Genomic DNA, 519,026 nt, shown 5'->3' on the forward strand with positions numbered 1-519,026 from the left:
CTCTCCCTCACAGAACCACAACGGCAGATCCTGGAGAAAGGCTTGGGCTTTGTTCCCACTAACAAAATGGACAAATTTAAAGTCTGTCTAGAGATGAAAGACCTTATACGAAAACTGAAACTACATGCCTTCTTTAAAAACCAGAATGAGATGGAAGCTACGGAAGAACACAGAACTGACACAGGATTCCGACAAAAATCCACCTTAACTCCTTTAGACTCAACCCTACCGGTTGAGTTACTAACTTTTGAAAAAGCGGTCATGGAAGAGTTGGCAAACTTACCTGCGAATGACACAGATATCTTCCAAAACACCTCTCGGGTGGAGAATGAAGCCTTACGTGAACTGGCAAACAACCCAGACATAGTTTTAAAACCAGCAGACAAGGGTGGTGCCATTGTAATCCAAACCCTAAGTAACTACGACACAGAATGTAGGAGACTATTTATTTACTATGAAGTTGTGCGAGAAGACCCAACAGAGGCAATCCGGATACGAATCTTGATGATGGTGGAGGAGGCAATTGCTCATGATTGGATCTCAAAGAAAGAAGCTGATTTCCTTATACAAAAATCACCAAAAACACCATATTTTTACACCATCCCTAAAATCCACAAGGAGGCGGCATACCCACTAGGTTGCCCTATCGTATCTGGCATAGGCTCAATCCTGGAACCTCTCTCAAAATTTGCGAATGCCTTATTGAGACCTCTAGTCCAAAAAAACAAATACCTACTTGAAAGATACCGAGGCGGTACTTCAACTAATTGAAGACCTTCCTTTTGACCCAGACAACAATTTACTACTAGGACTTGATGCCGAAAGCCTGTATACCAGTCTACCCCACAATGAGACATTCAATATAATTGAATAAGTCCTTTTTTCAACACCCTGGGACTACCACACACCGAGGAATGTTGTTATGGAGTGTATCACCCTGGCACTAAAAACAACTTTTTTCTCTATGAAGGGGTACACTACCTACAGAAGCACGGGACCAGCATGGGGAGCACCTTTGCTCCCAGCCTGGCTGGTCTCTATGTACACCACTTGGAGACCACCAAAATATTACAGCAACAGAACCCTTTCCACAACCAGATAGCTATCTGGAAACGGTACATCAATGATGAACTTGTCATATGGAAAGGTAACAAGGAGTCAGTTGAGGATTTCATGATATGGTTAAACAAACAAGATGTGTTCTTAAAATTCACTCACACAGCCTCTAACAAAAACCTGGTATTCCTAGACCTAAATATCTACCCAGAAGGGGGGAGATTAAAGATCAACACCCATTTCAAACCGCCGCAAAGAATTGCCTCCTTTTGTACAACAGTTTCCATCTGAGGCATTTGCGAGACAATCTCCTTTATGGGCAATTTCTTTGTTTTCGAAGAAACTGTTCAGATATTTTAGAATTCAAAGAATAAGCATCAGACCTGGAAGTGAAACTGCTAAAAAGAAACTACCCCAAAAAGATTGTGCAGAAGGGTCTAAAAAGAGCAAGAAATAACAACAGGTAAGCCCTACTAGAGGACCATGCAACAAAGGAACCAGAAAAACGCCCTATCTGTGTCACAACCTACAACACTAACTCTAACAGAATCTCCAAAATAGTCAACAAGCACTGGAAAATCTTAAATTGTGGCAAGCTGGATTTCCCAAAACCTATGTTCTCACATAAAAGGGGACTAAATTTAAGGGATATGTTGGTCCACACGCGACCTAAGACCATCCAAGGACAAAACCCCCGAATCACAGGCCTACAACCTAGCCAGGGACATCACCCTTGTGGCATTTGCAGTACTTGTAAATTGACAAAGAAAAGCAAAACAATTAGATTTGCAAATGGCTCAACATGGGAGCAGAGGACCTTCACGACCTGCAATAGTAGAAACATCATCTACATGATCACGTGCCCATGTGGTAAAGAGTATATTGGAATGACATTCAGACCCGTTAAAGTACGGATCAGGGAGCACAAGAGCAATGTACGATGTAAAAAAAGCACAACAAAAATGGCTGGCCACTATTTGACTATGGGACATGGCATCAAAGATTTGCAGTGGACTGTGATCGAGCAGATCCAGAACGAGAGGGGCCTACTTGAAAAAGAACAGAATTGGGCGTTTCGCAGAGGAACACATGTAACAGGGCTCAACAATCACATCCCTTGGGCTCAACTAACCTAGCACTCCACACAGAATCACACAGAAACCTAGTGTCTGATGTCACAATAAGGGTTCATAAATATACACAGCAGCAGGCTGCCAAATGTGTGTATAGCGATTATCCTCGTTGACGACATCCCTTGGGCTCAACTAACTTAGCATTCCACACAGAAACCTAGTGTCTGATGTCACAATAAGGTTTCATAAATATATGACAGCAGCAGGCTGCCTAAATGTGTGTACAGCGAGTATCTACGTTGATGTATGCCCTTGCACCAGCCATGCAGATGAAATATCACTCTACCTTAGAGTTCGTAATTACGAGGTTTCAATTCGCCCAAGCTTTAAGTTTAAAAATAACAACATGATCACCATAGCGCTAAAACACTTTGGTTCAACAGGTCTCCTTGGTCTATGGGGATAGAAACTGAAGGCGCTACTGATATATATATATATATATATATATTTATATTTATATATCCCAACCAACACCCCTCTGAAATAAAGCTCTTACATCACTGTACAGCACGTGACAGCTTTACTGATCATCTCTAATTTACACGCAGGAAGTAATCCCAAGACGGAACCACCTTAAGCAAAGAGCATTCTAGTTAGTGCACACGTCACAGAGTCAACACTCGGCGTCACTTCCATACCTCTCAACAGCTAAACGTGTCAGCGCACCAGCCTTTCCACTACAAAGATGGCTGCACAGTCTCCTGTTTGTTCGAACAAATTAGGCGCCAGTTCCGGGTATACATCTAAAAACAGGATAGCGCTCTAGCGTTTTTTAACATGGCTACATGCCTTAATCTCCACCAGGTGCACTCATTTCCAATCATTAAGACCAATTAACTAACATATAAATACCCCACCCAGCCGCCCTCTCTTTTCAAACCACGGGAACGCGTGATGGCGAGAGAGGAAGCAAGGACTTCACGACTTTAAGTAAGTAAGGCATAGCCGTCTCGAGAGGGAACTGATCGCTATTTTCTCCCACGATGAGAGAGACAAACTGCTGATAACTCCATTTCCTTTCTGGGACTTAACAAAACAAGGCGTTTTTTCTTTTCTTCCCCATATTTCCTCACAAACACATGACAGTGTCAAATTGCCTGTCCGCTTCTAGATAGAAATTAATTTTAATATGCGATGTTTGTTTTTAATATGTATAATACTTTATTGAGAGCACTATTTTATCATTTTTTGCTGTAGGAGACGAAGACATCAGCTTTCATTGAGGAGAAATATGAGATCTATCAATATCCAACATGGGATTACGGACACTGTATAACAAGAATTAAATGTGTATTATTGTAGGTTGATGTGTAAGTCAGTTGGAAAACCAGGTGTGGATGCCACACAATTGGTTTTTTTTGGTCCATTTAACGTTGACCCACTGGGGCAGAATTGTGAAACTATAGCAAGATCAGCATGAGGACATTATACGTTGGCCCGCTGGGGCGTAATGCTACATCAAAATATTGAAAAATGTATTTTTGTTGAAAACCAAACAATGCAACTGGTTAAGATTTGGCAATACACCTTTTCATGATAAAATACACAAAAAAGGTTTTTGTTTATTATATACAAAGTAATCCTTGACAAATAGGTGAACATGTATGGAATTTCACCATTACAAAATGGATGCCAGGTCAATCTCTATATTAGAGCATTTGGGATGTGTAGTCCTACATTTATTTTTGTTGTTGTGAGTGCACTATATGTATTTCCTTGTTACAAACGATCCTTTGACCCGTGACCAAGGTGCGGCTGCACCGAAACGTGTCAGGCGTTTGGCTTGCCACATGCTGCAATAAATTACTTAAGTAAACAGAATTCGACTCAAGGATCTTTTTTCGTCGATATGGAAAAAATTGGTGATATATATATATATATATATATATATATCCAATTATCACTCCGGTGATAGATCCACCAAAAGGAGAAAGACACGGACTTCAGAAATCACTTATTCACTGCTGGCTGCAGTGACTTTTTATTTAGCCAGGTGCGAAATGCTCTCAGACAGGATGACGCGTTTCGGCTAACCTGTAGCCTTGCTCACATACCTGAACTGCTCAAGCAATGATGTTTAAATACATTGGTGCATATAGTCACGTGATATAAAATCTACACACAAGATAAAAAGTGAAAACACTGCATGCACAAAAACTACAAAAATGCCGTTTTTCGGGCTTGATAAGTTCGAAGTGCTTTCAACAATCCAAACTCAATTCTGTCTTTTCTATGCTACATGTTAATTGCAAAACGGACTTAAATTTATACAAGATAATAGTTAATTTCTGTGTAAAAATACATTTGCATGATTTCGTGCTGGATGGTGATTGCTACGCCCATTGATAAATTGCTTTCATGTACAAATACATTTATAGATAGATGGTTGGAATAAATCCACAGTTTGTTGTGCTGCGATTAGGTTTTTTTAAAAAAACGTATTCATAAATATACATCTGGCCATATAGCGAGGGAAGATGAATATCTTTCTCCAAGCGATAGTAAGACATATAAATATTTTTCATACACAAATGCATTATATATATCTACTACGATTCCCCCTTATTTTGCCTTCTTTTTGGCACCTAAATGAAAGAACAATTGAATGCTTAAATGCATTATGTATCCCAAAAAGTTTAATGTATTTGGACTTAGTATCAAATTGGCCTCATATTGTCTGTCCAATACCATTATATATCTACCCCTGCCTACAGCAGCTCGGACTGTATCTTGGAATCAGTCACCCAAATACTAAAGACACTGCTGCAAAAATCGCCAGACACTAGGAGTGTTTCCCCCTCTAGGACTGAACACAGCTTGCCTAAAGGGAAAATAAGTGAACCCAGAGTGAAGTCTGATATGAAGGTTGAAACAGCGACTTTGGAATCTCACACCGCTATGCCTTTAACTGCAGTCCCCAATTGTATTAAGAACTCAGCTCTGGAGATCGAGGAAGAAGACAAATCTTTGCCTGGTCCCAAAGTGGTCCAGGAGTTATTTCCCATCTTCATGTCTGAGAACGGAAAAGATCTGTTGGATGATAAATCGGAGGTAAAGGTAAAGAATGGCAAACATAAAAATAATAAAGGGAACAAAAGGAAACCGATCCGTAAATACAGGAAGAAAAAGCAGCGTCGGATAATCTTCCAAGATACTTCAGTGGCAAGGGAGAATGATGAAATTGATGTGGATCCCTCCTCTACTTCCTTAAAGGCGGACATTGAATTGAACTTATTCACCTTGACCTCCTTAAAGGGGGAAAGTGATAGATGTCCACCAACGCCTCTGGAAGTTATACCTCAAGTGGGGGGTTCTCTTCCATGCTCTTCTCCACGGACTGTGTTAGGAGCTCCAATCTTATATCCATCTGGGGCCCTTAATCCTTTGGCCCCTTCTTTCACCGCAGCTCTAGAGTCTGAAAATCGTTGCCCTCCTGTCCGACCTCAAAAAAACTCTAAGGCTCCGGTGGACGTGCTTGTGTTAGACTTTTTACCTTTATTTGATACTGACTTACTGTTAAACAGAGCTTGGCTCCTCAAACGTTTTAGCGAGATTGAAAGTCTCTACCATATTCAATCTAGGGACATTGAGTTGGTATCTCTGCTGGGTGGAGCCAGGGTACTGAGTATACGGGTGAAATTTTATTCTCCTATCATAGTAAATTTGATACTAGAGCAAGCCGAGAACTTTCAGCGTATAGGTATTGACATCCTTCCTATTTCTAATCCCTGGCAATATAAATCCTTTGTTTGAAAAGGTGTTTGGGGGTGGTGAGCAAAACGGGGTAGCCTCTCCTCTTACAGACCTAAAAATTTGGGTCTCTAGGGGAAAACGCTCAGTCTCGCACGTGAAGCCACTTCCGCTAACTCAGAATTCCTCTCTTACAGAGGATAATAACCAGTGGAATTGGCTCCATAGTGCCTTATCTACAAAAACAAAGGATAACCCCAAATTGTTCCATCATCTTTAACACCTCATTAAAAATAATTTCCTGGAATGCGGCTGGGATCCACAGTAGCCCAGAGAAATTTGCCTTCTTATTCTCTCTGGGTGCTAATGTAGTGTGTATTCAGGAAACATGGTGCATTAATACGTTAGCACCATTAAAGGACTTTTTTGTCCTGGAAGTGCCTGCTGCACCTTCCAAGAAAGGTCATGCCAGGGGGGGGATTGCTTGCCTACTGTCAAATAAACTGCAATGGAGATTCACCCACTATATCGATCCAAGTAAATTTTTCCACGCTATAACCATTGAAAATTTGTTTCATAATGGTATAAAGTCTCCTATTGTAATTTTTAATGTGTATATACCCCCAGAGGAGTGTTTTAACGATAGTCTGCAGCAGGTCTTTCGATATATCGAACAGATCAAAAATGTTCCATCTCCTCCGGAAATCTTGCTTGTAGGTGACTTGAATTGTAAAATCTCCAATGCTAGTCTGAAACTTTTCAGGAATAAAGTTAAGGAAGAGGTGCACTTTGTTCCCCAAACGCTTTTTCCTGACAAGTTAGTGACAAACAAAAGAGGGAAGATCTTGTTAAAAGAATTAGCGACCGTTGACGGTCTCATTCTAAACGGAAGATTTCCGTCTGACGTACCCGCTAAATTTACTCATAAATCCCCTTTTGGGTCGTCTATCTTGGACTATGCAATTGCAGATTATGGTTTGTTCCCGTACATTCTGGACCTTAAGATTATACCCACATCCCTTAGCGATCATAGTATATTGCTCTTAACTATGTCCTTAAATTCTATGACCACTGCGCCTTGGTCATTTAATGGCAGCGATGCTACCTTCCATGCTTCCTCTGGTAGGTGCTTTTGGAACTCTTCCGCTGTTAATGGGGTACATGACTTTTTGTCTGATACCCTAATGGTAATAAATGAGTGGAATGGGAACGAATTAGTTTATTTTGAAGAATTTATGCGAAATATTATACTTAAACTGTACCCCCTAGGATAGGGGAAGTGGTCCCTAGTATATTGCGCACCTTGAATAGGGAAATAAATAAACTAGTCCGTGAACAATATTTAGATAGAGCCTCGGAACGTGGGAAAGAAATTGCAAGGTTAAGAAGAAAGAGATGCAGACTTAAGCTAAAAATTAAAAAGGAAAGGGAGGACAATGCGTGGATTAATCTGAGGGAATCTGTTGTCCATGGTAGAATCAGAGATTTTTGGGCAATGATCGGGAAGGGGTGTGGTACGCGACGAAGTCCCTCCCCCATCCCTATTGCCGAAGAGGTATGGACCTCTTATATCCGGGATCTCTATGCAGGGAACGGGATTCCAGGTGATGATATTCCCATAAATGCTGCACCTGAAGGTCCTGTTAACTACCCCACAGAAAAAGAAATCGAGATGGCTATAAAAAATATGCGTCCTTCTGGGGCAATGGGCCCGGACGAACTCCCCATGACTGTCCTTAAACAAGACCCCTTAAGATGGAGTAAAATCCTGTATCCTCTATTTAGAGCCTGTTTTTTGTCCAAAACTGTACCTGCATCTTGGAGGGGAAGCATTTTGGTCCCCATCTAATTCCATCTCTGAATGGCCTTAAACAAGGCTGTTTATTGGCTCCCCTTCTGTTCTCCTTATACACGGCTGACCTGCCCGCCGCCTTGTCTGCTAGTGAGGGTATTGCCCCGGTGGTGGGGGGGACCCCAATATCCTGCCTGATGTATGCCGATGATGTCCTTATCCTCGACTTGACCCCCAAAGGCCTTGCAAATCGGCTACATGCTCTTCACTCTTTTGCTGTAGACCATTGCATGAAGATTAACATTACCAAAAGTAAAGTGATGTGCATAGCCGGTAAGAAGAAGTGCCGTTCTGTAAATTATGGTTGGGCTATTGGGGGCCATAGTTTGGAGGTTGTAAATTCCTATACATTTTTGGGAAAAATAATCACGGCGAGCTTGAGTGAGAAGCTTCATATAGAGCATTGTTCTCGCAAGGCTCTTGCCCATGGCAATGGTTTAAACTCTCTTTACCAGGCAACGGGAAAAAGGCACTTTTCAAGTCTTCTGGAAGTTTTTAGATCAAAAATTCCCGCAACTATCTTGTATGGCATCGAACTAATAGAGGTGAAAAACTGGGACTTCTGCCACAAGATTGAGGGGAAACTCTTAAGATCTCTTTCTTCCCTAAATACTGCTTGCTCACTAGCCGCTTGCAGGCTTGACTATGGACTCAGGAGTAGTTGGGTACAGGGTTTATGTGCCATAATAAGATGGGTGGCTTGTCTGGCTAGAGCGGGAGTAGGGACTATGCGAGCTCTCCTCAGAAGTGAACTTTTGGGTAATTTTAAAGAGTTTTCTAAACTTGTAAGTAATTTTAGAAGGGCTGTAACCCTTCTTAAATTAGATGAAAGTGTTCTGTTCTCTTATTCTCCCTTACAGTTAAAACTCGTTTTAAAGGAGGCCTCGTGGGATCTTTGTTTCCACTCTGATAAAAAGTTAGTTGGTGAAAAAAGGAACGTGGAACCCCTCCTTAATTCCTATGTGTTGAAGCGGCCACAACCTTATGCCATATGGAACCTACCGCATGGTATCCGTAGATTTTGGTTTCTGTTACGTTATGATTTAATTCCACTAAACCTACTGTTGTCCAAATGGTATGGCTCCTCTGCTTTGTGCAATTTATGTAAACTGAGCACCCAGGACTGTATGCATGTTCTATTGATTTGCCCTATGCTCCGTAAATTGCGCATCCGATGGCTAAAAGTTATTTGTCTCCGCCTTGGCATTGTCACCTTAAATGGCTTTCTTCATGCACTTTATTGCCCCCCTAACGAAATGTTCTGTTTCCATATTTTTAACTTTTTTAAAGGTTTTTTAGCTATTTATTAATATGTACCTGGAGATGTTTTGTCTGTCCGACTTTTTGTAGATTATTTTGTGCGTGTCTTTTTTGGATTCAATCTTGTTCCTCAAATATCATGATTTCTTTTGTATTTGTCTTGCTGTTTTATATTGTATACTTTATGTGGCCCTCTTTGAGAGCCAAAACATAATAAATAAAATTGAAAAATTGAAAATATCTACCCCTGAAAATAACAAAAGAAGGCTTAGGCCCCCTTCCTCATCAAAATGGAAATGCCATATGCAATCTTAGCGCAGTGTGTGAAAAAAAGATTTTTTTCAGTGAAACTCCAGTGCAATAGTGTGATTAAAAACAACAATGTTGTTAAAGAAACCAATGTGTCATTACACATTATACTGTTCTTATGAAAAAGGTCAGGCCTGTTTTTCGTAATATAATCATGTGTCATTCCACAAATTACTCTTAACTTCTTCTCTATCTTAAGGTGAATAATATTGTTGTAGAGAGAATATTCATGGAAATGCACCAACCATAAGAAAATTCAGGACGAAAAGTTGCAATTATGTCTCATGCAATCAATACATTCTATCTAAAGGCTGTTGGAACATAGTATAAGGAGTGTGAGCAGAACCAAATCCTGAGTGATACTATACAATAAATGTACAGGTATGTGTGAATATATCGAATGCCAAAAATAGAGACAAAAACAGAATTTGAAAACAAGAACACCCTGCTGGTTCCGCTTATATTTTACCCACTTTCTAGAGGACAATGTTGTACATCTGAACTCAAAACCGGTTTCTTTCGCAAATACTAACCTAGAGGAAATGATGTATATCTTCAAAAATATTTAATCCCCTCTGGGTCTTAGTATCGAGTTTGAGTATATATTTGGTTCAAGTTGTCGCAATCTCCTTTCGCGGTCACCTCCCTGCTTACTAGACGGTACATTGTCACTCACAAAATATTTGAGCCTATCCAAATTACCGGTATGCTCTTCATTGATGTGGCGGGCCACCGGATATGTGCTATCCGACTTTACAGTAGCCCGAAGGTGCTGTAAAATTAGTTGGTGGACTGGCAGCTTGGTGCTGCCTACATAACGTAGGCCGCAACCACACTGCAGCACATAAACCGCATATTCTGTGCGGCAGGTGTAATGTCCTTTCAGTTTAATAGGAATATCAGAGAAGCCTGTTGTGTATGTTATATATATATATTTTTTTTTTTTCACCACAAACAGAAAAGTGATGGCTCTCCACTCGGTAATTATTTAAAGTTCTTTATTCCAAACTGTGATCGCCTACGCGTTTCGAACCTGAGTTCTTGTTCACGGCAGTTTATATACTGCCGTGAACAAGAACAAGAACTCAGGTTCGAAACGGAATAAAGAACTTTAAATAATTACCGAGTGGAGTGCCATCACTTTTCTGTTTGTGGTGAAAATTAAACAGGATACTGCCCTGGTCCCGGCGATGGCACCAACTTAAAGCGCTCCTTCTGTGACAGGACAACTGGTGGAAGAATATATATATATATATATATATATATATATATATATATATATATATATATATATATATATATATATATATATATATATTCCAATTACTCTGTCCGACGCCAAAGCGTCTCCAACTCGTCTTGGTAAGATAAAGGACGAAAAAGCAGAGCCCTTTCTGGTGCAAATTTCAGTGCTTTATTTCATTCCAAGAAATGAACACCCAGCAAGTCTGCATATATATATTTAACTCTGACATAAAGAAACTGGCAACAAGGAGAAACGTGGCAGTAAATCTGTTCTGCCTAACTGATTGCAAAGTCACTGAAAGAGGATGAGGTTCAGAAGCTTGCCTGTTCTGCATGGAATCCTCCTGGCTTGTCAGTCGGCAGCAGGGTGGCCTCTTCACTGTGACATTATTTTCTTTAAATTGTATTTTGGGGAGCCTTGGAGGATTCGTACCTTATTCTTCAGTGTTTATCATGCACCTTGCGTAAAGGTAGTCAGTCCTTTGGCCAAATATTTCTTGGCAATGAATATATGGAAGGTTACATCCTGAGAGTCTATGAGCACAGCCACCTATCTTTCTTCATTTTTAAGTAAATATGTGGTACTGCCACCATTTTACATAATTCTATCCCTAAACACTTCCATAGAAACCAGAGTTTTCCACAAGATCCCTAAAACTCAGTTTTACTAAGGATGGGTTATTCTTAATTATTTTTGTCCTCCCAAAGCAGTACAATACGTAAAACAATCATCCTGGAAAACTCAACAACAAGCTTTTTATCGACGTTTTAATCTTAATTTTAACTACAAATAACAGAGCCTTCTATGATCAAGCAGGTGCACCCGCTCCTCATGCACAGAGAGACGAGAAAGAAGTAATGTAGGCATGCTGATTTACAGTGATAACAGGAATTTAAGCTATCTACAAAAAGAATGAGGGCCTAAAGCATACAAATAGCTTCTTAGGCAAAAACAATATGAAAGTGGGCTGAATGCAAAGCACATGGGGTTTCACAACACTATGACCAAAGTTAAGACAGCGGAAAAACAGCCCGAATCAAATGTTTCAAGCAACAACAAAAAAAGTGTATGTGCTGAAATGGAGCTCAGATTTGAAATTTATAAAAATAATTTAAAGCTCCATGGACGGAAAACAAAACCATTATGAGAACTACATTCTGTAATCCATTCAAGATGCATTGGGAAGTAAACATTTTGAACAAGGTGCCATTGCTGCCAGGGAGTATTTCAAAGCACTGACTTTCACGTCCTTCATAGCCAGGAAATTGCAAATTCTACCCCTCCAGAACCAACCACAGATCCCATGATACTTTAAATGCTCAATGCAGACCCCAAAAAGTGCTCAGACTCCATTCTAAGGGAGAAGTTGTCACAATGATGGTGACTCCGCTTCAGAAGTCAGTTGTTGAAGTAGTGGAGTCTACAGCAGACAGCCAATGTCATATCTGAAAGCAGCCAGCTATCCTCCCTAAAACCACAGTGCCCTTGGTGAAAAGCCCATGCAATGGATGCCAGTCCTAAATACCTTTAATCAAATGGGGTAACCCAAAAGGTCTAGGACCTGGGTGTCAAACAGTATTACAAAACAATGTTATGTTATGTTATGTTAAATTTGATTTATTAAGCGCACGTACGCCCGTGGGCTTCATGGCGCTATCGAAGTTTTTTGGGAACACAGCACAACACTCAAAGGTACATTTCGCAAGGGTACATTTCGCAGTTATTTAAGGATAGGCCTGTCTAAAAAGCCATATTTTAAAGGCCTGTCTGAAGGTAAGAAGACCGTCACACTTTCTTAAAGTCAGTGGCAAAGAGTTCCATAAGGAGGCGGCAAGGTAGTGGAAACAACTACCGCCCTGACGTTTTTTCTTAAATAAGGGGACCATTAGCAGATCTTGGTGGGCCGAGCGAAGGTTACGTGAAGGGATGTATTTGTATACCAAATTCCTTATGAATTTGGGACCCTTGCCCTGCAAGGCTTTAAAAATAATGCAGCCGGCTTTGAATGCAACTCTCTGGGCTACCGGCAGCCAGTGAAGATTTTCTAATCCTGGCCTAATGGATTGCCATTTAGGTTGCTTACAAATGAGCCTGGCTGCCTGATTCTGGACATACTGTAATCTCTTCAGCTGACCTGCTGGAAGACCTAGGTACTGACTATTTAAAAAATTCAAGCCGAGATAAAACTAAGGCGATAGTTACTTGAATCAAAGCGGAATAAGTTAAGAGGTGGGCAATTTTCTTTATCTTTCTCAATTGAAAGAAACTGAATGAAACTACCGTCCCTATCTGACCTTTAAGCGATAGATCCTCACTGAGAGTCACCCCTAAGCTCTTAACTGTGTGGGATTTGGTGGGTGGAATTCCCATGTCAGATGTCCAGAAATGGGGTCCACAACTAATTTCACTTTTCCCGGGCAAGACAAGTTCTGTCTTGCCCGGGTTAAGTTTGAGGTGGTTCAGATTCATCCATCTCTGGATATGGGTCATAGTTTCCTGAAATTCTGTCACAGCGTCAGGGGAGTTCAATGAAAAAACAAGTTGCAAGTCATCTGCATAGTTAAAAATCGTAACTTTGTGATTTTTCAGAGAGTGCAGTAAAGGGCGTAAATACAAATTAAATAGTAGCGGGGACAAAGATGATCCCTGAGGGACTCCACAGGTAGAAACGGTGTTTGGGGCTGTAAATGTCCCCTATCTAACAGATTGAGTACGTTCGGAGATGAAAGACTTCAGCCAGCTCAAAGCAGGGCCCCTGAGGCCGGCCTGCTCAACACGGTTGACAAGAATAGAATAGTCAACCGTGTCGAACGCAGCCGACAAATCAGGAGCACCAATGCCTGATGAACGTCTCTATCTGCGTTAGATCTTAGGGTATTCTGGACCACAAGTATCACTGTCTCAGTCGAGTGGCATGGACGAAAGCCTATCACTACATAAATATTGGAGGGTCTGACACACAGTGTATTCTCACAGGGTACCCTATAGCAAATTCAAACCAATTGTATCAAAAACAGAAGAGTCATCCCCACGATGATCAAGGAGGGATGCCCATCAGTCACCACACGGAACCGCCCTTCATCATTTGGGATTCCACCAAGACCATTGCTGGGATAGCCAGTCAACTATCACGGTCGGGGGTCCTGATGTAAAAAGGAGCTCCACCGCCGAACAGTAAGGTCTAACAAAGGTCTAGCTTCTCAAGTTCTGAGGATGAAAAGTATCAAAACTTGGGGACTGATGTTGCAGTGCTCAAAAAGTGTGAAATAATAAGAGAGAATAGGTGAATGTAAAACAGGATAGGGGGGTACTTATAACTTTATTATGGTGTTACCCTACCTTCCAGTGTTAAAAAGTAGTAGTTAATGACAATCAGAAAATATATAAAGACCATCTAGATGTTAGATGTGGTCGACATGTTTCAGCAAATTATAGACGTGGTTGTCATTGCTTTCTTCAGGACCATACTGATAATAGTTACTGCAAAAATATGTGATAGTGAATGCAATAAGTGCTCAAAATCAAAATAAGATACAGAGATCACCTGATATCACTAGGTGTTCTGCTCCCTCTTAATATGACTTCTGGAAAAAGAGGAAACAGAGAAGGTTTGAAGACTGCAATTGAGGGTGTTCTGTTAGAAAAACATCTTGGCATTAAATACATAATTATGTTTAGTAATGAGTAACAACGTAGTTTACTGAATGCATCTAAACAATGAAGCGAATACATATAATCATTGGGCCTAATCTGTTGGCTGTCAATGAAGGAATTTAGCCCCATCTTACCATTTTTGTAAGAGGTATAGACCTCACCCCACCTGGCCACGGCTCAGGAAAGAGGAGAAGCACCGCTCTGAAGTAGAAAGAGATGTAAATATGTGCATTAATACACTCAAGCTACTAAAGGACGAAAGCCTGCCTGATTCGGTTCCAGATATTCAGTTGATTCAATGAAATTTGAGAGACAGTTAGAGACATGGGCTTCCAGAATTTTTGATAGGTAGGGTAAGAAGGAAATCGGCCTGTAATTCGTAAGGTCATATTGGTCAATGCCGGATTTTTTAGTTAAGGGGATCAGCAGAGCACGCTTGAACCTACTAGGTACCTTGCCCTGTGCAAGTGATTCATTTAATAAAGGAAGAATACTTTGAGGGATGGCAAGTCCTATTTCTTTAAAAATGTGGGGCGGGCAGATATCATCAGGCAATCCAGATTTGACTCGAACAAGGAGTTCAGAAAAGGTTTTAGGATCGATAGAAGAGAAGGTATCTAGTCTAAGCGGATTATAAAATATATCGTCTAGTGGAGTTGGAGTGGGAGAGCTGATTATATTCTGTTTTATGGTGATGATTTTTTCCCTAAAAAACTCATTCAAAGAGTCACATAATTTTTGTGTAGGAATTATAGGGGGAGCTGTCCTATCATCATTACAAAGATCATTCACTATATCGAATATCTCCTTTGATTTATTCAAAGAGTTCAAAATATTTGCCGAAAAATAATCCGTTTTGTGTTGTTGAAGAATTTTTTTATATGTTTTCCTAGCGGAGCAATAGATCTCTTTATCCTGTGATAAATAGTTAGCTCTCCATTTCCTTTCTTTTTGTCTGATATCGAGTTTTAATTTCTTCAGTTCTGGAGTGAACCATTTGTGGGCATCCCTCCCTCGTGATCTGGGGAAGCTTACCAGGGGAGCGTGGAAATCTGCCGCTTGGCACAGCCATTGTGAAAGTGCCTTTTCACTGGATTCTATATCCTCACATTGAGGGGGCAGGGTAGTGGCCAGAGTGTTTAGGAATGCAGGTAAGTCCAAGGACTTCCATTTTCGAATTTCTCTGCCCGCCTGTGGCCTAGATTTAACAGTTTTGGAAAAACAAGTAGGAGAGTAAGGAGTTGCGTCCGTAGTCGTCGGACGGGGAATACTCCTGATTCCCTGGGTCAAGGTATGAAAAAACAAAATGAAGGAGTACTACCCGATGAGGGTAAATGAAGGCTTTTTGTTTAGACAGAAGGAAATATTATTCCTTTGTTAGGAAACCCCTCACTCACCACCTGGTGGTGACTTGCTTCATCATCGGGGCCCACCCAAGTGACCTAGCGTCACTTGGGTGTGCTACAACACCTGCAACTGCAGTGGAGCTGGTTGTGAGACTTCCAAGCAGCGAGCACGGCGAAATAGGTGACCCGCCAGATCCCGCCCGTACAAACTAGTATGTTGTGTCCGGCATAGCGCCCTGCCCCTGCCTGATGCAGCCCGATTCGAGCACTAGCATTGTTTTGCAGCACCCTAAATTTTAGGTGCGCGTTCCAGAAGTTTATATTTTTTTCTTCTGATGCCCAAGGATTTAGGACTGGGTGTGTCTTTTAGGGGGCACATACCACCCACTTCCTTGTTTTGGTCCTGATGAATACCGGGGAATTTTCCCCTCATGGTAGAAACATGTCGACCATCACACAACACAGAGATAAGTAGGCCGTAACTTCCCTACTACTATCTCACCTTTGATTTTTAACCTTTGTCCAGTTACTTTTTTATTAAATCATAAATAGAAGACTACCAGGACAATTTTTAACACTTACACATTTTTGTTTGCACCCCACATCTCACAACCAGCTCCACTGCAGTTGCAGGTGTTGTAGCACACCCAAGTGACGCTAGGTCACTTGGGTGGGCCCCGATGATGAAGCAAGTCACCACCAGGTGGTGAGTGAGGGGTTTCCTAACAAAGGAATAATATTTCCTTCTGTCTAAACAAAAAGCCTTCATTTACCCTCATCGGGTAGTACTCCTTCATTTTGTTTTTTCATACCTAGATTTAACAGTCCCATTGATTGTAAATGAAAAATATATGAAAAAGTGGTCCGACCAACTGCAAGGACGTATGGAGGACGGAGGTAGAGACAAATTATATGACCAAATTTGATCCAAACTATGGCCCTTCTGATGAGATGAGGGGTGTATGTGCTGTTTCAGATTCATATCCGATAGTAAGTCCTTGACTTCTGCTGCTTGGGAGTCTAATGCCACATTATCAAACCAGTAGTTCAAGTCCCCAATTAAGATAATTTTAGAATAATTAATAACACAGGAGGCCAGTTGTTCTGCTAAAAGTGAAGGAAAAGTGGACATAACCATGGTAACCATTGTTTTGTAATACAGTCCTAAATACCTGGCAGTTCCTCAGTGTTGCCTAAAATGGTTACGACTTATCTGCCAACGAAAAGTATATCAATGCATTATGGTTGGACATCTCCAGGAAAACCAGTGGAATGCATTCGGATACACTTATGGAGTACAACACAAGGCCCATGAATTAAGTGGTGGGATCTACTGCTTCAAGGGAAACACATAAGGGATGTGTAGAGGTCTCTTTAGCACCATTAAGCATCTCCCCAAAAGGGCTTCCCATATTCTTAGATAACATAGTGTGGTCATATTTGCCAAAAGGCATGTGAGAAGAGGTTAAGAAGATAACTTGTATTGCTAACAATACGTCATGGACCATAGGCCTGAAGACATGTATGCCCTTTCACACGGAATTCCTTTGAATGTAGAATGGAAGAGAGTGGAATGCATTTGGCATGGACTTGGCAAAAGATTCTTGATCCAGCTGCCTATCTACGGTCAGGGGAGATCTCAAGGAGGCCCCTCAAGGGCGGGCAGTGTTCCAGAGCCGCTTACCAGTTCTTCAGAAAGGGACTACTTTGAAATAGGTGGAATAACCTTCGCATTTACGGAATTCCTGGAGAGGAGGGGTCGGATATGCTTACCTTTCTGAAGATCCATATCCCTAAGATAGTCGATCTTAAAGATGGTATCATCCTAAACTTGCAGCGTGCTCATTGCATTGGTCCACCATCTGGTGGTCCCTCATCATCTTCATCAAATAATAGGCCTCATGGGATAATTGTGTTGTTTCTGGAATATACTTGATGGTCCTCTCCGCTGCCAAGCTGAGAAAACAGATGCTGTGGTCCGGTCAAAAAATCTTTTTCTCTCAGGATGTGGCTCGTACTACTGCTGCTCGCCGCAAAGAATTCCTATTTCTTCGTTCTATAAATACCAGATATGGTTTGGTGCACCCTTGCTTCTTCAAGGTCACATTTAAAGATCGCTTCTACTCCTTTGATCACCCTGAAGACCTTCTCCACTTTATTTCTCATCATAAGGGAGAGGAGATGGCTATTGGAGGATCCTGAATGTGGTTTCTTTCATATATTATCTTGAATTTGTTCCATTCTTTCTTCCATTGTTGGTTTTTCGAAAGCAATGTCACTGTTCTTTCTTGTTCCTGTTGATTGTACTTCATAGCTTCATTGTGGGAAGGAGACAGTGGCAGTGTCTCTAACCTGCTGCCGGTTTCCTCGCCTAGGAGAACGCTATGTTAAGGTAGCGATTTTAAATCGAATTTGAGCAATATTTTACTGAATTAGTAATACACTGTATTTTACCTGTGTGTTTTTATAAAATTGGAGCGCATTACCTGCACCCACGCATCCATTGAAAGCAGCTTTGCCTCTAGCCCTCCTCGCTTGGGGAAACGCTAGGCTGCCGCCTCCCTCGCTCACAAGGGGGTGGTAGGCTCTTTGACCAACTTCCTGTGCACTTCCTGGTCCACTGGGAGCGGTTAGCGCTCTAGTGGTTACTCACAGCGCTATATAGCCCTCGCGCCTTCCTGAGCGCGCAGCGATCGCGCGCAGCCCCGCCGAAGACCCGCCTAAGAGCTGCCCGTCTGCGCCCGTCCGCGACAGGACGGGACACAGGGGCCAGGGACATTGCTCCGCCTATTTTTCCACATTTAGGTATGTGCCCACATCGTATCACCTACACCTCTCATGCTCTATTAGACTTAAAACCACAGACAGCATGTGGTTCTAAAATACCATGGCACACCGTTGAAGGATCATTTTCATGTCTCCAATGTTATCACCGACTACGTGGTAACAACGCCCAACGCAGGAGCCCCTGTTACTGGTCTGAAGGCTTTCCTCCTAAATGTACGATCCCTGCCTAAACACCAGCATGAGGTATGGGACCTGGTAAACTCTATCCAACCAGACATATGTTTCCTCACTGAAACTTGGATGAAACCCCACACCTTCACAGCCGTAACATTAGGGATCCCAATTGGATACAAATTGAAACATCTAGATAGAGAAGGAAAGACAGGCGGTGGACTAGCAATCATACATAAGGATGATCTAAAGGTCACCATATTTTCACAATATCAAAGTCTGCAATTAGAAATGATGTTTTTTAAAATTGCCCTTACTAGCCACACCTTCTGGAAAGGAGCCCTTGTTTACCGCCCACCAGGACCAAACCCCGATTTTTCTCTCCTTCTCCAAAAACTACTAGCTCCCCAACTGAAATCCAATGAAGACTTCATTCTTCTAGGGGACTTCAACATTCATGTAGATGTACCAATTCTACCTGATTCTTGTGCCCTAATCACTGACTTGCTAAACGTAGGTCTAGAGATAAAAAATACAGGACCCACGCATAATGGCGGCCACACGCTAGACCTTGTTTCTTCCAATGGTCCCAAGTTCACCTGTCTTCCAGCCAGAGAAATTTTATGGACAGACCACTTTCTTCTAGAATTCACACTCCTTACTCCCAAAAGACCGATAAATAAAGGACCCTCCCTCCCTTCTTGGCGCCGTCAATGGCACAAAATCTCTCTAAGCAATCTACAGGAAACGTGGGTACAACCCACTATATCAGCAGAAGATACAGTGGATGTAGCATTGGACAAACTTACAGCCTCAATCAAACAAGCCATTGACACTTTAGCCCCTTTAAAGCTATACAAAGAACATCCAGCCTCCAAACAAGAAAGCTGGTACACCAAGGAGTTAAGGGAGGAAAAACAAAAATGTAGGCAAGCCGGAAAAAAATGGAGGAAATATAAGACCAAGGATACTAGAGCGATTTTTCATCATGCTCAATCTCAGTACTACAAAAACATCAAACAGGCTAGGAAAAATCGCCTCCTGCAACAACTAGAAGACGCCACTAACTGCCCAAAGGAGCTTTTCAAAATCCTCCAAAACTTTGTTAATCCTGCCGCATGTGAAAGTGCAGAGGAGTTCTCACAGACTTTATGTGACGAGATATCGTCTTTTTTTGAAAGTAAAATTGACACTATATATGAGAAAATAGTGGCTGCCAATAACAGTACAAAGGGTGCTAGCAGGATTATACCCCCAAACTTGCCCAAAGACAGTGGATGTCCCATATCACACTTTCCCCTTATTGAAAGTGCAGATCTCCCTCACCTTATTACCTACATTAAATCAGGGTCTCCAAACGACCTTCTTCCTGCTAAGATGGTTCCTCCTCTGCTCCCTCTCCTGGGCCCCTTCATACAGAATGTCATCAATACATCTCTTATGAAAGGACAAGTCCCAGCAGACTGGAAGAGGGCGGTAGTAAACCCAATACGCAAGAAAGCTGCCTCCCCATGGACCGACCTTTCCAACCTGCGTCCTATTTCACTCTTACCATACATCAGTAAGATAGCTGAGAAGCATGTGAACACCTATCTGTCACAACATCTTGAAGCGACGGAGGGCCTGGACTATTCCCAATCTGGGTTCAGGCCAAACCACAGCACCGAATCTGCCCTCCAAACAGTGACCAATGACATCAGAATGGCACTGGATGGGGGCAATTCTATGATTCTGGTGCTGTTGGATCTCTCCGCCGCTTTCGATACGGTGTCTCACAAAGTGCTTCTTGAGCGACTAAAAGACGTAGGTTTGGAGGGCACGGCATTGGCATGGATGGAAAGCTTTCTGTCAGGACGCTCTCAAGAGGTTAGGCTGGGCTCCCACAAATCCATCCATAGGGAGCTCAATAAGGGAGTGCCACAGGGCTCCTGCTTAAGCCCTACACTTTTCAATGTGTATGTGGCTCCCCTAGCCAACCTAGCAAGATCATTTGGGTTTACACCAGTGTCGTACGCTGACGACACCCAACTCCTCTTTCCCTTTAAAGATCTGACACCTGCGATAAAAAAATCTTTCGCAGAGGGAATGAGAGCAATATCTGCTTGGATGTCAGCAAACTGCCTCCAATGCAATATAGGAAAAACGGAGGTCATGTTGTTTGGGCAAGCAACAACACACTGGACACCGGACTGGTGGCCCCTGGAATTAGGCCCCGTCCCTAGCCCTAAAAACACAGTGAGAAATCTAGGAGTGTTAATAGATCAAACACTTACCTACAAGGACCACGTAAACCAGGTGGCAAGCACCTGCTTCCGAGCCATCGGTATGCTAAGGAGAGTGTTTCCCTAACTGCCAGACTGCCATAGAAAAACACTAGTGCAGGCATTAATCATCAGCAGAGTGGATTACTGCAACGGCCTTCTTTTGGGAGCAAATGAAGGGCAGATCAAAAAACTGCAAGTAATCCAAAATACGGCAGCTAGGATAGTCCTCAATGCCCCCCCTAGGACTCCCTCCCTTCCCCTGTTGACCAAACTTCATTGGTTACCAGTGAGGAAACGAGTGCAATTTAAGACCCTATGCACAATTCACAAAAGTGTGATAGGTAAAGGCCCTAAATATCTGGCCAACATCTTTCTGCCTTATGCCCCTGGGCGAATCCTGCGCTCTGTGAACCAACAACTTTTGCAGGTGCCCAGAATTAAGAAGGCCAGACAAGGGGGGCGAGCCCTTGCCCATCTTGGACCAAAGCTCTGGAACTCTCTGCCTTTTGAGATAAGGACACTGACCAATCACCTGACCTTTCGCAAGGTCTTGAAAACACATCTATTTCCCATTAACTGAAATAATCTCTCTCTCTAAATGCTCCATTCTCCTCTTCATTTAACATCTGAGGATTCACTTACTGGCAAAGCGCGGAGATACCCCTTCGGGGGTCTATTCTTGCGCTATAGAAGAATATAAAATAAATAAAATAAATTGTTTCATGTTGTTTTTTGGTTCTTGCTTCTCCATGTAGATAGTCATCTCTCATTTTTCCTTGTGTTTCCTCCACAGGTATTTTTTCTTCATTAAAGAATCATTCCTTGATGTCTCCTCACCCTTACCCTTTCGTTTCCACCCTACAGTTTCTAATTGTCTCAAATGTTTGCTAAGTTTTCATGTTTCCTACTCATTCGTTGTCCTTTTAATCTTCTTGGATTATCACTTATTTGTATTACCTTACATTCTCATTTATTCTGTATCAGTCCTTTCTCTTTGTTCTTTTAATGTGCTCCCTTTTCCCTCCTTTCTTAATTGGCTTATCAGTTCCCTTCGCCCTCCGGTTTCCCTTGCTGGCTCTGTTGCCTGTCTTCCCCTTGCGGCTCCCATCCCCCACCTATCTTTCTTTTCTTGGATGTGTATTCCGATTTTCTTGACTGCAGTCGTCTGGCTGCCTGTCAACTTTTCTTCCATTATCTGTTTCTTCTCTCTTCCTCTGTTTCTTTTTTCCTTTCTGTTTTCTTTCCTTATATTTCTCCTTCTTTTCTTCTCTTCTATTTCGCTTCTAATTCTTTTTACATTTTGTTTTCTGATCTACTTTCTCATAAAATTCTGGTCATCATACTGCATTTATTTGTTTTTACATACTCAATTGTTCATATTTAAATGCTTTCATGGTTTTATTCTTGGTTTCTCCGATAGCATCTATATAATTTGGCTGAATTGTTTATTATTATTAATATTATTATCAATGTATATAAATGGTAATGGCTGATAATTTTCGGATTGTCTCATGGAACGTAAAGGGTTTGTGCAATCCTGTTAAAAAGCAATGGGTACTTACCCACCTATCTAGACTCCAATGTAAAATTGCAATGTTACAGGAAACCCACCTTAACGAGAGTGACGTCAGTTCCCTTAAAAAGCAATGGGTAAGTCAAGTCTATTGTTCCCCCTCTAAAGATAGAAAAAATGGCGTTGTAATACTTTTCCATAAATCTTTTCCCTCAAGATAGAAAAAGAAGAAAAAGATGAAGAGGGTCGGTGGCTTCTCCTTCATACTACCATTAATGGTTCCCAAGTTTCCCTACTCAAAATTTATGGACCCACAGGCATTGATTTGCAATTCTGGCAATCCATGTCCCTTACTTTACATGCATGCACTAGCCATAACCTCATAGTGAGCAGTGACTGTAACCAAGTTATGGACCCCTTCACAGATAGGAAGTCTTCCTCTAAGTACTTCCCCAATAAAATGCAAAAAACGTTTGCTAGGACCATTTCTGCAAGGGGTCTGGTAGATGCATGGAGGATTCTTAATCCTGACAATTTAGAATACACATTTTATTCACCTACTCATAACTCCACTTCTAGAATTGACTATATATTCTCCTTTCACACCTCATACATGCAGAAATTGGTTCTATTCTCATTTCAGACCATGATCCTGTCTTAATTAGTTTAGATCTTCCCTCTTTATCTCCCAGATTTCGTCGTGGGCATTTTAACAATTGCCTTCTTTAAGATCCCACCTTTCTCAGCCGCTTTAAAGATTTCGTCTCCGAATTCTTTCTTATTAATTCTACTCCGGATATGCTCTTTCATACTGTTTGGGATTCCTTTAAAGCTACTGCTAGGGGATTCATTATAGACGATATAGCTACTAAAAGGAAGCTGTTTTGCAATGAATCAGCCTATTTACTTCCCTCTATCAAAAATTTAGAACATCTATATTATTCATCTAAGAATGCTGACTCTCTTAAATACTTGATTCAAGCTAAACTAGATTTTAATAGGAAATCCACAGAAGAGTCTTCGGGGACTTTGTTAAAAATTAATGCTAAATTTGATGGTAGTCGTAACCGAGATGGTAAGTTATTGGCGAATTATTTGAAGGTGACATCTCAAAGATCTAGAGTTGTTAAGATTATCGACGATCACGACATCCCTCATTTCAACGACGAAGAAATTTTAACTTGCTTTACAGATTTTTATAAGTCCCTTTACACTCCAGAATCTTCTCCTTCGGTAGCCAATTTGCAGCCTGATTCATCAATCTCCCGTTTTGCGAGGCCCTAATAGCGAATTATAGCGATTCGCTATTAAGGACTCGCAAAACGGGATTCATGTAGGATTAGCAAAATTAATTGCGATTCCTACTGATTCCTTATTTGCGATTAGCAAATTGCTAATCGCAAATAAGGAAAAACTCCCCATTCATTCCTATGGGCCAAAAGGCCCATAGGAATGAATGGGGAGTATTCCTTATTTGCGAAGTCCGGGTTGCCAGCAATGGGAGTGAACGGCGATGGAAAAGTGGTGAGCTCCCGAGGCTCACACACCGCGTCCCACACTCTTAGCGGGACCCGGGTGATAAAGGAGGCGTAGAGATTAGGCGGGCGATGAATGCGCCGCAGGAACGGGACCTCCTGGAGGGTACGGCCTGCAACTGCCTGGTCTTGAAAGAGCCAGTGTTTGTCCGATTCCCACCGGCTCCACTCCACCAGGTACCGGAGCTGCGCCGCCTGAAAGTACTTCCGGAGGTCCGGGACTCCGAGACCTCCCGCCTCCGGGGCAAGCATGGAGAGGACCCGCTTCATCCGAGGCTTACGGCCCTACCACACAAAGCGGGAGATGTCTGCCTGCGTCTGCCGTATCCAACCCACGGGGGGCTGAAGAGGTAGAGCGCGAAAAAGATACAGGATCTGGGGCAGTATCGTCATCTTCACCGCTGCGATACGGCCCAGCCACGAGAGTAGGCCCTTGTTCCATCGACCGAGTTCCTCTTTGATCTTTTTGCCCAGAGAGGAATAGTTAGCTGCGACCATGGCAGGCAGGGAGGGAGCAAGCAAAATGCCCAGGTAAGGCACCGTGGAGGAGGACCACTGCAAAGGGAAGAGACTTTGAAGGTCCCGCCTGGCGTCGGCAGAGAGCGACACATCCAGTGCAGCCGACTTAGCCATGTTCATTTTAAAGCCCGCGACGCGGGCAAAAGCGTTCAGTTCCTGGACGCAGGCAGGGAGTGACCGCCTGGGGTCATCTAGGGTCAGCAAGACATCGTCCGCGTATAAGCTGACAGTATGTGTGTATTGCCCCATCTTCACCCCAATCGCGTCCGGGTTGTCGCGGATCCTCTGCGCAAACGGCTCCATATAAAGGGCAAAGAGGAGCGGCGAGAGGGGGCAACCCTGTCTCGTGCCGCGCTCAATGGCGAAGCTGCTGGAGCTGTGTCCATTGACACGTACTGACGCCGACGGTCTCCTATAGCAGTTAAAGACCATAGTGCGGAACTTCTCGCCGATCCCCAGTTTCCCCAAGAACCAGCTCGAGGTAGGGCCAATGAACCCTATCAAAGGCCTTCTCCGCGTCGACCGATAGCAGCATCCGTTCCCCCGGGACGCGTGAGGCCTTTTCCAGCACGTGCGTCACCCTCTTCGTGTTGTCGACCGTCTGCCTACCGGGTACAAAACCGGCCTGATCCGCCTCCACCAAACCTGGTAGGTGTAGACCCAGTCTGGCCGCCAAGATTCCGGTGTAAAGCTTGAGGTCCACATTCAGGAGCGAAATGGGCCGGTACGAGCCGCACACGGTCCGGTCCTTCCCCGGCTTGGGGATAACCGACACAGTCGCCGAGAGGAGGTCCGGTGGGATGGCACCCGGTTCGGAGAAGGAATTGAACAAGCGAGCCAGGAGAGGAGCGACAGTGGGACAGAAGGTCCTGTAGAACAAGGCCGTGTAGCCATCCGGGCCCGGGGCTTTACCATGCTTCAGCCGTGCGATCGCGGAGATGACCTCCTCCACGTGAATGTCCCTCTCTAGGTGGTCCGCCTGGGAGGGGTCCAAGGCCGGGAGGGTCACGGATTCCAAATAGGCCTCAGCCTCTCCCGGTGGGGAAGGTTCTGAAGCGTACAGTGCCTCGTAAAAGGAACGAAAGGTATCTGCCACCTCCGCGTCACCGGAAACCGGGATCCCATCCACTCCCACCAGCTCCTTCACCACATTGCGTTGCTGCGCAGCCCTGAGCCTATGGGCCAGGAGCTTACCGCACCTGTCTCCGCCGGTGTAAAAGGCATGTTTCAGGCGCAGCGCTGCGTACTCCGCCCGATCTAGATCCAACGCAGAGAGGAGTTTCCGTGCCGCCTTCAGTTGCTTCCAAACACGAGGAGCCCCCGTTCGGTGGTGGACCTGCTCAAGCTCCCTAACCTGCGCCGTCAGTTCCTCCCTCTTGCGCTGGCGTTCCTTGTTTTCCGCCGAGGAAATGGAGATAAACTCTCCCCTGACGACTGTTTTCAAAGCCGCCCACTGCGTAGCCAGGGACGTGTCAGAGTTGTTATTGTGGGTCAGGTAGTCCTGGATGACTTCCTCCACTCGCTTCACTACCGATTTCTTATGGAGAAGCGTGTCCTGAAGCCGCCACATCCCTCTGGAGGGGGGGGCCGCCGGCCAAGCAAAGACCCCGGAAACCGGCGCATGATCGGACAGGGACAAGACCCCGATGTCCGCCGCCGTGGCGGCCGAGCGAAGCGGGCCGCTCACCAAAAGATAATCCAACCGCGAATAAGTGCGGTGTGCGTGGGAAAAATATGAGTAGTCCCTAACGGTGGGATGCATGGTGCGCCAGAGGTCATGCAGGTCCATCTCCGCAATCTGGTCCTGTACCGCCTTAGAAAGCTCCCCTGTCTGCGGGAAGCGCTGGGCAGACCTATCTAGAGTGGAGTCGAAGACCATATTCAGGTCTCCCCCCAAGATAATATGGCGATCGGGCGAGGCAGTAACGTCCACCAACACTGATTCCAGGAAACAATCCTGGTGGTCGTTGGGGCTGTAAACCGAACCGACCGTAAAGGCAAAACCTCCGAAGCGCATGCGATACACCAAAAGCCTCCCCTTCTGCTCAGCATGTTTATACAACACCTCCCCCCTAAAGGAGCTGGCTAGAAGAATGGCCACCCCAGCGGTCTTAGTCGCAGCAGAGGAAAAGAGTTGCGTGGGGAACTTGGCAGAGCGCAACCTATGGCAATCTCTGGGAAGTAAATGGGTCTCCTGCAGGAGGCAGATATCCGCCTGCGACCCCTCCAACAGGGAGAGGCTCGCCCTACGCTTCACGGGGTTATTCAGACCCTTAACATTAAGGGTCACTACTTTCAGGGGTGGCATCGCCTCCAGGGAGACAGCGCGCTATGCAGCAGGCGGGGGATCAGCGGAGGGGGCGCGCGGGGCAGGGGCGCAGGGAAGGCCAGAAGCGGCATCGTACACGTTCGGACAGCTGCGGACGGGACCCCCCCCCCACAACAAACCAACAGTGAAACCCCCCCAAAACCCACTTATGGCAACCAGCCAAAACAAAAAGCAGAAAACAACACCCCATAGTCTCAGTCTAGCCCAAATGGGCGAGTCTGCAGAAAACAGTCAAGTGGTCGTCCAGCCACACACCACCCCCCTCGCCCCCCCAGCCCCCAGCCCAGCATCGTTAAAGCTAAGAGCCTCTCCCCCCGGAGAAAAGTTAGGCCGTTAAGGCCACACCAGTAGATTCAGGCAAGTTCCTGGCCGCAGTCCTCAGGGCCTCCGCCATTTCAGCTCTGATGGTGGGCGAGTCTGGACGACTCGCCGGCGCTGACGATGGGCGCCTTCTCGACCTCCGTCGGCCCCGCCGCTCGGGGCGCCGCCATGCGGGTGTAGCCCCTTCCTCCTCCGTAGCAGTAAGGCCCAGCACTCCGCAGACATCTTGTAAGGAGCGCAGCTGATGCAGCACCCCATTCCATCGAAAGATAAGACGGAAGGGGTGACCCCAGGAATAGGCTGTCTCGTGCTCTCGCAGAAAGTCTGTAGCGATGCGGAAAGACCTGCGCTTCTGCAGTGTGATGGCGGACAGATCCTGATAGAGCGCCACAGGTCTTTCTCGGAAGGTCAGTGGTTGCTTCCTGCGGGCCTCCGTCATGATGCGCTCCTTTAGGGGGAAATCCGGCAAGAATGCTAGGATATCAGGCGGGGGTGCCGATGACTGGCGTTGGCGGCCCACCCTGTGTGCTCTGTCAATGCGGATTGGGAAATCCGCTCCTTCCTCCAAGATGTCGCGGAACAGGTCCTGCAGATAAGCCACTAGGTCCGCACCTTCATCCGCGGAGGGAACACCCCGCACCCGGATGTTGTTCCGCCTGGACCTGTTCTCGAGGTCCTCCGAGTGGGCCTGGAGCTCGACACATTGCTCCCGGAGGCGGAGGACGTCCTGCTGGAGATGGGTTATCTCCTCATCGCGACGTTGAGCCGCCGTCTCCACAGCATCGACCCGCTCGCCCAGGCCCTCGACTTCCCTGCGCACCTCCCGGACCTCTCCAGCCACTTCGGTCTTAAGAGTTTGAAATTCCTCCTTGAGGGAGCTGAATAAGTCCTCCATGAAGGACCGCGTGACCGGCGGCTCGCCCACAGTTGCGTCCGTTGATGCCCGGGAGGCCCCCGGGGACGGCTGCGTCCTGTCGCGTAGTTGCTGGGACCTGCCGAGCATTTCCGGCAAAGTGCGATCTCCTCGTGCCGCGCCACGTCTTCCAGTCATCTTGGGGCCCGGCAAAGCCCAGGGTCAGTTGCTGTAGGTGAGCGCCGCCGCTCGCGGGCACCAGATGTGAGGCCCTCGCCGAGGACAAGGGTAGTGCGTCACAGGCGACAAAATGGCGGTCCGAGCCTGGGCAAGACGGCCCCCGGGCCAGTAGGGCAGGCAGCAACGTCCGGAGTGTAGGCCTCCCGCCTCGTGCTCCCAGGGAGGGCAGCAGATGAGTTGGTGCCAGGACGAGCCGAGGCTCCCGTGTGAGAAGGGCGCGGGTCGGGGTCACTGGGTTCAGCCACACAAAGACAAGATGGCGGGAGGGTGGAGAAGGCAGCCCGGGCCAGCAAGTCCGTGGGCGACTCTCAAATGGTATCGAGTCCGGAAAGTATGAAACCGATGCCTCCCTCCACCACCAGTTGATTTGCCCGGCTCGGGCACTGCTCGAACTCCGCCATCCAGCTCCTCTAGGCGCGGAGTTCGCAAGTCGTCACCCTTCGAGACCCCGGGAGGGGGGAGACCGCCGGTGCAGGGCTAAGGTCCGTCGCCCAGCAATGGTGCCCGCCACCAGGGCACCGGCCAGGAAGCCACCTCACTCCGCGGAGTCCGTCTAGTCCGCTCCCTCGGGATCTCCGGCTTTCCGCTTTTCAGCACTCGGGCCAGCCGAGGCGCGCGGACAGCGCCGCACTACGCTCCGCCTCCAGGCTCTTCTCCTCGGGGCAACCCGGGCTCTACTCCTCGGAGCGATCTCCGGATAAACTTTTCGGGAACTTCCCCCGGGGCCACAGAAGTCAAAGTGGCACCAAAATGTGCCCCTCGAGCTCCGGCACAGCCCTCTCACCCGCGGTGCAGCCGCGGGGGGAGAGAAGCGCAGAAATCAGGGCTCAGGCTGAGCTGGGCCGGAGGAGCTGCGGGAGGAAGCGTCTGCTCACCCCGCCATCTTGGCCACGCCCCCTCCCACAATTTTTCTTTAGATGAAAATTCACCCAAATCAAAGATGTGCAAAGTCCGTAAAGCTGGAAAGTTGAGAACTCAAAATAATTCACTTGCGGAACTCATATTTTACACAAACATTTCATGGACATGCTTTACACAACAAAATCAGGCTCAAATAAAGATGTTTCTGTTCAGTGACCGTAGTTATAGTTGTAGCATATTGACTTTATTGTCTTGACGACATGAGGCAGACATTAAATTAATATACCAATAATGTCATAAAAAAGAACACACCTTGTGAAATGTAACACAATGCCAATTGTCATTTTATTTCCAAGTTATGTTGGACAATGAGATTACATTATGGAATATCTCACTCAAATACATAGTATAAAATGCACGTTTAAAAATTGCTCTTTAATTATATAATTTTACAAGAATTAAGAAACAAGTTTACTACATTATGAGGTTTATTAATAGTGCAAATAAAATCCTTGCTATGCATACAATGGGGACATGCAGCAATGGCCACTATACTGATACGTCTGGTGATATGATCAAAGCTACAAAGCAGTGACAAAAACAAACAAAGGACTATTGCGGAAGTGTGGCTGGTGCTGCATGTACCAAATGTATCCTCAATTAAAAACAAACCATTCCGTCTTAACGACGAAGGCTGTCAATTGTGCACGGTAAATACCTTAACTTATTAAATCCATTATTACCCAGAAAACCCTCCCGCCCCTCCCCGTCCCCCATTCACAGCAACATTTTGTAAAATCTCAGTTGCTAAAAGTAAATATTAAATTATCAAATTGCACAGAAAAATACAATCATAATGTAAAGCGGTAATACTGCTTGCTCTAGCAACCGGCGGAGTAGTAATTAAACTACTTCAACTAGATGAGACTTTTGTATTCACTGTTGCTATCACCATCTTTTAAAGAAAAGCAGTATTTTAGCATAGGCAGAATTTATCAGTCCTTCTTTTTCTTCTGAGCATCCACATTCAATGCTTGTTTTCAATGGACATTCGCTTGATGTGATGTAGAAGGCTGTCTCTCTCCATCTGGAACTCCGCAAGAGCTAGTTTCGTCTTGGCCAGTTCTTGCTTCAGGCATTCATTTTCGTCCACGAGCTAAAATCATAAAAGTATAATACATTTGTTTATTTCATAATTAGGAAATGAAAGAAGAAATTCTATTAGCCAACATACTGCGTTTTTTACCCCTATGGTGCCTACTTATTGATGATAAGGCTAATGGACAACCATAAGATTGGAAAAGCTGGATTGAACAGGCATGGCGTGTTATCGCTCAAGAGTGATGAATCCTGCATTGAGCGTTATTAAACGTCTACACCAGAATTTGAAATACTTTTTCAAGTTCACCTGGTGTGTATCGATCTATACATAATACAAACCGTGTATAGTGCATCTCCATGCTCCAAGGGCGAGGCCAGTGCTCCATGCGGCAAGCAAAGGCTATTTACTGCCTTTGACCACCACACTAGGTGGCTCCAAATTAAAATAAAAGAATAGGAAAATATCACTCTCCTTAGCTGAGGAGGAGACTCCACAGGCAAATGTTGTATGTGTCAGGAGGGCCCAAATTAATCGCACCATTACTGTTTTTGAAACATAAAAATTGAAAATACATCTAAAGTACTTACCGCACAGTAGAAAGTGTGACGTATCGGAGGCATTGAAGCCTTTCCCTCCCAAAATGTCAAGAACCTCTTATGGTATGACATGATCAGCTGAATGGACAGGGAATACAGCTCTTGAAATACAAGATGGCCATCCTAAATGGATCTTCCCAACCACACCCTTCATACTGACAGACCAGCTCCTCATGAACCCTCCATCCTTCATGACCCTGGAATTCTAGCTGTATGTGTGACAAGTGGGAAAAGGCAGCAATCAGGGTATAGCTGACATTTGCACTTCAGGTTATTCATTCTTACTTTACCTGCACTTGCACTTTGGTGTTTTTAAGTTGGGCTAACAAGGGAAACTTGCCTTCTTTTTCCTCAAATGAACACAGCCGGCCGCCATTTTGGTCTGCGGTCTAGCTGTTGGAGCTGGATGTGCAATCAAGAGGATGCCTATGTAAAGTTGCTTGCAGTGTGTCCGCGCTGTGGGCACACCGAAGGCATGTCAAAGGCAAACCTGATCTCAAACAGCAGCCAGCCACACTGCCCGTTTAGATTTGGGTTGTCGCACTATTTAGGGGGAGGATATAGACAAGCATCTCACCTATACTCAAAAGCAGCTGTTGGACAGCATGGTGATAGGTATGTCTGACAATGGGTTAATTCAGGTGGAAAGGATGGATGTGTGAGAAGGGTTACCTCTGCTCTCTGAAAATTAATGCCTGTGTTACTTCTAGAACAGAAGGTAACAGGAGTAAACATTTTAAATGTGCTTTGTTAAATGCAGGTTCTTTAGTCAAGCATGTCACTGAAAGCTATGATACTATTGGCTCTGAAATGAAACATGGACTGCGTAGAAGTCAGCAGCAGATTTTCCTCGTTTGCAATTCGGGTTACAAGATTTACCATTCACTTATACCCACAGAAGTTGTGGCAGTTTTGCAATAATATACAATGCTTAACTTAATGTTAAGCTATTGAATCTGGACTTTTTCAGCCAGAATTGTAGGGTTCACTATTATGCATTCTCCTAAATACTCCATTGGAAGTGTTCTCTGTTATGAACCTCTTAGGTACTGCACAAGTTCCACTGATTCTTTTGCTGTTTTGTTAATCACCTTGCTGTTAAACCATACAACCTGTAATGTTTTGGGAGACTTCAATGTGTGAACAGAGCTACCTAGCCATTAGCAGCCCTCATCAATGTGCTATCTACGCAACACCCACCACAATTCATCAACGGGGCTACACAACAGAGTGGTGTCAGTTAGATCTTATTTTTGCTCCTGATAAGTCAGTGGTTTGCAAGAGTAATCCACTTGTTTGGACTGATAATTTCTTCATTAACTTCTAACTACTTTTTGTCTTGTCTGAGAATTTGGTGGCAATGGCTAAAAATACTCTAGCTTTAAGGTATCGTCCAAGGGCTAGATTACTATACAAGAAGTTCTCTCTGCTTCTAGCACATCAAATACTGTTATCTGAGAACAGCTCAATAGCACATGATTATGGTAATTTTATAAAGGAGATGACTTCCATGCTAGAAGTGGTTCTTCTTCTGTCCTCTTCCTGTTTCCGACGTACTAATTCTTCTACCTCTCGCCAACTGCCCTCCCCTGGTATGATACCTTCTTGAAGGAGGCTAACAGAGCTTGCAAAAAGCTAGAAAATCGTTGGAGGGAGGAGTCTACCCCTAATAGTAAGTTGGAGCTAAATGTAGTTTTAAATAAATATAAATAGCAGGTACAATCAAGGAAAGTCTATTTTTATTTTGCTAATAAAATTCTTGCGGCACAGAATACTTTGAAGGTGTTTTTCAAAGACCTATGCTGAGTCCTATCATGTGTTAGTGACCTTATTGCCAGTGGCAGACCTACATTCACTCCTACCAATAACCCACTTTCCAACAGTCCCTCTTTTTGTTCTTAGTTTAGGGCCTTCTTGCCAGGAGCATCTGAGGGCTCCTCACTCAGTTTGAAGCATTTTAACATATACTTGTGACCACCAGCATAGCTAATTTGCTTCTATGCTTTTCATTTTAGGAATTATGCAAATGACACTATTTGAAAAATCTGACCAAGCCTCTGGACTCCGTTCATAAATATCTTCATTAGAGGGAGGAGGGAGGAAGGATTCAACAGCCAGATTTAAAGAGAAAGGGAGCAGCCCGCATTGTGCCTCCTCCTATAATTCTGTTACATGTGGCGCCAGTTACTCACACAGACGCCTGAAGAAGTAGCAGAAAGAAAGAGCAGTCCGTTAAATAGAAGATGGCTACTTAGAAATCAGACTATAGCAATCTGTGGAAGAGAATCTTCAGCAAAAGACAGTCAGTTTGTCCATTGCCAAACCTGCTCAGGGTGAATATTGTCCAGAGTCTTGTGAACGTTATACGACTTCTGTTTATTGTTGATGAACTAGGTTTGAGCTCCAACAAATCCTCTAAGGGTTAAGGCACATGATAAAGGTTAAATGCACTCATTGACCCACAATAATGATACATCGGTCCGTGCCCGGGTGAGGTATATTTGGACCACATGATATACCCCATCGTCTGTTAAAACAGGACAACCATTTCCCCTTTATCTGTCAAACCAGTATCTCATCTCAAAATACGAATTATTTTGCAACGTAATGGATATAGTCAGCAGCTTCAACACCACTCTGAAAAACGTGGCGAACTTGATCAGTTTGCGCCCACAACATGAAAGTGCCTTGCGCCCAAGACATAAAAGTGCTGGGAGCCAGCAGTCCGTATCCTGTACTTGTCATCAGGGGCGGCTCTAGGCTCATGCGGCCCTGGGCAGGGAGCATAGGTAGGGGGCCCATAAGAGGGGGTCCGGGCGGAGCGCGAAGGCCAGTGAAGAGGGAGGGTCAGGGTGTTTGGAAGTGGAATAGAGCCGGCGGCCGCCAAATCCCTGCCAGGGGCCGCCACGCAAATATGTATCCATCCTCAGAGGATTATTATATTAAGGATATATTTTGGCGTGGTGGCTCTGTGCAGGTGCACAGCTTGCACATGCCTAAGGCCGCCCCTGTTGTCATCAAACTACAATGCAGTGGCCCAACAGTTATTATCTAATCATTAGAGGAAGTGACTGGAATCAGAGGGGAGGCAAAATAGTGAATGGGATCATTACAGAGGACCGAAAGGGCGACATCTCTCTCATCTATGTGTGGGAATGACCTTATTGGCTCGATGAGGCCATGAAAGGTCACCCGAAGGTCAGAATGAATAACGAAGAACTGCTGATATGACTAGATCTACAGGCAGTGGCTCGTCTTATTACAGTCATGTAACACCCGATCTAGAGACCTTTCTTCCTCAACGTATGTCATTCCTGGATATCTTGGCCTTCAATAACATTTTTATTCTGTGTGACTCCATTTTTTAAACTAAAAATAAAAATTCTGTTGGAAGTACAGTATGAATTATGTCTGCACCACCCTTGACCATCCAAAAGTCAAATACCAGCCTCCAAAGGACCTAAGATGAAGCCAACATGTCTTGTCACTTGCAGCTCGCAGGCCTGGAACTATTTTAATGTTGAAAATATGTTGGAGAGATAATCATTAGAGTAGTAAGGCAGCCAGACACTGCATAAGTTATAGTAAAAATGCACCCAGCGATGAGAAAGACTTTACGTTTGGGGATTCTTAACTAAAGATACTAGTTACACTGGTGCGGCACCGCAAATGAGATGCCCACAAAGTAGCAGCAGTGAGTGTATGTGTGCGTGTGGTGTTCTGTGTGAACACACAGTCTTGTAAACTAAAAGGCCATTAATACAAATAATAATCCCAATCATTAAGATGTGCTTAAGTTCTCATACCAATGTCATATCATTGAAATACCATGTATTAAATTTGAGACTGAGCATATTCGCTTGTTAGTTAAAATAAATGGCATTTCAGACGATGATTTCAAACGTGTCCAAAGGGTGTAAGGCAAGTCAAGGAAGGTGGAACTCACAGAGAGGAAACAAGTTCATGGGCACGTATTCAAATTGGGCAAGTATTCAAATTGGTCTTTATAAAGTAACTATTTCAATAAGAAAGGACAGCAACTATAAGATCTCTGTGGAAAAGAGATTACATCACAGAGAACGTAGGGGCCAGATTATAGTTATTAATGTATCAGGTGACGTGCTGAACTTCTGTTCTCCCCTTTAATTTCTAAGAGAGGGGGAGATGACACAGCAAGAAACCAAAGGAGGCTGCCAGTAGTGCTAGAAAGGACCAGCCAAAAACATCCCATAGGGCTGTCTGAGCAAAACGTGCCTCTGTCTCCCTGCATCTGATAAGCAGGGAGAATGTTTGCAGAAAGCATGTGGCGAGACCAAGGTAGGCACAGAGCAGATCAGGACAAGGTGCACGCGCCACTAGGAAACGTGAACACAACTGGCTTAAAGAGCTTGTATTTTTCCTCTAGATAAAGCTGCTTAAATGAATAACTTTTGGCAAAACACACCTCGTAAGAAATTCTGCTGCCAGTAAATTACCAGGATTCAGAGGCAAAGTTCAGCACTCAGCAGCAATATTAAACTGCAATATGTTAACATCGGGTCCAAAATAGTCAAGCAACAGAAGGTCACTACACAGCAAATCAAAAGATGTAAGACAATACAATTTGTCGGGCACCAAAGAAACAGCTCACTCCAATGCAAATTCCAAGAAAAACACAAATTAAAATTGCTGAAGCAAACATTAAAGAGCTAACAGGCCATGTAACCTACGCGCAATAAACGTGTACTTTATGGGTAGGGTGAAGGTTATGCTGTTTAACACATACTATGACGCCAAACTAAACCCAAAAGGCAATATCATTACACTGTCAGCGAGGTGGGTGGCATGTATTGAGGTAGTCATCGGATGTGCACTGGCATGTGTGTTTAGAAGACCTGTGCTAAAACCGGCAGATGTAGCAGACACAGTGTATGTGTTTGCCTGCAAGAAGGTGCTGAGAGCTGGCTACAGGCAGATAATTCACTGCTCTGACATTCGTGAGGAATGGGTCTTTTTGGGCAAGATTAGGGTTTGCAATAGGTGTTTGTTTACTAACAAAATTGGTCTGTGCTAAATATTTGTCTTGAGCTTATACTCACAAGTGACGTTACAGCTGGAAGGCCAATGCAGAGGAGCAGTAATAAAAAACTTTTTTTAATGAAATGTTTTCTCCTGAGGAATAGGACACTTTACATCACGTGTTTACAACGTGGTCGTTAAAACGACTGTGTTGTTACATTGCAGTACATTACAACGCAAGTCATTACATCCACTTGCTGCAGGGGGCGCGCTGGACTTAGAAATAGTAGAATTTACTATTCAAACTCCAGTGTGCGCAACAATAGGGAAGGTTTTGGAATAGTAAATTATACCATTCCTTATGTAATCGCATGCGTAGTAAAGCATGCAATGTAATGGCTGTTTCCCCTTCTGAGCCCCATGAGAAAGAAAGGGCTTCTTCTTCTGCCTTAAAACCCGGAGCCTCCCCTCTCCTGCGATGGTCCCTCCTCATGAGGAGTGTTCAACGCAGCCCTTATGTACTTCATTTTGAAATGTGAAAAAATTTACTTTTAACACATGCCAGCTCAAGGGTGATTTCAAACCATCTGGATCCTTCTAAAAGCAAACCAAAGATAACTGCTTTATACCCTTGACCTTTGTTTACAGTAGACAATTTATATGTTTGTAGTACTAGCATCCAAGATAGTAATTGTGTGAGTGTGATTGTGTACGCCTCTCTCTCTTTTGCAGGTACAGTCCTTGAGAGGTTCTGAACCCCAGTTTCCCCGCCCACGTTTCACACGTCAGTTTCGTACTTTTTAAAAATTATTTGATATTGCACACTCGAGAACGGAGTAATTTGTTAATGTTAGTCTAGAGCCTCTAACATCAATCAATCAATCAATCAGGAGTTTGTTAAAGCGTTAAAGCGCAACTACTCACCCGTAAGGGTCTCAAGGCGCTAGGGGTGGGGTGGGGGTGCAGGTTCCATTCCATCAAGGAGGGGGTCTGTCGAAGAGCCAGGTTTTGAGGTTTCTTGCGAAGATGGGGAGCGATGTTGTCTGTCTGAGGTGGAGCGGAAGGGCGTTCCATGCTTTGGCCGCGAGGAAGGAAAAGGAGCGGCCTCCCGATCTGGTCTTTCTGGTGCAGGGGACCTCGGCGTAGGAGAGCTGGGCTGATCGTAGGGTCCTTTGGGGTGCGTGGAATTTGAGTCGCTGTTCAGGTATGCTGGTCCGGTGCTGTGGAGGGCCTTGTGTGCGTGGGTGAGCATCTTAAAGGTGATTCTCGCCTCGACGGGGAGCCAGTGGAGTGTGCGCAGGTGCTGGGAGATGTGGCAGTGTTTTGGCAGGTTGAGGACCAGTCTTGCGGCGGCGTTCTGGATGTTCTGTAGCTTGCGGATGAGGTTTTTGTTTATTCCGGCGTAGAGTGCGTTGCCGTAGTCGAGTCTACTGGTGACCAGGGCGTGAGTGACTGTCTTTCGGTGTTCGAGGGGGATCCATTTGAAGGTCTTACGAAGGAGGCGGAGGGTGTGGAAGCAGGAAGATGAGACAGAGTTGATCTGGCGGTCCATTTTGAGCTCGGAGTCCAGGATGATTTCAAGGTTGCGTGCGTGGTCTGTGGGGTTTGGCGGGTTTCCGAGGGCGGTGGGCCACCAGGTGTCGCTCCAGGCGTCGGGGTTTGGGCCCATGATCAGTACTCCTGTTTTGTTGGTGTTTAGTTGTAGGCAGCTGTTTTTCATCCATTTGGCGACGGTTTCCATGCCTTCTCGAAAGTTGCGTCTGGCGGTGTTGGGCTCGTTGGATAGGGAGAGGATGAGCTGGGTGTCGTCTGCGTATGACACGATGTTGAGTCCGTAGGTTCTGACGATGGGGGCAAGTAGAGCCATGTAGACGTTGAAGAGTGTCGGGCTGAGGGAGGAGCCCTGGGGGACTCCGCAGGTGGTAGGTGTGGGGTCTGAGAGGAAAGGGGGGAGTCTGACCCGTTGCGTCCTGCCGTAGAGGAAGGAGCAGATCCAGTCAATGGCCTTGTCCTGGATTCCTGCGTCGGAGAGTCTGCGTATTAGGGTGCGGTGGGAGACTGTGTCGAACGCCGCTGATAGGTCTAGGAGGATTAGGGCTACTGTTTCTCCTTTGTCCAGTAGGGTGCGGATGTCGTCTGTTGCGACGAGGAGGGCGGTTTCCGTACTGTGGTTTTTTCTGAAGCCGGATTGGGAGGAGTCGAGGATGTTGTGTTCTTCAATGAATGTGGCGAGTTGGCTGTTGATGGCTTTCTCGATGACTTTCGCTGGGAAAGGGAGCAGGGAGATGGGTCTGTAGTTTTTGAGGTCGGTGGGGTCCGCTGAGGGTTTCTTCAGGAGGTGGTTGACCTCGGCGTGTTTCCAGTCGTCGGGGAACGAGGCAGTCGCCAGGGAGCGGTTGATGGTGTGGCAGAGCATGGGTGCGATGGTGTTAGCGGCTCTGTTGAAGATGTGGTGGGGGCAGGGGTCCGTGGGGGCCCCTGAGTGGATTGGCTTCATTGTCTTCAGTGTGTCTTTGGTGGTGAGGGCTGTCCAGTCATCAATCGCTGGTTTCCGGGTGTCGGGTGGTTGGTGAGGGTTCAGTGTGTTGGTTGTCTTCGTCGAAGTTGTCGTAGATGCTCTTGATTTTGTGGTGGAAAAAGGTGCTGAGTTTGTCGCAGAGGTCTTGTGAGGGAGGGATGTCGGTAGACTCGCTGGTGGGTTGGGCGAACTCTTTGATGATGCTGAAGAGTTCCTTGCTGTTGTGTGCGTGGGTGGAGATTCTGTCTTCAGTCGCTTTTTTCCTCGTTTCTCTGATGAGTTGATGGTGAGCGTTGGTGTGGGCTTCTGTGGATTTGGTGTTTCTCCAGGCCTTTTCGAGGCGGCGGCATGTGCGCCTGGACTCTCGAAGTTCGGTGGTAAACCATCTGGCTTTCTTGGCACGGGTATTGTTGTTTTTCTTGAGGGGGGCCATGGTGTTGGTGCTTTCCGAAATCCATCTATGCAGGGTTCGGGCTGCGGTGTTCGGGTCGTCGTTTTCCGCGATGGTTGGGGTGGAATTGTTGAGTGAGGAGATGAGCTGGTCGTCGGTGATTTTGGTCCAGTTTCTTTGTGGAAGCAGGTGCTGGTGTCTGTGGATGGTGGGTGTTCTGAAGGTGAAGTGGACGCAACGATGGTCGGTCCATGGGAGTTCGGTGGTGTGGGTGAAGGTGATGGAGTTTCCTGTAGTGAAATGGGGGTCGAGGGTGTGTCCTGCTGAGTGTGTGGGCTCGGTCACGATCTGGCAGAGTCCAATGTTGTGGAGGTTGTCCAGGAGGCATGTGGTGTTGGGGTCCAGTTGATTGTCGAGGTGGAAGTTGAGGTCTCCCAGCAGGGTGTCGTTGGTGGATGCGATGGCCTGCGGGGAGATAATGTCCGTGATGGAGTTGGCGAAGGGTCCGCGGGGTCCAGGGGGGTCAGTAGATGAGGGTTCCTCGGAGGGCGGCAGTGGGGCTGGCCAGTATCTTGAAGTGAAGGTGTTCCATCAGTTCTGTGGACTCGTCACTGAGTGTGCTCAGGCGGAGGCTGGATTTGTGGACGATGGCGATTCCTCCTCCTGGGTGGGTGGGGCGGTCCTTCCTGTAGATCTTGTATCCTTGGGGGATGCGATGGCGATGTCCGGTCCTGAGGTGGCGTTGGTCCAGGTTTCGATGAAGAATGCTACGTCCGGAGTGGTGCCGTCGAGGAGGTCCCAGATTTCTGTGGCGTGTTTGTGGAGGGATCGGACGTTGAGGAGGATGCATTGCAGGGTCTTCGGTTCGGTTGTGTTCTTGTGGGCGGGTTGTGCTGGATCCGTGTTCTTGGCGGTGCTGCAGGTGTGCCTGCAGCGGTGACAGCTGAAGGGTCCATGGGTGTCGGCTGGTGATGCTAGCTTGCAGTTGTTGTTGCAGCCTGGGTTGAGTGCGTGGAGTGCTGCTGGGTCGTAGCGTTGGCGGGGCGGAGGTCAAGGGTTCCTGGTGCTGGTCGCGGACGGGCGCAGACGTGCTTGCCTTTGACGCGCCTTCGGTGCAACAGCGGCGCGCCCGCAGCCCGCGGCCGCTCAGCGGCCGCGCAGTGCCCGCCATTAAGTAGGGGTCGGGGAGGGCTGGACAGCTGGGAGGCGGGAGCGGGGAGAGGAGCTCGATTGGGCCGGTCGCGCTGGGGGGGAGGGGCCGCAGCGGCGGGGAAAGGTAAAGGGAGGAAAGAAGGGATAAAGAAAAAAAGGGAAAATAAGCAGAAATAAGGCACAAAAGAACAGAGATGCAGAAAAGGGCAGGATGGTGAAAGATGGAAAGGGTAGAAAAACGAGTGAAAACGAGTGAAGGAGCAGAGGGAGAGAAAGGGAAAATGGGCAGAAATAAGGCACAAAAGAGCAGAGATGCAGAAAGGTGCAGAAGGGTGAAAGATAGAAAGGGTAGAAAAACGAGTGAAGGAGCAGAGTGAGAGAAAGGAGACAGAGGTCCACTGGACCACCAGGGATAAGGCGCAGGGAAACCTGCGGGTGGAGGAGGGCCTCGATCACTAACACTCAAGAGTGCAGGGGCAGGTGCACCTCACTTAATGGTGGAGCTGCGAGGGTGGGAGAGCAATTTCACTGACAATGAGTCAGTGGTCTTGCTCATAGATCTATACATTCCGGTATAGAGTGGTCACTGAAAAAATCCACCTACCTGCTCTTTGCTTGCGTCGGTTGGTTTCCAGGCTGAAGATCTAATTATTGGAGTATGATCTGACGAAACAGGCTTTTCCGATTCTGTCTGAATGGCTATGGAGAAACATTCCTTCTGCTTCGCCATTTTGGTGTCATCAATATATTGAATTGGAGCTGGTGTTTTTGCGGGTTGAGGTACAGTTTCGCTGTCCATTGATGGCACCCCTAGAGTAAATTAGAAAAGATATAAAATTAATTAATAAATGTTATCAGTTTTTATCAACAGTAGTTTATAGAGCAATAGTTAGTCGTAATGTAGATGCAAATTTTACTCTCTAAACGTTCAATGAACTTTATGCTCGCTCTATGCAGTGACACAATTTAGGCCTAACTGAAGTGAAGATATAACTTGCAAATCAATGTGTGACTGCTGAAACCTGAAACAGAACAATGGTTATGTACACTGTTGGGAATGGGGTTTCTGGTTGGCCAGGGTATGCACCTAAGCCAGTCAGAACCCACCACTCTAGTCATGTCAAGCTAACTATACACCAAAGATAACCTGTGCTCATCCTCTGGTAGCTTGGCACAGAGCAGGCAGGTTTATCATCAGATGCAATGTTTGCACAAAACACTCAAACAGAAACAGCACAAACACACCACAAAAAAGACTCCACACAGGATTATTTAAACATATAAACGATATAGTACATATCATAGACCACAACGACATGAATCATAAATGCTGTGCATACTATGCAAATCCTGAGATGGTACTAGTTATAATGACAATGCAAGAATCTTAATGACACACATTAGAACGTCAGTGCATGTAATGCATTTTAGGTTAGGGAAAATACACATACATCACCAAAGTATCACCATAAACACAGGGGTCACAAAACATCACCATAAGCGCAACAATAGTAGTAAGGAAATATGGATCCAGTAACATCTATACCCCTACTATACTGTATGTGGTTCTTAAGTATCCTCACGCAGGGCACAGAAGCACTTGTGCACCTACTGATGGTAATATGGTAATTCATGGATTTCCCAATGCGACAATTGCCGCTGGGTGATTGAGGCCTCGATCAAGGATCCGCCCTGTAATGTTACATCACATTAGGTGCCCACAAAACAAACTCCCAGCGCTTAAATCCAACAGGGCTTCTTTTAGAGCCTTTACTGTAATTTGAAATGACACAAGTACACAGGAAATCATCCCTCCTTGACGTGAATGGAGGGGAGAATGAAATGCAGCCAAATGACTTAGCCCCAGCTGCCTGCGATGTTTGCATGGTCATCAGAACAACACGATCTCGGGGCTCACAGTACCTCGAATATGCGTGGTGCCACTGGGTGGTGATTCACAATGTAGCACAGCTCATCGATGAAGGTGGGGCTGGGGCGGGACACTGGAAATGTCGCGGGCCTTGCTCACGGTGCCCACGGCTCGATAGCAGTAGTCGTTTACTGCACGGCTCAACCAGGCAAGCTGACACACCGCAGCTCGGCCCGTAGAGGTTGGTGAGTGCGTACTCAGCACGTTGGAGTAGTCAAAGCTACAGGGAGGGGCACGCCATCAGCGGTGCCTGTAGTAAAAGGCGCTGAGGTTCAGGCATCCAAAAGGAAGGCTCCCTGCTGGTAAAGCGGTTCAGGGGCTGAAACGAAGTGCAGAACTCGCCAGGGAGAACCAAAATGGTGGCCTACCTCTTGTAGAGTGGTGTGGGGGCGGAAACGAAGCACAGCACTTGCAGGGGAAAACAAAAAGGCATTCTCACTTCTGTAGAGCGGTGTAGGAGTCACACATAAGTACCAAACGTAGGCACCAGGAATGCTCCAACACAGTGGAGTGCTGGTGCTTGACGAACGGTGCAGTGAGCTAGAATCAGGCAGCTCATGAGGTCTTTGCTGTATCTCAGACCTCAGGGAAAACCAGGGGGGCAAGTTAACAAGCATTGGAGAACACCGGGGCACAGGGTGAGGAGCAGGCAGGCAGGCCAGCAAACAAAGTTACTTTTAGCAGAGTGGCAGTCCCTCTAGCCGTCCAGCAGGCAACAGGTCAGCACAACATAGCAAGTAGTCCAAATGGCGGTTCCTTCTGGCAGCACAGCATTCCTCTGGCAATGTGCAGCATGTAGAGCCAGAAGCATCTAGTTACAAGTCCATACAGTGTCCAAACAAATGGGGTCAGAGCCCCTGTACGCATACTCAAAATTGCCTTTGTTCAAGGGGAGATTTCAAAGGAAGCCTCAGAGGTGCACAATAATCCCTTTCAACCCAGCCCTGGCTCCAGACAAGCAGCAGGGGTAAATCCGACCTTTGGGTGAAAGCGGACACAACCTATACAAATGTTAAGTATAAACAACCTCTCCCAGGAAGACCATCAGTATGCAGATGAATGCAGATGTAACCCCTGTCACACCCAGCCCTTCCTGTGATGTGGATATCTGAAAAGTATGCACCAAGTGTGGCTGTCACACTAACTCAGACGTGTATTGGAGCCAGGCTGAAAAGCACAAAGAGTCATAAGCACAGAGGAATGGGCACTTTCTAAAAGTCACCTTTCTTAAATACTAATGTAAAATCCAACTACACCAGTAAGTAGGATTTATCACCACTATTCTAAACATAACAAACATGGCAACTTCACTTGTCTCAGATCAGGAATTACCACTTAAAAGCATATAAAGTAATTGCCAATGCTAGCCAATGAGAGGGGTAGGCCTCACAGCAGTGAGAAACACAAAATGTTGTTTGTCACTACCAGGACATGCCACACAGTAAAAGCACATGTCCTACCTTTCACTTACACAGCACCCTGGCCATAGGACTACCTAGGGTCTACAATAGGAGTGACCTATGTGTAATAAAAGGGAAGTTTGAGGCTTGGCAAGTAGTTGTAAATGCTAAGTTACAGTGGCAGTAAACTGTGCACACAGGCTATGCAGTGGCAGGCCGGAGACAGGCTTGAAAAGCTTCTTCTGTAGGTTGCGCAATCAGTGCTGCAGGCCCACTAGTCACATTTAATATACAGGCCCTGGGGATATGGTATACCACTTTACAAGGGACTTACAGGTAAATTGCATTTGCCAAACAGGTGTAAACCAAAGGGACTTACAGGTAAATTGCATTTGCCAAACAGGTGTAAACCAATAGTACCATGATTAAAGGAGAGAACACTTGCACTGTAGCACTGATTAGCAATGGTGAAGTGCCCAGAGTCCTAAAGCTAACAAAAAAGGTCAGAAAAATAGGCGGAGGAAGGCAAAACATTTTGGGATAACCCTGCTAAAGGGCCAGGTCCATCATATATTTTACCTATTACATTAGTTCACAGATGTACACTTGAATTCACATACATTACCATAATGTTCAACTTTACCAAAATATGAAAAGATTTTTCTAAAACTATATAACAAATGTTGCTCTCAATCTTTTAATTGTGTCTTCGATCTGACTGTATGAGCTGTCATGATCACCAAATAATATTTAGGAAGAATTACAATTTAGGAAAAAAGCCAGCAAAACCTCAATCATTATTCAAATTTTTCAAAGCTGGCACAGCCCTTGCCAGTTTAGGAATGAAATGACTGTTAAGAAGCAAGTTAGCCACGAAAATGTAATGTATATCCTAAACCTTTGAAATGTAACAGCATATCAAAAACAAACGTATCTCACAAAGACTGCTGTGGAACGCAAGAACCCGCTGATAACTAACCCTTAATTCTACTTAAGACTGCATTTAATACGGATCAAAGATGGCTTTTGGAACCAAATCTACTGCACCAGAGCAAAAGGTGTTTTTTGTGTGCATAAATGACAGCAAAATACGTTTTTTGCATAAATGGCAAGATGGACTAAAAATGTAAACTCAGTGACGATTAATACATTATGTTGTGTTGGTTTTGAAGACAAAACGAGAGTACTAAGCCATTGCCACGCTATATTGTACAGGTTGTTAATAGGAGGTTTGCAAAGCACAATTTTATATATAGCTTCTTCGTCGAGGAGACCTCTATCCTCTTGAGGTAGTCAGTGGCGTAATGCGAAATGATGCTTTAATCAGAAAGTGATGCAAGGCACCGAGAGACTCACATCTCACCATTAGCCATAGGCTGAATTGGAGCCCCATGAATAGTGGCCGCACTGACGAGCCGCAGGGGCCTGCATTATGCTCCTCGAGGGTGGGCTCATGCCCCAAATATCCTTCAGTAAGAGAAACTGGCTAGACAGATAACCAAGATTTGCTGGGAGAAGAAGAAATGAAAACAGGCTAGGAGTGCAAGGTCAAATGTAGAGCTTAGTTGCTAAGGTATTCCTTCCAGATAGGACTTAGATATTGCTACTGCCTTTTTTGTTCTAAATGTAGCAATATTTTGCAATTAGGTCCATTATGATACAAGTAATTACAAGAAGTATGCATATTACCAGCTCTCCACACCACTGGAGTCAAGCTATCCAGGCTGAAGAAGGCTGATAGCCAGAAACCGGTCCTTGGATGCTTGATTCCGGTCTAGGAAAGACATGGCTTGGTAGTTCGGGCTGGACTGTTCCCATGAGGCACAGGGTCAAGGCTGATTTGCATATAGCCAGTGTCTGACCTAGGGTGGTGTGGAGTGCAAAAAAACGATGGATTTAGGCCCAGATCTTTGTACTGGGGTGAATGTAAGACATTGTTCTGCATTCTGTCCATCAACTGTGTTTTTCGCAATATTACCGTTAAAACTCATTCTCCCAAATTATTCTTTGGCCTTAAAAAACATCATCTTTTTCTGCATTGGTACATCCCACTAAAAGAGGACAATATATTGTTTCTAATACAAAACTTCAGTTAGGTGTTTTTTTCCCAAAAATCCTGAAGCCAGGACAGATTTATATACTTTATTAGAGATGTGGAATTGAATAGAGCGGTTTGGGATAATCCCCAACATTTCCAATGAGGTAAAGATTGTGTCTGAAAGGACTTCATACATGCCTTCGGTAGTATGCAGCACACTCGAGATTTAGGTTCCTCAAGTAAGTGCTGGTAGCAATCATAATGCCAACTGTACACTCCCTTTCTCCTTGGAAAGCACTAGAGTGGGGGCCCAGTAAACATTCCACGTCTCCGGAAGACTATGGACCAATTAAATCCATTACTGAGGGTACCCAAACTGATTCCAGCAGCAACAAGGTCTAAGTAACTGTGCAGCTGCCCCACAGAATTTTTGTGGCCGAAAAAAGTCAATAATATTCATAATCCTCATGTTGAGAACTGAGCAGAAGTGACTGACTTTTACTAAATATTTGCAAGAATGCGCGACTTTCAGAACTCGCTCATCAGGTGTGGGGTAGTCGCTGGAGTAGTCCCAGAGGCAGGAGGTGTGCATTATGTGGCAACACCACCTCTGGCATACTCAGGATCAAAGATGTGGAAAACGGTTATGAGATTGCTATTAGTGACAAAAACTGGATCTACAGTTCCTGACCCAACCAATCTATTTAGGAATAATGGGTTAGTCCACAGCGGAGACCATGTGCAAGACCTTACCAATTACAGATAGAATTCCCGCGTTTCCAGTATCTTTCGGAACTGCAATAAGTGGGATCTAGCCCAAAGCTCTCACGTTTGAGAAATGACTAACCCGTGATCTAATCTCGATTGTGCCACCACCAGCATCTTCAGATTCATGGATGGAAGAGCAGAGGAAGGAATGTATCTGTTGAATTTGGTAATAAGAAAGCTGAATACATTTCCATGTATGTCTTTATGCACAATTACAAATAAACGTAATTTATTTCCTAACTGGCAATCATGGGAATTTCCGTAAAGCTTCCTAGATGTGATTGTATTTATACAACTCACCCAGGAGCCTGGTAGCAGCATGTTGTACTTGCTGCTGTTGAGACAAAGTTCTTCCTTGGCCCTTGTAAATATGGCAGGAATGTACCGGGACTTTGGTAACTCTTATGCACTGCTGGGCTCTAATTGAGCTAATGCAGCTCCAATGTATTTGTATTGGGATTCAAGGCTCACTAGCCACTGCAGCACTTGCATGTTAATGTCTACACGGAGCCACCGACATAGGTCATCCGGAGCTATGAACTGGATTTCCAGATATATGTCATAACCTACCAGTACCAATGCTGCAAAAACTGAAAAGCTGCAATTGATGCAACCTCTCAAGAAGTCTCCTTGAATTCGGAGCCCAAAAAAATCATGAAGATGCACCTAAATCTACATGCAAACCCGGGGTAGGAATGGAAATACTTGCGGTCCCCTTCGGGCTGGTCTAGGGCCAGTGTTCCTACCCACCCCCAGAGTTTAAAGAGTAGGGCCTCATTTAGGGCTTGAAAGAGTGGGAGTCCCCACCACAAATCAATCAATCAGTCAAATCAATCATAGCATTTATAAAGCGCCCTACTTACCCGTGAGGGTCTCAAGGCGCTGGGGGGTGGGGAATGCTGCTACTGCTCGAAAAGCCAGGTCTTGAGGAGTCTTCTGAAGGTCAGCAGGTCTTGGGTCTGCCGTAGGTGGGTGGGGAGGGTGTTCCAGGTCTTGGTGGCGAGGTGGGAGAACGATCTGCCACCGGAGGTCATGCTACGGATGCGGGGGACTGTGGCAAGGGCGAGGTTGACAGAGCGGAGCTGGCGGTGTGGAAGCTGAGCCGTTTGTTGAGGTACGCTGGTCCGGTGTTGTGGAGTGCCTTGTGTGCGTGGGTGAGGATCTTGAAGGTTATCCTCTTGTTGATGGGGAGCCAGTGCAGGTCTCTCAGGTGGGATGTGATGTGGCTACGGCGAGGGATGTCGAGGATCAGGCATGCAGAGGTGTTCTGGATGCATTGTAGTCATTTCAGAAGCGCTTCCCTCCCACTACTAAACATGCATGTTCAAGAGCCAGGTGAGAGGTGGGAGAGCTGCTGATTCTGTGCTAGTGGCGTCTCCACAGGAGGGAAATCACCCTGTGTGTTTGGGCCATTGTTACTTTTTAGAAGTAAACCCACTGCTTTCCAGTTTTGTTTTTGCATTTTCATGAAACAATGCTCAGCCCGGCATGCAGTTCTAACAAAAGTTGTTCCCCTGTATCGGCGAGAACACATTAGTTAAAAATGAACCGCAGTAGTGGTTGTTTTCTAAATTGGGCAAGCCATCAGATGCAGATGCAGTAGAGATAGGGTCTCTGCCACCCTGCACCTTGTTGGCTAGGTGGCAAGGTTCTAAATTACTCTCCTAAACCTTTGGAATGATCATGATATGACCATGACTTCCCATTAGGCAAGCATATTTCGTAGAATCCAAGACCTACCATTACTGACTTACTTTGACAAAAAATTACACCACCCTTCCATGAACACGCAAACCAGGACCTCACTGATGAAAGGCACAATCTTGTCATGGATGGATTAAAATAATCTACTGTAATCTGGCTTTCTGTCCAGTTCCAGAGCTAGATTACAACCTGTGAAAAATCGAGCTGTGGTAGCCATTTATAAACTATGAGCTCAGGGGCACATTTTTGCAGACCTATTAGCAGTCCATAAGTGTACAAACCATTTAAATGATTTTTTTAAAAGCTGAGACTTAGAATTAATTGACAGTAAGGTTCTTTCTTACATACAATCAAAAGGCTTCCCTCTATTAGAGGTTGCAATTTCATGAGGAAATGATCACAAAATTTCCGCTGTACAATTACCTAGAAACTATTTTTGGCACACCATCCCTGCCATATTCTATACTGAGGAGGAACATTTGAGGGGATCTTTGCTCACAACATTTATTCAGATATTTCTTTGCACAGAAGTGTTTCCTATGTAATACTGCGGACAGAAAATAAACTAACTTACTTACTTTTTAGGTTTAACTTTTAATTAATTAATAATCTAAGTAATGCAATTTGTAATTTATGCAAAAGGTTTGGAAATTTCAATTGATTTCTTCTATGCAGCATAAACATATACCAAACAAGATCTGTCAATTTCCTCTCTCTGACACATTTTCTTTAAAAAACTCACCCGAAGGTTTAAAAAAAAATGACTGGTTCTCAGGACCTTTGGAAAGTCGGCTGAGAAGCATAGGTCTTCTCTTGAATACTTTTCTAGACATCAGAATGAGGACAGACTGTGACCTTCATTAAAGCACTAGCAACCTTAAGCTTTAAAGGGAGACTAGAATGTTCATATCAGAAGCATTCGATTTGCACATGGAATTCCAAAGACGTATACAATTTAAGGTGTAAATTAGGCAGTAATTCTGAAATTCCTTAGCATAGTACATTGACTGCTAAGGGGGGAGTTGCTGTGTGGGTCATGGCTCTGGAGACTTCTTCAAAGAGCGGTGGCTTGTGGGCATACGGGCCCATGGCAGGAGTGTGAAGAGCATGTGAAATCTACAGCACTACATGCTATATACAAATGCTTACAGGCTAAGTAACATTTTCATTACCTTATTTCTTTTTACCTATAGGTTATGAGGGTGTGAGTGCGTGCAGGTATTCTCATGGCCTACAATGAAATTGCGACACATGAGAGGCCTGGCAAGCAGATTTGAGTTCTGGGGGAGACTTCCACTGTCAGTGGCTGGGCGAGTAGCACTACTTAAAATGGTGGCCCTCCTCAGGCTATTGTATTACTTTGGGACCCTGTCAGTTTGGATCCCGGCGCAGATTTTTAAACAGCTTACCTCTATGGTCACTGGGTTTCTGTGGGGCACTGGTAGAAGGAGGGTGGCTTTGACTGTCCAGATGCGTCCGAGGTAAGAAGGGGGGGTGGGCAGTTTCTGATTTTGAGACCTATTATGTAGCTGCTCAGCTGCAATGGCTTACGCAACGAGTATCGGCACATCTGCGTGGCCCAGAAGAGGTGAAAGAGAGAGCCCCGGCACTTGGATTACTCTCACAAATCGTAGTGGACCTTCCTGTTAGGGCTGGTACCCTCCCAGAGGACCTTATAACAGAAAGGCAGTGCTGGAAACGGAGCCTAAATTGAGCGGGCATCGCAGTCCCATATGCACCTGATATACCGCTATCTACGTGTGAGGCACTGCCCCATGGAGGCTCCTGGTGGGATTTGGTAGACTGGGCTGAGAAAGGGTCGACTACCATAGGGGATCTGTATGAAGATGGTAACATGCTGCCTTTCCCAGACTTGCAGGAGCGTTTCGACTCACATGATGTCCTCAGGCCGTACTTAAGTATCACTGATGTTGAGTTTGATTATTTTTTCACATGTGGCCATCAGTTCATGATATGGAAGTCGCAGTCATCAAATAGTGCACCGCCTTATGTGATAAAAATCTTTTGGAGCTCATCTAGTAACACCGCTAGCCAAAGCACAAATTCACATATACCCTCTCCAACTAAAGATCACACCTAACTCCTATTAATGTAATCTACGACATAGAAACTGGAATGAACTCATGGGGTGGTTTCCATAGGAGTGCAAGACTAATCCCAATAACCAACAATAACCCCAAAAAACCTTATAACCCAGGGTGTCCGGAGCAGCGTCCTGCCCAAAGTAAAGAACTACATTATCTGTTTGAGAGTTGTAAGTGCTATCTATATAAATGCAATAACAATACAATATATAGCCCACACTAATATGTATATCATAAAACTCAACTGCTAGGCAGTAAATTGTAATTCATACAGACTGCATAATAATTTCCATGTATTGCTTGACATGCTACCACAAGACACAACTGCTACAGGTCCCTCACCAACTGAGCAGGCATGGAATACCTGAAGAGATCTACATGTGCCGCTGGTCAATGGAGAACTTAATTTTGGCCACCACTGCGAGTCCCAACTAGCTACACACTATGATGGACTTTGACATCCCACTATGGCAATTAGATATTAGATAGTGATAAAGTCCATCTCAGCAGATCTCTGATCCGTGTCTTCCTCCAACCTATGCCTGCTCAGAACCATAAACTGTAAATAAAATATCTCAGTGCAGGAACCAGCTAAGTGGACTGGACTATGAAAAGCAGGACTTCCCTTAAGCGACCTACATAGCTGCTCAAAGCGGTCAGCTTACTGAACACTATAAGCTGTGCGCTGGTCTCTCACACTTCTTCCTCCCACCCTTTATGCTGTATCGTGCTACCTATGTAACTAAGTGTTTCAGTGTCCCACATAGCGGTCTTACCGCTATATAATGTTGCAATACAATAGAATAAATACATACCTTTGATACAAAAGGAGCCATCATCGTTCCGCTCAATAAGAATGTCCTTAATATTCAGCCGTACAGGAGCAGACTCCGGAATTGTGGGATTGCGACTGGAGCTATCATCCTACAATAAATAGTCATATAAATTAATTATTGTGTCTGGTTACTTCTATCTGTTAAAAAATTACATTATAACTACCACTACTAACAATTCTTCGGAGTCTTTACTAAATTAATGAAAATATTGAAACACAATTTTTTCACAGTGCAATTGTGTAACCCTCATTTATGTGGAGTCGTGGTTTCATGCAGATGAGGAGATCCCTTTGCCTCTGCTCCAGCGCCTTGTAATAGATGCGGGCTCAAAGGCAAATAAGCTATCGGGAGGTGCACTGAAAGTGCGCCACCTAAAGGGTGGTGCACTGTCAGTGCGCCCCCTGATAGCAGCTCTCTGGACGGATGAAGGGGGTCCTATGGACCGCCTAGACATCCCCTTTCAGGCAGGTGCAGTCACTCAATGCACTCGCCTGCAAGGGGATCTCTAATCCCCTTTAAAAGTGGGCATTCTGCCACCTACACAATGAAACATGGAGCAGCTTTAAAGCAGGGGCTTCGTCTTTTAAAGCAAGTTTGCAGCTGCCCTGGGGACAGCGCAGTCCATGTAATACTTTCCCTGTTTGTGCCTACCACACTTGTTTTAGGGTGTGCTGGGTGCAAACAGAGAAACTGCCCCCTTTACATAATAGGGCCCCTCGTGTCAAAGCCCAGAAGTTAAATTGGGTGTCTACAATCATGCAGCACTCTGTATGCTCAATAGTGAAGCCCAATATGTAGAATTTAGGTTGTATATATATATTTCCAAACCTGTTGGAAAATAAGTCTAAACTCCACTTGTATTGTGTTTAAATCCATCATCATTACCGCTTCCCACAGCAAATTGACAGTAATGTTCCATATTTTCTTACATTTAACCAGTATGATGGTTTGAGTTTTGATGTTTATAATGGCATTGCCAAATGGTAGCCTTTGCAGTCCTGGATGCAGGCAACGCAACCTATGCACTATGCACCATACCAATCTATTGTTCTTAAAGGTTGGGTGTTGTCTCATTTTTGACCTCCTGTAACTTTACAATGGTGTGAATACCTGTATTTTACACCGCAACTATTATCAAAAAAAGTTAAAATGTTGCTTTGGACAATAAGGAATTCAAATGAACTAGCTGTTGTACCAGACAACAGACCACATATTCGGCATATCCATAAATGTTTCACCACCTTCCTGCCCCGTTCTGAATTGAAAAGCATATAAATTGCATAGTTCGATTCCCATTTGGTGTTTTCTTTCTTAATATGTTTGTTTTAATTACCTTCTTATGGTAGTCTGTATTGTACATATTAACCAGAGGAAGTCCTTTCCAAAAAGGTAGTTCAATTGAGCAGGTACCACCTTCTAAGTAATTTCGACTGAGTCCCAAAGGGGATCCCTGCTTGCTCCAATTACACAGCATGGTTGTATTCTATGCCTCACAGCTGGCATTTTATTCCTGACTGTTCCTTCCAGTCTCCTGTTACTTTGCACTCCCTGCCTACCAACATTTTATACTTTACGACATCATTTAAAATTGCATTTTGACCATATCTCTTGAAATTGGAGCTCTGGACTCACTATTTTATGTTGGGTGTATAAAGTATAACTGATTTAGCAAAAATGCACCATTACAGCTTCTTCTAATTTCTCTCAAGTATAAAAGTATGAAACTTGTGACACCTCAGTGTAACGTTGTTTCCACCACAAGACAATTCTGATCAATCATCTGTGCCTGTATGGCAGGGTGCGAGCATGCTCCTAGAATCACAAAACAATAGATCCAATACTTAGAGTGTCAGTAAACTGGCATGCGGTCTAGGGTGTCAGAAATGATTGCCCTGGCCAGAGCCCATCGAGGCTCCTCCATGTCTAAGATAGCTACAAGAACCAACAAAGAGCAGCACACAGTCACAGTGTTGCATCTGTTCATCGGTGCCATAAATAATACAATCCATAGTGGATCACACTATACTTGATCTAATTTCAGATATCTCACAAAGAGTTTGCCTAACTAGAGCCGTCTTAGTGAATAGACCAAGCATGTGAGACTTTGTATTTCAAGTAGATTGTAACTTACACTTCCTTTTTTCATAGACAAATTCTAATAGAGTTGGTGTTTCATTTTAATTCTCTTCCAATTCCAATTTAAAAAAAGAATTGTATTTGGGATTAGTAGATTACAAAAGCTGTTGAACATGCATCATTGAAGCGTGGCCTTCCGATTGACTAGGTGCATAAAATATGACATGAGCCAGGGACATTGATCCACCAAATATTATGAATAGCAGAATTGCCACTGCCGACAGTTTGAGCCCCAAAGTCATCACATGGATGTCACCTTGTCCCACGCAAGGGTGCTAAACAGCCTGCTGTTTGCTGCTGAGGACAAGAAAAAGTCAACAGGGCTCTTAGAGACATATAAAGTTTCTGTGCCGTCTCTGCCTTCATGACTCCCACGATCAGGTGAAACAAAGGCAGTGCCAAGGGTACAAGGGGAAATTCAAGAGAAGCAACTAGTACTCCTGGCTATCAATAACTAACATCCATTACGTATACTTTATATAAAAGTATTGAATTAACATAGCATAAATCGACAGACTCAATCATAAGAAACTATTTAACTTACTTTTAAACAAATGCATGTGTCAGAAACCTTTATCCTCATAGGCATGACTTCAGGAGCAGACTCTTCTTCTACGAAATGCTGAATATTCGTAAGGGAAGATGTGAGGAACTCCGACTTAAAGTTTTCTATATGGCACTGCAGATATCCATTCTTCTCAGCAAGCAAAGAGTGTATTATTGCATTAGGCCCGCTCTCTAATCTCAAACGTATTTCAGGAGAGCTTTTCTTCTCATCGACACATGCTTTACAATCAGAGCCTGTACAAGGGAACACACGTATTGTAAAAGAAGGACTTACACAGTCAAATTAGATAATTCTTAGTTATATCACAGCTAATAATTTAAGTATTTTAAACAAGTATATAATATATAATTTTGTTGGCAGAGTATGATAATCTTTTCCTTGTATTTCTGTAGCGTAATTCATAATGTTTTAGAACAACAAAACCTCCTGGACAGTAATACAAACTGCAATGAACCTTACTTAGCACATATTGGAGCAGGGCCATCCTGTCATGTGCCCCACACACACTTTTTAAGTATTGCTCGGTTTATCCGCTCAGGCCTCTCACCATGGCTCAGAAGTGTGGCTCAGTGGTTAGAGCGGCAGACCCTGATGCAGAGGTCTGGCCCGGGACCAGGGTTCAATTCTCCGCCTCGGTGGGTCTTGGGCTCAAAATTCCACGGACCTGATAATTCTCGCCTCGGTGCCTATTCCAATCATGGAGTCCCACTCTGCAACTCTGGGCAATAGCTTGCTTAATCTCCACAACGGCCCCCACAACGCTAAGGATGCCTGGCCTTCACCTTGGGGGTGCCCAGGAGTGGAAGCCTCACAGGGAAAGCCAGGATGGGTTCCAGAGGGGTATTCGTACAAGCGCCTTGAGACCCTTGCGGGTGAGTAGTGCGCTATACAAGTATCAATTTACATTTTTACATTTACCATGAGAGTAATGCCAAATCATTTGGCATTTCGTAAAGCCTTAAAGATCTGACTCTTTCCCTGTAAGTAGTCTAATCTGTTGTCGTTTACTGATCGGCCCGGGTTTCTTGGGGTTTCTGATAGCGCTGGGACGCCTCGTTGCTGAGGCAGATGCGCGCTTTACAAATCCAAAAATAAGTAAATAAGTGGGAACAAGTAGATTGGCTTTAGCTCTGCGATTTGGGATTACTGGTAGCAAAAATTATTTTTAATAACAACTGAGTTTCAAATTCCAAGCAAAGATTTTAGCTGAAATGCAGAGAGTGATTGCAATTCATTGACATATTAGGCATTGATGATAAAATAATGTCTTACAAATAATTTATTTAAACCCGTTAATGTACACAGATGTAAACATGAGGGTTAGCGAACAAAGCTTGAAAAATATTTAAAATAACTGTATATGGGATTACTCCAAATAGGTACATCAAGCTGACAAAACAATGTCCTACACTTTCATAGAATAAAACTAACATCTTCTCTGGAGTGTTTGTGTAGGCCACAATTACAGGCGTTTAACAAGGTTAGGCAATCAAATGTTTTTAATGGGCCAGAAGAACTGATCAATCATCCTGTGCAGTGCTGGGTAAGGTAATAAAAGACACTTGTTGCTGTAATGCTCCCTGTAGGAGTGTGCTGCAGCCCCTTGCATTACTGGTAAATTGTCAAAAAGATTCCATTGAATAGAAGCGCGAACCTTCATACACCAAGGCCTTCAAGTTCAGCAGCAAAAGAAGGGGCAAGTACTCTGCCCTTTTCTCGGATTTGGGAGTTTTATATTCGGAAAACAAGGCGTTCTGTCCTTTTTCAAGAACTGAAAGTCCAAGAACCCAGACTGTCTGGTCCACACAAAGCAAACCTTTTAAGGCCATTGGGCAGCTATTTTTGATATTATGGGTAACTTTCAGAATATATGGGAGCATTGTGTAGACCAACCATCCCAGAAGGTAGCTGGTGGTAACTGTCTTTCCTTGATCCATACTGGAGTCACACAGGCTTTGTTTACTGACAAAGATTTAAAGCCACAGCAGCCTATATATCAGCCTGATTTCATTACAAGACCGGAGGCTACCATTATGTTGGACAGTCTGCTCTCAGATTTAACGAACCGGGAATGTAATCTGCTCTGAGGGTGGTTTTGTGTTCCCAACAGAAATACCATATTTTCTTTGCGATAACCGAGAGACTTTTGGATTTCGCGCCACCCAAACGATTTATGTAAGAGACCGCTGAAAAATTGTCAAAATAGATTAAAGTGTTGGAGTTCTTCAGAACTTCTTCGAAAACTCATAAGGGCATTTAAGGCTGCCAACATAATGTTAGCCTCCGTATGTCTTTAATGAAATCAAGATTCTCTCTTCATGTTAATTGGAGAATCGACATTTCCAGTGTTTCTTCTTGAGCTTTTATTGTCATTAATCCGAGGAGGATTAAGCCTTCTGAGTTTGATTGCCTTCATATTTCTGATTTACAATTAGCAAAAAATTAACAAGTATGATTAGCACAAGTTCCAAGGTCAAAGTCAAGTGTGTGCTATAAGTAGTTTTTATTTAGGTAGTATATTTTCAGGTAATGTGCTTGCAGAGGCTTCCAGCTCAAGGACATCACATGTAAACTAATGGGAATATTTTTAATTGCGGGGCTTACAGGCCCATTTCAGTTTGTTGTGTGTTTCTGGGTAGTTGTTCTATTGAGTGGGTTGGTTTCTCAATACAAAGAGGTGGCAAGCTGCGAGGGACATTTTGGAAGGAATCCTGTTGTCATGTGGAAAGGTGACAAGGGTGATTTGAGTGGAGGCAACTCAGGGAAGGAGAGCATCTCTGAAAAGTACTGTAAGAGGAACTTATTGAGTGCCAGAAGGTAGAGGAGCACTTTAATCCCAGAATTCCTGGATTTTCACAGGACACTGCCTGGAACCCTTGAGTATTTGCCCCCATGGTAGTGTGATGTACACACGAGCAACCATCCTCTGGAGGAAAGGGAAAATGTTCAAGGCCAAGAAGCCTACTTTTCATTCCGGGATGTAATGTGGAGCGGACTACTGTCACCATGACTAAAGGATGCCTGCCGTGAAAGAGCCAAGGATAGCTTGGCATTTGATTTGGTGAAGAAGTGTTACAGACCTGTGGTGATCTCCAGTAGATCCACTGCACCCTCGGCATCCATGCTACTAATTTATAAGTCTACCTCCCGCGCAGTAAGGCAAAAGAACACACTGAAGTGCATTGTTCCTTGGTGTGCGGGCTTTCTGTTAGAAGCTATAGCACTACTTTCTGCCTCAATGAGGTTCCCTAACTCCTATTAAATGGATTCTGGTCATCGTTAATAGTATCTCTAAGACCGTGAACAAGACAAAACTCAAGTTGGCACATTTGCAGTTAATCCCAGGTGGTTGTCTTAGGTTCAGTTGGAAATATATATTTTGAATCAGATGCTCTCTCAGTGGCTGGGTGGCACAGAAACATTTCTGTTGCAGCTGCCATTTCCAAACATGTTTGGGAACAATAATAACAAAAAGGGTATAAGGGGGCAGGGTGAGCTCCCCCGACCTACAGGCTCACGTTAAGGGGCAGAGCAAGAGACAACCACCACCACCACCACAAGGACCACCACAACACCACAGTGGTGGAGATGAAGAAGGAGGAGGAGGAGGAGGAGGAGGAGGAGGAGGAGGAGGAGGAGGAGGAGGAGGAGGAGGAGAGGCGGTTCCTGCCTGAAGATAATACCCCCTATAAGCCAAAGGAGCACATTGTCAGGGAGTTTTTTAAAATCCCAAGGGGCCTAAAGAAAGTTAATGCTCCAAAAGTTACATGTCTGATCCGTGGCACTGTACTTTCCAGGGGGAACCCTGCCAAAAAGTATTCTTTTGACAACAATACTATGATTCGCCACATGCAACGCCGGCACCCAAACAACTATGCTGCGGCAGAGGTCAGAGAACTGACCAGAAACCCTCCCCAATCCTCTTCCAGCACCTCCCAAAGTAAACAACCCACTCTATCGGGTCCAGAGACAACGGAGATGGTCCCAAATATCCAACCCCCGTTTCGAGATTTTAAAATAGTTTGTAAATTTTGCGGGACTACAATTTGCTATGGAGAGCAAAGTATTAAACTGATTAACCGTGCTGGAGACAACCATAAGTGCAAAAACAAACCTTAATTTTTTCCTGTTTTTTTTTTGCTCCAGTTGAGCCGTTTACAATTCCCTGTTTTTTGTTTGTCCCCATAAAAAGTACAAAAAAAATATAAAATTGTTCATAAAAGCAAAAAAAAGTAAAAAATGTTCCAAAAAACAATAAAAAAATATAAAACAACAAAAAGAATAAAAAAAACAGTTCTTTTTAGAACTACCTCCAATTTATAAAAAAATGCTACATTTTTAAAAAACTCTGTCATTCTTTTTACCCCATGGTACGCTCCCCGGTACGCTCCACGGTGCGCGTACCGGGCGCTCCCCCGGCGCAAATGGAAAAAATAAAAAAAAATGTTTTGCCCCGCGGGGCCCTTTTATGGCCCCCACATCAAACCTAGAGGATCAGGGGAGGTCTACCCTGCCCCCTTTTGGTCATTTCCCCCTCTGTTTTTGCGGCCGCTCCGGACTGTTTGGAATGTTGACAGACACCCGAGAGCCAATCTGCTTTCCGCTCGCGAACTCGTGTAGCGCGCTGGAGCGCGCCGCGGTGCGCGCTTATATATATATATATTTTTTTGAACCTAAATTACTCAAAATCCACTGGAGCACATATCTTGAGACATAGCAAAGGCACATCGGGCTACCAGTCCCTACAATTTTGCCAAGTTTTATGAAAATCCATTCAGCCGTTCCGGCTAAAAGTGAGTCCAATCGCCCTATGGAAATTAACATGGGGAAAACACGTTTTGGGACCCCCCTTTCATCTCGAATCGCCCCCAAACTTTCAGGGAAGGAGCGGAGTGCAGCGAGGCAAATTTAAGGAAAATTACAGGCAGATTCCTCAACCGGCGCCAAAGTTATTCCCAATAGAATGTTGCGGATTTCCTATGGAAAACAATCCTAACTGTAACTACCTACTGGCGACCGCCATACATATATATACATATATATATATATATATATATATATACATACATACATATATATATATATATATATATATATATTAGGACTGCACAACTGCGTTTTGCAAACAGTCTCAGGAGAGTTATGCCCATCAGCAGGGGTTGTAGAAAGATACACTGGACCAAAACCTTTTTGCCTGTCAATCGAACACGTGTATGACATAGAATAAGCACAATGGTTCTGTGGGTCTCATTCATAAATTACCATGAAAGATCCACTCAAGCCTCGATATCAACAATGATTACAATATTTGTTCTTCCAGTAGGTGTTTCCTAGATTGAAATAGTGCAGAAGGCGCATTGCCATCTCTGTCCTGCATTAACCCTTTCCCTGCGCCCGTCGGCCAACGGCCGTCGCAAGCACTACCTTCGTAGTGCTGGGCACGTCCGTTGGCCAACGCGGCCCCACCCAAACAATGGAACGCCCCGCACTGCGGCGGTTAAGGTGCTAATGTACTGTGACCAGATTCCGGCGTAAAACATTAATAACTTACAGACTAAAAAAGTGCAGTGGTAATGCATTCACAAATGGGAAGGGGTTCAATGGGAAACCCCTTCCCCTTTGTTGAATATAAAAAAAGTTTAACAGAAGGCAGTGGCCCCCAGGACACCTCAATTTTCTTTAACAAACAAAAGGGGGAAAAAGAAACGTTTCTTTTTAAATACACGCCTTTTTCCTGTTAGGAAAACAGGTTGCATTTAAGTAAAAAAAAAACTGCTTGATTTAAAAGCAATCACAGACATGGTGGTCTGCTGACCTCAACCAGCCTCCATCTCTGTGATGGTGTCGAACTACGTCATAAAAACTCATGAAGTAGGGCGATTTATGATCCAATAAGAATCGCTATTTTAAAAATAAAATGTCATACATTAGTCATTACGATTTCCAAATTGCCATTCAGTAATAAATCAATTTGGTAATCGCAATTACTAATGTTGACCAATATGGCCCTAGATACCTTCCATTTTCAAGAGTCTATAAACCACGTAACAAAGGCTTAACTTTCCTTTCTGTTTCTGCACTTTCTGCAAAGTGTGTCACTTAGATCCAGAGGCCCTGCACCTTGTATTAACATTTGCTAACAGCCCATGTTGATTTCACAAGTTAGCATGTACATAAAGACACTAGTGTCAGACAACAACTAGTCATGGATCACTTATTTCCATTCCATCAACTAAGGTTTCTCAGAACCCTTGTTAGGTTCTTAACAGGGCCTGTATTAAATTGTGATGGTAATCGCTGGTGGGGCTGGACACAGCAATTATAAGTCAAAACCTACCTAGTTGAAAATTGAGATACAAAAATAAGAAAATAAAGTAAATCTATTCATGGTGAATGTGGACAAAAAACGTAATAGACCTAATCAGTATCCCATGTGCGCAGTGCGTATAAATGGCCATACATCTGTAAGACACCTTCAGCGCCAACTGAGAACATATGCAGTAAAAACTATAATTTGACGTGCTTCTAACCACATCAGTAAACTACGTTCTATTTAACTGGAAACACACAAAAAACCTTCAAGCATACCAAGGGGATTGAGTAACCACCAATAGTAAATGTGTTAATGAAGGGCAGGGCAAAAATGCCGGGTATCTAGTACCAGACTTCTTTGGCATTACTGGGGTGAATGTTTGACATTGTTCAACATTCTGTTAATCAATTGTTCTTTTTTGCATTTGTTACCTCTAGTGGGATGGGAATGCACAGATGTGGGTCCTGTGCTCTCCATGCCACTGGAGTCAAGCTAGCCTGGCTAATGAGGGGTAATACCACGTAACTGGTCCCAGGTTGCTTGTTTCCTGTCGAGGGAGAACGTGGCCTGGCAGTTCGGGCTGGGGTCAAGACTGATTTGCATATGGCTGGGCTTAAACTGGAATGGTCTGGGGAGCAAAAAAACGATGGATTTAGGCCCAGATCTATGTAATGGGGGTGAATGTTTGACATTGTTCAACATTTTATTCATCAATTGTACTTTTTGCAAGTATAATAGACCTTGCACCTCCACCTGCGCTGCAGTGGTACACCTTCTTTAGCTATCAGGTGTGTTTCCCGGAGTACGGACATCTTGACCCCTCACCTCTTAAGGTATGACACTACTTCATATCTCTTGGTCATGGTGTGCACTCCCCGGATATTCCAGCAATAAACTTTATAAGTCATGGGGGTTGCCATCTGGTGGGGTTAGAGACTCCTGATTAACACCCCTCACATACTAGTGCACAGTTACTTGAACCCCTCCAGCCTTGGTACAATCGAACTGCTCATGGGTCATGACTCACATAACTCCCCTCAACATTCAAACAACAAACAACCCAACTCCTACACACCAGGACAAGCAGGTAAACGACCCCCAACCAAACTCAAAACTAAATTGCCAACAGTCGCGGGTGTATCCACGTATACTACACACAACAAGGGGGTGGGGGTGAGTATTCCAGAGCCCCATCAGGCCCCCCACCCATCCTATAATCAAGTACATTGAATGAATAACATGCTCAGGGCGTGACCCTGCGTCTTCACAGTTCTCACGGCATGCTCATCTGGTAAAGCAGACCTTCCCCCAAGTAAAAAGCAACAGTCTTACATCTCATCGTCCAGTTCAGATCACGTCATCAGCAGTTCTCGGCCTCCCCACCGGCACCTCAATATCCGAGTCACCAGCAAAGCTGGGTCCCTGTTCCAGATCGGAATCAAAGACCTCATCTCCACCTATCAACGTAGCGGGGCTCGTCCCTCTATCACCGGACACCGCCACTACTTCCTCTGGTCTTTGCTGTTCTTGTTGGATCACTTTTCCTGCGGGAGGCACCCCCCGTGTTTTCCTCTCTCTGCTCCTCGATCTCTGTCATCTGGGCAGTCACCTCGGGGATTGCTGACTGGATCCTGCGGTCAGATGGTGATCAATCCACTCCAATACCTCTTGAGGGGACTGAAAGAACTGCATCCCACCAGGGGTCAAAAAACGCAGCCTAGCAGGGAACAGTATGGCATAAGGCAAGCCCATTTTGCAAAGGCACCACTTCACATCTAGGAATGTCGAACGTTGTTTTTGCACCTCCTTTGTGAAGTCATGGAACGTCATCACTTTACTATTGTCCACCTTGAAGTCACCCTTCTTTCTGGCTTGTTCCATTATATAGTCCCTGCAATACAATAGTCGGGCCACCATTGGTCTCAGGGGTGCACCTGGAAACAGGGGTCGTGCCGGCACTCAATGGGCCCTTTCCAATGCATAGAAAGGTGAGAGCCCCTCAGGAGTGATATCCTCCCGCAGCCATCTCTGTAGGAAATCCAACATATGGTTCCCCTCCACTTGCTCCCTGAAGCCTATCAGATGGATGCTGTTCCTCCTCAATCTGTTTTTCGCGTTTTCCAACCGTTGTTCCAATGTCTGGACTTTTCCTTCCATAAGTGTGAGTCATTCACAGAGAGCCAGCATGTCCGAGAGAATCTCTGCCATCATTCTTTTTGTTGTAGTAACCCACTCCGCCAGCTATTGGTGGTCATCTTTTGCAATGTCCAGGTCCATTCTAAAAGTGCCAATTTTCGACTCCTGCAGGATATACTGCCGTGTAGGACCCTCAGGTGACCTTGGCAGCAGAGAAGTTGTACAGTGCTTAGAATATGGTCAGCGGAGCCACTCAGGACTGAGCTCCCCGCATCAAACATTTTACTAGTCACTTTGCCCATGTGGGTGACTACAGGAAAGAAAAAGTTGCTGGTCGGGAGAGTAGTCACAGTGCAACGGACCAGTTAAGAAGAGCCTCAAGGCTGAGAAAGCAAGTGAAGCAGATGTGTATGTGCAGAGGTAATCAACATTAAATGTCCCAGTGCGTACCTGCTGGGTCTGGGGCACTCTGCCAGGCCCGTGTTTCTCCAGGTACAGTCCAATCTTAGTTCCTCCTCACAGTGTATTAAAGGTCCTCAAACCAGCTGCCTGCATTGTAACGTGTGCCGGACTGGTTGTCTCTCTAGGTCTACCATGCAGCGGTAGTCTCAGATAAGGGACGGCAATGCAAGCTGTATTGGGCCATCAGGGGTCTGCCACTGATCCCACTGTGGGTTGTCAGCCTTGTAAATAGGGACCAGGCGCCTGAGTGGGAGGTCTCACAGTACCCTAGAGCCAGGCACCGAGCGCCGTTGCCGCAAGCTCTTCAAACCGAGTCAAAGACAGGACCGTATACAAGTGAAGCGCAGCTACAGAAACATTGCACTCACCATCCCTCATCTGCCAAGCACTGGGGTCTATTCATATCTCAGCCAGCCCTTTCCCGCTAGCCTCATCTCCATTGGCACTCTCTGCTAGGTCGGTGGCAAAGTTACTGTGCTCCAAGGCGATCTTGACTGGCGTCAATGTTGGGTTCAGGCTTTGCCAGGGCAAATCCCCAGTCAGCACCCCGAGGAACACCATAACAGGTGTGCTCCCAAGCACCCCACTGTGATTGCCTGCTGGGTGGCGCCTGGATCACCCCTATTTCTGTTCTCCATTGCAGCCGTGTGTAGGGCAACAATGACGACCTGTGGCGTCCCTGGGCCCTCACCAGGCCGAGGTCAGCCAGCCAGCAAATGTCTGCTCAGGCCCGCCACAAGGGCCTCCCAACGCGTCTATGTGGGGCGCTGCTCCGACTCCTTGCAGGTAGGCATCCTGAATGCTGGGGAAAAAGTCATCCCTGAAACAAGGGAGAAGGGGTGTTGGGCCGGCCTTCATTTGACCCGCGTGCCCCCACAAATCCCAATGCAGGGCCTCAAGCCATGGGAGGCTGTGCTGCCACATGCTGCCAACAAACACTCAACCCAGGTTTTTTTTGTGAAGGTCTTGTGTACCCGCCGCTTTCCAGATGTTCACCCCTGGCTGAAGGCGAGGGGGGTTCCACTTCTGAGGAGCAGCTGCAATTGGATGGAATGTGAGGCAGTCGCTGCCTGCTCCACGCAGCTCAAGACTCCGCATTGTCTGAAGTCCAAAACGTGGCCTACAGCAGCCATGTTTGGAGTGCCATGCACCACCAACATGGGTGGGTCTCAGAGCCTGTACCGGGAGTCGCTAAGCTTCCTCTGGACCGCCGATCAGTATAGGGAGAGCTGTGAGAGCACAGAGGTGCTTTTTGTCACCCCTCAGGCCCCTCATGAATTGCAGGATGTCAATGTATGGGGGTTTGTCCACGGGAGCTCTGGTGGAGTGCGGCTTACTCCATTGCCATCTGGCAATGCCAACCCCCCTTTTCCATTGTTATGCTTGGAATCAACAAAATACCTGAATGTTTCACCGCCTTCAGAAGGTGGGACAAGTGGCAATGAAAGCAGGGCAGAGATTCTGTTCCAACGCAAGTGTATTCAGTAAGGCCAAGAGAACCTTTGTCTTAGAGAGGTAACACTTCAAGTAGATGTTTCATCTCCAGGATTTAATTGAAGCCAGGCATTGGGCTACGACTTCCAATGGTGCCATGTCCAGACCCGTCTGCAGGGTTTAACAAAACTATCATCTGAGTGTCAAAGAATGAACGAATGAAGGCGGTCAGAAGTCATTGGTTTGGAGCTGCCAAAAAGGAAAAAAGCCACTTCAGCATCAGACCTGTGATGCCATTGGCTTCAAGACTTTTTAATAGGAGAGGATGATTAACAATGCTGTAGGCAGCTGAGCAAAAAATGTGTTCTCTAAGGAAATACCTGCAACCTGGCAATGGTGTGGTCTCCATGATTTAGGCCAGGAAGGTCAGCTGTGACATGGGGCAATAATTTCTCAAAATCAGTAGAACCCAATATTGTGTTTTTTAACATTTGCCTCACCTTTGTATTTTTCTACTCATCTGGGTACACTCCACTGAGTAATAGGTGTTTCAGGTGTTTGCTGCTGGAAGAGGCAAAACCCGAAAAAGTGTTTGCAATACTTAATGTGGGCAAGGCCCCAAGGCCACGCTGAGGGATGTCAGAACACCAGACTTCAAGGAATAAATATGACAGGAGGTTAAAAAAGATTACACCAAGGACAATCAGCACAATTCCTGCATAAATTGAACTATGAGGACATTGGAAAGCTTGTAAATAGAAAAAATGGTGGTAAACAGTGTTGTAGAAGTAATATCATAAAGGAATATATTAATTAAGAAACATATTGTTACAAAAGCAATAATCAAAAAGAAGGTTCTTCAGTAGTTATATTGAAGGGGAAGCATAAGGAATGCTTGTGAAATTCCTCACCCATGCTTCGGTTGCTGTAGTAGTGTCGAACAGCAACATTGCCCAGCTCCTTAGGTATCACTTGACCCACATGGAGACAAACTGCCAAGTCTTTCCCTCTGACGTCGATCCCACAGTTGACATCAAAGATGTTAAAAACAACAACCGATATCTGTTAAGAAGTAAAGTCAAATGTAAGTATTTTAACCTACCCATTTAACTATCATTGAATTATCTTTTTTGCAAATTGTCTACATTAGCTTTCATAGCTATCATGTTACTGGTTTAGGATATAGTGGGGGGTTTTGGTGTCAAGAATCAAACTACATCAAAACCTTGGCCTTCATTATTATTGAAGACTATCTTAACTAATATACACACACCATTTTGAGCAGACAAATTATTGGGCAATTATTGTGCACTTTTAATGCCCAAAACTAGGTCACACATCCATGTGACAACTAACTATCAATAGTCCTAGCAGTTCATAATCTTGTAAAATATCTTTCAATAACCAAGAGATCAAGAATGGTAGCTGACTTTACTGGGCCATGATACATAAACCATGACGAGATACTTGCAATAATCTTAAAACATAACTATATTCAAGGAGATATCCAGTAAAAGAAATTAAGTTTTTGAAGAGTAGGTCTCCTTTTTATCCATGACTAAGAGCAACACACCCTTTTGGTAGCAGACTGTAAATCAAAATAGTATGCAAGGACTCATTGATTGAAGACTGTGCCTTACCTGTGAAAACAATAAATATATTATTTTGGTTGAATGACATTCTTTCAGATAACCTACATACAACCTAAATGATTAAAACTAAATACTTTGAAATAAGATTTTAATATACTTACATGTCTTTTAAAAGTGTTTTCTAAATGCACAATAGGTTCAGAAATGTATACTCCATTGCATTTTGCAAGGGGCATGTTTAGGGCGTCCATTCCAAATTTAGATTCAGTGCCAATGTATCAATGCCTTTCAACCAGAATTGTAGTTGCAAGCTACTGGATTTGTTGCTGACTTCCAAGTTGGGGTGGGAACTGATTTGTAAAGGGATTATACAAAGAGAAGGATGGCTGGGTGACAAATGTGCACAGTTGTGAAACAATAACACCAGTCCAAGTAATTATAGCTCAAAGGATAAGGTAACGGCCATCTACCGTTCACCAGATGGTATAGAGAACCATACCATTAAACCAAACAGACAATATATCCTGAGCTCATTCTCCTATCAATAAAGTCCTCAATCACAAGGTGATCTTCTCAATCTTCTTTTTGTTTCACAGCACTTTTCTTCAGAGCAAAGGTCTAGCCCCTTGCTCTGAAGAAAAGTGCTGTAAAATAAAAAGAAGATTGAGAAGATCATCTTGTGATTGAGGACTTTATTGATGCAAGAATGAGCTCAGGATATATTGTCTGTTTGATTTGCAAAGGGGAAGGGACCCCCTTTGGAATATTTTCACTTTGGAAAATGGGTAGCAGCTTCAGGGGGAGTGGGCAGAGCTGAATGGGTTTCCTGCCTACTCTCACTACAGTCTTCCACGGACTTGGGATGCTTTTAAAAAACAAAACGAAAAAGGTTTATGTTTTGGAAAGTAACCACAGGAATGTTTGTATGCAGTCCCTCACAGGTCAAAATCTCTGTGATTGCAGCCTATCACGGGTGCGGGGGAAGGGAGTCGCAAACTGCAACATGCTTAATAAACATTAATTAAGCAGGTCGTTGTGTGTCTCACCTTTGATTCAGTATTTTGTGAATGCACATAGAACATATAGTTCGCAAAATCAAACTACATTACCAAAACGTCAGTGAGCAATTTGTCTGTTTTTTGTGAATTTAACCTTAGCACATATGGCCCTCATGAACAAACAGATGTATTGTATTGTATTGTATTGTAATTGCATTTATATAGCGCTTACTACCCCTGACGAGGCGTCAAAGCGCTTTCGTTGGCGAGTAGCACGGTCCTCCGGAACCCATTAATGATTAGTGGTGAATTAGCATCGTAAAATATGAAAGTAATTTGAGTGGTGGATATTAGTCCGTTATTTGGATTGAGAAGGTTAGTGGAGGGATAGAAGAGGGAAAAAAGGTTTGCATTTATATAACGCTTGTTACCCCTAATGGGGTGTTGAAGCACTATCTTGGCGAGTAGCACACTACTCTGGAACCCATATGGATTAGTGGTTAATTAGTATAATAAAATATGAAAGTAATTTGAGTGGTGGATATTAGTCAGCTTATGTATTAACACAAATAAGTTAAATACTTTTAGGTGCTAACACATCCTAAAGTTTAACATCTAATTTGATGCATTTCCAGCACTGAAAAAGTAAGCAATACAAGCTCGCTCCTTGCATGTCAATAGCAACTTCATTTGAATCCTTCAAGATAGTGGAAAGAGACTGCAAACAATGAAATTGTTAAAATTGAAGAAATTGGGTTAGCAGTTTGTGAAAATGAAAACAGAAAATTAAGACCTGACATATGAAACAGCAAATATTGTGCTGCTAGTGCACCGGACAGCACAGATTCATCATATAAGATGGAGCCTTATACGAGCGCTCCTCCCCATTCAAGGAAGAAGGCTCTGTAAATATGGGCAGAAAGCCACACACCAACAGAGCTGATTAAAGTCTCCAAAGGAAAACCCCAAAAACAGGTTGTGTCATCGGAGCGGGACGTTCTTATGTTGTAGAGTCCCAGATTTAAAGAGGGAAAGACGTCTTACCCTTGTTGTGGTAACAACGGTACAAAAGCCTTCTTCCCAGTCATAGGATAAACAGTTATCAGTCTGTTTTTACAGGTAAGGTAATGGGATATTACCTCGCATCATCTAATATATTCGTATTGGACAAGTTACTAACCTTCGGTAATGCCTTTTCTGGTAGAGACATGATCTAGCCGCAGATTACTAACCTTTAAAATTCCTGGCATCAGGCTGGATTCGGAAGATTTTTTATAGCAGTACCCCTGCACGCCAGTAGATTGCGTCGTTCAAAACAGCGACAAGTCGTAGGTGTCGTGTTCGTCATGACGTCCGCCTCTCCGGTACGCTGACGTCAGAACTTTTCACGACTTTCCACGCCAGAGCGTGGAGCCATGAAGTGACTGACCATGATGTTTTAAAAAAGCAACTATAGTCCTGAAGGGGAACAATCCTGACACTAAAAACAATTCCGCAGTGTGGGTAAGATGAATGGGTCGGTAAGAAATCTTACCGAAGGCGTTACCAGAGGTAAGTAACTTGTCCATCTGAGACATCTAGCCGCAGATCCCTTACCTTTGAACAGATATCCAAGAAATATCTTTCCTGGAGGTGGAACTGCGCAAAAACTTCAAAACAGAAAGTCGTGAAAGACAGAGCGGCCAAACAGGCCCTCCCTGCGAACCTGAGAATACAGGCAATAGTGTCTGGTGAACATGTGCAGAGATACCCACATGCCCGCTTCGCAGATATCAACAATTGGATCACCACGCTAGAGGGCTGAGGTGGCTGCCTTTGCCCCAGAGGAATGGGACCTAAGGCCTTCAGGAGGAGGTTTCTTTGCTAAGCGTAACATTTTGAAGGAGCAGCCTGATCGGAGGATCGATTCTCATTGCCAGAAACTCGGGATTCTAGATTCTTCATGCCCAGTCTGAAGCCACAAGAACGAATTGTGCTTGGTTGTTCCTGATCCTTTTGAGCACTCTGGGCAGGAGTGGTATGGGTGGAGAGGCTTACAGGAGGCCTGAACTCCACTTGTGGTGAAAGCATCGCCGAGCGAGACCTGCCTTGGAAACTCCAACGTGCAAAACGGCTGAAATAGTGTGTTCTCTTCAGAGGCAGACAGTTCTAACCAAGGTTCTCCCTACTGCTGAAAGAGTCCTTGCAGCAGTGGAGACACCACTCATGATCCGCAAGGCTCTGGCAGCTGAGTTCATCCACTCTGGTGTTCAGAGAACCGGCCAGATGTTGAAGCAAGAGGGAATTGCCCTGTTATTCCAGCCAAGTCCAGAGACGCAGGGCCTCGTGACAGAGGGTACACGACCCCACACTGACTTGTTTGTTGCAGTTCCACATGGCGGTAGTGTTGTCATAAACCTGAACTAGACTTCCCTTGATGGATGGTAAAAAGGCAATTGGATCGCCCGAAACTCCAACAGGTTGAAATGGAGCCTGGCTTCCGCAGGAGACCAGAGTCCTCTGATCTCGACCTACCCCAGATGGCCGCCCCATCCCAGAAGAGACGCATACGTCACTACTGTGAGTTCTGGGTGGGGAAGGGACAAGGGTCTGCCTCTGACCCCAAATGCGGTTTGTTAGCCACCACTGCAGGTCTTTCGCATTACCCTCCGATATCTGAACCAGGTCTTTGGGATTTCTTCAATGCTGTGCCCATTGGAACTTCAGGTCCCACTGCAGAGCCTGAATGTGCCGTCGAGCATGGTCCACAAACAGGATGCAGGAGGCCATGAGGCCCAACTGCATCAGAGTCATTCTCACTGAAATCCAGGATAGAGGCTGAAACATCAGTATCATAGCCTGAATATACTGGACTCACCACTCGGGAGGATAAGCCCGAACCTGCACCATGTCCAGAATTGCACCGATGAAAGGAAGCATCTGAGAGGGAGTCAGGGGTGACTTTGGCATGTAGATAATGAACCCCAGCCAGTGCAGGAGGTTCACCGTAGTCTGGAGGTGGGAGACGACTGCATCGGATGAGCCTGCCTTCAGCAACCAGTCGAGAAAGGGAAATACTGGTACCCCTGATCTTCGGAGATGGGTTGTGACCCCCACCATCACCTTTGTGAACACCTGAGGGGCACTGGTGAGGCCAAAAGGGAGTATGGCAAACTAAAAGTGCTTGTGGCCCACCGTAAACCGCAGATAGCGATGATGGGCAGGCATTACGGAAATATGGAAATAGGCGGCCTGCAAGTCCAACTCTACCATCCAGTCTGCCAAGTCCAGAGCAGACAGGACATGAGCAACGGTGAGCATCTTGAACTTCCCCTTCAAGAGGAAGTAGTTGATGGCTCTGAGGTCGAGGATAAGATGAAGGCTCCGGCCTTCTTTGGAACCAGAAAATAGTAGGAATAATAACCACAGCCTATTTCTGGCTTGGGACCCTCAGTTGAGGAAATCGCTCTGCCTAGTGTGTCAGTTGTGTCCAAGCCACAGCGGATGGTGAACTTTGCTGTATCTCTCCCATCTGAAATAGCTTGGGAGAGCAGAATCCGGTTCTCCTCAGAGACTCTTGGCAGTACCTGCGCAACCATAACCCATATCGAATGGAAATAACAGCCCAAAAGGTATGCAGTGTTCACCGACCACAATGTTAGACTGGCGGAAGAGAACATTTTCTTCCCAAAGCTTTTCAGTCAGAGGATAGAACAGAAATGCGCCATTGGGAAGTGGAAGCCTTGACCACCAAGCTCTGTAGGGTGAGGCGGTGGTAAGGAAAGCTGGGTCACCCTGTGCAAGGCGATGGCAGCGGGCAATCATTCTGTTCACATGAGCCCCTGTGCTGGGCTTGGACCAGGTGCCCAGAAAAACGTCTGCTAAGGCCTCGTAGAAAGGCAGAAAGGGTTCCGAGGTGGAGACATCAGGTTGCAAGTCTTGACTGCCACTATAGGCAACTGCAGGTCCAACACCTCTGCAGCTCTTCTACGCCACCATTGCAAATGATATCCCCTCCTCATAGCCATATTGGGGACGACAGCATGGCAGAATCTGGAGAGTTGTCCAGGGTGCCTGCATCACCCAATTCCTCATACCAGTCCATTTCTTGAGGTTGCAGGATTTCCAAGGGATCCTGCTCCCTCTCCCAATCCTCCTCAACCATTCATAACCCTTCAGAATAGAGCAGGTTGAATGACAAGGAGTTGTACAGCTCCGTCGGTGCAGGACTCGACATCGATGGATGCCCGACCGGCTCTGTGTCGTCAGGAATGACAATTAGGGAGGCATTGCTGGTGGGCTCCTGCAACACCGAGGACCTCGGCGCTTGTTGTGGCACCGGCGAAGGTCGCTGAGGTACAACTTGTGCTGGTACGGGCCCTGGAACAGGGCCGGTAGGAGGCTGTGGTACCGGGCCGGAGCCGAAAGCACAGAATCCATAGGGACTCCTTCATCTGAGCCTGCGGGGTCCAAAGGCGTGCTGGCAGGTTCAGGCCGTTTAAATATGGTGCACATGGCATCATAAAATTCTTTAAGTTGGGTGGGGGCCACTGCCGGCGCCGGAAAGGGAGGGAAACGCGGATCCGACCCAGGTATCCACTTCGCGGAGCTGGGCCTCGAACACTGAGGTAGCTCCATTTCATTGTGTGATGGACAGGGCGAAGTCGAAGCCTTTTACCTGACCACGGCAACTTCGAGGAAGAGGACTTCGACCCTCTGGAGCGGTACTCGGACCTTCCTCTCGACCAAGATCGGGAGTGAGATCGACCACTCCCTCAAAGCCTTCAGCGCCATGGTCCGGCAATTGGAGTTTGTGTTGTGGTCGCTCTCCATGCACTAGAGACATACCGGATGTGGGTCCGTGACAGAACATGGCGCGGTGAAAGGCGGCACACGGCTTGAACCTGGAGGTCTTCTGCTAGACATCCCTAACACACCAAAAGGAGTAAAAAAATGTAGTAAAAAGTCTGTAAAAAATGACAGGGGGTAGCTCTCTTAAACGGATCTGCGCTGGCACAGAAAGAAAAGAACTGATGTCAGCGCGCCAGAGTGACCGTTATATTAACGACATGGAGGTTACAACAATGATGAACACGTCGCTGACGACATCACGTGGACTTGAACAATGCCATCTACCGGCACGCAGGGGTACTGCTATTAAAATTCTTCCAGATCCAGCCTGACGCCTGTAAGTTCACAGGTAAGGAATCTGCGGTTAGATGTCTCTATCAGATGCCAATGAGTGAGCTCAGGAGGGCCTGTACGATGCCAGCTAAGTAAAGTTAGGCAGCTTCACTCCACATTACCTCACACCTATTTTAGTTTTTATTCAGTCTCCTGCCTTTGTTCACATGGAGAAGAGGCAGCAATAAGTAGAGGTGGGTGGAGCTCACAGAATCTGACTCCGCAGAATTCTGCAGAGGTACAGAAAAACTGCGAGACTCCACATAGTTCTGGCAACTGGCAGAAAATATGAAGGTCGTGCTGCTTGTGCTGAAATCTAGTGCCGGGAGCACAAACAGTACTGAAAAATCAGAGGAAATAGCACCATGTGGTTTGCAAACCGTGCAGCCATTAGAATTGATTATGAAGCCGCTCGAGTAGAAAATTTACTTGAGCTGCAGCAAATCAACTAGAAAAGCAGCCCCTCTCACCTCAACCGCCAGCAACCACCCACGTTAGAAAATCGCACTTGGTGATGCCGACATCTCGCTAGCAAGCTCGCATTTCTGGAGCCTTGCGGGGAAAAAATTACCCATGTGGTGGGAGTCCCCCTATTTTGCCCACCCCTAACAATAACAAGAAAGGTCATGTGCATGAAAAGAAGCACTGGTCATGTGCAAGAGGTGTAACGAACAATGGAATTAATATTAAGCTACAGCATTGTATCAGATTATTTGCTTTAATATGTATAGTTCGTTATTTTTAGCATGACTGACATTTAAAGCATAACTCAATTTGCGTTCATTTAAGCCTGTATTGCCCTACCCCTATTGTTTCCTTTTACACTCCATCAACATAAATTCGGTTTGAGGGTTAACAATGTATTACAGCAACAGCATAGTGTCATGCATTGTGTTAATCTAATATGCATATATACATGTAACAAGTTCAATGGAGGAAGCAATGTAAAACAAAATAATTTCTATGCCACTGCAAATACTGGTCTTTGCTGCTAATGTAGCAAAATGTTTATTAAGTACAAAAAAGAGATTAAGACTCCGAGCGACATTGTGCTCAAGAAACATGGCGCTAACAAATGGAAAACAAGGGAAAAATGGAGACCCACTGTTAACTTTTTCTCAAAATGGTAGCAATCAAATGAACGCAGCCCTTCAAAGCCAGCACCTGGCATGCTCAAAATATTTTATCTTTTGGCAGCTTACCTTCTTATTTGAAGACTACACTATACTACATGTTATGATGCCTGAACCATTAGCACTGCCCTACCGCTGTTTTACCACTGGTCATCAGCTGTCCAGGCATTAGTTCCAATTCACACACCTATCTAAACAAAGCTGTGTTGTTGTAAATCTCAATGTGTTTGAGTAGTATTTTCTGAAATGCATTTGATCTAATATGCTTCTTTCTTGATGTAACATAAAGCAGCTTCTAACAACATTTAACATTTTGTCACTAGAACTTGCAACATTCCACACAAATACTAACATGAAAGTAAACAAGCATTGGCTTAGACAATAGGTCTCGCCTTTGGGACCTTAGAAGTATTTAGTTATGCAGCAGGTCCCAAAGGCGAGACCAATTGGCTATGCCAATGCTTGTTGTTTTTGTGTGAGCTAAGTTCTGCAAAGACCTGCTCATGAGGAAATATGGTGATTGGCAGAGGCAGAACACAACTTGCATTCTTTCACCTCTCATGGGTCCTTGGACACTTGGTGAAGCAGATGAACCTGGCAGCTACCAATGCTATGCCTTGGTCAGTTCTCCATAGATCTTGGTGAGGCTGTGGAACACAGGAGAAGCGAATACTTGGTAGCATCACAACTGTGGGGAACAACCTTTTGTTTCCTACTGTTGCGTCACAGCAATGAATAAATATCCAGATTTTTATATGGTTATTCACGCCAGATATAATGTTTTTGTTATTCACTGTTACCCACCTATTACTTTACAGCTGGCCTACTGGAATTACGTGGCTAGGGAGGACCAAATTATGTGGCAGGGATTACTAAATTAAGCAGCAAGAAAAGGCAAATCGTGCGGGTATTGCAGCACATTTTGTGATAGTATTTCCTCAAAATTTTGTCATTTTCACACGTTAGCACTTTTGGCAAGGGTTTAACTAATTAGTACCAATCTGACTGATAAAGATAGCAATAAGCCACAAAAAGTGATTAGTCAACCTTTGTGAAGCACCGTCCACTGTACATCAACATGTTGCGTTTCTTTTTAGTAACTTTTGATTATGCAGCAGATGATGGATTGCGGCAACTCTGACAACATAGCCTAATTATGCAGAAAACTCAAAATACCGAACAATTGCATAATTCCAGTAGCCCTGCTCTACATATCGCTGACCAATCAGAAAATACTTTCTCCATTGGGAATTAATGAACCCAGTATAAAAATATTCACGGTTGACAGTGCTACTTACTAGTTTTAGGTGCTAAGACCTTAACAGAGTATTCAACACAAAGCTAATATTTGGATACAGTTTGTCAATATCACCAAGGGCGTGTGTATGTGGGTCATCCAAAGGCGGTGAGGAAAGAGATGATTAGAAGGTGGAGCACTTGTGAAATTAAAAGGATGATGACACATGAGACCCGTTAGTGTTTGGTCTGGTAGTTTAACTTGTAACTGCTCCACTTAAAGATTTGCTGTTTAAAACCAGTCAAAAACAATATTTAGAGACTGGTTCCTGGAGAAAAACCTGGATTTTGTCGCTCAGAATCCCACCGTTCTCCTTGTTCATCTCAAGCACTTCACTTTTTTCTTGACCTCATGCTCCCAAAATAGCGAAATGGTGAACTTGTTTGTTTTTCATACTTCTTTGGTCTGCATCCGTCACCTTGCAGAGCCTTCATGCACTCCTTTTAGGTTCTGGCTGCAGTCCCATTTCAAAACTCTGCCTGTTAGTAATGTGTGATGTGATTTGTGACAATTTTGCATTTGCTCTGTCTGGACCAGTTAAACCTGCAACTTAGTCAAAAATCACTTTTCCTCCTCCACCCAGTTCTTAAAAGGTATAACGAGACACCCCGCAAATTTGTTACTGATGATCCTTTGCTTAATATTACAATCAAGTGAAAACCTATCTGCTTAGGGTTTCTGTGACCAGTCTGGGATCTTGTGCTTTAAAAACTTTCATTGCTGTTATGATAGAACATACTAGGTATTCATGTGCCAATCGCAAACCATTTGTGTTCAGAAAGATTAACGTACACTGAACTCAGTCTAGAGACTGTGTTGTCCGATTCACAAACTATCTTTGTCAGCAAGTCTCCCTGGCAGGCATAACGTTGTGCTCTCCCATGCTCATTGGGGAACCCTGAAACACAGAATTGGGAGATTCTTACAAAGATCCATTTGCTCAAATTGAGAAATTGCCCTTCTGGTGAACTTCTACCATTTTAATATGTTTGTTAAAGAGGGTGTTGGAAAAGAGGCGTATAAGGAAGGTACGAGAGGTGGGTTGGGTAGCATTGCACATGTTTTGAGGGACTTGGGTAATACTTGTAAATTAGAACTGTTAAAATATTAGGTGTGTTTCACAGGTGAGAAAGGGTAATCCCAATGTTTTTTGGGTATGAATGGGACGAAGCTTCTCCACAAACAATTATTGTATTTGTGGAGGAAAAAGAGAAGTGGTGGCTGCGGAGAGCCAGCATAAATGGATTGACAAGTATGACTAAACCAGTTTTTCTAATGTCGGCTATTGTGCCTTATGGACGGTTTAGATTTCCACGTACACTCCTCGTTATTGGACCTCTGCCGATTGCCTTCTGTATGACCAAGTGAAAATAAAATTGGAATTTTGGGAACGTCACATGTCCAAAAAGATGTCATCTTCATTCTCTTCACTTTGTTTTATTTGTGAACTTGGCCCATTGACTCCATCTGGATAAAAAGATGAAACTTTCAGAGAAGAAACTGTCTCTGACCAATCGAAGCTTTAAAAATGAGACTTCGTTGTGAAACACTTTTGTCCTGAACAGGCACAGAATGTGGTATTGCAGAAGCATGTTTATAAATTGATACTTGTTGGATGGCGTCTTCTCTCCTCCTTCTCACTTTCTTGCTCATCTGAATGAGCATTTAGCCAATCTAAAACAGAGTCCTCCATTGGCTTATTAGAGACCTAGGGTAGAAGCTTCTGTCACTGAAAAGTCTAAAAACAATCCCTGGAAAAGGTGATTCACTCACTCACACTCCCTATTTTGAGTAATTTTTTTATAATCACTGGTCACAAACTACTTTATACCGTTCACAGACTTTTATTAAAAACCTACATGAAAAGAAAATTCATTACACATTTCAATTTATAATACATATAAAATCAGAAACATATCATTTTGTGCACGCGATAAAAAACAACATTAAAAAGTATTCATTAATATATACAGATAAAGCAGAGAAAAAAATATACAGATGCTAAAGTGTCAACCTAGTCATAACAAATGAAACAACATACTAATCTAAGGCACGAGATATTTCCTATGTTCAAAAACAGAAACCCCTTATGCAACCAAAGTACCTATATCTGTTACTGATTATAAGATTCAGATGCCCTGTATATATATTTCATATATATCCTCTATAGCAGTATGCCTGATGTTAGGAATTTCCTGGGCTTGAATTCTAAAAAACAAGAAATGCGTCGACGCGTTTCGGTGTATCGCCCTTGGATGTTGGCACACCTTCTTAAGGACAGTTCGAGATCGTTTGGGGTTGAAGGCATATTATCCTTCCCTGTGTATAGAAAAGGATTAATCAGTACATTTGAATTGTTATATTTTAATATGATGGTCGTTTCCTTACTTATGGGTGAGTACACTTCCTAAGACTAGGATTCTGTTTGTACATAATGTACACATTTCTATCAAACATTGTGAGCATATATGCATTTAACATTACATTGCATTTTATATCATCACTCAGAAGGTGATAGACTTGCCTCTTGTGGTCGTTTTTAGCTCTTATGTTACAACCTCCGTTATAACCTAGTTTATGACCAGTTCTATATTAATGCACTCAGGCACACCATTCACACCGAAATTACTAACCTTAGCGGGAAGGACTCATATTCATAATCTAGAGTCGTTTCCACATAGTACTGGATATTAGACTTGATCTTCTCTTTAAAGAGTAAAATCTGATGGTGAAATACACATAAAATAGTGTTGTCACTACAGGAATTTTAGATATTCCTCTGTATATATATATCATACTCTATTCACATTTCTAACTTTTAGGGATGTAAACTCTTTATTACCGTGAAGGAATTTCGGTGTGAATGGTGTGCCTGAGTGCATTAATATAGAACTGGTCATAAACTAGGTTATAACGGAGGTTGTAACATAAGAGCTAAAAACGACCACAAGAGGCAAGTCTATCACCTTCTGAGTGATGATATAAAATGCAATGTAATGTTAAATGCATATATGCTCACAATGTTTGATAGAAATGTGTACATTATGTACAAACAGAATCCTAGTCTTAGGAAGTGTACTCACCCATAAGTAAGGAAACGACCATCATATTAAAATATAACAATTCAAATGTACTGATTAATCCTTTTCTATACACAGGAAGGATAATATGCCTTCAACCCCAAACGATCTTGAACTGTCCTGAAGAAGGTGTGCCAACATCCAAGGGCGATACACCGAAACGCGTCGACGCATTTCTTGTTTTTTAGAATTCAAGCTCAGGAAATTCCTAACATCAGTCATACTGCTATAGAGGATATATATGAAATATATATACAGGGCATCTGAATCTTATAATCAGTAACAGATATAGGTACTTTGGTTGCATAAGGGGTTTCTGTTTTTGAACATAGGAAATATCTCGTGCCTTAGATTAGTATGTTGTTTCATTTGTTATGACTAGGTTGACACTTTAGCATCTGTATATTTTTTTCTGTGCTTTATCTGTATATATTAATGAATACTTTTTAATGTTGTTTTTTATCGCGTGCACAAAATGATATGTTTCTGATTTTATATGTATTATAAATTGAAATGTGTAATGAATTTTCTTTTCATGTAGGTTTTTAATAAAAAGTCTGTGAACGGTATAAAGTAGTTTGTGACCAGTGATTATAAAAAAATTACTCAAAATAGGGAGTGTGAGTGAGTGAATCACCTTTTCCAGGGATTGTTTTTAGACTTTTCATTGTCTGTAGTACCCTGTTCCCTGGAACATGTGGGGTCTTCTCTCTTTTTGTTGACTAGAAGCTTCTGTCAGCCATCTTCTCTTCTGCTTGTCCTAATAAAACCTACATCATGGGTGGCGGTTTAAGAAGGAGGGGCCCTCCGTCTATACCAGTGATACTCAAAGTACGGCCCGGGGGCCTCCTTCGGCCCTCCTGACCTTCACATGTAGTCCCCGGGTTAACAGCAGCACTGGGCTGCAGTTTGCTTCAGAGAACACTAACTTTCAGAAAGATGTTCACTAGAAGGGGACGCTTTAATTTACAAGCTAACTGAAGTAAAGGAAAATAATCTAATAAAGTATCCTGCTACATTTAACAACTCACAAAGCCCCACTCCCATCCCGTTGGCAGGAATGCGGCCCCTAGTAAAATGTTTGTAGCGGCCCCTAGTAAAATGTTTGTATCTGTGATCTATACCATCCGTGTGATTGACTATTGGTAGCCCTTTGCACCATCTTACTTCATATCCCAAATCTCTGAATGCAAGCTTACACAATCTTAAATACTTGTTTCTCTTCCCACCTGTGTCCTAGACACTAAAGCACTCCAATTTACCTTTGAACAAGGTCAGTGGCTTGACTGTAATGTTTATTCCTAACGTGTTCATGCTCACTGGCCAGATATTTAAAGGCAAGGCATGGTTATCAGGATGGTCAACTAGTGATGCCTTTGTGAGCTCTTGTAAACAAATATCATGCGGTCCAAGTCCGTTTTATGTTGCACTCTGCCTGCCTGCCAAGTGTATCCGTTCTGTAGTTTGTGTCGCAATGTGTAGGAAAATAGATTGTCAGACATGTATTCTAAAAGTAGAGCACAAAGTGAACAACCGTATCAAATAGTGGCTGTCTGGCAGCCAATAACTCATTGAAACATGCCTAAACACTAAATTCTCCTGCAAAAATGTATGTGGAACGCTTTAATCTTGGACTTGGTCAATGGGGGTTTGAGATATTGAACAAAATAAAACAAAGAAATTGCACAGCATCAGCACTTCATATGTAGTGCAATCTTGTCTTCCCTGATTGTTTTGACCACGTTTCTTCAAAAACTGCTTTCTTCAAACGTATTACATCTGCAACAATTGCTTGATTATGTTAGTTAAAAAATGCACAGAGAATTGCGACTGGATTACATGCATTGCCGGACTGTGCTAATTTGCGGTATGAAGACACGGACAATGTCCTCTTGTTTTCTGTGCTGGCAGCTGCCCCCCCTCTTCCTATTATTCCCTCTTTCTGTCTTGCTGCTCACTTACTGAAAACGGTGACTTGAAGAAACAGTTCACAACCTCTCTTTCCTTCTTTCATTTAGTTGCTGCCCTGTGAAATTGATCCAAAAAAGACAAGTGCATGCCTCGCGCTGACGAGGAGAGGAGGAGGCAGCAGGGGGAGGGAAGAGAGGAGTGGGCCTGCACCGGATTCCCTTGCGGGAGCGAGCGGGAACCATATGTCAAAGCTCGCTCACGCAAAGGAATCGCCAAACGTGCACGCGTTGCCATTGAAGGCAATGCAATGCATGCACGTTTTTAGCAGCCAAACTGAATTGATGGCTAAAGGTCTATCTCCTATGCAGCAAATGCGTTCTGCGTAGGCAAGACCTCATAAAAACAATTCCCAAGAGGAGGGACGAAACAGCTAGCAATACGTTTGCAGATTTTCCAAAACTATGCATGGTTTGGTAAGTTGCACTATTTATAAAACCCAAAGTTTTATTTCCCTTGAACACAACACAACATTGTTTTTAATTAATATTTTAATGCAGAATAAGAATTACCATTTCTTGACTGTTTTCTTGTACGCTTTCAGAAGCTGCGCTTATTGTGTCTGGAGATGATCCATTGAAATGTTCATTTCTTATTGCTCCGTTTGAATTGTCTGTCGAGCCTTGACAAGTGTTTGCTGAAGTATTTCCAAGAACTGAAAACATAAAAAATCATAATTAATGTAGTTAAGTCAAACCTTAAATGCAGTATGTGAGGAAAAATTAAACTGTGTGAATCAAATCTAAATGAGTAGGAAAACGACAAGTTATAGGGGATATAGCTACCTCCCCTTCTTCTGCAAAGTATTTTATCATGGAAATTCAAAGTGATTAGAATATTGGCAAATAGTGGCTTCGATAAGAATATTGTGTAATGGCCAAACAGTTTAAACCACTACATGTGAAGTTAACTTGCACAACTAGTACCTTGGAGTCACTATCATCCCTAGTATTATGTCAGATTTGTAAATGACTAAGAGAGTGGAATCCACTTCATTTGCTGGTAAATTTGGAAAAATATAGGAAAAGGCAGAAAATACATGCAATAGAGAATAGCCAAAACAATAAATGTTGAATAGAAAAAACAACCTTCCAATAAATGTAAATTAAGGCAGATAGCAGATATCCCAAAATAAAAATACAAAGGGTTGGGAAATAGATTATAGGAGCTAAAATACCAAGCATTTGCAATGCAATAGGTCTCGCAACATTTTGATCTACTGGCATTGTAAATGACAATGTCTTTTATTTATGGGTTTAAAAAACCTGGAATAATAAAAGGCATTGTCATTAACAATACCAGTAGGACAAAGTTTGGAAAATAGGAGATCTATTGCATTACAGAGAGCGCAGTGTCCCATTTCAGAGACACCGTGCTCTTTTTCAGCTTTTTTCTACTTTAAACTTTAATGCCATTAATGCTCAGCATTAAAGTTTAAAGTAAAAAAAAAAAAGCTGAAACAGAGTGCTATGTCCCTAAAGTGGGTGCCGCCCTAGTCATTAAACAAAAAAAATACAGCATGCTTTGCAACAGCGGATGTGCTGCCACAGGTCCTATTGACCAACAATGAAAGAAGGGTTAGTTGGCCCAAAATAGCCCTGGATGAGGAGGTTCTGTTAAGGATTAGAACCATGTTGAGGGATACAATGACCCAAATCAGCGGGTTCAGTCAGGAGTCGGCCCTTCTGGATAATATTACATCTCTACATAGTGACCTTTTTTTAAATCTCAAAACCTTCTTTATTAAATCTATTGCCCCTAGTAGGCATAAGCTGAAACCCTTAACTTGGTATGATAGCGCCTGCAGGGAATCACAAAGGGCGCTACATGCAGCCTTAAGATCAAGAGATCAGACCCTAATTCGTTGCTGCAGGGCCACTTATAAAGTTGTGCAGGCCACTGCCAAGAAGAATTGGGACGAGATCCGTTGGAAGGAATTGTTGGAGGCTTGCCAGAGTAATAACATGACCAAATTCTGGCGGCAGCTTAAATGGGGCAATCGCCCACAGGACAGATCCCCCACAAATAGTGTAGAGCCAAGGGAATGGGTTGAGTATTACGGGAACCAATTCAAAGAGAATGTTTCAAGTCCCGCTAATTTGACGCATTTTACTACCAACGAAGCTTTGGTTTTTACGCCTACTGAAGTTAGGGCAGTACTAAGGGTTATCCCGGGGGGTAAAGCACCAGGTCCTGACTGCATACCAGCTGACATGTTTAAGCAGGAACAGGACCTTTGGGTCCCATATATTGTTCTCCTGGCCAATGCATTGGCAAGGGGTGCGAAAGTCCCTGAATCATGGCTTGGGGCGGAGATCCTCCCCATTCATAAGAAGGGTGACCGTTCAGTAACGGCAAATTACCGACCCATAAGCCTCATTGATGCTCTACAAAAGATTGTGGCCCGCCTTCTTTTAGGTAGGATCCAGACCTGGATTTCTGACCATGATGTTTTAAGTCCTCTCCAGGCGGGTTTTCGGCAACATATGGGGACCTTAGAGCAAGTTTTTAGATTTATGTTAATATATTGGAAGGTGGTCCTTCTTGGGGGAGGCCTGTTGTTCGCGGCATTCGTGGACCTCAGGTCAGCCTTCGACCTTGTACCCAGGATCAAGCTCTGGGAAGTTTTGCTGGATCTAGGCATGCCCAAAGAGCTGGTGGTGCTGCTGATCAATTTGCACACAAATACCTATGCCAAAGTAAGATGGGGTGGTCCAGGGGAAGTCACTGATAGTTTTAAAGTAGCTAAGGGGGTTAGACAAGGGTGCGTGTTGGCCCCCACCCTTTTTTCTTTGTTTATTAATGGGGTGACCAAGTATTTTTCTAACTACCCAACGGATGCGCCCACCCTTGCTGGAAGGAAAATTCCCCTCCTCATGTTCGCGGACGACACGCTTATTATTTCTAAAACGAGGCAGGGATTGCAGTCCGCCCTGGCCCGTTTTGAGTGTTTCTGCAGCGAGCACGAGTTAGAGGTGAATGTCAGTAAGACCAAATTCATGGTTCTGCGAGGCCCCAAGGCTGTGAAGGCCAAGGTGTCAATGAGCGGCGCCATTTTGGATCAAACGGAGGTTTTTACATACCTGGGTGTCACATTAAGTGAGAATTTGAGCTGGAAACCTCAAATGGATCTTATGACCCTGAAACACGCGCAACTTGGGGGAGCCTTATTGAAGGAGTATGCAAAATCTCTCACCAAACCCATGGCACCGTTGGTTAAAATTTATGGTTCCAAGGTAATTCCTGCAACTATCTACGGTGCCGAACTGTGGGGGTATAGTGATTTATCCTCTTTGAGGGTGGCTCAGAATAGGTTCCTGAGAATGGCAACTGGTCTCCCACAATCGACACCCTGCTTACCCCTGCAGCTTGACCTAGGTGTCAAATGCATAGAGGACGAGGTACGGTATAGACCACTGGCGTTTTGGCGGCGCCTGTGGACTACACCTGAATTATCCTTGTTCACTGAGGCCATTGACGATGTGAGGGGTCTTGAAGGGTCTCACAGGGTACCCTGGTTCAGTCACCTCAGGAGGCTCTTGAAAAATCTAAATTTGGAGGCATTATGGGTTGATCCAGCACGCGCGACCTTTCCCTCAAAGAAGGCCCTCAAAGATATTTACTGGCATTGGATTACTGAGAGGAGATCCGCTATGGTTGATGGTCCTACCATGACACTGGAATTTCTGGTTGTAAAAGATGTCCCTAAATATGAAGCTTATTGGGACTTAATCACCAAGCCAAAGGATCGCAAACTGTACCACCAACTACGAGTAGGCTCGTTACCTGTGCGGGGGCTTACGCACTCTTGGACTACTGGTGGTAGTGATAAGTGCCCCTTCTGTGTAACAGCAGTGGAAAATATTGAACATCTTTTTTTCTGCTGCCCTATGTATTTGTTACCCAGGAAAGTTTGGCTTTTACCAGTCTGTCGGTTACTAGGCACCAGCTCTGCTCTTGCAGCGTTTAGGATTCTTAAAACTGATACTTCCCCCTCCATCGTTATTGGTGTAGCAAAATTTGTGAGTTGGGCGTGGTCAATCCGAACCCGTAACCTTGGCAAATGACGTTTTTTATTATATAGTTTTTATGACTATTTGTTTAAAGTAGCACTGTTATTATGTAGCAAGGGGTCTTCTCGTTCATCAATGTTTAAAAATTTAATACTTTTCTTAACTTGTTTTTAAATGTAATGTATTTATTATCTTATATGCAAAATGAATTGTCTTTAAATATATATGTATTTGTCTTTTATGATGTGAATCGAATAAAGACCTCTTGACTGACTGGCAAAGTATTTTATCATGGAAATTCAAAGTGATTAGAATATTGGCAAATAGTGGCTTCGATAAGAATATTGTGTAATGGCCAAACAGTTTAAACCACTACATGTGAAGTTAACTTGCACAACTAGTACCTTGGAGTCACTATCATCCCTAGTATTATGTCAGATTTGTAAATGACTAAGAGAGTGGAATCCACTTCATTTGCTGGTAAATTTGGAAAAATATAGGAAAAGGCAGAAAATACATGCAATAGAGAATAGCCAAAACAATAAATGTTGAATAGAAAAAACAACCTTCCAATAAATGTAAATTAAGGCAGATAGCAGATATCCCAAAATAAAAATACAAAGGGTTGGGAAATAGATTATAGGAGCTAAAATACCAAGCATTTGCAATGCAATAGGTCTCGCAACATTTTGATCTACTGGCATTGTAAATGACAATGTCTTTTATTTATGGGTTTAAAAAACCTGGAATAATAAAAGGCATTGTCATTAACAATACCAGTAGGACAAAGTTTGGAAAATAGGAGATCTATTGCATTACAGAGAGCGCAGTGTCCCATTTCAGAGACACCGTGCTCTTTTTCAGCTTTTTTCTACTTTAAACTTTAATGCCATTAATGCTCAGCATTAAAGTTTAAAGTAAAAAAAAAAAGCTGAAACAGAGTGCTATGTCCCTAAAGTGGGTGCCGCCCTAGTCATTAAACAAAAAAAATACAGCATGCTTTGCAACAGCGGATGTGCTGCCCAGGCTCACTTAAAAGAAAAGAAAAAGCAGAAACAGAACGCGGTGTCCCTGAAGCGGCACCACGCTCCGCTTTAAAGTTTTTAAAAAAAGGTGATAGAAAGCGTGGTGGCCCTGAAGCAGGTGCTGCGCTCAGCTTGAAAGTTTTAAAAACAACAATCAGCAATCATTGTCCCATGAGTGCTGTGTAAGGATTGGGGTGGGGGAAGCCACTTTTAAAGTGAATGCTGCATAGTGCTCCATACAAGAAGCAGCTGCCATTGTCCCGCGACTGCTGTGTGGGCGCACCGCAAATACAAGAACCAGCCGTCATTGTCCCCATTATTCATTAAACAAAATAGTGCTCACCAACTTGAAAAGCGGAAAGTGTAACACAACAAGTAAAAGGTCCAGTTGTTATAGGAGGTTACAAATGCAGACAAGGTGGTCCCAAGGAGGGACTAACAAGCCTATTTACAAATGCAAAGCAACGAATTAGGAAGGACAGTAACAGGAGGCAAATAAAAAGGTGGGCGAGGAAATGAGCGGAGGTTGTATGCCATATACCTCAGAACAGCATGCTTCACAGCAGTGAATGCCCTACCCAGGCTCGACCTAAAAAGCCTGGAGACAGACATTAACAGCAATCCCTTATGAGTAACCAAAATTGCCTAATGTATATGTATGAAAGAAGACATAGGGTTTAAAGAGCCCCACGTTCATCTAATTGTAACCAATGCCTACATATAATCCAAAAGAAAGCAACATCGTTTTGTAAAAAATGACCTATCAGGAGCCAAAATGAGATCAGCATTTCTTAATAGATTTAGCAATAAAATGGCATCCATATCTTCATGCCCCACTATCAATGTATGAAGCTAAGCTTCACCAAATTTGTTCATAGGTCACACCTGAGGATGGCCAAAAGGGTGGGGGCAGACCACACAAAAATGAAAAAAGGTTAGAGAATTGGAATGCACTGACGGCATGAAGGATTCGCAGTAAGGACAATAAGGCAAGAAAGTGGTAAGGAGAAGGGGTGATCTAAAGAGAACTAAAGTAGGCACGGGAGGTCTAGGGATATTCTCTAATGCAGCACCAACACATGAAGTCAACAACGTGTTCTGATGACAACGAGCAGCAGGGACAGTAAAAGACAGTAAAAGAGCTGTGGGATAAGCAATTAAGGAAAATCTCGTCAATTCTAATTCTACACAGAAGATGAAAACCTCAGTGCTAGGGATTGAAAATCAGCCTGGTCGAAATCTCCATTATCGCAATCCTCTGGAATCGAATAAGTCAAAGCGAATTACAGCTAAAGGAAGGCGCTATGCTATAGAAGTATTCTCTATGGAGTTCAGCACTCGCTAACTGTCTATATGTGAACCCAATTGCTGATAGAGTAACAATGGAGAAAAACAGTTTGTCCCAATTTTTAGAACAAATATGTAATCTCATTTCATAAAACGAGCATGGGTTACACTCATTTAAGTGAACAACACTTGCTGCAAAAAATTGTTTTTTTCATAACAGCAATTTCATTTAATTCCTTTCAGAAAGTATATTTGTCTTTTGTCACAGAATAAACCACTAAAATGTTTAAAAATAAAAAACTTAGAACAGAATGTCAACAAGTGTAAACAGCAAAACACACAAGATGATGGACGGAATGTTGCACAATGGCAAAACATTCGCCCCCAGTCACAGATCTGGGTTTAATCCATTGTTATTTTGCTCACCAAGCCACCCCAGTTCAGACATGGCCTTATGCAAATCAGCATTGACCCTGTGCCTCATGGGAACAGTCCAGCCTCAACTGCCAAGTCATGTCTTCCCTGGACCGGAATCAAACATCCTAGGACCGGTTTCTGGCTATCAGCCGTCTTCAGCCAAGTGTAAACAAGCATTGCCAAAGCGAATAGGTCTCGCCTATGTGAGAGCTTTTTGGCTTTGGCAATGTCTTTTAGTCATGTTTTACAGCAGTATGGCTGATGTTCAGCATTGTTAAAAGTTAGTAGCGTGGAGTAGCATAAAGGAGAGTGGCATAGAGAAGAGTGGGATCTAGTGGGGTAGAGTAGAGAGTAGTGCCGTAGAACTGAGTGGTGTAGAGAGGACTGGCATAGAGTGGCTATGGGTAGATTTTTTTGTTGTTGTGAGTTTTATGTAGTGCAAACTCGCCCTAAAGGTATCAGAGTGCTTTACATGAGCATCAGTTGCGTTAAAGACGGATATATTAATTTTGTTAGGCACCAGGAAATTAAGGGATTTGCACAGAATCACAGGATGTTGAGCGTCCCTGCCGCGACTAGAACCTGGTTTTCCAGCTTTGAGGTTGACCGCCCTCACCATTAGATCACATCCTCTCCCCTGATTAGTGTGGAATAGAGTAGAATGGCGTGGCGCAGAGTGGACTCGAGTGGTGGAAATTGTCAGAGTGGCGTGGCATGGAGTAGAGTGGCGTGGCATGGCATAGAGTAGAGTGGGGTAGACTGGCGTGGAGTGGCATACACTGGAGTGGCATAGAGTGAAGTAGCATAAAGTGAAGTGGAGTTCGGTATATTGGAGTAGGGCAGAGTAGAGTGGAGTTGCAAAGAGCGAAGTAGAGTGAGGTGGAGTAGACCAGAGTGATGCTAAGCGGAGTGGCCTAGAGTTGAGTGGTGTGGGTTGGTGTGGAGGGGCATAGAGTGGAGGGGCATAGAGTGGAGGGGCGTAAAGTGGAGTGCCATAGAGTGGAGAGCCATAGAGTGGAGTGCCATAGAGTTGAGTGGCATAGAGTGGAGTGGCATAGAGTGGAGTGGCCTAGGGTACAGTGGAGTGGTGAAGAGTGGCTTAGAGTAGAATAGCATACAGTAGAGTGGCAGAGTAGAGTTGAGTGGAGTAGAGCAGAATGGAGTGCCATAGAGTGGCATTGTGTGAAGTGGCATAGAGTAGACAAGAGTGGCATTCAATGGAATGGAGTGGCATAGAGCAGAGTAGCACTGGATGGCATAGTGTTGAGTGGGGTCCAGTGGCGTAGAGTTGAGTGGTATATAAAGGAGTGAAGTATAGTGGCATAGTGTAGAGAAGAGTGGAGTGGCTTACAGTAGAGTTGTGTGGAATGGAGTAGAGTGGCGTGGCGTAGTGTGGCGTGGCTTAGTCTAGAGTGACATAGAGGGGAGTTGTATAGAGTGGCATAAAGTAGTAGAAAGTGCTGTGGAGTGGAGCAGAGTGGAATGACAGAGTGGAGTAGCATAAAGTTAAGTAGAGTCAAGTGGAGTGGTGTAGAGTGGCATGGAGTGGTGTAGAGTGGCTTGGAGTGGCATGCCTAGAGATCAGGGGTGTAGAGTGGGGTAGAGAATCTTCCTGCCTGTTTTAAGAAAACTATCTGTTAGAAATGTAAAGACATAAAGGCAGAAATATGCATGAATTAGGGCACAGATTGGCTTATACAGGTGGAAGACAGGTTGGCTCGTTTCTCTGTCCCTCATATCTTTTGTCAACCTAAACCCTAAAACCCGGGCAATGGACCAAACACGGGTTACCGCGGCTCGCTCAATACCACAACACCAATATTTCTAGTGGTGCAGGAGCAGTGATGAGTACGGCCACTGATAGCTGGCGGCCGCAGAACGTGATTTACAGGCGGCCGGCGGAGACGGCCCGACGAGGTTCGGGTGCAGCCTGCGGTCCTGTTCCCCACTTGTCCAAACAACCTGCAACATGTAGCAGTGAATCAACCAGCCAGCCAGTCAATCAGGCAGCCAACCTACCTGCTTGCAGGAACCATATTGCCTTGGGAAAAAGAAAATAAAAAGAAAAGCAAGCAAAGGGGCCCAAAGAAAAAGAAAACCAAAGGAGAGTAAGGGAAAGCCCAGCAGGAGACCCACAGTGACCTCAGAGGTCTCCCTGGTCAGAGGCCAGCTATATTTCTGTAACTTCGGCGTAACTTCCTGTATTCTCGACCATGCTGCCTGGCGTCAACAGAACAGCTAAGGAGCTGCGGGAGGCTGAGAAGCCGGAACTTTGGGACTCCTTTTGCCTCACTTATTCACTTGACCATACATCCCTTTTGTGTACGACACTTTGTGGCTTAATTGGCCGAGCATGGATTGTGTACTGCGATGAGCTGAAAGACAGACCACAGCAGCGGGGTGCGGAGCCTCTGGCATACAGCGTCTAGCCCTTCACTGGTCCGAAGTCTGAAGCCTGAAGCTTAAGCCAAACACGGGCCGTGGCGTGAGGAGGAATAAGGCTGGGAAACGTGACTACGTCCTCCGCTCATAAGAGACCCATCAAGCCAATCCCGCTAAGCACACTGGGAGTGCCGCTGTTGAGAGTGCAGGGGCCGTACTCGGCTCCCGCAAAGAGCAAGCCCCGTGTAGCCTGTGGAGGTGGCCTGGCCAGGACCGGGTGCAGCCTGCAGACTGCAAGGTGTGCTCCACTCGCTGGCGGCCTACTCACAGAGCATCTCTCACTCAAGCATTCTGCACAGCGCCCTCCAAAAGGGGCCTGGATCTAAGGACATAGAAGGTAAACCAAGGGAAATAATTATTTAATTATTAACTTATTTAGATTACATAATGCGGATCTGGGCTGGATCTCCCGGTCTACCAGCAGTAGCAACCGTCCGCCGGTCATTAGGTATTTCCGTGCCTTTTCCCCCCGCCCCTGTGTAAGGGAGAACCAGGACAGTGTGAGGGGTGAAAGGAGCAAGGGCAGGCGAGTGAAAAGAAAGTGAATTGCAAGGCCAGCCTCTGCCCTTTACCCCCTGACATTTGGAAGCAGCTAGGTCTTCCTGTGGCATATTTACATTTCTACTTTTCTTGCAGTGTGTGCCAGGTGGGCAGTTGGGGCACGGGGGAATGAGCAAGAGGAGGGGGACTGTCACTTGTGGGCTGCGGTAATAATGAGGTCCTGAGCTGACCTGTGTTTCAATCTCTGTTGGTCCACAATAGGAGCTTGTTGGTGTGATATTTGTCTTCCTATTGCCTCCTCGGAGTAATAAGCCTCATATCATGAGATCGGGTCACACAAGGGGACTAATGCAACTTTCGTTTCATGACCAACTACAACAAGCATTTGCAATGCAATAGGTTTCGCATTTACGCAGAGTTTGAGCTACTGACATTGCAAAAACAATGCCTTTTATTTGTGTTTTCGTTTTTAAAACCTAAATAAAAGGCATTGTCATTTACAATGTCAATAACTCAAACTCGCGTAAATGCGAGATCTGTTGCATTGCAAATGCTTGTTATTTGGAGAATATAGGCCTTCGTTGTCAGACAGGGTGAAGAGTAGGACTTGTTATGGATAACTAACGTAGTAAGATATTTCCTTTAAAAAAGTTTGCATTGTCTGCGACCAAGAAGGGGAAGCCTAGCATAGTGCTCTCAGTAATTTGGTCTTTATTTATTTTTTCAAGTAGGGCGATTTTAATGGAACCTAGTGTGTGACTGTAGTGCTCCTCACTGAGTAATGTATCTAGGATGGATAACAGGGCTCTTTGTTTCTGGCATTTGAGGGTAGTTATGGGTGGGCCCGGGAGAATAGGGTTTTTGAGGTGTAGGTACCTACAACCTGTAATTGGATCCGATGTGAAACTCGCCCTATTTTAGCTGTCCTCGGGTACATCCTCAGCTGTGGGCGGGCTTCACTTAAGGAACTTTTGATTTCAGTCAGTACAGTAGTGGCTTGTTGCCCGGGGCGGGGCTTTTTACTTAACAGACTGACGTTACTTGACTGGGTCATTTTACCCATTGGTGGGTTTCCTGCAAGTGATATTATTTGCCTTAATGTTTTCCTCGTGACGCACGGTTATATTTCACGAGAGCCACTTACTCGTATCGTAGAGTTGCACAGCGTGTCTGAGTGTACTCTCCTAGTATGGCGTCATACGAGTAGGCGTTTTTAACGTGCATGAGGCGGGGCTCTGTTGATTAGGTGTGTTCTGCACGTCTGGGGGCGGAGGCCTGGTCCCGCTGCTCACTGTGCGAATGGAGTCAGCGGCCAGCTGCTGGCAGGATGTTTCCACGGGGCTGCCGAGCTCTCCGTCTCCGCGGGTCCTTTCACGGCCCCCCACAGCGGTGCTGGTGTTACCGGACACGGGCCCACCCTCCCTGCGCTGTCTGCAGGAGGCCTGTGGCGGGCTGGGGGGTGCAGTGTGCACCCTGCGGCGGGGGAACTTGGAACTGGGGGCTCACCCAGGGGGTCTCGAAGACTTCTACAATGCGGGTAAGAGGGCGAATAGTGGCGGGTAGATGTTTTTGCAACAAGGGACGAGTGAACAATGACGGGGGCTGGTCTTCTGCATCGAGGGTGCTTGACCGGTACCTTTAAGGGTGTGTGTGTGTGCGTGCGTGTGTGTATGCGCAGCGGCGGGGGGGGGGGTTCTTTATGTGTGTGTGTGCGTGCGTGTATGCGCGGCGGCGACGGGGCGGGGGGTTGGGGGGGTTCTCTATGTGTGTGTGTGTGAGTGTGTGTATGCGCGGCGGCGGGGGGGGTCTGTATGTGTGTGTGTGCGTGCGTGTGTGTCTGTGTGTGTGCTTCCAAGGAGCCATGGGAGACAGGAAGCGCGCGCGACCTGATCCCAGTTCGCATGGTTGCACGTGCACATCACTTGTCTCCTGTCTCCCTTGACTCCTTGAAAGCAGAAACGATTGCAATAGAGTTTCGCAGCGACGATCGCTTCGCGATCGGTTCACAGTGCAAAACCTAAAAAGGGCGTAAAGCAGCAAGGAAAATTCGAACCTGTTCCCAAAAGGATACATTGCAGGTTAATGATATGGATCTTGAGGAACTGTCAGCCATCATCAAGCTTGGAGTGTGCTTTAACTGTTGTGGGTCAAATTCACAATCAAACCTCCACCGGTGGGGGCGGTGGGACCCACTTCTCTCACCCCAGTATAATGGAATATTTTAAACAGTCGGACAAATTCCATTGTGAAGCCAAATTGAAGCTGATGCGCCTTTGTCGATGCCTGCACTTAAAAACATGTGCCTATCAATAGCTCAGATCATTTGTGATGACGCCCTATCCCATGGTGACGAAATGAGAGAAAGTTTGCTACTTTTACCTCGAAGCACCTTCAGCAACAAATACCCCATATGAAGGGGGGGGACTCTCATGTAGTAGTAGCTAAAGCTCAAGTCCATTATGTAACCGAAGCCAGTCAGGTACATATGTTGTCAAGTCAAACTACGTTCATGCCCTGAATGAACTGTGCATTCCACTTGGAAGATAATTCTTGGGATATACCCGAGTGTAATAAGCCCTCAAATGACTCTGATGTTTCTTATCTGCATTCCTGAATTTGAAGCTAACCAAAACTCTTTTAAATCTCGGTCGCCTAAGACTGGGACCAAGAGTGTCTGCGAGAGTCTAGATACATTTAGAACACAGTCACCGCATAATAATAAGACCGTCCTAAATCCATTTAGTCCTGGGTTATGTGATGGGGAACAGGTCCTGGACGTTCATACATTTTGAACAGGGTCTAGACTAGAGACTATAGTCCAATTAGATAATTCACTGTACTCTGCAGACCTCTCGTTCCTACATAAATATTATGTTTCTACTATATCTGATGAGCGTTCTGCTAAAGTACAGATAATAAAGGAGTGTGGCAAAATTTGTTAAATACAATGAGCGCAATAACAACAGAATTACATTTTCATTGGAATAAACTTGATATACTGGTGGAACTACTAAATACTTTAGCAGTTTATTTGGCGGGCATGGACAAAAAAATCCCAAATCTGACAAATTTGGTGGTTAAGGCTCAGATTGTGGTCAACAATCAATTAATCAGATGCACGAGTTCACATATTTTAGATAAAGTATCCGACCTCCAGACAATAGTAGGGTCACTTGTTGCTGAAGTAAAAAAACTGCTGGGAAATGTGGTGTCGCGCTCTAGCCTACGGCCGTCAACGCGATGACGCGTGACGCACGTAGCTAGAGTGTGAGACGCGCGCATGCGCAGGGGCAAGACAGTGAAGGCGCGAACGGAGTTTATCGGCAGTATCGACCGGAGCAGTCGCATTTAGACGCTCGGCCCTCTATGTTAGTTGCATCTTAATTTTCTTGGTGAATAAATAACTAGCAACATCAGAGAGCCTCTGTGTATTGTGTGGGGACCAATTACATCATTACAGTGGCGACGAGGACTGGGAGCACCCCACTGTCTCCACACTTCCTCTCTGGAGATCGGCGTCCTGAGCTCCTGATGGCAGATCCAGGTCGATGATGATCCAGCACATGTGTCAGTGCTCTTCTGAACCATAGAGCGGGCAGCAGCATCTAACCTATACGGAGTGCAGGCGTGTGCACCCACTTTCAAGCAGCTCGGCAGAGGAACCAGGCGTAGACCACCAAAGCAAGGTCAGTGTGGTCCCGGAGTGCAGAGGGTCCCTAAGCCAGTACCCTGGCAGCGAAAGGAGACACCCAGAGGACAGAGGAGGGCGAGCATTCCCTCAAACCGCCACAAGGTGCCACGAATAGCACACCAGGCAGCCCCAGAGCCCCGGGAGATTCCACTGGAGGGTCAGGATCCCTTAGTGCACCAGGCAGTCCAAGACACCAACCAGGGGCACCCAGGATAGAACCCAGAATGGCCAACCAGGCATCTGCTCTGACGGCTCCCGTCCCTTTCCTCCCCAGGCCGGGTGAACCCCAAATGAAGTGGGAAGACTGGAGGGAGTACTTCAGAAACTACGTAGAGGCCTTGGAGGATGAGAACGGAGAGCCATACCCCAGTGCTCGGAAAAAAAGGCTGCTACTGCACAACCTGGGCCCAGAGGGAGTACGTGTGTTTGCAAATATCGTGCCTAAAGAACGGGCTGCAACAGAAGATGACGTCTTCAAGAATGATTTGGAAGATCTAGACAACCACTAATGCCCGGCAGTGTGCGTATCCATTGACCGATACAATTTCCAGCAAAGGAAACAGGAAGCGGCAGAATCGATAGATGACTATGTGGCGGCGTTACGACGACTAGCCATCACTTGCAACTATGGGCAACTCCCAGATGAGCATATCAAGGACCAGATTGTCATGCACACAACCAACAAATCTGTCCAGGACAAACTTTGGGCGCAAAGTGAAGCCTCGCTCAAAGATGTCATAGCCATGGTGAAGAAGGCAGAGTTGTCCAGGCGCTGCGCAGATGCGGCTAAAAGAGAAAGCGCGCATAAGCTGATGGTCAACAAAATCGACGAAGCCACAGCGGCATACAAACCAAAAGGATCCGCAGGAGAACAGAGGCAAGAATCGAGATGGTCAGGGAAGCAGACAGGACCAGGACGGCAATCAACCGACAGCAAGTTCGCATGTTACAGGTGCGGAAGCACGGCCCACTCAGCTCAGGACAAACGGTGCCCGGCTTTTCGCGCCAGGTGCGCGTTCTGTGGCCTGGTCGGCCATTTTGAGAAAGTGTGCCGCAAGAAGGGGAAGAAGGCCATGGTAAAGTGCATGGAGCCTGCGCAGTCAGAAGCTGTAACGGAGGAAGATCTAGAGGATGAGGACTGGGTTCTGTGTGTGGAAGGTCCAGTGCTGGACGTAACAGGCAAACGCTCAGACAAGCCGCGCACGGACATGTTCATTGGAGGGGTTAAAGTGCACATTGCGATCGACTCAGGATCCCCGTGGACAAAAGTACAGCGATCAGTGTGGGAAGAGGACTTTGTGACCAAGCTAGGACCGAAGCTACACCCACCGGATATCCGTCCCATCTCGTACACCAGCAATGCCATCCCCATAGTGGGCTACCGCCCCCTGAAGTTTGAATTCAGAGGTAGAACAGCCACCTGCAAGCTATATGTGTCAGAGAAAGGACCCTCAGTGCTGGGTTGGAGAGCTGCTGGAGACTTAGGAATCAAGTTAGACCCTGGTGGCAAAGAGCAGATCCTGCTAACGGAAGAAGGCCAGTCACCCCAACGAGAAGAACTAAAACAGGCCTATCCCAATGTCTTCGGAGGCACAGTGGGAAAATTGGACAAGTTTGTACACAAGATAATACTCAAGGAAGGTGCCCGCCCGGTTTCGCACAAAGTCAGGAACATTCCCATTTCCATAAAAGAGGCTGTACAAACGGAACTCCAGAGATTGGAGCGACAAGGAATCATCGAGCCGATAGACAGTTCTGAATGGTTAGCTCCATTAGTCGTAGCCAAGAAACCCAATGGAAATGTCCGTCTATGTGTGGACTGACGCGAACTCAACAAGTGCCTGATAGTGGAAAAGTTTCCTCTCCCAAGGATTGAGGAAATGTTGGCGAGGACGAAGGGAGTTTCATGGTTTTCCACCATTGACCTTACATCGGCGTATCATCAAATCGACCTGCACCCGATGAGCAGAAAGTACACCTCATTCATCACTCCATTCGGGTGCTATCAGTTTCGCCGCATGCCCTTCGGCCTGGCCTCGGCGGCCGCAGTTTTCCAGAAACTTATGCATCGTCTGTTCAAAGACCTACCGGGAGTCCAATATTTCCAGGACGACATCCTAATAATGGGAACAAGCCAGGAAGACCATGACAGCAAACTTACCAAAGTACTCACAGTACTGCAAGACAAGGGCCTCACAGCAGAATGGAGCAAATGCAAGATAGGCATGCCATCCGTTACATACCTAGGACACGAGATTGGGAGTCAAGGCATATCACCCAAACGACAGAATGTAAGAGCCATCAATGATGCAAGAGCCCCAATCAACAAAGAAGAAGTTCGGTCATTCCTCGGAATGGCCGAATACTACAGTAAATTCGTAAGACACTTTGCCACCAAGACGCATAAGCTACGCCAGCTCATCAGAGACATATCAAAGTTTGAGTGGGACGCGGAAGCACAAGGTGAATTCGATGGACTGAAGAAAGACATCAGTGAAGCAGTGCCCTTACTGGGCTATGACCCCAATGGCAGCACCATCCTTACGACGGATGCCAGCGACAAAGGATTGGGGGCAGTGCTCGCTCAAGGAAGAGAAGATGGCACAGTGGAAACCATCAGTTTCGCATCTCGCGCCCTGTCCCCCACAGAACAGAGATATAGCATCATCGAGAAAGAAATGCTAGCAGTCACTTGGGCGATGAGAAAGTTTAGGCAATTCATCTGGGGCACCAGATTCAAACTACAAACTGACCACAAGCCATTGGTCAAAGTCCTGACGTCATCCGGCCACGAAACAGCCACGCCACGCATTGCCAAGATGACCCTCAAGTTGTTGGACTACACATACGATGTGGAATACCTGCCAGGGACACAGAACAAAGTGGCTGACTATTTAAGTAGAGCTTCTGCCATGGAGGACGCCCCTGAGACCTCACCGGAGACGGATGAGATGGTAGCAGACATGGTCGACACGGAGACAACGATAAGCAGGCAGGAATGGGCCGAGGCGTACATGCAGGACTGCGAGATAGTAGAAGTCAAGCAATATCTCACCTCTGGTTGGCCTGACAAGAGGAACCTAAAAGTGGAATTAAGAAAGTACTATGAAATCCGAGAAGAATTGTCGTTAAGTGATTCAGGCATATTCTTGTATCGAGGAGACAAAGTGATACCGCCAGGAGCCATAATTCCTAAACTATTGGAACAACTTCACGAGGGGCACCTTGGCATCGTAAAGACTAAAATCAGAGTGAATCAGATGTACTGGTGGCCAGGCATGGACAGTCAGATAGAAAGGCAAGTAAGGGAATGCGTCCAATGTCAAGGTGCTGACAAAATACTCTGACCACTAAGACCTGCACTGGGAGTATTTGACCGTCCCCATAACCCGTGGGAGGATATTGCAGTGGACATCCTAGGACCGGTACTTGACAACAGAGGCATCAACAAGTACCTGTGCGTAGTCATAGACAAATACTCTAAATGGCCCGAGATAGATGTGCAGGAATCCATGGACACAGACACAGTACTGAAATTCCTCACCACACTGTTCTTGAGGGAAGGAATACCAAAGACAATACTGAGTGACAATGGTCCTCAATTAGTCTCCGACAAATGGACCAGGTACATGGCAAGAAACGGAATAAAGTCAAAGCACACGGCAATCTATCATCCAGCATGTAATGGACAAGTGGAGCGGTTCAACCGAGTACTGATGGTGTCGATACAAGCTGCCATAATGCAAGGTAAAGACTGGGAAACCGAAGTCCAGAGCATGTTGTGGGCATACAGGATTACCCCGACAGTGCTGGGGTACAGCCCTTTCCAGATCTTAAGGGGCCGCTTCCCCTTCACGAGAGACAATGTGGTGTGGAGAGAGAAAACTGTGACAAGTAAATGGTCTCCTGCGGTGGTACAGCACAACTTAGCAAAGGCTCAAAAAGTGTATGCTGCTCACTACAACAGACGGCACAACACCAAAGAGGTGTTGCTGGAAAAGGGAGAGTGGGTCAGGGTCAAACTCCCAACTCTTCAAAAGAAAGGAGAAAGCAAGTACAGTCAACCCTTACAAGTTAGAGAAGTGCGTGGGAGAGCAGCCCTACTCAGTGACGGTAAAGTGTGGTCCCAAGACCGCATGGCAAGAGTCTACAGGATCATGAAATGGCCAGCGGTCAAGACAGAGGAACAGCCATCCGGAGGTGAAGAGGAAATACAAATAGGAGAAAACATCAAGGAGGAAGAGCTCGCGGAAAGGCAAGAGGAAGAGAATGAAGAATCACCGGCACCGGCGGAGGCAGGAAACAACGAAGGCCCGACGGGAGTCAGAGTGAACGGTAGCCAGGTGGACACCAGTAGTCTCCCCGACGGAGGCAACAGTGAAGAACACAACTTGGTAAGGCGCACCCGCATGGGGAGGACAGTAAACCTGCCTTCCAGATTCAGAGACTACGACATGAGTGAACATTGAATTAAGACTCTAGTTATTGGTTGGATTAAAAAGGGGGAGATATGTGGTGTCGCGCTCTAGCCTACGGCCGTCAACGCGATGGCGCGTGACGCACGTAGCTAGAGTGTGAGACGCGCGCATGCGCAGGGGCAAGACAGTGAAGGCGCGAACGGAGTTTATCGGCAGTAGCGACCGGAGCAGTCTCATTTAGACGCTCGGCGCTCTATGTTAGTTGCATCTTAATTTTCTTGGTGAATAAATAACTAGCAACATCAGAGAGCCTCTGTGTATTGTGTGGGGACCAATTACATCATTACAGGAAATCGTATCCGTAATGATCCCCCGTTCATAATAAGTTGGGAATCGGTGTACCCAGTGTGTGCACGAAGCAGCCTCAGCAAGATGTGCTCCTTGATAATACTCGGGAAAAGAAAAAAACGAAACAATTCAGGTTGTTAATTTCATTTTTTCAAGCTCAGGTGAAAGCTTTAGTGATGTTCCACCACTATCTAAAAAGGCTAGAAAAAGGTTGCGGAAGGCTCGGAATAAGGCCCAGAAGTCAGTCGCTGCAGTAGCTTCAGTAGCAAAATCCATGGACTGTTGCACTATTTTTTTTAAATTATTTTTTATTGTAAAGAAATCAGTGCAAAAAACAATCAGGCAGTAAGTACAAGCATTATATCCAGACACTAGTAGTATCCAGCAATTAGATTTATGGTTCCCCATCCCTTCCAACATCAGATCAATCCCTCTCCACCCACACCTGTGTAGGATCACAGATATAACCCCTGAACTGATTCCATGCCCCCCAGATCCTGCCCCACCTTTGAGGACATCCCCAGTTAATAAACACTGTCTTGTAGGCTACCATTGCAGCATCTAAGTCCCCACACCATGCTGTGAGTGTTGTTGGCCTCTTCCACACCACATTTCTGTGCAATATTGCGCTTTGCAACCATTATCCCCAGTGTGACCCACACCTGTGCCTGGCGCTTGAGATCATTTGGCTCCCACACATTTAATAAGCACTTCCTGGGTTCTGGAGTTAACAACACCTCAACCGATTGTGATATGGCCCTCATGACTTTTACCCAGTATTCCATAATCTTTGGACATTGCCACACAGTATGATAGAACATGCACTCCTCCCCACATCGTCTCAAGCAGTATGGGTGCGATATCGTCCCTATTTTATAGAGGGTGTGCCTAGTGTAGCATATTCTGTGTAGAATTTCGAGCTGTACGGGTTTGAGTCTCAAGGGTATTCCCACTTCCCGCAGGGATGCCAGTGCTTCCTGCCACTCGAAATCCTCGAATTCGCCCATGTCCCTAGTCCATCTGTCTCTGAGTGTCACGTGTGGGTCAGGTAGATTGTTTACCAATTTACGATAGGTAAGGGAAGTCGCCCGCTCAGGCATGCATTCCGGCAGTAGTCTATTCTCTAGGGGGTATCCTCCGGAACCTCTGTGCCAGAAGGTAGGACCGCCTCCAGCGCATGCTTTATCTGCATATATCTAAAGATTTCAGAGGGCGCCATGTCATACTGCGTTTGGAGACGCTCAAATGTAATTACCTCCCCTTTATGCCACATATCACCCACCGTAGAGATACCAATTGCGTCCCACTGAGCAAACCCCTTGTAATTCTTAAGATTGCCCAGTCGCTGTGTGTCCCACAGTGGGGTAAGTTGGGTTATTGTTCCCCTCCAGCCTAATTTAGTTTGTGCTTCATGCCATATGTCGACCGTCTGTCTTGAGGGCCCGATATAGCTAGGGCACGTTTTTTGTTATAAAGTGCAGACATCATACCCTCAACTCCCAGCCCATGCCTGTCAGCCTTAAACGTGGGGTCCTTCTGCGGAGCGTGTGTCCATTGGTTGATTACCTTCAACGGGGCCGCCCAGTAGTATAGCCGTATGTCTGGGAATGCTATACCGCCATCGTACCAACCCATTACCAATTTGCGCTGTGCTATGCGTGCAGGTTTGTTTCCCCACAACAGCCCAGAGACCTGAGTCGCTATCTTCCTGAAGTAGGCAGGCGGCACTGGGAAAGGAGTATTTTCAAGTGCATACAAAAATCTAGGTAGCGCCATCATTTTAAAAATCGCTGCCATTCCCAACAGCGTTAATGGCTGCGCGCTCCAATGAATCGTATCTCTTTTCAGACGTTCCAGGGGGGGCATGAGATTCCTTTTAATAAAGTCGTCAGGATCCGTGGTGATATAAATGCCCAGGTATTTAAAAGCCTCTGCTGAAATCTGTAGCTGACAGTCCTGTGGAAGGCGAGGTGGGGGGCCACAGAGCACGAATAGTATCGACTTGGACCAATTTATGGTGTATCCCGACGCCCGACCAAAGAGGTCGAAAATATTTAGGAGTACCAAAATGGATCGTCTAGGGAAGTCAGGTATAATAGCACGTCGTCCGCATACAGTGAGATGCGGTCTTCCCACCCTTACGTCCACTTAATTCCCGAATCATTGGTTCCCATCTGATCCATGCCGCTAATGGCTCTAAAACTAGGGCAAAGAGCAGCGGCGATAGCGGGCAGCCTTGACACATGCCCCTAGTCAATGGGAAGTCATGGGGGATATGACCATTAGCTGTCACATTAGCCAGTGGTTTTGTATATAAGAGACGAACGCCATACGGGCGTCCAATGACAGGAGAACGGCCAGTTCTTGAAGATATGGTATACGGGCCATCACTCCGTGTAATGGCCTCAGGTTCAGTGCCGTATTTCTGTTTGGCATGAACCCAGACTGGTCCATGTGTGTAAGGGGTTGTGAGGTGAGGGGTTGGTCTGATTGCTAGAAGTTTTGCCAAGATTTTGGCCTCAGCATTAATTAAGGATAAGGGGCGATATGTGGCACACTCCGCCGGGGGATTCCCTGGTTTTAAGATCGTCACCACAGTGGCCAGTCGCTGATCCAGCAGGAGCTCGCCAAACTGTAAACTGTCACAGTACATGTTGAGAAGGTGTGGGGCGACTGTCCCCACCAGACTTTTTATAAATTTCTATGGGTATACCATTAGTTCCTACCGCCTTTCCAGACTGTAAGGACCCAATCGCCATCTGAAGCTCGTTGACCGTACGTTCAGCCTCCAGCTCAAGGGACATCTCCAGTGTGAGTTTGGGCATTGTGATATCTTTTATACAGGACAACGCTTCATCCACGGACATCTCCGATAGCGAGGCGTAAACTTGCTGAAAGTGTTGCGACAGCATGTTTACTATTGCACGCAGGTTAGTCCCCATCAGGTTATCCCCTGCTCTAAGCTGTGTTATCCATTTCTTGTCACGCTCCATTTTATCAAGCCACACCAGAAGTCTCCCGGCTTTATCGCCGGATTTATATATCTTATGTAGCGTAGCTGAGAGTTTTAGCTTTGTCATCTCCTTGAAGTATTCCCTATGTTGTTGTTTAAGACGCAGGGAGTGGGCCGTGACAGGAGTTTGGTCCTGGGAGTGTTGGGTTTCGGCGCTTTGCAGCTCTGATTCTATAGCACTGAGCTCCTGCTGCTTTTCTCGCCTATGACCCGCAATGGAAGCGATGGCCTGGCCAATCAGAACTGTCTTATAGACCTCCCAAAGGGTGGTCGGGGAGTGGACCGACGAGACATTTTCTTGGAAGTAGTGTTGTGTCGTGGTGCCCATGGCTTTCCTAATCTTGGGGACCCGCAAATAACCAGGAAATATAGGAAATAGTCGCTGTCGCACCCTATGAGGATATGTGTATGTTAATAGCACCGGAGAGTGGTAAGAAATGCCCCTGGGTCTAATCTCTATCTTTTCGGCATGTCTCAGACTATCCGGGGATGTAAGAAAATAGTTGATTCTGGATAAACTATTATGGAGCCCGGAATGAAAGGTGAATTGTCGCCCGAGGGGTATAGGTGCCTCCATATATCAGTGAGCCCCAATGCATCCAGAAAGCCCCCCCAATCATGATGCCTCCCCCCCCGGTCTGTTCCCTTGCAGGGTGGCTGTCCAATGTCCCATCCACCGTAGCATTAAAGTCACCTCCGATCAGCAGTTCCGTCTCCGGAAGATCTAGGAGAAAGTCACCGAGGGCTGGGAGTGCAACCGTATGTAAGGCTGGGGGAATATAAACTGATACTATATTGATGGGATGTCCTTCCCACAATAGCCCCAAAACGGCCACTCGTGTCCGTCTTTGTTCTAAGTATTATAAGCGGCGATTGTTTGCGAACTATGATACCCATGCCCCTGGAACCTGAGAACTCCGAATGGGCCACCATCCTAAATCCCCATCGATCCAGTGCCTTACAGGCGTTGCCAGTGAGATGTGTCTCCTGCAGTAGTGCCAACACCGGGGAACATTTTCTAAAACCTTGCAGGTCCAGACCTCTTTTAATTTTGTAGCCTAAGCCGTGTACATTCCACGTAACTAATGAGAGGGAGGCTACCTGCATATTTCAGGGTTTCCCACGAGCAGCTGTCTGCAGATCATGCGTTGCCATGACTATTTGACCATGCAATATGTATAACGGATTTACATGGATCTTGCCGTGACCGATCCGTGTCCAGAACAGTGTTATGTATGAGTGCCTGTGTGGTGTGTGCAAACAAGAAAAAACATAACCAAAATAACATTTCCCTTCCCTCCTCCCCCCTCCCTGCCTCTCTGCTAGACGGATTTAAAACTACCCGCCACCCCAACATTACAGAGTGCTCAATACCCAAACCCAGTAACAGTACTTGCATTTCAGGGGTGAGGGGTACGGTTAATTTCGCAGTCCACCCCCTCCTTGAAGACCAATTATCACCTGAGTCTGGCTGTGCTAAAACGGCTCGTCCTATCACCTCCGGCCTTAGGCCGCCCTTCGATCAGGGCCAGATGGCCACGGCAATTAGGTAAAAGCTGTTGGCGTACCCCTCATTTCTCTATGGGCAAACCGCAAATGCGTTTTAAGAAAGTCGGCAAGTTACATGTGTGCCAAGTTCCCTTTCTCACTCTTCAGCCTCCGATATCTGCGCATTGTCCTCCTCTTGCTCCCGTCTACGACCCTTGGGGTCCCCCTCCATCCGTCGCTGCTGCTGGTGCCTCTTGGATCATCAGGATCCATCCACTCATCGCCACCCCTCGAGCCAGTCATGGGCCTCCTCCGGTGTATAGAAGAACCAAGTTTTGCCATCTGCAACATCCCGCAGCTTCGCAGGAAACAGCATGAAGTAAGGAAGTTCCCTGTTCCAGAGTTCTTTCTTAACCTTGAAAAAAAGCTTCTGCGACGTTTATTAACTGCAGCAGTGTAGTCCGGAAAAAAGGATATCATTGAGGTCAGAAAACGTATCGGCGGGGCCACTCTTGCCGTTTGCAGTATCATCTCCCTGTCGCGGAAATTAAAAATTGTGGGCTAGAACAGGTCTGGGGGGCGCCCCTGGCTTGGGTTTGCCACCTGCTACTCTGTATGCCTTTTCCACTGAGAAAAAGGTGGAGAGCCCTCTTGGTTGGAGACTTGTTTTTATGAGGTCTTCGACATAAAGGTCCATGGCCGGCCCCCCTTCACTTTCGGGAATGCCCGTGATTCGGACGTTGTTACGGAGGGAGCATCCCTCCTGATGGTCCAGCTTTGCCGCCATGATTTTGTTTTCGGCTTCCAAGTGGCTAACTTTTTTAAGTAGGCTAGCTGTGTCTTTGGACAAGGTTTTCGTTACCTGTTCGACCTCCGTGACCCTTGCAGTCATTTTCTGAAAGTCAGCCCGTAGAAAGGATAAGTCCATGGAAATAGTGCCTACCGTTGTCTGCACATTAGTAAGAGCAGCCATAATATCGTCTAGCGTTACTTTAGTAGCCCCTTCTCCTTCCGGGGCAGTGTCTTGCGGTCCTTTGCGGTCCGGTAGAAGAGGGAAGTCCTTGGCATAGGCATATTTGTCCAGTTTGACCTGGGTGGTGGTGCGTGGGCCCCTGCCCCCCCATTGTGATTCGGACACTCTTGCGCCAGCCGGTAATCGCTGCTGCCTGCCGCGAGGTCGCCTTCACCACGCGCGGCCTGTCGGTTTTCCCGCCTCGCAGTGAACTAGGAGGTATTGGGACAGTGGACCAACCGCGCTCATCCAACCAAGAAAAATGTGGTCCTCAGGGGGTCACCTCCTCCAAGCTGAGTGGTCCCCGTCTGCCACTCGGGATCTATGAACAGCCGGGGTGCAGGTAGAAGTAGTGAAAGTTGGGGGAATACTGTGCAAAAAAACATCAATCCATGGGTGCTGGGAGGAAAGTTGGTCGGGGCTAACCAGGGAGGACCGCTGCCCCCCAATGCAGTCTAAGTTTGTGTTTTTCCATTCCCTCCTTCATGGCCTGGTGTTGCCCCGGGTAGCACTGCCTGCCCCAGGGGGCGTAGGTGAAGTATGATGTCGGCAAAGGTCCTTACAACGAGACCGGAGTGATCTGGAGCTGTGTCTTCTGGGCTGAAGTGCTCGACGTTGGAGTCTAGGGTTATACACTGGGGCTCTCACCGGGCCCCCTGGGCCTCTCTCTCCAGCATGCGGACACGTCTCCCCAGCTTCCACTTTTGCCACTCCCCCACCTGTGGTGTACCCCCGACATCGGGTCCCGCTCACCTGCAGACAGGCACCGTCTCTCCGCCGGCCACAGAAGCAGCTGGTGTCTCGGCCGCCCCTCTCTCCGGATGCCTCGGGGCGGGCCGCGCTGTTGGCCGCGCGGGAGCCAGCACCGAGAGCGTCCCTTCGCTAGTTCGAGTTGAGAGCGGGGCGGGGGGGTTATGGGGGCCGGTGCACTCCTCAATGGCGCAGATCCCACTTCAGCCGACAGCCCGGCCCGATGTTTCCACTAGGTTGTCAGCTATTCGCTCCCACCGGGCCCATGGCGTAGGCAAGTCTGCATTCGTGCAGGCAGGCAGCACGTCCTCACATGGTTTTTCCAGCGTTCCACTGGTCGTACACGCTTGGAAACCACAGAGCTCCATTCCCTGCTGCCACCGCTTTCCTTGGTCGTCCACAAGGCCGGATAATTTTACGGATTATGGGTCGGATTGTCAGGGGAATCTGCACTTCCCGCGGAGCTCCTCTAGGCTGCGGTCATCTTAATCGGCTGCAGGCCACACCCCCGTTGCACTGTTTTTAAAACAGCTAATCAGAAATACCAAAACAAGGACTGCTCCCAAGAGGGTACTGAATCCCCTTCTAACCTATTTAAGCATCAGAAATCTGAACTGAGGAGTGAGGTTCAGCCCTCTGTAAAGGGTAGTAAAAAGGAAGTTCAAGCTGCCACTGGTATGATAATTCCCGATACAGTCGGCATTTATAATGGAGATGTGTTTAGGTAGGACAGTAAGCCCCAGATTTTGAGTGAGAGTAAGCAGACTCTGGGATACGCAGGTAGAGAAATAATTTGTCATCCTCAACCGGAGATTAAATTGCAAGTATATAAAGGGATTATGCTCCCGTCCCAAGACCAAGTAGTCAACACACCGCACAGGTTCATTCCAGCCGATTTGATAATGCCCTGTGTCACTCAGAGTCCAACGCCTATTAAAGAATATAAAATTAACTATCTTGCTAATGATAGCAAACCAGGCCCAATAAGATCTCTAAGTACTATACAGGATAATAATACCCCTGACGGGGGTATTGGCCCCTAAATGGAAAAAGGAAGAATAAAGGTGGTAAGTAATAAGTTAAATCCAGTACTTAGAGGTGCAACAGGCTCAACAGATAAATCATCTTGCAATTCAGGCCTGCTGATTACGAATACTCAAACAAGAGGGCTTACCTGCAAATGGTTATCTAAAATAATATGAGAGTTGAGGATTGGTCTTGGCTTTCACCTACCCTTGCTAATGTGCATCGAGTAGAAGAGAATTGAATGTTATTAACTTCAAACGATAAAGATGTGCATTTGAGATTATGTTCATGGAACATGCATGGGCTGACCCATTTACTGTCTGATCCAGATACAATTTTATTTTTAATCTCTTTCTTAATTTTACTATTCCAAGAAACATGAAGAGAACAAGCGACACCCTTGCGTGGGTTTAATGAGTGTAATCTCCCGGCAGCACGCACTCATAAATCATGGGCTCTCATGCTACATTGCGGCTGACCTGAACTTAGTACTAGAAGTGATTGATCTTGATTTTGACTGGTTACAATGCCTTGTTTTACAGAACAAAGATTTTAGTCTAATTATACGTAATGTATATCTAAGTGCCAGGAAAAATAAGACTACGCAGTTGTATGTCTTGCGGGATATCCTAAATGCATTAATAATCCGTCACTCAGATGCCGGTTTTATAATTTCTGGTGATTTTAATCTACATTTGATTTCCTTAAATCCCATAAATGGAAAGACTAACGGAATAGAAAAAGAGTGCTGTGACATTATGCACAAGGTTGGGTTTACCCCGCTAAAAAAAAAATCTAGGCTCATTCTATCGTTTAAATATTCTAAACGTGGATCAAATACGGACTATACGTTTATTTCAGTAAATTTAAGATAAAAAATTTCTGAATACACAGTAACCCCTCGACTAAAAAGTGATCACAATTCTCAGATAGTTATATTGAATTCTTCAGTGAACCGTAACCCTAGATTTAACGAGCTCCTCAACATGGCCCACTCTTCATACAACCTGAAGAGGTTAGTTTGGCATATGGATTAACAAGAATAAATAATACAAGTTGCTAAAATACTAATGAAGGATAATGACCTGTGCTAGTTGGGGGCTGTTAACATGATGGAAATATATAACTCATCCCTGATGGGAAAATGTTCAGTTCAATATCATACGAAATCAAATAGTGTATTAAGATCGCCGAACAAATGGTTCACTTCTAAGTTATTCAAGCTAAAAAAAATCACTTAAGAGAGCTCTATGGGAGGCCTATTCCTATAGATTCCACCAATCTGGTCTATAAGGATAAAATGATGGCACTAAGAAAAGTTTATAAACAAGAAGTTTGGAAGGCTAAATCGATCAAACAGGGCTTTGGAACAGCTTACTATATGCTTCCAAACAAAACAATGCAAAAAGGTTTTGGGAAGTAATCAACAAACTAGAAAGGGGAGGCAGTAGGGTATTTTGTCTAAACATATCAGAAACTGAATGGGTATACTTTATTACTAATCCGTATAGAACGGTGGATCAAGCTGTAAAACTACCAGACATGGGTTTCCGTTATGAAAAAAATAGTACACCAAACACTGATATGGAGAGTGGTATGTGCCTGGGCTTGAATAATATTGTGAAATTTAGTGACACCAGTTCTGATTTGAGGATTAGCCTGGAATGCAGATGTTGTAATGAAATAGCTATTCTTCTACGTGGCCTTCTTACAAATGGTGCTCCCGGCCTAATGTCTTGTTTCGTGTCAATATTGACATGTGGGCCGAAATTCTAACCTAATTAATTAATGAGGTATTGACACTGGAAACTGGGCTGGCATCATGGCAAGGTAGTATACTACAGCGTATTTATAAATGCGGTCCGGTTAATAAACCTGCTAACTACCGGTTAATTTCATTAACTGATGTTGACGCTAAAGTTTTTGCCTCATGTTTGTTGAGAGAATTGGAAAAATGGGCAATGCAGCAAGGTATAATTCCGCTCAACCAAACTGGCTTTCGGAAGTGTCAATCTACCAAACTGTTGGCACTTACTTTACTTGCAGAGCGGGCTGTTTTTAAAAAAAATTATATATTGCCTTTATAGACTTAAAGGCAGCTTTTGATTCAGTGCCACAAGATTTACTATGGAAAAAACTGGTTGGCTGGGACATTCCATGGAAACTGTTAAATGCCATAATTCTCCTGTATACGGACACCTGGGTTCAGGTCACGCTGGTGATGGTGGATCTTTATCGAAGAAAATTTGAACATATAATGGCTTAAAGCAAGGTTGTGTTCTTGTTCCTTGCCTTTTTTTACTTATTTTTATCAGATCTTTTGCAGCATCTGGACTCTGTTAACGCCCATTCTCCAAGATTGGGTGAGGTGCAAATTAGTTATCTTCAATATGCTGATGATATCCTTCTGAGCCAAACCCCTATTGACCTACAAAGACTGATAAATGCTTTTGATGATAATATACTAATGAATGGCACTGAACTGAATGTTAAAAAAACTAAAATTATGAAACTTGGTCCAGCAAAACAGAAGTTTAACTCATGGAGAGTCAGAGCTGGGCCAATTGAAGTTGTTAAAACATATGGATCTTTAGTGGTTGTGTTTGATAATAGAGTTTCTTTTAAGAACCATTTTAAAGATTTAAGGGCAAAAACTGTGACTTTAATTCATGCTTTTAAATGTTAGCAAAAATCACTGAGTTGCTAATCCCATGAATATACTCTTAAAGTCATTAGAGCAAAGTTACAGCCAACCATTTCATATGACTCACCCATTACCAGGAGAAAGATGCGAAGCTACTGGATTTATTAGTAGTCAAAGCTTATAAAGCAGCTTTCGGGATCCCAAGGTCAGTGGGGCAAGCTGGAGTAAGACTGGAGTTTGGTCTCTAAAGAAAGTGTTTGGTGTCGAAAGGGGCATTTTTGAAATGCATGTTTTCTAGGTTTTCTTCTGCCCCTGCTTCCCTAGCGAACAACTGCTGCCTACAAATAACAAAATCTGCTTATGCTGCTATTTGGAGACCCCATATTTCAACTTTCCTTTCATGATATTGGCCTACAAATTGGGCCTCATGAATTGAAAACGGCCAAATCTAAATGAATCCTAAAAATGAATCCTAAAAAAGCAAATCAAAGTTAAATTCCTTAATAAGGATAAAACTGTTTTAACTGCAAAAAACATGCATGGTATGTGATTAATTCACACCAGTCTTTACGCATCCGGCCACACTTTAATGCTCATTTCTCTGCAAAAATAAAAATCTTTTTTTTAAAATAAGAATGGGAGTAAACCAAAAAAAAGAGGGTATGCAGTCTTGGATTCAGCAGTGGCCTGATACCAATTGTAGACTCTGTGGATGACCACGTGAATCTTTATTGCATATAGTATGTGTGTCCCAAATTGCTTAACATTTGGCGTATCCTTTTAAAACCCCTAATTTTGGACTGAGGAGCCGCGTCAGCGACCAAGATGGCCGCTTGAGGACCGGCTCCGCCGAGTCCGCCGACCCTTCTCGCCCGACTCGCCATCCTGATAGATATCCTGGTCCCCGACCCCACTCTCGGGCGGGGGAACCATAGCGGTGCCGGCGGGTGGAAATCCGGCCCTCCTCCGAGGTCGGGTGCCTTTGGAAAGCCGCCCGGAAGATTGCGGCCAAGCTGACTGAAAGACCAAGACCTAGAGTGACGGCCTGCCCGCCCCGGAGTGTCACAACATCCGGCACCGGTGTCGGGACAGGCCGGTCCGGTCGGAGGTTGGCCCAGAAATCAGCCGCGAGTCCCTGGGAGGCTCGGCGGCTGCTGTGAGACGCCACGGCTTGGGGGCACCGGGAGAGTGAAGGTCTGCAACGGGAGGCGCCCCGCTGTTACCCGGGGCCGGACTGAGCATAGGAGATCGGCCTGCAAGGGCAGCTGACAGCGGGTCCGACGCGGCACTGGGACTAGGCCCCACGGTGGAGCTACTTCGGCCGCCCGCAGACAGGGGGATCTGGAGAATTGCGCCCTCGTGGTTGGAGATGCGGCGGGGGGCCCAATTTGTGCGCTGACTCCTCGACATTGGGCTGAGGCACGGGAGAGAAGAGGAGGTACCGCAACCCGTGGTGTCGGTCCCCAGTGTCGGGAGAGAGACGGCCTGGTGGAAGGGATTTGGCGCCACTGTTGCTTGGGATCAAGAGGGCCCTGCGGTGTGGTTGGTGGCTGCTCCACGGAGACGCAGTGCGTGTGGCCCACTATTTGCCGGGCCTGCCTGGCGGTCTCTCGCTATGACATCTTGCACGCCCGGGGGTCTGTGGCGCTGCCCCATGAGTTCCTGAATTGCGGAGAGAAGCGGGGTGTTGCCCTTCCTGTGGATCAGATGGTTCCAGTGGTGGCGTTCCAGTGTTACACACCTTAATGGACGGCCGGGGGAGTGCTGACGAGGGTGTCTGGCCCTGGGTGTGGATGGAGCTTCTCCTGTCCGGACGGCGCTTGAGCAGTGATCTGGAGTGATTTTGAGGTGCGGATCGGACGGGGGCGAGTGTTGGGACTCGGGAGACAACCTGTTGCCGGCTACTGGGGTTGGCAGAGACACAGTGACCTCAGCTAAGGAAGTGGGGCGGCGTACGGGTCCTCAAGGGGTAAGATGGCGGCGAAAGCGGATTCAGATAAAACCCTCCCCGAGTCCACTAGGGGGGCTAGGCATGTTCAATCCAATAAACCGGACCGCTATACCCTGCCTAAGGGGTCACCGATTGAAGGGAAGAGGGGACCCACGGGGGGCTCCGAAGATTATCCTATTGAGCCTACATTAACGGATCTCATGAACGCAATAACAGGTGTCTAGACATCCCTGGGTCAGAAAATGGAGGCTATGGACAGTAAGCTTGACACCGTCACCATAGAAATGGGTCTTATAAGGGCAGACAGGAGAGAAAGTCAAATCCCTGGCGGTTAAGACGACCAGCCTCAGTGAGGACGGTAATCTGCTGCAGCAGGAGGTGCGTGATCTTAAAGCGTCAAGTTGTCACAGATCGGAAGATTGACTATTATGCAGAGCGCGCAAGACGCAATGATATACGTATAATTGGGTGTGCCGGAGAAATCGGAGGGTCCAGCGCCGGATCTGTTTATAGAAAATCTCATTCTCAATTATCTTAAACCTAAAGGCCTGAGCACCTATTTTACAGTTGAGCGAGCCCAAAGAGTCCCGGGCGGTAGGCCTAAGCCGGGGGCAACCCCCGCCCTACGATAGCCAGAGTCCTTAATTTTCGGGACAGTGACGTGATCCTTCAGGCAGCCCGGGCGGCGGCTCCGTTGGCATTTGAGAACGCCTCCCTCTTGTTCTTCCTGGACTTCACCCAGCTGGTGCAAAGGCAGCGGCAGGGCTTTCTGGCGGTCAAAAAGAGGTTGATAGACAAGGGCATCAAATATGCCATGATGTATCCAGCCCGCCTTCGTGTGGAGTTTGATGGCAAGACCTGGTTCTTCGATAATCCTGCAGTGGCTGCGGACTGGCTGGGCCATGTTCAGGGGCTGGGCTCAGAGGCCCATCAAAAAAAGGAGGGAGAAGGAGGTTAAACCAGACCAGGTCGGCCTCCAGTCTGTGTATGAAATACAGGAACCCTATGTCAAGGGTCCAGAGACCTGGTAGGTGTTGTATGGTCACTGCTTACTAAGTCAGTGTGTACCAAAAATATGTAAGAAAGAAAAATTTCTTTCTAGAGTCCCCTCACTCACCGGGGTTGCCCCACGGTGACATGCTTCATCATTGGGGCCATCCCAGTTCTCTACGAAAAGGGGCGTGCTGCGACAAGGCGACTACGCTGGAGCACTGGTTTTGTGAGATACTGAGTATGCGGTCGGGTGAGGAAGCACCCGACCGCATACTGAGTATGCGGTCGGGTGAGGAAGCACCAGGTAGTACCGAGCGGGTTTGCCGATAGGAACAATGTTTCCACGAGGCGTTCCTGCCCTTGCCTAAGACCATGGGGTGTAATCAAACACTCCTTTATAAATCGAAGTGAAATACAAAACGTATGTACAACAACACGCATGTTTTATTAACAACAGCGTTCATTGTAAATAAGTAGTTTTTAGCAACACTTTTTCATTTGAAAACAGGAGTGGCAATACAGGGCTGGACCCTGTATGGTCCTGAAGAAAAGCTTGGGGGAGCTTGAAACATGTTGACCTTAACACTGATCTAGCTCAGTAAAAGTTGGAATACAGTGTTACCCCTTTTTAATTTTTATACCACACTAGGAGCAAAATAAATTGTTGAGGCCCACTAGCACGGTATTTTTAATTCCACACCCACTCCACCATCACCACACTTGCACCACACATAGTCATCTCACAAAACCAGTGCTCCAGCGTAGTCGCCTTGTCGCAGCACGCCCCTTTTCGTAGAGAACTGGGATGGCCCCAATGATGAAGCATGTCACCGTGGGGCAACCCCGGTGAGTGAGGGGACTCTAGAAAGAAATTTTTCTTTCTTACATATTTTTGGTACACACTGACTTAGTAAGCAGTGACCATACAACACCTACCAGGTCTCTGGACCCTTGACTCAGAGGCCCATCACCAGGCAGAGGCTGAGGAACAATGACACTGTAATTATGAGGCCGTTGGGGGCGACGATCTGTATTGAGTAGCAGTAGGTTAGAGGGGGGCAAATATTTTCATCCCCTGCCTAATAGATTTTAGCTAGTTTTGTTTTGATTTGAATACGCAGGGGTGGCTGTGGCGGGTTGGGGGGGGTTAGGGGGTGACGGTCCAGTTAGTTGGTCCTCCTCTGTTTTCTACTTTTAGTTATTTGTAGAGTAGATTGGGGGGCGACAGGCACACTGTGAGTTGGGGATAAGCGTAAGCTACATGCAGGGGTGCAGAGAGGGGGGTATGGGGACACACGTTATAAAGAGTTGTTGGGAATGTTTTGTTGTTGATGTTCGTTTTTTTCTTTTGCATCGGGTGTCACGGATTGCTTCAGTATTGATGTATTACCATAATGTCTTCCTGTAGACGGGGATTGGGGATTTCCACACTCAGTTGGAACGTGAATGGGTTTGGAGATAGGATAAAGAGAGGAATGGTGGCTCAGCTGATCAGAAGACACTCGCCTGATGTGGTATTGTTGCAGGAGACGCATCTCATGGGTAGGCGTTGTATGGCGTTGCACAGAGGAAGATACACATTAGTGGCACACGCAGGGTTCACCACTGGCTCGAGGGGGGTGGGGATATTGGTGAAGAACTCCTTTCCGCTAACTATCCAGGCCACATGGGCTGACAGTGGAGGCAGATACATTGGGATCTCGGGGTTGTGGGAGGGGAGAACTGTTACATTTTTGTCTGTATATGTCCCACCAGCCCTGCAGTCCGACACCTTTCGAGACCTGTGTAAAATCTTTTTGACATTGCCTGTTGGGATCTTGATTGTGGGGGGGGGGGATTTTATTGCAGTGATGGACGGTGAAGTGGATAGACACCCTGCCCGGACTTTGTTGCAGTCCCGTAAATGGTTGTCAGATTTTACAGAAACTATGGGACTGGTGGATGGGTGGAGAATAAAAACCCTGGTGCAATTCAATATACTCACGCCTCGGCAGCACATAATTCCCTCTCGAGGATAGATTACATATTGATGCCAGCGTCGCAAGCGGCATGGATCCATGAGGTGCGATATTTGGCTAGAGGAGTATCTGATCACTCTCCGGTCTGGCTTGGAGTTGAGTTGGAGCAGTGGGATGTAGCTAGAGTCGGCCCAATCAGCGCTTGGTGATTAAGAGACCCTGACACTAAGAAGGAGATCGTTCGAATTACGGATGGATATTTCCAGGATAATGTCGGCACAGTTGACTAAAACTGCTCCCTATGGGAAGCATATAAGACTGTTATTAGAGGGGAAGTACTGTCGATTATCTCCGGGAAAAAGAGGAAGAGTAGGGCTGAGGTTGATAAGGCGGAAGAAGAGTTGCCCACCCCGGAGGGACTACACCGCCTCCGACTCCTTAGGGATGAGTAGAGGAGTCTAGCTAGAGACAGGGCTAAGATCCAACATGTAAATACTCAGAGTAAGATATATGAGCAGGGTGACAAGGCCAGGAAATTGATTGCTTGGCTGGAAAAGGGGGTCTGGGCGTCACAACTTGTGCCGGAGTTAGTGTCGGAAAGTTCGGGTAGAATAAAAGACCCACAACAAATAGCGGAGGAATTTGCCAGCTATTATAAGGCAGTGTACACAGCGGAAGGGGCCTACTCTGAGATTGAAAATGCAGATATGATCCGCGATATATCGATGCCCATTCTATCAGATGACAATAGGAAATACCTGGACTCCCCTTTCACGAACGATGAGGTGGGGCAGGCTATCAGACGGGTTCATTCTGGGAAGGCCTCAGGTACGAATGGGATCCCCATTGAGCTATATAAAGTGCACGCTAACAAATTGGCTCCATTTCTCATAGAAATGTTTATTGAGAGTAGAGATGAGGGCCAGCTCCCGTATGATCAGAGAGTAGCTAATATAATTGTAATTCTTAAGGACGGCAAGCCGAGGGTAGAGTGTTCTTCTTATCGGCCGATCTCACTCTTGAATGCTGAACCCAAGGTGTTAGCCAAGCTACTGTCGACCCGTCTGGTAAAAGTCATCACAACACTGATACACCCGGATCAGTCTGGCTTTATGCCGCGCCGCAACACCGCTCTTAATATACGCCGATTGCATGGGATCCTGGGTGGAGTGTCAAAAATACATGAGCCGGCGGTTCTGCTGTCATTGGATGCCACCATGGCCTTCGATAGAGTTGAGTGGCCCTTTCTCTTCGCGGTCCTGGACAAGATGGGCTTGGGTCCGGAATTTATCAATTGGGTCCGTCTCCTGTATTCCGGTCCCCTGGCCATAGTGGTGGTGAATAACCATAGGTCTGCAGACTTCCCTTTGGGAAGGGGCACCAGACACTCGCTGCGTGGGCCCGTTGGGAAAGGTCGATTAGGGGGTTGAGATGGACGTCAGAGTGGGAAGATAAAATATCGTTGTATGCGGATGACATCCTTTTGTATTTGACCACCCCTCGGAATTCTTTGATTGTGTTTCTGGATGTCCTGGCCATATTCAGGAGGTACTCAGGCTATGTTATGTTATGTTATGTTACGACTATTTATTGTGCACACAGATACTCCAGCCAAGGAGCGTCCCGGCGCAGAGACAAGGTAGCACGTAACACAACGGGAGAATAAAAACAGAGACTAGGGAACAGCTAAAACAAGAAGGTTTTTATAGCCCTCCGAAAGGTCAGAAGGTCCTCCAGCAAGCGGATTTCAACAGGCAGGGAGTTCCATGCTGACGCAGCCATTACCCTAAACGAGCAGCCTCCCATGCGGCTAAGCCTGAATCTGGGAACCACCGCAAGGGCCAGACCCTGAGAGCGGAGGCTACGGGCAGGAACATAAAAGGACAGACAGCTCGACAGGATTTCCGGGCCAGTACCTCTCAAGATTTTAAAAGCAAGGCACAAGATCTTGAAGAGGATGCGCTTCCTGACCGGAAGCCAGTGTAGGGAGCGAAGGACACCTGTCACCGAGCAGAATCTGGGCAGGCCAACAATCGTCCTCGCCGCAGCATTCTGAACCCATTGTAAGCGGGTTAGTTCAGCCTGGTTAGCCCCAGCCAGGAGAGAGCTGGCATACTCAAGGCGGGAGATGATAGTGGCCTGGATCACCAGCTGCCTGGTTGGGGCATCAAAGAACTTGAGAACAGGTCTCAAGCCCCTCAGGAGACCAAAACAACAGGCCGCGGTTCTTTTAGTATGCCCTACAAAGGAGAGGCCCGCATCCAGCCATACCCCCAGATTTTTCACCTCCGATACCGGGATCGGAGTAGGTCCCAACTCTGAGGGCCACCAGTGGTCACCCCACAGCTCCACTCCCTTCCCGACGACCATCACCTCTGTTTTAGTGGCGTTTAGCTGAAGGCAGTTGCCTGTCAGCCAACTAGCCACCGCCTTCAGTCCGGACTGAAACCTGGGGGCCTCGATCTCCGCATCCCCGCTGAGAGTAACCGCCAGCTGAGTGTCGTCGGCATATGAGACCAAAGTAAGGCCCCACTGCCTAGCGACATCAGCCAGCGGTCTCACGTAGAGATTGAACAACGTGGGACTCAGCGAGGACCCTTGCGGAACCCCCTGGCCAGCGGTTGGTAGTTGGACTTGAAGGGAGGGATGGCAACACAGAAGGAGCGGTCATCTAAAAAGGAGCGGAACCATTGCAGCACCTGACCGCCAATGCCAGTCTCCTCGAGCCGACGCAGGAGGATGCTGTGGTCTACCGTATCAAAGGGGGCGCTAAGATCTAACAAAATAAGCGCCGCCGTTTGACCAGCATCCAACCTTGCCCGGAGATGTTCCACCATCACAAGTAACGCAGTTTCCGTACTGTGACCAGCACGGAATCCGTTTTGTGTGGGGTCGAGGGCATTGGTCCGTGTCAGATGTTCAGACAGGGCCAGGTTGACGTGGGCCTCAGTAATCTTGGCTGGCCAGGGTAACAACGAGATGGGGCGATAGCTTTCAGGCTTGGACGGGTCCAGGGTGGGCTTTTTGATAATCGGGGACACCACGGCTTGTTTCCACTTAGATGGAACAACTCCCGTTTCCAAGGAGAGGTTGACGAGGGAGCATACAGCTGTACGCCCCATAAAAGCCTGATCTCGGAAGAGAGCGGGCCTTACTGGATCGGATGGAGATCCAGATTTGACTTGCAGCTCAAGTTTGTCAAAACCGTCCAAGGTGAGGGGGGGGAAGACAAGCAGTGTAGTCTGATGGTGGACCCCATTAGTACTTTCCCCAGTGAACCCTACGCTAGGGAATGTCCTATATATAGCTTGGACCTTCCCCAAAAAGTAAGATGCAAGGGATTCACAATGGGAAAGGGAGCTTACGGTCGTAGAGGTAGTCCGCTTCGCCGTGAGATCTTTTACGGCCTTAAAAATAGCTTTTGACGGATTCGGACTGTTCCGGAATTCGGTGGCATAAAACACCGCACAAGCTCGGCAGATGGCTCGATGGTAGAGCTTAACGGACTTGGCATATGCAGCTTTTAGATCAGCCACATAGGTTTTCCTCCAAGCCCTCTCAGCTCGTCTACAGGCACCCTTTAGGGCTCGAAGAGTGCCATCGTACCAGGGACTCGACTCTCTGGGATTGATTTTAGTTGATACAATAGGTATCAGAGAGTCCAAGGCCCTAGTTATCCATGAACAGAAGAGGTCATACCCCCTTTCCGCATCCGTTAAAGGGCCCAGCGGCTCCTCTAATAGAAGACGATGAAAGTCTTCTAACCTAAGCTTTTTCCAAGCCCTCTTCTGAACCCGTCTAGCCGTAGAGATGGAAGGAGTGGCCGAAACAGGGCAGAGGATGGACACCAAGTAGTGGTCTGTCCATTCCACCGGAGAAACAGAGGTAATTTGAATCCCCAACAGATTGGTGAACAGGGGATCCAAAATATGCCCCCCCAGATGGGTGGGCTGGGAAACCATCTGGGGAAGTTGAAAGGCCTCTAGGTCAGAAGAGATGGAACGCACTGTCAGGCCAGAGAGGGTGTCGAAATGTAGGTTTAAATCACCCATGATAGAAAAGTTGGCACAGTCGGCGACCAAAGGGCCAACAATATCAGGGAAAGCATTTCTGAACGCCACATCGCTGCCGGGTGGGCGATAAACAACCATCCCGGACAGGGTAAACTCAGGGCTGACAGAGACCTTGAACAATGCACTTTCACACCCAGAGATGTTAAGGGCACTCCAGACGCAAGAATAGATAGATTTTACCACTAATGCGATACCCCCACCCCTAGACAGCCTATTCAGAGTGTACATAGAATAGCCGGGCGGGCAAGCTAGATTAGTAATAGCGGTATCAGCGTCCTGTAGCCATGTTTCAGTCATGGCAAATACGTCTGGAGCTTCCTCCTCAATAAGGTCATAGATGTTCTGATAGTGTTTCAGCGCAGACCTAACAGCGCAGAATGGCTTTGCCATTAACTGGTCAAAGTCAGTCCTTTTTGTTTTGAACGGTGCTCCCCCAGTTATCCCCGCAAACTGCCCGGTGAGGTTGGAGTCGGTGGGGTTCCGGTACTTGGGCATATTTGTTTCAATGGATGACATGAACCTGGTGCCCCCGCTAGCTAGTTTCCGGAGGGACTTGGCGAGATGGAGGTCGCTGCCGTTTTCCCTACAGGGTTGTGCGATCCTGTTTAAAATGATGGCCCTACCCCGCTTCCTGTATGCACTCCAAAACACCTTGGACCCGGTACCCCCCTCATATTTCAGGGAAATTGAGTCCCTTCAGAGGCAGCTACTCTGGGATGGCAGGCCACGGATTGCATTTGCCAAACTCGCTTTGCCTTGGTATGATGGGGGGATTGGCCTGCCTAATGTCCAGAAGTATTATTGTGCCTCCCAACTAGCGGCTCTCAAGCAGGCAATTTATGGATCGCCACTTGACCCTGGCTACGCAATGGACCGTGGGCAGATACCGGGCGGCGACTATACTAGGGCTCTTTACGCCAGAAAGGGACGGTTCCACTGGTGGGGCCAGCGGCAGTTGCGGTTCCGGTGTGGCATGAGACTAACAGGTCTCTTAAATGGGACGGGAAAATAACTCTGGCTACGCCGCTGTGGAGCTCGGACTGTTTGGGCGGTTTGTGGAAGACGAAAGGTTTTGACAAGTGGGATCTCATTGGGATCTCACAGGTCAGAGATGTGTGGGGGAAAGACGGGATCCTCACATTTGAGGCTCTGCAGGAGAGACATCAATTACAGGAAAGCAAGAGGTATCGGTATCTGCAGATCCGACATGCGTTGCTGGACCGGTTGTTAGACGGACATCTTCCGGTTCAAACAATCTCCTTGATTTATAAAAAGCTTATCAACCACACTGAGGATCCGCTTGTCGCCCTTAGGGAACAGTGGGAGGCGGATGGACTAGTTTTGGATGATGAGGACTGGAGAGAGGCTGTGTCCTCCCCGAGAGTGGTCGCAGTACAAATGAGACTGAGGTTAGTGCAGTTAAAAATCCTACATCGCTCTTATGTGACTGGGCTGAGACTGATGCGAATGGGTTTGCGGTGAATGGTGAGTGTCGAAGAGGATGCGGGGAGGCCACAACATTCCTGCATATCTTATGGGATTGTTCATACGTACGGAATTATTGGGTTGAAGTCCATGACAAAATATGATAAGTGTGGGGAGTGGCATTGGAGTTAGAGGCACGCGAATGTCTCCCTAATGTTTGGGAGCCGACTGATCTTACTTCACACGGGAAGACGTGGGTTACATTGGCCTATGCAGTGGCCAAGCGTAATATCGCCCAGCTGTGGGGAGCCTGCCAGGCCCCCCCAGATAGAAAAATGGATGGAGGATTTAGATTGGTGTATGTTCAGAGAAAGATCGGTATATGTCGCTAAGGGGCGGCCCAGGAAATGGGGGAAAATTTGGGGTGCCTGGAATGGGTACAGAGGAGATATTTGTACTCCCCAAGTTGCACAGGAAGTCAATCTGGTGTTGGAATCACAATGATCCCTATTGAATTCTTATGTTAATTATTTTGTAAAAGGTAGATGAATCATCAGATGTTTTGTGATTGTGTGTCACCCGATGTATTTAAGCTTATTGTTATATGTGTTAATAAAAAGAAATAATAAAAAAAAAACAATTTTGAAGATTGGGGTCAGATCGGTTCACCAGGCACTTATTCTTTGTTTATCGGGCAAGTCGATTCCACTGCTATGCCAATTTATAATGTTTTTAGTTGCTGCCGAAACATGCTTGGTAATGACTGTTCAAAATGTATCATAATTAAATCCCTTAGCTTCAAGAGAAACCTTGAATGTATTTCTTTTCAGCTTATTTGCACTATATGGCCTGTTGTAGAATTTAGGGTATATGCTGCTAGGGTAACAATTAGAAAAGTAAATAATGAAGTTACCCTGTTTTAGAAGTTATTGATGCACTTAAATAACCTGTTTGCACAATAGAACTACTGTTTACTGCATGTTTGCACTTTAATATGTAATGATCTAGCCTTTGACTGATAGTTCCCATAGTTTATTTGTATAATGATTGATAAAGTTAACTTGTTTTATTGTATAAATATGAATGTATTTATAAATTGTCAAGAATATTCATGTCATTATTTTTAAAAGCTGCTCACAAACAATAGTATTATTGGTTTGTTACAACAAGTCTTAATGTTTTTATATGTGGTTCGATCACTAAGATGTTTTATTTGCAATGATTGTCAAGCAATAAAGACCTTATAAAATAAAAAATATATAGGTATTTACATGAGGAATCTAACCTAATTGCCTTAATCTCTATTAGAGGATAGTGCAGTGATATAGTGATGGACCAATGCTTTATGTTTTATTCACCCAATGTAAACATAATAAGGTGCAGGGACACTTTATAACACTTGTGAATGTAAACATGGGTATACATGCCCATCAAAAGTAAATAGTCACATAAATGTGACACAATGAAATATATTTTTTAACAACAGACATTGGGATGAAATTCCCTATTTGTCTCTAACCCTATCTACATTTTAGAGTAACATGTTTTCCTTTCTACTCAACTTCCATGCTCATGTGTATCATACAGTTAGAAAAACCTTCTGTAGATTTCCGAAATCTTTAGGTTTACTGCTTACCTTTTTCGATCAGTATGCCATCATCGTCTAGAAGATTTTCTTCCAAAATACTGTCAAATGAAATGGTGTCCAAGGAAACTTGTGATGAAGTTCTGTGCATTTTCTTGTACGAAACTGAGAGAGCTGGTAGATCAGATGGGCAACTCTCATCGTCCGTTTCACTTTTCAATACATAAATATAATAGGCCAATATTATTCACCCATGAAATTAAATCAAACGTTTGAGCCATGATTTAATAGATCTAATGAGCCAATCAATCACACAAAACAAATACATGCTATGCAAAACTAAAGAATACAGTTCAACATAATTGAAACATCTAAGTTATAGAATTATTACTTTACATTTATTCAGGTATATTGTGCACATAGTCCACAAAATATGCAACTACCTCAATGGCCTTGATTTTGGGTAACTGCCACATGCAAAATGAACAAATACCGACTGCCAATGAAAACCAGTCTGCTGATTTAACGCTGGAGGTAAAATTACTTTAGGTCAGTGTTTCCCAAACTGTGGGTAGAGAGACGATTTTTGGTGGGTTGTGAAAGTCCAAGCAATAAATAAAGTTGTCTTTAAATTCTGTATTTCTCCCATTTGCTGCCTTTCAAAGACAGCAAGACCAGGCTATGTCTTCTGACAAATTGCTGATTATTTTTTTAACAAAAGGATTAAAGGCCACAATCCAGGGGTATATATAAATTTTTGCTTTTCAAAGGTAAAAGGATATAGAAAAGCAAGATAATTTACAAAATGCTGTAGATGAAGCGTATGACAAGGCTCAGGCAGAACAATCGGATCAGGCTTCACAAGTGACAGGACATAAAGGAAGCCCTAAAAGATGTTCTTATTACTGGGTCAGAGATCATTGAACAAAAATAATAGAAAGTGCAGGAATTGGGAAAATCCTGGTGGAATATTATGCCTCATTGTATAAGGCGGAAGCAGATATTTGAGCCGGCAATGGTAGAACAACTTCTGTGTGAAGTGCAGATAACAGCGCTAAAAGGTGAGGCTGTTAGCCTTTTAATAAGTCCACTTAACAACGAAGAGGTGTGTAATGCTAAATGAACTGCCAGGGTCAAAAACCCCAGGGAAAGATGGGTACTGGGCAGAATTGTATGTGTTTTAATTCTTTAATAGTGGCTCTTTTAACAAGGCTGTTTAATTCCATTTTACTTGGTGGACCCATCTCACCCTCTTTCAGTACTAATTAAAAAAGAATTTTTAAAATAACGAAAGATGAATTTCAACCATCCTCTTATCAACGCATCACACTTCTTAATACGGATTATAAGAATTTCACAAAAATGTTAACTACTTGTCTTAACTTTGTTAATAATATTTTGATCCACCTTGATGAAAATGGTTTTATTGAGGGGCAGAGTTTGAGGGCTAACACATACTATTTGGCCCGAGTTTATCAGTCTTGTTGTGTCAGATATATTCCCATAGCCATTGCGCTGCTAAATGCAGCTGAAGGTGTTTGACCTGGGGAGCTGGGGTTTTTTATTTAGGATCTTGGAAAACTTCAAGTGTCAAACCATTGTGCATTCCTTGGTCGTACATCTTGCCCTTTATGACCGATTGACCCACCTGAAGTGTAATTAGGGCAAAACTTGAGGAATACTTTTTTTGAAAGATCTCTGGCAATATCACTTAATTTAGCATTTCGATTTTTGGCAGGTGATATTCTTTTATGATAGATAATAAAAGATTACCCAATGCTGTATTTTTTAGCTGTCAAAAATCAGATTATGTATTTTGGGAGCAGTAATAGAACATGCCAACAATGCTGAGATTACCAGGTATTTTCAGTGGTGAAGTAATTTACGAACAATGGCAATTCATCAGGAAACAATATCTACAGATTACTTAGTATTCATTTAACACAAACAAAATATTCAAACAATAATAATTGTTTTCATAGCCCCCAACAGGGTGGGACATACAGTGTCCCATATCAGTGAAAGGTGCAAAATGCACCTTAAGAATCTTCATATCCACAACCCATTCATTTAGCTGCTTATTTGACACGCTATCTTAAATAATATTAAGTATGACAATGCTTTTATAATAACTACTGGAGAATCTGAGTAAGATGGATATTAAACAGATGTAACTTTTTATTCAGTGATTTTGTTCATATAGGGTAAAGGCAATAACCAATTGTAATTCTGTAATTATGAACTCAAGTAATTAGCTGTTTTAACATAAACATTCTTAGATATTACGTAATTAAATAAAATATCCCTGATATACATTTACAAATTGGTACCCACAGTCCCGAATCTAAGTGGTGAGTTTAGTGCAAGCACTTATAGACCTGACCTTCTCTCTTCTTACCAATGATTCCTTTGAATATTTGAATACAATTTTTGTTGGAAAACATCTCGACACTCCTTAGGTGTTGGGCAAACTCCACCTCATAGGTAAATCTGAATTGTGATGTGTGCTGTTTTCCTGTTATTTTAATTTCTTTTTATCTTTAAAATCACTATTGGTAGACATCCAAAATGAAGACAAGTTCACTTCTGTGCAGGTAGTTGTATATTGTGACCTTTTATTATAGCCATAGTATTTGCAGGTAGTTCTACATTTTATTCATACTTGATTTAAACAGCCAACACGTTTCACCCCTTAAAGAGCCTGTATGGCTGGGGCTTTCTCAAGGCTGAAAATCCAATAAAGGAAACATAAATATATATGTGTGTACATTTCACCCTTGTGAGCCATGGTTTTAAGGTAAGTGCTCAAGTTCTAAGATTTTATTTGATTAGTGTTCAAAGGTGAAAAAGGGGGAAGAAATGGAGGGGGAGATTTCTGTTGTACCCATATCCCAATTAGTATACACTCAGGCTTTTGACTTTGTCAGTGCTTCTTTTGTTTGGGATTGGTTTTTGCAAGACTTTAATGTTGGGGAAAGTGCTGCGCTCTCATCAATCTAAATAAAAAAACATTTGCTAAAAGCAAAAATATATTTTTTCCTTTAAAAAAGCATGGGTTTACATAGTAGTCCCTGCACTTAAGGTAACTGTGTGGGGGATGATATCCATGTAAAATGGCAGAAGGCAATCACTCACAGTGGTTGAAGTGGACTGACCCATGGCCCCATTGCTGTACACTGTAGTGAGTGGAATAAGAATGTGAATGGCAAAATAATAGACAAATGGATTAGGTGGGTTGGTTTAAAGCACCTATAACGAAGTATATTATACTGTGAGGATTGTTGTGTATTATATGGTATGGTTGTGTAGGCTTACCCTGTAATTCACTCGCAAAAACTGTCTTAGGTCTATTCAGGCTCATTTGCAAAACCTTTAGCTCAACCCTGGGTAGCTGTGACTTCGAGAAGCAAGGCTTAAAGAAAGGATCTAGTATAAAGCACTAAGCAACAAAATAAAGTCACATCACTGAAAAAATATGACACCAATTTATACAAATAGATTATAGTTTTATGAATTCTTGGACACCAAGATGAGCAAAATCTACAGCAAGGATCCAGAGATATAGGTTTTTAAGTAAAATGCAAATCTCGGCTTTATGGTCGCAAGTGCAAACAAGCAATGGTAATAGTAAAGTTTTGAAACGTTTGAAAAGTTTGCAAGATTTGTATTTGGCTACTCCGGCCCGAGTGGGCCAACTAAATCTGGCAGGGAGAAGGTCAGGGGCTCAGTAAGGAATATTTAGATAGTTACCCGGTCACCAGAGCAGCCTCAAGTCCAGTTCCACATTCTTCAGGATCGTCATAAACTTCCATAGAGTGGTCTTGATGCAAGATTCTGGATGCTGAAAGATGCGCTGGGTACTGTGTGGTTGATGGGGGAGTCCTTGCCGTTATTCCTCCATCCACGGGTAAGGTGGGGCAACTTTGGTGACAGGGGTCAGTCCCAAATTCCTCTTAGAGCCAGTAGAAGGCCAGCTGTGGTTGGGCTAGCGATCTTCGTACACAGGGGGTCCAGCGGTATCCTTTGGTGAGGGCTGGTATTCCTCGTTGGACACCAATCTGGAGTCAGACAACACTCCCGGGTCAAGCAGACTGAAATGCAACTTTTGAACATTGTGGATTGGTCTCTTGGGTCACCCAGCGGCGGTCAGCAAGGATTCACAGAATGTGGTGACAGTCTTGTCGGAATGGGGTTCTTCAACTTTGACGGCCATGGTACTCGTTCCAGGGAGTCAACTAGTTCCTTGAAGTCACTTCTTTGGTCTGGGGCTCGGCTGATACTTTCCCATGAGCCAGTGGCCATAGTCGTTCCTTTGCTAGCTAAATGTGTGGCAGGTGCAGTCCAGCATTCAGGGCAGTCTCTCTTGCCAGGTTTCAGGGTCAGCAGGGCAGTCTTTCTTCAGTCCTTTCCCCAGTTTTGTCATGATCTGAGGTTCACCATGCCAGGTCTCCCATATTTAATCCCAGAAAATGCCCTGGGGGGGGGTGATGTGATCAGTAGCCAATAGGCTACCAGGATCCCTCCCGCCCTGTGACAACTTCTGGCTTTGTGTGGCACCTAGCACACCCAGACTGCACTATTCTGCCCAGTCTCAAGATGTCTGAATCCTTTCTTGGATGTTAGGAGATTGTCCCACCTTAGAAGAGTGGCTACTAGTGGGATACAGGCTCACGGAAAACCCACTTTCTGCACAGGTCTCCCCTCTCTGTTCCGGCCCCCAACTTTTCTACCTGAACAAACGGACAACCCTTTAGGAGTTTGATCACCGTTTGCTCACCTAAGGCGGCTTCACCTTTGAAGCTTGTCTTTTGGGCCAACACCCTGAGTGGCTTCCTGCAAGGTGGAGGTAACGCTTAGGTCTGGTTACGAGGTCTCAGAGCACTCTTAGAGTCGGAAAAACCAGCAGCATCAGTCCAAAACTTCAGGGGTAATCATGCAGAGGCATTTCAATATATATACATATAATAATGAGTTGCTAACTCATCGATTTATTTAAATCCAACCTCGAGGTATGGGGCCCGATTTTAACAAGAGTTTTAAAAGCGTGTTACGAAAGAGGTTTTATTTCAACATGGTCGGAATCCATCACTGTACCTATTTTTAAAAAGGGTGAACTAGAGAACCCTGCCTCTTATCGCCCGATATCCCTGTTGGATTCCCTAATGAAAGTATCGGGCAGAATTGTTTTAGAAAAACTACAGGGATGGACCGAAGAAAATAACATGCTAAGCGAAGTCCAATATGGTTTTAGAGCTGGCCTAGGCACAAATTAGCAGATTTTGAATTTAAGTATTTTAATTGATAAATATGTTAAAGTAAAGGGAGGTAACTTTTATTTGGCCTTTGTAGACCTCTCAGCGGCCTTTGATTATGTAGTCCATGAGAAACTGTGGGGCATTTTAAACAATATGAAAGTCAACCCAGTTTTAATTCAATATTTAAGACAACTGTTTACAGGAGCCACAGCAAAGGTTCGCTACGGCATTAAGGGCGAGTGCACCGCCCGTTTAAAGTCGAACGTGGTGTAAGGCAGGGTTGCGTATTGGCACCTATCCTGTTCTCATTATATACTAATGCACTGGAACAGGAGATGGTGCCAAACACCAGGGACCCGCCACTAGTAAATTACCGCCCAATTGCATCTCTTTTGTATGCAGACGACGCTGTCCTCATGTCCCGTACCCAAATAGGACTACAAAGGGCCCTTAGTTTTTACACAAGTTTTATGGCCAGTATTGGGTTAAAACTGAACGCAAAAAAAAGCTTTGTGATGTCATGTGGTTATAGTAGAAAGAAGACCAGAAGCTTCCTAGCGGGGGGAAAAGGTGGAGATTACCCCTGCATTTAGCTATTTGGGAGTGCTTTTTGACAAAACTGGCTCTTGGTCATCGGCCGTTAAGGCTAGGTCTTTACTTTTCATGAAATCGATTGCAGCACTTCTCAATTTCTCTAAATAACTATGGAAAAGACCACCAGAGATACTGCTAAAAATATATCAAGCACGATGTGTAAGTACTGCAATCTATGGGGCAGGTATCTGGGGTTTTCAGGATTGTAGTATTATCCAACGCATTGAAAACACCTTTCTGAGATCTCTGCTAAGTGTCCCAAATAGTACCCCCGTTTTTAACTGCCCCTCAGAAATGGGGGTGATACACATCTCTGATTTGATCAAGGCACAACCGGTATTTTTATGGCACAGAATTTGGTCTACCGCGAATACCAAACTAAATAGAGAAATAATTAAGGATTCAATGGGACTGGATAAGGCTTCCAAAATACCATGGTTAAAATACGTGGGAAATCTCATGCAGGACATTGGTCATCCAGAATATTATACTAAGCCTGACTGCATGAATCTTATAAAACGCAAAGTCTTTAAAAAAATGGTGATGTTGCATCTAGAAGAAATCAGATTAGCATCTGAGCTAAACAAAACAGCGGTGCTGAACCACCAACTGACCCTAACAACTGTTTCCATACAACCTTATTAGCTATGTGTACAGGGCGGATACGATAGATATCTTTTAACAAGATTCAGGTTCGGGATTTTCCACCACTTAACCTCATACCCAACTGTAAATGACTGGTCAAAAGTGCTATGCAAATGCCCATGCGACAATGCATCTAGTCAAAGCACAATGCACGTAGTTTTATTCTGTAAATTATACAACAAAGAGAGGAAAAGATGGTTAATACCTTTATTAAAGCAAGGCGGATGGAGACAATGTTACCCTGCATTTATTTATTTACAGATGCTTGAAAATTACTACTGCATTGGATCTATGATGGGATTCCTAAAGAACGTTATGAGGACTAGAAAAGCTGTTAACCACTAAATCATGCGACATTTGCCTAGATCTGTAACACAAACGGAAGAATGAAATAACCTTGTTTCTTTATTTTGAAGTGGATTTTAATATGATTGCTGCTTATACCTATGTATTTTTATCTATCGAATGAGAATGTATTATCGGATTGTGTGTACGCTTTTATGAGTTTAACTCTCAAAATCGAATAAAGCTCATTTTGATTGAAGGTTTGAGTTGCTAATCAATATAGGAGTAGCGAATTATTATAATTTCAGGTTCTTGGTTCAAAATAATGGCAAACACACAGCTGATAGTCCAAAAAAGAAATCCAAAGGCATACTGAGTGTTCAGGAGTGGTAATGTAAATTGTGGTCGCTGTTGGAAATGGAAAACCATGCCTCGGACCTGTAGGATCATGGGGGAAGAAGAGGGTGGGGTGAGGTGGGGGGGGGGGGGGAATTTGAACAAAACGTGTAAACCATTGCTTATTTGTCAGGGGGCTCAGACGTTTTAAATGAACAACCGCAAAGGTGCACCACTAAATACTTCAATAATTAACACCAAACAGCCGACGCGTTTCGTCCGCAAGGGACTTCTTCAGGGCTTATATTTTGGAAAAATGCTTCCAAGTGATTCCCAGGCTCATCGGAATACGGATTGCGGTTGAGGCGAGGGCTCTCTGGACATATTTCTCCACAGGACGATTTATTACGATCGACCTGACAGGTCGCCAGTGCATCTTTGCTCGATTAGCTTCCATGGTTGGACACCTAGAGGACATCACAAGTAAAGATAGGTTGTCCCGACTATTTATAAACTCAGTTCCAATCCGTGGCAAAACTCTTGATGGAGTTAGTACACAATTACAGGACATCCGTATTATTCACAGTTCGCTTGAAGATTAGTCGCACTTGAACATTGAGTCCATGTCTTCATTATTTCTGAGCTAGCAACTTGGTGTAAGGAGCCGTATTGGAGCTTTTCCATTGAGGAATCACTTGGAAGCATTTTTCCAAAATATAAGCCCTGAAGAAGTCCCTTGTGGACGAAACGCGTCGGCTGTTTGGTGTTAATTATTGAAAATAAAGAACCTTGAAAGACAAGAAAACATCATCTTTCGTGATTGATTATATTCAAAAACACTTTTCAAAAACATTGTTCTTTGAAGTATTTAGTGGTGCACCTTTGCGGTTGTTCATTTGAATTTAGTTCCCTAGGGAATAGGCACAGTTACAGTTACGGTGGGTGCCAGTCAGTGTGCACACAAACCCCTATTGTAATTTGAGGGGAAGAGAAATATTTGGGGAGAAAGGAAGTCAGGTGCTACTAGTAAGAAGGGTTCATCGTTCGGCTTTTGTCATTGGCTCAGACGTTTTAGCATGTCCACAAGTGTTGATGTCATTAACGCTTATATGTATGTAAATTAAGGAAAGTAAAATGAGTGAGGGTGTAAGTAAGAGGCATAACATTTGATCGATTTGGTTCCTTAAAGGGTTTGGTTGCATTGTGTTTACTGGTTAGGCGGTTGATCCCAGGTCGAGAAGGGGGGGGAAGAGAGGGAAATGCCTAGTTGAAATCAAAATCTGTTCCAATATTAAATGTGCTGATTAGTGGTAGCATACATCTATATGTTGCTAACATTTTTTTTTAAAGTACCTTTGTAGTAAGTAAAGATGTTTAAAAAGTTCTCTAGATGCCTGATACTTCAGCCATGACAATGGCTCCTGAATACTGGGTTCAAGATATTGTAGGAGAAAAATATCATGACCAAAATATAGAGGGATAGAATATCGAAAGGTAAGTTTGCATAGATTTCATATACCTTCCTATATATTCCCGGTACACAAATGTGGAGTTCAGAATGTGTGCACTCGATATTCAAGAGTACAATCAGTCTTGATTTAGAACCTTATTTGAAAATATGGTGTGCCTGCGTACAATCTATAATGCTGTCTGCTCTAAGAAGTTCATGGGGGAGTTTCTTCGATTTCTTCTCAATTATTTCTTGCTCTCAGTGCTTAAAAATATAGATTACTGCATGCAAAAAACCTCACCCTGTTACCTAACAAGTGACTGGTGACATTCCAATAGACAGAGAATAGGTATTCTACTAGTTCATCTCTCCTAGCTATGCTTAATAATCGGAGAAAGAAATTTCCCGGTGTGTGCAGTACCGACATTTGAAAACCAGGGAGCAAGATGTCTAAGTCCTCACTGAAGCCACCAGCCCCTGCCCTATTTTATTAGTCCTTTTGAAGTTCTTGACAGAAAAACAAACCATCTACAACTAAGGTTGAAAGCACTGGTGCACAATTATCAGCCAACCAGGTACCTGAAATACCCATAGCAAACACAAAAGAATACTGCCAGGCAACATTAAAAGGAAGCAATTCCGTAAAAAGTAGAGATGCACAGATAACTCATGATTTCAAAGCAGCATTAAGAAAAAACAGCAGTCTGACATGCTGCATGGCACTCCAGACCTGCCAAGCCCAATCAGGTTTCAGCAAAGCCGTTTGTGAATATAGTGATCTGTTAAAATCTGCGACACATGAGATCAGAAGAAGTTCACTGGGATTTTTAGGTTCACAAAACTTCCTGTAATAATTAAATGTACTGCCATTGGGTTTTAAATCCTCATGCCTTATTGGTCAGAGATACAGGAAAACCTAACTACTCCAGCTTGGCACAGCCAACAATCATTAACTGTCAATCAGCCGTTGACCACTTCAGGATCCTGACATGTCATCATCAGAATGTTCTGAAGTCTCAGTGGTCACGGCCTGGCTTGGGTTCAGATAAGAAAAATATGACACATCTCCTTTCCTAACAGCAGATAATTATAACATCTACTCAATGATAAGGTAGAGCGTATATATAAATGAAACAAAAAGCAATATAAGTTGATGGGTAAACGCAATACAATATTAGGAAAGATTTTCCAAAGAAGGAAAGGATAAGGGGAACAAAAAGTTTGGCATGTGTTTTGTTCTCATTAACACATTCCTTTTCCTTCCCCTCATATTCCTTGTTGTTTTGTTTTTTGTCACAAACTTCATTATCCAACAACAAACCTGGCAATTCTGAATCCTCCTTATTTTTTGACATACCTTTCTCATTATTTTTCTTCTAATACAAAGCTACTCTTCTTAAATTCCAGGTCTGACCATTGTCCAGTTGACCCAGTTACCACCAACTTGACATTTGGACAATCCTTTGCTAACTCCTCCCGGTTTGAGTTTTACCCAAACCCATGCCTGAATGAACATTCCATGTACTACTTCAGTACTTTCTCCCACTCTCTTTTCACCTATTTTCATTATGCGTCCATGATGGTACCATCTTGGTGCCAGGTTGTCTACCCCTCATCATCTCAAAGGGGCTCTTGCCAGTCCCATAATGTATGGTGGTACGATATGACCACAACATTTCTTTTGCGGTCTTCTGCACTCGGACAACAGTTGTGCATGCAAGTTGCTTGGCACATTTGGATATCTTATTTACTCTTTCACATGATCCATTACCTTGTGGATTGTACAAGGAGGTACACACATTCCTGGTTCCCAATTTTGAAAATACATTTTCCATCTTTAAGGAAGTTAGTTGCGTGCCATTGTCAGTGAGGACCACAGCAGGAATTCCCTCCCATCGAAACACCTCACTCAACACATTGACGGTTGCGTCAGTGGTAGTAGATCTCATGAACACCACCTCAGCCCACCTAGATTTTGCATCCACCAAAACTGCTGCATACCTCCCATGTTCCGGCAAACAATTAAAAGATCGTATAAAGTCCATTCGCATTGTTTCCCATACATTTTCCACCTCCGCCACATGTTAATTCTCATGGACTTTCACAACCTCCACAGGCAATCTTTCTGATTCTTTGCAACTTTGACATTTCTCCACCCAGTCTTTTATTTGCCTATTCTTGAATGGTCACCAAAATCTTTCTTTCACCATCCTGATGGTGAGTGCTTGGTCTTGAGGTCCCTCGTGGGCCAACTTTATAAATTTGTCATGGACTGGTACAAAGCATTCTCCTCTCAAAACAAGTAAATCTCCTTGGACAGATAACTTATCGCTCACCTGAAAAAATCAGCCTCAACCCCACTGGGATGGTACTTTCCTTCCTGTCATCACTTGAAATAAGTCTTACTACACCCTTAAGTGTGTCATCACTCATCATACCTGTAATACAGATCAGATCATTTCGACAGATCATTTCGTGTTTCCACTCCTCCCTTCCTTTCTAGGGCATACTCTATTGGGCAGGGTGTCCATCAGGGCTCAGCGTTGAGCCCCACCCTGTTCAATTTTTACGTTCAGCCACTGGCTGCTGTCGCCAAACCGTGGGACCTTAACATCGTGTCGTACGCTGACGACACGCAGCTAGTGGTCGCCCTATCGGAAAGTGTCACCATGGACCATGTAAGGTTCAAGGCAGGTCTGGCTGCGGTAGCAGAGTGGATGACAGCGAATTGTTTACAACTTAACACCGCTAAGACAGAGGTGCTATTGGTGGGCAAAAACACTGAGTTATGGGGAGACCACTGGTGGCCTTCTACTTTGGGCAAAGCTCCTACACCTAAGAAAGAAGTGAAAAACGTGGGAGTCTGGTTAGACTCAGCACTAAGCTTTGGCACCCAAACGAAAAAAGTTGCCGCCACCTGTTTTGGCATACTACGTAATCTAAAAACAATCCTGAAATTCGTTGACTCCGCTACTAGGCAACTAATTGTTCAAGCTATGGTGTTGTCCAGATTGGACTATACCTGTTCACTGCTCTTAGGTGCTAATAAGGCGGAAATTTCCCGTCTCCAACGCATTCAAAATGCTGCTGCTAGAGCCTTAGTAGGTTTGCCCCGTTTCAGTTCCACCTCTGCTACTATTCGGACACTCCACTGACTTCCTGTAGCTCAGCGGATACAATTTAGGACCTTATGTATTTCATTTAAAATCTTAAAACTGTCTACGCCTAAAATGCTAGTGCCATTGCTGAATATGTATGTGCCCACGCGGGCTCTACGATCAGCTGGCCAGAACCTGGTTGAAGTCCCCCGGTTCAAGCGAAGCAGAGCGGGTGGACGTTCTTTCCGCTTTTTAGCAGCAAAACTATGGAACACTCTACCAGTCCATATTCGGGAAATGGAGGAGTTGTCTCAATTTAGGAAAGCCATCAAAACTCACTTATTCCCTTGAAAATATTTTTTGTCTCTCTTTTTCTGATCTCAGTTCTGTTTTGCTCAGGATTAGCGCCGGGACGCCCCTTTGCTTGGGCAGCTGTGCGCTTTACAAATCATATAACATAACATACAATCCAGCTTGGAAATGGAATTTTCTGAACCTTCAGTGACATCATCCAAATTGGCCACTGTTATCAGGTAGTCTAAAGAGGCAATCCGCTAAAGTGTTTTTCCAACCTGGAACATTCTGAACACTACATTTGTATTCTTGTAATTTTACTGTCAAGCTAGTTAACCTCCCTGAACAGTTTTTGGTGCAATCGGGCCCCAACACCTTAGGAAGGGGTTTGTGATCGGTTCACTAAGTGAATGCTCTTCCCCATAAAAACACAAAAAAATACTGGGTGGCCCAGGCTTCTGTCAATGTCTCAAGCTCTATGACCAATTAACCTCCTTTCAGTGTCGGTTAAGGAACGTGAGGCAAACACCACTGTATTTTTCAACCTTGTCATGCTTCTGAGCCAACACTGCACCAATACCAACAACGCTAGCATCTGTAGTCACCACAGTTTTACTTTCAATTAGGACTGGTAAAAGAACTCCTGCCTGGGCTACATCATCGTTTATCCCTGTGAATGCTTTTTGTTGTGCTTCATTCCAAACAAACGTTCTCCCCTTGCGTACAAACTCTCTCAATGGTTCAGTTTTTCCTGCAAAATCTCACACAAAATCCCACACAAATACTCCACTAGTCCCATAAAGGACATATAGGACCTTAATTGATCTCTATCGCATGGTGTCTGCACATCAACAATTGCACTCACTAAGTTCTGTTTGGCTTTATACCATCACTAGCAACGTGGTAACCAAGGCAATCAACTTCCTGCACCTTGAATACATATTTTTCCTTACGCAAAGTCAATCCAGCTTCCCCGATTCTTGTAAACACTTCAAACAGGATTCTGTTCTGTTCAAACTCATTGTCCCCGAAAACTAGGATATCATCCTGAAAAAATATAGTTTTTTCTATGCCACTCAAAATCCGTGTAATGAGATGCTGAAAAGCACTAGCCGCCGAGCATAATTCAAAAGGTGATCTATTACATTGGAAAGTTCTCTCTGATGGTATGAATGAAGTAAATTGTTTAATATTAGGATGGAGTTTTACTTGATGATATGGGCTTCTTAAATCGAGGTTTGAGAAACAATCCCGTACCCCCGATAGCATCATAATTATCTCATTCATATTGGGCAATGGAAAACTGTCCATGATCACACTCTCATTCAAGGTGAGCAAGTCAACACAAAAAAGAAGAGATCCATCTATATGTTTCGTAATCACAACCGGAGCCTGCCATTCCTCAGCTTGGACTGGTTCTATTACTTCTTAATCTAACAACTGCTGTATTATTTCTTTGACTTGAGCATGTGCTGCCATCATTATTTTCCTTGCCACATGCTTAGCTGGAATACCATTTCTCTTAAGTTTAATCTCATGCATCAAACCCTTAGCTTCCCCTAACTTCTTCTCAAACACCCTTGCATTTTGACTCAAGATGGTAGTCAAGTCACATTCTTCAACCACCATAACCTGATTGACTGCCCTGGGATCTACATTTATATGTAAATCGTACTGATGTGCCCAACCCAAAATGGGTGGCCCATCAAGGGCAATCTACACTTTACCCTTTGTGCATCTACCAGCAAACTTAATGAAGGCTATGATAAACCCCAACACTGCAATGTTAGAAACTTGATAACCTATCAAAATCACATCCGAAGGGAACAACTCCCGCCCTTGCCAGGTTGCTTCATATAAACCCTTTGGTACAAGGAACCTGTATCAACCATCAAAAATATCATTTTTCCATCAATTTTAGAGTCTGCCTTTGAGCATTTTTTCTTTATTTCCTTTCTTTCCTCCTCATCCTCTTCTTGATGACCAATACTCTATGTTCGTTTTCTTTCTCCTCTACAAAAGCTATTTTTTTACACTCTGCACATGCGTGTATAATGTCCTTTCCTCTCACATTTATGACACTCCTTGCTTTGTGCAAAGCAATTTCTTGAATCTGCCAAATGAAATTTACTGCCACATCTGTGACAAATTTGTGACCCAAATCTTCCAGGGATACTGATTGTACCTTTAGTGTTTTTCCTCGCCCTAAATGTTTTTTACTCTTTATAACATTTTCTGACTCTGTGTCATCTTGCAACATTGCCACTTCTGCTCCTTTTTCTCGAGAAATGATTTTCATTTCATTCATACATTTTTCCGACTCTTCCACAACTTTTGCAATTTTAATGGCTTCTTTTAGAGTACTATTTTTCGCAGCTCATAGCCATTCTGGTGCTTTCTTACTGTCGCTTTGAACTATTAATGGATCTCTCACCATCTCCTCATTCATCGGGCCAAACTGACACTTGACCGATAATTTGTGTAGTCTGGACACCAAATCATCCACCGTCTCTACAACCCTCTGTGTCTGTGTAAAGAATTTGTGCAGCACACAACTACATTTTCCTGCTTTGCAAACCTCATTCGTAGTCTGACAATTGCATCCTTTTATATATCATCCGCCTCTTCTACATGCTGTGGTAGATCTTTAAAAACATGCTGCCCCTCCTTATCCAATGTTCCCAACAACAATGCTTTTTTACGTATTGCTGGAAATCTGGTACCATCCAAGGCCACCAAAAAGTTTTCAAAACAGTCTATCCAGTCACACAATTCAATAGATGGATCAACAAGAAACATTAGAAATGGCGGTGGAGCAGTTATCACATACCCCAGATTCACTTTAAGATCTACTCCTATTACTTTTTCTTAAATAGGAAGAGTATTTAGTTAAGTAAACCTGACAACAATTAGTGTAGGTGTTATTGGTTCAATAAACACTCCAACCTGACAAAGTAGCGTGTAAATAACTGAAGCTGTAAAGAAGTCTGATCTGCACTCCACATGAAGTATGCCAATCCCTGAAAATAGTATAGATTAAGCAATCCTTTGAGTAACTGTCTCTGCGCTTGCAGTATGACTTTCAGCTTGCGGATGTCAGCATCATTAGGGGTGTAAACTTTTCTTTGTTAATTAGTGTAGTAAAAGGAAGATACAGAGTCCAGCTGTATAGTTAGATAATCCTTTATTGTAGATTCCTTCTAGGATAGATGAATAGGAGAAGATAAGAAGTACAGATAAAAACCCCAACAGGAGCAAGCTCTAAGCAGCTCAGCCTGAGTTGATCAACTGACACTGTGAGCCAGAGAGAGGCACTGTGTACCAGAGAGTCACCCAGGCATTCTATGATGTCATGAACATTCTATTCAGTGAAGAACAGCAGAGAAGTAGTTTACTACAATTAGCCCAAAACACGCCCCAAAAACCCTCATCCTCGGTAAGAGCAGCAGACCAGGATCAATAGCGGCAGACACGGCTTCCCGAACTGCGTAGAAGGTTAGTCCGCTCCTATGCGCTTGAGGAAAAGCATGTTCAATCCAGCCAGGCAGGGCTGGCTAATGTGAGGGACCGTTGAGCTTTCATGGTGCATGAACGGTGGCTAATGCCTCACATGACCGTGGTACAGGTTTCCCAATCACACACTTTTTTGTTCTCCTCAAAATAATGCTGAATCGCACACATTCCGGGGCAATTATATTGTGTATGGGGTGGCACCCTGCCGCTCACTGTAGCACATACTTAAGTGCGTGTTAGGGCTCCTCACGCAACATGTAGGAAGTCTTGTCCTGTCCGAGCCACACTCTCTGCACTATATCGGTCCAATTACTCAGTTGATAAGTGTTTGTGTGGTGTCTTTCCTCGCACGCCCGTATTGGTGTTCAAGACGTGGATTCTTCTTTTGGTTTACAGATCTCTGGGAACACACTGCATGGCTTGACTAGATCGTCACCAAAATTTAATAATTAAAAGCACCGCTGCTGGGTTTGAAATCCTTGTGCTTTATTAGTCAGAGATACAGGAAACCCAACTGGCACAGCCAATCACTAATTGTCAATCGGCCCTGACCACTTCAGAATCCTACACACAATACAGAGGGAAAATTAAGCCTTACCTTGTTCTCCAAAGGCTACACTCAAAAACTTCAGAATCCTGACATGTCATCATCAGAATGCTCTGAAGTCACCGTGGTGTCGGCCTCAATGGGGTTCAGCAAAGCACAATATGACATTACCATAACTTACTTATCTTAGGACGTTTGAGGTTTTAAATGGTATTTGTAATTGCCCTTTGACGAGGGTTTTTCATGGAAAAAATCTATATACAAAATACAACTGTACAATAAAATACAATTATATCGAGTTGATGTTGTACCATACGTTAACAACATGCAGCTGTCCCTCCCGACAAATCCTCACAATTCTTCAGACTAACCATCAAGTTGAGCTCTTGGACTACCGTGATATATCGTTATCACTTCACAAACTCATTTCCACTCTCTAAAGACTTCAGAAGCAGGCAGCCAGAGAGGGCCTTTACTTCTGCAACAAGAACTACATCAAAACTACCCTTAAACCCTCCATTTCCTCCCGGAAATACAAGGAAGCCCGTGTTTGTTTGCTTTTCTGCCGCTCACATCACCAGCCTTCAATTTTCACCAGGGGACTCCAATCCCCAATAACTCACACTACGGGAAGGCACCAACGATTCACTCTCGCGCCAGGAGGTGCTTAAAAGAGGGCTTAAAAGAGGGCCTGGGCTCCCACAGTGCGGGAGCCCGTGTTTGTTTGCTTTTCTGCCGTCCTCATCACCTGCCTGCAATTTTCACCAGGGAACTCCAATCACCATAGACTCACGCGCCGGGGAGGTGCCAACGATTCACTCTTGCTGGGCTGGGCCTATTCTCTGAAATCTGGACTGATGTTTTAGGATTCTTTCACTCAAGGTACTGGATTTGTACTCCTGTTACAACTTGAGTCACCTAAGGGCTCCACTGAAAATATGGGTTAGCGTAAAGATACCTGTGCAAACCCAGGGGGTGGAATAGCAGGGACATTGGATGCTTTTTTAACTAGGGACAAGTCGGTTCTGACCCATCAAATACAGATTAGCAGAAAGGCTACTCTACCTGGACACCCTTGCTATCCAGAAGTGCTCCTCGATAGGACGCATAAGTACCGTTGAGTCCCCGTACCCTCTTCATCAAACTCTGAGCACTTGCATGTCGTACCTACAGGATCGATCAGAGCCGGGGTGCTAGTAGATCGAGTACCAGTGCTATCAGCTTCCGACTCAGTTATCACTGAAGAACTCACTGGATCTGATCCTGCCCTTATGGGATGCAATGTAACATCAGTGTAAATGTCAATGTCCGAAATGCCCCCTTTACTCGTGTCTACGGTTACAGAATCCCTTGCAATTTCTGCTCCCCTCATGGCACGAGCAGTACAGATCCTGGTACTAGTGAAGTCTCTACTAGGTCAAAAATATTATTGAGGACGCCACCAGTTAACAACAACGAACCTCCCGCCAAATGGAGAAGGGGTGGTACCCTGCAAAAGCCTAAATTTAAGCAACAGACCACCAAGCAAAACATTTCTGAAGTCAAGGTTCCAGATATTGAACAAGGGTCAATTACGCAACCCATGGCTAACAGCAGCACCTACACCCCATCTGACCTAGGTAGCGATGTCGATCAGTGGAAAAGACTTGAGACGTTGGTTACTGTTCTCCTGAACCCTCTACTCAACAAACTATCGCTAATTGAGGAAAACTGTTGTATATTGAGGGTTAAGTAGATGATCGCCCAACCCAGGGGTATGCTCTTGTAAACGTCTATACTCTTTAGTAGTTTCAGCCTCTCTGGTCCTCTGAGAAACCGCAGTGAGAGTGCCTCCGCCAAGGATCCACACCAAAGAGAGTAATAATCCATGCACGGATATCTCTGCTGTAAAGGAAATAACAAAACTATGGTTGGAAATCCAAATACAAATCCCCACGTCACGCTCCTCTGTCACTGCAACAGGGCAGGCCGCTAATGTAGGACTGCCAATACAGAGGTTGTTGAGAGGGAGTCTGGTGCTATGGAGCAAGGTGTGGACCCACGGCAACCACATATTGTATGCCAGTCTTTACACCTCCCTAAGGCCCCATCCCGACTTGTGCTGATCCTGGGAAATGTCTCACCCTTTAGGGAGGGTCAGTCTGAAACTACTGTACAACTCTTGAACAAATCCCTGCATTGGTTGACCCACCAAATAACCAAAAGGGGGATCAGGGGGCTTTCATTGGCAAACCAAGTCATACTGGCCAGAAGGGTAGAGTGACTAGAGGGAGATTGTGTGGTTTTAAACTTTAACAACTGTTCTACACCAAGATTTCTTGTTGACCACCTATGTTGGAATTCATGTAATAACACTCAAATTAGAGCACTACCATATGCGTTTTTTTACAGGCCACATCATACGACGGGTAGTGGAACTAGTGCTTTTACAGGGGTGGGGTTCTCAAAGTAAGGTGCACAATGCACCATAGGTAATGTGTGAATAATCTTAGGGAATAGATTTGTCCCCCTTTGTGGATTAGATCAATGTGACTGACTAATGCTTAGAGAGCACTAAACCTCTCTGAGCAATAATGGTTCAATTGTGCATCAAATCCCATACCTGGATAAGGAAAGAAAGAACGACATACCATGTGACCAAATTGGGGGCTCAGATCTGTTAAAATCATCCAAACCTGCACAGTTATCATATATTTCCTGGAATATCATGGGACTACAGTCTAAACTAGAGTCCCGGGATTGGTTAGAATTAATAGATCAACATGATATTTGTGTATTTCAGGAGACGTAGTCTATTAAATCATTTCACTGACTAGGATATCTTAACTTTTACAAACCGGCACTCCAAGGGCAGAGGGGCAGACCATCAGGGGGGCTAGCAATTTGGGTTAGGCAGAATTAAAATTTTAGCGCTGTGTATTCCAATTGACAGCCCAGATATAATGGCTATTTGTCTACAGGTTACTCCTAACACCTCAATAATAGTCGTTAATGTTTATGCTAGGGGTCTTACAGGTGGGAGACAGTCTAGTACAGTCGACACCCTAGAGGCCTTCCTGGGAGAACGACTGGTGTCTCCAACCTAGTAATTGCAGGGGATTTTAATACTACTTTTGAGCCCCTTGACAACGAAGACTTTAAATTGACCGAAGAAGAAGTTGTGCTATGGAGTGTTCCCACTCTAGAACTGCTCCCCATTAAGCAATGGTCCCAGGCAGCATTGCAACTTAAGGCACTGTGTAAGGAGAGGGGGCTCAGGGCAGTTAATTGTCACTCACCTTCTGAGAAACAGGGCGCCAATACTTACAACAATGGTGTAAGCTCAAGTCGAATAGACTATGTACTTATTAATTTGGAACATTGGTTCTCATTTAGTGACATGGAGGTCTTGGAGAGAGTTGAAAGTGATCATAATCCTCTCCGACTTAAGATGAATATCATGGCCCAACCCAGCGTCCATGTTATGTTCTACTAATAAGGTCCAGCTCTGTAACAGCATGAGGAGAGTAAAATGGGATAAGATAGTGAATAACGAACAAACACTTACAGGAATAAGGGTCACTGTCTCCAATACTTTGGGAGAGCTACGAGCTATTACTATGCAGGCCTAGCTAAATGAAGGAATCACAATGTCACATGAGGACCTGTTTTGTAAAATTGGAACCTTCTTTCTTAAACCAGTCAGTAGTATGACTAAGCAGAAGGGTAAAGAAACCAAATGGTATAAGAAGGATTGTAGGGCTGCCTATAAAACAATGGCGGCTGCCATTAAACAGAACAATTGCGCTACTGTTAAGCTTGCCCGCCAGAAATATAAATCTGTATTACATAAAGCTAAAAAGGACTGGGATGAGCAGAGATGGTTAGACCTTTACCAGGCCAGCCAAGGGAGGAATTTACAGCTCTTTGGCAGCATGTAAAATGGGGGAGAGGGACACAACGTCCAGCGCCCCACCATTACGTAGTTCCGGAGGTGTGGGTTTCCCATTTTGCTAAACAATTTTCTTTGGAGGTAGAGGTTGAAAATGAGGAACCATATCTAATTCTGCCTTGCGACACCGTATTGAGTTTTGATATAGGGTAAGTTGAAATAGAGTTGGGTTCAGTCACTAGCGGAAGAGCCCCTGGCCCTGATGGCGTTCCAGTTGATTTGTTCCAAAAAGATAGTGTTATCTGGCAAGAGTATATACTCTTGCTAGGAAAATGCAATAGCCAGTGGAGCACTAACCCCTGATACTTGGAAGGGTGCTGAGATTTTACCAGTTTATAAAAAAGGTGATCATTCGTGTCCAGGTAATTATAGGACAATCAGTCTTATAGATGTCATGCAAAAAGTAATAGCTAGAATAGTACTAAACATAATACAAGATTGGATTGTTGATAAGGACATATTACCCCATTGCAGGCAGGATTCCGCACCAATGTGAATACGATGGACCAGGTCTTTCAGTTTGTCTTAATTTATTGGAGTGGTGTTTTGCTGGCGGGAGGCACGACTGACGCCGCCTTTGAGGATTTAAAATCCACCTTTGACCTGGTGTCCGGTAACAAACTTTGGAGGGTTCTCAAGGATTTGGGTATGCCAGCTGAATTATTAACTGTTGTGGGGCTTCTGCATGCAGGGAATTATGCCTAAATCCGTTGGAGTACTCAGGGTTATATTACTAACCTATTCCCAGTATCTAAAGGGGTTCACCAAGGGTGCGTCTTGGCACCAACACTATTTTCACTGTTCATTAATGGGATTGTTGACTATTTTTCCACATTCCCAACAGATGCTCTATCCCTTGCTGGAGTAGAAATACCCATACTTATGTTTTCAGATGACACTCATCATCTCAAAAACGCAGAGTGGTTTGCAGAGGGCTCTAACCAGGTTTGATGGTTTTTGCAAAGATCGCGATATGGTGATTAATGCAGACAAAACCAAGTTTATGGTCCGCCACAAACATCGGGCCATTAAGGGAAGGGTGTCCCTCAATGAGGAACTTTTGGATCAAACAGATGTTTTTAATTATCTGGGGATTACGCTTGGGAACAAACTTAATTGGAAACCTCAGATAGAAACTATGGCCCTAAAAATTACCTAGCTGGCATTTTGCTAAAAGAAAATAAGACTTCACTTACCCCGCCTATGTATCCATTGCTTAAGATCTACAATACCAAAGTTATTGCCTCTGTAACATACGGTGCTGAACTCTGGGGGTTTGAAAAACCTAACACCACTAGTTTTATCTCAAAACAAATTTGTGAGAAACGTTATTGGCCTCCCACAGAGCACTCAACTGAAGCCAGTCTTCTATGACTTGGTTGCAGTAGACTGGACGATGTTGCTAAATTTTGTCCAATAGCGTATTGGCATAGATTATGGACTACCCCCGAGCTATTGCACTATTCCACTTCCCTAAAAGACGTATGGGAATCTGACACCTCCTGTAAAATGAAGTGGTTACAAAATGTTAAAAAGACACTGGTTAGTATGGGAGGGCACCATTTATGGGATGACCTAGAGGGCCAATAATTTCCTTCAAAAAAAGATATGAAAGGGCTTTATTGGTCCATGGTGGTGAAGAATAGTATACTAACCTCAGAGTTTACATCACTGACAGGCAAATATTTCGAGTTTAAGACCTGTCTTCAATACAAGCACTTCTGGGATGTCATCACCAAACCAAGGGACAGACTTCTTTACTTTCAGTTACGGGTGGGCCTCGATAAACCCGATTACATGCAAATGGCACAATCTAAATGATAGCAAGTGTAAGTTGTGTATGGAGTATGAGGAAACCTACCCGCATATTTTATTTGTTTGCCCGGCCTACCAGCCAACGCCGAGAAAATGGTTGAAACCTCTATGTAGAAGTTTTAGGAGTAGTGCCACCACAGTGAGAATATTGCAGACTGACACAAGTGCACTGTGTGTAATAGCTGTTGCTAAATTTTTAAGCTGGATATGGCTAATTTGTGAAAAAAATTACCAAAATTGCCAAGCCCATCCAATTTAATTATCTGTAAAAGAAGTAAAAAGATGTGGAAATAGGTAGGCCAGAATTACGCCGGCAGTCCAATGTTTTAACTCTTGTTTAGTATAACCCCAAATATAAGTGGAGTTTGAATAATTTCCTTATATATAGACTGTATCGTTAAACTGGTGTTTATCTGTTAAACCCCAATCCTGATTGTTTATGCTTATTGCGGACGCATATTTTCAGGGCTTCCAATCGTTTAGTTTTATGAAATGTATAGTAAATTCGTGCCATGTTTTTAAAGAATTTTTAATTACCTTGTGTGGTTTTAATGATATGAATTTTAATGTTTTTAGTATATTTCCTGAAATCTATATGTTTTTAAACTTTTGATCAGTAATCAGACTTAAAAAAATATTTTTTGATTTTATTATGAATATTGTCTATTTTATCCCTTTTAATGGTGGGCTTGTGTGTTTCATTGTTACTTGTCTTTTGTGGTCTTAAGTGATCGAATTAAATACATTGATTGATTCATACAAGGAATATATATTATAAGCCTTGTGCGCCATCTATAAAAAATACTGAGGAAAAGATCCAGAATATATGAAGAAATGTACAGCTTGTTGTGTCCCGACCAGAGACCAGTGCTCAATGTCTGCACATCTAATGAACACTTTAAGAAAATGAAACACAGAGGTATACAAGGGTTTAAACTTTGAAATATGCTTCCCTAATTTGAGATCTTAATCAAACTACAAGCAGCTAGCGAAACGTTTGAAAATAAACTAATCAAACTTGCTATTAACTAAACCCATAAAAGAACATGGATTACTTACTGAAATATACAGCTGCTTAACCTCTCGAAGAGGGCCCTAACTTTCCCTTTGCAATTGCTATGCAATAGATATTTACCCTTTGCCAATAATTAGACATAACCAACGGGCGACACACAGTGCTTTACAAAACTAGCAATGAATAAATAAAAAATACAGGTAAAATATAAATAAATATAAAAATGAGTAACTAACACAAAGTAGTTCGACGGTGATGTGAAAACACCATTCTCAGGACCTGGGCAATGGTAATGCTGTACTAGACTGCTGAATGCCAGACTGTTTCTAGAAGCATAAATTCCATCAGTGCTTTGGGAAGAAGTTATCTAAGCATCTCTCTACCTAGGTGTGGTATATGTCTTCTATTTCTTTTGTAGTTTTCTTTTATTATTCTTTGGTTCTGTATCTCTTATACATTATTTAGATTCCTTTGTATGTAATTCAGAATGCTATTGTTGTGAGTTTAGGTTCTACTTCAGAGAAGCGGTTGGAGCTGATCTGAAGAGATGCCTAGACTCTAGCACCAGTGGGTTTTAATACTACTTATTGAATAAATAAGTTTAAACCTATTTACTGCCTCCTACCGCTCTTTACACTAGGGTACCAGAAAACCTTGAACTGGGCCTGCCATTATCTACTGACGGTTGTATGGGTACGTGGGAATAGACTCAGTGCGATTTCCCTTTACCAGCAGAGCTTCAGGATACTCTCTTTTGTGAGAAAATAATTTAAGACCACTTGTACTATTAGAGATAACTTTCAAATGCAAAATCAGTGCAAACCAGTTTTTAACATCCATTCAGGAACAAAGCACATATTTTGCGCATGGCAGAAGGGCCTAACATTCCTTATGTGACCAAAACATGCAGTCTAACAATATACACGAGAGCTTTTGCCCCTAGCACTCATCTAACCCTCAGCTGATTTGCTTCAGAGGGGCAGAGATCATAAGTCCTCTGATTTGCAATTTTCCAGGAGAACCCTTTTAAGGTGGCGAGAGGCCCGTCCATCCACACTGTTCCAAGACGAGGAACTGATACAGTGTGGTCTCTTCTATTGCTATTGTGCACTTTAAATTATATATATATATATATATATATGTTATAGATTATTTTATTTATCCCTAACCTAACACAAAACAGCATGCATGAAATGGTTGTATCAAGGTGTGGATTAAACAGTTTTATAAAAGTATAGTACCATATTTGCCACACATCCAAAGTTGTACATGAAAAGAGAAAATCAGAATAAACGTTTCTTATACCTTAAGTTTAATGGAGCTGAATCCAATGAACATGCTGACAGAGTCCCTTTGCTTATTTCAATATCCTGAGAATTTAAAATTTCTGGTTTAAAATCATGGTCTTTTAGCAAAGGTTCTATATGTACCATGTCCTGGACCAATGAAAGACTTGACATATCATCTTCGGCTCCATGTTTATATATGATGTGCTTGTTGGTTTCCTCTTTACATTTGCCAACCTCAATCTCTGAATCCAAAGGATACAATGTACTTATCTTGTCATTTACTGGCAAGCAGTCATTGTCAGAACTGCCTCCATTTAGAACATCACCATGTTTTTCTGTCTCCAAGTCCATGGCATGATTTGCAAGACTGTCAGGGAACACACTGTTGTGAAGATCTGGAACACTAGCTGATTTGCCAAGGAGGGGATCCGACGCGGGGATCTTGTTGAGTTCGGTGTTAATAGAATTACTATCACCCACTACCCTGCAAGACTCATCCACATTTCTGCTGTGTAACTTGCTCTCTAGTACTTCAGTGGGACCATCTCCATCATCACACATAGGCGATTTGCAAGAATTGTCTTGAGGAAGAGGATGAAGCAATAAGGCAACTTCAGCACTCTTAAGAAGAGCACCAACACATACATTTGTTTCTTTAGCTGCTTTGCCTGTGACTGCCTCTCCGTCGTTCTTGACATTTTCCAATACCTGCTCCATGTGCCTTTGAAGCAGGAGTAAGAAAAGAAATTGGTAGTGGTTTATTTGCATACTCACATGTTTCTGGCAATGAACAAGGACATGTATATCAGCACTGGCGGGACAGCGAGGAGATGCTACTGTCGAAATGTTAGGTGAAGAGTTTGATTTTTGTACATCACAGGTTAGTCCCGATTCAGTGCTGTAATATTGTTTTAAGAGCTTTTTGCGTTGTAAGCGACTGGCTATGTCCATTGAATCGCTTTTTGGAATATTAAAAGTATTGTGACCACCCGAAGTGAACTCCTTTTGTGTTTGTGCATATTTCACTGGCTGGCAAATCCAAACAGAAAGAGGAAACGAATCTACAAAGTTAATGGGTCGACCTTTTCCACTTTTCATTCCTTCATAGTCCACCCAAAACTGGGAAAAGTGTATTGCCCAGATATCTTTAGCAGCAGAGGCCTTCAGTGCATGTACATTCAATTTTGGAGTAACATATCCTTTGTAAACATCGTGCATCTTAGTGTCTTGTTCAAAAGCATGTCTTTGGAATATAGGGTGCAGAACATCAAAACTATCAGAACATCGTGGAAAGTCAGTGAAAGATTTATTAAAAAAGTTATATTTTTTAAAGTCTTGGAACAGGGATTCCAGGTCTGAACGTCTGCAGTTTGGCGATTGCCTTGTATTGGTAGCAATCATTTCAGATGTTTGAATGGAAATGGCTTGGGGTTGATCAGGATGGCAGTTAGGCTTCTTTTCTGAAGGCACAATACACTGAAAGAACAGACAAATATTTTAAACAAGTATAACGAAGTAAATCATACAAAACATTTGCCAGGCACGATACTTCAAGCCATCAATATTTAAGCAAGTTACAAAGGCCATTAATAAAAAATGTACAACAACATTTTTTTTGCAATGACAACCAATGCTTTCCAGAATGCTTTTCTACTCCTGCGAAGAAAGAGAATTAACTCTCCATGGCTATTTCAGTCAAGAAAAAACGTATATAACGTGGTTTCTTCCTTCCTGCTCTCCTTACCTAGGTAAACAGTACCATTCACTACCAATCGTTGGGAAAGGCAATGAGTTGGTCTTTGACTAATGCTTGTTTCCTTTGTCCATCATTCTGTGTTTCTTCTTACACGTTGTCCAAAATCGTTCTAAGGTGGCTACGCATTCATGCGCGGCTATTTGGGAATGGTTTTAAAGCACACATAACGAAAGATACTGCTTGTGGTGTCCACAGGAACATGGACAAAGCAAGCGTCAGAGAGGGTCTGGCAGCAGTGGGTGGGAAAAAAAAGTTTACTTAAGTGAAAATGTTTTTCAGAAAAGGACACATATCCCACTAGTCTCTGGCACTGAAAGGGTCTACTGTCCTGGTACACTGTGCACAAAGAAAATGGCATCACTCAGAGGGAGGGGACAGAATTGCAGATGGGGGCTGATCCTCTATGCTATATGCTGTGGTGAGAGGAACCAAATGTGAATGATGAAGACCAATGGATGAAGAATGCAGAGTGAAAATCCTTCTGTGAATGTACAAATGATTTGGATGTATTTAGGAAAAACAAAAGGTGTAGGCTAATTCCATACCCAATAAGCAGTGGCCAGGCCTTGGCTAGCTGGTGCAATGGTTATTTCTTACTGCAAGCATATGTCACAAAAATAACAAGCATTGGTAGCGCATCAGTTTCGCCTATGTGATCAATAAAAAGCTGTTTATCAATCATTGTATGGGACAAAGGAAAGAGCTCCCTGACAAGTGACACAGGAGTGGCGAGGATGTGGTGCAGTGGCCAGAGCTGCTGACACAAGAACTGGCATTAGTAAATGCTGGAAAATGTGCTACAGCCAAAAGAAATAGAGGAACGGTAAGTGGTACGCACAGGACCCAATGAAAGCCAATAAAGAGAGGGGGCAGGATGTAAGCGCCTTTTAAGTATATATTAAAAACAATTGATTTCACAAGCGCTGTGAAGCGTAGACCTTATAAAGAAACTATGCCACCAGGTAAACATGGCCAACATATGCTTCTAATACATATTTTATATTTAAAAACACTCTCTGTTGTGGCTGTTATACCTTTTTTTATTATATATGAACCAGTTCATATATGTCATGCATTGTTTATTATTGTTGTATATGAAGGAGGCATGAAAAAAACATGACCTAACCAGGCATGAAAATTCCAGTGAGTAAAATGTTGCAATGTCACTTAAATACTTTATGATAGCAACTTTAAGAAGACGACAGATTGTGAATCCCCACATCCAATCAGAGAACAGGTAAAATAAGCATTCAGTATTCAAGTTAATATAAAACAATTAACACAACCCAGTTAAAACGGGTTCAAAGACCTGGCTTAAAAAGCAGGTGGTATAAAGTCGTGAATTATGTTTGGTCATCACACCAGCATTGGCAAAGTTTTGAAAAAATGATCATTATCAGAAACCATGCATGGTGAGCCATGCTTTACTTAAGTTGACACTTCGTACGCCAACTGGAAATATTTAATCCAAAGCGCTTGGTCAAAACGTATCGTAGTTAAAAGTAAGGTATACGTTCTAAAACTAAAATTGAAAAATAAAAGAAAAAATTCCCCCTAACAGAGAAGTCAATAAGTTTAGAGAAGCATGTAGCGACAAATACTCTTCCAATAATCACACAAGAAGATAATGGGATTTGTGATCTAAAGTTGCAGGGAAACTGCTAATGAATGCAAAATTTCAGCACCAAATTTGAAACCGAAAGCTGCCACCAAGACTGCCAACCAGGTATATGAATATCCATTTTCAAAAAGAGAGACGCATGAGAGAGAATAACCCTGACAGGCCTTAAAAGTAAGGCACCTCTGCCCACATCTCCAAGTCCTCATCCACTTTATCATCGTTCCTGGATAATCTAATGGGCACTGCTTCACCTAATGCCCACTCCAGGACATTTCTCTGATCCACAACTCTGTACCTGGACCTTCATACCCCTCCACAATAGCACTATGCATCTGCGCACCAGCAGCACTTTAAAATGTATGGTGCATGTTTGTCTTCTTGCTTTCAGAACTATACCCAATAGGGCCTGCTGTGGAGTAAGGTTCAGAGGTATCCCAGTGACTGCTATTAATTTTGCAATACATCTTCCCATAAGACGGCAATCAGGGAGTATGAACATTCCAGGTAAGAGACCACATCTGCACTACTTTTGGGGCATGAAGCCAGCTGCCCGATAAATCTGCTTAATAAAATACGCATCAGGTAAGTGCAATTTAAAAAGTTCAGTGTTGCATCCCCCAACACCCTCACCTGACCACAGACCACCCCCCATCTTTTCTTCCACATCAGTTTTCCAGGCCATTCTTGCTTTAACTACTGCCCTGGGCTCATAGCCCTGCACATCTGTGTCACCACATGCAAGCTAGAACCCAGCTACAAACCAACATCAACAGAACCAGTTGGGGCGGGGGTAGCGGGGAAACTAGTGCAGATCCCCATGGTTGCTGTGGCCAGGGCCCACATCAACCGCAGCCTCAGCCTCTTGAAAGGTGAGCAAAACCTCATTGAGGTACAAGTCTCCGAATGTACTACAGCCCCCTTCTCGGTAGCTGGCCTTTGTCCTGATCTTATCTACTCTTTTAAACAACTGGAGTAACCAGTTGTACAGCTCCCTTGCAAAATGTAGGTGCTTGAGGTACTCATTTAGTGACCTTTTACCTCATACATTACCAGTCTGACATACACTGTAAGGGTACACGCACGGGACATGACTACCCTTCATGAGTAATTCTAGGGGAGAGAGATTGCCACACGCCTCTTTAGCAAACACTTCTTCCACTTACGTTTTTCAACAGATCATCTAGCGGCATGCTGAATATGTGCTTCATAATAATGTAATTCCATATCTGGAAGAACAAGACAACCCTTCACCAGGTCCAGTTTCAGCGTCACCTTACTATTTTTGCCTGCTCACACAAGGGAAACCAATAAACTGTTTAAGGCATTTAACATAGTGTTTGTGAGTGAAAAGAGTGATTTCCGGACAGCATAAAGGCATCTTGGAAGTAAGACCATCTTGGAAGGAAGACCATCTTTAAGACTGCTATCCGGACCATGGATGAAAGAGGAAGGGAGCTCCACTATTTCATTGATGCTTCAGGTCCCTCCAAGACTCTCACCATCTTATAGTTGTTATTGTCTTTCAAGGGTGTTGCCACCATGATACCAGGTATCTGAACTTATCCACCTTCCAACGCAGTCTACAGTTAGGCAGTCCATTCACAGTAAACTGAGCCAGCTACCCCAACAGGAATAAAATACACTTGGGCTTATTAATCTTCAGACTGGAGACCACCCTGAATTCCAGACACATCAAAAGCCTTGCCACAGAACCCTGGGCTGCCCCAAATAAAACAATGCATTGTCAGAATAGAGGGAGACCAAGTGAGTAGCGTCTGACTGCAATCCCCCACTTTCTCAGGTCCACTTGGAGCCAGAGTTTCACCAGCCAGCACGAACAGCGGATCAGAAAGGGGACATCCATACAGAGTTTCACGCCTTATGCACCAGCTGTCAGACACTATTCTCCCATTATGGAACCTAGCTGGGTGATGTGTATAATTCAGCAAACCACTTCCTTTAAATATTCCCAGTAAAGGGTGTTGAAAACCTTCTCTAGGTCAACAAACTCCAATACCATTTCCTCTTCTCGATCCTGAACCAAGTGTGTCAGCTGGCTTATTATATTGACGTTCTGTGGGCAGGCGCAGAGACATGCTGATCCTCACAAATCGGATTCTCAACTGGATCGCTCAATCTGGTGGCCAGTACCCTGCACAATGTGTTAGTGTCTGAATAAATCATGTACAAGGGGTGAGAGGATAATGGATCTATCAAGTCATGCCCATGTTCTAGCCTCGTATATATGATACCTTCCCTCATAGTGTGAGAGAGAACACATTCCTGGAGGGTTCTCGGAGCCTATCGAAGGTGGCACCCAGAGCGCCCTACTAACGGACACACAGCAGCTGCGCAATCAGGAGAGGTAGGCAATCTCTTCAGCATCTCAGCCAGTTATGCCTCTTGCACTATGAATTCCTTCCGAAGTTGGCCTTTGACCCAAATAATCAGTCCCAGACACCACCCCCTCAACACTGACTTCAGTGCTTCCCCCTCATTCCCCCGAGGGCCAGTAGTACCCTAACTTAAATGGAGGTAAATCACAATTCCTGGGCCTAGGACTTCTAGGCATACAAGGTTGTGAGGGCCCCAGATGGGAGTGTCCATGAGAATTATGCCGCAACCATTCCCTCCAATGCATATTAGTTGAGGTGAGAGACCCAACAGGAATCTACACCAGTTTGTGAGCTGGGCACACCGCTAGACTGTCCAGCCCTAAAACCAAGTTGCGATCCAACCTACTAAAATTAATATAGGTCAAAGAGTGACAACAGTATTCTTTAGAGGCCGGATAAAATTTGGGTACACACTGTTATCCCCATACCTTCAGTCAGTGTTCGTGTTATTCCTGCCTTTGTACCATTTTTGGGTGGAGATTTAGCAAGAGCCCTATCTGTTATGCAGTTGAAATTACCAGCTCATATGTTCAAGACATCAGTGTGCATAGCAAGTGGGTCCTGAATTTTGTAATAAAACAGTTTATCATCACTGTTAGTAGCACAGACATTCAGAATGCAAAGCTCTTTCTCATCTAACATGTCATACAAAAGGAGATACTGCCCCTCCATGTCTGCCTCAGAATAACCTAATTTAAAGATGATGTCTGCTGCCACCCAGATTTAATACCACTCTTGCATCGGAGAAAAGTTAGAAAGACGGAACCCGCCATTTCTCATTTACTTTTAATGCCTCTGTATCAATGAGGTGGTGGGTCTCCTGTATAGAGGCAATGTCTACTTTGAGTCTTCTGAGAAAAGACAGTACTCTACATCTTTTAATTTAAGCATTCAACCCACTGACTCTCCACATTAGTATCCGGTATTGTGTGCCCAAGTTTGTGTCTTTAAATAGAACGTAAAGGCCTGATCCCACTTCATAACCATTGTAACAGGAAATCACCAGGCTACACATAATTTCATTGTGGTGCCAACCAGTGAGAACTTGCTGCAACATTGTTCTGCACAGTAAACCACATGCATAACATGAAAACTCTAATCAGAACCTTTCTCCCTCCAACCTAGGTAAACATATCTAAATATTATATAAGATTATCTGTCCATTAGGTGTGATCATGTTGAATCACAACTGATCACAGGGTTTACTGCTACCTGAAACCCTCCTTCTCCCGAAAAATTATAAATATACTTTATAAAGCTAGTTATTTTTGCACTATGCAGGAGTTCTGATGGTCATCCTCACTCCTAATACAGGAAAGTCTGAGGTCATAAATAGAGAACTCTCACTCCACCTACTGTATCACAGTAAACAACTGCTATAGTTAAGGAGCACATAAAAAGAGAATAAAGTAGAAGAGGGTAGAAGGGAAATGGGTAGGCAGAGGGAAAAGGTGAAACGTATGAAGAGATGCCAATTAACTTCTAAAGAACAAGGGCGAACTCTCATCCGGCTGGAGAGCTGAGGAAGGGATGGATCACGGGAGGGGAAGACTTGTCAATCATTGCGTGGCATGGAGTCAGCTGATTCACTGTTGTCGTTTGCTGTAGCATCTAGGACCAGGGTTTCATGAGGCTCCATTTGATTGGTCCATTCGTCTCCTGGATTTTGCCAGGATGTTCATGGTGCAGTCTCTGAGGCCAGTGGTACACAGCTCTGCTCCGATGATGTAGCCAGGCTGGCAGCAGACCGGGAGCCTCCAACACCCACATCAGCATGAGAGCACCTTGTATGTTGCTGTTCTGAGGGACGGGTGCCCGTTGATGATCTTGAGGATCTGTCTCTGAATTTGAGGATTGGCCTTCAAATATCCAGTTCCAAACTTTCTAGTGTGTTTCAAAGAAAAAGGGTTTGAATTGGAAGATGACCTTTAATTTGGATAACTAATATCTAGCTCAAAAAAAATTGAACAGCAGCTTCTGCAGACTTCAGAAAAAATGCGTCCAAACTGTTCATATCAAAACCATTTAACCCCTTCACTGCGGCGGGAATTCCGCCGCAGTGCTAGGCGCACGGCTCACCTGCGCGTGTGACGGAACCGCTCCATCACGCGCCTCGGGTGAGCTGTGCTAGTGACGGAACGGTTCCGTCACAAACGCGCCCGCTCAATAGAACGCGCCGCGCAGGCGCAAAATCAGCGCTGCGCAGGCGCGTCGAGCGGGCCGTGACGGAACCGTTCCGTCACTAGCACAGCTCACACGAGGCGCGTGACGGAACGGTTCCGTAACAAGCGCCGAACGGGTTAAGAGATAACTACTAAATGGTTCATACTGTGGAAAAAGACCCTAACTAGAAAAATGGCATTCCAGAAGAGGGTGCAGTGAAAGTAAAGGGGCCAGGGTCAATTCTTTAGTATCTAAGGGGCCTGATTACAAGTTTGGTAATGTGGGAGTAGGCTGCCATGCCAGCACTCTGCTCCCACACCACCAAACTCCACTGCCGCCCACCTGGCAGATTAGGAGTTTTCTCCTTGTCTGGCGGGCGGTGCTAAGGTGGTTCCAGGTGGGGAGCCTAAGAAAGGCACCACAATGGGAACTCCAAAGCTTGTTTCTGCATGTCATGGACTGGTGCAGTCCATGCTGAGCAGGAACTGGGGTGCATGTACACAGAGGGGCACACCATGTGCCCTCCTGCATGCACCCCATCACCCTGAGGCAACAGGGGACCCAGTAGGGCCCCCTTAGTTTCCTCACTGCCACAGTTTTCACAGCAGGCTCACCGCCATTAAAACTGTGGCAGCGAGGAAACTTGAATATGATTGGCGGTGCTGCAGCGGCACCGCCAGCATGTTGCGGGCCTCAGACTGGTTCAAGACCACCAGGGATCACGGATCCCTGGCAGTAGAAGCAGTCCCATGGAGGTCCAACTGCCCAACTTGAAATAAGGCAGTTGGGCCACACGGCCACTGTGGGTTTGGATGTCCATCGGACCACCAAACTCACAATCAGGCCCCAAGTCTTTTTATCGTAAGAGATTTTCTGCCCTTCTCCAAGTACACAAGATGGACTTTAAAGTTCGAGTTCACAATATCATAGCCCAGAACATGTTGGTGCCGGCCAGGTAAGAAACCAGACAAGAGTAATTAAAGATCAGAAACCAGAAAACTCGTACTCCGTAAAATACACAATGGAAAAATCTGCCTTTTCACAAATAATAATGAAAACATACATTCTTTCATCAGTATGATTGTAAAAGCACACCATAACATACAATAAGGTATAAAAAGTTCCAGCATGTCAATGTAAGAAGACTAATCTCTTTTTACGTTACCTTTAGCATTAGCCCGTCGACTCGGACATCAATATGCTCTTCAGATTTAGAACTGTCATTTAGTTTGTACATAGCCATGAATTGACTAAGACTCTGTCTCAAATCCAAGACAAACTGGTTGAGCCAAAGGATACTTCTGTGATCCAGAATTATCTGCAGGGCATTCAGCTGGACATACAAATTGGGGCAGGGAACTGAAGGGGGAACAAGATGGTAAATGCAACATTACAAAAGTAGTAATTTCAAGAACATTCTTTTAAAAACTTCCAATAAAACAATTTTGCAGGCACAAACACTAACTTATGCGCTAACCCCACCTACCAATCAGTTGTCATTATTCATGGATAGATCTTATAGTCTAATAAAACAAGTATGTGTGAGCATGTTAATTTTATATTAGAGAATCTCTTAAATCTGTAGCAAAACCAGGGTTTTGTATTAAATCCACTTTTAAAGTTGGCTGTAGGCATTTGGCTGTCAAGCTTTTCCAAAACCCTTTGATTCTAGTTTTTGAATCTTAGTTGAGCATTCACATGTTATAGTTCAAAACTCTGCTTTTGATAAACAGTTTAGAGCTTAATGACTTGTAGCTCAAACAGTGATTTCTACACAAACATAATTAGACAAGGAGATCAAGGAGATCAAGAGAATAGTAATCTAAGCACAGCCATGTTCCGAGCACATACAAACGTTGCAGGTAACCTGTTGTCCAGTAAGTGTGTTTTCCTATCCACATAAGTCCATTGGGTGTGGACATAAAGGCCTTCAAGCATGCGTATTGGGCATCCACAATAGGGGACAGCTTTAAAGTATTGGGGTTGACCCTTATAAAATGTGGAGCCCTTGTCTGCATTTCACCACACCCTCTTATAGCAAGGAGTGGTCAGGGAACATAGACCACCCACGCCTCCTCCAAAAGACTATTCAGAAGCACGCTAATCAGATGGCGGAGATTGAAAGCATTCCTTTGGGATTCCTTTGCTTATTATGAAGGGATACAACAAAGCAGGAGAAGGAATGCCTTATTTTGAAGACCCAGTTGAGGGGCTAAATGTCACAAGTTTGGTTACGAAAGAGCATTGTAACACTCACTTTATTACCACACTGTGATCCATGTGGAGCAAACAGTTCCTCCCTGGTTCGTTCCCAGTCTAACTCTCTCTGACTTATTCTCATTGGACGAGTATGTTTTTTTATATTGATTTGTATAGCACACTATTTACCCCAGAGGTAATCCAGGCGCTTGGGCAGATATGTAGGTGTAAGGTGCCCAAGGTGCTTATACGAAGAGCCAGGTCTTTTTGTGGCACCGAAAAAGTGAAGGGAAGGCTCTGATGTGATGAAGGAGGTTGTTCCATGTCTTGGGCGCCGTGTAGGAGAAAGCGCGACCTCCAGTTGCAAGTGAAAGTGTGGCAGAGCGTAGGTGTCTGGTGAGTTGGTGAAAGTGTATGGGACCTATCAGTTATTCTGGTACAGTGTTGTGTAGGGCTTTGTATGTGTGTCATCATCCTTGTTTTGCAGACTAAATACATAGTGAGGTGCTTCCATGGCTCTCCCACAACATTCAAAAGCCTTGTGTGGTGCACAGTGCATTTCTTGAATGAACTTTAATCATCTCTACTCACAGAAAAATGTGTCTTTTGATTTTAGGCAAATCATACTATCCCATAAGGCTTGGCATACTGGATCCTACACTACAGCGGGCTCCTGGTCACTACAATTGTCCGAGCAGAATGTATGAGGTTACAACGCATACATTTACAATGCATGCCTTTACAATGCAGTTTTTACATCGCAACTTCCTTTACAACGCATTCTTTTACATAGCATGCCATTACATTGCATTTTCGAAAACTACCTTTGCAGCGCATTCCATTACATTGCATTATAGCTTTACAACGCATACCTTTACAATGCATGCTATTACATTGAATTTAAGGTAGATATTGGATAGTATAGGGGTAATAATTACTATTCTAACTCCAGTGAGTGCAACAGTAGGGTAAGTGTTGGGTAGTGTATGGGTAAAAATTACTATTCTAACTCCAGTGAGTGCAAATGTAGGGTAAGTGTCGGATAGTGTAAGGGTACTATGCGTTGTAATGGTATGCGCTGTAATGACTTGCGATGTAATGTCTGCGTTGGAGTGACATGCATTGTAATGACATGTGTTGTAGTGACATGCAATGTAATGGCTGCGTTGTAATGACATGCGATGTAAAGGATGTTGCGATGTAAGGACTGCTATGGAAAGGTAGTGCTATGTAATGACTGCGTTGTAAAGGTTGTTTCCTGTCCTAGCAGTGGTTCTGCAGCAAATGGAATGTGTGCACTGAACAGATGAACCCCATCCTAAGGCTGGTCCACCATTGCTATTTATTTTCTTTTTTACTTTTATTTTTGTTTTTATTGGTTATTAAGGAAAATCACAATAGTACAGTACATGCTTGAACAACACATTGCAGAATATCATTGGGAAATTACAAGTCACCATCAGTCAATAGCCTTCAAGGCACATCTCCCATCAATCTCTCTTGTCTGCGCATTTCCATTTCTACCGTGGGCGACACACATATATCTCCCCTGTGTCTGTTCCAGCTGGACCACTTCCTATCCCATTTCTTAGGGCACCCCCTTGCCTTATAGATTTCCGTCTCTGCCAGCATGCACCTGTCCATTTCTTTGCCCCACAAGGTGACACGAGGCGGGGTTTGTCCCCCCAACCCCTAGCCACCTCTCTCTTCACCATTGTGTAACCCAGTGTAGTGAACTGTTGTTCGATTTCCGTTAGGTCTGTGGCCTCCTAAATGTTTAGCAGTCCTAGTCGTGGGGTGAGAATTATTTCTTTTCCTACTGCAGTGGACATATGGGTTGTGGCTGCCTCTCAGGGGGGGCGTACCTTGGGGCAAGTCCACAAGGTATGGTAAAACGTGGCTTGCTGGCCACACCCCCTTCCACATCTATCGTCGGGTTTAGCCCCTATTTTTGCCCAAACTGTCCCCGTTATGCATGAGCGGTGAAGTATTCCAAGTTGGATCAGGCGGAATTTCTGAGTGATGGCCGCCTCACGTGGGGACATCAGGGCTGACTGCCATTCTTCATCCCCTATAGGGCCTATATCATATTGCCAGCTTCGAGAAAGTATCTGGAAGGTTGTTACTCAATTTTTTATAAGTTAAATAAATTGCCTTCAAACTAAGAGGTCCATCAAGCAGGCGGTCTTCTAGAGGGAAAGATTCCGGTATATCCGTAAAAGACGGAAAGGCTTCCTGTAACGCATGTCTGATTTGTAGGTATCGGTAGATTTCCCCCTGAGCCAATTGATACTTGCCTTGGAGCTCACTAAAAGGTCAATATCGCCGCCTTTTTAACCAAATCATCCACTGTGGACAGCCCAATGAGGTCCCATTTATCAAACCCGGGCTGATATCCCAGCCTCCCCAACTTCTGAGCGAACCAAAGTGGTGTGGCCAACGATAATGTGTCTGTCCAGCCCAGTCAAGACGTGACTATGCGCCAAATATCAAGTGTGTGCTTAGTCGGCCCAAAAAATGTCCCTTTATTTTTCTTATCTGTGGTAAACAGGGCACCCAAATAACCCAAACGGTCAGTCTGATATCTATCCAGAGCATATGCTGGGTCATCTGGAGGGTAATATATCCAATGGTTGACAGTCACCAGATGCGCCGCCCAGTAATAGCGCTGCAGGTCTGGGAGGGCTATGCCCCCATCATACCAACTTTTTGTCAGTTTCTGCCTAGCAATCCTAGAGCCCTCCCATCCCATAGCAGGGTGGTGATCTCACCCTCAAACGCTCTGAAATATGAATCTGGGACTTTCTAAGGGCAGTTGTGGAGAACGTAAAGGAAGCGAGGAAGGGCCAGCATCTTAAAAAGCACCGCCCTCCCCACCAATGTCAAGGGTAGGGTCCTCCAATTCTTAACATCTGCATGCCATCTAGCCAGAGGCGGAGCCAAATTTGAGTCATAAAAACAGGCTGGGTCCGAGATAACAAAGACCCCTAGATATCGAAAACCGTCAGTGGCTACCGTTATCACACATTGTGCTGGGAGACGTGGCACCTCTCCTTTCAGCATGAAAAGGATTGACTTGCGCCAGTTTATAGCAAATCTCGAGTATTTACCAAAGTTCGTGAATATGTCTAAGACAACCCTGATCGACCTATGTGTGTATGTCAAGTACAGAAGGATATCATCCGCATAGAGCGATATGCGGTCTTCCACATCATTCGCCCAGCGAATGCCACGTACCATCATGTCTCTACGTAACCAGGCCGAGAGTGGCTCCAGTACGAGGGAAAAGATCAGCGGGGACAACGGGCATCCCTGCCTCGTACCCCTACGAAGTCCGAACATTCGGGAAGTAAAACCGTTCACCCTCACCTGTCCTGATACCCCTGTATATAGGAAGCGTATCCAAGCCACAAATTTGGGGCCTAGCCCTGCCCTTTGCAACACCTCGAATAGATATGGCCATTCTATGGAGTTGAACGTCACAGAGGCGTCAAGGGATAATATCGCTGCATCTCCTTCTATGTATGGTCGTCTACCCATGACGTTGTGTACCGTTCGTAAGTTGAGAGCCGTGTTACGCCCTGGCATAAAGCCAGACTGGTCAGGGTGGATTAAAGAAGTGATAACCGTCGCTAATCTATTCGCCAAGACTTTCGATAATATCTTCGTCTATAAATAATATGTAAATATATGAATAAATATATTTTATATAAATATACTATAGTAGTTTATAAATAACTACTATAGTGGCCAGGCGCTGGTCAATGGGCAGCTGGCCCTTCTCCAAACTCTCCTCATACATGGCTTTCAGATGTAGTATTGTTAAAGAGGTTGTAGCCTTCAGAAACTCCACAGGAACCCCGTTAGGCCCCATAGCCTTTCCCGACTTAGGTTGCCCTAGAGCCATGCCTATTTCTACAGTGGAAAGGTCAGCCTCCAGAACGTCTTTATCTGTCTCTGAGAGACACGGTACATTACTGTCTGCAAGAAGCTGATGTGACTCATCTGCTGTATAGTAGCCGGGGAGTACACCCCTTGAAAGTAGTGAGCAAATCGTTCCACTATTTCTTTCGGGTGTAGTACCGTGTCACCATCCAGCTTTGTCAGCTTATGAACCCATCAGGAGCCTTTTTCGCGCCTTTCCAGCCACGCCAGCGTCCTGCCTGTCCTATCCCCTAACTCGTAAAGTCTGTGTTGCGTCGCTCGATGCCTAGCCACTATCTGCTCTCTAGATTTTAACCGAAACTCATCCTGTTTCAGGAGAAGCCTATGGCTGATGTCGGGCGAGGGATCACGCGAGTGCTCACGCTCCAGGTCAATGAGGTCAGTTTCCACCTGAGCCAAGAGTTCTTGCTGTTTGACAGTGTAGCCCGTCTTTAACGACCAAGCTAAGCCCTTAATCACCATATTGAAGGCCTCCCATATGGTTTGTGAGGAGTTGACTGAACCCATGTTTTCGGTAAAATAATTCCCGGTCTGCGTACGGAGTTCGTCTCTGCTATTCATTTTCTTGAACTTGTTTTGTGATATGGACCTATACCCTCTGCAACCAATATTATTTTTAGGACCCACGCCATTGTTCTATACCTATGATAATTTCGGTCTCTATTTTGCTTTTTTTTTTTTAAGATCAATATTATTTCCTTAAATGTTTTTTAAAAGTTTCAATTTTATTATTCTGAATGTCTTGGTATTATTTGTTTTTGACCCACATCATTTTTTAATATGCCTACTGTATTTTGTGTTTAATGCCAATATAATTGTATTCATAGAAACTTTCGGTTCGTTTTCAGTTATATTCATATATTCAGCGGCGGCCGGCACAGGTAAGTGCGGTGAGGCGGGCAGGGCGCGGTAAGGGAGGAAGCCAACAGACAACGGAAGAGGTATTATTTATTCATTTAATTATACCTATTCGATTGTACGCCTCCCACCCTGCCGCCCCACATTTACCTATGCTGATAACATTTTATTCATAGAAACTCCGTTAATTTCGGTTTGTTTTCAGTTATATTCATATATTCAGCAGCGGCCGGCACAGGTAAGTGTGGTGAGGCGGGCAGGGCACGGTAGCGGAGGAAGCCAACAGACAACGGAATAGGTATTATTTATTCATTTAGTTATACCTATTCCATCGACCCCCTCCCACCCTGCCGCACTGCATTTACCTATGCCAACCTCGGCTGCATATATTCTTCTATGCTCCAAATCACTTCGAAGAACACAACGTATAATACTGTGAGTACTGCATTCCACATTTCGTTCATATTCCACATGCATTTGTAGTACACCCTGAATTCAAAAATCCAGTGCGGTATTACGTTAGACACCACAGATTGCAAAATGGAGATGTCTTGCCATTTTCAGAGCAGGGTTTTTCAGTAGCGGAGCTCCTGCTTCTGTGGACAAGCATTCAGAAAGGAACAATTTTACAGTTACATTGGATGAGTCCCAGGCACACTAGGGAACCACTGCTGATCCAGTGCATCCAGTGCTTAATTTGTGATAGAATGCATTCTGGGACCCAATGTTTAGCTCTGAAGCCTGTAAAGGATGGTGTGCCAGGTACCAAGGCTGCGTAGCCTCGATTCCATCTCATCTCTCTATAATTCCCCACTAGAAACTATCAGGTTGATTTTCACCTCTTCCTTCCCCTTTGCCACCTTTTTCCGCCTTTCTATTTCTCTTCATCCTCCTTTCCCACTTTTGCATTTTTCTCTCTTGCTCTGGATCAAAGTCTATTCAGGGAAAGTAAGTGATGGTCCCCCAAAAAGGGCACTAGAGGGTCCAAACCACATCAACCTGCTCAAATTAAGCACTTGCATACATCCTCAAAGAGAATCTGTTAGCACATGACATCCAAACTGCTTTGCTCTCACAAACAAACATTATGTGGGAAGTGTAAAATAGAGTACAGCAGGTGATCTTACTGTAATGTAGTCTCCTGATAACATATGCAGCAGGCACAGAGCCGCCTGCCATACTCAGGACAAATTCAACCCTGCCATATGCTGCAGAATGCCTCCGCCAAACTTTTCAGACCGGTTTAATGAATGTTGAAGGTAAGATCTTTTTGAGAAATATTAAGAGCATTAGTGTCAGGGCTAAATGTGAAACAGCCTTGAGTTTCATCGCTAATCAATAAGTACATATACATTCTCTCTTCCATAGAATTTGTGGAACCCTAATGAACTTTACTGTTCACTCGCTTATATTGGTAGATATTACCATCCATGAATATGCAAACACTCAGCTATATATTGCACTTGACATTCAGCAACTTAGACCCAGCTTAGCCTCATCAAACTGAGTATCTACCATAGACCTCAACTGAATCTTATTGAAAACAGAATTAAGTTCATTGCTCGGATGAAACCACCAAAAGGAAATCCAAATCTGCCCGTCACGTAGAACTATGCAGGGCTTGAATCAACTTTGCAATTCCCATGGGCATTCTGACCGAGATGCAGGGGGACAGAGCGGGCTATACCCACATGATATGGAGTTGTGGTGGCTTAACCTAGTAATGGCAAGAGGTGATTAGTCGCTAAAAACTAACTACCAAAATTCACCTTTAGATTATGGCTTAAGCACTGTCTACTGGTCCTTATTCCATGCCCTAAGGGTGGTAGGGTGCTATATAGATTTACTGAGTTGGGGCTTTTGCTGACTAAGTGTAGTGTTGGTATTCACTTGATGTCTGTTCTTGGATCCACAACACTGGCATGGTCTAGGGACCTGGAGGAATGGGCTTGGACAGAGTTGAGGCATATGAAAGAGGTTCGCACTGATGAGCACCTGGAGGATGATTGTTGGGAGTGAGGGAGTATGTTGCACGGAGTGACAGAGGATCAGGGGGATGTGCTTGCTTCTGAGGCGTTAGACGGGGAGGTTCCACCCCCTTAATGGAAAAAATTGGGTCATTCATTGAGATGTGGCTGTACATTATTTGAATTGGAAATTTTTATAGCGCATGAATGCCCAAGGGCGTCTAAGCGTTGCGCGCAAGATTGCCAGAAATAACAGAGAAGAGAAGCTTAGTTAGATAACAACCAGGTTTTTAGTGCTCCTCTGAAGGAAAGCAACGTAGGACTGTTCTTTATATCAAACGGGAGTGAGTTCCACAATTTCACCGTGCCTAGAACATGATGCACTGTTGCCCCAGACTTGCAGAGAGTCATACGGATGGGGATAGCAATTCAGAGGGTCCTGCCTATGGGCCCCGTGGTGAGAGGACAAGACACAATACGACCCCACTGGAGTCGAGACTGATATCGGAGAGCGGTTCATACCAATGAGGCTTTATTGTGGGGAGTTGCTGGTTGCCTTTCGGGATGATTGTATGACAATAATTGAAGATAACGGAATCATGAATCATACGTTCAACGCTCTGGCATAACTGCATGTTACATGTTCTCATGTTGCTGACAGTGACTAGGTCATCCTTTGCTTTTTATGGTCTGTGACAAATTTGAAAATAAAACATTAAAAAAATAATAAAATTGCAGTATTGGGTACGACCTTCCAGATAAGCATTTGGCGTACCATCAACAAATACTTTTTTAGACAACAGCAAAGCAACTAAGCTGCATTTGATCCACCTAATTTAAGGGATTTGCATGACACTAAATTTGCACTTTAGGATCATCTTAGGGGTGAAGTTGCATTATTGTTTGATGCCAGCACTGGCACAGAAGCAATTAGATGTGGCTGAAAGAAAATTTGATGTTACTTGAAATACAATTAAGAAAAATTGAAGATTTCTCTGCAGTATATCACATTTCTACTGGAAGGAACAAAATCAACCAGCAAAATCCTGATTTAATATGAAAACAAGCACTTGAAACAATAGCTAAGGAATCACTCTAGTGACCATGGAATACAGGGTAAACTGTAAAGCACGCTATACTATGCACAAGGCCTTCTACACAAGCAACACAGCATAAATAAACCGCATACCTGGATATCACAGTGCTCACAACAGCATCCACCTAGCCAAATATGCTACTCACAAGTCAATAACAGACCACATTGAACAGAACTATAACTATTCCACAAAGACCAGATAGGAGAACTGATGGATACCATGGCTCCTCAATACTACTTAATGCACTTATATAACATGACGGCAATGAGCAAGCTTAAAAACGTAAAGCAAAATTACCAATAAACACACTGGCAAGATCTTTAACCAATATTCATTAAACCTCATCACCTGTCAACCTATAAATTAGCATAACACATATATTGTAAATAAAAAATTGTTACATTTGATGATTGGCCTTCTCGATATAGGACTCTCAATGTGAAATTGCTGCTGAATTCTCTCCGGCAGATTTCAAGTACTTTAAGCGGGGCTTTTAAGACTCACATATTTAGTAAGTTCTACTACATTGATGCTCTACGTTTTTGTGTGGTCCACGTGCTACCATGTTGCATGCATTCATTCTAAAAGCTCACAGACCTAACCAGTCTTTGGTGTGTCTCCTGTCTCGGAATCCTCAAAAACACGGAACAAAGGTACAAAAAAGCATTGAAGCTACAAGATGAGCGTTGTAAAATATGCCTCATAGAACATAATATAAGATAAGGTAGAACAGTCTACGAAAGAAGAAACAGCTCTGGATGCAGGAAAGATGGCTATCACCACAATTTTAGTTCACTTACTCCTCTGTGTGTACTCTTCACGCCCCATCTAATACAGAGTTACACAACATGTCAACGCTTAGGATGTTACTCAATATTAACACATTTAAACATGTATTCCAACATTTATGCTAAGGCATCCCCAAGGGCTTTCTGAGTCTTTTTAAGTACAACATTGTTTCGTAAAAAGCTAGCTATGCATGTACATTTATATAATATCAAATGGCTTAACATGGTCAGTCAAAACTATAATAACGTCGTAACATGCTTCTTACTAGGATAATCTTTTCCATCCGGGAAGTAGTACTCAGTGAATTCTATGTGGATTGCTGACATTTCGGGTGGAAGATAAAGTGACTTCTTATTGCAGGAAATCATTGTTTTAGGGGAGGACCGACACTTGTCTGCTGTAGAAACCTTTGGAAAACAAGGAAACATGATCTGTGCACTCCAGTTTTATTACATAAATAGAATCAAGAACCGCAAGCCTAAAATACATAAAAGAATTTGATGATTTCAGCTCAACGACAGAAACTGTTACCCGCAGAAACAGTGCTTCTATTGCACACACCAGAGCACTCTCTTTAAGACCTTGAGGCCGTTGGGGAAAAGACACATTAGGGAAGTAAAAATATTGATTTAGTCACAGAGGAACGGAGTACATCCATTTTGTAGGTTTAACATAAACGAGCACTCTCTAACCGACTCGGTAGTGCATTTAATAGCCAGACACAAAGCTACTTGTTTTTGCCAATCCTTGTTTGTATTGGCATTGCACATTTGCATTAGTAAAATATTAGTCCATCAGTACACATTCACACACATGGGTAGCAATCTAGAAATACATTTTCATCGAAAGAAAAAGCTGCTTGTGTGTTCTTATGCATGCTGACACACCAGTGGCCATCTTCAATTTCTCATACTCGTATTATTAATTCACTCCTCCAAGATGGCCAGCTGCTATTTTTTCGATTGTGGCGGAAGAAAATTCATTGCATCAAGAGTCTGGTGGCAGTGTGCAACTGCCGGTTCCTCACAATTTTTTAAAAAAAGAAACCATAAAGCACAAGTGGGAAAGGAACAGGCAGGAGACCATGAGGTGACTGGGACAAAAATGAGAAGCTTGAAAAGACAGAAGAGGGCAAGAAAGACTGACAACGCAGCAGTAAGCTTTTTCACAGGGAGAAGGTATACAAACGATGCTTCCTAATGTAGTACAATGCCACAACTCTCTAGAAGGACACTGAAATGTCCCAAATAATGATGTGACAGAGCTAACTGCCAGCAGGACGGTCTAAGAAATAACTGATAATGTCTCAAGCCAATGTATAGATGAAGAACACAGAATACCAATTGTTTGGAGTGGGGAGACCCAATACTGACTGTATATGTTAAAGTGTTAACACACTGAAGAGAGGCTGGAACTCTCACGTGGGAGACTGCTACTCAAATGGGGAAATATTCCCCTGCAGACTTTTATGGATGAATATGGCTGGACACTGGTCAAATCCTGAATTATGGAGTGATGACACGAAGATTTGAGGCACTATAGAAGGTGGAGAAGGTGGAAGGTGGAGAAGTGTGGCTCAATAGTTAGAGCGGCAGACCCTGATGCAGAGGTCTAGCCCGGGACCAGGGTTCAATTCCCTGCCTCGGTGGGTCTTGGGCTAAAAAATTCCACGGACCTGATAATTCTCGCCTCGGTGCCTATTCTAATCATAGAGTCCCACTCTGCAACTCTAGGCAATAGCTTGCTTAATCTCCACAACTGCCCCCACAACGCTAAGGATGCCTGGCCTTCACCCTGGGGGTGCCCAGGAGTGGACGCCTCACAGGGAAAGCCAGGACGGGTTCCACAGCGGTATCCGTACAAGCGCCTTGAGACCCTTGCGGGTGAGTAGTGCGCTATACAAGTATCAATTTACATATCAATTTACATATAGGAGGGGGACCAGCGGAGCTCCCAGAACATGCACCACTCCTACTCCTATTGATAATGGAGAATGGTAGGCACCTGGTTACATGGTCTTATAAGACACTTGACGGGATGGTACGGAGTAGATCAGATACATCCAAGCACAAACGGAGGGAGCACACTGCCGGGCATAAAAGTTCACAAATAGCCCAGATGCTTTGAGGTAAATGCAGTGCATAACACTCACTTGAGTTTACAGCTTTTAGTATTCACCATTGTTGGACGTGCATCTCTAGACATGTGTTTCAGGATTGTTGTCCTTCTTCAGTATAGAGTAACAAGTGAAATTTGGGGGTACTGGCAATGTTCCTCACAGTCTTTTCAGGTTTAGCACCACTTCCAGAGCGCATGTGCATCCCAGAGCTCATCAGTCCAAAAGCTCAGAAAGGAGCCAATCCCAAAAGAAAAAGGGAGCACACTGCCTGGCATACAGGCATACAATTCACCCAGGTGCATTGTGGTAAATGCAGTACATGGCATCACTCACTTCATTTGAAAGTCTTTAGTATTCACCATTCCTGGTGCAGCCAGTGCTGTGTATCTCTAGGTACACATTTTCAGGATTGTTGTACTTCTCCAGTAGACAGTAACAAGTTAAATGTAGGGGTGCTGGCAATGCGGCTCACAAGTTTAGTACCAGGTCACAGGTGCATCCCAAGGCTCGTCATACCAACAACTTGGCAAGGAGCCAATCACAAAAGGAGAAGGGCGCACACTGCCTGGCGTGTCTAGAGATACACATGCAACTAATTTTCTTTTCCTTATCGAACATATTTCTCCTCCATGAAAGTGGGTGAAATATATGAAGGGGAGGGGGTCTAGGCCTTGTAGATGGTGCAAGTCAGTCAATGCAGATTTTTTTTCACTTGGTTTGGGGTTTCTCCCTAATAAGTGAATAATGGGCACAAATAACTAATCATTTAGGACAGTCTCTAGACAAATGATTGAATGCAAGCCTGAGGTTTGTCTACAGTGTAGATTCCTGTGTCTCAAAAATAAACAAGCATTGGCATAGCCAATAGGTTTCGCCTTTGGGACATTATAAGTATTTAGTTATGCAGCAGGTCCAAAAGGTGAGACCTATTGGAAGTGTCCATCATGCCAGAGACCCTGCTGTGGAAAATGCAATCCCTTTGACAAAGTAGAACAATGGAGTCATTTTTTTTTTGAAACACAGGAACTTTCTTGGCACTGTGCAGGTGCTATTCTGGCTTTTGATCTTGCAATCAATCAATCAATCAATACATTTATAGAGCGTGCTACTCACCCGTGAGGGTCTCAAGGTGCTGAAGGGAGGGGGGTGTCACTACTGCTTGAATAGCCAGGTCTTGAGGTGTTTTCTGAAGGTGAGATAGTCCAGGGTCAGTCGTAGGTGCGTGGGGAGGGAGTTCCATGTTTTGGCTGCCAGGTAGGAGAAGGATCTTCCTCTGGTGGTGGTTCTGCGAATTCGTGGGACGGTGGCGAGGATGGCGGAGCAGAGCTTGCGGGTGGGGATGTAGAACGAGAGGCGGTTGTTGAGGTATTCGGGGCCCTTGTCGTGTAGCGCTTTGTGTGCGTGGGTGAGGAGCCTGAACGTGATCCTCTTGTGGAGCCAGTGCAGGTTTCTCAGGTGGGCGGATATGTGGCTGTGGCGAGGGATGTTGAGGATGAGTCGTGCGGAGGCGTTCTGTATGCGTTGGAGTCGAGTCTGAAGTTTGGCTGTGGTTCCTGCGTATTGGGCGTTTCCGTAGTCCAGTCAGCTGGTGACGAGGGCCCGGGTGACGGTTTTTCTGGTTTCGGTGGGGATCCATCGGAAGATGTTTCGGAGCATGAGCAGGGTGTTGAAGCAAGATGACGAGACGGCGTTGACTTGCTTGGTCATCGTGAGGGAGGAGTCCAGGATGAATCCCAGGTTGCGTGCGTGGTCCGTGGGTGTTGGTGGGGAGCCCAGTGCTGTGGGCCACCAGGAGTCGTCCCAGGCGGATGGGGATTGTCCGAGGATGAGGACCTCCATTTTGTCTGAGTTCAGCTTCAGGAGACTGAGCTTCATCCATTCTGCGACGTCTTTCATTCCTTCCTGGAGGTTGGTTTTGGCGGTGTCTGGGTCTTTGGTCAGGGAGAGTATCAGTTGGGTGTCGTCGGCGCAGGAGAAGATGTTGATATTGTGTTTGCGTGCAATGGCGGCGAGGGGGCTCGTGTAGATATTGAAGAGGGTAGGGCTGAGCGAGGAGCCTTGGGTACTCTGCAGATGATCTCGGTGGCCGCTGAGCGGAAGGGAGGGAGGCGGACTCTCTGGGTTCTGTCGGAGAGGAATGAGGTGATCCAGTCCAGGGCTTTTCCTTGGATCCCAGTGTTGAGGAGGCGGGTTGTTAGGGTGCTGTGGCATACGGGGGCAAAGGTCCCCTACGTTCAAGACTTTATGACGCAAAATATCCCATAGTAGAAAATCTGAAATTAGCCTCCTAGTTATACCTTGCCCTACATCTATACTACTATTATAAAGAGAGAACTTGCACCTTTTGGCAAGGTAAACTCGGGAACCACAGCGCCAATCTACACACCCGATACATCTATGAAAATGTCAGTGTGTGTAGATGGACATAGGCTATATAAATGTAAAAAAAAAAGTAAATTAAAAAAATTACGTTTGTAAACAAAGTAGTCCCCTGAAAGTAGCGCCGGCCGGGACCTAGCGCTGGCCACGACGTGATGACGACAAGGAGGAGGGCGGTGCAGTAATGCCTCGATTTCAGTCTCTTAGGGCAGTGTCTCTCTTCTATGTCTATGGCTCTGCAGCGAGCTGTGTGCGAGATGGCGACAACGGGGGAGCCGAGTGCCGGGCTGGAGAGTCCGAGCGACGAGTGCGGTGGACCGGAGGGTCCGCACTTGAGCGCACTGAACGGAGAGTTCCTCTGCCGCTGACATCTGCCGCGCGGCTCGGAGCTGCCGCAGGTTGTGGGATCTTTGCGGGGCCCGAGGAAAGGTGTGGAGGCAGCAGTTTCGGAGGAGGTAGGGGCGCGAGTGAGTCTTGGCGGGAGGGGGGCGCGAGTGAGTCTTGGCGGGAGGGGGGCGCGAGTGAGTCTGGGCGGGAGGGAGTCGGTGCGGAAGGGGGTCGGGCGGGAGCGGGTGTACTGCCCCCAGCCCCTTTCTGCCCCAGGCAACGCTGGGGCGGGCTGCTAGTTAGATATATAGTTCAATGCACAAGGGGGTACATTCTGTACCGTATGAAAAATTGCAAAAAGAAGGAAGCACTTTTTCAAGTGACATGAAGTTCTTTAAATAGAAATATATTTCAAGTACTCACTATCTAGCGGTTTTCTTTTTTAAAGTGCCAATACTCCATTAAAACTTTATATTACATTTTTTTTATTATTACTACACCAGTGATGGTTCTCTTGTTTTTTAAATTTAAGATGTGCAGACACTCGGTAGTCAATAGTACCTGGCCATATAGAGCAATGGATATTAAAGATTTGAAAGCCATGTTCCTTCTGCCTTGAAACGCCATCATAACTGCTGGTGACATCACACGCCGAATGGTGTAGTTAGACGGTAAGGAGGCTCTGTTTATGACCACAAAGACAGACATTGGCACCGCACATGCAACTTTTATTTATGTTTCCTAAACCAGTAGACAGTCTTAAAATCACTGCCGAGTTTGTTTCACTGTTTACTGGAGAGGAACCAAGAGAAGCAAAATACTATTTATTTTAAAAAATGTAACGCGTCCTTCTACGGCATCCCCTGAGTCAAATGCTGCACCCATGTGCACCACGGGCCCCAGGGCTGGCAGAAACAGATGTTTAAATGCTCGAGGTCTGACTGTTCGACCCGCTCACATCCTGCATTGCGACTCCACCCAAAGAAAGTAGGGGGTGTGGGCACCACAAGAGCAGCGAATACCAGTCCTGAAACTGAAAGCAGAGCCTCATTCAAAAACAACTCATCGAGAAGACATTCCAAAAGTAATGAGGAAATCCAGAAGCAGAAAAAAACACACATGCTGCTCTAAAAAGCAAGCCATGGTCCCAGAGTGCAGGCAGCAGAAAGACTCAGGGCTTCCCCGAAACACAGTGAAACTGCAGAGCAGGCAAAACAGCCCCGGTGCTATTGGCAACAATGACTATAGTCTCTCATTTCGGTTTTACCTCACTTTCTCATTGGGTACATTAAGCAAATATAATCATACTGCACAACAATGTGGGCTTGCTTATCCTTTTGGTTTTCTTGCATTCTGTACTCGCAAGAACTGTTATTTATAGCATCTAGAAATGACAAAGTGAGGTATGAGGTGCTATATATACTCACATTAGTTAACAGCATCATGAAAAAAGCATAACTATGTGAACAGTAAGTGTCATAGACTCTATTAGGCACAATACTTGTAGAGCAATGCAATCAACCCACTGAGTTTTTCCATTACGTAAGCGTCGGATTCCACAGATTATCACAGCAGTGGCAGGATGCATGACAAACTACATTTTATAAGTAGCTTGCTTCAGCAGGAGTAATCGCCCCACCCAGCGCCCCCAGCCTGCTCATTCATTAAAATAAACGCAAAAAGTAAGCGGACGGCTTACCTTACTGGAAGCTGAGGCGTGGGAGGAGCTCCTCGGCATCTGCCGCCAGCCCCATCAGGCACAGCGTGCGTAAAGCAGGGATCAGCCAGGGATGGCAACATCTACTTGCCTGCTTGCCGTAGAACAAGTGCAGCATTGTGATTTCCCGCAGGACCAACTTTCGAAATTGAATAATAAAAACCAGACTGCCCTGTCGGTTCAGTATTAGTATGACGTTGCTTTGATACTTTTCCACTGGGCAATGGCAAAAAGAAGTGCATAGGCTGCAATACAAGCCAGCTCCCTACCCTGTGGGTTGGTGGTGTTAAACACACTTTAACACACAGAAGCGCAGCTCCACCACACAGGCCACTGCAAACCTCTATCAGACGTGTGAATGCGCAGAGAATCGAGGCTTTCATTCAGGTTGGAAGTGAGAATACAAGACAGACAAAATACTTGTTAATAGTATAATGTAGGTAGTTTTATCACGTAAGCCTTGTGGCACTAACAATGGCAAGGCTCTGCAGAGAAAAATGAGGGCTGTTATGTTTTGCGTGAACATGCTGGATTTAAAGGGCATTTATTATTTAAATGCATGCGTACAGACTAAACTCTGAGTACTTTCTAAAGTGAAGATTGAATACACGGACTGACATCGCAGAGGGGGAGTGGAAATACTTTGTTCTGCCTTGTCCCCAGCTACAGCCTCTCTGGAGCCATGGGGTGTCTGCATAGGACCGCCTTAGCTCATCACGGCGATTATTTTTTTAGTCGAAATGTTTTTAAACATTTAGAGAGGATGCCTGTGATTTACCTTGCTTGCCGTTGCCGACAGCCCTTCTTCCTGCACTGCAGCTCCTGGCTTCTGCTGCTGAGTATTGGGGGTGGGGAGGGAGGGTGACGTGAGTACAGGGCGCAGCGGCGTAGCCCATGGGTTAACAAGTGGGAGGGTTGGGGGAGTGCGGTCGAGTGCACACACAGCATTTCCCTTGCAGGAGCGAGCAGGGGCACCATCTGTTTGAAAGTTAATTACAAACAAATGTCGCCAAAGCTCGCTCCCACTAGAGAATCGCCAAACATGCACGCCTTGCCTTTGAAAGCAATGCAAAGCTTGACGTTTTTGGCCGAAAAAGCAAATAGATTCCTAAAGGTCTCCTCCTTTGCAGTGCATGCACGCTACGTAGGCGAGACCTAAAAAGCAAGTAATAGACTAATTGATTTGGCAATGGCATTTTCCAAGCAAATGGTTGTAATCACATAGAAGACCAGTAACGATCCAACAAACCTTAGATGGAAAAGTAATGTCGAATTATGGGCTGGAGTAGAGTAAGAGGCATTGAGAAGAGTGGAGGCATGTGGTCTGTATGTACATCCATTGTCACATTTACTGTGCAAAGTGACACAGAGATTTGCCGATTATATGCCAATACAAGGACCACAACATGCGGGCTCTGCATCAGTTGTGGCACACAACACAATTCTAGATATTAGAATACAGTGATTCTCCATGCACACTCTTGTTAATGAATATTTCTAAGTCCTTCAAATTTTAATGGGGTGCTACTCCATCCGTTGCACTGCGCCTAACAGTGCCTGTCAATTATACAAAAGGAGAAAAAAGAGAATACATGTTTTGAAAATAAAATGATGATTTAATTACGTATGAGAGTGGCTCACAACCTCATTTATTGTATATAAATGTATCATTAATTTGGAAAAGGAACTTTTCGTTTCATTTAAAAAGCGCGCACATCAACTGGGATTTGGTACGCCTGACCTGATCATTTTGTACACAACACAATTCGACACAATCCTTTTTGAAATATTTTATCATGTAGGTCATGTGTTGCACCTCATACTGAAGGCTTAGGCTACCCAGCCATTAGCATCTAAATAATCCAGCAACTTAAATGCACACAAGAAGCTCATCACTTTTGAAAGCCTGCGCAACAAATGTATCAAGAGTATCAAGAGCAACAGGGGTTTAAGCAACCAGAAGAAAACAGGGGGAACTTCCTTCTCACAAAATTTGCAGTGCAACATCATTCTTGAGATCATCTTCCATAGGATCCAAAGACATTATGGAGAATAAAGCATCCCCCTGTAGGAATAAGGAAATATTATAAAACAAAAAAGATTCAAACTCCAGACCCCAGGAGATCTAGCCCACCGGAGGTTATTAGATACAGAGGACAATCTGCACTTGTTGCAGAACCTTGCGTCAACCAATGGGCACTACGCCAGCCAAGATGATAAAACCTTTTAAGTTGTTGGCAGAAACCTAATTTCTCAATTAGAGGAGGATGATCGCTGCCCTTCCTTGCCCCAGGAAGGGGCCTCATGCACCAACACAGAAGCCTCAAGCGGTAATCTGAAAAAGGGAATCTCCCTAAAAGGGAATGCAGTCTCCACAGATACTGAGCTCACACACCAAGTTATACATTTGGTGGCTGTGGGCCAGCTTACAAACCCTACCCGGCACCTATCCTCAGAAAATAAAATAGTGTTGGTCACAACATTCAAGCCCCCACAAAGGCCTCAAGTGTTAAAGACAGAACTCTCCCAGGCCATTGCTCAACAAAGAGGGGTGTTACTCTGAAACCGGTCCCAGGATGCTCGTTTCCTGTCCAGGGAAGACCTGGCTTGGGAGTTCGGGTTGGACTGTTCCCATGAGGCACAAGGTCAAGACTGATTTGCATATAGCTGGGTCTAAACTGGGGTAGCGAAGTGAGCTAAAGAACGATGATGGATTAAAGCCAGATCTGTGACTGTGGGTGAGTGTATGAAAAGTTTGAGCGCTCCGTCTATCGTCTCCTTCGGTTTTCTTTGTTTGCCCTAAGTTAGCAGGGTTTGAGCTGATGTGGGCCCCTTGCTTACTTTGCCACTTGATTCAAGCTAGCCTGGCTGATGAGGTGTGTTACCCCGAAACCGGTCCCAGGATGCTTGTTTCCGGTCCAGGAAAGACCTGACTTGGCAGGTGGGCTAGACTGTTCCCATGAGGCACAGGGTCAAGACTGATTTGCATATAGTTGGGTCGGAACTGGGGTGGCAAAGTGAGCTAAAGAACGATATTGGATTCAACCCAGATCTGTGACGGGGGGGGTGTCTGAAAAGTTTCAGTGCTCCGTCCATCGTCACTTGGGTTTGCTCTCCTCCGCTACTCCCCATTGAAGTAGATTCTGCAGCCATAAGGAGGTCAGCCGCACTTTGTCGCCCAACTAACCAATGGCTACTCACCATTTAGCCAGTGGAAGCACCAGCAGGGGGCGCTTATAAGGAATATTTTGCCCCCTGGGACTCGCCACTACTCCCAAGAGGCAAGCTATTGGGATCAGAGGGATCGCAATGCTCGTAGCCCTCGTAATTTTAGGCACCACCTCTTTCCAGTTCAGATCAAAGCCAAATGCAAAAAGGTGGTCCCCACCTCTCTGCATCGCTTGCATCTTGACACCCTAGAAGAGTCCATCCTATTCAGCTAACCAAGAGTCACATAGGTGCGGAATAGAAAATTTAAATGTAGTAACTTAAATCTATGATTACAGGACACCGTCCTCACCAGTTCAGATGACTGCGCCCAAACTGCATCCACACTGGGCTCCTCCAGAATCCTCTCCCAAGCCTGACCTGCTAAGGGTTACTTAGCATGTCCCCTGGTCGCATTATTCAATAAAGTGATCAGGTATCTCCACTACCCCCATCGGAGCAAACCAACAAGCACTCAAAAGAGCTGCAGCGCCGCTGGAAATCCAGTCTATACCTCCCTCGCAGTGCGTTCTAGCTTGGCGTAGTGATTGAAGCCACCCGATCCTACACCCGAAAGCACCTATGCATCCTGAAAGGTGAGAAAAACCTCACCGGGGTACAAATCACCTGCCACCTGGCAGCCTCCCACCCTCCATTGTTCCATGGACATATCCACATAATTCATCCTGAATGTTGCAAGATCCCGGAGTCATAACCCCAAGGGGTCCCTGCGCAGCACCTTTTCAACTACTGCTTCCCAGATCATAGCTGGATAGTATGGAACCGGGCACTGTGATGTACGACCCCACATCAGCAAGTGCACCAAGGTATCATCCCCCAGCATATCCGCGAAAACCCTCTTTTCTCCAACTGTCAGGGTCTGCCAGCCACAGTGCGGCATGCTGCAAATGCGCGCATAATAATAAAATTGCATATCTGGGAGAGCTAGACCTCCCTGAAAATCAGTAACCTATACCAGTTTGCGAAAAAGACTGAGGCCCGACTGGAAACATCGCATTCTGGACAAGGTAAAGGCAGTGCGGGAGGAAGATCATTTTGGCTACTGCTGCCCTTCCAAATACAGACAGGCAGAGCCTTATTGAACCCTCCAGACCGGAAACAACTCTGTCCACGTTCAAGTGCTTATGTACTACTTCAGTGTGCACAATCTGTGTACCCAGATACCTGAATTCCTCAATCTCCCAGAGGAGGCCCAGTACGGCGAGTGGTTCAACTAGTGTCCCCACCAAATCCCCAACGGGGAATAAAAGCGACTTTCATACACTAACCCGGAGACAGAATACCGTGCCAAACTCAGCCAGTAACCCATTACAATCGGCACTGTCCTGCTGGAGGAGCAGACATAAACTGTATAAGGAAATTTAATGTGTAGAGCCAACTACTCGAATCCCTTAAGGCTCCATTTCCCTATGCAGTAGTAAGTGGCCAGTGGCTCAATCGTGAATGCAAATAGGAGTGAGGAGAGAGGACAACCCTGTCTGGTCCCCCTCCTGGCTGACCATGCCTCAGAAAGGTCACACCCCACTCTGGTATGAACCAGGCGGTCAGTATACAGTAACTGCACCAAGCTGAAAGAGACAGGCCCAAATTCAATTCCTCCCAAAACTGCTATCAAAAAAGGCCACTCTAGAGAGATTAGCGCTAACTTGTGATCATCATCAATAGTTTCATGCAGCGCATGCGTGAGCCGTCGCAAATTAAACGTTGTGCTACGGGCCGGCATAAAGCTGCATTGGTCCTCATGCACTAATCAACAATTAACCCCCCCCACCTCCGCCTGTCTGCAAAAGTTTATATAGTATTTTTATATCAGAATTAAGCATAGCAAGGGGCCTATAAAAAGAAGGGTCTGCATGGTCAACCCCAGGCTTCAGCATAAGACATATGATCCCTTCCCACATGGTGAGTGTCTTTTTCATTTGCGTCTCACGGAGGACTTCCAACAGTTTCTTCTTAAGTGCAGCGGAATATGCTTTATAAAACTCCACAGGGGAGCCATCCCCACCAGTAGCCTTGGACCTATGGAGGGCACCAATGGACTCATCCATATCTCCTTCTCCAGCTCCTGTGCACAGTCTGGTGCTAGGCTAGACAATGCCACCCCTGCTAGAAACTCTTTCATCATTCCTGCGGGCTCACTGAACCAGAGCGATACAACCCCTTGAAGTGTTCCACAAAACACCTAGATTATTTTGCTGGCTGGGTACCAAAGCGCTGCTAGGAGCCAGAAAATGAAGTGTGGGGGGGAACCACCCGGTCCTGGCATAGGATCCATTCTAGGAGCTGACAGGATGTGTCCCCCCCTCCATCTGCAAGCTCCGGCAGTGTGCCCAAAGTGTACATTTGTCTAGATTGTCCCAAATCCTCTGCACCTCCTGCCGAGCCTGCAACACCTCTGCACATGCCTCCACCAAAGACGCCTCAGATCCATGCAGGTCTGCTAGGCATCGCTCCTGTGATCCAAGGTCCACCTCCAATTGTCGCCTTAAGCCACAGGTGGTCCCTATACATGCCTCTCTCATGACCGCCTTAAGGGCCACCCAGTCAGTGGCACTGGAGGTCTCGGTCCTCCTGTTTAGGGCTAAATAATCTGTAAATTATGTCTCTAGTGCATCTCAACACACCGTGTCGGCCAGGAGTTCAGGGGGCACACATCAACTGCACATCCAGAATAATGCAATCCCCCACCTCAATCAAAGCAGCACATGATCAGAGAGAAACCGCCCCAAATGTGGCACTGTGTCCAACCTCAGAGGATCCACCCCAGTTACCAGTATGCGGTCTAGGAGGCTATAGGCATTATGAACTGGGGAATGACAGGTGTACTCTTGACCCCCCTGGATTTAGTACACGCAAGCTATCAAGGAATCACATGTTTCGCATAATCGCGGCAAAGGAAGTTATCGCCAGGGGCTTAGTATCCTGCTCTGGTGGGTGCGGCCGCTCTCATCATCGAGGATGCAATTTTAGTTCCCTGCCCAAATCGCATGAGACCCCCACAATGCCTGCCAGAAGGTCTTGGATTCACTCATAGAAGTGTCTGTCTTCCAAATTAGATGCATAAGTGTTCATGATTGTACTGTCCTAACCATCTAGTGTTACCTGGAGTAGAAGATAAGGGCCCTCTATGGCTGGCTCGCTGGAAGTGTGCCGAAGTGAGACCCCGGGAGCAATCCAGATGGACACCCCCCTAGCATAGGAGTAGTGAGAGCAGAAAATAAATTACCACTCCATTTCTTCCTTAGCTTCTGAGGTTCCACACCCATACAATGAGTTTCTTGCAAACAGGCTATTGGCACCCTGTGGAACCAAAGGAACAAGTGCACCCTGTACCTCTTAGAATACCCTTTCAGGGCCCTGACATTACACGTTAAGACATTCGTACATTCAGCTATTGAGCATTACAACTCCATCCCTGAGGGACCGGCTTCGCCCCAGGGTCCCTCCCCCCCCCCGCCCCATCCAACCACCATCCCCAAATAACCCAGTTGATGAAAAGTAAGTACTTGGTACCTCATATGCACTGCAACCAAAAACACGCAACCCACATCCCGAAGGAGTATGGGACATTTTAACATGCTCAACTCCTCCCACCCCACATAAACAGTAAAACAACAACAAATCATACTGTATATTCATCAAGAGCACTGCTGTCTGAACCCACAGCCTGAGGTTTTCCCGTTACTTGCAAGGATTAGTAAAATCGGTCACCAATTGAAACAATTTGGGGTTCACTTTCGCTGCACCTACTTAAGTTGATCACTTCACACCAAATGCACTTAAATATGAGAATATGATCAGCAGTGGGGGGGAAATCCTATAAACTACCCAACATATATTAGAAGAGACAATCTGTACCATTCAATTCTCAACACTTGTTATATTTGTTATAGAATGCTATATTTTTTTATAAAGCATATGATGATCGAATGAAGATATCTTAGTGTTGTACACCACACCTGAAAAGCAGAGAAGCCACTAGGTCTAGTTAAATGGATTTTATTCATGGCATTTGTAAAAGTTTGCAAAACCGGAGATGGTAATCACTTTCTTGCATCAACCAGGCAGGTGAAGGACTTCCAGGAAGGAGTGGCCAAATTTACAGTGGTGGAAACAAGCGTCATCAGGAGATTCAGGACTGTGGATCATCCAAGTACCTGCCGCAGTTGATCTGAAATCTGCTCTGGAGGAACAGTGTGTACTCGCATTTGGAAGTAAAATGTACTGGGTCTCAATGTACCATTTAATTGTGCCTCCGAAATGCAAAATAATTGTTACACATGTAACGGTGAATTAGTAATGCATCATTATCTCTGATATAACTTTTCCCTCTGCGTACCTTTTACTTTGGCTCAATTTTCCTGCTTGCTTGGTCATTAGATTTCCATCACTGTGAACAGGTCTCACATTTTATAGAATCACAAGATATTACTAGTATTGCACATAGACGTTTTTCTGACTTGTGTCTACCTGTTTTGAGGGTTTTCTGGTACATATATCAACGCTAATTCTCAAATCCGTGCACTCGCAGTTTTTCTGTTATCAACTAAAGAAGGTTCTAAGAATCCTCTTATAGCCCTCTGGGATGTCTTGCACTTGTTTGGCTGAGTAGGTCTGGGTTTTCGGTTGTCAGAAGTCTGGTTTTTAGAGAGATTTTGGGAGTAGCTGTTAGTCATAGGGTATGTAGGGCAGCGTAACCCGGAGCAGTCTATGGAAGTCGCTTTTGTTACTAGAGTGTGCAAGCATGCCCATGGCAGGCATGTTATATTTTAAGAGTCACATCTTGCGTACGCGTTGTATTTTATCACTTTTAATTGTTACTTTTATCTCCTAGACATCACAGTTGCAGGGGAGCCTTCATTCTGTGATAGAAGTGGCTAAGCTCAAGATTGGTGATTTTATTAGCCCACTTTTGCTATTCTCTCAAACTATGCCAACCCGGAATGGGGAAGGGTTATCTTTGGCGACATAGTGCATCAGTACATCAGCACAGCTGACACAGCAATCCCACACTCAGGGCCTGAAATTCAGCCCAAATATTAATCAAACCTCATCTTTATCATATACCACAGAGCAACTCAACACCCCCTACAACCTTACAGTAGGTACTGCAACCATATACATCCTGTAACTATCTCTAACAAATGCTTGGTCTCTTTAGGCACACGTAAAGTACAATTACATTTTTTAAGCTCAAAGGCTTCTTACCTTCACCTCAATCTTCCACCTTTTCAACCCAAAAGAGATAATCTTAATCTTATGTTATTTATCAAATGTAGGATTCCTACCTAATCATACTTACAGATTCTTCAGTTTCATTTATACTCACAAACTCAATCTATTGTTTCTTACCAAACCTGGCTAGGGGATTCTCTGCAAACCCCTCAGACTATTGCACATGCAGCACATAGAGAGCCCATAGACCTGAGGGAGGATTGACGGTGGTTTATCGTTCCATCATTTCTTATAAACCATACGAGGACATAACATCCAGAGTCGAAGGATTGCAACTTTTCCCTACATTAGGGTTAATAAATGAAAGGTAGCTACGGCATGGGTTTCAGAAAAGGCATGTTTCTCGGGCGAATAAGAGAGAAAACGCAAACTGATGACTGTAGTAGGAACTTTGGGTGTTAGCTCGTTAATTTAATTTGTAGGGATCCTGACCTCATTTTGTGGCTGGCACTCTGTGAGCTGGAGAAGGGATTAGTTACAGCATAGCATTATTTCTGTCTTGGCTAGGTTTAGCTTGAGGTGATTAATCAACCTTTTTGGGTCCTATAATAGATAATCCTTCCCACCTAGTAACACTCAGTTTGGCCTCATGTAGTATATATATCCTTGCCATAGGATCATTGTTGTTTCTAGTAACAGGTCCGCTCTCAATACTTCAGACAACCTACAGTCATTGGCACAATCATCAAAATGTTCTGCTTTGCTTGGCCATCTCTGAACCACTATTTTGTTGTAGTGTCATTATGAGGATATTTCAAACTCCCGTTCTACTCTTTAACCTGAGAATATCACTTTTACTACTCTAACTCCACTGGATTCATACATTGGACTTTATCTGCTATATTGCAGTTTTATAACACAGATCCTTCAATATGATCCTGATGGGTGACTCTCTAATCAGTTTGCGTCCAAATAATTAATTTTATTCACAGAGTTAATCCCTGTGGGGCAAATGGTATTTTTCTCTGCATCGACACATCCATATTTTTGCCAACTGATATCATTTGCTTCATCCCTTTCTGTTGCCTCTTGAGGGCATTGAACCTTTGCTCTAACATTACGTTTAATTTTCTCTTGTGTCTACAATTTTTTTTGTTAAGTTTGGAGCTTGACTAGTATTTCTTTGTGACTGCGTCTATTCTTATAAGTAATTCTAATCCTGAATCGCTCTAAACTGTCTGTTCTATCAAGGCTTCTGAAAAGATCTTGGCAACATTCAATCAATGACTTCTGGCCCTGCATTCAGAACAAGCATTTGCAATGCAATAGGTCTCGCATTTGTTAGTCTGTTGGCATTGAAAATGATCAAGTTTTTTACTTTTGCTTTTTTATACCAATGGTAATAGCTCTATGCAGAAATAATGACTCCACTGCAAATAAAAAAACTAAAGGAAAAAAACATTGTCATTGTCAACACCAACAGCACAAACTTTAACAAATGCTAAAGTGATTTATTCGTACCAATGTGAGCACAGTAATAAATAAATAACGCGGTTAAGTAAATAACATGCTATGCAGTAAACAGACACTGAAGAAAGGTTGTTTTAACAACAAATCTATAAAACCACTTCTACCGCTCAGGTACATCCTTTTTGGTAGAAATGCTTAATTGTCAGATAAATATAACGACTGCTTGGAAAATGAAAGTGAAAGCGCGCATGGCGCAGCTTCCACCTCTTTCTAGGAGCTTGCAGAATGCCCAACAGAGTTTTCGAGCAGCACTGAAGAAAAGAAAGGCGTGGCTTGCCAAGCTCAATTTTTTAAATATTTATGCTTTCAGCTTGTGTCACGCTGCTTACTAAAAGCATAAAATATTTAAAAAATAGACTTACTGGAGTGGGGCGCTCGTCCATTTTGAATATAAAGTCACGCGGCTGCCATTGGCTGCTTATAGAGATGAAAAGAAAGGCATGTGGATGTTATTGTTAAAGTGTGCTGTGCTGCAAAATAAAAAAAATACAATGGTGCAAAAATAGAGTTGGGCGAGCCGTGCACCACAAAACAAAAGTCGCGTTACCGCCATTACTAAAATTCAAGCATGTTTTGTAGCAAAAAAAAGAAATGTTACGTTGCGGAAGAGGTATCGTGCCTGCAGCAGCAGGCAGGCAAAAGTCATGCAAGAAAATAGTGCTGACAGATTGTAAATAAAGCATACTGAGTATCAACACGTGTAAAAGAGCTAGTCCTCATAGGAGGAAACAAAAGAAACGAGGGTGGTACTTTGGAGGGACTAATACGCCTATTAACAAATGAAAAGCCAACATTTACAAAGAACAGTGACATCAGCCAACTAAAAAGATAGCCAGAGCTTCAAGTCCATACCTGAATACAGCATGCCTCGAAAAGACAGTGCAAGCGATGCCTAGTCGAGACCTAAAAGGAGTGTGTGGATCCCTAACTTTTTAGTTTGCAGCCTACCAGACAGCACTGCTGTGTGGTATGCAAAAGACATCTTGGGGAGTTTCGGAAAGTTGACCTGGGAATACATTCTGCCCATTGTTTGCCATTGGCTTTGTAACTCACGTTTTCTTGCTTCTCATTCGTTGGCTTAGGCTCTAAAGGTTCACTTCCTCCCTCCCATGCTAAGCCTTTATTTACCAGTATTCTTCAGAGAGCTCTCTTTCTATAAACAGGTCTGTAAGTCTTGTTCTCATCTTGTATCCTTTGCTGTACATTCAAAGACAGAGGTCAAATGCCAAGCGGTGTCTTACAGAGAGCTCGTGATTTTGGCTCACTTCAAAGTGAAAGCATTGATAGGAAAGAGGAATGCAGGGTAGTCTCCTCATAGAGCCCACTGGTGCCACTCCAATGCTCTATTTGGGAGTCTGTGACATAACCCTTACATAGCACATCGTGTGATACACGGTTAACCGATTATTTTTTTTAGGTACGGAGAGATAAGTGATTTTGTTTTTTTGCACTCTGACTTCTGTCTTCCCAGATTCTTTACTGATTAATATATATCGAATTACCCTATACATATACAATTTTCTAAAAGATTCATTTGAATAAACTTTTCTTGCACTGTACAGCACATTCTCTCTAAGGGTTTGTATTTGCATGCTTCAGCCTACATTAGTTGAAATTGTTGAGTGAAATGGCGGAGTGCATTAATTGGGGAAGTCATTTGTAAATCTAAGCACGTTCATGTTTAATCCTACCTTCTGAGTGGGGCTAATACCTATGTTAAAGAAATGTATGTTGAACCAGCACTTACAGTAAAATATTTCAAAACACTTTAGTGACACAGAATGAATTTGCTGTGCTCCTTGAGTGAGTGCACTCATTAACTCCTGAAGCCATGAAGTCCCCCCCCCCTCTCCTGCTTCCCCCCCTCCTCTCCCCTCGTCTTTGAGTGTTATCTCGGTGCTCTGCTTTTCTTTTAACAGTTTTATCTGCGTACTGTTTTCAGGCATTAGCCGCCTCCACGCCCCTTACCTCTTTCAAGCCCTCCTTTCAGCAGTACAGGTCTTGCCTTTTCTATTTTTTTTGCTAGCTATCCCTCGTTACTTATCGCATGCGTCTTTCCTCTGCCTGACCACTAATTGCTCTGCTGCTTCCACTTTTCTGGGTGTATCTCTCGCATCTTCTCTTTGCTCAATACTAAGCATGTTCTGTCCCTTTCAGCACTTCTGAATCATTCATAAGTGCATGCTTGTTTTCCAGCACTCGCATTTCATTCGTCTCAGCACTCTCTTCCTGCACAGTTATCTTTTTAGGTCGAGCTGACGTTAGCATTCATGCGAAGCATGAATGCTGTCAGCTCGACAACTATTGTGATCACTATTTAGGAGAGTGGACACTAAAGTGTTACGAGCTTTTTCAGTCTCGGATTTCACCTCGGGAGCGCGCAGCATTGTCTGCAGTGGCAGTGTCAGTTTCGCTTTTTTATTACTTTCGTTTTTCCCGAGGCTGGCTGAGGCTGGCTTGGAATGAACAGGCTTGCCACCGCGCATGCGCAGAGTAACTCCCAGCCCTTGCTTTTACAGACGCAGGCAGGCAGCCCCCACCCCTCTGCATGCACGCACGCACGCACGCACGCACACACAGGCGAGCGCATGCACACGCAGGCACACACATACAGGCACACAGACACTCGCTCACACACACACACCCCCCTCCCCCACAGTCACACACACGCACGCACACAGACATACATACAAAGCCCGCCCGCACTCGCGCGCGCACATGCTTTTCCCCCGCCCCCCTCCCCCCCCCCTCGCCGCTCCCCCGTTCGGCAACGCACTCACCGGCTTCCTTCGTGCGGCGGCTCTCCTCAGCTGCAGGGCCCGGCAGCAGGACTCTTCTTCCCTCCTTCGGCACCGGGGCGCAGGGTAGGCTCCTGCCTGCTCCGGTGCTCCAAACACGGCGGCTCCGTCCAATCGCGGCTCTTCCGTGAGAGGCGGGGTAGGCTCCCGCCCCCCTACTTCCTGTTTCCTGTTGTCGCGCCTGCCTGACTTCCTGGTCGCAGGCCGGCAGAGTGACGGCGGTGATTGCGGTATGTATTTAGTTAGTTATTTATGCATTTTTATATAGCGCGGACTTTACCCGAAGGCGGTATTTATTTATTTATTTTTTTGGGACGCTGCGTGCTGTCCCGCACCACCTCCTGCTGCATTTCCTGCTAGTCGGCGCCCGTTGCCATTGACAATTCTTTTGCATGTCCTATGTGAAAGCTGCAGTATTTGTCTTTGGTCAGTATTTGACACTTACTGAACACTGTTTTTACGTCAAGAATCCACTTGATAACATTGCACACGTGTTTTGTATTTTAAATTTGCTCCTCGCAAACAGCATGCACGCATTTAAAACTAGTTCTTTATGTTTTTCCTTCTGTATTTCTTGCTCTCGTTTTCTCGCTCCCTCCTACAAACTTAAGTATCGGCCCTTGCACTGAGTTCTTCCTTTCTCCACCTCCCTCTGTGCCCCACCAGGTCATTATTTACCACATTGCAATATACTTTTTCATCGCAGTTTCAAAACTTTTTAGCTCTTGCTCCTAATGCAGCTGTCGAGTGGCCTTTTGTAGTCAACGTAAAAAACAGATTTCATAACAACTGTTGAAAGGGGCTTAGGCGTCACCCACATACATGTTGGTTGCCTTGAGTAGCAGGACATTGTTGCTTATGGTCTCAAGCCAGTGATCTTGGCTGTGTGCCGGATCTGTTTATGTAAAGTTATGTTAAAGGCAGTAGGCCTGAGATATTTGTTGTGAAAATGTTTGTTTTTTCCCAAGATTTTCATACGCGTAAATTCTTGTGGCCTAGTGGACGTTGGTAAACCACTGTCATTCTGGTTCTGTACAGTAAGCAAAGCAGGTTAAGGTGCAAACTTTTCGATTTTCAAGGGGAGAGGATGTAGCCTTATGGTTAGAGCAATGCAATAGGTCTTGCATTATTAAAGTTTGAGCTAATGGCATTGTAAATGACAATGCCTTTTATTCATTTGCATTGGTGCGTAAACAAGCACTTTGTACTTCTAGTCCATGCTTATGAGAGGCAAGGCTGGCAGTCTCTTTTACTGCCAGCCTTGCTCATCTTAAGGAAGACCTATATGTTCAAAGTGCGTGTTTATGCACCGATTGCAGGTTTTAAAAACAAATGAATAAAAGGCATTGTCATTTACAATGCCAATAGCTCAAACTTTAATAATGCGAGACCTATTGCATTGTAAATGCTTGTTTTTAGTATATTATTGTCAAGACATCTGCTCTACTCTGTAGTTGGCCTCTATAGTTGCCTTTTTTTTTGGTTCTTTCTTGAAAATTAACCGCACCTTTTAACATTCAGGTTTTTTCAGCACCACCTGTATCCTTAAATCTATAGCATTAAAACAGGCATGGAAAAGTTTCTAGAATTGCATGGATAAAAAAACTAGAGTACATTTTTTCGTTAATTCTGTTTTTTATTAGGGTCGTTCAGTTGCATATACTGTTTTCTTGGTTGTATATAGGGTGACAAAAATGGTTAAAACACTTTTTTTATTATAACTTTTCAACATGCTGCACAACATTCACATGCTTTTCAACACAGCTTAAAGATATTAACTGAGCCAATAGCTCTGTGTAAACACCCATTAAGGCCCAAAGGCGAGACCTATTGGCTATGCCAATACTTGTTTTTTTTTTACGTTCACCCATGCTGCACTGAAACAAGTGCTGCTGTACAATATGGTTAAAACAACATTGACAGAGCTACTAGATCTTGCATACACGATAACTATTTGCTTTGCCAATGCTTGTTCTTCTTTGATTTCACAGCCTAATCACTGGATGGAGAATAGCCTCCTTCCGCCCCACCATGCACCACCTGAGCTGGCCAGGTGTCCCTTTCCTCAGGCTGTCTGGCCCTGGCCTATAAGCTTTAATCTCAGGTCTTTGCCAATTTCTACTTCAGAAGTAGATCAGAGCTACTCACTCTAGACTGAGTGACTCAACTGCCACCCTCCTGATGGGACCAATGGATGAAGAGGACGGACTCAAATCCTATACTGCAAGCTTAAAGTTATGTTGGCGGGGAGGGCAGTGACACCGAACTCACTTCGCAGCCGTGGACTTTGCTCAGGGGTCTGGCAGCACAGGTAGCCGGTTTCCACACAGTTCTTTCTTGCAGCTGTGCTGATGTAACCTTTGTCTTCCTTGCGACAGCCATGTGCAGCGACACCACCAGGCCAAGTGGAGCTGCCAGGAGTCGGCCAAATGCTCAGCAGTAGCAGTGCACAAGGCTGTTTACAGGGCAGCATCTGTCCAGAGGACAAGTTAGATGAAGTTTATCAGCCGCCTCATGAATATGCATGAGTCGGCTTATCTGGTGTTCAGCTCCCAGACAAGGGATGTAGATAAATGTAGGGTTGGTTAGAAATAGGCATCACAGGGAAGAGGGAACAAGGGAAGATATTTTAATGGTACTTTAAGGTAATTCTTGGGCTACAAAAGTGGTGATTTAGAACAGGATTTAGAACAGGAGGAATCAGCATCCAAAAGTGCTGTTCCAAAAAAGAAAAGTGACAGGGCAACAAGGATGGTAAGAAGGCTAATATAAAGCTCAACCTATGTCACTGACGTCATGCTCACAAGAAACCCGGAGAAAATCTATGATAACTCTTCCTCTCTGCCTTTCCCTGATCTGTACCATCATGAATGCATCAGGAAAACGCACACAACCATGATGTTAGGCCTGGCTTGTATACTATCACCACCCTTTCTTTTCTATTCTTTTCTTTCACCCTGTCCTTAACTTCTTTAGCAAGTCAATGTAAAAGGGCTCAGTTAAACATGTACGCCAAAAACCTGTAACTAGAGCAGAAACCAACCTCGTTTGGCTGGTACCCAGTAACGGAAATGCGAATGTTATTGTGTTTAACTTAAAAAAAAAACACTTTGAAATTAAAAAAAAAGAAATGGCTGACATGCTCGTGTTCAGATATTTTATACCCACTTAAGCAATAAAAAAGCATGAGCAGTTGAGTGTCATTTGCAAACTCCAGGCAATACTTATATATAGAAGGAAAGAAAACTGAAAATAGTTGCTTGTGATAACTCAGAACGACTAACATCCCGGTGAATTCTATCAGAACAGTGAAACGTGTTTTAAAATACGTAGATCATTTGGTAAGAGGCCTCTCTCTGAGACAAAAATCCCTCTCTCTCCCTTTTCCACTCACCTTTGTGACCACTTTTGAGAAGAGAAATTCGAAAAGTTTAGGAACAACGTGAGTCGCAGTTCGCTCTTGTAGTATGTATTCAGTCCCTCTGATCATGGTTTGTATACCTTAATCATTTCATTTACCTTTTTATTTGTCTTAGAAGATCTGTGCCTCAAACCCGGAAGTGATACTGCACTCGTGAAATTCCATCTGGGGCTGTTTGAATAGCTTCTTACACATTCACTCCCGGACAGAATATACAATGCAAGACAATGAGCCATGTTTACCTTCGTCTACACCTCTGTTTTTTTTAGAACAAGATAAGCTGACGTTATTTATATAAATGTGTTTGCTAAGTTCTCGGAGCCACAGCTGTTGTTTAAGAAGCAAGCAGACGTACATTGATTTTCGCATTCACAGACATAATAGCAATCACTCCTGTAGCAGTGATTTATTATACCCTAAAGAAGAAATTTGCCGAAGTACAACATGTAATACATGACATCAATCTCCCGTATCCCTAACGTGTCCCACGTGCAAGACAACATTATAGATCTGAGCAGCGAGGACTGTTTCCTTGCTACTCACAATTATTCAACTACTGATGCAGCCGAACGCTCCTCCCTGGAAGATCCTGACACCAGCCTGTTCTCCCTGCCACCACACTTCACCATCCTTTCAGACTTAAAACTCAGCCTGAATTAGCTTTACATGTACGCAGTCTTCTCCTAAATCTTGTCAGGCCACTTGCTACACACACCACATTCCCTCCCACACACACCCATCATCCTCATATCTGAACTACTGTCACTGTTCACCTACTTTAGACAACTCTAAATAACTCCTTGATGCATACAGCATCGCCCACGTCAAACAATCAAGGCCCCAAGTATGAGATGGAAGCCCACACCGAAATCAGTCTCCATACATCTAGACTAAATCCACATTAGCTGAACACCAATACTCAATTCCTGCTCATTTGACCTGTTCAATAACACCCTGGAGTCAGTCTTCAAATCATATTACCATATTTGAACAATAAATGTAGCTGCACCCAGATTCCAAATATAGATCACACCAATATTTTGATCTGTCAAGCTACACCTACGCAAACTGCTAAGCAGATGACAAAAAACTGGAAATTCTGTAGAAAGAAGTAGAACCAGACTATCAGCATGTTCATGGCAGCACTGGATGTCACTGGTCTCACATCTCTGCGTTCACAACCACCACAACGAGCCAGTATTATCCACTTATTACTGCTACCCCCTATTCGATATTCATCATTGCTGCCTTAAAGTTTGCTTCTTACTGCACCGCTATAAATTCCACAATAAGAGTGACTCGCAGCGCTACTCAGTCCCACATCTCTTCCGCATGTAGTATTCTGATAGTCACCAAACCTACCTAACTTGCTTCTTTCTCCGTCACATCTCAGAAGAATGCATCCCTTTACTCTAGTCCACAGGCCTTTCCAGTACTCCTTCTGACATTTTCAGCCCACAATTTGTCAAACCTCGAGCTCCCTCTTTCAGAGTTCTGTACTGACAACCATCTTTAATGACTCCCTCACTGGGTTCCTGCCCACAAGGCTTTACAGCCAATGGCGTCCTCCCACTCACGTCTCAATTGCCTTTCTGCAGTGGAATGCTTTGTTCTTAATCAGCACACTGTCTAGCCAGTGCTTAATTTGAGCCTGTGGTTTCCGGTGCTCCGCACTGGCACCTATTTGTCAACACCAACGCTTATTACCATCTGCCACATCATGGCGCTGTTTAGCTAATTTGAAGACAAGAACAACAACAGTTATTTGTTAATTAAATATACAGTAAAAATAGCCAATACCTGCTGAGCAAGCCATTCTTATAGCTTTGGGGCCTGGAATAGTCTGCATTCTCACACCTGTAGGAGTGTGATACTAGTTATGTTGGTAGTGTCATTGGCAACACTGGCAGGGGCAATGTGTGGTACATGCTGTAGTGGCCTTCTGACGACGGCCCTAGTGCTTATTGTATTTACAAATTAAACGCAGCGTCTATATCACTACTCAGAAGCCTTCCGACCCACTTTCTTGTGGATTCTGTGTACTTCCCCCCCCCCACCAATAGCACCCTAAGACCTGTATCTTATTCAAACACCGCAACCAATCCCAACCAGCTTCCTCTGCCCTCATTCTCTCAGACTCCGCGCCTGACTGGTTTTTATCCTATGTTTGAACACTATTTCATAATCCTAGTATTATTTGCACTCCATGCCGACACTGCTGCCAGTTGGGCACCCTTTAGGTTTAGTCTTGGCCTCATTCCATTCGCCATATACACCACCTCCATGGATGACATTAACTTAGGGTTTAGATTCTTCTACAAAATCTTAGTGGGTGAACTTCACAATTTTTCTGTTCCATTATTCTCCTCTATTTCAACACTAATATTTTTGTCTATTTTAAGGCAATCCTTTCCTGGATGATTCTGGCTCACTTTTGAAGAATGTCTGTGAAAGATGAACAATTATTATCACCTAAATCCCCTACACCTACTGCTACCTCAATCCATCTGTTTTCCCTGATACCATAATGCAGCCTTCCTCGGCCAGACATCTTAGTGCCATTTTCACTACCAGCATTAAACTTAGGGTATTCAGCAACACCACTGCTGTGGTTGCCAGGATTCATATGTTGAACATACACAACGTCATCCTCCAGTTTTAATTCCACAAACCAAAGGTCTTAGTTGATGACCTAGCCATTACTAAAATTGCTAACAGTGTAGAAGCCTCCTGGTTGGCCTATTTCTGGGCTCACATTACTTTTGTTACAGTCACAAACTTCGACCAGTGAGTCTCCAGATGAGAACACAAACAACCCCAGACCAGTTGTGGCCTACTTAGGCCCCATGCACATAACTCAAAAATGATAGCGGTATGAGCCCCTACCTCCCTCACCTGATTTGAGATTGCAAAAAAAGTATCCCAGGTGTTTCAAACACAAATAAAACTGAATGATCCCACTCATCCACCTCTCTGAGTTCAGCTTTAACTGTTAATCTCACACCAGTTAGAGGCTACTTAAAGTAAACATGCCATTCTAAGTATATAATAGTGATCTCTGTGCATCACTTTAACTATGATGCCCTGGATACTTTGAGTGATTAGTTCATTCGAATGTTGATCACGAACCAACTAAAGTGCAGAATCTATGACTTGGTTTCAGAGTACTGATTAGATGTTTAGTACAGTAGTTATTTCTAAATGAAAGGAATGTTTCTCTTTGTCTATAGGTCATCAAACACCAACTTCAGGATAGAGGTGGAGTGACAGCAGAAAAGCTGTGGTACGAGCATGTGCACCATTATATCAACCCAGAGACACATGCTAACACCTTGGTAGTTCTCAGTGATCCTAACGTCATTTCCTGTCAAAGAATTTGACTGCAGAACTTAAAAAACGTTTTTAGAAGACATCTACAACCCTATTAGCCTTAACTGCAATGTATTTTGGACTCTGGGTGTCTATATGTTTAGGTTTCGACTACATTGCGGTGTGCTTGCGAAATCACTTCTGAAGAATTTTAACAAGTCTTAAAAGGGGTTTAAAGCTGATCCATTACTTACCTTTACTTACCACTGGTTGACTCCCAGGTCACTCGTTTCCTTGCTTCTTATTGGTCAGGGCCTTTCTGCCTTCAGCGTCCTCCTGGGCTTTGAGTCTTTGTCCAGCTGTGGAGCATGGACCAAGTGTGCATTCCTGTGGCCAGTTTCCTTCCACTGGCTGCAGGCTCCTGCAGGTGCTATGTTTTTACTTTTCTGCATGCACTTTTAAACAGCACATGCTTCTGCCATTCCTCCCCTTCATCCCGACCCCACTTCCGCAGTCTGTTCTTTTTTAAAACCCACTCCCCGTATTCCTCCCTCTTTCTGATGTTTGTAAAGCCACTCCCACCCTCATTTCGATCATTGTTACCTTTAACCCACCCCGCTCTTATCACTCTCTGTTGCTTCTAAATCCACCCATCCTACTCCCACAATCTGTTGTGTTAAAGCCGATACCACCCTCTGTTATTTTTTACCCACCCTCTGCCCTACTAACGCTCTCCGACATTGTTTTTAATCCTCCCCTCTCGCACTCTTTTTTTTAAGCCACTCCCTCCCCTCCTCACATCCTTGGACTCCCAGAGGTTTATAATAAAGTGACCAGCTTAACAAATAAAAAATGTGTTACTGCTTTATGAGAGGCTGTGGAGGTGCAAACATTCCAATGAATCAGGAGAGACAGATAACTTCTACCACAACAAGTTTGTGCTTCGGAAACATGGGCAACACCATTGTATTCACTCAATGTTCCATGGAGCAAGTTTTGAGCATGTAGCTTCTTGCTTTGGTGTGCAGCTCGCAAGACTTCTGAGATGAAGCAGCCATTGGCTTGTGCAACATGCCATTACTGTGTGTAGGATGTTTTGACAACATACATTTCAGTTCATGAGTGTGAATAGCAACAAGCATGCTATTAATAGAATATTTTTATATGATATACTTTGTGTAACAACTTGTGTTCCTTTGCAGCTGTCTCTTCGCTCTACTTCAGCAGAAGAGGGGCAGCCTGCCACCGCATTCCTACACTATTACTTGGCCTCTGTAGTTTTAGTGTAACATGAGGCGACGGTGGCATCAACACATCAGCACAAACTAAAAGTAACTTTTGAGAATCAAATACATAAACAACGCTAGTCAACGCAGGCCGCGGCATAGGGCTTTGTTTTTATTTACATTGAGCCATGTCGCACAGCAGACTGCGCTGCTGCGCAACATCATTAAAAAGACATTGACAATGCCAATAGGTCTTGTATAGGCTAAACATTTTGGCTTTGCCATTGCTTGTTTTAGTAGAGTTCTTAGACAGCACCCTCAGATTTTGTATGTTTTGTCAGAAAAATCCGAGGCTGGGTAATAACAGGAACTAAAGAAAGCAGCTAGCACATTAAGGCAAAACACAAAATCAAAAGTGAAGAGATACCAAGATGGCGTAAAGAGTTGAGCAGTAGTGTGGCATGAGTTGCTACATTGAAACAAGCTCTTATCATTACTTTAAACGAGAAGTGGGGAATACTAGGTACATCCAGCACATTCCTGCCAGAGACATCAGCCCTGCACTGACAGTAGTTCCAAGGATCATCTTTCTCGTTCACCTCTTGGGCTTCTAGGCATCAGGAACTTTTCTACTACTTTGAGCTGATATCCAACCCATTGTGTTGAGGACTGGGTAGGTATTATCAATGTTTGGTACTTATCTACTATGAGTTCTTCAGGCCTCGACAGCTCAAATGGAGGTAGGCTAAAAAGTTCCCAAATTAGCAATGTGTTACAACCTAGTGCTTATCTCGGTTCGAACTAATATTCACTTTCAGGCTACAATAAAAGTGTAGGGTCCAATATCAAATTAGTATATGCACCACTTGTTGGAAAGTGGATTATTGGTGGGGGCAAATGTATATCTGCCACTGGCAATAAGACCACTAACACAGTATAGGGCTCAGCATAGGTCTTAGATAATTACTCCTATAGTCAACCCTTGGTAGCTTGGCTGCGAGCAGGCAGGCTTAACTTCAAAGACAGGTATGTAAAGCATTTCAAAACACCAATTCAATAAATAACTAAGACACAATGCACAAACAAAATCCAACACCAATTTTAAAAATAGGAAATATTGGTATCTTTACAATGACACCAAAAAAACAAAAATCCAATGTAGGGAACCAGAGATATGAATATTAAAAGATTGAGCATTACCTTGCACATAGAAACCTATAGTGCCTTATCGGGACATTTAGTCACAATAGATGGGGTCAAAGTCAAAGTTTCAGGCCGACCGTGATGGAAACTCTTTGGAGTAGGTCTTGATCAAAGTTTTAACCTTCTGAGTTAGAAACTTTTCTGGAGCTTTTCTTCTTGGGGTCTTTCAAAGCTGGATTTAGTGAGGGTTCGCCGGATTGCTTTACGACGAGCTCCCAATCAAACTTATGGAAGTCCAACCTTTGCAGCGTTCCAGCAGGACAAACCAAGGAATCAAGGCTAACACGTGGTTGAAGGAAGGCAGCTTGGCTCTCGTGGTTGCTCCTGGTCACCTTTTCTTCGTTCGGACTTAAAAACTTTTACAGAGCTTTTTCTCTCTAGGACACTCAATGCTCTTAACCAGGCTGGATTCTGGAAGGGTTCGACGGCGTTGTTTACGACTCCTCCCCCTGCTCTGGCATTCCTGTTTAACAGAACACTAGCCTCTCAGCAGTGCTAGTCAACCACAGGGGCTCTTTATCAGCTCTTCAAAGAAGCCTGGCTAATCCACTTAACTCTGACCAATCGGGACAGACCACTGTAAGGCTGAATCTGGGCTTACAAACAAGAAAGTCTTATAACTTCTTGCCTGTACATTTTCAGGAGAAATTCAGCAATATCATATTGTTGAGTTTATTAATACCATTCAAGGGGAGTCTTTGAATGATGTTTTTAGCCTTCTCCTATCAAGAGATGGTAGTTGATAACTTCTTGCCATGTTAACCTATGTGGCATGGGATTTGCAATGGAAAAATCACTTGGGCAATTTTACCAGGGTTTATAAAAACATATTTTTTAAGTACTCTGCCTATATCTATAGGACCCCCACCCCTGGAACACATTGGGGAGACTTTAGGGGTTCTGAATATGTAAAAATATTACAGATCCTCCCTCCACAGAGCTCCTAGCACCAAAGTCAATTTTGGGCAGCACGTTATCACAATGTGGGGAGTGAAATGTGCAATTTCACTTAACCCAGGGCATATAAACCTCATTTTATAAGGGTCCTACTTATAAATACCTCATGCCCCTCCCCTGGAACACCTAGGGTAGACCCTGGGGGTACCTAATATGCCCAAACATTGTAGGCTGTCCATTTTTAAGTGCCCCAAACACCAAAGTCGAGTTTGGGCACAATTTACTTTTTAAAAGCAGTCCTGCAACACAGGGCTACTTTTAAACTGACCACAGGCTCAGCAGTGCACACAGGCAAGTGCAGAAAGGGCTTCTGGTCACTATACTGCCATGTCCTATTATATACTAGGGACTGAGAGGTAGTGTCAATCCCCCTGCCCTATTATGTACTAGGTACGTGTATGATGGTCAGGTTCTATAGATTCTGGTCCAGAGTTAATCATGAATAAAGTTTCAAAGAAATTTTTTAAAGAGAATTTTCAATATGTAGTATATAAAAGCATTTATTTCAACATTTCTGTGACATTGTGATTGACACTAATGAAATGGAAACCACAAGCAATAAAGAAAGAAAAAATAATACCAATTACTTCATTGGATCAAGTGAGGATATCTGGACATAAGTCTCAGTTATTTTCTTATAAGGCAATGTTCTTGTGGAAACAATTCATAAGTTTATAATACATGTTGAATATTTACAAAATGCGCTCGAAGTGACAAGGAAAGGGAGACAGTTAAGTGGGTTGGGTGTGGTTGGGTAGAGGTGAGGACTGGGTAAAGGGTGTTGTGACCTTATTACAATCACAGTGGTTTCAAGTGCAACCTTTACAGACTAATATAGTTCGACAGTTCCGTTATATTCTTTAGCATAGGGTCTGTATTACTCAATGGGTTGCTTCCTATGTTAAGAAAGTACTAAACAATCCGGTCTACGTTTCGACCCCCTGGGGTTAAGGGTTGATTGAAGCCTCAAGCTGGGGTCTTCTTCAGGACAAGCATGTGCAGGAGCGCCTAAGAAATGGTATTTTTTAAGAAAGACTAAATCAGAAATGGTACTTTGAAAAAGTACAGTGATACTACAAATGCTCAAGTGAAAAGTAGGCTTCTTACTTCATATAGGGCCGTCCAGTGGCCTATTAGGGATGGACCTGCGTCGGTTCCATGTTGTTGTAAGAAAGCCTGGAAATGTATTAAAAGGCGAATTGAGGTACAGGGTGACTTAGGATGAAACTGTGAGCTAGCGTGCTCAAAGAGATACCATCCGAGGACACTTACTGGGGCATCATAGGTGTTCCAATCAACGGGTTCAATAATCTCAAGTCTGGGCGCGTCTGGATATTATGAGTAAATCTGGAGATTAAAAGAAAAAAGGGTATGTTGTTGTTATCTAGTCTAGTTTTATGGAAGGGTAGTCGGACCGAAGTCGATATTTAAAAACCCTTATTACAAAACAATGTGAAAAGATGTCGTAGTGGTAGAACCTAGTCAGACTGAGATTCCCCACATAAACATAATAGTCAAGATTGGTGCGTTAAAAAACGCAAAGCACAGTCTAATCGACTCTTACATCTTTGGGAAGGATGCAGTTCGACATACTCATTACTGGACACAAAATTATCAATTATTATCAAAACAAATCCGAAGGCAGTTAGGCAGGCTTACTAGCAGTTTAAATTGTTGAAAACACCGTCTGGCTAACGATCCATTACGGATCAGCTTGTTATTCCAGCAGGGTATAGTCGGAGCGTGAAAATTACCTTGTTTTAGCGGTAAAGCACAACGGGTATACAGAACTCAATCCTCCTCCGTGCTGGTCTCAGCGCTGCCCGATCGCGAATGAACCGCGAGGTGCAGCCGCTGAATACTTCCTGGGGGCTCGGCGGAACCGACCAATCAGGTGGCAACGCGAGCCTAATGTCAAGGGAGAGTCTACAAAGTGCGAGATCGGAGGCGATCGGCGGTCTCCTTCGGCTCAAGGCACCATTCCGGCGCGAGTGCGTTTGATGGGCAGATTGTATAAAGGGATTGTAAGTAAAATGCTGACATACTTGAGCATGCTGTGCATTATAAAGGGATAGGCCTGTGGTAACTCTTAACACAAATTGTAATTTGAGCATTAAGTGGTTGAATGGCATGCAAAATCTCATCAATGTATATTCAAGTTACATCATGCAGGCACCTTAGGGGTGTATAACAAAAACAATGTATATGTTCACATGGCAAATCAGGATCCTAAAGCTATTCACTAACAATCAAAGCCATTTGAGAGAATGTTGCATCAAGTTCATTTAGTCCATTTCTTACAGAGTTAAAGCGCTGCATCCATTTACATTCTCTTACATTTAAGACAGAGTCTAAGTCCCCACCCCTGGGTCCAAGTGTAATTTTTTCTATAACCACCCATTTGAGTGATTCAGGTGTGTGGTTTTGTGACTGAAAGTGGTCCACTAGGGGTGCCCCTCCAGTTTGACATCTTATTCTGCTGCAATGTTGCAGTATCCTGTTTTTAATCTTCTGCTTGGTTTGGCCAATGTAAATGAGGCCACAGGGGCACAGAATGGCATAGATCACACTATTACTGTTGCAGTTTGTCAATGTTTTCAAATCAATGGTGATGTTGTTGTGGGTAAAGCTCTTAGTTTCAATGCATAGGGCGCATGCCTTGCAATTGCTGCATTTGTAATTCCCAATAATATTTGGGAGATTCCACATTGTTTGTATGGTAGGGGCTGCTGGAGTGTCCAATAAAGAGCGAACTACCATATCTCTGATACTTTTGGCCTTTTTGAATGCATGCATGGGTGGTTCTGGGACTTCAATCACGTCTGATATAATACTCCAATGGTTGTTGATTATCTTGCGGATCTGATTGCTTTTGCTGCAGAAGGTTGTGACACAGATCATTCTATTGGCTGGAGTCTGGCGATTTCTTGGTACAAGTAATGTCTCTCTATTGTTGAACCAAGCTCTTTTTCGTGCTCTTTTGACCAATCTTTGGGGGTATCCTCTTTCCAGCAATCTACAGATCAGTTCATCTGATTCAGCAAAATAATCCTCCTTCATGGTGCAATTCCGCCTGATGCGGAGGAATTGCCCAAAGGGCAAGTTGTCACGGAGGGCCCGTGTATGGTGGCTCGTATACCTGAGTAGGGTGTTCCTCTCGCTAGGTTTCCTATACAGAGTGGTGTTCAATATGCCATCCCGTTCTTTGATCGTAATGTCCAGAAAGTCAATGTATTCATTACTGTGCTTTGAGGTGAATTTAATGTCTTCCGATTGAGTGTTCAGCCATTGGGTGAATGCATCTAGGTCTTGATCCTGCCCCGTCCAGATCATAAAAATGTCATCTATGTATCTGTGGTATTCAGATATACTGCTCACAAAGGGATTGTTAGGTGATAAAATGGTGTGTTGTTCAAAATCACTCATATAGAGGATTGCCAGATCTGGAGCAAAGGCTGCCCCCATGGCTACCCCCTTTCTTTGCATATAAAATTTGTTTTGAAAAATGAAAAAGTTTTTTGTCATCGCAATCTCCAAGAGGTCTATCAAGAATTCAGTAGGTACCCCCGCAGGTTGAGGTCTAGTGGCTAAGGCTCTTTGTATAGTTGTTAGAGCTGGAGCCTGAGGGATACTTGTGTACAAAGACACGATATCCATTGTTACCAGTAGTTGGTTATTTTTGTCAAAGGGTTTTTGGTCAACTAGATTGATTACCTGCATGGTGTCCCTCAGGTAGGTAGGTGTCGCTTCCGCTAAGGGTTTCAAAAAACTGTCCACATATTTACAAAGAGGCTCCAGGAGGGAGCCACATCCAGATATTATAGGCCGCCCTGGTGGTTTGTTGGGGTTCTTGTGGACCTTTGGTAAAGTGTAAATCGTGGGGATCCGTGGTTGGTCCACATTAAGGTAAGTATATTCTTTGTCTGTCAGGAAACCCATTTCCTTCCCTTTTTGGGTAAGTGTCCTGATTAGGTTTCTGATTTCAGGGGTGGGATTGATTCTGAGTGGTTGATAGCTGACTCCATCATTCAGCTGGGACTCAATCTCTTGTTTGTAGTCATTGACATCCATGATGACTATAGCTCCCCCTTTGTCGGCGGGTTTGATCACTAAAGTCTTATTGTTTTTCAGGTCATCAAGGGCGGTCCGTTCATTCTTGGTGATGTTTTGTTTCACATATTGTTTTATCCTGCATAGTTCGAGTACATCTTTCATAACCAGGCTTTCATAGGTTAGAATCCGATGGTTGACTATAGCGGTGTGGGGAGTGAAGGTTGATGGTGGTCGTAGATTCGTGAATGCTCTGGATGTATTCGGAGCTTTGTGTTGGAAGTGGTTTTTTAAGCGGATTTTGCGAAAGAACTTAGTCAGCTCAGTCTTAATGTTGAACAGATTCAAATGAGATGTCGGCACAAAAGACAGACCCTTGCTGAGAACCTGGATTTCATCCTTTGTCAGGATTTGATTGGATAGATTCATGATTGGGTTGTCTCTGCTTACCAGCGGTAGGTCTTCCTTCTGGTGTTGATCTCTCCATGGTTGTCTTGCTGGAATCGTACTTGCTTGTTCGTGTAGCCTTGTTGGCGCGAGTTGTCCCAGTTCTGTGTGTTCTGTCCCCTGGTAGGTCGTCTGTTCCAGTTTCCGCCTCGTCCTCGGGGGGGTCTCCAAGTGCCCTCCTCTAAAAAAGGTTGCTGTTGTCGGTTCTGAGGGTCTTGTGGAGGTTGGTACCATTATGTACTAGGGCGTTATAGGGTAGGATATGCCAATCACAGGGGTATCCCAATCCATAGTGTACCCTAGTGTATGTAGGTATTTTCATTGTATTTTAAGTGTGTCTCTTTCAGCATAGCACTGGCCCTGGGCCTGGTTAGGCAGAGCCCTGCGTCAGTCAGAGTCCGTTACCACCAGTACCAGTCAGCAAAAATTAGGGGGGGGGGCCCAGGGCACTGGGTGACTTTCCAACACCACTGCTTTAACTATATATTACCACAAAAATGTACAGAAAATATAACTAATCGTTCAGTGCATTACTACAAGGGCAGCACTCTAGTGTTTGGTAACTGTGGTGAACATGCTGCCTGACCATAAAAACAAGATTTTTTCAGGGAATATTCAAGAAGTACAATTTTAAGAACGCAAGAACTGTTTAACCCCTTCGATGCTGATGACGAGCTGAGCTAGTCATCAGCTACGGCGCTCGTATGCTGATGACGAGCTGAGCTCGTCATGTAACGCGGGTTTTCGAAAAACCCAGCACACAGCGGGAAAACTGCTAGCGCGCAAGGGGTTAATGAGCAAACATGGACAGTAGAATGGGCCCTGGATACCTAATGCCTCAGGTTATCTTCTCTACCAATGCAATCTACTACTACCTAAAATTATATGTAAAGTATTTGTATGTATTTAGATCATGGGAACCGGCCAGGCTCAGGAGGGTGTTTGCCTCACCTACTTACCTTTTCAGGACAGTTCATGCTGTAGTGTTCCCCCAACATTTAATGGCTTCTTTCAATAAACATCTGTTATTCAGCGCCAAGATGCCAATGGGTGAATGTGCATTTTACAAATACATGTTATGTTCTGCCATCAAAATAATAGCTACACTTAGACCACTTCACCCTTTATAAGTTCTCATCTCCTGTGTTAAGTTCTCTACCAATTAAATAAACATTCTACTGCAGTACAGATCACTTAACTGTACATCATCATGATTTCTTACGATCAATCCATGTCCTGTTAAAACTCACATGTTATTCTGAGATCCCACAATATAACCATTTAATTTATTTTAAGTTCTTCAAAAGATCCTGGCTTTCTAAGTCAAAAAACTGTTGTGACGCAGGCCAGAACAAGAATGTGATAATGAATACATTTATAGCATCAATCATTTTGGACCAATAAAGAAGGTACCTGAAAAATTGTGAAATCCGCAAGTTGAACCACAACAGAACTTGACATTAATTTCGCCTTTGGGGGTGGAGGAGGTGGAAGGAAGGAGCCAGAACTTGCTGTAGAGATCTTTTCTGTGAAAAATAAATTGTAAAAACCTTTTAAGGATCAAGGATTTAATGAATACATTTACAATTAGAAACCATATCTGGCAATACAAGTCTACTAGAAATCGTGCAGCTATCCAAGAAAAACAATGCTTCCAGTTGCACCCACTTTGCACATCAGCACTCACACTACTGGAATTCTGCGCACAATGGCAGCCACCCTGGGGCCTTCAATGAAGTCTATTGTTCAAAATGTACATAAACACCGAAACAATATATGTTTTGTACACATATGAGATAAAAGATGTTCAAATGCATTTAGATACCAATAATATAGCATGACGGAGTGTTAGAGGCGAATCTAGATATCCTTCCTAAAATTAAGAGCGATTGCCCAATTAAACGTTCTTGGATACAGGGGAGATATAGGAGAAAAGAAATTAAATTCCCAGATGCAGGGGACTTCAGGTAGTTAGATAATGCACCCTTTGAAAGATGAACTAATTCACAGTCTCCAGATGCACCCGCTCTCTGATCCATGAAGCTGCAAGATTGACCGCTAATTACCACAGGAGCTGCACCTGAGGCCAAGACACCCTGCAGGGAAATAGCCTGCTAACACTCTAGGGAGGTGCTGTGTGGAGGGGCTGCTGTTGTTCTCTTTTACAATCCAGGTATCAGGCACCTGAAGCAACAAGGCACTGCAGGCAGAGGGAAATTTTAACTTTGTGATCAAACTCTGATCCCTCATTGGGCTGTAAGAATCTAGAAAAAAAAGTGTGCACAGTTGATGCCTCGCCAGCCCTTTCAGTAGTAAGTATGAAGACTATCAGTAGAGGTTGTGTGTAATACCCCTGTCAAGGTACAGTTTACTGGGAAATTTCTTCAGCAATTCCTGAAGTTTTTGAACACTGCATCAGAAATATATTCTTTTACGTGCTGTGGCCAGTTGATATTTTAAGGGCAGTTTTCTTATCAAACTGAAACGATTGTTTAATTAGCTATAAACCAATGTCTTACACACAGGAAGAAATTTATAAATGTAACAGATACAGGCAAGGTGGGAAACGAAATAGGTAATGAAGCGAGTCAAGTGGACGACTTAGAGCACAGCTTTCCAAACTTTTCATGTTGGTGACACACCTTTTTGTGAAATTTGTTTCAAAGACACTGTAACGCGAGCTAGCACAGCGAGCTGGCTCGAATCACCCACAACCCCACACACACAACCCCCCACACACACATCCCCACACACACGCACACACACCCAAACACACACACACACATACAACCCACACACACATCCCCACACACACACACACAGCTACACACACACACCCACACACACACCCACACACACACACACACCCACACACCCCCCACACACCACCACACACACCCCTCCACACACACACAACCCACCCCCCACACACACAACCCACCTCACCTCCACAACCCCACACACACACACAACCCCACACACACATCCCCACACACACACAGCTACACAGACACCCCCCACACACACCCCCGCACACACACCACCCCACACACAACCCCACACACAATCCCACACACACACATCCCTCCACACACACACACACACACACAACCCACCCCACACACACACAACCCACCCCACCCCCACAACCCCCCCCATACACAACCCCCCACACACACATCCCAACACAGACACACAGCTACACACCCCCCACACGCACCCCCTCCCCCCACACACCCACACCCCACACACATCCACCCCCAGATAATGTACATATGTTTGTATAGATCTGAAGAAAACCCACATGGTTGGTAACAGAGCATGAACAGGAGATTTGCACATTTGTGATATTACATTTTATATATTTACAATCACGTTACATTCCACACATATTTACAATTTTATGCACAGTGAGGTCAACTAATTTGCCCAGAATCACACATTTTAAAGTCGAATGCCCTGGTTGAACACTTCCAGAACGCTGATCATAGCCCTGATGAACTTTGCTGGCTGAACCTGGAAAAGGCCTCTCTGGGCCCAAGGTGTGGAAATATGGGATGCATACTAGATGTGAGGGAATGCAAATGCATGTCACTTCTTGACACCATCAATAATGGCCTTAAGGGATCTGAAGTCAGCCATGCCCAACTAGCGTGTCTCTCGCATGAATGAGTAGCCACACACACGTGTATTGGTATTTTGGCAAATATTCACATAATACAGTGCATTAACATCATCGTGGTTTATCAACCTTTACTCTGATATGTAGACAAGATACAATGTTTTCCTCCCTGACTGTATTCATGTATTTTGAAATGCTAATAGTGTGTAATATAGCAAGTATTTGTGCACTTGTATTTGCTATGATTTTGCCTCCCTCCGAGGAGTGGATACAACTCAATGATGTAATTTATTTTGTAGCATTCTGGATGTAATCATGTTTGTTTCAGAATGCACATTGATAACACATGCTATGCAAACAAGAAACAACAGTTTCCTCCTTGACTATATCCCGACTGTATCCGTGTATTTTGACCGGTAGAAATGCTATTACTGCGTAGTATGGCAATTATTTCTGCACCAGCATTCGCTGTGTTTATATAATGGAACAATTTTTATAATCATTCGGTATGTAAATACATTTTTAACACAATGCGCATTTTAAAACACGGATTACTCCCAAATAGCTGGATTAATATCCCCCAGCCCCCCTCCGTCGTGTGTGTCAGCCCCAGCTCAGACGGCTCCCGGGCACACACACAGCCGCACCCGAGCACTTCACAGGTCTTTAAAAGACCACTTAACGTGCTAATAAGGCTTTATTATCCATATTAGAGCCCCTGCTGCGCCATTCTGCCTGTTGCTGGAAGGCCCGCGGGGGTGATCTAAACAGCATGCTGATCGCGCGACACACCTACCCATGGGGCGCGACACAGTAACGTGTCGCGCCACACAGTTTGGAAAGCTGTGACTTAGAGCCTAGACAAAAAGGAAGTATGGAAGTTCCTCCTTCCTTTGAAGAGAATAAAATATGTGAGTAGAGCGATTAGGTTTATATGGTGAGAAAAAGTAACATTTTGATGCAGTGCCCCAACAGGCTGTGCCAAAAGGACAAGGCTCTGCAATATGAAGGGCCAAATTGTTGAGCCGTGAAGTTATGATGGTTACCACTTGTAAGACATACACAATTCTTTCCTGTTTAACATTAGACATGACTTAAAGAAAAGTTTTGCCATGGTATGTCCAGGAGCAGTAGCATTGCATTCATGGCAGATCTCTGCAGGAGCACCAAGTGGCATTAGAAGATAAGAAAAGACCATCCCTTGTAAGAGCTACAGATGGTTCAGAATTGACTCCCTTCTGGTTATACGCGAAAATAAGAGCAGTGCAAATTATTTTTTAATTAGATCGAGATTATTTAATTGGATGTAGCTATTTTTGCAATGATATCGAAATCTCTGTTGCTAATAGCACCAGATCCAACTAGTCCGTGAAAGAATCAGTACATTTAATTATGCATAATGTTTGCAGAATTCTCCCAGGAAGAAGTACTAAGTGTAAAACATGATGAAGAGAAAATAAGCAGTGGGAGAAACAAACCTAGAGTTATCAAAGTGGTAATTCCATGTGATTTGGTGAGGTTGTGATTTCAGAGGATTATCAACATTATGTAGCTACATTTAGACCTTCAGCAGCATCTGAATATTTGAGTTAGTGATATGTCAAAAGATAATGAGACACTGAATAGGAAGGTGCATACTTTTACCCTTAAAGAACAAGAGTGAGTTCCATTCTTATTCTTGAAAAGAAGAAAATGAGATTTTCACTACTCTACTCATTGCAGGCAAAGCAACAATATGACATTTAAATTATCGTTACCTAGAGGATTCCTGAGGCGGAAAGCGAGAATCATAGTTTAGCTGTTTTAACTATATTTGCTTTTAAATCTTACCTCACTTCTGTTACTCTGTTCGCACGACTCCACATTCATCCCCGCAGCCGATTAGGTGCTGCTCGAGGACTCAGGAAGGATTTCCCTGCTCACTTCTCCAGGCGCCATCTTGGGGGGAATGTGGGTCGGCGGGCTCGTGGTTTGTGCACCACCTGCCCTCATAGCATAAAAGCCGGGTCAGGACGCCCGCGCACATACCTAGAGGATTCCTGAGGCGGAAAGCCGGGAATCATAGTTTAGCTGTTTTAACTATATTTGCTTTTAAATCTTACCTCACTTCCGTCACTCTGTTCGCACGACTCCACGTTCATCACCACAGTCGATTAGGTGCTGCTCTGGGAATCAGGAAGGATTTCTCTGCTCACTACCATCTTGGGGGGGAATCTGAGTCGGCGGGCTAGTTGTTTGTGCTCCACCTGCCCTCATAGCATAAAATTACCTCACCGTCTCGTACGTGGAGCGGACACGCGCAGCGGGCGCACCAAAGGCAATCCCGTCTGCGCCCGTCCGTGCTAGACTGAGCCGGGAGGCGGGAACTGCTGTCCAATTTGCACCTGAGGCTTCATCGGCTGCCCTTCTTACATATACGGGAGAAGTATTATATGAGATAAGAGCCATGGCTTATGGCAGGCAAGAGCTGACACATACCTGTCTTACTAAACTCCCGACTGTATTAGAAGGCCCTGTCACATGTAAGACATGTAAGTTTCAGTGTTTTCCGGATATGGTTTGTTCAAATGATTGTTCTAATGACCTTTTTCAAACTCATAATAGCCCAATTTACATATTATGTAACGCCAGATCCCTTGCGAAATATTTTATTGAAATCTGGGATATGATTTCTATTTACTCCCCAGATGTATGCTTTATAACTGAAACATGGTTAGCCCCCTCCAATTGTCCATCGATTAACTTAGCAATACCCGATAATTACAAATGTATCCACTTAGATAGAGGGGAAAGATAGGAGGAGGCATTGGGTTAGCTTTTAAATAGAACTGAGAATCTTTAGAGTTACCATGTCACCCTCGGAGACTTGGGATGGAGCTTTACTCTATCGGCCACCTGGACCGAAAACAAATGTTGTCAATTATTTGACGGAATTTATCGCCATGCAGGTCTTGGCCTCCAGTAATTTAATTTTACTGGGGGATTTTAATCTTCATGGAGAAGACTCGACGAATCCAGATGTAATGTAGCTGATCTCCAGTCTGAGTGACATGGGCTTATCACAACAGGTGTTTGGACCCACCCACTGTGCAGGTCATACGCTAGATCTCATTTTCACAAATATGGAACAGTTAAAGTGTCATCCCCCCACTCACTCTGACTTGGACAGATCATTGTATGATCTTATTCACTCTTTTGCATCAAACTGGTGCTATTCATATGAAGCCCTTGAATCCATCAAAGATACAGAGGTGTAGGCCTTGGCAGAAACTTACTTTGGAAGCATTTGATGAGACATTTCCACTCTATAATAAGGATTTTGGGCAAAACCACCAGGATACATCTGATATGTTGGCCAGTTTCAATTTAGCTCTGGTAAAGACATTAGATGCAGTTATTCCTGAGTGTAAGAGGAACATGGCCACCCAACGGAAATCGGCCCCCTGGTATTTAGGCAACTTGAAAATCAATAAGTCATTGTGTAATGCTTTAGAGAGACGATGGAGAAGATCCAAAAATGGTGTTGATAAACAAAGCTATAAATTAGCTCTGTCCCATTACCATCGAAAATTTAAAATTGCTAGATGTTCGTATATTCGAATCAAATAGAACAAGCCAGCAATTCCTCTAAAGTACTGTTCAACATTGTCAAGGACTTTGCATCACCTCAAGCATGCAAACAGTCGTCATTAGACTCGCAGGAGCTCTGTGATTCATTAGTGAATTTATTTCAAAATAAAATCTCTTTCATCTTTGCCAACTTTCCCATCACAAGTACAAATTACATCAGATCTACCAAGGATCAGGATGTCCTCACGATATCTCCTGCCTGCCATATTAAGCAGTTTGAAACTATTTCGCTGGAGGATATACGTAATCTACTATTGGCAGCTAAAACTGGATCACCCGGTGACATATGTTCTCCTAACATTATGGCCCTTCTTTCCCCTGTCTGTGCTCCGAATATCCCGAAAATGTTCAATTCCTCTATCTTAACTGGCTCAATTCCAGTTGCATGGAAAGAAGCCTGTGTTCGGCAAATTCTTAAGAAACACACAGCCGATCCTCAGGTTTTAAGCAATTACAGACCAATATCTTTCCTGCCTTTGCTGGGTGGGTAAAACATTGGAAACTGTAGTAAATAAACTCAGCCACTATCTAGAATCTAACGGCATTCTTGACACTTCACAGTCGGTATTCCGCCCGGTCTTTAGCACGGAGACAGCCATATTGGCGGTCACAGATTCAATAAGACGAACACTTGATGATGGTGGGTCCGTGATACTTATCCTCTTGGACCTCTCCGCAGCATTCAATACCATTTCTCATTGACTGCTTGTGGAGGGGCTACGGGAGTGTGGTATAGAGGGTCTAGCTGAAAAACTTCCTATCAGACAGAGGGTACCGCAGGGCTCATGTTTCAGCCCAACTCTCTTCAATGTGTATATGGCTCCCTTGGCTAAGATTGTCCAACCATTTGGGTTTGAGATAGTATCGTATGCAGACGATACTCAGCTGATATTCTCAATAGGATCTAACCCAACTGACGAGAGACTGCGCTTCTCGGCGGGAATGCTTGCCGTTTCAAAATGGATGACAGAATCTTGCCTCCAACTCAATCCAGAAAAAACAGAGCTTATGTTCATTGGAAGAGCCACTAACATCTGTATGGCCGACTGGTGACCATCCAAGTTGGGTGTGGCTCCCAATCCTTCCTCCTCGGTAAAAAGCTTGGGAATACAATTGGATTATAAATTGACCATGAAAGACAATATCAAGAATATTACTGGCTCTTGTTATTACAGCCTTCGCCTACTACGTAGGATACTCCCCTTCCTGCCAATAGAACATCACAGAACGGTGGTCCAGGCGGTGGTTGTGAGCTGCCTCGACCACAGGAATGCGCTACTGGCAGAGTGGGTGAAACTATGCTAGCCAAACTTCAAGTTATCCAAAATACTGCAGCGAGGATGGTCCTAAACCGTCCCCCAGGATCACCATCACTTCCCTTGCTCAGAGAGATTCACTGGCTTTCAGTGAAAAAAAAGATCTTTCTTTAAGATCTGTTGCCTCACTTTAGAAGCAATTAACGAAATGGGTCCTGGTTATTTGCAAAATAAGCTCTGTAAGTAGATACCCAGGTGTAATCTTAGGTCAAACTCGCTGGCAATCCTGAAGATCCCCCGTATTCGTCGTAGCAGCACAGGTGGCAAAGCTTTTTCATATATTGCTCCTATGTATTGGAATTCGCTACCAGAGGCCTTGCGTAAATCCACCTTCCATTTGGTTTTTAGAAAACAATTTAAAGCTTTCTTGTTCTAAATTTTGTGTCTGATACTGTTGCCCATCGTTAGACCTTTTCTTTGGTTATCTTCTAGGTAAGCAGTGAGATGCCCCTGGGTGAGTCATGCGCTATACAAGAGTCCACTAACATAACCTAACATAACATTGCCCTCAGTAACCGAGCTGTTAGATCGAGCATTGAGAGCTAGTGTCTTCTGCAAATTCGATCTAACAGTAACCTATAATCTTGTAAGAACTCAAGAAACAGCTGACATGTGAAACAAGGACGCATTAGCAAACGGGTCTTGAGATGTTTTCAAGTGACACTGCACAAAACAGATGAATCCTACCTTTCTGGGTGGATAATGGAGCATAAACTACCATGAACAAATCAAAGGAAAAGAATATAGTTACAGCTTAAAAAAAATATTTCATTAAAATGTATTATCAGAAAGACTAATTTACAAGAAAATAAATACAAATAAAAGAATGTATTTACATTATCCTAAATACATTTACATATGCAAATTTGATGGAAAGACAAAGTATATTATTATGAAGGAGCACAGAACATGGAAATAAACAAACAATTAATTTAAAGAAAAGTCCTTGGGATTCCACACTAACCCTCTAAGTTTACCTACAGTGAGCCCATTGCCTCCAAAAAGAACACAAGACTCTAGAGCCTAATAAAAATATGAGCATTCTTGGATAGGAACCCACAGGATGCATGTGCCTGATGAGGCTTGAGTAGGCAGAGATTGTAATAGGGTGTAAGAAGAAGGCTGTTACAAACTATGTGGCAAGGTTCGCAGAGGGTTAGTACTCCCATATGTCAGTACTCCAAGGCCTGAGGAGGCATGGCATATCATTTTCTCAGTGAGGAATCGGTAACACAAATGAGTCAGAGGGGTATAGAGGGGAGAGGACAGATGGAGTGCCTGAAGAAACACTGGTTGTTCTAGGCAGGGCAATTGTTGGTTTGGCCTGCCTGTGGGATATCCAAGGGTGTACGAATGGGTACGGAATGGAGAAAGGTGTCAGAGATGGCGTAGGCTAAGAGCGGGGGGCAGAGGTCTGTCCAGAGGGTTTACATATTCAGGACTTAGACAGTTAAGCTTCAAAAGCAAAATAAAGTAAGAAAATGCTAGAGCAGCCCATCATACTGGGAAATCTGTAGAAAAAGCTCAAGAAAAAAAGAACATTTCTTTTGAGTGAAGTTTCATATTTTTAGATAGTGACAGCAAAATGTGCACTACAATACACTGCAAGATGAGCAGATTTAGGTAATTAGTGCTGTCGTCTTTAAGCTTCATTTTTAGGATATGGGAAGTTTGATACCTCCTTTCTGCTGCACCTGGAAGATATAGGAGAAATGGAGATAATATTACCCGGAGAGAAAGCAACAGTGTTAATATTTGGGAATAAGGCAACAGGCTTAATAATAAGGCTGGAGCAATGGAATGTGAAGCATCATGAGCACGACAAGAAGTTAATAAATGAATGGAGCAAAAGGGATTCAAGTTCCTTGTATAAGATTTTTAAAGCAAGGACTTGGGAAACATGGGGTGATAATAAAGTGAAGGAAAGAAAAAATATACTTCAGTATGAAGAGCATTTTTTTAAAGTGGGACTCAAATATAGACAAGTGATGGTTAAGGAACCATGGGAATAAAGACGTTTAGAAGCAATACTTGAGAACTAAACTGGACCGTTGCTTCTATTGGCTTTGTAAGACCAAGTTTCAAATTGTGCTGCTGCACCTGCGAACAGTCATGGTGTAGCAAAAATTATAGTAGTTGACTTAACAGTAACGCAGAGAATCTGAAGGGATCTAAAGAACGTATGTATGGCATCCGGGGATTTGACTTCAAGACAGGCTGCAGGGATTGGAGAATGTTCTCTGCAGTCTTACAGAGGAACTTTCACAGCCTGGCCCCTCTGCACCCGATCCACAGAAACGATGAGCTCCTTTCTCAGACAACCTTTATATGGCTGGGTACTCGGAGAGGCTACATATCAAAAAAACTGGATCAGATCTGTGTGCCCTGAGCCATGGTATTTATCCAGTCTTTGTCGTACTCAACAAGCAAAGTTACGACAAACTCCAAGAGTTAACGTGTCCAGATCTCTCAATTGAGCAGAGTTGGTGACATACCAGGTCACACTGCTAAATTCAGGACTGGGGCTATACACTGAAGCTGGAAAAAAACACATGTATGCCGTTCACCAACTTAGTTCGTTAAGGCAGTTACAAGCCCATGTGAGGTGGGTGCAGTGACAGATCGACCTCTTACAGTGCTCAGCACCAGAGGCAAATCACTCTCTGCACCCATGGCAGAAATCCAACTGTGCACTTTGGTGAGCGACTGACACAATCAGCAGCCAGGAGGTAGGTTTTTTGTAACCTGTGCCTCAAAATGAAAACCTGCAGTCTGCCCTAGTCAAGGGAAGACTTATTGTGCCTTGCACGCTGCAGTAAACCCCTCAGATCAGCTGCACATGGGTGGTGAAACATGCTCTGCTTTGTGCTGTACACTCTGAAAGCATTGTAATTTCCTGTGACTGGCCACATTCAGGCTATAGAGCTTCTGTGCACTGTCAGGAGAGAATACCTGCAACTAGGTCCAGTGAACAAAAGTTTTGGAAGTTTTCTATTCGTCACATGGACCTGGTAAGAGTCGATACTAAATTTTCAATCAATCTATTAAGTCCTTGCTACTCTGATCATCCACTAAAAGTATATCGTATGGTATTAATGTTATAAAAGGTATAAAGATCTAGTTGGTTGGTCCACATGCATTATTTATTTAGTGCTGCATAGCACAGATGAGGTTGTGAAGCATGGCACAATGTATTAGATTCAGCGTGTACTTCAGGGTACCTGGTAGAGAGAGTGTTATTTGTACTGTGGGCCGCATGGGACATGCTGATTTGGGTATGGTTTAAATGATGTGGTAAAAGCAAGATGACCCTTATGTCACTTTGCAGCATCACAGGGTGTACCGAGCAGCGTGAGAATCGATGCACTTGCATATTTAGGTACATATCAACTCTAGTGGGAAAGTATTAATTGCTGAAACCAGCAAAAATATGTAGATGTGTTCAAGTTTGGTCCTCTCAGTTGCATAATACATCACACTCATTGGAGAGACTATTACACTAGAAGTGATAGAGCTCCCACCCATTGACATGGCTGTTAAATCACCATGGGAGAGCTTTTGAGTGTACCCAAGAGCAACAGAGGGCCAACGCATTGGAGGTGCTGTTAAGCCGTCAAACGTTATATTGAGTAGACTCAAAGCGACAAAGGACCAACCCACGGGGGTGCTTTAAACTCCCAAAGAAGTGCTACATTGAGACCAGCCTGGGTCAAGGGGGTCGAGGGGAGAAAGTGTTCTGGCCCAGGCTCTTTTTCCAGATCCTTACATTCAGAAACAGTAAAGACACAACAGGAACACATTCTTCACTTTACACTCTTAACCTGGATATCTGGGCTGAACATCATGGCAAAGATAGGGTTAAATCGGAAAAGGATATGGCGAGCAGTGGCCTTGAGGGCCTACAGGGTCAGAACTGGAAAGCACTGGGGGCAATGGGCAGGCTCTAGATATCAACCACAGATGGGTATAGCAAGGTAAGGTACTATAAGGAAGTCTCATAATGCAGCATGTCAACAAAGATTCAGACACTTTAAAACTGACAAATCCCAACCCCAGTGCATGTACTTCGTGAAATACAATGAGCTTCATCTGAATTACTCTGGCTTGTGAAGAGGTTACTGTTTAGCTCATTTAGGCTCCTTACAAGTACAGATCTCTCTTTCTCTTGTTGCAATCTCTGTGATCCTCAATGATCAGACTAAGCACTTTATTAAACTATAATGATGAAAAGTCCCTAGAGCCTTGGTACTCTGAGGAGTGAAGGTAACGTTCCAAAATAAGACAAAGAGCATCACTTAGATGCTTTTGTCTTCAAGGACCAGAGAGAAGCTGATTACTGACTAGGGCCTGTGGTAGTCTGAATACTGTGCAAGTGCAAGTCAACAAAAAATAAGGATGTGCTGCATCCTCAAAATACATACATCCAAAGCAGCAGAATTCATGTATTACTCTTGCCTCCACCACAAAATACTTAGTAATGCACAGTAATCCTGCCACTACTAGATCTAACACTGTTGTTGAGAGACCCAAGCGGAGGCCTAGACTCTTCAGTTTAGTGCTTCCAAGAAAATGACAATGTCTCCTAAGATTTTCAAACATGGTGATAAATACAGTACATTTTTATTCTTGCACTATATCTCAGGGCATAGTTTATCCATATTCGGTTATTTTATCAGCAACCGGGTGCATGCACATATGCACCTAGGTTACAGGGACATGTCACTAAGGGCTTGTTGGCTGAGACTCCTAATCACAATTATTATTAGTGTTGCAGTTTTTTGGCTTTTTTTAAACGCTCTTCAGCAACACATTATTTATTCAGGTAAGTTAGTGCAGTCTAATCCTTACAGATTTGCTATTTTCAGGGTTGATAAATAGAACGAGAACAAAGTAGAGTTTGAAAGAAAGAAATGCGTTACTTATCTTTAACTGCAGTTATCCAGTATTGGTATCTCATAATTCACATGCCTAAATCATTCCCCGTCGTCGGGATGGGAGTCCCCGGTACATAAATAAAGTAATGTCCCATTAGACATATAGAGTAATAGGCCAAAGGCCTTACATTAGTAATATATCCATGTCCTCAAACTCTAGAGAAGAGCCAATCAGCTATCACCACCCTCTGGAGCCTTCCTGGAAGGAGCTCTAGTCCCTCAAATTGTCATAAGGATAGTGCTAAGTAGGTGTATCGTTGAGAGAGCTAGATGAGCCCTTCCAGGGGAGGTGGGTGGGTTGCATGTAAATCTATGAAAGATACCAATACTGGATAACTGCAGTTACAGGTAAGTAACGCATTTCTTATCCAGTATTAGGGCATCTTTCATAGATTCACATGCCTGAATCAGAGTAGTAAGCAAGGATAAGCACAATTTGGATGGTACAGCATATATGAATTCACCAGATAATAACATATCAATGTGAAATATAGAAAGTACCAAATTGTAATCAAGGAAAGCATTAAGGAGTACAATAGAGAAATGTGTGTATAAAAGAAAGGATGGTGGGATGAAAAGGAAGAGTCACCTGTATCGAAATAGATGACGTAGTACTGCTTGTCCCATTGCAGCATCCTTGATGAGTTCCGTATCCAAGCAGTAATGCTTGGTAAATGTATGTAGCATCTTCCAAGTTGCCGCTCTGCAAATGTCTGTAATAGGCACACCTGCAAAGAGTGCCATGGAGGTAGACATCGCCCTAGTAGAGTGGGCTCGGACCTTGGAACATAGGGGCTGCCCCGCTTGCTGGTGACAGAAAGTAATAGCTGCAGAGATCCAGCGAGAGATACTTTGTTTAGTGAGTGGAAGACCTTTTCTATGTTGACTGTAAGCCACAAAGAGTTGGTTGGACTTGCGGAAAGTCTTTGTCTTGTCAATGTAAAATTTTAGGCAGCATTTAAGATCCAGAGAATGCAGAGTTCTTTCTGCCATTGTGTGAGGATTTGGAAAAAAGGACCAAAAGACTATAGGTTTATTGAGATGGAAGTCTGACGGGACCTTAGGCACAAACTTAGGATTTGTTCGTAGTATAACCCTGTCGTGTTTGAACTGAAGGAAAGGGTCTTGAAATGAAAAGGCCTGAAGCTCACTAACTCGCCTCGCTGAGGTAAGGGCCAGAAGGAGCAACGTTTTCCAGGAAAGCTACTTAAGATCAGCTCTGTGTATCGGCTCAAAAAGATGTTTCATGAGCTGAGCAAGAACTGTGTTGAGTTGGCAAGTAGGAGGTAAAGTCTTTACAGGAGGAAATGTACTTAACAGGCCTTTCAGAAATTGTTTCATCAACCTGTTAGACCAAAGAGAAGGGCCTGCAGAGGATCTTCTGAACCGGGATATTGCTGCCAAGTGAACTTTAATGAAAGCGTGAGCAAGACTTGAATTCACCAGATGGAGAAGGTAAGGCAATATTTGTTCTGGAGAAGATGAAAGAGGGTGTATCTTTTTTGACTTGCACCAGATGCAGAACCTATTCCATTTTAAGGAGTATTTTTTGTTAGTACTGTCCGCTCGAGCCCGAGCAAGAACTGCTCTACAGTCTGGAGGTATGTCTAGGTCCTGAAATTCCCTGAACTCAGGAGCCAAGCGGATAATCTGAGAGATGCTGGATCTGGATGCTGGACTTGTTGGTGGTTTATTGTGAGAAGAGAGGAAAACGGTTTCACTGGATCAGCGGTTCCAGGGAGAGAAGTTGAAGCTCCATGAACCAATGTTGGTGTGGCCAAGCTGGAGCTATCAGAATGAGGGTGCAAGGCACTGCTTTCAATTTTCTGAGAACCCTGGGAATCAGTAGAAACGGTGGAAAAGCGTATGCAAAGACGTTGCTCTATGCGATCGAAAATACATACCCTAGAGATCCCTTCTGGGGACGCCAGCTTGTGAAGTGTTGGCATTTGCTGTTTTGCTTGGTAGCGAACAGATCCAGGAGAGGGGTACCCCATTGAGAGAGAGTATGCAGTTGAAAGTCCGCTGATTCAACTCCCATTCGTGACACGCCACCTGTTGTCTGCTCAGAGAGTCGGCCAGAACGTTGTCTGTTCCTGGGACGTACTCTGCCCGAAGAGAAATGTTGTGAAGGAGCAACCAGTTCCAGATTTTTTGCGACTCGTGAGAGAGTGTTAGAGAGTGAGTTCCCCGTGCTTGTTTAGATAGTGCATTGTCGTGGTATTGTCCGTCCGCACGAGCACTAGAGAATTTCTGATCCTTGGCAGGAATGCCAGAAGAGCGAGATAGACAGCTTGCAGTTCGAGGAGATTTATGTGGAGTTTTCTTTCGGAAGGGAACCACTTCCCACATCTGTTGTGATTGTATGCGGCGAAGCTGGAAGCAAGAAAGGCTAGCCTTGAGAAGGTTCTGAGGGCAAATCCACCACCTTAGAGCCTTGACCATTTGAGGGGTCACTTGGATGACATCTTCGACTGAACCTGTACATTGGACCCATTGAGCTGATAGCACCTCTTGAAGAGGGCGCATGTGAAGATGACAGTGTGGAACTAGTAGAATGCATGAAGACATCATCCCGAGCAGGAATTTGAAGAGGCGCACTGTTAAAGACTTCTTGGATCGTATGCGAATTGCCAAGGAAAGAAGCTTGTCTTTTCGCTCCTGTGATGGAAAAGCTTTCTTCTGGGTCATGGTGAGAGTAGCACCCAGGAAAGTTATACGCTGTGAAGGCTGGAGGACAGACTTGTTCCGATTCAGAGTGAGCCCCAAACGATCGAAAAGCTGTAGACAGGCGTAGGAAGTCCTGGACGCACTTTCTCGAGAGGGTGCTTTGACAAGCCAGTCGTCCAGATATGGAAAGACCTGATGGTGTTGTTGTCTGAGATATGGGGCTACTGGAGAGAGGCATTTTGTAAAAATGTGTGGCGCTAATTTGAGTCCGAACGGTAGGACACGGCATTGGAAGTGTCTTCCCGCTAATGCAAATCTCAAAAATTTCTTGTGATTCCGGTGGATAGGGATGTGAAAATAGGCATCCTGACGATCCACAGACACCATGTAGTCGTCCGCATTGAGAAGTTGTAGTACTACCTGGATGGTAACCATATGAAATTACTGCTTTTTAAAGAATTTGTTGAGGCTTCTCAGGTCTAAGATTGGTCTCCATTTCTTCTCCTTTTTGTGTACTAGGAAAAAACGGGAGTAAGATCCTTTCCCCCGTTGACAAAGAGGATCCCTTTCTATGGCTCCCTTCTGGAGCATTAGTGAAATCTCCCGGAATAGAATACGTAGATTTTTGTGAAGCATAGGTCGAGGAGGGGTTATGGGAGGAATTTAACACCTTCCATGCTATGGCTTTTCCCCTCCTGTGCTGGAAAAGCTCGAAAGGCATTATTTCATGACAAGCTCACCTTGTCATAAGCACAGCTCCAGTGTGCTTCATGACGAGCTGAGCTCGTCATGAGCATGGAAGAGGTTAAGTGAACTCTAGTAAATGACCGAATTGAACTAATTGCAGAATCAAAAGGTCCGTTGTGATTTGTTTCCAATTTTGTAGGAAATGGGAAATTCTTCCTCCAACTGTTGAGGGTGGAGATGAAATGGAGACTAGCGGTAGTGAAAGGTCATTGTCGCCGAGCAGCGCCCTTCTGTTGACCACCTTTGCCACGAAAGGGGGATTTAGTATAGGATGACTGTCGTTGCGGACGCTGCTGGTATTGTGGCCGATACTGTTGACTAGAAGAGTAGGAAGATCGGTTTTGGCAATCACCCCTTGTAGAGGATTGTCCTCTTCCTCTTGAGCCACGAAAAGGCGGATTCTTGAGTTTGAAGGGTGCCCAAAGCTTTGGCTGTGTCAGTATCCTTTTTTATACCTTGAAGAGCTTCATCAACGTAAGTTCCGAAAAGAAGCTGGCCATCGTAGGGCATGTCCAAAATTTTTGTTTGCACTTCCGGTCAGAATGAGGTTGCCTTTAACCAGCCCTGGCGTCATAGTACAGCTGAGCCAGCTAGTTGGCGAAATCCAGTAGAGGCGATATCCATCACGCAATCTATTACCTTGGATGCAGAACGTTCGCCCTCAAGCAAGATATTTTTTGCTTCTTCTTTTGAAACATCTGGCAAGGCCGCGAGATATGGAGCGATGTCTGTCCACATCTGCCTGTTATAGTGTCCTAACAGTGTAAAGGAATTGGATGCACGCACTGTTAATGCCGACATTGACGAGAAACATTTCCCAATTTTATCAAGCCGTCGACCTTCCTTGTCTGGAGGAGTGGCTAGTGGAACAGAAGTATTTCTTTGATTTTCATTGAGCAACCTGTGAGATGACAGAGTCTAGTTTAGGATGTCCTGTTAGGCAAGCTGGAGCAGTATCTGGAGCTCTGTATTTCTTATCCCGACGAGGCAAATCTGGGGTCACCAAGGAAGGGCTATGCATTATTTTAACACCCTGATCCCATACGTAATCTATAATGGGTATAGATCTCACCGATTTCTTATAAGGCTCCTTAAAATCATATAGGATACCGATCTTGCTGGTGTAATGGTATAGGTATTTGGAAACGTTGTGCCGCTCTTTCCACTATGTTGTGAAATCCCCCAATGTCTTCAGGAGGCGAGTCAGCCTGAGTAGGCACGGGAGAAGCAGGACAAGGAATTACATAGTGGTCCCACTCATCATGAGTAGACTGGGAATCATGAAGATCCCCTTCCTCATGTGGATCCTCCTCCTCATCATCTGTGGAAGGCGGAGGTGGTGAAATGACAGGCACCGGCTGTAGATTTAAAGGTGGAAGCTGCGGTCTTGGTGGTGGAGATACAGCTGGAGGTGGAGACTTTGCAGAGGTAGGGAATCTATGCTTATAGTCCGTAATGAGGAATTGCAGTTCGGAAATCAAAGATGCTGATAGACAAACCATGAGAGGTGGAGGCGGATGGTATTTTTCAGGATAAACTGTCTGATCGTCCTGTTATTGGTCCTCATAGTCCGAACTGTCTTGATACTTCATTTTAAGTTCAGATGGGCTTGTCGCTGTCCTAAACATACTGCCCTCATCAGAATCCACTTCCTCTAAGAGGTGAGCTGGAGGCAATGACTGGACCTTACTAGGGGAAGTCAGGGCCGGTATCAAAGTACGTTTCGTGATTTTGAGATGGACGTACGTACTTTTCAGATTGGAATCAGTCGTCGTCCTCGAGCCCGTCGATGGTGTAGTCGTCGACGGTGAAGCGCCGACGGGCACCATGGTCGATGGAGTTCCTGTCAACGGAGCCGTCGTCATCGACGGAGGTTTCGACGACGATGGAGTGGATGTCGACGGGACAGTCTTCGTCGACGAAGTAGTCGTCGACAAAGTCATCGGCGATCGTAGCGTCGATGGTTGTTTGGACGTCGACAATGACTTTTTTATCTTTATCGTCGACGAAACAGACCTACTGGCTGTCGACGATGGAGTCGTCGACATCGACGTAGATAGTGAAGAAGAGGCGACAGGGGTGGAAACAGTCTTCGTCGACGAGGTTACACCCAAGGCTGTAGACGTGATTTCCTCGTCGTTGAAGCAACCGTCGACGAGGTCGTCGTCGACGGAGTGGAAGAAGCTTTTTAAAGGTGTGAAGAATCTCCTGAGGAGAAACCTTTGCTGGTAGAGCCTTGGGTTGTACCTCTGAAGACTTTTTGTGTGTCTTCTTTTGAGGTGCCTGCGACCAAGGGCCTGGAGAAGCCACCCTTGGTCTTTTCTGAGAGGACTTGGAAGATATGGAAGAGTCCTCACTTTCCTCAGAAGACCCTGGTTGGTCTTTGTCTTTAAGCCTCTGTTTAGTGAGCAGGCACTAATCTGACAGAGCACACCTATCGTAGGAATATCTCAAAAACTTGATACACCCGAGTGCAATACCCTTCTTCATACATTTAAGCCTCTGCAGCCAAATTACGAGGCGCCCCTCCCGATCTTTGAGGATCTTTGAAGAAAAGGTACAACATACTTTGCAGTCCTTTGAAGAATGATCCGGATAAAGGCAGTAGAGACAATCCTTGTGATGGTCATCCACATGAAGCCTCTTTTTACCACAGGAAGCACAAGGCCTAAAAAGGCCTTTCTTAGGAGTATCTGCCATGAAGAACTTGAGAACTTCACCCAGAAGATTGAATTATGATGTAAGAAACACTGGAAATCCAGAAATGAGGAAAGCTGAGCAGAGCTCAGAGGAGACTCCCTTAGCACGACGTGCGGTAGAAAATCTGAGGGACTAGAGCTCCTTCCAGGAAGGTTCCAGAGGGTGGTGATAGCTGATAATTGATTTGTTATTATCTGGTGAATTCATATATGCTGTACCATCCAAATTGTGCTTATCATTGCTTACTACTCTGATTCAGGCATGTGAATCTCTGAAAGATGCCCTAATACTGGATAAGAAATGCGTTACTTACCTGTAACTGTAGTTATCCAGTATTGGTATCTTTCATAGATTCACATGCAACCCACCCACCTCCCCTGGAAGGGCTCATCTAGCTCTCTCAGTAATACACCTACTTACCACTATCCTTATGACAATTTGAGGGACTAGAGCTCCTCGCAGGAAGGTTCCGCAGGTGGTGATAGCTGATTGGCTCTTCTCTAGAGTTTGGTCCTTTTTACAAAAGGACATGGATATGTTACTAATGTAAGGCCTTTGGCCTATTACTCTATATGTCTAATGGGACATTACTTTATTTATGTACCGGGGACTCCCATCCAGACGACGGGGAATTATTCAGGCATGTGAATCTATGAAAGATGCATTAATACTAGGTAAATTCCTAAGCTTTTGTACAATGAAACTACCCATAATATGTAAAGAGTATAACTACTGTGAATCAATTTTCATTCATGTATGTGCAAAATATGAAATATAATCTACTCTCCAATTTATCACGATCTCTAGAACTTTCATGCAAACTAGTATGAAACATGTTTAACAATTTAATATCGCCTTTTTGCACATTTGTTCAGTTACTAGAGGATACATACCTGTGGTTGTGTGCAGTGGAGAGCCTTGGGGTGGTGACCTTGCTGGTGACCCTGCTTCGTGATCTTTTACAGCCTGTTTTAACATATCCACATTACAGTTGAACTCGTCCAATAGTTCTTTCGTCCAGCCACATCTGGTTTTAATGGCATCACCATAATGCATCCAGTGGCAGCAACTGTACCCTGTAAAGAAACAAATAAAATGAAGACAAGGTAAACTAACTTAATATACCTATGTTGGGGGGACTTCAGCCACCCTGAGGAATGGGGAATAGAGCTGATGCAATCTCCCTATGCCTACAAAATGTTTAACATAACCAGATTCTCTTCAAATGCACTCCAATGCCTTTGCGCCAAGTTTGTGCTACATACGATTGCACCAAATCCACTCAACCCTGCAATGCTAAATTAAAAATGCTTGGGTAACAAACAATTTCAAGGGAAATTTCTCTATAACGTGTTGTGCCTTCTCCATTAATCTTCTAGGTAAGATGCCCTTGTTGGGATGAGAAAGTCCTTCGCATTGTAATGAATGTGTTCCCCTGCCCTGAGTGGCCCAACTATACTGTTGTCTAAATCCCTAATGCTGATTTTTGTTATCATAGGCAAACAGGCATTATGCGTCGTGTGCGCCATGTCATAGGCCTGTCTCATGGATTGCTGTTGTTGGACTGGGAGGGTGCCAAAATAACTACTCTCATAGTGATGAAAGGCTACTGTCTTTACCAGGAGTTACTCAGAAAAAGCGCAGTGGTGGCAGCATACTGTGTAGTGGTCAGTAGGTGAACTGGTCCTTAACCCACAATTGACCAACATTGATTTGGTTTGTAGTGCTGCACTGTGCATGTGTGATGTGCATGTGCTAGGTTTATGTGCGCCTGTGAATGATACAATACAGGAATACTGCAGTGCTCTGTGTTTGACACATGCATGTGCATGGTATATGTGTACCTGTGAGTGACACAGTACATGAAAGATATAGTGATGCGCAGTACGAGTATGTTGTGCATATGTGCTGGGTAAATGTGTGCCTGTTAATGGAAAAATACATGAAGAATGTAGCGCTGTGCAGTGATTGTATGTTATATGCATGTGTTGGGTGTATGGGAGCCTGCGATTGGTACAATACATGGCTGCCTGGCTTCCATTTTGGAAGACCCAGGCCTGCATGGTGAAACATGATGAGAGGAGGTAGAGGAATCCCCCCCCTTGATTTGTCTATTTTTTAAATTGTTTTTATAAATGTCCGGATACAATACACAGCTCAGACATTTTACACCCGGTATTGTACATTATTTTAGGTCCATATCTCCTGCTTTCAGGGTGTGTTGTAATACAGCAATGCATTTTATAACATCTATTGCAATTACTACATATGCTGTGGCGTGTGATGGCTACCCCAGCTCTCCGTACCGTAGCAAGTGTCTATTCATCTATTTGTATAGACCTTAAGTACTGCATGAGCTGGGCCCAAAAGTCTTTAGGGTGAGATGCTTCCAGTAATTGTTCTGCATAGTTTTCTAATTGCTCTTTGCCGTAAATCATGTCAGTGATCCAATTTTTGAGGTGTGGTGTGGTGTCTGCCTACTTCCCCATTTCATGGCTCTTCTTCTCTTGGCCAGGATTAATGCCACAGCTAGCAATTAAGTCTCCCAATCTGTTTAATTTTGCGTGTCCCCAGTAGCCAAACTTGTGGTGTGTTGGGTATTTGCTCAGCCAACATTTGTGTCTGGGTGCTTGTCACTGTTTGCCACTAAGGTTGAATTTGTGGATATCACAGGCATGTGTTGTCCTCACAAATGCCATATTTATGTAGCTGAGCTGTGAATAATATATTTGTTGTAAAAATTTAAAGTGAATGATTCGTAGGTTGCAATTAGATGTGAGCATTTGTGTGAGTGCACAGCTGTATCCCCAGTCTTCTTTGGACAGTGGGCCGCCTTATGTGTCCTCCCATCTTTGTAGAGCCTGTTCTCTAAATTGTTCCTGCTGGGCTGCATTATAGAGGTTCCTTACAAGACGTTGGTGTGAAAGTGATGTTAGGAGTATTAGTAGAACTTTATGTGTTGGCGGTTCGCTGGGAAATGTGGCGTAAATATCTCTTACTGCCGTCGAAAGTAAGCAAATAGCTTTAGTGGTGTGCGATGTGCCACTTCAATCTGTGATATGACCTGGCTACTGGGGAATACATCCCCCATTGTGCACATACCCATATCACACAGCAGCTTTAGCACGTTGTTCTCTTGTATTACTGTTATTTGGGGATGTTATCGTAGTGGCAAAACTGGGGCATATGGGAGCTTGTTGGCTTGTTTTGTCAACATGTACCATGCTGCAGACGTGCTGCGTGCTGGGTTGATTCGGCTCTTGGGGTGTACTGTTTCGGCTCTAGTAGAAGAGTGATAAGGGGAGTTGGATGGGCACTTTCATTTTCCACTGCTATGTAGTGTATATGTGCATGCAGGTGTATCCTATAGTGCATGTTGCGCTTGAGAGCAGTAGTAATAGAGTTGTAAGTCTGGAGCTCGAAAGCCCCCTTGCATGTATGGCCTGGTCAGCTCTTTCCATCCCACTCTTGGCTGTTTACCTGACCATGTAAGCTTAGTAATGCATGTGCACAGTTTTATAAAAAAAACTGTTGTGCGAGCACACCCTGTATGTTTGTGAATAAATAAAGAAAGCGAGGCAGCACTACCATCTTTTGTATAGCAATTCTGTCAGCCAGTGATAGTGGCAGCCTAATCCATCCATCCACTTGGCTTTCCAGTTTTGTAAGGGCCTTGCCATAGTTGTCGCGTATTACCAACTCTGGGTCCTGGTGTATCTATACCCCTAAGTATTTTACCGCATCTGGTCGCCACTGCAATGGGTAGTCTAATTGGGGTTGTTTTGTAGTAGGTTTCAACATGATTACCATGGACTTAGTCCAGTTTATACTTAGCCCCGATTAGTGCTCAATCGTATGTATTCCCTTATTCATTGATTTAAATTATCTCCTGGGTGGCGGGTTTATAAAACCATATCGTCCACATAAGGGGATATGCTCACAGGCTGTAGTGGAAACTGTAGTGCTGCGTTTGAGTGTTTTTGCCGGATTTTGCATGCCAAGGGTTCAAGTGCCAGAAGGAATAGTAGTGGGGAGAGTGGGCACCCCTGTCGCGTTCCACTGTAAATATGTATAGGGTCAGCCGTAATGCCATTGATCCAGAGTCTCGCACATGGTTCTGTGTATAGTAGTTTTATCCAGCGCAGGAACGGATGTTGCAATTCCATCCTCATCAAGACGGAAAACATGAATGGCCACTCCACTGAATCAGATGCTTTAGCTGCATCCAATAAGGCCGCTGCTGCTGGTGTGTTTGGGTGTAATTGATGGAACAGTGCTTAGATAGTTCGTAGGTTGTGCGTCGTTGACCGTGTTGGAATAAATCCAGACTCGTCTGGCAGGACCAATTTCTGCATTAAGGGTCGCATTCGTAGTGCTATAATTGTAGCTAATATTTTGGCATCCAGGTTGATGGTGACAGTGGGCGATGCAAATCACATGGAGTCGAATCTTTTTCTGGTTTAAGTAGTGTGATTAGCAGGGCCTCCCGCAGTGATGGTGGGGGGAGTCCCCTCCTCATATGCTTCCGAATACATCGCTGTTAAGTGGGGTGTAAGCAAGTCACTATATTCTTCATGAAATTCACCGGCAGGCCATCTGTCCCCGGGGCTTTATTGTTTGGGAGGGATATAATGGCTTCTTTTAATTTGTCTTCGGTTATAGGGTGACTAAAGTATTCCTGGTGCTCATTAGCGAGCCAGACTAGGGCTATAGCATCTAGACACTTGTTTATATCCTCCTCAGAGGTGGATGCCTGTGCAGAGTATAATCATGCTTAATATTCAGAGAAGCAGTCTATAATGAAGGGTGTATCATAATATGGGGTGTCCTGCGCGTCTACGATTTGGGTGATATGTGAGGCGGGCATGATGTATGTATCCTACTTGCCAGTGTGCGACCTGGGCATACTCCCTCCCCATAGTTCCACATCATATATCTGCGTGACGTATATTTCGTTTCACTATCTGCAAATTTGTGATGAGTGTTCAGTTTGTTTCTAATTTCTGTGAGCAGTGCAGGGTTTAGAGTTCGAGCATATTCAGTTTCTAACATTTTTATATCCTTTTCTGTTTTGCTTATCTGCTGCCGTATATCTTTCAACATCTCTACATGTTTGCCTATGCAAAACCCACAAATTCTCACTTCAAAATCTTCCCATAGTATTAGGGCACTATCATCTGTTCCTGCATTGTGCGCAAAGTACTTTGTGATAGCCTGTCTCAGCTCAGTCCGAAACACCAGGTCTAGCATCGCGGATGTATGTAGGTGCCATGTGAACTGTCTAGGAGTATTTTTTGGGGAGCGCACTCACCAAACGAACAGGCACGTGGTCAGATAAAGTCTTGGGGATATGTTTCGCAGACTCTGTCCATGTACTCTTGATTTGTGTATTGCTGCCTCCCTGTAAGCCGGGGGACACACACTGTAGAGGAGGAGAGCCAGGCTCCCCTACCACACTTCAAAGGGTGCTCTTTGATTGGGAGGCAGGTCACAAGAAGGGGCCCAGGCACATCTCAGGAAGGAGATAGGGCTCACACTGGAATCATAAAGAGAAGGGCTGTGGCCCTGAGCTAGCCTTTTGATACACATATCACTGTGGCTGTCATCTATGTGTCAATGGCTAGTCCCTCCCATGGCCTTTGTTGTGGGTGTCAGCTTTGGAGTCACTACTGCTTGTAACAGACTGCTTTCTGAAAGAAGAGGGGGCAGAGGAGGGGGCACTTCAAAATAAAGCAGATCCCAATATAAATTTCAAAGACTCAGACAGTAAATCACATACTATAAGAAGGGTAGCTTGAGACCCCAAAGACTGTCAACTGTCAAGCAGCCCTTCAGACTGTATGAGTAGGAGAAGCTCTGCAAGACTTCTGTCTGTGGCCAGGACAGGGGCCAAGGCCTGCTAGCCTCCCAGCAGGGGACATCACCCAGGGAATCTAAGAACCCCTGCCCTGGAGCCTGGAGCACCAGCGCCTGCCTGCCAAGACCAGTGTCTCCTATGAGAAAGAGGAGAGCGTTGGAGGGAGCGAGGTCCACTAGGAAATCCTGGTGAGTGGATTCCCTTAGCGACTTCTACGCAGGTCTGGTCGTTGCCCATGTGCAGTACAAATCGTGGACTCTCATATGCCAGAAGAGGGCTACAGTGAAGTAAGCCCTGATCATGGTTGTGCCTAACAGGGCATTACCCATGTACAGTAAACAACTGGCAACCCTGTATGCCAGGAGGGCCTACTGTGAAGAGACTGCCATACACCGATAGCCATAGACCATGTACAGTGGAAAGCCAGCGATAGCATATGGCAAGAGGGGCTGCCATGGAGAGATTGCCATGCTGAGTGGGCCATCACCCATGTGCAGTGGGGAGATTGTGACCCCATATGCCAGGAGGGGCCGGCTTGAAGAAATCGGCTGTTCAGATATGGTCAGAGTCTGTGTGCTGTGGAGAGAGGGTGACCCCATAGGCCAGAGTGGGCCACCGGGACCAAGCAAGAAGTGTGACTCTGTCAGGTTCGTCACCTGAGGAGAGAGGCCACCATGGGGACCACTACAGACCTGCATTGTGCATGAAGTTCAGTGTCAGGATGTTCATACTACATCTCCTCACCCCTTGCCATGGGAAGGACAAAAGAATGTACCCAGATTGGAGGAGCCACAAATAACTCCCCCTTTGTTGCGGTTGTCATACTGTGTGAGAAGAACCTGTGGAGTGCAGTTGCCTGGGCTGCGTGTTAGGCTGTGTGTAGAGAACCTACTGGAGACAGTTGCTGCAGCTCCAGTGCTCATGGAGATGGCGAGCTCAGGGACTTCGGTAACTCCAATCCTGCAGTTCCGGGTAAGACTAATTTCAAGCCTGTAGGCCCCAGGGAAAACTAGCTTGCCCAACAACGCTGCCAGGCTAAACTAGCTTGCCCGACAACGCTGCCAGGCTAGAACACTTCTGACTTTAGTACAGAGTCGGAGTGGAACTCCTGAGACTCGAACTACTAATGGGCCTTCACCTAAATGTTGCCTATAGTGAATGGGCAATACCCACTATTGCTAGACTGAGGAGAGAATGGGACTTAGGAAACCACGCAAAGAAACACTATAGCAATGAGCTCAGGGGACTGTGGAAATTGTTTGTAAATGTCGTATTTCCCTTTGTGTTAGTAGCAATAGAATAAATACTTATGATTTCATAAAATTAAGTATGTGACCGGACAGTTCTTTAATGCTGCTGCTCTGCATATTTTGCGTTGTGTACCTGGTTCACTTCCTGTATCCACCTCCAACCCGAGAAGCCTTGGACTGCTTGAGCCATGCTATTCATGACAGTCAAGTGCTGAAGTGGTACTTAGCCCTGTTGCACAGAATTCATAGTAGGTCAGGTCCTGGGACACCAGAAGTAAAATACCTCAACCCCCATAGGTGGGCCTAGTAACCCCTGTTTGCCTCTTGGCCCTCTGAACAGGATTCTGACAGCGCCTAATAGTTATTTTCAGTCTTCTGTTTCGTTTGCCAATGAAATTTATCGCTACAAAACCACTCACGTAGAAACTCCAACACTTATACAGCAGGATTTAAAACGTAAACTCGCCTGAAACCTCCCTGTAACTACGATTTCCAGGCTCTTGAAGTGTATGTACCATATTTTTCAAAACCATTACCTGTACAGGTGTGACTCACAGAACAAGGGAGTGTTTCTGATATCAAAGGCACATAAATAAGAAAGTAGAATTCCGTCCCCATGGTTATCAACTTTCCTCCACCCTTTCCTTCACCCAAACCCTTGAAATGATAAACCACAGCAGTAGTGTGTGAAGCAACGTTTCTCAAAAACATCAAGTAGGCCATGTAGGGCACAGTGGTAGCCTAAATCAACTACAAACTCTGTGACTCCATAACACAAAGTAGCAAAGAGTATAGCTCCCTCATGATAAAGTGACCTCATTTGTATACAAAATCACACCAAAGGCAGTCTGGGAAAAGACATGGACCGCAGACAAGAGAAATAGTACTTAGGCACCGTAAGTCACATTTTGTGCAACCACCAGGCTCTACCGACAACAATGAGCCATTCCCAGGCACCAATCTATTTTAGCCTGGCCCAGCAAATTTTTAGCAAGAAGAGACTGGGTGTGAAGTGACAGCAGTCGGAGGTGACCTGGATTCTAAATTCTGACTTCAGCCATTCGACTTGCATAGATTAATTTTGGGAAAAGCCATTTACTTCTCTGCGTTTCAGTACCGTTAGCTGCCACAATTGGAGGGACTCAGGAACAGAAAAAAATGCTATAATTTAGCATTATATAAAATTAGGCAATTACACCTTTGTTTTCTCTGATTATGTTAAGTGCTCCTTATTGGCTATAAAAAAAGATTATAAATGAATACCTCAAGGGGACAATCACATATCAAATTATACCAAATCGAAGAAGGAGGTGCTGAAAACAGAACACATTAAGCCTGTTAGGAAGCGTATATCTGCACATTAAGGACCACCACACTCATAAAAGCATCTGATTTCCCATATACTTACATGAAGTTTCACAGTGTCTCCACAATCTGGATTCTAAACTTGGCTCTCTTACTTATTAGCATTGCATGTTCTGACACTAATGGTTATGATTACAAATGATATTTATTAACCAAGACAATTACCCAGTTATTGGTATTCTAGTGCTGGGAAAACTGCTAGGTAACAAATGAATAAGTATAGAAATAGAGAGTTTTTAACCTTCTTCCTAAATTGTAGGGAATGGGGGAGGTTTCTAGTATACTCACAATAACTAAATTTCTCTACTGAAATGTTCTACAGTTAATTCTCAATTATACTTTATTACAGTTTTATGTAAGGCTCTATGAATTGGAATATTGCTGCTTCAGAAGGAGAAAGGGGAGCCTCTCAAACGTTTCAGCTTCAACAACCAACTTTTCAATGGCTGATGTCAGGTGCCTTCTTGTTTGGTAGAGCTGGAAGACTTCATATAAAAAGTGCCCCAGAGCATGTCTACAGAATATACACTCAAGTGAGTTCAATCGTTGTTCCAGGAATAGGTGAACAAATTAAGTAAGGACTGATGTGATTTTATCATTCCACTTTAATCCACAAATGAGACAAGGCATGTGATTTTGGACCTTTGCTAGCTACATAGTGTTTTTTTGTGAAGCCCAGTGGAGGCAGCTGTTGCACTGGTCCTCGCGTGAAGACAACACATTAGGACTAGAGCATTGTTTTAGGGGAATAGAAATGAGGGTGAGATAATGCTCACTTGATGACTGCATCACATGAGGGACAAAGAACATATAATTGCTAAGGCATACTCCCCAATTACACACCTTCTGGCGGGAGTTTGGAGGAGGGAGGTCAGGAAAACATGGATGGAGGCCAACTAATTAAAGCGACGACAGGTCCAGGAGGACAAACCACCAAAATGGCTCCCAATTGACTGTTTTTTCAAGGCCTATTCACTGCATCAAGTGTTGGGCCTGCTTCAGAAAGTTGGATCTCAAGTTTAAGATGGATCTGTATGACATCCGTATATACATTGTAACCAATTTAGTGGGCATCCAGTATGAATGCCAGTGAGGTTAATTATGCATCGATAATTCAAATTAATATCAAATACAGCTGAGAGGTCTAGAAGTATCAAAGACTCCTATTGCACATTGACCCACATGGTGAGCAACTCTCGAGTCATATTCACTAGGATGACTTCAGTACCTCAGAAGGGACGAATCATAATCTAGAAGCCACTCGCCATCTAGTTTTTAGATGTGCATTTACTACAGGTTACTACAGGTTCTATTGACTTTGCAATGCTAAGAAAGGATGTCAGGATCAACATTGTATATGAGGAGTGGTGCGAGGATGACTTGTAAAAGTTTAGCGGAACGTTGACTATTGAAAGCAAAACACAAGTCAGTTGTAATTATGCTTCATAAAAATATTTATATGATAAAGTTACAGCAGAGCAAATGCAGTGAAAAGTCTAAAAGCAAAGAAACTGCTAATAAACTATTAGATATTATAAACATGCTAGTGGCAGTCTATTTAATTAAGGATACACTACAAGTATTAACCTACTTTATTAGGTAAAGTTGGATAATATTTTGACTGATTATTTTTATCTGATACTATTTAGATTTTAATTCCTGCCTTTTCTACACACACACAAAAGCACACACACACACACACACACACACATATATATATATATATATATACACACACACATACACAAACACTGTAATATGTTTCAGACTCTTTCCATCCTCTATTTTTTGTTCTGTGTTATTTAACAAAACACAGAAAATAGCTGTTGTGGTGGACAGATCATGTGAAGACAAATTATTAACACAGTATAACTAATCCACAATGTAAGCGACATAGCAAAGATCAGCATTTTATTAAGGTGTACTCCACCCCCACTGCCCAATTTAAATCTTGCAGTTGCATATACCACTCAACAAACACACATGCTACATTGGATGCTGTGAGGTAGTCTACGGTCAGTTATCCTAACTTACTGAATTTGATTTGCCAGTTTTAATGTAGAAATCGGACAAAAAGGCACCAAAATAGTCAATCTGGCTCGGGGTGCATCAGAAATGTGGCAATATAAAAAAGCAGCAGAAGCTTTTACCAGTGCAGATGTTTTGAGTGGGCTTCAGTGTAGCTGAAAACATGGGACTCTGGATTGACCCTTCAACAGTGATAAAATCCCTCTTTGCAGACCGCCCCCCTCTATGCCTGTATTTATTTCCTTTCATGCAATGAGCTAAACAGGAGATTCCTTTCTTATTTATTACTTTTTTGTGATAACAGGATTGAACGTAATATGACTTACATTCTTTTTAGCAAAGTGGACAACAGCTAGTGTCTACTGACTAGAATTTAATGATGTATGGTCCAAAAGAAACTGTAAATCTTTCCTGATAGCAGGCATTTAGCTCACGCAGAATCCTCTATGTAGTCCAGCGACATAGAAGACTAGCGGAAAAAAGCCTTACCCAGTAGACATAAAAGTAAACAAGCATTGCAAAGACACACATCTTGGACTTTCAAATGCTGGAGCAAATATTTACCTATACTTTTCCCCCCCACATGGCTGTCATGCATGCTTACAACTTTTTTTTTGTGCTTTATAATGGCATGCCATGCATGCCTCCAGATGTCGTGCGCAAGCAGCTGACCCAAACCCCTCTTCATGTATTGCGTTGTAAGTTATTAAGTAGGTTTTTATCTCTCAATTCTGAAAAGTATGGTCTTTGATCGAACTGATGCAAATGTACTACAATTTTATTTTTTGTGATTAGAACTTAGTCTTTGGCCCGCACTACACTGCTTTTTATAGTTAAAATGCAATAATAATTTGTTTAAAAAAATGTTTTTATCTTCATGTGAAATGATCTTTTTCAAAAGTTTAATGTTGCACAAAAAAGTCTATATTTTTCACAGAGCTAGATTTCCTTTGCTATCCCCAAAGATATGGTTGCATTTCTAAGACTTCTACTTAGATCATTGGCTGTGCAGAGGTACGATTTACTCTAAAAGTTCTCCCTACCAGTTACCATCTTCTCTAACCCATTTAATTTTTACCTTCAATGTTTTCTCAAGACTGCCCAATTATATTTTAGAATGTTCAAGGTATCGGATATTGTTAAAGTAACGGATGTCAGGCTAGTCTCATAAACATCCTCACGGTGTGCCTCAGGCTACTTATGACCGCTCTGTCTAATCACTCTGTAAGGCGGAAATTGGTCTATTATTTATATTGAATGTGATTTCAAAGACAAAACATTTTCAGGTTACTTAAAATGAAGATGACAGTTACAGCAGAGGGAGAGAGACAGTGTAAGTAAAAAAGAGTCCCTTTAAAATGGTGTTCAGCCAGCAAGGTAGGGATAGAGGGCCAGAACCTGTAGATATGGGAGGTCCGAACTTCTAGTCTTATCCAGATCAAATATACATGCAAATTAATGGTCGGGTGGCGATGTGCACAAAGTGGTTGTCATGTGTTTCATGATTCAAGGCGACTTTGTTCTATTCTAAAGGCCTTTTCATATAAACAATCTGTTTTCTAGAATCCTGTACTCGGGGAATCTGAGGTTACCACAAAAAAATGGTGTGATCTTAGGTTCCAAGTGGGTGAGTAGAGAGTGGGTAAAGTATCATGGGCCCCTCATACATGCCTTGTACATGGTAAATGGGTAAATGTACGTGCATTAAACCAGGGTTGGCCTTAGAGTTTTTGCTGCCCAAGCCGAAAATGTCCATGTGCACCCCTCATACATCTCCCTCACATGCATACACAACAAAACATTAACATGAGCACATCCAGTACCATTTTCATCTATTATAAATCACATGTTTCATTTTCACGCTTTATGGAAGAGCTTAAGCAAAGTTAAAACATTAAAAAGCTAATGGTAAGTTACCTTAATATGATCAACCTTATTAGAACATCAAGGCGCTCCTTCTGATGCACGACGGACGCTCAATATGTTCTAAATTTTGTTAATAGTGTTATGTGGAACCACTGGAGACTATTACGACATTGTTACTGTGCCTATGACTGTACCAAACATATCAGCTTTTATAATGTAATGTGTCGTTGTATAATATTATGTATAACTCCTATTATTCTTGGCACTGTGTAAACTAAATTGAAAATCAATAAACCCTATTAAAAAAATAAGAAGTTACCTTAGAAGTACATTTTTAAATTTGCACTTTTCACTGCCACGAGTACATAAAATGTAATGTTTGTAATTTTTTTTTTAAGGTAATGGTTTTGTGTTTTATGAGAGAGGGATAGCGCAGAAAACCCTTATAAAAATGCAAGCAGTGCATTGTATTTACTCAGTGATGATATATTGCAGCCAGCTATTGAGACTGGGACATGTGTGTTTCAATAACGACCTTCAGTGTGCCAATTACTTTAACATTTTCATTGAAAAATAGTTAACCAGGCACTCAAGCTTGGAATAAATGGCCTCCATGGAAGAAAGGATTTTTTTGTCTCTGGGCTCTTGCTGTAGTATTCCAATGCCTGGGTATGCCATTGTATTGGGTCTGCCCTGCATTAAATAATCCTTTACAAATTAATCCAATCTTACTATTAGACAACTGTGGAAGATTGACTACAAGACCCGAGATTGAATTATTGCGAATTAGTATCTGGAGGAGGCAGTAAAGTGAAAACACGAGAATACTCTGGTGGCGAAGGTTTAGATCCAGTTTGTTAAAACAACGCTCATAAAAGGCATTCAAAATAACCACGCAGTTGTCTGAACTACCTATGGGACATATTTCTGCGCTGACAGTCTGACTGATAAAACGAGAGCTAAATTGAAACTCTGGAAGTAACCTTGGAGGCCCGTGCATGGTCTCAAGTTACTTTAAACACATTTCCATTGCAGATATATCTAATTTGATTAGCAATAAAAGAGAGTCCCTCTGCATCCATTACCGACAATCTCTTCAAGGAGATCTGAACCACAATTCAAATCTAATGCTCGTTAAAATAAAAAAACAGGAACAAACACAACCTTACTGAGCCAAAAGTAGAAAACCTGAATACGATACTGCAACAACTGTGGGTACTCCTTTTTATAGAGACTCAATCATGGGTTGCACCATAACAATTTTAGTAACTGTTTTGCTAACCTGGAGGATTTTTATGCTTTCATAGAATTGTATTTTTTTAATAAGTATGATTTTTTTCTGTGAGTTTCACTTCCAATTTTATTTCTGTTGTAAAACTGCTGTAGCTTTGCAAATCTAGGAAGAGTGGATAAGGTGCTTCCACGAGCACACCAACACAGGAACATTGTCTTGCACCAAACATAGAAAGCATTTACGTAGTGCGATCACGCTAATATTTAATATGAGTCTTTAAAACACTGGTGAACCCACATCAGAATCTCCACAGTGTTTAATCAAACATTCCTCTGTACGAGTTGCATGGGGAGGTATCTTAGCAACAGCCAAGAGAGTGTTCAGCTAATGTTTAACCTTCTGGATTATCTGCATCACACTGCGCGCAATCTCCCCTCCGGTGTTTTTGCATTTTAATATGTAGTCATGTAATGAACATTGTTTGTTAACTTTTTCAACTTAACTTGCAATTGAAGAGCCAGACAAAAATCTAAAATACCTCGACTTACCTGTAACATGGGAGGGATAATAGTCCACGGTTATTTGACTAAATGACAGCTGCATTGCGCCTCCTGTAACACGCCTGTTAAATCCTTCAACGATAAAGTGCATGAAACGGGATTAGTTTACAATGGAGTTTTAACAAGCACCTCAATAACAGCGCCTCGAGCATAATAAAACATAGCTAGCAAAGCATGACATTTTAATAGAGTTTAATAGCATAACAAAACCTTTCTTAGTAGTTAAAGGTATGAATCAATGCATTTGTGCAAATGTGTGCAAAAGAGATCCAAATTCGATGCAGTCTATGTTCTTTTAGGTTTTAACTATGAAATGATAGCCACAGTTATTTGTATTTAGAACACTTCCTTGGTGTACAATTCTGAGATAAATTAAAAAGAATCGGACTATTAATGATTCAACGTCCCGTGATAAACTGTATAACTGACCTGAAACACCTGCACTTACTACAATTTTCAGGTAATTTATTGCAGCACTATGTACACAGAATTAGGTCAGGTTCTTGGAAATGAGCTCTAATCATATAACTACCTTGCAATAGACTTTTAGAAATATAAAATCCCGACTAAATCTCCACAAAGTTCAGAAACACCCAAGAGAATATATTCAAATAAACCTGATGGTCGGAATATTTCTTCCAGTTCGCCTGCATTAAGCAGGCCACAACATTAGAGGCGGTCACCAAAATCAATGAAAGAAGATCCCTCACAGATCATGCATGCCAGTGTTTTACACGCGAACCCACACATCCCCCACTCCTCCACCCCCCCTGCCGGTCCAACTCAATTGTCAGGGCCGGTTTGCCTTCCAAGTCCAGCCCTGTCAGCAAGAAATTATCAGGGAGATATGAAAACTGGGAGAATCAGCGTTTGGGAGTGCTAAGAAATGATGGCCCTTGCTACTTACTTTTTTTAAAGGTAATTAAGAAAAGTGACAATTGTCCATATGGCAACCTCAGTAGGGGGGATATGGAATTAATAGCGCGGTCAGAACCACTTGTGGTGTTACAACGCAAGCGTTACCACACTTCTCTTTACCACGCATATTCCTTTACTACTGTAAAGGTGGTTAAGGCATACGAGTGGTAAAGGCAGTCAGTGCTCTAGATTCGGAGCGAATGGGCGGGGGGCGGGAGAGTTGGAGAGCCTTCCTGCCCGGCGAGAATGGAATGAATGGGAAGGATCGGGACGTGGCTTGGTGAGTAGTTTTCTCTTTTTAGTCTTAGGGTCGGGTACTTATCATGGCTGGGGTGGGCTTTAGGGTTCAGTTTTGGGGGGGTGTGGGTCGGGGTACATATCAGGGCTGGCGACCGGGTTTTAGGGATGAGTGTGGGGGGGGGGTTGGGGGGGAGCTGGTCAGGGTAGTTTTTAGGCCTGGAGTCGTTTTTAGGGCTGGGGGACGGGTTTTAGGGCTCAGGGTGGGGGGCTGGGTGGCCGGCTCAGGGTAGGAGGCTGGGATGTTTTTAGGGCTGGGGTCGGGATTGTTTTCAGGACACGGTTTTAGGGCCCAGGGTGGCAGGGAGGGGTGTAACCTTTACCACCCATGTGCCTTTACCAATGATTCCTTTACAACAACATTTGTTGTAAAGGCATGCATGGTAAAGGCATGCGTGGCAAAGGCATGTGTGGTAAAGATGCGGTTGTGGTCTGTCATACAACCAATAGTAGGGTTATGTGAAACATACCTGCTTCATTAACATGCAAGCCAAGATGGACTGGGCGCATGACTCTCAGAAGATAGGAAAGATATCGGTCTTTCTTCTATGTTACCCAAAGTCTATCAGTGCATTGAAAATCTTTACTATCCCCAAACAGCAGTTCTTTAGAGTACAGTAAATCACATTTGGAACATTCCATGGTTATCTCTGTGACAGTAGGTTGACTACCTCGGGGTAAAGGAATGCCTTTACCGAAGTCATGAAGTCAGCATAGTCAGATGCTATTGATAATGCCCCAACGCTGCAAGCCAATCTGAACAAAGATAAAGATACTTTGCTGATCACTCAGTCAAGCACAGTTGAAGAATGGGTTGTTCCTACTGCCACTCAGTACAGCAATGTGGCATCTGAGATAAACAGAGAGGTTAAGCACAGTCTCTGATTCTGTCCCTTCACCTGTGTAGACCTATCGGAAACACCCCAGATGTTCTGTGAAAATCTCCTACAACCAAGCACGGAGATTTCTGTCTCTAAATTGACAGCCAAGCACAAGCTCCAGCAAAGCTTAGAGTGTAACAATTTTAAGTCACAGATCCATCCCTGGGGGCCACCCTGATGCTGAGGTCAACCCAAGTTACATGGGTTTGCTGCACTTTCACAAACTCCAATCAATATTATACTGTTGAAAGTGTTCTGAAATACAACGACTATGGGTCTTACTGGGATGGCAAGTTCAAAAGATTCTGGTGTTGCCTGTGAGAATCGGCTAGGTTGAAGCCATGCTGCTGTCACTCAGGGCAGCAAAGGCAGGAGAACAGAAACACGGAAATCAATGACCGGATACATTAAGGCCCGCAAGCAAAGTCCATGAGGAAGATATACGGATTGGCTGAAGGATGCTTCAATCACATGTAGATACGACAATAAAGCACTTGAGTTAATGCACTAATTATACAAACATACATCAAACTGTAGCTGCTAAAAATCCAACGGAAGTATCAAAGGTAAAGATGTTTCACCTTTTTCTGAGGAATGAATGTCATCACATATGTGCAGGTCCAAATGAGAAATTAGTAAATGATGTGATGTTTCTTTTACATCAAATTGATAGAAGAGCTTTGCAATTGCATCATTCTGTTCAGGTGTTGCGGATGTTTGATGGGGCTTAACTTGCTGAGAACTCGCTGCAGGAGTGGAAGTCTGCAAGACATGATATTACAAGTTGAGGTATGTTTTTAATTACTCAAAGGCCTTAGAAAAATAATAACAATAATTCTTGTAAATGATAAAGTACAATGAGATGTCAGGTAATTTCAAGAAATAAATAAAATAACAATAAAACACAAATATTTCTTTATTTATTTAATCCATTACAATCAGTAAATATATCTTAACATACAAAGAAATATTCTCCATGAAAAGACTTTTGCATACGTGGACTGTGAATTAATTTCAGCAAAACCAAATATAATCAATTAATAAAAGATAGCATTAAATCAGTCAGGCATAAACTATAGCACACCCTTGAGGTGGTCACAAACAATCATATAAAAAGCCTTAATACAATGACTTATAAATATAATAATCAAAACCGGGTTTGATCAAGCTGGCTTTGATATCCAACAAATTGGCTTCAGGGTTTCAGAACCACATCCAGAAACATAACCAACAAGCAAACTATCTGCATGTAGGTCTTTCTACACAGGCAGTAAAAGATTGCTTCTGGCATGTTCGTACCCAAATCAGTATCAGGGTAGGTTTGATTCAATGCATTCCTCAAAAGCAAACTTGGGGCATAGGCAAAGAATATGTTGTAACGTCTCAGGTTTAAAGCTTGAGAGGCATACCACACTCTCCCGCCGACGACTACTGGACCCCAATCAACAAAGAGAAGCATGAGAAATATTACCCATAAAAAATGTTGGTGGTACTGAAGTCACAATTGGCGGCTGCTGAAAATCATGCATGACCCAAGTTCATAAGTGGTAACTACATGCTCGAAATATTTCCTTACTCTGTAATCCGGCTAGTCTGATTAAAAGTTTTAAGATTCACTTTCAATTTAAGTATCGGTTTAACGTTCAAAAAGAACAAATCAGTTTCCGCTCTCTAAAGACTTTCAGGCTTTCCAAAGCACTATCTAAACAATTTGACCATGGATATCAAATACTATGATTTGATCAATATGAATCCTTAGGTATTTTGTCAATGTAAATCATACGAAAGTGTTTGAAAAGAAGCATACCGCTTAACCGAACCACTCTACACGTGCATGAGGGTTTTTTATTTGGGACACACAGATACCGGACCTGCATACCCTGGATATGCAGGACAAGTGATCCTTCCCTATCTGATTTATGATAGATGTATAAGGGCCACACAATGAATAACTTGCATTGGTCAGCAGCACACACATGGGAGGCTCCAGCAGTGTATTTGCTGGCTTCGATTGCTGGTATTTTGGAATTGCCTAAGAAAAAAGGTTCAACATGAAATTGCATACTGGAGTGGGACAACTCAGGTACTTAGGCCCACATGCATCAATATCGGCATTTGCGAATTCTTATTTACGAAAAATAGCGAATCGCAAATAAGAATTCGCAAAAGCCTAAGCATCATTTTTCTCGCAAATTTTATGCGAATCGGTAAAAATCGCAATTTTTACCGATTCGCATAAAATTTGCGATTTTTCAATTGCGAATTCGCAATTCCCATTCATTCCTATGGGCTAAAAGGCCCATAGGAATCAATGGTAATTGCGAATTCGCAATTGAAAAATCGCAATTCATGAATGTATTTCAAAGGTGGAGAGGGGGGTCCAATGACCCCCCCTGCACCCATGAAATGTACTTTTCAGTACAAGTTACATACACACATGTCCTTAGGACATGTGTGTCTGTAATTGCACAGTTTAAAAAAAACAATTTTAAGCATATTTGAACCATTTCGCAAATTACCACGAGGTTCAACCTCGTGGTAATTTGCACTTCCAGTTTCAAATATCGCAATTTTTTTTAAAATGATGCATCGCTTTTAAGGAATCGCAAATTTGCGATTCCTTAAGAGCAATCGCATTTTTGGAATTCGCTAAAAATAGCGATTTTTCCAAAAATGCATGATGCATACTAAAAAGGTATTTAGGAATCGCAAACGGCCGATTTTACTGAATCGCACCGTTTGCGATTCCTAAATACCTTGATGCATGTGCCCAAAAGTATTTTGGAAACACAGCAGGATAAAAAAATGATAGAAGTTTCCTACCAGTGAAATATGTGTATGCATGCATGTATGTAACTGTGCATGCATTATAGGAACACTGGGGCAGTTTTGATGTTGGTTAGGATGTTGTTCCTGGTCCTGGAAGCAAAGATGGAGAGCCCTGTCATCTAATATTCTTTTTTTGTTGTTGCACAGTTTAGTTTCTAGTCTGGTCACACCCTGGCTCATATTGTGGCTGACCCCAGAATGTGGTTATTATCTTGGTGAAGTGTTCCATTTCCGGTGCCCCTGTATGCGATGCAGTTGGCACTAATGAAGCTCAGGCTTCAAGGAGGAGCAAGTGCAGTTCCTTCAGGGTTGGTGGTACTGATGCTTCAGGCCTTTGATAAGATGTGCTGCAGCATGTGGAATGCCTTTCACATATGTCAGTGTCATGCTGTGGGGACCAAAGAGCTGTTGCCTTCATCAAGGTGCGAGATGAATTGAATTTACAGGAATGATTGGTTGATCAATCAATTGGACTGCTCTCCTAAAGTTGATTTCAGAGAGGAACAATGTTACTACCTTCAGGAGATATAGCTGGTACAACACTTTCATGGTTTCTTAACATTGTGGTATTTCAAGAGTCAATTGACATTAAGAGTGAATCAAAGACATTTGGCACTGGGTGTTACCTACATGGGGAGGTTGTCCAGGTTTGTTTGGGGAAACAGGCTTGAATTTGGTTATTGGTGTACAGGAAAACCTATATTTGATGTAGGCACTGAACATCAGATTGTTAATGTGGGGGTGCTTTTCAGGTAGAGTTGCATATCATCTGTGTATTGATGGATCTTGAGTTCCTTGTAGAGGTGGAGAATACTGTGGGACAGGATGGAGCCCTAGGGTATTCTACAGGAGAATGGGAGTTTCTGGAATACTGAGGTTCCCTTATGGAAGAATTTGCGATAATTGGCAAGGCACTAGGGGAACCAGTATGGGACGGTTTTGGAGAAGTCCATATGTTACAGTGTGTAAATCACTGCTTGGTGGTTGACTGAGTCACAGGCTGCTTCTCCTCCTGTTTGCTGACTGACACCGTCAAAGAGTACTGCTTCTTAATCCTGATCAATAATGATCATGAGGCAGGGATCATACCCATTAGTGATCAGAAATAAGCACCATAAAAGCAGTCAATCTGTGACACAGAAACCAACAAGCATTTGGAGAATAAATATAACGAAATGTAAACAAATACTTCATTGAGGGATAATAAAACCCAGAGGAGACAAACATCAGAGGCCACAACATGATGTGGTGTGGAAATGCAGAGGACTAGGTAAGATAACCCCACTATGTCCCCCAGAACCGAACCACCGTAGAGTCAGTGCAGCATTCATATTCCCAAACCTAAAGAAGGTAGAAATTGCTTGTTCGATAAGGGTTGGGCTCGAGATAAGTATTTGTGTGCGTACCAGTGAATATCTGTACCTGTGTTTGTTTAGTTCCTTCTACAGTGAGGCAAAATTCTGCAAGGGCTGGTCAAGCCAGCTTTGTTTGTGATGTGTGTAAAGGTAGGAAGAGAGAGTCCCCCGTAACCTCAGGAAACTATGGTACATACAGAACAATACAAGTGTAACCTTCCCCATCATTTGGGATACCATGAGCAACAACGCTGCCTGAGAGCCCAGAACTGAACCTGCGTGGCCTTCCTGCAAAAGACGGTGTGTCTACTGCAACCCTTTTATGCAAATAACACATGGTTTTATGTTATCACAAAACACTCTGACTTGTCAATCTTGAACTCAAACAAGCAGCTCAGCTTCAGCAGACTGATGTGCTATATGGTCTCACTTAGGGCATAGTGAGCATACAAGTGAGGCGCCTGTTAATAAAGTAACCTAATGCTAAAATGAACAGATCAGTTTACACCCTGCATGCAGGCGGTCCACCTGTACATACCACCATGGTATTCTTACTGAAATGCGACCAGACACTAGGACTCTAGCTGACAAAGGATCCCAAAACTGATATCATTGTACCCCAGCACCTCTGAAAGGTGCGTTCCCTCAGCCTGACTGACCATACATCTAACCAAAATGCCTTTTGAAAGTGCACATGCCTTGGACCACCGGTTTCAGTCAGTCTATTGACCTGGTCGTCACCTTTTCCCAAACTTCAACCAAAAAAGGGGGTACAAAACTAGAATTTCTTTTAACAGAAAGTATAGACACCCCACTACACTCAATGCAAGTTGTAAAAAAAAGTACTTAAGAGAGTGCAGGTACTGAGGGCAGGCCCTGGTGCACTTACTTAGAATTCAGGCATAGCAGAATTATGGGAATTATGCACTGTTTCTTGATTTTACTAGCTGAGTATAATTGTCAGAGGTTTGTTGCTCTAAGTTCTGTTTTTGAGGAGTTGAGGCACCTCTTCACAGAGGCCAGGCATGGAATGACCACTGCTTTAGGGATGAACTGGGTTAGCGCTAGACTAAAACCACGGAGGCAGCCGGCTTGTTTTTTTTAGAATTTTGATATCTTTATGGCTGCTGCATAGTTTAGAATAAGGAAAGCATATGATTAGGTGGTTATTACTAGAATGTTTGTGTGGATTCATTTTCACCAAACAAACTATTTTGGAATAATTCCTATTTCTTGTGCATTTTCTTGGTTTTTTATTATAACCTAAAGTCCCCTTTTCTCACTGAATTACGATTTCTCTGTTCCTCTGTTTTGTTTGTAATTTCGGAATGTTTGACACATTGTTATAATGTTTTTTGAAGTCTGACTCACACTGAGGACTACACCTTTCTTTTCCGTGAATAGTTCCACCTTCACAGTCTGAAGTCATTTATTAAAGGGCTCTTTGCAACTGGCTTCGACCAAGCTATTTTTTTTCACAAAACGTATTTTCCAATACTGTAGAGGCTTTTAAGGCTCATAAGGATAACGGGTACCTTAACAAACAACATGTTCCAATTCTGTAGTTTTGAAGTTCTACATCAAGTCAGAGAAAATTATTAACAACACAGATGATATTAAGTACTAGTATGATCTTTTCAATAATTCTGTATCTGCCGCCTATAATTTAGATTTTTCTTCCTTTTTAAGATGTGGAAACTGGTACTAAGAATCCTTTAGAAACTAGAACCTAGAGTGCAGTAGTAGTATAATAGGTCTCAGAATCTGGAAAATCCATTCCTCTACCCTCATATTGCTCAGCGAGTGGTTACATACCTAAACACAGGGGCCTTGTTGGCCCATATGTAGATTGAAATAAATAACGAGGCATAGTTAGCAGATTTTAAAATATATTTGGGAACAGTGGCTGTATGACAAGGTTAACAAGTAACATTATGTTGAGCAACACAAACAGCAACCTTACTCACTTCTCAAACTTTGGTCTGATGGCACAGAGTAATCCACTTGTCACTAAAATAGCCAATCCACAACTGCCTTATGCCTTTACCAGAGTATGGAACAGTGGAAGTCAGCTGGATAGGGCTAGCGTGCTGAAGCTCAGAAATCTACAGTTTTTGAACAGCAAGCTGCCTTTTTCATAGGACTTTAATTTGTAGTGTAGTAAATTTCCTGAAGGTCTTAATGTTTTTAATTAATTAGGCGAATATGTATTGGGGCTAGGAGGCAGACTAGAAGGTACATTTAATTCATTTTAGAGACGGTTGGTCTCAGGATATGACAACTCCCTTTTCTCCGGACTCGTGAGACATCAGTCCTAGTGTGGAAGGGAAAAGTGAAAATTTGCAAAGCACAACATGTTCTTCCAATTTTGTCATCTTTAAATATTAGCAGATCATAGATTTTAAAAAGCAGTGAGACTGACAAAGATTTAGTATTTAAGAAGTTTTACCTCGTAGAAGAATATGCTTCAAATAAGCAATTACCAAATATATAATCTTTTCACCAATTATTTTGGGAATCTCAATTGGATAATATGCAAGTGAGTGAGCACTCGGTCAATCTATAGACATGGGGCACACATTACTACTCACAAGCAAATAATTCAGTATGATCACATTACACATGAATTTAATTATACTTCAGCTTAATTGTAGAAATATCATTCCAGATTGTTGAAATGCGGGGCAAAGGGTGATGATGGTAGGCATATCTTTGTGTTCTTTTAGGAAATAACTAGATATAGGCATAACATGTTGTATGAATTAAGTATCCTTGCAGATTTAACAATCAGGCTCTCAGCTAGAATGGGGATGTTGGGAGGTGAGGAAAATATACTGGTGAAATTACAAGGAATTTCAATTGTAGTCTTTTAGCTTTGTATTAATAGATCACTTTTGGAATCCTTCTTTGAGGACCAATTTAAGTTGTGCTGGCAAAATGTATGCATTGGAATTTGCATTTTTAAAGCTAGTGGTTCTGTTAGGATTTTTTTTATATCAGCTGGCACGTAGCGTAACGGTTTTACAAGCAAGTACAGTATTAGGAAAGTTTACTACAATACGATTTAATTGTGGTCTTGTATATACTGGGTTTCACACTTCAAAAGCTTAGCTCGCATTGACAAAATGATATTTAATATTAGGAAGTTTAGATGAACTGCTTCAGAAGATTGGTTTTTGCTACTTTAAAAAGGAAGCCATTAAGCAAAGTTCAGTCCTGTTTAAATGAGACAGGTACATTTTGTCATAAACACTTTGGCCAATCAGTTCTTGAATCAAGAATACTTTTCAAATAAGAACAGCTGAGCCTCAGTCACAAATACTGCACTACATTAACTGCAAAACACATCTTCCTACATTAAAAGAACAGACAATCGGTGCTAGACAAGATATATTTTGGGAACCAAAAATAGCAAATGACAACAGCCATAGCTGACATATGCCTAACTGGAAGCTATTAAGATCTGAACCCCACTGCAAATGCCACTGCAGTGAACATAACATATACCACATCTTTATACATGTGGCATGTAGATCATAAGATCCAATCCTCCCACCCAACTAGACGAGAAAATAACGTTGTCCACTAGAATCATCATCAAGAGCCGAATGCTGCATTATATTGAAATTTCACATGCAGCTCTAAACAAAAACATGTGTATCCAAGTGGCACAAGTTTACAGAAACCGCAAAGTGACTGAGAATTTTCATAACCCAGATGTTTAACACACACTGTCAAGATACAACATTATTTATTTGAATATGCAATAAAAAACGGAGCTGTTTACCTGGATATGTTCGGTGGCCATGCTCTTTCGCTGTTCTGCAGATTTCTCTATTGCTTCACTAAGAGACTTTGCGTATTGCACCATAGCCTTCAACTGGGAATCGGTTAAGACCCACAGCAAGTCATCCAGTATCAATATTAATTTTGATGCAACCACATTGCAATCCTTTAGCTGTTGAAGAAGTACAAATGTTGTTTAAGAAATTGTCACAAGGCACAAGCAAGAACATTTGGCAAGTGTAGTTCTTTCAGACTTCTGCACATCAGAGGTTAGTTATTAATGAAATTTGAAACATGCATGTCACAAGACTATTATTTAGGTCCAAGGGCATATGGTGATTCTTGTAAGCACCAGTACGGACATTCTGAACAAATCAAATTTTAGAGGAGTCAAAACATTTCAGTGGTTTCAATTCCTTAGCGTTTTAAGATGTTTACGCAGTTGACCCTCAGGCATTTGTAAGAAGGGAGGTGGGAATTGTTGCAGACACAGCGAGTTAAAGAAGGTAAATGAGTGTCTCGATGCCACCAAACAGTGAACATCATAGGTTGTAGAAGTCTAAGTTCAGCAAACAGGACTGGTCCGATAATTAGGCTGCAGGGGTTAGAGTATGGGAAACAAGGTGTATGAGGGAATAGTCCCTCAAACATATTTGTAGAATGTAAACGTGGATCAAGCAAGCATTCATTCATTAAGTGTCTTCTTTGGTCAAATGCAGATTTCAGATCTACAGTAAGGTTTATATTTTTTATCTTTAGTTTGTGGTCTTCGACTCTCCGATTCCAGTCGAAAAATATCAATGGGATCACTAAGAAAATGGTGAAAATAGGACTTGAAGGGATGGTCAGCAATGCTTAGTTTGTAAAAGAATAAATGCTGGGCCTAATTTTTTTCATTAGTCGACAGTGCTACTACTCAATGTCTGGTTCCTGAATACAGAGGATGTTTAATCCTAATTTTGCCTCATCCAACAACATACTGTTGCTGCCACTCTTCTCACTTCTGCAGTTTTATGTTAAACCCTGTTGCTTTCCTCTCACTATTGTTCCATACTTCTCAGCCTCCTTCTGCCCCCCACCTTGCAGCCCTTTTCTCTCTTTTTCTGGGTCAAGGTTTGATGATAAAAAATAAGTCCAGGTCACAAAAAAAAGAGTGCTGGTGGTCCAATCTACAGTCACTGGCTCAAAATATGCACTGATGGTCTATTTACAAGGATCAGAATGAGAGCAAGGGATGTGGATTCTGCCTGTTTCAATTGGGCTTAGAGGAAGACAAAACACTACGTTGACAAAAAATCTCAGAGACATAGAAATTAGAGCATTTTCAAACAAGAAAACATCAAAATACGGGTGAAGGTCAAAATGGACACACATTTTAAAGTAACCCTGAGAAATGGCAAAGGACTTTGAAAGGGGGAAAACAACAAAGATCATAGGAGACAAGGGCAGTGACAATTGTCAGCCTAAGCCATTTTTAACTCATTTGCGCAAGTTCTCTGCCAGTCATTTGGATGTACAAACCCAAACTCTTGGCTGTATGAGGTAACTGGGCAGAGATGCACAAAGAAGCCAGTTCTGATCTGAACAGGGTACGGCAAGAGGGAGGAAGCAATAAGAAACATAGCAGATCAGAGTGCAGGTACGGCTATAGTCCATTATCTCCAGCTAAACTTCTTCCCACTGTGTTTCTCTGCTCCTAAGCGGTTGTTATGGCCCGATGCTTCCATCTTCGGAAAACAAGTGGCCTTACTCAATTTCAGTATCATTGTTCTTGAATTGTTGAATTTCTCCCAAAAAGTAAACTGATACTTAAAGAGTTCCTGCTTTTCAAGGGTGTGTGAGACATAAAGCAGCAGTACAGCTGCAACTGTATGGGGTAGACGTCTATGTACTTTATGAGGCTTCACAAACAGTGCTTCTGCTCACCTTATGTCTTGCTGCAATGTATGTGTTCAAATATATTTCCATAGTGTAAACTTGGTTAGAAAGCATAGGAGTGTTGAACAAAGGCTGTAGCTCTGTGCTGAGAGAAAGTTAGGTAACTGGTGCATTCCTATGATGTGTGTGAATGGAAAGGTTCATTGGAGAGATGAGTCTTCAGCATCTCCTTGAACTGCAGTAGACTTGGAGAGTTCTGATGTTAGCGGGGATGTTGTCCCAATCCTGATGGCTTAGATAGAAAATATCTGCCTTCTTTTATTCTTGCACATTTTCGTGACCGCAGTGGCGAAATCCTGGCTCTTGGTGTGGCGCTGTCCAACTGAGGTCTTCAGTTACTTGGCCAGGTAATAGGAGTTGTCATTTCTGATGGTCTTGCAGCTGGGCATAAAGATAATGTGAGCTAAGAGGGTGAACTAATATAGCTCTTTCAGCATTGTGGTGAGGCGGTAAAATTTTAAGGCCCTATATGAGAAGTGGGGCGGCATGTAGAATGCCTTTGAGAGGTGTAAGAATGGTGTCGACTATTCAGCAGGCATTTTATCCAGGTGTGAGAGGACCAGTGTTTACGCTATTGTTCTGAATTCGGCTTCTGGAAGTACTGGCCTTTACCTTTTCAATAGGGAAAGCAAATGATATGCTGTTTGTTTTTCATGGAGATGTGTTCTTTGAAGGTGAAGTTTGTGTCGAGGGTGAATCCAAGTGATTTTGTGCGAACAGCTGAGGATTATGAGGCTTAGGAAATAAAGAGACAGAAAAATAAAAGGATTTAAAAAAGATATGCAACATTTACTGTCTTGAATAAAGACCTCCTTGTCCAATGAGATAAGACAGCATAATTGAGCAGTCCACTTTAGCCATCATTTTGAGGAGGTTTGGATGTGAAATGTGCAGTCCGTATTGTCTTCTTCATTGCTCATCCCCCCAAACAGCCCAAGCAGCAAATGTATGGTACATGAACCAGGGGAATGGATTCAGCCCAATAGTTTTCCTTCAGTGGCTATGACCCCAAGTCACCCAATAACATCCTGAACAACAAAATGCCATCTGGCCATAGTAGCTCCACTCTGTAACTCTATGAAGCCCAAATGGTTCTTGTGTCCTGAAGCCAGATGCCATAAGCGGGTAACACCCAGGCAGATATTTTTTCTGTTGAGCTGCAAACTCTCAGGACACTAGGATATTATTGGTATGGGTTCTTGACGCATGAGCAACATGCTCCACAGAAGCCCGCTTGTATGGCACTACAGGGAAAATATTTGACTGCTTTGGCAAGAGGGGGAATACTGTACGCTGCCACACATATAGGAAGCTCCAAGCAGGTTAAGGAAAACATGGAAAATAGATATTGTAGTACTGAAAGAGGCGGACTACAAAATAGTATATCCAAAAGTGAGAATCCAGTAAGGGCACTGAAACGTAACATAATACAGAAAGGGAAAAATAGGTAAACAGAAGCCAGGGAAACAATCACAAAAGGAAACTGCATATCTTGGAAGGCTATATACTGTCATTACTAATTATTTAGTGTAGAGTAGCATTAAATCAACAGTATTACAAGGAGCAAGTGGGAATGCAGGGGATTCCTCGGTGACTGAAGTGACAGATAATAGGAAGGACATTGACTGTAATGTTTTATTTAGGTTGTTGGCGGATAAAGATCATGTTGAAGCCATTCGATTAAAAGGCAGATACAGAACATAGAGGTCTTACATTTGTCAGCTTCTGCAACTAAAAGCAGCGCAGGAGGAGCAGTTTTTTTTATCAAGCATTAGCAATGCTAATGCTATTAATTTACCATGTTTTCATTATCTATAATGCTAAACAACGTCTCTTACGGCCAGATTCATCATGGTCCCGATTAGCGAGTCCTAATAGCGATTATTAAGGAATCGCTGTTAAGGACTCGCAAAATGGGATTCAAGTAGGAATCGCAATAGAAATTGCGATTCCTACTGATTCCTTATTTGCGATTAGCTAATTGCTAATCGCAAATAAGGAATAACTCCCCATTCATTCCTATGGGCCTAACAACTACTGGAAAAACAAAAAGGAGTTGCCTGGTCCACAAAACTGTTTGTGTGTTGCGTCGGGCCTAAAGACCGTGAGACCATCAAGTCACAACTGTGATAACACTGGGTTGGAAAAATTCCCATCAGCCCACCCTTCTGGTGGAATATCGTCATGTGGGATACATATCATAAATCCAGATCTCGCCCAACGCACCTGGTGATGATGCAGAGATGGATTTTGAAGATACTATTCCAGACCACAGCGTTTCACAAGTAGTACTGATGGAGTGCAGTGCTAGTGAAAAAAGTGAAGTGTGAATAAAATTGGCTACTGGGACACAAATTGAGTTTAATAGGTATTGTCCCAGGGTCAAGATTTAAAACAACGCCTAATAGTTTTGAAAAAATAACTGTATAATGGCGCAGTGCATTAAGGTCGACATGTTTCAGCTTAAGTGGACTATCGGGCACATGCATCATTCATACATTTTGCATTTCTTAATTTGCAAAAATTACCGAATCGCAAATTAAGAATTGCAAAATGCTATGCATCATTTTTTTCGGTATTTATTTGCGATTCAGTAAAAATCGCAATTTTTACCGAATCGCAAATAAATACCGAATTCCTAACTGCTTTTTCGCAAATCCCATTGATTCCTATGGGCCGAAAGGCCCATAGGAGTCAATGGGAAGGCATTTACGAATTCGCAATTTGTTGATGCATTCCAAGGGTGCAGGGGGGGTCCAAAGGACCCCCCCCCCTGCACCCCTGAAATGTATTTGAAAGTGCATGTTTCAAACACACATGTCCTAAGGACATGTGTGTCTGTAACATGACCGTGTAAAAAATGCATTTTTTTGCATTTTGAAAGATTTTCGCAAATTAACACGAGGGTCAACCTCGTGTTAATTTGCACTTCCAATTTCAAAATTCGCATTTTTTTTTTAAATTGATGCATTGCATTTAAGAAATCGCACAAATGTGATTCCTTAAATGCATTCGCATTTTTAAGAAATGCAAAAAATGCGAATATTGATAAAGTGTTTGATGCATCCCAAAAACGTATTTAGGAAGTGCAAACCGGATTTACCGATTCGCACCGTTTGCACATCCTAAACACGTTGATGCATGTGGGGGTATGTGTCCAAGCTTTCTTCAGGACCAGATGATAGTAGCGACTGCAATTCGTGAAAATTAAACTAATGATAGTGCATTGATATAATGGATTACTCCCACCAGATACTTTGAGCCCAAATGTTTTCTGGTGATTATCCAATTATTCATTCTCTCCCAGCATTCTGTGGGAGGTCGCCTCACCTCACCCGGCACCCACTCGGGGAGAAGGAGGCCCCGCTCTGTCCATCGGTACCTCTTAGCCCAGTGGGCTGATGGGAATTTTTCCAACCCAGCGTTATCACAGTTGTGACTTGATGGTCTCACGGTCCTTAGGCCAGACGCAACACACAAACTGTTTTGTGGACCAGGCAACTCCTTTTTGTTTTTCCGATGGTATAACACCCCCATGGCACAACCGAACACTGGTGTAATGGATTTCTAACAACTTTCCATAATTGGTGGGAGGGAGACAATCGTCAGCAAAGGAGGACAGCTGCCCTCAACATGGGATGCCATTTCAAGCAACCCCCTTCGTTAGTGTGTCCTAGGTGATAAAGTAAAACGCCTGGGGGATCATTTAGATACTGGGAGAAAGGTGAATTAGACACGTTTGTAAGTATGTGGTATTTGTATAGTGCAATCCTAGCAAGCACTTCAATGCATCAAATGCAACGATACAGTCAATTTGTAATTCAAGCATTAGCTTGTTTTGAAGAGCAAAAGTGACTCTTCCCGCATTGTGATGTAGTGTTATTTAAAGAAATATGTTTTCAACTCTTTCGTAAATTTGAGTAGAGTTGGGGTATCCCAAATGGATAGGGTAGTAGTGTTCCAGATCCTGGGGTGTGGAAAATTAATTCGTATTGATAAACATTATCTGCGCCATCTTGCCTTTTTCCCAATGCCACACTTTTGTCGCACACGGCAGCCATTTTAGATGCCTTGGTCAGACCCTCTCTTTGCACGCCGCCGATCCCCAGCGCAGCTCCCCACCCTCGCAAGCATCTCCCCCACGCACTGGTCACCCCCGCTCTCTCTCTCTCATGCATGGGCCATAAACCCCCTCCATCTGCGCTGCTCTTCCCTGAGAATCACATCCCGTGCCTGCCTGACACCTCCCTTTCATCCTATTCACTATCGCACCCTCTGACACTCCTCTTCCGCCGTGTCCGATTGTCCAGGCCGTTCCCAGGCTATCACCTAGCCCTGCGGATGCAGTTCATGGCCCCAACTGTAAAGAATCACCCCTCTTCAAAGGAGTTACAGTAGATCAAGGCTCCCACCCCATGAGATCCGTCACACCACACGCATTCCGGGAATCGGCGGAATGCCCTGCTGTTCCTGCCGTCTGATAACGATCCTGTATTGTGATTGGGGAGGGGATTCTCACTGTAAGGGTGTGTGGGAACGGGCCAGAAGCGGAAGATTCTGGGGATGTCTTTCATACTTCAAAGTACCTTTATTGTAATAAAGAATGTCTTCCTGCCATAAATGCGTGTATAAGAGGCCAGGCCTCAGAGATGCAGTTAGAGCACCTCAAGAAGATTCCCTGTTGGTCTGATCTGATGTGTTCTCCTCCGAAGAGAATAAACCCTTGTTTCCTGCCTTCCAGTCTCCAGCGCCTGTCTCTTCATTGATTAATACTTTGTGGGTTAAGAGGCGACATCGCCGGGCAATACTTAAGGTTATTTCGTTTGTTGATTGCCTTCCTGTTTAACAGGGGGCATAGATGTGGAGGCCTGTTGCCATTTTTTTCCGCACTTCTTGGTCTTTAGTCATATGCAGCTCCAGTTGAGGGAGTGCCACCAGAGACAGAGATGGCGGCAAGGAGGACTACGGAGTCCCATCAGGATGGGGATGATGTGTTCATATTTATTTAAGAACGTGTTAAGGTGTACTGCGGCATGTAGGATGCTATTAAAGTCGGAGGGAGGGGTCAGTGTGGAGTCTGCAAGGCTGCTGAACAAGGCATAAAATGGTGGATGCAATGTCCAGTCAAACTCACAGTTCCCCTGTTCCATTAAGAGGATGGGGAACTGCTGGGTTTCCACCTGAGAAGCCTCAGCAGTTAGTCTTCCATCAGAAATCTTTAACCCAGTGGACAATTCACTGCCGATCCACTGGGTGGTGATGGTGCGAGACAAGGCATGACCAGGTAGGGAAATTACACAAAGGCCAGCACATGCAGGAAGAAAACTCTGGGTGTGTCAGGACATTGTTGTTATGTTCTCCAAGAGAAAACTCAGATTTGGGAAGTTGTTCTTGTAGAAAAATATACTTTGCAGTCTGGGGCTTCAAAGTTGGCACATGCCAGGCAAAGGATCAGTGCCTTCAAAAGAGCAACTGCAGTGACTATTCCACTGGCAGGTGGAGGAATCATTAAATCTGGTGTGTGGTACTCCACCAGGGTATAAGAAGCCTTAGTCTCTGCAGACCTGGTTGGTCTGTGGGCGAACCTTCAGCCTTTAAACGAGGCTCTTAGTTAACCTTTAACCTAACAATTCAATGTTTTACTCATTGAAGATTCTCAGACAGAATACTTTTTTCGTCTTGATACATGTTTAAATATCTGACAACAAAATGACTTAGTCACTGACCTAGTTGAATTCAATCTGTTCAACTGCAGTTTAGGAATCAGATGACCCTTTATTTTAAATGCTGACTCTCTGAAAGTTACTACCCACTTAGATGATGGGATTCCAGCATACATCATGTGTGCTCTACTATTCACTCATATGTGTCAATATGTTTCTTTCACAAGTGATTGCTGACCCAGTAATACATCTGACAAATATCTGTAAATAAAACCAAATCTAGATAGCTTTTATGTAGGAAACTCCACTCCATTTGATTACAAATCCTTTCGTCCTTGAGAAGCTAATTGTGAAGTACATCATAATCTTGATTGAGAATGAGAAAGCATATCTATATATTTATGAGTCTTTCGCTCTGGTTTTCTGGTTCTATGTGCAGCAGTGAGGCTGTGGCTGCCCTTTCAACTATGAGCTCAAATCAATAACAGCGCCAAGATTCTCTTTTCTGAGTGCAAGCGTGCTTTATCAAAACAATTCCATCTCCATTTAATTCCAACCTGGGTGAAATTGTCCCTTCTTTTTACATCACATAATTAAGGTTAATTACTAAGGTTAATAAAAAAATAAATTACGTTCTTTTAATTTGGCTCTAAAATGCCTATCATGATCCTAAGCAGGAAATACAACAGCTCCTAACAAATGTACTTTAAGTTGTACAGAGAGAAACTAAAGGTCAATTCAGTGCAATGTTTATAGACATATATAAATGATGATACATTTAAACCTTCAGTGTAGGAAGGAGAATCTGCTACACTTTTCTTAAATGCCATTTACTACCTGTACCTACATAACCATACTGGTGAATCCTCCTCTGTATTGAGCATTTCCTCCAAACATTGGGAACATTTCCATTAACGAGAAATGCAACTACACTGGGTCTTTCACAGGGCATCCTATAGGTCTGTAACATAATAAAAAGGGCTTAGCAACGATAGATCAGTTGCCACTGATTCCAAATGACTTTACTATTTTCCTGGTGGAGTCCTTCCCATCCATAAACTATTAACATGCGTGTACAAGAACTGATGTCTCCTCTAGTAGTGATCCATTTCCTATACAGAAATCTAGAAGCATTTACAGATTACAGCGAGATGAACAAACCAAAACACACCTAGTTCTAATATAGCAAATCTGGCTTAAGGAATTCGTGGTGGGCTGTTGTCGACTAACCAGTGAGTGGTTTGGTAAAATAAAAATCTCACATCTGCTGAGGCATATGCCCAACCCACTGTTGTTCATTAGTCTCACACTTCTGCACACCACTAATCTCCTCTATCTAACACTGTCATTCAAAAACCCAAAAAGTGTTAAGAAAAGACACTGAAAAAGGGAAATCATTTTCTGAAATTAGTTAGACCTTTCTGTATCCACAGGCAACATGTTAACATTTATAACCAGGCACAGTCTGTTAATGGGATGTGTGCCTTTGTTGGGTATCAAGCCAACAGCCCATTCAGAGGTTATTGTACTTTTCGTCTCATTGTCAGGAGGCAGTACCCTCAATTCACTACTTGTTGCAGGATAGTTTACTGAAATCCCACTCCTGTTATGGATTTTATTACTACAAAATACCTTGTATAAAGAGCAGATCATATGTGTCAACCAACAACAGAATGCACACTTATTTTATGGCCAAATTCATGATTATTCTTTATAATTCCATCGAACTTGAGCCAAAAAATCTAGAACCTCTGAAAAGAAACCTGACATATCCATTTAATAATTAGCATGTCCAATGAATCTTTCAGCACTTTCTTCATCTAAAATTTCAGTTCAAGAAATACAGCCTTCACTGAGAGGTCCGTATCTGCCCGCTTTGAAAGCGATCAGGATTCACAAATATGGAACAAATTGGATCGTGTTGCTTGTAGCCTAGTTCATTACAAATGAATCAAACACGCTGCTAGTTACTCCCTTCAATGTGTGATTTTGCTGGCGTTCTAGCTATTTACTCTAGTTTTATTAATTTTAAAATGTAAGTGGTAAGTAGATGTAACTAGTTTACTTATATTCTAAGGCAAATGAGAAAATTCTAAAGGTTTTTACACCATGGCTTAGTAAGGATGAATAATACAGCGAATGCGTAAAACATCACTGAAGGCAACCAGTTATTATTAATTCACATACACTTACCTATGAGACATCGGACTAGAAATTCATTAAAAAAAACTGATCTCAGAAAGGAACAGGAAAAATGAAAAAATACAAGTAAACCTCTATCGATCATGTTTGCCAGAATTTAAAATTTCATACAGTGTAACCCAACTTGTAACTGTATGAACAACAGTCCCTCACTGTGTCACAACGTGTAACTTTATAAGAACCACAAGATCGTGGGTTGACTATGATCTCTCGTTTATTAATAAACTCTTGTAGGAGCAGGTCCATCATATGAGTCCAGACAAATTAAAATTCCAGTGTCATATAGTTATTTCCTTAGCAATAGGTTTTAAAACATGAAAAATATATATTTACTATAAATATAAAGGTTTACCATAAAACACATGCATATATATATATATATATATATATATATATATATATATATATATATATATATATATATATATTACCTACTGGCGGTCGCCAGTAGGTATATATAGTTAGGATTTTTTCTCTATGGGATTTTTGAAAATTCTATGTCTAATAACTTTGGCGTTTGTGGACGGAATTGGCTGAAATTTTCAGGAAAATGGAACATGTGATCAAGGCTGCCGTGTTGCAGCCGAAACGCGTCATGCTGGGGACAGAAGATCAATAAATCACCCTTAATTTGAAAAAAGCGCAGTGTTTGTGGTCTGTACCTACGTCGAGGAGTCGGTACCTATGCCGAGGAGTAGGAGTTGGAACGGATATATATATATATATATATATATATATATATTACCTACTGGCGGTCGCCAGTAGGTATATATAGTTAGGATTTTTTCTCTATGGGATTTTTGAAAATTCTATGTCTAATAACTTTGGCGTTTGTGGACGGAATTGGCTGAAATTTTCAGGAAAATGGAACATTCTGTTTCTGAGCAGCCCCTGACAATTTGGGGGGGTTTCATCAAGGGGGGGCCGAGAAAAAAGGGGGGTCCCAAAACACGTTTTTCCCATGTTAATTTCCATAGGGCGGTTGGCCTCACTTTTAGCTCGAACGGCTGAATGGATTTGCACGAAACTTGGCAAAATTGTAGGGACTGTTAGCCCGATGTGCCTTTGCTCGGTCTCAATATATGTGCTCCAGTGGATTTTGAGTAATTTAGGTTCAAAAAAAGATATATATCTGGGCGGAGCCTAACCACACATCTGATCTGATTGGCTGTCAGCACTTCATCCAAGAAGTGTTGGCAGCCATCTTGGGACCAATATACATGATAGCACCTCATTAAAAAGCATTGTAGTTAATAGAGGGTTTTAGGACTTTAGTTACATTATAAATCATTTGTTGATGGTACCATACTCGTTTTAGGAATTGTGGTGGGTTCTAAGGTGATTTTACCATGTGAAAAAACCTTCTGCTGTGATATCATGAATATTGTTTGAAAGAAAACTAATATCTCATGATTTTCCCACAGTGGTTTGGAAGGGGATCTATAAGCTAAACTGAAAGCATATTTTCTGTAAATTCACATTATCTTTCTCAGTCATGTGAAAATGAAGTCTGACATTCTCAGTAAAACATGTACATCCAACAAGGACAGAGACTGTCAGTTGATTCCTTTGTGTTCTACTGCAGCCTCCTAGAGTGTTCTAAAGAACAACTAGAGCGCTAACAGTCCTACTTATTACAAAGGTATGGCACACCTGAAGCCGTCTTGATTGAAATAAAGTGGTAACTCTTAAAACATTTAATTTAAAAAGAAACAGCATGAGGGGGTATATTTTGCCATAGAAAGTATGATTAGTGCTGCAGAATGAAAAATTAGGGCACATTTTGAGTGACTTTTCAAATTCTATGGCAGGACGGAGGCTCCGATTATGCTTACTCAATTTCTTTACTGATAAACACAGCAGCCAATCAAAATGCAGTAAAGAAAACAACAACACTACCCAGAACACCAGGTAACCATAGAGTATGAGAAAGTATAAATAGGGTCATAGAGGTGAACACTTCCTCTTTCTTTGCTGCTTCGCAGCCAGTTAAGTGCTTTTACATTACTCGCTTTATAGTGTTAATGTGTTTTAATTACAGCTTTGTTGCTTCATTATTACCTTGTATGGTTTATTGTTATTTACCTCTGTGCTTATATTAACGCTACTTGCCGCTTTGCGCTCCTTTTCCCTAGGTGCGTTGTTGACGCGTCTTCATTTTAGACTCGGCTTCTGTGCCGGTGCTTTGGGAGCATGGGCGACACCTCCCGACAGGGTTATCTTTCTAACCCGGGTTTTCTTGTGTGGAGCGGGAGCGGGGCTGAAGAGACGCGCGTCTTCCGCGCAACTCTTCTAGGCGGCAGCGGCTGTTCGCGCATGCGCGCCGGATTGTTTACACGTTTTCGAGCGTGTATTCTCTCAGACGCCGCCTGCGCCACGACTTCAATTTGGTGACTGGATTCACTGCGCCCTTCTTGCTGCCGCTTGAGCTCCTTGACGCCCACAAACAATTGAAAGTTTGGGGGTTGTAAAATTTTGACTAGGCTTTGCCTGGAGTGGGAAAACATTTTTTGTCTTTTAATAATATTGACATTGTGCAGGTCTGCTCCCTCCACATTCAATTCATTGCTTCTTCACAGATTTTTTCTGTGTTATCAGACTTGCGCTAGGGGTACCACTCCCCCAATCTAATTGGCTTTGCCTCTTTCAACTTAACCTTCACTGGGCATTTTCTGGTAGACATTGTCGCCATGGCAGATTACTGTGACGAAGAAGGTTATGAATATTATGAGAAGGAGGAATCCTCTACTTCTTTTGATGATTTCATGGGTCAAGCGCTTTCTCAAGCAATCGCGCCTCTGAAAAAACATCTGTCAGACTATGCTGCGCAGCATGGCTGGGTCCCTCCTGCCTCAGGGCGTTCCAAAAAATCGCCCAAAACTCCACATTCCAGTCATTTTCAAAAACTTGCGAAAACCCTTTCTGCTCCTTCTACAAAGAAGCGCAAGGAGTCCTCTCGTCCTGACCCTCCGTCTGACTCGGATGACGATACTTCCTCATCTTCTTCCTCCGAGCCTACAATGCCTCCTCCTTCCAAAAAATCACGTAAGGAGCATTTTGTTGACGCGCCTTCTTCCCCGCAATTGTTAAACTTCAATCCCGCTGATATTATCCACCCCAATTCTTCTTCTTGGATGCCTGCCCCTGAGGTGGCTGATTACATTCAGTCCCACATCCGTCACTCTTACGACAAGGATGTGAGAGCGCGTTTGCGCTCTGAGTGCCCACGTCCTGATTTACCAAACAAGTTGGCCGCTACTCCTGATGTGGATCCTACAATGATCACTTACATGAGGAAATATTCTAAAGACCCTACCAAAGGCCTTGATAGATCGTGGCGTTTGTGTCAAGACAAACTTTTGGATCTCTTGGGCCCACTTACAAAAATTCTGAACTTGGCCTTCCAAGCCAAAGAATCTGGTTCCATTATTGACCCCGATGCTCTGGTCGGTTGGTCTCAGCGGGCAATCTGTATGCTTGGCAACGCTAATTGTGCCTTGTCCACTGAGCGCCGGCGCTCTATCCTCATGAAACTAGATCCAAGGCTTACGGATTTGGCCTCTTCGGAGTCGGTCCCTATGGCCCAAGGTTTACTTTTTGGTACCCCCTTCCTAAAGGAATTGTCAAACTTTGTTTCCACCTTTAGTGGCCTTGACAAAGCCCAGTCTAATTTAAAAAGGGCTTTCCGGCCGGTTTTCGGCAGGGCCGGACGAAGGGGGCGTTCGTCCGGCCGTGGTTCCGACAATGCTCCCCAGCGAGGGAACAAGTCCCAACGTGGTCAACAGCAATATTCTGCAAACAAGTCTTCCTTCTACCCCTCTAAGAGGAATAGAGGTCAACCAGGCAAAGGTGGATACTCTGGAGGTTATGGAGGACGACAAGACTCTTCCCCATCAGGTGAGCTTGATTTCAGCATCAAATGTAATTTTGGGGGGCAGGATTCAATGTTTTCTCGACAATTGGCGTTTGATCTCAAACGATGCCTGGATTCTGGAGACGGTGAAAGGGTACAAAATAGAATTTTACTCTCGCCCTCACCAAGATCTTCGGCCTCGCCCTCTTGTTTTTTCCCAACAAGATCAGAACTTCATCTCCGCGGAAGTCTCCTCTCTTTTGACAAAGGGAGCCATCACTCTTACCTCTCCTCATCCCCAAGGCTTCGTCAGCACAGTTTTTCTCGTGGAGAAAAAAGAGGGAGGATCTCATTTGGTCCTCAATTTAAAGGACTTCAACGGCAATGTCGTTTATCGCCATTTCAAGATGGAGGGCATCCATCTTCTGCGAGATCTTCTTCAAGAAGGAGATTGGATGGTTCGTCTCGACCTAAAAGATGCTTATCTCTCAATACCGATTTACGCTCCGCATCGCAGATTCCTTCAGTTCCAATGGTTGGGCAGGTGGTACGAATACAAGGTACTTCCTTTCGGCCTGTCCTCCGCACCGTGGTGCTTCACAAAGCTCCTTCGTCCAGTGATGGAGTCTTTGCGGTCACGCGGAGTGCGTCTTATTGTCTATTTAGACGACATTCTCGTTTTTGGCTCAATGTCCTGTTCTTCTGCAGTCTCACTTGCACTGGTCCATAGACCTTCTGCAATCCTTGGGTTTTCTTATCAATCCCCTGAAGTCCGACTTTTCTCCATCCCAATCTATGTCTTTCCTGGGTTTTCAGATAGACTCGGTCTCTTGTCAGCTTCTTCTTCCAGGTCAGAAGATAAGGTCCATCAAGAGGGACTTGAGATCGTTTCTTGCTCAACAGACGGTCTCGCTCAGGTCAATAGCCAGGATTGTAGGGCTCTTATCGTCTTCCATCCAAGCGATCTTTCCAGGACCTCTACACTATCGGGCTCTTCAGCGCCTCAAAATCCGTCATTTGCAGAAGGGTCTTCGTTATTCAGATCACTTCCTCCTCTCGGAGGACGCCAAAACGGAAATGAGGTGGTGGTTGGACCACATGGATTCCTGGAACGGCCGGGCTCTGTTTGGGAGGACTCCCGATGTTGTGATAGAGTCCGATGCCAGCCTTTGGGGCTGGGGAGCCCGTTGCGGATCAGTATCAACCGGGGGTCGTTGGTCTCCGGAGGAATTGACCCTTCACATCAATTGCCTAGAGCTGCTAGCGGGTTCCTTCGCGATTCGGTGCCTCACCCCTCAGAAGACGAATTGTTGCATTCTTCTCCGAATGGACAATGTTTCGGCGGTTCGTTATGTGAACAAACTGGGGGGTACCAGATCCAAGCTTCTCTCGGAGATTGCAAAGGATTTTTGGCACCTTTGTCTCGAGCGCAAGATCACGATTATTGCAGAATACCTGCCGGGTTCTCGCAATCTGATCGCGGACTGGAACTCTCGTCACCTGAGAGATTTCAGCGATTGGAGACTCCATCCTCATGTGTTCCGCAAGCTGTCCCGCTTTTGGGGGCCTTGTCATCTGGATCTTTTTGCCTCCCGCCTCAACACCCAGCTTCCCCGATTCTACAGCTGGCGTCCGGATCCGGAGGCGTTTGCCACGGACGCATTTCTCCAGAAGTGGCCTCGCCATCTGTGTTATGCATTCCCGCCGTTCCTCATGATTCCCCGGGTGCTGGCCGGAGCACGTCTATTCTTATCGGAATTGATTCTAATCTCCCCTCTTTGGAGGGCTCAAGCGTGGTTTCCAGTTCTTCTGGAGATGAGCTGCTCAACGCCGCTTCTTCTTCCTCACATGTGGAACCTCCTGTTGGATCCGCTTTGCGAGCCTCACCCACTGGTGCTATCCGGTCAACTCCTTCTGGTAGCCTTTTGATGGTAAACCAGTGGGGGAACACCCCCTGATCTCTAAGTTGTTAAGGGGCATCTGGATGGAAAAACCTCATTGTCCCAAATATGTAGCCCTTTGGGATGTCTCGGTTGTTTTGTGTTTCCTGTCAGCCTGGCCTTCCAACACTCTTTTGACACACAAACAACTGTCAGCCAAGCTCACTATGCTTTTGTGCTTGGTCTCTTGCAAACGAGTTTAGATCTCGCCGGTCGTTCTTTTTCTCCTGAAGGTGTTACCTTTGTTATTTCAAGGAGGACTAAGTGTAATACGCCCTCTGTGTCTTACCCTTCTTTTCCCCACAATCCTCAATTGTGTGTGGTTCAGTGTATTAAAGATTATGAGGTAAGTACGGCGCCTTTTCGGCATGATTTACATGGCCAATTGCTTATTGCATTGCAGAAACCTTACAAACCGGTAACTCCGGCTACCTTGGCACGTTGGTTACATTGGCTCATGCATGAAGCGGGCATTGACATTTCTCTGTTTGGTGCTCATTCTGCTAGAGGAGCCATGGCTTCTAAAGCTTTCTCCATGGGTGCCAGCCTTCAAGACATCATGAAGGCTGCAGATTGGTCTTCTGAAACTGTGTTTAAGACTTATTACTTTAAGCCTATTCTTGATGTTGCATCTGTTGTGGTGGCGAAGCTTTAAACAAGCATAATCGGAGCCTCCGTCCTGCCATAGAATGGAAAATTTGCTAACATTCGTGCCAAGAATTTTCAATTCTATTAAGGACAGGAGGCGAGGATTATCCCACCCTTATTTCATGATTGTCTTTATAATGCATCTTGCTTTTTATACTGTATAACTCTGGTTCTTCTTTATGAAATGTTTCCCTCCCTGTAATGGTTACTATGTTCAACTTTTGGGGAACAGTTTTTACGGCTTCTGTCTCTTTCCCTCAGGCTCCGACCTTAAATGAGGTGTGCCGGGATTTTCTTCTCCTAATTGGTCTCCTGCTGTTCCTCTGGTTCTTTGAAGTTCCTTCTCCACGTCAGCCGGACGATGACCTCTCCGGGGGACTCCTTTGATGGACTGTTACCTTGATGTTGATTTTTTCTTATTATTGACTATGGACAAAGAAAGAGGAAGTGTTCACCTCTATGACCCTATTTATACCTTCTCATACTCTATGGTTACCTGGTGTTCTGGGTAGTGTTGTTGTTTTCTTTACTGCATTTTGATTGGCTGCTGTGTTTATCAGTAAAGAAATTGAGTAAGCATAATCCTCGCCTCCTGTCCTTAATAGAATTGAAAATTCTTGGCACGAATGTTAGCAAATTTTCCATCCTCTTCTATTTCATTAAAAAATTCTGACATGCAGTCTCCCAAAATGGCCACCAGAGACAAAAGAGCCCAAATGTAGCCCAAATATCACCCAGATGTAGCCCAAGTATAGCCCAATGACAGAATGTCCCAGAGTGTTCTAAAGAACAACTAGAGCGCTAACAGTTCTACTTATTACAAAGGTATGGCACACCTGAAGCCATCTTGATTGGAATAAAGTGGTAACTCTTAAAACATTTAATTTAAAAAGGAACAAAATGAGGGGGTATATTTTGCCATATGAATTATGATTAGTGCTGCAGAAAGAAAAATTAGGGCACATTTTGCGTGACTTCTCAAACCCTCTTCAATTTCATTAAAAAATTCTGACATACAGTCTCCCAAGATGGCCACCAGAGACAAAAGAGCCTAAATGTAGCCCAAATATCACCCAGATGTACCCCAAGTATAGCCCAATGACAGAATGTCCCAGAGTGTTCTAAAGAACAACTAGAGCGCTAACAGTCTTACTTATGACAAAAGTATGGCACACCAGAAGCCATCTTGATTGGAATGAAGTGGTAAGTCTGAAAACACTCAATTTAAAAAGGAACAACATGAGGGGGTTAATTTTGCCATAGAAAGTATGATTAGTGCTTCAGAAAGAAAAATTAGGGATCATTTTGAGTGACTTCTCAAATCCTCTTCTATTTCATTAAAAAAATTCTGACATGCAGACTGAAACATGCACTTTGAATACCAGCAGCAGACGTCCCTGGTGAGCAGTAGCTTTACTACAGTGATCTAATGTGCAACTAGAGTGCTAACATTCAGAATTTATGGCAAATGTGTGACACATCTGAATGCCTTCTTGATGGAACCAAAGTAAACAAGCATTGAAAATGCAATAGATCTCGCCCTCGTTTAAGTTAAAGCCATTCTTTTTGTAATGAGGTGGCTTTTTAGCTTTGCTTTTATTAGTGTTTTTTCAACTTTCATGTAAATAACATGCATCTGTATGCATATAAGTATATGTATGCATGCATTTATGTTTGTATTTATATAGATATACAGATGATATATGTTTATATATGTATGTATATATATATATTCACTGAAAAAACCATAGGTTATAGACCATATATAGTTAGGAATTAGCATTTACAAAACCTTGAAAATTCACTGAAAAAACCATAGGTTATAGACCATATATAGTTAGGAATTAGCATTTACAAAACCTTGAAAATTCACTGAAAAAACCATAGGTTATAGACCATATATAGTTAGGAATTAGCATTTACAAAACCTTGAAAATTCACTGAAAAAACCATAGGTTATAGACCATATATAGTTAGGAATTAGCATTTACAAAACCTTGAAAATTCACTGAAAAAACCATAGGTTATAGACCATATATAGTTAGGAATTCGCATTTACAAAACCTTATTTTACTCACACAAAACCATTGAAATTCCATATATAGTTAGTTGCACTAACTATATATCGCGCACCCGCAATCCACTGCTGATGATGTCACATATTACATCATTCATGACATGGTCAGTGACATCACTGATGACATCACTGATGACATCTCAAATGACATCACTGATGACATCACTGATGACAACATCCAGTGACTGTATGTTTCTGTAAAGTTAAAATATGTCTTACATATTGAAGAATGAGTGGATGTATAAGTGTCTGGATGAAGGATTTAGTAGGTGCATGACTGACTGTATGAGTGAGTGATTAAATGTGTCTCACTGAGTGCATGGGTTAGTGACTAAACTGTCTTAATTTGTGCATCATTATGTCTGTTGTTCTGTAAACTGTTGCATGTGTTGATAAGTAGCTATATGAGTAACTATATGGGTTATTGATTGGTTGCCCAAGTATTTGTATGGGAGACTGAGTGTGTGTGTGGGTGGCTGGGAGGTGTATGACTCTGTGCATAGATGTGTGAGCAGTTGATTCACTAGATGTATGGTTTCAAAAGTGCATGTGGAAACAGCTGTATGGGCGGTTGACTGTGTGCATGAGTGTATTGGTGAGTGAATGGATATCTCAGTGCTACATGTCAAAGTAAGTACATATGTAAAACACAGTACATGTGAGAGTTGACATATATAAATAACTGTGCATAAGAGCCAGTGAATGTGTGAGTGGCTGTATGGATCATTGTGAACTTGTATCAGGGATTGTATAAGAGAGTAAATATGTGTTAGTATATGTTTGAATAAGTAAAGTTTGTATAACTGTATAGTTGAGGAAATGGAGGTGTGATTGATTCTTTGCATGACTGACTAGGTGTGTGAGTAACTCCATGGATGAGTGACAGTCTGTGAGTGTCTGTTTACAGTGATTGTATCTAAGGTTATATTAGAGTCTGAAGAGGTTCATCGTATTATCACATGAATGATATCACCAGTGATGTGATCAGTAATGTCAAATGAGATGTCATCAGTAATGTCAAATGAGATGTCATCAGTGATGTCATCAGTGATGTCATTTGAGATGTCATCAGTGATGTCATTTGAGATGTCATCAGTGATGTCACTGACCATGTCATGAATGATGTAATATGTGACATCATCAGCAGTGGATTGCGGGTGCGCGATTTATAGTTAGTGCAACTAACTATATATGGAATTTCAATGGTTTTGTGTGAGTAAAATAAGGTTTTGTAAATGCGAATTCCTAACTATATATGGTCTATAACCTATGGTTTTTCAGTGAATATATATATATATATATATATATATATATATATATATATATATATATATATATGTGTATACACACACACACACATTTCCTTTGTACTTATTCTGAAACATAAAGCGAGCTGCTACAATGTTAAATTCCTTGCTTGATAGGAAATTAAGAAATACTATTTTTAGTTTTTGAAAGTATAGTGATATTTAGCATGACAAAATGAAATCTGATGCACAATGATTTCTATCAATACTTGATTGTTTTTTTTCCGCAAATGATCCTGTGATGCTCAGTTTATTATTAGTAACCTAGGCCCATCCTAGGTCTGTTGCACCACAGTTCTCTCTAATTTAAATCTCTCATTTTGTACAGTGCTACGCTGCTTTGGAGGTAGGTTTGCACTTTATAAGCACATCCAAGCATACACTGTGACAACAAAAACAAGGATTTGAAGTGGATCTATAAACAAACATATTAACCCATGCTGGCTTCAATATAAAGGGCACAGGCACCAGTGCTTAATGTAATTCTGGGGAGTCTGCCAGCAAATTAATCTACTTTTGGATACTGTGACAAACACTAGGTGCCAAAATTCTAATTCCCTGACAAATTGCTAGACAGAGCTATGTTAGTGTAGCTATTGTGTTCTGGAAACCATCTAGAAACCTTGCAGTCTGACAGGTGTAAGGTACAAATCAGAGCAAGCGTCACTTAAAAGCCCAAATAAAACGGCAAAAACAATACACAGAAACCTCACTTTTTTAAAATACAGAATCTAGAAAGGAAGTAGTGACCTTTGATTTGGTTTATTGGCCATGTTTGAAACTGCAAAGTACGATAACAAGTATTGGTTGTCCAAATGTGGCATCATTCACTTAAGATAGTAGTTTCTCTTGAGAGGAGCAGATTAATTTTTAGGTCTTGCTTTAGCCAAGACCTAAACATCTGACAAAAAGATAATAAAATTAGTGAAACACACTCTAAAAACCCACAATATTGAAGGGCAGCTGACTAATTTGTGGGACAATTTTAAACAGATAATAAGTCTAAGAAGAGGGGCTTTTACAAATCAAACCCCAAACAACAGAAAACTTGCTGGCATTCTGTGAAATAAAGCCAACAAAGAGGAGACCTGCTGACAATTAAAGAAACAAATTGTAATGATACAAATCGAATTATTACCCGTCTTTTAAGTGTTATTCTTATTTTTGATTGGTTGGTAATTAATCGAACCGGAGCACTCATTATTTCATGATCACAGCTCTGGATGGCATCTGCTTCTATTCGGATCATCTGCCATGTTATCTCCTTAAAAGTCAATACCTTCAAACGGAAAATAATAATTATTAGGTTTCATTAGTTACAGATGCTTAAAATGAAAGAACAATACAAAATAAATTGCTTTTAATTTCAAAACAAAGAAAATGGGAATATTCATTAAAAACAAGCAGTGGCAAAGCAGGCAGGTTTGACCTTGACAAGTGTGAAATGTTATATTTATTAACTTATGCAGAATTATGCAAAAATATATAAAGAAAATAAAAAATTGGCTCAGCAGCCCAGGCAGAATAGCTCTGGCACTGACGTGCACTCTTTCACACATCTTTGATTGTTATCAGGCAGTATGCTGTTACTCTTAAAGCAGGACAACAAACTAATGAAGGGGCTGACCAGCTGCCCCATAAGTGTGATGGTGGTGGGGAGCCCCTCAACCTAACAAGGCCTACTCCACCAGGCTCAAGCTCCTCAATGGCGCCTAGCGGGACAATTAGGGAACCATTAGATAAAGTCAACACCCTACACAAGACTCCCTGAATATAAGTCACACTAGAACCCCAGTAGCCCCTGTAGCACTCAACCTGAAGATGAAGAAAAGGTATTAAACCCAGGCAACATCTTGACCTTAAGTACAGAGGCCTAATATGTCAGAATTAATTCATCACCATCACTAACCTACAATGAGTCAACTACCGCCCTTTGAACAAGGACATTTTAGTTCTTCAACAAAGAACTTAAAAATGACTGACAGAAAGAATTTAATTTGGGAAAAGGGTATATGGGAATAAGAATTAGTCCTACTGAACTCCATTAGAGAAAACACTAACATGCACACATTCCACTTGAAAGAAAATAGTAAAAGATTTACCTCTCCGCGCTGAGGATGTTGTATGCGTGTGAATCGGAGATCACCGTGTTGCCAATTGGCATTTACACTGTATATTCTCAGCTGGGAAAGTTCAAACGAGGCATTGAAGGCTTTTGCACGAATCCGGATAATTATTGAATTAACAGAAAGAGAAATTCCTTCCACTACTTTTTCAGCAAAGCCATATTCACTAGGAAAAGAATGCCGAGTTTCAATTAAATGTTAGTCATCCTAATGGTAATGGCTTAATACGGGTAACAGTTTTGAAGAAAACAAGTATCCGAAATGTAGAATAATCCATGTCTTCATATTCCTTTGTTAAAATACAAAACATTTAAAATTAAATTATTTTCTAGATTCATAAAAGAGCTTTCGAATCGTAAGCTTAAGTTCCATCACCATGTTACATGATACATAATGAATACATTAACAACATTTTTTTTACAAGAGCCACAAACGTTCAAGCAGGAAGTCGGCCACTTGGGAAGATACGTGCAGAACAATGAAAAATGAATGGCACTCCTAATGCAGTAATAATAGGTCTGATTTAGGGCTGGCAAGTGAGACTCAGGAATATGCTCTGGTCCTAGAAGTGTAGACAATTCTCAACATTTCAGGGATTCTCAAGACTTCAATAGTATTACCAGGGAACCACAGCAACCTTAACTTTAAATATGTAGATTGACAATTAGGAGGAACATTCTACTTTGGAAATTCTACCACTAATGTCTATTAGTACATTCATCATTATTTTTGATTGACCACCAGTAAAATATTTTATCTGTGGTCAAGCCACTTCCTTACACATTGACTTTATAAAAATACTTGCACACACTTTTGGAACTTAAGGGTCTACCTTCAAGCACTATTTTGCTCTATAATTGCACATTTTTGCTAAATGTTTTTGTTCTCTGTTAAGTGCCCAGTTTTCCCACCTCCCTTCCCAGCTACCATGTCCACAATATAGGATTAACCCCTATAAGCCATCCAGGATCTGACGCCCTCTTCTACTGGAGAAAAGATAACAGACATTGTCATAGCTTGGTTGCCCGTGCCTTCGGCAGACAAACCAGACCCTACTCTGCCTCGAAGAGAGCTTGAATGAATTCCCTACATGAAAGATGGTGACGTGTGTCATTATTTATGACAAAGTAGGAGCATTCAGCTCAATTTACATCCTCCTCTAGTGTTGTAAGAAATAGTGTGTGACTCATTCAGTCATCCTAGGACACTTGTACCATGGCCAACTCATGCAAGCCAGCAGCTTTTTATAAACAGGCATATTAATGACTTGGCTACAAAGTGGACACCCTTGGACTCAAACTGCTTTTTATACTTTAGAGACTGCAATTATCGCACCGGACTGGCCAGGGTGAGGGATGTAAAAGTGTTTGTGCTTCAGGTTTAGAGAGGACAGGATCTCTCCCGAAGCATCAATAACATAATCCTCTGCAAGGGTTATATTTTAAATAGTCTGAAAGAACAAATCACCTTACTGCAAGACAAGGGATGGGCCTCTAGTTAGCTGAAACGTTTAAAAAATGTTAAATAAGTACAAACCCTGCTACCATTCATTTGTGGGGAGTGGGCAAGTGAAATTCTAGCAGAGAAAATTACAAAAATGTTGCTGGAGGTTGGTTGTATTCTCTCTCTCTATTTATATAGTCTGGCCACAGTCTTTTTATGGCCCCAAGAAAAATTATATATTATCTCTAATATCTATCTGAAATTATCTTTTCTCGCTCCTAAGTGCAGAGCAGAAGATGACCGCAGCATGCCACAGAGCATGGATTCCTAGCACTGCATGGATCTTCGCTGCTCAGATGAGGAAGCTGGGTGAGGCTTCAATGATGCCATTTATGATGAAACTTACATTTTGATATTCTATTAGAGTGAAAACTAACCTGCCATCAGCAAAGTCATGGGTTATAAAAAGGATGCTGACCCTACTTACGCCAAAAATGAAGGATGTGTTTCGAGTCTTCAAATGTTAACTTGTTCAAAGCCCCAAATTGGGTATCACATAATTCATAACCCAAAAATGCCATCTGAAGAACATTTGTTTTAATGGCTCAGTCTTCTAATACATGACGTAGAGATATGTTTATGTTTATGTGCTTGTATAGCGCTTGATTGGCCCTGTGACGTGTGGGCAGGAAGGAACATTATAGTTAAGCCTATGTGGCTATAAACAGCCAGGTCTTAAGACTCCTTCTGAAAAGCTGAAGGTTGAATTGAACTTAAAATGACCAATGTCACCACTGTCAATAAAACTGTCCAAGTGCTAGGGAGCATTGCATCTGAAAGTAGTTAGACTTGTCGCTAGAAGAGATCTAGTTAAAAGGAGCACTCTCAACTCATATGGATGCCATCAAATAAATAATACAAACTATCCATGGCGTAGGTAGCAACCCCAACACCTGGGTCAGTCCTGCAGAACCTCGGCTCCTGAATCACGGTGCAGGTTTTTTTTATCTATTATAGAGTAGTCTATATGGTGAGTGGGAAAGCTCTCTACATGGAGGCACTGACACAGTCACTGCCTACCTCCTGAAGACACTCAACACACACACACACACACACACACACGCACAGATACCCCACCACTCCCTGTGCCACATCATAAAGCCACGCATGTGGTTTAGGAGTCACCTATTACAGTCATCTAAAACGGGAGATATTCAGTTTTGGGGATAATCTGGTTGTATTCTTCCAACAAGCCGCATGAAAGGTCACCTGACGCAGCAAGATATTATGGTGGTCAACAAGAAAACTTGAAATGGGTTGGATGAGCAGAGAAACAAAAAGGGACCAGGGAGTGACAATAACATCAGCCGTGTACGTCAATCTGCCCACTCTAACCAGATTGTCAATCATTCAGCATCATCCCGGATGACCATCGTGCATATATTATGTCATTTGCCATTGCCAATAATTTCTTATGGTCATGTGTGCTACATGGTGACAATGGTATATTTGCCTGTAATATGCTGATGGCCTTCCTACTCGTACGCGGGCCATTATAAACCTGTGCACATTATTTATTGTAGTAATTTTATAAAGGTCTGGCTATTGAAGAAATGCAAATTTGTAACGCACATTAGGCAAATTATCCCTATCTGTCCTAAAGCATGATATCTACCACTCAAAGATGGTGTCAATATTTGAAGATTAATAGAGGTGTAAACTGCAGGCAGAAGTACAAATATGCTGTGAACAATATTGCAAAACTAAAGCAGATTAAACTTGTGCAGTCTGGCTCAAACGTATCCTCTAGCTGAAAGAGCATTCATCTGATAAAAACCTAACCTAAAGTACTCCTAAATCGTACCACACATTCGGCTTGTAACAGTTGTAATCAGGGATAATGCATTAAACGTGTAACTCTATCATCTGAAGGTGTGTAACCAAAGTATCCAGTAGAAACACACCTTAAGAAAAAGATTGCTGTTGTGATGTCACAATGTATAAGGGCAGATATGATGTTATGTTATGTTATTTTTACTTATACCGCGCACAACTGCCCCAGCAAAGGGGCGTCCTGGCGCTTTGACAAGGTAAGCACAACACAACACCGATAAAAAAACAGAAGGGCCACAGAAACAGCATAAGAGCTAAACAAATAAGAAGGTCTTGATGGCACGTCTAAACTGAAGAAGGTCCTCAATAGCCCGGATATGAGGAGGAAGAGAGTTCCACCAATTCGCCGCTAGCACTCGAAAAGAGCGGCCACCTGCTCTACTCAGCCTGAAGTGCGGAACCACAGCCAGATTCTGACCCAAAGATCTGAGTGTTCGCGAGGGTAGATACGGTGTCAGCAGATTCTCCAAAATTTGGGGAGATGTATCCTTGAGGATTTTGAACGCAAGGCAGAGAACCTTGAATTTAATCCTCTGATTTACAGGGAGCCAGTGGAGAGAGTGCAAAGATTTGGAGACCGAGCTCCGCCTAGGTAGACCTATCACTACTCTGGCTGCAGCATTTTGAACTCGCTGCAGCCTGGTAAGTTCTGACTGATTGATCCCAGCTAAAAGCGAGCTGGCATAGTCCAGCCAGGACAACACTGATGCTTGAACCATCAATTGTCTGGTGGGGGCATCAAAAAATGTAAGGATAAGTCTAAGTCCTCTAATAATGCCATAACAAGAGGCCGCCACTTTCTTGGTGTGACAGTTGAAACTGAGGGTTGGGTCAAGCCAGAACCCAAGATTTTTTATCTCCGATTTAGGGGAGGGGGTCACACCTAGTTCAGGAGGCCACCACTTGTCACCCCACAACCCCGCCTGCTTGCCGACCACCATAACCTCTATGGAACAGATGCAGTGTCCAAAATATTTTTAATTCTAGAAAACAAGCATAGATGTGAAAAACGACACAGTCCAGCAAGTACACCCACGCTGGACTATAGTTTGAGATTGATACAAAGTTATTTTCCCCTACACTGCATTAAGGGGAAAATATGGTTTTTCTCTCTTCATCTTCTTTTGTCCAAAATCGGTCCAGGATCCATGTCAAAATTTTTGGTTATCCACAGGATATAAATGTGCATACCGTGAACCTAAATGGATCTAAATTACAGTCATTAGTGATCTTGAAAATCCTTCATGTATCTGGTACTTATGGGCATATGATGCACACCTCCGACTAATCTGATCAACAGTTCAAAGCATAGACTTTGGCCCAGAAGTGAGTAAACTAACACTGTTGCACCACACAATGCATGCGATCACTCAATGCACTAACACAAAGAGCAAGACAACTTCCACAATGTTGTATCCTGAGTTGTAATTGTCTTGACCATATTGGTACACATGCGCTGTAATAGGAAAGCATTTTAATTTGAACTGACCTTTGTCCAGATGCAGTTGCCAGTGGTGAGGGGCCGTTGCGGTCACGCGGTTCTTCGCAGGTGCTCATTTCCATTATTACTTTATCCAAGGACTAGCAAAGCACAAATGACAGACATTGCACAGGTGAATATAAAGGTATACAAGAACGATTTTAAATAAAGATGAAGACATAAATTACAAAACGTTCTGCAAACAAACATGATTTAAAGCAAAATAACCCATACTCCATTATATCCTACTTTGAAATGCACTGGATTCATAACACCTACAAGCTGAGGTATGCTTTGCATCGCAGTAGGTACACACAAAACTTTCTGTAGCTTACTGCATCGTTTATGAATTCAAAGATGATCCTGTGATGGAGAATTTGCAGATATTCATCAGAAAAGTTGGATTTGGCACTACTAACCGGCAATCGAGTACAATAATGTAGAATTGACAGCAGAATGATTAAAATCTGCTGACAAATAAAACATGAGCCAGGAATACATTTATTTTAGTACTCATAGTAGAAAGCTGGGAGCTTGAGTCTGCCAATGAGAATGCCCCCCCTTGTATTTGGGCGGCGGGGGTAGTTTTATATAGTGCGTACTCGACCCGAAGGTAGGTATCGGAGCGCTTTACATGAGCACCAGTTGCGTTACAGACAGACACATTCATTTTGTTAGGGTCTGGGAGATTAAGTGATTTGCACAGAATAACAGGATGTTGAGTGTCCCTGCAGAGACTCGAACCAAGTTTCAGGGCTTCGAGGTCGACCGCTCTAGCCGCTATGCCACATCCTGATAGCTCTATCAACATCTCAGGCCACCAAAGGGAGCTTTTTGAAACTGACCAGCTCCCAGCATCATCCTGGGTAGGCTTCAGGCAAATAGGAAGCGCTGTGGGAGGAGGATTCATCTTAATCACTGTGAAACAGGCATTTGCAATGCAATAGGTCTCGCATTTGTGAGACTTTTTAAAGAAAATTATTTATTGAGAAGCCTCCAGCAGTAATACACAAAACCCCAAATCTGGGGTGCAGCAATATCAACCACACATATAGCGATACAAGCTATTTCTGTGTTAACATAGAAAATTCAAATAATAAGCCCCCCCCCCACCGCTCCCGGCACTTTAAAATAATGTGACATCGTACAATTGTCAGATCCAAAGCCTAGTGAACACACAAGTGATAGCCTGTAAAAAATAGTCTCAAGTTCAGTCATTCCTGGCCAGACACAAAAGCATTTGTGAGACTTTGATGTATTGGAATTGTAAATGACAATGCCTTTTATTTATGTGCTTTGAAAACCTGCAAGGGGATTGCAGGTTTTTAAAACCCATAAATAAAAAAGCATTGTCATTTACAATGCAAATACCTCAAACTCTTGCAAATGCGAGACGTTTGTGGCACTCGCGCTTTTGCTGTAAACATCGTAAGCTAAAGCGCAGGTGCTGCAGCTTACGATGTTTACAGCTAAAGCGTGACTGCCGCGATTGTGACAAAAGTAAGCAAATAGAAAAAAATGGCAGCCACACACTTTTTAGGGCACGCGCCCTGCGTTGCAGAGCGTAGCACTGTCGCGCAGGCGAGAGCCCTTTTGTCCGGGGTTTGAAAACGGACCCTGGAATCGCACACGCTCGTGCGTGTGCTTTTCCTTTTGGGTTCTGCTATTGGGCTTTCTTTGCGTGTTTTTTTAAACAGAGCATGCAATAGGCCAAAGGCTGGCGCATTGCTCCGCCCATGGCCTATTGGTGTCTTTACGCACACCAAAGCCCACGTGGTTTCAATTATCGTGCCGCTTGTTTTACTTGGATTACTTTTAGTGTTTGGTTTTTATTTCAATATGGAGCGAGAAACTGAAGCGAGAATTTCAGCCTAGAGATCGCAAGTAGAGAAGCATCTCTCTACAGACGAGATACTTGGATGAAATCCCAATGCGTGGAGGTATTTTTCATAACGACATTCCCTGGACCAGGATTTCCAGGTTTTGTTTCTGCGTAAACATCAAATTACTAGGACACAGTGAAGCTCCCATTTGCACAGAAAGTACACTGCTAAGAGTTCTTTCCTTGTTTGAAACAATCTCTTGACAGTTTTCTTCTGGCGCTGATACTTTTATGTCTGAATGCGACCTCGGTTTATGTTTTCACTCTTCTCCCTGTTTGTGTTGTGAACTCCATCTGCCTGCCCCTTGTCAAATTGTTTGCGCTTTAACCTTGTGAAGACCCCACATACCAGACATGTCACCCTGACGCCCCACCTCCGCCCCCTACAACAACTGCCTGGATAAAAGGCTCGTCAGGAAGGTTACGCGTTGCTTGCACTGTTTGAGTAAGATTAATGAACCATTTAATTTCAACGTTTTAATTTACAATAGGTATAGGACTAAAAGGCTTGTGTGCAATATTCACCGTGACCTACTTGATCCCCATCCATCTCCCTCTGTATCCCCTTCCTGGTCATGTTTGATGGAAAAGCTGCCAACTACTGTGCCGATGTCACCCGCTAAAGAGCTTGGTTTCTTCTTATAAACCCCCAAGGCTTCGCGTGTAGACGCATTGCCTCAATCCCGTTCCTAACAAAGCTGCACCGGAGTCACCCTGCAAAACCAGATTTGTAATGCATGAACGTGTCCCGTAAAGGTTAGCAAAGTATCGTTAGACGTTCTCTATACTTTAGCAGACCTGAGATGGATAAAAAATAAAGCTGGTACTGATAGCAGATTAAAAAGCAACTTGCCTCCTCTTGCATTATAATCAATCAGAGCTTTTCCTTCACTTGACCAGCGCGAACAGTTCTCTGTACTACTGTTGCTACTCGCACCCTCTCTGGGAACTTATCTCATTCGCAAACTACATTCTGTAAAATGCACTTCTTTTTTGTGTGCAATGCACGCGTTTTAGCTCAGTTTATCCTGGTTCTTGTTGAAGAGGGAACTATTGATTACTTGGTATTTTCTCTACTTCAAATTATATTTCATTACAAGATTAAATAGGACTGTAGTGTCCCGGATCTGTATTATAATAAATTGTGGGGGCGTGGCTACGCGCGCAGCGAGACTGGCTGCTCCCTAACAGAGCTCCGGCGAGAGCCCGCACCTAGGGGGTCATTTCTCCGTGCAAAACCCCGCCTGGCCGGCCCACACTCGCAGCGAGTGACCAGTGGGCACTACCAAAGCATCGGACCGAAGCTCACGGTCCATCGAGCTCCGGAACCGCACCGGCACAAACGCGGCCATCGCAGCCGGAGGAGTGAACGCGGGCTCGGCGGGGCCCGGCAGGCGAACCCGGTGTCGGAACCGGAAGTGAGGGCCGCGCGGAAGGGGCGCCCGGGAGAAGCGGACTGAGGCGACGGCGCTGGGTCCCACCACAGCGCATCGGCCCTAGGCGGACCACGAAGGGCAGAGACGACCCGGCTGGCCATGACCCGGGAAAAGTGAGGAGGCACGGCGCTAGGGGACTGAGACCGCCCGCTGGACTCCTGAAGCCGAGACAGACACGAGGACGTGCCCACCCCCCTCCCGGCCTGCAGCGGGGGGACGGAGCACTACTGGGGGAAGCGGACCCGGGATCGGGCCCCCGACGACGCCTGCTGCGACCCTAGACGGTGAGTGCTGCGCAGCGAGGAGCACAGGGCGCAACACCTGCCTGGCTCACCCGGCGCCAAGAACTACCAGGCAGCCAAGAGACACTCCCAGGGCGCCCAGCGGGCCGCATCCAGAGACACGAGGTGGCAGAGGGGCAGCGCCGGTGAGGGCCACTGCCCAGCCAAAAAGCTCCGCTGCTGACCACGTGCGCAGACCTGAGGAGAGTGCCGGCTGGGGAGAGCGCCAAGGGGAGACACAGCCTGACACTCACGTCACCAATGCCAGCTGCTGGATACTGACGGACCCCGGCACCCAAGAAACCCCGATTAAGTCCGACTGCCCGGGCCGCCCGCCGCAGCCACGGAGAGCCGGGCACACAGAACCATAGAGACTGCTGGGAGAGTAGGACATCGTGGGGTGACGCTGCCAACCGCACGCAGCCCATAACTCCGGAGCCCTTGGAAACACGGCGCCACTGGACACCCGAAGAAACAGGGGGTAGGCGTGGAGCTCAGAACATGACCAGCAGCGGGAGGGGTACAACATAGCCCATTACCAGAGTCCTGAATGGGATAACGGCTGCCACCGACGCAAGCGGCGCTTAGGACGGGGCGACCGCACAGGAGGCTCAGAGGTGACAGACACCTGCCCTGGAAACGCCACGAAAACACGGACCACCACCCCACCCGGATGTCTGGAGGTGCCGGGAAGCGCACAGGACAGGGGAGCACGTCCCAAAAGGGCAAAATGGACAAGCCGCAGAAACAAACGGACGCAGATCCGGTAACGGCCAGGCTGGACTCGGTACTGGCGGCCATGGAGCGCCTGGAAAGTTCCATCCAGTCCACCCGGACATCCCTGGAGGCGAAAATAGACGGAGTCGCAATAGATCTCACACACCTGAAAGAGGACCATAAGAAACTGGCCGAACGCACCAAAACCCTGGAAACCGCAGTGACGGCCATAGACCCTCGAGTCGCCCAATCGGACAAACATATTAAGGACCTCCTCAACAGAGTGGAATTCCTAGAGGACAGGGCAGAGGATGCAGAAGGGAGGGCGAGACGCAACAACGTCCGCATAGTAGGTTTGCCAGAACAATGGGAAGGCAAGGATCCGACCGCCCACGTGGAGGAATGGCTACGAACCCTGTTACCCGAAGGCACCCTCTCGCCATATTTCGTGGTGGAACGGGCGCATAGAGTCCCGACCAGGCCGCTCCACACAGGCTCAAACCCACGCCCTTTTCGGATCCGAATCCTGAACTATAGGGACCGGGACACTGTACTAAGAGAAACCCGAAAACTGGGCACCATCCAAGTTGAAAACGCGAACATAATGTTTTTCCCAGACTATACAATCCAGGTGCAACGCCAGAGGCAATCGTTCCTAATGGTAAAGCGGAGGCTACGCCAACTGGGGCTTACATATTCCCTCCTTTTCCCAGCGAAGCTCAGGGTGATAGCGAACGAGAAGACACACTTCTTTGACTCCTCGGAAGACGTGGAGGCCTGGCTAGACAACGGGACGGACAAGAGCACGGGGAGGTCCGGAAATCCGGACAGGCCCAGGAGAAACAGAAGACCCAAGAGGAGACGTGGCGCCAGGTCACCCTCCCCCGCGGCCAGCGGCACCCAACATAGCGCGAGCCCACCGGAAGAAGACATACGCAGAGAACAACAGGAGGCCTTGCGGATGGTCTCGGAACTCAGCGGCTCCCAGACACGGCGTTCCCCGCCTGCCGCCAGTCCTAGAACATCGCCGAGTGAAGATGAGGCGATATATGGTCTCCCGGATTCGCAACTCTCAGGTGGGCTGCCAGACATCACCCCACAAACGTCGGATTTGTACGGCTGAAGTAGTGCCGTAACATGGGGCTATCGGCGAGGGAAGCATCGGCAAGGCGCTGCCCGATGGCAACGGACACCGAACCCGCAGTACGTCATGGTGATGTCACACTGGCAATTATCAACTGCGGGGCAGACGCCCCAAGGAACCCTCACCACGGGGGCCACCACCACTTTGCAGGGTCCCCATGGGAGGGCGGAGGTTACCGACTACAAGCTTGACCAGAGCAGTGGCCCCGTGTCTTTACAAATGTACTGTTTGATAGCCGATGGACCGGCCGGGTGGCCACACAGACTAACGAACACAACCCCCTGGGAGGGCGCTCACGCCTTCATGCTCAACAGATGCACACTGGCTGCTTGGACTGCGTGATGTATAGCAACCCCCCGGAATGGTTTGTTCGCACTTTTTGTAGAATGTTTGGACGGCTGCCCGTTTGGCAACCGACCCGATGGAGTTACCCCCAGTTAATGTTCACCCCCCTTCTCCCTATTGTGAAACGCTGCATACATGGCTCGCAGGGGTGCTCGCTGAACTATTCTAAGGGCTGCTCGGACAAAGGAGGTGATACTCTGACACTGGAAGCCGGAGGGCCTAATGGGAGGGTGCCTGGAGTGAGGGAGGGTACGGGTGGGACTGCCTTGTTGAATGTTAATGGCTGAAGTCAAAATGTGTACCTGGAATGTGCGCGGAATACACACACCCGCGCGCAGGTACATGATATATTCGTACCTGAAGAGACACAAGGTACAGATAGCGCTCCTACAGGAGACTCACCTAACAACACCAGAGGTACACACCCTGCGCAGGCGATGGCGAGGTCAGATCTATGCCACTGGGTTCTCCTCTTACGCCAGGGGGGCACTGATATGGGTGCGACCAGGGCTCCCGTTTGAAGTTGAGGACTCACACATAGACAAGGAAGGGAGGCTGGTGGCAGTGAAGGGGCGCCTGGACGGACGCCCGCTGGTGGTGGCGTCACTATATGCCCCTAACACAGACCAACAGAGGTTCCTGGAAATGGTGTCCACAACCCTGGCGCACTGGCACGGGATCCCCTGGATATTGGGGGGGGACTACAATAGCGTATTAGATACCACACTGGACCGCTCATTCCCACCTCTACCCGGCGCACCAGTGGTGGGTGCCATGAAAGCTCTTATAGCCTGGGCCTCACACTGGAACCTGCATGATGTGTGGCGCCACCGGAACCCAACGACCAGGATATACTCGTACTACTCAGGAGCTCATACCCTGCACACCCGGTTAGATAGATTCATGCTCACAGATGATCTGCTCCCACTGGCGACGGAGGCGCTATACATGGGTAGGACACACTCCGACCATAACCCACATATGCTGACGATCTCCTGGGCACACACACGCCCCCCAGTCCCCAACTGGAGGCTGCAGCCGGACCTCCTGCTAGACGCACCTTTCCGGGACTCACTGTTCGCACACATTGTACACTACTTCGAGGATAATGCAGGCACGGCCACCTCTCTGCAGATGGAATGGGAGGCGTTCAAGGTGGTCATAAGGGGACAATGCTTGGGCACGCAGGGGAACCTCAAACGCCAGGTGGAGAGGGACCTACACAGGGTGGAGGAGGAACTGAGTAGACACGAGCGGGACTCGGTGGGAGGACACATAACTGGGCTTCACAAAGCGCAGGCGGCCCACGAAAAACTACTGGAGAGGCTCAGATGTCTGAACTTCGCGGCTCACGCGGCGCGCACACACGACAGGGGGGACAAGCCCGGCAAGCTGCTGTCGTGGCTCATCGCCAGAGAAGATCGGACGCAGCCAGTCACAAAAGTACTAGGCGCGAATGGAGTGCCCTTACACACACAGTCAGAGATACACGGAGCGTTCACCGCACACTACAAAGCACTATATCGCTCTTGCCTACCCACGCCCGCCCCAGACACGGAGGAGTATCTTAATCAGATACTGCTGCCGACACTCACCGATGCCCAACGCACTGTCCTGACGGCACCCATAGCTCCTGAGGAGCTCCGGGAAGTCATAGCGGCGCTCTCCAACGGAAAGTCCCCCGGCCCAGACGGACTCCCAGCGGAGTTTTATAAAGCATACCAAGACCTCCTGGTCCCTGAACTCGTAAAGATGTATGAGACAGCACTGGACGACTCCTCCCTGCCCCCGTCTCTGAGTGAGGCTACACTGGTCTCCCTACTGAAACCGGGTAAGGACGGGGCACTCATGGGCTCATATAGGCCCCTTGCCCTCTTAAACACGGACTACAAAATACTAGCATCTATGCTAGCGAGGAGACTGGCCCAATACACACCTACCCTGGTCCACCCTGACCAGAACGGGTTCGTACCCACACGCAGCACATCACATAACATCCGCCGGCTATTCAGAGTGCAGGAGTACGCGAGAGGCCCTTGGCCACTATCAGGTTGCATAGTATTGGACCTGGAAAAGGCATTCGACTCGGTGGAGTGGCCGTTTCTTAGGGCGGTTATGCAAAAGTTTGACCTGGGAGACACTTTTCTGGACATGGTGGGTCTCCTATATCAAACGCCAACAGTTCGGGTCCGGATGGGGGGCCTGCTATCGGAGGCCATACAGGTGAGGCGGGGCACGCGGCAAGGCTGCCCGTTATCACCTCTACTCTTCTCGTTGGCCATGGAGCCACTGGCGGAGATACTGCGGATGCAAGGCGCCGAGTGGGGCATCCCGTTGATAGATGGGGTACACGCGGTTTCCCTTTATGCCGACGACCTACTCCTCTACGTCAGGGACCTAACACGGATACCGCCGGGACTAACCGGCGCCCTCCGCGACTTCACAACGCATTCGGGACTGAGGGTCAACTGGGGTAAATCTGGGGTCTTCCCCTTTCACCCGGAAATGCAGGAAAGCGCGGTGCAACTAGGGGACACGACACTGACATGGTACGCCGGCACTTTTAAGTATCTGGGCATCCACATATATAGAAACACAGCAGACATACTGGATGGCAACCTGATTAGAGCCATAAACTCCTTGCGGGCCCAGATCCAATTTTGGGGCACGCTCCCGCTCAATGTCCCGGCCAGAATCACCCTGACTAAAATGATAGTCCTGCCTAGACTACTGTACTATTTTTCGAATATACCGGTGTATGTCCCGGCTCGGGTCTTTAGAGACTTGGAGACACTTATGCGAACCCTGATCTGGAATGTGGGGAGACCGAGGGTGGCACTGAAGAAACTGTATGCCCCGACGGCCTCGGGGGGACTCGCGGTCCCGAATCAAGAGCATTACTACCTTGCCGCGCAACTCCAGTGGGTGGTGGCCTGGCTTGCGGGTAGGAACCTGAATGACACGGCCTCGACAGTCCCAGCCCTGACACATGCAGAAGCCCTCGCACTATTCCACCCACTCAGAGGAGCGGCACGCGAGACGCAGCTACACCTAGCGGTGGCACTGAGATGCTACAGGCGTGCACTGCGATTGACCAGGGAAACTGCCCCCTACGCACCAGCCCTGCCGCTAGAGGGACTGCCAAGGCCTGGGGGAGTAGTGACAGCAGCACACCTACATGACTGGGCGCAAGTGGGGCTTGAGACACTGGCGGACTTGTATGACGACAGGGCCATGGTACGGTTCGAGGGGCTGGTGGAGAATCCGGGGCTGCCAGCGGGACAATTCCTGATGCATGCATCAATGATGCGAGTCCTCACGGAACACTGGGGCGATATGTCCGTGGAACCCGAGACCCACCTCCTGTTACAATACCTGCACGTAATGGGGGCAGGGTCACACGTTGTGCACTGGCTAACGCAGGCACTGAGGTCCCACACAACGGCCTCCCTTCAGTCGCTCAGGGATAGATGGACCACTGACAGGGGGAGGGACTGGTCGGATAAAGAATGGGAAAGGATCCTAGAGGGGCCGCAACACGTCCCCCGCAACTCGAGATTCAAAATCATACAGTTCTATATCATGCATAGGGCATACTTGTCCCCGGACAAGGTTAACCGCTACTTTGGTTTGAATACCTCCAAATGCCCGCGATGCGCGCTCCTAGACGCGGATCTCCTGCATATGCTGTGGGCATGTCCCAAGCTCCGGACGTACTGGCACGCTGTTACCGCGCTGTTGACAAAAGGGACTGCGCTGGGCCAACGACACGACTGGGACACCTGTGTACTGGGCCTTCTAACCAGGACCAAACATAACAAAGCACATATGAGGTTCTGGGATCTGGGGCTGATAACCGCCAAGAGACTCATAACCCGCCACTGGAAGGCCGTGGAACCGCCCCTGCCGAAACATTGGTGCGCCTCTCTCATCTACTGGGCAACCGCAGAAGGCACGGTGCTATGTAGGGAGGAAACAGCGGGGCGGAGGGCCATACCGATAGCTCAGGTATGGGAGGGCTTCCTGAGAGCATTCACCAGAGCTTGCCATGATAAAGGGATATTGTAAGGAGATAGCTCCTCCCCAGTGGACAAGGGGGGGTCAGGCCCAAATCACAGACTGAGTGCGAGAGAGGGGAGTATCGGGAGCCACACATATATATGGACATGAAATACCACCCCAGCGACCCACTGCCCACCCACACGACCTACCCCCCCCCCCCCCCACACTGATCAGCGGAGCCCACATATACCCTCGACCCCACAGGTGCGCCCACACCCGAGACCCAGAGCCACTACACACCGTCGATGCCTTCTCCCCCGAGCACACCCAGGGCCAGCACCCCGCAAGTCTACCACACCCGAAGATGCCTAGGTAGAACCAATACTGCAGCACCCCCCCCCCCCCCCTTTACTCCGAGATCGGACTCTTCACACCCTCACCTACTCTCCTGTTTTCCCCAGTTTGAATTGGTGGTGTTACCGGCACAGGACACCCCCCAGTTGTCTACGCCGGACCTACCTCTCCCACCTACACCTCTCACTTTCGACACACGGCGACGACACACAGGAGTGCAGCTCACATGCAAGCCATGACTGCAAACTTCTGCCTCACGGAGGCGGACTACTAAACCTCCTAGCCGGCCACGGTACATGTGCAGGTTGCTTGGAGCCGGGCCCGGCTGGTTATTCACACTACTGAGAGACAACTTGCTATGTCACCAACCAGTGGGTCGCGAGCACCGGGGGCGCGGCTGGCCATCAGGCTGCCCGCCCTGACGGGTGAGGTCTGACACCATAGTAAGGCGAACAGAGCGCATTACACTGTATAGAAGCAATGGAGCGAATGATTTGGTGAATGTAGGGACCGCCCCAAGATAACGGATGGTGTTTATTAACAGTGAGTGCATTTCTTGGTTTTCTAAAGTCGCCAACGTTCACATTGATGATGTAAGAACTATTCCAATTGTTGTTTCCTCTTTGATTTAAGCGCACAAGAAACGTAATTGTATGCCACGTGTACCAATAAAACAGATTTAAAAAAAAAAAATTATAATAAATTGTGATGTTTCTTTAGTAAGAATATGCTAGTTTCCTTTGGACAAAGGAACATTTGTTTGAGCCCTCCCGTTTATTAACTGAAATTGACTACATTTAAAGGTACTGCCTATAAGCAAACGGGCGTTTCCTCATTTACCTCTTGGATATTTTTTTACCTAATAAAAGCCAACTTTTCACCCTCTCCACCAACCACTTTCAAGTTAAGGTTTTTTCTTCTAAGGGGAAATCCATGTTTTTAGAAGAGTACGCTACTTCCTAATAAAGTAAATGTCCATGTGGGATTTTTTTCCTAATGGAAAATAGTTGCTTAAATATAAATGTACTGTTTACTTTGAAGGTAAAGGGCCCTGCAGTCTTTTAACATGATGTGCCTTTCTCTTAAGGGAAGTAGCTGCTTTTAGAAGAATAGCCTATCTCTTGTTAGAGAACAGTCTTTGTCGACGTCAGTGTAGTTGATTTTTCTCTGTGGAATGGTATTGGGTCCGGCTTGAGCAACAAACCAAACCTTAATAATAAAGTCCAGGTATTTAAATGCTGGTTTCAGGACAGGAAATACAAAATTACAAAAAACATAATGGACCAAAATAATATATGTCTAGGAAAGGAACTTTGTTATGACATCATAGCACCAGCAAGGTAAATATTGTATTGGTAAAGCATTAGTATTGCCTCATTTGCTTTCATTCTGCAAAGTGTACGTCTAGTGAGATTTTATATAGAAATATTTATTGGCTGCATTTAGGACTATCAGAAATGTGGACTGGATTCCGGGAAAACAAACTTCATTTCCTTCATGCGATATATGCTTTCTGGAAGTTAAAACTTAAAAGTCCAACATTGAACTCGGCCAGCAATTGAGAAGTGGATTGGTGACAACTCACCAGCAATTGAGCTGGACACAGACTGACAACAGCTATGGTTTTTGAGAGTTTGTACCATGGCCGCATCACCACTCTGTCTTTCTAGGTCTAGACCACAACTTTCCTTTGACAGCAATCCATTTGTGGAGTCAGGCACCTTGAAGTTATAAATAAAATCTCTGGGGCACTTGAGAGTGCCGTACAAGATGGCCCCCATTTAAGATCGCTCTAGTGGTCAGAGCTACAATTGGTTTAAATGATCCTACCCAAATGCTAAGTGGGAGCTGCTGTTGGGGCGGGCCCAAGACTGAAAGGGAGGCGATGCACTGACATTGCTGCAGACGTTCTGGGCAGTGGTAGAGCGCCATATCCTTGCCTTCTGGCAGCCCCTGCTACCCAGCTGTGAGCAGCGTGGTGGCAGCTAGCACCCTGGAACTCTTCACATTGTGGATATTGACTGGATTCAACAGGACATTGGTGAGGACTATCGGACAGGAGCCTGTTGTACGCAGGGATAAGTGAGAAAACTTGTCCAACACAGGAAAACTTTGCTTCGCTGATGTTGCCAATCGCCTGCCGCAAAAAACTTTGCTTTACCGGTCTGTACAGGTACAGTTAATGTTCTAAGACCAAACTGATTTGCTGCAGCAGTGAAACAAAAGCACTCGCTGACGTTTACAGGAACAGATATGTATTGGCCAACACCAGCTGATGGACCTTTGTAGGCCGGTGGAGATATTTGCTGTACAGCCCAAGTAAATCATTCATCTGTTGACAGAGGGACTGGGGCCGCTCCGCTGTAAGCCTGGTGCTGGCCATGCGGTGTGTCTATTGGATATTAAGAGGGGGTGGCTGGGAGAGATGACTAGATACTGTAAACAACGATGGAGTGACTAAGGTGAAAAAAGAAAAGTGACAACCGTGATAGGTTCCAGAAAGAACGCTTCACTGTGTACTGCACGCGTGATCAATACTCACACTTAAACGTAATTTTTTTGAATACGAAGGCCAACTTTACCTTCAAGCTACAGGAACATCTATGGGCAGCACTTTTGCCCCATCGGTAGCTGGTCTTTACGTATATGACTTCGAGTCTAAACACATCTTGAACCCCACGAACCCATATGGTAACAACATCACCGTATGGCATCGGGTATGTAACTGTTACCACGGATTTTTTAGCACGCAGTACCGTTACCACGGATCCATTACCACGCAGGATCCATTACCACGGATACCTTTACCACGCATTTTTTTACAACGCAGGTACTATTACAACGCATACCATTACATCGTAAGTTTAGGTAAGTTTAAAGGTAAGTTTTGGGGTATTGGGTTTGGGTTTTGGGGTACAGGGGTATTTTTAGGTTTCAGGGCTGGGTTTGGGTTTTGGGGTACAGGGGTATTTTTAGGTTTTAGGGCTGGGTATGGGTTTTGGGGTACAGGGGTATTTTTAGGTTTTAGGGCTGGGTATGGGTTTTGGGGTACAGGGGTATTTTTAGGTTTTAGGGCTGGGTATGGGTTTTGGGGTACAGGGGTATTTTTAGGTTTTAGGGCTGGGTATGGGTTTTGGGGTACAGGGGTATTTTTAGGTTTTAGGGCTGGGTATGGGTTTTGGGGTACAGGGGTATTTTTAGGTTTTAGGGCTGGGTATGGGTTTTGGGGTACAGGGGTATTTTTTAGGTTTTAGGGCTGGGTATGGGTTTTGGGGTACAGGGGTATTTTTAGGTTTTAGGGCTGGGTATGGGTTTTGGGGTACAGGGGTATTTTTAGGTTTTAGGGCTGGTTTTTGGGTACAGGGGTATTTTTTAGGTTTTAGGGCTGGGTATGGGTTTTGGGGTACAGGGGTATTTTTAGGTTTTAGGGCTGGGTATGGGTTTTGGGGTACAGGGGTATTTTTAGGTTTCAGGGCTGGGTATGGGTTTTGGGGTACAGGGGTATTTTTAGGTTTTAGGGCTGGGTTTGTGTTTTGGGGTACAGGGGTATTTTTAGGTTTTAGGGCTGGGTATGGGTTTTGGGGTACAGGGGTATTTTTAGGTTTTAGGGCTGGGTTTGGGTTTTGGGGTACAGGGGTATTTTTAGGTTTTAGGGCTGGGTTTGGGTTTTGGGGTACAGGGGTATTTTTAGGTTTTAGGGCTGGGTATGGGTTTTGGGGTACAGGGGTATTTTTAGGTTTTAGGGCTGGGTATGGGTTTTGGGGTATAGGGGTATTTTTAGGTTTTAGGGCTGGGTATGGGTTTTGGGGTACAGGGGTATTTTTAATAAATATTTACAAATATTACAATTAATATTAATTTCATTAATATAATTATTTAATGATTAAATAATGAATAATTAAATTAAATATTACAAAAATAATTATTTAAAATATAATAATGAATAATTAAATTACAAATTACATGAATAATTTTTTAAAATATATTTATACTTACCTATACTTACGTTGTAATGGTATGCGTTGTAATAGTATGTGCGTTGTAGTGTATTGCGTTGTAAGGGAATCCGTTGTAACATGACCTGCGTTGTAAAAAATCCGTGGTAGTGGTATGCGTGCTAAAAGTACGCGTGGTAACGTCATATATCCATGGCGTCGTTATATAGATGATGTGTTCATGATTTGGCAAGGAAACGAATCCACTTTACTCGAGTTCTATACCTGGATCAATACATGTGACGATCATCTGAGGTTCACTTATGAACACTCTTGTGACGAGCTCACGTTTCTAGACGTCACCATCAAGAGAGAGGGCAACCGACTGGAGACGAAAACGTTTACCAAGCCAACAGCAAAAAACAACTTGTTGCACTTTACCAGTTACCACCCCAGGGCCCTACGGGAAAACCTCCCGTATGGGCAATACCTAAGAATACGGCGTAACTGCAGTACCCTGTCTACATACAAGCAACAGGCAAGTGTGCTGACTGAAAAATTGGAGAAAAGAGGATACCCATCAAAGATCCTGAACATTAGTCAAAAGAGAGCACGGAATCAACAAAGGGAGGCTCTTTTGGAAGACAACCCCGCCTCAGAGGTGAATGAGATTCCCCTCACATGCGTCACCACTTTCAATACATTATCAAACGCAGTGAGTAGATGTATATCTAGAAACTGGAGAATCATCGCTAGCAATAAGGCACACTGGCAAAAACCACTTTTTTCCCACAAAAGGTCCACCAGCTTAAAAGACTCTAGTCCACACACGACCAAGAAACAGTAACAATAATAACCAACTACCGAGCGTTCTCAACGCTTGGGGGCTACCACCAGTAACAGGCCATCATCCCTGCGGCAACTGCAGTATTTGCCATCTGACCTCACATACGAAATTCCTGGACTTGACAGATTGCACACGCTGGGTACAACGCAGTCACACCAATTGTAACACAGCGAATGTGGTCTATTTGATCACCTGCAGATGCAAGTTACAATACATTGGGATGACATCCAGACGTGTCAAAACAAGAATATGTGAGCATCGTAGCAACATTTGTTGCAAAAAAACAACAACCAAACTCACTACACATTTTCTACAGACCAACCACACACCCAATGACCTCGAATGGACTATCCTGGAACACCTGGAGGGCAATTCAGAGTCCCTATTATTCGAGAAGGAACAACGTTGGGTGTATCGTCTAGGTACCAAGACGAAAGGCCTCAACGATGATATACCTTGGGGTACTGTATTACGCTGATGGACAGTAATCAAAGTCCAATAATTAACTGAATTCTTTCTAGATTACAGGTTGAGCTCATCTACCCCCAGTTGAGGGACTTAGTCCACACTATGTAGATAAGACATCTACTCATATTACCACTGGAGGTAGGAATCACCGTACTCTCTCTAAATGGTCATTAATTTCCTTATTTCTCTATCTAAATATAGGACCTGTGCAGTAAATATCCCCCATTGGTCACCCCACACTGCTTAGCTAATAAATAGCAAATCATTAAAAACAAACAATAAAAGGTATTTTGAGGCGAAGGAATCACACCTACAATAGTGGGCGTGTGACTGTGAATATCCTCTGCTGATCTTTTTTACTATTCTTAGATCAGACGATTGTGGTACATTACATTTGTAATTACTAATTAATTTAATTTGTGATTCGGGTTACGATATCACTGGGACTCGAACCCCCGACTTTAGAACTAAGAGCTCCGCTATGCCGGCTCAGTTCGCCTCCCACGTGGCAGCTTCTAACCAATCAAATCATCTCCCATCCCAAACAGGCGCCTATGCCTTTAAGACGCGGCACACACGTTGATTTCCTTCTACGTCATGCACCCACGAGGGCGGGTGCATCCAATCAGTCATTTCAGGCATTTAAACTAACCGGGTGCTTTTGTCATTCCCGGGAGACAGTTGCAATCCGTGTAGGTACACGGAGGGGAGCCGCTGGCGTGGAAGTAAGTTATACTCGATCTCGAGCACTATGGCAAGCGCTTTGACTGAGACGAACTTTTACCACACAATACTATTTTCTAATGTACTGACACCCCTCTGATTGTTGATTCTCGCCTCTGGCAGAATAACGCCGCGTGAAGTCAACCCACGCTGTCATTTCCGAGGGGGCACAATCTGTTCCTTCAGGAAGTGAGTTATTTCTGAAAACTTTCTTAATACCTATTTCCACTAACAAACTACCTTTCTGGTAATTACTTTTCACGTTCGGAGAGGGTTCTTTCCTCAAGTTGTGTGGGTGTGGATGATCAAACACTTGCGGATATGCCTGCTTACATACCTCCCCTCTTTTCAAGTATCCTCTTCTCACGCTGGGAAGGGGGTTTTTTGGCCATCTACGTGTGTGTGTGTATTCAAACATCGAGAAAACACTTGCTCATACCCTTTTACCACTGTGGTTTTTTAACTTCACCGCTTCATAACTAAGTGGTCCATTGCTCGACCCCAATGATCCTCGAGCATTTGTCTGGACATGGACTCATTCACCGGGTTGGTCCTGATAGCGAATTCAGGTGCACCTTATTAAGGAATATAAGGTAGCACCTCCATATGGGTGTCACATAAATTGTGCATGATGCCCAGTTCTGAACATATGTGAAACCAATGTTGATTACAACCTTGCATAGAAGGAATTAACCCTTCTCCTTCATGATTATGTGTTTGTGGTCTTGTGTTTGTCCCTTCTTTCCCACAGGTTCCCTTTTCAACACACCCCTACCAGAGTGAGTAGTGCGGTGCTGATGGAATGTTTTCCGTCCTTTGACACTGAATAAAAAATTTTTTCACACTTAGAGACTCACGGGAGGGTGCACCTTAGAGCGTGCACACCACCGGAGGACTTTTGGTTTAGGTCCTGAAGAAAACTGAGCTACATGCAATTTAAACAGCTGAAACATGTCGACCAAATTTTACTTCTGACTTAGGATTCCGGTTCCTTAATTAAGAACCTGGGGAGTCCGCTCACCTTGCTTTTAACCAATGCGGGTTGGCCATTATTAAAAAATTTTTCTAAAGGCACAACCTTTGCATTTTTTAATTGTTAAACACACTTTTTGCACTATCACGTTTAGTCACTTCCTAATTTGGGCACTATTGCACCCACCACATCCTGCTCCGCTGTAACCAGGCGTCGTAGCACGCTGGGGAGACATTCGGTCACCCCAGCGGGGACCCGATGATGAAGCATGTCACCAACTAGTGGTGAGTGAGGGTCCCTCTAAGAATTAAGGTTCTCTCCCTTCACCCACGATAGGGTGACCACCATACGCCCTGACTTTCTTCTAGTTTAAGACAGTCGTCCGGGCCCCCTTAGGGACTTTGAGACTGCCCCACTGTACTTACTGCACACGTGTGAGTATTGATCACGCGTGCAGTACACAGTGAAGCGTTATTTCTGGAACCTATCACGGTTGTCACTTTTCTTTTTTCACCTTAGTCACTCCTTCGTTGTTTACAGTATATATTATCGGGGTACAGCAGTGTCTACACCCTACCTCTCTTGTTGATATTGAATAGAGATGACTAGATGCCATGAAAGAAGAGATAGGTAAGTGACACACGTTAGTAGGCTTGCTGGACCTCAGAGTTAGAAGATGACCCTGCTCAGTCCATGCTAGAACAAGCATTTGCAATTCAATAGGTCTCGCATTATTAAAGTTTGAGTTATTGGTGTCGCATTATTTAACAATGTCAATAGCTCAAACTTTAATAATGCGAGACATATTGCATTGCAAATGCTTGTTTTCCTTCTATTTGTTTCCTTTTGTTACAATGCGTCACCCAGACTTAGGCTTTGAATATCTTAAGCTAAAGGGCGGGTGTAGCGATTGCTTCAACAGTAAAGAAATAGAAAAATATACATATATTTTTTTCTATTTCTTTGCTTTTGAGGTAATCATGGCACCCGTGTTTTAAATTAAGCTGTTTAAAACTAAAGCGCAGGTAATGGTATTGTAAAAAAGTAAATAAATGAACAAAAGACATGCAGCTGTGTTGGTCGAACCCAAAAGGAAAGCGCGGCTGCCATCCCTAGTGCGACCCATGCCAGTTAAAAAAAATAATAATAAAATTGCAGTAGAGCGTGTCCTGCCGGCAAAAGCAGGTAGAAGAAAGACCATTAAGAAAAGAGCGCTCGGAGGCTGTGAATGAAAGCTTCCGAGTAACACCACATGTAACAGGGGGTGTCCTGATAGTATGTAACAACAGAAGAGAGGGACTAATAAGCTTATTAACAAATCAAACTTTTATAAAGAAGAGTGACAGGAGCCTATTAAAAAGATGGGCAGAGCTTACAGTCCATACCTGAATACAGCATATCTCGAAGAGACAGCGCAAGTGCTGCCTAGGCGAGACTTACAAATGGCTCCCTTCTCCTATAGCCCTGCCACAGCTTCTTCTCACTGGGTTCACACAGGCTGTCTGGGGTAGTCCCCATTTGTGTGAGAGGGGAGGTCCAATCAACCAAATAAAAATAGAAGCAGGATGGAGCTGGGAAGCAGACTGAGTATCAGCAGTAGGAAGAAAGGGATTAATGTGTTGAAGCAAATGCATCACAAATTGCAGGTTTTAATGCATTTTACTAGACTAACTAAAGGTAAAATACAAGAAGGCTACAATACTTTAGCTTTCAAACTCTCAGAGACCACTTCTTTAGATGAGTTTCAGAATTAATTTCTTAAGATATAAAGTGGCTGACAAGGAGAGATTACTTCTTAAACATAGCAAAAGTGGTTTACATACAGGAAAATAAGGTTGAGAGAGACCAATTGAGCATGTCAGCAACAGACTTATATTCTGTCGAAAGGTTCCCTTTCCAAATAAAAGAATATCATATCTGTAGGCTGTTAGATAAAATTGTGTTTACATTTTAAAGCACTTGAATGAGGGGCCAATTCCAATGTTAAGTGGAGTGACTTGATTATAAGCTACCATATATTGTTGCTAACCCCCCAAAATCGAAGAACACACGTGGGTGGTTTCCATTACCCTAAAGGGATCTTGCTTATTGTATCCCATTTAAAGACGAGGAAAAAGGACAGGTGTCCCTCACTGTTCTCTATCACGAGTTACACTCATCTAAATACAGAGGATTACGAGTCAGACAGCGCTGCCAGAGAAGATGTCATCTGCAGGGGTTACTTGTAGATGTCTGGACCCTCTCCATGACTCCTGAAAGCAGTAGACACACACAGCCGGTGGTGTTTTATAATATATATAATAACAGGTTATTTATTATGTACAATCAGCACAATCTTGTGCATCAGAATGATTGAAAATATTATAGTAATCTCAACTGCCGTAATATTAAATAAAATGAACATCACAAAATCCCAAAGCACTTTATATTGCTCATCCCCACTATGTAACAATTGGTCTAACACTACCTAAAACCTAGATCTGTATTATTAGCCTCAAGGTTAATACTGTATTTGCTGAATGATTATTATTCTCCCCATTTTATCCTAAGCTATGTACTTTCTCTGCATACCATAGAAAACTTGCAAGCCTACAGTCTGACAATGGAGCGTGCTCTGCTGTTGCTTTGACAGACTTGGGTATCTGTGAAAAAGAGGGATGTGGATCGTAAGTGTCTGGTAGGTTGGTGGAAGGTCATGCGTTTGTTGATGTATGCTGGTCCTTCGTTGTACAGGGATTTGTATACATGGGTCAACATCTTGACCTGGCACCTCTTCTGGATCGGGAGCCAGTGTAGCTTCATGGGGTGGTGTGTGATATGCGTCTTTCTGGGAGGTTGAGGATGAATCTTGTTGCTGAGTTTTATATTGTCTGTAGTCTCTTCAGGAGGCGTGCGGTGGTTCCTACGTAGAGTGTGTTCCTGTAGTCCAGCCTACTGGTGATGAGGGCCTGCGTGACGGTCCTTCTGATGTTGGTTGGGAGCCATCTGAAGATCTTGCGGAGTATGCGTTAGGTGTGGAAGTAGGCGGATAAGACTGCGTTTATCCGTTTCTTCATAGATAGCTTTCAATCTATGATGATGCAGAGTTTGCAAGAGTGGTCTGTTGGGCAGGGGAGTGCAGCAGACTACCATGCGTCGTTCCATGTCGAGGTGTTGTCCCCAAAGATGAGGACTTCCATTTTGTCCATGGTGAACTTGAGACAGTTGTCCTTCATCCAGCTGGCGACATTCATCATACATATGTGGAAGCTGGCTCTGGTGGTGAGGGTTAAAAAATTAAAAAACAAAACAGGTGTGTGGAGGGTCAAGGGGAATCCACTTCCGCTCGCTACAAGACGGGACGCACCGACGGAGAGAGCGGGGCCTCATACTCTCAAGCGGTCGCCGGGTGAGGTGAGGTCTTCACCCACACAAAGCTGGGAAGAAAACTCATTGATCTCCCTCCAGTGGACACTTAAGTATTGAAGTTCCTGGTAGACAAATAATTTATATATTGTTTTGTAGTACATTTTGCATATCTTTCACTTTAATGTAGGTGCAGTAGCCAATCTATGTTTTAAGGTCCTGAAGAAAGCCGGGGTAATGGCCCCTATGGCTGAAACATGTCGACCGCTCTGCACTGTGCCAGTAGGTAGTCTTACTACTTGGCGCATTTTTAACTTTTGGCACATGGACTTCTGTTTAAACCCTCTTCTGAGTCTGTGTAGTCATTTTTTATCCATCACCATCACTTTAGCACTGCACTTTTTCACCAACACCACACTAGGATGTTTATTATGACTACATTACTGTTATCCATTCCCACACCGGCACTACATGGTCGGACGGAATGTTCAGCAATCCCCACATGACGTAAAATCCACCAAAAAGGGTGGTCTGATGGGAATTGCTTTAGCTTTTGTTTAACAATTGTTGTTAAAATGTGTTCTCAATGAATTTATGCAGACAGCAACCTCCACTTGCACACGCACTACGTGGGGCCACGGTGACTGGTATAGCCACACATTATTCCTAGACCTGGTCTGTTCTTTTGTGTATTGTGTCTGGTGGTGAGGGGTCTTCTGACAATGGATAGGATAGGATAGGATGTGCATTTGTAGAGCGTGAATTGCTGCCCGGAGGCGTCCAAGTGCTAGGAATACCGTAAATCCGCCCAGTGGCTCAGGAGGGGAGAGGAAGGAGATTAGTGAGACTGGATGAAATAAGAAGGTTTTCAGCTGTTTACGAAAGGCCGTGAGGTTGGGGTTGGCTCTTAGATGCAGAGGAAGGGCATTCCAGGCCCTGGCAGCATTGTAGGAGAATGTCCTGCCTCCAGATCTGGACCTTTTAATTCTGGGGGCCAATGCAAGGAAGGGATGACTAGAGCGCAAGCTTCTATTGGGCGTGTAGTGAGTAATTAGGTCCCATGTGATCCTGGGACCAGTGTTCCAGAATGACTGGTGTGCTAAGCACAAGGCTTTAAACATTACTCTCTGGCGCACCGGCAGCCAATGAAGGGTTACCAGTCCGGTCCTTACTGACTGTCTGCGGGGGAGGTCGAGTAGAATACGTGCTGCGCAATTCTGGACTATCTGAAGCCTTCTCAGAGTGGATTCAGGAGCGCCGAGATAGAGTACATTGTTAAAATCAAGGCGTGACTGGATCAGACCTTATACAGCTGTTTGTTTGGCTTCCATGGGGAGAAGGGGGAGGATTTTCTTTAGCATCCTCATGATGCCGAAGCAAGTGGCTGACAGTTTTGTAGCTTGTACATTGAAGGACAGAGATCTGTCCAGCCAAATTCCGAGACTCTTAATGCTGTTTTTGGGGGTAGGGGTGGGACCCAGACTGGGCGGCCACAGGCAAGCGGGGAAGCTAAGATCCGGGTGGCCTAAGACCATGAGCTCGGTTTTGTCTCCATTCAGTTTTAAGGACGATAGGGACATCCAGGTCTTCACTTCCTCCAGACACTCTCTAAGCCCGCCCTGTACAGGTGGATTGGCTTCCTGTGTCAGGGAGACCACCAGCTGTGTGTCGTCCGCATAGGAAATGATCTTCATCCCAAATGGGCGGACGACAGCGGCCAGTGGCCTCATGTACAGGTTAAAAAGTGCAGGGCTTAGAGAGGAGCCCTGGGGGACTCCGCATTTCAAAGGTCTGCTGGTGGATACAGACTCGCCATCGAACACACGGAAGGATCTGTCCTCTAGGAAAGACTGGAACCAAGACCAAGCTTTGCTCTTAATCCCGACCTGGGACATACGGTACAGCAGAGTGTCATGGCTGACCGTGTCGAAGGCCGAGCTGAGATCAAGGAGGATCACTGCCACTGATCCTCCCTGATCTAGGATTTTTCTGGCCTCCTCAGTGACCATGAGGAGGGCGGTCTCGGACCCATGTTTTGGTCTAAAGCCAGTCTGGGTGGGGTCCAGTAGGTGGTGATCTTCCAGAAAGTTTATGAGATGTTGGTTTATATATTTCTCCAAAATCTTGCTTGCCCAGGGGAGCAGGGATATGGAGCGGTAGTTACTCAGCTCCGTAGGGTCCAAGTTGGGCTTTTTCAGCAAGGCTTTGACCATAGCCTGCTTCCATGCGGTAGGGACTGTGCCCGAAGAGATGGAGGAGTTTAAAACCTCCATTATGATTGGCAGGGTGGTGTGCGAGGCTGCCATTATTATGGAAAGGGGCGACCAATCGGTCCCCCCGAACGTATGGTGGAGTACCCCGATCCCCCCGGGAAGCCATCTTGGGCGGGAGGCGAGTCCAGGCTGGTATGCCCGAAGCGGCGTAGCCGGGGCGCGCTTTTTCCCGCCCTAGAGTGGGTTGTCCTAGACACCGAAGCCGCCAGCCACGCCCCCGGAGGCGGGCGGAGGCGGGTTTACGCCCGCCCGAAGAGGGATAAAAGGAGCGACAAGCCAAAGTAGTATCCTCTTGTTCCTGTGCTCTGAAGCTGCACCTCCCCGCTGCCCGTGAGCTCGAGACGGAACGAAGAGCCAAGTTTGAGCGTTGTAATTTTGTCTTTGTTCTTTCAGAGAATCTTCGTTCGAGAATGCCGGGCAAGAAGGTCGGAAAGCGGGTCGGTACCGATCAGATGCTCCGCATGCTCCTGAAAGACATGGCCGAGATGAAGAAACAGATGGCGGCAATGAATGGTGTAGGAGGCCCAAAGCGAGTCGTCGGACCAGCATTGCCGGGAGTAGTCCCTAGCGGGAGAGGTAGAAGGTCCAAGAGGGGGGCAACTGGGGGAGAGACCCCGGTTCCCGAGGCGCAGCCGGCGCTCCCCGATACACCGACTGAAGCCCCGATCCCGGTCCCGAAGGAGGGGCAACCAATCCCTGTTGTAGTCACCCCTGTGAACGGGGAGGATATGCCTCCCGAGTTGGCTGCACAGCTGGCAGCGTGGTTGGGGAAAGATAGCGAAGGCACCACGGCGGATGACGCCAGGGCAGTAATGAGGCAGTTGCGGCAGTCAAGAGAGGCCGCAAAGGCACCATGTCCTTTTGTTCCCCCGCAGGCTCCAGTGGGTGAAACCGCGGCGGGCACGAGTTCGGCAGCGACTACGGTTACAGCCTCTAGTTCAGGTAAGCAGCGACTGCCGATTGCGGGGGAGGGGTCTGTACCCTCGAGAAGGGAGAAAGTGGCTCAGCATATTCCGATTGAAATCAAGGAGAGGATATGGGCTGAGAAATATGTGAACATGTTTTCTTTGCTAACTGATCATTATGAGATCGAGCATGTGAAGGGTCAAAAAGAGTTTTTGCACCCGAGTGTTTGGCGCGCCAAGATGGCCGCTTTTAAGGTCGATGAGAACATAGGTAATTGGGGCAGAGCATTTGGCATTTTCACTTCAATTATGGGGGAACGAAGGCCTGAAATGTTGGCCGAGTTACCCGTGTACCAGACACGTATTATGGAGTATTCTCAGTCATATGAGGGAAATCAGTGGTTTTGTTATGATAATGTTTTTCGGAAGGCCAAGGAGTTCGACACATCTCTGACGTGGGATTGTTACGACTCCATTTCTTGGCAAAAGATGGAGAAATCAGGCATGTTAAAGGCACCATTGGTGGGGGGAAGCGGGGGAGAGTTTTCCGGCCATTCATCTGGGGCGCCCTTTCGGGCAGGTTCAAGTAATGAGCATCACTCGAGATCGAGTGGCAATACAGGCAAAAAAGGCATCTGCTGGAATTTTAACAGAGGAAAGTGTACGAGGCCCCAGGGGTCATGCAAGTTTAGGCACGACTTTGGGGGGTGTGGGCAATCCTCGCATCCTGAGACCATGTGCAGAGCCAAAACGGGTGATAACGGAGGTAGGGGAAGCGCCAAACAGGTCTGAAATAGTCCGAGGGGCGCCTTTACCTACCCCGGTTGATACCATGGCAATGATTCCTTGGCTCAATGAATACCCGATCATGTCTCCGCTGGGGTGTTGCGAGATGGGTTTTCATATGGTTTCCGCATCCCAGTGGGGAATTTTCAGGGTAAGGCACAGTGTAGGAACCAACTGTCGGTCCTGCAGAATACGGCGGTGGTACAGGCGAAGATTGTGAAAGAGTTGACCCGGGGTCGGGTTGCCGGACCATTCGACACGCCACCAGTTGCTAATTTTGTTTGTTCCCCCTTGGGAGTGGTCCCCAAGAAGGACCCGGGTGAGTTTCGATTAATACATAACTTGTCCGCCCCGAGAGGTCTTTCGGTGAATGATGCGATAGACCCGGAGGTGTGTTCGGTGCGGTACGCATCTTTCGATGAGGCCGTCGCCATGTTGAATCGCCTGGGGCCCGGAGCGCTGATGGCCAAATCAGACATCGAGTCAGCGTTCCGGTTGCTCCCGGTACACCCAGACGATCAGCGTCTCCTCGGTTTTATGTTTCAGGGTCGCTATTACATGGATAAATGTATGCCAATGGGATGCTCCATATCTTGTGCTTATTTTGAGAAATTCAGTTGTTTTCTGCAATGGGTATTCACAAGAATGACGGGGTTTCAACATGTTATGCATTATCTTGACGATTTTCTGTTCCTGGGTGCAGCTGGGGATCCAGAATGTGCACAAGCTTTAAATGAATTTTGTGGTCTGATGAATCAGTTTGGTGTGCCATTGGCACCAGGTAAGACGGTGGGGCCATCAACTTCGCTCGAGTTTCTCGGAATAGAGCTCGATTCACTGGAAGGTTGCTTCCGGCTGCCCAAAGAAAAGGTGGGGAGATTCAGGGCCTCCCTTGAGGCATGTATTCGGGAAACCAAGGTGAACTTGCATCAATTGCAGCAAACTGTGGGTCAGTTGAATTTTGCCCTTAGAGTAATGCCAATGGCCCGCCCTTTCTCCCGCTCGATTGCTCAAGCCATGGTCGGTCTTAAAGAAGGGCACCATCGCACGAGGCTCTCGGCCGAGATTCGCCAGGACATGCGCATTTGGTTGGCATTTCTGGCGGATTTCAATGATCGGGTGGTCTGGAACAAGCCGGCGGTGTCCTCCGAGGAGTTGGGGCTGTGGACAGATTCGGCGGGGAGTATAGGCTTTGGCGCCATATTCGGTAATCACTGGTCGGCCCAAAAATGGCCGTCATGGTGGCACGAGTGTGGGCTGACGAGCAACATTGCTTTTCTCGAACTGTTCCCTATTCTGGTGGCCTTGAAAACATGGCCTGAGGGGTTTCGGGATCACTCTGTGGTGTTCTGGTCTGATAACATGACCGTTGTTGAGTGTATCAATAGTCAGGCAGCACGATGCAAATGGATTCTGAGATTGCTCAAGGAAATTGTGTTACTATGTATGCAATTGAACGTACTCTTTAGGGCAAAACATGTGCCAGGAGTACTGAATCAGGCGGCTGATGCGCTTTCTCGTTTCCGTATGCAGGCCTTCTGGGGTTTTCTGCCCACAGCGGACCCGGTGTCGGCACCATTCCCCGAAGCTCTCTGGTCTCTCGGTGCCCCGAACTACAAAACCTTGTGGGAGAGAGTTTAGCACCCAGGACGAGGAAGGCATATGAAGGGGCGTTCCGTTCTTATCAGTCCTTTTTGGGTTCGGCTAGGGGGGAGCTTTGGGGCCAGGAAGAATATGTCGTAAAGTTTTTGCTGTCGTTACATCAGGCAGGCAAATCGGTAGCCACGGCCCAGAGGCATCGGGCCGCCATTTCCTTCATGGCGCGGGCTCATGGGATCCAGGACCCTACTGCATCTTTCGTAGTACAGAAAGCGCTGCGTGGGTGGCAACGCCTTGAGGGTCGCAGAGTAGATGAAAGGCACCCGATAGGTCTGGAGAGGTTGGCTCTGTTATTTTCCGTTCTCCCTGCGACTTGTTCATCCCAGTCTGAAACAGTGTTATTCAGGGCCGCTTTTGCATTAGCATTCCATGGGGCTATGCGGGTAAGCGAACTGGTGGCGAGGAACAAGCAGGATACTGGGGGGGGGACTGTGCCGAGAGCACGTTCTAGTTAAGGGGGATACGATGATGGTCTCGTTTCCCAGGTCCAAGACCGATCAGGGTGCGATCGGGGACAGTATAGTAGTCCATCGGAGTCCCGGATCTCCCATGTGCCCCGTCGTATGCGTTGAGGAATATTTGGCGCAGAGGGCGGCATCGTGGGGGGGGACCCTGTTGAGGCACACTGATGCCACCCCACTGACGAGGTTTCAGTTCCAGCGGGTGCTATCAATGGCAATTTCGGCCGCGGGCTTGAACCCGGGCGATTTTGGGACCCATTCCTTCCGGATAGGGGCTGCTACAGAGGCTACAGCCAGGGGTCTGAGTGTGGAAAAAGTGAAACAATTGGGGCGTTGGTCCTCGAATTGTTACAAAAGGTATGTGCGGTTGCACATGTTGTGAAGCTGTAATCATGTACTCACGCTTCTTGTTTTTGTTTGGTTTACAGTTTCGCAAGCTTACGAGGCGGGGCGGACTGTGCAGTCGACCCGACACCTGGGAACCAGCGGTCAAAGATCACCGGCTGCGGAAAAAGTGGTGTGGGTCGTGGGCCACTCATACGTGAGGCGTGCCGCGGACGTATTCAAAGCAGGTGACATGATTCACATGGCTGGGGAATACGGGTACAGGGTGACCTTCTACGGAAGGGGCGGGCTCTGTATTGACCAGTTTCAACCTTTTGTTGAGGGTTTGTTAGGGCGGACAAGGTCACCGCCATCTATAATCATAGTGCATCTTGGGGGCAATGATTTGGTGACCACTGGTAGACGACTACTTCTCGAGGCGATACTATCCACAGTGAGTTGGTTGGCGAGAAGGGTTCCAGGGTGCACAATTGCATGGTCCCATATGATTCCACGAAAAGTGTGGCGGGGGGCGAATTCTGTGTCTGCTATAAATCATTCGGTGAAGAAAGTAAATAACAAGTTGGCTAGACTGTTTCGTACAAGTGCATTGCATTCGATTCCTCATGGTTGTATCAGGGGGGACAGTATGTATCTGGAGGATGGGGTCCCTTTGTCCCGGGTGGGGAATTCTTTACTCATAGGAAACCTCGTAGCCTGGCTAAAGAGTTTACAGCATGACCTTTAGGTAGGATTTTTGTGGGGGGTCCGGATAGCGTGGCCTCGAGGTGGCGTGTCCCTCGCTTTCGCGTGGCCGATGGCGCCGAGTCAAGACTTCTGTGAGCACTCCCTCTCAGCGCTAGATCCGCTGCAGGGGATGCTAGTAGCAGGGAAGCAGGTACTAATCAAGGTTTTTTTAAAACAAGTTAAAAGCAAGTTACAAATCGATTCAAAACGAACAGTGTGCAAAATAAGCTGTGCTATCTCCCGGCTGTGCCTCAGGAGGGGTGGGGGTAATCTGGCGCGCTCGTAGGTCAGCGCTTGTTTATACTTCCAGAAGGGGGCGTGGCCTCATGGGGGGCGAAAGGGTGAACTGGGTGTCATTTGCGTAGGAGATGATGTTGAGTCCGTGCAATCTGACGGTGTTGGCCAGGGGAGTAATGTATGTGTTGAAGAGGTTGGGGCTGAGGGACGATCTTTGGGGGCACCGAATATAATCTTCTTGGGATCAGAGGAAAATGTGGGAGACTGATTCTCTGGGTTCTTCCAGTGAGGCAATCTATTTCAGGGCGTCTCCCTGAATTCTGATGAGGTGGAGTCTGTTGATCAAGATGTGATGGGAGATGGTGTTGAAGGCGGCTCACATGTCAAAGAGGATGAGGGCTGCCATTTTGCCACGGTCCAGGAGGGCCCTGATGTTGTTGATGGCTTCCATCAAGGCGGTTTGCTCGGAATTCAGATTGAGAGGGGTTCAGGGGGTAGTTGTGTTCCAGGTATTCGGTGAGTTCCTGGTTGATTTCTTTCTTGAGAACCTTCACTGTAAAGGAGAGGAGGATGATGGATCGGTAGTTCTTCGGTTCTGCTGGGTCGGTGCATGGTTTCTTTAAGAGGGGCCTCACTTCAGCGTATTTCTAGTCCTCAGGGGAGGAGGCCGAGGCAATGGAGGTGTTTAGGACTTTCTTGAGCTTGTCGCCAATTATCTTGTTCCAAAGACTGAAGATGCGGTATGGACAGGGGTCTGTTCATGCTCCCGAATGCACAGAGCTCATGATGGAGATTGTGGCTGGAGTAGTGAGAGGGTTCCAATGGGTGAGTAGGTGTTTGGGGTTTGATTTTCTGGGTGTGAGCAGGCTGATGCTGTTGGCGGCGGGGGTTGGGGTTTCAAGTTTTCATAAATGACTGAGGATAAGGATCAAAAGACATTCGGCATTCTCCACCTCTGATAAAAAAAAGATCACTTTTGTAATATAACAACTAGCACACTTGGCCATTTTCTATAACCAAAGGCTGTTTGAAATATAGTTTTTTTTAATGAAAACATACAAATAGGTTTTCAAAAGGACATACAACTGCATTTATTAACTTTCCTTTTTTTCCTTTAATTGAAGACCGGATCTCTTTATTTGATACAACATATTCTTAACATGACACGCCTAACAATATAACCATGACATGCCAATTCCTCATTCTAGCATGGCGCTTTGTGACATGCACTAGACACACCCAGACGTCACTGCTTGTAATGACGTATCTGTATTTGATCAAATATACTCACATACATGTCAAAACAACCAAATATGGTGTCAACAATACAACCCTGGCTTGCCAATTCCTCCTTCCAGCACGGCACCAGCGGCGAGTGCCAGACACGCTCAAACGTCCCTGTGTGTAATGATGCCACATGTCCACTCAGTGTAGTCACACATTGGCTATGCACAATGGGAATAGTCTCTTCAGATGCCGGAGTCGCTCCACCACTATCCTCCTTTGGGGTTGTGGATGCGGACAGGTTTACAGTCGAGGCTCCGGAATGAGCACGCAATACTGAGCAATTTAACTAATCACAAGAGAAATTTCCATCCGAGGTATTGTATACTATTTTCTCTATTGCCCCCTAAGATATCAACAGGGGAGTCTACCATCGACACATACCTAAAGGGGTCAGACAAATTGTGTATATGGGTAAACTGCTCACTGTGTTACCTACCAAAAGACACATGTAATTCAGCCATTGGGGGGATGTCATGTTCCTCACTATGTTAAGTGTGCTGCACTGAGCTCACAAAAACACAAAGTCAGCATGTGTGTGGAAGAGTTTGGCTCATATTATTCACACGTTATGCCGAATAAAAAAAATGAACCTGAATATTTTACATTGTTTGCCTGTGGCTACTTATAACTTTCAGGTTAAATGCAAGAGATGTAACCTCGTAATCAGGGGGTTATGCAACATAAAAAGTAAATAAACCTTCTTTAGGTTATTGGCAAAAGGCATTCGTTTTGCACTTTTTGAGCGCCCCCACTAGTAGATTAGGTTCTTTCAATGAGGTCCTGTTGTATTGCCATTAACCCTTTATTGGACCCCTGTGGTAAGAAATATATTGACCACAGGCTGAACTGTGGCACAATTGGTATCTCATGAGTTCTATGGATTAACAAGGACAGCCATCCTGAAAAAACGCATTTTGGGTTTTCTAGTTAATTTTATGAAAATCACCAACCCAATCTACTACTCCTAACTGCTCTCACGGGACAAAGAGCAATTGTCTATTTGTCTATCATCAAGAGACAAACAGATTTCTGGCAAAATGACCCTTCTAGGGGCCATTTGGGCATTGCTGCATCCACCCAATGAACATTATGAGCTGGTGAAGAATCATGCCACTTTGGTGGGTGAAGGTCTGTGCATCCTATAAAGGATGCTCCTGTGATTCTTAAGGTGCCTATCGACCACAGATTGGTAGGTTGGATTGCTTTTACAGAACTACAAACCTTTTTGTGAAAAAATATTCGAATTGGGAAGTTGTGACCGACAATGCCTCTCATTTCCGTCGTTTTGTTTGATCTATCTCATTTCCCTCATATATATTTGCATATGATAGAAACTTTACCAGCAGATATACTTCAAGAATTTAATTTTTTTATTTTGCCCTCTATAACAGAGAGAGAACACAAAATAGAAGTTTTAGAAGAGCACATAACAACACAAGAAATTTTTGAAAGCTGTAAAGCAGGTACCTGGTAACAAGGCCTCTGGACCAGGTGGCTGAAGTGCTCTGTTCCACAAAGCCTTCAAAGGTTTCCTAGCAGAACCACTGGCTCATTCACTTAATTGCATGCAGTCCGTATCTATTTTGAACTTGAAGCCCAAAAAATATGTATGATCTGGATCCACAGCATTGTTAAACACGGATATAAAAATGTATACAAAAATATTATTACAACGCCTTACCAAAATGTAGCCTTCCATAATACACCAGGAGCAGTCAGACTTTATCAGAGACAGATGGGGTATGCAAAAAAGCTTGTTGGCAATTAGGTAATTTATTAGTAACCAGAAATCGCTAAATGCTCCATTTCTTGCTTGACTCGGTGAAGGCATTTGACAGGATGCTCTGGAGATTCCTGTCAAAGGCTTTAGAGAAAACTACTTGGGTTCGAAAATAAAAAACCTCACATCATGACCAACTACAGACAACCATCTACAACACTTAAAATGTAATAACTTAAAAAAAATACATCCATAATTCTCTCTACGGGAATTACCGAGAATTGTCCTCTGTCCCTTGCAATATTCGAATGAGAATGGACCCATTAATTTAAAAAATAAATTCCAACCCCTATATTATTAACACATTTCCACACATCTAAAAGTAGCTCTTGGGGCGTGGCCAAGATGGCGGGGTGAGCGGACGCTTCCTCCCGTAGCTCCTCCGGCCCGACTCAGCTCGAGCCCCTTTCTTGCGCTTCTCTCCCCCCGCTGATGCTCAGCGAGTGAGAGGAGTGTGGCGGAGTACTTGGCGCGTACATTGATGTCGCTTTGGCCCTGATCGCCTCGGAGGAAGCACTTCAAAAGTTCGGTCAAAGATCGAGGAACGGCGGAGAGCCTGGGAGGCGGAGCGAACTGCAGTGCTGTCCAGGCACCTCGGCTGGGCCTGGTGCTGAAAGCTGACGATCCGGAGGGAATCGGACCCGCCGCGTGCCGGAGGATAACGGAGCCATACGGGCAGGGTCTTGGCGGCACGGAGGACTCTGGATTTGTGCTTTGGCCCCCCCGACTAGTGACGGCGACACACTGCGCTGTGCGGGCCACGGCCCCGTGAACGACGCCCGGTGGCCTCAACGCTAGGATCGGACCACTCGGGCCCTTCTGTGAAACTGTGTGACATTGGCTGTGGAACTTCTCTGATTGCTGTGTTCCTGAGGGGCCCCGGCGGTGTCGCCAGGCCGGGCCGCTCTACCCGGCCCCGCCCTGCCGCCATCTTGTCCCCGAAAGATTGGTGTTGGTGGCCTCCATCGGTGCCCTTGGCTGGCGGGTGCCTGCAATCGCCTCCGCTGCCATACTAACTCCCTGTGGGACGTGCTGAAGGGAGACCCCCTGCTTTGGCTCCCTATCGCCGCCCCGGCTGGGCGCCGCGACTGGCAGTGCCTGGACTGGTCCGCCATTTTGTCGCTTGTGACGCAGCACCCCTGCTTGCAGAGCGGTCCCCACATCTGGCGCTCGCCGGCGACTGGACATCCCTGAGGCGGCCGGACCTGGGCCCGCTCGCCCACTGCAGCGACCACGATGACTGGGAGGGGCGGCTCGAGGAAGGGGGACCGTACCCTGCCGGATATGCTTGGCAGGGCCCAGCAGCTGCGGGACAGAACACAGCCGTCGCCGGGGTCCTCCCGGGCCTCGGCAGATGCGACTGGGGGCGAACCACCGGTCACGAGGTCCTTTATGGAGGAACTGTTTAGCTCCCTCAAGGAAGACTTTCAGACGCTGAAGCGGGAAGTGGCCAGTGAGGTCCGTGAAGTACGCAGGGAGGTGGGGGCCTCGGCGAGCGAGTTGAGACAGTAGAGACGGCGGCCCAGCGCCGGGATGAAGAGATAGTCCATCTTCAACAGGACGTTCTCCGCCTCCGGGAGCAGTGTGTTGAGCTCCAGGCCCACTCTGAAGACCTTGAGAACAGGTCCCGAGGGAACAACATCCGGGTGCGTGGTGTTCCACCCGCGGACGAGGGGGCCGACTTGGTGGCCTATCTGGAGGACCTGTTCCGAGAGATCCTGGGGGAAGATGCAGACTTCCCTGTTCGCATTGGCAGGGCACACAGGGTTGGTCGACAGCGCCAGTCATCGGCGCCCCCACCGGACATTTTGGCATTCCTGCCCGACTTCCCGCTGAAAGAACGCATCATGGCTGAGGCCCGCAAGAAGCAGCCTCTGACTTTCCGGGAGCGGCCTGTAGCGCTCTATCAAGACCTGTCCGCCATTACGCTGCAGAAGCGCAGGTCCTTCAGGATTGCCACTGACTTTCTTCGCGAACACGAGACGCCTTACTCCTGGGGACACCCCTTCCGTCTGATCTTTAGGTGGAACGGGGTGCTGCACCAGCTGCGCTCCTTGCAGGACATCTGTGGGGTCCTGGGGCTCACGGCTGCGGAGGAGGAAGGAGCTACACCGTCGTGGAGGTGCCCAGAGAGACGGAGCCGACGGAGGTCAACGAGGAGACAGTCACCGGCCAGCGCAGGGCGTCCTGATTCCCCTACTATCAGGGCGGACATGGCTGACGCTTTGAGGGCGGCAGCCAGGGACTTGGCCGACTCCAACGGCGTGGCCATGACGGCCTAACTTCACTCCGGGGGGAGATGTTCTTAGCCTTTACGATGCTGGGATTGGGGCCGGGGGGTCGGGGGGGAGCGGATGGAGGTGAGTGGCTGGACGTCCACTTTGCTATTTTCTACGGACTTGCCCGTTTTTGGGGCTTGACTGAGACAATGGGGTGTTTAAGTTTGCATTTGGCTAGTTGCCATGGGTGTGTTTTGGGAGGGTGTAAGGGTTGTTTTGTTGTTGGGGAAGTCCCGTCCGATGTTGTCCATGCCCACGCTTGGCCTGTCCTGGCCTTTCCCGCGCGCCTGCCCCATGCGCCCCACCCGCTGATCCCTTGCTTGCTACATAGCGTTTCTGATCCCCGGGTAGAATGTCGTCCTTAAAGGTAGTGACCCTTAAAGTTAAGGGTCTGAATAACCCCGTGAAGCGAAGGGCGATCCTATCATTGCTGGAGGGGACGCAGGCGGTCATATGCCTCCTGCAGGAGACCCATTTACTGTCCCGGGATTGCCATAGGCTGCGCTCTGCCAAGTTCCCCACCCAGTTCTTCTCCTCGGCGGCGAACAAGACAGCGGGGGTAGCCATCCTTCTAGCGAGCTCCTTTAGGGGGGAGGTTTTGTATAAGTACGCTGAACAGAAGGGGAGGCTCCTTGCATATCGCATGCGCCTAGGGGGAATAGCGTTTACGGTTAGTTCAGTTTATAGCCCGAATGATCACCAGGAACGCTTCTTGGACTCCGTGTTGGTGGACGTCACTGCCTCTCCCGACCGCCATGTCATCCTGGGGGGAGACCTTAATATTGTCTTCGACTCTGCTATGGACAGGTCGGTGCAACGCTCACCGCAGACGGGGGAACTTTCCCGCGCGGTGAAGGATCGGATTGCGGAGATGGACTTGCACGACCTCTGGCGCTCTATGCACCCCACTGATAGGGACTATTCCTACTTTTCCCATGCGCACCGCACCTACTCGCGGCTGGATTATCTCCTGGTGAGTAGGCCGATGTACACTGCCGCCACAGCGGCGGACATTGGGGTCCTGTCTCTGTCTGACCATGCACCAGTTGCCGGCGTTTTCAGGTGGCCGGTGGCCTCTCCCTCTCGGGGGACATGGCGTCTTCGCGATACCCTTTTACACAAAAAGTCTGTTGTGAAGCGCATAGGGGAGGTAATAGAAGATTATCTAACTCACAATGGCAACTCCGACACGTCCCAAGCGACGCAGTGGGCGGCTTTGAAGGCGGTCCTTCGGGGGGAATTTATTTCCATCTCCTCAGCCGAAAATAAGGAACGGCAACGGAAGAGGGACGAACTGACCGCGCAGGTCCGGGAGCTTGAGCAGGTCCATCGCCGCACAGGGGCTCCGAGAGTTTGGAGGCAATTGAAGGCTGCGAGGAAGCTCCTGTCGGCACTGGATCTTGATAGGGCGGAGTATGCCGCTTTGCGCCTGAAGCATGCCTTCTACTCAGGGGGGGACAAGTGTGGTAAGCTCCTGGCCCACCGGCTCCGGGTCGCGCAGCAGCGTAGTGTCGTGAAGGAACTGGTGGGCATGGACGGGGTTGTCGTTTCTGGTGACGCAGAGGTGGCGGAATCCTTCCGCAGCTTCTACGAAGCGCTGTATGCTGAGGAGCCCTCCTCGCCGCGAGACGCCGAAGACTATATGGAGTCAGTGGCCCTCCCGATACTGGATCCCGCTCAGGTGGACCATCTGGAGAGGGACATCCATGTTGAGGAGGTAATCTCCGCTATAGCGCACCTGAAGCATGGTAAGGCCCCGGGCCCAGATGGCTACACGTCTTTGTTTTATAAGACCTTTTGCAACGCTGTGGCCCCAATCCTGGCTCGACTGTTTAATTCATTCTCCGAGCCTGGAGCCATCCCACCGGACCTCCTGAACGCAACGGTCTCGGTCATCCCGAAACCTGGGAAAGATCGGGCCTTATGTGGTTCGTACAGACCCATCTCGCTTTTAAATGTTGATCTCAAGTTATATACGGGGATTCTAGCGTCCAGGCTAGGTCTACACCTACCAGGACTGGTGGAGGCGGACCAGGCTGGCTTTGTACCCGGCAGACAGACGGTTGACAACACCAAGAGGGTGACGCATGTACTAGAGAAGGCCTCGCGGATCCCAGGGGAGCGGATGCTGCTGTCGGTTGATGCGGAGAAGGCCTTCGACAGAGTTCACTGGCCGTATCTCGAGCAGGTCCTCAGGAAACTGGGTATCGGTGAGAAGTTCCGCACCATGGTCTTCAACTGTTATAAACGTCCTTCGGCGTCGGTGCGGGTCAATGGGTGTAGCTCCGGTAGTTTTGCCATCGAGCGCGGTACGGGACAAGGCTGCCCCCTCTCGCCGCTTCTGTTTGCCCTCTACATGGAGCCGTTCGCTCAGAGGATTCGCAACAACCCGGACGCTATTGGGGTTAAGATGGGCCAATATGTCCACACGGTCAGCCTCTACGCGGACGATGTGCTGCTGACCCTGGACGACCCCAGGAAGTCGCTACCTGCTTGCGTCCAAGAACTGGATGCCTTTGCACGGGTGGCTGGCTTCAAAATGAATATGAACAAGTCGGTGGCGTTGGATGTGTCCCTGGCGGCGGATACCAGAAGGGACCTTCAGCGCCTTTTCCCCATGCAGTGATCCTCGTCTACGGTGCCATACCTGGGGATCCTGCTGGCGCCCACATTGCCTGAGATGGTTACGGCCAATTATACTTCCCTCGGCAGGAAGATCAAGGAGGAACTTGGCCGCTGGAGCAAGGGCCTTCTGTCCTGGCTGGGTCGAATCGCGGCGGTTAAGATGACGGTGCTGCCCCAGATCCTGTATCTTTTTCGCGCTCTGCCTCTCCAACCCCCGGTGGGCTGGATAAGACAAACGCAGGCTGACATCTCCCGCTTTGTTTGGCAAGGCCGCAAGCCGCGGATGAAGAGGGTCCTCTCCACGCTTGCCCCGGAGGCGGGGGGTCTTGGTATCCCGGACCTCCGTAAATACTTTCAGGCGGCGCAACTGCGATACTTGGTGGAGTGGAGCAGGTGGGAGTCTGACAAACACTGGCTTTTTCAAGACCAGGCGGTGGCGGGCCGCACCCTGCAGGAGATTCCGTTCCTGCGCCGCACGCATCGCCCCGCTAACCTCTACGCCTCTTTTATTACGCGGGTCCCCCTGAGGGTGTGGGATGCAGTCTGCGAGGTTCAAGACCTGACCACCTTCTCTTCGCCGTTCACACCCATAGTGGGTAACCCGGACTTCTCCCCAGGGATGGAGCCGGGAGCTTCTCCCATTGGGTGAGCGCGGGCTGCAGGGCGCTTTTCCAGATCTACGGGCCGGAAGGCGTGATTCCTTTTCAGCAACTTCGGCAGGAATTCGGCCTGACGGAGCTGGACAGAATGCGCTATATGCAGGTCCGGCACTGGGCTCTCCAACCCCAGGTGCGTGACACCGCTGCTCGCCAAATCACACCGTATGAGAGGTGGTTGGTGACTCGGACCTCGGATGCCAAGCTGATTAACGATTTGTATAAATTCCTACAGCCCCCGGCATTCCACTACTATAACCCGGGGAGGGAGCGCTGGCACAGGGAATTGGGTAGGACACTCAGCCACAAGGAATGGGACAAAATTGCATATCGAGCGCGGCACTCTGCATATCACACGGGACTTACGGAGACCTTTACTAAGGTGTCCACTTATTGGTACTACACCCCGGAGAGGCTGTATGAAATGCATAGACACACTGACAAGGGGTGTTGGCGGGGATGCGGACAGGAGGGTACACACTCACACATTCTTTGGGCTTGCCCGGTGCTGACCGCTTATTGGAAGGAGGTTCTGGACGAGGTGGATAAGCACTTTGAGATTGAGCTGCCGCGCTTCCCGGCGTATGTCTTGTTGGGCCTTGCCAATGATCTAATGTACCCGTTGAAGTCCCGCAGGGGTAGACAGATTGCGATTGCGCTGGGCTCGGCGGTCCCGAACATTCTTATCCACTGGCGCACCACCACTGTCCCCTCCATTACGGGTTGGTTGCATAGGCTCTGGCAGGTGTTGGGAATGGAGAAGATGTCGCTTACGGTGGCTGGGGATGTAGATCAATTTGAGGAGCTATGGCAACCCTTCCTAGCGCTATTGTCCACGGAATTCCGGGAGCTCACCTGCCCGAGATACCTTAGACTTCTTAGGCTGACGCCACCGACGACCCCGGTGGATTAGACTGCGTGGGGGACAGGATCTGGGGGATGGGGTGTGGGCTGATTGGGGCGGGTAATCCTAGTACAGGGCCATTGGACGGGGGAGTTGGGGTGTTGTTTTCTTTCTTTTTCTTCTATTGGGGGGTTGGGAGATCGGAGGGACTGGGTTGTGCTTTGACGAGTCGCTGATGGCTATCCGTGCTAGGCTTTGGGTGGGGTGTTGATGTGCACGCGAGGGTTACACAGATTGCTTATTTGCCTTACATTTGCTGTATTTTTCTTCTTGACCAATGGACTACTTTTCGCCAACGCTCCTGAGTTGCACTTCTTCCTTCATTGTGCTGTATGTAACCTTACCCTCCTATTCCCCTCCCCCATGTTTTTGTCTTAATAAAAATGCTTTAAACCTAAAAGTAGCTCTTTTTCCACATGATATTTTGTGCTTTATCACTGTATGATATCCGCCTTTCATGTTGGTTCCTATATTTTTGCAAGCTATGGAACTCAATTCACCCCTGCTAACCACTGATAAAGTACTTGTGCTCCTCCTTTCAACATGGTAAATTCAGGAAACAGGCAAATGTATCTGTAAGACCCTAGCATATAGTACAAAGTGTACCCAGGGCCTGTAAGTTAAATGTCACAAGTGGACTTCAGCATCCATTGTGCCACCCACTATAGAAAGAGTGTAAACATGTCTACAGGTTAACCATCTGTAGCCTGGCTGGGCAGTTTTAAACTGCAAATTCGACTGGTCAAAATAAACCCTTTAGACAGGCCTAAATACTCCTTTAAAATATTTATAACCTCCCCCCTCCCCACCAAACAGGTCGTATTGCCCATTATGCAAGGGTCATGGCATTTAAAAGCAGGACATGTCAAAGTTTAATGTTACACATGCCCTTATGGTGAAAGGCCCCAAAAGCTATTTTTACTGTTGCAAGCCTCGATGTCCCATAGGAAAAGAGTGGGATGCAAAATAAAATACTAAGGACTACTGGTAAAATGCATTTTGCCCTGTACAGAAGGCAAACTGCAACTCAGTAACTTGTTACTGAATCGCATTTTGCTTTTGTGATTCAGTATTAGGAAGGGGAATGATTAGGTCGTCCCTTCCTAATATCGAAGAGCGCTGGTATGTATGAATGTTTTGCAACCGGAAATGCGGTCACAAAACATTCGCAGTTACCTCCAACTTCAAGTTGGTGGTAACCCATTTTCAAATTAGATGGGGTCCCCAAGGGACCCCTTCCCCTTCCCCTTTGTGAATGTGGGCACCAAAAAATGTTTTAAGAGCAGGCAGTGGTCCCACGGACCATAGCCTACTCTTAAAAAATGAAAAGATAGCTTTTCATTCTATTTTTTGAAATGCATCCTGTTTTCCTTTAGGGAAAACGGGCTGCATTACAAAAAAAATGTATTGCTTTATTTAAAAAGCAGTCACAGACATGGTGGTCTGCTGACCTCAGCAGGCCACCATCCCTCGGATTGTAGCCTTTCACAATGGGTCACAAATTGTGACCTGCCTCATGAAGACAGGTCCATATGTGACTCACTGCGAGTCACTAACAGTGTCAAACACACTGCTGTGCATCGCAGTTTGCGTTTTTCTAATAGCGAATCGCTAATATTCGCTTTTAGGAATACACGATTTTGTTCATCTGGCCCAAATATTGTATTTGGGAGTGGAACTAGCTAAAAAAAAGAAACAACTATTTTTAGTTGTTATTAAAAATCCAATTCAATGGTGAAATTGGGCTTTAATTAAATATTACAGAAAAGTAACTTTTAGAAAGTTAATTTGCATTTTGTTCTCCCACTTCTGACAACCAGTAATTAACATTTGAATGGGTGTGAAATGCCTTCCAGGGGTAAACAATGTGCTGACCTAAATAGGCAAAAATGATCCCCCTGAACCTGATAGAATAAGCAGAGGGAGGTTGTGAGGATCTTTATTGACATTAAAGTGTCAAATCCTGCTTGAATTTCACATCCTTATTAACAGGTGTGAGGTTTTTTCGTATGACACTTGGGGAGCACTTCAAAGAAGCCTTCTCTGTTACAGGCAAATGTTAGCCGACACTTGGGCAGGGCTCTTCGTTTGCCCCCTCTAAGCCAAGCATGCTCCAGTGAGTCTCTTTCTGGCATAATAGTGTTAAAGCATATTTGAGAGGTCTGGTGTGTTTACATGTAACACTTCAAGCACACTTCAAAGGAGAGAAATAGGATGCCCAAAAAAGTTTTGGTTATCCACTTCTGTCTCTGAAGTTATTGTGGGTACAGGACGTGAGACAAACTGGATTTTAGTGTTATATGTGGAAGGACACTAGGTTTACCATAAACTCTCCCTAGACACACCCCAGCCCTCAGATCCCATGTTATAAACGCACTTTTTGGAAGGCAGTATATAGAAAAATGGGAAGTGAGTAAGCTCAGGCGCTTTGAGTGCAGAGAGAAGAACGGACTAATGTCGGTTTGGAAAGCAAAAACAGACGGGAATAGGAATTACATAAGAGAAATCAGGAGGGAAGGAACTCAGGACATTATGAATACATCAGAGGGGATTGGTTGAGTTTTTGTAGAGTTCTTGGGGAATCTGTATAGGGAAAGGAGGTCACCAGATAAGGACTTGCCACACACTGCGTTGGAAGCTATATGGCAAGTATGCTGGAGCCTGTTGTATGGAACTGTCAGACCTGCTACGTTAACCATCTTTTTACTCTGCACACATGCTACTGGACTCCAGCTAAGTGTTCAAGGATTAAGGGCATGACAGAGACTGGATGCAGAAGATGTGGCTTGGCAGCAGCAGATGACATCCATATCTTGTTTAGCTGCTCAAAGTTGGTGAAGTACTAGGAAGACGTGGGTAAGGCCTTGAGGGCAATCAAACGAAAGGAGATTAAGGTAAGCCAAATCCATATCTTCTTTTGTAGCGCAGAGGGCAGATGGCAGCAGGAGGAATGTGGAGAAGGAAAACTTGGTGTTGTACCTGGTGTTGTTGGCAAGGAGGGAGATAAGCAAGAAGTGGCTAAGAAAGGTGACTCCAGCAGTATTGGAATTGGATACCACCATCTGGGAGTCGTATAGGTTGGATGTGGCAAGTTGCAATGTTAAAAGGATGGGGGGGTGGGCTGTAGTGGAGATGTGGAGAAGGCGGCAGAAAAAACTGGTCCGATGGTTACACCTTGGTACATTTTGTAGCCCACAAGCTTGTGCATGAATGACTAAATGACCATGGGAAAGTGGATGCTTAGAGGAAAAAATATTTTGAAAAGCCTTATGCATCCATAACGGTCTGAGGACAAAAAAAACGATAAAGCACAGGCCCAAGCATGAGACTCCAGTGGGGAGGGGGCGGGGGGAATGGACAGCACATGCAACATTGTTAGTTTAAATTAGAAGACATTATGTGCTAAATGCGAAGCTAAAAGGTCCCTTCCCTTAAAGGAACATACGTCTGCCCTTCTCATACAAGAAAAAACAGCTTAGACTGCAAAAGGATCTGCAATGCTCTGCCCGGCTCAGGGATTGACTCTTCTCCAGTGACACACAATTGATTGCTGTACAGCAAAAGCAATTATTTACTTGCAAGCCATGCACCATTTATACGGAAACAGAAGCAAGATAGTGACAGAGCACTTAATGAACAGTGATTGATGTGGCAGCCCACAACAGAAGGAACCGACCGCAGAGACATCACCACAGGAAACAACACCACTCAGTGCTCCCTGGTGCCTTGAAACAAAACCACACCACAATTTCGAAAGGAAAGAATCCTCGAACTCAGATATTAAGGGCTCACTGCCAGTTTTACATTCTCAGTAAGATTGCGGAATAGACAGCCATGTGCCCACGAGACAGCCCAGAGAGCCCTACGCTTTCTACATGTAACAATCAAGGTTGTATACATCTACCATAAATGTGGTGACCGCTGGTTCATTGGGTGTTGGGCACATGATTAAACGGGTTGAATCTAACCCATCTATTAGACAGGAGTGCTCTTTGCACCTATGTTGTTTCGGTCAGCATTAGAACAACTGGCCTATTACATTTGAAGGGAGCACTTGACTAAAATCTTTGTCAAGGCTTTTAATGGGAATAAAGAATGCATCTAAGCTGATGATATTCGTCTCCATGCTGCAGAGCCTTAATCCTTCTTTTTAACACCTTTATTTGTAAATATGTAGTCAAACAGAAAATACAGCAACAAACCAACTGGTCCATGCACCAAGGTAAAGGAAACCCCCCAGACAGCATTACATAGCAGTTTACTCAATACAAACATTGGTCCATACATACCTCCCCAGCTCTCTCCAGCCACGGCCACACCCACATCGCCGAACTTCACAGAGGATGTCGCAGTTACATTTCTGTACAGCAGACCCTTTCCCTTCCATTCATCTCAGATTGTGTCAGTCATCATCCAACACAGGATTGTCCGCCATATCCGTTCACTCCGTTAGATCCTCCCCTGACCGACCATCTGTTCTAACGCGTTTTAATCGTAACTCCTCAGCCAGGGTCCATTCCAACATATCGGTGGTACATTTTAAGATGGCGGGCCCTCCATCTGACAATGAGTGCATTGCACCATATTAGTGTTCTGTATGTCAAGGTTATATGGAGGAACTCGGCATTGTTCTCCCTACATTTGTAGCAGGTCAATGGTCTTCTGGGGTATATTCTGTGTATTGTAGTGGGTGTCATGTAAGAAATGCAATTATAATGTATCAATTCAAGGCTGGCGTTACTAGCCATTTTTTGTACCCAAGCACAAGCATGCACCCATTAAACATCTGTTAATGGAGGTTGCAGGCTTCTGTCCCAAGCTTGTTGTACCTTAATTGTGAAATATCTACAACAGTATTCCCCCCATGCCCCCATTTTGAGCACAAAGTCGGAGACATCATACATTGCCCAGAATCTGTAAGCAATACTCAACCAAACCACAAACATATCTCATAGTTTGTTCCAACCTTGCACCAGGAACAGTGGCATCCTTACTCCCATTTCAAGTTCAAAGTTAGAGACATCATACATGGCGCAATACGTAACCAAACCATGAACATATCTCATGGTTTGTACCAACCATCATCATCAAATCTAATTAACAAGTGTCTCTGAATGCCAGGAACATCTCTTCTATGTCCATGGATGAGGTCGGCGACACATCCTCTGCGTGGTTACTACCCGTAGCTCCGTCTACAGTGTGTTCCATAGTGTCAATCAATGTCAGAGTACTGCCTTGTTGCACCTCTATCCATGTAGTAGATTGTTCAACCACCATACCCTATCTCCTTCACTCCTCTGATCCACTAGGCCTCTTACTTCTGGGTTCACGGTCCTCTCAGCATGACTGATACAGGTCTTCTGTCTTGAGGACACTTTTCAGCAAGTCCCACATATTTCCAGGCTTAGTAAAGAAATATGTGTAGCCTACATATATCACTCGTAGTTTTGTCGGGAAAAATAGCATGCACCATATATTTAACTGTCTCATTTTCTACTTCACTGTCAGATACGATTTTCTTTGAACTTGAACTCTCTAGGTGCAGTAAGGAAAAAGGCATAAGCTTTGTGCCTCGAACTGGGTAGTTCCTTGATCTTTGGCCCATTTCAGGATGCTGCCCCTGTCCCTATAATTGAATATACAAGTGATCATTGCTCTGGACAGGGCCTGGGAATCAAGGCACTGTGGAGTTATCTCTCAACCACAAATAGCAGTGACAGTTTGTCAGTTCCTTTCAAATTTTTAAGCCATCCCTCCAAGTTTTCAGTACAGTCCCCTCCACCACTCTGGGAAACCCACAAATCGGAGGTTGCACCTCCGGGACCTTCTCTCTGCATTCCCTAAGTGCTCATTCAAGTCAGTGATCCATCAGTGAGGGTGCCGACAGTAGGTACTCTACTCCCATGGTCAGCTCAGCCACTTTTTCTTCTGTCACTCGTGAGAGCTCATTAACCTTACGGAGGTCCAGTCTTAGGAGATTGTCATAAATGGATATGGCATCCATTTTCTATTCTAGTGTCTGCTTTAGATGCTTAATAGCCATCAGGATCTAAGCGGTGGACGTTGTGTCAGCTTATGGTGGCTCTCCATTGTCTCCTTCCTGTGCATTCCATGAGGGGACCCCCTCCTGTGTCCACGTAGTGGTCCCTTTCAGTTTGTTACCTCATTCTGGGGAACTTATCTTGGCCTGTAACAGCACTGGAGAGCAAGCGCTACAGGAAGCCCCCTTCTCACTCCCGAGATCTGTTTAGTTGAGGAAGTCCCCCACTAATGGAGGTCTCTGGGCTCCTTTGCGTCAGCCACAAAGCCATCCACCTTTTGGAGGTCCACCCCCGTGGCATGCTTCACGTGCTTCCCAAAATCTGAGGGGGCCTGGGCGGCGCCCCCAGCTTGTCCAGATCGCAGCGCCTGTGTCTGTAGCCAGTTATCCCCACCAGGCCTTCAATGGACACCGCCCCATCGCAAGGGTCAGAGAGCCCCCCTCCCGCCCTCAAAAAAGGTGGAGCCTCATGTATCAAGCCTGGTTGTATCTCAGTATGGGTTTGTTACTGTGAGGAGCAGTCGGGACCTGCAGACTAGTTGTAGTGCGCGATTCCTCCTTCATAAGCTCCTCAGCGCTGTCCCCTGTCTAACCTTATGCTAGATGGGAAGAAACATCGGTAGGCTGCACAGCTGTCGGTCAGTTGCAGTGCTGCCACTTACTACAGTGAGGCACCAAGCACCTTGCTATTTACACTCCAGGTCATGGGTTGCTATGGGAGCAGATATCAGGGTTCATCCAGTTATCGTGTTTGCGGTCCTGCCACCATCTTGGGACCAGGCCCTCACCTGTCCCCAGTGGGCTCAACGTTGTCAAATACTCTTGGACCGTCTTTGCAACCGAGAGTCCCCACAGCCTTCAGTGTTTTCTGGGATAGAAGACCCTGAGGTCATACGTATCTGATCACCTGCAGGTCCATCGCCTGCATGCAGAGTCACCACCTGGCGGCGGCCATCTCACAAACCGGTCACATTGCGACCGCCTGCGTCAAGGAAGCAGCGGGAGCTCCCATTTTCAGCCAGTGGGCCCTCCACTCAGGGCCCCCCTTTCAGGAAGAACAAGCCAACCTCTATCTCCAGGGGGATCAGAGGATTTTGTAGGATTAAGCACTTAGGGTGTTGGTTTGGCCATCTTGGTTGCCCACGACCCAGTCTTAATCTTCCTTGGATATAATTCTATATGTTTTCAAAACGTTTGATCTGCATTCTGGCTTTAGCATCAACTATATGCACTATAACTGAATGCACACAAAACTATTCTGGCCACTTTTTCTAAAGAGGGGTTTCTTCGTGCTGTGGTTACAGACTGGACAAAATATAAATTGTTACTGGCATTTGTCTGCTTTAGTGACCCTCTCTGGATTGCTTTGCAGGCATTACCAGAGACCTTGAGTGAATCAAGAAGTTCTCAATATAGATCATAGCATATTCTGATACACGAGCACTGAATAACTTTTCTAGTTACATTTTTGCAGTTCCTGAGTGAGTTGAGGCCAAAGTGCATAAAACACTAAAGGGAACCAAGTGCCTGTATCAGGAGCGGCCAGAGCATGTAAGAGCAGTGGGGACAATGGAAAATTAAATAAGTGATCAATTTTCCCTCGTCATCTGTCAAACTTCCCCTCACTCCGATACAGCGTATGATCCAGTACTCATCCGCAGGTCTTTAACTTCTGCAGCTGTATGGGATGATGGGTCACTCCAGGTTCCAAAAAAAGGACAACAAGTATGCTCTTTGACCTCAACTACATGGATCCTTGTCGCCTTTTTCTGTAAGAAACATGTATTATCACTATTTCATCTCTCTGGGAAGTAAGGGAGCAGGACACATTAATAATTTACAAATAAAATGATTTTTGCTAACAAAGTACTTGGTTACCCACAGAATGTTAATTTTCTTTTTTTAATGTGTTGAGCTTGCCCAATGCTTCTGCAATGTTTCAAAGAGCAGGACAGTACCACGACACATATAGACAAGGCTACTGGTAAGATAAAACCTCTTAACAGAGGCAAACTATTAGAATGTTTTGTAGCGCTATGTTTAAGTAATACTGCACATGTGACAGAAATGACATGTCAAACCATTGTCAACAAATGTTTTTAAACTACTTTTTGAGCAGACACTTCTGTATTGGGACAGTGGTCAAAAACACATTGATTTATTTGACAATTCCTTATGGCATGGGTTGTTCAAATCGGATGAGAATAAAATTGGTCGCATACAGTTTAAACAATGCGCAAAGGCAGTGACGCAAGTTGCTTTTTAAATCTCTACATCCTCTTAAGTGTGAAATATTTCCAGGAATTTCATTTGAAAAAAATACAAAAAGTCCTAATCTGTTTCAGGACATTTATGGGGTATGTGTTTTTTATTTTCATTAAAAACATTTAAAGCTTTCTAAAACTACTTCAACTAAAAAGAAACAGTTCTACATTTGGAAAACTCCTTTAAAGAGAAAATGTTTTTAACACTCACCAGACTAATTGGTTGGGTCTTCAGCTTTGTCCATGGAATCTACAAAGAAACAGATACAAACCCAAATGTCTGATAAGAGATTAATTGCAGGGGGAATACGTCATGTTGATTAATTATTGAAGACCTCATGCAAGGCAACTGCTCAGTGCAAATAATAAATTGTGTTTGTTTAGATAAAGATTGCCTATCTGGGTATTAGAAATAGTAGTAAATATATTGGAGAAATGTATTATATACCACAATATTTTCCTTGCTTTGTCTCTCGTTTAATTGCAATCTTAAAATTAGGAAGTATATTTCTGTGTATGCAAGGACAGAGAAATAGCTGTATCCTAATATTAAGATTGCAATGATAAAGCTGGATCTAAATATACACTGTATCACAAATCACTATCTAAACTGTTAGCAGTCAATCAGAAGGATAAACATTTTTGCTCTTAAACTTGCCTTCATTCTTATTATTAGACTTTGAACTCCTTTTGCCATATAACTCGTTAACCAGATCTGGCATTAATGAGAACACATTTTGTCTTTTTAAGCAACGCATCTTTTCTTTGCCCAAGTTTTTTTTTCATGCACTTTTCAAACAGATAAGATTTCTTCAGTTCCTTTGTCTTTGTTTTATTGATTTTTACAGTTTTTCTTTATCTGAGGTTGACTTTCTAAATTAAGGCAGAGTATGTTCCTGTAACTGGCAATGATAAATCAGCGGCATTCACATTTACGTTAATATTTGGTCTGACTAAATTGACTCAGAAATTATACTTATAGTTTAAGTAGGATGCACTGAAACCAAACGTTTATGGCATTTCACACATGGTAGGTTTTACAATTATGACATGAAAGGAGTTTAAGATTGCGAGTACATGTTAAATTATTTTTGCTGCTGTGGCACTGATTGACTCCAATGCTGTTCCTATTAAAACTTGGATACTGTCCATGAGAAGTTGGCTACTCTTAATATAAAGCAGAACAACCTGATTAACCAGCATCAGTGCAGACTGGCTTGAAATAGGTGTACTTAAATATCCAATGACGTGTCAGGATGAGTCTTTGTGCTACTGTGAAAAGGAGATTCGTTTGAGAATTTGCTGCATCCTATGAATTTTAATAGCCTCAGACAGACTACTCACTTTATCTGTTTGTGTAGATGTAATGTCCTTTTTCCTTGTGGACAAATACACATGTTACCCCAGAGTCGCCAATTACATCATAGGCATAAATCCGGTAAAAAGACGAATCTGAAGAGAGACTGGAACAACACCAGATATTATAATTTGTCACTGCTAAAACCTGCTTGGTAGTTTTTATTATAAAAGACCTCATTTCCATTTGGGGGGCCTTTCAGCCTCATATTCCCACAACCCCCAAAGCTACTGATACTGGGTGCATCACAAGCTTTGGGGGAGGGGACTGAGGTGGAGTTGCATTAATCCAGATTATTGGATCTGGGGGGCTTTGGGTATACCATACAGGAATAGGCGTTCCTGTAACAATTCCCGCTTGGTTTTGCACCCAAGTGTGCGGTTGAAATACTCCTGGTCCCTGGTATCAGTAAGTCAAGGGCGGGGGGGAATATCATGCTGAAAATGCTTGACTTCTATTGGCCCCTTCAGGGTAATTAGACTGTACTTTTCTGGGGGTGAAAACACGCGGTGACTCCACAATCGGATATTTTAGTTCTTTAATGCTGCTTTCTGTATACAGTGCTTAATGTGCCTCTCTCCTACAGCACTGACTATTCACTTTTCACTATCCGAACATACTGCAACGGGGATGGAGAATAAGAAACAGGCCCTGGAAACCCTTGAGGGAACACGGGTATACTGAAACATGGAAGCCAGGAACATAGGGCAATGTAGAACACAGTTCAAAAACCAAAGATTTGATCATCTAAACTAGTTGTAAAACATGCCTACTTCGATATATAATGAAAAGAGAGACCCACTCTCCTACCACCCCAGTTTTAGACCTGGCTGAAGACTCACAGAAGCACCATAAGTAATTTACACCAGCTCTCCATCTCAAGCACAATTCTGCACCCACACATTGGAAAGGCACTATATAACCCGAGCAGCTGTAAAGGCAAGGAGAACACATGTGACACACTACAGCAGCAGTTCTTAACCTGTGGTCCAGGACCAGCTGGGGGTCCATGACTGCTTAAAAAACAATAAAAAAAAACACACACACGTTATAGTTAGGGTTAGCAAAGACAGGAATGCCTCAGAGTTTTGCCCCTTGATAACTTTGAACACACTCATGCATTGTGATTTGAGATTCATAAGTGTTGTTATAGATGCTATGATTTCAAATGCTATTCGTGATGTTATATGAAAGAATATAAGCAGTACATGGTATAGTGGTGAGTTATAGTTATTGTTGTGTGGCTAGTGGACTGACACCAGCGTGTAAGGAGGACTGCTAGTTATAATAATGCAAAGGTGGTGGATATATACTGAATTTAAGGTATAAATAACTTAATTTTTTTTTTTTTATTGTGATCTTTAAGTTTGGTTTGTTTAGAAAGAAGAAATACAGTTATGGTAATTTAAATGTGGTGCGTACAATAGAAATTTAAGGTATAACAACTGTAACTATAATTTCTAATGTTTGTGTCATTTAAGTTTGGTTTGTATAAAAAGAATAAATAAAGTTTTTCAAACTATAACTTCAGTGAATAAATATATATATAGCGAATCTTGTCACACAGAACAACAGATGTCCGAATACTTTGCAACAAAGAGCCGACGCAAAAGGTGCTGGTGAACGGTGTTTATTTTGTGGAAGCCAGCGCTGCCGCCATGACGCGTTTCGCCTCCAGGGAGGCTTGAATATATATATATATATATATATATATATATATATATATATATATATATATATATAAACGCGTTTCGAGCACTCCATGTGCTCTTGTTCACGGGCAACAAATCAGTCAGCAGAGCGGCAATTACGAAGGACCCTTTATTTGATAAACAGTTCCGCCCTTGTGGGCGTGTGTAGTCAAGCATTCTGGTTCTTGTGGTCCTTACGCTAGTATGAACCCCAGTGGGTGCCGTTTTGCAAAGGTAGCGCGGTATTCCCCCAATGGGTTGAATGGGGGCTGAGTCTCTCACCGTACTGGTAATTATACATCCTTCCACAAGGCCCATTTGTACCACTGTGTCTGGAGGTTTCCAAACACTGCCTCCGTGCGCTTGACGGTCGGGCATCTCCGCGACCTGGGCTAGGCCGCCTTCATATCCAACAAGCAAGTTGCCCGATAAGGAGATGCCACAAAACAAAAGTTTGGATGCCTTTAATTGAGGAACAGCCAGGCAGCAGAGAAACAATGTCCCCTTCAAGAGATCAACGCCCAACGCGTTACGTATATATATATATATATATATATATATATATATATATATATATTTATATATATATATATATATATATATATATATATATATATATATATTCTCTCCACAAGCTGCCCTTGAAGGAATGGTCACACAGATAGGGGTTTCTGCACAGCACGCCACAAGCAGCATACAGCCAGCACGCTGCATCACCTTAGTATGCCAGGGCGGGACTTCCTTTTGAATAAAAAAACGTTCAAACACTCACCTGCTTTCTTCGTCTGTGGCCAGTGAACAAAGGCTATCATTGCTCGAAACGCGTATGGCATACTAAGGTGATGCAGCGTGCTGGCTGTATGCTGCTTGTGGCGTGCTGTGCAGCAACCCCTATCTGTGTGACCATTCCTTCAAGGGCAGCTTGTGGAGAGAATAAATACGGACAGTCCGACCGCGGAATGGTCCCGCCGCACAAGTGCGGATCCATGGTGCTCGCGATTTGGAACACTACTTGGAAGATGGGGGGCCTGAGCCACAAGGTCATTTGGCAGGCTGCCGGCAGGGTGCACTAACCTTTCCTGATGGGACAATATTTACACTGATGGAGTGAGCAACGCATTGCGTAAGTGAACGATGGATTCTGCCATGTAGGGACTACCAAGACCAGAATGCCCTGTGGTGACGCCCATTGGGCGGGACTTCCTTTTGAATAAAAAAACGTTCAAACACTTACCTGCTTTCTTCGTCTGTGGCCAGTGAACAAGGGCTATCATTGCTCGAAACGCATATGGCATACTAAGGTGATGCAGCGTGCTGGCTGTATGCTGCTTGTGGCGTGCTGTGCAGAAACCCCTATCTGTGTGACCATTCCTTCAAGGGCAGCTTGTGGAGAGAATAAATACGGTCAGTCCGACCGCGGAATGGTCCCGCCGCACAAGTGCGGATCCATGGTGCTCGCGATTTGGAACACTACTTGGAAGATGGGGGGCCTGAGCCACAAGGTCATTTGGCAGGCTGCCGGCAGGGTGCACTAACCTTTCCTGATGGGACAATATTTACACTGATGGAGTGAGCAACGCATTGCGTAAGTGAACGATGGATTCTGCCATGTAGGGACTACCAAGACCAGAATGCCCTGTGGTGACGCCCATTGGGCGGGACTTCCTTTTGAATAAAAAAACGTTCAAACACTCACCTGCTTTCTTCGTCTGTGGCCAGTGAACAAGGGCTATCATTGCTCGAAACGCGTATGGCATACTAAGGTGATGCAGCGTGCTGGCTGTATGCTGCTTGTGGCGTGCTGTGCAGAAACCCCTATCTGTGTGACCATTCCTTCAAGGGCAGCTTGTGGAGAGAATAAATACGGTCAGTCCGACCGCGGAATGGTCCCGCCGCACAAGTGCGGATCCATGGTGCTCGCGATTTGGAACACTACTTGGAAGATGGGGGGCCTGAGCCACAAGGTCATTTGGCAGGCTGCCGGCAGGGTGCACTAACCTTTCCTGATGGGACAATATTTACACTGATGGAGTGAGCAACGCATTGCGTAAGTGAACGATGGATTCTGCCATGTAGGGACTACCAAGACCAGAATGCCCTGTGGTGACGCCCATTGGGCGGGACTTCCTTTTGAATAAAAAAACGTTCAAACACTCACCTGCTTTCTTCGTCTGTGGCCAGTGAACAAGGGCTATCATTGCTCGAAACGCGTATGGCATACTAAGGTGATGCAGCGTGCTGGCTGTATGCTGCTTGTGGCGTGCTGTGCAGAAACCCCTATCTGTGTGACCATTCCTTCAAGGGCAGCTTGTGGAGAGAATAAATACGGTCAGTCCGACCGCGGAATGGTCCCGCCGCACAAGTGCGGATCCATGGTGCTCGCGATTTGGAACACTACTTGGAAGATGGGGGGCCTGAGCCACAAGGTCATTTGGCAGGCTGCCGGCAGGGTGCACTAACCTTTCCTGATGGGACAATATTTACACTGATGGAGTGAGCAACGCATTGCGTAAGTGAACGATGGATTCTGCCATGTAGGGACTACCAAGACCAGAATGCCCTGTGGTGACGCCCATTGGGCGGGACTTCCTTTTGAATAAAAAAACGTTCAAACACTCACCTGCTTTCTTCGTCTGTGGCCAGTGAACAAGGGCTATCATTGCTCGAAACGCGTATGGCATACTAAGGTGATGCAGCGTGCTGGCTGTATGCTGCTTGTGGCGTGCTGTGCAGAAACCCCTATCTGTGTGACCATTCCTTCAAGGGCAGCTTGTGGAGAGAATAAATACGGTCAGTCCGACCGCGGAATGGTCCCGCCGCACAAGTGCGGATCCATGGTGCTCGCGATTTGGAACACTACTTGGAAGTTGGGGGGCCTGAGCCACAAGGTCATTTGGCAGGCTGCCGGCAGGGTGCACTAACCTTTCCTGATGGGACAATATTTACACTGATGGAGTGAGCAACGCATTGCGTAAGTGAACGATGGATTCTGCCATGTAGGGACTACCAAGACCAGAATGCCCTGTGGTGACGCCTATTGGGCGGGACTTCCTTTTGAATAAAAAAACGTTCAAACACTCACCTGCTTTCTTCGTCTGTGGCCAGTGAACAAGGGCTATCATTGCTCGAAACGCGTATGGCATACTAAGGTGATGCAGCGTGCTGGCTGTATGCTGCTTGTGGCGTGCTGTGCAGAAACCCCTATCTGTGTGACCATTCCTTCAAGGGCAGCTTGTGGAGAGAATAAATACGGTCAGTCCGACCGCGGAATGGTCCCGCCGCACAAGTGCGGATCCATGGTGCTCGCGATTTGGAACACTACTTGGAAGATGGGGGGCCTGAGCCACAAGGTCATTTGGCAGGCTGCCGGCAGGGTGCACTAACCTTTCCTGATGGGACAATATTTACACTGATGGAGTGAGCAACGCATTGCGTAAGTGAACGATGGAGTCTGCCATGTAGGGACTACCAAGACCAGAATGCCCTGTGGTGACGCCCATTGGGCGGGACTTCCTTTTGAATAAAAAAACGTTCAAACACTCACCTGCTTTCTTCGTCTGTGGCCAGTGAACAAGGGCTATCATTGCTCGAAACGCGTATGGCATACTAAGGTGATGCAGCGTGCTGGCTGTATGCTGCTTGTGGCGTGCTGTGCAGAAACCCCTATCTGTGTGACCATTCCTTCAAGGGCAGCTTGTGGAGAGAATAAATACGGTCAGTCCGACCGCGGAATGGTCCCGCCGCACAAGTGCGGATCCATGGTGCTCGCGATTTGGAACACTACTTGGAAGATGGGGGGCCTGAGCCACAAGGTCATTTGGCAGGCTGCCGGCAGGGTGCACTAACCTTTCCTGATGGGACAATATTTACACTGATGGAGTGAGCAACGCATTGCGTAAGTGAACGATGGATTCTGCCATGTAGGGACTACCAAGACCAGAATGCCCTGTGGTGACGCCCATTGGGCGGGACTTCCTTTTGAATAAAAAAACGTTCAAACACTTACCTGCTTTCTTCGTCTGTGGCCAGTGAACAAGGGCTATCATTGCTCGAAACGCATATGGCATACTAAGGTGATGCAGCGTGCTGGCTGTATGCTGCTTGTGGCGTGCTGTGCAGAAACCCCTATCTGTGTGACCATTCCTTCAAGGGCAGCTTGTGGAGAGAATAAATACGGTCAGTCCGACCGCGGAATGGTCCCGCCGCACAAGTGCGGATCCATGGTGCTCGCGATTTGGAACACTACTTGGAAGATGGGGGGCCTGAGCCACAAGGTCATTTGGCAGGCTGCCGGCAGGGTGCACTAACCTTTCCTGATGGGACAATATTTACACTGATGGAGTGAGCAACGCATTGCGTAAGTGAACGATGGATTCTGCCATGTAGGGACTACCAAGACCAGAATGCCCTGTGGTGACGCCCATTGGGCGGGACTTCCTTTTGAATAAAAAAACGTTCAAACACTTACCTGCTTTCTTCGTCTGTGGCCAGTGAACAAGGGCTATCATTGCTCGAAACGCATATGGCATACTAAGGTGATGCAGCGTGCTGGCTGTATGCTGCTTGTGGCGTGCTGTGCAGAAACCCCTATCTGTGTGACCATTCCTTCAAGGGCAGCTTGTGGAGAGAATAAATACGGTCAGTCCGACCGCGGAATGGTCCCGCCGCACAAGTGCGGATCCATGGTGCTCGCGATTTGGAACACTACTTGGAAGATGGGGGGCCTGAGCCACAAGGTCATTTGGCAGGCTGCCGGCAGGGTGCACTAACCTTTCCTGATGGGACAATATTTACACTGATGGAGTGAGCAACGCATTGCGTAAGTGAACGATGGATTCTGCCATGTAGGGACTACCAAGACCAGAATGCCCTGTGGTGACGCCCATTGGGCGGGACTTCCTTTTGAATAAAAAAACGTTCAAACACTCACCTGCTTTCTTCGTCTGTGGCCAGTGAACAAGGGCTATCATTGCTCGAAACGCGTATGGCATACTAAGGTGATGCAGCGTGCTGGCTGTATGCTGCTTGTGGCGTGCTGTGCAGAAACCCCTATCTGTGTGACCATTCCTTCAAGGGCAGCTTGTGGAGAGAATAAATACGGTCAGTCCGACCGCGGAATGGTCCCGCCGCACAAGTGCGGATCCATGGTGCTCGCGATTTGGAACACTACTTGGAAGATGGGGGGCCTGAGCCACAAGGTCATTTGGCAGGCTGCCGGCAGGGTGCACTAACCTTTCCTGATGGGACAATATTTACACTGATGGAGTGAGCAACGCATTGCGTAAGTGAACAATGGATTCTGCCATGTAGGGACTACCAAGACCAGAATGCCCTGTGGTGACGCCCATTGGGCGGGACTTCCTTTTGAATAAAAAAACGTTCAAACACTCACCTGCTTTCTTCGTCTGTGGCCAGTGAACAAGGGCTATCATTGCTCGAAACGCGTATGGCATACTAAGGTGATGCAGCGTGCTGGCTGTATGCTGCTTGTGGCGTGCTGTGCAGAAACCCCTATCTGTGTGACCATTCCTTCAAGGGCAGCTTGTGGAGAGAATAAATACGGTCAGTCCGACCGCGGAATGGTCCCGCCGCACAAGTGCGGATCCATGGTGCTCGCGATTTGGAACACTACTTGGAAGATGGGGGGCCTGAGCCACAAGGTCATTTGGCAGGCTGCCGGCAGGGTGCACTAACCTTTCCTGATGGGACAATATTTACACTGATGGAGTGAGCAACGCATTGCGTAAGTGAACGATGGATTCTGCCATGTAGGGACTACCAAGACCAGAATGCCCTGTGGTGACGCCCATTGGGCGGGACTTCCTTTTGAATAAAAAAACGTTCAAACACTCACCTGCTTTCTTCGTCTGTGGCCAGTGAACAAGGGCTATCATTGCTCGAAACGCGTATGGCATACTAAGGTGATGCAGCGTGCTGGCTGTATGCTGCTTGTGGCGTGCTGTGCAGAAACCCCTATCTGTGTGACCATTCCTTTAAGGGCAGCTTGTGGAGAGAATAAATACGGTCAGTCCGACCGCGGAATGGTCCCGCCGCACAAGTGCGGATCCATGGTGCTCGCGATTTGGAACACTACTTGGAAGTTGGGGGGCCTGAGCCACAAGGTCATTTGGCAGGCTGCCGGCAGGGTGCACTAACCTTTCCTGATGGGACAATATTTACACTGATGGAGTGAGCAACGCATTGCGTAAGTGAACGATGGATTCTGCCATGTAGGGACTACCAAGACCAGAATGCCCTGTGGTGACGCCCATTGGGCGGGACTTCCTTTTGAATAAAAAAACGTTCAAACACTCACCTGCTTTCTTCGTCTGTGGCCAGTGAACAAGGGCTATCATTGCTCGAAACGCGTATGGCATACTAAGGTGATGCAGCGTGCTGGCTGTATGCTGCTTGTGGCGTGCTGTGCAGAAACCCCTATCTGTGTGACCATTCCTTCAAGGGCAGCTTGTGGAGAGAATATATATATATATATATATATATATATATATATATATATATATATATATATAATTATGCCAAATGTAACAGTCTCAGATTGATTCATGGGAGCACTGCAAGTGCAGCAAACAAAAGGGTGGAGTTTGGGTGGCCTCAAATTAATTTAGAAAAGCTCCAACCTTTCCATTAAAATAAGTACATGTGTATATATATATATATATATATATATATATATATATATATATATATATATATTCACTGAAAAAACCATAGGTTTCACACATGTTATAGTTAGCTGGACATTTCACTCATACAAAACCTTTGAAATTCCCCCGTTATAGTTAGTTCAGCGAACTATAACTCGCGCGCCCGCAATCCACTGCTGATGACGTCACATATTACATCACTCATGACATGGTCAGTTGACATCACTGATGACATATCAAATGACATTACTGATGACATCACTGATGACATCATCCAGCGAATGTGTGTCTTTCTGAAAAATACATATTTTTTATATATTTATATCTAAAGGTGGATGGAAGAATAAATGGGTAAATAAGTGTCTAAATGGATGTTTTTTTGTAAAAATGATTGCATAACTGACTTATTAAGTGTATCTTAGGGAATACATGTATTAGCAAGTAATGTTAAAATATATAAATATCTGTATCAGTGTCTCACTTTGTCTATAAGTAGCTGCATGGGTTGGTGAGAAGCTACATGAGTGTCTATATGGGTTATTAGTTGGTTTTTTGAGTATCAGTATGATGTCTGTATGGTTCGGTGAGGGGTATTACTTAGCGCATGAATAAGTGACTCACTGTTTGTATGTCTTTTGAAGACAGCATGTGTGCAGGACTGTATGGGTGGATGAGTGTGTGTCTGGGTGTGTTAGTGAGTGAACGGCGGTCTCAATAGTATCTTTATGTGTAACTACATATGTTTTAATCTAGTATATGTGAGTATTGATGTATATAAGTGATTATATGTGAGAGTGAGAGTGGGAAGAGTTCCTGTATAAATAAGTATGTATTTCTTTAAGTGATTGTTTAAGAGAGTAAGTATGTGTACGTTTCTGTAAAAGTAAGTGTAGTGGTGTGTGTATATATAGCTGTATATGCAAATAAATGGATGTTTGATAGTTTATTTGCATGTGTGAGTATATGTGTGAGTAAGTGTATGGATGAGTGTCGGTGTGTAACAGGAGGTATAAGTGTATGAGTATATATGATGAGTGAGTACATGTATAAGTGACTATAAAGAACTGTTGGTGAATGAGTGGATGTGTATTTAGATGGTGGAATTACTGAAAAGCTTGTTGGTAAGTGGTATCAGTATCTCCATTTTTTGAAAATGTTAGTTTCTATTTTTGAATGGGTGTATCAAAGGTTATATTACGCGGAGAGGAGGTTTGCCACTCTTTCACAAGGATGATGTCATCAGTGATGTCATTTGAGATGTCATGAGTGATGTCATGAGTGATGGCATGTTTATTTGCATGTGTGAGTATGTGTGTGAGTAACTCTATGGATGAGTGTCGGTGTGTAACAGGATGTATAGGTGTATGAGAACATATGATGAGTGAGTACATGTATGAGTGACTATATAGAACTGTTGGTGAATGAGTGGATGTGTATGTAGATGGTGGAATTTATATTACGCTGAGAGGTGTTCTACCACTCTTTCACAAGGATGATGTCATCAGTGATGTCATCAGGGATGTTATCAGGGATGTCATCAGTGATATCATGAGTGATGTCACTGACCATGTCATGAGTGATGTAATATGTGACGTCATCAGCAGTGGATTGCGGGTGCGCGAGTTATAGTTAGCTGAACTAACTATAACGGGGGGACTTCAAAGGTTTTGTATGAGTGAAATGTCCAGCTAACTATAACATGTGTGAAACCTATGTTTTTTTCAATGAATTTGCAAGGTTTTTAAATGCTAATTCCTAACTATAACGTGTGTGAAACCTATGGATTTTTCAGTGGATATATATATATATCCACTGGAAAACTAAACACCCACTTCCCTTACAATGAAGTGGAAAGTTTGCATGTCTGCAGCCTTTCTTATTTTTCACCTTGTTCATCTTCCGCTCAATCAACACATCATCCACACATACACACACCTACTTGCTGCCTTTCTTGGCTGGGGTTATCAATTATTCTTCTATAATTCAAATTCAAAGTGCAGGCCCTTTATTCAGGCTTCTTGGTAACTACTACCTGTGAATGGCAGTGGGTAATTTGCACACTTGCATCCTTTCTTGCATCCTTTCTACCGCACACTGTGTGTACTTTGTGCACTAGCTTGCTTCCTTAGATGTGGTACTCGTTTCTCTTGCTCCCACTGCGGAATCCAACATCCTATCTGTGTAATGAGCTCGAAATACAAAGATCCACTTCACTGACAAGGTAGTGGGTAGTTTGCGGGTCTCCAGCCTTTCTTATTTTTAACTTTTTTCATCTTCCACTCAATCAACACATCATCCACACATACTCACAACTACTTGCTGCATTCCTTAGCTGTGATTATCAACTATTCTTCTATTTCATATTCCTATTCAAAGTGCAGGCCTTTATCAAGCCTTTTTATTGAAACAACTACCCCGGCCGAAGGCACAGTGAAATTTGCACACTTGCTCCCTTTCTTGGCTGGGGTTATCAATTATTCTTCAATTTCATATTCTGATTCAAACTCAAAGCCCTTTATCTAGCCTTTTTGTTGTAACTACTGTTGCAGGGATTCTGCTCCTACACAGAGCTGTGCATAAAGACTTAGGACCTCAGTGAATTACGGTGTTCCAAAACTCACCTTAGTACCCAAACCCCCTAACAGACTAGCAATCAGTGACTCATTGGTTCTTCGTCCTATAGCAAAAACACCAATGACTAGTCAACCCAGAACATGCAACTTAGATTACCTCAAGTAAGGTGGATAACAAGAGCACTCTTTCGTTACAGTCTTACACCAGTCCACAACAAGGAGTAAATAAAGACATGTGCAAGTTTGAAATGTTTATTTCTAACGCCGTAATCTCATGCGCAGTACCTTAGATAATACAAGCAAGCATATTATCAGAAACAAGGTTGTCAGCATTGTTACTATTCCATAAAATACAAAGGGAGAAAGCATCTTATAATGCTAAAGGGAAACAGATTTAAAATATACCTAGATTTCACCCTCCCTACCTAGCAGGTTAATTTATAACTACAGAAGGTCTACTAGGAATACATGGGCGGACCCATACCTCTGGTACTTAGCAGTAGTGGATCACATTGAGTTCTGCACAAACTGTCAGGATACGAATGCTCTCCAACGGTGTGTAATCATGCCTACACAGTGCATTATTAAACGCACCAGTATCAGAGGTGGCCACAGCTGCATATGTGTTATGGCTCGAACGTGCGAGGATCATTCCGAATAACAGACACAGTGTCCAAGATAACCTTGATGTTCCATGCTCTCACTATACACACTAAACTAGCGAGGCAGTCTACAAATGTAGCATAACAAATTATTCTCATGTGAAGCAAAATACTCAGACTTCTCTAAACAATATCACAAGTGTGTGTCGTGTGCACAGCAGAGGAGGAAGACAAAAATGACGTTTAGGCTTCTAATAAACCCATGCTAACTTAATACGGTGTGAGTGCAAGGCTTAGCCCCACGACACCCTTCCTTGATCGAAGCACATGATATAAACGTGGGCGAATTACGAACGCAGAGTCCAAGCCTGAAAAGCAGAGTCAAGTTCAAATTTGCAAAAAAAATTATTCGCTGTTTGATAGAAAGCAGTAACTAAATAATAAAGAATGGGTAGAAAAATCAAAGAGTCTTCTTCCAACAGTGTATAAGCACAGTATGTAGCAACAGCCTCCAAGAGGAAGTCACTGTTCTCATCTGAAAACATTTCAGCCATCCAATTCAATAGTGGGAATGAACATACATGTTCCTCAACGACCGGAGCCTCTATCACCACCGGAGGAAAACTCGGGTCATCTTCAATGAAACTGCGTTCCAAGAAGTCATGCGCCGCTGCAAAAACATTCCATCGTCCCATTATTCCATGTATCGCTGCTAAGGCCATAATCCTGCCGCCAGAACAGAGCAAGTCATGAACCACTAAGGGGCTCATCAGCTGGTCATAATCCGCATTGGGAGATACCGTATGCAGAGACACAAATCCAGGGCCCAGTCAAAATCGCAGCTCAGGCAATGGAATACAGGTTGAATGCATGTTAAAAAGGAAAATCGAAACGATAATCCACAAGCTGCACTCAATGTAGCCAGAGGCAGTGCTCCGTAATAACTAAGCATTCGGTTGCGGAGCAGCAACAGCCAAACAAATATTGTCGTGTGCTGCAGGATGTGCATCCATATTTAAGTAAACAAATTAATAGAAGCACACCGGCAACTGATACGAGTATTAAGGGGAATCCACCAAAGATGCTTGAAAAAAATCGAATGAAAAAATGCCGAAAACACACCAAATATAGTTTGAAAAGAAGTCACAAGGCCACTGCTTATAACTTTAAAAAAGTAAGGTAACCCCGTAGTCTAGGACGCATTAAAGATAGTCTGAATTAACTCCCCAAAATGCAGGGGCACGTCTGTATTTAATAAAGCATGCACTTCTGTGCGGGTGTTTGCTACATGAAGGACAAATGTTTCTCTAGCAGATGTAGGCGCAACCTCTTTTTGAGACAATAGCGCTCTTATACAGCTCATTTGGTTGATTCTGCTTTTAAGGTCGGAATGGACGGCCAGATGGAAACATCCAGCTTCCCATGCAGAGGAGTAAACAACTTTTTTATAGCAAACCACACGCTCAGTTACCGTAATCATGTAAGCGATGCCTGCTAACATCGCACAACAATCTGCATTATTTCAAAGTAAATAGCTCTCGCTTGCCAGTAAACTGAACATTGGTATGATAGCAGGGGTCGGAGTGCCTTTCAAAACTCAGGCCAAATTAGACGCATCTTGATTACAAGAGCCATGCAATTGTATGTGTCTACAAATTAAGGAGTGATCTGGTGCTATTGTGCAATCCTCGCCATTCAGATAAACTTATTTTCCCTCCCTCAGGCACCTATATGTAAATGGTAATAACCAAGCTTCCTCTAGATAAGCGCTGCCTAAAGATCCATATCTGCCTATAGCATAGTATTTCATGCAAACCTCAAACTTAAACAGGCTAAAAGGTAACGTTATGATACCGTGGATAAGCCACACAGCTGAATCGGATCTCCAATGAGTGACCACTTGTAACCATTCTCATAGCGCGCCCTGTGCTCTGATTTGACAGTGAGAGAGTGATCGCACCATAGTTTGTACTGCTAATCATTCCCAGCATACGCTACGAATACGCTTTCACTTTACGCGTCGCATCAAAGCTTCCGTGTGACGTCATGTACGGCGCCCCGTACACGAAAGACGCAAATGTTTTTAATTGTTTAAAAACATATATTTATGTATTTAATTAACATACTAACAGAATACATTATGTAGGGTAGTTATGAAAATAGTTTTTTTTTACTTTGAACAATCTTATATTACTTTTAAAAGCAATTACACAAATCGTGGTGGAACGTCATGCGTACTCGCATCGTAAGCGCACTGTAAGCACAGCGTAAGCGTATGCAAAGCCATGTGACTTTAAAAGAAGAGATTTGATAGCTCTATATTACTTATACTGTTGAAAGTTCCCTCCTATTTTAATCATTCTACTTTGACTTTCTAAGAAGAAGCATCTCTTCTGAGAATCTTGTCAAATAGAAGGAAGATTACCATATTAACAGCAATGTACTCATCTTCCAACCATTCTTCAGAGGAATATTTCATTCTTGAAGAACCTCCAAAGAAGAGGAAAGAAGCTCTAATTTGGCAGTTTTTTACCTTTCCAGAAGGGTAAAAAAAGGTTAATGCACCAAAAGTAACCTGTAAAATTTGCCAAACAACTCTTTCAAGGGGTGATCTATCTAAAAAATACTCCTTTGGCACAGCAAATATGGAGCGACACGTGAAGAACTTGCACCCCAACAACTTTGCTCGAGCTGCAACACGGCGGTTGCAGGACAACCCACCTGCTGCTGCACCAAGCACATCAACTGCTGCACCAGCATTTTCGGCAAGCAGTCTACACCCACAAATTGATCCTGATTTTGCTAAAGTTGAAATTCCATGCATTTATTGCAATAAACTTTAGTGTTATGGGGAACAGTCTATTGACCTGATAAAACGCAGGAAGCAGGAGCATCGCTGTCCTCGGAATTAGATTTTTTTTCTCATTCTTTTGTTCCTGTTGGGTACCTTTTGAATTCCAGTTCCATTTTTTTGGTTTTATAAACAAATTGTTGACAAAACACAAAAAAACAGAAATATAACGATCTGCTCCTAATAACCACACGGACACGGAGTTAAGAATGTGAGGATTTAATGTCCGAGCGCCGGGAAAGCTACTTGCCCATTGCTAGACTCGCGGCAACTCCCGTGGCCGCTTACATTCCCAGAATGCACTGGACGCACGCTCTGGTAAACTAGAGCGCGTTGCCACACAAATGTTTAAGGAGCTGCAAAGAAACCCCATCCCCCAGGACGCAAAAAATAACATTTGGGACCGTGTGGGGAACCCCAATACCCCCACGGTCCCCGCCAGCTCCCTGCGTCGTTCGAGAGCCGGCATTGCTTTGTCAGAGAGAGCAGTTTATATGCTCCTCTCTCTAACAAAAAGCAATCTGCTTTCCTACTTAAAAAAGACAGCATATTAACTTGCTCTCTCTTTCAAAAAGGAAAGCGGTTTTCTGTGCTAAAGTGGAAGTCGCGACGCTCCCTCCCTACCATATCAAACAGCAGTGTCCCGGGGGTAGGCACCCCGGGACCCTGCAGGAGCCGGCCCTGGGAGGTGTCGGACCCATGGGCCATCAAGAGCTCCAGGAGGGAGGCCGCGAGACCCCCTCCCAACATTAAAAAGCCCCGAGAGGTGGTGGTCCCATGGGCTGGGGTGTCCGTGCCGTCACGGACCCCCCTATTTTAAATATTACTGCCCCAGGAAGGTGGCGGTCCCCAGGGCGTGTGGGGGGCAGTGAGCCCCCCGCATACTTCAAAATAAAACCCCGGGGTGGCAATCCCCGGGGCACCTTACAAGCCCCCCATTATAGAAAAAAATTGCCCCCGGGATTTGGCCCCCCCGGGAGCTAATTAAGAATAAAACTGACTTCTAGTTTGTTTTTTTTCCTTTTCCACCGCATACGAGTACCATACGCGTACCCCACGTTTTTTTGAGCAGGTCTAGAGGATCAACATGTTTCTACCTGCCCCCTTTCCTTATTTTTCAACTTTCTTTTACAGTTTTCCTGCGACTCAGTGCTACCGAGGCACAAGATGGCCGCCAACACTTCCTGGTTTGGAGTGTTGACAGACAGTTGACATCCAATCAGCATGCAGCTTGTGTTCGAAAGTAGGTCCTAACTATAACTACTTACTGGCGACTGCCAGTAGGTATAATATATACAAAAATACAATCCTGCTCCAACGAAGAAGAGGCACATACATCAGGTATGTAGGCATAAGGCTTATTTATTGAAAGTCCGGTCTCCCACGACCCCGCATTGAAAGAGAGACGCGTTTTGCCTGCGCAGCAGGCTTTATCAATCTCATGTACATAGATTTCATCTGTTGTGAATTAAAAAAAATATATCGGCATTTGTGTTTTTGTTTGATGAATGCTTGTTTCCGAAATATTGTTTATAATTTTGGGGTTCATATTGGAGTAATTGCTTAGGATGGGATCTCTGGATTCCAAGAATAACTGCTCAGTCGAGGTGCCCAGATTCTACTATTAATTAAGTGGGGATCCACAGAAATTAAAAAGGTTAAGAACTGCTATGCTAAAAACACTCCACCTCCACAGCACAGGTGGCGAGGTCAGACAGCAAGTCCTTTCCGGTAATAAACTCCACAGAGACAACTCACACATCTACCAACACAAATTTGAAAGCCAGGGCGCAAACCCATATCAAACTGACTCCCTCTGAAGGGAAAACTCTTCACTAATTCCACAACATACTTACTGATAGTGGAAGGACTTGTCCACAGTCAATTTCCCATTGGACCCTTTCCCTGGGAAATCTCTTAATCATATTTACATCTCTGCACCAATGCACTTAGATACTAAGTCGCCAGCAAATATGTTCTATAAAAAACCAATTACATTAAATTACATACCATGTCCAACCTAGAGAAATATCTTGAAATGGAGGCTCTAGTTTCCACCCAGGCACTACTTCCTTCTCCTGGATGTTTTAAACATAGGTTCTTAAGCTAATGGCAGCCTCTAAAAATATTACGGATGGCTTGCTTCAGCTGACCCAAGACCATGTGTCCGAAGCCTAGCACATTTCCCTTAATGAGGCTCCTAGAAGATCTGGGAAGCACAGCCAACCTCTCTAGTGCACTCCAGTGCTGACCATCGCATACCATCACAAAAGGGGACTGAAATATCCAACAATGCGTTATCAGTCCGCTAGAAAGCACATCATCTCAAGCTGTTGCCTCCTAAATTATTTGTTTACTAACCCTTAAAAGACCCATTCAAGACCTGAGCTCTTTGAGCCCATTCCTTAATTAAGAAAGAGTTATGATTAAGAGAACCAGCCCTTTCTCCATGTGAAACTAGTGAGAAAGCAGAGTTTAGATTTATGTAGGGCACCAAAAAAGAGGATTTGCATCCTTTCACATCAGCCACAAACTGCCCTGGTGCTCCCTTCACTCTCAAGAGCTCCAACTTCCTGTGACCTAAGGTGGGACCCCTCTTTCATTTTCATGAGCTACATGAACCTAAAAGTAACAGTAATGGGCTCAAATTTACCATGTAGCCAAGTCTGTTCAATACTGGCAGTCGAGACAAAGTCGTTCTTGATCTCAGAGGAAGAAACCTACCTTGTTAACCTAATCCTATGATTAGGGAGAGCTCCCAGTAAAGGCACTTATGCAAAATACGGCCAGTACCAACTCCTTTATTCTACAGGCCACTGGCTAGACTATTCAATGCTGTTCAAAAAGGTGACTCATCATTCCCCGGAGACCTTAATATTGTTTCTGTAAGAGGTTGGACCTAGAGAGCGGTCTTATGTTTGAGCAATGCTCATGCCGCATTTATCTTTGAGTGCAGGAAGTATGTCTTATGAGGATTGACTCTATGCACAAACCAATCCCCTGAGATTCCCGAAGATTCTGTGAGAAGCTTTCTTTTCAGCGATCTCTTTCTCAACGAGATGTCAAACATGGATCCCTGGACCACACCCAATCCTCATTAAGGAGGGTTGTTATAAAAGGCATGCTTTTGCATCTACTGACAACATAACTTGTCAGTTGCAGAGATCGGAATATCTGTAACTACTACTTCGATCGTGGTCAAGGTAGTGGCAGGCCACAGTTTTCCTGAGGTTCACAAGCAAAACAGATGGACTTCCCCTCAGCAGGGGCCATGGAACCTATGCAACTCATTTCAGTCATCTAATATGAATTTCAATATGGAAGTCCTGGGTTCCCTTTTCTTAACCTACCTCATCTTTCAATCATTCTTCAGGTAATGCTTCCCCCTATGCTGCTGTGCTCTCCTGGTGACTTTTACCCTGAGACCTGGTATTCATCTCAACTGAAGTGCATAATGGATATTTCATGTTGACTCTCTGCAATTCAGAGTACTGTGTAGGACTCATTGTGGATCCTGCACAATCTAGTTATAGAAGGTCACCTTCCACTGTAAGGGCAGCAAGAGTGCAGGCAGTACACACCTTTGCATATAAGTTCTAAGTTCACTGGGGAACCTTGCCCTCAAAGAGCCAAGAATGCCTACCGGTTCAACTAGTCTTCATGTGTTCACTGATGACTGAAAAAAATCTGGATTCTGAAAATGCATTCCGTGTCCTCCTAGCTATTTTTCTATTTGATCTCTTTGACAAGGCCTGTCTTAAAATACCATCTACTATTCTCAGATAACTATGTGTCCTGAGTGCCCTTGGACAATGGCATCTGTCAACTTAAGAGGGGTATTATCCTCTCTCTCATCCCCTACATCTGCTATTTATTAATGTGAATATCAGCATTCCAGGCTTTAATCACTGGCTCCTTAATTCAAGTTTGTTTATTAAAACGCTATCTGCCAAGCTCACAATGTTTCTCTTGTTAATTTTCTTAAACAGAGTATGAGATGTTAAAGAGCTTTACATTTAAAAATGTGTTCTTTGGTAGAAGATATTTGGACGGACTAAAACATCCTCTTGCGTTTTCTTTGTATACTTTTAGATCTTTACACTTTAAAAGGTTCTCTCAGATCTAATTCTGTGACTCTATTCTTGATTTCCTTCGGAAGCCTGAAAAGGCAGTTACCATCATTGGATCTGTTCCGCTCTAGAGGAAATGGCCATTGATAACTCAAGATTCAGGGCAGAGTCGACTCAAGGCACAGTAGCATATTAGATCTATGCAGTTAATTGCATCCCTGAGGGTGTTCTGAAGGTAGTAGATAGTCAAATGCATCAATTTTTACATCTTTCTAATTTAGGCCTTTCGTAATCACATTCAATTTGGGCAGATTAAATCTGCATTTTGGTAGCTGAATGGCCTGTGGTATTCTCATGGCAGTAGATTCCTACAATAGCTTTAATTTGAGTGGTATGTGGAGTCTTGCTTTATACTGCTAACTATTCGGATAATGATAGTAATCAGCCGATTGCCATGTCTTGTCACTATAAGCCATTCACAAACGATATTTGTTGTCTCCGGTACTTTTTAGGGCTCATCTTACTCACTGCTAAGTTTTCTTTACTCTCTTTCTATGGAGCTTGACATCTCCCATGCAACACCAGTACTAAAGTCAGGATTAAAGTTTGAGCTTGATTCAAATTCAAGGGTGGTTTCTTTGTCTTTCCTAATAATCAAAAGAGGCAGGGAAAAGTTTGGCCTTGGTACATTATGTAGCATCAGTTATTGTTTTGTTGGGATTGCTCGTGGGAGTTGCAGTTAAGAGATTAGTTACACAAAATATTTGACTCATTGATTTTAATAACAATTACATTGTCACTGTGCTGGATAGGGAAACCCAATAGCTCAAAGCGATGGTTTACTGCCACAGTGGAAGGGCCTTTGCAAACACTATCAGATTGTAGTTCAAGTCCAAACTAGTTTGAATGGATTGTTCCTAAAGACCAAACATGAAGGACCGGGTATGGTGCACTTTAAGAAATTTTCATCCCGTTTCACTGAATACATTAATTCGAATATTGGGAAGTGGTCCATTCATGACACCAATTAAATTGTGCATTCAGTTAGGATGCAGATAGGTCAGCCTTCAGAGCCCTTGCACATTATGAACAGGGCGGCAACCATCTCATAGTGCACAACCCATTCAAGTCAGGTGCGAATGTTTTTCCTGCCTACAAATGTTTTTGGAAAGAGCTGCATTTGACTATTTCACTGACTCAACTGGAGTCAATAAATATTGCCTACTTTTCAGACATAGTTGTATGCATGTACTATTGTTTACAATATACATAAAATGATTTGTGAGTCACATCCCTTCCAACATTAGCTTTTTTGGATCAGGCTCTTTCACCCAGTGACTTGAGACATTTCCAGTCACTCTTAGATCAGCCCCGAGGGAAAGTTTGTTTTCACCATCTTCGTATTGCCTATTGGAGGCATCATTCCGTCTTCCATCAATCATTTGCAATGCAATGCAATGTTGACATGGTTATTTTTCATAGCAAAAGTACACTCAACCATTTCTCTTTCAGATCTTTGGCTCAAGCATTCAATGGATACAGAAAACAATCTCTTTTATAAAGTATTATTTTTATTTATTTTGTCATGATGTGAGAATAAACCTGACCCTAACACCACAACCTAATATTCTGCTTTTAGTTTATCACATTGGACTGTCATCTTGGAGTCAGGCCTTCTTAAAGTCTAAGATGTACTTGTTAATAAAAAGGCACATGGTCTGAATACGATGAGACTAGACTACATTGAAGGTTCCTTTGCTGTCCAATTCCACCACCAATACATCCACCACAGATATCAATACCACTACCACCAATACTAATGCCACCACCCATATCATCACCAATGCCATCAATGCTACCACCACAATGCCAATGCCACCGTCAATACCATTACTGATATAGCAACTAGCACCACCACAATCACTATCATCAAGCATTGGAAAATACAATACGTTTTGGGGTAATGTGCTAGCACATGAAAATGCATAGTCAACATGTCTGTGTTATCACACATTCTAACATTTAAACCAGGGCTCCTGGCCTTGCCAATGATTATCTATATGATTAGTAGCCAAACTAGTAGGAAATTTCAGGTTACTGACAGCAACAAAAACCATCAATAATCATTTGGGACAATGTGAGAGACAAACTTGCTATTTTTAAACAAATGGAGCCAAGTTAGGCTTTGACATGTCGTAAAGGCTGCTTTAAGCACATCTTCCTGTTAAGGGATGGAAGAATGCAGACCTTTCCTCACCGCTACGAAGTGGATCGCTCACCAATCTTAAAAAGCAGAAATGTCATTGAAAAGTGAAAGATTATTCTCTACCGCAGCCTCCTCTTAATCGTTCTTCAACTCTAAATCAGACGTTAGCTGTAGAGATTTGTTAATTGTGTGTGGAATACTTAGCAACTAGCACCTTGAAAACCACTAATACCATCACAATTCACAAAGGTCTTAAGTATATCCAACAAGGCCTAATGCGGAACAGACGTCTGTAGCTGAAGAACTGGATGGTATGGTGCAAGAGACTTAAAATTTGAGAGGCATCCTTTGGCGAAGAGCCATCGGCGCATATGGGTAGAATTTGTACTTCATGTAATAGGCAGAATGGAGCCCAGGAGACTAATGCATTTGAAGAGCGTATGTAGAAATCTCCTAAAGACAGTACTAGATTTTAAAAAAAATTGAGCAGAAAACAGCCAATACAAAAGCAAGAGAGAGGAATCTTCATTTGATTCCATGTTCTCCCACTGATGCTAGAGTTTACTCACAGGCCAAAGATCTCTCCTAAGATATTCATCAATTTGTCCTAAAATTGTCAATCTCTCGCTCCAAAAATATTTCCATATAAATATTCAAGGTATACCCATAAGACGTTGGCTTTTTAGTGAGTCAAAGGGAATTCCAGGCGTTTGAAAGGTTTTCATTTAGCAGTTTATAAATGGATGTAAAACAAGAACATTTGAAATCTGAAATCAAATTTTTAACACTTTAATCAAAACAATAAATAATTTAATTTTGGACTTTGGGGAAATAGCCTTATAATTGTTATTTTTTTTTATTTGCTAACTAGGAGAATGGTGAATGGGTTGAGATGGCTCCTCTTTACGCTAGGCCACGACTCTGTATCCCATAAAAAAACACAGTACCACTCATAAAAGCTATCCTGTGAGAAAAAAGAAACTTCAGCAAGTTCTTTGACTCCCATGATGAGAATGTCTCTTTGCATCAATGTAGAGCTCCAGAGCCATTGCCAATCCAAACATATAGGAAAACCATGCCTTTTTGGGGCTATGGCCTCATAGTGAAATTGATTGTTAACTCGCTGGGACAAGGGCAAGCTTAGCAAGATCCATTTACCTACATGACCACAGTGGTGCCATTGTAGAAACGTTCACTACAGCAGCAGTGCAGACAACTCACTGTGGTTTAAGAGAATGGGCAAGGGAATTGGTAGACACAACCTGTGTAGTGACAAAGTACTGGATGTGCACAGATGTCAAATAAATGTGGTTTATGCTATGAAAAATGCTGCAGACCTTCTTTGGAAGAAATACCATCCTAGGAGCCTGGTGGATAACATACTGAACATAGTACATACACATGTGGACCTGTACAAAAACTTCCAAACAATATAACTACATATAATGTATAATTTAACAAATGTCTTTCTAAAACTTAAAATAACTATTCATTTTAAGATTAAACAGCAGCAGGGCAATGTGTAGACAATTCACCTCAAATATAACTTACTTAACCACTTGGCTGCTAGGCGTTTTCCCGTCCTGCGCTGGGTTTTATTATTTTTCATTGTTTTATGACGAGCTGGCCTTGTCATCCGCGCACGGCAGGTAAGCGCCATGACGAGCCCAGCTCGTCATTAGCCTCGAAGGGGTTAAGGTATGGTTTGAACACATAATACAGAAATTCAAAGACTACTATGCAAATCACATATGACAAGACATCATTCTCTCTCTGCCTATTATTCAGTAATTGTTTACTAATTGTAGCCATATTCTAACCCCACCAATAGAATAACACACTTAGTCATGTCAACAATGATTTAGAACGCTTTCAGATTAAATAAAGCAGCTTTATCAGAACTGCTCCTCCTATTTATAATTATATGAACAACCTGAGGACACTAGGTAATACGTACTGATTGGGGAGTATAATTAGCAGGTCTTGAAAGGCTTTTGTGTATAATATTCTTCAGAGACCTCTTTGCTTTCTAATCTCTCACTTACTTCAATCACAAAATGATTATGGACAACCGGACACTCTACATCTTGACAAGATGTATTCTTCGACAGAGTGGTACAAACCTGCAGAGCTCCTTCAACAAGTGGACACTAACTTGCAATAATGGACTGATTTATGTGTAACAGAATATCTAACTGATTTTTTTTTAGTAAATCCCCACCATTAGCTGGGGGGTGGGGGGGTGGGGGGGGGGGGTACATTGTTTTTCGTGGCTAACACGTGCCTGATTTTCCAAGACTCCAATGGGATTCCAATTTCTTATGAGTTTTCTGAATTCTGCCTGAAACGAAGCATTATTACTAATGCAGCAAAGGTAGAATTTTTGACTCTTTAAATGTTTTCTATATTGACACTGAAAAGGTGCAGCAGGTTGACAAATTTTGTTACCTTGGTATAACCTTCTCCAAGGACAGGAAATGGACTAACGAATTTAATAATATTCGGAATAAAATGGCAAAGAATGCCCATGGTGTTTTTAGATTCCTGCGAAGGTCGTGGATCGACCTACCAGGGACATGCTCAAGATTTATCAGGCTAGATGTGTCACCATAGCAATGTATGGGGCGGGAGTATGGGGCCACAGTTGCAATTATAATCTGTAGCTGGAGGAAAATTCTTTTCTAAAAAAGCTCCTGTCTTTACCAACCTCCGCTCCCACCTAACTAATCCATAGAGAATTAGCTATCAACTATTTAATTGATCTGTTATCACTTAGGCCACTAATGACCTGGTGCTTTATTTGGCTTAAGGATGAGAAGTCATTTAACAGATCTATAATCGAGGATTGTTTATCATTGGATAAATACCTTTAGATACCCTGGGTTAAATATGTTGTTGTTTGTTTTTCAGACATATTTAATTTGAATATTTTAACTGAACCCAGTGCAGCATCTAGGATTCCTAAAGCTGAGTTGAAAGGCAAATTCTTGGCTTTTACGGAGAGGAAGCGGGCATTAGCCTCTGGATCCTTGTCCACTGTCATGTTTTACAATAGATACAGCTCTGTGGAAGGTTTTCCTATTTATTTAACCTTGGTGACTAGGCCTTCACATAAATTTGTGCTTACTAGACTTAGATTTGGTATGGCGCACTATTTAGTGGCCCACCCGAATATCAAGAAACACCCGACTGGGCCATGTATGTGTGATGGCGTGTCTTTGCACTTTTTCCTGTTCTGCAAACTGTACATGAACTTTCGTACTACCTTTCTGAAACCTATGTTTGTTAAATATGGTGTACGCACAGTTAAGCAGGCTATGAACTTCATTTTTAATCTGCAATCTGCAGACATCTGTTTTTATACTGCAACGTTTTTTTAATCATTGCATCAATTCCAGGAAAAGTATGTGTTTTTAATGAATTACGACTGTTAATATTACTTGTAAATTTTTATGAACTGCTGTAATTGTCATTTATGCTTTGTGCTTTTATGGTCATTTACATGTACCGAATAAAGCTTCATGAATTTAATTGAATTGACTCTGCTCGGCTAGATATAGGTGTGTTTCCTCAATTAACCCGTTCACCTCAAAGAAGAGAAACACTGGTATTTAGAGGACCAAGGTGATCATATTCTTCAGGTCGTGCATGGACAGGCGCCTAATGATTCATGTTACTTGCATTTGTCAGCATCTCGTGCTGTCAAATGGAGGGGAGTGCAGTTAGTTACTAGGATTGCTCTTCACTTTGCTATAAATCAAATATGTGCCATGACATCCTCCCTGTACAGAATGCCATTCTAAATATTTATACATCTTTACAGATTCTTCTATAAGTGTTGTTGTGCAAATTAGCGGGACTCCCTTTCTATCAGGTGACCCAAAGTAGTACTTCCAATTACTCATCCTCAGGGTGGATACGAGAAGAGAAGGCAATGCTGCTCAAAAAGATAACATTGAACTTTTCCATGTGCTTCACTGGGGGAGCCATGCCACAAACAGGTGGCACTTTCACTCTGAGGCCAATTAAACACTTCCCTCTCTGTGCAGGAAAATTCTGTCTACCAATTCTCAATGAATTGCGCCAGGATACTCCCAAGTAACGGAGCGCGCTATAAAATGGTTTATACATACATACATACATACATACTTGTCACAGTGTTGAGATGCACCAACTGTTCCAAGGCCCACCTGGAAGTCATATCGTTGCTTGGGGCACTGCTGGTTAACTCGGCACTCTCTGACAACGCAGCCACTCTGCTGGTCTGAATCGTGGATCTAGCCAAGTAAATGCTACAGGGTCTGCGGCCCTCACTGCACAGTCCAGGCTACCTCCTTTTGAGATCCAAAGGCATGTCTCATGGGGGCCCAAGAACTCTGTTGAGTTCTGGAGACTTCACATCAAGCCAGATTCAATTACTTATGGTGCTTGCGAATATTAGGCCAAGTTATAAAGTCTATCCCTGAGTTCAGGACCTCAAATTCTCCCATCTTATCTGTTATTAGGCCCACTACTTTGGATGTTAGGCTTGGTCACTCCAGTAAGGTCCATCTTACTCTTTGAAAAGCTGCCTTCCTAGAAAACACTTACCAGCGCTCTGCCATGATCACTGCTCAAGACTACTATACTCAAAATCAAAGTCAGAATCTTTATTCGGTTATTAAAACAGAAGAACCATAAAAGTACAGCTAAAATCACAGTTAAAATTCATCCAATACACCAAACTATACTGCACTCAAAATGGGTTGGGTCATCACCTCATGCTTAACCCTTTCCCTGCTCATGACGGCCCCCGGCCGTGTGCGCACGATGGCTGGGGGCTGTCCGAGCCACACCCACGATTGGAATGTCTAGCACCACAGCAGAATTCCCGCCGCATCCAAGGTGTAATGGTCAGGTATCCTAGAAGGCACACAGCACATTAATACACTGCAATTGTACCCACCATGTATGTGAGGGTATCCATGATCATGAAGAAATAATGCAGAAGCAAAAGTGATACCTTTTCATAAGAACTTTGTATATGTGGGACTGTTAAAATATTCCTACTCCTAACAAACTGAATCCTTCTCAAAGTATAAATGTTTGTGTCAGGAAGCAAAACTATCCACCAAATACTTATTATTTCCTTTGGAAAATTACAGAAGACTTTATCCAAAAATCAAGAAAAGTGCCAATTTACACTTCAATACACCACTATACAAAATGTGCAAACCTCAGCTGAGGGTGTCATGTGCTTATCTAGGTTCCTGATCGATACTGTGACCTTATGCCCCTATTCGGCTATAAATCCATTTATTCCCTATATTGGCATAACCGTTCAAGTGCGATTTTCTGTAAAGTCATCTCTGGCCTCACACGAGCAGAGCCACAGAGCCACATTCCAGCATGACTCTCTGCTACTTCCTTTGCGACCAATTAGTGCAATGACAGAGCAGCAGTCACTATCTGATATTCCTAGATAACACTCCGAGTTCTTCAACAAGATAAAAACTTAGCAAACCTGGAAATCCCCGCTTGCTATGTTTTGATTAGTAATGGAACTCTAATGAGCAACTGATAACTATCACTTCCTAGTGACATCTTTAATTGACGTCTTATGTCCAGCAAACTTGCGTCAAACCCGGCACCTGTCAGGTATAAATATTACCAACGTTGCCTTAAGCAATGAGCGAACATGTTGCTGATGCCAGCTGCCTGCATGACCCCGTGTTGGTAAAAACTAGCACTCTGTCGCTGCAGCCTGCTATCCTGTGGTGGTGAAGCTACTGATTACCATTATCGCCGCTACAGCGCGACCTATGGTGCAGTACGCTTGAGGAGCCGTGCAGCCGTCCTCTGCGAAGACATCCAGCCCAGCTGCCCGCGGACGCTGTCACCCCTCCTTCCTCGACGCGCTGAGAGAAGCCGCTGCCTTTCTCGTGCAGAGAAATCCAGTCCCGGCGCTTCCAGTTTACCCTCGCAGGTGACTGGGATATCGAGAGAGACCCCTGAAGGAGATACCAATCCTCCATCATTCTATTCAGAGGTATGGTGTTGACTAAACCCTTAGACGAGAATTCTTGAAACAAACCTTGGCAAAACCAACTTAACTTAAGCTACTTACTTACTCCCCTTCTCACGTGTTAGGCTTAGGTCAGGCACACTGGGGTAGGCTTAGTTAGAAGCACCAGTTGAGTATGTTAGCCTAATGTATATATGACTGTATATATGTTTTATTACTTTTAAACCATTGTATGGCTAAGAAACCATATCAATGCTTTTACAGTTCTATTTCGCTATTCTTATCTTACTGTACGTACTTTTTATAATAACAGTTATTGCAATTGTGGCAATACATTTCTCTTGTATGAGAAGAAAGACTGTTCAATAAATGTTAACCCTTTATTGATACACGCCCGTCTCTCTATTCTCTACATACTGTGAAAGTAAACTGCACTAGACTGACTGAGTGAAATCTATGTCTATTGTTTCACACGACCCTAGAGATCGACTCTTGATCTGAGGAGCAAAGTTGTCATGTTGCACGGTTGTTGGAAAGCTGAATCCCTTCTTGTCTGTGCCAAGGAAGCTGATCACTTCCTATGCAGAGAAGAAAGTTTCCAGTGACCTCTGAGCTAGTTGGTAACACAACCCAATTAAGTTTAGCATAGTCAGTGGAGGCCTGGAATATAAGCAGTTCCACGTCGATACTACTGTTTATGTTATTCCAATGCGCAGGGCCTAGTGGGAAACTAGGAACTACACTACATGGCGCCCTAACGTTTGGTAAGGCGATAAACTAACGTAAGACTTGTAGAGTAACTCAGTCGTGCATATTTCACACCCCTTTCTCCCGTAAATACTCCAATAGACGTCTGGAGTGGGTGAAAGGTTAAAATCCGCCCGACCTTAGTAGGAAGAGATTCCTATGTAAAGCTCTGGTTTATTCAACGTTGAAGGATACAGTGTTCCAAAATATTGTGCATCTAATCTTTGTCTCCTTGGAGACCTACTCTGCAAAAACTGCATTTATACAATGTCAGTAGAAAACAACGGCACCACTGGGGCCGCAGTAGATGCGACTCAGCAAGGTCCCGAATACACAGACCCGGGTGCTATTATCATCCCGGTCCAGTTAAGAAGATCTATAACTTTAAAACTTATAGAAAACGGACTGCCACCTCAAGGTGGTACAGTAATTTTCGTGATAGAGGCTCACGAGTATCGGCAGACAGAGGTATTCTATTCATGGATAAACTTTCCAGCGGTAAACGCTATAACACAAGAGTTTCACTATTACAAAATAGAGGAACCTCCGGGAGAGTACGCTCCTTTCGAGGAGGTTGAAATCCCACTTAAATTTCAAGAGCACCTGCTCTGGTTTAATGGCGCCCTAAAACACAATGATCACATAACCAGGCTCGGTCCACTAGGTAGACCAGGAGCCACGTGGCCGGTTCTAGCCAGCTACACACCACATCCTGACATTGCAAAAATGTCTAGAGAAGAGCTGTTAGCACAGCTAAACACATTAATAAAAATACATAGGCAATTAGTCCAATATGTAATGCGGACTGCAACAGTCCAGCCAGCTGTTAATACACCACAGCTGACCCCTCATCAGGGGAACACAAATAAAATTACACCACAGAACATACAGTCATGTCTTGGTAAAACACCCGTAAAACGGGAACAAATTCCTTTCTGGTTAGCCCAGAAAATCACTCAAATAGAGGCAGTATTTCCTGATACTACCCCTATTGAGAAACACAGAATCTTGACCATCTGCCTTCCTATGGGAATCGCACCACACGTGGAGGACTGCGACACTTGGGGTACAGTCTTTGCTTCCATTTACACAAAAACACACGGTGTTCGGTCTATGGCGGTAATACCAGACGTGCTAAAACAGATTCAAAATGAATTCGGTCCAGAACCAGCTTTAAATCTAGGTATGAAATTACTGAAAGACTTCAAGCAGGTCACGGCTATATTATTAGCCAATGTAAAGGGAGAAGCAGCATCTGTGGCGATTCGCCAGAAGTTGAGGGAAACAGATATAAAAGATCCTGTTGAGCTAGCAAAAATCATAGAAAAATGCTATGAAGAATTAGGTAGAGACAGCTTGGGTGGAAAACCAGTTAAGCCCCAACTGCTCGAAAATCCTGAAAAATTATTTATTAAAAATAATTTAAACACTCCTAAAAAGAGCTGGGATGGAAATAAACAATCCACTCCCAAGGAAAAAGTTTTCCAGTCCAGAGGAAGGTCTCCTCGACGGAGGGAAAGAACTCCGACTCGAGAACGCCAGTCTCCCCAACGGGAGCCCTCTGAGAAAAGATATAACCTTAGAAATAGGGATAATCTGAAAAAACCTGATAGATATCAAAGTATTGATACACGTCCCTCTCGATCTTTTCCACAGAATTCGGAAAGAAGAGGACGGTCAGACCCAGGAGAGCACACCAAGTCCAAAGACAAGGAACCTGCTCAAAATAAGAAATCTCAATTTCCTAAAAAGAAGGTAGCCAGTATTAGAGTAATCAACCATGCCGAGAATACTGAGGACACAGTTGAAAAACGGGGAGTGGGCATTGACAATGTTGGACAGTGCAGCAGAGATCAGTATAGCGCGCAAGAACTTGATGAGTCATCTGGAGACAGTGGACACGAATGAATACATTCAGGTTGAAACTGCCGACGCCAGACTTAGCGAGCCCCATAAAATATACGAAATAACATTGCGTATGGAGGGTGATAAGACTAGGAAAATTAAGGGTCTATTTTGGGATAAGCTCTCAAAAGGCTATGATATTCTGTTAGCTGAAAAAGATTGGCCCCCAGAGTTTGTCAGGGAGTGCCCTCGTGGCGAAGAAGTGATTATGCCTGCCTTCTCGAATCACATACCGATTCACAAAAAATACACATATGCAAGGAAATGGGCTGTAGCCCAGGCACCTGCATTGTATAAAAATCATGTAGGATGGGATGAGGATTCTCCGCCTCACAAAATCCAACTAAAAAGTGAACCAACTGCCCAACGGCAGTATCCCATAAAGCAAGAAGCTAAAAAACAGGTCAGGGAGATCTTAGATCAACTTGAGTACCAGGGGGTGATTGAAACATGCACCTCTCAAATGAACAATCCTTTGTTTCCTGTCTCCAAGCCAGACAATTCATATCGTCTAGTTTTGGACTACAGACACCTTAATACATGTTGCAAAACTTTTGCAGTACAAAACTCCCATAGTGCAGCCCTAATGAATAACATAGTTAGGAAAAAATACAAAACGACATTAGACATTTCTAATGGTTTCTTTTGTCAAAACATTGCACCAGAAAGCAGATACTTGACCGCTTTCTCCGCATTTGGGTCACAGAAAAAATTCTGTCGACTCCCACAGGGGTTCAAGAACAGCCCAGGACTATTCTCAGCTAGGGTAACAGAGTTACTACAAATCTATGATGATGAAGCATTATCTTACGTAGATGATATTTATCTCACAGACGACGACTTGGATACTCACTTGAAAAGAGTGAACACCATTATACTTGGGTTCGCAGCAGAGGGTTACAAATTCAACTTTAAAAAGTCCCGAATTGCCCATCTGACAGTACTGTTTTTAGGGTACGAATTATCAAGTGAAGGGAAAAGCCTAGCGGACAACTTCTTAGAGAAGTGCGCTGTACTCCAAGCTCCAAAAACGCTGAAGAATTTACAATCAATACTAGGTTTTCTGAATTTCGGAAGAACTTACATCCTAAATTACGCAGAGAGGGTTAAACCTCTCTACGAACTAATAAAACCTGATTTAAAACAAATCAATTGGACTCAAAAACACACAGAAATTTTGAGATCACTGCAAACAGACATGTTAGCAAAAACAAAATTAGATACACGTGACAACACGATTGATCTTGTAATCCGAGTCATCCCAGGAAGATGCGGATTCACGTACCTGACCTCTAATGAGGGAGAAAAGGTACCAATTTCAATTAAATCTCACTTGTACACACAAGCAGAAAAAACATTCAGTCGCACAGAAAGAACTGTGAACGCAGTGCAAATCGCATTAGCAAATGAACGAGAACTAGCACACGGCAAACGGATTAATATCCTTACAGCGGAATCCGCCTTCGAGGCGCTATTCAGCCCAGTAAACCTGCCTACAGTGTCACTGGATCCAAAATGGATACAGTGCATAGATTCTCTAGGAGCGGAAGACGTGAAATACTATTTCGCCCCGCAATACGAAGAACTGAATGATTTAGAATATGAAGAAGAATATACTCTGCCAATCGAAATCCTGCCTCTCCCACAATACGCATGTATAATCTATACAGATAGCTTTGTACAGCATTTCAACGTAGAGAGTAAATCCTACAATGCAGCATGTGCGATCATTAAAGGTCGTTGGCTGTGCGGTAAATTCAGACCGAAAGTAACAAAAACTGAATCTGTAAGAAACTGTTCGGTTCAGAGAACTGAAATCAGATCTTTAAAGATGGCGCTCGAAAATGCAGAACGCGAATTCCCCACACTTATCGTGTGCGATTCTCATTTTTGCGTCAATTCTTACAACAACAAACTGCAGAGTTGGATCGAAAACGACTACAAAGATGACACAGGTGCCACAATAAAGCATAAATTGCTCTGGAACGAGGTAGCTCTTTTAAGTAAAGAACTACAAAAGACTCACGTGATTCACGCACAGAGTCTTCAACGTGATGGCGTTCACGTTGCAGGGAATTCATTGGCTAATACAGCCACCGCGGAAGCAACTAACCCGGCTTCCGTAGCCACAAAAAAGCGTACAGATAAGTATATAGACGGGGAAACCATGCTAGCAGTAAAAACGACCGTAAAAGGCGACTGTGCAGCACTACCCGTAAACTATCCACTCAATTATGCATACATAATCGATGCAAACTCCGTTCCTTTTGCTCGAATCCCTGGAGTGGGGGATAGAGTAATTCCAAACAGGAGCAGGAGGGGCTTCCTCCTACTGGAAGCACACATGGGGTTGGGTCTGAAACACCAAACAATCAAAGCCTCTCTGAAAGAATTGCAATCAGAGTACTGGTGGCCAGGAATGAGTATAGATATTCAATGTTTTGCTCAAAATTGTGAAGACTGCAACAGAGATCGCAGTAATGAACAGGCCAGTGTAGTTTCAGGATCCCTTCTAGACAGCATAAGGCGGTCTATCTGCGCAATCAAAGAAGAGAAGCGCGTCCCAGTGTACAACGTTTAAGACGAAATGCACTTAAAAAATGAGGCCACCAGCACTCGGCTGACGCCTAGAACTGTTATAAAAGATTAGCGAGTCCATATCGGCACATACGCAATTACCACGTTCCATTCTGACCAGGGTCCTGCTTTCAGCTCTCGAGCCTATGAGGAGGCCATGGCTAGCATGGGAATTGGGTTGTGGTATTCTTGTCCGTCGCACAAGTGTGATAGAAAGAAAAAACCGGGACATAAAGCAATCTATAACAGCGAAGGTATTAGGTTCAGGCGCTGGGTGGGTCAAACATTTAATAAGTGTCCAGACTAGTCTTAACAACATGCCAAGAAATTCTCTAAAAGGTTTCAGCCCATACGAACTATTGTTCGGAATAAGAATGAACGTTCAGGACCTCGATAGTCAGATGTCAGTGGTACAAGAAGAAACAAAGCAGTTTGAAGTAAAAGACCGTTTGGCTGTTTTACAGGAACTGAATGAAACAAGAAAATCATTAAGCAACATAAAGTTAAAGCAACAGCCAAGTACCACTGACGAGGCACCACCCGCAACAGCCCCAGCAAGGCCTGTCTGGATTCCAAAGATTGGGGATCTAGTCAGAGAAAAGATCGCGGTTAAGAAGGAATTTGGGCCTTCTTACAGAAAAGCAGTACCTGTCTTAGCAGTCACCGGAACAAGATCAGTTGTGCTACCGCCCCTTGCTGGTAAAAAGGAGAACAGAGTCGTGTCCATCGACCTGGTAAAACCACAAGCATGTGGCCTATAATCAACAGTAGGCCCAGTGGACTCCCAAGAAACAACAGAATACCCAAACTTGCAACAATCCAAGAGGTTCAAACTGAAAGACTAATCACATTCGATCAGCCTGCAGTGCACAATGAAGGACTATGCAATAATGCCATGGAACTCGTGCCTCTTGAAACACAGATTGAAACAGTTCATCAAGAAACAACACCAGTCTACAATGATGTGGCATCAGAAAATGCTACCGAGAGACAGATTGAAAGAACAATCCCATCAATTGACAGAACTGCCTCTGGTTATTTCATCAACTTCGACAACTTCTCTGAAGATTTAAACGACCCCGAAGTGATGCCAGAAACAAAAAAGTATTCTAAAGAAAATACAACAGGACTCCTTCAACAAATCAAAGAACTATATCTGGATTCACCGTTGATTGAGCATTGGATCATCTCAGGGGTATTCATACTCCTACTATGCCTAATTTTAGTTTTAATTTTAGGAAAGTTCATTACAATTGAATGGACACAGCAAGTCAGAACATCAACCTAGTCCTGAAACCACACAGATCATCCCACGTGAAGAAAAGAGAACTGTCAACAGTAAATGTCACAGCAATTCCAATACCGGGTGGGTAGTATGGGAGAAAACAGACTATGAGATCTATGGTCCGGTCAAAATCCTGAAGTATCCTCATCAACTAAAGGTTTCCTTAAGTGACTTTTTGACACCAAGTACACTCTCTGATGATTGGGACTTTAACAGTATTAATGACATGATGTCTGATTTAGTAATGTCAGCTAGATTCACAGATCATGATTATTTACAAGGTTCATCTAGTTATGAGCAGTTATTCTGTTATACCCACTATGGGGATCATTACTTGCATAAATCTGCACAGCCTAGAAATGTTTTTATGTATAATCAATGGGAACATTGTTCTACACCACCTAAAAGCAGTTCTAAAGCATTTTTTGAGAAATTCAAATACTTCTCAGGGTTTAACACCAGTGATGCAGAAACGTTTTATTATAAACTGTTAGATAAAACAGGAATGAAAACAATGCTGAAAAATTCTAAATTGATATATTCAGAAGCATTTTATGACAAAATGATGACATTTGGTTTTGATTATTGGAAAAATAATATTGAAACAAAATCAATTTGGGGTACAAAAGATTGGCAGGTGCAAGGCATAGAAGCACTATTTAGAACCTGCATGATACCAGAACAAATGTTATTTCTAAATGACACTGTACACCAAACATCTTGTCTTGGCCTAGCCAAGAACAAAGACCTGAAAACACCGTCTATACCAAAGCCAATACCTGAAAATGCAACAGCTGATATTGAGTTAGACGTGTCACAAATTTTACATTTCAACAGAACAAATCCTGATTGGAAAAAGTGGTTAATCTGGCCTACAGACACAAATAGCTGTCAAGATAGATTCCTGAATAAAACACAGGGTTTAAAAATGACCAGATTAGACTCGAGATATTCCCAGAGACAACATCCAGGAATTATAACCACATACAGTGTAGGGAAACTCTGCCTAGAATGGCTAACTACATCCACACTGGCTGAAATTAAGCAACACTTGTCTTTATTAAAAGATGGTGCTGATTTGCGCGATTTCATTCTTGGACCACGCAAACAGCGTCAAAAGCGTTTCATAGCGACCAGCATCTATGCTGCTTACAACGAGGCTTGGAAAGTAAAGCAAATTGAAACTGCTGAAAAGATACGAGAAATTGATCGTATTAATTTGGAAAAATCACTTTCTGTGGTAGACAATGGGTTAATGACTCTGTCTTCCAGAATATATTCTTTGGACAATATTGTATCCTCTGCCTTTGATGTGATAGACAGAGATTTGCTAATGTTACAACATGGCCAGTCTCAATTACGCTCTATTATAGAATTAGGCTGGACGCTGCAAAATCTTCGTTCAGGCTATGTGCCTTGGCGTTTAATCAACACAACGTCATTATTTTCCATTTTTAACCTTACTGATAAACAGATCAGTTTGGCACAGAAAGGAGCAGACTATACAATCTTGAGCATCGAGAAACTCGAGAGATTACCATTGACAATGTCAGAGAGTCCTGTCATTGAATGGATAATACACGGAATTATCACAATTCCGGTAACAACTTTCCGCTTTAAAAAATGCCTTGAATACATACCTGCTGGCCAATATGAACAATTGGGTAAGGGATATGTAAAATCCGAATGGAAATTACCATACACTCATTCTTGCTATAGTGACAGCGACAAAAATGTATTTCTTAGTGGTGACAACTGTAAACACTCACTAAGCGGTATACTTTTGTGTCAGGGTATTAATTTACACGGAGCATGTGATGGCAATTCAAACAACCTTTCATGCCACCAGCTAGTCACACCTGCAACTCAGATAGAGCCCTTCTTTATGCAACTCGCAAACGGGAGTTACATTCTAAGAACGGATCACAGGTGCTGTGGCCTCGCGCCCGGAAAAAGTTATCTAGTGCAAGTAACGTCCATGGTCAAATGTTGCATGCAAGCATTGTTCCCGAGCGGGCCTCCAGACATAGTGACTCCCCTCTGGCCTCGTCTGAATCTCTATTCTATACGAATTGATACATTAAGCAAAATGAAATCTGTGCTTTTACAGACAACAGTGCCTATAACGTCATCTAAAGAGACGTATGATCTTCTAGTCGCAAGGACGGCTACTGAAGTCCATGACCTTTTATCAACAAATTGCCCCGTGCATTTCGTACAAATGCTCGACCAACTCCTTAACATGTCTAGTGCTACAAGCATCCCAGGCATATTTAAGACAGTCTTTACGGGACTGCTAACACCCTTCCAGGCAATTTTGGGAATCTTTCCTAATTTTGTGCACTCCATCTTTGGTGGTATTCCACTATTTTTTGGACTCATCGCAGGGATTCTATTTTTGACCCTTCTGCTACGTTATGGCAAACCTCGGCTCAGACATAGCTCCCATGGGAATGGAAGAGACAATCCTAGCAATGCGCTACAGGGACAGGATAACTAACGTCCTCGGATTGGCCAGGCTGAGAGATCTAAATATGACCTGGTTCCTTTCATTCAGACCGATATGGCAAAATTGCATTTTACCTGTGCTACGGTGTATGCTTTGCGGCGATGAATGCGTGTTGGACATCTGTCTTTCACTTCCATCAGCAGTACCAATGGACGTCGATACTTTGCTAAGTCCAATAACGGCTCACGCATTGTGTTGTCCCCAGCGGCTACCAATCCTGATGACGGCATTCGTGGAGACTCCTGTACTACAGCCAAGTGGTAACAGTGGAGCGAGTGACAAAAGCAACATCATCCAGGTACAACGTTCTGTGAGCAGGGCTGGTCCTGTCTTCGATGACAGCAATCATTCTCACACCTGCCAAGTTACAGCGCTATCTAATTTGGTTGAACTATCACCTGATTTTGTAGACCAATTCTTTGCGAGCCTGTCTGATACGATGTTCTCACCCACAGAGAAACAATAACTTTTGAAAAGCTTTCCGACACACGGCGTTCCCATGAACTCTGAATTCGGCCTTCAGTTTTGATCAACATAAAACTGCCAGGAGCTTTGGTAAACTGATTTTTCTTTTAATTGGACAATTTTTTAAAAAAATATTGACCCTCTCTTTTTGGCACGAACAATTCTTTGCTTAACGTAAAAACTATTCTTAGAGAACAGAAGCTTCACACTTCTATTTCTAAAAAACACATCTAGAGACATAACAACATAACACCAGCCTCTAGCACACATATTATTACAATGCATTTTTATGTGATGATTTATCTCGCATTTCTTCTGTCAGAGATACTTCATGTGTAATTCTTTATGCATAATCGTTCATTGATTTCATATGCAATAATTTTTGAATGATTACTATGCTTTAAAAAAAAAACGTACAGTACCTAAATTCCATGTATTACAAGTACGCCTATTTCGAATGCATTTATGTATTTTGGGGTGGGCTATGTTACACAATGTTACACATGCATCTAATTGCTTAGTTTTAGTAATTTTGATGGACATGAATTCGTGGAGTGGGTGTCATGTGCTTATCTAGGTTCCTGATCGATACTGTGACCTTATGCCCCTATTCGGCTATAAATCCATTTATTCCCTATATTGGCATAACCGTTCAAGTGCGATTTTCTGTAAAGTCATCTCTGGCCTCACACGAGCAGAGCCACAGAGCCACATTCCAGCATGACTCTCTGCTACTTCCTTTGCGACCAATTAGTGCAATGACAGAGCAGCAGTCACTATCTGATATTCCTAGATAACACTCCGAGTTCTTCAACAAGATAAAAACTTAGCAAACCTGGAAATCCCCGCTTGCTATGTTTTGATTAGTAATGGAACTCTAATGAGCAACTGATAACTATCACTTCCTAGTGACATCTTTAATTGACGTCTTATGTCCAGCAAACTTGCGTCAAACCCGGCACCTGTCAGGTATAAATATTACCAACGTTGCCTTAAGCAATGAGCGAACATGTTGCTGATGCCAGCTGCCTGCATGACCCCGTGTTGGTAAAAACTAGCACTCTGTCGCTGCAGCCTGCTATCCTGTGGTGGTGAAGCTACTGATTACCATTATCGCCGCTACAGCGCGACCTATGGTGCAGTACGCTTGAGGAGCCGTGCAGCCGTCCTCTGCGAAGACATCCAGCCCAGCTGCCCGCGGACGCTGTCACCCCTCCTTCCTCGACGCGCTGAGAGAAGCCTCTGCCTTTCTCGTGCAGAGAAATCCAGTCCCGGCGCTTCCAGTTTACCCTCGCAGGTGACTGGGATATCGAGAGAGACCCCTGAAGGAGATACCAATCCTCCATCATTCTATTCAGAGGTATGGTGTTGACTAAACCCTTAGACGAGAATTCTTGAAACAAACCTTGGCAAAACCAACTTAACTTAAGCTACTTACTTACTCCCCTTCTCACGTGTTAGGCTTAGGTCAGGCACACTGGGGTAGGCTTAGTTAGAAGCACCAGTTGAGTATGTTAGCCTAATGTATATATGACTGTATATATGTTTTATTACTTTTAAACCATTGTATGGCTAAGAAACCATATCAATGCTTTTACAGTTCTATTTCGCTATTCTTATCTTACTGTACGTACTTTTTATAATAACAGTTATTGCAATTGTGGCAATACATTTCTCTTGTATGAGAAGAAAGACTGTTCAATAAATGTTAACCCTTTATTGATACACGCCCGTCTCTCTATTCTCTACATACTGTGAAAGTAAACTGCACTAGACTGACTGAGTGAAATCTATGTCTATTGTTTCACACGACCCTAGAGATCGACTCTTGATCTGAGGAGCAAAGTTGTCATGTTGCACGGTTGTTGGAAAGCTGAATCCCTTCTTGTCTGTGCCAAGGAAGCTGATCACTTCCTATGCAGAGAAGAAAGTTTCCAGTGACCTCTGAGCTAGTTGGTAACACAACCCAATTAAGTTTAGCATAGTCAGTGGAGGCCTGGAATATAAGCAGTTCCACGTCGATACTACTGTTTATGTTATTCCAATGCGCAGGGCCTAGTGGGAAACTAGGAACTACACTACAAGGGATCGCCTCAGGAATTTTCAAATATGGTAACTGTGGTCATTAATCATGACTCCATAAACAGATAGTTAACTAAACTAATTTGAATCAATATATACACCTTTTACAATATTCACATATATCACATATTTTTTTTAAAAATCAATACAGCTACCATCACTTTTTCTGTGCAACAACATGCTTACCCTTATAGACGCCTTATTGCAAAAAACCTTGTTAATGGCCAGCCATGTTGGTAGATCCAACATGTTCTGCAGAACCTCTTCATCCAGCTCCAAGTTTGTCAATTGGCCTTCCCCTTTTAGAGTGCTTAGGTTGATTTTGTCGGGAGATAAGTTTTTGGTAAACCTGAAATAAAGTAAAAAGTTCCTTTTTAGAAAATATTCAGTGAAGAAGAGATGTTTGCTTGTAACACTGGATCTCTTACACAGTAAATTCATTTTAGATTATCCAGCTAACTGATACCCTTTCCCTCATCAAGGGCCTGGAATATTGGATTATTAAAATAAGAAGTGCAAATGTGGGAGTGCATCACTCAGAGATGTATTAGAGGAACTCTAAAGCACAAATGGTAGTGGATCTGAGACACACCATGAGAAATACTGATAGGTGAGCTAGTCTGTGGCTAGACCGCTGCTCCCACCTACTGTGGGCCGCAGTAGCTCTAGCTCCTTTGGAAAGCATAAAAGCAAAACAAAAACTTCAGATTCAGGCACAAAGGGATTACATGTATTACACATCCCTTTCTCTGCTTCACAATGCTACACAGTGAAAATTACAGACTCCACCCCACAGAAATGTCTCTTCTGCTCAAAAGATTTTGCAGACAACACACGCTGGGGCCTCTAGCACTGAGCCACTCCCACTCAGCTTCATGGAAAGGATAACAGTACTGCTGGGTAAATCTTGGAGGAGTATCTATTTTCATTTCATAGTCTTCAATTTGTGTTTGAAAACTAGTTTCTGCTCATTTATTTTTGAGCATGTTAAGTCTTTAGCCTTCGAGAGGGGTGAACTTTGCGTCTTTTTGATTTCATGACAAGACCAGAGGCTAGTGTAATGCAGTACCTTCTTTATTGCCACATCTCCACAGCACACCTTAAAGAAGGATAGACAACAAGTGAGAAAGACTTTGCCCCATCTACCTAAGAAGGGTAAGTGTCTGAATGGTCCAGCAGAGTTTGTAGGAATGCTAAAAGGGTCCGGGTCTTCTTCAGTGTGTGGCTTTTAAAGAAAGAGCCACTAGCGGAAGAAAATACCCAGAACACTATGCAGGTTTTGTTCATACCTCATCAACATCTACTACAATTCAAAGCCATCCTAAGTTCTCAAAACACCCTTCCCCAAACGTTTTAGGATTATGGCAAATCTAATATTACACAGGAGTGAAGCTATGTACATTCGGGAGCATAGCCAATGATAAATGTGCATGTAATTGTATCCATGTACTATGGAAATGTCTCAAGACAAAAAAGACACTGCCAAAGGATAAAGGCAGCACTAACAGTGGGGTTACCAGCACCAATGGAGAAAACAAACACTGGGAATATGGGAAGTGACAGACCTGACTAAGTATCAAAAATTGTTTGTGAATCAAGGTATGGCAGCAGCCAAAAGAGACATTGCAAAAAAATGTGGGTGCACAGAACCAACGACCATACTGAAAGGGTAACATAACACAAACTGGTTTATAGTGGCCTAAAACATAGTGTATGAGGCTCCTCACCCACGCACACAAGGCTCTCCACGACATGGGCCCGAAATACCTCAACAGCCGCCCCATATTCTACACACCCACCCGCCAGCTCTGATCCGCCAGCCTCGCCCTCGCCTCCGTCCCACGAATTCGCAAGTCCACCGCCGGAGGAAGATCCTTCTCCTACCTGGCGGCCAAGACATGGAACTCCCTTCCCACCCACCTATGGCTGACCCTGGACCATCTCTCCTTCAGGAAACAACTCAAGACCTGGCTGTTCGAGCAGTAGCGACTACCCCCCTCCCAGAGCCTTGAGACCCAAGCGGGTGAGTAGCGCGCTTTACAAATTTGTTTGATTGATTGATTGAGGGATAGGGGTGTCCCCTGAAATATTAGAAAATCTGGAGTTATACATGTTCAATATAGTGCTGCCCCCCCAAACATGTTTTTGGGGGGCGGAGTACAATATTGAATATGTATACCTCTTGCCCAATTAATATATTTGCACTGGTACACTGTCTGGTCAATAACAGTCTGGTTTCACAATATGGTTATTGTAAAGATATTAAAATTGAATTTAAAGTATTTTATTAAAATGTTATAGCCAGTATAAGACATATGCCCTATCCCCAAACATGCCTGTATGTATGATACAGATTTGCTGGAAAAAAATAAACGTTAAAGTGGAGTTATACGTAGGTCTTGAAATAATAATCAAATTACCGTTTTAAACCACCCCAAAAAAACAGACATCAGTTTTATGTAATTGACATAAGTATAACTTGAACTGCCACAGAATTCAGAGGTCATCAGTGATGTAATATGTGAGGTCATAAGCAGTGCATCATAGCATGCCTGTACAAGACACAAGAGATAATGCCAATGAACCGCTGCAGGAACCGAATGGCTCAAGTGCAGAAAACACGGACTCACACTGGGACCTGTAGTGGTAGGAAAACAGAAAGTCATGCAATTCATGCAGGGGGCTAATGATTCCTATGGAGAGGTAACCTAGAAGCAAATAACTCAATAATATTTCAGCTCCTAATAAGAAGACATGCGTCATGAGCCATACCATGAGTCCTTCACTAATAGAAGCACTCTATGGCCCTACCAACCAGGATCATGGAACCGGTCGCTTCAACCCTCTGCTTACAACAACAGTAATACCCGAGAACTTTAGGCAGAACACAATAATCAATTTCATTATTAAAAAGATCATCACTGGCATTTAGGGAATTTATTTGCTCATGTATAGCCAACTTTTCTGTTCAACATCATATAATAAAATGGTGCAAGTCAAACTGCAGTAGCAAATAGAGAAGGATCCTACACTGGGCAACTTCACCTCAGATGACATGCGAGGGAGGGATGCAGTTATGTCAGACGTACGCGAGAACCAGACACGGTTAGAAGGTAGATTGCGACACTGGGTCCCTTGGAAACGGCTGGCAGCATTTAGTAAAGTTGTGGCCCACTTTATGTTTGTATAGAATTGAGGCTTAACTGCCTACACAATAGACCTTTCTTATAAAATATAATCAAAAAGTTAAGGTGCTATTGAAATCATAGTTTACCAGTGGGATGGCAGACGGCTCACCTATGCACTGCTTACCACATATCTGCAGCCCCATGCAGATATCTTACAGTAACACAATATGCTTCTGGGTGGACTCCAATCTAGTCAAAGCAGAAGGCACTCACTCTGTCTCAGTCACGGTCTCTACTTAAAAGTGAAATCGTTTTTTTTTCCTGGATGGAGTGGATGGTAGGGCACAGAAGAAGAGTGAGACCTCTACTGCCTCTAAAGTAATGGGTCCAGTGGCGTAAGATTAGGGGGGAACCCTGAATTTCAGGGGGAATACTCAGCACAGTATACTTGGACCCAAGTGATAGGTGGTGGGCTGGGGGCTCCATGTACTTTGCTTTTGGGGAGGGGGGGGGCTCAAGTTTCATTACGCCACTGCATGCCTCTCGCTCTCCCCTGCCAAAATCAATTGAGCAAGAAAACCAGACATTATCTTTGATTCCAACGCACATTTGACCAAACAAAATGCCTTATCTGGGAATTAATGTGTAACCTTACCAATGTGTCTCGTGTGTATAGCCTTAGATACTCTCAATACAATACCCATATACTTGCAGAAAATTCAAAATGTTGCAGACAACCCATTTGTTTTGAAACAGGAAGACCCATTTAGAGACTCCAGTAGAAGACATGCAGTTAGTGGTTATTGAGTATTTACTACAATGAAGTGACATTACCCATTCAAAATGTGGTACTATAACATCACTACAAGGGAGCGCCATGCCTTTTAACATCAGCTAAAACCTAGGGGTAGTGCCAAAACGTTGAATGTGGAAAAGACGTAAAACCACTTTTTCCTTAGGCTTTTTAACATTAAAAGATAATTTTGAGCAAGACCATAAACTAGGTGCCACACTGCCAATACAGATGTGTAGTATTACAACGGATTTCATAGGCAACTCTAAATGAGAGTTGCAATTATCGTAACAAACCAGGCTCCCAATCCTTCAAGTGGCTCCTAATTAAAAAAACAGTGAGAGTGGAAAAGCTCCCATTGATGTGCATAAGCCGGTTAAACAGGGTTTCTCCTACTCAGAACTGAAATACTAAGTTGTCATTTAGCCCTGCCCTCAGCTACAGCTCAAGACTTGCTAAATATGAGTAAGAAGGCCTTATGAGCAGCAGGAACTTAAATCTAGAACAGAATTAACTCTCCTTGCGACCACCGGTAGAGCATTGTATCTGGGAGAACCTTAACTCTGCCTACATTAAAGTAGTGTTCCTTTTTTTTTAGGTTTGGCTGCACAGAACAACTGTTTGCCGACCTACAGTTACTGCCCAGAAGAATATAAATCCCTCACTACTTGCTACTGACTGTATAGAGTATCATTCCACTTCCCATAATGGAAACTATGTTTACATCTTTAAATATGGTGAAACGTGATACGCCAATTTCTTTATCTATTGGGTGCCCTTTATACACAAAGCAATCACTTTTGTTTCTTTTTTTCACTGCAATAGACCATAATATTTTAGCCCAGACGAAAAAAAATGTAAGCCAGACCTACTGGCTTTGCCAATGCTGGTTCTGCTCTTTTTATTTCGCAGTATTTCATGACTACCACTTTATAATATTTAAATGTTTCCCGTTTTTAAACTTGTGATGAGTGTGGTTCCACACACACCACGTTTTCACTGAATCCTTGATAAATCAGGCTGGTCGAAATTAGAATTGGAAACCACAGTATGAGTCACACCAGACACAATGCTGGGACAGCGGTTTCATAAATGTTGGCAAGGACCAGTGGGCATGTGACATGCTAAAACAAACTAAAGAAGGGAAGAGCTGAAGTTCGCATCTAGTGAAAAGGATCCCTTTAATGATTTATCCAAGGACCATAACGAATTAGCGGAACTGAGAAGCATCCTTTATTAACAAAACAAATGTAATGCAAGTTAAGTGACTGGGCTAAGGCAGCTTAAAGAAGTCTTGTCCAAATGCCAAGTGGAGTGAAGCTCTGGCACTAAAATGGGAAGCTTTTAAGAAACTAATGACTCATTCAAAATCGAGGAATTAAATCAGGAAACTTTGACAAGATGTGTTGTTTTTTTTAACAAAGCACTGACAATCTCCTGACTAACGAGAAAACACATAATACACACGAAAGAAAGTACAATCAGGTTTGAGTCAAGTATACATTTTAAAGAATCCTATTGTGGGTATTAGTACAAACATATCTGGCGAATTCAATTATACTACATGGAGTAGTTTTGTACACGGAGTATGGGAAAACAGATTTTTCCTAATTAAACTTTATAGTATATTTACTTCCTACTGACTGACTCTGCTACAAAACAGCTACAGGGAGAACACAGGGCACACTGCCGCAAGTGCAGCAACATTTTCCCATCGCCATAACGCCACCCATTGACACAGGCAATAAATACATCTGGGTTTGTCTTTACGTCGAGACTGAAGAGAGCATAACAAACGTGTAAAGATGACCATGTTTGCATACAAAATCACAGAGCATATTAAGAAGGTTGAATTCCCGAAAGTAAAGTACAAGGGCTTGGATGTGAAGATAGTATGATCTTAATTCACTACAAGAAACTGAGGTTTGAGGTTTGTTTTACAATCAAATGGGCCTTCAGTTTACACTGGCAGCTGCAAGACAGGCGTCCAACAACTTGTCTGGTCTTTATTTAATTCTACAGCAGTTGTGATTTCAAATTCTGGGATGCTGGGCATGGAGCCGTAGCAACAGATCTAGGCCTGGGTGTAGTACTACGATACGATCCTGGAGCGTGCGTAGTTTGCGCTACAGTGCAAAAGCGCGTTGCGTAGCGGGTATTTTTTGCTTGCTCGCAGTCCTCAACGACAAGTAGGCGACCGCAAGCGAGCAAAATCAACATCCCGGCGAGACTTTTTCTTCGTTAGCGATCAGCAACATCAAGTTGCCGATCGTGAGCGTGGAAAATAAATAGGGCTCCCGGTTTTCCGTTTTTACGGATTTTTACATATAAATATAGACGGGAAACAAGTTTTCCTTTATATGTTTTATAAGTAAAAAACGGGAAAATACTAGTACATTTTGTTCTGCTGCAATCTGCTGTCTCCCCCTCCTTAGAGGGTTAAGAGGTGTCAGCCCGGGCTGAGACACCTTCCCGGGCAGGCACGGAGCTGCCAGCCGCACCAGAGCACTTCACAGGTCTTTGAAAGACCATTAACAGAGATGTGGCAGGGTGCTGGGCCACCTTTGTCGCAGAGATGAACGACGGGAGAAGAGACAAACCCCTCCCAGCAAGTTAGTTAAACAAAGCATCTGGCAAAAAGAACGGCTCACACCGAGAATGCAGAGATCTCAATTGCAAAGCTTTATGCTGATGGATTTAAGAGGGCCAAACCTGCTCTACTCCCCTCATTATCATTGGGGGTAGGTATGTGAGAATTCTATTTGTCTGGAGCTCAGTGACTCCTCTTAGAAGACGATTCTGTTTAGGCGCAACACAGCAAGACCTCCTTTGCACACACACTAGTGTCACTCACAGTCTCTCGTGCAATTCTAGTGCTTGAAAGTTACTAGAACCCGAAGATTTTGGAGCGCTTTACCTGACGACAATCACATTACACCTGACAGTTATTCATTTTTGTAGGCACGGGGAGATTAATTGACTTACTCAGAATCTAAGGATATTGAGCCGGCGCTGAGCCTCAAACCTCGTTCTAAAGTTCCAAAGTAGGCAGTTTTGGCTGTTATACCACATCCCCTCCCTGATATTCAGAGAGGCTTATTGCACAAACTGCGAGACACTCGACTCTAAATATAATTTTATAAATGTTTGCACTATCTGATTGCTCCCTCCCCAACATATCGCTTCTTGTCTTTTATTCGGTCTGATCTTTCTTCCCCAAGAATTCTTGTATTGTAGTGTTTAATGTCCTCCGTATTCTACCGGCCAAGTGGGCCCGCCGGATATAACCATTAGAAAAGCCTCGAGCTAGTTAGCAATTATAATTTTAAATCATGTTCTGGAAGTTTTCATGTACACATTTCATGCTTTTTGGCAATCGTCAGAGAGAAGTATTGCTATCTTTTTGGAGGGAGGATCCCAGTATTTTGTTTCCAGTGGTCGAAGTGGGGTACAAAAAAGTAGGGAAACTGTGGGAGTAGAATCAGACGGCGGGAATTTCCAGAGGAATGGGACAGTGAGTGGAGTCAGAGGTGTGGTTAGAAAGAGCAAAACATCCCAGTTTTTAGTATTTGTTTGGGATTTTAGTGACCAGTTCCAGCTTATTACATTATTTAATTCAACCAATGGATACACGTTTAAGGTTTAATATGAGTTATCGACATTAAAATATATTCACAAACTGGGATAAGTTTCTAATCAAAGAATGTCCCAAATAAGCTTAAAAATGGAATCACAAGCCATATGTCTCTGAGCCATGAAGTTTCTATCATCCGCACTTCTCCAAATTTCCACAAAAGCAGTTCAAACATGAATGGCAAAATATCCTAGTTTGCAAATGTTTTCCACATAATTAGGCTCTGACATATTTGCCACATAATACATTCTGCTGCATAATCTGACGATTTTAACAAAAAACGTGTTTGTAGCTCAAACAAATCAAAAGTTACAAAAAATGTGACTTGTGTTGCTGCAAAGGGGAGGGCCCTTTGCAAAGGTTGACTGGTCACCTTTCTCACTGCTGCATTTGTATGTTACACTGGTACCGATGAGGCAAAATCTTTGCAGAGACTATTAATATGTGTAAAGAGATTAAAATAATAAAGTATCAGAAAACGTACAGCATTACGAAACAGTCTTTTTTGCTGTATAATTTAGTTAACACTGCAACATAATTTTGTCCTCAATTGCTGCATAATTCCATTGGCCACAAAGGAGGCAGCATGTGTTAAAAGTGCTTGTGCATGAAGTAGAGAGACCGTAACGTTTGCAAACTTAGTTTGGTGCACGTGCAAATCCTGTATTGCCGATCCGTGGTGGGTTGGGCTACCACTGCTAAAACAAGGCCAATGGAGGTACCAATGGGTGAGGAATTCTGGCCTCAAGGGTCCTGAGACCTCATTCACAGAGTCGCTGTTGCTCTAGGGTATGCTGCTTCGTAGGCCTACCCCCAAGACTGGAGATGAACGTCAGTATGGATTGTGGTGGACAGGCCTTCAAGGTTAACTCACACTTGCCACTGCTAGGGCCAACCTGCTGATGCTAAGACACCAGGGCTTCTAAGGTCTGGTGTGGCCTTCTAAGGTCTAGCATGGGAATGTGCTCCTTCAGGAGAGTGGTCTGGTGGACTAGGCATGACGGCTGAGCCCGGTTCCCCAGTTCCATATTCAGCAGCTCTGGCCACAGTGCCACATCCTCTCCCCACTGAACACCATACTAACCCACAGAGAGAGAAAATTGCAGTGCCTTCAGCTACAACCCAATTGTGCCCCGCTATAAACTCCTGGATGTGACTCAATTCAAATATGCACTAAACAAGAGTAATACGCTGTCTGAAAAAGAGCCTTGACTCTATATCCCCAGTTCAGAAAACAACTCAAAACTTACTTGTTTACCAAAGCTTTCAACTAACTGTCCTCCTGTTTTTTTTTTTTTTTTTTAATTTACTCTTGCCTTTCTGCCTTGTTTTCTGCAAGTTGTAGCACCATGAAGCCGCTGGCGAACGAGCGCTTTATAAATAATTTTAAATTCAAATTCAAATTCAAATTAAATTCAAATTAAAAAAAAAAAAAGTAACAACATCATGGAAAAAGCAAACACTCATAATGAGTGCAAGATTAAGTAAAGCATATGAAATGTGAGCAGGAACAACATGGTTACCTTAACGCTTTTACACTAATTATTCAGAAATCAATGAGTGTTTTTGCCTATAAAGGTAATGGCATGACTACAGGGCCCGGAAGGGACCCGTTACAATGTCCATTGGTTATATACTTACAAAATGGAAGCAGTATAGTGGAAAAATCATTTGTAATTATTTAATGTACATGCACTCTGTGTTGTTTAATGAAACATTTAATTCTGCTTCATACAGCCTGCCTGTTGGAATGTAACAAACATTTTAAGATATTATGAAAGTGTTTTCTATTCAAGTAGTGTTACAAGAAGCTTGCCAGTCTCCCTGGAACATGCTATGGGCAGACAAAGGAGTAATAAACAAACATTTTCAATGCAATAAGTCTTGCATATACCCGAGTTTAAGCTATTGGCATGGTAAATGACAATGCCTTTTATGTATATATATATTTTTAAAACAGATAAATAAAAGGCATTGTCATTTACAATGCCAGTAGCTTAAACTAGCGTAAATGCGAGACCTATTGCATTGCAAATGATTGTTCTCCTCTGCACACACAAAACATCAATCCTCATAGTAATGGCCAGGGACAGCTTTAGCGCTGGTGGGGCACAATTGGGTTGCAGCTGAAGGCAGTGTGAGTTTCTCCCAGTGGGGCAGTATGGTGTTCAGTGGGGGAAAGGATGTGGCATTCTGCCGATGACCGAAACTGCAAGGCTCTGAGACAAATGGCTTGTGATAGCACATTTAAGCATATTTGGGACATTTTGCAAATGGCAAAGTTTTCATATGAATGTATAGTGTTGACCAATAACAACTGAGCGCATGTGTGCATTGTCAATTTAAATAAATGTGGAAAAATACTAGCTGTAGCATCGTCTTTTGCTTGTGGCAAAAATAAATGTGGATAAATACAGAAAAAATGCCCGAAAAATAAATATGGATAAATACAGACGGAAATGGCAAATAAATAAATGCCATAAAACCGGGAGCCCTAAAAATAAACCTCCCGGCGAGATTCTCAACGCGGGGAGGTCAGGTTTCTCATTGTGAGTGGTCGCATATGCTCGCAACCGCTCGCGATGAGAAACTACCAGTCCGTGTTGAGAAAGCTGCTGCTCGAGTACAAATCTACTCGAGCAGCAGAAAATGACCGCCTGCACTGTGCAAGATCCCGTTTGCAATGATTGCACAGTGCGGACAAGCATCTGTCACTGTGCAATCAGTGCAAACAACATTTTCCCTACCACACTACGCAGTTCGCGTAGCTCGCGAAGTGCACTTCGCATAGCGCTACTACGCAAACTACGCCCAGGGTTAAACAGATCCTTATAACTTGTAGTGCAAAATCAGGTATAAGTGGTATTTGTGGAAATGATTTTCTGTGACTGGCAAACCTGTCAAATGGACTCGGACCACGAAGAAACAGGCCTAAAAGCGCGTGCTTGTACTACTTCTTCTTAGCATACAGTGTAAATAGTGTGCCTTCGAGTTACAGAGGGTCTAAAATCCCTGTTGGTGGTTAATAGGGAGTTGAACTCAACAAGGTATTTAAGGAAGATATTTATGGATGGGATGAATATTTCATATTACACAATTGTTGGGGGGCACCTGCAGATTTTTGGTTAGTACGCTAAGGATCTGCTGCTTATTTCCCACTGATTTCAGGACAGGGTGTTTTTTCTGAGTAGGGTGGTTTGAGTTTCCACCCAGACGGTCTAACGGTGAGTCAGTCCCCCTGCACCACATGCACGCCTCACTCTTTGGGGTGAACATCTGGCTAGCCAGACGCTTTAGGCCTTCGACATCTGAAGCTTCTTAAAGGTTTCATGCCTCCTTCCATGATCGAATGGTTATAGTAAACATCAAGTAACATTGTGCAACAAAGTCACAATGAAATCTAAATAAACTGGGTGTTCGCTTGTAACAAATAAACTTCGAAAGCAGCAGCTGAACCTGGTTGGAGCCTTTCTCTTGGGACGCGCTATTTCTCCTCTTGTAACAGGCATGAGGGCTACATAATATTGCAGCCTCCGGAGTTTAAAGTCCTAATAACTGCTCTCTCTCTACTTCCGGTTAGGAAGAAGCTCAAGTCAACTACTGGGATAACCGTCTGGAGTCTGTCTGTCGGGTCTGTACAGCACTGATGTCAGAGGCTCAATAAACGCTCTACAAACGGTTGGATCAGCGTGGCTAGCTCAGTCATGACTGAGAGCGGAGTTCGGTACTGAAAGATAACTGCTGTTTAAGGTGTTACTGAAAGCTAGATTATAGGATGCAGTGACTGTTTACATGACAACGAAGGAACCCGGCACAGTTACGTTTAAACAGTGAGGTAAAACACGTTTTTAAAACTATTATTTAATAGAAACACAACTGGTTTCTATATAAACTGGGGAGGGAAAATAAGCCTTTTAGATGGTTTCCTAACCAAAACCGGTCAACTTTTAAAGCTTTTTTCTGGTTCACCAAGTACTTAACAACACTGGACCCACCGATCTTATATGTAAGCTTTCGCTTTCCCATCCCTCACGTGCTTTACACTTTCAATAACACCACGGTTCAAACGTGGCCACTTTAGTGAATGTTCTTTCTCGAACCAGCCTGCCACATACTGGAATTTGCTACCTCCTTCCATGGTCCTCCTTGATCTGCTGGCAGGGTACAACACTGTTAATCTTTCCAACCTACTGGACTGTCTTACATACTGTGATATTCAAGGCAATGTGCTTCAGTGGTTGGAATCTATTCTTGTGGATCAGTTTCAGGATGTCCACCTATCACCTCATGAATCCAACTTTTGTTATCGCTCCTGTGATTTAACCTTACAGTCTTCTTTAAGCCCCACACTTTCACTATGTATGTCACTCCACTACCCAGGCTTATTGTTTCATATCAACTATCTGTAATAGCTATGCAGATGATACTCACATTATTTATGCTTTGAACAGTATTCTTGTCTTGCTCAGTCCAACTTTTGTGCTTACCTACTGGAAGGAGAAGGCCTGCTGGATTAACCTTAATACAACAAAACCAACATTTTGACTATTGGTGGTTCCTCAGACATCTGGGCACCTAACTGATGAACATCCGAGTAAAATTACCCCATGTTCCTGAGCATTCTGTAAAACATTTGACAGTCTTCTTTACGCCCGTCTTTCTGCCTTGTTGCCGCTTGCTGCCAGGGTCAGGACCACAAGACCCAAACCCCATAGCAGCCCACCTGCCAAACGCCTGCATCACCAACCATGCCAGGAGGCGCTACAAAAACCATCAAGGGCTCCCACTGCGCGGGACGCCCGTCTTCTGCCTTGTTGTCGCTCGCTGCCAGGGTCAGGACCACAAGACCCAGATCCCATAGCGGCCCGCTTGCCCCGACGTCTGCATCACAACTATGCCAGGAGGCGCTAAAAAAACCATCAAGGGCTCCCGCGGCACGGGACGTACGCAGGCGTGCCCAGTCAAAGCCCAGGCCAAGGGAGAGCCCATCTGCACCCGTCAGTGGCAGGAGGAGGCAGGGCGGGGCCCCCCTCTTTGCTGTGTGTCCCAGGAATGTATTTTTTCTGCATACTGAGTCTGCGATGACTTCTAATTCAATGTTACTGTAAATTTTGACTGTTCTATTTTAGCTGTTACTCTATTGTTACTCTGCATAGATTGTATTCTATATAGTGATGTATTCCTATTTTGGTCATTGGGAAAAGGAAACAACCGAGTTCTGCCTTAGCGAAATCATATCCCAAATCACGGCAGTCTATCATGAACTTCATATCAGGGGCAATTGACATGCAATTTTAAGTGTGGAGGAAACATTAACTACCTGCACTGAGAATGGCACTGAACCTTCAAATAAATGTATTTCTTCCTCAGATTTTGTCAAAATGCGTTAATTGAGGCCCACTAGTCTTAGGGTGACCAGAATTTTAAAGCTAAAAACCGGGACATTTCACAAAAATAGAAGAAGGACTACAATTTTACTTCAAGCGATGAGAGGGCTCCTCCGCAGACTATTACAGAACAGGCAGTAAGAACATACATAAAATGCAATTTTTAAGCCCAGTAGCTTGCCTGTTAATTAAATTGCTTTCTTGAAACAACTGCCAACTATCCCTGCTTTGTAAAACATAAAAAACACCTCCCACCGTTTTCAGTCGACCCTCTCTAAAAACGGGGACATGAGCAAAATTTCTTGAAATTTGTTGGGACCGCTGGTTAAAAACAGGGACCGTCCTGGCAAAACAGGGACGCCTGGTCACCCTAACTAGTCTAGATACTGCGAAAAAGAACGAGCTTGTCCAAAATGTTACTTCTGCTTCACTGGGCACTTCGAGTCCCATTCCCCCCTCTAAACGACCCAAAATATCCAAAACCAATTCTGCTAAGGCAAATATGACACTTTGTGATGGGAAAATGAAGGCAATAAAAAGGGCATCTCCTTTAAATTCGGGCCCTAGCTCAAAATCCCAGATAGACTTGAGCAAAATATTGCCTTTCGTACCGTCTGACTCTTTGGACTGTTCCTCATTAGCGACTTCTGTGCAAGCATTGATAGAGCTTATTAAAACTTCTGTATGTAGCCTTACCGATCATCTCAAAGCTGTTGAATGTGCTGTATTATCATCTGCAGAGAGATTGGGTTCAATGAATATGTACACTGGGAATGGGAGGGAAGAGCCAATTGATTACAGCAATACTGCTGGTATAGTTCCTACTACACTTACAATCCTCCCAGTATAGCAATCTGCTATGGGGACCTGTGGGGTGCCTCTTCAACCACTCCAATTCCTTTATGGAGTGTCAACTACAGTGACCAAGACAACGCGTTCCTGCTACGGACGCGACAAGGGCTCATAATAGGGCAACATCACCAATCCCCAAGCCTAATCCTAATGCGGGCGCACAACCCATAAATATCCCCAGTCTGCCAGGGATCGACTAGACCTACTGCCTGATGTTACACCATATGTAGTCATCTTGGCAAATGTTCCGCCCATAGAGTCTCCGCATCATAAAACATGGGACTCATTGAGAAATAATCTCTCAATTGGATAAATTCTAAAGTGGGGTTGGGGGGGGGGAAGACTCTTTGCAGATTTTAAGATGGCCAGACGGGTTGGGTGGGTTGGTAGAGATACTAAAGTGCTTCAGGGAGATTGTGTGTTCATCTCTTTCAAATCCCCTGGACTGGTTAGTGACATAGTAGGTTGGGTCAAGTCAATGAGCTCAAACCAAAACCAAATTATAGTCCTCCCGCTTGGTTTCTTTTATAAGCCCCCCCCTGCCCCCCCAGGTAACTGCTCAGTCAGCCAAATGCTTTGACACAACGATTTCCCCCAACTCAACATACACTGCAACAATCACCCGCAATTGTAAACTATGCAAATACCCCCCTTTACTCCATTGCAACCTTTAACAGGTTTGATACTCTCTCTAATCTTGCTGAGTTAGATTGACTAAAGAATAAACCATTGGTGCCTCCCCCAATGCAAAATCTTGGTCCTGCAATTTCGACCTCTGTTAATAATATACAGCCAGATATGAGTCTTGAAGTTCTAACGATCTCGGCACAACCCCCATGAGGCAAGGAGTTAATTTTGGATTATATGTCCCTAGATCCAAATAACATCACAGCTCTATCCTGGAACGTAGCGGGCTGCGTAATAAGCTCAACTCTCCTGAGTGGCTTAACTTTAAAGCTAACTTTACTATTGTTTGTTTACAAGAAACTTGGGTGGTTGAACTTTGTCATCTCAATGGTTTTAAAACCTTTAACTCTCCGGCTATTCCATCTAGACATGGTAGAAATAGGGGTGGTCTTTGCACTTATGTGTCAAACAAACTACCCTTCTCTATTGTAAATCTTAAGACACCTAGCACTTTCTAGCAAATTGTTAGTATTGATTTCTCTATCTTTCAAACTGCTTATAGTTAACTTCTAGAACAATGCTTGTGATTCGGACATATTGGTTATGCTGATCTTACTCGATATTGATTTGGAATCCATTCTTTCGAAGGGGAATGGGGATAACATTTTAATTTGGGCGGGGGATTATAACATTCAACTTTGTAAATTGCCCTCAAAAAGTATTTGTGATATGACTTCTCCATTAAATGAAGACTCCACCCATTTCCCACACTCAGATTATGGTAAGAAGTTCAATGAGCTTATCTTTAAATATGATCTAGGTTTTATTAACGAGTTTGGTAACAGCCCAACTGATGCATCTTGTACCTTTGACGGCACCATGGGCAAAAGTGTTATAGATTTTGTACTCTTCCCGAATTGTTACTCGACACTCATCACCAACTTTACATTACATGACTGTGCAGTGAGTTATCATTATCCTCAGAGTTTAGAGCTAAATCCTGGGTTCGTAAAAAATGAGAGGGCCCATCACCACATTCTAGCCGTGGAGAATTTAGAGCTCTCTCGAATCAATGGTTATACCCTATGTTGGTCCATGATCGACCCAATTGACTTCTTAGAGAAAGTAATTCAGCACCAAAAGAGTACCTTTGATGTTTGTTTGGATTCACGGAGGAGGCCTCTGCTATTGTGGAGTCTTTTGGACAAATTACCAGTGCTATTAAAGTGGGGTTAACATCCAAGCAGAAGTCAAGAACGGCAAAGAGGAATGGTTGGTTTGATCATGCATGCAGTGAAACCCACAACAAACTTATAGGAGCTCTGAAAAACAATCCCAGGATCAATGATTCAATGATGAGGTTCAGAATTGGAGGCGGGAATATAGGCTTACCTTAAAAAATCGTAAAAAAGCATTAAAAGAGAAGAAGACTTGGGAGAAACTGTATGAGGCTAGCCGTAGTAACAACACCACTGCATTTTGGCGTGTTATAAACTCCCCTTTTTTAAGTGAAGGTGATAAACCAAACATAGAGGCTGTAGTGACTGTAGAGGACAGGGTAACACATTTTTCCACCTTATATTTGGCTACTATTTTTATTTTATTTATTTATTTTGAAAGTTTTATATAGCGCGAACAAGATCTTTGCAGATATCAGAGCGCTTTACAATGGCACGGGGGTGAGTCAAGGTGCATGTGCATAGTTACATAGTTGAGGTAGATAGGTACAAGGTGCATAGTTACATAGGTAGGTCAAAAAACAAACAGGAGGTAGGTCGCAGGTGAGGTAATGTCTGTACAAGGTGCATAGTCAAACAGTTGGGCCAATAATATAAAAGTACAAAAGTGAGCATATACTTGTTTAAGCGTGCTTAACGTGTTTTAGGAGATAACATAAAGGTGTGCATAGTTGAGGTAGGTGAGTGCAGGATGTATAGTCACACAGGTGCATCAGTAGTACAAAAGTAGGGATAGTTGAGGTGGTGTAGGTACAGTGTGCAAAGTCAGACAGGTGCGTCAACAACATAACAATATACAAAGAGGGAACGTATACAATCAAATAAGTCATAATACAAGTAGTAGATCATGTGTATTTAGCCATGAGGATCGCTTTTACTTCTTTCTTAAACAGTTTGTTGGAGGAGATGAGCCTGGTTTCAGGAGGGAGTGAGTTCCAGATCCTGGGTGCCATTCCTGAAAAGGAGCGTTTATAGGTTTTTTCCTTCCGGAATCTTCGAGGTTTCAGCAGAAGATTGCTTGTGCTTCTAGTAATTCTAGAGCCACCCGAGATTGTCAGCTTTTGAGTGAGGTAGGCGGGTGAGTTCATGTGCACAGCCTTGTGAGTCATGCAGGCGATTTTCAGATGTATTCTGGCATCAAAAGGTAGCCAGTTCAGGGATTTAAAGTCAGGGGAAATATGCGAGTGCTTTTTTGAGCCAGTGATGAGTCTCGCTGCAGCGTTAAGGGGCGCTCTTAGGGGAGCCGTTGTAGTTAGGGGGAGCCCGCAGAGGGCGGTGCTTCCGTACTCTATGTGCGGGATGACTATAGATTGTACTGCAGTTTGGAAGTCTTTGGCTGGGAGGAAGGGTTTAAGTTTTCTCAAGGTGTTGATTTGAAAGTTCGCTCCTTTGGTTGCCTTGCTGATGTGCTGCTGCATGTTGAGATTGGCGTCAAGTGTTATGCCTAAAGTTATGCCTACAGACTGTGTCATTCACCATCCAGTTTGAAAACCTGTGGTAGCTCCCCCGGCACTCACTCCAGAACCGGATTGGTCTGCCCTAAACTTCACCCTAGAAGAGGTTTCCCTTGCTATTAGTTTAAATTAGGGAAATTTAACATCGGAGCCTGATGGGGTCCTGATTGACCTGTTTAAAGCAATATACTCAAATGGTCTTGACCACTTTTTCAATGAAACCGTACCCTTTTAATGTTTTTAATGCCCAGCACAGATTTGTTTTAACACGTTTTAGGCTAAATATATTCCACCGCCTGATAAGCTTTCCCACTGTTAATAATTGGTCTAAGGATCTACTGCTTAGCCCTTGTGATAATTTGTCTTACCAATGAACCATACATATAGTGTTTTTCTGTAATTTTTATATGGACTTGAGAAGATTATTTATTATACCTTTAATGAAATCCTTACATTTTAAACAATGTAGGCCAGCATTTTTACATTTGTAACTTCTTCCAAATCTTTACACATGTGGGTTACTTGCAAGGTTTCTTAGGGCAACTCAAGTGAGAAGAAAGTCTCTACCTGCAGTATGCTAATATGTGATCCTGTTTGTTAAAATGTGACTTGTATTTTTGTATCTTTGATTTTACTGTATTTTAGCTATTTCTTTTAATTAATGTTAGTGCTCATGTATTCTTTTATGATGCACCTTGTGTGAATCGAATAAAGATGAACTGATTTGACTGTCATTTAACCTTCTCTGCTCAGAACTACACAGTTTTCTCCCCCTGTTTTTTCACTCTAAGAATGATCAGGAAGATTATTCGTCCTCTTCCTGATCACTGTAGAAAGTTAATTGTGCAAGCTGCAGTACCAACTAGGCTTGACTAAGCCAATTCCTTTAATCTTACGCTCTCTAAATATATTCTTCAACACTTTCAGCTGGTTCAAAATCCTACCGCTCTGCTTCTTCTCAAATGATCACATCACTCTCATATTTCTAGAGGTGTAATGCAACATCATTGGCTTCTTATTGAAAAGCTATGCATTTCCAAAACCCTCTGTTTGTGTCATAAGGGTGTTTGTGCTCAGAGCCAAGCATTTGCAGTAGATGCATTTCTTGTCAACATGAACTCTATACTCATCTATTATTCTCCTTCATGTTCCCAAGATTCTTTAGGTCTGCATGAGTGTCAGGTCCTTCTTCTTCCTTGCAACTATGGGCTGGAACCTCTTCCATCTATCTCTGTGACATAAGCCCAATTATCTGTCTATTTGGAAGAGTCTCAAAACATTATTTTTCTCTACTTCCCTTGATCTCTCTAGCCATATGTTTTGGTTCTACGTTTAACAGCAGGACACTGCTTGGGGTAGCAGTGCCCTCTAGAAATTTACATCATGATCCACCTGCAAGGACACTGCAATCAGCAGGGCTCCGAGGCCTTGTAGTATCTAAGTTAAGGAAATACAAGTGATGGGTCAGGTCTTCTCGATCAAGGTATCACTGCTCTGGAATGTGCTGCTACTAAGCATTACATCCATCAATGATCGTATATGTGTTTCACTCAATTAAGTTTTTTATCTCTTGTGATGTATAGCATCTAAGGTCCTATGATGTCACTTAGCGTCAAAAGGGCGAATAACATAATTTTGATCACTTCTATGATTTTGCTGAAATGCTGCCAGTAAATGAGAAAAAATAGGCTATCTAAACCCAGTGTCTGCTGACCTATTAGGGTAAAGCCAAGCCATGTGGCTTCTCTAGATACTTGAACAGTCCACTCAGGTGTCTGGAATATGCCGAAGAAGGCATCCACAGGGTTGGTTCACCTCAGCAGCCCTGCCCTGCCTCAGCTACCTTCCTTCTGACTCTTCTGAGCCTATAGTTACTGAAACAGCAGCTGTTCACACAGGGGGGCAGCAGACGTGAGCTGGGGGGGGGGTGTCACTTGAAAGAAAGTAACAAGGCAGCTCCGGCAACCCTTGGCACGTATTGTATCAATGGGTCTACCTGTCGGCATAGACTTGTCTACTGGGCTAATAAATCTCAAACCCTGGGAGACTGAAACAGTTTACATTTGGCAAGTACTTAATCAATGTAACCAACAATGTGTTAGCTAAGCCTTCGATTCGATTCGAAAAATCTTTATTTCGATCACATGATCATAAAAGATATACATCGCATCACATTATAAAAGAATTTTAAAAACGCATTAAACAACATTGGTGATCAAGGTTTAAAAAAGGTGTGCCGATAATTCAAATCTGTCCTGAGTCTCCAAGTCTCTTAATACAAAGAGTTCAGGCGTACCACATTGAAGTTAAAAATTTGGATAGTGCAAAAACTGTAGTAGGGGCTAGGTCTGTCTTTAAGACTCTGTAAGCAGGTAAAAGAGTTCTGAACCCCAAGTATCTAAGCAAGGGGACTAGCCAATGTTTCCTGCTCCTCTCGTAGGCCCGGCAAAAAAAGACCACATGGACATCATTCTCCTTTGAGTGGGCACATGCCGGGCAAGTTTCTGTGGGGGAGCGACAAGACCATGATGCTGTGAATGATGCCAGAGGAAGAGTTCTGTATCTCCATTCGAGGAATAGTTTCCTGGTTAGTGCCGGAGTCATGGCATCTAGGACACTTTCCAGTTGATAAGAATCTTTAATTTTTATGAACTGGTTGGTTAATGATCCATCACGAGTGCCTTCAGCAGCTCTGAGGAGCATGTGATCGTAATAGGCTCTCGAGAGCACCTTTTTGGGAATCCTAGTGCTTGTATTTGCTGGATCCAGCCATAGTTCAGGGAGTCCAATTGCCTCAAAAGTTCTCTTGATGTAATTCAGCCAAGGTGTTCTTGTGGCGTTGGGCAACTGTAAAAATTCCTGCAACTCAGCTCTGTAAGTTGAGAGGTCTGGACTGCTCCATAGACGCTGCCAGAATGCTAGAGGTTTGAGCCCCAGCTCCTCCGTTATGGGCCGGAGGCCCATATCCAGCCTGAAAGGGAGTATAGGAGTACTCTGTGGAAGAGCAACAATCTGTCTCAGGAATTTGTTCTCAATAGTTAGTAATTTTGGTGACGCAATATGGCCCCACAGCTCGCCCCCATATGTGACACCCCCCCGGGCCTGTGCCTTGTAAATGTGAATAATAGGGGTAAGTGGCCGGTAGGGTGATTTATTCGCTAGTCTCATGGTGCCACCCACCAACTGTGCCAGTTTGATGTTTACTTTTGACTGGTGGGCCGACCACGTTAAGTTTTCATTGAGGGTGATCCCCAGATATTCGATTGTGTGGACCCGTTCCAGTTGAACTGTTCCCAGCTTGGGCGGTGGGCGGTTAAGGGGCTTGGGGTTGAGAATCATGTATTTTGTTTTCTGTGGGTTGATTTCGAGTCCCCGCTCTGAGCAGAACTCCAGAAAACCGTCCAAGACTCGTTGTATGCCCATTGGGGATTTGGACAGCAGCAGGGTGTCATCGGCAAACATAATTGCAGGCACCCTGCTGCCAGTCAGTTTTGGGGCATCAGTGTTGGGAATCCTGGTCAGGTGGGTAATTACCCCGTTCACGAAGAGGCAGAACAGGGTCGGTGCGAGCACGCAGCCCTGTCTTACCCCTCTGCGAACGGGGAACCTTCCGGTTAAATTGCCACCTCTGCCACACCTAACGCGGGCGTAGTTGTTATGATGTAATCTCATCAGGATTGCCAAGATGTCTCCGGGGACATTCATCTCCTCCATGACTTTCCACAGTTTTACTCTGGGGACCAAGTCGAAGGCGGCACGCAAGTCCACGAAAACAGTGTACAAGGTGCCGCCCTCGATTGATACTGTCCTCCAGTATAAAAGGTTCAGCCTAAAAATTTGGTCTATTGTAGAGACCTCTTGTCTAAATCCCGCCTGATAGGGAGTCAGGATGTCCGTCTCCTCCATCAAGTTCTGTAACCGGTCCAGAATCAGTCTTCCGAAAAGCTTTTGGGATATATCAATAAGACTGATCGGATGATAGTTGGCTGGGAGCAGAGGGGAGCCCTTTTTAAAAATTGGAACCACCTCTGCTCCCAGCCAAGTATCCAGCACCTCCATCCCCCCCCAGGAAAGCATTAAATATCAGCGTGAGATATGGGCCCCATATCCCTGGTTCCTGCTTAAATAGGTCGCCGGGTACCCCGTCGAGACCGGGGGCTTTCCCTGTTGACAACCCAGCTATAGCCACCCTCACCTCTTTTTCAGTGAAAGGTTCTCCTGTTGGACCAGGCACTATCATATTATTTGATGAATTCGGAGCCCCTTACTCCATTGAATACAATGACTGAAAATGACTCTGCCATAAACTAGGAGCTTTGTTGGGCTCTATTGCTGAGGATAGGTCCTCTGTTCCATTGGACACTATGCGCCAGAATTTGCTCGAGTCTTTAATGGCAAGTGACCTTGAAAGTTTCTCCCAGTATTGTTGGTCCCACTCAGCCCTGGCATTCGCCAAGAGCTTCCTGTAGGACCTTCTCCTGGTTTGAATTTCTTCCCTACCTTTGCGCCCCTTTATTGCAAGTAGCAATTTGGTTTTTGAGTCCCTGCATGTGGCATTATACCACGTCCTCTTAGTTATGGGTCCTTTTTTGGCCCCTCCTTTTGAAAATAGGTCCAGCTCCAGGGTGCTAATTAGGTCTGCATGGATCTGGGCCAACTTTTCTCTATTTCCTCCTTCTCCAACTTTCGTCCCTATCCGGAATGCCCTCTCTAAAAGCGGGGTAATTCTTGCATATCATTTTGGTAACTTGTCACCGCTAGTAGCCAGTTTCTCCCACCTGACTCTTCTCCGGTTGTTTTCTAGGAGGAGGCCTGACTTGTCTTTGTTCGGGCCACAGGATATATCCTCGTTGCCTGGTAGGGCATAATAGAGTTCCAGGGCGTTGTGGTCACTGTCCCTTCTCTCAATAACTTTAAAGTCAACTATTTGTGACCACATTGATAGTTTGACGAGGATATAGTCAAGTCTCGATTCGCTACCAGATTTGTTATAGGTGCATATGCTTGGCGTGTCTGATTTACAACGCCCATTACAGGCCCTTAGACCTTGGTTTAAAGTAAGGGCAGTTATCTGCAGGGCAAGGGTGGACCAAGCTCTGGGAGGGGGCGCCACCGTCACCGGGACTAGCCAGCGTGAATCTTCCTCGAAGGAGGGACCATCACGTAGGCCTGGTAGTGGTTCATAGTGGGAATTTAAATCACCTCCCACCAGGCAGTGGAGTTCCCATGGGATGCCATCTAGGAAAGCAGAGAGTTCCTCTATAGTGTTAGATTCTCTTGACATGGGTACCGTCTCGAATATACATTTACTACGGCCAGTTTCGTGGAATTTGGCCACTCTAATAGGACGGCTAGAATATCACCGGAATCTGTCTTCAGACAGCTAGCGTGGCAGCCTAGGTCTGATGCTACCCAAATTGCCAGTCCTCCAGATGGCCTGCCCCGTCCCCCCTACTTAGCTGGTTTAGAGAATACTGTGTATCCCTGAAATGTAAGTTCTTCTCGAGCCCAAGTCTCCTGAAAGAGGCATATACTTTTTGAGTTGATAAAGGAAGCCCACTCCGAACAGTCAATTTTGCTGGCCAATCCAGCGACATTCCATGAAATCAGGGTCATGGGATGTGATTTGATGGTAGATGGCCCTATATCGATGGTATTAGCACCATGAGTCTCCTGGGTGGCCGTCTGGGGAGGGGGAGGATGCCCCCGGGCCGACCTTATACTGGTGTCAGTCACAGGTATGTCCACTAGGGCAGGCTCCAGGACTTGATTCGGTGTTAGATCATTCTGTACCCTTGTGTCTAGTGTTTGTTCCAGGGGTGTCCTATTCCCTATCCAATGGAGTGAGAAGTGTTCTCTCCTCTGAGTCTCAGGACGTCAATCTACCATTTCAAGACTGCTATATCTATTGTAGGTGGGAAAGTGAGCTGGGTAGTGCATTCTGTGGGGCCCCGGAATTCCTCTCGTGTTTCCCCCCCTCCGCCCCTCCTCCTGATGTTGGACTCCCAACCCACCTCCTCCCCATACGGTAAGAAGTGGTCAAAAGCTCTTCCCCTGTGTTGAGATAGATCACTTCTCTCCCTACGGCAGCTCTCCCAGTCATCCAACAGCTCTTGGTGTTGCCCCCATCTCTGATCCTCCAAATTGTATAAATTTGAGGGATAAAAGAACGAGAGGGGGAGGGCTTGGATGTTACTGCCTTGGTCATCAGAAGCCCAAGCGCAAATGTAAGGAGCTGTGCCTGGATCTCTAAAAGTGACCAAAACACAGTCTCCTCTAATTGATTTTCTGGAATATCCCACCCAAGGAGCCCGCCTAACCATGATAATGTCACTGGTTGTACCTCGCGGGAGTGGTCTATATATGGATAACCAGCTAATAACTTTGTTTCTAAGGGAAGAAGTTGATTCAGTTACCATGGATTTTAATTCAGGGACCCCTGCCAGGATCACAGTATAGGGGGACGCCTCTGGAGGGAGATTGACAGGTTTAGGTTTTCGGGGAATGTTATGTTTTTCCCCCAGAAGTGTTGATTCACTCTTTGTATCTGTCCGGATTATAGCAGAATCTTTAGATGGGGGAATGATAGTGGGAACTGGAATCGATGTCTGCTGGGTCTTTGGAGGGGCGATGTTTGTGTTGGGGTTGGCCAGGGATTGAGGGGTCTTGTTTTGGTTGGGTTGTGAATTTTGAGAGTCAGTAGCTAAGCCCTTTTTCTTTAAGGTTGAAGTAGATTCACTTCCCTTTTTGGACTTTGGATCTGGGCCCCCTTTGGCTCCTTTAGCTCCTTTCAGTTCGAGTTTCATCGAATCAGCTAGTTGGACTGTAGATTTTTCAATATTGACCAACCTAGCTTCGATCTTAATCAGGCGAGCTTCGAGGGGGCTCAGTAAGAACCTAAAAAGTGTACCTATATCCACCAGTGTGATGTCATCACTAGAGTTGTCCACTAAGGTGTTGTTTGAAGCGGCTGGCAGGGCCGTGTGGATGTGAGCTAAAGGTGAGATTGTTATACTAGGCTTATCTGAGTTAATATCTATGATGCCTCCTTTCGAACCATTTCCCCTCGATGGATTAGGTTTTGGTGTTTTTATCCTACTGCCTTCTTTATTTTGCCCCCCCTTCTTTTTTTTGGATTGCACCTTCCCTCACCCCCCTAGCTCGATCAGAGCGAGTGTCTTTGTCGTTAGCTGACACTATATTAGATTCAGGTGTCGGAGGCGGGATTCCTGGTGAAATTTGGGGTGTTTGGGTATTGGGCAGGGCCATTAAGCTCATATCCTCGAGGTCACTGGGGGCATCGATTGTAAAGTCTGGGTCAGTAATTAAAACACTGGGTGGCTGATTTTCTCCCGTATCCCTCTGTGCACTGTTTGTGGGTTCTGACCTCCCGTCCGGGGTTCTGGCTTGGGCCATTGGCCTCATTGAAGATCTCCTAACCCAGTCTATTTCCTGGGAAATTTGTCTCTCCAAAACTTCTATTTCCTCGATCAAAAGTGATCCGGCTTTGACAAAGTAGTTGTCGATGGTACCTTTAGCGGCTCCAGCCGCAGCCAAGGATGATTTGCTCCTGGTTTCTCTTGTACACATTGCTCCTTTATTTAATGGATTGAAATGGCAAGGGAGAGGGCCCGGCCCGGTCTCTTCCGTCCTCGAACGGCCTCAAACGGCCCGCTCTTTGCCCGGTCTTCGCCCCGGGCTCCGTCCCGCACGCGTCCCGCGTGCGCGTTGGTGGGTGGGATTAAGTAGATAGGAGGAGAGTGGGCGGGAAGAGTCACAGGTGCGCTGGTATCCGAAGCGCTACTCCTCCTGGGACTCGCAGTCCCGCCCTCACAACCGGACAGACTTCAGTCTCTCCCCGGCAATCCAGGCAATCCGGGCAGGGAACGCCAAAGTTCAGATTCCCCGGTAATCAGCAGGAACAACAGTTAGGGTATGGTCAGCAGGAACAGGCTGCGAGCGGCCCCCACGGAGCGGGGGCCGCGAGCCGTTTTGAAGTAGCTGGGGGAGGAGAGAGGGCGGGAAGAGTCACAGGCGCGCTGGTATCCGAGGCGCTACTCCTCCTGGGACTCGCAGTCCCGCACTCACAACCGGATAGACTTCAGTCTCTCCCCGGCAATCCAGGCAGGGAACGCCAAAGTTCCGATTCCCCGGTAATCAGCAGGAACAACAGTTAGGGTATGGTCAGCAGGAACAGGCTGCGAGCGGCACCCCTAGCTAACCTATCAACATCGCATACAGGTTATGTAGTTTAAAAGCGTAACACATGCTATTTCACAGACTGGCTCAGTGGGTTAAAACTTTATGCCAATGATACACATGATTGGAAGATCATGATTTCGAGAGGGACAAGGCTGAAACAGCCTTCCATCCTTCCGAGTTCCATAAATTGAATACAATTAGTTTGGGTAACAAGAATTCCTGTGGAGAACGCACCAATGCAGGGATCTTTCAATAATGGCACAACGGAAGAGGTACCAAACAAAGTGGCACCGGACACCACCAGCTCAAATTAAGCAGTGCTTTAGACTTAGTTACAGTCAGTTCCAAGTTACTGGTAAGTAAACCCCGCTAGTAGCAGCCTCCTTGCTGCTCAGCCCATATCTTTAACTAACACTTCTTACAAAACAAACACACTCAAAATTCTACATGACCTCACACTCTGGCTTGGCAGCAGGGACTTGGAAAGCTGGCAATGATGCATTGAGTTACAATACAGACAAAATCTCAAATGGCCTGAGAGAATTTATGTTTAACCCAACTGCAACACTACAATAGTTTTAACTGTGGAGTATGAATTATCAAACGTTTATCACTACTATTTCACAATACACCATGGTTTTGCTGTTCCTCCATACCTATATGAACGCACAGCTACCAAAACTCCGAACTACCATACTTATTTATGAGTCATAACAATATGACCTTCATGTACATGCATTGCTTTTTAATTTCTCGAACTTCTTGGAGGTATGAATTTTCACAATGTTGGAAGTATTTAAGAACGTGGAAAACATGTACATTCTGGATGGCAGATGTCTGCAGCCTGTTAATTAAAACGTCAATAAAAGGTACAACGGCATATAAAAAATATATTATTCGCATTGTCCGTTAGCTCTGTTTGGGGCGTGCACTGCGTTCTTTGGCTCTGTAAAAAAAATTGATCAGGGAACTTCAAGCTCAATGTCTACGTCCCTTAAATTAAGAAAGAGCCGAATGGAGCGTGTTGAACCTTCTGCTCCTTTTAACAATTTCAATATTCTGAATGAATACAGTTCTTCCCTGTCTCTTATCCTCTAATAGTGTTCCAGCAACACGAGTGGGAGCTCCAGGCCTCCGAGAGAATTGCATTAGCCCCACAATGTATTAAATCATTAACCTCCCGTAACGATCGGCGTTGCAGTACATCCCTGGGGCCAGTGTGCCCAGCCTGTCCCACTTCCAGCTCGAACACTTCTGTTAAAGGGCGGCGCTGTCGCGTAGCCACCCCCCACCAGCTGGGCATAGTCCACTGCCAGGTGACACCACCAGTCACCACCGGGCAAACAATCTTATTAACTTGTAACCTTACACAGTGGGGCTTCGAAGATCGCAGTTATATACGCAGCTCAAGGAGCGCCCCGTTTCTAGTAATTATAATAAATATAGCTGTAGTTGGGGGTTATTTGGTCCAAAACATGGGCTAGGGAACCTAGAGATCAGAGTTCTAGCCACAGTATCACACAAGGACAACGATGTGTGATCTTGTACAGATCTTCTTATTATCTCTTTTCTCTTAGGTCCACTAACTGGAAATCACTTAGAAACATGTTAACGCTTAGTACACGGCGATACATCAAAAAATATATTTATACGAACAAGTGATATTCTTAGAAAGCAGTAATGAACAAGGGTCACAAGTAATGTGGATCTGTGTTGCCATTACGTTATGCTTATTTATATCGGATGTCCCTGATCTCATTGCCCCCAGAGATTAGCACTACCGCACCGCGCCCACCGAGACTTGGAGGGTGGGCAGTGCCCCGTGTGTGCCCTCCTAGCGCCCACACTGACCTGGAAAGATGTTTCAGAATCTGTTTCTTGATGATGCCAGCCATGGTGCGCCTGCCTACTGCAGAAGGGCAGTCCGGGTACAATAAGTGTGGACAGTGGCGGGACCCGTGTCATCTCCGTGGGGGAGCCGTGCTGCCCCCTTCGGACGCGGTGCCCGCAGTCGCCCCCGCTGGCCTGCTCCGCCAGTCAGACGGCCGCCATCTTGGCTGCAGCATCACCTAGAGACGCCGGGCTGGATGGAGGTGTTGTCATCGGCGCGGGGCCGCCCCCAGCCCGGCGGCTCTGCACCGATGACAGCGCTGGGAGGAGCGGGAGAGGAGGAGGAGGCGGAGGGGGGACGCAGCGAAGGAAGACGGCGAGACCTCTGGAAGCCAGGCGTGCCTCGCTAGACACGTCCTGTGCCTAGGAGTGCGACAACCTCTGCTGCTGATGCAGGCAGCGCCTCCAGGGCATCCCCCGGGCATCTCCCATCCCACCCTCGCCTCCGGGGCTCCTGTCCAGCTCGGGGAGACCCTAGTCCATACACATTGCTCAGAATGTGAGGTCAGGCACACTCTCCAGTCGTGGTGATAAAGTCACACTAGGAAGCTCTTCTATTAGAATGCCACGTTTCAAGCATCACAATGTGTTTTCGGTGTTTTACTGTTCTTTTCCTTTTCGGGGTTTGAGTATCGCTATAATCCTCGCCTGTGTGTCAACCAGCCTCTCCAGGAGGGGGTACCCAGGGCCCGGGATGGCTCTGCCCTGGTTCCCCGCATGGCTTGCTTTTTGGTGTGCGTGGCACTTTCCCCCCTCCCCGGGAGGCGTGGTAGGGCAGGCTCCGGGTCCGGGGGAGAGGCAGTCTTGAATTTGAGAAGTTCAAATACTGCTTTCCATTCGAGGCCCGTTCCTGTCAGGCTTCTCCCGTGGTGACACGTTTCTGTGCCCTGACACTGCTTACAGGGCAGTTTAAGCGCCCCGGGACCCCCGATCCTCTTGCGCGAAGGTGTTTGACAATGTCATCTGCCAAACAGAGGCACAAGCACGGTTCCTCCGACAGGAGCGGCCAGCCTGCGCCGGGGGACGTGGCAAAGAGAGACCCCAAGGGAAGCTCCCGGACAGAGCCGGCTGCTAACACGCTGGCCATCGGCAAGGCCTGTAACTTTCTCTTTTACGCTGCTCTCTTGTCCCTAGCCGGCTTTTCGGGATGGTGTGGCTACAACCTCCTGGCAGAAGTGGCAGAGATTAACAGGAGGCAAGGGGACCTGTCCAGGCAGTCTGGGGAGCTGGCCCAGAGCGTGGAGGGCGCCCTGAAGCAGGTAAAGGCTGCCTTCCATATGAATGGATGAATGAATGAATGAATGAATGCATGAATGAAGGAATCTCTATAGCACAGTTCTGGGAACTGAAATGCCTCGTGAACATGATGAAATCGTCAGCTGGCCCCGCTTGCAATTAACCTGCACTAGGGATTCTCAGTGCTCTGCCTGGAGGGAATTCGAGTTATTTGTAGATGCATCTTGGAACTGGCTTCTGGTGTAATTAATACTGTTATTGCTGGTGTTTAATAGTGTCTGATTTTCATTTGGTTGGTATTTTAATTACCAGTTAGAAGTTCTATTATTCATAATGGTTGACTGTAGTCCTATTTCAAAGAAGCTCCCTCCACATTACACTCGTTTCGCGAGAGGCGCGAAACCCAAAGCAAATTCTCACAGTTTAACATTCTGAAAATCCCCCATTAACTGCACTGCAGTGTCACATCCGGAAATCAATAGTTTCTTTTGAAAGTGTTAATTTTTTTTCCTCCAGACCCTCAGATTTCATCTGTTATCTCGTTTACGAACTCGGGGAATTCTTAACAGAAGTCTTTAACCTCCAGGCTCCACTGTCTCATATAGAAATCCCTTGCATTGATCAGCATTCACACAATGCCTCCTATACCGCTGCTCACATAGTCGCATTTTTAGACACGTCATCGTCATGATCAGCTTCTTCTTATATAACACAACATCCCATCAGAGGTTATTACAGGATGCCAGTGGACCATCCATGGGGAGGCTGCGCAACTACTCATGGCTTGCGAAAACTACTCCGCAGAAACAAACAGGCAAACCAGGATACCAGACTTTAGCCTTAAATGGTCTTCAAAATGTACTTGCATACTCAACCACCGAATTTCTTGCCTATTGGGCAGGGGACTCGATTGGGAGCTCATTATTTACATTTAAAGCCAATGAGTCAGATGCAGTCATACAAATAAGCATCTGGGATTAATCTCCATTATGCAGCAGCTTACACACGTCTTAAATAGTACATTTTTTAATTTCTAATTCCACAATTTTACTTCTTTACAGTTTGTCTCAGTTGCATTCTGGACATCTTAGTTTGACAATTTTCACAAACGCAACTCCTGACACGTTTTACTCTGATAAGAGCGTACCAGTGATGGCAAGACAAATACTCCAAATTAACTTGGATACTGCTTTTGACAATGATTAATGCCAAGATATCTGGCTCTGTACATGTATGTTGATTTAGCAGTCTCTTAGGCTCAACTCATGGCGATACCAGCTTTTAGCAAATCATTTGAATGGGTCTAAAAAGAGACAGACCTCATTGTGAATCATTTAATGGTCACGCAATGAGAAACAACTTGTTCTAACTTTCTCAACTAATAAACTTTTGTGTATAGTCCTGCCCATGTAGTGACCTATAAGAAAATTAGATGTACCCCATTCTTTAGCATTTAGTCTTGCACAGTTTGATGGATGGATTGTACACACAAGGTATAAAATGCCAAGGTATGAGGTGACGGGAAGTCTACCAAGTATGGTGAGGCATGCAGTGTGAGGACCTTTATACTGAAGTAAAGCACCTTCAAACAGTGCCAGGAATTGGCATTATTATGGCAGTACCAGTATTATCCAACACACAAAAGGTGATGGGAGGAATACTTACAAATAGTCTTTTCACTGTCAATCGTTCGGTGTAGCAATCCAAACCATCATTATTTTGCCCACGTTGCCACTTCAGATTTGATTCAGGCGTAAGTAAATCAGTCTTGGTCATACTCCAATTGGGACAGTTCATCTCAAACTACCAAGCCAGGTTCTCTCAGAACTGGAAAATATTCAACCCATAACTGTTTTTGGCCTATTTGGGTCTCCACTCAGATGCAGCTTGGTTTCATTGGCAAAGTGAGCTCTGAAACCACGTCTGGGCATACTCACTTCTGCTTAGGGCATTATATAAAACACTCACAAGTTGATGGAGGGAATGTTTGTAAATAGTCTAACTACTTTCAGTCACTTGGGGTACCATTCCAGCCTATTGTTTTTTTTTGCCTTTCATGCCACCTCAGATTAAACCCAGCCTTGGTCCTCCTCCAGTAGGAACATTCAAGCTTGAACTGCCAAGCCAGAACACAAGCCCTATTTTAGCTTCTTTGGTAAGGTGCAGCTTGATTCCAGTGGCATAGTGAAATTAGGGTCGATGTCTGGGTATTCCATTGGCCGCTTAGTGTGTTACATCAAATTCACCAAAAGTAATGAGAGGAATGCTTGCAAATAGTCTAACCACTGACAATTACCCAGGGTAGCTTTCAAGCCATCATGTTTTGCTGTCCACACCAGCAGTGCCAGCATTATGTCATGATTTTGCTCATCAGGGGAGAGATATCCCTAGGATGGGGTTACCAGGTACCATGGATTGCCAGAGATTGGATGGCAGGTATTTTTGTATGACCGCAATATATTAGGAATAGCCTCAATTTAGGCAGGGTTAGCATTATGCCAGAGTGGACACCATCATGCCTTGGATGATCACTGTATGCCACGAATCACCACCATTATGCCAGGAACATGCACATACAAGCTGGGGATGGTCACAGGATGGGCACCAGATGACATTGTTGCTTGATATTGAGATGCCAGGGGTGACTAATTGACCACATTATGACAGGAATTACCACCACTAAGCTTGGGCTAACAATATCCCTGGGTTGTGCCCATCAAGCCAGAGATGGCTGTAGGATGGGGTATAAGGTGGCATACTTAGCTTTATATTGCAAAACTTGGGATTACAGTATGGCAGGCATTAGCACCTCTAAGCCTTGGCTAGCATTATACCAGAGAGGGCACCATCATACAGTGAACGACCACAATTTGCAATGATTTACCATTATTATGCCAGGACCAGAATTATACCAGTGTTTTTTCCTTAATGACAGAGGCAGGTCTAGAATGGGGGCACCAGATGCTATAGTTACCTGAGATCAAGATCCTAGTGATGCGTACATGACCATAAAATGCCTGGAATTACCTCCACCGTGCCTCTACTGTGCCAGGATAAACATTATTTATTTATTTGTAGAGTTTTTCTATAGCGTTATTCACTAAGTGGTATGAGAGTGCTTTACAATGTAACAACAATTATATATTGCTGGAGCATAATATGTGTACAAGTAATATAGATGCTAGGAGGTGTAACCATTGTGCAATAGATGTCCATAATATACCAGGAATTACAATAATTAAGGTAAGGCCAGCATTACACCTGTGACATGGCCATCAATCCAGACATGGCCATATAATGGGGGTACCCTTTGGCATTCCTGTCCCAAGAGGCTTATATGCCAACAATATACATGTAATTACTACAATTAAGCCAGATCTACCAAAATGCCAGGTTGGGTATAATCATACAATGGGCGCCGTATGTCTTTATTTGCGCAACAAAGGGCCACGATCTGGCAAAAAATGATTACCCTAGTGGTAGTAACAGCATTATGCCACAGATGTGCCCCATCATACCATGAAAGCCCAGCATATGTAAGGAAGTAAGGAATTGCCACCATACTTTACTGCATCTCTCTCTTTCTCTCTCTCTGTTTTGCTCTCGCTCACCTTCTCTCCTTCTGCCTCTCTTTTTCTCTAGCTTTCTTTTAATTTCTCACACACATTGCTCCCTCCCAATGGCTCGGTACTCATTATCCCACACAGCAGTCAATACATTTTTGTGAGTACGTCTTTTATGCTGTCTCATGGCAATGTTGCTGGCAAGCCAATCCCCAGTTCCCTCACTCTTCTGTCTTCTGTGGTAACTCTACAATTACACAAAGACTTCCCTATTCACAAAGGTAAATTAATTTGAAAACTTGCGTTTGTGACTAAATTGACCTGTTTTACGCCTATCAGGAATTCACACAGGAATTACTTGCCAACATGAACCCATTTACAGGTGCCGAGAACTCTGACGCCACAACTCCAACTCAAGGGCTGGCAAAGTGGGTCCTCCGAAGCGTGGTTTTTCTTGGAAGTTTAGGAAGGCATTCCCAAGCTCTGATCCATTCCCTTTCCAACTCTCGAGTCCGAAAATGACTTCAGCACTGGGATGCGCCAGTACCCTTTCAGGCCAGGAAGAAGAATGGACCACCCCAGGATTGATGGCTTGCAGTAGAAGGACTTTCTCTGCGGAGCAAAATACCACATTCCCTGTGCTTTCTCCCTAAATTGACCATGGTAAGTACTGTTGTACACCCACAATTAGCTACTGGTGTACCCTTGTAAGTCCCTAGTATATGCTACTAAGGTACCCAGGGCATAGGTAAACCTGGGGTCTCCCATGAGCTGCATGTATTGTGCCACTCCTGGGTGACTACTCAAACTGTGACTACAGTCCTGACATTGCAGCCTGTGTGAGTTGGTTCTTGCACCTCTTATGACAGATATAAGTTTCCTTATATCTGAGGTCACTAAACTTAATACCTATTTCACCCCAAAGGCAGGGCTTTCAGTCATGAAGGCAGGGTGCTTGGTTATAAGTGTGAGGGTGCCCCTGCATGAGTAGGACACCCTGTGAGCTTAAACTGTAGGTCCCTAGTGAAACACTATGAAAATGTCTATGAGTTACTTATCGACCACTCCCCTGACCTCCTATTTTTGACTGAGACTTGGACTACGGTTGATACTCCAGCCGTTCTAACTTTGGCTCTTCCTCCAGGCTACCTAATTTGTGCCCAAAATAGACCTACGGGAAGGGGCGATAATTTTTAAAAGCATATATACTTGTACCCTTAACTCCACATGTGTAGCTAACTGTGAGAGTGCGATTTTTAAGGTGAGGGTCTCTGACACTTTTACCCTTACGGGTTTGCTGGCATATCGCCCTCCTGGGCCAGCAAGCGCCTTCCAGGACTCACTGGTGTCGTTCATCTCAGCGCTAGCTCTTCGATCTGCAAACTTCACAGTATTGGGGGACCTTAACCTTCACCTTGAGCGCCATGATGCACCTTCTATCCAAAAATTCCTAGGTGACCTGGAGGCATGCCAGCTGATTCAGCTAGTCAATGGGTCATCACATCAGGCAGGTCATCTTCTGGACCCAGTATTTACTAACATCCAGGAAGTTAAAATCACTACTCCTAGCCCCCTTAGCTGGTCCGACCATTTCCCAGTATTTATTTCGATCGAGATCCCAGTCGGCCGCAGGGATGCGCCTCCCCCTTTATGGTGGAGACGCCCGTGGAACAAACTGGTTAATGGCCTGTTTGAAACCAGACTGATAGTATCATGCCCAGTCTGGCCTAGCAATATCGATGAGGCCGACATAGCTTATAGGGAATGGATAAATGAGTCACTTGACCATTTTATCCCTATGAAACTATCAAGGCCTAAGCGTGCGCCATCCCACGTATGGTATTCTGAGGCTCTTGTAGACAAAAAGAGGCAATGTTAGTTATTGGAGCGCATCTAGAGACGATCATATGATCATGTGGCTAAAAGCAACTTTAGATCTGCCACTAAAGAATATCAAAAACTTATTAAATCATCTAAAGCGAAGTACTACTCTGACCTGATCAACTCCAGTACCAATCGCTCCAAAACTATCTTTGCCTTAGTGAAGGATCTGACCAAGGCTCCGGAAGGTCCAGGTAATCTGATAGCATCTGATGCACAGTGCAAAGAGCTATCTTGTTTCTTCCTGGACAAAATAAAAGGGATTTATAACTCTCTGCACTCGGATGGTCATACTATGGCCTCTGGCCCTACCATAGGTCCTATTGCCTCTCTGAACCCGCTTCAAATCTTACCATCTATTGAGCTGACAGAGATGGAAGCTCTGGCTTCCAGGGTTAAGTCGGGCTCCCCGGAAGATCCGGTAAAACCTGACCTGTTTAGAACTTTCCAGGAGTCCATCTTGCGGGAGGGGCTAACGCTGATTAACAACTCTCTCCAGTCAGCAGCCGTCCCCAAATCCTGGAAACATGCTAAGGTAGTTCCCCTCCTAAAGAAGCCAACGTTAGACTCCGCTAGGCCGGATAGTTACCGACCGATTTCCCTACTCCCATACCTTGCTAAGATCATGGAAGCTCATGTGAATTCCATTCTGACCACTCACCTGGAATCCAACGGAATTCTAGACGAGTCTCAGAATGGTTTCCGTGCCAAACATAGTACGGAATCGGCTCTACTGTCAGTCACCGAACATCTAAGGGAGGTGCAGGACCAGGGCGAGACCTCGTTTGTGATTCTGCTGGACTTGAGTGCGGCCTTTGACACGGTCTCCCACAGGATCTTGTTGGAGCGACTGTGGGAGATCGGAGTCAGAGGGAGTGCCCTGGATTGGTTCGCGTCTTTTCTATCAGACCGTTCCTTCCAGGTGCATGCCCCGCCGTACTCGTCCAGCAAGCACTCTGTGGAGTGTGGGGACCCGCGGGGCTCGGCGCTTAGCCCCACATTGTTTAATGTGTATGTCCGCCCTCTGGCAGTGTTGGCACGAGATCGTGGAATCAGGCTGGTATCGTATGCTGACAATACTCAGCTTGTTTTCACCATCTCTAAGGACACTGAGTCAGACCAAATTAAATTCCAGGAAGACATCCTGGCCATCTCTAACTGGCTGTCCCAGAACTGTCTTCAGTTAAAACTCCTCCAAAACAGAGGTACTTGTCATAGGCAAGGAAACCCAGAGTTGGAACCATCATTGGTGGCCCTCCATATTAGGACCTCCACCTATTTCTAAGGAGGTAGTAAGAAATCTGGGTGTGATGTTGGACAACTCACTCTCCTTAGAGTCACATGCCAAAAACCTGTTACGGCCGCTTGCGTGCTCTTAAATCCATTCTTGGCTTCTTTGAGCCTCCCACTCGTCAGGTCATAGTCCAGGCGGTAGTCTTATCACATCTAGACTACTGCAATGTTCTCATGCTGGGCTCTAACCTGACAGTGATTAATAGACTACAGAGAGCTCAGAATGCGGCAGCCCGTACTCTGTTTGCCTTGCCTAAAACCTGCCATATTTCCCCGACGACTCTTAGACGCTTGCACTGGCTGCCTATAAAACAACGCATCCAATTTAAAACTCTGTGCATTACTCATAGAATCTTGTATGGCTCCGGTCCACGAATTTTACAGGGACTCTGTACCCTCTATGTCCCCACCTGTACCCTCCGCTCAGCGGATCTATCCCTTGCCGGCACAATCAAAATTCGGAGAAGTAGAGCTGGTGGCCGCTCCTTCAGGTACCTAGCCCGAAGCTATGGAATTCAATCCCTCTAAAGGCTCGGGCCACCACGAACCACATGCTTTTCAGAAAACAGATTAAAACTTGGCTGTTCTCCTCTATCTAGCTTTCTCTCACTGGCTGTGTTCTGCATTTTCTGTTATGTCCATAAGCTCTGGGACGCCCCGTTGCTGGGGTAGCCATGCACTATATAAGCAAAATTAACCTAACATAACATAACCCCTACAAATCCCAGAGTCGATTCCCAGGCTTTGTAAGTGCAGGCAGCCATTTTGATATGTATAGTTGAAATCAGTCATTACGAGATGTCGAACTATATAGTGGCTGCACCAAAAACGGGCATGTTTGGTAACAAACATGTTGGAATCAGACCCCAACATCAATTCAAGTGTTGGAGGTATGATCTCATGTACTGGGGAGCTCCCCTGTGGTACCCCCCTGTACTCAGTGTGAGAAGTTGGCCTGGCATATGATGTCCACTATTCTAGTGGGGACCTTGCACCAGTCCAAACAACCCTTATTGATGGTAGGTTTAGACAACCTTTATAGAAAGCTATCCTAGTGGTAGCTGTGGAGAGCAGCCTTCAGGCTAAGTCTTGAAGGAATGTAAAGCAGCTTGTTTTACCAGTCTATAATCTCTTGAATGATCAAATGAAAGTACACCACATAAGCTATATATCAACTATATATGTATTTATTCTAAACACAACCCCTCTAGTCTCTTTATGAGGCTAGAGGCACAAGTACAATACAAGGACTTTAAATAGCACACAGTAAACAGCACAGTATACGTTATGCCCTAGGGGCCTCACAAACCATATACTAAAATAGTGGTGTAAGAACCACGTGAGGCATAGAAGTGAGGCCTAGGGCCTGTAGAACCGCTGGGGCAACCAGGAACCACCCAAGGTAGGGACGCAGGAGGTCGGGGACGCATGCAGTGTCTAAACACAGCCGCGGATCACCTTTTGACTTCTATGGAGAAAATACAAGTTACAATTTTAAAGATTAAGGACACTTCGGGGTGAACTACGATGGAACTCTTTTAGACTTAGACACTTCGAGAGTCAAGACCCACTGGAGCACCGGAGTACTCGTGTTACCTCACCCAGGGAAGCCGGGTGCATAGGTGTCTTTTGTTGTCGGGTTTCGTCGTCGATTTCAATGGTGATCTGCGAAGCAGTGCTGCAAGCGACCAGAGGAAAAGTGTCTGGGTGGATCCATGGGTGGATCAGAGATCTGAAGAACCTGAAAGCAGAGGGAACAGAGTCTGGGTCACTAGCCAGTGACCAGGATGGCGACAGGAAGATGCCAGCCGATGTCGGGTGCTTTCAAGTGAAGTAGGTGAAGCTTGACTCTTCAGCCACGAGGTCCAGGAGGCGTCAACGATGACCAGGAGCTGGATTCGAGCTGTCCCATGAAGGCTGTCGAGTGCTACAGTGTCGGTATCCGTATTGGACCCAACAAACCTTGGCAACAGCAACTCACTCAAGAAGACAAGATTGGCTTTGGTGCAGACCAGCAAGGTCTGAGGGACTCACCCTTTGGAGGGGAGTCAGGGCACATCTGGAGCAACCAGGAAAGCCCAAGAAACAAAGGATTGTCCTTCGTGGTGACCCACTAGCCAACGGACTAGAGATTGCGAAGGAGCCTCGAGCTGCAGTGAAGAAAGGGGACTCACGGGTCACTCGTGTAGTGCTGACCTCTCAGCTTCGGTGCAAAAGGGGTTCGGGCAAGGGCAACAAATAGCCCAATGTGCAGCTTTGGGAAACTTCGGGAAGTAGGTGCAGTTGCAAACTTGCAGGATGTCCAGGAGTTCCGGTCCCACATCTCTCGTGTCGGCTGCGGGTCTCAGCTTTGCTGGGATCTTGTATCGTCCTCAGAGATGTCTGAAAGTCCATGTCCTGTGTTGCAGATTCTTCGGGATCCGTCCGGAGCCTCGAAAATGCAGGCCAGCAAGATGCTCTTAGGTGCCTGTTTGAACAGGGAGGTCACTCCTTGACCTCAAGGGAGATTTCTTCTGTCTTCCAGTCGAGATGGAATGTCGAAGGTCCAAGATTTCATCTTCAGAGGTTCGTCCAGGGTAATCTAAAGTCCTAGGGACTGGGGTCCTATACTTATACTAAGTTTAGGGGATGGACTAACTCTAAGGTCCCACCTATGTGAGGATCTGGGAAGGGGGTGTTGACACCCCTTACCCTTTGTCCAGTTTCGCGCCAGAGGTGGGGCAGAGTGCCCCAGCAACCGGTTTGAACTGGGAAATGCATGGAGCACCTTGTATGCCCCAGGCAGTGTCTGAAAAGCATTCACTGAATGCAACCCACCCTGCCCCAATACACTAAAGCCTGTCTGGGGAGGTGCTGGCATCTCCCTGGACAGGAAACCTATTGTCCAGGCCTCCCCTGCCGGAGTTTCGTCCAGCAGCAGGAGGTCAGACTCGTGTCTGTGGCAGCAGCATCCATTTTGTGATGCTGAGGCTCTTTAAAACTTTAACCGGGTATACCAGTGTGTACATGTCTTTTCCCTCTAGAAGGGTGGAATGCTACCCCGTTCCAGAAATGGCGGGGGTGGGGTAGTATTCCAAAGTGTTTGACACCAAACACATGTTTTGATAAAGCCAAACCAAAGTTAGCATTAACCGCGGACATTATAATGCACTTAAGAGTATCTGGTATGGCTATATCATAGAAAAACTATAGGGAAGGATTTCCGAAAGCTGCAGAGGGGTTAGGCTCATGCTAGGTCACCCTCTCACACAAAACCAAGCACTCTGCCTTCAGGATTTCCAAGGCCTGCCATAGGAGTGACTTATAGGATACTATGTGTCTATATGTATAGGTAGATTTAGGTATACTATATCTAAGTAAGGGGTGCTTACACCACCTTACACAGACTGCAAGTGCAGACCTGTGGTGCCAGTTTGGAAGGCTTCCCAGGGGTGGCATAATACATGCTTCAGCCCCTGGTTGGCCTCTGGGGTACCTATGCCCTTGGTACATAAGGTACCATATATGGGGGGCTCACCAGGTAACTCAGTAACCAATTTGGTATGTACCTAAAGTACATAGAATCAATTTAGAGAGACAACAGCTAGGCTGTGGTTCTGATTAGCAGGGCCACAGCCAGACTAAAGTCGAAAAACCAGTGAAACACAGCAATAAGTGGGGGTAACCATAGGAAGCAGATCCTACTCTCCTACACCCACATTACAGCCTTTCAGGGTCCTACAGCAAGCTAGTGCTGTTGCCGACTACAACCATGATTTTGCCCTCCTACTGCCGAGCCAAGCTCAAGCAAGGAAAGGTGGAGCAATAGGTTTCCTGTTGCAGGGGGATGTGACCACCTCCCACACAGGACATAGTGTATTGGGCTGGGGTGGGGGCACTTGCCAGTGCCACCAGGCCGCTTTGAAGGGCAACTTTGGTGCCCTTCTTGCATACTGCAGTTTGAGACAGTTGAGGGAGTCCTTAGCTCCTATTCTGGCTCAAAACTGTCCATCCCCTCCTCTGGGAGGGACCCCTGAGGCATCCTAACCCCCTTCCTGGGGTATTTAAGGGCTTACCTGTGGGTGGGTCCTCAGATTCGTCATTGGACAAGACTCAAGCCTGAAACCACATCACTCTTCGACCATCTGAACACTTGAACTTCACCTGGAAGCAAGACTGCTGCTGCTCCTCCTGGTCTCACTGTTCTGGAAGTTTTCTTCATCGTCTTTGTCTGTGCTTCTTCCGGGATCTTCAACAGACCTGTGGGCATTAAGGACACCCAAAATAATCTTCCTTGTAGTGAATGAGTCACACCCCCGAATCTGCAGGCACAGAAACAAAGCTGACTGGTCTGCTGCTCCTGCCATCCCACAGACTTGGAGAAGCTCACCTGACCTGTCTTCTCTGCAATTCTGAGGCCAATATACCTTGTTGGAACTGCTGGGAACAAACCTGTGTGCACCACATTGACTTGCTGTTGCCAAGGCTTGTTGGCTCGGCACTCCAGAGATCTTTGGGCTGCATGAAGCTCCAGCCTCCCGCATCTCTTCCTGCCAAGTACAGCATCTTCACTGCATCCTCACTGCATCCTCTGCACCATGGGCCCTCCATTTTGGTGAGCTGCCCGAGGTCCTCTTGCAACTCTTGTGCCTGTGGGTCCTCCAGAGGGTCTTCTCCTGCACTAGTGGAGTCCCCTGCTTGCTCAGGGCCTCCTCTGACACTCCTGCTGGTGGAGAGTCCCTTGGACCTTGCTGGTCCCAATGTTGCTCCTTCTTCGCTCTCCACACCAGTTGCAGCTGACAATGCTTGTTGGTGCTCCCACTGGACACCGGCCCCCTGGTTCTCAACTTGGATAAGGGAAAGATGCCTCACTTGAATAAATGTGCAACATATACTAATCCAGCCTCCTTCAACAAATCTACACAGTGGGAATAGGATCCTGCCAGAAAGGTAACGTGACTTCCCTGCGATTAAGGCTAGAAACCTGCACCTGGTGCAGCCTCTGTTGTCATGACAAAGGTGCTGAAGCTTGACATAGGAATACCTGAGATTCTGTTGTGCTGTTTCCCAGTTGTCTCATAGTCAGTATAGGTGAATCCTTCATCCACCACCTGTGCAATCATATAGTAGTGTAGGAAGGATAATAGTAGTGTTACAATATTTTTTAACCCACAGGGCATAACTCGTTCCAGTTTTTAAGAACATCAAACAGAATTCCACTATGAGTCCTTAATACCTACTTCAGCCTCACTTGGCAGATTCCTGTATACAGCTTAGACTGCTTCCCTCAACTCCGTCACTAGGAAAAAAGATGCCTACATGCCTCCTCTAAACATTGAAATCATACTTTGCGACATTTTTAGAAACATAGTCTTGTAATGTGTTTGCTGATGCTTCTGACATCCTCGAAGCTTTGTATTTTTAAAACCCCATCTTGTCACTTCAGCTCCATTCCAAATTCCTATTCCTCAGTATTACTACTTTTCTGTCCCTCTATTACCAGTATTACAACTTCTAACCTCTTGACTACTGAATAAATAAAATGCATACCTCACACATAAATCCATACTATAAAATACACTTTCACATCATCTAGAAGCCCCTCCTCCCATTTTGTATTCACCAGTACCCCTGCTCTACACTCAGAGAATCTCGCCTACACCACTCCCCTCTGAATAGAAACTCGTTGAATCCTAAAAATATTTATCACCTGCTTTGCATCCACTGATTGATCCTGTGTGTCATGAGACTGCCAAATTACTGTCTGTCCGCTCTAATGTTTAACCTCTCTCCAGGCTATTCAAGCTCTTGCTCAGCACAGGAATCTAGTCGGAGTGTTTCAAGTCACACTACGACTCTTAGATCAAGCATTGGCATAGCCAAAAGGTCTCGCCTTTGGGACCTTATAAGTGTTTAGTTATCCAGCACAATATCCTTGGTGCAACAAAATCAAGTGTTGCATGGATAAACACTTATAAGGTCCCAAAGGCGAGACCTATTGGCTATTCCAATGCTTGTTTTGAGTGAGTGGCTCGTGCAAGTATGCCACTGTGAGGTGGACGTGGTGGTGGTGGCGGAGGACGTGGTGTGGACATGGTGGTGGTGGACATGGTGGTGGACGTGGTGGATGTGGTGGTGGACATGGTGGTGGTGTACTTGGTGGTGGTGGATGTGGTGGTGGACATGGTGGTGGACATGGTGATGGTGATGGATGTGGTGGTGGATGTGGTGGTGGTGGGGGAAATGGTGACAGACATTGCCATGGTGGTGGACGTGGTGGTGGTGGTGGACTTGGTGGTGGTGGATGTGGTGGTGAATGTGGTGATGGTGGATGTGGTGGTGGTGGACATAGTGGTGGTGGTGGACATGGTGGTGGTAGTGGTGGACGTGGTGGTGGATATGGTGGACGTGGTGGTGGACGTGGTGGTGGATGTGGTGGTGGTGGACGTGGTAGTGATGGTGGACGTGGTGGTGAAAATGGTGGTGGTGGTGGACATGGTGGTGACATTGTGGTGGTGGTGGACGTGGACGTGGTGGTGGTTATGGTGGTGGTGGACATGGTGGTGGTGGATGTGGTGGTGGTGGTGGACATGGTGGTGGACATGGACATAGTGGTGATCGTGGTGGTGGGTATGGTGGTGGGCATGGTGGTGGTGGTGGACATGGTGCTGGTGGACATTGTGGTGGTGGACGTGGTGGTGGACGTTGTGGTGGTGGTGGTGGATGTGGTGGTGGACTTGGTGGACATTGTGGTGGTGTTGGACATGGTGGAGGTGGTGGACGTGGTGGTGGTGATGGATGTGGCAGTGATGGATGTGGGGTGGTGGATGTGGTGGTGGTGATGGACGTGGTGGTGGTGGAGGATGTGGTGGTGGACATGGTGGTGGATGTGGTGGTGGTCGTTGTGGTGGGCGTAGTGGTAGACGTGGTGGTGGTGGTGGTGGACATGGTGGTGGTTGTGGATGTGGTGGTGGTGGACGTGATGGTGGTGGTGGACGTGTGGCGGTGGTGGATGTGATGGATGGGGTGGTGGTGGTGGACGTGGTGGTGATGGACGTGGTGGTGGCCGTGGTGGTGGAAGTGGTGGATGTGGTGGACATGGTGATGGCCGTGGTGGTGGTAGTGGACGTGGTGGACATGGTGGTGAACGACTATTGGGTAGGAGGGTGCTGGCAGAATGCGGAAGGAGAGGAGGATCTTGAAGGGGGCACATGGGAGAGCAGAAAGAGGCTGAATATTAGAAACAAAAAACGGGGAGTAGATAGAACACGAAAGAGATTTAACGGGGTGGTCCCTTCTTATAGCGCATGTGAATGTTCCTTAGCACCCCGTTTTTAGTAAACAGGGGGACCGTGGGGAGATATATATATAACATATAGTAATCTAAATGTCAGCAAATTAGGTACAAGGCTGCATCTCACAGGAGGTGAGGGAAGACCACTGCTTTCACTTTTCAAGCGCTTGCACTCGTGCTTATGGCGGTATCCACTTTGCGAGAGCGAGCAGCGGCACAGCCATGTTAATTACAAACATCGCCCCGCTGCTCGCTCCTGCAAGGTGGATGCCGCTACAAGCACAAGAGCGAGTGCCTGAAAAGTGAAGACCGATTGCTAAAGGCCCTCTCCTACAGCAGTGCATGTGTGCTGCCTAGGCGAGACCTAAAAATAACAGCCTAGGCATTTCTCACGTTCAACGTGTCCTGTCTCTCAAATGCCCTTCTCAAACAGTTGATTTTCAACTAATCCATTACCCACTTCTACAATACACAAAAGAGTAGTGGCTAGACAAACTCATGAGATGGGCTGGCCTGGTTTAGACTGGAGGCAACCAAAAGTATACCAATTTCTATGTATTATTAAAACAAGCATTAGCAAAGCCAAAAGGTCTTGCCTATGAGAGAGCTATTGGCTTTGTCAATGGATTTAAGCCATGTTGTACAGCACTGCGGCTGCTGTGCAGCACGACTGAAAGTATAAAAAAAACACTATGGCATTGGTAGCGCTGGCCATCGATACCACTTTTTTTATTGGTAGCGGGACAAGAGGCAACATGGAAGGAGGGAGGGAATGTGGGGGGGCAATGGAGGATGTGGGGAAAAAGTGATATGATGCGGCCAACGCTGGCTACAACATAGCACTTTTTTGTTTTTTTGAAGGGTGGAAGGTAACACGGGGCGGGAGGCAACACAGAGAGTGGGTGAGTCAGTGGGGAACATGAACAACAGTGGTGGGAGGGAGGGGCTAGGAGCAAGCACACGGATAACGGCGAATAGGGGGTGGGCAAGCTGATGGACAGTGGAGGTTGGGAGGGGCTGGGGCAAGCAACAACATGCACAATAACAGATGGAAAGAGAGTGGGTGGCAGCAAGCAACAACACAGATGACAATTGAAGGAGGAAGCACAGGTGAGGCAAGCAAAAACACAAACAACAACAGAGAGAGGGGTGGGGGTAAGCAACACGGATGAGGAAGGGTGAATACGGACAAGTAATATGGACAAGAGAGGGAGGAACACAGATGGGGTGCACGGGTGAGCTGGCCAAAAAAGACACATTTGTGTAGAGTGTTTAAACACAAAGAAAAAAGTAGTGTCAAAAATGAGCAGTGGAAGGATGCAAGTAATGCTCACATCCTCCAAGGAAGGGACAAACATACAAAGAGGGAGAAAGCCTATAGCAGCTAGCCAATAAGAAGCAACCAAAAGAGAGTGACAGTGAAGCAATGTGTGGCCTCTAAGCTCAGTGTTAAAACAAGCATTAAAAATGCAATTGGTCTCGCCCTCTACCAAGTCAAAGCCACTTGCTTTGCCATACAATACCATTAGCAAAGCAAATGCTTCAACTCAATCAAAGACGAGACCCATTGCATCTTCAATGCTTGTTTTTAATGCATTGGTTCTCCAGCTCCTCTGGATTAGCTGCCCTTTGTGATGCTGCTCACTAGTAAAATGAAATCTGCACAGACACAATAAGTGCAGATTGCAGTGTCACTTATGTATGACTTCTCAGCTTGAACGTATGCCATGTTCAAATAGTAACAAACTAAGTTTCTTTCAGCCATACAAATAATATAATTATAAAATAAACAATTATAATTACGTTGTCTAAAACAATAACAAGGTTATAAACTTATTTTTGTATAAGAAGGGAGCTTTCGCAATAAGGACTGGCAAAACAAACAGGTCTTACCTTCTAGACTCTCTATTCTCTATGCCATTGTTTCTTTGCCAATGCTGTATAGCATCGCCCCTCCCCTCCAAAAAAAACAGGCATTATGATGCAATCTATGTTCCAGGGGAGGGACTAACCTAAGAAGAAGCTGGCCAAACATAAGATGGACAAGGAAAGTTATCAATTAAGAAAAAAAGGAACAAATGAGAGACAGGCAACCAATGGGAAGTAATGGGCGGGAGCAAAGCCCACTTTGAGTTTTGATATATTCCACAATAGGCTTCTACCTACAGTGCAGCTAAAAGCATCTAAAACTATTCAGCCTCCATCTTTTCTCAATGTCATATTCGTCTCACCTTCTCAACCCGCCTCTCCCCCTATCCCTCTCTCCTCTAACACTTACCCCTCACTCTTTCCTTAGGGCTGTTATCCCCACCCTTCAGCTCATCTTCCCTACAGGGGACTTTACTCCTCCCTTTCCCACACCTCTATCTCCCCCACGTAACTAAGCACTAGTCTACCCTCTCTTGTAATACTTGGGGCTCTTAAACCAGCCTAGCCTTCACATTCTCGCCCAGAGGGCTCAGTGCAGTCTGCCTCCATTGAAAAGAGTCTCCATGCACGTTCGTGAGTCACGGATGATTGGTCAGCTGATGGTTTTGACCTTGCTACCTTGGCAGAGGGAAGCTGTGTTCTCGGAAGAGCATTGAGTAAGTCTTTCATCCGAGAAGGGTTTTAATTTGACATAGTAACGCGGGTGGGAAGCCCTGGAAATCAGTGCTTTGGGCGGGATGGCCAGAGCCACCTATTGTTCATGTTCAGCGCTGAGGCTGTGTGAGCTGGGCTCTAAGGAGGGCCCTTAGCAGAGAGCGCGGTGAGATTCACAGAGTGCCAGTGATTTAGTGTAGTCGGATGGGACCGCATAGGAGCAGTGGGTTGCAAGCTGAGAGTGCTAGTTGGCTACCAAGGAGAGGTCTTGTATTTTTTAGTTGAGCCGACGCCGAGACTCGAACCTGGTTCCCCAGTTCCAAAGTCGGCAGCTCCAGTTGTTAGGCCATATCCTCTCCCTGTACTAACTCGTAGTCTGCTAGCTAGGAGGCTGCCACGCGGATGCCAACATTGGGGCGACGATGCTCAGGTACCAGTCTTAGAGGCGCTAAAGGCCAGTGAGTAGCGGGCTCCAATATCGTAGACAGAGTCTCAAGATGCTCGCGATAAGAGGGGTTCATAAATCAAAGGTAGGGGCCTCAGAGAGACTAGTGGTAGAGGTGCAGATGCTGGTGGCAGGGTCTCAAACGCTCTAGGTTGAGGCTCAGTTGACAGAAACAAGGTCCTGGTGCTCGCATATGAGTCCCCCCTTAGCTCAGACTGAAGAAATGGGGAGCTTCAACCCATTTAGTAAGGGGTGGGCTCATTGTAAGGGGGTTGTTGTATCACAAATTGAAAAGCTAACCAGAAAAAACAAGGAAACTGAATGGCAGCAAGCAGCGATTTCTCAAATTAATCTGTACTATGATGGGGTATGGAATGTGTGTTTTTTTTACACTGCAGTCATAAATTGGGTAACTTTAAATTAAACTGGCTTCACTATGCATGCACAGGTGCACACAAATTGTGTAGATATCACACACACAAGGACACAGTTGCGTGTGTAAGACCTTATTGATTTAACATGTTATTGTCCTATACTTTTATTTCGCCTACACGAGTTTTTATTATTGACAGCAGTTTTAACACAGATTTAACAACTCATGCCTATGAACAGCTTAGAGAAACATTTTCCTTTAACTAATAACCCTAAAATGATGCTCAAACTGTATGTATATCACATGAATGGATGTGAAAAACTTCTGATATGAAATTATTTACATAAAATATATGGCCGTGTTCTTGATCAACAGCCTTCTGAAAATAGATGCAAAACTGCAAGTTTTTGGTGAAAAGGGGTACTTAGATCAAATGGGGCTCCCCAGATATGATTATAATTCACCCAGTACACAAAGGCATAATTCAGGTATGATTGGTCACATCCAAACTAGGCTGTAGCTAAAATCAGTCTCCCTTAACTGCCAAGAACAGTTATCAATGGACCCATCCAACTGACATATGAATATAATAAAAGGGACAGGTACAGCAGGTTTCAAATCATGACAAATGAAATTATTTTCCCTATTCAATTTAGCCTTTGGTTTACATTAATCCAAATACACCCTAGTTAAGGAGTGATGCCACAATCATGTAAAACAAAATATATAGTTTTGTACTAAGGTTTATTGGCCAGTACCAATGTCAATGGCCGCAAGTAAATAGAGAAGCTGCATTGCTTTACTGCAGCTAAAAAGGAAAGCTATTAAGCTGAATGTGTTGCCGGTCGCATGCACACATGCAGTATTCGGGGGGAGGAGAAAAAAACCATGAAGCTGGATGTGCAGCGCAAGTTGAGTAACGTACGTCAACACCGATCAATCCGTGAACGTACTTAGATGTCAGAACGGCTGTGGCTCCCACTGCCACGTTACCAGAGCACGAGGGGCTGTTACCAATTAAAACACCCAAAAATCCGTCAATCATACAGAGAGCGGATGGCCTGGAAGTTTCTTTCCACTGCAGAGCAGCGTGCCCCATGCTCTTTGTTATTACCGTCAATGAATGGGCCGCAGTCAAATTAGAGCTGCCATTTTAGGTAACGGATTAGAGAGCTTCTGTTGCACAAGGAAACAAACACATACCCTCCTTAGACACAGCAACACAACCGGAATGCGTATTTTCCATGTGGCGATTATCTTCCGTTTTCACACAGATATGAACAGAGAGAGATGCAGGCCTGGGAGAACGGGGATGTGGGACCGTGCTGAACGGAGCACCTTGTCTTGAGGCACCCTTACTGCGGCCAGGCAGGCAATTCAGCTTTACGAACACACATTTACGGGTTTCACTAACTGAAAAGTAAATAAATCACCCTATTTATAATTTGAAAGTGCTCGTATTGGGCAGGCACTTTAAATAACGAACATCAACTCGTAGTGGAATGAGCCCTGAAGGAAGATAAACTGGTTTATTTTTGGAAGAGTCCGGCTGGGGCATTTAACAAAGCCTGAGGATCAGCGAGGGACGGCGAAAAGCTATACCAAAAAAAAAGTGCTTGGCTTCTAATTATGAGACACTGTCTCCCGCTGCCAGTAAAAGATGCAATCCCGGTGGGCAGGGCCAAAAGGAGACAGGGTGGTAGCCAGGAGGGACTAAAAACCCTTCTGGACAATCAGAACACCCGTTTTTGCATAATTGGTGATGCAAAATGACACGCACCATTGCAAAACACGGGCGGAGCAGAAAGCGAGCTTCTGGAATCGTATTGATTCCAAGAAGCCCTCGTATGACGAGAGCAGCGCATGCACTGCTTTCGTCAGGCCGAGACCTAAAAATATATATATATATACTATTCCCGGGGGCGTGGCCAAGATGGTGTCGGAGTAAGACGTGCTTTCGAGTCGCTCCGGCGCCCGACCAGCTAAGCTTTGTACAGCATCGCCTTCAGGGCGCCAATCGGCTCTGATACGGTCGCAGTGGCCAGCGGCATCGAGCGGAGTGGTCCGGTGTCCCCGGCGAGCCCCGGAGTGGCCGTACAACGCCACCAGGTGCCCTTCGTCATCGGGCCTGTTGAGCACCGGCCTTGCGTAGCAGCGAGGCCGCCGTGGAGTGCAGTGACCCGGCCCCGACTGGGCGTGGCTTCGCGGAACAGCGGACGTCTCCTGCCTACTCTCGCCATCGTGTTCCCTCCTCTACAGCGGGACACTGGCTGGATGGTGAGCTCCTTGCTTTGGAGGGCTGATAGGCTCGACAGACGACTGACCACGTGGGAAGTGAGCCGTGGATCTCTGGCGGGCCGTGCGATCTGATCGCGGCTACTCCTGACCAACGCATCGGCGCCCTCGACGGCCTCTGCTGGGTCAGAGGGTCCTCCCCGTCCCTGTGAGTACTGTATTGCTTGGGGTGGCCTCGTTCCCTGCATCACCTGCGGCTCGGGGCTGCTGGGCCTGTGCGGAACGCTCGAGACTGGACATTGGCTGATTCAGAGGCCTGCTCTACTCTGCGGACTGCTTCCCGGCCCGCACTGCCCGGTGATAGCGGACTAAGCTGTGCATTGGCGGTGTCGAGTGGTTGTGTTCGTGACCCAGCTGTGTGAGACAGGAATTCCGGGCCTGCTGCCGTCCCTCTGGATCCTTGACGGGAAGCCTCCACGCCGCCATTTTCTCGAGCGGCTGCTGCTTGTGACGCAGGTCTCTTGAGCGGCCTACATCTTGGGCGGCCTTGCTTCCACAGCTCCGCCGCGATGTCGAACTTGCCTCGCAAGGGGAGGACAATGAAGGACGGAGCCTCTAAAGCATCGCAACCACCATCTTCCCCGGGAGCTAGTGGCTCGACTAGGCAGTCGGACGAGGAGGCGCCCGCCACCAAGGCGTTCATGTCGGAACTCTTTGCCTCGATTAAGGAGGATATCTCCGAGCTTCGTGCTCAGCTAGCGTCGGACCTTCGTGAGGTCCGAAGAGATGTGGACGGAATTGGTGAACGGGTGGCCACGTTAGAAGATCATGACTTAAGTATGGCGAATGACGTTCACCAATTGCAACAAGATGTTCTCCGCCTTACTGACCAGAACCTGAACTTGCAAGCATACGCCGAGGACCTGGAAAACCGCTCAAGGAGAAATAACATCCGTATCAGAGCGGTCCCCTGTGACGGGGAGGCTGGAGACTTGAGAGAATATGTGCAGGCCCTCTTCCTCCAAGTGCTGGATGAGGAGGATGTTCAGGAGATCAAGTTGGATAGGGTGCACAGAGTCGGCCTGCCCAGGCGGGGTGGCCCCCCCCCGGACATCCTCGCGTGTGTCCATGACTTCCAAACGAAGGAACGTATCCTCCGGAAGGCCAGGGCCATCCCCACTCTGCACTTTCATGGCCATCGACCGCAGCTGTTCCAGGACCTGGCGGCGTCCACGCTTCAAAAACGGAGAGAATTCCGGCCAGTGACTGCTTTTCTGAGGGAGCGTGGCATCTCCTACTCCTGGGGCCACCCTTTCCGGATTATATTTAGATGGCAGAACAGGTTGGCGCAGATTCGCTCCCTGAAGGCCACGAGGGAGCTGCTGGGGCTAGAGGAGGACCCATCATCTCAGGAGGCGCAGTCTTCACCATCACGGCGACGGCGTCGCTCCTCATCTTGGCACCGGGTTGGCGCTTCTCCGGATCGATTGCGTCCGGACCACTCTATCAGCTTGCAGGAGAGGGGGTCGGCGGTGGCGTCGGTGGCCTCGGTCACCCTTGCGGACACTCAGCAGAGCTCTGGTGCGGCGTGATCCCTGATTTCTTCGATGGTCGGGCGCCGGAGGGCCTCTGTCCCTACGGCCCTGGGGTATTATGGTACTTTTGGAGAAGACACCCCGGGCCTTGGTCCTGGGGGCCCCCGAATTGGTGCCCCCACCCCGATTCCAGTCTGATGTGGACCGTGTGACCTGTGGCCCATTGGAACTGCTGAACGTTCGATTCAGGTTGCGGGCCTTGTGCTCTGTTTTTTTGGTTTTTGGGTTGTTGCAAGGGGGTGGGTCAGTTGGTACTCTGAGGGTGGGTACAGCGGCGGGGAAGTTGGGGTTGGGGTTGGGGTTGGGGGTAAGGGGGGGGTGTGGTGGCGACCGTGTGTGTTGGATGCATGATACTGGTGACTTCAATGCTATTCATCCTTGCGTTTTTTCTTTTGCTCTATGATGGTGATTCCTCGGCTCTTGCATTTTCTGAAAGAAGGGCTGCCCTGGGAGGCTTGGGAAAAAGGCGTGTGGTCCCCTCAGTGTGGTTGTGGCTGGGGACTTTTCCTTGGTTCCCTATAAGTGGATGTCCTCGATGGGATTGGGACCCGGTGTGTATCGGGGGTCTGGAGGTGGAGCGTGGATGTCTGGACGTGTGCATGGCGTGGAGTTTTAGTCCCCCATTATGCCTGTTAGCATAGGCACCTGGAACGTGAAGGGCCTCAATTCCCCACAGAAGCGGCAGAAGCTTTGGAAGTACATTTCGGACCATCACCTGGATGTGGTCGCTCTTCAGGAAATCCACCTGGCTAGGAGGGACGAAATGAGACTTCGCCATAGGCAGTTCCCCCTTATTTACAGGGCGTCCGCGCCCACGAAGCATAGAGGGGTGGCCCTCCTCTTCCGGGCCTCCCTCCACTTCCAGCCCCTGGGGGTGAGTGTGGATAAAGAGGGTCGCTGGCTGATGGTGAAAGGGACGCTGTATGGACGCCTGTGTACCTTTGTTGTAGTGTATGCTCCGAATGCAGGTCAGAATGGCTTTCTGCAGGGTCTGTTAGATAAGATGGGGGACTTTGTGGATGGGCACCTGTTTCTGCTGGGGGATTTCAACATGGTGTGGGACAGGGACCTGGGTAGTTCTGGGGCACGCAGGGCGGACACTGGCGTCTTCTCGGAGGAAACACAGCGTCAATTGAGTGAAATGGGGCTAGTAGACAGTTGGCGCTTTATCCATGCACAGGCCAGGGACTACACCTTCTTCTCTCACGTTCATCGTTCATATTCCCGCATAGACTACATCTTGGTTAGCCAGGCTCTCAGGGGGGATATACAACTGGCTGATATCTTTCCGCTCTCCCTGTCGGATCATAGCCTGGTGGTTCTGGGACTGCATTGGGCCATGGGGGGTGATTGTTGGCGAAAATGGTACTTCCCGGCGGCTCTGGTGAGGGATGAGGTGTCCTGTAAGGCATTACGCAAGGCTATTGGTGATTTCTTTCTCCTCAATCCTCCTTCTGACACGTCGGTGTATAACACGTGGGACGCGTGCAAGGCCTCCTTGCGGGGCACGTGCCTCGCTCTCAACGCGAGCCTGAATAAATTGCGGCGGGAAGAGAGGGAAGCTCTGGAAACGGAACTTGCTGCCTTAGAACAGGCCCACAAGGCGAACCCCTCCAGGGTGACCCTGCGCCCCCTGGCGGCGGTGCGAGGGAAACTGAAGGCCCATTATAACAATAGGGCGGAATTCACTCTTCTGCGCCTTCGGCGTGCCTCCTACTCCCAAGGCAATAAGATTGGGCGCCATCTTGCTCGGCAACTTCGTGACAAACGCGAAAGGGATTATATAGGGGGCGTGCGTGACCACGCGGGCTCTATTCAGCACAAAGATGCGGACAAGGCGGCCATATTTGGTCGCTTTTATGCAGCACTCTATTCGAGCGACGCTCTCGACCCGGAGGCTCAATCTGAATTTCTAGAGGGCCTGCCTATCCCGAAAGTCTCCAGAGAATGGAATGACTTGCTGTCCTCCCCCATCACTCGGGAAGAAGTTTTGGATGCTATCAAGGCCTTGAAGCTGCATAAGGCCCCTGGGCCTGACGGCTATACGGCCCTCTTCTATAAGACGTTCGCACCCGACATTTGCGACTTTTTAGTCTCCCTTTTCAACGCGATGGCGACTGATGGTAGAACCACAGACTCCATGGCCGAAGCGTTGATTACCATTATCCCCAAACCGGGTAAGGACCCTACCTCCTGTACGTCTTACCGCCCGATAGCGCTCCTCAACCTGGACGGTAAGCTGTACTCCTCCATTCTGGCGGGCAGGCTGCAAGACCTGATGCCTGCCCTGATCCATCCTGATCAGTCTGGCTTCATTAAGGGTAGGCAGACCCATGATAATCTGCGGCGCGTCGTCCATCTCATTGAAAAAGCGGAACGGTTCCGCATACCAGCAGTGTTGGTAGGGCTTGACGCGGAGAAGGCCTTCGACCGCGTTGATTGGGGGTTCCTGCACCGGACGCTGGTGGCCTTCGGGTTCTCGCCCCATTTCATAAGGATGATTGAGGCCAATTACAATAGCCCTACCTCCCGTGTGTTGGTTAACGGCCATAGGTCCGGGAGCTTTTGCCATTCCCGAGGGACGCGCCAGGGCTGTCCCCTCTCGCCCCTCCTTTTTGCCCTTAGCATAGAGCCGTTGGCATTGGCAATCCGGGAGAATGAGCGGATTCTAGGGCTCCCCTTTACGGGCGAGCAGCATAAGATCTCGCTCTTTGCCGACGATGTCCTGTTGTCCCTTCGAGACCCGGCGCTGTCGCTACCCCATGTCCACTCGGTACTCTCTGAATATGAAGCGGTGGCGGGGTTCAAGGTTAACTTTGACAAGTCCTACATCTTAAATCTGACTTTGCCACCGGGGGAGGTGCAACAGATCCGGCCGCTTACTCCGCTCTCGTGGACGTCATCGTCCTTGCTCTACCTGGGAGTGCGCCTGACTTCTACCATAGGTGCCTTATTCCAGGCTAACTTCCCCCCGATGTTGACGTCAATTCGGGCAGAATTGGACCGATGGAAGCCCAAATTTATCTCATGGCTGGGTAGGGTTCATGCACTCAAGATTGTTCTTCTACCCAAGCTACTTTACCTTTTTCAAGCCTTGCCCATCCCGATAGGGCTGGACTACTTTCGCCGGCTGAAGACCGTGATGCTGAAGTATGTCTGGCAAGGCGGCCGGGCGCGGCTTCCGTTTACGGTTCTCCGGCGCCTGCGATCGGAGGGAGGAGTGGGCTTTCCGGACATGCATTTGTATTACAAGGCTGCCCAATTGAGAGTCCTCGTGGAGTGGTCCCAACAGCTTTCGGAGAAACACTGGCTCCACATGGACCGGAGCATTGCGGGTCGTTCCATCTGGGACCTGGCCTGGAAGCCTAAGGTGGACCGGCCCAGAAACGCGTACATTAGCACTCCCACCAGCACGGTGTTGAAGGTTTGGGACACGTTGAGTGGCGATGACCGGTGGACCACATTCCCGTCCCCGTTCACCCCGATCCATTTCAATCCGGCCTTTCCCCCAGCGTTGACGGAGGGACCTTTTGAGACTTGGAGGGAGGGTGGCTGTAGAGCCCTCACCCACCTGTTCCATGGAACCGAACCCCTCACTTTCCACAACTGTATGAGGGATTATGGTGTTCTGCCAACGGAGCGCTTTAGACACCTTCAGCTCCTGCACTGGGCGACGTCGCCTGGGGTAGTGGATGCCGCTACCAGACCCTTGACGAAATTCGAGTCCTTCCTCCTTCGCACATCCACCATGAAGGGAGCGATCTCTTTTTTATATGGGCTGCTGCTAGACACTACTATGTCTCCACGGCCGCGATATCAGGACCACTGGGAGACCACGCTGGGGAGGGACATTTCCGACAGCGAGTGGAGGAACTTGTGGCGTGACGTGATGGCTCATAACCACTCTACCGACCTCAGGGAGGCCCATATGAAGCTCCTCTTCGACTGGTATTTATATCCATCTAAACTACATCGCATATTCCCAACGGCTTCTGATAGGTGTTGGCGAGGCTGTGGGATGTTGGGGGACTTTAGCCATATATGGTGGGACTGTCCCACCATCCGGCCGTTCTGGACTGAGATTCTCTCCCACATTAAAGATATTCTGGGTTACCCGTTCCCCGACTCCATGGAATTTGTTCTACTAGGCCTTAGGGACCCATTGCTTGAACACCAGACTAGGGCGGATAAGCGCTTAATGTGGTTATGTTTGGGGGCAGCTAAGTTGACTTTGGCAGCCGCTTGGAAAAGCCCGTCTGCCCCCGCTGTCTCCTTGTGGCATGCCCGGCTTTGGCGTTTGTTGAGTTTGGAGCGTCTCTCAGACATCTTCCTAGGGAATTTTAAAAACTTTATGTGCAATTGGGGCCCCCTAGTGAGGTTTTTGTCCCGAGGCCTGCCCTCGGCGGTTTGTCCGTCAGCGCTGCGGGCACTTCATCTATTCCAAATTTGATTACGGATGTGACTTTGTGGATTGTGTGAATGCTGGTCGCCACCACTGGGTGGGAGATGGGTGTTGGGGAGGGACAGGGGGTAGGGGGGGTAGTTGGGGACGTTTTTTTCTTCTTTTTTTTCTCTCTCCTGTTGCGACTTGCTGTGCCCTCGGAACGGACGCTATGTCTCAGATGGGGCTTGAGCTGCTCTTCCCGGCTGGGGACAATGCATCCACTGTTGGAGTTCCAGGCACGGTTTGGACACTGCAGTGGACGGGCCTTCATGTCCGTGCTTCCGCTGCTTTCCCTGGCTACTGCCATCTTTGATGTGGATTTTGCTGCTCTATTGCCCCTCCCTCTGCGAACATGTTCCTTTTTGGCACCCCCTGTGTGGGGATCTGTGGCGGAATGTCGCCTGTTCTTCTTTTCTTTCTCTTTCTTGATCCCCCTGCTCTGTTCCCCTCCCCTTTTCCATTTTCACCTTGCATACTACAAAATTAAAAATTAAAAAAAATATATATATATATATATATATTGATTGCACCAGGTTGACAAGGCCAGACCCATAATTTTGCGAATGCTTGTTTTTATTTGTTCACTTCTGTTGAAATAATATATTGAAATAAAAAAGGGAAAACTCTGTAAAGTATGGATTTATTTTTTATCAATAATCAAAGTCCTTTTCCATTGTAATTCAAGGCCATTATTTCAGCTTCAATTTGGATATTGAGTTCATCATATGGAAAAAACTGGTTGAACGTGGAAAGTTCATGAAGAATGATCGGTATTCCCAAGGCTTTAAGTGTGCCGGGTCCCATCTGGTCTGAGCACCAGCAGATTTTTTAAGGGGGCCTCGAAACCGGTCTCTATCATGCTCTGTTTTGTATCCTGGTACAAGCGGTCCATTTTTTTTTCCTGGACTGGAGTGACAGCAGGCAAATCCTTTAAAGAGAGTCATTTTCTGTCTGGATTTCCGTTCTCTTTTTGAAACTCAGAAGCAGCAACATTGTTGTGGTGTCACCAGGGTTTTAAGTGGAGGTTTTTGCTGCTTATTTATCTTATGCAAAGAGCAACCATCGACAAAGCCAATAGTCCTGACTTGTAGGTATGATGTGACTTGTATCAAATATCTGGACGCAATGACAGAAACAGCAAAATACAGATTTTTAGCTTACCTGTTTTTAAGCCGCGCTGGTAATTACATTGACCACACCCTTTTGAGAGACCCCTCAGTTTTTTCATCCCACTTAAAGCCCTGGGTATTCCAGTTTCATGAGCGTAGTAAAAATGTTGTAGGTCGTTGTTTTGCTATTTTAATTTGAGTGAAAGAGCGAACCATCCTGTCTCGGATTGTGTCTATACGAGAGAATGTTTATCAAACTTAATCTCTCAGTGCTGTAACATAAAGGTGGTAGCCCCAGTGGAATGACCAAATGCAGATTGAGGGGTGGTGAGCTTCCGTAATCATTATGCACGAAGTTTACAAGGAACGCTGCGCAAAAGTTATTTTTATCAATAAATATTATCTGACAGATTTGGAACGAATACTAGACAACCAGTGTTCCTTGAAACAATTCTAAGCAGATACCAATCATTTCAAAGAACACATACCCTTAACAGCAATAAATACTTTGCAAAAGAGTCTCTTCTCGAAAGATACAGTGACCTAGTTTTGAAATTATATGGTTAAAATGAAAGACCTGATAAGTCAAGCGTTTTTTCCTCGTGACGCCTGCTCTGTGCCGAAACCTCCTGGCTTTGCAAGGGGCAAAAACACAAATCTGAACGTTTCAAAGAGACATCATGGCAGAGGCGCAACTAGAGACAAATTTCTAGGGGGGAGGGGGGCTGATAAAAATGTGGGGGGTGGGGAGTTAACTCTTCCAGCCATATGCAGAGCGGAGATACAGGGGCTCTAAGAAGGGGTGAAAAAACAACAAAGCCTCGTTAATAAGTGAATGGTCTTTAAAAGACCTGTGAAGTACTCGGGTGTGGCTGGCAGCTCAAAAACTGTCCGGGTGTGTGCCCGAAAAGCTGTCTCAGCCCCGGGGCTGAAGCCCGGTGAGCCCAATGGGCTTTGCGCGCCTGCATCATGGGCCTTCCAAGTTTTTATTAAGACTCGCAATGTCAACACGGCGATTCCTTTTGAACAGTAAGGGGAGTGCGGGACAGCGGTTCGTTTCCCCATTTTGAAATAAGCAAGTAACTGCATCCGATAGTAGCAAGGTATTCAAAGTTTACTATCTTTTTTAATTGTAAAACTTTTACAAAATGGTTGCTGGCTAGGTGGGACCGTCCCCACAGCTCTTAACAACAAGGATGAGGGAGGGGCCTGTCGACAGAATCAATCAGATGGCTGTATTCTCCTCAGATGTAACTTGTAACGTACAGCATATTTACCAACGTTTTACGCAATGTGCGCAGTAAGGGAAGTTGCTGCACTGCATTGTGTGAAAGAGAGAGAGCTGAACTGCGCCATATTTACAAAGATATTGCTTAGTTCCACTTTCTCCTTTTGGGGCACATTTTGGGGTGCATAGCGTAAACATAAGCATCCTTGCACCACTTTGAGTTACAATCTAACACAAATCTCTATTTAAGTCGGATTGTAAATCCCACCAGTTGACTTTACATGGCTTTGCGTTAAAAAAACATAATGCACATCTGATGCCGTCTTGGTAAATATGGTCCATAATCTCTTGTGACATTAAGATTCTCCCAGTTGATGTTGGAGGGGATACTGGCTCTACAGTCCCACAAGTCACTGTTAACAGAGCCACATCTTATTAGAGATGGTGTAAAGTAGCTTCTACGGAGATGGAATCCTTTGCCACATCTGGGGCCAAATTTAGAAAGAAATCACACAACGTAGTTAAACCTTTAAATACATTTCCATGGTGTGAAGGTCCCTCTCTTAATCTGAGATAAAAAAAACTGAAAAATAGAGGAGCTTGGACAAGACTGGGGGTGACGCATCATTTTACTACAACAACCTGTCCTTAAGAGATTGCCATGTAAGGCATATCTGCGGTGGGCCTGAAGTATTCATTTTCAGTACCTATAAAATGGGCGTCTAAACGTATTGCCTCAAGAAGTCTCAGTGAGTTAAGCACTCCTCCTGACATGCACTGTATCTGCTGCATGGGCAAGTCAGTCTCCCATATCTCCAAAATCGGTACATTGAGTAACAATAAGTTAGGTATTAATAACGTCTGTGGTTACATGGTTTAGAAACAGTGGGGTTTGCAGTTTCAGACAATACATTAAAACTAGTTTATTGGTTTACTTTGTATTCAATAATAGTATTTTTTAGCAGTAATGTTTAAAGCTCAGGGTGTGCCTGAATGTTCTGGAAAGCCCATGTACAGTATTTTTTTCTAATAGCAAATGGATATCCCCCGAGGTCAGTAGAATATATGCATACTGCAAACAAAAAGGAACGTTGCACGCATGTTTTGTATGAAAAAATGAGTCATTTTTGCAGGTCTGTGCGTAAAATATTGCATATTTATCAAAGTTGAGTAAACAAAGCTCACTTTCCCCTTCTGTTGTTTTGTAGTCATTTGGAGTCACATCATATACACCGAAGCAGTACATTCAAAAAATGGAGCCATGGCTGGTTGCATCTCTGATCGACAGCCCCCTTCTGCAGTTGAGGGCTGAATTGCTAATTTAGCTGGTTGTTGCAGTCAGGCAGCTGTCATGGGATTACCCAGAATTAGGAGGACACATTATTGTCACTTTGCATCATCTAATGAAGCGGTGTAGAATCCCACAAAGTGGCTGGAGAACAGAAGGTCAGGTTTACCACAGCAAACATTATCATATCTCAAAAGGGCTGTCAATGGCAAACATTAATGGTTTTTCAAGCAGACAGGTTTGGCCTTAAACAGTCACCATCTCTCTGAGTGAAAAAGACCCACATTGTGCTCTATTCATAACCGTGCCCTTGTTTCCTAAACTTGACCATTTTCCTTTCTAAGGCTATAAGCTTAATAGCCCCAGGAATCGTGGCCGTGCAGTACTTGAAGGGTCACGTGATCAGGCAGGCCTACTGTACATTTGGGTGCATTCTTATGACTAGTGACGTTTGTATATGAGCGACTTTCGCTGAAAGGGGTTGTGTGTTTTCGTCCCTCGTCCATGCACTGTCCAGTGTGCTAGTGGAAAACAGAGGGCAGGGCATGTTGCAAAACAACGCCTTTGACGCAGTGTAAACCCCACTAGAGTCCTGTCCGGGCTCCAAGTCTGAGCCAGCTGCTGCCACACTCTGTGGGTCACTTGACACTTTCAAGAGGAATTTCAGCTGGCAAAAGGATTGCGCGCGTTAAGTATATTCAAGAAGGGTTTACGTGGATCCGAGCTGCGTGTGGAGTCTTGCCCTTGGGAATCCAGCGGGGCTGGGGATTTGCCGCGGCCTCAGCCTGTGTGTCTCTGACGCTGGGCCCTGCTAGAGTTTCAATCGGGCAATAAGCACGTCCAAAGCCAAGATGGGATAAAAGGCCGCTTTATTGGACAGGTAGGCAATACATAATATAAATGCATAACAGATCATAATATAAACATTTCCCAAGCTACCCACCCAAACCCCTAAGCCATATCTCCGTAGGAACTATTTCCCAACGTTGTTTGGCCTAAACCTCCTCCCCAAACGCCTATCTCCATCTCTTGCCTACCTCTTGACTCCAACTTCTCTCCCCTGCTTCCCTATGTCCAAACCTATTCCTAATGCCCCCAACCCTTCCTGCCTGTCTTGATCTCCTCCAAATCTGCCACCTGTTGAAGCGACAACCACCATAAATAAAAAAGCGTACATATAATAGATTTGTTTCAGAAAAACCAAGCAGAATTTTGAAACAATAGGGTGGGAGGGAGGGACAAAATACGCAGCCCTACCTTTCCTTGGCTGTGGAAAGTGTGCAACATCGAACGTTGGGGCACCAAGCTCGCGCTCCCCGCGGCCAGCCAATCCCTGAAGTCCACTGCCCAACAAAGCGGGGGATGGTGTACCAGTGCCCGAAATCGCTCGGGGGCGCACACTCTGCGAGTGTCACCCCCAGAAGCCCCCATTAGCGGTGTGTTTTGATAGGGCACTCTGACTAACAAGGCCCATTAGCTCTTCACATCGCGCTTTGGTGATGGTGGCTTTGTTGATTCAGAGGTAACAAGAACGAGAAGATACCAGTGCCTCTTTGGAGTTTAAAAAACAAACTGTGTTTATAAAAGGCGACAGCAGGCTAACACTCCTGCTATTCTCTTGCTTTCTCAAGCCTCGAGAGAGCCTTTAGTTACACTTACACTGAAAACCCCGGGAACCTGCAGTCTATCAGGGCAGGGTGAAACAGAGGTTGATGCCTTACTGTCCCCTACACTGGGGCGAAGGGTAAACTGACACTGTCTAGAGAGACTATCACAGGAGGCATTCTGCACACCAAGGACCCGCTGTACTAACAGTTACAAAAGAAGCGCAGCCCATCATGGGACGGACAGAAGACGTGCAGGCGGGGTCTGCCTTTACTGGCGCCGAGAAAAAAAAGTCCCCAGTGTATGTAAAGGATCCAATCCCCATGTGCACATCTTTTGTCTTGTTTGTCTCCCCGCATGCACGCTGGAATCGTATCGATTCCAAAAGGTCCTCTGCAAGGCAGAGCAGCGCATGCACTGCTTTTTGCCTGCCCGAGACCTAAAAACAAAAGGTCTCGAAGAGATAGCACATTCGCTGTCTAGGTGAGACCTAAATAGGATAGTTACCCTCACCCACAATCACTGGCATGTGTCACATTGGGTTTGTCCTCAGAATGACCGCATTTCTGGTGTATGTGGGACTCCCGTAGGAACTATTATGGAAAGGTATGTGTCCCTAGTTGCCTAGGCCATAAACCAAGCAGAATGTATATTTAACCCTGTCAGGGTGTGTTATATATGTTCTAGCTAAGTGAAAAAGAGCAGATGGAGACACAAGTTTAAACTTGTTGATCAGACACATTTATCCAATTTTATGTTTACCACACCCATGGTGAGCAAATGTCAATGTTCAATAGAGGTTGTGCTGTGAACTCTGGGGTGTTATCAACATGATTATGACCCATCTAGTGCCGTCCACTGGTCCTGGACATTCATCAGGTCAGGACCCTTACAAGGTCCTTCCCGATCACTTGCTTATTCAGTCCAGCAAGTGATGTGCCCAGTGGTAAACATACAATACAGGTGCACATCCTGTAATAATTGGAACTGTTGTGTCAATTTGTTGGTTTGTCCATAAACGCTGTTGTGACTGGCTCTAAGGTATTTATCGGAGACAGTATTTCCCTCATAATTAATACTAAGCATTTATTGTGTGTGTATAATGACATACAGTCATTATACACAAGCATATCCCAACATGACCCCTTTATTTTCATGAAGAATTTATTTAACAAGCATAAGTGCCATAGTTTGGTTCCCTTTGATGTCATTGTGAATCTTACTGAGATAGCACTATCGTGGAATTACCTTAGATACCAAAATGATTTTTCTATACCAGGCTAAAATGAGTAGGAATGAGGGCTGGGTTTCTCGTTGTTCTAGCAAAATGTTTTTATGGATGAATTGGAACAGCTAAACATCTTTGCTAACTCAAACCTATTTCTAGCAAACATCATTACATGAAGACCATACATAGATGATGTGTTCCTCGTTTGTAGAGCTGATGGAGCAAATCTTGTCTGATTCCATAACCGTCTGAACGCTTGTTCAGTTTACTTTGAATTGTGAATCTTATGGGATACATTTTCTTTATTTGACCATTTAAGTAACTTATACTCCACAGTGCTCTGGTACTCTGTTCCATAAATCTACGGAATGTAGTAAATATTTTGAGATACACTAGTCAACATCCACAGAGACTTAGAAATAATGTACTCTTTGGTCAATTCTTTTATTTAAAAATGAATTGTAAAATGAAGGAGGACTTTTTTGTAATTCAGATATATTGATTGATAGACTCATGGATAATGGGTACCCATTAAGGTTACTTAAACAGTCCTGAAAGAGGGCTTGGTACTTACCTAGGGAACAACACATCCTGACACCAAAACCAGCGAATAATTAACAGCTGTTGTAGGTGAGCACATACTTTGTCGTGTTTAACCAGATGAGAAAATTGTCAGCAAATAATGGCAGATTGCACAGGGTGTACTTGAACCCTCGACCAAACCTTTGTTTTCATTTAAAAGTAGTCAATACATTCATGACATGGTGGCCAGAGCTCTCCTACCATGTGTTCATAATGGGGGCTCACAATAATAACTGGACACTATAAGTGTGGAAATGATAGTGCCTATGTGTGCTGTATTGAGAAGAAATCATTGAACATGAAAAGATTAAATGTAAACTGAAACAGTTTAAAAACTGTTAATTCCTCTAATGTGGTTTATGCATTTTGGTGTCTCTGTGTCAGTAACAATATTGGACAGATTACCTAAAAAGTCAGGGCATACATACTTTCGGAGTTAGATAAAATGTAACACTCTTAGAGCACCTCTTGTGGAACACTTAAAATCATTTGGGTACACTAGTCCTTGTGAGTGGCTGGAGCCGGCTTAGGGGTCGCTTTGTCCCTGATTGTGAACAAGGGCGATTTGTAAGAGCCAAGCCAATCCTCTAAATTGTAATTTGGCGCGGGACGAGTGAAGCATCCGTGTTCACGATCACGGACAAAGCGACCCCGAAGCCAGCTTCAGTCCGGTCAGTTTGATGTTTGGATCTCCTCATGTAGATTATTACAAATCACCCAGATACATTACAGGGATTGACGGACCCCACCCTTCTTAATTGGTAGCCCTAGAGCGTCCCACGCCGGTTCATACATTAATATAGTGGACTAGCGCTTGCCTGATGTCTCACCCAGGCTGGATTTTTCATCACCTGGCCTTATCAAACATTCTGATTGATCCCTTTCGACTGGACACATGACCTGTCCTATGCTAAGTTCAGCACTATTTTGAAATTAGTGACCATGGTCCTGATGATGACATGAAATCAATCAGGTTGAAACGTCGTCATCTACCCAGCACAGAACTTTACCGCTGTTGTGGGCAATTTATTTATCCTGAATACAAAATACCAATATTGTATATCTTTAGATTGTATTATTGACCACATTTTTACTTTCCTTACTCCTTTCGCCGTTCATGCTGTAATTCTTCACCCCTGTGTCACTTCCCCGTTCACTATCACTAGCACTCCCAGTGCTCACTTGTGTGGTATGGTCACTGTACATTGAATTGTATTGTAGTTCTGTTATAACTACTTATGAATAATAATTGTTTCACCTTCCCTTTTCGTTGTGGTCTCCCTTCATTTGCCCCCGCCCTCTGTTATTTATACCACTGTTTTTATTGCCCTGTTCAAATGATTTCCAGCTGAGACATTATTGTTCTGATATAAGATGGGACTTTAACTTAGTTTGGAATGTGACATTGGACAGAAGTGGGCAAGGTGGGTCCTCAATGGTTGCCTTGTCAAAAACACTGAAGGGGTGCCTTTGGGAGTTGGCTATCTCAAATGCTTGGTGCAAGACTTACCACATAGATAGAGCCTATTCCTTTTATTACATGTCCACTGAACCTACTCCGAGATTTATCTAATATTGGTTAACACTCCCCTGGTTGCCCTCATTAAAGAAGTAACTTTTGGCACGTCTGTCGAACCACGCATGGTTGACGATCCACTTGGAGCTGGAGCGACCAACACAACATGCTATCGCATGGAAACTTCCTCTATGTTTCCTCCAGAATCATCTACTAAGGGATGCACTAAGACCGCAGAATTTGTTTAACTTAACAACATGGAAATGGAACAGGTTTTTGTGGGTGCATCAAGAAATTATTTAACTGCTATTCCCTGCTTCACGTTTTAAACTAAATGCTGTTATGTCAGTGGATAAAGAACACCTAGCCAAACCTAAAATGGCCCCACTCTTCATATTGACAATTTAACTGCAAAACTATGCAAGTCCAGAGCTGTGAAATGTTCTTTAATTGCCTTGTCAGTGGTATGAAGTGTTACACAAATGTTGCAGCACAATACAGTGATGTTTGTTTAACAGTTGAGGTTATTTGTCTTAGAGGAAATGAGGGGGAGTGTGAATTTAATAATGTTTTATTTGTAAATGAATGGGCCATGTCAGTGAATCACCGGATTAGCTTCAGAGCAATTAGCTTCAGAGCAATAGGAAGAAGATTTAAAGCGGCTTGGTTTAACACGCACCTAATCTGATAAAAAAAAGGCCTGTAAAAACCTGGAAAGGCAATGGAGGAGAAATGATGACCCCGTTATCAAAAGTCGATACAAGATAGCCATCAGACAGTATCATAATGAGATGATTCAAGCCCAAGCCAAATGTTTTGAAGGAAAAATTAACTCAGCTAGAGAACTTTTTAAGATAGTGCGCTCCCTCACCTCCACTGATCAGGAAACCACTAATCTTGCTTCATCCAAGGAGAGATGTAATAAAATGGTTAATTTTTTCAAGAACAAAGTAGAAATCATATACAATTCCCAGCTAGGAAACAGTAGCTCAAATCAGGGAGAGGCTCACCCAAGCAATAATGATGAATTGAAAATTAAAACACAGGTAAGATTAGTCCACTTCACAGACCTAAGTGAAGAAGATATGACCTCCATCCTGATAAAGATTCAATCCGGCTCCCTTCCAGACTCGATCCCACTAGACATCTTGAGGCAAGGAGGTAAAGTAAAACAGGTCAACAACCCCAGCACTTATATCACTCTCCTTTACACAAGGGACCATCCCCCAAACCTGGAAACACGCTATAATCCGGCCACTGCTGAAAAAGCCACAGCTAGACACATCAGAACCAGGGAACTACCGACCAATCTCGCTCCTGCCCTTACTAGGCAAAATAACCAAAAAACACATTAATCAGGTCTTGTCCCAAAACTTAGAGGATACTGCATACCACTCAAATGGGCTTTTGACCCCAACACAGCACAGAGTCCGCCCTGTTGGTGGCAACAGAGGAACTGAAGGGAATCCCATCCCAGGGGGGTATAGCAGCTATTCTGCTCCTGGATCTCAGTGCCGCCTTTGATACGGTGAACCATAAGAAAATGACCCGCAGGCTAAAGGAAGCCGGTATCACAGGCTCTGCATTAAAGTGGATAACCTCATTCCTAGAAAACTGATCCTTCCAAGTAATGGAAGGTGAGCATCTCTCTGATACTGTAATGTGATCTCTATTCATAGGGATATCAAGTATCGATGAGGCTCAATCTGAGTGATTATCAATTTGTTTATTTATTCTTATGTCACAATCCAGTATACTGGGGTCCTCGTCTGGTTGGAGCTGCACCCTTTTTCACCAGCTTCCTCCCTTGGGGACTTTGGGATAAGTAATGGCGTCTTGGCTTCACAGTACTTCTGTGGTCTCGGTACTGGAGATCGGCCAAACCCAGAAAAACAAAAGGAAATAATAATGCGGTCAGTGTGGAAGCGACATTCTTCCAATACAGGGTAGCTGGGAGTGAAGGAGAAGTCACCCAAAAACCGCCAGCACGTGTGGATTCAGTTGTGATCTCCCTCGCGTTCACCACCCTCCCCCTACCCGTGCCCTGAGAACCCCTGAAGCTTTACCCGAACCTTGGTAAGCCGCCCTCCTCCTGTAGGTTGGCTGGCGGAACACAGTCCCGTTGGCCTCCTGGCATGATGTCTTCGTCGAGGCCATCGTTTCTTCTCTCTCCTTTTTGTCCGTCCGTTTTCTCCGTTTTCCACGCTTCCGACTCTTCTCTCACCAGGGATTCTCCTTCCGCATATGTGCAGAGGCTCTCCTCTCTTGTTCCATACGATCGCTCACCTGATTGGACAATTGAGGGAAATGTCAAAGGCCATGCCCTGGGGACTCCTCCGCAGGAATGTCGTTAAAGGGCTCCAGACCTGCTTGCGTAGAAGGCCACATGACGGTGTTAACCTTGTCGGGAAGCCAATCAGTTCTCCTATTATCCGCGGACTCCCCACAGATACCCTCCAAACATCATGTGAAGTCCCACAGGGATCTGCATTAAGCCTGACACTATTCAATCTGTATATGCAACCACTAGCAGAAATAATGCAGCAATTCAGACTGTCAATAGTGTCTTACGCGAACGATACCCAGCTGATACTATCTGTGACAGATGGCCCCCAATCCTTGCACTACAACCTGGCACAGTGCATGGTGCAAGTAGCAAATTGGATGAATAAAGGTTGCCTAAAACTGAACGAAGTAAAAACAGAGCTCATGTTCCTGGGTAATAAGGTAGTCCCAAGAAACATGATTAGCTGGCCTCCAGAACTGGGAGAACCCCTGGTCCCAAAGACAGAGGTAAAGAATCTGGGAATTTGGTTGGACAAAAATTTGTCCATGGAGACTCAAGCTAGAAAAATATCAGGAACATGCTTTGGAGCACTGCGAATGCTACGGAAGATCCTTCCGCTCATTCCTGAAACCACATGCAGAACCGTGGTAAGGTCCTAGTGCTGTCACAACTGGACTATGGCAACTCCCTGTGCCTTGGCGCACCCAAATACGTCATAAACAGACTACAAGTGGCACAGAACACCACAGCTAGGATACTACTGCGCATCCCCAGACATCAGTCAACCAGGACAGCTCTGAAGGCAATACACTGGCTCCCAATAAAGGCCAGGATAGAGTTCAAATCACTCTGCATCGCCCTTAGAGCCATGAATGGCAAAGGCCCAACACTTATTAAAAAAACTCATCACACACTACATGCCAGGTAGACACTTAGGATCCTCCACAGATCAACTTATGGAACAGACCAAGATAAAGAGAGCTAGACGGGGAGGTAGATCCTTCCCACATCTGGCCCCTGGCTAGGCAAATGTGTATGCTAATGAACGAACTGCCATTCAGGAAAAGGCTCAAAACTTGGCTTTCCCTTAATCACCAATGCAACCTCGGCCAGTCTCTCTCAGCGCTGGGTAGCCCTCGGGCAGCTATGCTCTCTTTAACACATTAACCGCAGCGGCAATTCCGCCGCAGTGCGGGCGTTCTAAAGAGTGGGGGGGGGGTCTGCGACGGCCAACGGCCGTTCACAGCACCAGGGAGGGAGTGCGGCCGACGGGAGTACGGAACGGGTTAAATCCATAAAACATGAACATAAACATTTAATAATGCACAAACCTGGGCTGGAAAAGATCTGTCCCAGTTCTGGGACAGGGCTTTTTATTTACAGTGTGATCTGTTTCAACGTGCATTACCCTCCCTTCCAGTACAGCGGTTGCAATCCCTGTATATTAAAATGTGTTTGGTATTCAACTGTATTAAGTGCATAAGCATCCCCTCTGTCCTTAGTCCTGCATCTCAGTGTATTTTTTCAGCTCACTGCTCTCTCGTCTTGTTCCAAATACTGTCTCTCAATCTGCTCTTCCACTTATTTCTGCTCTCTCTTGTAAATGCTTTCTGTCTTTTTATTTTCCTCAACAGTGTCATGGACCACCCTTGCCCCTGTTGCAGCTTTTTCTCGTCAGGACACTCTCTCCTGTCCTCTGTGATGTTCATCAAGCTTTTTTTTCTCTTGGGGCAGCTTGCTTGTACTGTACTGTCTGCTCTTTTCTCATATTGCTGACACTCTCCTCAGTGATGTATTTCACTTAATTTTGTATCTTCTATCTTGTTATCAGTGCATCGGCCACGACGGTGCAAAAAAACAGGACAGACAATAGAGATAAAACAGCAGCTTTATTTGTACGGACATGAAGCTCGTTTCCAGCATTAAAATAAACAATTTAACATTCCCAGCCTTACTAATCCATTCCAGTGCTTGTTCCTCCTTTAGGGCGTAGATGCGTTATTCCACCTGCTGCAAGCGCAGTACGACCAACAAAAATACATTATTAAAATGGTTTGAATCATTTCTATGAGGTGCTTAAGTTGCTACCTGCGAGTGTGAGTGTGGGGGTGGTTCCTTCTGATTGACAGCAGGAGGAATGACATGACAAGTGTAGATTGCGCATGCTGGATTGACCGGCTGCTTTGCGACGGCCAGCCTGACATGCGCACTTCTGTCGCACTAACACAGCAGCTGCATAGCAGCCATTGGATTGCATACACAGGTCCCCAGTCACAAACAAAGCACTGGGGTCGCCTGCTCCATCCAATACTGACACTTCTTTCCTGCTGAAAACAGCATGAGAGCAGCTGCATGATTGGTTATAGGTTGGTGTGACCAAATAGCATTGAGGCGTAGAGAAGCACACAGAATCTAAGAGCATAACTCAACTCTGTGGGGGAGTTGAACTATCTTAACCACATCCTGGAACTAGCCAGATGAGTCCACGGGGGTTCTAGTCTGTCATGACCTACGTCGCCTCACACAGTGACTATCCCTGCAACGTCGCTGGCTGGGTCCCCGGTCAGCCCACCCGGCCTCTCATTGATGAAGACGGTCGTCTGTCGGAGCTGAGCTACGTGGTAAAACGAGTGGCTGGCCTTCACCTCGGTGGGACCGTGGGACACAATTTAGAATACGCATGCATGGTACTGATCCAGCGGGTCTAAAGAAATTCAGTCTCATATATGCAAACTCTACACCAGGATACTCATCATTATTTATAAAATTATCACTAGGCCCATTCTTGACTGAGACATGTATTTTGACCTACTGAATCATATGACCTAATTATTCAAATCTAGGAAACACTTTAATTAACTCAATTTAAATAGGCAATGGATTAACTAATGGTATCTCAAAGAAACGAACAAGACCAGCTTGTCATTTCAAAATCTATTTTATTAATTTTATTTCGAAAGCAGAAGCATTTCTCTTTTATTAGCAAATTTTATTTCAGCAACTTAATTCATTAGTGGCACAAAAGATTAGCAAATTCAAAGAACCAACATCAGCATGAACAAAAGCTCAAACACCTATTTCCCTAACTTAGCTAAAGAGGAAAAACCTGTAAGTAAAGAAAAATTACTAAGTCTTACATGAAAGGGAAATCTAGCAGCGTCTCTGGAGCACAGGATCGATCGAACAGTGCAAGTACGTCACCGGCAGTTTCCGAAGAAAGTAACATTTAACAAAAAGCAAAACTTCCTTCGTCTGCTCATGCTTTTCCGCTGCCGAACGACAAGTACGGCCTTGACCATGAAGCAATCTAAACCAAATGTCCTAAGCTTCCACACAGCCTTTGTTTGCAAGCCTTTCTCCAAGAATTAATGTAGAAAAACATTTTCACATTCCAGCGAAGCTGTGCAAGGCCCACTCTGGCTTAGCTTTTCAGACATCCATTTTAGAAGTAGGCCACACACCTTTTTGCATGAGAGTGAGTCTAGTATGCAAGGAAACACAAGACAATAATTAATTCAAGAAATGATAATTATTCTGTTACCCACCCCCTTTACTAAATTAACCCATTAGCTATGTTACCTAGTTTTGCATACAAACAAATAAACAAACACATACACATGAAAACGACAAAACGTAAACAAAAGCACATTTAAAAGAATGCACATGCTAATTTTTTCAAAACAGCTGCAGTTAATAAATAACAAACAAGAGACAAAGTAAATATATTATTCAAAGCAAAACAACAAACATAACAAGAGCACAAATGGTTATACCCGCGTGTTTATGATGGTGTATATTACTCTAGGTTGAGTCAGTAAACGTGCAAATCATGCGACACATATTAGTAAAAATAAAAATCATAAGAGTTTCATTTGCCACAAACTTTTCAGAAATAAATCTGAAAGTCCGCTCCATCAGTACTTTAAGAAAGGAGTACTGTAGTTGAAAGGAAGCAACAGTGGTCTGGAATCCATATTCCATTTCTCCTCAGCTCCTTGTAATTAGTGACCCTAATCCGTTACAAGTACACGCTGTCACCGAAGAAGTTTATGAGGTCAGGCAGGGTGAACGATATTTCTTCTCTTGGCTCTTAAATTTCAAACCATGCGGGAAAGTTCCTTCAGTCTAAAGTATCTTCGAATCTTCACATTTATACCATGCGGTGGACACTTAGGTTAAAGACGAACAAGTTTAAGTGGGGAACACAAACTTTTCTTTGAGTAGGCTTTGTATTCAGCAAAAACAAATAATCTACATCTCTCTTGAGAAAAAGCACCCATTCTCTTCTACCCTGGTTCAGAAATCTACCACTCAGGGCCTTGCCCGTGTTTCAACAAAGGGTTCAAGGACTGGGCCATTTGATATATAATTTTGGACCTGATTACCCAAGGAGTTCCTATGTAAAACCTTGAGCGTAGAGAATAATCACAGCTCTTTCAACATTCAGATGGATCATTTATTTAAGCATATTTTGTGAAGGTTTTTTTGCTTGAGCCCATTTCTGGTTTGTAACTAATTTTTTAGCCGAAATCTACCGGTCTGCATTTCATGTAGCCACACTTGTAACTTAGGCAAAGCCACACAGCTTTACATAGGGAATAGAAATTAAGTTCAGTGTGCTTTGAGGCAACCTCAGGGCAGCATTGGCACTAAAATACAATAACAAATATGTTTTGGGAAGAGGCAGGGCCCAGTGTATGTTGGCACTAATAACTTGCTAAGTGGTACCATAGCAGGAGAGAAAATCGTGAACTGAAAAGCACATCTTGGGAGCTGGTGCCCGTAGGGTTGGGATGCCTCACTGGGAGTAGGGACTTCCCGTGCCAAGGAGTCGCTTACACATCTGTATGCCCCGCATGCAATGTTTGTTATTGAAAGTAGCATGTCTGCACTGGCTGCTACACTTGTAGTACTTGCTGCACCATGATACCCATGATTCATCTTGATAGGGCGTTAATGTTTATTTTTCTTTATGTTATAATATTTTGTTTCTGAATTTCGACGTGTGCTGCATCCACTTCTATTGTTGCATCAGTATAGAGAAAAATATACAGTAGTGTGTGACTGAAATGATGGCTCAGTGAGCTGATGGTTGGACGTCAGGAAGAAAGTTTCAACAGTTATCAAGGCATAGCTGTCCCGGTGTGTTCCTGTAATACTTATATTGAAATGGGTATTGTAGTCTGCCTTACGATAGGACTGTGGACACTCTCGGAATATAGATGTGTTTTTATTAAAAGACCACCAGAGGCTCCATATTATACAAAGTAGTACCCTGTGTCACGTGTTACAAGCTTAAACAATTTGTGCCCTAATGATGTCCTAACTACAATTGCTTTATTAACCTTCTTGCTTTCTCAAATTTGATGAAAAAGTACCATTTGCCGACTCTTTTGTTTCAAACTTTTCCCTTGGTGAAAACCCCTCGCACTCTTCCTGCTCACTCACCACAGGGCACTCATCCCGAACTTTTAAGCCCTACCATTTTCAAATATCTTCAGCCGCCCCTGATCCATTCTCAAAAACCTATCCACCTCATCCTTCAACCTCCTCCTAATCATAACACCTGTATTCAAACAACACAAACATCCACTTACATCTTGCTTCCTCTCTAATCACCATCCTTTCAAACCTGACCAGCTTTTGTCTTCATGTACAAGACTTGTAAGCGTCCATCCTGTGACGCCTCAACCCTTCTGACGTATAGTCCCAGCCCAGAGTTTCCTTGCCAACCAGGAAAAACCTGAATAGGCAATTTCCTGCCCTCCCCTCCCATGCCCCAAGGAGTTGCTCTAAATGTAACATGAGAAACATAACTGAGGCTATTGCTCCAACAGCCACAAACAAGCTTTCCCCTACAAGGTTTTTTACTGTCTCCTTTAATGCCTGCACTCAAACAGTTGCTTCAAATAACACACTTAACACCATAATATGCCACCTTTTTTGACAAGGATTCATGTATATCAAGAAAGTTGAACTTTTTGTTCATGAAGGAAAGATGCACCCTGCCTTGCCTAAATAACCAGAAATCATCTTGCAAAATGTTGCTAGGCTCAGGAAAGCCAATTTCGATGAAACTGCAAAATCTTTGCATCTCCTTATTCACATTCCACCTGTCCTTCTCCACTGCATTATGCTTGATCACCCAGTGCACAAGACTTTGCGGTACAACCTCTGTCCACATCATATGCGTCGCTGACAAATAACCTCCACATCCTCTTTTATCCTCCCTTCATTATTTTCTGCAGAGCTACACCAGACATTTGAACCAAGTCATTTTCACCTAGGTGAATTAAAGGAATATCTAAGCATGTTCTACGAAAAAAAAAACTCCAGCCACGGAAACAATTGCTCGTAATGCATAACAGTCTAACCCCACTACTAAACCACAAAACTATCTGTTCACAATCCCAAAGATCGTCCAGAAGACCTTTTCTCTGCCTGCTTCGCCTCCCATCATTTGAGTGACTCATAATCCATATTGTACCACACAACCTGAAAAGAACAGAGACATCATTTGAAATCTGTTACCAACAAGACACATCATAATTCTAGTTCATAATAAATCTAATGCAACAATCTGATGACCATTCGCCTAGTCTCTTTGTTGTTTTTAGTGACAAACCCAGCCTATTCGCTTCCATGACTGCGCCTATGAGAACCAAATGTGTCCCAACATTGCTAGCATCCTTCCCTAAACTGTGCAGCACCTTCTTCATCACAGCTAATAACTTGAAAGACTGTCAACCTGCTGTCATCAGCATGGCAAGCAAAAAAATGCCTTTCACCATCTCCCAGTTTTGTACTCCCAGGCCCTAACCGGGTACAGCTCCCTCCACAAGCGTCCAACACCATCATTGTATCGTTATGTCACAGATCAGTGTTAGACATGCGCAGCCACGGCTTACTAGCCGATACTTGCAACCTGACCTTATCAGCCCCTCCATTGCCGCCCTGCTGTTCAACAACTCAACACTCGAAAGGCTCTGAAAGACATCCCCAATATGCATTGCTTGAAAAGGCAAGATTCAAACCCTACCTAACATGCTCCAGCAATTCTTTTGTAAAAAGGTTCCCTTGCCCGTCTGACTGGCCGATGTTCTTTTGCCTAGCCATGTCGAAGTCTCTTATCTAGGTCTCCCACAGAGGGCTCATAGCATCAAAAGTGTTTCTGGTAGAAAGCAACCCAAAATCTCTTTCCTGCTGTGTCAATGCAGACATTTTTTCAATCATCCCTTTGAGGAAATGTACCACATCTCTCTTCTTGCCACCCTGTCCCCCGAAGTCTGAGCCCTCCGTAAAGCACCACTTGCCAGAAATTCCTAGTTGATGCCAACGAGTTCTCAGTTTTAGACGAGACAAAAGCGACTTCACGTTGATTGGGAGTACTCTCCTTATCTTAACAAATTCGGATTCAGGTTTTATGTTACGTGCTTTTAGTGTTTTTTCTTGACACTGTTTAGTGGCTTTTGTCTTGCTTAAAATTGAGGATTTTCATGCAGGCAAGCCCTGATAAAGTCATAGTATTATCTAACCAATGACGAAACACGTGTTGGCTGATCTCTTTGTGATGAATATATAACAGTGGTGATGTTGGAAACTTTCATGGATTGTATCTAAATCGAACCGAATATGAAGAGCGTTTGTGACTGTACACTCAGGAACTCATATATGGATTAAAAGTGGACTTACTACTATCTACCCTATTTGGACATTGATGTAAATTTAGTGCCCTGACTTTCCTTTGTAGATTATTCATTTCTTTATTTATTTAAGAGTTTTATATATCGCTGGCTAGACCAGAAGGTATCGGAGCGCTTTACAACATTTATAGTGAGAAAATCGAACACACAGTATAACAATAAAAAAACACATTGAATCGTGACTAATCCAGTTCAGGCAGGGGGGACAAAGGAGTGAGTCGAGAGGGAGGTGATGTGGAAGTCTTCTTATCAAAGTAACTATATGCTGCAATGGGCAAGATTCTACATTAGGGGCAGCTATCCATTCGGAAGAGTTCGGTTGAGACAGAGGTCTTTGAGCTGGCTTTTGAATTTTAAGGAGGGGATGATCCTGATATGGACTGAGATGGAGTTCCAGATTTTGGGCGCATTTCCAGAGAAGGAGCGTGATAAGGTTTTTTGTTCGCGAGTTTTCGGAGGAATAAGAAGTAGAGTGTTAATACTCCTGAGGTTCCTTGTCTGACCGGCCTTATTGAGTTTGGAGGTCAGGTAGGTCTTTTTCCCAGTGTAAAGAGCTTTGTGTGTGAGACAGGCTGTTCTGAAGTCGGCACGCATTTTGATTGGGAGCCATTTTAGCTCTCTGAGAGCGGGTAAGATGTGTTCGTATTTCTTTACTCTGTTGACTATCCTGGCTGCTGCATTTAGAGTTGATCTGAGGGGAGATAAGTGTGATTTTGCTGTGCCTGCGAGGGTTACGTTCCCGTAATCCAATTTGGACAGCACCAGGGATTGAGTAGCCTGTTTAAGGTCGTTGGGAGGGATGAAGGGTTTTATTTTGTTGAGTAGTTGTAGGTTGAAGAAAGCGTTCTTTGCAGTGTTCTTAATATGTTTCATCATGTCTAAGTTTGGGTCCAGAGTGATTCCCAGTGATTTTACAGAGTCGGACGGGGTGAGATTGCAGTTGAGAGCATCAATTGTTTTTAGCCATTCTGTGATTTGGGGGGTCTGCTCCTTGTTAGATATGAGAAGGATTTCCGTCTTATCTTGGTTGAGTTTCAGGTGGTTGAGGATAGTCAGTGTTGTACTTCTCTTAGGGTGTCATTTAGCCTCTTAGTGTCACCAATGGAGGAAGTTTCTAGATAGATCTGGGTATCGTTCGCATAGAGGTGGAAGGGAATGATTGCTTTTTTGAGTATGTTGAATAGTTGTGGGATGAGAACTGATCCTTGAGGGACACCCCTGCTAATGGGGAGTAGGTCAGACGTGAAATTTTTAATTTTTATTCTTTGTGTGATATTCTGTAGAAAGGAGGTAAACCACGGCAAGACCACCTCTTCAGCTCCTACCCTTTCTTTCTTTTTTTTTTCCTCATTTGCCTCATTGGAGAGTGAAACAACACTCTCAATCTCACGCACTACAATTTTTGGGAGTAACCCGAAACTCCAAGTGCATTAGAGATCACCATTGAAGGATGAGGAGATTTCAAACTGTACCCCCCTTGGAAAGTAGATCTCCTTCCTTCGCGTTCAGCCTTTGACCCTTTCTCACCAACCTCCAAGAGAGGGGAGCATAGAGAAAAGAGGAAATTTATACTGGCATCAGGCTTAATCATTGGACTTCTCTAACCTTATCGACCTTTTCTTATTCAACTTTCATCTTTCACACCATTCCAATATCGGGAGCCAAAAGTCACCTTTACTTAGACCCATCCTGTCTAGGGAGGCTATATGTTTAACAGAGAGAACACAATTTTCAATTCTTTGAGTATGTGCAGACACCCATAACTTACAAATATCCCTACGTGCCAGTAATAAACTGTAGAAGACCAGCTTAGCCTGGTCGTTTGTGACTTTCACCGACGAATCACACTGCCCAAAAATGACAAGCATAACGCTTACCTCCATGTTGATATTCATACATTCAGAGAGGGTCTTACTCACGTTACTCCAGAAGACATGAAGTTCTGGACACGTCACAAACACATGTACATCGTCCTCTTTCATACTGCCACATTTAGGACATGCAACATCCCCTCCTCTCCCAAACTTCGACAGCCTCTTGGGGGACCAGTAGGCTCTATGGATGGGAAAAAGGTGATTCCTTCTTAGGTATGCAGGCTTGACTGTTTTAAATAACATGCTCATAGATACTTGCCATAGATGTTCTAGAGGCGCCTCCGGCAAGTATCTTCCCCATAGTTCTGTTGGTAGTTTAAAAGCTCCTTCTTCCGAGTCAATCAGCAACCAGTAGATTGCCGCCAGTTCTTTCTTCAGTTCAGTTTGTGACGCCAAACGGGTTTCCAACTCGTTCTGACTCCCTACACTTGTCTCCTCAGCTTGGTGCCAGCTTCTCATTTGTAAGTATTTGAACCTTGACAGTTGGTTGTCTGTTTGCTGATTACATAGTTCCCACGGAATCAGCTCCCCTTTAATAATTATATGTTTCCAGCGAACAAATCCTGCTTTTAAAAGAGGTGTTTCTAAGGCATCCTTTGTCCGTTCTGGGGAGCCCGGGGAGTCCCAGATAGGTGCCAGAAGAATATGGTAAGGAATTTTGCCATTTTCCTAACCTTGAACCAAATTTCTGCTAGGCTTCTAAGAGTCTTCAAGCTAACTTTTTAAAAATATTTGGGGTCCGTGTATTTGAATAAAAAACCTTGATAAGCACCGGGTTCTGAGTTTGCAATCACAGCCCACATGCCTCCCATCCTGGTTGTGCTTGGGTAGCCAAAAAGACTTTTCCCATTCTTTAAGAGGAAAGCCCAGGAATAGTAGAGCCAGTCTGGCAAAGCCAGTCCTCCCTTCTCCACCCTCCTTCTAAGTTTTTTCAACGCTATTCTGGGACCTTTGTTCGACCAAATAAAGGAGCGAATTTGGCTTTGCATGTTTTTTAGCCATTCCTTTGTAAAAGGAAGAGGTATGGTATCAAAGAGAAAGGTACATTTTGGGAGAATTATCATCTTGAGAGTTATAGTTGGTGGTGGGACCACATCTTTAAAAGACTGCAAGCCTCCTTTTTAACCTTCTCACAATTTACCTTAGTGATCTTGTTTATATCATGTGTTATCATGACTCCGAGATACCTTATTTCTTCTTTTTTGACCACACCTTCCACCTCTATATTCCAGGACATGATCTCCGTTTTGTCCCGGTTTATCTCATAACCAGAGACCTTCCCAAAATTACTCATCAGAGTCATGATCCTCCCAGGGTATCTGCCAAATCTGTGGTGTAAACGAGGATATTGTCAGCATAAAGACCTTGTTTTTTGCTCCAATCTTTGTATCTGAAAGGTGTAATGGCCCGATCCTCCCTAATTTTTCTAGCAAGTGGTTCTATGTAAAGATTAAAAAGGAGGGGAGACAGCGGGCAACCTTGTCTTGTGCCTCAGGAGATATACACTGGATCTGTTAAGGAGACGTTAATTAAGATTCTGGCTACTGGGGATTCATATTTGTCTGCCAACGCCCTACAGAAATTTGATCCCAGGTTCACAAACTTTGCCACTGTTTTCAGATATGTCCAATTAACCTGGTCAAAGGTCTTAGCAGCATCTAAGGCCACAATGGCCAGGGGAAGCTTGTATGTCGTGGCCAGATCGATAGAGGCCACCAGGGAATATGTTAGATTTTTTAAAGTTCTGCCCTGTATAAACCCCTTCTGGTCTTCATGTATCAAAACGGCCATTGAACCATTTAACCTATCGGCTAGAATGTAAGCGTAAATTTTATAGTCACTGTTCAATAATGATATCGGCCGATAGGAGTCGCATTTCTTAGGGTTTTTCCCTGGCTTCGGGATTAATGATATCGTGGCTTCGTTTGAAGAAGTCGGCATTGAGGACTTTTCAATAAATAGAGCGTTAAACAGCCTTGTTAGAATAGGTATTAACGTATCGCCTAGGGCCTTAAAGACTTCTTGAGGTAGACCATCAGGGCCCGGGGCCTTCCCCTTCTTTAGCTGCTTAATTACCTTTCTTGTTTCATCTATTTCTATTTTCTTATTCAGGAGCTTTACTTTATCTGGAGGAAGAGGAGTCACCAAATCTTGTCCCAACCATTCCTTTATTGTTTCCTTTGTTGGATTTAAGTCGTCACAGTATACTTTATTAAAGTAGCTGTAGAAAGCTTGTTGTATCCCTTTAGTGTCTCCAATCAGAGCCCCAGTTTGCTCACATATCGCCTGATCTATTTGGTTTCTTGCTAGGTCTTTCTTAGCCTTCCAGGCCAGCAACTTAGTGCACCCTTCGCTGTACTCAAAGTGAGCTAAACGGCTTGCTTCCCACCTGTTCCTCACTCTACCTTCGAGAACAGTTGCTAGTTTGGACTTCACTTGTGTTATTTCTATGTGTAGCCTTAATCTCACTTCTTCCTGTATGCCTGAAGGAACAATTTGTTTTTCCAGTGTGCGAAGTTGCTCTTCCAAAGCTGATACTTCTCCAAAGTACTTCCTTCTTTTCTCCGCCCCCTAAGACTCCTAGTCTCCCTCTTAGAAATGCTTTATAAGCATCCCAGGTTATACCAGGGGGCGCCGAACCCCAGTTGTGTTAAAAAAACTCCTCAGTCTCTTCCTTCAACATATCAATAATACCCTCATCATGGAGAACTGTACGATCTAGCGGCCACCTTGATTGAACCGCCAGCTCTCCAGCCTTAATTTGGAGCATCACAGCCGAATGGTCAGACAGGTGAACTCTCACATGCTCCAACCGATGGACCATGTTTTTTATATTACCATCTATAAGAAAGTAGTCTATTCTTGACTGGTGCTTGTATTTTTTATTATAGAAGGTGAAACCTGCTCTCTGTCGCCAAAAGTCGCACAACCCCAGATTATCCATCATCTGGTTAATAAATGTCGACATCTTAGGGTTAACCAATGCCCTGCTGTGTGATGACCTATCCACCGCCTGATTTAAAACTGCATTAAAATCACCAGCTAAAATGATTGGGTCAGTGGAGTTGAGTAGCTCTGTCATCAGTTCTCTCAGAGGGTTAACATCATCCTTATTTGGGCCATAGTAGCCAGCTAAAACAAAGGGACGGGATAGAATCCTAAACTTAGCTACTAGCCACCTCCCGGCTTTATCGGAGACATAAGACTCTATCCTAGCTTGTACACCTTTTTTTAACTATTATTGCCACTCCTTTAGTTATTGCTGTCTGAGCTGTACATGCAACTTGTTCGATCCAATTCTTGAATCCGAAAAGCTCCATTCCCTCTTTCTCCGTCAGATGCGTTTCCTGCATTATTATAACCTGAGCAGGGCAATCTTTTAAATACTGTAAAATTCTTTCTCGCCTCCCCTTCACCCTAAGACCATTTAAATTCCAGGAAAGAATCCTTATCAGGGTCTCCCTTCGCTCACCCATCTCTAATTTCGCCAAAATACAAAAATAAATGCTGACTCATCATATAGGCTAAAGAGGAACTATTTTTTACTTTTTTTCCCCACTGCTCCCCACCCTGTGCACACCCTCCCTCTGAAAACCCATCCCTCTCTCTACATGGCTGAAAGCCATATGGGTCTCCCCTCATCAATGTACTTCAGAAAGGGTTGGATCTCCCCCACACTCTGAGGGGAGATCCGACCCTTTCTTGAAGTACATTGATGAGCAGTTTGTGGTCAACCTTGTCGAAGGCTGCCGACAGGTCCAGGAGTATGATTAGACAGCTTTGGTCTGTATCGAGTTATTTGTAGACATCATCAATGACATTCAGGATTGCTGTCTCTGTGCTGCAACCTTTTCTGAAGCCCGATTGGTGAGGGTCTAAAAGGTTGTTACTGTCAATGTGCTGAGTAAGTTGAAGGAGAACAAATCTTTCCAGGATTTTGGCTAGGAATGGGAGATTGGAGACAGGCCTGAAGTTATTGAGATAGTTTGGGTCAGATCCCATTTTTTTTAGTAATAGCGCGACTTGGCCAATTCTGAGACAATCTGGCATGACTCCGGTTCTCAGGGAGCTATTTATAATCTTGGCCCAGAGCGGGGCAAGGGTGAGTTTGAGCTTTTTAGCCAATTGGGCAGGAATGGGGTCCGAAATGTGTGATGAGGGTTTGGAACTGGTAATCGTTTTGATGATCTCTGCTTCGGCGATGGGGTTGAAAGATTTCCAGTTGTTAAGAGGGTGCCTGTGTGGGTTGTTATCTTATTTTCCGGGGAGCGGGCTTTCGTTGGGAGGTCGGCAGTGCTCGTCTAGGGAGAGCTCAATCTTGGTGATTTTATCATTAAAGAAATTGGCAAAGTTATCACATCGGTCTTTGGAAGCCTGCACTGAGGATAAGGGGGGGTTGGATGTTTGTTGTCCTTTTACTTTCCCTATACATATTGTCGGGCGCCTATTGCTGTAAGCCGGTTCCCATATCCTTATAAAGCTGGATATCAAGTACGCACTCCTCTACTCTGCAAAATTTAGAGTGGCAGATCAAGATGAACCCCGTTTTTTATGGTGGCAGAGGCCATCTGGGACTGGTTGGAAAGGCAAGGGTACCAACCACTGAAGGAGGAGCAGGAGCGGTTTCAGGTCCCAAGATGACAGGAGCGTAAGCAGAGACTGAGGGCAGGATGACCGGGGTCAACAGCCACCACAATTAAAGAAATGGCCCAGACGGACAGGGAAAAGGTTGTGGCGAATTTACAACAGCGCACTACCCTGGAAACCACTAACAAGTGGGTGGCATCGGCAGAGGAGGAGTGGTCGTCGCCTTCAGAGAAGAACTCTTTCTGTGATACAGATGGTGTGCTGGCCCTTCCCCGCGGGTCACTCTGATGACATTAGATGAGTATGGGATACTGGTTTGGGGATATCTGTGGGGACTTGCGGGGGTGGGTGGGTCTATAGGATGGGGAAATAACTGGGAGGAAAATTAAGTCTGCGTGTAGCAGTGGCTACGAGTAAGGGACTATGATTGATGCTTTACAAGACTAGGTGGCTCCTGGGACTATGGTGGGTTGCTCTTCTGCCTGCACTGTTGTGTGGGGTCGAGTGTTGTTTAAGTTGTTGCTCCGTATTTCAGAGTGTGTTGGGTGATGGACGTACCATGTGTTGGGGGTGGCGGCCAGTTTTACAACTGTAGCATAGTAAGGTAGGGAGGGTGGGGAAGTTGGGTTTGTTTCTTTTTTGTTGTTATTTACAGATTCTTTTGGTTTCAGCCGGTGGGAGGTGGTGTGCCCCCCGCCCGGTATGTGGACCCTCCAGGGAAGAGTCTCCTTGTAGGTTTATCCATGAAGTCACACGCCCTTAGGTTACCAATGTGGAATGTAAATGGGCAGCAAGATTAAGAGGGGGTTGGTGGCAAAAGCCCTTTGCCGCTACGGCACCGATGTAGTGTTGCTCCAAGAAATGCATCTAAAGAGATGTAACTGTGTTCCCTTAGGACACAGTTGTTACAAGGTGGGGGGCCACTCTGGTTACACCACAGGATGTAGAGGAGTAGCGATATTGGTGAGAAAGTCCCTCCCCTTTCAGGTGACACAGATGCGGTTGCCGGACAATCACTGATGCTATACAATGGTCACAGGCATGTGGAAGGAGAAACCAATAGCTCTGATTAATATGTATGCACCCTCTGGATTGCAAGCGGACTCCCTACGGCTTCTGGATCAACTGCTTCGGGACCTCACACCTGTGCTGAGTGTCATTGGAGAGGATTTTAAGATGGCAATAGATCCACAACTGCGAACCCCTCATAGATCTGTAACCCTCAAGTGGAAAAGTTGACAGACTTTGTACAGGCTAAAGGGTCGGGAGACATTTGGCAATTCTTGCATGAGGTGGACAGGGGTTATTCTTGTTACTGCAGGGCACATAACACCCAGTCACACCTGGATTTCTTTCTGAATCCCCTGCCAACCTTACGTAGATTTGTTTAGGCAGAGTTTCAGGTGCAGGGAATCTCGCATTACTCACCACTGAACCTTTCTGTGGCAAGAATTAACCAAAAAGGTAGGACGGAATGGAGGATGGCGTTGTGGCACAAGGCAAATGAGGAAGTAGTAGACTGCCTAGGCAGAGTCACAGCGCTTTCTTTCAAGGAAAATGTGGCAGCAGAGCTAATGCATTGGACCGTGGAGAGGCCTATAAGGCCATTCTTTTGAGGGGTTATCATCGCCGAAGAGGTAGTGGAAATGAAGGAGTGGGCTCGCCGTAGGATAGCTCTGGAACAGGAAATCCTGGACCTCAAGGCAGATTACCATTTGGCTCCATCTGCTATTAAAAGGATGCAAATCCTGTTAAAAATAGAGGAATGCCATACATTGGTCACAGAGGAGGTTGAACAGGTGCATACCGTCAGCAGAAGCTCATCTGTGAGACGGGGGTAAGGCAGGGAAACTTCTGGCATGGTGGTTAAGTAAGGTGAATGAGAGCAAACTCACATTGGGAGCATTCTTGCACTGAATTGGGTGCTGGAGACCGGCAGTGAGGGCATAGCAGACACAATGGCTGTTTGCTTGGGGGACAGAGTGAGGTAGCTGAGTCAGAAGTGGTACAAGTCGCACTGGAATGCCCTTGTAGGAAGCTGGGGAGGCTGCCGCTCTGGGATTGGAGGCTGGGAGGTCTACTCTCCGGCCTGATTAGCCTTCCAGCTAAGTTCTTTAAAAGGATGGCAGGGAGGATTGCTGGTCCCTTGCACGAGATGTATCTTGTGGCATTTCAAGCACAACGGTCAAGAGATCTCCGCACAGCTACTACAGTCTGGTTCTCCAAGGCGGTAAACCTCAGGAGCAGTGGGACTCCTATCAACGCATATCACTGCTGAATGCAGATGTCAAAGTATTAGCTAAAGCACTAAGGAACAGACTGGATTAATTCCCCTGGCTGTCACATCTTTAAACACGTGCAAGGCCTTTGATTCTATCCACTGCAGATAGAGAGAGCGCTAGAGATCGAGGTAGAGATAAAAGATAGATGGATTAATTGGCGTAAAAGTTTATGTTTCCAGATTCTGAGAATTATATCCCTGCCACCGTCTTGTAGATTACGCAGGGCTTCCCTTACCACCTCGAGTCTGAACTCGAGCACTTCTGCAGCTCAGCAGATGAGTCCGCCTTCTTAATAACGCTGCCTCCTTGATGAGGGTCATGACTTTTCATCCCTCTCACGGCCATAGTAAAATGGAGCTGCAATAGCATTTGATTTTATGATGCCTTTTAATAATGCTGTACTTTAACACTGGTAACCTTAGTCCAGCAGAATGCCTGGCTGAACTCTGTTTTACCTGTCTTTGTGACCTTGCACTAAATGTAATACATGAGCATTAGTTGCCTACTTCCTGAATCTTAGAAGGTTCTATCCATGGCTCGAGGCAATGTGTCTGTAATGTATCTGTGGTATGTTGCTCTGCAAAGCATGTTGTAGAGACAACATTTCTGTAACATTCCAGTCCAGGGGACTGGACCTTCTAGATATGCGGCTCATATACACAGCACTGTTAAAGGTGCTGTATTTAACGCTTGTGCACTTCGTGACGCATTGTAAGACGTAGAGCAAGTGTCAAATTGTCTGTATTTACCGTCCGTGCGTGTCACAACTGCCATTTGCACGCACAGCTGCGACGCACATACACATCAGGTACAGAACACTGCATTTAGACTGGTTACTTCCTTTCTGTACTTCTTTAAACATCTCTTCATTGGCTCCCCATAGGAAAATTCACTTTTAAGCTTCTTTGTCAGAACACACAGAGCCTTGTAAAGGGATGGTCTGGCCCATCTTCGCTATATGAGTGGATGTGGCGTAACGGCCAGAGCTGCCGACTTTGTAACTGGGGATCCAGGTTCAAGTCTTGACTCAACATCCTGTGATTCTGGGCACATCATTTAATATTCCCGTGCCTACTAAACATGAACAGTGCCTGGATAACCCCATGGGTAATTAGCCGCGCAAATCCGAGTACTTATCTTCTTATTTTAGAATACGGTTTTACCATCCAACCAGGAGCCTTACTTAGATCCTCTAATGCTGCATCGGCATTTCCCCGCTGTATTGGAACGAGTGACATTGGAGGTCACTCCTTCTCCTTTAAGGCTCCGCACCATTGGAATATGTTACCACTCCAAGTATGCACGTGCCAGAATTTGGAAACTTTAAAAGAAACTGTAAAAAACTTGGATTTTTTAAAGTCTTATTTGGAAAACTCCCTCCGGTTGAAGCATTAGCGCCGGGATACTTCTGTGGGAGTAAGTTGTTGTGCTTTACAAATTTAATTAATATATTATTAACATAACCTAATACATCAATCTGATGTGAGTCCAGTCAGCTCTCTTGGGTAAGCATATATTGAAGTTCGAGGGCCATGCGTGATGAGCTGCTCAGGTCCAGGCTTTTCCTTTGAATTCTGAAAATTGCACTTCTAATTTTATAATGGAATAAACAAAAGTACAAGTCCCAGACTTCATAGCAAAAAACTGGAGTGGTGCAGCAGTGATCCATAGACCTATGAAACTATGCTGGGCTAGGTATTTCTGAAAGGTCTGCCCATCATTCAGCACAATGATCTATCATCGTTTTAGGAGAGATTGGCAGACGCTAGAAATACCAAGATTTTTTCTGGAATTCTGGGCCCCTCCCAACTAATTAACTTTTTTTACACATGTAACTAAAACCAAATATATACATTTGTGTCTAATTAGTAAAAGAACTTACTTGCATATTCAACCCTTCACTCAGGCGTCCATTTTTACCTCTCATAGCTTTAAAATCGCTGAAAAAGTGTCTGGTGCAGTATACATTCATGTGCAATTTTAACATTTACCATGTGGCCCGAGTCTCAATGAAAAGTGGGACAGGACAAGTTGAATAAGGCATTTGATAGGCAGCGGCGGCTCGTCCGCTATGGCGGAGGAGCGTCGCCCCCCAAAAATAGCAGGAAAGGAAAAACTAAGCAACACTTGTTTTAATGTTCCTTTCCTGCCCTGTCTTGGGAGCGGGGTCTGGTAGTGACTGGCACTGAGGAGAGTGGTAGTGCACTCCCATCACTGCGCATGATCCTTCAGGATTGGCCGCAGGGCATTGTGGGAGTGGGTGCCTTCCTGCAGTTAAGAGAAGCAGAAGAGTGTGCCTGGAACGGCTGCAGATACGTTTTTTTCGTCTCCCCCCCCCTCCAACACCTATGCCCCTTCCCCCTGCTCGCCCTCATCTGGCATACCGGCCACTACTGTTGATAGCTAAGCAAGCAGACTTAAATCTGATGTGCAATGCCAATGGATGCCAATAAAACCTACCGAAAACTGCGTCTCCTTCCCTTCCTTGAGGCCAGTCACATCTCTTAAGGTGGCAGTTGAGCCCTCGGAAGGTTATCAATCACAGAGGCTTTGTTCTACACCTGAGGGGCCAGTGTAGCATTGAAATCGAGAAGAAATCTGATTGTTTTTACTTTTTTTCCTGAAGACAGCCTAAAATAGATTTTTTGGGCCCGGCAATAAAAGTAATTGGTTGGGTAATCTCCCTTCCAACACAATAATGACAAATTCAGCAGTTTTGGCAGCATTTGGACAATCCATCCCTGAATATTTCCTAACATAGATTCCCATGCATGTCTTGGGAAGCAACGATCGAATGAGCAACAGACAAACCAGGAACTAATCCAGTCTTTGGCTTGAGAAGAACAGCACCAATCTTGCCAAGGGGGTACGAAACATGATGACATGACCTCTTGGGAAATAAATCTGCAAGAAATGCAACTAGTTAGTGGAAACATTGGTAGATTGTCCATTCCACTATACAATACAGTAACAACCAGCGGCTCCCAATAGTTAATATCAGCAGGAGATGACTTTTAGAATGAGTGATTTGCAATATCCACTGAAATATTTTATGAACAAATGACTGGTCTAAAAAGGTCTTACTATTTATGCTTTGATTCAATCTGTGCACCAACTGTTATTGTTATTTTTTTTATTATTTAGCAAATTTGTCACAGTATTGTCGGGAAAAAATCCTTTAAGCAGTGCAAATCATTTAATCACCACATCTGCAACAATAGGAGTATAAACAGGTTTATTGCATATGCCAGAGTGATTCAGCTGGGAGAGCACAAGTCAGTCTCAACTTACATACACTTCGGGTCTACTCTTATAATACAAATTGTGACCTAGATCCATATTTAATACAATGTTCTCAATAGAAAAAAACTTCCTGTTTTTCCATTATGTCCCATCCAGATTACATACATTTCCGGCAGGTTTGCCTTGTGTTCATGACTTCTCACACCACACTTACAGGCTACAATGGGAGCATTCTTGCTGCTCTGAATTTCCTGTTACATAATCCAAGACAGGAAGTTTCTTAGCCAGAATACAATAGTAAGGAAAAAACACTTAAGCCAGACCCCGTTTTAGACATTTTTTGAAAGCAGGCTGTAGGTTATTTCCAGATATAAATGTGCAACTTAAAATGAACGTTTAAGCACACATTTAAGACACATTATACTCTTGTTCTTTTTTTACATAATATTTCACAGTTTGTGGGCAAGTGAGAGGTAAAACAGAATAATGAACACAATAATTGGGGCCTAAATCTAAATTAGGGTTTTGATTCCTTTCATTCCATTCTATAGTCGATTCTTCGACTACTTCCTCACTACCCCTGTGCATATCTTCCAATTCTGTATTTTGCATCTTTTTATTTCTTATAATAGGGAACATACCTCCCACTTTAGCTGTAACCCTCTTGCAACATGCTAAGATAACCTGAAATACTAGGCACATCAATAGCAACAGAACTATTATAGGCAACAAGGCCTGAGACAACCCCGACATCCAGAACGGCACCCAATCAAACCAGCCAGTGAACCACTCATCTGGAGCACCCCCTTCTTTCTTCAGCTGTGTATGCAAATTATGCAAAGTCAGTATAGCCTGAGTTAGATTTCCTGCATCTTCATAATTTGCCGGTATGAAAGTACAGCATACCAAATTAGTTTTTTTACATACTCCTCCTTCGATTGCTGTCATTAAGTCCAAAACATATCTATTTTCCATCACCATAAGTCTAATTGAGCGCAGCTCTTCTTTAATTGCATTAAAGCCACCTTCAGTAGCATTTATTGCTTTAATTAATTCCCAGTGGGTGATCTGAACCCAGCAAGCAGTTGCTTTTGCTTGAAACATAGGTATCAGACTCCCAAAAAATGTTTGGGCGTCAATGAACAACCTATACCCTTTGGGCACATCCTGCCAGACTGAAGTTCCAAAGTACTCAGCCATCCTTTTTCTTCTGTGATGATGCAGTACAGTTGATGCTTTACTCATGGAATGCAAATGCATATCTTTTATTTCTTTTGTTGGTATTACCCTAGATGGGGTATGCAAAGTCACCAGAGAGCAAATTCTGCTCTAGTCAGGGGGTAATAGAGTGTATATTCGAGCTCCACACTGCCAGAATAAATCCATAAGGCTGGAGATACCGCCCTGCATATCGGCATTGTAAATAGTTGAGCTGCAATTGAGATTCCGTCCCGCTGTAACAATCCCTTTTCCCTTTAGGCAAAGAGAAAATCTCATTAGTTTCACAGCCAGCTTAGGATGACGTTTAGTTCCAGTACCTGGATATATCTGTATGTTTTCATCCCATATTGCTGACATGACGCAACAACAGCTGCACCTTTTGCATGTCTCCTGGTCTATCCATGGGGAACCATCAATAAACAATTGTCGGCCATCAGACAAGGAGTCCTCATGTGCCAGGTGATCGTCCTCCTCCAATGTTACATTACAGTCATGATCAGTGGGCTCTAGTGGGTGCACTAAAAAAGTTGCAGGATTGTCTGAGTGTACACTCCCAATGCAGATAGAAGGGTTTGACAGTATTACTTCATAACCTGTTGGTCTTTGAGTGGTCAATGTACCTTTACTTTTCTGCAGCACAGCAAATGGAGAGTGCTCAACATACAATGTTACAGGGCATCCTGTTGTGATAGTACTACTCTTTTTCCACTGCAAAAGCTGCTGCTGCGAGCACTCGCTCACAAGGAAAGTGACCTTTCAATACTGGATCTAATAGTCCACTAAAATAGGCAACAGGTTTGTGATCCATCGGGTATTTTTGTGTAAGGACTGATATCATGGAATCCTCTGTGGCAGCAGAAAACAGAAAAAATCTCTTTGTACAATCTGGATTTGTTAGCACAGGGGCTGAGGCAAATGCTTCTTTCAATGTCTGAAATGCACTTACACTGTCATCACTCTTCTGTCTGCTTGTGTTGTCAGTTTTAGCTTTCTTCATTGCATATAGTAGGGGTTGTATGATGGTAGCATAATCAAATACCCAATGGCACACAAAATTACAAGGCATAGAAATTTCTGCATGTCTTTTACTGTCTTGGGCTGGGGCTGATCACGTATAGTTTGTATTCTAGAACCTGCTATCTTTTTGCTTTCTGCAGACAACACTTGGCCCAAATACAGCATTTGTTTTTGCACAAACTGTAATTTTTTCCTGTCCACTTTGTATCCTTTAGTAGCAAGTAACATTAGGAGTTTTACAGTGTCCAAAACACATTCAGATTCTGTTTTACTACATATTAGTAAATCATCTAAATATTGCAAGACTGTACTGTCTAAAATTTAACAAATCATCTCTCAATACTCTAATAAACACAGATGGAGACTCACAATAGCCTTGTGGGAGTCTACAATTCTGGACCTGTAGACGTGGGCGGTAGTTGTAGATTATTCTACAATGTTTTAAAACAGGGGCTACCAGGAAACATACAAGACCATTTAGATCAGGTTGTAGCTTTAGATGTAAAAAATACTGGATTTGTTCACCATCAAAGCTGAAGGCTGTCAAATAATGACTGTCAGGATGTAAAGGTATGCTAAAAAAAAACATTCTTTAAATCCACTAAAGAAAACCATTTGCTGTTACTTGGTATATTAGTCAATATCACAGATGGGTCTGGCACTATGGGGTACTCTGCTAATACTATGACATTAAGGGGGCAAAAATCCTGAACCATCCTCCAAGTATTACCTGTAGATTTTTTTACTGGATAAATTACAGTATTACAAGGTGATGGACAGGAATACAGGACTCCCTCATCCTTCAGTCTTTGCATTGTGCCTCTAATACCTTCTTTTGCTTCTTTAGACAGTGGATACTGTTTTACACATGGAAATTGTGCACCTGGCTTCAACTTTATCTTAAATGGTTCTGCAGATAGTATCAGTCCTACCTCATCTGGAGCTGATGTCCAGAGACAAGGCAGGACTGCTGCAAGTGCTTCAATATCACTGAAGGGTGATGGCACAACAGGTAACATGGTCTGTGCATGGTAAACATGCACTAACAAGGGTGCAGTGTATATATAAACTATCTCAGTCCTGGTGGGATCGTCTGAAAAGAGTTCTGAATCTGAAATGTCCTTTGATCTCAGACCAGGCATACGAAAAATCAGGACCTTCCAAATTCCTCCATCATTATCTGATGCCACCAGAGCACCCCACGTACTTGATATTTCCAAGCACTCAAGGTAAAGGGTATTCACCTGTCCCAGTTCATCACCACTAGCTTGTCCCCTGAAAATTAGTCTAGGTGGCAATTCCATCCATCTCACTAAAAGTATTTCCTCGGTCTTCAGAACCGTAAGTAATGCATCTGCTAGCAATTTATAATGCACTGGCTCTGCCCTTCCAACCACATTTTCCTCTGGTATTCCTAGCAGATGTATCCCACATTTTGCTTGCCCTGGTACTTCACATGTCATGGACCCAGCAGAGGAAAACCTTATTGTCATGTTTAATTTAGACATGATATCCCTTCCTAATAAGTTTGCTGGAGAATAAAGGAGACGCTCCTACGTTCACACTCCTGCCACCTCTATGGGCACATGTGTTGTGTATGAAATGCACTGTACTTCACCAGAGAAGCCATACGCATCCATGGTGGCAGAGGACAATGGAACATTTCTTTCTGAGAGGCAAGATTCTGTTGCCCCTGCATCAACCAAGAAATCATACCTCCTTCCCATTATAATAATTTCTACAATTGGGATTCCCTGGTGCGTCCCATCAGACTGTATGATAAAAGGGGTTTCCGCCTTGAACAATCACTCCCCCTTGTCCTTGACTCCCTATGCTCACCAATGCTGCAGTCTGTACCTGATGCTTGCCTCCTGTCTGTACAAAAAGGTGCTGGTGCCCATTGAACAGGTACATTGGCAAATTGCTGTTGTGGCATATAAACCTGTGGTAGTGGAGTTATTTATTGTTGAGGATAGGGGACATACTTATAAGGACCATATTGAGGCGCTGGCCCAGACATGTTCACATTTTGTCTTCCCCTTGGTCTCCCTCCATGCGCTTCATCATGCTTCTTAAAGCAGCATTCAGCAATAAAATGTCCAATGTTACCACAGTAATGGCATTTAAAATGTATTCTTCCTTGCATCTGCCTCCCCTGTTTTTGACCCCTTCCTTGGTCTCTGTTTGCAACAGGAACCTGCACAGTCATTTCTTTTCCTGTCTTTTCCTTCTCATTTTTCTGTATTTTTTGTGTCACCAGTCTGCCTTGGGCTCTGTCACTTTGGTATTTATTTCTCCTTTTCCTCCTTTTTTCTACAAAGAAGTATGATATGTGCTTGTATTTCTGCCCAGGTTTTACATCTAAAGCTACAACCTGATCTAAATGGTCTTGTATGTCTCCTGGTAGCCCCCGTTTTAAAATATTGTAGAATAATCTACAACTACCTCCCATGTCTACAGGTCCTACATCTGCTTCCCTCTTTTTCTTCAGCATTGTTATGTAGTCTGCACAGGACTGTCCTGGAGTTATAGTTTGTGTCATCAATGCCCCAATATCTGGTCGGTCTGGGTACCTATTCCTTAATTCAGCACTACACCAAAAGCAGACCCATCATGTTTTCCTTCAGTAATAGTTACTCCTTGTATCCCTGCACTTCTCATTATACTGTCCACCTCATCCCCTACTAGAGAGTTCAAAAGGCTCTTTGCATACCCAAGAGCTAAAGGTATCCCAGCTGTTGCATTTTCAAATGCTTTTATCCATTTCCCTGCTCCTTCGTGTAATGGAGGCAGGCCTTTTTTATATTTTCTTTATCTGTGTGTTGCCATGGAACATAGACAGGCTGTGCTCCCTGTGTCTTATACACCAGTGGCATCTGCATTACAGCAGTATTCCTGCCATCAAGTCCCTCATAAGGTGTCTCAGACTTTAAAGCATATTTCTTCCACACACACAACTTTGTTGCTTGTAATCATAATCCCACTCTGGGTCCCCATAACCTTGAAAAATACATAAATCGGCAATATTTATCAATTCCGGGTCAAAGGATACTGCTCTTGACCACACTTTCATCTGTAGCACCATACCTGCTCTCCATCCTGCAAGGTTATTAGTAAATATACTAACTATTTTCTCCCTTTTCTACTATTTCCTTGGGTGTCAAGTCACTGTTTCCTTTCCTTTCTTTTCTCTGTATAAAACTTGTCATTCCCTGCATATTTCGTACATGAAGGGATCTTACTTCAGCCGGAGGGGAACTTTGTCCTAACTCTATCATACCCTCTGTTCGAATTGGACGCCCAGACCTTGTTATACTACTGGGAAACACCTGATCTTCTTATATTTGTTCTCTAAAGGCACTTTGTTCCTCTAATCTTCTTCTGTTTATTTCACCATTTCTGTTCTCAGCCTCTTTCCACAAATCCATGTGTTCCCGGTCAAGAACCCTTCTAATTTCACTCCCTACTGAGTTTATTTGTTCCTCATCTATCTTATCCTTTCATGTCACATTCTTGATTTCTAGATTATATCCTATGTCCCTTACAACTGGCTTTTCATCTGGTTTAAATGATATGGAATTACATATATTTGAACAGTCATCAGCAATAAGGCGTAATCTCTTAATTGTATTCTGTATTCCCTTTACACTGGTGGTCATGTCACAATAACCCTTATCCTCTTCCTGATGTATTTTTGATTGTGACCCTAAATCAAACTTCACCTGTGGGGTGCTAGTATAATATCCACTTCCCTCACTTGAGTTTTGAGGTATCTTGCTAGCCCATTCTAATATATCTTTTGACTTTTGTTCCAGCTATTTTTCATTATTGTCTTGTCTTAATTTTACTGAAATGTCTCTTGTTAAGGATACTGTTCCCTCATATACTTTTTCAGTCTTAAGAGGATCTGCATTTATTGTTTGAGCAAGATCAACCTCCCCCATTTTTAATAAGTCAACAACCTTTGGTGTAACTTTGTTTATGTTAGTCAAGGGTATTAATATCGGATCTTTATAGCCTAAAACTGGAACATCTGTGTCCACTGAGTCTATTGAGGTAGTGGATTCCTTATCTTCCACTGACAATGATGAATACATACCCTGGCGGCATAAGGGCCCTTTAATTATCTCAGAATATGTTGGGGGTTGTGCTGTGGCTTCTACATGGGAATCCTGACTGAATATCTTCCACATGTCCAATGATGCAAATATTTTTGTTCTTTTATCACCTTTATATGCTCATAAGATATATGATATTACATGGGCTATCACTGTATTATCAAAAGATCTATCTGGTGTCCATGGAACCAGGGAAGTCTTTGTGCCTTCTGCCCATTCCTGACAATGTCTTTTTTTCTATCAGAGTCTCCCTGCCTCCCCTGGGAACATTTCTTAAAGAAAGGCATGACCTCACAATTTATCTTTTAATCTACCAAACATTTTTACTATTCCTGTTTGTGGGGAAAAAACCTGTGGACTATAACACAGACGACTCCCTTTTGTTTAGCCTCATCTTCAGTTATCCCTATATAAGCAAGTTGTGGGATACTTACAAGAGTTTCACACGACGCACTTACACAGGGGAGTGCGGGGGGTGCGGACCGCACCGGGTGACACCATCACATGGGATGACACCAAATACACCTGGGACGTGCGCCTCCGCACCACCATGCGCTTAGACTGAGTGGAGAGGCACTGACAGCTGATTATTGCTGTATTTAACAACATAAATAGCAGACAGAGGGTCCCTTTCCTTGCTTGCACTACGGCCACGTGCATACTTGGTAAGTCTATGTATCTCAGCACAGAGCACAGCTTTTGTTGCCTATGCGTTTTCTCTTTTTAAATACTGATTGTTTCTGTGAAGTTTGAATACATGCGATAGGAGCCTATCCCGCCATGCACCCCATTTTCGCCGCCAGGAAACGGCTGCAGCCCCCCTCTTTTTATCAACCCCACCGGCAAAGCACGAATTCTAGCATTCATGCAGCTGTCGATGGTACAGCAGTCATGGCGCATTGTTTGAGGTCAGGTGCACCTGAAGCTTTGTGTGCGCAGGTTCGTGTGAGCTTATTTTGGTGGCCTGTGGTTGAGAAGTGTGATGACTTTGTGTGGGGGTGCACGTCTGCGTATTTGGTTGTTGACTCTGTCCAGGTTCGAGCACGGAGGACACTGCTCGTCCCCCTGGGCTTCCACAAAGACTTGAAAACAAATATAGGAAGGTTGTTTTATTAATCTGGATATTTTTGAACGGCAATACTTATCGCTTTTTGAAAATGAAGTACTTCTGACGTTGTGTTACTGTATGTTGTAAAGCGCACTGACATCTTACTACCTACCAGGCGCTAAAAGGCGCTAAACCAACACTGCAGGGGCTCAACGCAGGCCCCTGCAGCTATTGTGGCACGAGGAAAGAGGGGGGCCTCTGGGGGCCGGGCCCCAAACCTTCGAGGGGCCTATACCAGCCATGGGGCAAAGAGATTCTGTGAGATATGGGGTTTTTAGGGGGCCCTCATCACATTCTGCAAGTGCGGGGTCATCATTTGCGCCTCTGGAAATACAGCAGTCTGTTATTTATATAGCGCTTTCATATAAAGCGCTTAACGTGCAACATTCTACAGAAAATTGTTAGCACTAAATCGGCACTCAATCCAACTTGTTAGGGGGTGAAAATCGGGGCTGACCATGGAGGGGGCAAAACCGGCTTATTTTTTTCGATATATTATCCTATTAACATTTCGGTAGCGCTTCACCGCCTTTTTTTTGTTCGGAGTTCTAAACGTATGCGGACTGTGACTGTCGCATAAGAAGCACACTCAAGAGTTGCAACGTTTGCACTTCCGCTATTGGCCTAAAGCTTAAATCCGGAACAGACGTTACTCTGGACGGATGTAGGAAAGACTGAGATTAAGAAGGCTGTGCAATAACACACTATCTGGAATGTAATTTAACATTATACGTAACATAACGCAAAACCATAAACTGACAAAGGGCAGTGTGACCAATGGCTCTTTAACGCCCCAAACCTGAGTGTTAATGAGGTATGAGGAAGGCTGAGGTACAGCATGGCAGACGCATGCCCTCAACAGCTGTCAGTGCACCCCTGGGGGCACTAGTGCCGCATCGTGCGGAAACAGATGTGTGTACCCAAAGTAACACCGCTCAACAGGAGAATACGTGCACCGGGCCACCACACTGACATACCCCCACAGCTCCCGCCCAGGGTGGGTAGAGTTCCCAGCAGCCTCCTCCAAGGGTGGGTAGAGACCCCTGGCCCCAAAGCAGCCCCTGCTGAGGAGATTAGAGCCCCCCCTCCTCCCAGCAACCCCTCCTGAGGTGGTTAGAACCCCCTGAGCCCCAGTAGCCCCTCTTCAGGTGGTCAGAGCCCCTAGCCCTGGTGGCCCCTCCTCAGGTGGTTAGAGCCCCCAGCCCTCCTCCCAGGGTGTATAGAGGCCCCGGCCTCCAGCAGCCCCTCCTGAGGTGGTTAGAGCTCCCCGAAGCAGCCCCCTCCGAGGGTCGGTAGAGCTCCCAGCAGCCCCCTCCCAGGGTGGGTAGAGACCCCCGGCCACCCAGCAGCCCCTCCTGAGGTGGTTAGAGCTCCCAGCCCGTCACAGGGTGTTACGAGGCTATGCGGCGCCCCCCCCCCCCCTCCGCCCTCCAGCAGCTCTTCGTGAGGTGGACAGAGCTGCAGTGGTCAGAGCTCCCAGCCCCCCAGCAGCCCCTCCTGCGGTGGTCAGAGCCCCCAATAACCCTCTGTGTTGTTCAGTGCAGTGTCTTTCAGTCTAGTCTTGCGCCTGCCTGTGCAGTGTGGTGCTGTTTTTCTTGACTAGTGCCACATAACATGGGGTGCAGTCTAGTGTTATGGTTTAGTGAGGGTTCTTGAGGCCTACTGTGGGTCCGTATTACTTAGTTTTGTACCACACTGTTTAGTTTAGTGCCATATTGACCAGTGTTGCGCCATTAGGGTATCCAGAGTGGTGCCATTTTGTCTAGTGTGGTGTCATGTTGCTAAGCTGGTGTCATATCATCCATTGCTGGGCCATTGCGTTTTGTGTGGTGACGTTTTGTCTATTGTGGTGTCCTTCTCTCTAGTGTGATGCTGTGCTGTTCAGTGTGATGCCATGTTAACCAAAGTTGTGGCATGTTGTTTAATATGGTGCCATCACGTTTTCCACTGTGGCTTCATACTTTCTAGTGTAATGTCCATGTTGTGTTGTGGCTCCATGTTTTAAGTTGTCCAAGCAATGCTATAATGTGGATCTCTGGTGTTGAGCTTGGTGGTATGCTGCCATGTTGTCTAGTGGTGTGTTGGTTTGTCCTGTGGTCCCGTTATTTGCTAACTGTGTCCACTGGCGGACTCGGAGCAGAGGAGGTCCATGTGGTGAGTCGTGAGGGGGTGACACCATGAGTTACCCACACCGGGTGACACCAACCCTAGTGACGCCACTTCTTACACTCAAATCAGATGGATCTATATTACACAGAATAAATCTACCTGGTATCCTAGTAGACCCAACTTTTACTATTCTTAAAGGCTCCTGTCCTAATGGAGGTAACACTAAAAAAATCAGTTGGTACCTCTGATAATGCAAGAGAACTCATGATCTATTACACATGATATAACAATCACAAATCTACTGAGTTTTTTTTATATATAGTGTGAACTTGACCCGAAACGAGTAACAGAGCGCTTTACATATCACCACTTGCATTACATGAGGACCCATTCACTTTTGTTAGGCACAGGGAGTTTAAGTGATTTGCTCAGAATCACAGGATATTCAGCGTCATTGCAGAGACTCGAACCCAGTTCTCCAGATTCGAGGTCGACCGCCCTAGCCGTTAGGCCAACTCCTCTCCCCTATATTATATATATATATTTTGTTAAAAAAAAGAAACTCACATAACATATTAGTACAAAATATCTACTTTTTCCTCTCTTTCTCTGACTCTTTCTGTGACGTTTTCCTACTTCAAACTGTCAGGATAAACTTTTTATATAATTCCTATTTCTTTATTAATTCCCCCAGGGAAAGAAAAACAGTCTTCCAAGTTTAACTAGATAAACATCTATATCTCTGACAATTTCTAAACAAAGGTCTGTCAGGATCAACAAAACACATTTAATTCTCTCTCTTCCTCTCTGGCGTTTCCTAAACAAAGGTCTGCCAGGATTAACTAAATGCACATCTCCGTTTGTAACAGTTGTGGATCAATGCACAAGGATTTACGATCGCCCTTTTTTCCTACCTTATTTGGCCGCTGCAGACGTCCCTCAGACCGGTACCCCTGTCGTCAAAAAACCAGATCTTTCGTCTCAACGGGCGTCTGTCATCCTCCTCAAATTGTGCACAACTAACTTAGTTGTCCGAAGGGGCCCCGAAGGGGAACCTCCATAGCGGCAGGACAGAGCAAAGGGGATTTCTTGGCTGGTTCTGCCACGATGTCGGGAAAAAATTCTTTAAGCAGTGCAAATCATGTAATCACCACATATGCAACAAAAGGAGTATAACCAGGTTTATTGCATATGCCAGAGTAATTCAGCTGGGAGAGCGACGTGCTATAAGAAAAGCACAAGTCAGTCTCAACTTACATACACTTCGAGTCTACTCTACGTAGACTCTACGTACCGCAGGTAAGAAACCACTACAAGCCTGCTGGCTGATGTTTTCCAACAGGATCACTTCATCATCATTGGCTCTTACCTGTTGTAGTAGGAGGAACCCAAATAGTGTGTATGTCTCTAACAATGTTGGGTGTATGTGATAGACTGATCAAAATCTTAACAAATACATTAATGTCCTGCATTCTATTGTATTTAGGTCCTCGAAATACCAGATTACAAGTCCCCCACCTTGCACCACCGGGCTATCTCCAGCAGAGGCATTGGGATGAGGCAGCCGGATGATCAGGAAGCAGGAAGTGCCTCACAGCAGAGACTTTGTTGGGGCTGAGTGCAGCAGCACTCATCCACGGCCGCCCTATCGGGGCAGTAGGCAGATGCTCCAAAGCTGCAGAGACAATCAAGAAACAACCGCCCCAGTTACACAGCCAAGCCAGGCTAGCTGTTGAGCGTGTGCACTTCTGGTTGCCACCGCAGTTATTGCCAGGAGCAGATCTCTGGCACGCTACTGCATTCCGCACTGTATGCGCTGCTTTATCCATTTATTCCAACGCAGGGACTCACACTTAGAGCTGCGTAGTTGAGTGCGAGGCACTCCCCAAAATCATGCCGCCACCATGTAAGTATAGTGCTTAGAGTCTGCCCATGGTCGGGTGCCACCCATCAATTAGTGCACTGGAGGTGCTTTTGTATTGTCCAGAGTGCCTGCAAGGGTTTTGTACTGTAGTCCCAATGTAATTTATTGGGGGGCCTCCGTGGGGCCTGATGTAATCCACCGCTCGCGGCCCGTTTCTTTCCACCCCCTTCGGGACCCTCGGCGGACCCATAGAATGATGCTCGTCAGACCCAGGAGCGCAGGGAAGTCTTTAGCATGAAGGGGGGACAGCTCCTCGCCAGTGAACACCGCCGCCCTTCGGCAGTCACCCCGCCAGTCTCCGTCACACTGCTTGGAGCCGGGGAGGCCCAGGACAGCTGCACAGCCTCACCTCTGGGGTCACGATGGTCAGAATCAGCACAGATTGCCCGCGCTGTTCAGCTCGCGGGCCCTGCTCCCGTCATTCTATCAGGCGCTGCCAGGATGCAGGACAATGCCACGGCCTCACCTCCAGGGCTACGGTCTCCGGCTCCATTACCGATCTCACACGCTGTCCAGGCCTCGGGGGCTGCGTTCAGAGCAGCGGCCCTTGGTGCTATCGCTCCAGGCCCGCCAGGTCCGGACACCTCGTGGGGGCCCCAGGCGGCATCCCAACTCCATCACAATAGCGATCTGACTTGTGCTTTGGTATGAACAAACAACATCCCTCATTTGTTAGCAGAGGAGCATTTTGCTGACACTGTTGAGGTCGCCTCAAGCCGGAATTACAGCCCGGCTGATTCCTCTTTCCCTCCTGCGAGGGATGATGCCCAGCTCTCCACCAAGACAGGCTTCCTGATGACTTATCCACAGGTAACTGGGGAGTTAGATGCCCCCCCCCAGGGATTCTGGCAGATTCACCCACCCTAGACACACTAGGATGGGTAGCGTTGGATAGCAGCACAAAATATAACGGTACTGATTAGCGAACATATAATCTATGTAATAGCACAGTGGTTGAATTTTTAATTTTCTTTACCATGCTCCTGATGCTCATTACTTTGCTTTGTTGCCTTCTATTAATAATTGCAGTGCACCTATTTGACAAAAAAATCATATTACTTCAATAAATATTGAAACGCCATGCTGTCTAGTTCTTGTGGCTCTCTTTGGGTACGCCTGATTTTACAAACAAAAGGGTTCTAAGTCTTTTTCCACGCTTTCCTTGGGTAGTCAGGGTTGTCATGTTCTGAGGTTGCAAATACCACCTGTTACCTTGCTAGGTTAGGGGTACAGATGGTGCACTGTGAGCTAGCCAGGACTAATGGTGTCTGTAGAATCAGTCTTGCACAGTTTTGACATTTATGTTGTCCAACAAATGCATAGTTCACTGAGAAAGTATGAACCGTATGACGGGGGGAGGTGAGATGGGGAGAAAACAACATCACGAGAAAGCCAAATAATTATATGCTCACTCAGAGAATATACCAGTCTGTCAGTAATATTATGGGGCAGATTTACAATAACTGGCACATCCCCAGGGATGCGACAGTTATTGTGCGCCACAGCTCCACCACCCATGGTGCGCCGCTTTTACAATGCGGCGCACCATGGGGCAAAAACTGCACAGATGCGTGACGCATCTGTGCCGTAAAGGCGGCGCATTGCTGGAGTTGCGTTGCAAGGGCTACGCAGCTCCAGAAATGCTCTGGGGGGCCCTATCTGTCCAATGCTGTGTCAAGCCTTACGCCTGCTTCAAGCAGGTGCAGGGTTTTGACGCAGCATTGGCCTAAAAGTACCTGCGTGAAATCTTGTAGATTTCATGCATGCACTTTTGCGAGGCGCACCTGCCGAGGAACGCCCACCCTGCACCGGAACGCCCACATGTGGCGCAGGGCTTTACAACGTGACGCATCTGCCTAGATGCGTAACGATGTAAATGGGTCAAAGGGATGCGCCACGTTTACGCAGCCGTTGCGTGACGCAACGGCGGCTTAAACGTGGCGCAAGTCCGACATAAATCTTCCCCTATATATTTACCACATAGTCACCTGGTGAATGGCTACCAGTGGACAATGGGAGTAGTTTCAAAGTAAAAGACCAAGGGCCAGATGTATCAAAGGATTTTACCCATTCTGTGTCTATGGGAAAATGTGTTCATACATATGGCCCCAAGTCACCTACATATAAGTGTATCATAAGTCTTCCTTACTGAATGCCAAAGAGTAACCATGCTCACATATATGAGTAGCAAACACACACCATACTATCCCGGGTCTAAGCCAGCTCTACCCGAAAACATAGCAACAGCATTCATCAGCTAGGCATTACAAAATGTCTAAAAATGCAGAGCATCATGAGCCAGAGGCTCCTCAATAGGTTTTGGAAAATAAACCATAAATGTGTCTGTTGTTACAAAGCACAGAATTACATTTCAGTGTCAAGTGTGATCAAAAGTGTGTAACAACTTATCAGGACTGCGTGGTCGCGCGTATCAGATCCTTTAGATACATAATTACAGCAACTGAGCATGGCAATGCAAAACAGCTCTCTCGGGTGCTCAGAGTACGAGTTTCACTCCATAACCATAACTAAATAGGGGCATTTGTACACCTGCTTTTGGAGTTAGTTTGAATCCCCACTATCGCACTTTTATTCATGTATTGCACGCTTTGCTTGCCTCACCAACCTTTAGTTCTCCATAGAACTTCTACTATTTTTCAAAATATCTGAAAAGCTCCTCCTTCTTGGCAAGAGAGTTGTAGCCCACACCATGATATGCTGTCACAGAACTAGGCGAATCTCAATGAAGAAACATGCAGACTCTGGTGGGTGAAGGATTTCGTACTAAAAAAGGAATACTTTTGTTCAGCTTGGTTTCTAATTTCCTTCTATACCTGGTCATTTCTTTGTGTGTATGCAATATTAGTTGGGAGTGAACACCCGCAGGTCTCTAAATCTCCCCTGGTACTCCTTTGTCTATACTGCTAAGATAATAGGCCCACACTTTCATTTCCAGGGCGAGATACCATGGGGAACATTATGGCCATACAAGAGGTAAGTAAATTTCTAATGTCTTTACTAAGAGGGCTAAGTTGATACGTTTACTCATTCCTTTCCAAAGAGAGATACCACAGACGATATTGCGGTCAAACAAGAGGAAAGTAAACCTCTGATTTCATTACTGTGAGGGCTAAGAGAGTAAGACCACACATTCACGTCCGGGGAGAGCGACCCAGAGCCACCCAGTACATCAATATTGTACAGCTAAATGACAACCAAGCGCCAATTCAATGCCAAATCTTGTGCCTCTCCGCCATTTTATTTATTTCATTTATAAAGTTCTGTATAGGGCGAACAAGACCCAAGCGGTTATCAGAGCACTTCACATTTAGGGTAGGTAGAATAAAAAGAAAAAAAAACAACAATAAAAAATGTGTTACCTATATGTGCATAGCATGTTACAAATGGGATTCCCAGGTGTACAACTATGTAGTAGTCAATAAGAGCATCAAAATAGAGTGCAGGTAAGTAAACAGTAGAGCTAAGGCCTTTTAGGGCAGAAACTTGTTCATAAGGATTTTTTTCACTTCCTTTTTGAAAGAATCGGGGGTTGAGATTCTACAGACTTCCGGAGGAAGAGAGTTCCAGATCTTCGAGACAATGCATGAGAAAGCTCTGTGACTTGTTCTCTTTTTGTGGAAGATCTGTGGTTTCAGAAGCATTGAACTTGCACTTTGTGACTGTCTGCAGCACCCTGATAATTCTTGCTTTTGAGCCAGATAAATGGGGGTCTTGAAATGTAGGGCTTTGTGAGCCATGCAGGCAATCCTTAGTTGTATTCTTGCTTCAGATGGCAGCCAGTTTAGGGTTTTTAGGGCTGGGGATATGTGATCATTTCGTTATGTACCAGTAATCAATCTGGCTGGAGCATTAATGGAAGCCCTTAGTTGGGCCAAGTAATGTTTGGGAAGACCACACAACGAGGAGCAACCGTAGTCAATCCTAGGCAAAACAAGAGCTTGTACCGCCAGCTTAAAGTCTTTATGAGGAAGGAATGGTTTGAGATTCCTTAGTGTTCTCAACTGATGTGTAGCTCCCTTGGCTGCATTGCTGATATGATTCTGCATGTTCAGGTGCATGTCTAGTGTTACTCCAAGGGATTTAGCTAACTCGATAATGTGGGGAGAACAGTAGAAGGCTATAAGATTTTTCGTCCAGAGGTCGATCTTGGGAGTGTGATTAGGGGGAGCAATGAGGAGGAATTCTGATTTGGAGGTGTTGAGCAAAAGGTGGTTCTCAGTAAGCCAGTTTTGAGTGTTTGTCAGAGTAGAATGAGTGAAATTAAGGATTTTGCGGAGGTGATTTTCAGATATAGTTGGGTATCACCCGCATACATTTGAAAAAGAAGTTTTTCGGAGTTCAGAGCATTAGCTTTAGATTTAGACCTTTTTTATTGGTCTATAACGAAAAATCCAACATGCCTCCTTTTGATATAGAGCCTCCTCTACTCCCATACATTTACGGTCAAGAACTTGTAGAACCTTTCTCTGAAAGTCCTGTGTACCATGACCAGCTTCCTTAGAATGTTGTAACAGTCGAGTTGACAGTTTTCCTGTTTTTAAGATACTGATGTGCATCCTTGTGCTCATCGTACGGATCATTAGACCAATATAATGTAAATCACACAGACGTGTGACCCTGTAGATAACAGCTGGTATTGCAATTATTCATCTTGTTCTGATGCCAAATCCAGCAATTAGTTAATTTAGTTAATTTTACTCTTTGCAACGGGGATGTGAGTTTACACATGAAGCATTCCCACACGGAAAATGTCCTGTAGGTAGTTTGACCGTATTCACCGTGAGCTTTCTTGAGAAATATGTACCAGTATATCTTTCAGGTTGGGAGCATGGCGAAACACAAACCCAGGCCTTGGCATTTTGATATACCATCACATTCAACAGATGCCAGTGCTTCCATATGATTTGGTTTATTTTAGTGGATAGAGGATCAATAGTGAAAACAACAGGAATACACTCTATATTGAACTTCGGATGCTTTTCCAGTAAGGCTGAAATGCTCATATTCAAAGCCCTCTTCTGAACCCTATTGATAATTTTTGGGGGATAGGCTTGATGTTTAAACCATTCCACCAATGAAGATGATTATGTAATAAACATACTGACATTAGTACAATCTCTGCTGTATCTAAAGAATTGGCCTACAACAAGATTGTTCCTCAAGGCTTGTGGATGGAAGGACATGTAGTGTAAAAGAGAATTTCTGTCTGTCGGATTTTGGTGTACTGCAGTAGTCAGTCTGAATTCATCAACTGGAATATCCAAATACATGATTGGATCTCTGCTGAAAGGCCAAGTGAAATGAAGACAGGGATCCAATCGATTCCGCCTGTGCACAGAAGATTCCAAATATTCCTCAGGACCAGACAAGATGCACAAGACATCGCCATTTCTGACATTTAACAGTCGCCTGACCTCAGACTTGTAATTAGTAGCATTCAACACCGCAATAGCTCCCCCCCTTGTCAGCAGGTTTAATCACTATATTAGGATTTTCTTGTTAAGACTTGATTGCCAAACATCTGCCCTTGATAAATTCTGGATCACCAGCAATGAAGATGATTGTTCCAGTTTATAGATCCGTACCAATACTTGCTCCTCAAAAGTCCATACGTCAGGAGCCATACCACAGGGTGGAGGGCAAAACATAGAGGGTCTGTGGAGGTTTGTGAAAAACACGGAAGGCAGATCCCTAGGTTTCTCCAGTAAGAATTTATGCAATTGTACTTTCCTCATAATCTCCTGGAACTCAACTCCAAATGTAAAGAGGTTATGTTGTGGTGTAGGGACAAAGCTAAGCCCTTTATTCAAAACACATTCCTCCATCTCAGACAGGATGTAATCAAACAGGTTGACTATATTTGATGGAGTTGCTGGGTTCCAGAGCCTTTGCTCCAGTTCATTCTTGGCGAGTGATTTTGCCATGTAAGATCCTGCCAATCTCTGCCTCTTGTTCGTCCCCTATGGTGATTGCCTCTCTGTTCCTGGCCTAAAGAAAAATCTTAGTAAATTACCAAGATCCTATGTCTATCAATTTTGAGGCAGAGGCATCAAAAACTGCAGTCAGTATCAGAATCAGAAACAAGCTTTATTCGATTTTAAACGTTAAAATCATAAAAGCGCACATATAAAAAATAAATACAACACCGTAGTTAAAATAAAAAAAGTTCATTAGCACAGTTATCACAGGTAAGCATCTAAGAATTCATAGTGTACATGTCAACATCTTCTAATTACGCAAGACAGCCCTAAAACAATCCATTTGACATTTAAAAGATCCCTCTCATTAGATATCTTGTGATTCAATTATTTAGAGATTTCCTAGCCCTCAACACGCTCTTTAAAAAACCCACCACTGAGCCAATACAGTAAAAGTTTCCCAACATCTTTAAGGCAGGACGACATTGCCTCCATCCTCTGTGTTTTAATAGGGGTATTATCCATCTACGCCTTTCGCTACTGTAGAACTTACAGAATAAAATTGGATGTATAGTACTCTGTAGAGAAATATTGTCACAGGGGCAAAGGCAAAGTTCCCTTGACCAATCGTTGATGACAGGGTTGGAAATCAAGTAATGGAAGGTCCCGAATCTAAATCTGGTCAGTAGGTATCTAGCGTATCCATCCATGACATGCACCAGGTATGGCTGGATATCACACGTGATGGTAATTATTTGGTGTTTGGCTACCATCGGTTTATTAATCTCGAGGGTTAACCTGATTTCTTCCAGGTGGGTCATACAAACTTTTTTGAACTCCTTCCGATTAATCAACCTCATGTTTTCAGGCAAGGTAAAGTATTCCGGGTGACCAATATCCTGCATAAAGTTTTTGATATATTTTAGCCATAACATTTTGTGAGCATTGTCTAAGCTCAGTGCATCTCTTATTATTTCTCTATTAAGGCCCGTACTCTCTGAAGACCAGATTATGTGCCACAGCAATAGAGGTTGGGCCTTAATTAAGTTGGAGATATGTACCAGCCCTAGCTCCGAATGACAATTGAAAACTGGGGCACTAGTTGGAAAGGCTAGTATGAACCTTAAGAAAGCATTTTCACTACGTTGGATTAATATGCTATCTTGGAAACCCCATATACCAGCCCCATACACTGCTTTGCTCACGCATTTCGCTTGATAGATTTTTACTAGACTTTCAGGCAGCTTTTTCCCCAGTTTTTTTGAAAAGTTTACTAAGGCCGCAATAGACTTCATAAAAAGTAAACTTCTAGCCTTTATGGCTGCAGCCCAAGAACCTGATCTATCGAAAAGGACACCGAGGTAACTAAACAAATGTATTGATTCCACCATACTCTCTCCCCGCCTGATAAGTTACATTCTTATTATTCGCTCTCCCGCATGATATGACAAAGCTTTTCTTGGAGTTCAATTTTAGACCCAGCCTATCCATAAAACTAGAATAAAAAGTAAGCGCCCTCTGTAAACCAATATGGGTGTGGGCCATTAATACCGCATCATCGGCATAGAGGAGGGAGGCTATTGGGTGGGTATTTACTGTTGGGGGATCCCTAGTATGTGACACCAACTCCTGTTCCAAGGCATTCGTATATAAAGAGAACAAGAGTGATGCCAAAAAACTCCCCTGCCTCACACTCCATTCTACTTTAAATGGAGCGGTGCACTCGCCCTCTACACCATAACAGACTTTTGCTGTAGCTCCACAGCATAACTGCTTTAAAAACTGAATTAAAACAGGATCAACCTTTAAGTCATTAGGAACACCCCACAGCTTGTTATGGACGACACAATCAAAAGCGGCTGTGAGGTCTATGAAGGCCAGGTAGCGTTTCCCTGTTTTCGCCTGTGTGTTTATTTACAAATTAAAATATTAAGGTTCAAAATCTGCTCGTTGGTACCTAACCCAGCTCTAAATCCATACTGGACATCACTTAAAATACCCTCTTCTGCAGTCATACGGCTGCTCTCTTCAATATGTAGGGGGACTGAAGATAATTGGAGACAGATATGAATGACAAGTTAAAAGGATGGCAAAGTAAGGATCCACCATTGGAGTACCCATGTGTCTGTGAGCACTTCCTCTCCCACCTATAGAATCAACATCCTCTTCTTTCCTAGAATACTAGTGTCCTTGTTGCTGTCAGTCTTAACCTTGCTTCATTGTGGAAGTCAATTGAAAAAAAAATGGCAAGGATCAGACAACTACATAGACTCGGAAACTATTCTACAAGAAACATTTATCCTTTTTGGGAGGATGGCGGTTTAGCTGTCTAACACCCTCCATAAAACCAGATGACAGTTCAGATGCGCAGCGGACTCGCATAGTGGGCGCGCCGGCCGCGCGCCAAAGGCAAGCCCGTCTGTGCCCCTCCGCGCACCACCTGCAAACAGCGTCAGCCATGCTGCATCTTATGACAGAAGTACAAAGGGGGACAGACGCCTCTGTTACTCAAGCGAACAACTCCGGAGTTTAGGTGAGCCAGAAAATAATTTGAGCAAGCTTAAACACAAGGGGGAGGAGGAAATAGCCACGGAGGAGGATAAGTTAAAGTGTGGCTTAATTAACACCAGATCCACCTGGAGATCCAATTAACTTTGGAAACACATGTTCTGGATATACAGACCTTGAGCTAGGGCTGGCATGTCCACTTGGATATAAAGCTTTCCATAAGCCTAGGAAATGTGGTAGAGGGAGTGGGGTTGGGTAATTTTCAAAGACAAATGGAATATCACCTCAATGGATATTGATGAGGTGGAGGGTTCAGAATTACTGGAATTCTCTCTGAAGGACCACAAAGGACATTTATTGACCGGAATTCTCTGCTCTAGACCCCCAGGTTTAGCTAGTCATCAGCAGCAAGCACTCATTGATGTCTTCAGCAATATGCCTATTACTTATGCGAGACTGATAATCTTAGGGGACTTCAATCTTGGCCTAATGAAAGCTTAGATACTGCCTTTAAACATGAACATGCAACAGTGGGTAACAGACCCAAAACATAGGGGAGGACACGCATTGGATTTGATCTTCTCTGCGGAAAATGTTATAGGCTTAGAGGACATTTTGCCTGCAGACTGGTCTGATCACTATTTGGTAACATTTCTGGCATCTATACCTAGACGCAATACCTCCACCACTAGTAAAGTAATCATTGGTAGAAAAAGAGACTGGAACGGACTCTTGGAAAACGCAAAACACTCTTCCATCTGCCCTGAACTAGGTCCCCTCGACTTAAATAAACAGGTGGATGAAAATTACACAATGTTTTGTGACCAAATAAGTAATATGTTAGACCAGGTTGTCCCTCTGAAAAATCTCAAAAAACTTGTCACCACTCTGCCCCGTGGTATAAAGAAAGTTTAAAAACGTAAAAAAGGGCTGCAGGCAAGCAGAGCGGAGATGGAGGAGAAAATATACAGAAATATACAGAGGAGGATAAAGTTTCCCTAAGAAAAGTCAGAAATAACTATAAAAAAGAAATTACTATGGCTAAAACCAATTATCATGCAGATATTATATCGAAGGGCAAGAATAGAACAAAGAGTGTTTTCAAAATAGTAAAAGATCTCTCCAATCCAGACTGCACAAGAAGTAAGATCATTGCCAGACAGGAGCTATGTGATAAGTTAGCAGTCTTCTTTGTGGGAAAAATCAGTAACATCATTGATGGCCTCAGATCAGCTGAGAGAGATGAAGTGGAAGACCCTGGCAGCACTCACAAGGGCTCACCACCACCGCCTCAGAAGGAGATAGGTTTAGATAGAGAGCGATCAGCTATTCTGGATCATTTTGATATTCTGTCAGAAGAGGAATTTAAGAAGCTAGATTTAAGCATCTCCTCAGGCTCCCTAATGGATCTACTACCCCATAAAATCTGGAAAGAACTAAAGACAGATTTCTGGATTTTCCCACTGTTACTGCATAATGTTGTTGCTATCAGCTAGGCATTTTAATGCGTTATCCTTGCACAGCTAGATTAGGGTACTTAGCGCCAGGATGCCTGTTGGGTGATAGCGCGCTTTATAAGTCCTAAATACTATACAATACAATACAATTTCATCTTTTCTTTTTCCTTTAGATGCTTTTCTCTTTAGGTATCTAGGTGCGTAGGACTAACTTGGCTTGGCACTAAATAAAAGCGGTTATCTAAAAATCTTGCTTTTTAGTGTGATTACATTCCTATCTCTTTGCTGTTTTCTATTTTCCAGTCCCATTTTTGTCTTCCCTACTAATATTCAGAGTTGTGCAAAGTCTTGATTATTTGATTTATCTGACAATTCCCTATTCTCTTTCCACCTTTGTTTCCCGTTTGATGCTGAGAACAAAGAGCATAGTGCATGCCTGCTTAGGTACTGATTACTATGTATTGCCATAGGAAAATTTCCTTTCTTCCATCAATGAAATTCAGGATGAAGGATTTTTTGGTGTAACCAGAATCTATTTTTCAATAACCATAGTGCCTACGTGATTAACTGAAGTGTTATTGCAATTTCAATTGTTTTAAATGGGTAGTAGTAGGCATAATATTGAATGAATTACATTCTTGTACACCTGGATGTTTGTTGATTCCTGAAGTTTAAGTTGGGAATGTTTCTTTTTCTGCATTATTTTGCAATATTTAAAAAATAAGAATAATTTGAGCGAATTAACTTGATGCCAAATTTGAGTTTTTTTCTTGATAATGCCTACTTTAAACTTATTATATTTGTTTCAGGTGCATTCACTACAAATCACAGTTGGAAATATTGAAACAATCTTAACAGACACAAAACAAAGACAAGAATGGACTGACACAGCAGTTCAACATGCAGATGCTGAAGTCAAACGGATTGATACTATTCTGAAGAAAATGCAAAATGAAATTCTTAAAGACCTTTCTGATGGAATTCAGGATGTCAAAAATGCCAGAGAAAGAGATGTTCCTTTTTTTGAAAAAACTGTGGATGAAAAATTAACAGATTTAACTACATCAATAAATGATAACATTGCTGTCTTCACAAAGGTACAAAGTCAAAGTCAAAATGAAATTAGCGATATAAAGAAAAGGATTGTATCATTAGAGGAAGCCCATTCATTGGAAAACGACTTGGGCACGATTAGAAATGTGGTCAATGGATTACAAACATCAATGACATCTAACAAAAATGCAATAGACTTGTTAAAAAATGCAGTAGAGTTGGTGGAAACTTCTTTATTCAATAAAGTCAAAGAAGTAGGATTACTTAAAGAGGAACACAACTCCTTCAGCAAATCTTTAAGTGCACAATATTCAACAATTCAAGCTCTGAAAGATGACGTTTTGAAAGTAGAAGAGAACATTGAGCATTTCCCAAATGACATGGAAAAAATTAACACAGACTTTCAACTACTGAAAGATACTTTTGTTGAACAAGAAAAACATTTATTGTCAGAGAAACAAGCTATAACTGATATGAATAAAAATACAATTGAACGTTTTGAATCTAGATTAAGAGGTACAGAACAAAGTATTGAATCTTTAAATTCCGTTGCTGCTCAACAGTTAGAGAAAATTGATTTATTTATTGTTGGACAAGATGACCTACAGCGGAGGGTAGATACCTTTGACAGAATACAAGCTGAAAGACTTGAATCGGATATTGATTTGCGTTCAATTCAGGAAACAGTGACAAAACTTACAAATTCACAAGAAGCCCTCGTTAATGGCATTGATGAATTAAAACGGCATACCAATGCAAAAGCTGAAGAATTAAAACAACTACAGGAGGAAATAAACAGTCTACATGATGGTCAGAGTGATCAAATAATGGAATTGCAATCAAATCAAGGACAACTTTCAGATGACCTAGAACAACTGCAAGGCAGTTTACCCACAGAAAAGTATTTTGAACAACTAGTTAATATACAAGAAGTTGTAAGCAGTTTAGTACCTTCAGTTCATCAATTAGATTCTAATTTACAAACACTTTCAACTAAAGTGGAGAGCATGGCAGATCCAACAAATCAAATTAGATCAAATGAAAAAAAAATATTGGCAATGCAGGACTCCATCGAGGAAATAAGGAGCAGTCTAGATAAATTATTGGAGAAGATTGAAATAATGCAGGAAATGGTGTAATTTACATGCATTTTGAATGCCACCGCTTAGATCATTCGTACCAAGTATACCATCCCTTCCTTATTGGTTTGATTCATGTCTTCGTTGTCAAGGATTCTTACCTAAATTAGATAACACAATAAAGTGAAAACATATTTATAATAAAAAAATTCTCAGTAGCTTTAGTACTGTAGCAAAACACAGTTTTGGTTCCTATGCCGTTTGTTTTTAGGCATGTACCACTTCGTGCTCCAGTAGAAAATCAGTTTACATTCATTATTGAACAATCAAGTAATGTGTTTTTGTGTGTGTTATGAAATGAAAAAAACATATTTTTCTCAACTATTTCTATTGGTATTTTATTGCAGGTACAATAGCCAATATTTTGTTTAAATGTGTTGCCAAGACATAGTACAATATATACAAGTGGTTTGAACAGTATACATCTCCTGTATTATTCAACAGTTAAACCCCACATAAAAATCTTCAAACATAGATAAAACATGCACAAGAATAAATAATACACCTCCCTCATTCTCTGTGCACATTCACACTTTTGAGAATCCCTAATAGTCATTAGTTAGTGGGTGCGTGTTTGGGTGAGTAAAGGCAGTTACATTTCTAAAGTACATTCTTGCAAGCAAACCACCGATAAGCACAGACCAGTACACTGAGATGGCGGTTGGAAGAGAGATTAGCACATTGTGCACTTGAATTTCTTCACCTCAGTAAACAAGTATAATGGATCAAAAATATAATTGTGGCACACACTGTGTATCTTATTTTCTGAAAAACGGAGAGCCTATAAAATTGCTAACTGGTTCATATGTTTAGATACCAATGAGCACCACTGGCTAAAGACTAGAGGTGTTGTTTTCTAAATTTTTAAACAGGCGCTCATATGGTGCAAATGATTGAGGCAATTTACTTACCGTTATTAAAACCCATGGGTACAGCACAAAATTGTTGAGCTCTGTGAGCGCCTGCTCAACAGGTGGTAAGTAACTACCCTAGTGTTCCATTCCTGGTGTGCAAACCAGAACTTAAAGTCAGATGCCAGGGTGCACAGATCTACAATGCTATTTCAACTCCTTAAGCATAATGTATTATCCATTTGTTTCTTATCACTTGTATGTGATATCGTCTAACGAGATGTATTTACCATAAATGAAACATACAGCACTACAGTTCTTTCAACTATGTGGGGACATTCGTCTTTTATTAGGTATGTTGAGTGAGACCCTTCATATTGAGAGAGGTCAAATGAATTATGGTATTTTGGAAACAAGATCCTCAATTAAGGTACATTATTTGTCAAGGACACATTGGCTCCTACTTGAACTGTAGATTTCACAGTGCAGATGAGCACTTGCTCCAACATAACTAATTAAAGCAATGACTTAAAGACAGAACTGGGTTTGCACTAATGTATCATAAAAACAATTACCCCAGCTAAACAATTACAATTCATAATCCAACCACTTATCTATTCTCCCTACTATTACACTGACTCTAGAAATATGGAGGACAGTACAATCTCCAAGTGAATGGAATAACCACATCTTGCTATCTTCTAATATGTTGTGAATTTGTCTTTGTAAACCAGATAACACTTAATTTTGGGTCACACTGTGCTGAATGAGCAGGGGGAAGCCAAGCTTAGACTCCCATCCCAGTCTATTGCTTGGTTTTAGTCCGCCGCATAACCATGACCAGATGTAGGAACATTGCAAAGATGTTCATCCTTCTGCTACAGTCACCATAAACTGGAAAAAACACTTTATTTTTTCCAGTTTCATATAGTGCGAGCTTGACCCAAAGGTATCAGAGTGTTTTACATGAGCACCAGTTGCATTACAAAGGGACATTAGGCACAGGGAGATTAAGCGCCATATTACGAGTCTGGCAGTCTGAGGACCGCCACTCATTGTGGCGCAGTGGTCCTGCCACCGCTGCACCGGCAGTCCGACCACCCCATTAAGACTCTGTTGGTCGGACCGCCATGGGACCGCTGCCATCGCCAGGGAACCGCCTTTCCTTGGCCGTGGCGCAGCGGTCATGAGGCTACAATATGCTTGGTGGGACCGCCACGGTCCCACCAAGCATATTATGAGTTTCCTCTCCGTTACGGTACCACCTCCATGAAAACCGTGGAGGAGAGGAAACAAAGGGGGTCACAGGGGGGGGCCCAACATATAACCCCTTGTGTGCATGCAAACCAGTTCCTTCATGGCATGGACTTTACATTCCATACCGTGCAGTAACTGTTTTTGGTGTTCCCATTGCGGTGACATATTTTTAGGGGCACTACCGTGGGAATGCGAAAAACCAGCGCGCCAGACAGGAGGAAACTCCTAATCTGCCAGGCAGCCTGACCACAGCTTTGGCACAGAGGGAGCGTTGTGGTGCCGTAATCGGGTCCTAAGTGATTTGCTCAGAATTACAGTATGTTTGAGCCTCCCGCCAGGCTTGAACTTGGTTCCCCAGTTTCAAAGTCGGCCACTCCAGCTGTTAAGCCAGAACCTCTTCACTTTCTTATGGCTTTTGCAGAAAGTCAGCACTACCACTGGGTGAAGCCCTAAGGATGCTGTCTCGCCATGTTATAAAAGTGCCGGCCCTGATCCAACACATGCACACTGGAGCCTCATTGCATCAATGAGTAAGGAGTAGGCTTGTCCTGTAACATATCTAGGATGTATTTTACTTCTGCAAGAGTAATTAACTCCTGTGTGAACCCTGTGGTTCACACAGGAGTTAATTAGTACTGTGTTACTTGATTTTTCTTTTGTTGAGTTTATCGGTTATTGGCTTTTTTTAGAAAATGTTTCTATTAAATGTGAATCACTAACAAATATGAGTTGGATTTCTGTAACGATCGAGCTGGGAGTCCTCCTAGTTAGCCCAATCGGGTAGGCAGCTTTCCATAGATTGGGGCCAAGATCCTTACAAGATTACTGGATATATGATGTTACAACGCGTACTTTTAGCACGCATACCATTACCACAGATTTTTTACAACGCAGGTCATTTTACAACGGATACCTTTACAACGCAATACACTACAAAGCAGATACTATTACAACGCATACCATTACAACGTAAGTATAGGTAAGTATATAATATTAATATATAATGTAAATAATTATTTTTGTATTATTTAATTTAATTATTTATTATTTAATTATTAAATAATGTATTAATAAAATTAATTGAATTTTTTTTATTTGTAAATATATATTAAAAATACCCCTGTACCCCAAAACCCAAACCCAGCCCTAAAACATAAAAATACCCCTGTACCCCAAAACCCAAACCCAGCCCTAAAACCTAAAAATACCCCTGTACCTCAAAACCCAAACCCAGCCCTAAAACCTAAAAATACCCCTGTACCCCAAAACCCAAACCCAGCCCTAAAACCTAAAAATACCCGTGTACCTCAAAACCCAAACCCAGCCCTAAAACCTAAAAATACCCCTGTACCCCAATACCCAAACCCAGCCCTAAAACCTAAAAATACCCCTGTACCCCAAAACCCAAACCCAGCCCTAAAACCTAAAAATACCCCTGTACCACAAAACCCAAACCCAGCCCTAAAACCTAAAAATACCCCTGTACCCCAAAACCCAAACCCAGCCCTAAAACCTAAAAATACCCCTGTACCCCAAAACCCAAACCCAGCCCTAAAACCTAAAAATACCCCTGTACCCCAAAACCCAAACCCAGCCCTAAAACCTAAAAATACCCCTGTACCTCAAAACCCAAACCCAGCCTTAAAACCTAAAAATACCCCTGTACCCCAAAACCCAAACCCAGCCCTAAAACCTAAAAATACCCCTGTACCCCAAAACCCAAACCCAGCCCTAAAACCTAAAAATACCCCTGTACCCCAAAACCCAAACCCAGCCCTAAACCTAAAAATACCCCTGTACCCCAAAACCCAAACCCAGCCCTAAAACCTAAAAATACCCCTGTACCCCATAACAAAATACCACTAATAAATGTTTTTAAAAAAAGATAAACTTACCTATAATTATACTTACGTTGTAATGGTATGCGTTGTAATAGTATCTGCGTTGTAGTGTATTGCGTTGTAAAGGTATCCGTTGTAAAATGACCTGCGTTGTAAAAAATCTGTGGTAATGGTATGCGTTGTAAAAAATCCGTGGTAACAGGAAGAAGCCAGGGGCTGATCCCGCCGTCCCGGCGAACTACCGTCCTATCTCCCTCCTACCTTTCTTTTCTAAAATCCTGGAAGCCCACGTCACCACCTGTCTCTCACAGTTTATCGAGAGTTCCAACTTTCTCGAGGCTAACCAGGCCGGCTTCAGACCCGGCCACTCTACGGAGACAGTGATCTTGGCTGTGCTGGATGCCCTGAGAGACGGTGTCGACAAGGGTGCCCCCCCAGGCCTTGGTATTACTAGATCTGTCAGCCGCCTTCGACATGGTGGATCATAACATCCTCCTCCACCGTGTCGAGCAGGCTGGCATCCAGGGCCTGGCGTTGGCTTGGGTCAAATCCTTCCTGACCGGCAGGTCTCAGACCCTCAGCCTGGGCACCTTCAGGGCTCCTAGGGAGCACTCGCCCTGCGGGGTCCCCCAGGGTTCTTCTTTATCCCCTCTTCTCTTCAATCTTTATCTTCGCCCCCTTCTTTTTTCTCTGAGGCAGTGGGACGTCATCGTGTTTAACTACGCGGACGACCTGCAGCTCATCTTTCCTCTTAACTCCCCCTCTGCTATTCCCAACTTTCAGGCAGTCATGTCCCACCTTCTCCAGTGGATGGGCCAGAACCAGCTAAAGTTGAACCCCGGTAAGACGGAGCTCCTCCTTCCCGGTAGGAGCGCCACCTTCTGGGGGCCACAATTCTGGCCGGTGGAACTTGGTCCCTCTCCCACTCCTGTAGCCTCGGTGAAGAGTCTGGGGGTCACAATTGATTCCGGTCTATCCCTTGGGCCGCAGGTGGGGACGGTGGTCTCGTCCTGTATCTACCAGCTGCGCAGGATCAGGAAAGTGGCATACCTCCTTACACTTGATGCCCTCCTGCAGGTCATCATGGCCCTCGTCCTCTCCCGCTTAGATTTCTCTAACGCAATCTATCACGGTCTGCCTAAAACATCGGTGGCTAGACTGCAAGCGGTTCAAAATCAAGCGGGGAGACTGGCCCTAGGGATTCCGAAGTGGCAATCCGCCAGGCCCCTCCTTGCCAAACTCCACTGGCTCCCTGTCACCTCTAGGGCGGCCTTCAAGATCGGCTGCCTCATCTTCAAGTCGTTAGCTGGGCCCTGTCCCGCCTTTGTGAAATCTCTCATCAGACCCTACTGCCCATCCCGGAACCTGAGATCCTCTCATCTTCACCTCTTGACTGTCCCCTCTTACAAGCTCTGTAGATCTGGAGGCCGGAGATTTGCACACCTGGCCCCCAAGCTTTGGAACTCCTTTCCCTCTCCTCTTAAAACCTCTAATTCTCTGACTCTCTTTCGTAAGTCCTTAAAAACCTGGCTCTTCCCTCAATCTGGCAAGTCCCTCTGTCCCCCCTACTTCCAACCAGCGCCAGGAAACCCATGGTGTCAGTGCGCTCTATAAGCACCCCTTACAATACAATACAATACAACAGTTACATACCAAGATTACTGCATGCAGAACAAGAAATGACAATGGCTCAAAGTGTAACATGAAAGCACACATTAAACATCCCTAAGAGAGAACCTTCACAGCTTTCAGAAAGTTATCTTTAACCTAAATTCCACTGATAATGAAGATCCTGTTGTTCGACAACTATGAATAAAAAAAAAACATAATGAGCTGTCCCATTCAAGTAGGTATCTTTAAAGTTAGTAAAACATGGGGGGCATCTTCTCTGTGGAGTATCCAGAGCATCAGTATCAAATAATAGTGCATAAGGGTTCAAGGGGAAGTAAGCCTTAGAAAGATAGAGTGTTAAAGGTTGGCAGAGCTGCTGTGCAATGGCAGACACCCCACAGCTCTTACCTCCTGATGCAGAAGGCATGGAGAGCATCTGTTACTAGTATATTGAGTTACTTGACTGAATGGCAGTTTAGTTGGGGTTATTTTGGAGCAAGATCTAAGGCCCAGGGATCACATTAGCAGACTGAAGAAATGTTGGTGACAAAAATGTTCATGTTCTTCTGAGCGCTGCAATAAAAAAGAGGGAGGGGTGATTGTGGCCCTGCAGGAATGAATGGAAATGTCTGCTCCAAAGAAATATATCTTTATGTCATGGAACGCTAGAGGTTTGAACAGTGTAGCTGAGCAACATAAACTATACTTCTAAGGTGGATGGGATTTCTAGTTATCTGCTTACAAGCAACAAATATTACTGGCTTGGAAAACACCAGATTAAAATAAAGATGGAGAGGCCAGAAATGTAATATGGCATACACTGCATATGCAAGGGTTTTTCTAATATAGGGGACACCTGGGGTACTTTTCTCAGTGTATAAAACACATATTAACCGAGAAGGGAGGTGCATGGTGGTGGAAAATTCGGGCGGAGTAGATGCATTGCTAGTGAGTAAGTATGCCCATAAAGTTGAACAACCACACTTTCAGGACTCCCTGCCAAACAATATGGCTGAGTATACTCATCAGGCATAATTATTTTTGGGGGGCTAGAAAGATGTGGTTAACATAATTATGGATAGATTACAATGCCCCTGCCATCTTCAGGTTCGCAGGTGACTCAAGGAACCAGGGGATGAACTTCTAAAAAAGACCTTGTAGATTGCTGCAGATACATAATCAAAATATTAAATAATTCTCACATTTCTCTTATGTCCCTGATATCAATGGAAATTTGGGAAAGATATACTGCTTGGGACAGTTTCAATAATCAGTTATACTTAGTAAGAACATATCGGATACCATCCACTGCTACTGGGGTTACAGTGGGGATTTTATAGAATAAGAATACACTCCTATGGACTGCAACCCACTTCTTTGGATAAGGGAATGGATGAAAACCCTATTTATGAGAATGTGGGGTCTGCATTGCACATTGGACATAGTGGTGGGAGGAGAGGATTGCCAGGTAACAATAAGGGCATTCTGTATCAAGATGTCTCGTGGCATAAAGAACGAGCTGGAAAAGAATTAATATCATTAGAATGGGAAATTAAATACTTGGAATAGAAACTGCCCCTAGACCGAGCAGCAAAGAACAGTTCTAGAAAGAAAAAGAGACAGCATGTCTCTACATCACAGTGAATTAACCTTCCTCCACCTACTCATTGACTTCATACTTGTCTTTACCATGTACAGCGCTCTGCTGCCTTTTGGCTAGGTGTGGGCTATAAGAAACATCGTAAGAAAAATAAAGCAGGTAGATCGTTAGCCTAGTTGATACAGTCTGTATATGTACACATGGGTGTGTGTGTACATATGTGTATGTATATATATATATAGATGTATATATGTACATATATATATATATATATATATATATATATATATATATATATATATATTACCTACTGGCGGTCGCCAGTAGGTATATATAGTTAGGATTTTTTCCCTATGGCATTTTTGAAAATTCTATGTCTAATAACTTTGGCGTTTGTGGACGGAATCGGCTGAAATTTTCAGGAAAATGGCACATTTTGTTTCTGAGCAGCTCCTAGAAATTGGGGGGGGGGTCGTCAAGGGGGGGCCGAGAAAAAAGGGGGGTCCCAAAACGCGTTTTTCCCATGTTAATTTCCATAGGGCGGTTGGACTCACTTTTAGCCCGAACGGCTGAATGGATTTTCACGAAACTTGGCAAAATTGTAGGGACTGTTAGCCCGATGTGCCTTTGCTAGGTCTCAATATATGTGCTCCAGTAGTTTTTGAGAAATTAACGTTCAAAACAAGATATATATCTGTAACAGCGCTCCGGGCAGCGATCCGGTCCGCTTACTTTTCGCGAAACGGAACTTTGCGCGCAGAAAGCTGATTGGCTCTCCGGTGTCTGTCAACATTCTAAACAGTCTGGAGCGGCCGCCATCTTATCTCTCGGTAGGATCGAGAGAGAAGAAGAGGTGAAAAACGAAGGGGGAATTTAATGAAAGGGGGCAAGGTATACCCCTCTTGACCCCTAGGAATGTTGTTGGGGTTATTAAAGGGTCCCGTGGGGAAAATAAAAAAAAAATGATTTTTCACGGTAGAAGCGCTTCACGGGCCGCGAACTGGGCCGCAAACTGGTAGCGAAACGGGAATTCGCCATTTTGTGCTTCGTTTTAATTGTTTAGAGACAAAAATTATCGCCGCACATTGGCCACAATGCATGAATATCGCTGAAAAGTCAGCGATATTCATGCATTATCCAGCAAATGCTCTTAGCCATGTTATCCACCTTCCATTGGATAACAGAAAGCTGATTGGCTCTCCGGTGTCTGTCAACATTCTAAACAGTCCGGAGCGGCCGCCATCTTATCTCTCGGTAGGATCGAGAGAGAAGAAGAGGTGAAAAACGAAGGGGGAATTTATTGAAAGGGGGCAAGGTATACCCCTCTTGACCCCCTAGGAATGTTGTTGGGGTTATTAAAGGGTCCCGTGGGGAAAATAAAAAAAAAATGATTTTTCACGGTAGAAGCGCTTCACGGGCCGCGAACTGGGCCGCAAACTGGTGGCGAAACGGGAATTCGCCATTTTGTGCTTAGTTTTAATTGTTTAGAGACAAAAATTATCGCCGCACATCGGCCACAATGCATGAATATCGCTGAAAAGTCAGCGATATTCATGCATTATCCAGCAAATGCTCTTAGCCATGTTATTTACAACAAGGGGTGGTGAGGGACAGAGTCTCTGAATTAAACAGAATACTCTCACCCAGTCAAGAGATCAGGGCTAGATCCAACACCGTTTTTTTAGCTCACTGCACCATCCCAGTTTCAGAACCTGGCTGTATGCAAATTAGTCTGTTCCTGTCCCCCTTTTGTAAATCGATTTTGGCCACTATAGGTGTGGCAGGGTATACTCAGACATGAGTCCCTTTCTCACTGCTCCATCAGGATTCAAGCAAGCCGGGCCGAAGAGGCTGAAATGCCAGAAACCGGTCCCCGGTAGCTTGTCTCCTTTCTGGTAAAGAATTGGCTTGGTAGTTTAGTCTGCCCTGTTCCCATGATGCACTGGGCCAGGGACAGACTGATTTGCATATAGCCAGATTCTGAGCTGGGATGGGGCAGTGAGATAAATAACGGTGATGGATCAAGCCCTGATCTTTGGACTGGGTAAGAGTGGTCTGCTCAATTCAGACACTCTGTTCATCACCACCCCCTTTTGTAAATCGATTTTGGCCACTATAGGTGTGGCAGGGTATACTCAGACATGAGTCCCTTTCTCACTGCTCCATCAGGATTCAAGCAAGCCGGGCCGAAGAGGCTGAAATGCCAGAAACCGGTCCCCGGTAGCTTGTCTCCTTTCTGGTAAAGAATTGGCTTGGTAGTTTAGTCTGCCCTGTTCCCATGATGCACTGGGCCAGGGACAGACTGATTTGCATATAGCCAGATTCTGAGCTGGGATGGGGCAGTGAGATAAATAACGGTGATGGATCAAGCCCTGATCTTTGGACTGGGTAAGAGTGGTCTGCTCAATTCAGACACTCTGTTCATCACCACCCCCTTTTGTAAATCGATTTTGGCCACTATAGGTGTGGCAGGGTATACTCAGACATGAGTCCCTTTCTCACTGCTCCATCAGGATTCAAGCAAGCCGGGCCGAAGAGGCTGAAATGCCAGAAACCGGTCCCCGGTAGCTTGTCTCCTTTCTGGTAAAGAATTGGCTTGGTAGTTTAGTCTGCCCTGTTCCCATGATGCACTGGGCCAGGGACAGACTGATTTGCATATAGCCAGATTCTGAGCTGGGATGGGGCAGTGAGATAAATAACGGTGATGGATCAAGCCCTGATCTTTGGACTGGGTAAGAGTGGTCTGCTCAATTCAGACACTCTGTTCATCACCACCCCCTTTTGTAAATCGATTTTGGCCACTATAGGTGTGGCAGGGTATACTCAGACATGAGTCCCTTTCTCACTGCTCCATCAGGATTCAAGCAAGCCGGGCCGAAGAGGCTGAAATGCCAGAAACCGGTCCCCGGTAGCTTGTCTCCTTTCTGGTAAAGAATTGGCTTGGTAGTTTAGTCTGCCCTGTTCCCATGATGCACTGGGCCAGGGACAGACTGATTTGCATATAGCCAGATTCTGAGCTGGGATGGGGCAGTGAGATAAATAACGGTGATGGATCAAGCCCTGATCTTTGGACTGGGTAAGAGTGGTCTGCTCAATTCAGACACTCTGTTCATCACCACCCCCTTTTGTAAATCGATCTTAGCCATGTTATCCACCTTCCATTGGATAACATGGCTAAAAACTGCTCTGTGCGTGAGCTTTTTTTTTTTATTTTTTGCTGCGTCACGTTTGTTAACGTTCGATTCGATGGAAATCAGGAAGTGTTGACCACCATTTTGTCACTGCGAGTAAATATTTTGTTATAAATGAATCCTTATTGATAAACATTGTCTGCGCCATCTTGCGTTTTTGTCCAATGCCACAATTTTGTCGTGCACGGCAGCCATTTTAGATGCCTTGACCAGGGCCACTCTCTGCACGCCGCCGATCCTCAGCATGGCTCCCCACCCTCGCAAGCATCTCCCCCACGCACTGGTCACCCCCGCTCTTTCTCTCATGCATGGGCCATATACTTCCCCCCATCTGCGCTGCTCTTCTCTGAGAATCACACCCTGTGCCCGCCCGACACCTCCCTTTCACCCTATTCACTACCGCACCCTCTGACACTCCTCTTCCTCTGTGTCCGATTGTCCAGGCCGGACCTAGGCTATCACCTAGCCCTGCGGATGTAGTTTATGGCCCCAGCTGTAGAGTATCCAGACATGCCAACCTTCCCGATTCAGGCGTGAGACTACTGATTTCAGTGCTAGTCTCCCGCCTCCCGATTCCTGCAAGCAAAAACCCGGGGGCATATTACCAACAACTAGCGATAATTTTTGTCTCTAACTTGTTTAGAGACAAAAATTATCGCCGCACATCGGCGAATTTTATCGCACATAAACCTCGCTATTAGCAAGGTTTATCGCAAATGCGATAAAAAACGGCCACAATGCATGAATATCGTTGAAAAGTCCGCGATATTCATGCATTATCCAGCAAATGCTCTTAGCCATGTTATCCACTTCCCATTGGATAACATGGCTAAAACTGCTCAGGGCAGGTGTTAGGTTTTGGAGATATTCGCGCTTAGCGCGAATATCTCCAAAAGTTGGTAATAGGAGATAGCGATGGTTAGGGACTGTTTCCAGTCGCTAAAATCTTGGCACGCCCACTTTGCATGTCATTAGTGATAAATATCACTGATATGCAAAGCGGGGCCCAAGATGGTCGCTATCTCCTTTTAGCTGTCACTAACTGGTGTTAGCGACAGCTTGGTAATAGGGAGATAATTTTATCTCTTTTTTTTTTGGCTTTTAAAGCCAAAAAAGCGGAAATAACCCCCCTTGATAATATGCCCCATGATTTCTCGGGGGTTTCAGCTGACAGGGTTTGGTATTGTGTTACGTGCTAATTCTTCCATGAAACGTCAGAGGTTCGATGCAGGGGTTCTAGAAGGGGTGATAAACCATTTAAGCCTCATGAACAAGCGCATGGTCTTTTAAAGATTTATGAAGTACTCGGGGCGGCGGTGTGTGTGTGCCCTCTTTCAGGAGCGGGCGGGGGGGGCACTGCCAGCAACTTGCCAGGCCAGGCAGTGTTCAACACGTGCATCACCCTTTCTCTGCCTGCTATTGCGCTCCATGCTTCGGAAAGGTAAGAAAAAGAACGTGCATTTGAGTTTGAAATGTCCGATCTTGTAGCAGTACACTTGCAAAGCCCACACATGACAATAATCCGATTCAAGGCCCCATTCACCCGATTTTTTAAACATATATAGCACTCCAACAAAGTTAGATTTTAAAACTTTATTAACATTTAACTATAATGAACGGAACAAAAACTGTAAAAACATTTAAACATTTTTCACCCAAAAAAGCAACAATGGTCAGAAGCTGTCTTTTGTGCGAATAGTCCCAAGGCAGCACAACGTGCAGAGTTCTGGACGGCACCCAGGTCATGTCGCCTGGGTGCCGCACTGGTTTTGGTATCCTACAATGCTGCTCCGAAAATTGGCGTGGGGCGTCCCGGGTGGTGCGGGGGGAGGCCTCGTCAGTAGCGGTCTGTTGTGCGAATAGTCCCAAGGCAGCAGAACGCGCTGAGATGTTGATGGCACCCAGGTGATGTCCAGTAAACTGCCGCACTGGTTTTGGTATCCTACAATGCTGCTCCGAAAATTTGCGTGCGGCGGCCCGGGGGGGGGGGGGCGCGTGGGGGAGGCGGCGTGAACGGGCCTCCCCAGGTGGCGGCCATCCAGCTGAGTTGCGCCCGCTCTTGCGGCTACAGCGTCTCGCTCACCATGTTGTTGAGTTGCTCCCACTCTTGCAGTGCAGCGATAGGCGCCTGCCACATGACTCTTAAAATGGCAGACGGCTCTTCGGTTTTGGGCCTGGTCCACTGAAATGGCCCTGGGACACCTTGGAACTCGGACGCTTGCCTGCTAGGGCTTGGGCTCCATTCTCGAAAAGCGTCCCCGACTCCCGCAGGCTTTCGGTGGGGAGCGGCTGCCATGATTGCTCGCGGAATGACCACGACGGAGCCACGAGATGGTGGTGCTCTCATGCTGACGCCAGCTTCAGTCTGAATGATCCAGAAACAAGGTGGGGCTTTCATCGTTTGGGAAAAAAAAATGTTCTAAACCAATGAAAAGTGTTATTTTTAGGTCATATGACCAAGCCTTCCATCTTTAGGAAACCAAAAGTAAAATGATCCAATGAAAAGTTTTATAAACAAGTCACATGACCTGTTATGCGGCATAGGGCTACAAAAAGCGTAGAAAATCCGTTGGCACGTGAGGCGGCGTCAGTAGCGGACCGATGTGCGAATAGGCCGAAGGCAGCACAACGCGCTGAGATCCGGATGGCACCGAGGTGGTGTCAAGCAAATTGCCGCACTGGTGTGGCCATCCTACAATGCTGCGCCGAAAGACGGCGTGTCCAGCTGAGTTCCGGTCAGTCTTGCGGTACAGTGAGTCGAACGTGCCGAGATCCGGATGGCATCGAGGTGGTGTCCAGCAAATTGCCGCACTGGTGTGGCCATCCTACAATGCTGCGCCGAAAGACGGCGTGTTCAGCTGAGTTCCGGTCACTCTTCCGGCACAGTGACTCGAACGCGCCGAGATCCGGATGGCACCGAGGTGGTGTCCAGCAAGTTGCCGCACTGGTGTGGCCATCCTACAATGCTGCGCCGAAAGTCGGCGTGGGGTGCCCCGTTGGCTTATGAGGTGATGTCAGTAGTGGACCGATGTGTGAATAGGTCGGAACCAGCACAAGGCGCCAAGATCCGAATGGCAAGTCCTGGATGTTGAGTGCCTCAGTTGAGATTTCTGAGCAGTGTTTGTAAGACTGTCTGAAGCTTATGTGCACCTGCTGCAGCTTCACTATTGCCCTGGTGTGGCCAAAGGTCGCACATGACATAGGCGGCCGGCTCCCGAGGTCCGGCGGAACTTTTTTCCTTTTCCTTTCTGCTTCTTTTCCTACAATCCGTTTCATCTGAAGACACGACCAGGTCCCTGAATGTGTGCAGGGGGACGCTATTGATTGAATGAAAATGGCGGCTTGACACAAAGCTGCCTCAAGCGTTGCTGTTGATGCTATACAGACAAAAATTGGTTTTCAGTTTGTACATTCTTCAGGATTTTTTTTTCTATCCAAGTCTGATTGACAGTTTGTAGAAAAATGGCTTCAGATTTTCCACATACTACTCTTCAACATTCTTCCTAAATGTAACAATGTGAAACTCACTAGGAGAACGGCTGTTTCTGTTTCCTTTCAAAATGCTGCCAACAATATTTTCTGAATGGAAGACACCATCTTGTAGCATAAAGGGCCGAAAGGGGTTCTGGTCTGGCCGATGGTTGGTGGAGACATTTTGACTATATCTTGGACCTGCCCGGCCTCGCACAAAATGGCGCCGGTATAAATGGGACTCGTAACTCCTTGCCCGCAAATGTATATCTAGAAAATGTTATTGTAAGTGGCCCTGTCGTATTTTAATTACAAAATGTACGTCCACCGATTCCGCAACTGTTAGACACCTTTGTTCTTGCAACCTAATGGCCCGCTCGTTACGTTCCTCTACAGTGTAAATGTCTCCTCATCATATACGATTTCAGTTTGCTCCGTGGCCGGCCCACGTGGTTATAGGCCCGTATTTGTATACTGATATTTTCACAATAAAGGTTTTTAAAACAAAACACGGTAGTAGTATTTACATTGGTAAAGTGTTTACTTTTAGTCACTGTTTTCGAATCAGTAAAAGGCAAGTGAAATAAAGCAGTCCAATTACATGACGGATAAAAGGTATAATATGTAGGAACGCAGTAAAGATAAATGGTCAAGGGCAGTTGTGTTTTTCATTTCTGCAACATAAAGTGATCGATAAGAATCTGATAATCAGGCGTATCGGCGACTAAGACAGCAGGCCGAGTCTCTTTTACTCAACGGCTCCGTCATGGAACGAAGAAACGCCCTTTTTCTCGAAAAAGGAATATATTTTACTTGCAGGACAGTTGTAAATTTTCCGGGAAAGTACATTAGCCTGGAATATTATAACATATATGTTTTAAAAAAAATAATGTTCGAAAACAATAAAAAGCGTAATTTTTAGGTCATATGACCAAGCTTTTCATCATTAAAATAACAAAAGCAAAATGAATGAATGAAAAGTTTTATTAACAAGTCACATGACCTGTTATGCTTACGTTACGCGCTGCGCGCCGCGCCTCGGATCACTTCCGGGTGCGCTAACGCGGCGTGTCATATAACGCATTACGCGACAACGTAGGTCAAGAATATAGTCAAAATGTCTCCACCAACCAGCGTTCGGAACACAACCCCTTTCAGCAGTCCAAAAAGTTCTGTTAAATGACAACAGAGGGGACAGGCAAGAAGAACCATCAGTCAAAGAGGGGAGGGCAAGTTCTTCTCTTCCGGGTCATGTTGGGGCGCTACCGGAACTGATCGAATTGGTAGTCTAAAGTGTTTCTGGATGTTTCAGACTAAAGCTGGCGTCAGCATGAGAGCACTACCATCTCGTAGCTCCGTCGTGGCCATTCCACGAGCAATCATGGCAGCCGCTCCCCACCAGAAGCCTGCTGGAGTCGGAGGCCCCCAAGACTTTTGTAGAATCTTCACGGCTGAGGGGACGCTTTCGAGAATGGGACCCAAGCCCTATCAGGGAAGCGTCCGAGTTCAAAGGTGTCCCAGGGCCATTTTAGTGGACCAGGTCCAAAACCGAAGAGCCGGCCGCCATTTTGAGAGTCCTGTGGCAGCCGCCTATCGCTGCACCGCAAGAGCGGGAGCAACTCAACTACATGATGAGCGAGACGCTGTAGTCGCAAGAGCGGGCGGTAAACAGCAGAATGGCGGAAGAGGCACAGTGTAGCAAAAGCGGGCGGAATGGCAACTGAAACGGTAAAGGGGCGCCCCACTACAGCGTGTCTTCAGGTCAAACGGATTGTGGGACAAGGTCCAGAATTGAAGAGTCATCAAAAGGCAAAAAGTTCCGCCGGACCCCGGGAGCCGGCCGCTTATGTCGGGGGCGATCTCAGGCTACACCAGTGCTATAAGACTTGGGGAGGGTGTCGGAGCCAAGCGTCTTCTCCGAGTCCATGGCCATCACACCGCCCCTCAGGGGCCTCCGTCAAGCTGTTTAGGAAGGTAACATATCACATTGTTTTCTAATGCAGTCAGGTCCACAAACGACACTCACTTACTTTGAGAATAGTGAAGCTGCAGTAGGTGGAAATAAGCTTCAGACAGTGTTACAAGCACTGCTCAGAACTCTTAACTATGGCACCCAACATCCAGAACTTATGCCATTTGAGAATGGCAGTGACATTGAAGCAATTCAGGGACCAAAACCATTAACGTACTTTCACGTATGAAAAACTTACTTGGGGAGGGGGCAGGAGCGAAGCGCCCCCTCCCAGTCTGCGCCACCACACCGTATGTTGAAAATCTGAAGCCATCGTTCTACAAAGTCAACCAACCTTGGATTGAAAAATCTAGAAAAATGTACAAACTGAAAACCAGTTTTGGTCTGCATAGCATCAGTAGCAACGCTTGCTATCAGAGTGCATGAGTTTCATGCTCGATCGATTGAGCTAGCCGGATCGGGCAATAAAAAGTATAAAATAGTTATGTAAATAGTTATTTAATAAAATGTTTTACCCTGTTTCTTTGCTGGTGTGTTGTCCATATTTTTAATATTTGCATAGGGTTTGTCGTTATTTTGGGCGGGGTGGGTGACAAAGTCGAGCTGTCTTGCAGCCCTCATGGTGTGGAGCTCAGTTCATCTCACTATTTTCGTATTTCTCATGAAGGGTTGTTCCTAATATTTCTATTTTAGCGAGGTCAAAAAGAGATCCAATTAGTGGCCTACTGATTTTGCTCGATTACTTTTATTTTTTTACACGATTTTTCACTATCTGCAAAGACTAAACAGAGTATTGCGACTTTGTGCTTGTTTGTAAATAGAGAATGATCGAAAGAGAACCAATTCTAAAACAGTAAATGCTTGGATAACAATCAATCAAATGGAGAGACAAGCAGGCACGACAGATTACAACGGGGGCAAAGGCCTGCGTTAACTACCGTTCACTATCTGCAAAGAGAGAGTACTACTAAGAGAAAAGAGGGGAGGGGGGGGGGCAGCGTTCAAAGCACATCAGCGTGCATAAATACGAAAATGTTTTTATCTATCACGTACTTGACATTTTAAAGCTTTTCATATTTGCTATTAAAAAACCAATGAAATTCACAGAAAAAACCATAGGTTATAGTGGATATATAGTTAGGAATTTGCATTTACAAAACCTTGAAAATTCAATGAAAAAACCATTGGTTTTAGGCCATATATAGTTAGGGATTTGCATTTACAAAACCTTTTTTTACTCGCATAAAACCATTGAAATTCCATATATAGTTATAAGCGCTAACTATATATCGCGCACCCGCAATCCACTGCTGATGATGTCACATATTACATCATTCATGACATGGTTAGTGACATCACTGATGACATCACTGATGACATCTCAAATGACATCACTGATGACATCACTGAAAACATCTCATTTGACATGACTGATAACATCACTGATGATATCATTCATGTGATAATACCATGAACCTCTTCAGACTCTAATATAACCTTAGATACAATCAGTGTAAACAGACAGTCACAGACTGTCACTCATCCATGGAGTTACTCACACACCTAGTCAGTTATGCCAAAAATCAATCACATCTCCATTTTCTCAACTATACAGTTATACACACCTTACTTATTCAAACATATACTAACACATATTTACTTTACTCTCTTATACAATCCCTGATACAAGTTCACAATGATCCATACAGCCACTCACACATTCACTGGCTCTTATGCACAGTTATTTATATATGTCAACTCTCACATGTACTGTGTTTTACATATGTACTTACTTTGACATGTAGCACTGAGATATCCATTCATTCACCAATACACTCATGCACACAGTCAACCGCCCATACAGCTGTTTCCACATGCACTTTTGAACCCATACATCTAGTGAATCAACTGCTCACACATCTATGCACAGAGTCATACACCTCCCAGCCACCCACACACACACTCAGTCTCCCATACAAATACTTGGGCAACCAATCAATAACCCATATAGTTACTCATATAGCTACTGATCAACACATGCAGCAGTTTACAGAACAACAGACATAATGATGCACAAATTAAGACAGTTTAGTCACTAACCCATGCACTCAGTGAGACACATTTAATCACTCACTCATACAGTCAGACATGCACCTACTAAATCCTTCATCCAGACACTTATACATCCACTCATTCTTCAATATGTAAGACATATTTTTACTTTACAGAAACATACAGTCACTGGATGTTGTCATCAGTGATGTCATCAGTGATGTCACTAACCATGTCATGAATGATGTAATATGTGACATCATCAGCAGTGGATTGCGGGTGCGCGATATATAGTTAGCGCTTATAACTATATATGGAATTTCAATGGTTTTATGCGAGTAAAAAAAGGTTTTGTAAATGCAAATCCCTAACTATATATGGCCTAAAACCAATGGTTTTTTCATTGAATTTTCAAGGTTTTGTAAATGCAAATTCCTAACTATATATCCACTATAACCTATGGTTTTTTCTGTGAATATATATATATACACATATACATATATATATGCCACACGATCACCTTCACACAAGGAAACCCAGGGACACAGCGGGGTACAGTTGGGGAACCTTTAATCACCAAAACAAACAGCATGATGCATTTCAGCCATTACGCCTTCTTCGGATGCTGAAATGTCCATGGATTTCTCCTCCTCCCTCCTTTGTAATTGCCAGGGCACTCCCATTGGTCGGAGCTCAGCTGATCCTGCCGCCTGGGAATGCTGCAGTGTAGTAGACAACTACAGCTCCCAGCATGCACAGTATACTGTCTATATGGCAGCTGGATCCAATGCTTTTCACATATACGCCGAGATTTTGCCACGCAAAGGAGGGGCCTTGTAGCGGCTGGTGACCCCGTTTCCAATACCGATGTACAAGGCGCCCTTGTGTCCCCAACGTCCAAAGCCCCAAGAGATTGGAACACAGCTATATATATATATTCAAATATCGTCAGCTCAATAATTATCCGTGGCCCATGAGGGGTGGTGGAGCGTTATGCCGGACGAGCACACCGGCAAGTATATGAAGCAAAAATCCTGCACAACGAAGGAAAAACACTCACTCAGACTCATGTTGATGCATAAAGTTTACTTCAGAACATGACGTGTTTTGGCCGAAACGTGTCAAGTTCGGAAGTAAACTTTATGCATCAACACTAGTCTGAGTGAGCGTTTTTCCTTCGTCTTATTGGATTTTTGGTCATATAACTATATATATATCTATTTATAGATATATATCTATAAATATATAAAAATATACATGTGTATATATATATGTTTATTAATTGCAAAAAATGAAGGTTAACGTGACAGTTATAGTTAAGTATTTAAAAAAAACCTTAGAAATTGACTGAAAAAACATAAGGTTAAATGGATGTATAGTTAGGTGAAAATATCAGTTAAAACATACCGTTATAAATTAACAAAAACAATGAAATTCACCAGTTATAGTTATCTCAGGTAACTATAACATGTGCTCCAAAGTAATTATAACTGGCGCACCCGCCATGCACAGTGTTGTCATTTTAGATGTTGCACTGATATTACAAATGAGATCTACAATATGTAATGAGTGATGTAATATGATAGGTAATTAGCAGTGCATGGCAGGGGCGTGAGTTATAGTTACTTTATTGTGCAAGTTATAACCTTTTAAGCTTAGATCTTTTCAGTGAATACCTACACTTTTTTTATACCTAACTATAACTTAATCCTTTGTTTTTTTCAGTGAATGTCTAGTTTTTTTTTAAGGTAAATTACTGTCCATATATAAAAAGAAAAGCCTATTGGGTTTGGCAATATTCATCCAAATAAAGTTTTATAGTGCAAATAATTATTTTACACTCTTCCGGCCACATATTGAAGTCATAATACCAACTGCAAGAGGTCTCTGCTTTCTCAAGCTCAAGAGCAAAAGCTCCAGCTATGGGAATGCTTAAGAATACCGATATTGTTTCCTCATATTTTATGGATGTCAGGAAGCATAGTTCTTTTAAAGTATTTCTGGGGGCTGCTGTCCTCTCTGCCGCCCCCCTCCCCACAACACTTAAAAAACAAGATGGTGGTGCTCCTGCCTAGATCAAGGCACCACCATTCAGGAATATATATGTATATAAGTCAAAGAAAGGCATTATGGGTACTCCATAAGAGCAGTGAATAAAAAATGAATTAAAACGACCACCCCCCTACCTGCCCTATGGGAGCATGGTATCCTTACCCTGACACCCTATATTATTTTTTGTCAGGACAGGAAACGGAGTCCCCAAGTACTAAAATAACTGCAACCACATCTTTGTTGATGTGGTAGCAGCCAATCGGATGTCATCTTAAGATCTGTCAGCACCGCGGATCCTCTGTGGCATGAAATATACAATTCTTTTGAATTTTCATTTCTCAAAAAGTACTAAACGAATTTACACCAAATCACAATACGCACCAAGATCTAGCTTTCTGCCAAATTTGGTGCAATTCCGTTCAGCAGTTTTTGCGGTATCACTGTTTAATATTCCTATGGAAAATTGCATGCGGAAAACATGTTTTGAGACCCCCTTTTTTCAGGCCCTGCTTGACGGATCACAGGGGAACTTTCCATGAAGGAGCTGAGATGGATAACGTTTTTTAGGTTTCGCCTATTATCATTCGCTTGCGAATGTAATAGGCGAAAATTCAAGTGCTCGATCGACTGGTCAAACCACTGCGGGTTTCTCACAGTGCATGTGAGTCACGTGACCACAAAAGCGGGTCACGTGACCACACAAGCACGCGCATCTCCCTACTCCGCCTGCCACACTTCTCCTCCCCTCGCTCACATTCCCGCCCCCCCACCACCAGGCTCTTTGCTAAACATCTTCGCACAATCAATATGTGCCATTGCTTACACGTCAGCCATGCTTGTTTCAACTAGATTCTTCCGGTTCATATCAAAACACAGCAGCCACCTCCACGAAGGATCAAACACACCTCAGGCTGTTCGATATGACCCCGCCTTCAGCTGCTGTATGTGCCGCTTCTCCTGCACTTGGGGCCGCAGGTATCACAGGCAGCCACACTACCTTTTGCCTCGAGTCAAAGAGGCACGTCTGGCCTTCCCGCCTCCAGTTTTCCCTTGACCGCAGCCTCCTTGCAATGGTCCCGGGGCCTAGCTGGTCGCGCCTTTGGGGCAGTGAGACCCCCTGCATTTCTTCCTCTAAGTCCTCCTTCAGCTCTTGCTTCACTTTACGCCACAAAGCTGCGCGGCATCACCCGCCAGCCTACCGCTTCTTCCCCACAGCTTTGTCGAGCATCCGGGGCACCAGACCTGTACACAGGCACCTCCCGGCCCAGCAACTCCTCCGGTTTCCGCAGAGTGGCTCAGGCAGTCCGCAAGCCGGGGCCTCAATTAGGAGCCCTCGCCGGCCGGCCCAGACCTCCCAAGCCTCCACTGTGCTCGCTGCTCAGATCCACTCACTACACTCCATCCGTCAAGCCTCTGCTGCAGTCCACGCCACCTCCAGACCCCCCCAGGCACTCCCGGATCAGTTTTCCGCCGCCATCTCTGAGGCCTGATCCGCCGCTTCAGGAGGCCGCCACTACAGCCCATACAGCGTCACTTGCAGAGAGGGGCATCAATCTCTGCACAGCCGGCTTGATAATCGCCAGCATCGACCAGTAAGAGGGGGTAGTACCACACCAGCACAACCATCGTTTTGGTGCAGATGGCATAAGATATTGTAGAATGCAATGCAGGAAGACTGGAGCTAACCTAGGCAGCAGCTATTCTCGGTGGCTGCAAGCCACGCCCCCACCATTTTGTTTCTTGAGGGTAATGTGGGGAGGAAAGATGTCTGGGGCAACAAATCAGGTCCTTCCCAAATGAATCTTAGCAGCCCTTTTGGTCTGTTGCTCTGTAAAACAGTCTTTACCTGCTTGTTCTTCTCCCTCTTTTCTGACTCTCATTTTCCTGCCATCTGCAGGAAGCAACCCCCAGTGCTCCCCGGTTGCGCCTCCATTCCCAATTCCCACCGCTCTGGCTAAACACGTCATGTCGCTCTGACTCATCACCCAAACCACTGTTATTGCATCACAGTTTTAAAACTCTTTCATTTGAGCTCAGACAGAGCGCAGCCGTATCCTAACGCTCTGACTGCTGCTGTGAGAGAGAAACCCCCCCAGAAGCCTTCTAATTTGGCTCCAATTGATCTCTCTTCAGATCAAGAGCAGCCCACCCCCAGCAGCGCGACCTCTCTGTTCCTCACCGCCGGCACTCTGACTACTGCTGTGCGAGAGAAACCCCCCAGAAGCCTTCTAATTTGGCTCCAATTGATCTCTCTTCAGATCAAGAGCAGCCCACCCCCAGCAGCGCGACCTCTCTGTTCCTCACCGCCAATAGCTGCAGTTAGGCAGGAGAGTTCTCCAGAAGCCTTCCTCCTTGCCCCAAATTGCGTCTCCTCGCTTTCTGCAGATCAGGCAGTCTGCTCTCGGCAGCATGACCCTCCCGAACCTATTCTCCAACACTGCACCTCAGTGTTGCCTCTGGGGTCTCGAGGGAGCCGAGGTGAACCGGGATAACCCTTCTCACCAGCAGCGCCATCCCTTCGGCTCCTCACCTTGATCACCGTGTCTCAGAACTGCCTCGGGGAGGCGACAGAGCTAGTGGCAAAAATCAGGCGATTTCAACAGCGCAACGTTGAGGCTGCGGAGCCTCTGGCAAACCGGGACAGCCTTCTCACAGCGCGACACCTCCAGACACACTCCTCGATCGCCGCCCCTCAGAGCTGCCTCGTGTGAGTTCTTCGGGTCAGATCAGGCTATTTCAGTGGCTCTTTCTACGGATAACAAGCACTGGCGTTGCCAATAGGTTTCGCATTTGGACAGTTGGAGCTATTGGTTTTGTAAATGACATTTTATATTTATATATCGTTATTGGCATTGTCAATGACAATATATAAATATAAAATATCATTTACAAAACCAATAGCTCCAACTTTCCAAATGCGAAACCTATTGGCAACGCCAGTGCTTGTTTTTAAAATGTTTGTGAAGATTTGTCAAATGGCGGCAACGTTATTAGCAAAACAAAAAATGCTTTTCGGATAGCTCTATCAATTAGGGACAAGAAAAAAGGAGTTGCTAAAATGCAATTTCCCCATGCAATTTTCCACTAGAATATTGAACACCGACAAGAAAATGGCTAAACCAAACTATACTAAATATGGCAGAAAGCTAGATCTTGGTACACAAAGTGTACTTTTTGTGATTTGGTGTAAATCTGTTCAGTAGTTTTTGTTTGAGAATTTAAGGTTAAAAAACCTTGTCTATCTGGATATTTGGGTTTGCAGGAGGTTCACAAGAGCTCGCGATCACACAACTTCAAATAATGGAGCTATTTGATTGGCAGGGTGGACTTTTTTCCCGGCAGCTTCTTTGCTGAAGTGCCTGAAATATTTTTTTTTTTAAAGGTATGAGGGTACCCTGACTCCGCTGGAACTTGTGGGTGGGAGGTTCTAGGACACACCACCAGACCCAAAGTTTAAAAAAAACTATTGGGGGAGTTTTCTCAATCCTGTGTGTGTCCCACAGGAGCACAGTGGCTGCGCCACATAGGGGTTTGGCTGGCTGCAGGAGTTGGACTTGCTTAACCCCATGCCGCATATAGCCAAAGGCTGTACGCAGCAGGGCCTTATGTATTACTTATGTTAAAAAAAAAATCACTGAAAGAAGCAAAGGCTAAAGTGGCGTCATAGTTCAGTAATATTTTATTTTACATTAAAATAAACCTCAGAAATTCTCTGGAAAACAGCAAAGGTTAATGTGAAGTTATAGCTAGGTGAAAATGTCTATTTAAACGAAACATTTCAAACTAAAAAAACACTGACATTCAACAATAGGTCTCACTTTTGGAACTATTAGCTTTGCTAATGGTTTTAGAAACATGTTACTGTACATATACTGGATACTGTATGCAAGTAAAGACTTTGAATTTGTTAACATTTGTAAATTCCCTTTATTTTAGTGCTATTTTGTATTGTAATTGTAATTTACTTTACTAAGTATTGCAAAGCCATGAGATGGTCCCAACTCTAAAATCTGATTTATTGGGTCTCTAATGCTTATATGATACATGTGAGTTGAGCCACCATTAGGTGCCCGGGTGAGTTCTGGTTGTGTGAGAGTGTACATATTGGGGCACAACTGAGAGCTCTGGAACTGAAACTGAAAGCAGTGTGAGCCAGAAGGCCATAACAGTGGGGAAAGGATGTGGCATAGTGGGTACAGCTGCTGACTTTGGAACTGGGTTTGAGTCTCTGTGTTGGCTCATCCAGTAATTCTGGTCAAATCACTTAATCACCCATGTCTAAAAAACAAAAATTAATGTTTCCCTGTGTAATGTACCTGGCTCTCATCTAGATACCAAAGAGGATGATGGACGGAGCCTTTGAGCAAATCAAACGTTCACCACCAGTCAACTGATCTGGGTTTAATCCATCACCATTCTTTAGCTCACTCCACCACCCCAGTTCGGACATGGCCATATGCAAATCAGTCTGACCCTGGGCCTCATGGGAACAGTCCAGCCCGAACTGCCAAGCCATGTCTTCCCTGAACCGGAAACAAGCATCCTGGGACCGGTTTCAGGTTCATAACCCTCATCAGCCTGGCTATCTTGAATACAGCCAGGCTATATTGAATCCAGTGGCAAAGTGAGCAAGGGACTCACGTCTGAGCATACCCTGCCAACTTGGGGCGAACAAAGCGATACTAAAGTGGATGATGGACAGAGTGCTGAAACTTTTCAGACACTCACCCCCAGTCACAGATCTGGGTTGAATCCATCATCGTTCTTTAGCTCACTTTGCCACCTCAGTTCAGACCCAGCTATATGAAAATCAGTCTCGACCCTGTGCCTCATGGGAACAGTCCAGCCCGAAACTGGCAAGTCAGGTCTTCCCTGAACCGGAAACAAGCATTCTGGGAGCGGTTTCAGGGTAACACCCCTCTTCAATTTGTGTAAAGTAACAGGCCCAGGCAAGATATTGGAAAAAGGCAATGTAAGCAAAAGAGACAAATTGTGCACTGAAAGTAGCGAAAGTATTCAATTTAATAAATTCGATATAAAATGATAAAAGTACTTTGTCATATGTATACTTGAAAGTACATAAAATAAAAAGTTTTATAAATCAATAATTGAGTACAGTTTAAATCAATATGGATGGTAATAGCCCAACTCATATGGGAAGACAAGACGGTTTCTTCTACGCGTTTCGACACAGGCGTGTCTTCATCAGGAAAATACCATCTTTGGTAGTGAATCTAAAAACAAGCGAACAATTTTTTTTTTAAATATACATACTATAATATAAAGTGCATATACATAGAACAATTTGTTGTACAATACATTGCCTTTGAATTGATGAATGAAACATGATATACCACTATTAGTATTTTCTTCTAACAAAATGTCTACTACTTACATATGGTGGACCAATTGGTTTACAGGATCATGATGCATTTCCTTAAGGATAGTAAAGGGTATGAAGCGAGAGTAAGGAGAAATGAGGGTAAAGAAAAGGTAAGGATGAAGACTGGAAAAATAGCCACACTAACAAGTTTTTATAAGAGTAAATCAGAAATGATGACCCACGGAAAGAGGGTATCTATAGCATGTAGGGTTGCAACAATATGTGTGTGTTTATGCTGGGACTATATGCATAGAGAGAGTTGTTCATTTAAGTGGGACTTTATTGATAAACCATAAATAGGAGACTTAGGCTATAGACGGGCTTTGTTTTGTTATCTGATGAAAAGCGTCTAGATCATCTATGTATTATTATTACTTGCCTAGTCTATCCTACCTTATTACAAATAAAGAAGAGCTGGTGAGTATTGGTCAAAGGTCACGATATGACAACCAGTCAAATTGAAGATGACGTCGGTATAGAAACTGGAATGAATATAAGAACGCTTAATGGAAATGAAAAATATAAGAAAATACACTAAAGAAAGCTGTGATGAGAAGTGTCCGGAATGTGTGAGGATAGGGGGACCTGCAAGCTCCGTTAGAATAAAATGCTGTATAAAGCTGTAGCTGTCGTTTTGAAGGTTGCTAGTTGAAGACTATCAGCAGGCTCTAGGGGCACCTGAGTGTGTGTAGCAAGGATGATTTCAGCGAGAGGCGTTACAGGCGTATGGTAACATAATTTTGTGCCCTGTGGTATTAAGATACATAGTAAATACCTGCGAATGGTTATTACTACACATTGTGGGGTATTGATAACATCGTACTGGTATGGCATTAAATTACGGGCCGGAGTGGACATATGAGAACCATGATGGTTCGGCAGCATAAGTTTAGATTTTACTCTAAGGGGATGGGGGACCCTTATGCAGTATTATTAAAGAGATTTCCCCAATCTTTAAACTGACATTTAAGTACAGCATTTCACTTAGTTAACGATTAGAGATGTGGTAGTTTATAGTACCTGGCTTAAGGTAGCACATAGAGTGGAGTGTGATCCGTGAAGCGGCGCGTCCTATTATATAACACACTCTCGGTTCAGGACACTTCCACGTGGGCAGGGTCTTAGGGCTAAAGTGTAATCGATAAATATAGTCAGGAGATATGTGAACGTTAAACTATGGGGTTAGAAGCAATATTTGTAGAGATTAAACCAAGGTACATGGCTGTCATTTAAGTCTCGTGCGCCAGTGGGTTGACAATTCAAAATGCAATAGATACCTGGATTAAAGTAGCGCATATGGTAAGGTGCGGTTCATGGAGTGGCGTGTTCTGTCGAATCTTCCCCTCTCAGTTCGGGACAATTATAGATAGGCAGAGTCTCGCTGTTAAAATAATAATACACACCAATAATTGCAGAGAATGGGCCCGGGGACATGTGTATCATTTAAGTGACACGCCCCAAACAGTTAACGTCTCAAAATGTAATAGTAAAAAGTACCTGAGCTAAAATTACGTGCGTGATGAAGTGCGGTTCATGAGGCGGCGCGTTTTGTCAATATTCTCGATTCAGGGCGCTTATTAATGGGCAGACTCTTGCTGTTAAAATAATAGTACATAACACGAGTCAATTAAAGTCAGGCAAATAGTTGCATTTGACTCTAAATGGGGTCAACGAAAGCGAGCGATTAGAGTACATACCTTGATGCAGGACCGTTAGGCTCTCACAAAGTGATCTGTAGTTTCTCCAACCGGCAGCAACGGATGTAAGGTGGCTGTCGGTTGGTTTATATATACATCAAGGTGATAGGACGGGTTTGTATGTCCCGCCTATTCTTAAAGTGAGAGGTGCCTGAGCTTGAGGTCGGGCAGAAAGGGGCTGCGATCAATATGAACAATGTGGTGAAACAGCAGAATCTCCTATATATAACTTGTGTGTGTGAAAAATGGAACGGATGCATAACCTGGTGATTAAGGGATGACTTGGATTGTCTATTAAAACCCGTGTCTTAGGCAAAATTAAAGAGTACATCTAAAATAGAAATTAAACAGGCAGAAATGGGAATATTTTCTGTAAGCGGACAGCTATATGATGGCATTCTCCCATGGCAGTTCGTTATTGAGACCGTGATGAAAGGTGTCAAGAGAAAATATCCAGAACACCTCTTTTTTTACGTATTTGGTCCCCGCCATTGTCAGCGGATTTGTGGACCTTTTCCAGAATGCGCCATTTGATGTCCATAGGTGAATGTTTGAACTCTAGGAAATGACTAACTAGAGGTGCTGAGTGTTTCCCTGTTTTAATAGCTGACCTATGCTCTGTAAGTCGGGTTTTGATGGTGCGCGAGGTTTCTCCCACGTATCCCAAGTTACATGGACATGTAATCAGGTAGATGACACTACGTGTATTACATGTCCATAGTTCTTGTGCACAGATTTTGTAGTTGTTAAACAGCAGAGTTTCTCCAGTGAGTATGCTGTTACAAGATAGATAGGCTGCGCAGCGTGTTGTACCTCTAACTGGATTAGTGCCATCAATGGATTTCTGGATGAATGGTTGGTTAGTAGTTGTAGCAGTGTATCTAGATCGTACTATCATGACTTTAAGATTCTTATTGCGACGGTGAGCAAAAAGGGGCTTAGATATCTTTTTTTGGGTTTGATCTACATTTAGCAGATGTCAGTTGGAGTTGATACCTTGTTTAATGGTAGAGTCTAGTGTGGAGTGTTTGGTTATGCATACAAGTTGGGAGTCTTGTTTTGGTTTTATAGCATTGAATAAGGAATCTCTATCATAGAACCGTGCCATCTTGTAGGCTTCTCTAACTAATCTATGAGGGTATCCACGGTCCAGAAATTTCTTCTTCATAGCTACTGCTTGGATGTCGTAGTCTTTTAAGTTCGAACAATTACGCCAAACTCTAAGGAGTATGGTATTTTCCTGATGAAGACACGCCTATGTCGAAACGCGTAGAAGAAACCGTTTTGTCTTCCCATATGAATTGGGCTATTACCATCCATATTGATTTAAACTGTACTCGATTATTGATTTATAAAACTTTTTATTCTATGTACTTTCAAGTATACATATGACAAAGTACTTTTATCATTTTAAATCGAATTTATTAAATTAAATACTTTCGCTACTTTCAGTGCACAATTTGTCTCTTTTGCTTACATTGCCTTTTTCCTATATCTTGCCTGGGCCTGTTACTTTACACAAATTGTCTTACCCTGACCCAGGAATTTAATCCATAAAAAGGGGGTCCTTGTTATTTTCAAAATAACACCCCTCTTCAACCAGGCTAGCTTGAATCCAGTGGCAAAGTGAGCAAGGGACCCACATCTGGGCACACCCTGCCAACTTAGGGCGAACAAAGCAAACACAAGGAGATGATGGACGGAGAGCTGAAACTTTTCAGACACTCACCCCGTCAGAGATCTGGTTGAATCCATCATCGTTTTTTAGCTCACTTTGCCACCTCAGTTTAGACCCAGCTATATGCAAATCAGTCTTGACCCTGTGCCTCATGGGAATGGTCCAGCCCAAACTGTCAAGCCAGGTCTTCCCTGAACCGGAAAGAAGCATCCTGGGACTAGGGGTGGGCGGAAGTCGCGTATGGGACTTTCGTGGAGAGACACGGAGATTGAACCTCCGCATATTTCCGTTACGCGACACCCGCCCGCCGCCTGCCCGCCCGCAATATTAAACAACATTAAAGCCTAAAATAAGATTTTAAAAACATACCTTTTTGCGGGGTCATCTTCCTTGTCCATCTAGCCTTCTTCTTGGAATTGCGCATGCGCAGGAGCCTGCTCATGCGCATTACTCGCCAGGAATACGCATGTGCAGGTTCCCGTGCATGCGCAGTTTCAAGAAGAAGGCTAGATAGACAAGGAAGATGAGCCCGCAATAAGGTAAGTGTTATTTAAATCTTATTTTAGGCTTTAATGTTGTTTAATATTGCGGGCGGGAGGCGGGCAGGCAACTTCCGTTTTGCCCCAGAGTGTGCGGGAATTTGCCCCGTTTCTCTGCCTCCTTTGCGAAAGGCGGAAGGGGCAAATCTCTGCACATTCCGTGGGCAGAACGGTACGGAGATGTCCGCCCACCCCTACCTGGGCCCGGTTTCGGGGTAACACCCCTCTTCAGCTAGGCTAGCTTGAATTCAGTGGCAAAGTGAGCAAGGGACCCACGTCTGGGCATACCCCAGATCTCTGTACTGAGGTGAATGTATGACATTGGTCTACATTCTGTCCATCTATTGTTGTGCCTAGACGTGGGTCCCGTACTCTGAATGCCACTGGAGTCAAGCTATCCTGGCCTGGCAGGTCAGCCTGGACTGTTCCCATTGGGCGCAGGATCAAGACTGATTTGCATATGACTGGGTCCAAACTGGTATAGCATGGTGAGCATAACACAATGGATTTAGGCCCAGATCTCTGTCCTGGGGTGAATGTATGACATTGTTCTGGATTCTGTCCATCAATTGTCCTTTTTGCATTCCTGCTGATGACCATGGAAGCAGATTACTCTGGAATCTTTTAAATCCGCTTTTCCCACCCCTAGAGCTGAGTTCGTGTCACTGGACACAAACTCAGCTCTTGCTTAGTTTCTTTACACTTTCTCCCACGCACTTGATATTGTGGCGCCTCATGAGCAACTTTCAGTTAAACCATGTAGACCTAATGTTCGATGATACACTGCGGAATTGAAAACCGACAAATCAAGTTGTACAAGATGCACACTTTTGGTGAAAACAGTTAGTAACATTGAACCTTATCTGACCTGGGACATACCTCGCCATCAACACTGATTGCTGACCTATTTTAGGTTAAACTTATTTCATCAACTGGTCCCTTTTAATCGGGGTCTGTGTACTCAGACCTGCTCCCATGTAACTGCAATGACACTCGATTATTGACACATTCCATGTGGTTATATAGTTACCTGCACCAAAATTTTATACGCTCGATCTTCTCACCGCTTAATTTTAACCAAAGTAGCCTTACTTGTTTTTTTTACAGCTGTCAATTTCACCTTTTACCTGCATTTTTCTTGTACGCTTTCTGGTGGGAGTTTTAAAACATGAATGACTATGATACTGATATTCGATATGCTGTTTTTAAATGAAAGATTTTGTCTTTTGGGATTTTATCTATACAAATGAATAAAGATTATGATGATGATGGTGGAAGTTGTAAAAGATTACAACGTAAATGCAGGGTTTAAAAAACGCACAAAAAATTACAAAAAACAATTTGATGGACAGAATGTAGATCAATGTCTTACATTCACCCCAGTACAAGGATCTGAGCCTAAATCCATCGTTTTTTGCACTCCACACCACCCTGGGTTAGATAATGGCTTTATGCAAATCAGCTCTGACCCTGTGCCCCATGGGAACAGTCCAGTCCGAACTACACAGCCATATATTTCCCAGACCGGAATCAAGCATCCGAGGACCGGACCGGTTTCGAGGTAACACCTCTCATCAGCCCGGCTAGCTTGACTCCAGTGGTGTGGAGGCTCTGGGACCCACGTCTGAGCTACCCCAGTACACTCAGGGAGAAAATTACAAAAAACAATTTGATGGACAGAATGTAGATCAATGTCTTACATTCACCCCAGTACAAGGATCTGGGCCTGAATCCATCGTTTTTTGTACTCCACACCACCCTGGGTTAGATAATGGCTTTATGCAAATCAGCTCTGACCCTGTGCCCCATGGGAACAGTCCAGTCCAAACTACACAGCCATATCTTTCCCAGACCGGAATCAAGCATCCGAGGACCGGACCGGTTTCGAGGTAACACCTCTCATCAGCCCGGCTAGCTTGACTCCAGTGGTGTGGAGGCTCTGGGACCCACGTCTGAGCTACCCCAGTACACTCAGGGAGAAAATTACAAAAAACAATTTGATGGACAGAATGTAGATCAATGTCTTACATTCACCCCAGTACAAGGATCTGGGCCTAAATCCATCGTTGTTTGCACTCCACACCACCCTGGGTTAGATAATGGCTTTATGCAAATCAGCTCTGACCCTGTGCCCCATGGGAACAGTCCAGTCCGAACTACACAGCCATATCTTTCCCAGACCGGAATCAAGCATCCGAGGACCGGACCGGTTTCGAGGTAACACCTCTCATCAGCCCGGCTAGCTTGACTCCAGTGGTGTGGAGGCTCTGGGACCCACGTCTGAGCTACCCCAGTACATTCAGGGAGAAAATTACAAAAAACAATTTGATGGACAGAATGTAGATCAATGTCTTACATTCACCCCAGTACAAGGATCTGGGCCTAAATCCATCGTTTTTTGCACTACACACCACCCTGGGTTAGATAATGGCTTTATGCAAATCAGCTCTGACCCTGTGCCCCATGGGAACAGTCCAGTCCGAACTACACAGCCATATCTTTCCCAGACCGGAATCAAGCATCCGAGGACCGGACCGGTTTCGAGGTAACACCTCTCATCAGCCCGGCTAGCTTGACTCCAGTGGTGTGGAGGCTCTGGGACCCACGTCTGAGCTACCCCAGTACACTCAGGGAGAAAATTACAAAAAACAATTTGATGGACAGAATGTAGATCAATGTCTTACATTCACCCCAGTACAAGGATCTGGGCCTAAATCCATCGTTTTTTGCACTCCACACCACCCTGGGTTAGATAATGGCTTTATGCAAAACAGCTCTGACCCTGTGCCCCATGGGAACAGTCCAGTCCGAACTACACAGCCATATCTTTCCCAGACCGGAATCAAGCATCCGAGGACCGGACCGGTTTTGAGGTAACACCTCTCATCAGCCCGGCTAGCTTGACTCCAGTGGTGTGGAGGCTCTGGGACCCACGTCTGAGCTACCCCAGTACACTCAGGGAGAAAATTACAAAAAGCAATTTGATGGACAGAATGTAGATCAATGTCTTACATTCACCCCAGTACAAGGATCTGGGCCTAAATGCATCGTTTTTTGCACTCCACACCACCCTGGGTTAGATAATGGCTTTATGCAAATCAGCTCTGACCCTGTGCCCCATGGGAACAGTCCAGTCCGAACTACACAGCCATATCTTTCCCAGACCGGAATCAAGCATCCGAGGGCCGGACCGGTTTCGAGGTAACACCTCTCATCAGCCCGGCTAGCTTGACTCCAGTGGTGTGGAGGCTCTGGGACCCACGTCTGAGCTACCCCAGTACACTCAGGGCGAAAATTACAAAAAACAATTTGATGGACAGAATGTAGATCAATGTCTTACATTCACCCCAGTACAAGGATCTGGGCCTAAATCCATGGTTTTTTGCACTCCACACCACCCTGGGTTAGATAATGGCTTCATGCAAATCAGCTCTGACCCTGTGCCCCATGGGAACAGTCCAGTCCGAACTACACAGCCATATCTTTTCCCAGACCGGAATCAAGCATCCGAGGACCGGACCGGTTTCGAGGTAACACCTCTCATCAGCCCGGCTAGCTTGACTCCAGTGGTGTGGAGGCTCTGGGACCCACGTCTGAGCTACCCCAGTACACTCAGGGAGAAAATTACAAAAAACAATTTGATGGACAGAATGTAGATCAATGTCTTGCATTCACCCCAGTACAAGGATCTGGGCCTAAATCCATCGTTTTTTGCACTCCACACCACCCTGGCTTAGATAATGGCTTTATGCAAATCAGCTCTGACCCTGTGCCCCATGGGAACAGTCCAGTCCGAACTACACAGCCATATCTTTCCCAGACCGGAATCAAGCATCCGAGGACCGGACCGGTTTCGAGGTAACACCTCTCATCAGCCCGGCTAGCTTGACTCCAGTGGTGTGGAGGCTCTGGGACCCACGTCTGAGCTACCCCAGTACACTCAAGGAGAAAATTACAAAAAACAATTTGATGGACAGAATGTAGATCAATGTCTTACATTCACCCCAGTACAAGGATCTGGGCCTAAATCCATCGTTTTTTGCACTCCACACCACCCTGGGTTAGATAATGGCTTTATGCAAATCAGCTCTGACCCTGTGCCCCATGGGAACAGTCCAGTCCGAACTACACAGCCATATCTTTCCCAGACCGGAATCAAGCATCCGAGGACCGGACCGGTTTCGAGGTAACACCTCTCATCAGCCCGGCTAGCTTGACTCCAGTGGTGTGGAGGCTCTGGGACCCACGTCTGAGCTACCCCAGTACACTCAGGGAGAAAATTACAAAAAAACATTTGATGGACAGAATGTAGATCAATGTCTTACATTCACCCCAGTACAAGGATCTGGGCCTAAATCCATCGTTTTTTGCACTCCACACCACCCTGGGTTAGATAATGGCTTTATGCAAATCAGCTCTGACCCTGTGCCCCATGGGAACAGTCCAGTCCGAACTACACAGCCATATCTTTCCCAGACCGGAATCAAGCATCCGAGGACCGGACCGGTTTCGAGGTAACACCTCTCATCAGCCCGGCTAGCTTGACTCCAGTGGTGTGGAGGCTCTGGGACCCACGTCTGAGCTACCCCAGTACACTCAGGGAGAAAATTACAAAAAACAATTTGATGGACAGAATGTAGATCAATGTCTTACATTTACCCCAGTACAAGGATCTGGGCCTAAATCCATCGTTTTTTGCACTCCACACCACCCTGGGTTAGATAATGGCTTCATGCAAATCAGCTCTGACCCTGTGTCCCATGGGAACAGTCCAGTCCGAACTACACAGCCATATCTTTCCCAGACCGGAATCAAGCATCCGAGGACCGGATTCGAGGTAACACCTCTCATCAGCCCGGCTAGCTTGACTCCAGTGGTGTGGAGTCTCTGGGACCCACGTCTGAGCTACCCCAGTACACTCAGGGAGAAAATTACAAAAAACAATTTGATGGACAGAATGTAGATCAATGTCTTACATTCACCCCAGTACAAGGATCTGGGCCTAAATCCATCGTTTTTTGCACTCCACACCACCCTGGGTTAGATAATGGCTTTATGCAAATCAGCTCTGACCCTGTGCCCCATGGGAACAGTCCAGTCCGAACTACACAGCCATATCTTTCCCAGACCGGAATCAAGCATCCGAGGACCGGACCGGTTTCGAGGTAACACCTCTCATCAGCCCGGCTAGCTTGACTCCAGTGGTGTGGAGGCTCTGGGACCCACGTCTGAGCTACCCCAGTACACTCAGGGAGAAAATCACAAAAAACAATTTGATGGACAGAATGTAGATCAATGTCTTACATTCACCCCAGTACAATGATCTGGGCCTAAATCCATCGTTTTTTGCACTCCACACCACCCTGGGTTAGATAATGGCTTTATGCAAATCAGCTCTGACCCTGTGCCCCATGGGAACAGTCCAGTCCGAACTACACAGCCATATCTTTCCCAGACCGGAATCAAGCATCCGAGGACCGGACCGGTTTCGAGGTAACACCTCTCATCAGCCCGGCTAGCTTGACTCCAGTGGTGTGGAGGCTCTGGGACCCACGTCTGAGCTACCCCAGTACACTCAGGGAGAAAATTACAAAAAACAATTTGATGGACAGAATGTAGATCAATGTCTTACATTCACCCCAGTACAAGGATCTGGGCCTAAATCCATCGTTTTTTGCACTCCACACCACCGAGGCTTAGATAATGGCTTTATGCAAATCAGCTCTGACCCTGTGCCCCATGGGAACAGTCCAGTCCGAACTACACAGCCATATCTTTCCCAGACCGGAATCAAGCATCCGAGGACCGGACCGGTTTCGAGGTAACACCTCTCATCAGCCCGGCTAGCTTGACTCCAGTGGTGTGGAGGCTCTGGGACCCACGTCTGAGCTACCCCAGTACACTCAGGGAGAAAATTACAAAAAACAATTTGATGGACAGAATGTAGATCAATGTCTTACATTCACCCCAGTACAAGGATCTGGGCCTAAATCCATCGTTTTTTGCACTCCACACCACCCTGGGTTAGATAATGGCTTTATGCAAATCAGCTCTGACCCTGTGCCCCATGGGAACAGTCCAGTCCGAACTACACAGCCATATCTTTCCCAGACCGGAATAAAGCATCCGAGGACCGGACCGGTTTCGAGGTAACACCTCTCATCAGCCCGGCTAGCTTGACTCCAGTGGTGTGGAGGCTCTGGGACCCACGTCTGAGCTACCCCAGTACACTCAGGGAGAAAATTACAAAAAACAATTTGATGGACAGAATGCAGATCAATGTCTTACATTCACCCCAGTACAAGGATCTGGGCCTAAATCCATCGTTTTTTGCACTCCACACCACCCTGGGTTAGATAATGGCTTTATGCAAATCAGCTCTGACCCTGTGCCCCATGGGAACAGTCCAGTCCGAACTACACAGCCATATCTTTCCCAGACCGGAATCAAGCATCCGCGGACCGGACCGGTTTCGAGGTAACACCTCTCATCAGCCCAGCTAGCTTGACTCCAGTGGTGTGAAGGCTCTGGGACCCACGTCTGAGCTACCCCAGTACACTCAGGGAGAAAATTACAAAAAACAATTTGATGGACAGAATGTAGATCAATGTCTTACATTCACCCCAGTACAAGGATCTGGGCCTAAATCCATCGTTTTTTGCACTCCACACCACCCTGGGTTAGATAATGGCTTTATGCAAATCAGCTCTGACCCTGTGCCCCATGGGAACAGTCCAGTCCGAACTACACAGCCATATCTTTCCCAGACCGGAATCAAGCATCCGAGGACCGGACCGGTTTCGAGGTAACACCTCTCATCAGCCCGGCTAGCTTGACTCCAGTGGTGTGGAGGCTCTGGGACCCACGTCTGAGCTACCCCAGTACACTCAGGGAGAAAATTACAAAAAACAATTTGATGGACAGAATGTAGATCAATGTCTTACATTCACCCCAGTACAAGGATCTGGGCCTACATCCATCGTTTTTTGCACTCCACACCACCCTGGGTTAGATAATGGCTTTATGCAAATCAGCTCTGACCCTGTGCCCCATGGGAACAGTCCAGTCCGAACTACACAGGCATATCTTTCCCAGACCGGAATCAAGCATCCGAGGACCGGACCGGTTTCGAGGTAACACCTCTCATCAGCCCGGCTAGCTTGACTCCAGTGGTGTGGAGGCTCTGGGACCCACGTCTGAGCTACCCCAGTACACTCAGGGAGAAAATTACAAAAAACAATTTGATGGACAGACTGTAGATCAATGTCTTACATTCACCCCAGTACAAGGATCTGGGCCTAAATCCATCGTTTTTTGCACTCCACACCACCCTGGGTTAGATAATGGCTTTATGCAAATCAGCTCTGACCCTGTGCCCCATGGGAACAGTCCAGTCCGAACTACACAGCCATATCTTTCCCAGACCGGAATCAAGCATCCGAGGACAGGACCGGTTTCGAGGTAACACCTCTCATCAGCCCGGCTAGCTTGACTCCAGTGGTGTGGAGGCTCTGGGACCCACGTCTGAGCTACCCCAGTACACTCAGGGAGAAAATTACAAAAAACAATTTGATGGACAGAATGTAGATCAATGTCTTACATTCACCCCAGTACAAGGATCTGGGCCTAAATCCATCGGTTTTTGCACTCCACACCACCCTGGGTTAGATAATGGCTTTATGCAAATCAGCTCTGACCCTGTGCCCCATGGGAACAGTCCAGTCCGAACTACACAGCCATATCTTTCCCAGACCGGAATCAAGCATCCGAGGACCGGACCGGTTTCGAGGTAACACCTCTCATCAGCCCGGCTAGCTTGACTCCAGTGGTGTGGAGGCTCTGGGACCCACGTCTGAGCTACCCCAGTACACTCAGGGAGAAAATTACAAAAAACAATTTGATGGACAGAATGTAGATCAATGTCTTACATTCACCCCAGTACAAGGATCTGGGCCTACATCCATCGTTTTTTGCACTCCACACCACCCTGGGTTAGATAATGGCTTTATGCAAATCAGCTCTGACCCTGTGCCCCATGGGAACAGTCCAGTCCGAACTACACAGGCATATCTTTCCCAGACCGGAATCAAGCATCCGAGGACCGGACCGGTTTCGAGGTAACACCTCTCATCAGCCCGGCTAGCTTGACTCCAGTGGTGTGGAGGCTCTGGGACCCACGTCTGAGCTACCCCAGTACACTCAGGGAGAAAATTACAAAAAACAATTTGATGGACAGACTGTAGATCAATGTCTTACATTCACCCCAGTACAAGGATCTGGGCCTAAATCCATCGTTTTTTGCACTCCACACCACCCTGGGTTAGATAATGGCTTTATGCAAATCAGCTCTGACCCTGTGCCCCATGGGAACAGTCCAGTCCGAACTACACAGCCATATCTTTCCCAGACCGGAATCAAGCATCCGAGGACAGGACCGGTTTCGAGGTAACACCTCTCATCAGCCCGGCTAGCTTGACTCCAGTGGTGTGGAGGCTCTGGGACCCACGTCTGAGCTACCCCAGTACACTCAGGGAGAAAATTACAAAAAACAATTTGATGGACAGAATGTAGATCAATGTCTTACATTCACCCCAGTACAAGGATCTGGGCCTAAATCCATCGGTTTTTGCACTCCACACCACCCTGGGTTAGATAATGGCTTTATGCAAATCAGCTCTGACCCTGTGCCCCATGGGAACAGTCCAGTCCGAACTACACAGCCATATCTTTCCCAGACCGGAATCAAGCATCCGAGGACCGGACCGGTTTCGAGGTAACACCTCTCATCAGCCCGGCTAGCTTGACTCCAGTGGTGTGGAGGCTCTGGGACCCACGTCTGAGCTACCCCAGTACACTCAGGGAGAAAATTACAAAAAACAATTTGATGGACAGAATGTAGATCAATGTCTTACATTCACCCCAGTACAAGGATCTGGGCCTAAATCCATCGTTTTTTGCACTCCACACCACCCTGGGTTAGATAATGGCTTTATGCAAATCAGCTCTGACCCTGTGCCCCATGGGAACAGTCCAGTCCGAACTACACAGCCATATCTTTCCCAGACCGGAATAAAGCATCCGAGGACCGGACCGGTTTCGAGGTAACACCTCTCATCAGCCCGGCTAGCTTGACTCCAGTGGTGTGGAGGCTCTGGGACCCACGTCTGAGCTACCCCAGTACACTCAGGGAGAAAATTACAAAAAACAATTTGATGGACAGAATGCAGATCAATGTCTTACATTCACCCCAGTACAAGGATCTGGGCCTAAATCCATCGTTTTTTGCACTCCACACCACCCTGGGTTAGATAATGGCTTTATGCAAATCAGCTCTGACCCTGTGCCCCATGGGAACAGTCCAGTCCGAACTACACAGCCATATCTTTCCCAGACCGGAATCAAGCATCCGAGGACCGGACCGGTTTCGAGGTAACACCTCTCATCAGCCCAGCTAGCTTGACTCCAGTGGTGTGAAGGCTCTGGGACCCACGTCTGAGCTACCCCAGTACACTCAGGGAGAAAATTACAAAAAACAATTTGATGGACAGAATGTAGATCAATGTCTTACATTCACCCCAGTACAAGGATCTGGGCCTAAATCCATCGTTTTTTGCACTCCACACCACCCTGGGTTAGATAATGGCTTTATGCAAATCAGCTCTGACCCTGTGCCCCATGGGAACAGTCCAGTCCGAACTACACAGCCATATCTTTCCCAGACCGGAATCAAGCATCCGAGGACCGGACCGGTTTCGAGGTAACACCTCTCATCAGCCCGGCTAGCTTGACTCCAGTGGTGTGGAGGCTCTGGGACCCACGTCTGAGCTACCCCAGTACACTCAGGGAGAAAATTACAAAAAACAATTTGATGGACAGAATGTAGATCAATGTCTTACATTCACCCCAGTACAAGGATCTGGGCCTACATCCATCGTTTTTTGCACTCCACACCACCCTGGGTTAGATAATGGCTTTATGCAAATCAGCTCTGACCCTGTGCCCCATGGGAACAGTCCAGTCCGAACTACACAGGCATATCTTTCCCAGACCGGAATCAAGCATCCGAGGACCGGACCGGTTTCGAGGTAACACCTCTCATCAGCCCGGCTAGCTTGACTCCAGTGGTGTGGAGGCTCTGGGACCCACGTCTGAGCTACCCCAGTACACTCAGGGAGAAAATTACAAAAAACAATTTGATGGACAGACTGTAGATCAATGTCTTACATTCACCCCAGTACAAGGATCTGGGCCTAAATCCATCGTTTTTTGCACTCCACACCACCCTGGGTTAGATAATGGCTTTATGCAAATCAGCTCTGACCCTGTGCCCCATGGGAACAGTCCAGTCCGAACTACACAGCCATATCTTTCCCAGACCGGAATCAAGCATCCGAGGACAGGACCGGTTTCGAGGTAACACCTCTCATCAGCCCGGCTAGCTTGACTCCAGTGGTGTGGAGGCTCTGGGACCCACGTCTGAGCTACCCCAGTACACTCAGGGAGAAAATTACAAAAAACAATTTGATGGACAGAATGTAGATCAATGTCTTACATTCACCCCAGTACAAGGATCTGGGCCTAAATCCATCGGTTTTTGCACTCCACACCACCCTGGGTTAGATAATGGCTTTATGCAAATCAGCTCTGACCCTGTGCCCCATGGGAACAGTCCAGTCCGAACTACACAGCCATATCTTTCCCAGACCGGAATCAAGCATCCGAGGACCGGACCGGTTTCGAGGTAACACCTCTCATCAGCCCGGCTAGCTTGACTCCAGTGGTGTGGAGGCTCTGGGACCCACGTCTGAGCTACCCCAGTACACTCAGGGAGAAAATTACAAAAAACAATTTGATGGACAGAATGTAGATCAATGTCTTACATTCACCCCAGTACAAGGATCTGGGCCTAAATCCATCGTTTTTTGCACTCCACACCACCCTGGGTTAGATAATGGCTTTATGCAAATCAGCTCTGACCCTGTGCCCCATGGGAACAGTCCAGTCCGAACTACACAGCCATATCTTTCCCAGACCGGAATCAAGCATCCGAGGACCGGACCGGTTTCAAGGTAACACCTCTCATCAGCCCGGCTAGCTTGACTCCAGTGGTGTGGAGGCTCTGGGACCCACGTCTGAGCTACCCCAGTACACTCAGGGAGAAAATTACAAAAAACAATTTGATGGACAGAATGTAGATCAATGTTTTACATTCACCCCAGTACAAGGATCTGGGCCTAAATCCATCGTTTTTTGCACTCCACACCACCCTGGGTTAGATAATATACAAATCAGCACTAAGAGCCTACCACTGCAAAATAAGGTAAGCACGCAGGCATTACCTTGTCGACAAGATAGAGCAAGAAAGAATTATTTAAAATCCTTAATGACTTTCTCAACAACAAGCCTGCTCCTCTGTCATCCCTGCCTCATATACACTCTGTGACAACTTAGCAAGCCATTTTCAAACTAAAATAGACAGCATCTACAGTAGTTTTCACTCTGTGGCTAATCTTACAACTCACCTTTACACCATTGAATCGCCTTCAATACTGCCCCAGTACTATTGCAAAGGCTTTGGCCTATCTCTCAATCTCAGATGCTCAATTTGCTGGCTTATGCAAAATCTGTATCCCTTTCTGAGCTTCCCCCCCCCCCCAATATCAGTGTTACTCTCTCCCCTCTTGTTCCACCAGCTTTCACATCTCTGTGCAACCAGTCTCTGACCCTAGCTTCCATCCCATGGTTATGGAAAGCAGCACAGGTTACATCTACCTTGAAAAAACCTAGTGCAGACCCTATTGGACTGGTAAACTACTGCCCCATCTCTATCCTCTCTCTGTTGGGTAAAGTTCTAGCGATCTACCTCAATTATCTGGAGAACATTAGCTTGTTGGACACTTCTCAATCAGGCTTCAGACCTTCCCACAGTATCAAGCCTGCCCTACTTGCAGTGGTGGACACCATTAGGCTTTCCCTCAATGCTGGAAACCCTGCCATGCTGGTTTTGCTTGAATTGTTAGCGATCTTTGATACCCTCTCTCATTCCATCTTGTTTCAGCGTCTCTACCAGATGGGTATCTAGGGTGTTTCTCAAAGACAGGGTCCAAACAGTCTCCATCTGCACTTACCACTCTAAAACTGTTCCCTTGGACAAGGGGGTCCCTCAGTTAGTCAAGTAGAGCAGGTTTGAAATACTTTCTTATGCATACAACACCCAATTTGTTATCTCGTTTCGGGACTACACTGGGAACGTCTGTCTTGCTCCCCCTTTCAGATAATACAGAATCTCCCATAAATTCCACTTCCACACGGTGGGTCAAATATGGCGGAAGAGGAGACATAAAACACAAAAATACCTAGAAAAAGGTTTCTCTTTACAAAATGCAAAGACTCTCTTTTTTAGAATAAGGCTTGGGGTTTTATTTATGCAATGCTCTCTAACAGAAAGGATTTATCAGATGCAAAATGAACTATATTCAAATACACATATATATATATATATATATATTTATATGCAAGCAATAATAACACACTTGGTAAATGCAACAGTTAAATGCATGAATAATATGGATAAACAAGCAGCAAATAATATGAGATAAAACTCAAGCAAATATTCTGGACGTCCTGCAAGAGATAAGAAAGATATATACACTAAATACATCAAATGATTACTTTGGATGTGCACTCTGACTCATTTACACATCACAAAGAAAACACCTCAAATGATTAAAGCTGCTGGCCACACATCACAATGGCAATAATCAAAACTCAACACTTCCCCTGGTGCAAACACTGCATCTTAGCCCACTGCTGACCGGGGGATTAAAAGGCCATGGATAAGAGCTTCATCAACCAGGGTTCTGTTGTACCGAATTAGATGCGTCCTTCCCCATTTGGATTCCAAAATCCCGTTTTCTAAGTCAACAACACTCAGCTTTATAATCTCAAAACACACACTAAAAGGTTCAATAGTCTTCCCCTCTGCGCCAAGGAAACTTACTAAAACTGGCCAGCTTCCAAGCAAGCATTCCACAGCTGGAAAGAGTTCCCACGTTCCCTCAACATTCTCGCATGCCTTTATCTTAACGAAGCTTACGAGAGCTTTCCAGGGTACAATAAACAATCTCTCACAAAACAATCCTTGAACGTGATTAACCCAAACAACTTGCAAACCTTTCTGTGCACGCAGAAAAGCTCAAGCAAGGCAGAGTCAGAATTCAGGATGACATGAGGCCATGTCAAAGCCAATAGTAAGAACGTCATAATTCTTCCCAATGTACAACATAATGCACATTTGTGCACCACTGCCTATAGCATCACATATGCCACCTCTCAATGTACAACAAAGTGCACATTTGTGCACCACTGCTCATAACGTTGCACTTTGAGACAAAAAAGTAGGGCTGGGCGTAGTTTGCGAAGTAGCGCGAAGCTACGCAAAGTGCACTTTGCACTATGCGAGCTACGCGTAGCACTACGCGAACTGCGTAGTAGCATGTTCGCACTGTGCAAGATGCCGTTTTCAATGATTGCACAGTGCGGACAAGCATCCGGTACTGTGCAATCATTGAAAACAGCATCTTGCACAGTGTGAGCTGTAGTTTTCTGCCGCTCGAGGAGATTTTTCCTCGAGCAGCAGCTTTCTCAACGCGGACTGGTAGTTTCTCATCGCGAGCAGCCGCGAGCATACGCGACCACTCCCAATGAGAAACCAGACCTCCCCGCGTTGAGAATCTCGCAGGGAGGTTTATTTTCCACGCTTGCGATCGGCAACTTGATGTTGCTGATCGCGAATGAGGAAAAAGTCTCGCCAGGATGTAATTTTGCTTGCTCGCGGTCGCCAACTTGACATTGAGGACCGCGAGCAAGCAAAAAATGATCGCTACGCGTGTTTGCACTGTGCTACGTGCAGTTCGCATCGTGCGAAGTTGTGCATACTTCGCAAAGTACGCGAGCGTAGCGTAGTGCTTTGCCCAGGCCTACAAAAAAGTACATTCCACACCTCTCTCTCTCTCATGCTTTCAAATGCACATCCCGCATGTTCTGTTTTTGGCAAGGCTGTTCTACTCTGTGACAGCTCCCACTTGAAAGACTGCAAGATTACAAGAACAAAACCTTCAGAAGAACCAAGGCATATGCAGGACGCCGTACATTTATGCTAGGATAAAATAACACACCAAAGTCAATTAAAGCAATGGTATTCAAAGGTCATCACAGGGTGTACAACCACAAGAGTGCCTCTAGCACTACAACTGTCGCCTGCATGAGGAAAACGGCCATCTGCATGTCCCTCAATTATCTTCAATTGAATGGGGGCACAACAGATTCTTCAGCTTGGCAAAGCCGAGATATCCCTTTGGGGTCATACGTTGCGCTATATCAAGAAACAATTAACATAACATAACAATGCATTCATGCTCCAGAAGGAGGGACAAACACAAGATTAGGGAAAGCCCTCCCAAGCTAAGAAATAGCAAGCAATCGGCTTACACACAACTGCTCAATAAGGGCCTCACCTCCATAGGGTAAGAATAGGCAAACTCATATCCGCTTCATTTCCGGTGGAATGAGGGACCAGACAGGGGCGCTCCCTGTCCCCCATCCTATTCGCTCTGGCAGTAGAACCCTTGGCAATACGATAACCGCAGAAGGGAGAAGTATGGGGTATTCCAATAGCAGAAACAGTGCACTGTGTATCGCTGTACGCAGATGATCTCCTAATCTAAGTCCGAGATGTCACCCCGATATGGACAACGCTACAGGACTTTGGAGAGACCTCCGGCCTCAAAGTCAATTGGGATAAATCTACAATTTTCCCACTTAGCCCTCATCTGGAACCTCTGGACATATCAGTAGAAACCCAGAAAATCACCTGGAGTACCGTAGCTCCTCGATATCTGGGTGTACGGCTATATCATTCTCCCGAAGACCTCTCCGAAGGAAATCATCATAAGACATTGGTGGGTTTGCGAACAGCGGTAAACTTTTGGAAAACAATATCCTTGGCCCCCATCGGATGCATAGCCATAGCCAAGATGATTATGGTCCCTAGACTACTTTATCATTTCACTAATCTCTCTATAATACCACTGCGCTCCTTTTTTTGGGAATTAGATATGCTACTCACAACCTTGATGTGGGGGGTGGTCGACATAGGATAGCTTTAAGCACACTATACTTACCCACGACTCAGAGAGGGCTGGGAGCTCCGTCCTTTGAAGCATACTTCCTAGCGGCACAACGCCAATGGCTATCTCATTGGACGGCAAAACGACATATAGGGGAAACAATCACCAACGAAGGCCTTGTACCCCTTCCAGCCATCTGGAGGCTGCTAATGCCGGGTACCAAACCACTACACACACACCCCCTACAGGTATCTCTGGCCCGCGTGTGTATGTTGCAAATCCACTGCATGTCAAAGGGAAAGCTCCTGTACTCCCCGCTGCTCTCATTATTAGGATTTCCACGAAAAGCCACATACTGTACCACAGGAGCCCTTCAGGTGTGAACCGATCACGAAGTGACCGAGGTGGAGTCCCTGTTTGAAGACGGACAGTTAAGGACATATGCCCAAATGGTTGAGCATTATGACCTCCCACCAGGACAATTAACGATACACAAACAACTCTTAGATGGCAGTCGATACTGCTGGGATCTTCAGGAAGGGAAATCCCCGACACACCCGGTGCTACATAGGGGGGCGGGCAGACACTTAGTCACCTGGCACTACAAAGCGACCTGGGAACTGACCAGTACTTGGAAAATGGGAGGACGAGGTAGGACGGGTATTCCATGATAAAGAATGGGAAAAGGCACTAGAGTATCCGAAAAAGGTCTCTAGGAATGCACGTTTCAAAAATATTCAATTCAATATCCCACACCGAGCATACCTCACGCCACATCGACTACACCGTTTTTATCCTAACACACATTTCACATGCCCTTGCTGTCAGACCCAGGAGGTGAACTTTAAGCATATGTTCTGGGATTGCCCCACCATCCAACAGTATTGGGACAAGGTACACCGGACACTCCGAGCGACGGTCAATCTTTCGACCACATCCACATGGGTGGCATGTGCCCTGTGAATTTTCCGCAAAAGAAAGACCGAAAAACTACAATGTCGCTTTGCATCACTAGCCATTCTCTTAGCAAAAAGGGGAATAGCCATGCACTGGCGAGCCCCAGTGGGACCCCCAGTAGCGGCCTGGGTAGGCGCTATGACAAAATGGGGCACAGCAGAAGAAGAGGTACTAAGGGATGAGGAGGTAAAAGGGACACATAAACATCCCATATCTATGGAATGGGCACAGCTATTATTCCAAGTTCACACAGGAGGCGACAACGGCGATACCACCTGCGGCCTCACAACCTCAACCCCAAACTCCGCTCCTATTCCCTGCGGAACAGATAATAGTCAACACCATACAACATCAGGACACACAAAGCCGATGACATATCCAGGACATGCCAGACAGGTTCCCCTATCTCACACAGACGGTCTCTCCCCCCTTACACACACAACAGTACAACTAAACTGAACCATAGCCAGTCACATCACTGATCAACACCGATGTACATTGCGACCGCTCCCCACCTTCCCCCACACCGGGTTTTCCCCCCCACAGTTAACAGTTCTGTTCTCCCCCTCGGTATTTCCGAAACCGAATTATTCTGACTGGGAATGCAATCATGAATCCTATCTGAGACGACGTACAAAGGTAGAGGTGAGGGCGAAATACCAACCTACACCCCAGGGACACCCACCCAACCAGACACCACAAAACATACCAATGTATGGAGAGTTAAGCTAGAGGGTAACTCCCAGACTATCGTAGAGTATCCTATCCAATGTGCTTGATGCGCAATGGGACGGTGGAATTCTTCATTACAGGTATCATTCAAACACCTGCAACTGTATGTTAAAATATGTTAATGATGAAGTATCAACTTGCAACATGAAATATAAAATCACAATAAACAAATTTGAACCAAAGAAAAGGAATAAGAAGCAATCAAATGACAGTGACAATAAAGCCAACCAAGGGAAAGGAAAGGGTGGCCTCTAAGCCCACTGTAAGCTAACAAAATGTTTCTTGCAACAGAACGTGCACACACTGTCTAGTAGGCAAGCTACAAATGAATCTCAGATTCTTCCATAAGATTATCGTACAAACATGGTTTGCTTTCTTGCATATCCAATGTGCATTTACAAATAAATGTGGCCAGATATAAGTGTCCAGCCTAAATTTTATAAATCAGGTCTTGGCCGTCTGTGGTCCAGTTTCACTTCTAATTTCTTTTTCATAAAAGGCAGTCAATTTAAGAGATAAAAAAGATTCAACCTAACAATCCGGTGGAACCTCTCTTTAGATGTCAAGTACAACAGTGGTCCAATACAATTGTTATACTAGGCCCACAGATGGGACATTTATAGAATCTGAAAAATTCCAAAGATGAGAAATAACCTATAATTTCAAAAGCTGATTCGAAGCTAATGCACCATGGGAGAGTATATGAGTCTAATATCCGTAATTTTATGTAGGGCTTCTCTGTAGGGGGAAAGGGTTGAATTCTCCAAATACAGTTTCAATGTTGTAATGTGGTCAGCACCCTTAATCCCCAGATCCAGAGACAGAACACAGTGTGTGAACGTGAGGGCAGACTTAGCAGCATGTTATAAAATGATGTTCAGTGGCTTTACATTTTTAAAAATTGTACAAGCTCAGTTGTTCCGAAACATATAAAGCCACTGATTGGTCTTGCGACTTATAAATGTAAAAATGATATGCAAGTGCACCTTCTGACAAGCCTAGAGTAGTATTGGCCATATAGTGCCACAGAACAGTACACTTCTCCATCTGTTTCAGCCGAGTGCCATTTGCTGCCACCTTAACACCCAAGTAATCAAAATTGCAGACCCTTTCCAACCTCAGATGCCCCAAATATAAAGGGCGCTTAAAAGATCTAGGTGAGTTGAAGACCATTAACTTGTTTTTCTTGGTTTCATGGACAAGCTTCGTAATTCTCAGAACTCATAAACATTTTCTTTTGATTTTGGAGGCCTAGCAGAGATTTTGAGGTTAAAAGGGTATCCTGCGCAAAACGTAGCATACAAGCTTTCATATTTTTTTTTTAAAACAGATTTTATTGTCATTTTCAATATCGTTCGATATCGGTGATAGTCATATTGTATCTGGGTAACACTATGGTGTCACAGCATAGAATTCAACCAGTATTCCAAGTAATGTTGAGACATATATGGTCAGATTTGCTTATCTCATTCCAAAATAGCATCCCCCTCCCCTCTCCTCCCTCCCACTCCTCGAAGCAGCAAAGTATAGAGTATCAGGAGGGTACTACCACCCTCTAAGTCTTGGGTACTCGCAAACATTGTTCCAGGGGCCACAAAGTATGGTCCGGGCTATGCCCGAGGGCCGCATTGATGCCAGCAGGGTGGGAGAGAGTCTTTACGGGGAACAGGGTAAGCTGGGAATAGGGGAAACCAGAAACCTGGGGTCAATCCCGGCTTCCCTACTTGACCAAATTGTGTGATCCTAGGCAATTGTTTTATTTCACTTTTTTTAGGTCTCGCCTGAGCCAGCGCATGTGCTGCTCTGGCAAGAAATTTGGCTGGCATCGAGTGTGCGGTTACGTGCACATCGCACACCAATCACCAGCAGACGTGCTTCTTTTTTTGTTTTTACAGTTACGAGCCGTCATGGCTCATTAAGTGCTTTCGCGCACAGCACGCGCACATACAACTCTCTCCGCCTCTCTTGTGCTGCGTGTGACTTCTGCTGATGTGCAAATGGTATGTAAATAAATGCTTGATTGGGGCTCTTAGGGAAATCACTGAAGGATACTTACGGAATCACTTCGAGACCTTTTTAATATGAACATCAAGCACTTTTTTAGCAACGCCTAAATCAGTCGCACGATTTCCCCTGTAAATAATAAATTTTATTAAACCTGCAGCCTGGAGTGTTCTCGCCCCTGTGTTGTGCGCTTGGAGTTCACAGTGAGCCCTGCCTAGGAGCTGTCAGCTGCTTGCGTGAACTTGGCCCCGATGTACGGGCACTTCCCCTGCACGTAACCCCGCCAGTTAGCACTTGACCCGTGTCAGGATTTCCTCCAATCGCCGTCACGGCTACTTAGGAGTCCTTATGACATCCTGAATCTCTTCAATAAAGTTTTTTAGGCAGCCAGAAGTTTTCGAAACTGGCAAAATGACTGCATGGTATTGTAAAACCAACAGGGTGGAGTAGTAAAACATTCAGAATTATTACACACTCAGTCACATATGCATGCGCCTGAGGGTGTGGTAGCATACTCCAAGTGATCCTTGTCACCTGTTGCACCTTCAACCATTCCTTAAATTTTGAACAATAACACATTACATACTGAGACTGGAGTGGCAATAGGTGTCGTTTTTTCTTTGGGTTGTGCCTCTTGGTTTGCCCCAATTAGACTGTGCTGTAACCCCCAAGCCACAATCTATTCTGAGCTCTTACTTTCATCTGTGTCAACATTTTCTCAACTTCTGCCACGTGCACAGCTCACAGGCAGCATCCACCCCCCTCGTCACTCGCTAGTCCTTTGTTTGTCTTTTGGCCACGCTTTTCTTTTGTCTGGGCTGCTCCTGGACAGACTGTGTATTAATTTATTGCACCACCAATCTATCTAGAATTATTTAATTAGCTCTGTTCAACGTCATTGATGTTTTTTTCTGTTAGTGAGTTGGGCTGAGTTTGGGTTTTGTGTTCTCTGGCTGTTCTGGTATGTGTTTCTTTATTCATTCTCACCCTCCCCCCACCCTCCGCCTGAAGTCTTTCCTGGAATGAGTAACAGGCTACAGCCCTGTTAATCATCTGTCCCTGTAATTTCAAATGTGAGTGGTAGAAAAAAGTTTCAGCCGGTTTCCGACACGAGCCTTAAGTGCTGCTGCACTTGTGAAAGCTAGCTGGCAATTATGTTAATTAACACAGTTGGGGTTATGGGCGGTGCAAGCACTGATCTCTAGTGCAAGTACAAGTGGCACTTCAAGATGCAAATGCTGCTGTTAAAGGGTGCTGTGGCTTGGAAACGTGAAACATTTATTCTTAACATAACAGCTGAGATTTGCTGAATCATCTGTTTTGCAGCTACAGCAGCATTGTGAACTACGCCCCAGCGGCTCCTCTTGTCACTCGAGAAGCTAGCGGCTTTGCTTCACTCAATTCACTGCCATAGCGGCGGACATCTTGGGTGGGAGGTGAGGCTCTGCACGGTCTAGTCGTCACAAGGAGGCTAGACCGGTACTTAAGCCGAGCAAATTAGGCGGCCTGCTACTTGGAAAACTAATTTGGTAACCTAGAAGCTCAGAGACAGCACAGAGCGCAGTGCGCTCACTAGGAGCCATCACAGCTTGTATTTTACGATTCACGTTTTGTCTCTTGAGTTGTGTGTTTGAGTTGTACTTTTACCCTGATTTTAATGACCGCCACTTACTTGCACATAAAAAACTAACAAACACCGCGTTGGGGCGGCTCCTCTTGTCACTCGAGAAGCTAGCGGCTTTGCTTCACTCAATTCACTGCCATAGCGGCTGACATCTTGGGTGGGGGGTGAGGCTCTGCACGATCTAGTCGTCACAAGGACGCTAGACCGGTACTTAAGCCGACCATGCCTACGCGCAGCGGTCACGCGCTGCGGGCTCGCCAGATCACCGCTGGAGTCACGCCAGAGTCCAGCCCGTCTGCGCCCGTCCGTGCACGGACGGGCTCGGGGGCTCGGACTCCTGACCATCGGCATATCTATACGTCGGAGGAGCTACGTCATTTAGATAATGGTGAGCCGCTAACAGATCATGGAGTCATTGCTAGGCTAAAAAAGTATGCCATACAGCGAGCTTACAATGGAACTCTTAGAGCCCAATACCCTGTATTAAAGATAGCTAGTTTAAATACTAGGTCACTTCACAGCCATCTTGTGGAGATTTACACACTGCTTCAGGATAGGGACCTTGATGTCCTGACCCTTACAGAAACCTGGATGGGCGAAAACTCCATGCCGGACATTATTGCTGCTCTTCCAAATGGCTATGATGCAATATGGCAGAACCGCGCAGGGGCTGCGCGGGGGGTGGAGTAGCGATTTTATTTAAAAAGACCTTGTCCGTAGAAAGACTACTATCAGAAATGGTGGATCTAGCTGATCTGGTAGGAGTAAAGATTACCCTGAATAACTCCTGCTGGGTGATTTTGTCGATCTACCGCCCGCCCAACTCAACCCCAAGTTTCAATGACCTATTTGCTCCCATTATGTCTGACCTCCGTACAAGATATAAGAAAATCTTGATAATGGGATATTTTAATCTGCATTGGGATAGCCCCCACAGGGACCTGCCTACACGCCAATTGGACATGTCCTCCTTGAGTTTTAGTCAACTCGTGGAAGTACCCACACATCAAGGGTCATACTCTTGATTTAGTATGGACCACAGACCCAAATGTCATTCTTAGGGATGTGGTCCCTTGTGTTTGGACTGACCATTATTTGGTGACCTGTGAGGTAAACATTAATGACCATTTAAAATACCTACCCCGGGGTATTAGAAGAACCCGTAAATGGACTGAGGTTGACTTAAAAACCCTGACCTTGGTGTTCCCGAAAGCGGCTTGTCTGTCGAATACAGATAAAAGCCTGGACCTAGAATATGTGGACTTAACTAGGAGTCTGGGCGAAGCTATTGATCAGATAGCGCCGGAAAGAACTCTAATAAAAGGACCTGGTAAAGAGGCTCCCTGGTTTACCCCATTATTGAGGGAACAAAAAAGAAAACCCGAGCTCGGGAGAGATCCTGGAGGAAAACTAAGCAGGATACAGCGAGGAACCACTATAAAGGCTCTCTCCATCTGTATAAAAAACTCATTTCACAAGCTAAGGCGGAGTACTATGAGTCTCGCCTAAAGAAGGCCGGGAATACCCAGAAGAGACCTTCAAAATTCTGTCGGAGTTGAGTAAAAAACAGGAGAATTTTGAGTCCCCCATAAATTGTAACACCTACCAGGGGTACTTCTTAGAAAAAGTAAAGACCATCATCCTGGAAATAAAGAGTAGTGTGGTGAATAGTGCTACTATACACTCTGATGCTCGTAATCCTGTTCACTGCTCTATAGTACAGTTCCCTGAGCTGGACGAGTTGAGCCTAGAGCAGCTGATGGGTAAAACCAACCAGCGGACCCTTGTCCCCCATAGTGTTTTCCGTGTGGCACGTCCTCTATTGGAAGATCGGATCATCTCTCTCCTTAATTGGTCCCTAGAAACAGGGTATCTACCGGACGATCTCAAGGAGGCTCGAGTTAGGCCCCTGTTAAAGAAACCGGGCGCAGACCCGGCTGTTCTGAAGAACTACAGGCCGATTTCCCAGCTACCTTTCCTCTCAAAGATCTTAGAACAACACGTGCTGAAGTCCTTGTCCCTGTACCTGGAATCCCATGGTCTATTACATGAGTGACAGGCGGGGTTCCGAGCGCATCACAGCACCGAGTTAGTGATGCTCTCGGTGCTGGATGAATTAAGAGGCATGGCTGACAGCAAGAAACAGAGCGCCCTGATTTTATTAGATCTGTCAGCGGCGTTCAATACTGTCAGCCATGACTTGCTCCTGGGAAGACTGGAGGCCTTTGGGATCAGAGGCCTGGCCTTTAAATGGCTGCAATCCTTCCTTTTGGGAAGGACACAGAGGGTACAACTGGGGGACTTGATTTCAGAGGTGGGACCTTAGAGTGCGGGGTACCACAGGGCTCCGCATTGTCCCCACTTCTGTTCAATCTCTACCTACAACCTCTGATTGCCTCCTTGGCCAATATGGGCTGCAGAGTCTTTAATTATGCTGACGACACTCAGCTTGTGCTGAGTGTCAATAATACAGGGGCAGCACAAATTCAAGCCCAGAACATCTTGAGGTATACCGTAAGATGGATGACGGAAAACCTGTTAAAGATCAACCCGGATAAGACCGAGGTATTGGTAATTCCATCCACCACCTCACCCTGGAGTGATCTGTACTGGCCTTCAAAGCTAGGACTAGCCCCAAAGCCAAGTGTGAACGTAAAGAGCTTGGGGATTAAACTAGACTGTGATCTGTCAATGTGCAGCCAAATATCTTCCGTTGTTGGAAGCTGCACGAATATCATCAGGCAACTGAGAAAGTTAGCCCCCTTTCTCTCTCAATCTATAATGAGCTCAATTGTAGCAGCAACCGTCATCTCACGGATTGACTATGGGAATGCCCTTTATCTTGGCCTCCCAAAAATGCTGACTAACAGAGTACAGGTCGTGATGAACGACGCCGCACGATTGATCTTTGGATTACCCAGAAGAACGAAGGCTTCCCCTCTACTACAAAATCTTCATTGGCTCCCTGTTAAAGAGAGGGTTGAATTTAAGAGTTTATGTATAGCCCACAAGGCGTTTTACGGCCATGCTCCTGTCTACATTAAAGACCGCCTGGAGGTGTACAGCCCAAAGAGAACACTTAGATCATCGGATGCCCAGTTGCTGGTCTGCCCCCGTTACAAATTAGTAACCAAGGGAGGGAGAGCCTTCTCCGTTTTGGCCCCTCAGCTATGGAATAAGCTGCCTGAGGGGCTACGCAGGGAAGTGAATCTTTTGCGGTTCAGAAAATAGTTGAAAACACAGCTGTTTGGTAAAGCTCTGAGCGCAATGTAAACTGGTAGCTGTGTCTCTCTGAGGTGTTGAGCCAAGTTATTGTAATAACATCGATTTCCAAGCACTTAGAGACCTATAGGTGATTGGGCGCGTTACAAATCCAAATTAACAATAACAACAATAACAATAACATAGCTGCCACGTTTTTGGATTGCTATGCATGACCTTTCTATTGTTTTAGTTTTCCTATGAGTGACATCTACTCTTAAATGTGTGACACTTCTAGTGACACTTTCAAACAAGTAAATTTAAGCAATGACCAGTATTAAGGTGAGTGAGTTTTCTGTAACTGCATTCAGATATTCGACACGGTAAAGAGCATTCACCTGAAACAACCTAGACCCAAGGGTTTTGACAATGCTTTTTAGCAGTATCAGATCCACGGAATTGACAATGATTCCTTGTGATTCATTAGAATAAAAAAAAAAAAATTGGGGAGGAGCTTCGCGCCCATCCAAGATGGCCGCGTGAACTCGGGGCTCCGAGACCCCCACCGACACCGGGAATAGCCTGACTAAAATCCTGTCCTAGTGAATCGGAATTGCGTGGCAGAAAGGAGGCGGCATCGAATGAGCGGTTCCGTGAGCGGTTCCGACATCGGACTGCAAAGTTGGGGGTCGGCAAGTTTGGGGCCTGCGACCGGAAGTTGACCGGGGTCTTGGGTGTGAGACGACCCCGACCAGAGTTGAACAACAGCGGGCTTGGGCACCTGAAGTGGCCGGTCCAACCCCCATATTGGTTGCCGGTCGTGGTCGCTGTGTTAGGGGCGACCCCCTTCGGGGCCCCCCCCCACGCCTGCACACCAGTCGACTGTGGACTAGTGCAACGGCATCGGATGTGGAGGGACCAGAACAGACTACGATCCAACAAGTAGAGATCGGAGAGACGAAGTCCCCTGGGAGCTGGCCGAGGTGCTGAGGGAAATTCGTGGCCTCGGAGAACAGGTGGCCCTGATCCAGAAGTTGTGATGGCGACCAAACCTAAGGCGGAGAAGTCCCAGGCTAAATCTACTAGAGGAGCCCGCCAAGTGCAATCCAATAAATTGGATCGGTATACGATACCTAAGGGCTCGCCCGTAGGGTCTGGTCGTACGCAAGATGATGGGACAGATGCTTCTGGTTCCAATCCCGAACTCACACTACACGATGTGATGGCGGCCATCGATGGTGTTAAAACATCTCTGGGCCAAAAAAAGGAATTGCTGGATCATAAGTTGGATACGGTGACCATAGAGGTCAACCTGATCCGGACTGACCTCACTAAAATGAGTGAAAAGGTGAAGTCCCTGGATATTAAGACGGCGAGTCTGACTGATGATGTGACGGAACTTCAGCGGGAGGTGCGAAGCTTGAAGGCAGCTGGAGAGGCCGCAAGTCGCCAGTTGGACGAGCTCGAAGGAAGGGCCCGAAGAACAATGTGTGTCTTACGGGGGTCCCCGAAAAAGCTGAGGAATGGGCCCCGACCTGTTCTTTGAAGACATTATTTTGAATCATCTGCAACCTAAAGCCCTGAGTACCTTTTTTACCGTCGAGAGGGCACATAGTGTTCCTGGCGGTCAGCCGCGACCGGGCGTCCCTCCTCGACCGATGATTGTAAGGATCCTCAATTTTAGGGACAGGGATGCAATTTTGCAGGCCTCCAGGTCGAAGGGGCCTTTGAAGTTTGAAAATTTGACTCTTAACTTCTATCCAGACTTCACCTAGAAAGTACAGAGACAGCGGCAAAGCTTTCTTGGAGTTAAGCAGTGGCTTCGGGACAAAGGCTACAAGTATGCTATGATGTTCCCTGCTAAGCTCCGAGTTGAGGTTCATGGAAAGGTCTGTTTTTTTGACAATCCTGAGGTGGCGTCGGACTGGGTTGATGGTCTTCAGACACAGACGCAGCCGCGGGGGCGCAATGGCGAGGATGAAGGAGAAGCACAGGATCAGTGATATCATGAGCGGCCATAGACTGTGGTTTGGGGGCGGTGATGGGGGGAGGTAGGGGGGAATTTTAATTGTGTGCCCACTCTCCTGGTGTGGGACATGGAACCGTATTTAATTCGGCCGGGGGTTGGGGGTCGGGGGCACTGTACTCCTCCTCATATCTATAGTTAGATAGTAGTTTAGTTTGAGTATGGGGCAACAGGCACACTGCGAGTTGGGGTTTGGCAAATGCCGAGTGCAGGGGTGCAGGGCGGGGGGTGGAGGAGGGGGGGAATGTTATGGTGTGAGTGTGGTTTTTTAAATTTATTTTTCTCTCTCAGGTGTTGACATTGTAGCGAGACTTGTGTTGCATGGGTGCGAACCACGTAGAGCCTAAGGGGTGAAAATTTTGAGTTGGCCTGGGAGACAAGATCAAGAGAGGGATGGTGAGTCAGTTAATTAGGCGGCATTCTCCGGATGTGGTGCTTCTACAAGAGACCCACTTAATTGGCAATACATGTTTGGCACTCCACAAGGGAGGGTACAAGTTAGTTTCACATGCAGGCTTCACTACTGGTTCAAGGGGTGTTGGGATTTCATTCCCGCTGTCTGTGCGGGACACTTGGATTGACCAGAGGGGTAGATATGTGGGGGTATCTGGGCAGGTTGGGGGCCGGACTGTTGTCTTATTGTCAGTATACGTGCCACCTGGCCTGCAGAACGAAACCTATCGTGATCTGGGCAGCGTTTTCCTCTCTCTACCTCTTGGGGATCTAGTGATCGGCCGCGACTTTAATTCAGTTTTAGATGGTGAAATGGATCGTAGTCCGTCCCGTGTGCTTCGGCAATCACAAAAATGGTTGCCGGACTTTCTGGCAGCTCTGGGTCTGATTGATAATTGGCGTGTACGTACCCGACAGCCACGCATTATACTCATGTCTCGGCGGCTCATGGTAGCCTCTCTAGGCTGGACTATGTGTTGCTTCCGACGGTGATGGTGCCTAAGATTCGGGAGGTGCGCTACCTCGGGAGAAGAATATCTGACCACTCCCAGTTGTGGGTGTACCTTGACCTAGAGCTGCCGGCGGCTGGAAGGGTTGCTCCCCTTAGTGCGTGACACCTGAAGGATCCCGCCATTAAGAAAGAAGTTCTTCGAATGTCGGATTGTTATTTTTGGGAGAATATAGGATCGGTAGGCTCCGCTCAAACCTTTTGGGAAGCGTATAAGACCGTGGTGAGGGGGGAAGTGTTGTCCCTGGTGGCCGGGAAGGAGAAGAAGGCACAAGCGGAAATGGTTCGGAAGGAGGCGTAAATTGCGCGCTTGGAAGAGAAAGTGACCGAGACACATGCGCCGGCTGATCTTCATCAGTTACGTCTTTGTGAAGAAGAGTATAGAGTGCTAGTCAGGGATAAGGCGGTAGCGAGCCATGCTGCGGTTCAGAGTCGTCTTTATGAACATGGAGATAAGGCCGGAAAGTTGATTGCTTGGCTTGAACGTGGGGAGTGGACCTCTGTATTGGTGCCGGAGTTGGAATGGTCGGAGTCGCGGACGCTTACGGATCCACAGGAAGTGGCAGATGAGTTTGCTGATTATTATCAGAAGGTTTATACGGCCGGGAGTGCCTTTATGGTGGCTGAAAATTGTGAGATGATCAGGGACATTGCTATGCCTTGTTTGTCAGAGGAGGATAGGGGTTTCCTTGATTCCGCGCTGACGGATGATGAGGTTGCCCAAGCGATTAGGCAGATAAAATCTGGTAAGGTGAATGGTACGAACGGGATCCCTATCGAATTGAATAAGTTGAGTGCTAATAAACTAGCTCCATATGTTCGCGCCATGTTTATGGAAAGTAAGGAGTGCGGAGAGCTCCCCTATGATCAGCGTATTGCCAATGTAGTGGTTCTCTCTAAAGCGGGCAAACCTAAGACGCAATGCTCCTCCTATAGGCCCATATCACTCCTTAATGAGGAGCCTAAGATATTGGCCAAGCTCCTGGCAACCAGGTTAGTCAAGGTGATCACGTCCTTAATTCATTCGGACCATTCTGGCTTTATGCCATGTTGCAATACGGCGCTGAATCTGCGTCGGTTACATGGGGTCCTCGGGGGGGCCACGAAAATACTTGAACCGACGGTGTTGGTCTCCTTGGACGCTTCAATGGCGTTTGATCGGGTGGAGTGGCGGTATTTGTTTGCGGTGTTGGAAAAGCTGGGCTTTGGAAGTGAATTCATTAGTTGGGTGCGCTTACTGTACACTAAGCCCCTGGCTAGGGTGATTGTTAACAACTGCAAGTCTCGTGATTTTCAGTTGGGAAATGGAACTAGACAGGGATGCCCTCTGTCCCCTCTCCTTTTTGCGCTCGCTATGGAGCCGTTGGCTGCGTGGGTGCGATGGGACAGGTCGATCCGGGACCTGCGGTGGACTTCCGACTGGGAAGACAAGATTTCGTTATATGCCGACGATGTGTTGCTCTACCTTACCAGGCCTAAGGAGTCATTTGGGGCTTTTCTGGATGTATTGGCTATCTTTAGCAGATATTCCGGCTTGGTCATTAATTGGGCCAAGTCGGTGATTTTTGTAGTGGTCGTGGAGCCTCCGGGGGTCCAGCGGTCGTGCCCTGTGCAGATTGAAACGACTGGGTTTCGGTATCTGGGTATTTATATCACGCTCGATCCAAGGTTGCGCTATGAGAATAACCTGGCTGCTCCATTGAGTAGGTGTAAGGCGGACGTGGAGCGCTGGAGGTCCCTCCCTCTCTCTTTGCTCGGGAGGGCTGTTTTGTTCAAGATGATGGCGCTCCCTCGGTTCTTGTATGTATTACAAAACTCGATGGACCCGGTGCCGGTAGCTTATTTCAAGGAGATCGAGGCCCTCCAGAGGCAGCTCCTCTGGGGTGGTAGTGCGCGTATAGCTTTCAGCAAGTTGACCCTCCCTTGGTACGATGGTGGGATTGGGCTTCCGGATATTCGTAAGTACTACTGGGCCTCTCAGCTGGTTTATGGGATTCCAGGGGACCCGGGTTACGCTATGGACCGGGGTCAAGCCCCCGGAGGGATGATTGACAGAGCTTTATACTCTAGACCTGTCAAGTTCCCCCTGACTGGTCCAACTGCCCATGTGAAATGGGTGTGGAACGCGGCTAATAAATGTTTAGGATGGGAGGGTAGACTTACATTGGCCACCCCTCTGTTCAACTCTGAGAAGTTGGGTTGTATGTGGAAGACCAAGGGCTTCGATAAGTGGGACCTCATTGGCATTTCTAGGATTAAGGATGTCTGGGGGAAAGGAGCTGTTCACACATTCGAGTCCCTGGTGAAACAATATAACTTGCATCAAAACGAATATTTCCACTATCTACAGGTGAGGCATGCCCTAACTACACTTGTCCTAAGGGAGCGGTTCTCCCGGATGCGTCCCCTCTGGAGGACCGGGTACTAGACGGGCATATCCCGGAGAAGACAATATCGTTGATCTATCGTAAACTGGTAAATCATTCTGAAGACCCACTGCTGAAGATTCGAGCTCAGTGGTGTGCAGATGGGCTAGAGTTGGACGATGAGGACTGGACTGAGGCAGTGGCCTCTCCCAAGGTTGTTGCTATTCAGATGCGGCTCGGATTGGTGCAGCTGAAGATTCTGCATCGATCTTACAGGCGGGAGTGTGGAGAGGAAGGCACCCTGATACATACACTGTGGCATTGTGATATGGTACAGACATACTGGGCCGGAATACATGCTGAGTTGGGGGAAGTGTTGGGAGTGGAGGTGAAGCCAGAGGCTCGGAGATGTCTGTTGAACGTGTGGGAACCATCTGATTTGAGTGTCTACCAAAAACAGTGGGTTACGTTGACGTACATGGTGGCTAAACGCAATATAGCACAACTCTGGGGAGCTAGCCAGCCGCCCCAGGTCACCAAGTGGGCGGAAGACCTTGATTGGTGTATGTTTAAGGAAAAGTCAGTATATGTGGCCCGGGGGTGCCCGCCGAAATGGAATAAGATTTGGGGAGCGTGGAGTAGTCACTGAGGTGACATTTGTGATCCGCCTGCGTTAGGCCTCGATACAGCGCTGCAAGAATCCGATAGACCCTAACTATCAACTGTGGAATGTTTCATTCTGTATGGTATTGTAACCTGTGCATTTTCATTGCTGACGCTTACCTGAGAGTTATTTTATGTAATTTTGCTTTATTGTTTAATAAAAAAAAAAAAGATTTAAAAATAAAATAAAAAATAAATTGGGAATATTGAATAATACTAGGTCTGGTGAGGGGGTAGTGAATGTTAAACAGTCTTAATCTCTTCTGTTCCCTTCCTCCCATCCCTTTCATCTGCAGTGTCTCCTTCTATAACAAGCATTGGCATAGCCAATAGGTCTTGCCTTTGGGACCGTATACGTGTTTAGCCATGCAACAGTTGATGTTGTTGCACTAAGGATATTGTGCTCCATAACTAAATACTTATAAGGTCCCAAAAGCGAGACCTATTGGCTATGCCAATGCTGGTCTTCATTTTCACATATAAGAACACCCTAAACTACTTGAATTCAGGATGTATGCACTACAAAATATTCTCCTGTGTTTGATTTAATGAACTATAATTGTATCCATGTATAGCAACAACCAAAGTCACCCAGGGAGGGTCCACATGACCCTGATGATTTACTGACTTGCCTCTCAGTTAACTGTTGGCATTGTCAGGGTAGGAGGAGACAT

The 519,026-nt window shown here is 44.8% G+C and overlaps 2 protein-coding genes across 2 annotated transcripts; one reads left to right on the forward strand and one right to left on the reverse strand.

Annotated features, from left to right (window-relative positions):
• Positions 1 to 29,267: 29,267 nt before the first annotated feature.
• On the reverse strand, positions 29,268 to 378,648 carry BLTP3B (bridge-like lipid transfer protein family member 3B). Its single transcript, XM_086918075.1, has 21 exons — positions 378,411 to 378,648; positions 351,431 to 351,593; positions 311,867 to 311,905; positions 265,986 to 266,077; positions 261,137 to 261,326; positions 260,173 to 260,313; positions 239,408 to 239,578; positions 232,018 to 232,198; positions 229,329 to 229,412; positions 216,074 to 216,256; positions 196,975 to 197,087; positions 161,941 to 162,082; positions 151,986 to 152,179; positions 142,901 to 144,360; positions 118,869 to 119,029; positions 79,270 to 79,412; positions 64,438 to 64,588; positions 53,158 to 53,414; positions 50,457 to 50,565; positions 40,301 to 40,506; positions 29,268 to 30,095 (listed from the first exon to the last, which is right to left on the reverse strand). Exons 1-21 carry the CDS (start codon positions 378,452 to 378,454, stop codon positions 29,967 to 29,969), a joined length of 4,353 nt encoding a protein of 1,450 aa, XP_086774201.1. The 5' UTR covers positions 378,455 to 378,648; the 3' UTR covers positions 29,268 to 29,966.
• Positions 378,649 to 379,272: 624 nt separating this feature from the next.
• On the forward strand, positions 379,273 to 459,644 carry CKAP4 (cytoskeleton associated protein 4). Its single transcript, XM_086918081.1, has 2 exons — positions 379,273 to 379,708; positions 458,113 to 459,644. Exons 1-2 carry the CDS (start codon positions 379,406 to 379,408, stop codon positions 459,493 to 459,495), a joined length of 1,686 nt encoding a protein of 561 aa, XP_086774207.1. The 5' UTR covers positions 379,273 to 379,405; the 3' UTR covers positions 459,496 to 459,644.
• The last annotated feature ends 59,382 nt before the right edge of the window (positions 459,645 to 519,026 follow it).

Source organism: Lissotriton vulgaris, chromosome 1_1, assembly GCF_964263255.1.
Source record: "Lissotriton vulgaris chromosome 1_1, aLisVul1.2, whole genome shotgun sequence".
Taxonomy (NCBI): Eukaryota; Metazoa; Chordata; class Amphibia; order Caudata; family Salamandridae; genus Lissotriton; species Lissotriton vulgaris.

What these genes read in the sequence shown, in the direction of transcription:
- BLTP3B (XM_086918075.1), bottom strand. Translation starts at nt 378,454, where the DNA reads ATGGCTGGCATCATCAAGAAACAGATTCTGAAACATCTTTCCAG. An exon ending in TGGCCACCGAACATATCCAG is followed by an intron (nt 232,199 to 239,407) that starts GTAAACAGCTCC and finishes CATGTCTTGCAG; the next exon opens with ACTTCCACTCCTGCAGCGAG. An exon ending in TCAGCTCCATTAAACTTAAG is followed by an intron (nt 119,030 to 142,900) that starts GTATAAGAAACG and finishes TGTATTGAAAAG; the next exon opens with TGAAACGGACGATGAGAGTT.
- CKAP4 (XM_086918081.1), top strand. Translation starts at nt 379,406, where the DNA reads ATGTCATCTGCCAAACAGAGGCACAAGCACGGTTCCTCCGACAGGAGC. An exon ending in TGGAGGGCGCCCTGAAGCAG is followed by an intron (nt 379,709 to 458,112) that starts GTAAAGGCTGCC and finishes TATTTGTTTCAG; the next exon opens with GTGCATTCACTACAAATCAC.